The 576,716-nt window shown below is 36.5% G+C and overlaps 1 protein-coding gene and 1 pseudogene across 1 annotated transcript; one reads left to right on the top strand and one right to left on the bottom strand.

The window, feature by feature from the left end:
• Positions 1-112,797: 112,797 nt before the first annotated feature.
• On the top strand, positions 112,798-113,176 carry LOC129495938 (60S acidic ribosomal protein P1-like; annotated as a pseudogene).
• A 141,387-nt stretch (positions 113,177-254,563) lies between these two features.
• Positions 254,564-528,919, bottom strand: KCNH5 (potassium voltage-gated channel subfamily H member 5). The gene is made up of 11 exons (XM_055304344.1): positions 528,847-528,919; positions 500,792-500,915; positions 487,537-487,643; positions 483,875-484,003; positions 472,239-472,354; positions 466,411-466,803; positions 444,567-444,993; positions 356,767-356,966; positions 322,875-323,127; positions 308,943-309,139; positions 254,564-255,511 (listed from the first exon to the last, which is right to left on the bottom strand). The coding sequence occupies exons 1-11, from the start codon at positions 528,917-528,919 to the stop codon at positions 254,564-254,566; spliced, it is 2,967 nt and encodes a 988-aa protein (XP_055160319.1).
• Positions 528,920-576,716: the final 47,797 nt, after the last annotated feature.

The following is a 576,716-nucleotide window of genomic DNA, read 5'->3' as shown; positions in this document are numbered from 1 at the left end:
TCACATCTGTCAGAATGGCTAAAATTAACAACATAGGAAACAATAGGTATTGACAAAGATTCAGAGAAAGGGGAATCCACTTGCACTGTTGATAGGAATACAAACTGGTGCAGCTACTCTGGAAAACACTATGGGGGTCCTTCAAAAAGTTAAAAATAAAGCTATTCTATGACTCAGAAACTGCCACTATTAAGGATTTACCCAAAGGATACAAAATACTGTTTCAAAGGGATACATGCACCCTGATATTTACAGCAGAATTATCATCAATAGCCAATTTATGGGAAGACCACAAATGTCCATGATTGATGTATGGATAAAGAAGTTGTGGTATGTATACATAATGGAATATTACTCAGCCATAAAAAAGAATGAGATCTTACCATTTGCAATGACGTGGGTAGAGCTAGAGAATATTATGCTAAGTGAAATAAGTCAGTTGGAGAAAAACAAATATCATATAATCTTACTCATACTGATTACTTTCTACATAGAATTTTTATCACCTATGCTAGGTATAGCACTTATTAGCAGTATGGCCTCAGGAAAGGTCCTAAGCCTCTCTATGCTGCAATTTCTCATCTATAAAATGGAGACAATAATATTTATTACATCTTAAGAGTGGTTATAAGGCTTAAGTGACATACTACAAGTAATCAATAAAGTACCTACTCAGTAAATCTTAGCTTTTGTTTCATGTATTTAATAAGAGTGAAGTTAAATTACTGCTTTAAAAGTATACTGGTATGGGAAACTGGCAGAAAAATGTTTCATAAATTATATTTATACTTGTATAATTGTTGATTATATTTTAGAGCTCCAACATAAGCATATTGAGGTAGTTTTTAAATATTTATTTAAAGTTTTTATTTACTTTGAAGGTACAGGATTTCATTGGCATAAGAGTTTCAACTTATTTGGTATAAGCAGACTTTTTTAGGGAGAACTTTTAAATATCATCTGCTGAGCTAGTTTTAAGTAATAGAAGGTGATGTCCACAAGAAGGGAAAGTAGAGATGAGAGATTGGGAAAGAAAAGATGTAAGTCCCTGGTTTTAGTATTTCCCTATACTATACCAATCCCTTTTGGGTTATGTGAACTAGTAATTCCCCTTCTTCTCTGAGGAAGTTTGAATTGCTTCCTATAACTTGTAACCAAAGGGGTGATGACTAATAGAATGAATGCTATAACAAACACCACAGGGTGGTTTTTATCCTCAGCCTTTTAGGAAACCTAGCTCATCATATGGTCTTTGGGTACCTTCTTGGAGGCAAGGGTGATTATTTTATTGCATTCCTATATGCTCCTGACTTTAAGAAAGCAATAAATCAGGTCTACTCTTCACTAACTATGTTTTCCTACATTTGCTCTTAAAATTCTGTATCTGATGTGTCAATCAAAAATAATTTAAATGACTTGGTAATAAGGACACTTTAGAACACCACTTGCTGTTCCATCATCATCTTTTTTCTCCTCCTCCTTTTCTCCTGCCAATCATAAATCTACCTCTATCTATATATAGAAAAAGAGTCTAAAATAAAGTAACCTGAATTTGAATTTCATGGAGAAGATTGAGCACCTACAAGCAGTGCATTTTTAGCGACAGCATATGTAGTGGAGTGCACAACAATTTTTTGCTCTGAAAGATACTGATAAGTAGATATTCTGACTGACTGCTTTGGTGGTCAAACCAAGTAAAAGTGTCAAAACCAACATGCAACCAGGTAGTAGATTTTTTAAAAAGATAGACACAGGAATTATATCTTATAATTCTTAAGATATTATCACAAGAAAGAATGATTATTTTTTAAAGCCCTTGCATAAGAGAAAGTAAATTCATCTACCACAAGGAGAACATCATGTGATTTAGAATACTGAACTTGCTGAAGAACTCATTTTATATTTATTTCCATATGATATTTGGACTGGGCTAGACTCAAGGTGAACCTGAACATCAGAGAGGTGAACTTACCCTCTAAATATCAGAGGCAGGGATCCCTGCATGGCTCAGTTGCTTAGCACTGCCTTCCACCCAGGGTGTGATCCTGGGGTCCCGGGATTGAGTCCCTCATTGGGCTCCTTGGATGGAGCCTACTTTTCCCTCTGCCTGTGTCTCTGCCTGTGTATCTGCCTCTCTCTCTGTGTCTTCATGAATAAATAAATAAAATATAAACAAACAAACAAACAAACATTAGAGGCAAGTTCCTTTCCTTCATAGTATAAATTCTATCAGTGATTAAACCCAGTTAAAAGTCTTAAGGGGAGAGGCACCTAGATGGCTCAGTTGGTTAAGTCTCCGACTCTTGATTTGGGCTTTTAAGATCAGGCCCTACATCAAGCTCCATGTTGAGTGAGAAGCCTGCTTAAAAGTCTCGTTCTCACTCTGCTCCTCTGCACTTGTCTCTGTCTCTCTCTCTCTCTGTCTCTGTCTCTGTCTCTCTCTCTCTCTCTCTTCTCAACCAATCAATCAGTGTTTTAAGGGGAAAGGAGTTTGGGAGAGATAGACCTATAGTGTTCCTGGTTTTAGAGAAAAGATTGAAAAGAGGAAACACAATAATTTAGAACTATTTTGAATGGGATATGGAGTAAGGTAGGAACAGATAACCCTTAAACCCTTAACAGGAATGGAGACATGGGGAAAGGAAGGCAGGAGGCATCTATCTCCATACTGTGCCAATTTCTTTTCTTTTCTTTTTTTTTTCATACTGTGCCAATTTCTATACAGTTTACAAAAACCAAACAAAAAAGAAGGCTTTAGCATTTAAAATTATGGTGCTTGGGAGAAGACAAAAGCAAATAGGAAGTGATGAAAGATATTCAATTTTCTTGTAAGAGTTCTGACATTGTTATGTGGAGACCCAGTTTGGTTGCCTCTGGAACAACAGGAAGCCCATGGGTTATATGAGGCTGCAGATGTGCTCTCTGAAAGGTCACTTGGATACAACCCAAGTGACCACGTGACATGGGGACAGGTCAGACTTTATGGCACGTGGTTGGGTATGTTGTTGACTGTTCTACAGTTCCCTGTATCCTTCTAGACAGAGCACATGTTTCTGGATTTAGGGAGCAATAGATGATAAGGACTACACTGCCTAAACTAGTGACGAGTGATGTGTTTTCTGAACTCTCACACAACTCAGATCAACAGTAGATAAATGTGTCATGAGTTTGTGAACCAGAATTTCTTCTTCCTAATAAAGAAGAAAGCACAGTATAGAAAATTATGTATTAGTCCACATAAGGCCATAAGTCATAGCCTCGTGGGAGCAGTACTTCTCTGAAATTTCTCCAGTTTTATTTTTGTGTATGAAATCTAAAATAGCAAAAGAACAGAAGCAAGAGATCAAACTAAGCTGTTTGGATGGAGTCTACTAGAGCATAAGGTGTGGGGTCAACATAAAAACCTCGGAAAATAGAAACAAGCATTTCAAACCAGACTTCAGTCAAGATAATGACATGAATGAAGCTTCCCTTTGAAACCTTTCATGTTGCAGTGTCTCTTTTTGTTATTTCTCTTTCAGTATCTAGAACCCTTAAAAATCATTTATCTAAAAGAGAAAATAAGGGACTCCTGGGTTGAGTGGTTGAGCATCTGCCTTCGGCCCTGGGCATGATCCTGGAGACCTGAATACAACTCCTGAATACAACTCCTCTTCAACACGACAAAATACTCTGATCAAGGATGGCATGTAGACACATAACTAGATGGAATTATTTCCAGAGTAGGAAGTATGACAGCTAATTTTTGCTATTGTTTTTTGTTTGTTTGTTTGTTTTAGGAATGAGAAAAGGTGATAAGAGCTCTTACTTAAAAGGGGAAAGCAAATAAAAATACAAATTTTTGAACAAATAGCTATATGTTTGGTTCTTACTGGACAAATAGAATATCATCAAAACCTGGGAAGAACTATTCAGAAGATAGACATTTCCGTTAGCTCACTTTTTTCTTCAAGTAACTGGAGAACTTGTAAGTAAGAATGCCAACATAAATAATTTATGGCTCATGATATCTATAATTTTTTCAAGTTAACTATATATTTAACTATCATCTTAGAATGTTTTAATAATTTAAAAAATAATTTTAATGACATGCCTTATGTTGTTGATGAAATTACCATTTAGAGATTTAATCTGGGCATAGTAATAGGAAAATACATGATTAAAGGAATCAAAATTTCTGTATCTAGGGTAGTTAAAAACATGCAAATAATATCTTTTACATAATATTTCTTAACAAACCCTATTTCCATCTGTGGATGTTAGCATTTTGCCATTTTCAGAAAGGACTCATATCATTAAAATCTTACTGTCTCTTAGGCCTGAATTTCAAAATACTCTATGTGTGGTTCTAAATATTTAATGGATTTGAATTCTGAAATTGCTACTGAAAAATAGAGGGAAGAGCTTCTTAGTGGTAAGCACAATGTCATCTGTAGAAGCACTGAGGAGGAGATGAGAGGCAAGACAAATTAAACTCAAAACATGACAAGATGGGAACATTAAGTTTTTTTTTAAATAATAAATTTATTTTTTATTGGTGTTCAGTTTGCCAACATACAGAATAACACCCAGTGCTCATCCCATCAAGTGCCCCCCTCAGTGTTCGCCACCCAGTCACACCCACCCCCCACCCTCCTCCCCTTCCACCACCTCTAGTTCGTTTCCCAGAGTTAGTAGTCTTCATGTTCTGTCTCCCTTTCTGATATTTCCTACCCATTTCTTCTCCCTTCCCTTCTATTCCCCTTCACTATTATTTATATTCCCCAAATGAATGAGACCATATAATGTTTGTTCTTTTCCGACTGACTTATTTCACTCAGCATAATACCCTCCAGATCCATCCACGTTGAAGCAAATGGTGGGTATTTGTCATTTCTAATGGCTGAGTAATATTCCATTGCATACATAAACCACATCAGTGTCCATCGAAAGATGAATGGATAAGGAACATTAAGTTTTGAGGCTCTTGTACACAGCTGTTCCTAAAAACATCAGAAAATTAAAAATGATACCAAATCACTAGGAAACATTTTAAATAGATCAAGAATACTCTATTCATCATGAAGTAAATACAGAGGAGATTTACATTAAAATTGCAAAATCATATGTGAGCTGGTACATAATTGTTTATAGGTCAGCTAGAAAAAATAGACTACTTGGAAACCACATATTACCAAAACTCAGCTAAGATGAACAATATAATCTGAATTGTTGTATAGCCATTAAAGAAACTGAGTTTTGTTTAAGGAATCCCCAGAAAAATATCTCCAGGTAAAGCTGCTTCCATTGGAGAATTTTACCAATGGTTTGAAAAAGAATTAATGCTAATTTTATACTTTTTCCCCTGAAAAAATAGAAGCAGAGGGAACACTTCACATTTTATGAGGCCAGTATTACCCTAAAACCAAAATAAGACAAACTACGAAAAAAAAAAAAAGGTACACAACAACTACAGAGCAATATTTCTCATGAACTTAAATCAGAATTCCTCAACAAAATATTAGGAAATAAAATCCAATAATTTATGAAAGGATTAATACACTACAACAAAGGAATTTATTCCAGTATGCAATACTGACTCAATTTTAGAAAATCGCTTAATGTAATCTATCATGTTAAAAGGTTAACAAAGAATAGTCATATATGATCATATATGTTGATAACAAATCATTTGACAAAATTCACCCATTCATGATAAACATTTTCTTTTTGTAAAAAAAAAAAATATGTATTTATTTATTTGAAAGAGAGAGAGAGAGAGAATGAGTAAGGGGAGGGGCGGAGAGAGAGGGAAAAGCAGACTCCCCTGCTGGGAAGGGAGCCCGACATGAGGCTGGATCCCAGGACCCTGGGATCATGACCTGAGCCAAAGGCAGGCACTTCACCCAACTGAGCCACCCAGGAACCTCCATAATAAACATATCAACAAAGTAAGAGCACAGGGAATCTCCTCAACCTTGTAAAGAGCATATATGTAAAAACTGCAGCTAGTACCACGCTTAATGGTAAGACTGAATTATTTCCCTTTACGATTGAGAACAAGTAAAAACTATCCACTTTAGAATTTCAAGCCGGTGCAGAATGCAAGAAATACAAAAGATTAAAGAAGGAAAAAAAGACTAAAAAAAATTTCTATTTGCAGACACATTATTGTCTTCAGAGAATATCCTGAGGAATCTACCAAAAGTTCCTAGAACTAATAAGTTCATTAAAGTAATAGAAGAAAGATAAACACATAAAAGTCAACTGCATTTCTACATACTAAAAATGAGCAATTGGAAATAAACTCTTCAATACTATTTATAATTGCTCCAAATAAAATTAAGTACTGAGGTATAAATCTAAAAAAATATATACAAAATCTGTCTTCTAAAAATGGCAAAATGTTAATAAAGGAAATCTAAGATGACTAATTGGAAAAATTTACCCTCTTCATAGATTGAAAGACACATTGTAATAGAGATATTTGTTCCCCTCAAATTGTTCCGTAAGCTTACACCAATTGCTTTCACAATGCCAAAGAATTTTATTAGACAGAGATGAGGATATTCCAAAGATTATATGTAAAGGCAAAGGACTTGGAATAGCTAAAACTGTATTTAGTATTGAATAAGATGTATAGATGACAAATAAGCACCTGAAAAAAATGCTCAACATCATTAACCATTAAGGCAATCCAAACTAAAATTGAGTTGATGTTATACACACCTATTATAAGAAAAAGAAATAGTGGTAAAACCAAATGCCAGTAAGATTGTGAAGAAACTGGATCACTCATACATTGATGATGGGAATTTAAAATAGTATATTAACTATGTAAAACAGTTTCTAAAATTAATCATATACTTACCATAGGATTCAGCAATTATACTCTTGGGTATTTATCCCCAAGGTATAAAAATTTATGTTCATACACAAACCTTTCCATGAATATTTAGAGCAGCTTTATTTGTAATGGTCAATAGCTGGAAACAACCCAAATGTCCTTAAATGATACATGAAAACACAAATAACAAAAAGCATCCGTACCATGGAACATAATGCATCAATATAAAGGGATGAAATCCCTGTAAGTAACAACCTTGGTGATTATCCAGAAAATATTTTAACTAAAGCCAACCTCAAAGATTACATGTGATTACTGTGTGATTCCATTTATATAGCCTTATTGAAATAATACAATTGTAAACAAGAAATAATAAAATTAGAGATAGAGAACAGATTAGAAGTTGCCATGGTTTCTATATATGGAGAAGTGAGTAGGTATGGTTAAAACAGGTAGTAAGAGGGAGCTTTATGGTGATGGAATGACTTTATGGTGATTGTAGTGATGGTTAGACAAAGCTGCATATGTGATGAAATTGCCAAGAAGCACACCCATACATACAGAAATGTGTATGTGTAAAACTTGTGAGATCTGAATAAGATGGTGGATTTTACCAGTGTCAATTTCCTGGTTTTGATAGCTCTATAATGTGTTATCATTGGAGGGTGTTGAGCGAAGAGTACTTTTTTTGGTGCATTTGTACTTTTTGTGTATTTTGAAGATAGCTTCCTGTGAATGTACAATTATTTCAAAATAAGTCTTAAAAAATCAATGATTATTTGATTATTTTCCAATCTATTAAGTACTGCATTTAGTTTAAATCATGAAACAGGTAATGAAATCTAAGAGATCATTTGCCTTGAAAAACTAGAAGGTCCAAGATGTAATAGATTTGTTTTGGTATAATTATAGGGCATATTTTACAATGAGAAAATTATGAATAATTAAAAGCATAGGGATTTCAAAAGACTTATTTCTCAAAGGTGAACTGGTAGACATGAGTACTTCAGCTGAAAGGATAGCCTAAGCCCTCTGTAATGCTGACTAAATTAAGATTGAATTTTGACATCTAGATCTGAGATAGTAAATGTATTGAATACTTTTTATACTAAGTATGGAAAAAAGTACTGATTGAAAAACAAAATTAAGGCAAACATTTAAAAATGTGATAATTTTTACATGTTAAGGAAAATACAATTCCATGTAATACTTGACCTTATCTCCTGATAATCCCTAATTAATATTGATAAAGATATTGTAGAAGGTACCAAAAAATGGAAGGACATTCCATGCTTATGAATGAGAAGAACAAATGTTAAAATGTCTAAACTACCCAAAGCAGGCTATAGATTTGATACAATCCCTATCAAAATATCAACAGCATTTTTCACAGATCTATAACAAATAATCCTAAATTGTGTATGGAACCACAGATGGCCCCAAATAGACATATTTCTTTTTTCTTGAAAAAGAAAAGCAATCCTGGAGATATTACAATTCCAGGATTCAAATTATATCATAAATCTGTAGTAGTCAAACAGGTAGTACTGGCATAGACACATACATGAAAAGAACAGAATAGGAACAAATACCCACCATTTGCTTCAACGTGGATGGAACTGGAGGGTATTATGCTGAGTGAAGTAAGTCAATTGGAGAAGGACAAACAGTGTATGTTCTCATTCATTTGGGGAATATGAATAATAGTGAAAGGGAATATAAGGGAAGGGAGAAGAAATGTGTGAGAAATATCAGAAAGGGAGACAGAACATAGAGACTTCTAACTCTGGGAAATGAACTAGGGGTGGTGGAGGGGGAGGAGGGCGGGGGGTGGGGGTGAATGGGTGACGGGCACTGAGGGGGACACTTGACAGGATGAGCACTGGGTGTTATTCTGTATGTTGGTAAATTGAACACCAATAAAATTTATAAAAAAAAAAGAACAGAATAGGAAAGTCAGAAATAAGCCCACAATTATATGTTCAGTTAGTTTTTGACAAAGGAAGAAAGAATACACAAAAAGTCTCTTCAACAAATGGTATTGGGAAAACTGAACTACTTTCTTTTTTTTTTTAACTTTTATTTATTTATGATAGTCACAGAGAGAGAGAGAGAGAGAGAGAGAGAGAGAGAGGCAGAGACACAGGCAGAGGGAGAAGCAGGCTCCATGCACCGGGAGCCCAACGTGGGATTCGATCCCGGGTCTCCAGGATCGTGCCCTGGGCCAAAGGCAGGCGCCAAACCGCTGCACCACCCAGGGATCCCTGAACTACTTTCTTAAACCATACACACAAAAAAATTCAAAATGGATTAAGACCTAAAAGTGAGAGCTAAAATCATAAAAGTCCTAGAAGAGAGCATAGGCAATAATTCCTCAGAAATCATCTGTAGCACCATTTTTCTATGTGTGTCTTCTGAGGCAAGGGAAATAAAAGCAAAAATAAACTATTGGGACTGTATAAAATAAAAAGCTTTTGCATCGTGAAGGAAACAAAAAAAACTATCAAATGACCTTTGGAATGGGAGAAGATATTTGCAAATGACACATCTGATAAAGAGTTACTGATGCAACTCAACACTGATGCAAAATATATGAAGAACTGATGCAACTCAACACTCGAAAACAAATATATATGAAGAACTATTCAGTCCTCGTTTTTGTGGATTGTTCCACTTAACTTCTTCTTAAAGGGGAATTTTAAGAGTCCCCCTTAAAATTTCTTGCAGAGCTGGTTTGGAGGTCACATATTCTTTCAGTTCCTGCCTGTCTTGGAAGCTCTTTATCTCTCCTTCCATTTTGAATGAGAGCCTTGCTGGATAAAGTATTCTTGGTTGCATGTTCTTCTCATTTAGGACCCTGAATATATCCTCCCAGCCCTTTCTGGCCTGCCAGGTCTCTGTGGAGAGGTCTGCTGTTACCCTAATAGTCCTCCCCATGAAAGTCAGGGACTTCTTGTCTCTTGCTGCTTTAAGGATCTTCTCTTTATCTTTGGAATTTGCAAGCTTCACTATTAAATGTCGAGGTGTTGAACGGTTTTTCTTGATTTTAGGGGGGGAATCTCTCTATTTCCTGGATCTGAATGCCTGTTTCCCTTCCCAGATTAGGAAAGTTTTCAGCTATGATTTGTTCAAATACATATTCAGGCCCTCTGGCCCTTTCGGCGCCCTCAGGAACCCCAATTAAACATAGGTTTTTCTTCCTCAGGCTGTCGTTTATTTCCCTTAATCTGTCTTCATGGTCTTTTAATTGTCTGTCTTTTTTTCCCCTCAGTTTCCCTCTTTGCCATCAACTTGTCTTCTATGTCACTCACTCATTCTTCCACCTCGTTAACCCTCGTGGTTAGAGCTTCTAGTTTGGATTGCATCTCATTCAATTGATTTTTAATTTATGCCTGATTGGATCTAAATTCTGCAGTCATGAAGTCTCTTGAATCCTTTATGCTTTTTTCTAGAGCCACCAGTAGCTGTATAATAGTGCTTCTGCATTGGCTTTCTGACATTGAAGTGTAATCCAGATTTTGTAACTCTGTGGGAGAAAGGACTGTTTCTGATTCTTTCTTTTGAGGTGAGGTTTTCCTTCTAGTCATTTTGCTCAGTGCAGAGTGGCCAAAAACAAGTCGTATTGGGAAAAGGAGAAAAAGAGAGAGAGAGAAGGAAAGAAAAGAGAAAAAGAAAAAAGAAAAAAGGAAGAAAAAAGAAAGAGAAAGAAAAAGAAAGAAAGGTGAAAAAAGGGTGGGGGAAGCAATCAGAAATCAAAAAGAAAAAAAAGAAAAAGAGAAAGAAAAAGAAAAAGAAAGAAAGGTGAAAAAAGGGTGGGGGAAGCAATCAGAAATCAAAAAGAAAAAAAAAAACACGGGGGAGTATCTTCTGACTCTGTATACTTTAAGTCCCTTGACTTCCCCTGGAACTTGTGCGTCTAGTTGGTCTTCTGGGGGAGGGGCCTGTTGTGCTGATTTTCAGGTGTTAGCACTTGGGGGAGCTGCTCTGCCCCCTGCCTGGTGCAGGGCTCAGTGGGGGTTGTACATCCCTTGAGGCCCCAGGAGGAACAGCCGCAGTGGCGGAGCCAGCTCTGGAGCCCTGGAGTCAGCCCCCGCAGTAACTACAGAGCTCTCCGCCTGCAGGGCCTGGAGGCTCCAGGGCTGGGCCGCTGATGTGCTCATCTCGGGGCAGGAGCGTCCTCGCTGTCCTGGGCCCTCCCGGCCTCTGCCTGTCCCGGGGGAGGCCGGATCCTGGGCTGTGTCCCGGCGCCCTGTGCTCCGGGGCCTGCGCTGTTGGATTCGCGCTCCCGCCCCGCAGCCCCCTCCGCGGAGCCGCCGCCCGAGCCCCTCCGAGCTGCTCGGGGTCCCGCCGTGCGCGCTGCAGCCCTTAGGGAGCTGCGCACTCCCCTGCGCTCGCAGGTGTCTGTTAGTGTCCCAGGGAGCCCGAGGGCATCCCCGCCCTCCTGGGTCCTGCTCTAACTCCCTGTGAGCCCCTTTCCGCCCGGGAAGGTTGGTGCAGATCCCGCTTCTCCAGGACGGGGCTCTCCTGTCTTGGGGACACTCGCCCCGGCCTCAGCTCGGCTCCTCGCGGGGCCCCACCCCCTCAGAGGCCTTTTGTGTCTTTATTTCTTTTCCCCCGTCTTCCTACCTTGATAGAAGCACGAACTCTTCTCACTATAGTGTTCCAGCTGTTCTCTCTTTAAATCTCAGGCCGAATTCGTAGATTTTCAGGATGATTTGAAGGTTATCTAGGTAATTTGGTGGGGACAGGTGATTTGGGGACCCTACTCTTCCGCCATCTTTCTTCTCCCCTCATATATGAAGAACTGATGCAACTCAACACTCGAAATATATGAAGAACTGATGCAACTCAACACTCGAAAACAATTCAATTAAAACATGGGCAGAAGACATGAATAGACATGTCTCCAAAGAAGACATACAGAAAAGACATACAAATGGCCAACAGACATATGAAATGATGCTCTATATTACTCATATTTAGGGAAATGCAAATCAAAACTACAACGAGATATCACTTTACACCTATCAGAATGGCTAAATTCAAAGGCGCAAGAAATGATGGATGTTGGCGAGGACATGGGGAGAAAGGAATCCTCGTACACTTTGGACAGAATGCAAACTGGTGCAGCAAGTATGGAAAACAGTATGGAGTGTCCTCAAGATGTTGAAAATAGAACTATCCTAAGACCCAATAATCACACATTTACAAAAAAAAATACAAAAACACTAATTCAGAATGATTCATGCACTCCTATGTTTATAGGAACATTAGTTACAAGAGCCAAATAATGGAAGCATCCCATGTGTCCATCAATAGATAAATGAAAAAAGAAGTTTTAGTATATATGTACATTGGAGTATTATGCAGCCATAAAGAAGAATGAAACCTTGCCATTTTAATGACATGGATGGAGCTAGAGAGTATAATGCTAAGCAAAATAAGTCAGCTAGGTAAAGGCAAATACCCTATGATTTCACTCATGTGTGGAATTTAAAATATAAAACAAATGAACAGAGGAAAAAGAGATAAACCGAGAAACAGACTCTTAACTATAGGAAACAAACTGATGATTAACAAAGGAGACATGGGTGGGGGGAATGTGTGAAATAGGTGATAGTGATGAAAGTATACACCTCATGATGAGCACTGAGTAATGTATAGAATTGTTGAATCACTATATTGTACACTTGAAACTGTTATAACACTGTATATTAACTATACGGGAGTTAAAATGAGAAATTTAATTTTTAAAAAAGTAAACGGCAAATTCAGGGTTCAAACCGTAGTCCAATTCTAAAGCAAATATTCTTTCACCACAATATGCCTTCTTTTCCTTATTTCCTATAGAATCCTTCTCTAAGTACTGAGAGAAAGTTCCCAGTAATATTTTTTGGTTAATGACCAAACGGTTTCTCCCAAGACAGGATTTGCTTTTGAGAAGCCTGGAAGAAAAGTCAGTCTTCGAATCTTGTCTTTAGAGAATGAGAAGACCCAAATACAGGATTTCTGAAGAGGAAGTTCCCTGTTATTTATTGAAAAGACCATCTTATCTTTTCTACATTTAGGAAAAGTAATAAAGTTGCAATAGTTATTACTTCCTGGTTCAAATATCAGCTCTGCTCTTTACTGACTAACTTGTGCAAATTTTGACCGTTCTAACCTTTAGTTTCCTTATTTGTAAAATTGAGGTACTAGTTCCTCAAATATCACTGTGACCATTAAATAATTTGATGAATTTTGGGAAAGTTGTTTTAACAAAAATCAACAAATGGTGATGACATTGATAATGACGGTTCCTCTCTCCCCAATAACTGCATTTCTTGTGGTGGGAGTATAACATTTCAGGGTTAAGGACTTGCAATATAAAATTTTAGTTCTGACATAGAATGTGAACTATGGCTAAAATATAGGACTTATTATCTTATTTCTCTCTATTTGGATTAGCCACCTTGGTCATTTTTTTCCCCAGATAATACCCACATTTCATTTAGTTATTGTTCTCAATCTGCCCTGCTTGATTTCTTTTAGAAAATGTAAGATGTTAACATTTCCACAGATGTAATGAGGTATGGTTGCCAGTTTTAATTAAAGCATCATTTCACAATCAGGAGTTCTTGAGATAATGAACTACAAACTAAATCTCATAGTAAGAATTTGGCATGCTTCGAAGTCTGATGGTAAGAATGTTAGGATTGTTCCTGGCAATATAAATAAAATTGATTTATTTCTAGAATATGAGGTGGCTCACAAGATCATCAGTAACCAGGCTCAGAAAACTGGCTGAGCAGGCTCAGAAAACTGGATGATAGGCAGCAGTCACAAGCCCTATGAAGGCTGCACCAGAAAACCAATTCATTGAGGCCACTTCTGTTCTCACACACATCACTGGTTGCCATCCCTTGTGCTACTATCACTAAATGTCACTGCAGACATTGCTTATATTGCTGCCCCAGCCATTGGATGTCTCAAACCAGCCACAACAACAGTAAAGAATTCTCCACTATTATGGTTTCTCTGAGTTAGTCAATCTGTATTTAAAATCCCATCAATGTACTCTGAAAACTCTAAGACTGATGAAAGAAATTGAGAAAGGCACAAATAAATGGAATACTATATGTGTTCATGTATCAGACGAGCTAAAATAAAAGACCCTGAATAGTGAAAGCAATTCTCAGAACAAAGATAGAGGCATCACACTCCCTGATTTCCCACTGTATTACAAAGCCACATTAATCAAAACAGTATGGCATTGGGATAAAAAAGACAGGGCTAAAACAATGTGGTATTGGGATAAAAAACAGGTATAAAACAGTATGGTATTGGGATAAAAAAAAAACAACCAGAGCCTAATGGAGCAGAATTGAGAGCCCAGAAATAAGCACTCGCATATACAATTTACTGCTGTTCGACAAGACAGCCAATAATATACAAATATACAATAGGGAAAGGATGGTTTTCCTTTCTTTTCTTTTTTTTTTTTTTTTTTAGGATGGTTTTTCAGTAAATGGTGTTGGGAAAACGATATCCACTGCAGAAGAATGAAATTGGACCCATATCTTACACCACTCACAAACATTAACTTTTAAATGGATTAAAAATGTAAACATAAAACCTAAACCACTAAATTCTTGGAAGAAAATGGAAAAATTTCCTTGACATTGGTCTTGGCAATGATTCTTTTTTAGTATTTGACACCAAAAGTACAACAAAAGTACAACAAAAGTTAATAAATGAATGGAACTGTATCAAGTTTAAAAAATCTCCTGCACAGCAAAAGAAACAAGAAAATGGAAAGATTGTGTACACAATGGGAGAAAATATTTGCAAACCATCTGTGATAAGAGGTTAATATTCAAAATATATGAAGGACTAATATAACACAGTGCAAAAAAATGATTAAAAAGTGGGCAGAAGATCTGAGTAGACATTTTTCTAAAGAATATATATAGGTCATACAGATGACCAACAGGCACAGGAAAAGGTGCTCAACCTTTTTCATTAGGAAAATGTAAATCAAAACCCCAATATCTGTGTAAATCAAATGTAAATCAAAACCTCATATCTATTAGAATGGCTGTCAGCAAAAAGACAAGAGATAAAAAGTGTTGGCAAAGAGGTGGAGAAAAGAAAATCCTCATGCACTGTTGGTGGGAATGTAAATTGGTAGAGACACTATGGAAAACAGTATGGAGGTTTTTCAAAAAATTAAAGAACTACCATATAACCCAGCAATCCTACTATGCAAAGAAAATACAATCAGGATGTCAAAATGATAACTGCACTACTATGTTCATTGTAGCATTATTCATGATAGCCAAGATATGGAAACAACCTTAAGTGTTCCTCAATGGATGAATAGATAAAATGTGAAATATATATGCATATGTATATTATATTTGTATATATTTGCATATGTATATACATACAATGGAATATTATTCAGCCACAAGAAAAAAGGAAATCCTGCCATTTGTGACATCACTAGACCTTGAGGGCATTATGCTAGGTAAAATAAACCAGATGGACAAAGACAAATACTGAATGATCTCACTTATATGTGGAATCTTAAAAAAGCTAAACTCATGAAACAGTAGAATGGTGGTTGCCAGGATTAAGGGGTGGGGGAAATGGGGACATGTTGGTTAAAGTGTACAAATTTCCAATTATAAGATGCAATCTGGAGATCTAATGTATATCATGGTGACATGGTCAACAACATTATATACTTGAAAGTTTCTAAAGATCTTAAATGAAGTTACCACACATTAAAAGAGGTAATTACATGAAGTGATGGAAGTATTAACCTTATTATGGTAATCATTTCACAATACATACATGTATTCAATCAGCCTATTGTTCACCTTAAACTTAGACAATGTCATATGTCAATTATATCTCAAACATGGAAAAAAATTTAAAAATTATATCAGAATGTTTTAATGTCTGATATAACTAGCTGCAAGGAAGGGTTGGCAAAGTATCACTGTTTGCAGCTTCCGTGGCGAGAAGCAGGCTGTGCCTTCCACACAATTCATAAAACGGAGAATTCTTTAGACCTGTGGGGAGAAGATGCTAGGTAATCTAAAGTTGACTCACTTCCACCTAGAAAAGTGGAAAGTAAAGGCCTATGAGAGGAAGACACTTAGAACTACAGCATATTAGTGGTTCCTCTGTTTCACCTATGTGGTGAGTCTACTTCATTTTTACTTTGCTCCTTATTAATTATATTCCTTTAAGAAGTTTCATTATGATCTCAGTAGCACTCAATAGCTGATAAATTAGATTCATGTGGTTTTACTCGTTGCTGAGGATTAGATTTCCAGATTTGATTCTGTCTTTTCGATTTCACTGGTACTCATGTGAATGAAATATGAGGAGGAATTGCAGGAAGAATTGATGGATGGTATTATGGGCTCAGATAACCTATTACCATCTGGTATGTGATTGGCAACATCATTTAATCTTTCTAGACTTCAGTTTCCTTCTGAATTGGAATATAATCACCCAATTTGAAAAATTACTCGAGGGATTTTAAAAGTTTTTAAAGTACCTAGTAGAATGCTTAATGCAAAATACTAAATAAATAAACAAATGAAATATTTTTGTTGTATTGTCTTCCTTTTTTAGAAAACCCTTGGTTATGAGGACTTTAGTGTGTTCGCAGTGCCTAAAAAAATATTTTGCTTGTATCTCTCATTTCCACCCACTTCCATTGTTTATTGTGATAGCTACTAACCTTTGTTTTATTAGCCACCACAGTTATAGTCAGCCATCCAGACAATTTACTTCTTATTGGACAAGGGCAAAGCCATATCCATACACCTGGGAGGTGTCTCTTGTTAGAAAAGCAAAACAACAGAAACAGAAAGGAAATGAAGATTGGGCATTGATGTGTTTCACAGCTCTGCTATTGAGAAGCATATCAGCAGCAAAATTGAACAGAACTAGAAATGCATTACCAGTCAAGCTGATAACACTTTATTTACAAGAATGCATTACACAAATTCTTGCATCTCCATATCGAGATTCATTTGTGGAAAGCTGAATGACAGACTGAAACTTTCCTTTCTGTTTAGCTTGGTAAACACATCCTAAGGAAATCAGCTCTCAGCAGCTTATTTTCTTAAAAATATAGAGTGATAAAAGGTTAACACATATGTCAACAGGAACACAAGTTAAATAAAGATATCAGAATTTTCTCCAGATGACCCTGCCCATTAAGAGAACTGCAGGGCATAATATCTTATCATATATGCTCTAATTTAGAGAATATAAAACCTTCCTCTATTTCTGATAACATATTTTGAGGAATCATGATACTTTAGAATAAGCTCTGGCTTGTATAGACTTGAAAATAAAATGATTTTCTTTTAAGCACTTACACAGTGAATAGTAGCTCTTAGAAAACTTCTTGACTTGGGGCATTTTTATACTCCTATTGCCAACCCAAAGGATCACTTCTTAGCATGAATTTAAGTTTTTTTCATCTCTTATAGTTATTTGTACTTCTAAGTAAAAGAGACAATACTTAAATATAGAAAGTGTGTGAAAATGTGCCTGTGTATGAATTGTAGTTTGCAATTATAACAGAGTCTCTTACTCAACATGAGAATTGGAGTTCTCAGGGTAAAGGATTTAATCTAACAAATGTATTTCTCAATAGAACTATAAAGAGAATACTAATTAATGTGCTAATGGCTATTCCCTTTTTACAGGGCATTATCCCAGGTCTTGAACTGTAACAAACATATGTGAAAATTAACATTCACAAAGCAGAGAGAATACATTTCATTTCTAGAACTCTGCTTGTGAGACATTTCAATAAGAGCTATTTTATAAGATGTGGATCCTGGAACTAATATTACACGATGTGTTAACTAACTGGGATTTAAATAAAAACTTAAATAAAAAATAAAGTGTTCTTGAGTAAGACAAAAGAAATGGGTCTGAAAATATTATCTTCGTAAAGTTTGAGACTAAGAAGCTTTATTTCTTACAAAATAATTTACTGTTTTCTAGACTACAGACACAACTCAAAGATCATCTCCATTTCCTACTGGGATTAAAGGATCTTAGAATCTTACTAGGGATCCTACAGGTCAACTAGTCCAATTTATACCATCTATATGAGTACTTGACAGATGGTTATTTAATTGCTAATTAGATTTATTCAGGGTTAGGCATCTCACTAGCTTTTAAAGCAGAATTTCCCAGTTTGATAGTCTAATAATTAATTTTAAAATGGTTATTTGTGGGCAGCCTGGGTGGCTTAGCGGTTTAGCGCCACCTTCAGCCCTGAACCTGGAGACCGAGGACCGAGTCCCACATCGGGCTCCCTGCATGGAGCCTGCTTCTCCCTCTGCCTGTGTCTTTGCCTCTTTTCTTTCTCTGTGTGTATCTTGTGAATAAATAAATAAAATCTTTTTAAAAAATGGTTATTTGTGAAATTTAGCCTGTTTTTCTTTGTTCTAGCTTCTGAAGCCATTTAAATATAGATTCCTTTTCCCAAAATAGTCCCTCAACTTTAAAGTCCCTCAACTTTAAATTGAAATGAATAATTTTACATTGCTGAACTATATTTTCCCTTCCCCTTTCAAATGTTACATATGTGATTTGGTTTCCTAGAATTAAAGTATCATGGGGCTTCCACTTCCACTAATGTTGGATTAGGTAATTCTGGCCAAACTTGCCACTGAAAATATAACATTTTTGAGAAAAAGAAAATAAAACATTTTCCAAAATACATCAAAATGCTAACATGAGCAGACCAGATTCTGAGGACCTAGGTAAGTAAAAAAGTTCTTGGACAGTCTTTTTCCTAAATCACTTGTCCATTCATAAGAGACAGCTGAGACACTGTGTTGTACTTCTGGTGACCTCAAAGGTATTGGGAGACAAAAACTCAGTATCTGGGACTCACCAATGGCTGCAGATTTTCATAAATGTCCTCTGTTGGATCCTGAAAAAGCTAGTCTGTAAGCATGGAATAAACAAACCTTACGATAGTGTGCAGCCAAGCTTCATATCATCCAAGTGTTCTAGAAAATCTTAAAACATGAGTTTGTATTAAGATGGTCCTGGACTACTATTGCTCCCAAGCATCAAGCATCTGACTGAAGCAAATGAAAATATTCCCTGAAGGCGAATATTATTCTTAGAACTCAGATTATTCCTAAAAATATTTTTTTCAAATACAGCAGTAAGTACGTATGGCAAGAGAAGATGGATGTGTCCATTTAAGTAGAGAGAGAAAATTCACCCTTTTCCCACGTTTTGTTCTATTCAGGTCCTCAAAAGATTGGATGATGCTCACCCACAGTGGGGAAGTCCATCTGCTTTATTTGATGAATAATTCAAACTATAGTCTCTTCCAGAAATACCCTGGCAGACAATACCCAGGAATAATTTTTACCAGCTATCTAGACATCCTTTAGTCTAGTAAAGTTGACACATAAAATTAACCATCACAATTAGAGATATTGGAATTATTATAAAACAAGTACCCTTACTTCATATAAACAGATAAAAGCAAAGTGAAATTTTGGTAAGGAACTGGAAACTATAAAAAGTAATATATATTTGCAAAAGAAACAAAAATTCTATAACTGTAAAAACAGAACATTAAAACAGCTATTATAACTATATCCCTTATGTTCAAGAATGTAGAGAAAACTGTAAACATGTTAAAGAATGACATATAAGAACAAAACATGAATTTGTAGAAATAAAACTTGTAGAAACAAAATATCCATGATTTGGCTCCTTGGTACCTACAGTCATGTATCATTTCTTCGGAGAACATAGTGCTAGGTATAGTCTCTAATGCTTATGCTACATCCTGAAGGATGACATCACATTCTTTTAGAATGCTACCTCTGAGCTGGTAGTGGTTAGCTATACGTTTCAAAGGCCATTTCAGTGCTCTAAGAGACTTGCTCCTATGGGGTTGTGTAGTCAGTGAACAGTGGATTCTATAATGGATGTGACACAATGGCCCACTCCCATATCTCCTTTTCTGTAAAGTGGGTCCCTTGATTTCTAGTCTCTGTGGGATTCTAGGCTTATAAATAAGGCATTCTGTAAACTCCTAGGTGATAGTACTGATGTTTTTTGGATAGGAAAGAAAAACAAACCCGGAGTACTTCAGTATCCTGAAGTTAAGATAAATCATTGGCCTTTGTTGAAGAAGCCAATGTAGAACTTGTCACTAAGTTGTCAGTTGATCTCCCTGAATTTTGCTATATTAGAGGATCGACACTGGTAGGATATTGAGAGGCATCAGTAGCTGCATTTGCTTTGGTAAGTGGGAGTTCATAGCGTTGGCTCCATACATAGCCTCTATCTCTGCAACTATATCTACTGTTCTTATGTGCCAACAGTGATAGTTCTAAGGTGATCAATAACAGAAGGTAACCTTAATGGTCCAAGACATTTTGATAGTGTAGTTGTTCAGTGCCTTGTCCATGTGGATGCTTTCTGGTGGAAGTTGATGTTCAACTTTTATTGAACGTTTTATTCAATATTCAATGTTTTATTTCTATTAACATCTATTGAACAATAGATGTTCAATCCCATCTATTTACCCACATGATTCTAGAGCAGAATTTCTTGTCTCTGATCATTTAGTCTTTTTCATTCCAGACATCTGACCAGCCAGATTGTTGGTCACTGACCAGAAATCTGTATATCCTCACCTAAGTCCACTTTCTCCATACACAGCGGATGATCAAATGCACTCTTTGTGTCTCTGTTCTTTGGGGAACTTTCCATCTCCAGTCTTTCAAGATCACCTTTGAATGTGGCTTTAATGCAGCCACTGTCAATTTTAGATTGTATCCGCTTACTAAGCCAGACTATTCTAAGTTTAGGCTTTTTCCTCCTCCTCCTCTAGCTGGTCATATGAGATACTACTCCCTCAATACACATATACACACACAACCAATTCAGTCAAAGATATAAACTGGGAAAGAGATATTGGCCCATCTGTGTCAGATAATATGGGAGCCTGAGAACCTGTTTATGTAACTTCCTTATACTCTCTGGTCCTCTGTGGGATCAATCTAAGATGTACAAATTCATCTTATGAAAAACTGCTGAGACTACCCAATTGTATAGTTTAATGGGTCTGATAGAACCCAGGTTATGATGGACAGTTCCAGATTTAGTCACTTGTCATCCATGGTGAACTATTTCATCTCTACCAGAGTTGAACTAACATACCAGAAACTGTTTTCCAAAGGCATATATAATTCTTTGACTTGTTTCAGAACCCCAGTGGCTTTGCTGAAGTGATGTGTCTTTGATATCCTTCCATGGAACACAATCTTTTGCTGGGCCTTCAGGTTTCATAATTTACCTATCCCAGCATGCTTGTGTCTTTCAGCCTCTATTTTTTCCTTCACTATCTGATAGGGCAATTCAGTCACCGCTGCATTACTTAGCATTGGCCATTGTTTTCTCCAGGCTTCTAACAGCCATTTTAACAATGAGTTTGCCCAATCCCCTGAAGTCCCTGCCCTAGGAAACACCTTGAGAAAGTACCTCAAGGTCAAAGAATTCTTGCTTATCCCATCTTACATTCTTGATCAGTCATCGTCAAAGCCCAACCTCAGGAGCATTCACATGGCTGTCTCCTAGTATATACTACCTAATCCTCGTAACTCCTTTTTTTTTTCCTCTCTTACCATGCCCATTCCAATTCCAGTCTGTTTTTTTTTCTGAGATTTAATCCGTTTATTGTCATAGCTATCAGAGAAGGTGGAATTAGCACCTGAAGGGAACATCTGTTGTTTTGCTTGCCACAGAGTGGCCTCTGTGGCATATTCTTATGGAGGAGAAGTACAATATCTTCTTAGTCAGAAAGGTTGGGCTCCATCTGCAAGCTCTATGGATTCAGAGCATTCTACAGAGCCATCATCCTTGGAGGCATCCACTCAGATGTTCCCATCCCATGTTGTTAGAATTTTCCAGCCCGGACTCTACCCTTGACATTGCAGATTCAATTCATGAGTTCAAATGTATTTGTTTTGTGACTATCAGATTTTCAGTCTGCTGCTTAGCAGTGCGCTTTTGTACTAGAGGAGATAAAATCTTAGTAGACAACCAAAGACATCCTTTGTTAGAGATATACTATTTGTTAACAGACCCTAGTTTCTCATTATCCCTCAGTAGAACAAACCAACCAACTCTGGTGTTGGCAATGCAGTGGGAAATGCATATATTAGTACCGTCCCCCATATATCTTTCAAATATCTGAACCTTCTCACCTATAAAGACCTGGAAAAGTGGCTACTCCACTAGGATGTTTTCCTAGGTCACTATCAGTGAAATCTTCAGCAGGTAAACTGCCTGCTTCCGCCCAAGGACTCTCTATATTCCACTTAAGATGGTGTCCTCTTAACCCTCTAGACATTGTGTGTCCTTAGCATGAATGACGATGGTGATCCAGAGAAGTAGTACCTGAGGCCATCAGTTAGTTACCCTCCTTGCAGGAAGACATCTGACTGGTGTGTTTACATGGCTGATACACAAGATAATATATAAAATTGCTTAAATATTTCCTACTTATAACTATTGCCACAATATATTTGTCCTACTTCAGCTTAGAGTTTGCAGATGCTATTCTTATGATCTCCTTATGATGGACTTTAATTCCCTCCACATAATTTCTTTTTAATGTTTCAAAAACATTATGGAGATCATAAAAATAGAAATACCATGTGATCCAGTATTTCCACTACTGAGTATTTTCCCAGGGGAAATGAAAACACTAATTCAGAAAGATATATACAGCATTATTTACAGTAGCCAAGACATAGAAGCAACCTAAATATCTATCAATAGAAGAATGGATAAGAAAAGTATGGTATATATACATAGTGGAATGTTACACAGTCATAAAAAGGATGAGATTGTGCATTTGAGATAGGATGGATGGCCCTAGAGGGTGTTAATGCTAAGTGAAATAAGTCAGACTGAGAAAGGCAAATGCCATGTGATTCTACTAATAAATGAAATCTTAAAAAAATGCATAAACAAAGCAGCATCAAAAACTCTTAATATAGAAAACAAACTGATAGTTGTCAGAGGGATCAGGGGTGGGAACTTGGGCAAAATGGGTGAAAGAGAGATGGAGATTCAAGCCTTCAGTTATGGGATGAGTAAATCATGGGAATAAGAAGCAGAGGATTAAAAAATAAAGTCAATGGTATTGTAATAGCAATGTAATGAGACAGATAGTAGTTAGATTTGTGGCAAACACAGCATAATGTATAAACTTGTCAAATCCCTGAGTCTTTGAGGCTTGAGTGGGAGTAAAAAGAAAAAGATGACCTTATGACTTGATTTAAGGAACTCTTCTTAATGCTTATATAGCTTACAGAACTACCATAGATTTAATGTCAAAATAAGAGAAATTTCATTCAGTGGTCAGATGATCTATCATTCAGTGCTCAGAGATAATAATGGAAACTGGGATAACCAGAAAAGAGTAGGCAAAAAATTAAAAATGAAAACAAAGTGGGGAAAGAAAACAAAACCTTGAGTTTTTATGGTGATAAATGTTCCTTGTCAAAAGAAGCATTTAATACTATATTATTCTTTATGGATGTCAGGATCCAAGAATTTAGGAACAATTACATTTTCCTCAGATTGAATTTGTATGTATAATTTAATACAGGAAGCCAACCCTGGGTATTTTGAATTCTATTAAAAATTTTGGAATATCAGAAATTATACTATTCTAATATAGCCATATTTTATGATGTTTCACAATTTAGTTTTAACTAATCTTTGCTCTATTTCTACAATATTATTTATTTCAAGGTTCAAGGGTCTTTTAAACTTTCAGTTGCCAATTGCTTAACACAATTTATTACCTTTTAAAAAATATTTGCTGTGTTGGTGGAGCTGCTTGAACCATTTGTTAGGCAGATATTTCTATGTCAGTTTCTGTAAGGACATTAACCACTTTTAAGTTAGAAATTTAGTAATTTGAAAGAAGAAACAAATAGAATTAGGATCCACGCTGCTGATGTGCTATTTAACAAAAATTTTCAAAAGAGGTTAGGTAATTCATAGAGTGATGCTTCCAGACTTCTAAAATGTTCTTATAGTCCTTTGAGACTATCATGATTTCACAGTGTCTTATACTTTTCCTTTCTCTGATTAACAGGCTTTAAAGCATATTAACCCACTTAAAAAAATTAAATCCGAGAGAAAAGTACAGCTTGTCTCAATTCTTCATGTCACCCAAGAGGCCAACAGAGTAGACCGAGTAAAGAATCCTCCTTAGAGGGCAGCCCGGGTGGTTCAACGGTTTAGCGCCTGCCTTTGGCCCAGGGCGTGATCCTGGAGTCCCCGGATCCGGTCCCACATCCGGCTCCCTGCATGGAGCCTGCTTCTCCCTCTGCCTGTGTCTCTGCCTCTCTCTCTCTCTCTCTCTTTCCCTCTCTCCCTCCCTCCCTCCTTGTGTCTCTCATGAATAAATAAATAAAATCTTAAAAAAAAATGAATCCTCCTTAGAAAACCACAGTTTAGGCCAAATAGAAGATAAAAATAGCTAAAACCAACGCCAAGAAATTATCGTAATATGGTTTGCACAGCTTGTGAGCTAAATCCTTAGTGGGTAAGGTCCACGTTTTGTGCTTGTCCTTTGCAACTTCTGTTTGATTCACAAATGTTTTTAAGGTGAGCTATGACTCTTCATAGTTATTTTTAGAAGCATTTCTGTCTGTTCCAACAAAACTAGAGTCACTTATTCAAACTACATAGAGGTAATTTTGGATAGCAGAAAGTTCTTTTCCTTTGCCATGCGCTTATCCTAAAATCTAGTATCTCTGAAAAGTATGCTTTCAGACAACAAAGAAGGCTAGGAAAAATAGCATGCATTCCTCAGTGTGAAGCCACTCCTATAAGGAGCACTTTATATTTGTGGTGTACTGTTCTTAAAAGGCAGCAAAATGCAGTGATGTGGCATGGGTTTTGCTTTGTTAAGTGGTATTTATTCTAAAAAATCCATTTCCATATGAAAATGATTTTTATGTATTTCAGGTCCCTGTTGGGTGATCTCCGCTTAATATGTAATATTTGCTGCTGTATCACTAAGAGTTAATGTTTCATTGTATAGAAATACAAATTTAGTTTAGAAGGTAAAAAGGAATCATTCTTCTGGGCTAGACAAATCAGAGGGGCCAGCAGTGAATTTACCCAGGTGGTAGCAAGAACAGGGGGATTAGCATATTATGCTAATGAGGTGTGTTCCACTCCCAGGCTCTTGGAGACTTGTTGCTAAGCAATACCCACTACAGCACTGTAAAAGATATGAAAACATAATTCAGTTATGGAAACAATAAAAGCCCTTACCATTTTCAAAAAAGGTTGCAGTAATACATAATTTCAGGCCAAAAACACTCTAGAGCTCACATGAGGGTTGCAGAGCATTAGCAAATTATTCAGATTTATGAAGGGGTGGTGTGAGATTAGCACCAACTTGGTATAAAATCGGTTTAAGCCTCATTGCCATCCATCACTCCCGTGGAGCATGACAATAACCATAAGCACAATAACATTACAGGGAACCACACACACACAAGAGATTTATTTCACCAATATAATGCTATTAGCTCAAAACTGGGTTTAAAGTTCATTCTTTGTAGGTAGGATATTTCATTCACACAAAATTGTTTCTAAAGTGAACAGGCACTTTCCATGAAAAAAAGAACAATATTAAAAACATCAAATATGTCTAACATTTTAACTTTACGTACACAAATGCATTTCTTTTAAACAAATATTTTTGGTACAGAACTCAAAATTACTAGAATTCTGAGTTAATTTTTAGGATTAGTTTCTTTTTAAGAGGTGTGTACTTTTTAAGAAGGGGGGTGTAATAAGTAATTTGGTGGCTGAACTGTGGATTTCCTTCCATGTATTTATAATATCATAAGTGATATAACCAAGGGTAAAAAGTTTGTAAAAAAAATTAATCCTTGAAGGAGGATAAATTGTTATTTGTAGTCATGCAGGGTCTATTTTAATTGTGTAAAGGAACTATGAGGCCTACCATAGAGACAAAGGGTTATGTTTCTCAGATTTAAACATGGATTTTTCCTAGATTGCTGAATATTAAGATCTTCTCTAAAGGAGAATGATCCATTTATAATTATATATATGCTTTACACGTTGCTTGTCATCATCTCTACATGTAAACCTGGCCTTTGTTAGGGTGATTAGCTCTTTCACATATATAGAATACCAGCAAACTACTGTTTGAATTATTTTAGAAATTTTTGATGTGTGTCTTAGATCTCAAGATAATAATTTGACAAAGTAACAGGTGTGCTTTTGTACTTATACCCACAAGCATCCTTCATTCATGTCTGAAGATGTGACATTGCCATTTGTCTCAGGGGAGAGTTGTCAGGATTACACATTTCTAACACCTATAATAAATTTTATGAGTTCACTTGAAGAAAAGATTTGGGAAGAAGAGTAGTCCAACCAGCACCATCTGCATTACCCAGACTAAGACACAGCTCTGCACCAGGGAAGAATGAAGAATTGGGAGAAGAAGCAAGAGTTCACCTTGAAGTTTTTTCTCACATCCTTTGGAAATTGCTGATAGAAGGAGACACATGAAAAAAAAAAAACAAACCTCAAAGTTGAGGATTTGAAAGTGAGACAGACCGATGTCTGTCCAGGCTCATTGGCTCTCTGGGGGAAATCAGCCTCACTAAAGTCTCTCACATCTTGGCCCAAGGACAATTAAAAGCCACCATGTTTTTAGAGAAGAGTGAGACTTCACTCCTATAGGAGTCTCTTCCTGCCTCAGAAAGACAGGAGTAGACAGTGAAATCTTTTCTGTGCTTCTGGGATGGGCACAGAAGGGCTAAGGGAGAACCAGCATCTTTGATGAATCTGGTGGTCAGATCAAAGAGGTAGCAAAGTGGCACACGTGACCTCAGGATCAGAGGCTAGGTGAGACCTGGGAGGATTCCACAGGGATAGAGGCACATGGCTGAAATCCATGACGAATATCTGTGCTCCACAGCAAGGGCCACAGAGTGCCCACCCAGTAGTTGAGGAGAGCTAATACCTCCACAGCCAAAGGAAACAGCCTTTTTGGACATAGGAGAATATTGCTCAACATCTTGGTCGAACAATTTTAAACTATTAATTTCATATTCTACTTAAAACTTCTTCCCTGTTCTCTTGTCCCCCAAACCAGGCAAAGTTTGTCTCCTGGGGAAAGGGATGGGATCTGTTTTATTATTCCTCCTCACACTCCAGGATTTTGAAGTAGAAGAAGTGTGATCTAGGTCAGGGCAAACTCCTCCATTTATTCTTTCTCTCTTTCCTTCTTCCTTCTCTTCTTTTCTTCTTTACTTTCCATATATTCTTCCCTTTTTCCCTCCTATTCCTCTTCTTGCTCTTTTTCTTTTCCTTGCTTTCCCTCCATCCTTTCTTTCAATAACTTTTCATTCTTACCTATAACAAAGGTGATCATATGTCCTGGTTTGCTAGGACAGTCCTGGGGTTTACCTGTTGTCTTCATGTAATAATGCCCACCTAGTTTTACTATCAAAGGTATGTGAGTTTGGAATCCTAACTACATAGTCATACTAAATGATACATATAAAGAAAAGTAAAAAAAAAAAAAACTCATGTGTGTGTCTATTTATTTAAAAATTACAGAAGAGAAAATTGAGACTTAGACATGTTATATATCATACTATAGATCAAACAACTAGTAGGTGGAAGAGCCATATTTTAAATTAAGTGATCTGACCATAGAGGCACCATGCTTAAACATGAGGTTTTACTTCCTCTCACATGTGGAAAAAACTGCTAATTGGCAGTCCACTATCTATTCTTCCTGTTTTCCTAATCAGCAGAATCCTGATCTCCTCCAGGAAACTAAAACTAAATTTCCTAGTGTTTCATGCAAGTAGGGGTGTTTAATGAGATATAAGCAAAAATTTTGGGTGAGAATTCTGGTAAAGGCACTTAAAGGGGGCTGACTCTGTTGTGAGCAATATCCTTTGACTTTTTCTGCTTCCTTTTTCTTCCTGCCCAAAACTCTGAGGTGATGGCTGGAGTTTCAGCAGCTATTTTGGACCATGAGGAGTACTTGAGGATAGATTTGTCTATTTCTCCTTTTACTTCATGTTTTAGTTCATGTCAGTTTTTTTCATGTATTTTGAATCTCTATTATGTGATACATGATCATGTGGGGTTGTTATCTTCTCTTGTTTTTTTAACTTCTGTATCATTGTAAGCTGAACTTTTATTCTTGGTGTTTTAGGTTCCTAGGACTACAGTAACAAATTGCCACAAAACAGATGACTTCAAACAACAGATATTAATTTTCTCACAGTTCTGGAGTTAGAAATCAAAGTGTGGGCAGAGACATGCTCTCCTCAAAATCTCTAAGGAAAAAATTTTCCATGCCTCTTTTATCTTCTGGTGGTTGCCAGCAATCTTAGTGTTTTTTTGGCTTATGGCAGCCTAACTCCAATTTATGCCTATGTCTTCACAGGGTCATTTTTTCCCCCTCTTGTCTCTGTAGCCATAGCCTCCCCCTTTTTTAAGGGCACCAGTCATAGTGGATTTAGAGTCCATCTTAAGTTTTTTTTAATATATTTTTTACTGAAGTTCAATTTGCCAACATATAGTATAACATCCAGTGTTATGCTCATCCCATCAAATGCCCTCCTCAGTGTCCATCACCCAGTCACCCCACCGCCCTGCCTGCCTCCCATTCCACTACCCCTTGTTCTTTTCCCAGAGTTAGGAGTCTCTCATGTTTTGTCACCCTCTCTGATTTTTCACACTCATTTTCCCTCCTTCCCCTATAATCCCTTTCACTATTTTACAGTCCATCTTAAGTTGACTAAATCTACAAAGATCTTATTTCTAAGTAATGTCACATTCAAGATTCTCAAGTGAATTATTTATTTAAAAATTTTTAAACAAGAGTAGTTTAGCAAGATAGAATTTTATTTCCCCCTTACGTTAAAAAAGTTTTAAGTAAGCATTTCAGGGCAGATGAGGCAGCTTCATGTCCATCAGAGACCCAGGGTCCTTTTATTCTCTGATGTCATCCTTAGCATGTGCCATCCATCTTCATGTCAATACATTATCACAGAATGGCTCCTACTGCACTAGCCTTCATGTCCCTATTTCAGGTAAGAAAGGGTAAGATCAAAAGCCTCCCAACTAAATCATCTTTAAAAAATTTTCCAGAATATGAGAAATAGTGAAAGGGACCATAAGTGAAAGGAGGGAAACTGATTGAAAAAAAAATTAGAGAAGACAAACCATGAGAGACCCCTAACTCTGGGAAAAAAACCAAAAGTTTGCAGAAGTGGGTGGGGGGATGGGGTAACTGTGTGACGAGCATTAAGGAGGGCCCTTGATGGGATCAACACTGGGTGTTATACCATATGTTGGCAAATTATTTAAATAAATATATTTTTAAAACCTTCCAAAAACAAAACAAAACCGTCCAGAAACCCTATGCAATGATCTCCACATACTAATTTCTTATTTTATTTTAAATTCAATTAATTAACATATAGTGTATTATTAGTTCCTGAGGTAGAGTTTACAGATTCATCAGTTGCATATAATACCCAGTGCTCATTACATGAAGTGCCTTCTTTAATGCCCATCACTCAGTTACCCCATTTGCATCACCACCTGCCCCCTTACCCCTCTCCCCTCCAGGAACCCTCAGTTTGTTTCCTATAGTTAAGAGTCTCTTATGGTTTGTTTCCCTCTCTGATTTCATTTATTTTATTTTTTCCTCCCTTTCCCTATGATCATCTGTTTTGTTTCTTAAATTCCACTTATGAATGGAAAAAGAAGATGTGGTATATATATATATATATATATATATTATATATATATATAATAGAATATTACTCAGCCATCGCACACAGCTTTTGGTCATCCCTCTCTGCAAGGGAGTTTTTCAACCACCCCTTTGTAAAACTAAGAGAAATACAGTTTTTTAAACTGCACATATTGCTGCCCTGATAGTACAAACAACTGTTATTAGGAAGACATAGAAGATGGAAAGAGGATAACCACCTAGCAAGCTTTGCCCTGTATCACTATTTACAATAATATATTTGTGTGATCATTTAATGTCTGTTTTCGCCTTTGGAATATAGCTCATAGAAGGCAGGGATCATTTTCACTTTTTTATCAGTCCCTATCATAAGAGAGTTTTAATAAATATTTGTTAAATGAGGTTTATTATATAATTATAATTGTTCTCAATATAGTCTCCCCTAATACATTCTTGTGATTTGGCTCATATAAAGCCACTCTTTGAATGGTTCCCAAAAATGGATACCATGGCCCACATGGGATTTAGCCAATGCAGATATAAATGCTTTTTCCTTTTAATAAAAGATTCTAGCAGGAAATTTATGTAAAGGCATTTCATAGCTCAATAGTTATGCATTCAAATTTTCCAGTGTCTATAAAGTACCTGATCCACCCTCAACTGCTTTGGCATTCCAAGTCTGTCTCCAATTAATATTCATATTGGGTTTCAAGAAAGACATTTGCTAAGTTTAGAACCTGCAATAACTCATGAGCTAAAAAAATTTTTAATTAAGCACCAAACTTTGTAGGCCCAGTTCATTTACCCTTGGCAGAATGAAGTTTTCAGCAGAACAGCTTATATAGCTGATTATAAAAGCTGTAAGGGTTCCCAGGACAGAAGATGAGTCCAAGAAAGAAAACATCTCAACAGTGATCTGATGGTCTAACTGTAAAAGACTCAGGTGTGTAATAACAAATGTTCTTCCAAAATACAGTTTTGAAAAGCCAGATGGAAAAATGGTATGAGTCAAAGATATTCTGCAGTTTTAACAAATTTTAGGTCCTGTTGGGAAGAATTTAGGTGAGGCTAGGCATAAAATACTAGTAAAGGATATTTTCAAAAGTACAGAATCAATGTCCTGTGCCCAGCCTGCTTCTAGTGACTAGACCGCTCAGGCAGCCAAGATGTTGCTATTCTGACCCACAATGATTTTTTTTTTGCTTTAATTTATGAAAATATTATACTAACTAAAGGGATCCTGAAGGTAACCACACAAATATTCTTGAAGAGAGAAGCTGACATATGGCATAGTTTCTACCAACATATAACTGGTGACCCCAATAGAGTCACTTTTATCTTCCTTATCTTATAATCCTTGTCACTGTGGGCAATGAAAAGCCACCACCAGGCAGAGTTTGAAACAGGACTTCTAGTGAAAATGAAGGAACAAAAAGAAACAAAACGAAACCTCTTCGAAGAAACTCACATTCAGCTAGTACTGACTGCATGCTTTCCAGATAATAGGGCACTGTGATAGATGCTGGGGCTGTAGTGGTGGCTAAAACAGACATGATTCCTGCCCTCAGGAATTTACATCTGCAGGGGACCAGACCCTTAGGGAAGGAAAAGAAAGCCCAGAGTCACCTGATTTTTGACCCAAATTTTTCATTGTTTGGCATGGTATTTTTAAAACAAGAAAATAATGAGGTGCTTTCGTGAGTCAGTCAGTTAAGCAACACTTGATTTCTTCTCAGGTCATGATCTCAGGGTTGTGAGATGGGACCCCATGTTGAGCTCTACACTGAGTGGGGAGTTTGCTTAGGATTCTCTCTTACCCCCTCTCTCTGGCCCCCCCCCCTGCTCTTGTGCTTGCACTCTCTCTATTTCTCCCTCCCTCTCAAATAAATAAAATGAAATCTTTTTTAAAAAATAAAACAAGAGGGCAGCACGGGTGGCTCAGTGGTTTAGTGCTGTCTTCCGCCCAGGGTGTGATCCTGGAGACCCAGGGTGGAGTCCTGTGTCAGGCTACCTGCATGGAGCCTGCTTCTCCTTCTGCCTGTGTCTCTGACTCTGTCTCTCTCTCTCTCTGTGTGTGTCTCATGACTAAATAAATAAAATCTTAAAAAAAAAATAAAATAAAACAAGAAAATGATGAAAATGCAGTAGAACTTGTAAGAATTACCGATGGAAACTGCTTTCCTAATGCCTTTAAAGGTGGATTTGAAAGCTAAACATTCTGTTCATTAATAAGAGCCCAAGACTCTCTAGCATAAGTGCATGCATGAAGACCCAAATGCTTGTCCTTGTTAGTCTGTGTCAGAAGGATTCTATTAATTTCAATTAATGATACCAGTTGGGGGTTCATATTGTTGGTCATATATCTTCTTTTTTCTTTTTTAGAGGGTAGGAGGAGAGGGACAAGGAGAGATAGAATCTTAAGCAGATTCTATGTCCAATGCAAAGCCCAACACAGGGCTTGATCTCACCACCCTGAGATCCTGACCTGAGCCAAAATCAAGAGTTGGACACTTAACCAACTGAGCCACCCAGTCACCCCAGGTCATACATCTTCTTGAGGATAAACTGAATAAGCAAATCAACAGTCTTATTAGCATTCTAGCAGCAGGCACCAGTAAACCTCACAGGGTTGCTGTGAACAGAGTTCTTCTTGTTCCATGTTAGGGTTTCTAACATTGTTTAACTTTATTTTCTGTTGACAGAAGCTTAAATATTTTGTGACTTTATTAAAGCCATAAAAATGAAAAAAATTTGTGTGCTCCATGGGTGCTTTATTCAGTAATATTCAGACCTTGAGTTCTATAAAAAGGACTATATGAATTCTACTTAAATCACAGGATGCTATATTTTCAAAAGTGGTTGTCCAATCTTATCCCATAGGCCAAGAAAAGCTATAGCATCTGTCATTTACACAATTACAGCAGAAAACAGAAACACTGTTGCTTTTTTTTTTTTTTTTTTTTTTTTTTTGCTATGAACCGATAGGCAGCAAGAAGTATCTAATGTTGAACAACCCAGCACTACAATGTAGGTCACCTGGGCTCAGATTTGAAGCTGTACCAGTATTGGAAGTAATAAATTCTTTGCTTAGAAGAAGGATAAAATTTATCACTTTTTATCAGGATGGAAAGAGGCTCAACACAATACTCTTTAAAAAGTAAAAGTTGAGGCATCATTCCTTAATTAAACTAGAAGGATGCTGTTTAGCTTATTGAGCCAATTATCAGAATCCACCACATACAACAGAATTTCCAATTTGAATAGGAAGGGGTGAACCTCGTAGTTTACAAGGATTTCCTTCTCATAAATGCAAAACTACTTGAAGTATTTGAAATACCATCTTTAGTAATAAGGTTGGCTGAAGGAAATGGAGGCCCTTTCTTTGATAAGATTTGTTTCACAGCTAACTCATATACTTTTTTTTAGAGTCTCTCCTACTAAATGTGGTCCTTCCTTCAATAAGCATTTTGGGTTAGAGTTTCCACATCCTCTGGAAAAGCCCATCAGGCTAGCCACCTATAAAATCCAGGTCTGTGATATCTCTTGTATTTACTCCTACTAACATTTCTTTTCTGAATCATTAGAATTGCAGTTTCTGAGGCTGTGGGTTAACTTTAGTGATATAATTTCAGAATCATTCTAGAGCAAAGACTGTCCACTTCTTCAGAGACTTTCATACAGGGGAAAAATTTTTATATCAGTAAGGACACTGCCTTACCATAAAGCGAGGGAAAACCCCTAGAGTGACCATTGCTATTAATATTATGGGAATTTTTAACTTGCAGTGGTATTATGTGAAAATATATATCACAGTAATAAGCCCTGAAATGAGTTCAATGAACACTTAGGAAAACCTGCCTTTTATTCCTTTTGATCATTGTCTTTATTTTTGGTGATTATATCTAGAAAGAAAAGTTTGTAAGCAATCTGGATAGAGTTTAAATAATAAACTCACTAAATATACAGTATAACTGAAAACAATGTTCAGAAAATTATTTTCTTCCTGACAAATTCTAACCATTAGAATGTCTGGCAGGTAAAATTAATGGCCATAATTTACATAATCCATGTAGCATTTAAATATCTCTTTAGGCAAAAATAAGTCATGGATGTGAAATCCAGGTTAAGAGATGATATTGTGTTTTAAATTGATTTATAGTTTAACAGAGCAAAGTGATCTTTATCAAGAACAACAAAATTTTCAAATCTTGTCTCTGATGAAGGGACTCATCCCACTGAAGAAGGAAAGACTAGGGTAGAAGCAAGGATAGTGGAGTGACCACGGCTTGTAGTTAGGACAGATCAACAGACCTGTTACAGGACTTATTAAACAATCTTTTAATTGAAAATTTTTATTGAGGTAATTACTGAGTTACCTAAAATTGTATGAAATAACACAGAGATTCCTACACAATTCTCAGTTTTCCCCAATGATAGCATTTGCAAAGCTATGGTTTAATATCACAACCAGGATAATGACACTGTATGACTATAGGTGACTCTGTAACATTATATAACTATAATATCACAACCAGGATTAACAATACTGTAATAACTATAGCACTACAGCTAGTTCTACAACATTACATAACTATAACTAGTATAATATCACAACCAGGATAATGACATGATAGCATTACAGCTAGTTCTGTAACCCTGTATGACTGTAACTACAGCGTAATATCACACCAGGATAATGATACACTGATTTTATTCAGATTTCCCCAGTTTTACTGGTGTGTGTGCACATGTGAAAGTGGATTAAGCTATATACAGTTATATAATCTGTATAAGTTTGTGTATTCACTACCAGAGTAAAGACATTGAATAGTTTCTATACCACCAAATCTCATGTATGTCCTTTAATAATCACACTGCCTTATCAATAAATAAACCCTATCAACCACAAATTATTTATCCTTAATTTCTAAAATGGTATCATTTCAAAATGTTATATAAATGGCACCACGTATGTCACCTTCTGAGATTTTCTTTTTCCTTTCCGTATAATTCCCTGGAGGGTCATCAAGTTATTGCATGCTCCTTTCAATACCTGAGTAGTAGTCCATGGTTTGAGTGTACTATAGTTTTTCATCCGCTGAAAGGCATCTTTTTCAATTCCAGGTTCAGGCTATTACAAATAAGCTGCTATCAATATTCTTGTGCAGTGTGTGTGTGTGTGTGTGTGATTACATAATTTTTATTTATTTGGGATAAGTGCCCAATAATGTAATTTCTAGGTCATATGGTCTTTGCATACTTAGTTTTATAAGAGAACTGGATTTTTAAATTTATAATAAGAACACTATTTTTTTATTTTTTTATTGTAGGGAAAACACTTAACATGAGTTCTACACTCAGACTTTTAAGTTTACAGTGCGGTATTGTTGACTTTAGACACTATGGTTTTTAAAAATATTTTATTTATTCATTCATGAAAGAGACAGAGAGAGAGGCAGAGGGAGAAGCAGGTTCCATTCAGGGAGCCCAATGTGGGACTCGATCCTGGGACTCCGGGTTTAAGCCTTGAGCCAAAGTCAGACGCTCAACCGCTGAGCCACCCAGGTGTCCCTAGACACTGTTTTATAACAGATCTCTAGAACTTATTTTGTACAACTCTCATTTGCCCCTCTCCTCAGACCCTGGCAAGCACCCTTCTACTCTCTGTGAGTTAGACTCTTTTAATATCCCAGAAAGGTGAAATTGTGCCATATTTATCTTCCGTGTCTGGCTTATTTCACTCATATTAGTATCCTCCAGGTTCCTCTATATTGTCACATAAAGTGTCATTTCCCTCTTTGTTTAATGCTGAATAATATTCCATTGTATGTATAAATCACATTTCTTTATCCATTCATCCATCAGTGTGTGTTTAGGTCATTTCCATATTTTGTCTATTGTGAAAAATGCTGCATAGACTATGCAAGTGCAGATATTTCTTTGAGATCCTGATTTCAATTGAGTGTATACTCAGAAGTACGATTGCTTGATCATATGATCATTCTATCTTTAATTTTTTGTTTGCTATAGTGACCAAACCACTATACACCCCTGCAGTGTACAAAGGTTTCTCTTTCTCCATATCATTGCAAACACTTGTAATCTTTAATAAATTTTATGATAGCCATCCTGACAGGTGTGAAGTGCTATCTGGTAGCTTTGATTCGCATTTGCCTGATGGTTAGTGATGTTGAGCATCTCTTTTTGTATTTGTTGTCTATTTATATGTTTCCTTTGGAGAAATGTCTGTTTAAGTCCTTGTCTGTTTTTACTTGGGCTTTTTGCATTTTTTGGTGCTTGATTTGTGAGAGTTCCTTGTGTATTCTGGATATTAATTGCTTATCAGAATACCATCAGGATTTTAATGCAGATAGCATTGAATCTGTAAATCACTTTGGGTAGTGTTGATATTTTAACAGTATTAATTCTTCCAGCCCTACAAAGATGGAATAGTTTTCCATTTATTCGCATCTCCTTTAGTTTCTTTTGTTGATCTGTTGTCTTTCAGTATACAAGTTTTCTACCTCTCTAAATTTATTCGCAAGTATCTTATTCTTTTTGATGCTATTGTGAGATTGTTATCTTAATTTTTTGGGTAGTTTGTTATTAGCATATAGAAATGCAACTGCATTTTGTGAATTGATTTTTTGCCCGCAATTTTCATGAATTCGTTGATTAGTTCTAACAGTTTTTTTTTTTTTTGGTGAAATCTTTAGAATTAGTTCATATACCCAAAAACAGAGATAATTTTACTTCTAGTTGAAATCAACTGAGTATTTTTGACAGTCTGTATTGTATTAGATAGGTGAAGATAGACAGATGTAGGAATATCATTTGAATATAAATTAGAGACAAAGATAGTTACTTGAACCTAGGGAAGAGCTGAAATGATTAGTGCTCAGATAGTAAGATATCCAAAATTGTATTATACTTGTCTTCATTGAAGACCTAAAATTTAGGTTTCCATCCAATCTAAAATAAAAAAAAAAAGCCTGGAAACTGAATACACCTAAAGGTTTGAGCTTTTGTGTAAGTAATTTTAGATGGATGATAATCCACTACATTGTGACAGCAAATTATAGAATAAAATCAAGATCTCTTGATCCAAATTCTTAGTATTCTATTACTAACTATATAACTACCCATGTGGCCATGTTTTGCACTTATTAATTCAGCCTGTAATATAAAATTGGCTGAAAGCTGCTAAAAATATTTGATACCTCTTAATGTAAAATGTAACAAGAAGAGAGAAATTTATATTCATTTGCAGATACATGCTTAATATCTTCATAAATCCAAGGTTCACATTAAAAATGGGAGCATTCAAACCTCTTTCTACTGTCTATGAGTTTTACTTTTAAAAAATATTTTTTAATGTATTACTGTAACTCATTTTCCATTGGCATAGGGATGATTCAATAGTGGGTTAAGGAGAATGGATTCACCTCATCCATTTGACGTTTATTTGTCCATTTATGACATGATCATCCATTTAGATTAACATAAGAAAGACTTAAACATGTTTCCAACTTAACTTGTGAGGGAGTTCTGTCCGAAGGAGTTAAAGTCCTTGAAAATTCTGCTCCTCCCTGCACTCATTAACCGGTTCAGAAATTCTAAAATTTAATCTCAGTTAAATTTAGTGAATCAAAGCTGTCCTTCACCATAGCCTTCTCTGCTACACTTCACTCCTAATGCACTGCTGCCTACTGGACCAACTATTCTTAGGCAGCCCAGATTGTCAGTTCCATTCTTCTGTATCCCTTTTTAAGCTCCTTCACCAAAAAATCACTACTGTCCCATGCTCACTTCCTGCTTAAATCCTTTGAAAATTTGGCTCCTATGAGCACTGGGGAGAATGTGTTTGTGTGGATATGGTGATCTGCAGGTAACAGTGGTCTTAAAGCTAAACAGGTCTGGATTCTGATCATGCCCTATCCCACCTTACTACCTGGGCAATTTGATCAAATTATTCATGTATTCTGTGATTCCATTTTTAAACGCTAATCAAAATGGGAGTTGGCCCGTTTGGGGGTGGTGGGGTAGAAGGCTGAAGCCTAGAAGCTTGAAGAACTGTGGGGGAAGGGTGAGATGTACTGAGGCTTGAGGCCAATTTCATTCTGGGCTTGCCTGTTTGTGAGTTCAGTTTGACTCTGAGCTGGATCTCTGGAGGGAGATGGGCTTGCTGTTTGGGGAGATATGAAGCGCTGCCTTAGATTAAATGATGCTTGCAGTGTGACTCTTTTCTACTCATATGCTGTGCTGAAGTGATGAAACTGGATTGTTACAAATAAATGATTTTTTTGTTGTTAAAAAAATGGATTCTGATCATGCCCCATCCCACCTTACTAGCTGAGTAATTTGATCAAATTATTCATGTATTCTGTGACTCCATTTTTTAAAACTAATAAAATGGGAATAATAATCTCTTCCAGAAAAGTGGTTTTAGGAGGATATGAAATAATAAATGTGAAGCCATAAGGTAAGAATTAGGTGTTCAGTACATTCCAGTTCTCTACCATGCTCTTGCTCTTAGTATAAACTTACAGCCACTAATTGTAGATGTTTGGTTGGTTAAAAGCAATTGCTCAGAAGACCACATTTTTCAGGGCACTTGACTGTATGCTTTAAAACTGTCTTTATGTAAATCATACTTCACTAAAGCTGATTTCAAAAGGGGGGATACTTGGAAACAAGGTACTCAGAATGGCTCTAGATTTCTGCTACCTTTTTTTCTCACTAATGGATGTACATCTTCTTTTTTACAAGCACCCATGCTTTTTTCAGACAGGGATTGAAGAGTGACTTATTTACAATTTTCAAAGACTATGAAAGGCTTCTCTGCAACTTCTTACACTCAGAATAGCTTAGAACTCTCTCTCTCTAATGACCCTTTTTTTCAAAGTGTAAAGAAAAAAACTTAGTGTTTCTTCAAGAATATCTTAGTTTGATTATTGGCCCTGGGCTATTCCCTCCTCACTACTCTGCAGTCAGTAAAAAGATTCACTAGAATGAATAAATTACTTAGTTCAATAAGTTTTGCTAATTGGTCACCATTTTGGAAAACATAATATATCGATGAGTCTGAAATAAATGACTACATATTTCAAATGATCTTTGTGTTAGATAGACTCATGATCTCCATTTCTCATCATTCACATGGAACACTTTAATGGTATCAACAAAATATATATGCATTCTATAAAACACACAATATTGATTTATTCTGATAATGTTTTAATTTGCCTATACTTTCCTATAAATAATGGAAAATAGCTGTCATTTTTTGCTGTTATACTCAATCTGGCTGTTGGATCTCGCATTTTTTTAGATGTGTGTATGTATGTGTGTATGTGCGCATGCTTGTCTGTATTTACCTTTCCTTTGAGATAAAATCTCTTTATAACACTGTTAGCAAATGTTAACTAACATACATCTGGGTTTCTTTATGTCTTCTTATATTTAAAAATATGCAGAATTTTATTGGCTCAAGTGCTTATTTTCCAGTTGGAGTCGTAAACTAGAGGAATTATTTTACAACAATTTTATCATTTTCTTTATTTTTCTTGCCTAAAGGTACTTTATGATTTATTTCATTCCTCTTCTGGTTACAAGATTTATTGATACAATAGATAAAACATATCCCAATGCATTTTTTCTATGTTTCTTCTTTTTTAGAGTAGCTTTTATTTAATGTTTTTATATTACTAATCTAGGTCAAGCTCATTTTTATTTCAGGTCTCTAAGCCTTGGATAATCAGCATCTTTAACAGTCCCCTGACAAAACAAGGTCTAGATTTCTTATACTGTATTTTGGAAAATATGGGTCTTATTCTGTATTTTGTGTCCTATATTTTGGATCATTCATCAACTAGATGTTGATATGAGGTTGATGAAAGAATAGATGATTTTTGGTGGCAAAAAAAAAAGGTATTAAGATCGCAACAAAGATTCGTTTTAATTCCTTGTGGTGAACACTTGCTGTGGCAGACAGAGTTAGGAATTCTGAACTGTACTTCTCTCCCACTTTTGCTTGCCCTAATTCCATCCATTCGTTAGGATAAAGCTCAGATATAATCTTCATTAAACTTGCTCACTGTGGCCATAACTACTTTTTTCCATCTGCTGAATTCCCATAATCTTGGTTTATTCATCCCTTATGGTACCCATCCTGATCTAAATTATAATATGCTAATTTGTAAACATGTGGAATCTCCCACACTTGATTATAAAATTCTTTAGTAACATAACCATCTCTAATCTACCATCTGATCTCTCAAAGCATCCAATATACTGCCTTATAAATAGATAAATGGATGACCAAAACATTTTATGTAGAGTTTTTCTAATAAGGCTATATTTATAAACTTTTTTTAAGAATAAAAAACATGACATTTCAAACTACCCTTCTAGCAATTATTTAAATGCTTGTTCTTAATCGTGCAGGCAAGTATAACCCACAAAAACCCCAGAGCTCTCATGGCCCATTGTTGGTATGTCCCATTTAAAGAAAGATTCGTCTGATTCTTAAAGCTGTAAAGAACACTGTAGAATTTTACTGTACCTTAAAGAATGTTACAAGAGTTTTACACAGTAACACATGTAATAAGCATTCCTAAAAATACTCGAGGTATCTCTCTTTCCCCACAATTTCTCATCCCTGACTTCAACTAAGAATCTTTCATTTCCTCCATAGAGTTCTTTACAGTCAGGACAGGCAAACTATATAGTTCCAGATAGCTATGTGTATGCCATTATCTATGTGAAAAGCTACTTCTGGAATTGTGTCATGTGCCACCTGCCCAACCATATGCAGCATCCCTGCAATTATACTATTCTCCTTTCATTTATACCTTCTTTACATCATATTACTTCCACACAGAATCATTACACATGACTGTCACCATCTGCAAACCCCTGGGAAGTGCAGTTCCTAGGGTAATTAGCCTTTCTCATGAGAATTGATGTCCCTTGCAATTCTGATGAATGAGAGTCTCTACTTAACTTAAAAAAAAATCAGTTATAAGCAGTATACATCTAGAAAACATCCCACATTTACTTTCTGAACTTTTAGCTGGAACAACTGTCCATTCATTCATATATTCAATACCTGAGATCTATACATAGAGAACTATACTACAGTTGGAAATAAAATAATGACACTGTCTCTGCTCTTAACGAATTTAAAGCTCAAGTATGGAAGTCAAACAAATAAATAGACAAGTATATGTGATAAGTGCTATTAGGAGAGTAGGCAGGGGTTCCTATGGAGATAAAGACAAGTGATAAATGAACTCATCAGGGCATGAAGGTCAGAGAAAACATTCTAAAGACTTTTCATTCATCTGTTTAACAAGTATTTTTTAAGCCACCTGTGGTACTGGGTTCTGGTGATACAGAGGTAAATGAATCAGACTTGGTTCTTTTGCCATTTGGTGAAAAGTTAGCTAAAGGAAGTTCTGAAGGGATTAATAAGGGTTCAACACTAAGGAGTCAGGACTTCATTTTGAGGGAGAAGTATAACCATTGACATTGAAGCTTGTGAGTAGCATAATCAGATTGGTATATTAGAAAGGCCATTTAGGAAAGAACAGGTAAAATAGGGAGAGGCTGAAATCAGACAATCAGGAGGTTATGGTAATACTTCAGCAATATAATGAGCACAGCATTAGTGAAGAGGTAGCTTTAAGGAGTGACATCAGCAAGATGGAGAAATAAGAGTTTTATACCATCATCTTCCCACAAAACACTGATTTTGAGAATCACCCACAGATTTGAGTACCTTGCAGAAGTCTGAGAGTCTAGTGGAGAAGTTACAGCACACCATTGGGGGAAAAAATCTGATACTAGATGCCACTCAAGAGGTTAAGAACATTTTCACTTCACTCACATCACCCCACCACCAAGAAGGCACAGCTCAGTGTCAAGAGAGACTCCCTTGGCCCCCAGTTTCCCCTATGACGGAAAGTGAGAGTGCAATAAGCTTTCCCAGTTATGTGGGACACTGCCAAAGAGGCCCCCTTATTTCTTACCCCCCGCCCTGCAAAGTACTGAGGCTATCTACATGACTGAGGGTCTGGTAGAGGCTTTAAGCAGGACAATCAGCTTGGAAATCATCTAAGGGATATGCATCCTACTAAACCCATTGCAGACTCCTCAGGAAGGCCACCCATAAGCTGCTGGGGGTACCTCACTTGTGGGCCCTCCCAGCAGGCCTATGGGCACCCAGAGTGGTCCTTGCTCCCTACCTATACACTTCCAACATCATCAGTTTCCTGCATGCACCCCTGTGGGGAGCCAGTATAAGCCTTTGCAGATGGCTAGTGAGCATGAGAAGGAAGCTGACTTGATACTGTGGGATTGGGGAAAAAGTATACAAATAAGCATTTTGGGGCACTGCCCTAGGACAAACAGATAGGAGGCTCTTACCCTTCAGCCTGGTTTTGTGGGGTTGGGAGAAGGCATACTTTCATAAGAATTCCCCTTGAAGAGGAAATAAGAGGTATATGGTACAGGTACACTCATAGAAAAGATCTGAGAAAACTTAGATCAATCCCTAGTAGAGACAACTGTTAATGGCATCTCTCCCCTGCCCCCCCCCAGTCAGTTAGTAAAGGCTAGAGAAGGTGATTGCTTTTTGAAATGCAAAGATAGTGATTAGAAGACTTCGAAGAACAGGAAAAACCAAGCAAACAGAACACCACCAAAGGAACTCAATAATTTCCCAGGAATTGAGAGCCCAAAGAATTGGAGATCTACAATTTGCCCAATAAAGAATTCAAAATAGGTGTTTTAAGGAAGTTCAGTGAGCTACAAAAAAGCAGACAATTCAACAAACTCGGGAAAATGATTTGTAAATAAAACAGCTTTAACAAAAAGAGAGAAATCATCATAAAAAAGAACCAAACAGGGATCCCTGGGTGGTGCAGTGGTTTAGCGCCGGTCTTTGGCCCAGGGCGCGATCCTGGAGACCCGGGATCGAATCCCACATCAGGCTCCCGGTGCATGGAGCCTGCTTCTCCCTCTGCCTGTGTCTCTGCCTCTCTCTCTCTCTCTGTGACTGTCATAAATAAATTAAAAAAAAAAAAAAGAACCAAACAGAAATATTAGAACTGAAGAATACAACAAATGAAATTGAAAATTCAGTAGTGGGCATCAGTAACAAAGTTGATCAGAAGAAAGAGGCAGCAAACTCACAAAGAGATCATTCGAAATTATCCAGCACCCCCAAGTTCACTGCAGCATTATTTTCAATAGCCAAGCTATGGAAACAGCCTGGGTGTCCATCAACAAATGAGTGGGTAAAGAAAATATGTATGTTTACACACAGAGAGAAAAATATTCAGCCTTAAAAAGGGAAATCCTGCCATTTATGAGAGCATAGTGGACCTAGAGGACATTATGCTAAGTGAAACAAGGTAGTCACAGAAAGATAGATAAATTCTGTATGATTTCACTTATATGTGGCGTCTGGCAAAAAAAAAAAGTGAATTCAGTAAGAGAAAATAGAATGATAGTTGCCAGGGGCTTGGGGTATTAGAAATGGGGAGATGTTTGGTCAAAGGGCATAAACTTGGAGGATTAGATGAATTCTGGGGATCCAATTATAGCACGGTGACTGAGTTACTCATATACAGTATTGTATACTTGTCATTTGTAAACAGAGCAGATATTAAGCATTCTTAGCACACACACATACAGAAAGGTAAGTATGTAAAGAGATCAGTGAATTAAATTCCTTGTGTGAACCATTTCACAATATATACATTTATCAAGTCAAATCATGAAGGTGTATACTTTAAATATATACCATTTTATTCGTCAGTTATACATCAGTAAAGATGGAAGAAAAAAAGATGTAGAATTGATAAGACTACATGATTGGGTATAAGAAGTGAAAAAGAAGAGTCAAGATTACTCTCAGTTTTCTGGCAATATCATTTACTGAAATGGTGAACACATGATGAAAGCAGTTTTACATAGTAAGCAAGAGAGTTTAGTTTGAAATACTAATGAAGAACCTCTAATGGATAAGTCAATTAGTTTTTACTACATGGGCTGGAGAGAAATATTTTGGATTCAGCAACATATCAGGATGGTATGATACATACTGACAGCTGTTCATTAAAAATTCATTTTCATTTTTTCCTAGTCAGCTTATACTATATTTCTCAGTTTCTTTTCAAGTAAATGTGGCAACGTAACTAAATCTGACCAATTGGATATAAGTGAATGTAATGTGTGTTGTTCCTGAACCAAGGATTTTAAGAAGCTGATATGCCTTCTCCATCATGTTCTTTATCCCCTTTAGCTGAATGGAAGCAAACAAAGCCAAGGCTCCAGAGGATATTGGATTCATGATTGTAGCATTTGAGCTCTTGAATCTCCATATGAGAAAAAGTCTTCCCACCCACTGGGAATACTCATTTTGGATCACTATATGAGAAATAAACTCTATTATGTTTGAGTCCTATGTTTTGTGGTCACTGTGTTACAGTATTTTAGCTCACCTTAATAAATACAATAGAAGTTGGTGAGATGACTCAAGAATGCACAGAGCAGTGAAAGAAGTTGCCAAGGAAACCCTCAAAAATAAGGTTTACAGTTAAGGGATGGCAGGAGGAAGATGAAGCTGTGAGGGAGACAGATGGAGCAAGCAGACAGAAGGAAAACTAGAAGACTATAAGCTTAGAGAGTCCAAGGCAAAGAGTTTCAGCCGTGCTCTGTAAATCCATGTGCAGGAGCAGAGGAAGGCTGCATTGGTCCATAGCCAAGGAGAATACTGGAAAAAGAGGGCATTAAGTATGAGGTGATGGACCATAAAGAATACTACGAATAAAGAAAATAAGGTAACAGAAAAAAAAATAAACAGGAATCAGCAGAAGAATCAGAATTGGTTAAATAAATGGTGTGGTATAAACAATAGAGTGAGAGAAATCAATTGATACTGTGGTTCAGTAGTGTTTTTAGATTAGGCTTGTAGAAGCATAGCAGTTCCAAGTAACAATGATGTCTAGGATATAGTGAAGGGGAATATAAGGGAAGGGAGAAGAAATGTGTGGGAGATATCAGAAAGGGACACAGAACATAAAGACTTCTAACTCTGGGAAATGAACTAGGGGTGGTGGAAGGGGAGGAGGGCGGGGGGTGGGGGTGAATGGGTGACGGGCACGGAGGGGGACACTTGACGGGATGAGCACTGGGTGTTATTCTGTATGTTGGTAAATTGAACACCAATAAAAATTAATTTATAAAAAAAAAAAAAGAAAGGAAAAAAAAATTATGGGAGAAGATAGAGAGAAAAGTAAATAGCTGACATGAAAACCAGTAGAAATGAGGAAGCCATGGCTTTGGATAAGTAAGTATTTACCTCAGAAACTGAGTTCACCCATGTTAATTTTTTATTTGGGTAGAGTATAAAGAAGACTGCAGTCCTTAACCCAATCAGTTTATCACAGAGGGTAAGACACTGTATCTCAGAAGCCGAGTTTCAATAAATTCAAATCTTGGTTTGCAACTTACTAATTGCATCCTTTTGGATAAGTTAATTACTCGTATCTTAGTTTTTCCTTTGCAAAATGGGCTTAATAATAATAGTGCTTTTCTCAAAGATTTAAAGTTCCTAGAACAACATTTGACATAGAATAAACTCTAAAAATGTTAGCTATTATTTTAATTTATATTAACAATGATATTACTAAAAAGTATTTAGATTTTGTAAGTTTCTGTTGTTTGACCACAAGTAAACAAGGGAAATCATAGACACACATCTCTGTTCCCACCATAAGAAGTGTAGTGAGGGCTATAGAATATATTACAAATTATGAGGCTTTATGCATCACAACAAGAAGTTGGGCTCAATTTTAGCTTCCTGGGAGACCTCTAATTTAGATATGCAGGTGCCATTTATACCAAGCTAAGTACTGGTTTACCCTTCTGGTCCAGAAGAGTGCCAACTAACAATTTTCTCAAACCCTCCTTTGATTCAGTTTTTAGCATCAGTAAGAGAATTAACTATTAACTATTCTATTTGTCTTCAGGTTATCACTAATTGAGAAACTATATTGTGAATCAGTAACAGGAGTGGCTATGAGATGAGTCCTTCAGTTTATCATCAGGCAGATGACTCCACTGGCTAGAACAGTTGGCACATTTTGATCTTTATAACTGTATTAACTAGCTCCAGTGGCTGTGGCCCAACACAACCTAACAGGAAAGGGCTAGCTATGAGTAAAAAATACTTTTAGTAATTTCAAGTGAACTAAAACTAAATGGGTGGACACCCTACCCTTTCCACAAGCTGATTCAAAGGCTATATTCATTTGGTTTAAATGTAATCAGCTCATCTAATTTTCCTGACTTCCTACCACAGCTGAATTCCAACGTCTGAGTGCTTAGTAATCTTTGCCAGTTACCTTTCTATTTATAAAAAAGAAGGGGATTACCTGACGAAATATAATTACTACTTATTCTTTTGAAAAATATGATTTCTCATATTGAATACATTAAAAAGATTAATAAAATCTTAACGCTCTGTTTATTCTCAGAGTGGTCAATAGTAGGGGCAACTAAAAGACCTACTCAAGTGATCACAGAAAATTTATTTTAGTGAAATACTGTGAAGCTAACCATTGAGAATCTGTGGAAAGTTTATTACTAATAACCATAAATTTTGAAGCTCATTTCTAAATTTATTTTTATGACTCAAAGAGTGGAGTGTAGGGGCAACTGTTGAGAATTTTAACAATCTGTGCATGTGTATGTGCATGTATGTATGTAGTCATTGGTTGAATTATAAACCATCCCCAACCCTTAATGCAAAATGCTTTTTAAGTACTTCAGACTCTTTCTGGAGTGTTAAAAAGTCAACTTGATTGTGCATGTCTGCTGGGGAAAGGGGTATAGGATAGGAATGGGTGAATAAGGGCTGAGGATATTTTCTCTGGAAAATGAAAATAAAATCTTTAATTTTGTCTAGGTTCTTAGATACAGTCATCAGGGATATATTTCCAGTACTGCATACATGTTCTCTTAATTATTTTATTGTTTGAAGTCCAGTGTGTTTTCAAATGAAACTGAAGATTTTGCATTTCTTTTTAAGATTTTTAAAATTATTTATTCACAAGAGACACACACAGAGAGAGGCAGAGACACAGGCAGAGGGAGAAGCAGGCTCCACCCAGGGAGCGCGACGTGAGACTCAATCTCAGGACTCCAGGATCACGTGAGTCAAAGGCAGACAGACGCTCAACTGCTGAGCCACCCATGCGTCCCTGATTTGGCATTTCTTATATACCTAATAATACTTCTACCTTCCTCTCACATATAATAAGTTCATGACATGTAGAGATTTAATTTCCAGTATCAAACATTTTATTTTTATGCACTGATAGGATCAAAATGCAGGATAATCATCATTCCCACGATTATTGCTGAAAAAACAAGATGGTGAAGATCCCAACATTGAATTTAGAGGCAGACTTTGCCCTCATGGAAGACCCTAAAATGTTTCACCATGGGTGGAAAAAGGCAAAAATGTGGCATATGAAAGGTCTTTTGCAAATATAACATATACAGACACCAGCTGTTTGAAAGTTAATTATTTTAAAGCACATTTGTGAAGATGCTGCATCATGATTTATTTTTTTATGAACTCATGTATTTCAATTTATGCTTTCATTACTTTGTTCACTATTTCCCACTGTATTGAAATATGCTCCCATGCGATTAAATCTTTTTCTTCAGTTCTTCCCCAATAGAATCCCTTAGATGGAATTAGAGGACCCTCCGTTTTTTTTTTTGTTTGTTTGTTTGTTTGTTTGTTTGTTTGTTTTTTATCATAGCCCCATTGGGATCACTGGTTCTTTTTTCTTTTTTTAAGATTTTATTTATTTATTCATGAAAGACACAGAGAGGCAGAGACATAAGCAGAGGGAGAAGCAGGCTTCCCATGGGGAATTTGGTGCAGGACTTGGTCTCAGGACCCCAGGATTACAACCTGAGCCAAAGGCAATGCTCAATCACTGAGCCACCTAAGTGTCACAGGATCACAGGTTCTATTTGCCTCCTTACTCCCTGTGGTAGTCAAATCAGTGATGGCTTTTTACTGTGACCTTAGGGTGACCATTTGGCAGGAATATGTTCAGAGTTTGTTCTTGATATATTGTTATTTATCAACTTTGCTATAGTTCCCCTAGCCTTCTTTCATTTTTCTTCAGTTCTTGCAGCTGCTTTTCTAGGCTCTGGACAGAACTTGTGAGGTATTTTCATGGACTCAGGAGGATTCTATTTACGCCTGTTTTGGCTACCCTCTGTCTGTAGCTCCCATCTGGACCTCAAAATGTCTGTTCACCTTTCCCTTTGAGTCCCTTGGATGTGACCTCTGATCTACTTGTCTCGGGAATACAGTCCCCTGCTCTCTAGGTGAACTTCTATCTTGATTCATTCTCACCAAAGTCCTTCTCCAGTGACAGGCATTAAAGAGCTCCTTTAGAAAATGTAGGCTATGTGTAGATATTTAGATAAATTAATATTTATCTTTTGCAAAAATGGAACACCCCAATTTTTATGTAATAGCCTATCGCCCTTACTAAATTTAAATATGTGACATTAATCCAAAGCAGGATGATTTGCAGCTTGAGTATTTATGTTACCAACAGAAATCTGGCTATATAAATAGTTGTTATTTTTTTTATAAGAGCACCAACAGCAAAAAAAAAAAAAGAAAAAGAAAACGAAAAAAGAGCACCAACAGCAATGATTGCATCTGTAAGAATTGTTTCATATTTTGTGGCTATACTGTCCTTAAGATAAAATGGTGTTTGGCAGGAAGAAGTTATGCATTTAAAAAAGCTTGGGCATAGTGTAGCAGTTAACAGTATGGAGTATGGATTCAAACTGCCTAGGTCCAAGTCCTTATTTAGGCACTTATTACTTTAATAACTTCGGAAATTTGCTTCATCTCTCTATTCTTATTTCCTCATCTAAGCCTCATAGGGTCTTTGTAAATACTGAATGAGATAAAAGATGCAAATTGCTTAAATTCATGACAGGTACAAAGTAAGTGCTCAGGTAATATTTTCTGAGCACTTAATTCTAAACCAAATACTATTTTATATTTGTGTTTTAATTCAGTTAATTCTCACATAATTATCCTATAAAATTTGTACTGTTGTTCCTATTTAGAAATTATGAACCTTAGGCACAGAGAGGCCATTTAATTTGGCTACATGTTATAACTGAAAATTTCATCTCTGCAGATGTTCCCTGAAGCACAGATTTAACTGCTTCACAATACTGACTGTTGGTTAATGTTAACTATTGATATCATTCCAACTTGTAAATCTCCATTTGCAGAAAAAAAATCTAAATTCCTGGTCTTCTAAGTACATTACATTGGTGGTGGTGAGGGGGGGTCTACATTTTAGAATAGCATCTTCATTATTGAATGTCATTTTTCTCTTGCCTCTCTAACTCTGACTTCCCTCTCTTTGGTATATACACATATCATGGATACTATCAAAGGTAAGTCTTGTTTGAGGAGGGAAGGGTCAGTGCTACTTACCCAATTAAACTGTAAGCCCCTTGGTAGTAGGGAACATAGATTCCACCAGTGCTGTGCTAAGAACACGTTATAGGCTGTATAATATTTTCAGATAGATGCTTATATAACTAATGACTTCAGTTTATTTTAAATATAGTGTAAGAGGTTTGAAGACTCTTATGAATACAGAAAGGTTATCTCAATGCATTATTTAATATACCTTCTGATGAGGTTTATAGAGATTCTTTCTTTTCCTAATTACTACTCTGGTTAAGCAATAAGGAACAAATTGATCTTTATGTAATGGCATGAATATGAATTCAGTCATGCCTAGAATACTGTTCTAACCCTGGCTTTTATTCTGTCCTTTGTCTGCCAAAGAAACCAAGAAAGTAGATACTCCAGGAAATCTGATAATTTAATTTTTTCCAATCTCCCAGCATGTCTTGCTAGGACAATGAGGCCATACAAACTCAAGCTGTACACTCTGATGCATGCTTACTAGACAGTCTTTAATTCCCAGAAAAGTCAGTTATTCATAAAGAACAATTCAGCTGAAACTTGAGCACTTTCATTAATAACAGCACTTCAGGGTGGCAAGTCAGAGAGGTTTATAGTGTCTTAGCACCAGAATTATGTGCCAGGGAAACTTGCTTTTGCTTATTTTTATTAGGGATGGAGGATCATCATATTTATTGAACTATCTGAATTTAATAATCTCTAAGTCACTTTAGATAAATTTCATGGATGATATCATTTTGACAATATGGAGAGGATTGAGATTTCAGGTTTTTCTTAGTAAGGAATTCTGTTTTTAGCATTTTATCAATACAAGGGATAGAGAAACAGTGGATATTCTCTGGCATATATAGGAGACATTTTTCCTAGAAGGAATATACATAGATGGCTACAGGCAGTTTTAATTCAAGAAGACCAATGAAGAAATTGGAGGTGCTCCCTTTCTCTAAGCACTCTATCTCCTAAATATCACTAGTCCTATTTTGTATATGGTAAATGTTCAGCAATATTAAAGGTCAAAGTATATTTAAGTATAAAATTGTTCACATTAAACCAAATATGGGGTACCTCTGTCTACTGGAAGGCAAATTATAGAACATATTAAGTAGCCAGTAATGCTAGATATTTTAAAATTAGTAGGTACTGTGCTATTTAGTGATAAATATATTACCAGATTTTGTAAAGTTTCAATTCAAGCCACTATCCTGAGAGAAGACATAGGGAAACAAGTCCTTATAAAATGTGATCTGGACCATTTTTAAAATCAGAGAAGGCACCCCAGTTTGCTTTTGTGCGTCGTGGCCATATGAATTTTACATTCAGAATGATAGTACCATCTCAAGAATCTATTAGGTCAGGAGCAGAGGTTACAGTAAGTACTATTTAGTAAGCTTCTGAAGAGATAAACATAAGTAATAATAAATATAAAGATTCAGTGGACTTATATGTTCTCATTCATTTGGGGAATATAAATAATAGTGAAAGGGAATAAAAGGGAAGGGAGAAGAAATGTGTGGGAAATATCAGAAAGGGAGACAGAACATAAAGACTCCTAACTCTGGGAAAGGAACTAGGGGTGGTGGAAGGGGAGGAGGGCGGGGGGTGGGGGTGAATGGGTGACGGGCACTGAGGGGGGCACTTGATGGGATGAGCACTGGGTGTTATTCTGTATGTTGGTAAATTGAACACCAATAAAAAATAAATTTATTAAAACAAAACAAAACAAAACAAAAACAAAAAAGATTCAGTGGACACTAGGAATTTGAGATTGCAATAGTATTGAATGTAAGAAATACATTGTTAACCTTTCTAAAATTGTGGCAGAGAATAATAAATTGATTCATACTTCTTCTATTTTATAACTATCAAATTTAACAACATTTTTTAATAGAAAAGAGATCATTAGGAGGCTGGATTGTATCCTTTATTACAACTTGGTTGCCCCCGCCTACAAAGAAATATGCCTGCTCATGCTCCATAGCATAATCAGAGATGTATGTTGACTGAGGGAAACAGGGCTGGAAAGAGACCAACCAGACATCAGAGCACACTTTTAAAGTGACTTAATGTCGTACTAAAGCTTTGTAGTCAGAGGCAAGTATTATTGGTTCCGGTAGACAGGTGGACCAACAGATAACTTAAGCATTGTAGTACACATTTTCGCCAATGTAAGAGAAAAAGAGCTTAGGATGATTAAAAATGTTTTTGGAGACTTTTTTCCCTCTGGAACAATTTGGAAGTTTATAAGATGGATGGAGAAATAATGGATACACATTGAGAAGTAAAAGAAAGAATGGTCTAGTGTCAATAACTCCCCAAGTTCCCAAATCATTGTCTTTTCTTCTCAGTACTCTAGGTACTATATAGATGCAGCATTTGAACAGTAACCCCCAAAAAGTCTTTTAAAAATTATTTATTTATTTTAGAGAGGGAAGGAGAGAGCACAAGCAGGGGGAGGGGCAAACAGAGACAGAAAGAATCTGGAGCAGACTCCCCACTCAGTAGGGAGCCCAGGTCAGAGCTCAATCTCATGATCCTGAGATCACAACCTGAGCCCAAGTCAGGAGTCAGATGCTTAAGCAGCTGAACCACCCAGGCACCATCCAACAAAGTCTTAATGCATGAGACTACAAAATATATTTCAGTACATATTTTCTCTTTTTCCTTATTTTTTAAATATTTTATTTATCTGAGAAAGAGAGCATGAGCAGGGAGAGGGGCAGAGGGAGAAATAGACCTCTGCTAGCAAATGTGGACCTAGTTCCCAGGACCCTAAGATCATGACTTGAGCCAAAGGCAGATGTTTAATTGACTGAGCCACCAAGGCACCTCCATAATATTTTCAACATTGAATAATATTCTACTTTATATTGTTCAAAAGTTAAGCTTCATTTCCTAACTAGATCATAAACTCTTTTGAACACCTAGACCGTGTGTTATTTGCATGTGTTTGTGTGCTCCAGGCCACCCAAAAACATATGTTTTCTCTAACAGTTTCTTAAAGAATGCCCACTGAATTAACTTACATAAATATCATTGAAGGATTGATGTTATGGGTTAATTGCAAAGAAATAATACAGATGCTAGAAACATCATGAACGTGAATATATGATTATGAATATAATAGAGACTCTAAAAGGAAAAGGTGACATGTACTTAAAATTATTTCTCCTGAGTGAGAAGTATTTGCCTATTTAACATCTGGCCTATTTACTAGGAATAAGTATCACAATACTAGGTCATAATTAATACTACCAGCACAATTGAGCTTGTATATATGGATCTATTTTATTTCTCTAAAGATCAGTTTTATGGCAAATGAAATTAGGCAGTATCAGACAAAACAAAAATTATACTCATTTAAACATTCAGAAAAACAATGGAAATCAGAACTTTTTGCTCTTAATTGCTAATTATTACAATGTTAAACCTTAATGAATTACTGGCAAACCTAATATTGATTTAAAGCTCCCATTTATTATACCACTATTTCTATTAAGAAGAACACAACACACTCAAATCTGTCCTAGTATTACAATGAAGAATTATATTTGGTCAGATTCCAACAGAACATAAAATATTGCTAACATTCTCCTTGCTATTAAAACTGTGTACTCTGAAGTGAGCAAAATATGAAAACTGAATTAAGGAAGATGTACAATACGTGAAAATATTTGTCTTGGTAGAATATTATTTTACATCTTACTCCTTTGTGAAAAATTATAATCAAAATATAGGAATCAACAAGGTTATTTTATTATAATTTCACTGATTTGTGATTTGTGGGTTTGGGCTTTTCTGGTGCTCAAAGAAAAAGAAAAACAAAGGAAAATAATTCTGATGTGCTGCAGTAGAGTTGCATAATTGTGTACTGGTGCAGTTCCATGGGTTTATAGCATCCACATCATAGAAACCATAGCAACAGCAACAACCTCCTCTGTAGCACTGAAATTGCAATTCCCTGGTGCCATGACTCCAGTCAAACCAATGTGAGAAAATTTATTTTATTTTTAAAATAGAAACATAAATATTTTAAATAACCCATAGACTGGAGGCTGATAATGTCCCTATTTACTGTTAATCCACGGTAACTGTGTTTTGGGGGACTCGTCAGATGCAGACTGCAGTATATACCCATTCCACCACCTCCTCAAGTTCCCCTCATCACTCTAAGTCTTGGATCCAGGCACTAAGCAGAGTAGCAGGGGGATGGGGGGCAGTGTTGTTCGTGTGTGAGACCTTTATTACCACTATCAATTAGTGGCAGTATTCTTTTATTACCTGTTGAGTTTGCAAATCTCTCTCAGTCTTCAAATTGGCTGTAATCAAAGGAGAGTGGTTGCAAGAGAGGTGGGAAGAAAGTATTTAAACAAAGGATTGCACTTGAAAAGGCGCCAGAGTTTAAATTCATCATGAGTAGCCAAATGCATAGAGTTTCATGAATTCTTAATATGGGTTAATTGTTTGATTATAAATGGAAGATCTCAGAGTCTCCCTTGGGGGAAGTGGGTTTACTTCTAGATTTAAGGGCCTATAAAAATATAAAGATTTTTCTTAAGTAACATGGTTTTTCTATTGTTCCTTTTGTCTGGAAGATCTACCTCTTACAGTTCTCCCTGGCCAGTCCCCCTTAGGCCATACGCCCCCCCCCACCCCCCTAATCATCTTGCAGTGTTTATCATGTGCATATCTCTTCCATGTAGCCATCCTGGACTCCATCTTACTTCCCCTATGCTATAACTTCATTTGTTAAAGACTTTATAACTCTATAATTAACTTACTCTATACAACTTTCTCCCAAGTAGACTAAAAGCTCCTTTAGGAGTTTTTTTAGGAGCTAGTGTTATTTGCACTCCCCCTCACCTTTTTTGCCCCTGCTATGAACTAATCAGAGCCCCCAAATTGCAAGTTTTGTTAGATATGAGACTAGAACTATGGTCCTTACATACCTGTTCTCAGTTTGGTGCTGGATTGAGAGGAATTACTTGGAGAGATTTTTAGAAAGACAGATTTCTGGGCCCTATCTTTAGATATTCTGGTTTAGAAGGTTGAAAGTATGTATAGAATTATGTAATTTTAAAAGATATCTCAGCTTTTAGTCCCTTTGAAATTATATTGGTGGAACAGATGTCCTGAAGATTCCTGTCCTGGATATCCCACATTCAAACTCAAAATTAAATCTATATTTTGCTTAAGTTAAGCTGTGAGGGAGGTTGAGTAAGGGGAGCTATTCTGGAAATCCACAATCCCCTCATCTCTCAAACTTCCTTCTTCTCCCCTGAAATAGTTCAGAACAAGAAGATCTAGAGAAGTTATGGATGTGATAGGGACTTAACTCTTTTAAAAAATATTTCCATTGTCAGTAGTTCATATTTCTAACTTTAATATTCATATTTTAAAATTCATAAATCAGATGGGGGTATCTAAATTTGCGATTTAAAGTTTTACTTAATCAAATAAAATTTTCATGTTTAAAATTTAATCACATTTATTCCTAACCTTATTATTAAAATTGAGACTTTTACTGACACAAGTACAATTTTCTGGAAGTTATCCTTATCCAGTTTTATCTGGGGTCATTTTCTTTCTGTCTGATAAACACTTTAAATATTTTTAGTTTGGTTCTGTTGATGATCTATTAGTTGGTTATGTTTTGTTTCATTTTGTTTTTTTTTTTTTTGATCTGAAATTATCTCTATTTTGGCTTTATTCTTTAAATGTATGTTCACTGGATAGAGAATTCTTGCTCACCCTTTTGTTAGCTTGAAGGTGTTTTTCTACTGTCTTCCAGCTTCCAATGGTAGTAGAAGGAAATTAGTTGCCTGTCATGCCTTTGGTGGCAAATTGTCTTCTGGTGCTTTTAAGATTTTTATTGTCTGGTTTTCTACAGTTTTGCTTTAAAAAGTCTTTGCGTACTTTGCACACACATACATGTACCCACATACAATTTGAAAATATATCCTCCTTGAATCTGTGAGTTGATGAATTATTGGAAATTTCTAGCTATTATCTCTTCAAATATTGTTTCTGCAATCTCTCCTCATCTCCTGGGACACCAATTAAATATATTTTAGACATTTTAACTATATATTATATGTCACTTGCCATTCTTTTGCATTTTTCATCTTTTAATAATTAATTATGAATAGTTTCTTTTAACCTGTTATTAAATTCATTAATTTATTCTTAATCTGTTATTAATTTCTATAGTTCCTACTTGGTTCTTTTTCAGTATTTTAATGTTATTTATAGTAGTTTCCAGTTCCTTGCTGACTTTTTTCAAGTATGCCTTTTATCTCAGAAATAAACAGAAGTGTTGTGTTCAATCCATATCTGATTATTCCCTTATCTGAAGTCCCTAGGTATATCCTTCTCTTGTTTCTGGATAATTTTGTTTTGTCACCAGGTATGATTTATAGTATTTTCTGAATATATTACTAGAAAAATCTCAGAAATAATTTTAAGTCTTGGATGATGTTAAGCTCTTTGAAGGAGAATAGTGCCTATTTTTGCAAGGCATCTGAGAGCAGTAGCAATCTCAAGACTAAGGGTTGAGAAATGTTTGATTCAACTAGACATAGCATAGTCTATACCACCATTTCAGAAAATTTCTGTCCAGAACCTCAGTCTGGAACAGGACTGTTAAACTGGGGTTTCTCTCTTTGGTGTACATCAAACTCCAAACCCAATTCCCTTACTTCACAAAAACAGCAAGATATTTAGTCTCTCTGCAACATTCCAAACATTAGAAAATGGGCTCAGGGCAAAAGCCCTGGGTGGTAGAAAGGGTCATACATGAAAATTCTTCTTCTCCTGTCTCCTATAAGCTCAGAACTCAGACCCACATACCACACATCTCTTGCCCTTCACCAGAACCTGCTTATTAGTTGCCTTTTCTGGATGGACATTTGCCCCTGAAGCAAAAACAGTTTGGGTTCATGTCTGAGGTAGTTCTCAGGTAGGTAGTTCTCTTCCTATTCAAGCCTGGCCATTTTTCAGTCTTTTTTAGGTCTTTCCACTTTTAGAAGGTGATTTTTTTCAAGCCTTTTTAGTTGTCATTACCAGGAAGATTGATCTTATTTACCAGGACTGTCATTACTGGGTACTTTAATGATGTGTTATTATTTATTACTGGTTATTTTCATTCTATATTGGTTCATGGCTTTTCTTTCCCTATTTTTTCTGGTTTGTTACGCATTTCATTTTTCATTTAATTTGATAATTTGTTAAATTTTCCATTGCATTAATTACTGTGTTCTTTTTCTCAAAGGTCCTTATCAAACACCTATTTCTTTGCTATTATATTAAATCAATATTTTCAAAACATCCTCAAACAATATATTTCTGCTAATAAATTGCAGCTTTTAAGTATTTTTACTTCCCTATTTTCCTCTTCCCTGACATAGATGAGATCTTAGGGATTTTTTTTACTTGATCTCACTTCTCCAAGCATGACTCACCCTCTCTCCCAAATGCTAAGTTTTGCTGATATAGCTTACTAATAATAAGAATATTTCATTTATATTTAAAGATTAGTTATTTAGCAATTAGGTAACAGATTCCTAGATAGTTAACTACATAATGTATTGCTTGAACTTCATATACATTGCAATGTTCTTCGCTCAACACTTCCTTCCCTGAGATCTCTACACTGACCCATATGTTGCTTCTCAAGAATTTTGTTCAGATGAGATATATGGCTGGATGGATTCTTTCAAAGCTTACATATCTGTGAATATCCTGCTTTCACAGTGACCTGTTCATTCTCACATTTGGGGCTGGGAATAAGCTCTTGTTTAAATCCTAATTACTAAACACCTACTATAAGTGTAGTAGAGTTGTAGGTGTCAGACTAGCGATACGATCTTATTTCTTCAAAATTAACTTTATAAATTTAAATATGTTGCAGCGGGAGTGGGAGGAAGTTGTGTAACACTCAGAGAATGTATGTCAAAGTAGCAAACAACCTAGTATTAACTGGAAGTCTGACGCCCTGTGATTATTTTCCTTTGTAAATAACATTTTTATCTGGAAGTTTGTCAGGTTTTCTTTTTGTCCTTAGAATCTAGAAATTGTATTGGGCTGTGTTCTTGATCTTATACTCTCTGGATGTTGTTTTCTCTTAGGAGCATTGAAAATATTTTTTGTCCATACATTGTGTCTGGCACTGGAAACATCCTAGAGAAAAAAGTTTCAGAAGCCTCTGTCTATTTGATCAGTGGGGTCACTCTCTGCTTTATAATCTTCTTCCTCTCTCTAAGCCTTGAAGATAGAAAAAACTCAGCTCCTATCAGTTCAGTTCCTTCTCAGTTCCTAGAAACAAAGACCAGGCATGTTTATGAGGTGCTCCTCCCTCATAAATGTGGGTTGTCCATATACCTCTGCGATCCATAGTCATATGTCCTTCCCTAGCAATTGTCTATCCCAAAGAGTAGAGAGATCTACAGTAATTCTCCTCATGCCTTCATCAGCTTTCACCTATGCTGCCTCCTGGTACTTATTTACTCAGAAGCACATGAGTGGCATTTGGAGTTGGGAGTAGAAAAGACAGAAAATGATTTAAGTATCATCCCAGAGTCCTTTGCTAAGATGCCAATGATATTTTATTTTGTGAATATTACTTTATTTCATTTTGGGATCAGAGTTTATAAGCCTCTATTAGTTTTCTTTTGCTTCATAACTAACTACCACAAACTTGGAGCTATAGAACATTTTTTTGCATCATAGTACCCATGGATCAAGAATCTGGAATGTGGATCCCTGGGTGGCTCAGCAGTTTAGCGCCTGCCTTTGGCCCAGGGCGCGATCCTGGAGTCCCGCATCGGGCTCCTGGCGTGGAGCCTGCTTCTCTATCCTCCTGTGTCTCTGCCTCTCTCTCTCTCTCTCTCTCTCTCTCTCTCTCTCTATCATAAATAAATAAATAAATAAATAAATAAATAAATAAATAAATAAATAAATCTTTAAAAAAAAAAGAATCTGGAATGTTTCAGCTGGGACATCTGTAGTACTGCATAGCCTGAAGGTGTTGACCAGCCGCACCCTCATCTGGAGGCAAATTCGGGAAAGATCTACTTTCAAGCTCCCAAAGTTGTGGATAAGATTCAAACTGATAGTTGTAAACTGAGGACCCTGTTTGTTTTCTCACTGGCTGCCAGTCTGAGAGGTCATCCCTAGTGAGCTCCTAGAGATCACCTCCATGTCCTAACCACACAGTTGTCTCACAGCATTGCAGTTTACTTTATCAAAATCAGCAAGGGAATCTCTCTTTTGAATGTTTACCTGATTAGGTCAGTCCTACCAAGGATAATCTTTCTTTGGATTAACTCAAAGTCTAGGGATATGAAAAATTTCCTCATCTTGCCATTTAATGTACCCTAGTCAAGGAAATAACTGCCCTATCCTAGTCACAATGCCATTCTCACTCCGGGGAGAGAATTGCATAGGGGGGTAGTAACGTTGGGGAACCTCTCAGAATTCTGCCTACCACAGAGCCTCATATATGTCTCAATTTCCTTCTTTTTGTATTTCAGAAAAATCCTGAAAATTTATAATTTTTATTCTTTCTAAATAAAGCTTAGTTCTGGGGGTTTTGCTTGTTTTTTAAGTTCTTGGACATAACAGATATTTTTATTATCACTTTGTTATATTGGTTTTTAATTTAACTGTATTATGATGATTTATCAGCCTGTGTGATGTTGATCTTAAAATATTAACAATTTTTGTGGCCTAATATTTGGTCATTTAAAAAAACTATTCCATATGTATTCAAAGAAAATTAAGATTTTTTTTCGTTTGTCCATTTTATATTTTGTATGTATACAGTGTAAAAAAATAGACCTTACTAAATTAAGACACTGACTGGAAAGGGTTAATTTAGTATCACAGCAGAGCCTGGTCAGTACTGTACAACTTGGGAAAGTTTACTTATTTAGGGCATAGTAAATTTTACTGAGTAATTTTTCGGCTTTCTTTTAATGCATCTCAGAGTCTGTTCATGGATTGACTGCTCCCTTCCTGGAAAGCTGCCACTAAGAATGTCTGCAAAGAGGACTCTTGTTGTGAAGTAAAATTTTTGAGGCCTGATCTGACTGAGAATAGTGTCCTTTATGCCTGGGTGGCTCAGTGGTTGGGCGCCTACCTTCGGCTCAGGTTGTGATCCTGGGATCCAGGATCGAGTCCTACATTGGGCTCCCTGTGAGGAGCCTGCTTCTCCCTCTGCCTATGTCTCTGCTTCTCTCTCTCAGTCTGTGTCTCTCATGAATAAATAAATAAATCTTTTAAAAAATCGTGTCCTGGGATCCCTGGGTGGCGCAGCGGTTTGGCGCCTGCCTTTGGCCCAGGGTGCGATCCTGGAGACCCGGGATCGAATCCCACATCGGGCTCCCGGTGCATGGAGCCTGCTTCTCCCTCTGCCTGTGTCTCTGCCTCTCTCTCTCTCTCTCTCTCTCTGACTATCATAAATGAATAAAAAAAATTAAAAAAATATTTAAAAAATCGTGTCCTTTATATATATAAATTATGGTTTGCCTGGATAGATAGATACAGTCTCAAACTTATTTTGCTTTGGCATTCTGAAAATGTTATTCCATGGTTTTTGTCCTGTCCATGGCATGACAAGACATGGGATTGTATAGAAGTATTTTTTCCCCTTTTTAATATACAATAATGTGATTAGGTATGTTACTGAATTTTATTATACAGTGCTATGCCCAAAAGGTAATTTTGAAAGTTGTATTGTTAACGCAGGCATGATATTCCAGTAGTATATGTGAAATCTGTGAGTCTTAGACTTCGTAAGAGAACTGAGTAGTGGAATAATAGTACCAAGGACAGCTCCCAGGGACCTCATACCTTTATGTTGTAACTAGAAGACTTCCAAGGAAAGAGCAAACCATATTCAAAGAAAAATATGAGGAGTCAGAATTTCTCCTATTTTGTGGCTCGTGGATTGTAAAGCATAAAACCATTAAGCCATCAAGAGAGTTCTCATCTTGCTGTCATCATCCTTAATTTATTTTATTCATTAATATTTACTTTATTCATTGGTGTTCTTTAATGTTTAAATTCAGATGAGAGTGCAAGGAAGGGTAGATCTGCAAAACTGGTGGGATGGTAATGTCTTATACATAGGTCAAAATATCCTGACTGTAAATTATGAACAGAAGAGCCAATCCCAGGAGGACACACTTGACAAGAATGAGGAAAGGGCTCATTAACCTACTGAGGACCCAGCCCCATTTGGGAACTGAATTAAGAAACCAGATCAAGGGATCCCTGGGTGGCGCAGTGGTTTGGTGCCTGCCTTTGGCTCAGGGCGCGATCCTGGAGACCCGGGATCGAATCCCATGTCGGGCTCCCGGTGCCTGGAGCCTGCTTCTCCCTCTGCCTATGTCTCTGCCTCTCTCTCTCTCTGTGTGACTATCATAAAGAAATAAAAATTAAAAAAAAAAGAAACGAATGTGAAATATTTAAAAAAAAAAAAAGAAACCAGATCAAAGATAAATAATAGATCAGATCAAGGATAAATAATAATCTCATACAGGAAGATTAGAGATAAAGCCTGCAGCTTCATAAATGGTGATTTTTTTTAACCCCTAATGTGATGGGTCTAGAGCTCAAGACAACTGTTCTTCTAGACCTACTACTGAGAATGGAGTGTCTCTTAGGCAATAAACACCCAATTCTCTGTACATTGTATTATAGATTGAATTATGCCCTTTGCCCAAAATAACATGTTAAAGCATTAATCCCCAGCACATGAGAATGTTACCTTAATTAGGAGGATCATTGCAAATGTAATTAATTTGATGAGGTCATAGTGGAGGAAGGTAGGCTCTTAATCCAACATGACTCTTGTCCTTACTAGAAAATAGCTATGTGAAGACATAGGCAGGGAGAATGCCATGTGATGACAAAGGCAGAGATTGAAATTATACAGTGACAAGCCAAGGAATGCCAAAGATTTCTAGAAAAACAGAAGAGCCTAGGAAGAGACACACACAGGAGGATTCTCTTACAGAATTCAAAGGGAATGTGTCTCCGCCAACACCTTGATTTCAGACTTCTAGATTCCAGAACTGTGAGACAATACATTTTCATTTTAGGCTATCCAGTTTGTGATATTTTCTTATGGCATCTCTAGGAAATTAGTATACCTTGGATCCTGGAAGTGAGTGGGGGATAAAGACACAGTTTCTGTTCAGTAAACTGAGATAGGCTGGAGAGCAAAAGGAGGGAGATTTCTCTTCCAAAGACCATAGCTAATTAAGATCTTTGCCTGCAAACTTGTTGTGCCTTTCCTGCCCTGAAGCTCTGTCAAATATTCAATTGTTCTCTGACTGTTTTCCACAATGATAAACACTTGAAATAAGTTAGAACTCAAGTTCACATTGTGGTCTACTAATTTAAATGAGACAAACAGCCAAAGTTAGAGCCATCTCTGGTCATAACATTTTTCTTGTGTGTTTTAGGTTTATGCCATTTTAAGTTAATTTTTATACATGGCTCAAATGTTAAGAGTCAGTGGGTGTCCAAATATTACACTATGGATGCCCAAATGTTACAGGACTATTTATTGAAGTCTCTCATTTTTTAACTACCTTGGCACCCTTTGGGAACCTATTGACATACATGAGTGGAACTATTCCTAGACTCTCCATTCTATTCCACAGATTTATGTGTCCATTCTTTAGTGAATACCAGTCTTTCTTGATTATTGTAGCTTTATATTAAGTCTTAAAATTTCTCTGGATCTGTTGAAATGTGATTTTGTCTTTTACTTTTTAAGTATCAAGTAATACACTGATTATTTTTTTAAACCAACCTTGCATTCTGGGGATAAATTCATGTGATCACACTGTATAACAGTTTTGATGTTGCTGGACCCACCTTAAATATAAGGATATAGATTGTTTAAAAATAAAGTACAGGAAATATATACCAAAACTTCCACTGAGACAAATGAGCCTAGTGCCTATGCTGATATCCAATAATGTTGACTTCAGGGAAAATATTACCAGGGATAAGTGAGGACATTGCATAATAATGAAGAGATCAATTCATCAAGGCATTATCATGCTAATTATGTGTGCATTTAAGAAGAGATCTTCAAAATACATAAAGCAAAAAATGATAGAACTGAAATAGAAAATTCTAAAATTATAGTTGGGAACTTCAACCTTCCTCTCTCAGATGTTGATAGAATTAGTGGTCAGAACATGATTTTAAAAAAGAAATAATCTTGATCTTCTGCAAAGTCTTCCAAAACTAGAGGACAATGGAATGCTTCCCAAATTATTATAAGTCAGCACACCCTGATGTCAAAGCTAAACAAACAAATCGTAAGAAAAGAAACTAGAAACCAGTATTTCTCATGAATATAGATTGCAAAACTCTAAGAAATAATAGCAAACTGAATTCAATAAAACTACCTTCTCTCCTGGTCTTGCTTAGGTATTGCTTTACTCTTCCCTTGCACTAGGAATTTATCCATGAAGTTATTTATAGGATTTTAGACCCATAATAGTTTCTTACCTCTTCCAGAAGTAGAGTTAACTATATACTCCTTAGCCAGCTGCATTGCAGCCTGTGTGTTCTCTATGTGGCTGGCCTTTCTGCCACTTTTCCAATTGCATAGGCCACTTAGTAAGCTAAGTGCCTGCTTACTATCTCCTATAGCCAATAATTTCTACAGGCCTGCACTACCAGCAGTATTTTGCAATCTGCTGACTTGACACCAGCTGTAATTCTAAGCAACCAGTTGAGCCTCTTGAGAAGGAGCCTGCATGTGATAGCAGGGTTACCTTTTGTCAAGTGCCTCTTCTTGCTGTACTTGGTCACAAGTGAGGCAGTTTTGGGGTCTAGTTTACTTCTTGGAAGGGTTGTCCCTTTTAGGATTTCTGGATAGTCGGTCTTGTGGCATTAGCTCTTTGATAAGCTTAAGGAAAGTTATGACTTTGTAGTTTCTCCAGATTTTCCTCACTGTTAGTTTGGGATAATATTTTTTGTAGCTTTGAACATTCTGAGTCAACACCAAACTTTGATCTGGTGATTTTAACTTCTGTTTAAAATTGTTCTCCTCACAATTGTAAGATCAACAAGAGCAAACTGATGTTTCCTAAATATAGGAATTAAATGCCCTCTATTGCTCTGGTTCTAGTTGTCCCCTCATGCATTCAGGCCAGTTCTCTATTTTATAAATATATACATATGTATTTTTTTTTAATCTTGCCTGTCCATTATTTTTCATTGCTACAACTTTCCTGTTGTCTTTTTCACCTTACTGCCTCTTATATCCTGGCATGTTCCGAAGATCTGAAAACCCCATCCACCTAGTTTCCTGTCTATTTAACCCCTGGTGTCTCAATCATTGTGACTCTACCTTCCAAAATTGCTGTCTGATTAGTGTGGGCAGAAGCCCTTGTCCCCACCCCCTCATCCTCAGTCAGACAACTGCACCTCTTTGATGTCATGGAACCTCATTTGCAAGGCAATTAACATTATATACATACTATTTAACACGATGGTTTTTCATTCTAATCCACCTCCTTTTCACATATAGGTTGGTAATGTTCAAATCTGTCACTATTTTAGTGTCTGGAGGTTTTATTATATTGATTTATATTTAGACAACGCGAATCTGATTTTTGACAAGCTAACAGATCAGCAGATTGGTAGAATTTGAACATTTTGACCTCATGGACCAAAAAAATATGGCACTTCCTCGTTATTTACCTTTTAGAGCAACTTCCAGCTTTAATGTAATTAATGTATATTACATAAGAGGGATAATGGTCTCATCATGGGAGTTTTATAGTTTAACAAATTGGTTTTCTATAATTTAGTCTCCCCACTCATCTATGACCCACCAAGGAACCATATCATTATTTTATAGACTAGCTTCTTTGAATCTCAGCACTTGAATAATTTCTCTGTTCTCTCAATAGGGTTGCTTCACCTTGGTCCATTTTCTTATTTTCTGGTTCTTCATCTTGCCTTTCTTTAATATTTCCTCCAACTCCCGAACCCAATATATTGCCTCTTTTGAGCCTACTTCTTTAGATTGTCTCTCACTTACTATTTAACATTGCATAGATGTGCACAGAGTTGTGTCCAAATGTTTCCAAAATTTACTTTAAAAAAGAATAAAACAAATCTAAAATAAAATAACACCAAGCTTATATCCTTGCAACATCTGAGTAAGGTCTTTAAAAGAAAATGGTAAAATCCCTATATTGACCATAAGCACAAGGAAATCTTATAATCCTGAAGTCAGTAATTTAGTTGGGAAGTGTGGCTCTTATAGTTCCTTTTTAGATAAGTTCTTCATTTATAGACATAGGATGTGAACCTCACATACATTTATATGATCTTTTGATCATATGTTGGACTCATGGACTGTATCTTGACAGAAAATGTGATTTTTTTTGTTTACACAATATTTTATACCTTTTGAATTTGTCAACATGTAAAGTTTTTGAGATTTACATAATTTTTTAATATACAATGACTGTACTATTGGACCTGTATTTTGACATGGCAGTACAATTACTATAGTTGCATAGCAGCTGCCCTCTTTAGATGGGATATGGAAATGTAGTTTCACATAATATTCACAGCTACCCACTGTTTTTCTTTCTGTTCACTCTATACATTCCTGTTATTGTAGCTATTACCTTAGAGATTGGCCTCAGGTCAAAACAAACTGTTCGAATTGTCTTATAATTTCCCATCAGGTACTTATAATCTAAAACAGATGAGACTGGTATTGTCTAAATTTACCTATAATTTGTTCTTATCTCATACAAACTTCCCCTAAACATTAAACTTAGGGTAATCTTAAATTATTCAAACCAAAATATTATGAGTGTAAACAGGAACACTGTCAATAACTTGTTAGGACTACAGTGGTATAAGGTGGTCCTATGCAAACTATAACAAAGGGTCGCTTTAGTTATACTCATGGAACAGAATCTTCTTTAGCATTGAAATTACAAAAATCCCATAACGCCATCTTCTCATTTAAGTTTTGAGATACCTGCATTTTTGTATCAAAATGTTTATCCACTCACTTATTCTTTCAATGAATATTATGTGCTAGGCCTTATTCCAGGTTCTGGGGATAAGATGTGAAATATAACAAACAAATTCTTTAACCTTATGGAAACTATATCTTGGTTATGAACAATTAAAGACGCAATACAATATTATAGGGATGAGATCTATGAATAAAAATGAAACAAGCTAAGGTGTGGAAGGTGATAATGTTGGTTGTATTTTATATAAGGTTGTTTTTTAAAAAACCTCACTGAGGAGGTGACATTGGAACAGAGCCCTGAAAGAAATGGGAAATTGAACCCTTCCAATGTCTGGAAGAAAGCTTTTGTGGTTTTGTTTTGTTTTTGTTTTTGTTTGGTAAAGATTTTATTTATTTATTCATGAGAGATGCAGAGAGAGAGAGAGAGAGAGAGAGAGAGAGGTGGAAACAGGCAAAGGGAGAAGCAGCCTCCATGCAGGAAGCTTGATATGGGACTCAATCCTAGGACTTGATCCCAGGACTCCAGGATCACACCGTGAACCGAAGGCAAACGGGTTTAGTCATCCATCCTCTCCTGGAGGAAAGCTTTTGAAGGCAACAGCAATTGTGAATACCCTGAGAGTGCTTGACATCATCAAAGAAGAGGTAGTAGCCCAGTAAGGCTACCACAGAGAGATTAGGGGAATGAGTATTAGAGAATGAGGACAAACATGTAATGAACCAGATCAAATAAATAGATTATAGGAATGAAACTTGAGGCTTTTGAGACTTTACCCTGTCCTGTCCGAAAGTATAAAGAATGCTTAGGTCAAAACATCATTGCCTTTGGATTGTACTAGTGCTTTGGGCCTTGGTTTCCTTATGTCAGGTATTCTGGGTCTGAATTTTGGATCTCACAAATGTTCCAATCTCTCCTTATGCTCCAAGCAACTATTGGTGCCAGAACCTCTGGCTCCTTTCTGATGACTAGTTACTATAGACAGGCTCCCTGATCTCTAAATCAAGTACCTAACCTTCCAATACTTAATAGGATTCTAATGGTTGTGTCCTAGAGTGGTTTCCTAGTTTCTTGATCTCAGGATGAATATGATCCTATAACTCAGGTTGTTCAACTTTAGCTTCTTTTCCACCTCATTGCCTGACTTTCTTGATCCTTAGTTTGAAATAACAGTTCCACATCTGCTATTTAGCCCTGGTCGTGATACAAGAGTTCAGTCTCTGGTGTCAAAAACCTCTATGGTGTAACTGACTTCATAGAGGGAATAATTAAAGAAAATATAGTGCTTGAGAGACAACTTCTTATTTATTTATTTATTTATTTATTTATTTATTTATTTATTTATTTATTTTATATTGGAGTTCAATTTGCCAATATATGGCATATCACCCAGTGCTCATCCCACCAAATGCCCCCTTCAGTGCCCATCACCCAGTCACCCCAACCCGCTGCCCACTTCCCCTTCCACTACCCGTTCTTCATTTCCCAGAGTTAGGTGTCCCTCATGTTCTGTCTCCCTCTCTAATATTTCCCACTCATTTTCTCTCCTTTCCCTTTTTTCCCTTTCACTATTTTTTATTTTCCCCAAATGAATGAGACCATATAATGTTTGACCTTTTCCGATTGACTTATTTCACTCAGCACAATACCCTGCAGGTCCCTCCACGTCGAAGCAAATAGTGGGTATTTGTCGTTTCTAATGGCTGAGTAATATTCCATTGTATACATAGACCACATCTTCTTTATTCATTCATCTTTCGATGGACACCGAGGCTCCTTCCACAGTTTGGCTTTGTGGACATTGCTGCTATAAACATTCGGGGGCAGGTGTCCCAGCATTTCACTGCATCTGTATCTTTGGGGTCAATCCCCAGCAGGGCAATTGCTGGGTCGTAGGGCAGATCTATTTTTAACTCTTTGAGGAACCTCTACACAATTTTCCAGAGTGGCTGCACCAGTTCACATTCCCACCAACAGTGCAAGAGGGTTCCCCTTTCTCCACATCCTCTCCAACATTTGTTGTTTCCTGTCTTGTTAATTTTCCCCATTCTCACTGGTGTGAGGTGGTATCTCATTGGGGTTTTGATTTGTATTTCCCTGATGGCCAGTGATGCGAAGCATTTTCTCATGTGCTTGTTGGCCACGTCTATGTCTTCCTCTGTGAGATTTCTCTTCATGTCTTTTGCCCATTTCATGATTGGATTGTTTGTTTCTTTGCTGTTGAGTTGAATAAGTTCTTTATAGATTTGTATACTAGCCCTTTATCTGATACATCATTTGCAAATATCTTCTCCCATCCTGTAGGTTGTCTTTTAGTTTTGTGGACTGTTTCTTTTGCTGTGCAGAAGCTTCTTATCTTGATGAAGTCCCAATAATTCATTTTTGCTTTTGTTTCCCTTGCCTTCATGGATGTATCTTGCAAGAAGTTGCTGTGGCCACATTCAAAAAGGGTATGCCTGTGTTCTCCTCTAGGATTTTGATGGAATCTTGGAGAGACAACTTCTAATGTTGTTCCTAAACTTGATGCCTCCTGAGGTCATCTTAGTTTTGTTTTTTTTTTTTTTTTGCCAGTATAAACCAACAGCAAAAATATTTTTTAAGTTTCTCTTTCCATATGCAAATGGGTAATATACTTTTTTGTTCACAGTGGTTTGCTACTCATAAGAAAATATTTTACATCAATGTCATAGTTTAACTCTTGTACCACAAAGAAGTGCTTCTCATCCATTCTTATGTTTTGTCCTATGTAGAAAATATCTTAGATCACACTTAATTAACTGGATGTGACTACATGGTGACTATAGGGAATCAACTGTGTAAGACATACAAAGCATACTGGTTAAGAGTTGTTTTTATGTGATGAGCACTGGGTGTTTTACAAAACTGATAAATCACTGCACACTACATCTGAAACTAAGTATGTACTTTATGTTGGCTAATTGAATTTAAATTTAAAAAGAGCTTTTTGTACAGTTAGGTTTCTTCCCAGACTTAGCTCAACTATAGCTAAAATCCCATTAATTTAAAGATATTTCTAATATATCATAATAGGAAACTGACACCCCCCAAGCTACATTTCACCTATGTTTCTGAAACATGCAAGACCAAAAAGAGTATAGAAAATATCATACCACTAGTATATTTTAAAACTCCTTTTCACCCCTCTGAAACAAACAACTTATTCAAATGAGATTGATATGAACAGTAATATATTTCAGAATTAGCTCATAATTCTGAGCTTTGAAAATTTATCTTCCTAGCTTCATTTTTTGTCAAATGTTATCTATCCTAAACTTTTAATAATATAGATTTCATTCCAGAGTGCTTTCATTTTCAGTTTTATACCCCAAATATAAGAACATGCATTCATTTTTCATTTCAACATCTACTGACTACCTATGATATGTTATGTTCCATATTCTGAGGAAGTAAAAAAAAAAGGAAGATCTAGTCCTTTGTCCAAGCTGTTCATGGCCTAGAGTGGAAAACTGGCAAGGAAATCTTTGATTGTAGTATGAATGGTATTGACAGTATCAGATATATTTATAAAGCAATAGTGTAGTAAATAGGAAGGAGTAATCAACTATATTCAGGTGATAGGAGATAAGGCAGATGAGCCTCTAAATCCACAGATTGGAAGAGATAAAGCACTGAAGTAAACTACCTAGAATATCTGCAAGTTCTGTGTCTTCAACAGTAGTGTCAAATCCTTGTGCAAAGTGTATTAAACTTGGCCAATTACCTATCCTGAGAGAAACTGTTCTGGCTTTTTAGGTCTTACATTTTTTCCTCAGCATAGAAGATAATTCTTAATGCAAAGGAGGCAACATGTGCATGTATAGTTATGAGAAAAATGTTGATCATTTCCATTCCCTGAATGCATTAATTTACCCAAAGACTGATGTGCTATCATAGATGATAGAGTTCTTCCTAAAGATTTTATAGAGGGAATGAAGCCAGTGCTATTGGGACACCAACATCTTTTTACCCATTTCAGAAGCTTAGCATTAGAAGAACTCATCAGTTACATTCTTGAACAAAATGTGTTCAGACCTTTTAGGCAGGCTCTTCTGTATTTAACTTAACTCATGCCCTTGCCTCACTGCAGGTGGCACGAGTGAGTGTATTAGCAGTAATACTCTACACTGAAGATGGCTGAGTTAGTTTTCTGCTTTTGCCCCTGCTGATACTGATGATTCATCTGAATCTCTGGATATGAGGGGAATGTTAACTTCAGTGGCCTGTAAAATTCCAAACCAGGTAACTGTGATCTAATTTCTGCCTATGCAACACATCTTGGCAATTTAAACTGTATGAAAATAAATCATTTTATTTCTCTCCCAAAACTATTAATTTTGACTATAGGATATTGGTAAAAAAGATACACATCTAATTCCTTTTTTAAAAAGATTTATTTATTTATTTATTTGTTTATTTATTTATTTATTTATTTTAGAGAGAGAGGGAGAATGTATGTAGGAGGGAGGGGCAGAGGAAGAGAGGCAGAGAGAGAGAGAGGCAGACTCCCTGTTGAGCATGTGGACAGGCACAGGGCTCAATCTCACCACCCTAAGATCATGACCCGAGCTGAAATAAGGAGTCAGATGCTTAACCATCTGAGCCACCTAGGTACCCCTAATTCTAATATAAATAATTTTATTGCATACTGTAAATATCTCAATACTTACTTGTAAAGGTTAAATTATTTGTATTCACTTTCTAATTCATGTATTTATAAAGAACTATTTAGATTTTGACAAATACAGTCAATTGCAACCAACTAAAAATCAATTAGGTAATGACTATGAAAGTATAATAAGACAAGAGATTTTGTGTTAGATTTATCTGGTCTTCTCTTTCTGCATGGTCTCTCAGGTGTGTCTTCCATGACCATGATTTCAATTCAAGCCCAGAATTCTCTGTCTTGGATTTCAGGCCCCAGTATTCTGTTTCTTTACAGGTGTCTTCATTTGAATGTCCTCAAGACATCTCAGTCCCCAATTACAAAAATGGTTTTATTACCAGCTCTATGTTCCTGTGTCTTCTTTTCTCTCTGTATTCTCTATACTCAACCAGGTTTCCAAGTCAGCAACTTGTCACCTATCATGACCCATTCCTTTTCTTTTTCATTTCTTCCATATCTAAGAGTTTTTTTCAATATTATGAGAGTTAAGTCTTATGAATATTTCTTTCATCCGTATTTTCTTTTCCATTCTTAACCACTATTACTCTGGTTCTGGTGCTGTCCATCTCTCTTTGGACCACTAGAATGACTCCTATCTGAAGTCTTCCACTCCAAATCTTAAGACTGTTTTCTTATGCTTACAGTGGCCAGGGAATATCCATGTGTTTAGCAGATGGTCTGAAGTTAAGGATATAAATTGTAATTTGAGGGCGAAAACACGAGAGTTCCAGTAATTTGAAATTCTGAGGGTAAATTGGATCAACAAGCCAATGTTTCATGAGAGAAGATGGCCTAGTAAACATTAACATTTAAGGGAAGTTGCCAAAATGAAAAAAAAATGAAAACAGTAAATGTTAGAAAAGCAAATTTCCTATCTCATCAAAGTGTGTGATTACACTTTGCCTTATTCTGGACAATAAGTAGAGATTCCTTTTTTTCAATGAGTGCATGTGTATACCAACGAGGATCAGGTCATCTATTTTTCAAGTTAGCCACTTGTTCCAAAGCACACTAAAAATCCTTAGGATGGAATGAAGCATTTGGCCACTTGTTCCTAGAAGTTTCTGTAATTGCTTGCTGTCTTCTATAATTTGTTCCTTCTAATAATTTAACTTCACAGTTCATATCAGATGGACCTACAACTGTGAAGTGGAATGGTAAGAAGAGAAGTGCAGTGCCAGGTATTGTGTTTACCTGATAAGTGTTTGAAGGAGAAAACATCTGTGCAGTATATTCTCAAGTCTCACAGGAAAACTGTGAAAATGATACCACTAGAGCCGTTATAGAGCAGAACAGAACTACCATCATTTGAAGTACTTAAGTTAGATATCTTTCTCTTTAAGATCATAAGGAGGGTTATTAAATGTAACACCTTGGCATTACAGTCTGCAAAGGATTAGAAAAGTGAACAACATTATTATAGTTAATCACTTGAAACAAACTTCTGAGTTCCCCTAGTATTTAAGAGCTACATATTATACTCTACTGTACCGGTCATTATCACATTTAATTTGGAAAGGTAGTCAAACTCAACAACAACTCATAATCACTATTTCTGTAAGAGCAGCACCCTGTCTCTCCTTCCTTATATTATGCATACTTTAATAAGAGAAACTAATAGTGTGTGTAACACATTGTTCTGCAAGGAACCTGATATTGCAGAAGGCAATAAGCAGTGTGTTGCCTGATTCTAATGCCTGTTTTCCTGTAAGATATGTGGCTAAAATGAAAAACTTATTCAGAACAATCACTTGTGATATTGCTAAGCCTTTGTCCCTAGATAGAAGAAGAAACTATTAATGATGTTGAAACGTTATAGGGGTAGGGAGAAAGGCATTTTGTACCTTTTTTTTAAAAGTCTGTTCCAATCTAATATTAGATCTTTGCCATCCACATGGACTTAAACACTTAGGAAGTCAGCTAAATTTTCCACTAAATGAATGGATACAGTTACTGTAAGTCAAAAGTCTTCAAATTTCACTTGCTTGATATATCCAAGTTCAAACATTTCTAGTGCTGTGTTAACTGAATTGAGTTACAGGAATATAACCAACTTTCAAGACAGGTCAACTAACTGCACTTTACAAAGCATTCAATGTTCAACTTTCTTCAATAACAGAACATGATTACTACTTTTAGCCGCATACTGTGTTCACTGCCAATAGTTTCACAACATTCTTATAAGTTCCATTGGGCTAATCTACTTTGTTCCTACTTTACTAATATAATCTTAACTATATCCAAAGGACATTCATTTAGGCATTGAAATTACTCTAAAAAAATATGGATCTGTGCAAAGACAACTTGTGAATATAAGTTTGAGAAGCAGTTAAATACTGACCAGTGCCAAAAAACTGGACATTTTCCTATCCAAAATGGTACTCAGTTGATATCTACAGCTTCAGATTCCAAAATATGACTTGGATATATGGTTCCTTTGGGTCATCAGGTTGCTCACATAGATACTTAAATAGCTGTCCTATGATCCCTTATTTTGCTTATCAAAGTGTGTCCTGGCTGCTCTGTATTCCAATAGGTATCTGGAAATTTGCCTTTTGGCTGCAGCTGGAGGATTCTTATGACTTCCAGGTCTCCATTGCTCAGCTCTGTGATTCTTTTCTTTAAAAAAAAGAAAGAAAAAATATTTTATTTATTTATTCATGAGAGACATAGAGAGAGAGGTAGAGACATAGGCAGAAGAAGAGGCAGGCTTCTTGAGTGGAGGGCTATGTGGGACTCGATCCCGGGACTCCAGGATCACACCTTGAGCTGAAAGCAGAAGCTCAACCGCTGAGCCACCCGGGCATCCCCTGTGATTCTTTTCTAATTTAAAAGACCCTCACACAATAACATACCTCAGAAATCCTCAGAGCCACAATTTCATTATCCACATCTCTTCATTCAAGTGACAAAGTACAAGAGTCCTATTGTAAAGTTTGTATTTAATCTTAACTGGATTTAGGGTTATTTCTGTAAACAGACTAACCTACTCTAAAGTCTAAGTAAATCCTTGGGTCCAGTTCACTTTTTGGTTAGCTTCACTTTGGATTTTCTCCTTGAAATACAGAATTGGAAATCCTATGAGGTAGTTCATGTGGTTTATTTTCCTTGGATAGGTGAAGGATATACTGCTGACAATGAATGTAACCAAATATCTATGTTTTGAACATTCAGATTCCTTCTCAACTCCCTTTAACCCTTAGAAGATCAGAGACACTGCTTAAGATATAGGAACAGTGTTTTAATATAGGAACAGAGGGGAAAGGAGAGAAAATGAGAAATATCAGTGAAGGTGACAGAACGTGAGAGACTCCCAACTCTGGGAAACGAACAAGGGGTAGTGGAAGGAGAGATGGGCGGGGGGTTGGGGTGACTGGGTGATGTGCACTGAGGGGGGCACTTGACGGGATGAGCCCTGGGTGATATGCTATATGTTGGCAAATTGAACTCCAATAAAAAAATAATAATAATATAGGAACAGAAAAGTGATGGTATTCTCAGTTAGTGCATACCTTGGTACCTGCTGGCACTAGGCCTAAGTAAACACCAAGATGACTAGACAATAGAAATTGGGATGATGTTTGAGTTGTCTGAAATAGCTGAAGTATGGAAGGATGAAGCCTGTTTCATGCCCATCTCAGTCTATCAGTAACCATGTGTGGTTAGACAGGCCCTTGGGGTTCTTATTATGATTGCAAGACATCTACAGGAATAACCATCAGAAAACTTTGAGGGAGAAAAAGCAGTTTATCATTTACAGGTCCTGGAAACTTCACAACACATGTGGGGTCACACAGCAAGGTGAAGGCAGAGAGAGACAGGTTGGATCTGTAGTTCTGCTTTTATTGGAGTTGTGAGAGGGACCTACAGTTTCATGGACTCACTCTTTATTGGTGAATTTAAAACATAAGAGTGGGAATTTAAAGCATAGGAAAAGAAAAACAAGCAGCCCAAATGGTCAGTTATCAAAATCAACAAGCACTTCTAAAACAAAGGAGCCTCTTGGGGAAGGTGGAGGGTGGGGACAGGGGTGGCAGAGGCTGACTGGCTCTTTATCTAGTGTGGCTGACAACTGAAGTGAATACCACTTTGAAGTGGATATCTGGGCAATCAAAGCTTAAGCCAGGCACTTGTATTACAAAAAAAAAAAAAAAAAAAAAAGCAAGCACCTGAAGAAGACAAAGAAGGAGAAGGTAGGAAAAGAAGAAGAATGGAGAGGAGGAGGAAGAGGAAGAGGAAGAAAGAAGAAAAAAAGAAGAAAGAAGAAAAGGAAAGGAAAACAAAAGAAAAAGAAAAAGAAAAAAGAAAACTCAGTTGTCCAGGCTTACACTACAAGGTCAAACTCAAAGCTAAAATGAGAGGAGTTGAAAATTATAGGACAAAGCTGAGGAAGAAGCAGTAAATTAGATTTAGGTAGAAGTTATAGAATGCCAAGAAGTGAGGGGTCAGTACCCTGGATAACTCTCTTAGAGGTAAATCCCTCAGAATACATTCTGAATCTTCCTGAGTGTCTTTAATTTAGTTCCAGCTATCAAACAGCCTGATTGTTATGGGAAGCTGGCCTTGTTTTGACAGCATTCATTTTCATGGAGGTAGGATATAGGTCCTATTTCAACAAACATTTTTGGTTTTTGGCACCCTCCATGTCCTATGAAATCAAAAAGCAAATCAAAATAGCTTGTGTTATGGGGAGATAGTCTATGCTACGCATTAAAACTTCATGTTTTGTAGACATTTTTCTCCTTGTCCAGAACCAGGCATCCAGCCAAGATGAGAGCTCTGACAATCCTTTTGTTAAACATGGACTGTGGACAGGCTGTGTTATCCACATTTATCACTCAGAATTTCTCAGTCACCACTTGTTGAACCTTGGACTTTGGGAAAGTTAAGTTTGCTTCAATACTTTAATCAGTTCTAACAAAGGTACTTCAATGGACAGCCATGGTGGGTACTCAAAGAAAATACCTGTAGGACACGAAATAGGCAACTCATTGCTAGGAATATAAATTATAGATGTGCACAGAACATTGTGTGCTTGAATCTTTTCAGTGGCAGATGATTGAGGTATGAGGGTTCTTGTGAAAGGTGCACAGTGAGTGCCATTATGAGTTTTCCTGACATGTTAAATTTTGAAAAAATAATTGAAACAGCCACCAAAGCATTAGTACAGCCTTAGTTTGGGTGTATGGTAGATCATGTCAATTCTACTGAATTCAGAGTAAGAAAGTTTCTAAAAGATTAGCCTGCAAGGTAAGCAGATTTTTTTTTTTTTTTGGTAGCAGCTGACAGGTTCTTGCACCTTTACCCTACTAGATATTATCCTTCTAGAAGGGATTGCTCCTTTTGAGTACGGTATTAAGTGGTCCATGTTGGAGAGCATGAAAGTCATAAAGTGTAATGAGTACTACAAAGAAAAGCATATACAAATCAAATGGGAAGATTCAGAGTAAAACAGAATGTGGGATAAAGCAAAAGGAGTGGAAATATGTGAATCTGCCCCTTTTCTATTTTCTCTTAAGAATATGACATTTCATTCTGTCCTCAAAGCCCTAATGGTCTTATACTTATAAAACAGGGATATATTGTTCCTTTTGTTTCTAAGCACCTCAGAATGCCAATTTGTGGGTATGAAGTTATATACTCTTGGGGTCAGTTAAGTGTATGGAAATGTATGGACAAAGGTGAAGATAATTCAGGTTTTTTTCTCTCTAGTAAAATATGGGATAGTTGAGATTTTTAAATATTGGAATAAGAAACACTGTAATCTAGCCATAGTTAATTTGGCAAAGTTCTAATTATTAAAAGGTGTATAAACTCTTAGATTAGATAAGTACCAGAAGGCTCCTTATTATCTGGATTTCCAAAATTATGAAAGTAGAGGACAAATTAGAAAATAGTAGAAGACAGAACATAATATTGTGCCTAATTATCTTTGTAAACATATTTTTTAGGATAATACCCTATTCTCACAGTGTTAGGGATATCATAAACCAGACTGGCATCTCTCTTAAGTTATGCTAAGGCCTTAAAATTTTAAGACTTGTAACTGCTTAGAAAAGAAGCTCTGATATCCCCTAATAAAATGGTTAAATAGTAAAACACTCTAGAGGTGCAAATTTGTATATCCCAGCTTCTACCACTGTTTGCTCAAGGGGAGATGAAGAAATAATTCAGAAATCGATGCGAATAATAATAAAGCAAATAACTTGTAAAGTACTTATAAATGGGTAACTCTCCTTTCGAGAACTCTGAAACCTATTTTACCTGTTTCTGTCAAGAACAAGGGAGGATAGGGACCCCTGGGTGGCTCAGCAGTTGAGCATCTGCCTTTGGCTCAGGGCATGATCCAAATTCAGGGATTGAGTCCCACATCAGGCTTCCTGCATGGAGCCCGTTTCTCCCTCTGCCTATGTCTCTGCCTCTCTCTGTGTCTCTCATGAATAAATAAATAAAATCTTAAAAAAAAAGGAACAAGGGAGGATTATGAATCCTTCACAATGCCTGACAGAAAAAAAGAAAAGAACATTGTAGCAGGTAGAGAGAGCCTTATAACCTGAAGTTGGTGCATTTATTCAAATCTACACATTATCAAACAGAACTGTAGTTAGATCTTTTAAAATAATTTGTCCTTAAAAAGCCTAAACTTTAAGCACTTGTATGCAGTCTTAGAATTGTAATATATTTTCTAAAGCAAGAAAGTTATGAATCTGATTTGGATTTCTGTGGATAGAGTGGAAGATAGATAACAGAATATCGGTAATGAGGAGAAAAGCAATTTCCCTTACCCAGTCCAAAGGCAGGGATTCATTGATGCAGTAGTAAAGAGAGATTTGTGGTTAACTCTAAATCCCCACACTGCATGTTTTTCATAATTGCTGGTGTGTAGTGTGTGTACAAGCACATGCATATTCAGAAGTTTGTGTTCCTTGTTTATGTTTTCATGGTTGATTCCATCATGAGTTTAGTTTTTTCTAATAACACTTGATGTCTTTATAAAAACCTAAATTATAACTTAGCCCTTTAAGTAAAGTCTCAATTGTAAATACAAACTCCTGATCCCAGGAAATCTGGAAGTATAAAAGAAACCACAATTCCTGAAAGAACAGTATCATTCACAAGGCATGAACTAAAACACATTCTGTTGACATAAAATGGGGGGGTTATGCTTACTGGGCATTACCCTTCTTGTACATTTCTATATTGCTTGAGTAGGCTCCTCAGTATGAGATAGAAGGATATAAATAAATCTAAAAGTTTACACTATAAAAATCATGTATTTATATAGACGAATTTCTTTATTATGAAAGCAACTCAAACCATGGGGATGAACAAAAATGAATACTCTTAAACTTTTGGAGATTTTTTTCTTTTTTTTTTAAGCATGTAAACAAGGGTTTCCCCTAAGGCTCCAGTTCTCCTTGGGTCTCTTTCTTAATCTTGCCTAATTTTCCTCCCTGTCTTGATCATCAGCTTTTTTGAAAACAAATTCCTATGTTTTACTTCAGGACGTCAGGCCTGATATCAAAGCAATATCTATAATGAAGTGTAGGGTCAAGCCTTATTCTGGGTGATTGTTTAGTGAAAGGTAAGTTAGATATAGAAGGGAGTCACCTAGAACCCACTTTGTATTTTAGGAGACTTGGATACAGAAGAAAATTATAACAGTGAACAGATCTAAAGGAGATCCTAACATCTCTACATAGTACGATGTGTTTCTTGAGGAAAGAAGGTGTTTGACCTTGAGTAGTGGCCTTGCCCAGAATAGGCACTAAGGCCAGATAGCACTGAAAATGGAGTCTTGTTGCTCCTTTTGCTCAAGTCTAAAAGCCTGAGCCAGCATCACTCATGCCACACACTTCTCAGATACCTAAACAAAAATGACAGGTCTAATTTTATTATCCTTACTCTAGCAAAATACCCACTGTCGTCTGTAAGGACAATATGATCAAGTCCCTTGGCTGAAGAATGCATTTCCTCAGCCATAGTGTTCCTAAAGCTTCTAAATAAAATGGAAATTCAAACTTTACTTTTAGAAAAAAAATCACTGTGTTGCATTTCTAAAAATAAGTCTTGTTCAGAAAGAGCTTTCTGTAATGCTAGAGGGAGGCATTATTGCTGACGTTTATAGAAAGTGGCAGTCGAGTCTCCTAATTGATGTATAGTCAACAGTGTGGCATTAACTCTAGTCACAAGTAAAATAAAGGTAAGGGATAGATGATCTACAGCCCAGTGAAGACAGAGAGCCATAGTGATAAAAGTCCATGGTCTTCTGGGCCAGACTTAGATGCCTTCAGGGGCCAGACAGGCAATGCACATTTGTAGAGCAATAGCTGTAATATAGTACAGAGTGTTAGGAACTGTGACACATCAAGCACACACATCTAGGGGCCTTCATTGGCTAATAAATTACAAGATTGTGATTCTTTATATACAGTCTAGAGCAGAGGAAAGTGGTCTCATTAATTGGGATTGTTTCCTTCCTGGGAAAAGAATTGGGAACTAGAGAGAAGAAAACATTGCTATTACACAGCTCAACAATTCTTTGTTTGTTTGTTTTATCTGATGTAATTCATGAACTCTTATTGAGGCAAAGTCAAAAACGGCTTGTAGATGTTTTCCCCATTTTCACCAAAGCAAAGGGTCATAATGTTGATGAACAACTGAACCCTGAGAGGCAGCCCTGAAATTTATTAAGGAGACCCTGACATATACTTCTGTTCTGTTCTGTTCTTGTCCTCCATGTGCTTACTTCTTTTGCATTCTATATACCAGAAAAACATGTTCCATAATCATTTGTAAAGAGCAGGGATTAATTATATAACCTTGGGAGAATTACTTTTCCTAAATGAACCTGTTTTGCTATCAGTAAAATAGGAATGATATGTTATGCAACCTTCCTTACAAGATTTAGGTGCAGAGAAAATTGTTAGATGAAAATAGGGTTTCTAAAAGTAAAATAATTCCATATTAAAGTGACATTTACTTATAATAATGATGATTCTTTATAATGAACTAAGTTTTAATTTTAATCAGCCTCTTACTCAACTATATATGTGTTCAAAGGTTATTATCTCCTATCATATACATTTTTCTACAAAAAGAGTAACATATCTACAAATATATATATAACAAAAATATTTCCTACTCTGAAAATTCTCCTGTAGCTGTGAAAAACTATGTGAATAAGTAGTTGCATCTGTCATCCTTTATAATCACTGTTATTGAGACCATCTCTACGTGAGATGCAGCAAAAATCATCCATTACGTATCATTCCCAGCCCAGAGAATTGTTAAAACATTGTAAAATACTGTCTTGGTAAGAAAATCCTACTGCTAAAATTGAGGCAGGAGAATTTTATTAACCAAAAAATAATAACACATATTCAAGCTTAATCTTTCACAAATTATAAGACCTAAGTTGAAAGAATACTTCTGGAGATAAAAGGAATGGAATCAAGATTACAGGACTGTATTTCCTACAGCTGAAAAAGTAAAGTATCCTTTTCTGTTTGAAACCAAATCAGGAAAATGAATGATTTTTGTATCATTGAGAGAATACTTTCATCATGTGTCCGGATGAATAACTCTTTCGGAAGGAATAGGACCATTTTGCCCTAATCAGAACATTAGAAAATAGTTGAAAATAATACCTTTCTTTACACCCTAGAAACTTAAAGGTCAAACCTTATCCAGTTGAAAGAAGCTTTTCCTTTCCTTGGAATTACGAGAAGAAAGTCCCGCTTTCTTTATGATGATTCTTTGTTTTATACCCTTTGATGCTCCAACAACAAAAGACACGTACACAGAAGGCTTCACTAACATATATCTTTCAAGAATACTTGAGAGTGCCTGGGAAGAATACTGCTACATCCCACATGAAAAGTTACCTGGTAATCAGGGCTCACTTGGTAGCAGCTACATTGTTTAATGTCCTAGATCAGAAATGTCCATAACTGTAGAGTCTCACTCACTCATTCATTCACTAAACAAATACCTATTGAGTATCTACTGCATGCCAGGACTAGGAATGTATCTGTAAACAACATCCCTGCTACCTTGGAATAATACAGTGCAAGATGCAGGAGGGTAATGGATATTTAACATGTGAGAAAGTAATATGTATTATGAAGAAAAATGTAGCATAATAAAATAATTAAGGGAGATCATAGGGGCTGTGGTAGAGAATGTGCTTTCATATCAGCTGGCCAGAGAAGCCCCTCTGGTAATGTGGCATTTAAGCAGAGACCTGAGGAAAATAATGGAGTGAGTCAGTTATCTCAGAGTGCTCCAGGCAGAAGGGAAAGTAAGTCACAGTGGCCAATGGTATGAAGGCAGGAGTATGCTTTCCATGTTTGAAGACATTGTAGATGAAGTAGAGAGAAAGGAAAGGTGGTGACACTTGTAACATTAGTTACAATGTTACAGTCCCTTGAAGGTCAAAGTAAAGACTCATACAGTCCCTTGAAGGTCAAAGTAAAGACTTTTATCCTAATATGAGTGAGATACTGCAGCATTTTAAGCAGAGGAGTGACACAATCCAGTTCACATTTTGAAATTAATAATTTGGAAGTCATGTAAAGTATAAAGAAGAGTGAGAGTAGAGAGAGACTGGCTAGAGGCTTTTGCAGTAATGCATATGAGAGGGGGTATGAGTTGGATAGCAGGGAAGTGCGTGAAGACAGTGCAATTGCCTAAATTTGCTGATGGATTGGAAGTGTAAAAAAAAAAGTGGTCAAAGACGATGGCAAGGCTTTGGCCTAAGCAATCAGAAGAACAAAGTTGCTATTTACCAAGAATATGGATCTAAAAATATACACAGAAAGTTAGGTGTCCCCAGGAAAAGAATGATGAGACATAGCTTTTGTGATACAAAAGAAATCATTTTATTTTCTGAGATCTATTTGCCCTAGCACACTTCTTCTTCTTCTTCTTTTTTTTTAAGACTTATTTATTTTAGAGAATGAGAGAGAGAGTGCAAGAGGAAGGAGTGGCAGAGGGTGAGGGAGAGAGTATCTCAAGGACAACTCACAGAGGATGGAGTCAGATCCAGGGCTCTATCCCATGATCCTGAGATCAGGGCCTGAGCCAAAACCAAGAGTCAGAAGGACAACCAACTGAGCCTCCTAGGTGCCCTTGCCCAAGTACACTTCTTGCAAAACTTTCTAGGAGGTGTCAAAATTGCAAAGAGATGCAAAAACTTCAGTAGTTAAGGGTTTTAAGAGGACAAATGGTATCCAAAAAATAAGTACCAGGCCCGGAAATAACCTAACCATATCAGAGGCAATAACTCAGTGGTTAAAACTCCTAGTGCTCTTTCAAAAACAAGCAAGGCCTGCATGACTTATCTGAGATAACAAGCCCTAGACTCCATCCAGTTTATATTGCCTCTGGGTACAGGACCATAGCCCCTGCCCCTTGTCTCATTATAATGTTAAAACCTCCACCCAAGGAGGAGGTTTTAAATAAAAATTTTTAAAAATGAGTAATCAACTGTTAAGTACAGCTGATTAGTCAAGGAAAACGAAACCTGAGAAGTGATCATTGGATTTTTGCAGTGTACAGCCCCTTGGAAACTTTGATTAGAGCACTTTTGGGGGAAGACATAGGGAAGGAAACCTGACAGAGTGAAATCAAGAGAGAATGAATATCACTTCTAGCCAAAATGGAAAATTTACTATTCTGCTTGAAACAATCAAAGGAAATAAAAACAGGGAAATATGAAATAATGTTTTTTAAACTTTTATTTAAATTCAATTTAGTGAACATAAAGTGTATTATTAGTTTCAGGGGTAGAATTTAGTGATTCATCCGTTACTTATAACACCCAATGCTCATTATATCAAGTGCCCTCCTTAATGCCCATCACCCAATTAATTACCCCATCTCCCTACCCACCTCCCTTCCAGCAACTTTTATTTCATTTCCTTTAGTTAAGAGACTCATGATTTGCCTCCCTCTCTGTTTTTACCTTAATTTTCCCTTACCTTCCTATATGGTCATCTGTTTTGTTTCTTAAATTTCACATAGGAGTGAAATCATATAGTATTTGTCTTTCTCTGAGTTATTTCACATAATACACTCTAGTTCCATCCACATTATTGCAAATGGCAAGATTTCATTCCTTTTGAAATCTTGCCATTTGAAATAATGATTTTTAAGACACTGGATACCAGGCAATGCAGAGCAGTGATCCCTAAGAAACTGGGAACAAATAAGTTAGCTGTATAGATGCTCCTGTTTACTGTCTTGAGAAAGTTTCCAGGCTGTAGCACCACAAGAAGGAAAACAAGACAGAGCCTGGTGGAATTGAAATGAGGCTGGGAGTCCAGGAAACTAAAAAAGCTACAGTTCACAGGAACAAACAACACAAAGAACTCCAAAAATCTTCATAATATTGCCTTCAGTTTTTCAGCTGAGTCTTGATGAGACTATGCATATAAGGAAGTTCCTGAAACTGGAGAAAGAGCTAACAGAAAGAATTGCAGGGAACAGTATGTGACACTCACAGAAGTCCAGAAATAGAGAACATTGCCAGACTGGAAAATCTCACACTTCACAGGGCTTTGAATAAAGTAAAAGTGTCTTGCCTCAGCACTGTGGTTCCAACCTAACATGTTTTAAAGAAGAATCTGAAAGATCAAAGGATTCCTAATAGCTGCATTTCAGAACAAAGCTCAAGATCTGTAGGAACTGAAAAATATTCAGTACCCATGGAGGTAAAATTAACAATAAATGTCATGCAATGAAAAATTACCAGGAATGGAAAAAAGCTTATAAATACAACCACAATGAAGAGAAAAATTAAGTAACAGATTAGATTCTGAACTGGTACAATTACTAGAAGTAGCAGATAAAGACATTAAAACAGGTATTATAATTACTCCATATATTCAAGCAAGGACGATTTAAAAAAAAAGTTGCAAATCAGAACTCTATGGATGAAAACTATAATGAATGCATGTGATCAAAAATAATATGGAGTGAATTAAAAAGCTAATTAGACATTCTAGAAAAGATCAGTGAACTTATAGAAAGAAAAGCACTATCCAAAAGAAAACACAGAAGGAAAAAAAATAACTTAAAATTTTGTAAAGGATTATTCTATCAGTATCAGAGAAACAGGATAAAAAGTTGTAACAGGGAAAAGGATATAAAAAACATTTGCCAAAAACAAAAAAACAAACATTTGCCTTAGAGAGTACAGGTTGATGGGGTTAAACTCTGGCTGGAAGTTTAAAATAAAATTCTTGAATAAACTTGAGTGCTTCATTGTAGGAAGTGCAAAGATTAGCTCTATCTGAATTTTATTTGTATTTTGCATTTTATTATTTATTTAGATGTTTAAGCTCTTGCACTAGGATTTTACAAATTGGCAAACACTGGCAAATTACATCTCCCACAGAACTATAACCATACTTTCATATACAGTATAAATACGTGGTTGGACAAATATTAACATACATCACCATTTTATCAATTACATAGTAAAACTAATGACCAAGTATCCACATATTAAAATTGCACAACATAAAAGACATATAAAATATTAGGTGTCTGCTCAACTTGTTAGCAGAAACCCACTTTTTTTTTTTCAAAAGTGGTTGGGAAAATAAGGGGGAAAAAGATTATACTTCAAACAAAAATAATAATTGATGAACAACTTTTAGTATGTACAGAACAATTCAAAGAATTTCAGAAATTTGATGATTGAAGATTATTTTAAGCATGATTACAATGCATCTCTACCATTTAGAAAATATTCAGTAAATAAAAGGACATATCCTACATGTTCTGCACAAGACTAAAACAACATTTTATGAAAAATATTTAATAAGACCCTATTCTTTTCAGATTCCCCCTATTAAGTTGTACCCCAAAGTGTAAACTTTAAATTATAGGCTAATGTTAAGGCTTTTTTGCCTGAAGTCATTAAAGACACGTGCTTCTGTACAATGTAGATTTTCAAAATGGAGGTTTTTTTCATAATACAAAAGGAAATTTATACAAAGGCTTTAAGTAATCAATGTAAGATTTGTGTGTCGCAGGGAGGAGTATATAGATGTATATCCAGTGGGGTAGGTGTGTCTGTTCTCTACTTTTCAGGATTACTATAGTCTCTGTTTTCTAAGAGGTAAATCAGAACTTCCTGGCCATAACCTCTTCACTAACTTGCTTTACTTTCAGAATACAATTCAAAATTTTCACCAAGTGTTACATTGTCTTAGCCCCTGCTTGCTTTTTCATATTTAGTGCCTTTCATCCTCTTCATATTTACTCTGTGCTCTACCAACTGAAAGATGCATGCTTTCCTACTTCTGTCCCTTTTTTTTTTTTTAAAAGGGCTGGTTAAGAGTTAATTCGAGAATCCAAGCTCTTTCCTACTTATCTAGCTTCTTTGTTGCTCGTTGGAATCTGATTACAGTATATGGCTAGCTTTAGAGGCCAGCCTAAAAGTGATATACACACTTCTTGGTACCGTCAGTACAGAAAAAGAGCGTAGAATATGCCTTTAACTTTGGAGCCATCTGCCTCACTTACTGACTCCCAAGGGAGAATGTCAGTTCCCATGCCACTGTGTGGCCTTTCCAATTCAGGGATTATCGAGTTCCCGCTGCTGACTTCTGCTCCAAAGGCTGCTTTTAGCAACGCAGAGGGCGCTTGTCAATGGAAGCTGTATTTTTACAAATGCTGCATTCCCTCTATTCTAAAAATAGTTCCTGATAGTTCTCATCATCTAAAAGCCCCTTGGATAAATTAACCCAGATGTACATCTTTAAATTTATAGGATCTGTCTGACTAGGAAATTTTCACATGGGTATAAAATTCCAAAGATTGAAAATAAATGAGAGGACTTGTATAATATTTTGAGCTCTGTGGACATAAACTGCTGTATACATCTAAGGCACAGTGGAATGACAGTAGAAAAAATGGGGGTGGGGGACTTAGGAGAACTACTCAATCAAACAGGAAAGCAAGACTCCTCACTAGTTTGTAGTCAGGTTGGTAAGAGACAGCTCTGCATTCAAGGACGCATGATCTGGGTGAATGTTTCCCAAACTTTTCCCTTTGTTTTTTCCATGGACTGTCTATCTAGTCTGCAAGTTCAATGAAGAAAAGAAGGAAAAACACTATTTTTTCTTTACGTGTTGGTGTCATAAAGTTTCCTAAACTAGCAAGAAATTATCCCTTCTTTAACACTTGTTTTCCATTTTTTAAAAAAGATTTTATTTATTTATTCATGACAGACACAGAGAGAGAGAGGCAGAGACACAGGCAAAGGGAGAAGCAGGCTCAGTGCAGGAGCCTGATGTGGGACTCGATCCCGGGACTCCAAGATCATGCCCCCGGCTGAAGGCAGACACTCAATCGCTGAGCCACTTGTTTTCTTTCTCCTTCTTCCCCTCATCCTCCTCCTTTTTAAGTAACATTTAGATTCCCTGGTAGAACTTAAGAGCACTGCCTCACTTTCTTCCCACTCCAGACACCCTTTCTGCCCAAGGGCAGACAACTAAGGTAGGAAGGGTTCCAGAAATCCTCCTCCTTCCCACTGTAACCTCACAGATGTCAACCTTACCCTAGTTCTGTGAACTGCACCCCGACCTGCTTTTCTGTTACGTTCAGTATACTGACTCTCTAGAGATCTTGCTAAAGTAAGGCCATCAGGAATGTTTCTCTCTTGCCTCTTCCCATTTGTCCCTCAAGGAGACAGACCAACATCACTGCTGCTGTCACACTATTTCAAAGTGGGGCAGACATGTTTTAGGAAATATGGTAACTGTATCATACTAGCCTAAAAGCATATATATCCCACTTCCCCAGGGAGAGTGCGGCCATCCCACAACCTCTCCAGAGCTGCCTCTCCTTTTATCTCTACAGCCCTCTGAGATACCCATCTGGTATCTGTTCCCTCTTTTGTTCTGGGAAAGTGGGTGGAGAGATTGGGGCCATTTGAAGCTATTGAGGTTTGGGGAGCCTAGTTTTCACAATTTATAAACTTAGGAAATTTTGTTATTAGTCATGATTCATCAATCCTTTTCTAATCTTAGATCTTTATTTTCCACAAGTCTAGACTATACAGAAAATCCCCCAAAGCAACAACAACAAAAAAATCTCTGTGACTGTTTTTCACTCTTTAGGACTTCAGTTCTAGTATACTTAGAATTCAGGACACTTCTGTTGGGATACTACTTGTAAAAACCTCTAAATTACTATCTCTGAGACCTGGAAACCGAGTCAGAATCAACATAATCAAATGAGGAAGTCAGAAAGAAATGCACAATTTGCATGAAGAACTACATGCATTAAAAATGTATATGGTTGGCATATTTCTATAAATATACAAAAAAGACTTACAGCACCACATTGAAAGCACAGTAGGCAGGAAATGCCATAAAGTTTCAGTGAGCAATGTATGAGAACTGAAAAATAATTGGATGAAGTTAGCTTTTCTAATTTAAAGCATGTATTATGCAATTGATAGTCACTTAATAGGGTATTATTCAGCACTTAAGTGGGCAACAAATAAAAGTGCTTTATCTGGCCTATCTGTGACTGTGTTTATTGCCATGTAACAAATCATACTAAGACTCTGTGGTCTAAAACATCAACAGTCATGTTATAATCATCTCTCACAGACTCTGGGTTTACAACTTTGGGAGAGCCTCGACTGGACCCCAGTTCAAGGTCTCTCATGTAGTAGCTGTCAGACCAAGGTTGGAGATGGAACAGCAGAGAACATTAAGGGATTGGCAAGGCGTCTCTCCATCACTTTGCGACCTCAGACCTTCTCCATATTGTTTGGTTGTATAAGTTAACTGAGACTTCCTCACAATTCTGGTGAGCTCAAGGCAGTTGGACTGCTTACACGGTAGTTCCAGGCTCCAGTGTAAAAGTACTGGGGAACAAGCAGAAGCTTTTTATGAACTAGCCTCCATGGTTACATAACATTACTTCTGTCCCAATAACACCACTTCCAAGATTTACAGGGAGGGAGTATAGACCCTTATTCCTCAGTGGGATCAAGTGTCAAATAATGTGGGGCCATATTTTAAAATCTCCACATTCTGTACTTTGGCCAAAAATTATTTTCATTATTCCCACACTCAAAATGCAGTCACTTTCTCCTAATAGTTCCCACAAATCTGATCTCACGATAGCATCAGGCTCAGGCTTGGTGTCCAGCAACTCATTACAAATGGGGATGAGATTCCTTGGGCTAGTTTACTTAGACACATCTCCTGAAGTGTCATTCCTCTCAATTTTAAGATGTGCAAATTAAGATTAAAAGGTACTTGCCTTCCATACATCCTATATACAATGATAGGGTAGGTATAGGATAAACTTACATGTATTCAAAAAGAAAAGTGGCACAACTATTCAAAAGGGATGGTAGTGAAAATGGAAGGCACAAAGGCCACTGACATAGAGCAGTTTTTGTTTTTGTTTTTGTAATTGAAGTATAGTTGACACACAGTGTTGCATACAATAGTTTCAGGCCTACAACAAAGTAATTTGCCAAGTCTCGTCGTTGTGCTATGCTCACCATGAGTGTAGCTATCATCTGAGACACAGCAATTTTGAAACCTAGAGAGGCACATTTTTCCAGTTGATTAGGAGCCAGTTCTCCCTGGGATTGATTCTCCAGAGTTCTTAGTTCCATCATGTGTGATCATGGTTCTGTCACTGAGTTATCCTTCCTCAGTGGATAAAAAAAAGAGACCGTGTATACAACTAAGTCATTTTCTCAGACTCTCTCCTGCCTGTAGGGATTCAGAGATCCAAACGCTATTTTGTGTTTTGTGTTGTCTTTGTCCTGTTCTGTTCACACTGATACAATTACTTTAAAAATGATATGGGCTTTCTGTGTACTAATTTATAATCGGCCTCATCAGAGATCAAGCCCACAGATCTTTTTGAGATAACCTCTTTTTTACCTTGTGTTCCCTGTGGGTGTTTTGTGGGAAAATTCTCCTAAGATTCATGGGGACCTATTATTTAATGGGGGGAGGGAGGATGTTTGCCAGTGTTTGCCAGGCATGCTCTTAAAATCTTTACGAGGCTTTTTTTTTTTTTTTTCCTGGTCGTTTGAAAGATCCGTGTAGCACAAAGTTAAAATTTTTTTCAGGTCTTAACAAGGAATCTTTTAGGTCCACTCGGGATTCGGTGTTTGCCCTGACGCCACTTCTTAATTTGAACATTGTATTTTATTTTATTTTTGCTATTTGGAGAAACTGGAAATAAGAAATACTTATTTTAAAACCTAGCAAGCCCTAGATCCTTTATATTTCCTCCAAATTTTACAAGAAAATTAAGAAATTCCTTTCTGTAGTTCATCTGTCTATGCCTCTAACCTATCGTACATGGTTAAAGAGCTTACACTTCCACTACTTTGCCCCAAAACCTTAGCCAGATCCATCAGCTCATGAGGTACATTTTCTATTTTCAGTATTACTCTAATTAAGGGTTTTTGTTAAGCATTCTGCTACTCTGTGAAAAGAATCTCTTTTCCCCCAGCTTTGAATAACATTTTTCTCAATTTCCTTTCAGCCCTTATGAACAACCTCCTTGAGGGCTGTCCAGGTTTTGTTTGCAATCTCCTCAAGTCTGCTCAGCTTCATCTTCCACTTACCCAAAGCCAGTGTCAGCTATTTTATTTTCATTTTGTGTGTGTGTGTTTTGGAATTATCTCCTTAATATTAAGGAAAATCATTTTTAAGATTTTTTTGAGGATAGCTGATGCACAATGTCATGTTAACTTCAGATTCAACTTTTCTGTGTGTTATGCTGTGCTCACCACAGGTATAGCACCATCTGTCACTATTGAACACTTACAATACCATTGACTATATGTCCATACTGTACTTTTTATCCCTATGGCTTATTCATTCCATAACTGGAATTCATTTTAGGTTTGTGTTACAGAGACAGTCCTGTTTGAGATACCAGTTTTGTTCTGATTCTCGTTAGTGCATGAAAAATTAATTCAAAATTTAATGGCTTAATACAGCAATCATTTTGTCATGTCTCACCTTTTCTCTGGGTCAGGAATTCTCAAAGGACACACAGCACACTTCTGCCATAGTGTCTTCATGAAGTTGCACTTGGTTGGTGGCTGGAGCTAGAAAAGCAGGAAGCTGGAGCAGTGGGCAGCCTGCTAGGCTTACATAAATTCTCTCATGCAGTCTCAGGGCTTTTCCCTCTGATTTCTGCATATGGGCAATTAATTCTTCCTCATAGCATGGCATCCTCAGGGCTCTTGTACAAGCACTCCAGTGAGCAAGACAATAGCTCTGTTTCCTTTTGTGACTTAACTTCAGAAGTCACTTACCCTCATTTCCTTGTAGTTACAAATTCTCCCAAAGTAAGGGGGGAGGACATAGATAGACCCAATCTCTCAATGAATTTGTCACTCTTTTAAAACTGCCATGTTGACTTTGGTTTATTTTATTCATACTTTTAAAATAGGGTCATAAGTTTCTTAACCATGAAATCTAAGTCTCCTACAAAAATATTCTGAGAATTGGGGCAGCTCGGGTGGCTCAGCGGTTTAGGGCCGCCTTCAGCCCAGGGCCTGATCCTGGAGACCAGGGATGGAGTCTCATGTCCGGCTCCCTGCATGGAGCCTCTGTCTCTGTCTCTGTCTGTCTCTCTCTCTCTCTTTCTCTCTGTCACAGAGAATAAATATATAAAATCTTTAAAAAAAAATTCCAAGAATCCAATTCTCACCTTGGGATGGAAGTACTGTGATACTAATATGAGTAACTGTATTGTGGACTTTTAAGTGCCAGATAACATGGTAGAAGGGTATCTTAACCACCTCCTCTTTGGCCTTCCTGCTCTCCTAAAACAACAGCTTGGACCAGACTCCAGAGATCCAACTTCCCTGTATGTGAAATATTTCTGCTTTGTTCAGTTAGTCCCCATTTCTGACCATTGCCTCTTAAAATAAGGGATATTTTAAAACAATTACACTAAATGGCATGATCTTTGAGCAACCTGACCTTCTGCTCTGAAGAGTGTTTCCATTGCACAATTGACTACCTTGCCCTTATGAAGGACCTGAAATTGAAGTCATTTCATTATATCTATCTCTTAGCATAAATATCTATCTCATTGGAGTAGTGTGTTCATTATAACAGGTGAAAGGGGACATTATGGCTGCTTCATAATAACAGGCTATAAAGCAATCCTGATGGCCATGAAATTCCCATATTCTTGATCTAATTTCTGCTAAGGGAAACATGAAAATGAAAAGGTTTATCATATCAACATGCAAATGAAAGGGTTTATCATAACACTTGGTCGTCAAGAAAAAAAATTTTTTTTTTCTTCTAGTCATTTTCATTTGAAAAGCTGACCAGAGTTTCAGGCTTTCATATTAAAATAAAGCACTTAAATAATTGAAGTATTGCTTAGTTTTTAAAAACAGTTTTTAAATGACATGTCATTACATAAAACTCTTGGGTTAAATGTACATTTCAACTTAATTTCACTGCCTATCATCCATCACAATAATTTTGGTATCATAACAGGCGTACAGATGGTGAATTTAAAGTGAAGACTCTTGCCTTGAATTTTACTCTTTTAATGAGACACACTTTAATTTTCAGTTGATAGCCTAATAAGATTGGCCAGACCCAGATTTACCTACAGGTTTAATTAGGGAGTTCTCTGTATTAAATACAGAAAAAATATACTGTATAAAATAAGAAAGATCTAGGTAGCTGGAGTCAGAGGAACTGACATTTTAGAAGATCTTTATCTTTCTTGTTCAAAAAGTTACTTTAACTATAAAGTACTCTTAGTTCATACCCATTACATTCTTCAACTCATCAGATGCACAAGTTTGTATAGTCTGACCTCCTATCTCTATTTTGTATTAGCAAATAGGAGCCACGGATAAATCTTAGTAGGTATAATTAATCACATAAAGGATAAAACATAAAAAAAATACATTGCTAATACCAGCTTCTCTTAGCCTTATGGCCTATTTTGTTAACCAGAGCCCCACTTGGCACAATTGTCTTGGCAAGTCTATGAAAAGAGGTAGTTTCTTCCTAGAAAATGAGGTAGGAACTTAATAGAAGTTAGGTGCTGCTGCTTCTACAATATGAGAAGGAACCAATATGTACAGACTATGATCTGATTGATTGGTTGATTCATTCATTGATTAATTAATTCATTCAACGAATATCACATATTATAAATCATGTGCCATTCAGAGAGGACCTTCTATATGTGCTTATCTTGACTTTTAACAAGCACACAGATCTTATTTCCTTTATTTAGGACAAATGAGAGAGCAGACAAGCTATGGATTTTAATTGACTTCCAGAAAATCCTGAAAGAAAAGCTCAAGAGGAGTGACTATGTTTTTGGTTTGTTTCAAGTTTTTTTTTTTTTTTTTTTTAATTTTTTTTTTTATTTTTATTTATGATAGTCACAGAGAGAGAGAGGCAGAGACACAGGCAGAGGGAGAAGCAGGCTCCATGCACCGGGAGCCCGATGTGGGACTCGATCCCGGGTCTCCAGGATCGCGCCCTGGGCCAAAGGCAGGCGCCAAACCACTGCGCCACCCAGGGATCCCTGTTTCAAGTTTTTATTTAAATTCTAGTTAGTTAACATATAGTGTAATATTGGTTTCAGGAGTAGAATTTAGTGATTCATCACTTAAGAATGGCTGTCTTTTGGGGCACGTGGGTATCTCAATCGGCTAAGCATCCAAATCCTTGATTTCAGCTCAGGTCATGATCTCAGAGTAATGAGATCAAGCCCTGCATCAAGTATTCCTAAAATTCTCTCTCTTTCTTACTCTCTCTCAAAAACGAACAGTTGTCTTTTAACATCAGAAATCAAAACCTGAATGTAATTGGTTTCAAGAATCAAATTTGATATAATAAGAAAAAAAATCCTTCAACTGAATAATCTTTTGCATTTCCATACATCTCCATAACTTTTCACTTTCTTCTTAAATTGTCTTCAATATTATTTTGCATGTGTCTTGGAAATTGTTCACAGAATTTGTTTGGAAGTCTTAAAATTAATTTGAGCTTTGAAAGTAATAATTATTTTATTCCTAGAAAAAACTCACTGACAATACACCAATTGGCATGTTGTAGGGTGTGCACATGTGTCTATATATTCACACACATAGTAACTTTCATCTTTACGCTATATACTCTAAAAAACTTTTTCATATGAGATTTCTGTATTGTTACAAAGGAATTGGGATGAATAAAAATCAGATATGTATCCTTATTTTAAAAATTAAACCATACCTAAGTTTACCTAAGTAGAAACTCTACAAATCAGGGTTGTATCATAGGAGCAAACTTCTATGAATGACTTAGAGTGAAGAATTTATTTTAGGGATTGGATGTTACACAATTTTGGAGTAGGCTGTTTAAGCCACTGTTTCTATGTCTTAGGCTTCAAGTCATTACAGGTCATCCAGGTGGACAGTCAGAAAACAGCAACCTGAAAGGATGGAAGAAGACATGGAATGGCAAATGGAACCTAAGAAGACAAATGGGAACTCATGTCTGTCTCTTACCATATCCAACCTCAATGCCAATGGTATATGGGGGACTCTGGTGGTCATTACACGGTAGCACATGCACCTGTGCATGAGCCAAAGTGCCTGGTGCCCTGCACAAGTCTTCAGAACTGCCTTATTTCCATCTTCCAAATCTTGTGCATAATATCTCCTGAAAGCCATGCAAAACCAGAATCATGTGGAAGAGCTCTAAAAACATGGTTTAGTTTCACTAAGTTGACCCAGTACAGAGCCACTAAAGAGAGACATGTGGCAGAGTCCGAGTCTTCTGAATTAAGTCTTTTCCCACTATATTTTCCAAGACTAATGTCTGGCAATAAGCTGATGTCCAGCATCAGCCATCAAGGAAGCAGAGCCCAGAAGACAAACCACCACCCCTCCAAAAAAAATCCAGTACACATGATTTGTGATGACTTCTATAGTGCTGTGATAAAATCAACCACCTTGCTCAACAAAGAGGAAGAAGAATCTTGTATTTTGGCTTGCGTACCGGGCACATTTCAATAGAAAATTAACCTTTGCTTTGATCCTACCTACCTTTCATTGTTTATGCTCCTGTCTCAATAAAATACTCTGTTTAGGCAGTTCTTTTTTTTTTTTTTAAGATTGTATTTATCTATTCATGAGAGACATAGAGAGAGAGGCCCAGAGACATAGGCAGAGGGAGAAGCAGGCTCCATGCAGGGAGCCTGATGTGGGACTCAATCCTGGCACTCCAGGATCAGGCCCTGAGCCAAAGGCAGACGTTCAACTGCCAAGCCATCCAGACATCCCAAGACAGTTCTTATAGATAAATATAATCATGAAAATAGTTTTGACGATTAGATTAACCATATAATTGTCATAATTTACTTTGCTTCAGTGAAAGTAATTATGTCCTTGTGTTGAGCCATCAGATTGCCAATCATATGAAAAGCCAGTGCTTGGCCAGGACTATCAGGTATAATTAAATATGGAGACTTTTATCCCCTACATTTATGTTTGTCTAGCCAATAAGCAAGACTTACTAAATGGCAAATCTAAATCTATAGGAAAAAATAAATTATAAAAATGTCCTCTTCTCATTTCCAAGGCACCACTTCTCCTGGTCTTTCTCCATCTCCCTGTTAAGGGGAAACTGGGCCTTAGGAACCATGGGTAAGCCTAAAGGTTGTGTATTCCATTGTTGCTTAGCTGCAGTATGTAGAGCCAGTCGAACTATGCAAGACCCAGGGGAAAAGAAAACCAGTTGGGCATTTCTTCTAGATGAGCACAAGGAGCTAGAGAGAAAATAAGAATTCAGGCATACAGAAATAGGGAAAAAACAAGATGAAGAATAGGGGTAAAGGTAGAAATAAAAGGTATGTGCCAAAACTCTTCAGGTACACTTTGTTTATAGGTGTGGGCAAGGAGAGCCCTTGTGCCATTAACTTTTAGAAGAACTCCGTAGGCCTATTAGAAATGAAACTCAAACCATGCAGAGAACTACACCAAATACAAAAGTGGTCATTACTATACAGAGCCTAGAGTCTGGAGTTAAGAAGAGAGAGGGCTGGAATCAAATACTGTAGAGATTGAAAAGAAGGATCAAAGCGTTAGAGTTTCCTCCAGAGTACACATAAGCTTTGAGGCCTACCCCAGAGTTGCCCACCATGACTATATATAGTCCATTCTTCCCAACTGTTCTAATGCTAAGATGGATTTGTTAAAATTATGAAGTACTTGATAAAAACATATCTGTGATCTGTTTAACATCTTTTCCACTATATCTAGTACCACCTAGTAAGAGAACAAATCAGCAAGGTCTATTATTACACAAGAAATGTTTCCTGGTCAGTAACAATAGTTCTCATGCTTGCTGTGGAGATCCAGAGGAGCAGCTGATGTGAGCAAGTGTCAGCACCTGGGTTTGTGGCTGGGGTAATATTTGATTTCTTAATAATAGTTGCTACTCTTTTTTTCCCCCTATTTACTCAGCTTTTTATTTTTTAGAAGGGAGGGAAGGGCAGGTACAAAAAACTGCCATAATATTATATCAGAACCTTTACAGAAGCTCATGAGAAGAGAAAACATGAAAATAATAGAGTTCCAAAAAACATTTGCTTTTGAGGAAAGGGACAGTTAAATTTACTCTAGAATCACCCAAACATGAAGTGAGGGTTTCATCTCCTCCATCTACCTTCAGAATTTGGAAAGGCCTGAGTTGGCAGATGGACTGACCCAGGTCCATTTGCTAGGAGATTGAAAACCTAAGGGTGCTCATCCCAAGAGAAAAATGGAGCGCTAATGCAGGTTCAGTTCCTTAACTGATGGATAGGCAGTGATAGTTTCAGTATAATAGATATTACTTGAATTTCCTCATTTTCTTCATAGCTCTTGACTAGATTCTAGGGATATAGAAAGGCATAATTAAAATTTTAGAAAGCTGTTTTACTAAACTCTAATATTTTAGGATCCCTTTATCTCAGTATAACACAAGTTTTAAAAGGCTCACTTCCTTCCTGTGTAACAGATCCCTTGAGGATCTGGCATCTTGTGTTCTTCAGTTTTTCAGTGACAGTCCCAGGCAGAGCGTGATATCCAGAGGAGGCATGGAAAGATCTACTAGGAACAGACTTATTTGTACATAACTGAAAAACTCTCCTGGAGACCCTGGATCGAGTCCTACGTGGGGCTCCCTGCATGGAGCCTGCTTCTCCCTCTGCCTGTGTCTCTGCCTCTCTCTCTATGTCTCTCATGAATAAATAAATAAAATCTTAAAAAAAAAATAACTGAAAAACTCTCCCTGGAGATATCCAGAACTATAGGAGAGGCTGATTTAAAAAAAAATTAAAGATTTTATTTATTTATTTGATGGGGGTAGGGGGAGGAACTGACTGCACATGTGCATAAGCAAGGGGAGGGGCACAGTGAGAGCAGGAAGCCTGATGCAAGGCTCAGTCCCAGGACCCCAGGATCATGACCTGAGCCAAAGACAGACACTTAACCCACTGAGCTGCCCAGGCACCCCAGAGTTTTGATTTTGAGGAGGGAAAAATATTTTCAAAGGACCTGGGTATCTTGCTTCAGAAAGTGTGAGCAAATCCCAATTAAATATGGGTTGTTACTACATGTGTGACACTTTACCTACCTAGATGTTAATGACACTTGAGGGATATTAGTTATAAAAATAATTGGGAACTGTATTAGTTTTATAGGGCTGGTATAACAAAATACTATAAACTGAATGGCTTAAACAACAGAAATTTATTTTCTCACAGCTCTGGAAGCTAGAAGTCTAAAATTAAGGTGTCAGTAGGATTGGTTCCTTCTGAAGGCTCTGAAGGAGAATCTGTTGCAGGCCTCTCTCCCAGCTTCTGGTGGTTGCTGGTAATCCTCAGCATTTGTTCTGGCTTGTAGAGGTATCCCTCCAATCTCTGCTTCAGTCTCCACATGCTGTTCTCTCTCTCTGTGTATGTCTCTGTGTCCTCTCCTGCTAGTATAAGGACACTAGTCATTGGATTTAGGGTCCACTCTAATCCAGGACAACCTCATCTTATCTGATTGCATCTGCAAAAATTCTGTTTCCGAGTAAGGTTGAATTTGGAGTCTGTCATCTGAGTAACATGGACAGTGACTTTTATCTTCTGTCAGAATGTTTATACATTTAAACTCCTACTAACTTTATCTGCAATCCTGAGTCCTCAAAGGGACTCGTGTGTGCATCAAGTCATAATTGAAACAAAAAACAGCAAAAGGCATCTTCATACTCTGATCTACAAGAGAGGTTTGCTGTAGGAAATTTTACTTTTAATTATTTGAAGTGGCACTCTCCTTTGTGCCCATTCAGAAATCCAGAATGATTTTTATGTGGAATTCTCTTCTTGGTATGCTTAATTTAGGAAGACTTCTGATCATCAATTTATTAAAAAATGAAAAATAAAGGTTACATCAGATTTCAGAACGAGGGTCCAGAAAAACTGCCTGAATCAAGGGTTTGAAAGAAGAGTGGTTAGTGAAAGTCACACACATGACAAGATCAGATAAAAGGTAACAGGAAGTCTGAGATTCTAAAACCTTTTAGTTGGCAATAGTTTTCCTTTCATCCACTCTGAGGAGGAAAAGGAGAAATCTATATAAAAGCAGTTTATTCTTCCAATACTTAAAACCATCATGTTCTTTCTAGCTTTAAAGGAAATGGCAAGAGACCAGAGTCATCTTTGCTAGCAGTTCCATTTGAAGTCTGAATAATCCCCATTTCCATCTTCTGGAGTTACTTTATATTATTCACATCTATGCTTCGTACTGTTTTCTATCAATTTCCTTTTGCATAATTGATCAGGAACTAAAATTACCTACATTTGTTATTGGCAAAGGAGATGTTACTAGCCTCATATAAGTATACCTTTAACATTTGTTTTTCTAACACAGCCTCATAAATCCTTCATTAGCATAAAAACAATATAACAAAGGAAAAAGTCTTTAAATGAATGATGGCTGATGAGGTCATTTGGGGTACCATAAATATGCATTTTTGCTTTTTTCAAACATGGTCATCACTTTATAGTTAGTGCTAAAGGTTTTGTCTACCATAGTGACTGAATTCTTTAAGCCCGAGAATTATGCCATATTCATATTTGGAACCCAGATTTGGGCATTGTGCCTGACAGAGAATAGTATTCAATGAGTGTTGAATGGAGTGGAAAATCCTGTTAAGACCCTACACTAGGAATGCCTGGGGGTGGCTGCCTTTGCCTCCATCTTTGTCTCAGGGTCCTGGGATGGGGTCCACATCTGGCTCTCTGCTTCTCCCTCTTCCTCTGCCACTCCCCTAGCTTGTTCTGTCCCTTTCTTTCTCTCTCTCTTCCTTTCTCTCAAATAAATAAGTAAAATCTTAAAAAAAAAAAAAAAAGAGCATACACTGTTTTCCCAAACACAATATGCCTTGTTTTTGTTTCAAAGGAAAAAGTTTGGACTATTTTCCAGGCCTCTTCAGAAGAACAATGGTGGAATGGTGGAAGATAAGCTCTAAGGGAGGTTTTTCTCTTTTTTTCAGATGCCCTCTTTGTTAGTGATGTGTTCTGCAGCTAGATCTAATTAAAAGCACCACACATCAGGTGGGTTTACTCTTTGGGTAAGAGCTCAGAGTTCTCTTCTACAAAGTAAAAGATAGCTGCAAGAGTGAATTTAGGTTTTATATTACATCATTCTCATTCTAGTTTGAGCTTTGAAGTGATTATAAATATAGTTTGTTATTTTATTTCTACTGTATTTGCCTTGTATCATTGCCATAAGTATCATACATTTATATGCATTTCAGCTTGAAAAAATCTAGCTGCTGGCAATCATTTAAAGAATTATCATCAGTTATACCACTAGTTTAAATATAGATTGATAGACTTCTGGATTTGTTACATCAGAAAGAAACTTTATGCTCATAGTTTCCTTCAGTAGATATTTTCATGCCTAAAACCTAGAACACACAACTTAACTCATCTTTGGCATTCAAAACAAAATAAATAAGAAGTGGAAGAAATCCTGTAAACAGTGTTCTTCTATTACTGACAAGAAACACTCTGCCTTTATTCATGTTGAAAAGCAAAGTCACCCCAGGGAGAAACTGAAGCTCCTAGCAGGTGAAGGGAATGTCAGTTTTAGGACTTAGTGAAGGCTGGTTTTCACATCTTCTTTTCACTCCCTCCAGCACTTTCTGAAGCAAAGTCTTAGGCAGTGGGCCAGACTAAAAGCTTGACATGAAATCTGCTATAATTTATATCTTTCTAAGCAACAATGCTCTATCATAAAAAAATCTGCTTTCATATATTTAAAAAGTAAAATATTTAAGAATGTTCTAGAATTTACATTTCTGAAGGTCCTTGAGATGATATAATTTTAAGCCCATGGCATAGTACATTGCCACTGCAAGCTCACATTCTAATAAACTTTGTATATTGCAAAATAGATTCTCCCAAAAGCAAAATAATAATAATAATAATAGCAATAATAATAGCTCTACCTATCATCTGATTTTTATTACTCATGATCTATCAGATGATTGTGGTTCAGCATGTTAGCTATAATGTAACAATTACAAGAGGTTATGGCAGTTTCCATTATGATTATTAGCAGTGTTATAATGACTCCAGTTAAGTTCATCCTTATAAAAACTGCATGTTTCATTAAAAACAAAGAATTGATTAGAACTGTCACTTTTAATGGGAATATGATAGAAAGTTAAATTTCAATATCCTCTAATGCACTATTATTATCATTAATGAGCTCTAGTTCTATGTAAGAACAAAAAAGTGTAAAACATAACAAACAAAAAACCCTCCGGGACAGCCCACACTTGTCTTCAACTTTCTAGTAGCCCATTCAGAGGGATAAAATTCACTAGTAGTACATTTAAAGTATAAAATTGCTCCATGTACCACATTTTGGTAGTTATTTCAAATATTTACTTAAGATTCAGGGTTTTTTTTTAAGATTTTATTTATTTATTCATAAAAGACACAAAGAGAGTGGCAGAGACACAGACAGGAAGAGGCAGACTCCCCACAGGGAGCCCAATGCAAGACTCTCTCTGAGGACTCCAGGATCCTGCCCTGAGCTGAAGGCAGGTTCTCAACCGCTGAGCCACCAAGGCATCCCAAGATTCAGTTTTTGATTTGGACTAGAGGGAAATGTATACAACCAGAACAGCTAAAGGTAATGTCACAAAATCAACTAGTCCTTGAAATATTATGCCATGGCCTTCACAGTGTTCTATTTGTTCTTAAGTGACACTCTGACAATGAATCTGCATTTATGCTTCAAAGTATCAAACTAACAAACAAGGGATCCCTGGGTGGAGCAGCGGTTTGGCGCCTGCCTTTGGCCCAGGGCGCGATCCTGGAGACCCGGGATCGAATCCCATGTCGGGCTCCCGGTGCATGGAGCCTGCTTCTCCCTCTGCCTGTGTCTCTGCCTCTCTCTCTCTCTGTGACTATCATAAATAAATAAATTAAACTAACAAACAAATCTCTGCTGAATTGTATCTTGGGAGAAGTTGAAATTCTGGGTATCACAACAAATATTTATGAGCATTGGAAACATAAAAAAAAAACAATGCTTGAGAATTTCAGTACTAAAATGTCCTTTAGGAGATTATCTAGGCCATCCCAAAGCATGAAGTAGTATCACAACTAAATAATTATTCTATTTGAGACAATGGAGATTCCAATGAAATTTTTATCATCCCAAAAAAGTATTAAATAGCTTTTTTTAAAATTTATTTTTATTTTTTTATTTTTTAATAGCTTTTAGATGTAGGAAATTCTTTTATCTAATGAAAAAATTGTAGCCTAAGTAAAAGTCCCTTTGTTTTTGCAATTGTTATTGAGTATAACAAAGAGAGAATATTGATACAGACCATGAGCAGCATATGGCCTCTATATGCCCAAATGAAAATGAACACATGAGGTATATTTGAAAGTGGTTCTGGAAGAAATGGGCCAGCCCTCTTCATTCTTTTTTTGGACCACCTGCCACCTAATCAATGATTATCTTCCAAGCTTTGACAGCACTTTGATCTCATTGGCAACAGAATTGCTGGACTAGGGGATCCTATTCAGGATAGGACCATCTTCACACAAATCTGAGAAGTAAATGCTTACACCTCTTAGCATATATCCTTTTTAATCTATTCAAGTTTTTTTCCCACCACTTTTTGAAGGAACGAGATTAATAGATATGTTCCCCATTGTCGAAATAGTGTTATGTTCTTCTTCTGCCCCAAACTTACCTCAAGGAATTTGAATAGGAACTTCCAACCCATTGTCCTAGCAGTTTTGAATTTTCTATTTCAAAATTTAATTACAAAATGTATTTCTTTGGAAATAAAATTTATATACAACAAAATGTCCATGTCTTAAGTGTACAAATTTTGGAATTTTGAAGAAGGCAGACACCTGGGTAACTCATACTCATGTCAAAATATAGAACATTTCATTACCTCAGAAAATTTTTTTGTGCTTTCCCTTCTGATTTATCTTCACCCAAAGCAGCTACTTTTCTGATTTTTTTTTTTTTTTGCCTGTCCTAGGGTCTCATATAAATGGAATCACATAATATACAGTCTTACTTCCTTTGGCATAATGCTTATGAGATTCATATGAGATATGTTGTGTGTGCTTGTGTTGTTGTTATTGAGAAGTCTATTGTTTGTACAATAGACAACAGTCTACTGCTGATGAATATTTACATGGTTTCCAGTTTTATTGCTACTATGAATAAAGTTGACAGAACATTCTTGTACAAGTACCCATCCCAACATTTGCTTTCCTAAATAAATACATAGAAGTGTAATTGTTGGATCATAGGATATATATATATATATATATTTAACTTTGTAAAGAATGTCCGAATTGTCAAATTGTTTTAACTTTTGACTTTCCCACTAATAACATATAACAATTTCAGTAGTTGTCCAATCTTACCAAAGTTTGGTAGTGACAGTCTTTTTAATTTTAGCCATTCCAGTAATTTAAAATGGCATTGCATAATTGTTTTGAGATCTGATTTCCTGAAAACTAATAGTATACGTATGCTTGAATCTATGTATTGGGCATTCATGTATTACATTTTGCAATGCGTCTATTATTCAAGTCCTTTATATGTTTTTAAAACCAGATTGTTGTTTATTCTTGAGTTGTAGGAGTGTTTTGTATATTCTGAATATAAATCTTTTTTCAGATGTTTTATGAATATTTGACTGTTCATTTCCTTAAAGTTGCATTTAGATGAGACGTTTTAATTGTATCTTATGATTTTTTCTTTTATGGTTATTTCTTTCTGTATTATTTTTTTTAAGATTTTATTTATTTATTCAGGAGAGACAGAGAGAGAGAGACAGAGACAGAGACAGAGAAACAGGCAGAGGGAGAAGCAGGCTCCACGCAGGGAGCCCGATGCAGGACTGATCTTGGGACTCCAGGATCACGCCCTGGGCCTAAGACAGGCGTCAAACCACTGAGCCACCCAGGGATCCCCCTGTATCTGCTTTAGATATGTTTGCCTAACCCCAAGTCACAAAGATATTCTCATGTTTTTATCGAGAAGCTATATAATTTTAACTTTAATTTTATTTTTAACTTAATTTTAATTTATTTTATTTTTACTCTTTCCCAAAAAAATTTTATATGTGAGACATAGGAGTTGAAGTTTACTTTGTTTTTAAATGTATATTTATTCAAAACCCAATTGTTGAAAAAGGTTGAATTTTTAGTGCATTGGTCCATTGAATTGCTTTGATCACTGTATCAAACATCAGTTGGGACAACTAAAAAATAGGAAGATACAACAATCCAAGGAAGACTGAAGGGTGGAAACAAGAAGGGGAACAGCTTAGCTATCTGGGCACTCGAGGAACAACACAGTGGTGGGTTCAGCCTCCAACTCTGAAGCCAAAGCACAGCAAAAACCACTTTAATTAAAGCCTTCCCTCTAGGCTAAGGGCCAGCAAAAGGGTGGCCCAAGAGAAAATGTATTTGTAGTACCCACTATATTCCAATCAAACACTAGTGGAAAAACTTGACCCCTGTCCCCTATGATTTCAGGAAAGCCAAACGGGAAGTTGATCTTCCACCATAGCCTCCAGCCCAACAGAAGCAGACAGCACTTTGATTCCCCTGTCAGGTTGTGGTGGTAAACCATGAGAAGCAGATGTTCAATTCCTACTAGTCTAAAGAGGCTGTGTTCCAACTCCCTAACCAAGAATAGTGTCAGGGAGGAAGACCTTCCTCTGCCTTTCAAGGTCCTTCTAGCTGGATTTACTTATTTATTATTATTATTTTTAATAACAAATTTATTTTTTATTGGTGTTCAATTTGCCAACATACAGAATAACACCCAGTGCACATCCCGTCAAGTGCCCACCTCAGTGCCTGCCAACCGGTACCCCCACCCCCGCCCACCTCCCCTTCCATCACCCCTAGTTTGTTTCCCAGAGTTAGTAGTCTTCCATGTTCTGTCGCCCTTTCTGATATTTCCCACTTATTTTTCCTCCTTTCCCCTTTATTCCCTTTCACAATTATTTATATTCCCCAAATGAATGAGACCATATAATGTTTGACCTTCTCCGAGTGACTTATTTCACTCAGCATAATACCTTCCAGTTCCAACCACATTGAAGCAAATGGTGGGTATTTGTCATTTCTAATGGCTGAGTAACATTCCATTGTATACAAAAACCACATCTTCTTTATCCATTCAGCTTTCGATGGACACCGAGGCTCCTTCCACAGTTTGGCTATTGTGGACATGGCTGCTATAAACATCGGGGTGCAGATGCCCTGGCGTTTCATTGCATCTGAATCTTTGGGGTAAATCCCCAGCAGTGCAATTGCTGAGTCACAGGGACGATCTTTTTTTAACTCTTTGAGGAACCTCCACACAGCTTTCCAGAGTGGCTGCACCAGTTCACATTCCCACCAACAGTGCAGGAGGGTTCCCTTTTCTCCGCGTCCTCTCCAACATTTGTGGTTTCCTGCCTTGTTAATTTTGCCCATTCTCACTGGTGTGAGGTGGTATCTCATTGTGGTTTTGATTTGTATTTCCCTGATGGCAAGTGATGCAGAGCATTTTCTCATGTGCATGTTGGCCATGTCTATGTCTTCCTCTGTGAGATTTCTCTTCATGTCTTTTGCCCATTTCATGATTGGATTGTTTGTTTCTTTGCTGTTGAGTTTAAGAAGTTCTTTATAGATCTTGAACACTAGCCCTTTATCTGATACGTCATTTGCCAATATCTTCTCCCATCCTGTAGGTTGTCTTTTAGTTTTGTTGACTGTATCCTTTGCTGTGCAAACGCTTCTTGTCTTGATGAAGTCCCAATAGTTCATTTTTGCTTTTGTTTCTCTTGCCTTCGTGGATGTATCTTGCAAGAAGTTACTGTGGCCAAGTTCAAAAAGGGTGTTGCCTGGGTTCTCCTCTAGGATTTTGATGGAATCTTGTCTCACATTTAGATCTTTCATCCATTTTGAGCTTATCTTTGTGTATGGTGCAAGAGAGTGGTCTAGTTTCATTCTTCTGCATGTGGATGTCCAATTTTCCCAGCACCATTTATTGAAGAGACTGTCTTTTTTCCAGTGGATAGTCTTTCCTCCTTTGTGGAATATTAGTTGGCCATAAAGTTGAGGGTCCACTTCTGAATTCTCTATTCTGTTCCATTGATCTATGTGTCTGTTTTGGTGCCAGTACCACACTGTCTTGAGGACCACAGCTTTGTAGTACAACCTGAAATCTGGCATTGTGATGCCCCCATATATGGTTTTCTTTTTTAAAATTCCCTTGGCTATTATTATTATTATTAATATTATCATTATTATTCCCTTGGCTATTATATTATTATGGTCTGAACACATGATTTTAAAAACATATTATGAACAGCTCTACATCAATAAATTAGGCAATCTGGAAGAAATGAACGCATTCCTGGAAAGCCACAAACTACCAAAACTGGAAGAGGAAGAAATAGAAAACCTGAACTAGCCAATAACCAGGGAGGAAATGGAAGCAGTCATCAAAAACCTCCCCAGACACAAAAGTCCAGGGCCAGATGCCTTCCCAGGGGAATTCTATCAAACGTTTAAAGAAAAAACCATACCTATTCTACTAAAGCTGTTTGGAAAGATAGGAAGAGATGGAGTACTTCCAAACTCATCCTATGAGGCCAGCATCACCTTAATTCCAAAACCAGACAAAGACCCCACCAAAAAGGAGAATTACAGACCAATATCCCTGATGAACATGGATGCAAAAATTCTCAACAAGGTACTAGCCAATAGGATCCAACAACATATTAAGAAGATTATTCACCATGACCAAGGAGGATTTATCCCCGGGACGCAAGGCTGGTTCAACACTCGTAAAACAATCAATGTGATTCCTTATATCAGCAAGAGAAAAAACAAGAACCATATGATCCTCTCATTAGATGCAGAGAAAGTATTTGACAAAATACAGCATCCATTCCTGATCAAAACTCTTCAGAGTGTAGGGATAGAGGAAACACTCCTCAACGTCTTAAAAGCCATCTACGAAAAGCCCACAGCAAATATCATTCTCAATGGGGAAGCACTGGGAGCCTTTCCCCTAAGATCAGGAACAAGACAGGGATGTCCCCTCTCACCACTGCTATTCAACATAGTACTGGAAGTCCTAGCCTCAGCAATCAGACAACAAAAAGACATTAAAGGCATTCAAATTGGCAAAGAAGAAGTCAAACTCTGCCTCTTCGCCAATGACATGATACTCTATATAGAAAACCCAAAAGCCTCCACCCCAAGATTGCTAGAACTCATACAGCAATTTGGTAGCGTGGCAGGATACAAAATCAATGCCCAGAAATCAATGGCATTTCTATACACTAGCAATGAGTCTGATGAAGGAGAAATTAAGGAGTCAATCCCTTTTACAATTGCACCCAAAAGCATAAGATACCTAGGAATAAACCTAACCAAAGAGGTAAAGGATCTATACCCTAAAAACTATAGAACACTTCTGAAAGAAATTGAGGAAGACACAAAGAGATGGAAAAATATTCCATGCTCATGGATTGGCAGAATTAATATTGTGAAAGTGTCAATGTTACCCAGGGCAATATACACGTTTAATGCAATCCCTATCAAAATACCATGGACTTTCTTCAGAGAGTTAGAACAAACTATTTTAAGATTTGTGTGGCATCAGAAAAGACCCCAAATAGCCAAGGGAATTTTAAAAAAGAAAACCATATATGGGGGCATCACAATGCCAGATTTCAGGTTGTACTACAAAGCTGTGGTCCTCAAGACAGTGTGGTACTGGCACCAAAACAGACACATAGATCAATGGAACAGAATAGAGAACCCAGAAGTGGACCCTGAACTTTATGGTCAACTAATATTCCACAAAGGAGGAAAGACTATCCACTGGAAAAAAGACAGTCTCTTCAATAAATGGTGCTGGGAAAATTGGACATCCACATGCAGAAGAATGAAACTAGACCACTCTCTTGCACCATACACAAAGATAAGCTCAAAATGGATGAAAGATCTAAATGTGAGACAAGATTCCATCAAAATCCTAGAGGAGAACCCAGGCAACACCCTTTTTGAACTTGGCCACAGTAACTTCTTGCAAGATACATCCACGAAGGCAAGAGAAACAAAAGCAAAAATGAACTATTGGGACTTCATCAAGACAAGAAGCGTTTGCACAGCAAAGGATACAGTCAACAAAACTAAAAGACAACCTACAGGATGGGAGAAGATATTGGCAAATGACGTATCAGATAAAGGGCTAGTGTCCAAGATCTATAAAGAACTTCTTAAACTCAACAGCAAAGAAACAAACAATCCAATCATGAAATGGGCAAAAGACATGAAGAGAAATCTCACAGAGGAAGACATAGACATGGCCAACATGCACATGAGAAAATGCTCTGCATCACTTGCCATCAGGGAAATAGAAATCAAAACCACAATGAGAAACCACCTCACACCAGTGAGAATGGGCAAAATTAACAAGGCAGGAAACCACAAATGTTGGAGAGGACGCGGAGAAAAGGGAACCCTCCTGCACTGTTGGTGGGAATGTGAACTGGTGCAGCCACTCTGGAAAGCTGTGTGGAGGTTCCTCAAAGACTTAAAAAAAGATCGTCCCTGTGACTCAGCAATTGCACTGCTGGGGATTTACCCCAAAGATTCAGATGCAATGAAACGCCGGGACACCTGTACCCCGATGTTTATAGCAGCAATGTCCACAGTAGCCAAACTGTGGAAGGAGCCTCGGTGTCCATCGAAAGATGAATGGATAAAGAAGATGTGGTTTATGTATACAATGGAATATTACTCAGCCATTGGAAATGACAAATACCCACCATTTGCTTCAACGTGGATTGAACTGGAGGGTATTATGCTGAGTGAAATAAGTCAATCAAACCTGATTGGATGTAAAGTTCTGTAAATATCTGTGAAATCCATCTGGTCCAGTGTATCATTTAAAGCTCTTGTTTCTTTGGAGATGTTGTGCTTAGAAGACCTATCAAGTGTAGAAAGCGCTAGATTGAAGTCACCAAGTATAAGTGTATTATTATCTAAGTATGTCTTAACTTTGGTTAATAATTGATTGATATATTTGGCAGCTCCCACATTCGGAGCATATATATTGATGTTGTTAAGTCCTCTTGTTGGATAGATCCTTTAAGTATGGTATAGTGTCCCTCTTCATCTCTCAGTAGAATCTTCGGGGTAAATTTTAGTTTATCTGATATAAGGATGGCTACCCCTGTTTTCTTTTGAGGACCATTTGAATGGTAAATGGTTCTCCAACCTTTTATTTTCAGGTTGTAGGTGTCCTTCTGTCTAAAATGAGTCTCTTGTAGACAGCAAATAGATGGGGCCTGCTTTTTTATCCAGTCTGAAACCCTGCGCCTTTTGATGGGGTCATTAAGCCCATTCACGTTCGGAGTTACTGTTGAAAGATATGAGTTTAGTGTCATCATGATATCTATTCAGTCCCTGTTTTTGTGGATTGTTCCATTGGACTTCTTCTTAAAGGGGAATTTTAAGAGTCCCCCTTAAAATTTCTTGCAGAGCTGGTTTGGAGGTCACATATTCTTTCAGTTCCTGCCTGTCTTGGAAGCTCTTTATCTCTCCTTCCATTCTGAATGAGAGCCTTGCTGGATAAAGTATTCTTGGTTGCATGTTTTTCTCATTTAGGACCCTGAATATATCCTGCCAGCCCTTTCTGGCCTGCCAGGTCTCTGTGGAGAAGTCTGCTGTAAATCTGATATTTCTTCCCATGTAAGTTAGGGATTTCTTGTCTCTTGCTGCTTTAAGGATCTTCTCTTTATCTTTGGAATTTGCAAGCTTAACTATTAAATGTGGAGGTGTTGAATGGTTTTTATTGATTTTAGGGGGGGGATCTCTCTATTTCCTGGATCTGAATGCCTGTTTCCCTTCCCAGATTAGGAAAGTTTTCAGCTATGATTTGTTCAAATACATATTCTGGACCTCTGTACCTTTCGGCGCCCTCAGGAACCCCAATTAAACATAGATTTTTCTTCCTCAGGCTGTCACTTATTTCCCTTAATATATCTTCATGGTCATTTAATTGTTTGTCTTTTTCCTCAGTTTCCCTCTTTGATATCAACTTGTCTTCTATGTCACTCACTCGTTCTTCCACCTCATTAACCCTGGTCATTAGGACTTCTAGTTTGGATTGCATCTCCTTCAATTGGTTTTTAATTTCTGCCTGATTAGATCTGAATTCTGCAGTCATGAAGTCTCTTGAGTCCTTTATGCTTTTTTCTAGAGCCACCAGTAGCTGTAGAATAGTGCTTCTGGATTAGCTTTCTGACATTGAATTGTAATCCAGATTTTGTAACTCTGTGGGAGAGAGGACTGTTTCTGATTCTTTCTTTTGAGGTGAGGTTTTCCTTCTAGTAATTTTGCTTAGTGCTGAGTGGCCAAGAACAAGTTGTATTGGGAAAAGGAGAAAAAGAGAGAAGAGAAAGAAGGAAAGAAAAAGAGAAAAAGAAAAAAGAAAAAAGGAAAAAAAACAGAGAAAAGAAAAAAGCGAAGAAAAGAAAAAGGGGGGGAGCAAACAGAAATCAAAAAATAAACAAACAAAAAAAAAAAAACAAGGGGGAGTATCCTCTGATTCTGTATACTGTAAATCCGTGGACTTCCCCTGGAACTTTCCAGCGTTGCTTGGTCAATAATTTGTTTTTCCCCTGTCCCTCTAGCTGGTCTTCTGGGGGAGGGGCCTGCTGTGCTGATTTTCAGGTGTTAGCACTTGGGGGAGCTGCTCTGCCCCCTGCCTGGTGCAGGGCTCATGGGGGTTGTTTACCCCGTGAGGCCCCAGGAGGAACAACCCCAGTGGCAGCGGCCAGCTCTGGAAGCCTGGAGTCAGCCCCCGCAGGAACTACGGGGCTCTCCGTCTGCAGGGCCTGGAGGCTCCGGGGCGGGGCCGCTGATCTGCTCAGCTCGGGGCAGGAGCGTCCTTGCTGTCCTGGGCCCTCCCGGCCTCTGCCTGTCCCGGGGGGAGGCCGGATCCTGGGCTGTGTCTCGGCGCCCTGTGCCTTCGGGCCTGTGCTGTTGGATTCACGCTCCTGGCCCCGGAGCCCCTTCGGCGCGGAGCCTCTGCCGGAGCCTCCGCCCGAGCCCCTCCGAGCTGCTCCCGGGTCCAGCCGTGCGCGCACTGCAGCCCTTCAGGGAGCTCAGCGCACTCTCCTGGGCACGCAGGTGTCTGTTATTGTCCCTGGGAGCCTGAGGGCATCCCCGCCCTCCTGGGTCCTGCTCTAACTCCCTGCGAGCGCCTTTCCGCCAGGGAGGCTGACTTCACCTTTTGATTGTATGCAATTTCCCTTTTTGTCCCTCATACTTTTATTTGATCTGATACAAATTTTTTTTTCTCAGAACATATCCACTTCAGTTTTATTGATTAGTGTATATATGAGATATATATATTTTTTGTATCTTTTTACTTAAAAAAACTTTATTGTGATAAAATATACATAACATTTACCATTTTAAACAATTTTAAGTATACAATTTACTAGCATTGAGTACTTTCACAATGTTGTGCAGTAATCACCATCATCCATCTCGAAAACTTTTTCATCATTCCAAACAGGATCTCTGTACTCGTGAGACATTAACTCCCCATTCTCCCATCCCATAGCACCTGGTAACATCCATTTTACTTTCTGTTTCTAAGAGTTTGCTTATTCTAGGTATCTCATATACATGGGATTATACAATATTTGTCTTTTCATGTCTTATTTCACTTAGAAAAATATGTTCAAGTTGTAGCATGTATCCACATTTCATTCCTTTTAGGGTTGAATTACATTCCATTATATGTACGTACCAATTTTGTTTATTCATCTGTTGTGGACATTTAGGTTGTTTCTAATCTGTTGACTATTGTGAATAATGCTATGTACTTTGGCATACAAGTATTTATTGAACTGCTTGTAGGTATATAATGAGAAGTAGAATTGCTTTATCATATAGTAATTGTTCAAACTGTTTTACATAATGGCCATACCATCTTACATTCCGACCAACAATGCACAAGGGTTCTAATTTTTCCAACATGCTTACCAACACTTGTTATTTTCCTATTTTTATAATATTCTAATGAGTGTGAAGAAGTGGTATCTCATTGTGATTTTAATTTTAATTTACCAAATGGTTCATGATGTTGAGCTATTTCCCTGTGTTCATTGGTCATTTGTATATATTCTTTGGAGAAATGTCTATTCAAGTCCTTTATGCATTTTAAAAATTGTCTTTTAGTGGTTGCTGAGTTATAATATTTTTTTAATAAATTCTGGATATTAATCCTTTACCGGATATATGTTTTACAAATATTTTCTCCCATTCTGAGGGTTGCCGTTTTACTCTCTTGATAGTGTTCTCTACTGGGAAAAAGTCTAAACTTTTTTATTAAGCCTAATGTATTTATTTTTCCTTTTGTTGCCTGTACTTTGGTGTCATATTCAAACCACTGACAAATCACTGTCATGAATATTTTTCTCTAAAACTGTTATAATTTTAGTTTTCACATTGAGATCTGTTATTTGTTTTGAGTTAATTTTTGTATATGGTGTAAGGACCCAGTTTCATTCTTTTGCATATGGATATCCAATTTTCCCAGCACCATTTATTGAAAAGACTGTCCTTTTCTTAGTAATAATCTTGGCACTCTCATGAAAAATAATTAACCATATATGTAATAATTTATTTCTGGACTCTATTTGATTCCATTTTCTGTATATTTTTTCCATGTTAGTACTACACTGTTTTAATTATTGTAGTTTTGTAATAAGATCTGAAGTCAAGAGGTGTGACTCTTCCAACTTTATTCTCTTTTTCAAAATTATTTTGACTATTTGGGATCTGTTGAAATTTCCTATGAATTTAAGTATAGATTTTTCTGTTTATGCAAAATCATTGTTGAGATTTTGATAGAGATTACATTGAATTTGTAGATGTCTTTGGGTAGTTTTGTCATCTCAACAATATAAAGTCTTCTAGTCCATGAATGTGGGATGTCTTTTCACTTATTTATGTCTTTTTGATGTATTATGGGAATGTTTTGTATTTTGCAGTGTATAAGTCTTCTCTGTCCTAGTGAAATGTATTCCTAAGTATTTTATTCTTTTTAATACTCTTTTAAATGGAATTATTTTCTTAATTTCCTCTTCAGATTTTTCATCATTAGTGTATAGAAATGTAACTGATTTTTACATGTTGATTTTATATCTTACAGTTTTTCTGAATGTGTTTAGTAGTGCTAACATTTTTTGTAGAATGTTTAGGGTTTTTATATACAAAATCGTGTCATCTATGAACAAAAATCATTTTATTTCTTCCTTTCCAATTTGTATATTTTTTGTTTGTTTACTTGCCTAAATGCTCTGGCTAGAGCTTCCAATGGAAGTTGAATTGCAGAAAAACCATTTTGACACTAATGATAATGATAAAATTATATATGGCACGTAGTAAGCTAATTATTTCATATTCATATTCATATTTACAGTGCTAAAAATAGATATCATCCCCATTTTAGAGACAAGGAGAATGAAGCAGAGACTAAATACGTTGCATGAAATCACACATCTAGAAAATGACAGACCTGGAGTTTGAATCAGATATGTGTGACTTCAAAAACTATATACTGTCTTACATAGTTTGCCTTTATGTCAATTACACAAGCAATGCCATTAACTCACTTTCCAATTTTATGTATTTTTCAGTTACTATGTAATACTTATTTAGGTATCTTTTTCCTTCACTGATTTATTTCAAAAGGAAAGAGACTTATCTAATCCAAATTTACATTTTGTGGTTATTTTAAATTTTAAATATTTGCTGTGTGGGAAAAGGTTGAGTGTAAAATCTTTAATTAGAGCAGATGAATGCTCTATTCTTCCAAAACTGTGATAAAATCAATCAGGAGAAGTCATGGGTGACTTTTGGAGTTTGCATCATAAATGACAAATCAGCTACACAGAAAATCCAAAAGATTCTTTAGGCTCAACTTGTATTTTATCTGAATTACTAATTAAAATCAGACAGAGTGCTTATATTTGTGTGATGATGCATGAAAAATGAAGATAAGTAATTTTGTATTTGTCTTTTAAGAGCAAATACACCATTATAAGAAAAAAGCATAGATTAGCATCCTTCTTGGCATATACCAAAAATGATCCTATTTATATGAAAGAACTGTAATTGCACAAGATGTACAGAGCATTAGTTTGGCAAGAAGATCAATCCTGTACTGTGATGTATGACTGTGACTCAAATTTCCTTATTCTTTCCATAGTTTTATAGTCAGTCTATCAGCTAACATTCTTTTATAAAATACTTGCTTATTTGTTCAACACTTTTTCAATACTCCCAAGAAATTAGCAGCAGCCACAGCAAAAAGCTCACTTCTGGAAGAATTATTAACTAGTTAAGAGTTAGCTGATGAAAAAAACGACAGCAGGAGTGATAGTCTTGCTTATAGTGAGGCTTTTAAAAAAAGAATTTATTTATTCATGACAGGGAGAGAGCAAGAGAGAGCACACACAGGCAGAGTGGCAGGCAGAGGGAGAGGGAGAAGCAGGCTCCCTGCCAAGCAGAGAGCCCAACATGGAGCTCAGTTCCAGGACCCTGGGATCATGACCTACGCCAAAGTCAGATGCTTAACTGACTGAGCCACCAGGTGCCATAGTGAGGCTTTTAAAGGTTCAAGAAAATAAACAATCCTAATCTGCTAGATTTAGTGTAAATTTCTGATTATCATATACACATATTTCTGACTGTTAAGGAGATAGTACACTTTCCTACATACCCTGTGTGGAGACAGACCTTATAGTTAGAAGACTCAGGTGATATAAATTGGTATAAGACTTGGAACTCTCCAACCACATTTTAAGAGTGGATGAAGAATAATAGAACTAGCTTTGTAACATAAGGGCAACTGAATAATTCAGAATTCTATAGAAAGAAAAAATTAAAATAAAGTACTTTTGCCCTGTTTTGTGATATAGGTACACAATAACAGAATAAAGACTGTTCAAACCAGAGTCAACAAGGAGAATCAAAAAATGGCACAAAGACAAATAAATAACATAGAGAATTAAGAAAGTCAACTTTTAGAAGGGAGAGACTTCCCTTAGCTGTTGCTAAGGTACTTGGAGCTTCTAAGGAAGCTAAGGCCATGGTGTAGTGAGGCCCTCACTTCATCCTATACCAGCATCCATTGCCAGCATCACCCGCCTAGCACTTGCTTGCACAATGGCCTCCATCTCATTGCTCACCTGCGTCTACTTGGCCCTCACCCTGCATGATGATGAGGTGATGGTCAGGAGGGATAAAGTGAATGCCTTCATTAAATCACCTGGTGTAAATGTTGACCCTTTCTGGCTGGGCTTGTTGGGAAAGTCCCTGGCCAATGTCAACATTGGGAGCCTCATCTGCAGTGCTAGGGCTGGTTGATCTGCCCCAGTAGCTGGCACTACAACCAGCAGAAAATCCTGTTCCCTCCACCACTGCTGCCCCAGCTGAGGAGAAGACAGTGGAAGCAAAGAAAGAAGAATATCAGAAATCTGACGATGACATGGACTTTGGTCTTTTTGACCACACTTCTTTTGTAACCTGTTCAATTAAAAGCTGAACTCTTGGAAAAAAAAAAAAAAGTAGGAGTGGTAGAAACAGAATTTACAAGAGACAAAAAAAAAAAAAATAAGTTCTTCATATAAGAAGAAAATTACGTGGTAACGAATGAATAGGAAATATTAGAATAGCATGTAACATTGAAAATATGGGGGTTTAAATACTACTTTAGGGCCACAGGTAGAAATTTTGATCTTTTGAGCAAAAATAAATAATATGAAACTTTTAGAAGGAACATCTTGTATCTGCATCCTCATCACAGATCCATATTGGGAAGGGATTTGCAAATGTAGACTATGAGTTGGAAGGAAGGCAAGATTATAAAGCTGAAACTTTTGTCATAACCTAAGAAATGACTGGTAATAGATAATGCTAGAATAAGTTATAACAATAGAAATAATAGTGAATGCTGTGTTACAGAAAGCATTCAAGCAGCACTTAAATGACTATGTATTGGGGTATCATAGAAAGTGAAAAATTAGAATAAGTAAATTACTTAGGCTTCATTTTAAATCCAAGGTATTATTTTTCTCATGTTAATTTCCTTTGTTTATATTGCTTTTTCTGACCCTATTCCTCTTAGTTATAAAAATTTCATTTATTTCTCTTTGTTGTAAGTATCAATTGCAAAATCTATCACTACACCTGTTTACTACTGCATGTTACTTACTGCAGTAAAAATTATGACTAAGGAAATATAAAAAGTGAAAAACATCCTCTCAGGAGATAATATCTCATTAAATATGCAACTTGTGTCAAAAATTTCATGCTATTATAATTTTTCATATACAGAATTAAAATACATTCTTTGTAGAAAAGTTTAGAATTCAAGCAAAATATAAATCATCCTGTGGGCTAAGAAAGAAAAACTTTTTTAAAAACTCTTCTCCTTTCCTCCCCTTTCACTTTTTGGAACAGAGCATTAATATTATAAACTATATAGTCTGGAATGCTGTTAGTGCATATTTTTAGTGGTCAGAATCACTGTATTTTTAGAAAGTTAAACACATCTTCCATCATGTGAGGACACAGTGAGAGGATAGGTGTGAGCAAGGAAATAGTCCCTCACCAGATACCAAATCTGCCAGCACTTTGATCTTAGACTTCCCAGCCACCAGAATTGTGAGAAAATGACAAAATAGAAAAACTCATGGAAAAGAAAACAAGAGGCAGTACTGACTATCAGGGACCTAATCAGTATGGATGTAAATAAGATGTTGGAACTAGAGTTTAGAATAATGATTATAAAGATACTAGGTAGACTTGAAAAAAGTATAGAAGAAAATAGAGAATCCTTTTATTGAGAAACAAAAGAACTAAAATCTAATCAAGTCAAAGTAAAAAAAAAAGATATTAATGAGTTGTAATAAAAAAAATGGAGCTCTAACAGCTAGGATAAATGAACCAGAAGAGAAAATTAGTGATATAGAAGACAAAATGATGGAGAACAAAGAGGCTAAGGAAAAAAGAGATAAACAACTACTAGATCATGAGGGGAGAATTTGAGAGGTAAGTGATAACATAATGCAAAACAGTATTAAAAATAATAGGGATCCCAGAAGAAGAGGAAAGGGGGGCAGAAGGTATATTGGAGCAAATTATAGCTGAGAACTTCCCTAATCTGGACAAGAAAACAAGTATTCATGTCCAGGAGGAACAGAAACCCCCCCTCAAAATCAATAAAAATAGGTCAACAACCTGACATATAATAGTGAAGCTTGCAAATTTCAGAGACAAAGAGAAAAATCCTGAAAGCAGCTCAGAACAAGCAGTCCTTAACCTACAAGGGTAAGAACATTAGACTGGCAGCACACCTGTCTATAGAGACCTAGCAGGCTAAAAAGGACTGGCATGAAATATTCAGGGTGCTAAATGAGAAGAATATGCAGCCAAGAATACTTTATCCAGCAAGGCTGTCACTCAGAATTAAAGGAGAGATAAAGAGCTTCCAGGACAAAAAGAAACCAAAAGAATTTGGGATTACTAAATCAGCACTGCAAGAAAAATTAAAGGGGAGAGAGCCCAAAAGAAACATAGACAAGAAAGGAACAGGGACAATATATAGAAACAGTGAGTTTACAGGTTTGTTTTTTTTTTTTTGAGTTTACAGGTTATACAATAGTACTAAATTCATATCTTTCAATAGTTATTCTGAATCTAAATGGACAAAAGGTCCCAAATCAAAAGGTATAGGGTATCAGATTGGATAAGAAAGCGAGACCTAGTGATATGCTGTTTGCAAGAGACTCATTTTAGACTCAAAGACAACTCTAGATTGAAAATGAGGGGGTGGAAAGCTATGTCATGCTAATGGACATCAAAAGAAAGCTGAGATAGCAGTCCTTATGTCAGACAAATTATATTTTAAACCAATGACTGTAATAAGAGATGAGGAAGGGCACCACATCATAATTAAAGAGTCTATGCAACAAAAAGATATAACAATTGTAAATATTTATGCTTCTAACATGGGACCAGCCAATTATATAAACTAATAGCAAAATTAAAGAAACACATTGATAATAATGCAATAATCATGGGGGACTTGAATACCCCACTCACAGCAATGTACAGATGATCTAAGCAGAATATCAATAAGGAAACGGAGGTTTTGAATGACATACTGGGCCAGATGGACTTCACAGATATATTGAAAGCATTCCATCCTAAAGCAACAGAATACACATTCTTTTTGAGTGCACATGGAACATGCTTCAGAATAGATCACATACTGGTTCACAAGTCAGGTCTCAACTGGCACCAAAAGATTGAAATTATTCCCTGCTTTGAATAATTTTCAGACCACAGTACTTTGAACTTGAACTCAATCACAAGAGAAAATTTGGAAAGAACGCAAATATATAGAGGCTAAAGAACATCCTACTAAAGAATGAATGGATCAGTGAGGAAATTAAAGAATAATTTTAAAACTTCATGGAAAGAAATGAATATGAAAGCACAACTTTTCAAAACTTTTGGGATGTAGCAAAGGCAGTCCGAAGAGGGAGGCATATAGCAATACAAGCTTTTCTCAAGAAACAAGAAAGATCTCAAATACACAAACTAACCTTATACCTGAAGGAACTAGAGGAAGAACAATAGACAAAGCCTAAACCCAGCAGGAAAAAAGAATTAATAAAGACTGGAGCAGAAATCAATGAAATAGAAACTAAAAGAACAGTAGAACAAATCAACAAGACTAGGAGCTGGTTCATCGAAAGAATAATATTAATAAGCCCCTGGCCAGACTTATCAAAAAGAAAATATAAAGGGCCCAACTAAGTAAAATCATGAATGAAAGAGGAGAGAACACAACCAACACCCAAGAAATACAATTATAAGAATATATTATAAGCAACTATGTGACAACAAATTAGGCAGTCTGGAAGAAATGGATGCATTTCTAGAACCGTATAAACTACCCAAACTGAAACAGGAAGAGATAGACCTGAACTGACCCATAACCAGCAAGGAAATTGGAGAAGTCAACAAAAATCTCTCAACAAATGAGAGTCCAGGGCTGGATAGCTTCCCAGGTGAATCCTACCCAACACTTAAATAATTAATACCTATTCTTCTGAAGCTGTTTCAAAAAAATAGAAATGGAAGGGAAAGTTCCAAACTCTTTCTTTTTTTATTTAAGTTCAATTAGCCAACATATAGTACATCATTAGTGTCAGATGTAGAGTTCAATAATTCCTCAGTCTTATAACATCCAGTGTTCTTCACATCCCATGCCCTCCTTAATGCCCATCACCCAATTACCCCATCACACCACCCACCACCCCTCCAGAAAACCTCAGTTTGTTTCTTATAGTTAAGGCTCTTTCATAGTTTGTCTATGAGACCAGCATTACCTTGATACCAAAACCAGACAAACACCCTACCAAAGAGGAGAATTACAGACCAATATCCCTGATGAACATGGATGCCAAAATTCTCACCAGGACAACAGCCAATAGGATCCAACAGTACATTAAAAGGATTACTTACCACAACCAAGTGGGATTTATTCTTGGCTGCTAGGTTGGTTCAACATCCACAAATCAGTGTGATCACTGCATTAATAAAAGAAAGGACAACCATATGATCCTCTCAACAGATGCAGAAAAAGCATTTGACAAAGTATAGCATCTTTTCTTGGTTAAAACTCTTCAGTGTAGGGATAGAAGGAACATACCTCAATATCATAAAAGCCATCTACAAAAAGCCCATAGCAAGTATCATTCTCATTGGGGAAAAACTGAGAGCTTTTCCCCTAAGGTAAGGAATACAACAGGGATATCTACTCTCACCACTGCTGTTTAACATAGTACTAGAAGTCTAAGCCTCAGCAATCAGACAACAAAAAGAAATAGAAAGCATCTGAATCAGCAAAGAAGATGTCAAACTTTCACTCGTCATAGATGACATGATAATCTATGTGAAAAATCCTAAGACTCCACTCCAAAATTGCTAGAACTCAGACAAGAATTCAGCAAAGTGGCAGGATATAAAATTAATGCACAGAAATCAGTTGCATTTCTATAGACAGAAATGAGACAGAAAAAAGAGAAATTAAGGAATTGATCCCATTTACATTTGCACCAAAACCATAAGGTACCTAGGAATAAACCTAACCGAAGAGGTAAAGGATCTGTACTCTAAAAATGACAGAACACTTAATGAGAGAAATTGAGGAAAACACAAAGAAGTGGAAAAACATTCCATGCTCATGTATGGGAATAATAAATATTGTTAAAACATGTATGCTACCCAGAGCAATGTACACATGCAATGCATTCCCTATCAAAATACCATCGACATTTTTCACAGAGCTGGAATAATCCTAAAATTTGTATGGAACCAGAAAAGACCTTAAATAACCAGAGAAATATTGAAAAAGAAAAACCAAAGCTGGTGGCATCACAATGCAAGACGTTAGGCCCTATTACAAAGCTATAATTATCAAGACAGTACAGTACTGGCACAAAAAGAGACACATAGATCAACTCAGTGGTTAACTAATCTTTAGCAAAGCAGGAAAGAATATCCAATGGAAAAAGGACAGTCTCTTCAAAAAATGGTGCTGGGAAAATTGGGCAGCAAATATGTAGAAGAATGAAACTGGACCATTTTCTTACACCATACACAAAGATAAACTCAAAATGGATGAAAGACCTAAACGTGAGACAGGAATCCATCAAAATTCTAGAGGAGAACATAGGCAGCAACCTCTTCAACCTTGGCCACAGCAACTTCTTGCTAGATACATCTCCAAAGACAAGGGAAACAAAGGCAAAAATGAACTATTGGGATTTCATCAAGATAAAACTCTTTTGCACAGTAAAGGAAACAGACGACAAAACCAAAAGACAATCAATAGAATGAGAAAAGATATTCGCAAATGTCTTATCAGATAAAGGGCTAGTATCCTAAAACTATAAAAATGCTTTTCAAACTCAACACCCAAAGAATAAATAATCCAATCAAGAAATGGGCAGAAGTGGGATCCCTGGGTGGCGCAGCAGTTTAGCGCCTGCCTTTGGCCCAGGGCGCGATCCTGGAGACCCGGGATCGAATCCCACATCAGGCTCCCGGTGCATGGAGCCTGCTTCTCCCTCTGCCTGTGTCTCTGCCTCTCTCTCTCTCTCACTGTGTGCCTATCATAAATAAATAAAAATAAAATAAAATTAAAAAAAAAAGAAATGGGCAGAAGTCATGAATGGACATTTCTCTAAAGAAGACATATAAATGGCCAACTGGCACATGAAAAAATGCTCCACATCACTCAGCATCAGGGAAATACAAATCAAAACCACAATGAAATACCACCTCATACCAGTCAGAATGGCTAAAATTAACAAGTCAGGAAATGACAGATTTTTGCAAGGATACAGAGAAAGGAAAACCCTTTTACACTATTGGTGGGAATGCATGCTGGTACAACCACTCTGAAAAACAGTATGGAGGTTCCTCAAAAAGTTGAAAATAGAGCTGCCCCATGACCCAGCAATTGCACTACTAGGGATTTACCCCAAAGATACAAGTGTAGTGATCTGAAGGGCACCTGTACCACAGTATTTATTATAGCAGCAATGTCCACAATGGTCAAACTATGGAATGAGTCCAGATGTCCATCAACAGATGAATGGATAAAGAAGAGGGGTGTACATACACGATGAAATACTACTCAGCCATCAAAAAAATGAAATATTGCCATTTTGAACAACATGGATGGAACTAGAAGGTATTATACTAAGCAAAATAGTCAATAAAAGACAATTATCATATGACTTCACTAATATGTGGGATTTAAACAAAACAGGATCATAGGGGAAGGGAGGGAAAAATTGAACCTAGGCCTTTTATAAAACCAGCCTGTTCCCCTTTCTCTTTTGTTCTGCCACCAGTACCTAGAAGGTCCCAAGATGCTGGTTGGGCTTGGGAGTAGAAGGAAATGGGGGTTTGGTGGGCATTGGGTGTAGAAGGTTATTTTAGATTTCAGTCCTGGGGCACCAGTCCATTGGGATTTCAGATATACTGCCAGATAACAAATTTGTTTCTTGTAAGACTTGTGTAGAAGAATGGCTGAAATAAAAGTGGAAGTCCAGTTTTACTTGATTACCTGGTCACATATTTTCCACTAGCACCACACTTTCACTCTGACTCCTTGTAATTCCCTTAACCCAGAGATAATCACTAGAGCACCATAAACTTTCTGTCTTCCTTCTATGGTTTGAGTCCAGGAAGTTATATTTTTAATGTAATATTCCAAAGTGTATATTTTCCATATTGTTAAGTATATTTTATAACATAATTTTAAAAGTTTCTTTGTATCTATATCCAATTATTGGACACATGAGGAGTGAACATTGTTAGTATCCACCCAAAGGCTACTCGCTCTCCTTTTCCTGACAATTTAACCTTGATTTTGTTTGGGTTTGTGTGTTTAGCTAGGAGATGATTAGATTATTCCAAATTAATAATGAAAATTCTGTCTCTTTTTCTACGTACCCACTTTCCCAGCATCATTGCATCTAGAATTTGCCTTGTGACCTACTTCTGGCAAACTAGTCAGTGCAAGTAGGCTGAGATAAGGAGACTTCTGGGAATGTCATCCCCTCCTCATGATAAATGGAAAGCTCCATTTACCATTTACTCCTTTTCCCCAGGCATGTTGCTTGGATCTGTGGTCCTAACCTTATGGCCAAAAGTGAAAATAAGACTGAGATAATGCTATCAAATGAGGATGGCAGACGAGGATAGAAAGAGCCTTGTTCCTCTATAAGATCACAGAAACAAACTAGAAATAGACCATCTCCAGACTATGAATATGGTTTTCTGTATCTTGCAGGTAAATATAACTTATGATGTTTCAAATATTTCCCTTTTATAAGCAGAGAGCTTTGATGAACATTTACATACGTAATCTCCGATTATGTCTTCATGATGACTTCCTAAAGATAGAATTACTAATTCATAAAAGATGCAAAACACTAAAGCTTTTGATATATACTACCAATTGCTCTCAAGAAAGACCGTACAAACTGAGGATTCAATAAACATTATAGAAACTCTTTTAAAAATGAGATTGTACCCCCCTGCAAATGTCAAACTTCCTGAAAAAGAACATATATCTCTACAACTTCCTGGAAAGCCCAGAAAAATTCCAAAAGAAAACAGAGGGTCCATAAAGTTTGGGAAACATAATCAAATATGTATAATGCCATGAAGTATACCTTTAATCTGTAAATGCATATATACGTAAAGAAGTCATCTAAGCCTCTAGACTTATGGACACCAAATAGAACTATTAACTGACAATGCTGTTGAGTTTTTTTTTAATTCCAGTATAATTAATATACAGTGTTATATGAGTTTTAGTGCTCATCATTAAGTATATTCTTAATCCTCTTCATCTATTTCTCCTCTTTCCCCACTGGTCTCCCCTCTAGTAACCATTAGTTTGTTCTCTGTAATTAAGAGTCTGTTTTCTGGTTTGTCTTTTCATTGTTCATTTGTTTTGTTTCTCAAATTCCACATATGAATGAAATCGTGTGGTTATTGTCTTTCTCTGACTGACTTGTTTCACTTAGCATTATACCCAGCAGATATATCATGTTGTTGTGATAATGTTTCATTCTTTTTATGGATAAGTAATATTCCATTATATATACTTACCACATCTTCTTTATCCATTATTCAATTAATGGACACATGAATTGCTTCCATAATTTGGCTACGATAAATAATGCTGCTATAAATATAAGGATGCATATATCTTTTCAAATTAGTGTTTTTGTTTCTGGGGGTAAATACCCAATAGTGGAATTACTGGATCATATGGTAATTCTATTTTTAATTTTTAAGAAGCCTCCATACTGATTTCCACAGTGTCTGCAACAGTTTTCATTCCCACCAACAGTGCAAAAGGGTTCCTTTTTTTCCTTTTTTTCCCACTTCTTTGCCAACACCTGTTGTTTCCTGTGTTGTTAATTTAGCCATTCTGACAAGTGTGAGGTGATATCCCATTGTAGTTCTGGTTTCCATTTGTTTGATGATTTTGAGCATCTTTGCATGTATCTGTTGGCCATTTATACATCTTCTTTGGAGAAATGTCTGTTCATGTCTTCCTCCCATTTTTGATCAGATTACTTGTTTTTTAGTGTTGAGTTGTATAAGTTATTTACATATTTTGGCTATTAACCCTTTATGGGATATGTCATTCACAAATATCTACTCTCAGTAAGTTGTCCTTTACTGTTGTTGAAATAACCAACAATTATTGAAAAAAATCAATAATTTCCTCTGCTGTGCAGAAGCTTTTAAGTTTGATGTAGTCCCAATAGTTTATTTTTGTTTTTGTTTCCCTTCCCTCAGGAGACATATCTAGAAAAGTTGCTAATGGTGATGTCAGAGAAATTACTGCCTGTGTTCTCTTCTAGGATTTTTGTGGTTTCAGGTCTCACATTTAGGGTTTTTATGTGTGTATGAAATAAGAAATGGTCCAGTTTTATTATTTTTTGATGCATTCATCTGTGGGACTTCTTTAAAATTTGTCATTCTGGTACTTCATCTATACTGTATAGTAATGCAGTGGATTTTTGTATATTGATTTTATATCATGTGACCTTACTGAATTCATTTATCAGTACTAGTAGCTTTGGGTGAAGTTTTTAGGGTTTCCTATATATATACATATATATATATATGTATATATATATATATATATATATATATATATATAGTATCATGTCATCTGCAAATAATGGAAGTTTTACTTCTTCCTTACCAATTTAGATGCCCTTTGTATCTTTTTGTTGTCTCATTGTTTTGGCTAGGACTTTCAGTACTATGTTGAACAAAGTGGCAAAAGTGGACATCTTATCTTGTTCTTGATCTTAAGGAAAAGGCTCTAAGCTTTTCACCATTGAATATGTTGTTAACTGTGGGTTTTTCATATAAGGCCTTTATTATACCAAAGTATGTTCCTTCTAAACCTCCTTTGTTTAGGGTTTTTATCATGAATGGATGTTGCACTTTGTCAAATGAATTTTCTGTATCTATTGAAATGATCATATTCTCTTATTGATGTAATGTATTATGTTGTTTGATTTGCAAATACTGAACTACCCTTGAATCCCAGAAATAAATTCCATTTGATTGAAGTGAATGATTCTTTAATGTATTGTTGGGTTCTCTTTGATATTATTTTGTTGAAGATTTTTACATCTATGTTCATCAGAGATATTCACCTGTAGTTCTCTTTTTTCAGTAGTATCTTTATCTAGTTTTGGTATCAGGGTGATGCTGGCTTCTTAGAATGAATATGGAGGCTTTCTTTCATCTTCTTTTTTTTGGGAAATAGTTTAAGAATAGATATTAACTCTTCTTTAAATATTGGTGGAATTCACCTGTGAAACCATCCTCTCTTGGACTTTACTGGTAATTGGTCTGTAAAGTTATTTTCTATTTCTTCCTCATTCAGTTTTGGGAAATTATATGTTTCTAGGAATTTATCCATTTTATCTTTTCTAGTCCGATTAGTTGGCATATAACTTTTCATGATATTTTCTTATAATTGTATTTCTGTGGTTTTGGTTGTTATTTCTCCTCTTTCACTTTGATTTTGTTTGAGTTCTCTCTCTCTCTCTTTTGATAAGTCTGGCTAAAGGTTTATTAATTTTGTTGATTTCTCAAGAAACAGCTTCTGGTTTTATCGAACTGTTCTTTTGGGGTTTTTGTTGTTGTTGATTTCTGTTTCATTTATTTCTGCTCTAATCTTTATTATTTCTTTTTTTTTCTACTGGCTTTCGTTTTGGTTTGTTCTTTTTCTAGCTCCTTTAGATATAAGGTTAGGTTGTTTATTTGATATTTTTCTTGCTTCTTGAGGTAGGAGTGTATTGCTGTAAACCTTCTTCTTAGAACAGCTTTTGGTGCATCCCAAGATTTTCGGTCATTGTGTTTTCATTTGTCTATGTATTTTATTTCTTTGATTTCTTGGTTGACCCATTCATTGTGTAGTAGAATGCTACTTAACCTCCATGTATTTGTGTTCTTTACAGAGTTTTTCTTGTCATTTCTGCAATTAAAAAGAGACATGGTATGATTTCAATCTCTTTGTATTTGTTGAATCTTTTTTTGGTGCCCTAATGTGATCTATTCTGGAGAGTGTTCCATTTGCACTTGAAAAGAATGTATATTCTGCTGTTTTAGGATGGAATGTTCTGAATATATCCATTAGATCTGAATATATCCATATATCCATTACATCAATGTATCATTCATAGCCACTGTTTCCTTGTTCATTTTCATTTGAATACTCTATCCATTGATGTAAGCATGCTGTTAAAGTCTCCTACTATTATTTAGTTATTATCAATTACTTCTTTCATGTTTCTTACTAGCTGCTTATACGTTTAGATGCTACCATCTTGGGTGCATAAATATTTACAATTGTTATATCCTCTTGTTGGACTGTTCTTTTAAATGATCATATATTATCATATACTGTCTTTGTTCTTGTTAGGGTCTCTCTTTTAAAGTCCATTTTGTTTGATGTAAATATTACTACCCTGGCTTTCTTTTCACTTCCATTTGCATGATAAATGTGTCTTTGGGTCTGAAATGAGCCTCTTGTAGGAAGCATATACCTGAGTCTTGCTTCAGTCTTGCTTTTTTATCCATTCCATCACCTTCTGTCTTTTGGTTAGAGCACATAGTACACTTACATTCAAAGTAATTATTGGTAGGTATATACTTATTGCCATTTAATTTGTTTTATAGTTGTTTTTCTAGTTATTCTCTGTTTCTTGCTCTCTTCTCTCATTGTTTGTTGGCTTTCTTTAGCCAGTTGTTAGATGTTACATCTTAGATGTTTATATAACATCTTATGCATATAACAGTCTATATTAAGTTGATGGTTGCTTAAATTTAAACCTATTTTAAAAACACTAAATTTTTATTCTCCCACATGTTTTAAGTATTATGGAGTTACACCTTACATCATTTTATTTTGTCAATCCCTTGACTGATTTTTATAAATATACTTAATTTTACTGCTTTTGTACTCCCTACCTTTCTTATTTATACTTATGGTCTTTTCTTTCTTCTCAGAAAAAGGCCTTTAACATTTCTCACAAGGCTGGTGTAGTGGTGATGAGTTCCTTTAACTTTTGTTTCTGGGAAACTCTTTATTTCTCCTTCCATTCTGAATGATAGCCTTGCTGGATAGAGTATTCTTGGATGCAGGTTTTTTTTTTTTTCCTTTCAGCACTTTGAATATATCATGCCACTCTCTTTTGGCCTGCAAAGTTTCTGCTAAAAAAAATCAGCTGATGGCCTTATGGGGGGGGGGTTCCCTTGTATCCCTTGTATGTGACTGTTTTCTTTTCTCTTGCTGCCTTCAAAATTCTGTCACTACTTTTTGCCTGTTTAGTTACTATGTGTCTTGTTGTGGACCTGCTTTGGTTGATTTTGCCAGAGGTGGGAGGGAATCTCTGTGCTTCCTGCATCTGGATTACTGTTTCCTCCCCAGACTTGGGAATTTTTCAGCTATTATTTCTTCAAATAAAGTGTCTGCCACCTTCCCTTTCTCTCCTCCTTCTAGAATCCCTATAATGCAAATGTCATTCTACTTAATGTTGTTGCTGAATTCCCTGTCTATTTTTATTTTTTATTATTTTTTCTCTCTCTTGTTCAGCTTTATTGGTCTCCATTACTCTGTTCTCCAGGTCACTGATGCATTCTTCTGCTTCCTTTAGTCTACTATTTATCCCATCTAGTGTATTTTTAACTTCAGTTATTGAGTCTTCATCTCTGGTTGGTTCTTTTTTATGTTTTCTATCTCTTTGTTGAGGGTCTTACTGGGGTCTTTCACTCTTCCAGTCCAATGAGTATCTTTATGACCATTACTTTTAAATTCCCTACCAGACATGTTACTTCTCTTTGTTTCATTTAGCTTTCTCCTGTGATTATTCTTTCATTTGGGACATATTCCTCTGTCTTCCTATTTTGCCTAATTCTCTGTGTCTATTCCTATGTGTTAAGAAAGTTAGCTATGTCTCCTACGCTTGAAAGTGGTGGCCTTGTGAAGAAGAAACCCTGTAGTGCCTGGCAGTGCAGTGTCCACTGTATAACACAACTGGCACTTTGGGGATATGTCCAATGTGTGTTGCATGTGCCCTCCTATTGTGGCTGAGCTGCATTTGCTTTCACTCCAATTGTATGCAATGTATGTCTTTGCCTGTTGTGGACAGGCTTTTGTCTCTGTATTGTTAGTGGGCCAGTCTGGTGCCATTTTGGGCTTGAGTTGAGTCAGATCAGGCATTCTCCAGAGATGAAATAGTACCAAACTGTAGGGTGCTTTCCCTGTATTGTTTTCTGAGAAGCTTTCATTAGTAGGTGGAGCCTATCGTCTGACTTGATGTCTGCTACTAGCCTACTGCTGGGACTCCAGTGTGGCTGGTACATGTGGTTATCTTCCCATCTCCATGGGGCAGGAGTCACTTTGGAAGGGGGCTGGCCCTTGTCAGGGCTGTTTGCACACTGCCAGGCTTGAGGCACTGCTCTGGATGGGCTCTGGCCAAGGGCATATTTGAAGGAACAGGTCCATAAGAGAATGTGTGTGTGTGTGGGGGGGTACACACTGTCAGCAAGGTCCATGCTGGTCTACTGTGATAAGGGACTTGCAGTAGCCCAGGAAAACTCCTGTGGAGGAAGGCTAGGTTGGAAAGGAACAGATTTGTAGAAGGAGGTCAGGGTATAGTCGGTTGTTAGCAAGCTAAGTGAAGAGTGTTGGCAATGTGTTAGTTCCCACAGGTGTCAGGAGAACAAAATGGAACCTGCCAGCTTTTTTGTTCTTGGGAGAAGTTTCCCAAAGATCCCTGCCCTTCCAACACAAGTTGTGAGATTATTAAATAAATTTCTTTTCCACAAGCCTCTGGCATTTTTTAAATTGCTGCTTCTATGCTGTATCTCTGCAGGGCTCTTTGTTGTGCTTTCTCTTCAAGGGCCTTTAAGGGCAAGGGCTCAGTTTTCTATTGCCCTCCTGTCTTTCCCAGAGCCAAGCCTGCTGATTTTTAAAGTTCCAGGTGTTAAGTTCCATTGATTCTAAGAACTTATGAAGTTAGGCTCCTCTGATTTTCAAAGCCAAATGTTATGAGGATTGGTTTTCCTACTGTGAGTCCTTCATGCCTGGGATATCTGGTATGGGAGTCTCCTCCTTTCCCTTCTCTGCACCAGTAGCATCCCTCCCTCCTGTAGGCAGTCCCATGGGTCCCTTTGGCTTCCAACCTGTCTTTGCCCTTCCTACCCACTTTTATGTGCCCTCTTCTCTACATTTAGCTGTGGAAAGTCTGATATGCAAATCTTTGGGTTGTTTTCTGTGTTATTTACGCAGATGTGGATTTCATCTCATTGTATCTGTGGAGTGAGGTGAGCTTAGGATCTTTCTATTCTGCCATCTTCCCCAGCACTTCAACTGACAATGTTGTTTGAGTTCACTGTTCAAGTATTTCAATTAGCATGTACCGGAACAGTTTGCTCCATAGCACAGCATAGCTCTGCAGCTAATGTGCTTGTCCCCTGAAGACTGTCACAGGAGACCCTGCAAAAATAAAATAGTCCCCGAAATTCTATTCTCACACATTAGGGCTGAGTTTCTGAACTTAAAAATCCCCACTGCTCTCTCCTCTCAGTGTGTCTCCTCTGGTAAGGGTCATTTCAAAGAGTTATAAAACCAGACATCAGCAGTAACATACTAAGTCCAATGAAATGGCGGGAAAACATACGGCAGGCCAATTACTCCAATACAGCTCAAATTAATGACACAGCAGAACCCCCATCAGGTTAGTTAATTGAGAGGTGAAAGAAAGGTGGAAGGTACAGAATGTCCTTTTGACAAGTTTTTATTTGTTAATCTCTGTACTATAGCTCTTTGGCTAGTCTATTCTTCCCTGTACTCCACTGTGACTATTACTAAATCTAAACTTGTGCGCTATGTTTAAAGCAAATTTCCACAGGTGATAAAATGTCATTTTCCCTAAAAAACAATTTATTCCAGCTTCCTCTAGAGTCAGTTAGTCATAAGAACAAATGGCATTTCCCGATACCTATCCACTTAATAAGAATAATAAGTTCATTCCTACTATTCCTGACTGCTCTTTTTAATAAAATGGGCCTGTTTACTTCTACCTACATATTTATTCACATTATGAGATGTGAAATTAAAGAAACATGGAGCATGGTGAGACCAGGAATGTAGAACAAATACTACAAAGAACACATTGTTATATTAACATAGGTGTGAAAGACAACCACATGAGACTATTATAGTATGGTAAAGTCAAGAGAAGGAAAAAATATGTCCATTATTCTAAAATGCTTAAACTCAACTCTAAGAGCATGGTTGCTGTTGTTGTTGTTGTTGTTAAAAGAAATGTACCAAGGGCCCACTGCATGAACTGAGAGGTATCAATGTGGTCTTTGACCTTGAAATATTTACAATTGAGAAAAGAGTGCAAGTACATCAGGAGAGTTAACTGTGATGTATATACAGGGAGAACACCATGTAAAGCCTGAAGTTATGCTGCCATAGCCAAGGAACTACAGAAGATAGAAGAGAGAGCTGAAATGGATCTTCCAGAGGGAGCATGGCCCTGTCCACAACTTCACTTGAGCCTCTGGCCTCCAAAACTGTGAGGCAGTGAATTTCTGTGCCACCACTTTTTCTTTGCAACCCAGTTTTTGGTACTTGTTACAGCAGCCCTGGAAAACTACTAAAACTATGTTCTCCATAGTACTTCTCCTGATCTGAAAGTTACCTTACTTGTTTATCCATTTACATTCTTCTCCACAGACAATTTCATGAGAATGGGAATCACAGCACTGTTCTGGGTGCTAGAGTTTCATAGATGGATGAAATATAGTATTTATTCTTGAAGGACTTCAAGTACTTAATTCCTAATTAAAATGTAAAGCATTTATATATTCATTAATTGAGCAAATATTTAAATAGTGTATGTTCCAGGTACTGCTACAAATGCTGATGTCACAGTGGGGAATGAGAGTTTACATTCTGCAAGGGACAAAGATAAGTAAAAAGGTATAAATAGGAAAAGAATATAAAACAAAGTAATAAGATAGAGGATGGAATTTTGAGGAAAATTTAAGTTGATTGATCAAGAAATGTCAGTAGTAAATATACCAGGTCCCTTTAAGGAGCAGCAAGAAGGTGAGCATTTAGATCAGGTGACTAAAGCAGTGGATGAGAGTAATGAGAAGGAGGAGAGCGGGTGTTTGATCTCATAGAGGCTGTAAGCTATGGGCAGGGTGTGGATTTTATTCTAAGCATTATGGACATGGACAGTCATTAGGAGATTGCAGTTAATAGTCTGCGATATTCTGAATTATTTTCTAAAAATTTCATTTGGCTGTTGTGTAATAAAGGAATGGTAGGGAAGGTGAGGTTAGAAGCAGAAAGATTAGTTAGGAGGCTATTGCAGAAGCCCAGATAAGAGATGGTTTGGCTTTGCTTAGGGTGGTAACAGTAGAAGTGATGAGAAAGGTACAGGTTATGAGTGTATTTTGGAGGAAGCTAGTAAGACTAGCTATTGGATGGAAGACAGACGTGCTAGACAATAAGGAATCAGGAGTGATTTGTAGGTCACTTCATGATCTACCCCCAAATAAAACCAAACTATATTGATTAAATGACAATTCTTCACTTAAGAAGTGTTTACTTGATATGTCTATAAGAGAGGGTGAGTAGATATTTGGGTTAGATGATATTTAATATCTTTTACAACCTGGAGTGTCTATGAGTTTAATAATCAAAGCAGAGCTTCTATCTGCCATTGGTCAGTCAGTCCCAGGAATTGAGGAGCCCATATATTGAGACATTGGGGGATTAGGGTAGAGACTCCATTCGTAGTGAATGAATGCTATACAAGAGTTTTCCAATTCTACAGGAGAACACTTTCTTAATCACGATCATTAATGTTTTCTGGTTACCCCTGTGTTCTAGTCTTAATGTTAAATGGCTTACTTATGTTATGACATAATGCTTATAGAAATGCCACACAGTAAATAAAATTATCCTTCTCCTATAGATCAATCAACTGATTCTGAAAAGGCAGTAAAATGTCTAGGATCTTAGGAATAGGAAGTGACGTAAGCAGAGTTTTAACCTAAATCTAACTTCTGAGACTGTTCTTAACTCCTGTTTTGTACTGCCTCCTGTCTCAGTGAATAATAAAGAAGGGCTGTGAGAAGAATTAAAAAGAGAGTATATTAGATCAATAATTTTGTCTTATTTTAATTTAATTTATTTGAAATTTGTTTTGATATAAAATAGTGTGAATGTGTTTTAGTGTGTGAATATATACATATGTACACATATATGTACCCACATATAAAACTGCACATATGCGGTCTCTTGATAGAAAAAAAAATCTCTTAGCTATAAAATAGGTAAAAGTTTGTCACAGGTGACTTTGATGACTTCAGATCTACTCATGTAGGCCAACACTTTGGCTTATTGGAGGTTTCCTTGAAGGCAAAATGAGAATGTTCTTTAAAAAAAAAAGAAAGAAAGAAAGAAAGTCCATGGTATTTTGATAGGGATTGCATTAAACGTGTAAATTGCCCTGGGTAACATTGCCAATCCATGAGCATGGAATATTTTTCCATCTCTTTGTGTCTTCCTCAATTTCTTTCAGAAGTGCTCTGTAGTTTATAGGGTATAGATCCTTTACCTCTTTGGTTAGGTTTATTCCTAGGTATCTTATGCTTTTGGGTGCAATTGTAAATGGGACTGACTCCTTAATTTCTCTTTCTTCAGTCTCATTGTTAGTTGTTATAGAAATGCCACTGACTTCTGGGCATTGATTTTGTATCCTGTCACACTGTCAAATCACTGTATGAGTTCTAGTAATCTTGGGGTGGAGGCTTTTGGGTTTTCTATGTAGAGTATCATGTCATTGGCGATGAGGGAGAGTTTGACTTATTCTTTGCCAATTTGAATGCCTTTTATTTCTTTTTGCTGTCTGATTGCTGAGGCTAGGACTTCCAGTACTATGTTGAATAGCAGTGGTGAGAGGGGACATCCCTGTCTTGTTCCTGATCTTAGGGGAAAGGCCCCCAGTGCTTCCCCATTGAGAATGATATTTGCTGTGGGCTTTTCGTAGATGGCTTTTAAGATGTCGAGGAATGTTTCCTCTATCCCTACACTCTGAAGAGTTTTGATCAGGAATGGATGCTGTATTTTGTCAAATGCTTTCTCTGCATCTAATGAGAGGATCATATGGTTCTTGGTTTTTCTCTTGCTGATATGATGAATCACATTGATTGTTTTATGAGTGTTGAACCAGACTTGCATCCCGGGGATAAATCCTACTTGCTCATGGTGAATAATCTTCTTAATGTGTTGTTGGATCCTATTGGTTAGTACCTTGTTGAGAATTTTTGCATCCATGTTCATCAGGGATATTGGTCTATAATTCTCCTTTTTGGTGGGGTCTTTGGTTTTGGAATTAAGGTGATGCTGGCCTCATAGAACGAGTTTGGAAGTATTCCATCTCTTTCTATCTTTCCGAACAGCTTTAGTAAAATAGGTATGATTTCTTCTTTAAACGTTTGATAGAATTCCCCTGGGAAGGCATCTGGCCCTGGACTTTTGTGTCTTGGGAGGTTTTTGATGACTGCTTCAATTTTCTCCCTGGTTATTGGCCTGTTCAAGTTTTCTATTTCTTCCAGTTCCAGTTTTGGTAGTTTGTGGTTTTCCAGAAATGCATCCATTTCTTCTAGACTGCCTAATTTATTGGCTTATAGCTGCTCATAATCAGGGGAATATTAAAAAAGAAAACCATATCTGGGGGCATCACAATGCCAGATTTCAGGTTGTACTACAAAGCTGTGGTCATCAAGACAGTGTGGTACTGGCACAAAAACAGACACATAGATCAATGGAACAGAATAGAGAATTCAGAAGTGGACCCTCAACTTTATGGCCAACTAATATTCCACAAAGGAGGAAAGACTATCCACTGGAAAAAAAAGACAGTCTCTTCAATAAATGGTGCCGGGAAAATTGGACATCCACATGCAGAAGAATGAAACTAGACCACTCTCTTGCACCATACACAAAGATAAACTCAAAATGGATGAAAGATCTAAATGTGAGACAAGATTCCATCAAAATCCTAGAGGAGAACACAGGCAACACCCCTTTTGAACTTGGCCACAGTAACTTCTTGCAAGATACATCCATGAAGGCAAGAGAAACAAAAGCAAAAATGAACTATTGCGACTTCATCAAGACAAGAAGCTTTTGCACAGCAAAAGATACAGTCCACAAAACTAAAAGACAACCTACAGGATGGGAGAAGATATTGGCAAATGACGTATCAGATAAAGGGCTAGTGTCCAAGATCTATAAAGAACTTCTTAAACTCAACAGCAAAGAAACAAACAATCCAATCATGAAATGGGCAAAAGACATGAAGAGAAATCTCACAGAGGAAGACATAGACATGGCCAAAAAGCACATGAGAAAATTCTCTGCATCACTTGCATCAGGGAAATACAAATCAAAACCCCAATGAGATACCACCTCACACCAGTGAGAATGGGCAAAATTAACAAGGCAGGAAACCACAAATGTTGGAGAGGATGTGGAGAAAGGGGAACCCTCCTGCACTGTTGGTGGGGATGTGAACTGATGCAGCCACTCTGGAAAGCTGTGTGGAGGTTCCTTAAAGAGTTAAAAATAGACCTGCCCTATGACCCAGCAATTGTCCTGCTGGGGATTTACCTCAAAGATACAGATGCAATGAAACGCCGGGACACCTGTACCCTGATGTTTCTAGCAGCAATGTCCACAATAACCAAACTATGCAAGGAGCCTCGGTGTCCATCGAAAGATGAATGGATAAAGAAGATGTGGTCTATGTATACAATGGAATATTACTCAGCCATTAGAAACGACAAATACCTACGATTTGCTTCGATGTGGAGGGATCTGGAGGGTATTGTGCTGAGTGAAATAAGTCAATCGGAGAAGGACAAACATTGTATGGTTTAATTCATTTGGGGAATATAGAAAATAGTGAAAGGAAATAAAGGGGAAAGGAGCAAAAATGAGTGGGAAATATCAGAAAGGGAGACAGAACATGAGAGACTGCAACTCTGGGAAACGAACTAGGGGTGATGGAAGGGGACGTGGGCGGGGGTGGGGTGACTGGGTGATGGGCACTGAGGTGGGCACTTGATGGGATGAGCATTGGATGTTATTCTATATGTTGGCAAATTGAACACCAGTAAAAATAAATTTATAAAAATAAAAAATAATTTAAGAAAATAAAAAAAATAGAGAAAGTGGATGCCATTTTTATTGCTTGCCCTGTTTCTATTCACTGGGTACTTAGAGAAATAAATCAAAGTGACAATGAAATGAAAAGTTTTGCTAGCATTTTCATTCAAAGAAGAATTCTTCAAAAAGCTGAAAATAGAAGAAAAAAATGGCAGTAATTTTATTGTTAATGAAATGTTTTCTTGATGTCAAGCAGTACGTGGTTGGAAGAAAAACGACTTGGATTTAACTAGAAATCAAAATATGGTGCATTTCCAACCTGGTAATTGGGCTGATATGAGATGTCATTGACAGTGATTATTACAGTGGCCTGGGTCTGAAACACACACTCTGGATTAAAAGGTACCTGAATGGTAAGGACACCACTCTGCAGGTTTGGCTAATCTATGTGAAATGATGGCACTGGGGAAGCCACTCCTGTTGGCTCTAACTAAAGCCTGCCCCTATGCACCTGCTGGAAAAGCAGGTGTTTTTTTCCTAGATCTGATTTTAAAAATAAGGTTAGAAGATGACAGCTGTGAGAAAATGAAGCTATTCTCTAGAGAGTAGCTGCCTTGTGGGATAAGGGAAACAACTCTTGGAAGCCAGCCCTGCAGCACTTCATTAGTCAGGTGTGAAAGGAGAGCTGCCTCTTCTAGAACTAGGGCTAAAAAATTTCCTTTTAATCCTCTTAGGCAATATAATTTTTCACTTTCAAAAAATGAAGGAAATGAACTTCTCTATTAGTATGTTCATTTGACATTTGTTCAACAAATAGTATTAAGCACTTACTGCAATAATATTAATGGCATTGCTAATGTGCACCTGAAAAACTAAAGAACTTTGTAAGTTAAGGAAATTTTGATGTGCTATATCCATCAAGTTTTAATTCAGCATTTAACATTTCCATGCACATGTGAACAGACTATATTACTGTTTAAGTGCATTTGGTGGTACTGCTCATGGATATAAAAAATCTTCCTGGGCAGCCCTGGTGGCTCAGCAGTTTAGCGCCGCCTTCGGCCCAGGGTGTGATCCTGGAGACCTAGGACCGAGTCCCATATCAGGCTCCCCGCGTGGAGCCTGCTTCTCCCTCTGCATGTGTCTCTCTCAATCTCTGTGTCTCTGAATAAATAAATAAAATATAAGGGAAGGGAGAAGAAATGTGTGGGAAATATCAGAAAGGGAGACAGAACATAAAGACTCCTAAATCTGGGAAACGAACTAGGGGTGGTGGAAGGGGAGGAGGGCGGGGTGGGGGTGGGGGTGAATGGGTGACGGGCACTGAGGGGACACTTGACGGGATGAGCACTGGGTGTTATTCTGTATGTTGGTAAACTGAACACCAATAAAAATTAATTTATTAAAAAAAGAAATCTTTTAAAAAATCTTTCTATGAATAACATTCAAAATCCAAATATATTTATCAAACTCTTATTCTGTACAAATATGTGTATTAGGGAGGAATTTCATGATGAATAAGATATTCTTCTTAGCTGAGAATCTGGGGAAGAAAGCACACATATCCACAATATAAAATTCAAGTCATAATTTTGCCTACTTAGTGAAAGTGTGCTACAAGCACAGAAGAGAGAGAATTAGAACTCACTGCGACAATGAAGGGACCATTTAAGGGGATCATAGTTGAACTTGGATCTGTACGTAAATAATAAATAAGGCAGGTATATCCAAACAGAAGGAAAAATAGAAGCAACAAAAGACTCAGAGACTAGAAAATTTGGGAAAAGACAAATAGTATTCTGGTTTGAGGGTAGAGATGGGAGTGGTGGAAGGGGATATTTTAATAGGTGATAAAAATGAAGTGATTGCCCTAAATAGCTACGAAGTAATGTGGACTTTATTTTTGTAGAAAGTCAGGAAATATAATGTAATGTTTTGGAAAGAGGGGGGTCATAATCACAGTGAACTTTAAGGAGAAAATGCTTGTTGGCTGTATTGGGAACAGGGAGTCTGTCTAGAGGCTATTGCAGTAGTCCAGGCAAGAAATGATGAGGCCTCAACTGAGTGCAGTGGCAGTAGGGATGAGGGAGGAAACAGATGTCCCTAACATTGAATAAATAGTGATTAGTAGTTTGAGTTTGGGACCAGATATAAATATGTTCTGATAACTTTTGCAAATTCTGGCCTCATATCAAGGAAAACTAGGGTCTCTAAGTTAGAGACTTAGATCTGGGAGTTCCCTGCATGGAGTTTAGGTGTTGACCTTGTAGGAGTGGATGAAGGTATCCAGAAAAAAGAAAATAATCACCAGGGAGAAGACTTACAATATAATACTAGTGTTTAAAAGTCATCATTAAGTAGTGAAGCAATCAAGAGAGGATGCACAGTTTGCTCAGAAAGGCAGTCATAGTCAAGGCTGTGAGAAAGCCAAGTCAAGTGGATTACAAAAAGTGGACTTGGTCTTGTGATTCATAGGCATTGGTCACCATTAGCAGAGAAGATTCATAGACAATATGACAACTGAATATAAACTTCCCTGGGTTGGGAAGTAAAAAACTGAGGAAGAAGAAACGATGAACAGAGATAATTTTTTGTGACATTTGGGATTTAGGATGAGAGAGTACTTTGATTGGGAAGCAGAATTAAAGGGGATGTTTTTTAGGAGTGAGATACAAGAGAATGTCAATGAAAGTCAAGGAAATCTGAGGGAGAAAATGAAGTTGTGAGAGACAAGATCTAAGAAGACTAAAGTTAAGCACATAAATGAATTATATAGTTTGCCTTGCAAAGGTAGGGAGAATGTATAAAAATGCAAACCAAGAAATGGACTCTTAACTAGAGAGAATGAACTGATGGTTACCAGTTAAGAGGTAGTTGGGGGATGGATTAAACAGGTGATAGAGATTAAGAAGGGCACTTGTGATAAACACTGGGTGATGTATGGATGTGTTGAATCGCTATATTGATACCTGAAAGTAATATAGAACTGTATGTTAACTGGAATTTAAACAAAAACGAAAGAAAGAAAGGAAGGAAGGAAGAAAGAAAGAAAGAAAGAAAGAAAGAAAGAAAGAAAGAAAGAAAGAAAGGCCATAAAATAAAAGCTAATTCTGTTGCCAAAAAAATTTTTTTTGGATAAAAATGCAGACATTTTGAGGTGGGTGAGAGGAAAACCTACAAAATTCAGTGACTGGGAAGTACAATAATTTTAGGTGATGGCCAAGCCTAAAGCTAACTCATTTGAGAGTAGGCAGAAAGGATTAGAAGTAAAACCAAAAGGAGTTTAGGTAAAGAGATCTGGTTAAAGTCACCAAAAATGAGGGAAGAAGCAGATGAAGAGAAGAGAAAAACCTCCTTGGTGTTTTCATTTGTGGTGATCAATTTTATCTATTAACTTAATTGGGCTACAAGGCTCCCAGATTAAACATTGTTTCCAGGTATAACTGTGAAGGTGTTCCCAAGGGAGACCAGCATCTGAATTGGTAAATTCAGGAAGGTAGACTGCCCCCCCCCACTCACTGTGGGTGAGCATCTTCCAATCTGCTGAGAACCTGAATAGGCCAAAAAGAAGAGGAAGGGATCATGTGTTCCTATGCTGCTTGCCTACTTGATCTGGAACATCAGTCTTCTGCCTTTGAACTAGGATTTATACCATTAGCTCCTCTATTGCTCAGGTCTTTGAACTCACACTGGAATTATACAACCAGTTTTCCCAGCTCCAGCTTGCTGATCAGCAGATCACGGGACTTCTCAGCCTCCTCTATCTATCTATCTATCTATCTATCTATCTATCTATCTATCTATCTATCATCATCTGTCTTTTATTATTTTTGTTCTCTCTGGAGAACCTTAATATATACCATCTTTATCAGGGTATTTGTAGAGGGTGTGTGTGTGTGTGTGTGTGTGTGTGTGTGTGTACACAGATACATATGATACATATATATATATATTTTTTCTACCTATAAATATTTAATATTGGGCACCAGGGTGGCTCAGTGGTTGAGAGTCTGTCTTTGGCTCAGGTCATGATCCCGGGGTCCTGGGATTGAGTCCCACATTGGGCTCCTGCAGGGATCCTGCTTCTCCTTCTGCCCATGTGTCTGCCTCTTTCTGTGTGTCTCTCATGAATAAATAAATAAAATCTTTAAAAATAAATAAATATTTAATATTAATTCTTGGTTCTTGTTTTTTTCATAAATGAGATCACATTTGAAAAAATGTTTTTAAGGTACTAAAATCAAGTTGCAATGAGAATTAAGCTGATGAAGATGAAATTTAAGGAATAAAAATAGGAGAAATTTATCTACTAGTTCACATGTATGTAGTGTTTTTGCTATGGTCACACTACTTTCACATGCCATGTGGTCTTTTTTGAGGGTAAAACAGAATCCTGAAATCACTCAAACAAGACTTATTTTTCCACATTCTGCCAGTGAAGAAAACTGCTTTTCCCACGTGAATTTTCATCTTCTAAATTCTGGCCCAGAGCATTTTCTATGGTAATTATCATATCACCTTGTTTTTTCTGTTCAGATAAAGATTTATTTTTTAAAAGAGTAGAATATACAGGAGATACAATCTTTTGTTCAAATTTTTATAAACGGTTTTAATGTCTAACATTTATACATTAATTTACTGTTCACAGGGAGTTTGGGTAAAATCTTAGTGTCCACTATATGCTCCTTTGAATTCCAAGACAATCTCTTATTGCATGAACATGACCATTATCTCACCTCTCAGCTGCCTCAAAACTAGGTGCTCTGAGGAGTGCTGCAGACTGGCAAAAAAATCAGACTGTAGAAGAATTACCGGAGAGAAAATAAACCACACTTTGATGGTATTAATTATTTAGTTGAAACTTGCAGCCTGGATATTCAAGAAGCTTTTGACATATCCTCATTACAATGAGGCACAAGAGACAAAGTAGCACCACAGAAATGTTCTCGTTGCCTGAGGCGTGTTTTAATTTGGGGCTCAATGATTCAGTCCTACATGGGCAGCTAAAATCAAACTTTTTTTTTGGAAGTTGGCTTGTAGACTTTGAAGTTAACATCTCTGATAGGCTTAAAAGTATCATCTGCCAGAGTAGGCTTGTTGTTTTGTTCCATTTAGAATTGTGTATAGGTAAAGAAAGATAAATTTTTATTAAATTCCAACATGTTTTCTTTCTCATTTTATATGAAAGAGGCTATGTCATTGGTTAGGAAGTAGTAAAAACAGCATTTTTACAGAGTGAATGTTAAAGTCATTAACCCAAGGTTTCATTCTGGCCTCTTTCAGCAGGATCAGTATCAAGGGACAGTTACTGTTGAGACTCACCTGAAATTTATATTTTACCAAGTTGTTTAAGGTCTGAAAAATGGTGGGGCTGAGCACCTCAGTGCTTTCTGCAGCTTCAAGGGGCCCATTTTCTAAAGCTGGTTTTTTTCCCATGGTTCTGTCTCAGGCATATAATTTAAGAAGGCTGCCATATTATTTTGGAGGTTAAACTGAGTGCTTCCTTGGGTAATTGAGGTCACCTTCATGTGGCCAGTAGTTGGTCTGAGATAATTTTGTTTTAATCCTTTCCTTTTCTCTGAAGATATCTTTAGAGATGGCAGTGAAAAGGTTAGAACAAAATGGTGTTTTAGCTGGTGGTAGGCTCATAAATGTTGTTATTAAATTCCTTATATCATATATATTACATATAATATTTTATATATACAAATAATTCATTTTAAAATTAAAACCATTTATGTGAATTTTTAAAAAGTGGTTTTAAAAGTGATAGAAATCTCAGAAATAAAAATCTTCCCTCCATTCCCTTCACTTTCCTCTGATTTTGGAATTTATGAGGAGAGAAGTGAAATTAACCACTCTCTAAAATCACCTCTTTTCAGAGACCAAGGATATGGACTAGAGTGCTTGGTTGTGGCCAATTGATTTTATTTTATAACTTAGAACTAAAAGAGAATTTTAATAATTCTACATATTTTTTGTTTTGTTGGTTTTTTGGTTTTGCATTTTCCCTGTTTTTATTGTAGGATTTTTGTAAGACCTGACTTTTGAAAAGCTGTGGAAATGCGGTGCTGTAGAAACTGGATATTAAGCATAAAGAGACCTAGTGTTTAAACTGAACTTGTTTGAAATTAGATGAGAAAATATTTTGGTCCGCCTCACCACCCCTCTTGTCTGCTATAACATTATCTCCTTAAATCAAAATAACCTTTCTCAAAATGACATTTTGCACAATGATATTTCTATTGGTTCTTTTAGGAGTGAGGAGACAAGAGAAAGGCTATGGAAAGGAACTACAATTGGAAAAGAAGAGAATAAAGATGTGTGAGAGGGAATAAGAAGGTCAAGACCAAAGTATAGTATGCCTTTGGTGTAGTGTGTGGAGGGTATACAATGGTCTCTCAGAGAATGAGACCAGTACTTGATTAAGAAAGTCTAAAAACAGGGGCTCTTGGGTAGCTCAGTCAGAGTCTCTCACGTAACTCCAAATCCATTCCACTGCCCCCCTAGTCCTAGACATCATTATCTCTTGCTGGGACTATTGCAAGACCCTATTAGCCAATATCTAATTTTTCATTCTGACAACCCTCCCCACCATATTTTATTCTGAATTATAGCAGATGTGATCTTTTCAGAACAGAAATCATAATTGTGTTGCATCCCTTACCTACTGAAAATATTTCGAGGACTGCCAAAACCTAAATCCTTAGCAAGGTCAAAATGGTCTGATGATATAACTGCTGTCTATCCCTCCCACCTTGTGCCAGTTTTATCTCTCTTCTCCAACCATTCTGGTCTTTCTTGGTTCCTCAACAAATCATATTCTCTCCTGTCACAAAGCCTTAACATACTTCACTCAAACCTTCCACCACCAGTTCTCACTTCATTAATTCCTATTCATCCACAGGTTTCAAAGCCTCTAGTCACCTATCTAGTCACTTATGATCACAGTCTAGACCAGGTTCCATGTATTTCATTCCCATATAATAATGTTCTTTCCTCCAAACTATCTCAAATTGTGATTATTTATTTGTAATATTTCTAAAATAAATCCCTTTCTTTCTCCTATAAGCTCTATGAAATCATGGAGCTCACAATTTTGTGCTCAATTGTGTCTCCACTTAATCAAGTGCATAATGGATAGGAGGATTTAATATTTTTTAAATAAATGAAACTCTGAATAAGATGGTGACATGAGGTAAGAGACCAAAGAAGATAAAGTAATAGTGAACTTATTAAGTCTTTGTGAAAGTTTTCAGGCTTGGTTTGAGATCAGTGATCTCTGATTTCTCTGTATTACATTGGGAACCAAAGCATCTCTAACTTCCAGAGGGTAAGTTATAAAACAACACTAGTCACTTTCCCATGTAGTTTCCTCATTGGGTCTTTGTCTATTCACAGAATTCAACTTCTTCATTCTGGACTGTAGGATTTTTTGGAATTTGAATTAATGTGCACTACTAAGGGGAAGACCTCTACTTCCTCCTCCTAATCTTTGTTCGCTTTGCCTCATAGGTTTTCCTTTCCTACACACTGTGCTTCTTGCCCTTTCACTCATAAGTCTGCTCCCTGCTGGTATAACTAGTTGCACAGAGGCCAGGCTTGGTGAGACTTTTCTTTTAAAGATAAGCCGCAACTGGCCTTCTCTACAGACCAGTTAGTATCAAACTGGGTGGGGAGAGGCAAGAAAAATATAAATTTTTTAAAAACAATGTTATGTATTTTTCTGTACAGATTTATATTTATGTGTTACCCTGTGCATGTACAGCTCTGTAAATGTGCTCTGTTGCTCTTTCATGTAAACTATTTGTATGGTAAGCAGGGTTCTACAAAATATGCCCTATGTTACAGCAGATACATGGATATATTGATAGACATCTTTTTAAAATGTCACTTTATACAACAGACTTAAGTTTCCCTGAAGACAAAATCATCTTTTAAACCAAATTCTTGGTTTTATGCTTTGTACTCAATAGTACTGTAGGTAGTATATGCCATTATATTGTATAACTGAGGAGAGGCTTGGAAGGATGAATTCTTAAAGTGAATCAGTAGAGAACCCAGAAATACTGCCTCCTACAAATTAGTTCATCCTCTCTTCTGCTCACTATTAGGTGGAAAAGATGACTATAAACTTCTGAAAGCTTGTTGATGTATAATTCATGAGACGGGTCCTTTTTGGCTGTTTGGTGAGTTCCTTTTGAGTCTAAAGGTAATGTCCTTACATCTAAGAAATAAAGCAGTGTATAGAAACCTTGCCAACAAGCACACAGAGATATGTCATTATCAATTTGAGGATTCACTTTTCCTGGAAGATTACAAATATATCTCAAACTACTGACCCAATAATGCATTGAATACAAACTATTTTTATTTGATCCCAAATTCAAATATTCATGATAATTACAAAGTAATGTCGAACATAAAAAAGGTGTTATTCAGTTATTGTGTGATATTTATGCATTGAAATAAAATAATTATAAACAAAAGTTCTATGCATAAATAAAATTTGTTAGCTACATGATTAAACTGTACTCGTTCTGTAAGCTTCTCCAAACCTCTTAATTTTAAAAACTGAACAAACAGAGGTTGCTTTTTTGGTCGAATGTATATGAAGATACTGTTCTGAGTCAATGATATTAAGCTTACAGAAATAAAAATTCTTACCTTATAATATAAAGGTATGCAAGTAAGTGTAAATGCTTCCTTACCTCAGCCCTGACTGTCATGTTGAACAGTTCCCCTTTGAGTTGCATAATGGAGCAATATCACCAGCCACCTTAATATTTTCCCCATAATGAAGAAATGTCTTCCATGATGTTTTTAGATACTATAATTAACATTATGTATGGCAGTTTATTTATTACGTCTGTTTCTTTATCCCTCTATCTACACATAAGTCCATCTAAGTTTTTATCTTTCTAAGTACTTTTGAATTGTAGGAGTTCTTTTTCTTTGGTATTTTTTTTTTATTGGAGTTCGATTTGCCAACATACAGTGTAACACCCAGTGCTCATCCCATCCAGTGCCCCACTCAGTGCCCGTCACCCAGTCACCCCGCCCCCCCACCTCCCTTTCCACTACCCCTTGTTCATTTCCCAGAGTTAGGAATCTCTCATGTTCTGCCATCCTCACTGATATTTTCACTCATTTTCTCTCCTTTACCCTTTATTCCCTTTCACTATTTTTTATATTCCTCGAATGAATGAGACCATATGATGTTTGTCCTTTTCCGAATGACTTACTTTGGTACAGCCACTCTGGAGAATTGTAGGAGTTCTTTATGTTTCTAAGCACTTTTGAATTGTAGGAGTTCTTTGGACAGTAGTACGTTTTCAGGTGTATGTTCACAAATATGTTCTCCCAGTCTGCAACTTGCCTACGTATTTTCCTAATGTTGAATCTGATAATGGGCAGTTTTTCATTTTAAGTTGAATTTATCATTTTTAAAAAAGATTTTTTTTTTTTGAGAGACAGGGAGGGCGAGGCAGAGGCTGAGGGAGAGGTCCTTCTTTGCAGGGAGCCTGATGTGGGACTCGAGTCCTGAGATCATGACATGAGCTGAAGGTAGATGCTCAACTGACTGAGCTACCCAGGTGCCTCTTGAATTTATTATTTTTAAATGTGCTTTCAATGTCATGTCTACAAAGTCTTTGGTATATTCTAGGTCACAAAGATATTCTCCTATTTTCTTTTAAAAACTATGTAATTTTTCTATTTAGATCTATGATCCATTTTCAGTTAATTTGTGTATGAGGCATGACATTTAGGTTGAGATTCATTGTTTTGTATAGGGACGCCCAGTTGTTCCAACTCCATGCATTCAAAAGACCCTTTCTCCACTGACTTCCTTCTATAACTTTATCAAAAATCAATTGGCCATATTTATACGTATCTATTTCTGGATCATGATGTAGCTGATGTCCCTTCACCAATATCACTATGTCTTGAGTATTATAGGTTCATGATGTTTAAAAATTGACCTGGGTGGGTCAGTGGTTGAGCATCTGCCTTTGGCTCAGGTTGTGACCCAGGGGTCTTAGGATCGTGTCCCGCATCAGGATCCCCATGGGGAGCCTGCTTCTCCCTCTGCCTATGTCCTAGTCTTTCTCATCAATAAATAAATAAAATACTTTTTTTAAAAAATTGAATAGTATGATTCATCCAACTTTATTCTTCTTTGTCAAAATTGTTTTAGCTATTCTAGTTGTTTTGCCCTTCCATTCAAATATTAGAATCAGCTTATGTATAGCTACAACAAATTCTGCTGGGATTTCAATTGGAATGTATTAGATATATAGTTAATGTAGGGAAAATTAACATAAATACATTGTTGAGTATTTCAATCTATGGACTCAGTACTTGTCACCATTTACTTTAGTCTACTTTCAGTTTTCAACATATAGATCTTGTTTTGTTAGATTTATTTGTAACATGTGTATGAAATATATATATATAATATAGAATTATATCTATAAAAAGGAGGCTAGTTAGAATGGTACTGTATTTTTAATTTAGTTTACAGTGTTCATTACTAGTGTATGCAAATATTGGTCTTTCTATGTTGACCTTATAGCCTTTGACCTTGCTAACTCACTTTTAAATTGTAGGAGATCCTGGTAGACTGCCTGTGATATTCTTTATATCATGTCATCTGCAAATAGGATCAGGGTTTATTTCTTATTTTCTAATCTATATATTTTTATTTCCATTTCTTGCCTTATTGCACTGGTTAGGACTTCTGGTACCATGTTGAATAGAAGTGGTGAGAGTAGTCATTCTTACCCTGTTCCTGATCCTATGGGGAAAGTATTCAGTCTTTCACCTTTAAATGATAGATGTAGGATTTTTGTTGATGTTCTTTATCAGTTTGAAGAAGTTCCTCTTCCTCAATTTGCTGAGAGTTTTTTTTTTTATCATGAATGAGTGTTTAAATATTTTCCACATCTGATAATATGATCATGATTTTTTTTCTTCCTTGGAGTGTTAAGATGTAGATTACACTTGTTGAAATTATTTTCAGCTGTATTTAATATAATTGGCATATAACATTTTTTAAGTTTGATGTCAAATCCATAGTGTGCTGATTTGATACATGTATATATTATGAAATGTTCACCGTAGGAAAGTTAGTTAATACATCCTTCACCTTATATAATTAACATTTCTTGGTTATTTCTGTTGTGGTGAGAACATTTAAGACTTACTCTCACAGCAACTTTCAAGTATACCGTAAGTATTGTTAACTGTAGTCACCATGCTGCATTTTAGATTCTTGGAAATTATCTTATAACTGAAAGTTTTTATGTTTTGAAATATAGGAGTTCTTTATGCATCTTGGATAGTAGTACATTTTCAGGTATATTTCCCATTTCTCAACATCTCCCCAGTTCCCCAGCCCTGGTAATCTTCAGTCTACTGTTTCTATGAGTTCAGCATTTTTAGATTCTGCATGTAAGTGATATCATTCATTATTTATCTTTTCTGTCTGACTTACTTAACTTCACATAATGCCTTCAAGATCCATCCTATTGTTGTAAATGGCAGGATTTCCTTATTTTTATGGCTGAGTAATATTTCATTGTGTATATATATCACATTTTATCTATACATTCATCCATCATTGGAGACAAGTTGTTTCCATATTTTGGCTGTTGTGAATAATTTCAGTGAACATGAGAGTGAAGATAAATGTTTCAGAGAGTAATTTTATTTTCTTTTGTGTATATACCTAGAAGAGGCAATGCTGGATTTTATGATAGTTCTATTTTTAATTTTTTGTGGAAACTCCATACAGTTTGCGATATTGGTTATTGTAATTTACATTCCCATCAACAGGGAGCAAGAATTCCCTTCTCTCCACAACTTTTTCAACACTTACATCATCTTTTTGATGATAGAATTCTAACAGGGATGAGATGATATCTTATTGTGGGTTTGACTTGCATTTCCTTATGATGGTGATGTTGAGCACCTTTCATGTACCTATTGCCATTCATATGGTCTGTAGGTCTTTGGAAAATGTTTATTCAGGTCCTCTGTCCAGTTTTAAATCAGATTTTTTTTTTTACTATTGAGTTATATGAGCTCCTTATAAATTTTGGATATTAATTCATCAGATAGACGGTTTGAAATATTTTCTCCCATTGTTTCTTTTGCTATGCAAAGGCTTTTTTAGTAAGATTTAGTCATTTTCTGTGATCAATCATGTATTTGCCTTATAAGTTAAAATTACTTGGAAACATGTAACAGATTGATTGGCAAGAACAAACTTTGTCTTCAGATTTCATAGATATTATCCAAATTCTGTTGCCATTTCTTATTTAAATTAAAACATTTTATTTAAAATAACAATAACAGCAAAGCCTTTTTAGTTTGACATAGTCCCACTTATTTATTTTTTGCTTTTGTTGCTTGTGCTTTTGGTGTCAAATCCAAAAACACACTGCCAAAATCAGTGTCAAGGAACTTTTTCTCTGTTTTCTTCCAGGAATTTTATGCTTTCAGGTCTTATGTTTAAATTTTCAATGCATTTTGAGTTAATTTTTGTGAGCAGTGTCAGATAGTGGCCCAGTTTCATGCTTCTGTATGTGATTAATAGGTTTTCCAGCACCATTTGTTGAAAAGGCTATCCTTCCCCCATTATATATTCTTGGCTCCCTTGTCAAATATTAGTAGATTGTGTATGTGTTTATTTTTGGCCTCTCAATTCTGTTCCACTGGTCTATGTGTCTGTTTTTATGCCAGTACCTACTGTTGCGATTATTACAGCTTTGTAATATAGTTTGAAATCCGGAAATGTGATGCCTCGAACTTTGTCCTTTCTCAATATTGTTTTGGACATTTGGCTTCTTTTGTGATTCTATACAAATTTTAGGGTTGCCTTTTCTATTGCTGTGAAAAATGTCATGGAATTTTCATAAGGATTGCAGTGAATTTGTATATGGCTTTGGATAATATGAACATTGTAACAGTATTAACTCTTCTGATCCATGAACATAGACTGTCTTTCCATTTATTTGTGTCCTCTTTAATTTCTGTCATCATTGTCTTATAGTTTTTATAAGTTTTTATGTATGGATATTTCACTTCCTTGGTTATATTCCTACATATTTTATTGTTTGTGATGACGTTGTAAATGAGACTGTGCTCTTCAGTTTTTATTTATTTTTATTTATTTTATTTGTTTTATTTTTTTTTGTTTTTATTCATTTTTATTTTTTTAGCTCTTCAGTTTTTAGATAGTTTTTTGATGGTATATACAAATGCAACTGATATTTGTATGTTGATTTGGTATTCTACAACTTCACTGAATTCATTGGTTAGTTTTAACAGTTTTTCAGTGGAGTTGGGGATTTTTCATTTACAATATCATGTTATTAGCAAACTGACAGAATTTTGCTTCTACCTTTTCAATTTGATTACCATTAATTGATTGATTACCTAATTGCTCTAACTGGGACTTCTAGTACTATGTTGAGTAGGAGTGGTAAAATTGGGCACTCTTGTCTTGTTCTTGATTATAGAGGTAAAGATTTCAACCTTTTACCTTTAAGTATGATATTAGTTATGGGTTTGTCATGTATGACCTTTATTATGTTGAGGTATGTTCCTTCTATACCCTTTATGAGAGTTTTCATCAGGAAGGGACATTGAATTTTGTCAAGTGCTTTTTCTGCATCTATTGAGATGGTCACATATTTTCTGGTGTCCTATACCACAATTATTGATTTGTATATGTTGAGCCATCCTTATATCCAAGAATAAGTTCCACTTAATCATAGTACATGATTCTTTTAATATATCATTGCATTTAGTTTCCTGGTATTTTGTTGAAAATTATTATATCTATATTCATTAGGAATATTGATGTGTAGTTTATCTTTTCTTGTAATATCTATATCTGGTATTGATATTAGGATAATGCTGGCCTTATAAAATGAGTTTGGAAGTAATCCTTCCTCTTCAATTTTTTGGAAGAAGTTGAGAAAGTATGATATTAATTCTGCTTTATATGTTTGGTAGAATTCAGCAAAGAGGCCATCTTGGACTCTTCTTTGTTGGGTGGTTTTTTAATACAGATTCAATCTCATTACTTATTACTGGTTTGTTAGGATTTTCTATTTCTTTGTGATTCGATCTCGATAGGTTATATGTTTTCTAGAAATTTATTCATTTCTTGTAGGTTGTCCAATTTGTTGGCATATAATTTTTCACAGTAGTCTCATGATCTTTTGCATTTGTGTGGTATCAATTGCAATGTCTTCTCTTTGTTTCTAATTATATTTGAGTTCTTTCTTTTTTTTTCTTGATAAGTCTAGCTAGAGGTTTGCTAATTTTGTTCTCTTTTTAAAACAGTAACTTAGTTCTGTTGACCTTTCTATTATTTTCCTATTCTCTATTTCGCTTATTTCTATTCTGATCTACATTATTTCCTTCCTTCTGCTAATTTGGCTTATTTTTCCCCTAGATCCTTGAGATGTAAAGTTAAGTTGTTTACTTGAGGCTTCCTTCTTTTTTCTTTTTAAATTTTTTTAACATACTCATTTATCACTATAAACTTCCCTTTTGACACTGATTTGCTGTATCTCATAAGTTCTGACATTTTGTTTCCATGTTCATTTGATTCAAGACTTTTTTTTTTATTTCCCTTTTGATTTCATCTTTGGCCATTTGGTTGTTCAGGAGTATGTTGTTTAATTTCCATGTACTTGAGAATTTTCCAGCTTTTTTCTTGTTATTTGATTCTAGTTTCATACATTTGTGTTCAGAAAAGACAATAAGACAAAAGACTGATATGAATTCAGTCTTCTTAAATTTGTTAAGACTGGTTTTATGACCTCTCTTATGATCTGTCCTGGAAAATATTCCACCTGTACTTGAGAAGAATGTGGATTCTGCTGACATTGGGTGGAATGTCCTGTATATCTCTGTGAGGCTCACTTGATTTAAAAATATGGTTCAGAACCAACATTTTATTTACTTTTGTGTGTGTGTTTCAACTAACATCTTTTTTCATGAAGATGGAAGCATTTTCAAATGTATGTTTGAAAGCATAAAGAAACTGTCATATACTTAACTTTGACTTATGTATACTTAACATATACAAGTCTGTGTAGAAAGCATCTTTCTTTTTTCCTGCGTAGAAAGCATTTTTTATTAAAATTAAATTAGCCAATATATAGTACATCATTAGTTTCAGATGTAGTTCTCAATAATTTATCAGTGGCATATAACACCCAGTGCTCATCTTATCTTGTGCTCTCCCTCGTGCCCATCACTCAGTCATTCCATCCCCCACCTACCTTCAGCAGCCTTCAGTTTGTTTCCCAGAATTATGAATCTCTCACGATTTGCCTCCCTTTCTGATTTATTCCCATTCAGTTTTCCCTCCCTTCCCTTATGGTCCTCTGCACTATTCCTTATATCTGCATGTGAGTCAAGCCATATGATAATTGTCTTTCTCTGTTTAAGTTACTTCACAGCATAATACCCTCCAGTTCCATCCATGTCAATGTATATAGTAGGTATTCATCCTTTCTGATGGCTGAGTAATATTCCATTATACATATATATATTCCATTATATATATATATAATATATATATCACTTCTTTACTCATGGATCTGTCAATGGACATCTCTATCTCCTGTTGAAAGATGTGGTATATATGCACAATGGAATATTACTCAGCCATCAGAAAGGATATGTACAGATGTACAGCTAGAGTGGCTAGCTGAAGGTGAGTCCAGTGGTGCAGACCAGTGAGAAGACACAGGGCTGGGTCCAGGCCTGTAAGCAACTACAGGGGTCCTGGCTATTCATGTGTACTTCTGTTGCTGCGTAGTATCACTATGGGCACGTGCACAGCAGTGGAGGCTGATGTCAGGAGTTAGGATGGGACTTGCAGGTGCACAGCTCGTGAGGCTAGCCCTAAATATGCACACAGTGGTGGGAGTCAGCTACAGGGGTCTAGGTTGGCATCTTACACTTATGGCTGGCTGCTGTTGCAGATCTCAAGCTCCAATGGAGTTATGGGGGAGGGAGCAGGGTAGCATCTGGCATCTGGGAACATATAATCTTGTGGAACCCAAATCTGCAGGTGAAATCTGCAGGGAGTCTATGTTGGTTGTATTGGCTGTTGGTTTCTCTAGTAGCAAAAGCTACTATAGTCCTTAGCATAGCGAGTCACTGGGAACCATGTCTATCTCCACAGTGCACTTGACACTGGTAGCTGCTGTTCTTCCTTGTTTCTAGCTTTCTTTACACTTCTCAGATTTGCCAGTTTCTGGGTTGGGCAAAATTGAAGCAAGTCCTTCCTGCAGTGCCCTGAAAGGCTGAGGAGGCTAATCACTCACTCTGCTCTCCCTTTCCCAATGATGGAAATTCCTACTAGCTGGGTAGTTTTCTATTGGCACTGCAGCAGTGCTGGTCTATGGGGGATAGAATAATGCAGGTCAAAGTAAACCCTCCTTTTTTCCTTTTTGTATTTTAATTGTGTTTCTTATTGTTGTTTCTCTGTGTTTCCAAAGTTTCTTAAGTGAACTCCTGAGTCTCCTAGAACTGTTTTTGCTCATAGATAACTGTCTAATTGTTAATCTTTGCTGGAGGAAGGAGGTGGAGAATGGAGGCTGTGATATCCTACTCCACCATCCTGTTAACATCACTCTGATTGAAGTTTGCATATTGAACCAGACAAGCATTCCTGGAATAGACTCCAAGTTTTTCTTTTAATTGCTGAATTCTATTTACTAAAATTTAGTGAAACAAATGTTTTGATAATGTTTATGAGAGATATTGGATTATTTTTTTTTGTATTGTCTTTGTTTTTGGCATCAGGGTAATAATACCTTGTTAGAATTGGTTAAGAATCTTTAGTTCTTCTATTTTCTGAAAAAGTTGCGTAAAATTGGATTTGAAATTATTTACTTTGTTCAATGTCAGTAGAGGGGTGGATGGATGTCTCAGTCAGTTAAGTATCTAACTCTGATTTTCACTCAGGTCATGATCTCAGGGTCATAACATCAAGCCTGGGGTTAGGCTCTACACTCAGCCTGGAGTCTGCTTGAGATTCTCTCTCTCCCTCACCCTCTGCCTTTTCCCCACTTGCACTCATGATATCTTTTTTTCAAATAAATAAAATCTTTAAAAAAATAAATAATAAATGAAATGAAATAAATAATAAAATGTTAGTAGAATTTTCCAGTAAAAACATCTGGACCCTTACCATTTTGTAAGGATTCTAGCTAGCTACTAATTAAATAGGTATAGCACTACACATATTATCTATTTCCACTTGAAATAGTTTTGAATTCAGCTCTTGACATCTTTGTGGAATCGATCCAATTCATTTAAGTTTCAAATTTATGTATGTAAAGTATTTCTTAGTAGCCCCTTACCCTTTTAATGCCTGTGGCAAGTGTAGTGATATTTCATTCTGAGAGTGGATACTTGTGTCTACTCTCCCCTTTTTTCCCTTTGTCAGTCTTGCAAGAAGTTTATTGATTTTATTGAATTTTGAAAAAAAATCACCTTTTTGTTTGAATAATTCTTTCTAATGTTTTTATACTTTCCATTCATAATCTCTGGTCTTATATTTATTCTTCCTGTCTTTCTGTTTACTATGAATTTATTTCGTCTTCTTTTTTTTTTACCCTTGAACAAGAAACAGATATTTTATATGATTTTCAAGCTTTTTCTTGCATTTTAGAGATGTTAAAAAAGAATTTTTGATTGAAATCCTAACACCTGGAAAAGCAAAGTTATATTTTCTATACCAACTCTATATAGAAAATGTTTACCAAACCCTGGCTTTGATGATTAATTGGAAACTCTTTTTTCCCTCTTTTTCTTTCTTTTTCTTCCTTTCTGTTTCTTTCTTTCTTTCTTTCAATATAAGTATTTGGTGCTATAATTTTTCTTCTCAACAATGAGTTAGCAGCACTTCAAGATTTTTATATGCTGGATTCTCATTTTCATGGACTGTAGTACATATTAGAATTTACCTTGAGACTGCTTCTTTTACCCAGGGATTATTTAGAAATATATTGTCTAAATTTCAAGTGAGGGGAGATTTTCTTGTCATCATTTTGTCATTTCTATTTTATAATCAAAGAAAAAAATTTATGTAATTTCTATGCTTTTAAATTATTTAGTTTTATGATTTGGGATTAAAGTCTAGCTTGATGAAGGCTCCATGTGTACTTGAAAAGAATGTTGGTAGATGATACTCAGGTTTTGTATTTTTTTGATTTTCTGTCTGCTAATTCTGTTGATTACTGAAAGAGGGTATTCAAGCCCCCAATTGTAATGGATTTTTAATTTGTACTCTCAGTTATATCACGCTTTATGTGTTTTACATAAATACATGTGTTTTGTGTATTTTGAAGATCTTTATTTGGTGCATGATCATTTAGGATTCTTTTGTCTTCTTGGTGAGATTCTATGTTTAACCTTGATAATTTTCTTCACCTTAAATTCCACTAGTCTGATATTAATAAAGCCACTAAAGCTTTCTTTTGATTGGTATTTACATAGTATATTTTTTCTAATACTTTCCTTTAACATATCTATGGTATTATATTTAAAGATAAGTTTCATAGTTGACAAGACTCTGTCCCACAGTCTGTTTTGGGGGGGATTTTGTCTTCAAGTTTTTATTTAAATTCAAGTTCATTAACATACAGTGTAATATTAGTTTCAGGTGTAAAATTTAGTAATTCATCATTTACATACAACCCCCAGGGCTCTTCATAACAAGTACATTCCTTAATCCCCATCACTTATCTAATGCACTTCCCCACCTACTTTGCCTCCAGTAACCCTCAGTTTGTTCTGTATAATTAAGAGTCTGTTTCCTGGTTTGCCTCTCTGTCTTTTTCCCCCTATGTTCATCTATTTTGTTTCTTAAATTCCATATATGAGTGAAATAAAAAGCTTCTGCACAGTGAAGGAAACAGTCAACAAAACTAAAAGGCAACCTATGGAATGGAAGAAGATATTTGCAAATGACATATCTGATAAAGGTTTAGTTTCCACGTCTTCAAAAACGCCTTGGGTGAGAATGTAGTGCAGTGCTTTTTGTAGTGTTTACCTATAGTAGGGGTGATATAGTCATTAGGATGTGTGTGTGTGGGTGGGGGGTTGTATATGAAGGAAACTCACTTATAAGATCATGCATTGAATCTAAGGTCCCAGCCAATCTGACTTCTTTTCTCCCACTTTAAAGTCTTCTGATAGTTATTTTATTATTTTTTCCTCCATGGTTTTAGTTTTAATTTGTGAGATAAATAGGGTGCATTGTGGTTATTCTATCTTGTCTAACATTGCATATCTTGCTTTTTGAAATTTCCATAGAAGTCAAATTTTCCTGGTCTTTCACATATTTTTTAATGTGTCTTATGTTGATACTAATGTTCATGATAGATATACTATAGAGACTGAATTCGGTTACCTTTCCCTTAAGAATAATTCTTATTCTACCAGACAATTAGTGAGGTTCAAACTTCAAACTCAACTGAACTCTGTTCAGTTCAAGCTTCAAGTCACTAGTTTTCAGAAGACCCTGGTATCTACTCTGCAGGATTTTGGTGATTTTTATAGTTTACATGCAGAAGCTCCACCTGTGTGACCGCTTCCTTTCATGATTCTCTGTCCTCTAATTTTTATCTGTTCTACCAGTCTCAAATGCTGTCTTCAGACATAATGAAGCCTGCAGTTTTCTGATGTCCTGAATAGTTTTCTGAGACATTGGAAGATTGAGGAATAAGTCAGACAAAAGATCTTTGAATTTACAAATCTAACCAAGATCTTATCTTTCTTACCTTTAAAAAAAAAGAAAGAAGAAAGAAAGAAAGAAAGAAAGAAAGAAAGAAAGAAAGAAAGAAAGAAAGAAAGAAAGAAAGACCCCTCCAATTTCTGTCTGCTTTTGATCACTATCTAGTGCCTTCATATTGCTGGGTGATTTTACATATGTGTCCTAGATTTTCAATCTAGTATCTCTGTATCTACTGGAGTTTTAGTCTTCCTTGTAGCATCCTGTTCTATTGTTTTTTCAAGGCATACCCAAACTCCTCAGTGTTAGTAAAATGAGATAGTATGTAAGAGAAGTATAATTGCTTGATGCTGAAAATGTAATACATGGACGAGCAGTATTAGTATCATCTAGGAACTTTTTAGATACGCAAAACACTAGGTTTTATAAATCCACTGATCTGAATGTGCATTTTAACAAGATTCTCTAGGTGATTCTTATATACAATAAAGTCTGAAAAACACTAAGCTAAAATGCAGGCTGCCTCAAGAAGAGCTTCTTAAACTATCCCTGGATGTTTGCAAGTTTTTGTTTATTTGTTGTTGATATTCATTGTAGACCCATATATCTACAGCATACAATAAAAATGTATTAATATGAAAATAAAATATGATATAAAATCCTGATTTTTATTAGATTTAGCACACATAGAATTACATTTCAAAAATATAATCAGAACACATATAAAATGTAAAAAATGAGATTAACATAAAAACTGCTTGTGTTCCTTGAAAGAATACCTTTTATGTTATTAATATTCACATATAATATATTAAACATATCTTGACTTTATAATTGAGTATTTTTCTTTTCAAATTATTCTTTTTGTGGAGAATTCATTTGTAATTGTATGTATGAAAATTCCAATTGGGTTTTGATGGTTTTATTGCTTCATTTAGCCAGCATATACCTACAGATAATACATTGTGGTTTTGTTGCTTCGTCATCAAATATGTTTACAAAATCGAATTAAATATAACTTGGATGAACTCTGTTTGTCTTCATTTCTTCAGAATCATCTTTTTTTTTTTTTCTATTTGTTTTGGTAACTATTTCCACTTTGGAGAAGGGTATTTTTTGTTTGACAGAGTCCAGTGAAAGCTGTTTTGCCATGTACAAATTATGTTTTAAAATAAATAATTCAAAATCTACTCCTTAATTTAATCAGTTCTGGACACCAAATTTAACAAAAGTGTGTTTGATCAAAAATTTAAATAATTTAAAAATATTGCTATAAAAATAAATGTTTATATTTTGTCAGATTCATTTATCTTTGAATTAGAGACAACAGACTAACCTTAAAGCATTCTGTCTCACAACACTGTCTTATAAGGCATGTAGAATGTACTTCATACCATGAAGTCAACAACTGAACTGGTCTAGTTCATATTCAAATATTCAAAAAGACAAATCCACTGATCATGTTCATGGATGTCACAGTAATGTCAAATTACTCTAAAAATGTCTAAATGCTTACACTCAGAGTACTTATTTTTCTGCATAACAGAGTGGCCTTTATCAATCCACAGACCCTACTTTGAGCAGCATTAGTCTAGGCTACTGAGATTGAAGACTGTATTACCCAGAGCACCAAGGAAGTGCATTTACCATTTTCAAATCTATTTCTTTCATGCAGTGATGCTTAATAATAAATCAGGCAATATGGGTATGGCAACTTTGTGATTTATGTCCTATATATACCCAACTATAATCTCCTTGAGAAATGACAGGTTGTTAAGTACCCAAAAAGTTCTCACACATACAGATTTGGATTTGCACATTAAATTTAGATCAAAAGGCTCCTCTTCCTAATTTCCTCATCTACCCTACCCAGGTTCTTTACCAAAATTTCACTTGATATATCTCTACAGTGCTCTCTGTCCTACAGACCAATTTTCTTCTACTTCTCTCTTCTTCAGTTATTTCTTTGCATTATTGAAATTAGATAATCCCTTTCTATTTTATCTTGTTAATATTTTGTGTTGAACAAAGTGTATTGTATTATATTTATATATTTGCATTTTGACTATACTTCTTAGATGAAGTTGTTTTTTCTTAATGTTTTTATTTACATGTTCATTTTTATATGCTGATACTTTCTTCAATGCTTTATTATAATCACCATCAGCATCATCACAGCAAAATTAATAATTTCAGGCTCCAACAACTTTAGAGCATAGTCTGGCAATCTTTGGAAGATGGTTCTATTGAATGAGAGGTATGGTAGGTGATAAAATGGTGGTGGTGTGGGGTTATGGGGAGAATCCTAAATGTTCACCCCTAAAATTCCACTTGAAGATAGTAGCTCACTGATGCCTAATTACCAGCACATTCATTAGGAAACTCAATTTCCTTTTTCACTGGGGTGTTGTCTGCTGGTTCTTTCTAAGCCTTCAAAAATATTTGACTTGACTAAATAACAAAACATTTCATGCAGCATTCGAAATCCTGGAGCCATACAATGTATCTTGGAGAAATGGTAACAACCTCTCTTTCCCTGCAGATTGTCACCTGGATTCCAAAGCTAGAGTACTACATCCCCAGTCTCAGTGAATACCTAGTTAAAGAGATTGTCACCTTCTTTAATGATTTAAGGTGTGCATTAGGAGGATGTGTGCAGAAAGAAATAGAATGGTACGAAGAAGTATAGATTGGAAGTAGAATCATTATGGTAGTTAAGGTCTAGATAGAAAGTAATGGAGGCCTGAATTAATGTAGCAGAACAAGATAGGACAGAACAATTTTCAGGGATATTACAGAGATTAATTGGATATGAGATGATAGGGAATGTGGGACTTTCAGAAAAAAAAAGACTGTGAGGAAACCAGTAAATAAGTACAGTTTTAAGTAAATGAAATTTGAAGTGCCAGTGGGATTCATGTGGCAATCATAAATTTAAGGATCTGTACAATAAAGTACCTCCAGAGATTTGAAACGATGGCAAGCAAAGCATTTAGATAAAATTATGGGCAAATTGTTGTTAAAACAGCAATTCCAAGTAATGACTAAATGATGAGTCAAGAAATAAATGGATATTTGTTTTCATGCCCAAAGGACATCAAACTACACAAAATATAGTTTTTGAAAAACTCCTACAATGCAATATATATGATTAAAACATTGAAGTATAATATATGAAAATTTATGAAACTATAAAAGCATTAAAACTGTAAGACTCTGGGGGCACCTGGGTGGCTCAGTGGTTGAGCATCTGCCTTCCACTCAGGTTGAGATCCCCAGGTCCTGGGAATAGAATCCTAAATTGGGATCCCCACAGAGAGCCTACTTTTCCCTCTGCCTATGTCTCTGCCTCTCTTTCTGTGTCTCTCATGAATAAGTAAATAAAATCTTTTTAAAAAAAACCCTGTAAGACACTGAGAGAGTGAAAACTCCAATGGGCCAGAGTTAAAGCAGATATTTTATATGAAAGGAAATATAATTAATGAACATTTGAAACAAATTCAATTTTGATAAAAGTTAAATTCATAATAAGTTAATAAGATTTCTATATCTAGTATTCTTTAGCTTAAAAAATAAGCAAAACTTTTTTTAAATGTGATTTCTCTAAGTTGGAGAACATATAATGACACAGAACCAGGTATTCTGATATAATTAAAAGCAATTTTAAAAATATGTCAAAAGACTTAAAAATGTCTGTGTTTGGAATTACACTTCTAGTCCTACCCTATGGAAATAATCACAAACAAAAGGTTTAAGAATAAAGGTTCCTTATAACTTTATCAAAAAAGGGGGGAACTGAATGCTGAATAATACCTCCTTTTCTATCCCTTTTTATACAGTAAAGTACATTTTTAAGTTGGGTTTGTTTTTTGTTTTGTTCTGTTTTCGAGTTTTGGAACATATTAGATACATATTACTGAATAAATAAATTACATAGACATTAAAGTAACATTGATTAATGTTGTGGAGAAATGCTTGTAATATTAAGTTAAAATGGGCAAATAATGGGTATGTAATAATTATGTACAATATATACGAATGACAGAAATCCACTAACATTTCATGTAATTATTTGATACTACTGTCATTAGCAAGAGTAACAATTCACTTCTTTGTTTCTGTTTTCCAAAGTTACATTCATATTAGTTTTGTTTTGTTTTGCTGAAATCTATTTTAATATCATTTACCCATGTTGGCTGCCACGGATGTGTGCTCTTCAGCATCCTTTTAAGAGACAAACAGCATAAAGAGTTCAATTAACCAACAGGCCCTAGCTGCAGTGCCTTTCGTCCCCCACTGTTTGAGATAAGTCATGCTCTCCTTGGGCAATGCCAGACAATAACTAGGCACAGTTTGTATTTTAGGGCCTATTTATGATCCAGTGAAGACCTACTCAATAGGCAATCCTTGTGCCTATACTTTCTAGTGGGTAATCTAAGACTTTCTCAGAGTTGCACTATACTTTGAGGCTCTCCAACCAAATCTTCCTTTCCCCTAGCTTTTCACAGATTTGAGATGTGCACAATGATCTTAGGAATTTTCTATTCTGCTTCCCTTGTATTTTTATCTGTAACAGATGTTTCCACCAAACCAACAAATCCACTCATCTGTTGATGGATAGTTGGGTTGATTCCACTTTTTGGCTGTTAGGAATAAAACTCCTATAAATATTTGTGTATAAATATCCTTTTTTTCCCCCCAGATATTGAAACCTTATGGTTTTATTTATTATTATTTTTTTATTGGAGTTCAATTTGCCAACTTATAGCATAACACCCAGGGCTCATCCCGCCAAGTGCCCCCCTCAGTGCCCATCACCCAGTCACCCCAACGCCCTGCCCAACTCCCTTTCCACTACCTCTTGTTCATTTCCCAGAGTTATGTGTCTCTCATGTTTTGTCACCCTCACTGATATTTTCACTCATTTGTTCTCCTTTCCCTTTATTCCCTTTCACTAATTTTTATATTCCCCAAATGAATGAAACCATATAATGTTTGTCCTTTTCTGATTGACATATTTCACTTAGCATAATACCCTCCAGGTCCCTCCACATGGAAGCGAATAGTGGGTATTTGTCGTTTCTATTGGCTGAGTAATATTCCATTGTATACATAGACCACATCTTCTTGTCCTTTTTTTTTCTTTGGTGAGTGTTTTTTTGGGGGAGGAGGACACACTTTTATTTCACTCATATAACTAACTATAGTGAAACTGCTGTGTCACGGGGTATGTGCTGAAAATTTTTTTTAATTGCCCAGTTTTTTTCCAAAGTGTATATTGGAAATCCCACCAGCAATGTATGAAAGTCGTCATTATCTTCCATCCCCAATGACACTTGATTTTTTAAACTATTTTCATGGTTCTGCATAGGTTTCTTATTGTGGTTTTAATTTACATTTCCCTGATGACTAATTAGGTTGAATATCTTTTCATGTGCTCAATGAGCATTTATCCATCTTCTCTTGTGCACTATACATTAAAATTTTAGGCCCATTTTTTTGAACTGTCTACTCATTGCTTTTTAAGAATTTCTATAAATTTTTAAAAAGTCCTTTCCTGAAGAAATTAGTAGTGTGAATATTTTTATTCTATTTTATAGTTTGTCTTTTTATTTTATTAATAGTGCCTTTTAAAAAGAAAGTTTTAGACTGATGAAATGCAAATTATAGGGTTTTTTCTTTATGGTTTGTATGTTCTGTGTCACAATATTTTTTTTTCTTCAAGAATCCTTATAGCTATAGTCTTTTTATTTAACTCTGTGATCCATTTCAGATAAACTTTTGTGTAGTTTGAGGAAAGCATTGAGGTTCATTTTTTTAAACATAGATCACTATTTCAAAATATTTTGTTGAAAAAAAATACGTCCCCCATAGATATACATGAATGTGCACATGTTTCATTCCATTGACTGTGTATATGTAGGCTTATTTCTGGACAATATATTCTATTTTGTTAATTTGTATGTTTACTTTTACACCAATACCACATTGCATTGACTAATATAATTTTATGGTGAGTCTTAAAGTGAACTTTGCTCTTTTCAAAACTGTTTTGGTTATTCCAGTCAATTTTATCTTCTAAATCTGTTGCAAATATGTGCATTAAAAATATGTTTCCCCCTAATTCTTTGAACATAGTTGCCTTTCATTATTTGAACATATTTATTTATAATAGCTGCTTTAAAGTCTTTGTTTGATTAAAACAATGGTCTGGGTCACTAGATCAGTTTCTATTGACTACTTTTTTATTTTCCTGACTATAAGTCACAGTTTTCTATTCCTTAAATGTCTACTAAGTTTTTTACCCTTGTAATACTAATGTATTATGAATAATACATTTTAGAAGCTCTGGAATCTGTTATCTTCCCCTGGAAAGTGTTGATTATTGTTCTTGTTCACTGTTCAGTTCCCAGCTGAGCATCTTGAATTTGTGTTTGCTCAGTCTTATATTTGCTAGTGGAGCTTCTGAGAAGCTCACTCCTTTTCCCAAACTCTTCTAACTTGATAAGACTCAACACTTAAACTCTGTCTCTTCTGTGTATCTGGCCAGGACATGGTGTTAGGCTTTGTTAGGGCAGATCTAAAGTAGGTGTTGTTTTGTTGTTCTGCTGTTGTTGCTATTGCTGTTTAAAAGTGGGGTTTTCTGATGTTTTACCTGAATACTCATCATTTTAAAAGAATATTTACAAGTTTTCTACATCTGCTGGGATAAATTTCATTTCAGCTACAGTCTGGTAAGCCCATTGTTTTGTTCTGCTCATGCAGAGTCCACAGCACTGCTGAGAACCCACCACGAAACACTCTGTGTAGTTGCTTTATCTCCAATATCTTTCCCATGTATTTCAGTGACGTAATCCACCAGGAGATCTTAACATCTGACTCATCTGACCTCACTGCCTGCCATGCTCTAGTTGGACTCTGGCTCATTGTGCTGTGGTCAGAATATTATATCCAGGCAGGTAATTGTTCGATATGGATCTCACTTTCAGTTTCTCAGCCCTTAAGTATTGCACTCATGTACTGCCTATTGTGCAGTGCTTAAATATAGTTGCTTTATGTATTGTTCAATTTTATGATTATTTACAAGAAAAGGACTAGAGGAGAGTAGTAGAGTTTTTTTTTTCTTTATGGCCACAAATGCAAGTTTAGGCTTGATGATGGATCAATTCATATTTCTAGGTCAGTGCTATCTAAAGAACTTTCTGAATGACAAAAATCTTTTCTACCTGTGTTACCCAGTAAAGGAGCTACTAACTGCATGCATTTTTTGAGCACTTAAAACATGGCCAGTGTAACTAAAAAACTGAATTTTAAATATTATTTAATTTAAATGTAAATGGTCAAATGAGGCTAATGAGTACCATATTAAACAATACATTTCTAAGAAATAGTGAGAAAAGTACTTAACCCAAACCAGAACATTTCCTAATTTGAGTATCTTATCTTGATATTGTTACTTAAGTCAGTTCTCTGGCTAAGTTTGTTTGTTTTATTACATACAATTTATTTTGGTTCTCAGATAATTGCTTTCCCCAGTCACCATGACACATTCTTTCTCTGACATATTTGTTTTTCTGATATTTCTGTTTCTTAATTGCATCTAGCATGCTGCTGGTCATACTCTCATTCTTCTTACCTTTCTTTTTTTTTAAATGTTTTGTTGTAACATTTTGTTTTTTGTTTTTTTAATATTTTATTTATTGATTCAAGAGCGAGAGAGGAGGGAGGGAGAGAGGCAGAGACACAGGCCAGGCGGAGGGAGAAGCAGGCTCCATGCAGGGAGCCTGATGTGGGACTCCATCCCAAGACTCCAGGATCACACCCTGGGGCTGAAGGCGGCGCTAAACGGCTGCACCATCAGGGCTGCCCTCGTTTTACCTTTCTTAATCTAATCTAGCCTGTTTCCTTGACTCTGATCCAGAGTTTTGCTCTAAAATAGCTTAGTCTTAGTATTAGGTCTCCAATAAATAGTTACTCTGTTCCAATCATTCTTTAAAAAAGGATAACAATATTTTCTGTGCCTCATTATGACTATATGTTTCTCTATTTTGATTTTTAGAATGAACTGGAAATTTACACTTAGGAAAGGGTAAGAATTTAGATAAACATTAGGACTACTTGAATTTATCAAGAAACACAGATAATCAGACCTAATAATCAGACCTAAGTCTATGTTTTTTTCTCAGATTGGTCTAAATCTATGCCATTTAGAATATAATGTTAAAATTAGATCATTCTTATTTCCATCTATTTTTTCTAATTCAGAATTCAGTGTGCAAATAAATATATAACAACATTAATTTTGATCTAATTATCCACCACAATTTATAGAAAGTGGTTTTTGTCTATTAGATTCCAACATACATGCTAGAAAATAATATAAAGACATGAAACCTATATATAAATGCACAGACTGGGGGCACCTGGGTGGTGCAATCAGTTAAGCATCTGATTCTTGGTTTCGATTCAGGTCGTTATCCCAGGGTCACTTGTTTTAGGTCTGGTCATGATTTCAGGGTTGTGAGATGGAGCCCTGAGGCAGGCTCCATAATCAGTGCAGTCTACTTAGGACTATCTCCCTCTCCCTCTACCCCTTCCCCTTGCTTGCACTCTTTCTTTCTCTCTATCTCTCTCTGACAATTACATAAATCTTTTTTTTTAAATGCACAAATTATGAGATCATTAGATACATCTACCTAAACAAATTAAATTATAGCAAACTGCTTATTGTCACTAGCTCTTGATATTTTTGCTTGCAAGTTTGTGTGTGTATATGTGAGAGACAGAGAGGTGGGTGTACCATGATTACTTAACAATTTGGTCACTTAAAAATATGAATTTTTCATTTGCACGGACTAGGACATCTGTGTTTTCTTCATTTATAAAAGTGTGATAATTTTATATCATTAAATATGCACTATATTGGCTGATTATTTAATCTACTAATTATGATTCATATAATTGTATATGATCTTTGTTTATATATAATTCTTACTGTTCCCAGCTTATTGTTTCATGGCATCATCATACCTTTATAAGTTAATAACATTATAGAAGAATGACATAGTTAACTAATGCATTTCAATTGTCTAGTATATTTGTCAATATGGTAGTAAAATATTTCTATAAATAAAATGGTTTTAATAATATAAAATAATTAAGTTATTATTATTAGCTAAAACATAGGGCTGGAATACATGAAATACTATTTTCCAACTTCGTAATAAAGGCAGAGCCAATGCTATTCTGCTTAAGAAAATAATCACTGTCTTCTATTTCATGAGATGCTGCTTGTAATCAAATCTATTGGCTTAAATTTATGTCCATTTTCTCTTATTGTATAGTCAGCGGACATTTATAATATAAAAGTTACTATCCAGATAAAACTCTCCTCTTTTTTAAATCATAGCTAATTAGTAGCATTTTGTTTGACATTTTCTTATATCACAGTGTACCATTTAGCTAAATGACTCAATGTTTCAACTAGATGACATGCTCTTTATAGATAAAGATTACATATACTTTTTCTTCTCTTGTCCTCCTTAGCACCTAGTTTTGTGTTGTGTATAAAAGCACTGTAGTTTTTTGAAATGACATAGGCCTGCCAGCTCACATAATTGAAGGGTGGAAATCTGGACCTGTCTCCCTAATAGCCTGAAATCACTATAGTCTCTCCTACTCTGCTCTTTCCCAGTGTAGATTTGGATTTATATATTTAGTGCCTCCCAACCTACCTGCTGACTATTCCTGGGTAGAGGTCTTTGACTACCTCAGGCCCCTCTTATGATTGGTCAGCACAAATGTACCAACTAGAAACTCATGAGATGGCAAAAGGACTTTGGTTAGTATTTATGAGTTCAAATTTCCCTCTTTCCAAAGTAGAGAATGAAAAAGCTAGTGGAGAAGATTTATGCTTTCAGATTTTGCTTTAAAATGAAATAAATTAACTTATTTAATTCATAAACTTACACAACTTGCTGGCATTGTGATAGTCTTTACTTATTTTATCTCAGGCAACATAACTTGGCAAAGAAGGGAAATGAGCAGAAATTGAAGACAAAAATATGAAGCAATCAGTGTAGGGAGATGAAATTTTACAGATAGGACTGAAAGATAAGACCTCAGCCAGCAGGGTCCCTTTTGCTAGCAGGTAAAGCTAGAATCCTGGGCTGTGGCTTGAAACCAGCACTCACTGCTTTACTTCTTGGCCCATGGACCATGTCTTTCAACTTCCTTTCTCCATTCTCCATGGACTGAAAGTAAAAAGGCAAGCTTCTTTTAATGACATCCCAAATATCTATGTACATGTCTCAAGCATAATTGTAGGGACTGTTGCTTCCCAGACATAAATTCAACCTGATTGCTGATGCCAGATATTCCATTGTTGGCATAAAAAGCCAAATTAGAATATTTTTAAATAAAATGAACTTTATAATTGAAATTAATAGAAGCAAAAGAATACATGGCTGCCATTCTTTCTATAATAACTCAGTACCAGAGTTTTGAATATCCCAGAGATAGAAAATAATATTATTAGTAATCAGCCATATTATTTTCTTTTTTTTGCCATATTATTTTCATACTGGTGGTGAGAAACTCAATAAAATCACCACTTAAAACACTGTTTATCATTTTCAAACCCTTGACTTGTAAACAAATTTGTGAAAAATAATGTCTTTGTTTATTAGGAACCAGCAAAACTAAGATTGGGCTAAAACATAAGAATGCCTTGGGCAGTAATTTGAAGAAAAAAACATGTTGACTGTAAAGTACCTTGGATATATAAAGTGCTTGATGCTAATGATGATTATCTGAGACATTTTGATGGCGTATGCTCATTACTATAATTCATAAAAAGTAACTATTATTCATATTTAACATGAAAGACATTCTTATACTAATCATCCTAAACAAACAAAATCCAGTCCAGTTTATTAGCTTGTGTCTCTAGTAGCACAACTGATTTGATTTAGTGTAAACACTGGCCTAGTGCTAATCATTCATCAGTGTTTTATATGCATAATTTAATTTTATGCAAAGCAAACTTTCCACACTCAATACTTTGGTCCAGGCAATCAAATTCATCTATTGCTTCTATTATCAACTTCTAAACAATTATTTATGAATGGACTGACTCTAATCTTATAATTGTGTCATATACAAGCAAAACTTCCAGTTCTGTTATTCAATTTTACTTGTTAAAATCTACTCCTAAAGTACAGGCAATTAAATAAAAATTTATCTAACTTTCTACGATGTAGATAGGCAGGTTCATGTAAGGTTAAATTCTGGCTTCATTAGCTTTGTCTTTAAAAAATGGATTCCAAAATTTTCCTTGTATAACTTAAATGTTGGAAGATTTCTTTATGACTCGCACAATGAAATTAGAAATAACAAAGAATGCGTAGATAAGAAAAATAACATTTGCATGATTTAGGGGGAAAATCTGATTATTAATAATACTTTGCAATTGTTTGCAATTGTTCTCCTTTCTTTACCAAAATTATTCTTTGGACACAACCAGAAAAGTTTTGGGGTAATTTTCACAGAAAAAAAGATAATAAATTTATGTTGAGCTGAACTGACCACTTAATCTCTCTTCTCTTGTGACCACTTTGCCATATTTGCAAGGTAGTTGGAATTAACTAAGATACTCAAATAAACCCTATAGTAGTTCATCTTTTTATTTTTTTTAAAGATTTTATTTATTTATTCATGAGAAACACAGAAAGAGAGGCAGAGATACGGGCAGAGGGAGAAGCTGGCTCCCTGTGGGGACCCCAATGTAGGACTCAGTCCCAGGCCTCCAGGATCACACCCTGCGCTGAAGGCAGACACTCAACCACTGAGCTACCCAGGCATCCCCAGTTCATCTTTTACATTTCATCTATTGAATTTTTAATTTTCTTAATATTTTAATTTCAAAAACATTTTTTCTGGCAACTTCTTTTTCAGATCAATCAGTTCTTACTTTAAGAATGCTGTATCTTGGGCAGCCCAGGTGGCTCAGTGGTTTAGCGCTGCCTTCAGCCCAGGGTGTGATCCTGAAGACCTGGAATCGAGTATCGCGTGGGGCTCCCTGCATGGATGGAGCCTGATTCTCCCTCTACCTGTGTCTCTGCCTCTCTCTCTTTCTGTGTGTGTCTCTCATGAATAAATAAATAAAATCTTAAAAAAAAAAGAATACCATATCTTTTCCAATCTCTCTGAGCAAATCAAATAGAATTATTTCCCTTTCCTTTATAGTTATCTTTATTTTCAGGAACATTTGTTCTGTTGCTTCATATTGGACTTCTTTTGTTTATTTTTTTTAACTATTTGGTGATCTTTGATTTTCCCTTTACTAATGAAAGATAATTGGCATATACATAATATAAAAGTGTTTTTAAACAAATAAATATAACTATGATTATACATGAAAATTCTGTTTCCAGCTTACACAATATGTTAGTCTTCCTTTCATAATTTTATTTCCTAGTATGAATTAAAAATCAAACAGATATTTTGGGGAAATAATTTAAAATTTAAATACACAAAAATAAAAAAGTAACGAGGGACTTTTGCTTCTAACCATTTTGGAATAACTGATATGTAGCACAATGAGTAAAAATTTGAGAAAAAAATAAATAGTGCTACAGTGATCTGTAGGACAGTATAATATGACAATAAGGCCAATAAGGCCAATTGGAATCCTAAAAGATGAAAGTATTAAATAGGAAAAATATTTGGAAAAAATGACTGGAATTTTCCAAATATGATTAATCCTAAGTATCCAAGAAACTCAGTGAACTCCAAATAAGGAAAAGCATATATCAAAAGTACACCAAGGAATATTTTTATCAAATTACTAAACTAGTGATAAAGAGAAAAATCATAAAAGCATCCAGAAAAGGAAAATGATTTCAAGTGAAAACTTGAATCCATATGAAATGAGAATGTATTCTGTAACTGTTAAATTGTGAGTAAACATAAAAGGCTTTTTCCACTTTTCTAAATTTTTTTAAAGATAATTGTTCAAAGCAAAAATAATATCAATGTGTTTTGGCTACATCACCATATGTAGAAATAAAAGTTATTTAGAATAATAATACAAAAAAAGAAGGTAAGTGGAAACATACTGCCCTAAGTTTCTTCTATTATTTGGGAAATAGTATATTTTTCTTTGAAGATATACCATAATAAGTTGAATATTTTAATACCTTAGAGCAACTACTTATCTAATACAAAGAAGCATAGCTAATAAGCCAAAAGGAGAGATAAAGTGGAATGCTAACAGATATCAACTTAATCCAAAAGAAGACAGGAAAATAGGAAAAATAGAATAGACAATCTAGGATCAAAAAACAAGTATCAAGATGATGGATTTAAACATGGCCATATAAATAATTGCATTAAATATAAATATTCTGAACACTCAAAAGGCAGAGATGCCCTTAAGAATAAACAAGACCTAAATGTGCTGTCTACAACACATTTTAAATATAAATAAAGACATAGCTTAAAATTAAGAGATTAAAAAAAGATATATTAAGAAACACATAAGAAAACTGGAGTTACTATGTTAATATCAAAGAGGACTGTAGAATATAGAATATTACAATACAAAATGGGTGGCATTTTTTAATGATAAAGGGCTACTTCATCAAAGAAACATAAAATTACTAATTGTGTCTGTAAAAAGATCCAAGTATATGAAGTTTCAAAATACAATGAAGTCAAAACAGAACTGAAGAGCGAGAGATATAATTCCATAATTACATTTGGACACTTCAATATTCCTTATTAATAATTAATAGAAGTAGGCATAAAATCTAAAAGGATATAGGAGAAATGAAAAACCATGTTAACAAATTTGAACTAACTGATATTTTTTTTTTAATTTTTTTTAAATTTTTTTTTAATTTATTTATTTATGATAGTCACACACAGAGAGAGAGAGAAAGAGAGAGGCAGAGACACAGGCAGAGGGAGAAGCAGGCTCCTTGCACTGGGAGCCCGATGTGGGATTCGATCCCGGGTCTCCAGGATCGCGCCCCGGGCCAAAGGCAGGCGCCAAACCGCTGCGCCACCCAGGGATCCCCTAACTGATATTTATAAGACAGCCCACCCAATACCTATAGAATACATGGTCTTTCAAAATGCAAACAAAAAAATTTCACCAATATAGACTATTTGCTGGGCTGTGAAAAAAGATTCATTATTTTTTTAACTACTTCATTAAGGTATGATTGATATGTAAAAGCTGTAGATTTTTAATGTATACAACTTGATGTGTTTAGAAGACTCATTAATTTAAAAGAATTGAAATAATATCGAGTATGTACTCTCATCAAAAAAGACTAAAACCAGAAATAAATAGAAAAATATTTCTAAAAAATTTCCCAATACTTGAACAATAAAGGACAAAATTCTAAATAGTGTATGGATCAAGTAGGAAGTAATAAGATAATTTAAAAAATATTTTGATTATAAAATATATTAACTCAAAATTTCTGGAATGCCACTAAAGTAAAAATAGAAGGAGATGCGTTACTAAAATATTCCTATTAGAAAAGGAAATAGGGCTAAATCAATTATTTAAAATTTTACTTTAAAATCTTTGCAAAAGGGATCCCTGGGTGACTCAGTGGTTGAGCACCTGCCTTCGGCCCAGGGAGTGACCCTGGAGTCCCAGGATTGAGTCCCACATCGGGCTCCCTGCGTGGGGCCTGCTTCTCCCTCTGCCTGTGTCTGTGCCTCTCTCCGTGTCTCTCGTGAATAAATAAATAAAATCTTTAAAAAAATCTTTGAAAAAGAGAAAATTAAACCAAAAGTAAGAAGGAAGGAAATATATTTTGAAGATATAAAACTAAGAAAAGTGAATCAATGAAACCAAACATGTCTTTAAAAAATTATTAATAGAGTAAAAACAGAGAATGAGTCAGGAACAGCAATATCAGGAATGAGAGAAATGGATATCACTGTAGATTAGACATTATAAAGGACAGTAAGTACAGTTTTGCTCAAATTTTGCCAGCAAGTTTGTCAACTTAGTGAAATTGATAAAATCCTCAAGTGACACAATTTGTTAAAATTCACACCAGAAAAAAAAGAAAATATCAATAACTCCACAGCTCTTAAAAATTTGAATTTAAAAATTCTCATAAAAAAACCCTAAGCTCACTTGGTTTTACTGGTGAATTCTGTTAACATTTTAGAATAATTAATGCCAGCTCAACATAAACTCAATATTTGAAAAAGGAAAAATTTCAACAAGTTTATAAGGTGAGCATTACCCTGATATCAAAGCCAGACAAATACATTAAAAGAAAACTTATAAATGTCACTAATAATTAGAAATGCAAAACCCTTAATGAATTTTAACAAACTGATTCAAGCACTATATAAAAAAACAATTTGTGAGGATTTATTTTTAGAATATGGAATTAGCTTATTCAAAAAATCAATCAGTGTAAATCATCATATTAACAGTAAAAGAACTGTATTATGAACTCAATAGTTGCAGAAATACTATTTTTATTGAAATTGAGACTCACACTCTCAGAAAATAGAAATAGGAGGGAGTACTCTCAACCTGATAATGGACATCTGTGCAAACTTTATACTTAATGGTGAAAGAAAAACATTGATCTGATTCAAGATTGGTGGTGTACGGCTCTGACCTCACCTCTTCCATGGGATACACCAAATTACACCTGTTAATAGAACAGTTCCTCCTGAAGAACTGAGGGCTGACTGAACAGCTATTGAACAACCAAAGATAGAAAAGCAAGAGAACAGGAAGAGAAATGGAGACATGATAGCAAAGGGAAGCCACACCCCAAGTGGCTGCCGACAGCAGTGAGGAGGGACAGTGCTTAGGAATCAGGAACAGATCCCTCTGTCCTTGGGCACAGAAAAAAAAAAAAAAATCCGTGGCTTAAAAAATCAACCTGCATATCAAAGAGGTAACACCAAAACTCTGCCAGGCATCAAAGGAGCTGCTGGAAACCTCTCCAGGTTAGAGGGACTGGAGGACAACACAGTTTATATTCTCACTCCACCAGACTGAAGCAGGGTCCAGACACTATAATGGGCTGGTCTGGACATCTCAGTGTGCAGAGACTTAAGCAAGTTCCTTAAGTCTATAAGCCTACATCCCAGCCTTAGTCCCACTGGTGCACAGAAAAAGAAGCTACAATTTAAAAGGGCTGAGGAACTGTGGGAAACCTCTCCTCCTCTCCCCCTGAAAAGCCCAGAATGAACACAGTATGGACCATAAGGGGCAGATTCAGATGTCATAATTAGTGGGCCAGATTGTCACAGAAAGCTTGCAGCATCTGCAAGCCTAGGGTCCTCACGCCCACAGTAGCCACCTTGTGGTGCTGGGGCACAGAAATGAGCATCCATTTTGTGGGTTGTTGTCTTTTTAATTTTTTAAAATTTTTACTTTTAAAAATTTGTCTCATTTTTGTTTTTCATTTTATTTTCTTGTCTTTTTTCTTTTTCTGTCTTATATTTTACTATTTCCTTTTTTCTTTTGTTATTATTATTATTTTTCTATTCTTTCCATAAAATGCTACAGTTTAAAAATCAAACTAGTAAATCCTGCCACAGTTCTAGCCAGCGAGCCAGTCACCTAGCACACACAGTCAGCATAGGGGACACCATACACAAGATCATTCCAACTTTAGGAGAAAGAGCCATTTTGTGTAATCTATAGACACAAAGAAAGTTGGGCAAAATGGGGTGACAGAGGAATATGCTCCAAAAGGAAGAATAAGACACCTCAGAAAAAAACTTAATGAAAGCAATATGCCTGATAAAGAACTTAAAGTAATGATCATAATAATACTCACAAGCTAGAGAAAAGAGTGGGAGAACTAAGTGAGACCTTCATTAAAGATACAGAAAATATTAAAAAGAACCAATCAGAGTTGAAGAATACTGAATAACTGAAATAAAAAATACCAGTCAGACAAAAACTAAAGGAGTTATTGACCTCTAAACCAGCCTTACAAGAAATGTTAAAGGGGACTCAGAATAAAAAGGAAAGACCACAAGTTAGAGTATGGCTGCATCCTGGGAATAAATTCCACCTGATGGTGGTGAATGGTCTTTTTAATGTTTTGTTGGATTCAGTTTGCTAATATTTTGTTGAGCATTTTTGCCTCTAAGTTCGTCAGGGATATTGGCCTATAATTTTCTTTTTGTGGGGAGTGTCTTTGGTTTTAGTATCAGGATAATGCTGACCTTCTAGAAGGTATTTGGAAGCTTTTTGCTCCTCTTCTATTTTTTTGAAATAGTTTGAGGAGAGTGAGTATTAACTTTTTCTTAAATATGTAGCAGAATTCACCTGTGAATCCATTTGATCCTCTTTTATTTTTTGGTAGTTTTTAAATTATCAATTCAATTTTGTCACTTCTAATTGGTCTGTTCAGATTTTCTATTTCTTCCTGGTTCCGTTTTGGAAGTTTGTATGTTTCTAGGAATTTATCCTATCCTTCTAGGTTGTCCAGTCTGTTGGCATATAATTTTTTTATTTTTTTTATTTTTTAATTTTTTTTTTTTATGATAGTCACACAGAATGAGAGAGAGAGGCAGAGACATAGGCAGAGGGAGAAGCAGGCTCCATGCACTGGGAGCCTGACATGGGATTCGATCCTGGGTCTCCAGGATCGTGCCCTGGGCCAAAGGCAGGCACTAAACTGCTGCGCCACCCAGGGATCCCCTGTTGGCATATAATTTTTGGCTTGGGGCCAGGGTATAAAAATTGCTGCAGAAAAGCACTAGGAACTCTGTGGGTTAAAGGAAATGTAATGGTCATACATATTTATCAAAAGTCATTAAACTTCACTTAAAATGGGTCTACTTTATGTAAATTGTCCTTCAATAAACTTGACTCTAAAAAACACCAATGAATTTATAGGGAGGGTGGAGAAAGATGAGCCTATTTTGTAATTCATATGGAAAAAAAGAAGCAAGAGTATCCAGAAAAATTCTGAAATATAAGAATCACAATGCCTTGGTAAAACAGTGGTCTCCAACTTTCCAAGAATTGAATTACATGAACTCCACGTTCTACAATATTTATTATATTTTCTTAGGTTAAAAATCATATTTCTGAGGAAAAAGGACAATAAAATGTCAACATAAAATGTGATATGAAATATTTAACACATGAATACTCCTATCATTAAAATTCTAGCAATAACTATTTTATGCTTGACTTGCTAATTTAGCCAAAATGTTCTAATACTACAGTAACACAAATGTGTTTAAAGTTAAATTTGAAACATTTTCCTGGATTATAGAATGGCATGGAAGACAAGTTAATGTGAAAATACCTGGTCAGCATGAATCTAATCTAATGAGCAGAAATTTGTTTTGATTCTTAAATGAGCAGTGAACTTAGTGCAATTAAAATTAGTACAAAGTTATTAAACTAACAGTATGCATTAAATATTAAACTCTTACAGAGGATTATTACAAAACTTGCTCTAAAATATGTCATAGACCAGGATCCCTGGGTGGCTCAGCGGTTTAGCACCTGCCTTCAGCCCAGGGAGTGATCCTGGAGTCCTGGGATGAAGTCCCCCATCAGGCTCCCTGCCTGGAGCCTGCTTCTCTCTCTGCCTCTCTCTCTCTGTGTCTCTCATGAATAAATAAATAAAACCTTTAATGTATATATTTGATATATAATATATATTATATAATTATATATTATAATAATATATATTATTAATATATATTTAATATATCATATATATGATATATATCATAGACCTCATTTTATAGAAATGAATAAATATCTCAGTCTTCAATATAATATAGAATCTTATTGGACTTTCTTCTGTTGAGTATTGGTACAGAATAGATCTGACTGACCTGTTAAAAGAATAAAAAACTGTTCAGAATTAAAAGGAGAAAAATTCAAGATCTTCCACCCTTTAAGTCTCAGTTTTTGTGTTCTCACTCTCTGTCCCCCCTTTGTCTCTCACCCTCTCTCCTTTTCTCTCTCTGATTCTTTCTCTCCCTCCCTATTCCTTCTCTTTCTCTCTTAGGATGCAATAACTCTTTAACTCTTACAGTGAGTTTGAAATCTGTAGTTTGCATGAGATCATATATATACATATATACATACATTCATTTATCTATTTATTAATATATATGATATGTAAAGAATATTTGTGCATATGAATTACATGTACATGAAAAGAAAACCTTCATACCTAGCTAGAAAAACATGTCACTTGCCAAAAGATATTCATTAAAATATGCACCAGTGGAAATTAGTTCACTGTGAACTCAATGAATTGCCTGTCCTGGAATATTCACATCACATAAGTTCATAAAACCAGTATGAATGTTTTAGGACTGTGAGTTTGGCTTACCTTTTGTTTGAAAGAAAAAAAAATTAAACTAGGACCCCTGTTACACTATTTAGTGATATTCTTTTTGCATAGAATAGTTGAATTTTACCTGTGAAATATATTCATTGTTAAGAAATTTTTAACTAATGGATGTCAAATGCAAAAACAAAAACAAGAGTAGAAAACTGCAATGTGTCTTTATTTGGAAAGGATTTATTTCCTAAGGATGGTGATTCATAGGCTTTCAATGTACTTTGTAAGTGCAGGATTTCCCATCATTTTTTAAACAACAGAGTTGCTAATCACCAGTTCTTCATTTCCATGGAATTAAAGAATGACTTCTGGCAAGTGAATATGGAAGACTGGGTTTGAATTCTCATTTCTTCTCTAACTTTGACCTTGGTCAAGTCACTCAATCTTTCTGTTTTAGTTTCTTCATCTATAAAATGGGGATAATAAACTTGCCTTGGAAGGGTTGATAGTGAGGCAACAAAATATTAAATATGAAAGGGCTTTTAAAATTTGCTTTTGAAAATAAAGCTATTGGGCTTTTGTTTTCTTTACTATTATTTTTCCTTTTATTTGAGCATATTTATTGAAAGAAGGTTTGTAGGTTTGTTTCTTCTTGTTTTCAAAGCCTCATCGTTCTATTCTGGTGCATATCTAGCCTATGTTGTTTTTATTGTATGTAATACTCAGGAACAACTACAAATTGGTATTCAATTATTAATAGAATCAGGCAGGCATCATACATTTTTTAAAATCAATGCCAATCTGACATAAGCAAGGCCATTTTAGTCTTCTTAGCAGCACAGAATAGGTAGGTAACGCTAGGTTTCATTTTGGTGATTTCCATTTTAAAGATGACTGCTAGTGTCACTAAAACTGGGAGTACAGGCATCAAATTAAGTGCCAAAGCTGACAAATAAAAGTGGACTTTGCATCATCAAAATATCCAACCTAATTAGAGAAAGAGCATTATAAAAGCAGTCTTAGAAAATATATTTAGGGAAAGCCTGGGTGGCTCAGCAGTTGAGTGTCACGCCTCCGGGAGTAATCCTGGAGTCCTGGGATTGAATCCCACATTGGTCTCCCTGCATGGAGCCTGCTTTTCCCTCTGCCTGTGTCTCTGCCTCTCTCTCTCTCTCTCTGTGTGTCTCTCATGAATAAATAAATAAATCTTTTTTTTTTAAATGTATTTAGAAGAAAGCTGTAAAACCCACACTGTCTGAGGTGATGATGGAAACATTATTATTCATGAAGTGCCTATCACCATCCTAGGCCCTGTTGAAGCAAATCTCAGTATATCCTTTGCAGGGAGTACACTTTTACAAAGATATATAAAATTTAAATACTTCTACATTTTATAGCTTTCTTTACAATTTTCTTGTCTTAGACTCTGTACTCTACTTCACAATCATAAAAACACCTATCACAAAATAAGCAGCAAGAGCTTTATCAGGAAAGATAGGATTGACTTGCAATTGTACCCTGATTGCCAAATAGATATTTTTCTTTGGAGCTCTCCTATCATGCAGTTATCATCTAACATATACACTTTTGATGCTACTTTCACTGGGCAAAGAAAAAGAATATGCAACTTGGATATTTCGATCTATGATTGGGTCATGCTCAATATTAGAGAAAATAAATGTAAAATTTAAGCAATATCCTTAGAACCAAGATGTTGGGCAGCCCGGGTGGCTCAGCGGTTTAGCGCCGCCTTCAGCCCAGGGTGTGCTCCTGGAGACCCAAGATCGAGTCTCATGTCAGGCTCCCTGCATGGAGCCTGCTTTTCCCTTTGCCTGTGTCTCTGCCTCTCTCTGTGTCTCTCATGAATCAGTAAATAAAATCTTTTTTTTAAAAAAAAGATGTTGACCCATTCTTCATTTATCTTTTTCTATTTATTTATTAATTTTGGTAGTGCTTCTCCTTTAATGGATATGCATATACTCCAGGTGATCACATTTTACTTATTTCTTTCCTCATTTATTCAGCTTTTGTTTTCAGGCAAACTACTCAGATGAGCTTTTCTCTTCCCTCTACTGATCATTCAAAGGCCTGTGTCAGGCCCTTCTCTCACTGTATGTACTTTTCTGCATGATCCCTTCTAGTCTCTATGCTACAATTACAAATTGTACAAACCAATGACTCTGAAAGTTACATCATTAGTCTAGAGCTCTTTTATGAGCTATAATCTACACCTCTAAGTATTCAGCATCTTATCTAGTATCTTAGTATAAATTCTCCAGACCCTCACTCATCATATAAGTAGGAGCTAGCTAGGCCAAACCTCTCCCTTCCAGTGTTCACCCTTCAGTGAATGGTGTTGCCTTTCGTCAGGTGCCATGTTGGAACCCTGAGTGATTTTCTTGATGCCTTTTTCTTGCTCACCCTTGCATACAATCACCACATTTGCCGGTTCAGCCTCCAATATATCTCTCAAATTAGTCCACGTATCTCCATCCTCACAGCCACTGTCTGACATCTGGTCCCCATCAATTTTTGTCTAGATCATTTCAAAGCCTTTCTATCACACTCTGCCTACAATTTAGTGGCCCCTCTAAGTGATCCTCCACAAAGCTATCATAGTGGTCTTTTAACACTAAAAATCCAGTAAAGCAAAAAAAAAAAAAAAAAAAAAAATCAGTAATGCCAATTTCCTGTTTAAAATGCTTAAATGGAATAATAAAAAAAAATGCTTAAATGGTCTTTCAGTCTCCTTAAGGTTAAAATTCAAACTAATTAGCATGACACTCTCCAAAATCCAGTCCTTATCTGCCCAGCCCCTTGTCTGACTAATCCCTGCAGATGTAACAAAGTAGTATATTTGCAATTCTAGGAAATTGTCCCACTTTCAATCACTCCTCTCTCTTGAACAAACTTTTCTCACTACCTAGAATCTTCCTGACCTCTTTCTTTGCTTATTTAGCCCCTGTCATTAACAATTCTGTTCAAATGTCACTTCCTCTGAAAAGTTGTCTCTGACCCTCTATTCCCACCACTTAGACTGTATTAGCTGCCCTTCCTCTGAGCTCCTATGTGATGAAGCCCTATAAGCATTTCAGTTCTCACCAATTTTAGTATTTATTAAGAATTAAATACATGAGCCAGGCACTGGGCTAAGAGCTAGAGATACAGATAAAGACAGTCTTCTCTCTATGAAGGCCTGGGTCTAGTCTAGTCTCTTTTCACACTGCCTAGTGTTCGTTTACTTACTCTTTCATTATACCCTGAGCTTCTGGAGGCCAGGAAATTTTGGTCTCCACTGTTTAGCATAGTATGTGGCACACTCTGAGTTTTTGATAAATGTGTAAACAAATAACTTCAGTTTTATCCATATGTGATGGTTTCGGGGGCCTTACAGATTTGTAGCATTTTAAAACAAGCGTGCTTATTTGCAAATGGGCAGAGATATTATCTATATATTTGTGGTAAAAATTCTTCCTGACATGCTGCTCTAGCGCCCTTCTCCTCACACGTGTTTGCATTTTGGCAGTAGCCCAAGCTATATTCAGGCATTATTTATGTAATGCCTCCTCTCAATACATGTCTTGGCTGAGTGGCATGAAAGCCCCAGCTTTTTTATGAAATCAGGTTCTTCTCTCATTGAATACTCAACTCAGTTTTCTTATTTTGTGTTGCAGTTGCTCTACTAGACATCCTAGAGCTTTTCTTATTAGCCCCCACTGGAGTGCCCATGACAGCTGTAAACCATTAGTTACTGGGCTTGCCGGAGGCCTGCAAAGCACTGTGCCATGATAGTATGATAAATCCAATTCATGCAACAGCCATAATTGTTAATTTTTTATGGAGTTTTAATAGGGATGGTCAGGGGAGAATGTATCTCACAGCTACTAAAATTCTTTTTTTAACTCCCAATCAATGCCCGGGTGAATTTGAGAAAGTATCTTTTGTTCTTAAACACACACACACACACACACAAAAAAAAAAAAAAGAGAGAGAGAGAGAGAAAATTTATATTTCTTACATGGTGAAGTAAATTGTAGATGCTCCCTAGAAATGTTTTCACAAAACAGCTCTCCAAAATTTATATCTGTCATTAGCTGTGTGAATTGTCTATGCATGGAAAAAGAAAAGTGAGTTGGGAAATGTCTATGCATGCCCCATAAATGACTCCCCACTGTTTTTATGTTGGTCTCTTTCCTCACAAAATTGGTGAATGTCAGCCATGTACTTATGCAACACTGTTCCTGAGATTCTGAGGTCTTGTCTAAAAGTGCTGTGTTCCCAGAGGATCTCTGAAGAGTGAACCAAAGCTTGAACACTTCATTGCTGTATTATGCTTTAGACATTAAAAAGCTACAGACAAGGGTGCTGGGTGGCTCAGTCAGTTAAGTGTCTGCCTTCACCTCAGGTCATGATCCTGGGGTCCTGGAATCAAATCCCTTGTTGGGCTCCTTGCTCTGTGGGAGCCTGCTTCTCCCTCTCCCTTTGCCTGTCCCCTCTGCTCTACTCATTCTCACTCTCTCAAATGAATAAATAAAATCTTCAAAAAAGAAAAGTGACAAACAAAAGGAGAAACAAAATGCATTTTTCATACAGTATCTCAGTCAATATTAGCTACTCAAGTAATTGACTAATTATTAAATAGAGAAAATACTTTTCCATTGACCCTTGTATCCATACCAATTCTTAACTCCCTGTCCTATGATTCTACTTTTGCAGGATACTAAAAGGAAGGAAAAATGTTCCTACAAAAGATGATAGTCACTATGGAACTACATTTGATTACTAAATTTCCCGAGAATATTTTATTTACTATTCACAAATTTATTCAGTAAATTTTCCTAAAATAACTACTTTATGACAGACGTGTGGTGATAAGAACCCAAAATGTTAAAAATAGACATTCTCCATATCTTCAATGAGCTTATAGTGTAGACATAGAGGCCAGCATTAAACATTTTTCTCATATAAACAAATATGATAATTTGTGATAAAAGTTATAAAGTAAAAGTAAAGAGCAGAATGTGAGAACATAAAATTTAAGTAGGCTCCTCCTCCTCACTTCTGGCCCTGGCACAGATGTGCAGAGCAGTGTTCCCAGTAATGGTGTGGAAGAACAATTTTTCAGCCCCGTGTGGATATTGCAGCCCACTGTTTAGCTTGAGTCAAGGTCCATTGGTATGTTGGCCAGGTACAGGCTGGGACCATCTTGCTGTCTGACAGCCAAGGATGCCCCACTGCCCTGGCCAGAACTGTCTATGATAGACCTGGGAAGTTCTGTTTCATGTCTGTCCAAAGAAAACAATGTTTGTTGCAAGACCAAAAAGCTTGAAACCTACTCTTCTAGTTTCTGAGACTCTTTCCAGAGGGTCCATAGCAACAAAAGTAGCATCTTTTATAAATCACTCACCAATTTGATTCATCCATTATCCAGCTTGAACTTCACATCCACCCAGGCAAGTATATTTTTCTATTCTCATTTACAAGGATATCAAGGCTCACAAAGGATATATGACCTGCCCAAGGTCATGCAGTTAATACATTATGGTGCTGTGGTTCCTTCATACTCAGCTTTCCCGAAGCCAAAGCAGGAGCTCTTTCTATCATGCTCTAGTACTCACCCCTCCAAGGCCTTCATCACTCCAACCTTTGAGATGATTATTAGATGCTTGTTTTACTTACCATCTGGTTTTTGATCATCTCAAAAACAATTCTAATCCTTCTGGAACTTAATTGTGAGCCACAAAGAACAGATATGATAAGAGTGTCTCTTAGAAGGAGAAGAAAATTCAAATGGCTAGTGTCACTGTTTTATGAGATGAAAGTCAAAGCAACTGAGAAATAGAGTATGACAAATAAGACCAATAATGAAAAATCGATAGGTAACAATAAGTTCAGTAAGCAAAAGAGATGAATCATTTTTTAACCCATGCAAGTCACTCTCTTCATGGTGGATCTCATTTTAGAAAATTGAGCATTTAAACACCACAAATGTAGATTATTGTATTGATGTGAGGAAATATCCCAGAGAAAGGCATACTCTTCTGAGAGAAACAAAAGTTGTTTTTGTTTTGTTTTTGGTAACTCACACAAGGACCAGTGTTAAGGTATTAAAGCCGCAGCCAATAGTCATAGATGGCTTTTGCTCATGCTTCACTGGGGGTACATAACAGCAAGAAGGGCCATGCACTAGACCTGGGAAAAGCTGCTTACCAACCAATGTGCTTTACCTCAAAATATCCCAGCTGGGATCAGCTTTTGTTTTCTTTCTGGCTTGCATCATATGTATAGGGTACTTCATTTTCTCAATTAGTACATGCTTTCTTAAGGAGCAGAGGTTGTGTTTATATCAAACTAATGTGCAATGATGCACTGAGTCTGGAAAGCTGCAGAGTCTGGGAAGTAAGGTAACCTTGCAAAAGCAGAAATTTGTATCTAGTGCACTCTAGTCTATGTTTCTAGCCTGCTCCAGGGCACAAGAATAGTAACATGATTAAACATACAAAATCTGAAATCAGGCTCCCTGGTTTTGATTTTTGGCTTTACTACTTATCATTTGAAAGCCTAAGAAGACATTATTTAACTTTTGGTACTTCACTTGTAAAATGAGAATGGAGAATTTTTTTTTTCTATTCTTATTTCTTCACTTCTCTCTTCTCTCTTGTCTTCTTTCTCTTTCTCTCTCTCTCTCTCCCTCCCTCCCCTCTTTCTACCTATCTAGCATTACGTGGCGTTCCTTTGCTTCCTCTTGAGGAATCCACCACTTGTAAGCCTTCTCCTCTAGAGGCCCAAGAAGTCAGGGATCTTCTCAACTCCCCACCCTATTGGTGAATGCTCCAGCATGTCACCTCATCTCAGCCGACAATTCTTCCTGCTGAGACTTTGTCTCTGGAGGGAGGAGCGGACACAGGAAGGAGAGATGAGAGTGGATAAAGCAGAGGGCACAGCAAAGGTGACCAAGAGGACCCACGAGCAGTGGAATCCACAGGCACTATCTGACCTGGCTGCACTCCTCCCAGCCCTGGGGTTCCAGCTCCCTGCTGTATCTGTCAGCCTTCCTGCAGACTCTGTTGGCTTTCCATATCTATCCAGGACACTCCTTCCCTAAGTTAGTCCAAATCAGGTTCTGGTGTTTCCCTCTAAGAACTTTGACCAATGAAGTGGGAAAAATATACCTACAAGGAATAAATAGTAAAGTATAGGTCAAGTGCTTAATATACTGACCTGTATATAGTATACATCTAACAAAATATTAGTTATACATGTCATTATTAAAACTATTAGTGTTGGAGGCTCTTGAGTGGCTCAGTCGGTTGGGTGTTCAACTCTTGTTTTCAGCTCAGGTCATGATCTCGGGGTCGTGGGATGGAGACCTGCATCAGGCTCTGCACTCAGCAGGGAGTCTACTTGAGATTCTCTCTATCTTCTCCTCTGCCCCCCACCACTCTCTTTCTATCTCTAAAATAAATGAGTACATATTTTTAAAAATAAAAAAATAAAACTATTACTATCCTAGCATTACAGGATATCTTACTGTTTATGGAAGAAGTTTAAAGGATTTTTTTCCAAGTAGAGATTAAAATATGTTTCTAATTAAAAGAGAATGAGTGATAAAGTATAAAAATGTTTAAAATATAGAAAATTATGAAGAATGAAATGAAATAGTTCTTACTCTCCTTGAAAAGGCATATAGATAAATGGACAAAGAGGGTGTGTGTATATGTGTACACATGTGCATACACATGTGTGTAATGGAATATTATTCAACTATGAAAAAGAAGGACATCCTGTCATTTGCCACAACATGGATGGACCCTGAGGACATTATACTAAGTGAGATAAATGAAACAGAGAAAGACAAATACTGTATGATCTCACTTATACATGGAATCTAAAAAGGCCAAACTCAGAAATAGAGACTAGAATGATGGTTGCCAGGGCTGAAAGGTGGAGAGAAAGGGGAGATGTCAGTCAAGGAGTATAAAATTCCAGTTATAAAATGAGTAAGATCTAGGGACCTAATGTACAGCATAGTGTGATTATAGTGATAAAAGCATGTTACATACTTGAAATAAAAAGAATAATTGGTGAACAACTATGGAGATAAACCACTTGGATCTCCCATCAAGAATAAATTCTCAGTGCCAACTGCAAGGAATATATTTAGCTGACAGTCTCTACTCATTAACACCTTTGAATTGAGCTCTAGAACCGAGGCCATGCTCTTCCCAGCCAATAACTGAGGCTGTTGGGAGTACCAGAGTCTGGCTACTTCTGCCCAATAAGGAATTCAGCATATGGTCAGCCTTTACTCTGGAATTCCCTGTTGGGTTGGCAGAGACTGTTGAATCTGTTTTGTGAGGGGTGCTTTTTCCAACTTTTCCTCTCACAAGTATCAGATCTGCATAGTAGTCTGAAGACTATTTCTGCCCAACTCTGTTTCATCTTTTGCAGATATTATTCCCCCAACAAAGCTTCTCCAAACAAACACACTCCTATAAGACCTGACTAACATAAAGATAACTTTGCTCTAAGTCTTTTTTTTCAAAATGTCTGTATCAGTGTATGTGTATGTATATTTTTTGTTATACAACTAAGCTTGTATTGTAGACTTAATTTCATAAAATTGTTTTGTCTTCAGGTTAAATATTAGAATGTTTCCATGTCATTAAAACTTTTCAATATATTTTTAAAGGCTGAAAACAATTTTCTTACATACTTATGCATTTTATCTTACTGAATTCTCATATAATTCAAAATAGGCATTATTAATACCAGTTTTATAGATGAGGAAACTAAGTTCATAGAAATCAAAAACTAACCTGCAAGTACAAAGGTAGTAGAACTAGCATTAGTACCCACACTTGCCTAACTCTGGACCCAAGTTGTTTCAAATTGTATTGCTTTGGCCCCTCTCCTACTCTCAGGCACCAGACTCTGCATCTAATAGCAGCTTTTACCATTTTCCTTGCAGCACTTAGCCTAGCCCTAGCCAGGATACTGCTCATGGCTCCTCTCCTTAACTTAATCATCACTGTCACCTAGTTATTAAATATAAAATAGTAGTAGATTTTCATTCATTCTTTAAAAATTTGTAGGTAGAGGTCACATATTCCTTCATTTCCTCCATGGGCTTGTGGAGGAGAGGCAAGAAGATAGACTAGTACAATTCTATGTGACATACATCATGATAGAACTTTGTAGAGGGCTCTATGGGAACATGACCTGATGGACAGAGTTGTAGTAAAGCCTTTGAGGAAGCGGAGATTAAAGGATTTATTGAGCGTATCAACTCAGTAACAATACGCACAAAAAATAATCCAAAAAATTAAGGATGAATGAGGTAATTAGGATGGACCCTAATCCAATGTGACTGATGTCCCTATCATAAAAGGAAATTAGTACACAGACACACAGACAAGAAAGACCATGTGAAGACAGAGGGAGAAGGCCACCTATAAGCCAAGAACAGAGGTCTCAAAAGGAACCAATCATGATAACATTTTGATCTTGAACTTCTAGCCTCCAGAATCATAAGAAAATAATGTTTCTGTTATTTAAGCCACTCAGCCTGCAGTACCCTATAATGGCAACCCTAGCAAACTAATACAGAAGATGAGGCTGAAAGGGCAGGCAAGGAGTGGATTAGGGAGGACCTCATAAGTCCATATTTAGGAGTTTATGCTTTTATTCAGAAGGTGCTGGGGAGCTATCAAAAGATTTAAATCAAAGAGAAATATAACAAAATTTATGTTTTAGAAATGTTTAACTTTTGTACTCAATATTTTCCACTTCTATCCCCATCTAGCTCTTCCATGATGAGAGTAAATGGGCCTGAGGGGAGAATGGAGGTAATTAGTCAGTGGCTGGTTCCTACACATCTGATCAGGCTTCAAGCTGTTTTCTGATAATCACAACCCTGACCTTTTTCTTGTTTCTAACTTTTTTTCCTAGAATAACCTTAGTTATTCTGAGTTCATATTTCAGACTCTGAGTTCGTAGTTCAGACTCTTTTTCCTGCCATGAGTCCCTCCTTACTCACTAAATTTCATTACTACCTATGACCCAGCATGACAACTAGGAAATACTAGAAAGACTTAAAGTGGCTGCAAAATGAAAGTATTTGTAATAAAGACCAAACACTGAGCCTAGATTGGGGTTCAAACCCATCTGGGCATAGCTGAAAACATGGGTGATGCTTGTGGGTTGCCTAAGGGAATGAATAGTCTAGAAACACTAGTCTGTGCCGTTAATCTCTAGTCTAACCCCTTGGATATGTGCCAGATTAATGGACAGGGAAACTGAAGAAGTTTCATGGGGTCCTTGTGAGAAGTACAGAGTGGTTACATGTGACAGGGCAGTTAGCAGGGAAATTTTCCCCTTATTTTCTACATGGCATAGGCCCTGTGGGGGGGGTCTTACTCTTTGGGGAGCATAGGTAGATAGTACTGTTAGTGTGGAAATAAGAGTGCTCACAGGAAGTATTAGACCTTGAGAGAACTGTCCGTAAACCCATGAAGCATTTTTCCTCCCTTACCCATGGGGATCAACCACCCATGACATTAAGGTAATGACAGAACAGGGGTTAAGACTTTGCATGGGGCAGGTCACCAAGAGCCAATGAGCTAGTGATGCTCAGGGAAACTTGGATTTACTAGATAAAGTATTACTCAGGTAGGCATTGAGTGTCATTCACCAATTTTTACTGCTGGTCTATCCCCATTCCTTGTTTAGTGTGTCAGTGTTCATGTAGCATGCTATATATCAAGCTATTACACTGCTCCTTCATCTTCTGGGAGGAAATAAAGATAGATAGTAAGACTGGCTTTTACCCTCTGTACATAACATGACTTCCTCATATATTTTCTTCTTAACTTTTGTTATAAAATGGTTTGGTAATTAATAATGGCTTTATTTTTTAAATTATGACAGAGTGGGAACAAGGTGGTGCTATTTCCTCATAAAAATCATTCTCATGACATTTGGTATTATCCCTCTCAAAGACAGCAGTAAAAATTCACTGCTGCACTCAAAGACACTTGTGCAGAATACTCAACAGGCATGATAAATTGAGTAGAGTGAGCTTTTTTTTTTTTATGTGGGTGGGTAGAGAAGCAGAATGGAATTTCTAAAAAAAAATATATATATATATATATATATATATATATACCTAACCTCCTCTCCAAGTAATAAGTAGTTGCCTCATCTTCTTAACATTCTATAGCTGAATACACCATGGATCCCAGCCATGGACTAAGACCACCACTGTTCCTGAATTCACCATGGCTAAATTTGAATATATACAAATAAAAACTAAAAACAAGTCTTACTTCTACTGCTTAATTAGCCTTAGTAATTGTATGGCAGATTGTATTGTTCAAAGATGGCTATGGAAATATTTCTGACCTCACATGCTCTTCTAGAGACTTGCTACCCTCCCATCAAGAGGTAGAATTTCTTTTCCTACCTCTGGAAACTGAGTGAGCCTTTGTGCAATAAATGGAATGCCACAGAAGTAACTCTATGTGACTTTTGAAGTTGGGTCAGCGAAAGTCACACAACTTCCACCTGGCTTTCTCTGCTTTATTATGTTCACCTTTGGGAATAATTCATCATGTTGTCAGGTAGCCCAGGCTCTAGGAGAGGCCATGCATAGATGTTCCGGTCTGTGGCCCCAGCTAAGGTTCGAGGTGATAGCCAGCGATATAGTCAACTGGCAGATGTGAGTGAACAAACCTTCAAATGATTCTAGCTCTCACCCTTCTAGCTGACATTAGTAGAGCAGAGCTATTTCCACTAAGTCTTGCCCAAATTGCAGATTCATGAGCCAACTAAAAGCTGTCATTGTTTCAGAGTGACTGTAACACAGCAATGGTAATTAGAATGAATGGGCTTGTTGCCAGTAAGACACGGTTTCTATTGTGCTAGGGATGAGTGCTTAGTGCCTTAGTATTGATAACATTGACTTGCAGCATTTTTGCAGTTCACTTTGAGACTAAGATTATGTAGTGGGAAAGAGCACAGGCTTTGGAAGTAGAAGAACCTGGATTCAGATCCCAGCACTGCCTTGTACCACCAGCTGGGTGACCTCTGGCTAATTCCTGAACTTCATTGTAAAAAAGGGATGATTTTACTTATTTTACTAAGCTGTTATGGGAACTGAGCCTTTGAAGCACTTAATACAAACTGGCATATGCTCTTAGGAACTAAGATCTCTCAATCGATAGACTTCAAATTTTTAGGGACAGGGAGCAACACATTGGGGAGTGGGTTGTTAAAAATAATATTGGGAGAAACCTCTTCCACCTCTACCTTTTGATTCCTGAATTTGTAGTATTTTCACTATGGGATTAAAAAGTACCATTTTTTAAAGGATTTTATTTATTGAGACAGAGAGACCAGGAGCAGGAGTGGGGATGCAGGGGGAGGAGCAGAGGGAGAAGGAGAAGCAGACTCCTCACTGAGCAGAGAACTGAATGCGGGGCTCTATCTCAGGACCCTGATATTATGACTTGAGCCAAAGGCAGATACTTAAACAGCTGAGCCAACCAGGCACTCCTAAAAAATACCATTTTAAAGAACTATATTGTAGTCATTGGTTCAGAATGCATATTCCACTTCCACTTAATAACAGTGTTGATGTCCATAGACTTCATTATAGTTTGGTGTATTAGATATCATTCAGTTCATGACAGGTAGCTCAGGTTGTCTGACCACTTGGTATTCCGTGGTCAGAAATTAAGTCTTTATTTGGGCCCAGCAGCAAGCAGGAGCTAGTGGTCTATATTGCATCTCTGGTTGCCACAGACTTCAGTACCATTGTATCAGGTGGGTCAAAAGGCCTTAGGGATGCAGTAGCCTATACTGCATCCTGGTCCTGTTGCAAACTTTGCTTTGCTCCAGGCCTCACCTAACTGTCAGTTATTCAGCAAATAAGAGAGGGCAGCACAGTCATATTGGTATATACTATTTTCAAAATTCAAAGAGGCAATTATGCCTCTTAATGGTATGAAACAGGTCCTTCACTTTGGAAGGGATATTCCAGCAAGCTCCAGACACTTGAGCCCTTAGAAACTTTTCTAAAGAGGCCTTTGAATTTTCATGGTGTTTGTGTCCCACACTCTGGCACACATTTGTCTTATTTAGGCTTCCATGATACTTGCCATGAACTGCTCTCCATGTTGTTAATATAATGAATAGGCTCTGGAGTGTCAGGAGGGTTAAGTTTCTCCACACTATCATGACTAAGAAGAGAAGAGTTGCTATGGCCTTCTCCCTGGCAGGTGAAACAAACTGCTTCTGGTGGTCCTTGATTTTAATAGAGAAAAAAAGGCACTTAACTGATTGATATGCATATCAGTTGTCAAGGACTGTATTAATTTACTTCAATAAATATACCACATCTGCAACAGTAGCTGCAAAAGGAAATCACCACCTAATTGGATTTGTGATCCTCTATAGTCATTGTCTATAATCCACTTGCCAAACAGGGCAGTTAAATGACAGTGTGATAGGAAACATACCATTCTCAAGCTTTTGATGAGAGCACTAATCTCTGCAGTACTTCCATACAGAAAGCCTTGGCTCTGTTTATGTGTTGATAGGAAAGGGAAGTTCCTGGACCAATGTGATGGTTTTGCATTTGTTGAGTGTGTCTATCCTAGTTTTGTATTTGGGAACTGAAGAGATAACCATAGCATGGTTAAATCCATTGGGCCCATTTTGAGATAGACTCCAACCCCATTTAAGAGCTGATCTCCATAGTCTCACCAAGACCCTTAGAATTCATTTCAACATATATTTTCCAAATTTCTACTATTATAAGTGAACATTTTTCTACTATTTAGTTGCAGCTCAGGTCTCTCCTGGTTAGAGTTTTTAAGTTTCCTTTTAGAGCTTTCTCTAGTTCTGTGACTAGTTATGGATAATTACGGGTAATGGAGTGGGTCTAGGGGAGAATGAGCATCTTCTTGTAAGACACCTGCTTCAGGGGATCTTCCAATAAATTAGCGTTCTTAATAGGGGAAGAAGAGTTTCTACTGGCAGAGGATTCTAAGAAAATTGGAGGGTTTGTGGCTCTCAGATTCTACCCAAGTGCACCATTCCAGTACAAAGAGTCTCCCTTCATTCCAATTAAGGCCCTAGCTTTCACAAGAGAGACTGGGAAAGTGTACGAATGTTACTTATACTAATCTGCAAACTAGAAGCAAATTCTGAGTTTTTCAGAATTTCAGCTTTCCAGTCCTTCTGATGGTGAAAGCTTTAAGACTTAAGCTTATTATTTTCTTTGTGTAAGCTTTCTCAGGCAATCAGAACTAGCCATCTCATCATTCCTATGCATTCATTACCACCATAATGGTCTGCTTCAGTGTCCAATTGGTTTCTCAAGCTTTCTTCCCTGTCTTCTATAGGCATTCTTTCCCAGTTTTCAACAGATTATACTTAAAATAATTGTGAAAATTAAGCACGTCCTAGGCTATTAGTATTATATTTTCCACTGGTAATGAGTGGTAATTTTGCTCAAGTTCACTCAGATTCCTATTTCTGATCATCTTTTTCCCAGGAAAAAAGTAACAGGATCTACTTAGGAAGCAATATATATATATATATTAATATTTAATGTATATTAAGAATTATCATTATATGTTAATAACATCATATTACACATTATCATCATATACATTGTAATATAATAAATTATATATAATAATATATTAATATAATATATTAATGTGCATTTAATATATTAATCCTTAATTAATGAATATATTAATATATACTTAACATATCAATCCTTAAAGACTTTGCTCTTTTACAGTCACATTGGCTCACACTCTGTATTGCACCTTTTTTTTTTAAAAGATATTATTTATTTATTCATGAGAGACACAGAGAGGGAGGCAGAGACACAGGAAGAGGGAGAAGCAGGCTCCTTGTAGGGAGCCTGATGCAGGACTCGATCCCAGATCCCAGGATCATGACCTGAGCCAAAGGCAGTTGTTCACTGAGCCACCCAGGCATCCCTATATTGCACCTTTAAGAAAATCCCATGTACTACCCTTCCTAAATATTTCTAGAATCTGATGAGTTATTTTCAATTCAATATATTAAGTATATATTACTATATATAGTAATATAATATATAGTAATATAATATATATTAAGTATTTAAAGGATATAAAGGATTTAAGGATATAATCTTAATGTATTAAGGATTAATATATATTAAGTATTTAAAGCAGAGAGATAGGGAAACTGTTAAAATGCGTGAAAAGGACTGGAAGAGCAGAAGGAAGGAAAGATGTCATCCTGAAATCAGTAAACTGCTATGACCTCTGCCATGGAACCCATTTTCATGTATTTCCTAGCATTTCTAAAGAGTGCTACCCCTGCCAGAGCTAGAATCCAGGGATTGCTGACCTGCCGGAGTAAGTGCACAGCCTTCTGGTCTTTGCTACTCTTAAAACCAGCAGCTACTAGAGCAACTGCCAATGCTTTCAGAGGCAGAATCAGAATTATTCTTTCTTCCTCTTGCTTTAAAATCTATCAGTGACTCTTTTTTGGCAGAATTTAACAAGAAGCCAGGTGCCAAAAGAGTCTTGGAAACATAGTTTGCAGAGTCCCAGGGCCAGGAGTTTGAAGCAGAGGAGAGAAAAACAGGCAGAAAGGTGGTAGAAAATAGATAATCAAAGACAACTGGGTGGAAAGATTCTGGGATGTTGGTGGCATTGAGGAGTTGCTTTAACAACCCTGGGTGATTCTATTTCATGACAAATAAAGTAAAATTCTCATTTTGTTTAAACAACTATTTATATTCTTTGCTGCATTCAGCTGATTATTACCCCTGTCTGACACAGATTTTGGTAAGAGGAAGTAGGATGCTACCATACGGAATTAGCTTAGCAAGACCTTGTGATGCAGTACATACTTATTGTAGACTGGAGAACTGGTGACTTTTGTTATGTGATGGTGAAACATTTGGCCAATTTTTTACCCATTCTACCTTGAAACACCAGTCATATTCCTAATAAGGCTGCAGTGTTAGGGGAAATGGCAGGAAATCTAGATATTTTGGTATATGCTGATTATTTCTTGTCATTTTCTGCAAGAATGCCTTGATAAAGAAATATGAACTCAGATTACACCTCACCAGTCAGAAAGCTAAGATGGGAAGGAGTATGGCACTGCTAAGAGAGATGTTCTCCGATCCTGCCCACAAACTAGGTTGCATGAGAACCCCATACTTTGGAGCAGAATAGAGTTGAAAAAAACAGTTAAAAAAAAAAGAAAAAGAAAAAGTCAGTTTTTCAACTGTGCTTTTTTTTCCCAAACAGAAGAGTTCTAAGCTATAGCATTTATAGTATTTATAAACTATAAACGTATAAACTAAACTGCATTTATAGTAATATATGAGGCTTGGTGCCCCAGGTCTTTACCATGTATTTCCTTTAAGGAGATGACAGTTTTGACCAGGACCCACATTAAAGAATACATTTTATATTGCTACCCAGTTATGCACATATTCATGTACATAACTAAAACAAATGTTTTCATGAAACAATATTTATACTTATTACCTGTGATGCTAATCTGGTATTTTATATCCATCCCATTCTATTCTGTGTGTTCTTAAAAATACTGACCATGACCCACTCAACTGCCTTTGTAATCTAGTAATGAAACACTTTTCACACTGCTGGTCTCTATCTTCACAAATACTATTACATTTTCATTCATGAACTTCATGTCTTCACTTTTTTCTTTGCCCCGGTTAGATTATGGGATGTATCTTTCTAATTACCTTTTGGTATCTCCTTCCACTATTACTTCTTTCTTATCATTACAGTTGTCATGGTGGTTAAATCCAACTCTACTCTCACACTTGAGTAAATGGATATGATGAGAAATCACACAACCAAATTGATCTACCAAGCCTTTAGTGCTGCCCAGAAACCTTACATTTCTTCATCAATCCATTCCCCCACTCCTAATAGTTGATTTCATATTTTCTCCTCTTTCCTGTACTTTCAGCACCTTTGCTCCCTATTTCAAGCTTATTTGGTATAAATTCCTTGTATTTCACTGAGAAAATAAAGCAACCAGAAGGGAATGTGAACCTTGCTTGCACTGCCAGACCTAACAACCCACCTGCATTATACTTTTTCTTCTTTCATAAGGCATAAAGTCAACACCTCTGCCCCAGCACTCAATCTCATTTCATTTCTTGCAAATGTCACTTTTCACCTGCACCATCAGTTTTTACCTCTATGCTGAATCATTCCCGAAGTTATATAAACACTCTCTAATCTATCCTACCATAATAGAATACTACCTTGACCCCACATTCTACCCCAGCTACTGCACATATCTCTGATTCCTATCACAGCAAAACTCTCAACTTCATCCTCTCCTATTATTTCTTGAACCAACCCCAAGAAGGTTTTATATCAATTTCACTGTGGCTGTTTAGGCCTCATTTTCTTCAGCCAGTGAGCAACCATTCATATATATAATGGCTGACTCTTTGGCCTCCAGAATACCATTCTCTTTGCTCTTTTGCATCATTTCTTGTTTTAGGACTCTCAAACTTAACATGCCCTCAACTGAACTCTTTATTAATCTCAAATCTGTCTCTCCCCAGTGTTTCCAATGTCAGAAAGCAGAACCAGCATTCTTCTAGTCCTTCAGGCCCAAATCCTGGACTTTTGCTCTTTTACAGTCACATTGACTCACACTCTATATTGCACCTTTAAGAAAATCTCATGTACTCTTCTTCCTAAATATTTCTAGGATCTGATGAGTTATTTTCAATTCTGCTGCTACCCTGTGTTTTAAGATACCATCATTTCTTGCCTGGACTTGAAATATACAAACACACATACATATATAGTATTTATATTAATAAATACATATATAAACACATATGTATGTGTGTGTGCCCCTGTTTCCATGGCTTGCTTTCTTTATTCCTTTGTTGAAATGATCGGATACTGGTAAAAGAATAGGCACACAAATCAATAGAACAGCATACAGATTCCTGAAATAGACCCACACAACTATGGTCAGCTGATTTTCTATAAAGGTGCTAAGACAAACCAATGGAAAACATAATCATTTCAACAAATGGTGCTCAAATAACTGGACATCCCTAAACAGCAATAATAAAAATAGAAATAAATTCAATATAGACCTCAATATTTTAAGTTTATCAACTTAAAATAAACCACAGATCTAAGTGTAAATATAAAGCTATAAAACTTTTAGAAGAAAACTTGTAAACTTGGATTAGGTGAAGAGGCCTTAGACATGACAACAAAAGTATGATCCATAAAAGGAAACAGTGATATATTAGACTTTATCAAATTGTAAAATGTTACTCTGCAGACACTTGAAGAGAATGAAAAAACTAAGCTACAACAGAGAGAAAATATTTATAAATCATGAATCTTGACAAAAGGTTTGTATGGAGAATACATAAAGCACTCTTATAGCTTAAGAATAAATAGACTTTACTGTCTACTAGATTGATCATTCTAGGAGCTAGTCTTCAGGTTTTGATCTTGCAACCCCACTTGCTTAGATGGGCATCTGACACATAATTATTTTATTGTAATACCACTACCATCACCAGTGGTTTACTGAGGGCTTTTTACATGGGCACTAAGCTATTCTAGATTCAGTTTATTTAGTGGTTTTATATATATATAAAATTTAAGTCCTTTCCATTAATTATTCAGTTGTTCTTATTTTAATTCTTGAGGAGTTTTCAAAATCCTATTTTTAGTGTATAGATAACAGCAATTATGTAGACACTACTCCTATTATGCTTTTATTTCTTATTTTTTTAAGATTTTATTTATTTATTCATGAATGACACACACACAGAAAGAGAGAGAGGCAGAGTCACAGGCAGAGGGAGAAGCAGGCTCCATGTAAGGAGCCTGATGTGGGACTCAACCCAGGAATCCAAGATCATGCCCTGAGCCAAAGGCAGGCGCTCAACCACTGAGCCACTCAGGTGTCCCTATTATGCTTTTAATAATGAGTAAAGTTATCTCCATTTTTCTATACATTTGTTTTTAAAATACTCTCTCATAGTATGATTTTTTGAAAAGTAACTATTTTTCCATTTATTATTTAAACATTAAAGTGGTCATTTATCTTGAAGCTTTGAATTGCTTTTTTTCCCAAAAGTATGTCAGGCAACACAAAACTAACAGCCAGTTGTCCTCATAGAAATAATAAAAAAAATTAAGCCCTTGCTGTTTTATTTTTTAAATGCATAATTCATCTTTAAGTTCTATAACTGTACCATACATTGCCATTAGATTGCTAGGAAATTTCTATGAAATACAAATGACTCCTAGTTATTCTCCATCTCATGTAAGTGTTTTGAAGATTCTGGTGAGATAATAGGTTTTTTTGTTTTGTTTTGTTTTGTTTTTTGTTTTTTTTTTTTTGAGGTTTTTGTATTTTGAAATTAACCTCCATGTTACCCTGGCTTCAACCTCAGGGCTAAATACATTGTCTGAAAAATATGCAATAAATTAATTTTACATATAGTGCTATCTCCATAGCACTTGCTCTGGAATCCTCTTCTCATTCCACCAAAGAAACTGCTCCATGATATTTACTTTCATGTATTCTTTCATTCAAAAATGTATTTATTAAATGTGGAAAATATTAGTAGTTTCCTTCAGCATTCATTTTTTTCTCTATTTCTTGAGCACATAGCATTTATTTCTTCTCTATTTCTTGAGCACTTCTCACCATCTTGCCACTAGTGAAGCCATCAACTAATTCTGGCCAATGGATTGTAATGGAAGTGACCTGAGTATTTCCTGCCCAAGGCAGTGAGATGTCCATGCATGAAGATCTAGTCCTTTCTTTTCCTGCAATAGTGACCTGGCAGTCTTATTCTGTGATGTAGCATAAAATGGAAGCACCCTTCTTTAGGCCATTGCTTAGAAGACAACTCCATTGGGAAAAAGCCAATATACCCATAGAAGACCTACTGTGAGCAAGAAATAAACTGTTAATATATTAAGTCATTGTAATTTTGAGTTAATTTGTTACCAAATTGTAGCACAACTCCTGATAGACACATTAATCATTTTATGGTGAGACTATATAATCTCTGGCACCTTTTTTCCTTCAGTAGTTCACAAACATGCAGTTATTTCTATAGTTATTGAAAAAGAATATTTAAACAAATTCCCTAAGCTGAAAGACATTAAATTATTTTTACTTTTGTCCAACTCTGTAGCCATTCTCCCATGTTGAATAATTTTTTCAAACAATATCTCCTCCAAATCTGTAGCAGCAATGTATCCTGTGAATCTTCCAATAGTACTTGATGACAGAGATAAGCATTTTAGTTTATCACCATATTATCTGTCATATGTCATTTCAGCCAACACTGCTGCAGCACAGGAACACATGTTTTCCTTTTGATGTCTCTTTGCCTTTCCTTAATAGGTGAGAAACCTTCAAAAGAACATTCTGAATATTTGTGAAATGTACTATAAAACTTAAAGTAATGGATTGAGAATCTCATAAACTTAAATAGTAATAAAACAAAAATTATAGAAGTATATTTTCAGGTTCCACAGTCTTGGCACTTATATGTTTTAAATTCTGGGCATTTTCAGACAAGCCATGATGGTTTCACACTAGTATCGCAAAATTCCATATGCAATTCAGATGAGGTGATCTTTCTTTAACTCTTTTAGATGATTTCAAGATGTTTTGCTTGACATTTAGTCTTATCTTCTTGGATTGTGATCATTTTAATCACAGAATGTATGCAATAATGGGTTTGTGTTTTTTTAATTGTTACTAATATCTTCATATAATGGTTTCCTTGTAAGGATCACTTTTTTAAAGATTCATTTAATTATTTGAGAGAGAGAGAGAGAGAGAGAGAGAACGGGAAAAGGGAGGAGGAGCAAAGGAAGAGGGAGAAAGAAACCCAAGTAGACTCTGCACTGAGCACAGAGCCTGATGCAGGTTTTGATTCCATGACCCTGAGATCACAACCTGAGCTGAAACCAAAAGTTGGAGCCTTAACCACTGTGCCACCCAGGTGCCCTACAAGAATTATTTTTTTAAGGGACTTGTGTTTTATGTGAGGTTTCATTCAGTTATAATTAGATAATATAACCCATAAATCTACCTAATCAGGAACATGTAAGTTTAAATACATGATAATACACTAAAATTGAACAAATGAATAAAGGTGCCATAAAGTCTTCTTCATTGATAGAACTCCCACACCTCCTGAGGGGTACCTCCATGGCAAAGAATGAAGGGAACCCTACAGGCATTATTACTTCCCTCTTCCTCAACCCTTCCATTTCCTCTAATATAGACAGGGAACGCAAGATAAATCAATCTCTTTCTTAATCTAGAGTGGCCATGTGACATTATGCTAGCCAGTGAAATATAACCAAAAGTCCCTGAAGAAAGCATTTCTTCCAAGATAACACCATAATGGAAGGACTTTCACTGTTGGTCTTGTCTTTCAGCTTGGAACATGAAAGCAATGCTTGAAGGAGCAGTAGACATCTTGCCTGAGGCTGAGAGGCTTCAGGTACCAACTAGTAAGTGAAAAAATATGGACTAAGATCCAGAAATGTCTGATTCCAAAATCAAAATGCTCTAACCCCTGTGGCATGCCACTCAGCATAGCTGGGATGAGATGAGTTTCATGGGAGGGAGAGGATTTCAGATAAAAGACAAAAAACATAGCAATGAATGGTAAATTGGAAAAGACAATGAGATCTTACAACACAGGGCACAAAAAGGAACTGATGTCCCCAGCAAGTAGGGTTCTGATGCAGCATCTTAAATATTAAATATGATCACACATAAATCAACTTGTTAAAAGTGATTGGAATTGTGGGTAAAGTTGTAATAAAAATGGAGATTATTCAATGCTCCATGTACTGCAGGATATGTTGGAAGGCAGTGAAGTAAAGAAACAGGTTATTAACATATTTTGACATTTTGGCAAGTTTTTCTACTTGTCTGGAAGGCAAAATTTCAAATGTCCTAGCATTAGATCCCTGGATAGGAGCCTATTATATACATTGTTTTTTTCTTGGATAAAGTTCGATTTTATTCTCATTTTCTTTCCATTTTAGTATAAAGAGTTTTTTTTAGTGAACACAGTATTAATAAACATTTAACACTATAGTACTGCCCATGAAAAATAATTAAAATGGTTGGGGCTCATTGCAGAGCATTTACATTTTCAGAAGAGGCATATTTTTACTATTGCACAAGTCTTGCACTTCAGAGAGACTTATGGGAACAGGCTTAGTATTTTTGAAACTTTAATTATACTGGTTTGAATAGAACAGAGGTTCATAGACAAAACTAGTGAGAAATAAAACTTGAAGGTCAGTTGGGGCCAGCCTGTGCCCTAATTGGTCTAATTGAGGAGGTCCTAGAGTTGATAAGGACTGTGGAGTTCAGGGCAGGGATTTGATGATGCCAGCCTCTTAGAATCAAAATGGAAAGGTTTGTAGCTTATTCAACAAGTATTTGTTGAAAATATACAGCTATATTAGACATTTGCATTTTTGTATCAGGAATTAAGCTCAGGTTTCTCTATACTTCCCTGAATATTTCTCAGATATTGCATGATGTAATAAAATCTTGTTTTTAGTCAACCTACAACCAACTCCTAAAAATCCCCTATGCTTGAGCAGTGAAGACAAGAAACTGAAGCTCTGTTCTTTCAAATCAAGTCAGAAATGAGAAATAGGATAACAAGGCTCTCTGTTGAAAATTCCCTGTCATTAGTTTCATGAAGCTGGATTTTGAGCATTGCTAATAGGAACACCACTGCTGACCTGAATATCACGGCACACAGGTAGATTTTGAAAGGCATCCAAACGGAAAATCTCTTGGGAATTTGTAGCTAGTAGTTAGCACTTGGTGTTATATTCTGACACACGCTCTGACCTGGTCAGGATGTGCTCTTCTGCTGCCTCTACCATTTCATCAAACTCCTGGGTTCTGTGCCAGATGCCAAAGAGGAAAACAGAGCTGGAATAGGCATTTCTGAAATGCCATTATGGCAGTTTAAACTAGTGAATCTACTTAGAGTTTGAACCCCAGAAAATTTAAAGAAGTCTCTTTTCCTTTTTTGCTATCTAAAGGTTTCTCAACTTTAGCACTATTAACACTTGTTAATAATTCTTTGTTGGGGGGACTGTGTGTGCATTGTAGGATGTTTAGCAGCACCCCTGGCTTCTACTCACTTGAAGCAAGTAGCACTCCCCAGCCCTGTCAACTGAATCTCCCTTAGGGACAAAATTGCCCTCCCCTCACCTCTGCCCAGTTGAGAACCACCAGTCTATTCAGATTCAACTGCTGAAATATTCCAAATGACTCCATGGTCCACAATATCAAAAAGAACACAGGAGTCATATAGAACAAGGACTCAGAAAAGACCATTCTGTTTGACAGATAGGAGATGAGGAGGCATAATCCTGGCACAATGAGAGAAAAATAGGCTACGAGGTTTTGGAGAAAGAGAGAGATGTGATTTTTTTTTTTTAAGTAGAAATTGCTTTTCTACAAGCTGGTCTGAAGGGAGACATGTAGGCTGATATTTGGCAGGGTTCAGTGCCTTACCAAAAGGTGTACTGAACAAATATATATGTGTTTGTTTGATTTAGGACTTTTTTTCTCTTCAAGATAGAGACAGCTGAGCAGGTTTGCAGTTAGGAAAGGGTTAATAAAAACAAACTGAAGGCAGATACAGAAAACAGAGACAGAAGGTGGAAGTAGGAGCCCAGGGAGGGTGATGGGAGCTAGAGGGTGTCCTGGGAGGAAGATAATGACAGGGAAAACAGAATAACACAGCTGGAAGAATTTGGTATCAGAACTAGACTGTGTGACTTTAAATCCTGGTTCCATCATTTATGAGATGTGTGACCTTGAAGATTTTTTTTAAATCTCTTGAAGTTTCAGTTTTCTCATCTGCAGATGGGGATCATAATAATTTCTATCCTTGCCTAGATATAAAATGTGATAATTCCTGTAAGGCATATTACACAGGACCTGTGCTAAATAGATATAGCTATAGGACAATGGGGGGGGGGAGAACAATATGGAGGGTACAATAGGGCACTGAGGAGCATACAGTCCTTATGTAATGGCTTCTATGGTGACTTTTAGGGTCCTTGCAATCCACATGCAGTGAGGGTTGATAGGAAGATGTGAACCTGGTCCCACAGGCAAAGTAAAAAGGAGAAGAGAAGATTAAAAGACTTAATCAAACCACAGACCTAGACCAGGCCACTAATCACCAGCTTTCTTAATGAGTAATATGGATATGGGTGAGTGCAGAAGAGGAATACAGTAGCTAATTTGCCTGAAGCATTGGCAAGCAAGAGAGATGACAGGGCGGGAGCCATAGAAAGTGTGGGAATTGGGTCACCATGGCCAAGATCTTAGCAGGAGAGCAGGGAGGAATGTTGCACGAATCTGTGGTCTAGGTGCTGTCCATATGGCCAACACATTTGTTCTCTTTAGGGATGGGGCTTTGTGCTGTAATCCCAGCCTTTAAAACAGCATTTCTTCCATGTAAATGCTCAGTAAATATCTGTTGAGTGAATAGAAGAATTTAAGAATAAATGGGACTCAATGGCCTTTTTCTGATGTGAAGTCTTCCTTCAAACCTTCTTTCAAATGTAAAATTAAGTTTTACTTTTGTGGCCATTTACAAATTGAATAGATAAATTTTATGTATCAACTCAGTCGGGATGTGGCATGTACAGGTATTTGGTCAAATGTTATTCTAGGTGTCTGTGAAGATGTTTTTGAATGAGATTATCATTTGAATTGGTAGACTGAGTCAAGCAGATTGCCTTCATCACTGTGAGTGGCCCGCGTCCACTTAGTTGGAGACCTGAATTAGAACAAATAGGCTGACCTTCCTGTGAGCAAGAGGGAATTCTCCTGCCTGACTGGTTGGTCTTTTCCTGCCTTAAGACTTGAACTAGAACATGGGCTGTTCATGAGCCTACCATATTTGGGCTGGAACTTAGACCTGCAGCTCTCCTGATTCTCAGGCCTGTGTGCTGTAACTGGAACTATGCCATTGGCTCTTTCAGGTGTCCAACTCACCAGAGGTAGACCATAGGAATTCTCAGTCTCCATACTTGCCCAAACCAATTCCTTTTAATAGATCTCTTTCCATGTATACATCCTATTGGTTCTGTTTCTCTGGTGAACTATATTGCCTTAGTTCTTTTGTCAGACTAAAAATTATTGAAGATAATGACTTTAGCTTCTTCATTTTTGTATTTGTTGTCTCATCATATCTTGTTTTGAGTGCCCAAGCACTATAGACACTTGTTGAATTAAAATTAATTTGAAGGCTATGATGGTGAAAAAAAGGCACAAAGCTATGATATTAGATTGGCTAGAGGGTCATAATTTGGTGCAGTTTTTCTTAAATCAGAATGCATTCATACGTTCTCAGGGATTTTTAAGAAAAGGATTTTTCTTTTAATTTGTAGTTTTCATTTTGTGGTAGTCTAAATAATTTATCAATTATAAAGAGAAATTTGTCTTTTGGGGTGATAATGCACAATTCAAAGGTATTTTGATAAACTTTGGGCTCTTAATTCAATGCTTCTCCAAGTTATCAGACTTGTTATTCTTATCAAAAGGAATTACTAGGAAGCCTGGGTGGCTCAGCAGTTGAGTGGCTGCCTTCAGCCCAGGGCATGACCCTGGAGTCCCGGGATTGAGCCTGCCTCTCCCTCTGCTATGTCTCTACCTCTGTGTGTGTCTCATGAAAAAATAAATAAAATCTTTAAAAAAAAGTATTTACTATATTATTCAGATTGAAGAATTCAGATTTTATTTGGGGAAGAACCCTGACCTAATAAGAGAGTAGGGTCTAGCCCTGGCTCTGCTAACAGTATTTGGCAAATTACTCTCGACCTCAGTTTTGTTATTCATAAAGTAAGGGGTTTAAATTTGATTGGTTTCATAGTTTTTCCCTCAGCATTAAATTCCTATGTTTAATGGTGTTAAAATTACCAAGGGAAGAGGAAGAGAATAAAAATGTGGACAAGATTGTACAGATTTCAAGGAAGGTGGAAATAGTACCTAGAAAGCAGTGAAGGGGAACCCTGGGTGGCTCAGCAGTTTGGCGCCTGCCTTTGGCCCAGGGTGCGATCCTGGAGTCCCGGAATCGAGTCCCTCGTCGGGCTCCAGGCGTGGAGCCTGCTTCTCCCTCTGCCTGTGTCTCTGTCTCTCTGTCTCTCTCTCTCTCTATGTCTATCATGGATAAATAAAAAAAAAAAGAAAGCAGTGAAAATGCCATATATTAACTATTTCCTTTAGATTTTTAACTATATTTATAATGTAACTATCTATCAAGTATGGTTCTAGGCATTTGAGATTCATCAGTTTATATACCAAAATCCCTACACTCAGGTTTGCACTGGAGACATACTTCAGTAGATGGATGAGTGGGTTAAATATAAAAATAAATAAATAAATTAATGAATGAATTATTATGAAGCATAGAAAAAATTATGCTTTAATGAAAAGCCATGAACTTTCAGGAGGATATCCCTCCAGGTTATCTGGCTTTAGTTATTCATTGTCTTTGAGCAATTTTCCAGTTTTATAAGCTGTAGATAACCGATGGCAATGCAAAATAATTCTTATACACTTGCATATTCTTTCTGTATGGTAGAGGTACAATTGACTTCTCTTCCCTATATCCCCCCCACTTCTTCCCAAGAAAAACCAGTTTTATCTCCATTTGCAAATTCATTTCAATACTCCTGATCTATAAATTTGTCTCATCTACAGATATCTTTTGAATTGGTTATAACATCTGCATGTAACAGTTATTAATTAAGGAGTAAATAGAATCTTTAAAATGCTCATTTTTATTTCTGCATAAGGGTTTTGGTTTTATCTTTTTCTGAAATTTATCTTTTAATAATGAACTGAATCTATGAAGGGAAAAGAAACCAGGTTAATGTGGCCAAGAGAGATGAGATGGGACAAGGGACTAGATAGCATTACATCTGTTGGTCAGGAAAAAACCTCCTGGAGGAAGGCTCCACTGAGCTGAATGATAAAATGAATACCTGGAGGATGGTCAATCCAGGAAGAGGCAGCAAAAGGTGCAAAAGTTAACAGGGAGTTTCCTTGGTTCTTTGGTGTTCAACCTTCCAGAAAAAAACAAAGCGAGCATGGTATAAAGTAAGGATGTGATGTAGGCAAGTGCCAGATGTTCAGGCCCATGAGATGCCACGATAGAGTGGATTTTATTCTCAGTACAATTAGGAAGACACAGGAGAGGAATGATTTGGGCTGTTTTTGAAAGTACTTTCTATGGCCAAGACACTTGAATTGCTGCTTTAAGTACATTATTTCAGGTAGTCTTCATGTTCATTCTATGGAGCAGTGATTATTATTGTCCCCACTTCACAGTTGAGGGATCTTGAGACTCAGAAGGTAAATACATAACTAATATCTACAAAGTAACAACTATCATGCATTAGTGTAAATAGTGGGTATTTCTACTGTTGATACAATGATTAAGTCCTGAATAAGTTCAAACACGATCAACAGTATTTTTCTGAACCATTACATTGAATTAAATTTTATAGATTTGCTTTACAGTTTGTTATCTTCTTAGTTACGATTATTTTCTGGTTCTCCTTTCAAGAATTATTTGAAAAGTGAATTTTGATTAGGAATTTAAGTTAAGGGACACCTGGGTGGCTCAGTGGTTGAGCATCTGCCTTTGGCTCAGGGCATGATCCCAGGATCCGGGATGGAGTCCCGCATTGGGCTACTTGCATGGAGCCTGCTTCTCCCTCTGCCTGTGTCTCTGTCTCTCTTTCTGTGTCTCTGTGTTTCTCATGAATAAATAAATAAAATCTTTTTTTAAAAAGAAAGGAATTTGAGTTAATACTATTACTGAACCAATGTTAGGTAAAGGTCTTGGTAAACATATCCAACTTCTATATTGTTTCTATGAGTTTTTATTTGTATACATAATGGAGCATACAGAACAGCAGATACTTAATTACTGTAATCAAACAATGCCCTTAAATTGACACGTTTTTCATACCTATTTCTGATGTCAACAGGCAATAAAAATGCAATACGTCTTACAATTATAATTGCAATACAAACCATGATTGTGATAGCACTTATGATTTGATGATTCTAATAATGATTTGGGTTTTTTTTCCCCAAATGCAGTGAATCTATTACAAATCTCATTCACATTGATACTTCACTGTTCAAAGCTTATAATATTCTCACTATTGGAGTAAGGAAAAAATTCCCTCCACATTTGGAGGGAATATCAGTAAATTGGCAAGTGAAATCCCACCAGTGTGATTAAGTTATGAGAGTTAATTTCTGAAACCTCTTTAGCTCAGATATTTTAACTTTTCAGTAGATAATTATAATTCCTTTCTCATGATATTCTTATACTTTTTGCTATTTTGATTTCCTTTATTTTCCTTTCTGTGGGCTCAACTTAGACACTTTTCCATCTCAAAATGCAAACAATTTTGAAATTTGACAAGCAAGACAATAGAAACTTGGAATACATTGAAATGAGCCACCAGTGGTTTCTCAGAAGTAGAATGACTATTTTGTGTGGACAATATCTTTCTCTCTCTCTTAGTCCCCTGAATCATTGAGCCTGGCCACATCCCAATTTTTTTCTTTCAGCAAAAAATGGAGGAAAGGAAAAAAATGGGATGGCTAGCTAAGCAAAATACAAGCTGCTTCAAGATTAAAGAAGCACAAAGGATATTTCAGGAAGGGCAGTCAACTGTAAGTCTGGAGTCCTAAACTATCAGCTTGCTGGATCAGAAAGTTTTAGCAATTTAAACTTTACAAGACAAAATAAAACTAAACCAGTCTTGTCTATGTGTGTGTTTGTGTTTGGATATAAATGTATACACTCATTGTGCATTTACCTTTATTTTTAAAAAAAGTTTCCAAGATGCTCACGTTTGAGCAGTTACCTTCCACATCCACAGTGGTTCTGTAAGAAAAATAAAACTAAGCATATTAAAATGTGTAAATATTTCCTCTTGCTGATTTTATTAGCTGAACATCTCATGTGTACATTTGCTCCTCATTTAGTTCAATAGGTTTCTTGATTCTGCATTTTACTTCAGGCTGGGCAATTTGCCTCTGAGGTGAAGACAGCTGATCTCGGACTCCTGGGTCATCCCAGTGAAAGAGTGCTTTTATTGCTTGCTCAAGCTTTAAAAATTCTGCTTGTTAAGCCTAAGAGATCAGAATACTGTCCTTAAAAAGCCCTGAAATAGGGCACCCAACATCACATGTGCTCTGCTGATCTCCTATAGAGAAAAAAAAACATCAAATCCTTTTTTTTTTTTTTTTTTGCAAATCAAGCAGAGGATGGTTAAGGAAAAATAGTGACTGCTCTTCTGACCAGAATTTGAAAACCTTCTTTGACTACCTTATTGTACCCTTGTTGTAGCTATTGTAGAAATTAAAACATCTATATATTTTGGATACATTTTAGAGGAAAAAGATGTCTACTTACAGTTTCTATACCACTAAACATTAGGATGTAAGAAGTCCCATAGCTTCAAGTAGCAAATAATGGTAGGAAAACATAAACTAGGTCAAAACAGTTGCTTTAACTAGATTAGAAGTTCACTTTCAAAGGTAAGATCAATAAATATATTGCTTATTTTCAGGGTGGAAGTAAGAGTTACCACCATCATTATCCTATTTTTCTTACACACTAGACATTTAACATCACTGATTACTAACAGCCCTTTCTAAAAACACTTAATGCATTGATGGATTGTTAACATATTTTATATGATTGTAAATTACCCAGTGCATCTTTGTAAGGCCCCGACATTACCTGTGCCTGGCACCTGGTAATAGTCTCTTTGAAGGTTAATGGAGCAAAAGGATGGAATTGAATTACACAGAGATATAATGAAAGGAGGAAAAATGGAAAAAAAAATGCTACCCTTTAAGAAGCATATATTGGAAAAACATCTTATGGTCTTACCATTTTAACATGTATTTAAAAAAATTTTTTTAGCTGTTAGATTCTCAATCATTCTATTGAGTTATAGCTAGGCCTCCAAATAGCTTTCACCTGTGACTTTTAATATAGCTTAGAACTGTAGTCCTGCAATTCATGTTGCAACCTAATAAGGACCCACATTGGGTGACCAAACATAAAACCTGAAGGCAATTGGATGGGACACAAAAACACATGAGGGCCAAATTATCTTGGGCTCCCAAGATGGCCAGCAAAGCTGTGTTCAATTTCTTACTTGATTAATGAATCCTGATGGATCCCTGGCACAGAAAATAAGGATCCCTAACCTACAACTATATAGTGTCCACCAATAACCTGTTCTATTTCTCTGTGATAAATGTCTCAGTTTGAAAGGAAACTACCTAGGTAGCTTCCAGAATCTGGTGTTCCTCAATATATTTGCTAGCAAAACTTGTTGATTGATAAAGTACAAATATCAAGACTGAACTTAACAATTCAAATTGCTTTCCATGAACCAAATAAACTTAGAGCCTCTCTTATGAGTAGGAGGCATCTCACATGGAAATAAGATCTTATATCTATATGGGCTTTAAACTTTTTGAAGCAATTTTACATTTTATTCAACTTGACTCTTATGTCAGTCAGGACAAGATAACTTTTGTTGTAATGCAAACCACTCCAGAATATCATTGACTTCAAACAACAAAGAAGTATTTCTTGCTCGTGCTACCTGTATCATGGGTCATCTGAGGAGGGAGTGTTGCCCTTATATCATTCACACTCCAGGACACAGTCTAAGGGGGCTCTAACTCTGTGTCTCCATGACTGCAAAAATGGAGAAAAGGGATCATGGTGACTGATGTGCTGACTCTTAAACTATCTGCTAGAAAATGATTTGTGAGACTTCTCATAGTTTATGTGCAAGTCATGTGATCTCTCCTAACTTCAAAGGAAGGGAGAAAGTTTAATCTGGCTCTGTGTCTAGAAAGAAAATAACTTGAATGCTTGGAAGAGACCAATGGCCATCATACCCCTCTTCACAACTTTATGGGAAAATATAGCCAGTAAGGCAAGGTGTGGAGACCAGGCCAATTTTCTAAAGATGGAATTTAAAGAAAGAATGGCTAGTTATCTACATGTGGCAAGACTTTTTCTTTTTGTTTGTAACTATCTTCCTCTCACCATGCCACAATGCCTAAAATCTCATTCTTCACTTCTTTAACCAATGCCTTACCTAAAAGGACAATAACTTTCTAACATCAAAAGATGATAGAAAAGAACTCTTCAAGATGGACATGAAACACACTTGTGACATGAGAATCAAACAATTAAGCAAAGTACCTCTAGGCTGACTATGCCAACAGAAGTTTCTGGAGTACAGGGTAGAATGTGGTGGGGTCAGGGGGATGGGGGCTCAGAGGCTCTTTTCACTGAGAGGAGGGACAGTCTGCATGTATTTCCTGGGATAAGACCTCTGTGGACATTTTTGTGAATAGTATACTGTGAGGGAGCTAAGTTATACATCCCCCTTAAGTGATACCATTTCTCAGAATTGTGTAAAGTAATTTAAAAACCCAAATAAGAATTAAACAGATGATGCATTTAAATTGTGAACCTCATGAAAATACAAAGAGAGACTGAGAATTTCTTGAAATTGCTGTGTTAGCCTTAGGCAAGCAATTGACTATTCCAGTGAAGGTCAATTTGGAGCACTAAAATTCAGAATTAGAACCAATAAGGAAGTGAGTGATGAGATTTGAAGACAGACTTCTCCTGAATACACTTAGACAGAAGGAAGTGGAAGTTGATACCAAAATCATGCTGTAGTTTGCTTGACACATGAATATGCTTTCCTATATTAACAAGGTCTTTTGATGTCTTTGACATGAAACGTTTTTGAAGAGAGCCTTCACGAAGTCTCATATCTGATCTTTTTCTGCTAGTGTTCTTAAAAATGCTAGCATATTGGGCAGCCCTGGTGGCCTGGCAGTTTAGCGCTGCCTTTGGCCCATGTGTCTCTGCCTCTCTCTTTGTGTGTGTCTCTCATAAATAAATAAATAAATAAATAAATAAATAAATAAATAAATAAATAAATAAATAAATAAAATCTAAAAAAAAATGCTAGTATATTTTCAACCCATAGTTTCCAGTCATTCTTTTCACTTAAAAGCTCAAAAGCTCCAGTGGAAAGATACAAGTGGCTGTAGGAAAAGTTATTGATAATGGTGAGAATTTTCTTTGCCTAAGAAGTGCTAAAATAAATTATAGTTTTTAAAATTGAAAAATTTTGTTCAGGTTTTTCATGGATAACTGACTTTGGGGTGATTTTTAAATTTAGTGTCAAGTGACTAAAATTTTAAATTGCTAGTAAATTTAAAAAGTTTAAATGATATGTTATACTAATAGCAGTGTTTGCTTCTTAAAGATATGATAATAAAATGGGTGTCTTAGTCATTAAGCTTTTATCTTGATTTCTAGTTTCTAAATTTGCAAAGCATTTTGTAATAAAGTTTGAAATTGCCTAACATTATGGCTTTACTATTTAAGCTGCATTTTTATTATCAAAAAAACTATTTACTAACTTGTAACGTATGTCATAAAAGTCAGAATATATTAAGAGACCCATTGCTGAAATATACTTGCACGTTTTTACAATAGAGATAGCCTTTTTCCAAATTCCTGTATTAGACTTGAGAGACATTTCATTTACCCTTTAAGCACACTGCCCATTGAAGTCAAAAGTCCACCAGGATTTAGGTTCTACTTACTAGCTATAAGAACCAAGCCTAGCCATTTACCAGCTCCATTTTAACATGCATCAAAAGGTAATAATAATATCTGCTCTATCTTATCTAGTTTTTGTGTCTGGAAGATTAAATAAGCTTAAAATCATAAAAATAGCTGACATGTCTAAAGTGTTATAGAAGCTTAAACTATTACTATCACTATTTAATTATTAAATATGTTTCCCTACCCTTTAATTCACTTTAATTATAATGGGAATTAAAGTATTACTAAAATATCCAGTCTACTTTTGTGGCCATCGAAAGCCTTGCTGGTTACAGTGTCTACATTCTATGGAGATTACTCACTATCTTGTTTCTTCTATGTGTTTTTACTGAGTTTGTGACACATGGTTAACTGTGTTACAGGAAAACAATATCAAATTTCTTATTTCATATGCAATTTAGGACCTGAAAATATGCATATCTTGGTAACAATCTCTCCATTTTAGAGTAAAAGTTATTTCTTTATTTTGTGTCTCTTTTATTTTAAAGGGAGAGAGTGGGGAGTTTAGGGGAGGGAGAGGGAGAGAGAACCCAAAGGAGACTCTGCAGCACCGGACACAGGGCTCGATCTCACGACCATGAATTCATTAACTGAGTGGAAATCAAGAGTGTGTGTCTAAATTAAAATGATGGCCAGGTGACTGGTATGATGGATTCACTTCACTCACATCAGGATATCTTGTGTAATTGAGTTCTTCTCATTCCTCAGAGACAAACAAAAAAATCTAATTCTGGAAGAAATGTCATTGAATCCACATCAATATGAAAACATTTCTCAAAGATAAAAAAAAAAAAACGAGTTTAATATAAACAAAGAATTTGTTTGCAGATAGATTTTTAAAAATCCAGATCTCAAAAATATTTGAAATGCTAAATGCCAAATTCAAAGGGAGATTTATTTACATTTTAAAATATTAGAGTTTCTTCCTAAATCTTGTTATTGGATGAATAGACTTTCACACTTAACACCAAATGTCACCTGGATAAGGACAGGGCCCTCCCAAATATGTGTTGCCTTCTTTGTTTCTTTTTCTGTAAAATAAAGTTTCTCTTGCCTTTTTCTCCTATAGTTTCTTGCCTGTGGGTAATGTTTTCTACTTCACTAAAGCAACCAAACAATCATGATGTTCCTTATCTAAGGTGCAATGAAATAAAATTAAGGGCTTTTGGTTCCTCGTATCACCAGGAATGTTATGCTTCATGTTTCACAGGAAAAATGGACTAAAATTTACAAACACCTTTTCTCCATTTCCTGAAAATCATACTTGGACATTCCAGCAATAAGATAGTCACCACATGGGGACTATGCAAATAACTGGAAGATGGAAAATACAAGATGTGTTCTCACTGCAGCATGGGAGCTATAAGATAAAAGACCCAAACTCTCTGTTTGGGCAAGACCTTCAGACAAAACAATTTTAAGACTTATTGAAAGATGAAGCTTATTCTCACACTCAAACTATGAAGATATTTAGTATCAGGTAGACTTAAATGCGGAGTCAGCTTCTCCTCCTACATACTCAGAGCTGCAATCATTCCCTCTACTTTCTCTTCCTTAATGTTTTCAATGAAAACTTTCTTTTCCCCGTCTCTAGTTTAGACCTCTGGATATCCAAGGTCAGGCCCTTCCAGTTTCTGTCTCTACTCATGCCATTTCCTTCATATAGAATCCCTCCACAAGGGTCTGATCAGATACTAAGTTCCTTTAGGATGTACTTAAAAGGTATCCTGGCCTGCTGCACCACTCACATACTCACACCATGCACCACTACCCCCACCCCAGGCAGTAGCTACCTCTCCATTATACTGGGTGAATGACTTTTTGGAGCATTCACTAAAGTGGATTCTGACTTCACTAGTATGAAATCATGTAACCCTCCCTGCCATTGACCAGCCTTTTGCACTCTCTATTCCTGAACTTGAGACTTTATTTCTTTCATAGACCACCCCCACCATCATATTACAATTACCTACAACCTGAATTGAAATTCCCAACATTCTTTTAACAAATATTTATTAAAAGTGTGCTAGCTGCAAAATATTATTTGACTGTCTTAGAAGAGACAACCACATGCTTTGCAGAGGGGGGATTCTGTTAAATGCTTGACTATCATTCAATAAGGAGGAATTATTTGAGGAATTCTGCTCTTGCCTCCTAGTTACAGAGTAGCTTGTCAATATTTCCTTATTGCATTAGATGATTTGGCTATGGGGCTAAAATTCAGGATAGTTATGTTGTTTTTTTTTAATCTGAGAGAGAGAGAGTGAGAGAGAGCACAGGCAGGGTGAGGGGCAGAGGGAAAAGCAGGCTCCCCGCTGATCAGGAAGCCCCATTAGTTGTGGGGCTTGGTCTTGGGACTCTAGGACTCCAGCACCATGACCTGAGCCGAAGGCAGAAGTTTAACCAACTGAGCTACCAGGTGCCCCTAGGATAGTTGTTTTAATAAAAGAATAGAGTTTGAGGAATGGGAAGGTGAAAATCTGAGTGGAGTCACAGAAAGCAGCATTAGGAGAAAGCAATGGAAGAGCAAAATACCAGATGATGGATAATGTAGAAAAGGATAAAGGAGTGGTGAGGACATGCTGCCAAATGAATTGGGAAGGGAGGAGAGTTGGAAAGGAGCGAGAAGGCTCTGTATATAAATCTGTATTTCTTCACATTTTGACTAGAATTAACTCTAGTCCTAAGAAGGAGGTTTAAGAGGAGAGAGAGAGATTATAAATAATTGATACTCAGAGAGTTTTCATGGATCACCTAGAATGCATCATGGACAGATATACAAACTATAACCACAGAGGTTCTAGTTCAAGTTTGTAGGTGGAGCAAAGGAATCTGCACTTTTAATAAGTACCCTCAGTGACTCATACATGTGGTCCGTGGGGCCATCCTTTGGAAAACACTGGTAGAAACCATACGGTTCACTGTCAAAATATAGCTAAGATGCCAGCATTTCCCAGTTAATTTGCAGCCTGTCCTGTCCGTGAATCTGGTGTTTGAGTAGGAGAAAAATATCTGGATGGCTTCATGCACAGATTGCTCACTATTCTTGTAGTCACCAGAGGTCCAATTTAAGAGGGAAGGAAGAAGTATAATTTTGGCATATTGAAATCTTGAGGCCCCACATCTGTTCCATTTTGTAGTACTTGTTTTCAGCGAAAAAGATATAGTTTTTCTTTCATATATTTTAAGTTGCTTAAAGTCCAACAGCATGCATAGTTTTCAGTAGTAAAGCCTCCATAGATATCCTAATGATAATTCATAAAACTTCTTACAAAAGCCAAACATATAAGTACAAACACAATGCTTTAGCTTTTCAACTTTCAAACTATATCCAAAGAGCACAATTAAGTCTCTGTATAGTAATTTTCTCATGAAAAATGGCCTGTAAATGCTTCCCATAGATAATTTATTTTAGTATATTGATTTTTTTCCTTCTAAAAAGCTGTATTGAAACAACAGCCATTAAGGCTTATAGAGCTTTGCAACATCTGGTTATGATTGCAGACAATTGCTCCATTCCTTATTCTTGAGGCTGCATATAACACCACTGAGAACACCTTCATTAGCCGCCTACTATTCCCTTTTCAGATGGCACCTGGGGAAAGGCATGCAAAAGAGATAAAGAAATATCTGAAGGCAAAGCAATAGTTATTGTCCATAAATTACTTATGTCATTTACCCAGAGTCTGCTCCCTGGTGTTGTGTTAGAACATTTTGCTTCTGTATTCATTACTTAGGATAGCTGAGTCCAATACATTTAGTGAATTAAGTATATTCATTTTTAAATTAGAGGCATACTAGCATATAGTTTTCCACTTAAACAATTTTGCAAAAGTGAAATTTATCCATAGTTATTAGTTTTGTGAGTAGAAATAAGCAGAAACTGACTCTGGCCAATTGAAGCCAGAGGATTTTAACAAAAAAATTGAAGTCACACACACACACACACACACACACACACAAATTGAAGTCACTCAGGAAACTCCTCAGGAGGCTAGAGCATGAGGTGTGGGAAATGATCAGGAACAAGGAAATGGCAGGTACGTTCCAAGAACTGCTATATGACTTCTCGCCATTGGAGAGGAAACAGACATGACTCCTACTACGGACCTGGGACATGGGTGTAGCTGCTGCACAATTGAATGCATCCCACTGTCTCTGATTTTTGTGTCACTCCAAATTTAAAGTGCTAGGAGGATTTTGATCTTATTGGCAACTCCTGGATCTCATTCACCAGAGAAGCCCAAACCTGAATTAGCTGGGCTTTCTGGAGATTTAGTAGGATTCAAGGCCTGCCTCTGACCAAGACATATACTGGAAACAGAGGAAGGGATTCAGATACTGGGTAGTCAAAAAAATCCTTGTGTCTACTACGCTTAGTGGTAAGACCCAACTTGAAGTTTGAGTTCTATTTCCTTCAGAGCCTTTTTACTTAAAATGTCTAGCTTTGAACATGTGATGAACGAGTAAAATTAATTACCAAGTCCATACCTGGAGGAAGGTGAACCAGTGGAGTTGCTTCAGAGAACCACATATTTCTGCGCAGAAAGATAAAGTTTATAAACATACAAATATATAACTAAATAACATTAAATAAAGATGAATATTTTTATCATTTTTCCATCCCTATCAAAAAGCACTTATTTAGTGTTTCCTCTCGACCAGGCACTCTGGTAGGTCCTGGGAACTCAGAGGTGAATTTAACTCTGTTCTTATCTTCAGTGAACTTAGAGTAGAAAATGTATGTGTAAACAGACAATGCCATAGTGTAACTTGTGTGCTTTATGAATTCATGTACACGGAACAGTGGAGGTAGAAATGTGGGAGGGGTCAAATCTAACTAAGCATAAAGAAAGGCTTCAGGTAAATAAAATAAAAGAGCACCTGGGTGTCTCAGTCAGTTGAGTGTCACTCTTGATCTCAGCTCAGGTCTTGATCTCAGGGTCATGAGTTTGAGAGAGATATTAAACAAAAATTAAATGAACCAAGTCTTAGAAAATGAAGATGTGTTCTCCTGGGAAAGTAAAATGGATGCCCAGGGAAACAGTGGAAGTAGTTGTATGTTGGAAATGGGTGAAAGTGTGTATGTGAGTGACAATGGGAGGTGAAAGCAAGGAGCAGCAGAATCATGAAATAAGATCGGAGAGGTAGAATCAGAACACGGGATTTTGCCTTCCCAAATAGGGATTTTGAAACTATCAGGTGTGCAATAGAGAATCATTAAAGGTTTTTGATCAGAGGGATATAATATTTTACCTTTGTGCTTTATGCTTTACGGAATATTTTTAAAGGTTGTTCTGATGTGAAGAATGCATTGGAAAGTTCAAGGTAAGGCGGGAAGATCTGATAGATTTTGTTAATATCTCAGGGAAGAGAAGAACAGAGCCAAAGCTAGTGAAATTGAATTATTAATGGAAAATTGGAGGATTTGAGAAATGAAATGGAATAAAGAATTGGCAGGGCTTTTCCTCTAGCTTCATGTAGGGAGTGAGGGGTGGGGAGGAGGAGAATGCTAGGCTAACATCCAGGCTTTGGCAGAGGTATGGGGTCAGTGGAAAAACATAAAAGATTTGGTGGGAAAAGAGTGGACATGCAGTTTATTGGATGTGTACAGATTTGAACTGAAAGTGATTTTAGTTGGAAGTAGCACTATTAATCACCTGGGTGGAGTATATGAGATCATTTTGGGGGAATATGTACATGAAAGGCAGAAGAAGACAAAATATAAAGCATAGAAGCCACACCACACTAATACTTGAAGAATTGACAGAAAGAGAGGAATTGCAGTAGGAACAAAAGAGCAATGATCAGAAAGATCGGAGGACCCAGGAGATAGAGGAAACAGAATGATTGGGTAGAGAGAAACTAATGAAAAATGGCATGATCAATACAATAATAAACTGAATTTCTTTCATTGTCTGCAAGGCCCTCAGTAAAAGTAGTAATGCCTTTTTAAACCCCATGGGATGCCTGGGAGGCTCAGTCAGGTTAGCATCTGCCTTTGGCTCAGGTCATGATGGTGGGGTCCTGGGATGAAGCCCAGCATCAGGCTCCCTGTTCCATGGGGAGTCTGTTTCTCCGTCTCCTTTTGCCCACCCTCATCATGCTCATTCCCTCGCTCTCTCTCTCAAGAGCTCTCTCTCAAATAAGTAAAAAAAAAATTTTAAATAAATAAATATAAATACAAAATAAACCCCAAACTGCCCAGCATCTCATATGATACCTGACAGATGGTAGATGCTCAGAAATCTTTGGATTGAAGTATAAAGCATGCTTACTGCCAGAGAAGGAGTTGGGGATAGAATACCATCCAAAATGTTTCCTCAGGAAAGTCTCCCTCTCAGGGAGTTAATAAGAATACCCTGAACTACAACAGTCATCGTACCATGTTTCTACCCTCCAATAAATGGAGAGAAGTATTATCAGCTGAGAGTACATTCATCTAGCCTAAAGGAGCATCTCTTGCCTGCCAATTAGAAAAGAAAAGAAAGAGAAAACAGAAGGGTAGAACAAAGAAGCAACTGGACAGAGACCTCATAGAGTTCAGATTCTAGTGAGACACATGCTGAGCACGCATTCCTAGAATAACAGAAGTCACCCATTCCTAGAGTAACAGGAATCCTAGAGTAACATGAGATCATTGGCATGCATTTTGCTGAGCATCCCGCAGGTACCTAAAGCTTCCTTGGGATGGCATTGATTAAGGTATGAAAGTGAACTTGGGACTATTTACTGATGTGTCAGGAACACTTAAAAAGGGCCCTGATATAATTACTTATCATCCCAGGGAGGACTTATGTGTATAGGATGGAACCCTCGGTGAGGTTCTATATGATCTATATAATGTAAGAGGAAGGGAAGCTAGATGTTGCCAGAGCAAAGGAGACTCTTGGTTAATGGTTTTACTAATCCCTTAATTAGGAAAATAGCTTGCTCCCTTAATGAGATAGGAAACTAATGTGAGAAACCTATTGTGGAAAATACGTTATTTATAATATTTAATTTTGCTTGTGCTAAATGAATAGCAGAATGTGAAGTCTTCTCAATCGATAACCTAGTTCCATTTTAATATATCTTTGGTGTGAATCTCTTCTGGTATAAGACATATGGATATGATATAGAGATATAGTTAGAAATACAGATATATATAGAGAGATAGATATTTAAGGATTAATATAGATATAGGTGTGAATATAGATATAAGTGTAGATGTGGCTATAAATAGGGAGATAGAGATAGATGTTTGAACTAGGGAGGGTCTTCCTGACTTTTGCAGGATGGATTCTGGTGCCTAGGAACACTTAAAAACAGGTACATAGTACTGTCAAAGTGTTTACTTCACATTATGAATATTTACAAAGAAAATGATATAATTTCTGAGATTTATTCTGAAATATTATGGGAGAGAAAACAGGTGGGGCATAGATCAAACAAAACTAACCAGCTATGAGTCAATCATTGTTGAAGCCAAGGGATGACTATATAGATGCTGATTTTACTAAATTGTCTATTTTTGCATTCATTGAAATGTTTTCAACAATTAAAAGTTGTCAAAAAGTGAAAGTTTATTTCTGCCTCAGAGCAGTATGTGTTAAAATATCATTTAATTAGGAACTAAACAAAAAAATAAAAATAATTAGGAACTAAACAACATGGTTGAGATTATTAAATCAGAGAATGTTCGAGGGGAGAGTCAAAGAGAGGATGGGACTGAAAGCAGGATGTTGACTCCTGTCTCATATATAGACTCATATGTCTAAGTGCACTTTAGATAGGCAGGGGAGTTGGGAGGACATTCTAGGCAAGTGAAAGCAATGAGGAAAGGAAATGAGGAGATACATCGTTGAACAGTTTATAATAATAATGGATGAGTGATACAAGCATTGAATTAGGGAGATAGTTCTGAATTGTGAAAATCCTTGAAAGGTTCAATTTCATACCTGCATAGTAAGAAGTAGGAACCCACTGATGGTTTTTGAGAAGAGGAATAATATGAAGAAATTTATTTTAAAGAAGATTAAACTGTTATAAGACAATGAGGAGTGGATAGAGTCCTACTAAAAAGCCATTCAGTAGCCCCAGGGATGATGTGGTAAAGGCCCAAGAGGTGTGGGGATTGGGAAAGGAATGGCTGGATAAGAGGGAATATTTGAAGTAGAAATTAAATGATGACTGTTGAGAGGCGAAGCATAGGGATTCTCATACTACCAAAGTAAAGAGAACATTAAAGATAAGTAAATCAAAAATTTATTATAATGTTGGCAAGAACTGGGGAGTTGATTATAAGATTTTAAAAGATGACATGTTCAGATATTTTTTAAAGACACACCTCTATTTAATTTCTCCAAACTGATGATTTAGGAAGCCTGATTTTCCTTCTCCATCTTTCCTCAAATAGAGAGCTACATCTATAACCAATACTCTGAACGCATATTTTACAGAGGCAGGTATTCTGAATAATACAGAAGTAATTATGCAACAGACAGGGCTACTCTGTTTAAAGTTATACTTTTTCCAGCTTCCAGAACTGTTAGAAATAAATGTCTGTTGTTTAAGCCAAAAAACAAAGTTATGCTTTTCCTGTGTAGACAGGAAAAAAGTCAAGTATACATTATAACACACCCATGGAATAAGTCAATAGTCATGAAACCCCATTCTCTGCTCATTACGTAAGAATGTAAAGAATATCTCAATTGTCGCCTAATTTATCTGCACATCTATTTGAGTTAACATGGAGCATGAAAAGCAAAAAGCTGGACTAAAAACCAGCATTAAAATACCCAGGTGAATTTAGTTTGGTATTTATGGAACTGAGCATATTTTATTCTAATAGGAAGCAGCTTAATGCAATTCAGGGTCTGAACAAACACAATCCTACGCAGAGGATAAAGTGTAAGAGTGACAAGATGCCAACACATTATGACAGCTACTGTGCCGCCTGACCTGGAACATTTATGCATTTTCTAAAAGTGCATAAAAAGCAAATTTTATCATTGCTTGCAGCACATCAACCCTACATTTTTAGTTTTTATTACCCATAATCCCACAGGCTCTGGTAAAATATCAAACTGAAGTTCATTAGTTAACATTTTCAAAAGACACGATTTTAAGATGCTCCCCCAGGTGTCCTGATTTCAGCAACTTCGCTTCATATGCCAAGTAGCAGACAAATCACTAGCCCTGAAAACAGCCAACTCCACTATTATTATCAACAGTGAAATCCACCCACAAATCGAACCAGTGCCAACCAGTCATTCTGAAATGCTGACAGCATCGTGGGGCTTTCCAATGGTGGGGACGTGGAAAGCAGCTATGACTTCCCTCACTACATGCAGATGGCGAGGAGTTAGACTGTTTTCCTTGGTGCTTAGCAGGATGGATCCTGTTGGGAAAGCCAGTTCCACAGATGTACGCAATGATGCAGTGATGCAGCAGTTAGTTCCAGATATTAGTTACAAGCTGATCTTCTCATCTCCCACCTGCTTCTCTGCCTGCATTTTCTTTCTTAGATCATTGAATTACCATCTACCAAATGGTCCAAGCTAGAAACCTCCAGATTGGCTTTTTTCTCTACATTCCCCAAACCCACAGTCAGAAAGTCTCAATTCTATTCCTTCCTCTCTGGCTCCACTCAATTTCATCCCCTCCACATTCACATCCTCCCATTTCCCTCTGGACAGTTGCTAGAGGTGCTAATCAGGCTTATGTTTGATAATTAATTGCTAATAAAGGATTATGTCTTCAATAAGTGATTAGATGACACATTACAGACTTGTTGCTAGAAGATTAAAAAAATATTAATTTAGGAATTAGAAATGAAATTAGCAATTGGAATCATTTCCATGTGGGGCTTAAATTCAGATTCAATATTCATAGGGCCAAAAGATAATTTTCTTAATTAGATTTTCCAAATATTCCAAGAAATACTAATATCTCATGGAAAAGTATACTACTATACTTACGTGGCTAAAGGAGGATATAAAGATTCTCTTTTCCTGTTGTTTAGAGGCACATCCCAGATTCCCACATTCTTTCCCCAGTATGCATTTGCAAATGTTGGAAATCTGTGTTCTTGAAAGATTCATTTTCAGAAAATTAATAAATCATCTTTGATTTTCAATTGAGAGGTTGATATGGGCAGTGAGCTATTTCCTTTTCTGCCACAGAAATGAATTGTTTCTCTCAAAACTTGGACTCAATGTTTTGAAGAATTTACTCAGATCTAGTCTATGAGCAACAGCTTCAATGGAGGCTCTATTGATTACACCATCCCTCTCCACCAAAGCCACTAGTTACCAGCCTTGTTAGGGGGCAGGCCTATTGCTCCATGACAAACAGTCACCTTGGAAACACAGCAAGAGCAGCTTCATCCAGTGCCCTTTTCTTTAGTTCTTCACTTTGAAAGCCACTTACACTGAATGTATTATTTAACATGGTGAAAAATGCACTGCTCTTCCAAACCTTCAGAGCTCAAATAGGTTTAAAAAGCTCCGGAAGCCTTTCTAAAGCTAAAATAACCCTGCCCTTGGAAGAAAGATACACAGTGTTCATTCCAGGATTATCAGCAGTGAGCCTGGATGAGTAAAACAATTAAATAAACAATTTTATGAAATTTGGTGGTGTGTCGCCCCCACACACACTCAACCAAGAAGCTTAAAAGGGCCTCATATGTCATAAACCAATTATCCTCCCATCATGCTTGAAAGAAGTATAAAATTGCTGTTAGCCATAGCCTCAAAGGTAGTGTTAAATCCTAGACACACAATAACTGTGGCAAAGAGAAGTGAAATAACTTGATCCAGCTTAAGGCACAAAGACTAAAATAGAGTTGACCAGATGTCCAATTTCCTGACAAATGGAATAAAGTGACCCTACTGACTGAATCAGAGATTGCCAATTCAATTAGGTCATTGAAACAAGACCTAAAGAGTGTATGTAATTTTTCAACACACCTTGTTACCTCTAGACTTGAAGCACAGATGGGAAGAAAGAAAGGGATTTCGTGTCTTTGCATTATGCCAGCTTCTCTTTTCCATGTGATTCTGGGCTAGGGCTAACCACGAGGGAAACATGTGAGAGAAATGGACTCCAGAAGTGAGTCTGGTGTCTTGCTCCATGTCAGAGGCTAGTGTAGCTCACATATGTTGTTGCAGATATGCTGGTTCACCCTGTTGGCTTATGGCTGATCTCCTTCCTGGGCTTCTTTAACTCCTGTACCAAGGGCATTTTTAGGGTTCTAAGAGTGTCACCTTCTCCTGTAGGTCACCTGCATCATCAAAATTACAGGACTGGAATGGAGGTGGTGACAGACCAACTCAGCTTCTAGCTTCTCCTCCTGATTCTAGTTTGTCCTTGCCCTTCTCCACTTCATGCCTCCCCCTCCTTTCCAGCTCCCCACTCACTTCAGGCCAAGCACCAGATGCAAAAACAACAGCCATACAGAAATTGTTAACCAACCTCTTCACTTACACAATGTCAAGTCCCTCTAATAAATCACTTGTTCTGTCTCATTCCTGATGGTTTTGCTGTTCTCACCAAATTCTGAGTGACACAGAAGGGATGCCAGGCCCTGGGACAGGTGCGTTGCTATACACTGTTCAATTAAACCCTCACAAAACTTCATTTTTAGGTAAATAGTAAGAAAAAAAAATAGGTGAAATGCCTAAATCCATAGAAGTTTCTGTGGCACTAAATTCAAGATTTCTGCTACTTTCTTTGTGTCATATAGCTTGATGAAGTCTCCTTCTTCCCATTCAAAGCACATTAAACATGGATCTTAAGAATTTCAGTGACAAGGTAAAACATTCAAAGAGGCAGGCCAGAATGGTCCAGAAGGAACCAAATGGACTAGAATAGAGCAGAGCTGAGAAACAGGAGGTAAATTTAAAACTAAGCGTCAAGAAACAAGATCTCACTTTCTGGGAACCAAAGACTCACGATAAGACAACTCTTCACAACATAGAAGAGTTAAAATTGGGGCAAGTAATAAACCAGAAGAGAACGAGAGGATGCCAGGTCCAGAGGTCAACTGAGCCAGTAGGTCTAGAAATTTGAAAACCAGGAGATCAAACATTTTATGAGCACATATTTTACATAAGGTAAATTTGGATGGCATGTAATTCAAAGAACAGAGTGAAGTAAAAAAAGCAAACCCATAGTTGATGACCAGACTTCAGGGACTGAAGGAGAAGGAAGAATGTTCAGGAAGACAGATTCGGGGAATGGTTTTTTACACAAGGTCTGGGCTTTCTGGCTGAGCTAAGAGCCATTCTCAGAGGAGCTTGATCTAAACCCAAGCCTGATACTGAGATTTACATACAAGGAGGAGGATGAAGAGCCAGTTAGTTATGAGGATTCAAGCTCAGAGCTAGATTAGAAGCAAGGCAGGGCAACTTGATATTGAACAACAAAGCATTTGCCTTGAGATTCTGTCCCTTTTACCAGAAATCAGGTTAGTGCCATCAGCGCTGTACTCTGGGGTCAAGTGATGTCTCCTGCTAGGAAAAGCGAGGGAATCTGAAGGGGGTGATAAACTGCCAGGCTTGAAAAAGAACTAGATGTGATTTGGTGTGTAAACTATAAATAAATCCTAAAATTCAAAATGAACAATTATTAAGTGATTTACCTGAGTTTTATTTATATATGTACTATTTGTATGTGTGATATATGACATACACAACAGGGAGATTACATACACTTCCTATATGTGTAAAGAAGCTATGTTGACCCCATTTTCAAGAATTTTATTCAGTGGAGTATAGGTTAAACTCTGTTTAGTGATTAGCTGATGGTCCTCAATTTGTTTTTCCTAAACTTCTTACACTGGGGCAAAAATAATTTCATGGACATTATTTACCTAAGTTTTACTCGTCCTTAATGCAGTTATAAAGATCAATGATCTCACATTAAGTTGTGTTTCTCCTGTTTCTTAAAACTTTATATATTTTTTACCATAACATGTATATAAATAATTGTATTGATTAAACTTGCTTTTAGGGTTCTAATACTCCTGTAATTCACACAATGGTAATACAAAACTAATAAGTCCATAGATACGTATCTGGCTGCTATCACCCTTTCCCCACACACAAACTTGTATGTGTATATATGCACGCACATGTGCATGTATGTGTGTGTGGATAGATACATAGATACATAGATGTTAGATAGACCTTGAAAGAAATACAAAAGGACTCTTACACAGCCATGTGCTTTTTATACCCAGAAAGGAAATGTTTGAAAAACAGTAATGGCAGCTTTCTGGCCTTTTAGATTATTAGATCCGTTGCTTAACAACAAAAACTTCAGGGTGCCTCGGTGGCTCAGCTAGTTAGGCATCTGCCTTTGGCTCAGGTCATGATCCCAGGTCTGGGATCCAGCCCCGTATCCGGCTCCCTGTTCAGCAGGAAGTCTGCTTCTCCCTCTGTGTTCTCACTTGCTTTCTCTCTCTCTCTAAATAAACAAATTAATTTTTAAAAAGACAATAAAAACTTCAGTAAATACAGATCTTCACAACTTAGCAAATAAAAACTCCCACTCCATGACATGATAAAGTTTGCAAAGCAAATCAACATATGCAATATTGGCTTAGGTCCCATTTTGGTAATGATTCATTTTAATATCCTCTGTTTTGCTAAATTATTACACTGCTTTGATTTGCTCACGGTGTCCTAACCAGCAAGAAAGCTATTAACATGATATTCATGCATGTTCCTTTCTCTAGATACTCTATTTTCTGTTCCCCTTCACTGGAAGTAACAGCTTTAAAATGAATATTTGATCATTAGACTTTCTTCTATGTATAATTGTAATCCAGATGATTTGGACCAGGAAAACTCATTCTCTAGTTGAGCTACAAGCAGAGAGAAATTTCTAGGTTTCTCAGTCCTGGCACTTGGTGTAACAGTACAGAATTGGGCTAAGCCGATTTCCAGAGGGAATGTGGAGATAAATCACATTGTGGCCAGCATTATCCATTATCCTCAGGCTGACTGATAGATCATACAGAACTATTGTTCTCACAGGGAGTTTCAGAAAGAAACATTTATACTAAAAGTTCTGATCCTGTGAACATCTTTTATATTACTATTTGAAATAAATACATGTGAGCATGGGGGTGTATGTGACTGGCTGCTATGCCCCCAAAAGTACTCATTTGACCTAAATTATTTTCAGTTATGTGGAAGGGTAGGGGAGATGCTAATTTGAGCTACTTGGGATATTGGACAAGCAAAGTGCTACCAAGGCCAGTGGTTGGGAAAGTTCTCTCCAGGTGCAGCAATAAGGAGATGTTTTGACTCTAAAGAATTTGAAAAGAAAATAAAAATTAAAAAAAAAAAAAAAAAAAAAGGGATCCCTGGGTGGCGCAGCGGTTTAGCACCTGCCTTTGGCCCAGGGCGCGATCCTGGAGACCCGGGATCGAATCCCACGTCAGGCTCCCGGTGCATGGAGCCTGCTTCTCCCTCTGCCTGTGTCTCTGCCTCTCTCTCTCTCACTGTGTGCCTATCATAAATAAATAAAAATTAAAAAAAAAAGAATTTGAAAAGAATAATAAAAGCAAATAAAAAAAAAGTCTGCCTTTGATTAGCACCCTTAACTGGCAATTACTAAACATCAATGATAAATATATGTCTCAAAAAATCTTTTTTGTTCATCTAAGCTCTAAATGTATTCTACATTATTGTCGAGTTTTAATTATATATATAAATAATATATATTATAACTGCTTTCATTTGTTTACAATTCTAAACAGTAATACAAAATATGAACTGTGAGGTATATTTTTCCTTGGTAAGTACAAATTTTAGTTCATAGGTAAACTGGTTTACTGAGTTTGAATAATTATTTTCAATTGATTTTTATCTTTCACTTTTGTTTGTTATAAAACTAAAGAAAGAATCTAGAAATAAGTATTTTTGATAATCACATTATTACTATCAAAATATTTTGCCCTACAATGGAAGGTGTTAAAACACACACACATACACACACGATCTCTCTAGGGATCTAATATTGACTTAAGTAAACAACATTCGGAGACTGTGGTGTGTACAGGGCGTCAGATAGTCACTCCGGAGACAGAAAATTGGACCCACTAGGAAAGGGCCCTCAGAAGCATAGACGGGATCAGTTCTGCATATGACGTGAGTAAGTTATCATATTTAATAGTTAACCTCTCCCAAATGATCAATAATTTGATTTCTTTAAAAAAAATCTTGATTTCTTAAAAGGATACAAGATTTCTTTAAAAAATTGTCTTCGGGCAGCCCGGGTGGCTCAGCGGTTTAGCGCCGCCTTTCAGCCCAGGGCATGATCCTAGACACCCGGGATCGAATCCCAGGTCGGGCTCCCTGCATAGAGCCTTCTTCTCCCTCTGCTTGTGTCTCTACTTCTCTCTCTCAATCTCTCTCTCTCTCTCTTTCTCTCTCTCTGTGTGTCTCATGAATAAATACATAAAATCTTAGAAAAACAAAAAATAAAAAATAATCTTCACTCACTGCATTTCCATGTAGGAAATGGAAAGGCCCTGAGAAGCCCTGGCTAGCATTCTGGATTGACAGCAGTTTGCACAGCTGCTTTGTGAAGACCATCTAGTGTGGTTCAAGGATACTCTGAAGCCCAGAGAAAATGGTGTGGAGCTGCCTATGTAGCCAAACCCTTCCTTGAATGCTGATTGAGTAGAAACGAGGAATCCAAATGAGTTATGCCCTGTCATCTCCATCCCTTTCAACTCCATCTCAGCTTGATGTCTTTTTTTTTTTTTCTGGGGCAGAATATATACTTAGTAACTAATAAAAACTAATCTTTGAAAAACAACTCTGTTCTTTTATCAAAAATTAATTATCAGCCTTGAAAGAGGATATAAAAATGCTGGGCATTCTTGCCACACAAAGAATATAAAAATAGAGCAAATGTAAGATTCAGGAGTTTTTCAGTTTGTTCTTGATTTTGCTTTATTTAATGATAAGGAATCTATAAATATAGCCACTGTTGGCTACCTCATAGATAAGAATGGCTACTAGGATAATCCCAAAGCATTTCATTTTATATTTACACTTAAATTTGTATATAGGAATGTGTGATATTTTAGGAAAAAAACAGAGTTCAAATGGGAATCACGATCATCATTGAGTAGAGCAAAACTTTGGTTTTTGTCCCTTCCTTTCATTTTCTGTGCTTCTAAGCTCATGTTTCTACATATGAGTAAAAGAAGTAGAGAGATTATTTTAAAAAGCTTTTTAAAAAGGATCTTTTCTCATGTACCACCCAAGGTTCAGAAAATGTCTCAAGGCTTGGTTATTGATTTAGTGTTTACAGCAAATGCCATCCTTAACCTTCATTTTTTACTAATCAAACAAATCAATAGGAGGTAAAGAAGTACCTCGCCAAAGGTGAAATAGCACACTCCTGGTGGATAATATGCCTTAGAGATCATATTTACAGATATTAAAAACACAGCAAGGAGAATGACACTTTCTACCCACAGTCTAGCACATTTTTTAATAGTGGCTATTTTTAGAGTAATGCCTCTCTCTTGATGACAATGGAAAAAGTTTCACATATTAATCCGTCTTTAGACAAAATTTGGATAAATAATTTGACTGCAAATTTGTTCAGGTTTCGACTTTGTCACATTTAATCACAAGAGCAAATGTTATGAGAGAAGATTTGAGGTTACTTCAACTGTTTTCACTTAGAAATGTTTCCCCTGTTTATTTTCTTGAATTTCTCTCATTTTTTCTTCCCTCTTGACATTACACCAACTCAAGAGGAGATGCATCCTACCAAATTACATAGGATTCCTTATGCAATGCTAGTGTCCAGTGAATAGTAAGGGCATTCTCATGCCAAAAGGACACTTGCAAAGTTCACAATTTGCCATTCATTGCTCTTCCCCAAGCAAGCTGAACCGATCCATCACTTTGCTCCTCCTTTTCTCTCTCCTTCTGCCTCTCTCCTTGTCTGACCTCAGATACCTTCTGCCTGCTTTCCTAATTTATACATATAAGATGTGGTGCGTCTTTTCACCCTCTGGTACTTCACAGCTGTCTTTTATTCCTTGCTCTAGTTTCTCATTGTTGAAGACTTGGTATCTCAAGGTAGTATATCCTAAATACTAGATTTTAGTAATAACTTCCAGAGGTTGGGTGCAAATATCACTAGTATGACTAATATCCAAAGATATTTCATTTCTTCTGAAGCAGAGAAACAAACCTGTCTAACTAACATTAGGTCTTCAAAACGGAAAGTTTCTTTAAAGCAAGAAGTGAACCCAGGTAATTAGTGCTGTTATATGTACCACTTGTTGAAAATTTATGACTGCCCTTACAGAGGAGATAATAAATAATCTTAATTAGAGAAGTTACATAAGACTCTGAAGTTAGACTGCCGGGGTCAAATTATGACTCTATCCTTGTACTAACTAGTCAACCTCGGACAAGCAACTTATCTCTGTCCTTGGTTTTCTCTTCTATTAAAGTAAGATTATAGGGTTGTTGTAAGCATTACATTGGTTAACATTTACCAAGCACTGAAAATAGCACCAGGCATCTATACAAATACTGCTCTGACATAGTATGAGTCCTACTCTCATAAAGTCAGTAGTAGGTAGGAAGATAGCAAAGGAGAAGTTACTACTTCTTTCAGTGAGGATTGTGGTCATTATCACAGAGGAATGGACTCAGAACAATTAGAATGAGAGAACATCAGTGTTCACAAGATCAATTATATTATAATACTTCATATAAGAGAAAACAGGAGCATGATTCAGAGTAATAGTCATGGGATCAAATTAGGGACAGCATCAAGACATGGTAAAGAAAGAATCTGCAGAATGTGGCAACTGGCTGAATATGTGAAGTGAGAACTAGAGGAATTAGCAGTAAGAAGATATTGGCTTCAGCATCTGGGAGAATGAGTATCTCTTAAGTGCACAAAGCACTTTGGGGTTTTGACTGGTAATGGGATACTTGAAAATCTGTCACCAGATAGCAGAACCATTACTATAGCCTGGAGTTTAAGATCAGGGATATGTGATAGGGAGGAGAATTCCAAGATCAAGGCAGGGATGTAGGCAGGTGACCAAGTCCAGGATTGGGGTTTAAAGAATGCGAAAGTGAAAACAAGGAAGTTCCTGGTCTGGGAAAACTAACTATAACACAAAGTCAAGGAAGAATCTTAGGTGACCTCTCTCTGTTTCCCAAGGCATTGGATTAGAGCTTTCCAAATCTATCTTGCCAAAAGCCAAGATTTATCCTAGATGCTAGGAAGTCATCATCATAATGTAGGAGTTCAGCTAAAGGAAAGAAGAATGAAGCATCTAGAAAATAAAAGTTTGCCACCTTAAAGTCCTGGAGAAGAACTGAAGAACCTGAAGAGAAGGATGTTTCTACATTTTTTGATGACCCAATGTAGAGGGATTCCAAGTGCAAATGTACAGAGAGAAACAAGACTATCAGTCACAACTTATAACCAAATACTTTGAAGCATGCAAAGGTCATCGATGAGGAAGGGCCTGGAAATTCACAAAATAAAATCATGGGGAAAGGGGTTGGTACACACTCAGATGTCCCATACAGATACACAGAGATTTGATAAATTGCCCTTAGGTCTTTGAGCTTAAGAAGAAATAGAGTAACACACACGCATATTACTAAGAGACAGTAACACATCCGTAGCTGTGGAAAATGACATCCTGCTCAAAATAAGCATAGACTTTGCTTTGTTTGGTTTGATTTGGTCTGGTTTCACTTTCAGAAGAAATGTAAGAGATGATCTCTGTTAAGAAGGCATACAGTTCTGTGTATTGACATGAATTTCTACGTGGAAACTAAACCTTTGGTTGATGGCAGGAGAGGAGCCTCTGGGAGACCCAAAGACGTAACTTCGCTTATTTCACAGTCATTACTGGGCACCGGTCTGGTCAAGAGGCCACACAGGTAGCCAGCTGAGCACACAGAGGTGGAGTACGGCCTTACTATTTGGCTTTGAGTAAGCATATCAGAATTGTGGTGGTAAGCAATTGTGTGGTCAATAAAGCCTGCACCTTCGAGCTTCTTAATGGCCTTGTTGCCCATTATAGTGCAAGGAATATTTAACAACAGACTGTTTTGGTTGCAACCTAACTTCTTCAACAAAAATATTGAAAATATAGATCTGAACAAGAGATCAGAAAATCTCAGCCACAAAGGTATATTTGTAATTTATCTGATGCAAAATTATAGTGGACAATGGTTTCGACCACAAATCAAAGATCAGTGTCACATGGGTACGGTGTGGCAAGTCTGCCAATTGATATTGATCGATCCTCTAAGCCACAGCGCCACACACAAATGATAATTACCATCAATCATACTGGCAAAGAAAGGGTCACAGCATCTCTCTTCCATTTGGCCACTTGCAGCAAGACACAGTCATCTAGCATAATTCCATATTTTTACTTCTGTGATTCAGCCTTAACTATGTGTAGGTAAATGAGAATTATAAAGTCACATTTTGAAAATGGAGGCTGTATGTTATCTACTGCGCTTATAAGTGTTTCTAACAATGAATTGTAACCATGATATTTATTTGAAAATAAAAGAATATCGTTTTTACAATATTCTGTGATTCTGATAAAACATTTCCCAAATGAGTCACATTAGTAGAGTGCATATATGTGTGTCTGTAGCACTCTTAAAATTTCTGGAATAAATTAATCAGATAAAAGTATAAAACATTGCTGAAACAATTTAAAGTATTTAAGCAAATTACATGAACTTCCCACCCAAATAAATAACACAAATTTTGCTTTTTTTAGAAAATTATATTTCTCCAGTGTCTTAGAAAGTGTCTAAGTTACTCAGATTCCAACTGCCTCATCCACTCAATGAAATAGAAATCCTTTATATTTTTGTGTATCCCAGTACACCCAGCATTGCCTGTACAGAGTAAAGGACCAATAAACATTTATTGGTTGATAAATTAAAAATAACAGTACATGAAATGAAACAGAATGAAAAATGAAACAGAACACTGCTAGATTATCATCCACCTTTTCAATCAAAGTTAAATCAAAGTAAAGATTTAACAACTGTCAAGCATTGTAAAAACTTCAAAGGATTACCACAAGCCTCAATTTGTAAACAATGGTGTTACAGCATGAATCATTAAAAACAAAACAAAACTGTGTGTACACCCAGGTTCTCTAGTAAAATTTTCCTGGGAAGTCTTGAAAAAAGGCCCTCGGTATAAAACAACCTTGCAAGAACACGTTCACCTTTCACAGCACACGAAACAAATAGACTAATCTCAAACATGTTTCTCTCGCCTGTGCTGTCAGATTTGGCCACTTAACCTTCTTACTTTCCTTCCCTTCAGTACCAATTGTTTTTCCCCCCAAATGTCTTTGAACAAAGAGGATAAATAGCCTTGACTCTACTTTTTCACTATCTTTTTACCTCTTAGCCCTTTGCAGTCTGTCTGCCATTACTTCTTTACTGAATCTATTATCTCAAAGGTTCTACTTTCCAAATCCTTTGCAGCTCCTCTGTCTTCTTTCTCTAGGAACGATATGACCCTAGAAACCAAGTTGCCATCTGTCTGTGGCCTCTAGCCCATTGCATTTCTTCCATTGTCCTTCTTCTGCCTTCTTTGCTAGCTCTTCATTTTCTTCTTGACCCCTACAGCCATTATGAGAACACCTGACAAATAATGATGATAATCAATACAATAATAACTAATGAAATTTCCTTACCACAAGCTAGGTACTAGTATCCAATCATTTTATCTTCAGAACCCAACGAGGCAGGCACTAGTATTGTGCTCATGATGAAACTGAGACACACTGAGCTTAATTAACCTGTTCACACCATTAGTAACTAACCAATAAGGAATTAGCCCTATAAAAGTACATAAGCCTTGTCTGGATTATCATTTCCAGCCCCTTTCAGATAATCTCACTTGCAAAATTTTTAATTTAGCTAATCAAAAAACAAACTTTTTATATTCACACGCACAGTCCTTGACCAGTTTCTCTTCCTGACTTTGGTGTAATAGTGATGCAGTTATTTTAGTCACCAAGTCCAAAATCTTTGACTCCAAAGACTCTTTCATCCAAGTGCTGATCGCTTTTCATTTATACATGCCTATTAGAGTAACTATACGCTCATTTTCTTTGCCTCCATTTTTCATTGCCCCTGATTCCCTTTACACATGTGGTGAAATTCGTTGTCCTATGACACAGCTTTAATCATTTCACTCTCTTGCTTGCACCTTCAGTGGCTCACCATTTTCTTCATAGATTCAGAACACATTTGTCATTTATTAAGCATGTAAGGTCCTCCTTATCCTAGCCTCCCTAAGTTTTACGTCCTCCTTTCTAATATATGCATATGTAGTCAAGCCATTCCCCTCAATTCATGCCATCATTTCCATACAGGCTTCTGTTTATGCCTTATTATCTTCCTGTACTCTCCCTCATGCTACCCTTCAACACCATATCCATTGGAGTTCTAACTACCGGATTCCAGGGCCACCTTCTACTCTTGAACTCCAAAGATAATTTAGAGCTCTCTTATAGCACTTATCTTATTGGGTCTTAAATAATGGCTAGTTATTTTAAACTTCCCCAATAAGAAATGGAAAGAGTATCTTACTGTTGCAGCCCCAGCAGAATCATGCTTAGTATTTCACAGATAATAGATTTCTGATAAACATGTTTGAGATTTAGGGATAAATTTATGGGGAGATTGGCAAAAATTGTATCTGCAGACTAACAGCTAATTCAGTGAAGACCTTTCCTTTAGCACAGCTCTGTAAACCCATTAAATGAATCAGTTATGTGTCTTGCACACTGAGGAAGAGGATGGCTTTTCACCAAGTAGTTTCTTAATTGAAGCATTCAGTTATTTCACATACTGCTTTGGAAAATTAAGCATAGAACAGCATCATAAAAATTTTACTAGAAATTTGTATTGGAAGTCACCTCTCAAAATTCATTCTGCTACTTCTATTTAGCAAAGGTAACCTGGTATATTTGGCCAACCATATTGCTAAACTCTAAAACTCACTATGTCCCAATCATTCCTATACCTTTAGTAGGATCTATAACTATGTCTTGGCCCATGAAAGGTAATCAGAAGTGTTTTGTAGTATTTCTTGAAGTCCCCTTAAAAGTTTAAGGCATTTTGAGTGCAAATGAAATGGATAGGGCTCCAGTAGCTAATAGAAATAGAAAAAAAATGATTTTTAAAAGCACAAAATATTGATTTGTTGCCCATCTCTCTATTTAGAAATAAGATGATTATGAATATTGGAAGATAAATTTGATGTGTTAATTACTTTGGAGATGATTACCCATAAATGCACAACTACAAAACAATATAATAAGAGCACACATTTGAAATTAACAAAAAGAATTGCCATTATCTTGAAGCTATTTGCAATAGAGAAGTAGAGCAACCAGACAAGTGGGTTTTTTCCAACATTAATAAGAGAGATTCTCAAGAGATTTTAATGAGAGAGATTTTCAAGTAATATAAAATAATGCCCAATGCAGATTACTGCCATATTCTTAATAGTATTTCATGTTGAACCTATACTCACAACTATATTTGGCTCACTAGTACTTACCAAAATCCATGGCTACAAGAAATAGATTGTAACTTCAAGTCCTTTCATGTATTAGATGTCATCATGTCTGATCCATAATAAATTACCTTGAAATCTAATAGTGTTTAAACTGAGACAATTTGAAGTCTTTTAAATTCATTGTTTTGAGGGAAAAAAAACTTTATGGTAAAATGACCTTCGTCCAAAAAGGAAAGAAGGGTCACCTTTATAATTTTTTCAAGGATCTGACTATGATAAATCAGGGACTTTTATCCAAATGTAATAACTAAAGCTCACCTGTGTTCATTGTAGGGAACTCTTTTTTGTGCAATTCTAACTATGGAAGCTGAAAATGCTCCTGTAAAACTTGTTGTCATGACAACAAAATCCCCTAAGAAATGATGCAACTCCGCATGTGAAGGAAGTATTCATGACATGATTTAACAGAAAGATGCTTCAACCACCCACTACAACCTCATTTTTCAGCTGGTCTATTGTTTGCTTATATTTGTTTAACACATAGCAAAATTTCCGTACTACATAGCTCTTTAATAAATATGCTTAAAGTGGCAGTTATTTTTGTCTTTCTTTTACCACTATTACTTATAGTGAGTAAGAAAGGGGATGATGAAAATTTGTCAAGCCTTAGAAAGGCTAAAATATTACTTAGAAATATTTTTCTTGGTCACTCTTCTTTAATTTGGTTTGAAGAAGCTCCTTTAAAGATCCTCCAGAAGATTTCTGTATATAAAGAAAATGTTTGATAAATCTGGGCAAGGTGGATTTATTAAAACATAAAGACTTGTTAAACAAAAATGAAAAATAAAAAGTGAAAAAGTAAAAATAATAATTTTAAATAAAGCATATTTATTTTCTTAAATTCGTTGTCTTAAAAAATAAACAACTTTAGGGATACCTGGGTGGCTCAGCAGTTGAGAGTCTGCCTTCGGCTCAGGGCGTGATCCTGGAGTTCCGGGATGGAGTCCTGCATTTGGCTCCCTGCATGAAGCCTGCTTCTCCCTCTGCCTGTGTCTCTGCCTCTCTCTGTGTGTCTCTCATGAATAAATAAATGAAATCTTTAAAAATAAATAAATAAATAAATAAATAAATAAATAAATAAATAACTTCAAAACCAGTGCCAAAAAGTGCCTTTTAAAAAATCTTAGAATCTAGACTGTAAAATCAAGTTAAAATTCTAATAAATTTCAAAATCTAAAATATGAACAGTACCTTCCAATTTAGGGGAAAAGTAAGAAAAAGAAACTAAAAGCTTTGGTCTGTAGCTTTCTTATCCAATGTGTCATATTACTTTCTTAATTTTCTTCTTTAGTAAGAACCTACTATTTACACGAGCTTTTGAGGTTTTTCTTATTGTGCTTATAAATGATCTCTTTAGTCACTTCGTCCACATGTATCAAGAGCTTCAAGGACAACTGAGTGGCTCAGTTGGTTAAGCACACCACTTTTGATTTTAGCTTAAGTCATGATCTCAACATCGAGAGATGGAGCCCTGGCTCAGGCTCTGCTCTCAGCAGGGAATCTGCTTAAGATTCTGTCTCTCCCTCTCCCTTTACCCCACACATCATTCCCTCTCTATTAAATAAATAAATAAATAAATAAATAAATAAATAAATAAATAAATAAAAATTTTAAAGAGTTTGATATAAGAGTTCGATAACCTAGCTATAACCTTTGATTTCACCAAGTTAGACTCCTCATTGTCTCACCAACAATGCCCTTACCCACCCAGTGTCTTCTTTCATCTCTGTTTTAGCCTAGGCTATAAAAGGAATAAAAGGCATATAGATCAGAAAGAAAGACGTTCTTTTGCAGATGATATTATAGTCTACATAGAAAACCCTAAGAACACTACAAAAACACTCCTAGAACTAATAAGTTCAACAAGGTCACGTAACACAAGATAAACATACAAAAATAAATTATATTTCTGTATAATGGCAACACACTGTGGAAACCAAATTAAGAATGTAATACTATGGGCAGCCCCAGTGGTGCAGCAGTTTAGCTCTGCCTGCAGCTCGGGGTGTGATCTTGGAGACCTGGAATCGAGTCCCATTCGGGCTCCCTGCATGGAGCCTGCTTCTCCCTCTACCTGTGTCTCTGCCTCTCTCTCTCTATCTCTCATGAATAAATAAATAAAATCTTTTTTAAAAAAAGAATGTAATACTACTTATAATCATTATATGTACATATATATATCTAATACCACTTGTATCCTCAAAACTATAAAATGCTAATTAAATATGTCCAAAAAAATTTCTAAATAAATAGGTCGATAGATTATAGTCATGGATTAGAAGACTCAATATACTAATGGTATTAATTCTCCCCAAATCTATATATAGGTTTAATGCAATTTCTATCAAAATCTCAATTAGATTTTTCTATAGATAGATATAGACAAAATTATTCTAACTTATATGGGAAAGCAAAGGAACTAGTACAGCTATGAGTAATTTTAAAAAATAAGAGGGGTGGGAATCCCTGGGTGGCTCAGTGGTTTAGCGCCTGCCGTCGGCCCAGGGCATGATCCTGGAGTCCCAGGATCGAGTCCCACATCAGGCTCCCTACGTGGAGCCTGCTTCTCCCTCTGCCCCTGTCTCTGCCTCTCTCTCCCACTCTCTGTGTGTGTCTCTCATGAATAAACAAAATCTTTAAAAAAATAAAAAATAAGAGGGGTGCCTGGATGGCTCAGTCTGTTGAGCATCCAACCTTTGATCTCAGCTCAGATCTTGATCTAAAGGTTGTGAGTTCAAGCCCCACATTTGACTCCACACTGGACATGGAGCCTACTTTAGAAAGAAAAAGAAAGAAAGAAAAGAAAGAAAGAAAGAAAGAAAGAAAGAAAGAAAGAAAGAAAGAAAGAACATCTACAGACAAAAAAAGTAATTGTCAACCTAAGTCTCATACCTTCTATAAAAACTAATTCATTGACCTATAGAGCTAAGTATAGAACACAAAAATCTGAAACTTTTATTTTATTTTATTTTTTAATTTATTCATGAAAGACAGAGAGAGGCAGAGAAATAGGCAGAGGGAGAAGCAGGCTCCTTGTGGGGAGCCCCATGTGGGACTCAATCCCAAGACCCCAGGATCACAACCTGAGCTGAAGGCAGATGCTCAACCACTGAGCCACCCAGGCATCCATAAAAAATCTGAAACTTTTAAAAGATAGAAGAGAATCTTCAGAGCCTGGAATTTCATGAGTAGTTTTTAGACATAATTCCAAAAGCATTATCTATTTTTTTAATTTCTAAACTGGATTTAATCACAATTAAACACTTTTGCTCTACAAAAGACCCTAATTAAGAGGATGTCCATGCATGTTATGGATTGGGAGAAAGTCTTTGCAAACCACACATCCTCCAAATGATACATACTTAGAGCATTTAACTAAATCTCAGAACTCAACATTAAAAAAAAAATTCAATAAAATAAATGACAAATACATGAAGAGATATTTCCTTAGAAATGATATACTGATGACAAATGAGCACACAAAAACATCTTCAATATCACTGGCCATTAGGGAAATGCAAATCAAGCCCACCATGAGATATTATTATATAGATTAGCTCAGGTGAAAACAGTGACAATACCAAATGCTGGCAAGGATTCAGAGACTCTGGATCTTGCATGCATTGCTAGTAGAAATGTCAAATCATACAGTCACTCTGAAAAACATTTTGGCAATTTCTTAAAATAGTAAACATACCTTTACTATATGATTCATCAATTTGTACTCTTGAACATTTATCTCAAACAAATGAAACTAGTGTTCCCACAAAAGCCTATACACAGTTACTCATGTGCAGCATCCTTATTTGTAATAGTCTACAACTAGAAACAACTAAAATTCCCTTCAATGGTAAAACAAACTGTGGTACATTCATGTCATGTAACACTCTACAAAAATAAAAAGCGATAAGCTATTAATGAGAACAATGACTTGGATAGTTCTCAAGGGCATTATGCTGAATGAAAAATGCCAACATCATAAGGTTTCATAGTAGGTGAATTTATTCACAAGACATTTAAAAATAAAATTGTAGGGATGGAAAACAAAGTAGCAGTTTTCAGCAACTAGGGTAGTCTGGGATGGTGGAGAAGATGTGACTATAAGGAAGCAGCACAAGGGAAATCTTTGTAATGATGGGATAGTACTGTATTTTGATTGTAGTGGAGGCTACACAAAATTACTCAGGAGATAAAATAACTTAAAAATATAAACAAGTCTATGCCAGTGTCAAATTCCTAGTTTGGATATAGGACTATAATTAGGTACGATGTAACTGTTAGGGGAAACTGGGTGAAGGATACTCAGGACCTCACTGTAATACATTACAATTGCTTATGACTCTATAATTATTACAAAATAAAAAGTTTAATTTAAAAAATATCAGCATTGGAAAATATTGTTAAAATTTTAATGTTCAGTTTGAATTAAAAAGGTGTCAATAGCCTTTGCAGCCCCTTTCCTTAAAGGGTCATACTAAAAGGACCCTAATGGGGGGTCTAAAAAGGTGAATTTCACTTACTAAAAGACAATAAAGATAGGCAGGGAGGTTATCTGCAATACTTGTGAACTTCTAGAATAGAGGCACTCCCAAAAGCAAAGTCAAAAATAAAATAGTACATCTTTATTCCTATGGGTTACACATTTTCTTTTTCTTTAAAATTTGTTTATTTATTTGAGAGACAGAGTGTGGGGTGGGGAGGGGAGGGGCAGAAGGGGAGCGTGGGGTGGGGTAGGGAGGGTAGAAGGGGAGGGAGAGAGAATCTTCAGCAGACTTCTCACTAAGCGATGAGCCAGATGCAGGGCTTACTCCCACAACCCTGAGATCATGACCTGAGATGAAATCAAGAGTTGGTTGCTCAACTGAATGAGCCACCAAGGCGCCCCTATAGGTTACACATTTTCAATTTAATTTCTATCCATTAAAATAATATGGTTTCCATAAACCTCAAATCTTAAGCCAATGAATGATTGACTCTGGAAAAAACTTAGACAATATGATAATTAATACATTTGTGCTCAGAAAAAAATTAATGTGACAAGTCTAGAGGATTGTGCATGCCATTCTAACATCCTTTGGCTCCCTTAAACTGGGCATGGTGTACTCCTCACCATTAGCCCCATCACTGGGACTCAGAAGCAATCCTTTCCACCTGCTGCTGCTCACAGCTCTATATCCCTGGGCCTTATTACTGATGCTTCCATTTGGAAGTTTTGAGATGATTCTATTGGCAATCAGTATTTTCTCTCTTTCTCCACCCCATTCCTCTCATCTGCATTCAATACCTTGTATTTATTTAACTGTCTGAATTCTACCTCCTACCCTGAATTCTAAGCTCCTTTGAAAATAATTTCTCTTCCTGATTTACCTCTACAACCTTTCCTTTCTAGGCATAGTAGTTATGCTACCAAATTAAAGTATGTTTGTAAAATCAAACACATTTGAGTAATTACAGAAGAATTAAAGTGGCACAGTTAGGTATTGGTAATTCTGTATATTTTATAATGTTGTTAGCACCATTCCAGAATATGTAATGCTGCTTTCTTCATTTTAACTATATTGCACCAAAAGGAATAAATTTAAAGAAGCCTGAGCTAGAAGGTAGTCTCTAGATATTCATTCAACATTTCATAAAGTTAACAGTTAACAATGTTAAGATAGCATTCAGTGTTTTTGTTTAGTAACAGATAACTGCTAATGTATTCCATTTGCATTGCTCTCTGCCAGGTCCTGAAGAAACAAGGATATCCAGGAGATGTTCCCTTAGCCTTTACAGAATCAGGTCACAAAATCAGTGCAATGGGAATGGGATTTATCTTTGTAAATTAGTGGGAGCCTAGTCTCACTATACAAGCACAGAACAAATGTATTCAGAAGCAACACAGTCTGGGGTCCCAGAATTGTGAAGCACTTTTTAATAGGCATTTTTTTCCCCCAAAGCTTCACTGTGGCTTGAGATGTGGCAGGGAAGAGTGAGCCAAAAGACTTGGTTTGGAGCAATACTGAATCTCTCTTAACTGCAAGGAAGTCTGTTCTACTGAGAATTGTTCAGCCTCTTTCTCATTAGGTTAATCAGAAAAATGAACTGTAGCTGACTAGTCAAAAGAAAAAAATCTTTCCCTTATAGCTTTCCAGGAATGAGCTTGCAATACAAATCAACAAAGGTAAAGCAGTAAATTTTATATTATAGCATTTCTTAAGCTTGTGAACCAAACTATGACTTTTCTAAACAGAATATTGCTGTAGCATTGTTATATAGCCCCACCTCTTATTTTATAGAACAAGAAGAATCTTTTTATTTTAGTTTAATGGAAAACAAACAACAACAAAAATCCACAGCAATAAAAAGCACAATCCTCCAAACATGAGTTTTACAACTTTGAAAGTGGTGTACATATTGACTAACAAGTAGAGTGGTTTGTGGCATGCACGTCTAAAAAAAAATGCACAAGCTACTGAAAAAAATTAGTGAATAGAGCAACTTACTGACTTTTCCACAACATGAAGGATTTGACAGAAAGTGTAAAAAGTAAAGGAGTTGGACCAGACACTAAATTGCTTGAATTGCAAGGAACATGTCTTCCCTAGACATACGTGCTTAATTTTTTTAGTAGACTTTGTTATTAGGACAGCTTTAGAATCACAGTAGAGTTGAACAAACAGTGCAGAGATTTCCCATTACCCTCTGCCATCACATACACAGAGTCTCTTTCATCATCAGCATCCCCCACCTGAATGGTACATTTATTTCCATTAAGAAACCTAGATTCACACATCATTATCAGAGTCCATAGTTGACATTAGAGTTTATTCTTGGCTTTGAACATTTGTGGGTGTAGACAAATGCATAATGACACATCTCCATCATTACAGTATCCTACAGCATAATTGCATTGCCCCCCAAAAATCTCTTAGCTCTGCCTTTTCACCCCTTGCTCTTCATGGATGCCTGGCAACTACTGATATTTTATTGGCTCATAGTTTTGCTTCTTCCAGAATATACATAGTTGGAATCATACAGTAGGTGCCTTGTCAGTTTGGTTTCTTTACTTAGTAGCATGCATCTAAGTTTCCTTTTTCTAAGTCTTTTCTTGGTGAATAGCTCATTGGTTTTTTGTTTCTCAATAATATTCCATTTTCTGGACCATGTCATCTTTAATTCTTAAGGGGGTTCACCTTCAACATTTCTTACAGTTTCGTCTAGAATTCATTCAGATAAATTCCTTTGTATTCCTTTTCAAAATCAGATTTTAAGATAAATAAGATCTTTTGAGATTAAAAATCTTTGGAACCAGAATTTTTATCCAGCACCTATCAGGTGCATTTAGGAGATAGTCTATATGGGTTCAGATATACTAAGCACTAAGGTAGCTTTGTAACTTCAAGTTAATACCTTCTCAAAGTGTTAACATCTCTTATATCTTCATCAACCCACTGAAATATCTGAACAGGGATTCTTATAGCTCATAAATTAATTAATTGTCATTTCATAGAACTGGAACTGGAAAATAGCGTTACCAAGAGGCAGAGCAAAAGTAAGAGATTTGAATGTTTTCTTAATGTAACGTATTTCAAACAGACCTTTCACCAAAGAAGATATAGGAAGGCCATTATAAAGATGCTTAACTTTATTAGTCATTAGGGAAATGCACATTTCAACCACAAAGAGATGCCACTTACACTCATTAGAATGGCTAAGATCAAAAACATTGGCGATATCAGGTATTGGCAAAGATGTGGAAAAACTGGAAAGGTATATACATTGCTGGTAGGAATGTAAAATGGTACAGCAACTATGAAAACAGTTTGTTTGGTATTTTCTTTTTTTTTTAATTATAAATTAATTTTTATTGGTGTTCAATTTACCAACGTACAGAATAACACCCAGTGCTCATCCCATCAAGTGTCCCCCTCCGTGCCCGTCACCCATTCACCCCCACCCCCCCGCCCTCCTCCCCTTCCACCACCCCTAGTTCATTTCCCAGAGTTAGAAGTCTTTATGTTCTGTCTCCCTTTCTGATATCTCCCACACATTTCTTCTCCCTTCCCTTATATTCCCCTTCACTATTATTCATATTCCCCAAATGAATGAGAACATACACTGTTTGTCCTTCTCCGATTGACTTACTTCACTCAGCATAATACCCTCCAGTTCCATCCACGTTGAAGCAAATGGTGGGTATTTGTCATTTCTAATGGCTGAGTAATATTCCATTTAAAAAGTTAAGCATATACCTACCATATGACTCAGTAATTCCACTCTGGGGCATCTACCCTCAACAAGTTAGTACGTATGCCCACACAAAGACTTGTATGCAAATGTTTAGAAAAGCTTTATTTATAATAACCAAAAAAATGGAACAATCCATATGTCTATAAACTGGTGAATAGATAAAGTGGGATATAACTGTGCATTGAAACTCTACCAAGCAGTAAAATGAATTACTGATATATGCAACAATGTGAATCAGAAACATTTCAACCACAGAAACATTTGCCAGTGAAAGAAGTTAGACACAAAAGCCTACATATTGTATGAATCTATGTAAATAAAATTTCTAATAAGGGCAAATCTATAGAAATAGCAAGATCAATGTTGCCTAAGGCTTGGCGTGGTAGTGAGAATTGACTATAAATGGGCACGAGAAACATTTTCAGGATTCTGGAGATGTTTTATATCTGGACCATAGTGATGAATGTGAAACTATATAAATATACTAAAAGTCATTGAATTGTATACTTACAATGAGTGAATTTTATGTTATTTAAACTGCACTTCAAAAAGTTATTTGTAAAGAGGCAATAAAGCTTCTTCAATAAAAACCTCTCCAATAGATCTGCACCTGGCAGCAATGTTCTAATAGCAGACAAAACTTATTTATAAATAAAAATCACTAGCAGGGGTAAGGGAAGCAAAATTGCTGGAGTCAAGAAATATTCTAGGAATTATTCATTCACAAAATGTTCACACATTTTCGCCAACATTTATACTCTCCCTTATCATTTAAGCTATAATGTACTGGGTACTATCAAAATAGGTCAATTTGTAATTTGAGAGATACATAAAAGAGTCTTTTGACTGATGAGAAAACTCTTCTTTCAAAATGAAGTTAGGAATTCATCATTTTTTTAAACTTATACAAATTTCAACTGAAAGAAATCACTATAAATATATGAAAACTTAAATATCATATGAAAGATACAAGTATTCTGTAAGGCTTATACTGGGCTAAAAGTTATAGCATTGGAGATTACCATTTCACCGTGATAGAATATGATTCTGCTCTGCCCAGACAGATGGGTGTAGACTGAACGGGTGAAAAACCTTAGCTCTCCCAAGCCCTAGCCCCAGCCTCTGTTGTGGTGCTTAGAACTATTTTCAGGAATGTTCTCAAGGGCTGCTTTCCAAGTATGCCAGCTTCTGACCCTATTACAGGTCAACCTATTCATATTATGGTTTTTTATAATTTCAGAAGCACAAGCAGCACATCATATGGCTTAAACTAGTATTTCTTAATAAATGATTATGACTACCAAATACTATGTGAGTAGTAGGAGTGTGTGTTAGGGACAGGGATTCCCCACACATCCAATAATTCTCCAACATTAGCTGGGTGTCCTACAATTCAACTCATTTCCAATACTATCTACCTAGAGACTGCATCAGATTCCACATCTGAAGGGCTCAGTCTCACAATACTGCTCTCCACTTTAGGTGCCAATTGTTACCTATACTTCTGAGTGACTGGCTGTAAATCAGAAGTTCCCATGACCTCCTCCTTAACATAATAAAAGATATTCATTGCTCTCATCACTTAAAAAATTCCAAGAGTTTTAGAACCTGTGTGCCAGAAATGGAGACAAAAGCCAAATATATATAAATTACAATATCACACTCAACCTCAACACTGGATATGTTGGGTTGGATAATTCTTTTTTTTTAATTTTATTTTTATTTTATGATAGTCACAGAGAGAGAGAGAGAGAGAGAGAGAGGCAGAGACACAGGCAGAGGGAGGAGAAGCAGGCTCCATGAACCGGGAGCCTGATATGGGATTCGATCCCTGGTCTCCAGGATCGCGCCCTGGGCCAAAGGCAGGCGCCAAACCGCTGCGCCACCCAGGGATCCCGGGTTGGATAATTCTTTATTATGGGGGCTATCCTCTGTAATGTAGGATGTCTCTACTTTCTAAGCATCCATAAGGTTTCTGCTCTAGTTAGACAACCAAAAATATCCCCAGAAACTGACAAATTTTCCCTGGGAGTAATATTGCCCTCGGTGGAGAACCAGTGGCCTAAATGATTAACCCAAACTCTTAGAGTAGTCAAAGGATTGCATAAGAACTTTGAAAAAGTATAATTTCTCTCACCATTGAATTGTCCAGATAAGTCTGATTAGTTGAAAATGCAAAATGAATGAGTTGGAAAGTGAAAACATTTGCAAGAAGAAAAGTATCATTACTCCAGTTTTACGTCAACAAATTCCAACATCCAGATCAGTCAACGAGGTAAAAGAGTTTGGTCTAAGCATTCCAACTGTATAAAAAAGGATTGATTTTTACCACATGGCTGACCCCATTAAACAATTTTCCCTTGTTCTAGAATATTAGCAATATGGTAAAAGAAAAAATCCAAAATTTATACCAAATCCAATTTTATCACCACATTTGACTACAAATCTCCACAGATTGTGACTTAATTAAATCATCAAAATGAGAAGAGACATAATGGGCCAACTTTTGAGGAACACTATTAGTTGATAGACATTACAATTCTCTTCAATAAGGTGAATTAACATTTTGTTCTAATTGCATCCCATTCACCTTGTTGGCAAAGGAGGGATCCCCCCTTCTAAATAGTACAAGATGGTTAAATGCACAATATCAAACACTGAACAAATGAAATAGAGATCAATCTACTAGTCACGTAGACTCACAGCCTGTAGAAGGACATTGCATACCAGACAGGTCCACACTGAAGTTACATTCAAGAACAAAACAAGCTGGGGCTGTCTGGAAAGGCTTCATAGTAGCAAGTAGTAAGCACAGTAGTAAGGTGAACCTTGGCTCTCACATGAGGATGTCCTTGGCTTGTTTGAAAAAACTCATGGGCTGCCTAGGGAGTAAAATCCTGTTAGGTTGAAGACTGCATAGGAGGCAGCTGTTCTGGCTGATGGAGAACTAGCCAGGTGGCTGAAAGATTTTCCTGCTAGGGAAGAAGTGGGGTGGGGAGGGGCAAGAACAAAGGAATTCATGATTACATCTTTGGGACTCTGTGAGGCACAAAGATATTAAGGCAACATTTGGAATTTTAGGCCTTATAGTTCACATTTCAGGCAGTTAGAAGTGATTTGTGATGTCTTAGTCACTTTGAATGCAAAGATAACACCAAGGGGTAGGTATATGTTTCCATCCTGAGTTCGCTGCGTTATAGCTTTTCAAAACAGGAGTAAGTCTTAAAAGAATAAATCTGAACTACTCCAAGCATTCTTTCAAGACTTTGTAGCAACTGCTCTGGGCACAACAGATACTTCTAAAACCCCCAAGGAGCTACGAAGGAAGAAGAAAATACAGCCCTTTCCTTCAAGTGGCTCATGTCTACATCACCAGAGTGTCCTGTCCTGATCTCAGTAATCTTGTGGGGCTTTTCCACATAGATGGTTGTGCAAAGGAGAAACTAAGGTGATTCCATGAATTGCCATAGTTTTAATCTGTGAATAGGCAAACAATATATGAAGGTGAATCTTAGCATTTCTCCTACTTAAGGACCAGCACAAGACCAAACCCTGAAATTTTCTAATCAGTTGAGAACTTTCTGTGAAGACTTGAACCACTAAAGAGTTCTCCCCAAAATAATTTTAATGTTTTATTTCTACAAATGCTGATATGAAAACCAGGTATCTAATGCATGTCGGAGAGTCACTTTGAGGCAAATAATACATGATTTGTAATCAGAAATCTGGATTTGAAAACTTTCTCTGACATTCTAGCTATGTGAGCTTAGAAAAGGCTTTTAGTTATTCAGAGCTTGTGGTCTTGTCTCTTCATGGGGTTACTGGGAGCAAGAACTCTATCTGAAAAATAAATAATTCTACTTATCTATTTATCCATCCATCCATATACAACACACAAAATAGTGAGAACTTGGTTCTATATCAAACCCAATTCAACAATAATAACAGTAGTAAAAACATAACAGTTGGAGTTTTATAAAAAGTAGACATCTTGACAGAGTTTAGAAGGGAGATTTGATGAGGATGATAAAGTTGTTAGTATTGAATTTTGGTCGTGTGTTATGTTTAGCAGAAACAATTAAATTGTCAACCCCAGGACAGCCGGGTGACTCAGCCATTTAGCGCCTGCCTTCGGCCCAGGGCGTGATCCTGGAGACCCCGGATCAAGTCCCACGTCAGGCTCCCTGCGTGGAGCCTCTTCTCCCTCTGCCTGTGTCTCTCTGCCTCTCTCTCTCTCTCTCTCTCTCTCTCTCTCTCTCTCTCTTTCTCATGAATAAATAAATAAAATCTTTAAAAAATAAAAATAGTCAACTCCAGCATTATTTTCTCACTTGTATCTAAATAAGTTGGGGGAAAGTCCTAAACTAACTCAACCTCTTTATTACTTTAACACTAACTTTTGAGAATTTATCTTACAGCTCTAAATCATAAATCAGGACAAACTCCAAAACAGTATTTAATTCCTAATCTGTGTGACAGAAATCTCACAAGATATTGATAACTAACTCTGAAAGTGAAAAATTCAAATGATACAAATGGCACTGCCTTCTTGAGAATTTCAGATTAATGAAGCTAGGGCTATATTTATGATGTAGCCCACATAGTAATGAGTTCTTTTTTAAAAAAATGTTTTTTCTTTCTAGAAGTGGAGTGAGGCACAGGACTGGATGTATGTAGTGTTTGTGCTTGCCTTTATAATGGTTGACAGGGAAATGAAAACACTCCAGCTATTAGCCATGCCTGAACATACTATAATCATGTCCAATTTTCTCTATATATAAGTGAGAAAAATTTGGAATCTCACTAGAAGCTGTATGTCAATGTATGCTATTAATATTTATGACTCCTGCTCAATAAGTTCTGGAATCTATTCTTGACTCCTGGGAAAATCCATGGCAAATAGAAAGAACCTCAAGTTTTGTATAACCCATTATGTTTTTCAAAGAACTTTCACTGCTATTATCTCATTTGATCTGGTTCCACCCTACTTTAGGCTACACAAAAAATAAAGTTCCCACTAGCAGAGGGAAGGATGAGGAGAGAGGCTCCTGGCAACTCCACCAGCACATAAGTGTCTTATTTGCTGCTTATGTGCTGAAAGGGAAAACCCCTCTCTGCGGTCCCTCCTCTAAGACTACCTTTCAGAGACCTCAGTGGCCATTGCTGCATGACTTGCTTTAGTCCTCCCTTTTTTCCTTAGCAGGCAGTGAACCACAAAGCCACCAGTTCAGGTCATCTGAAGAATGTTTCTTCTGAAAGTTCCAGTGGAAAATTAAAGGAACAGAAGACAGACTATATGTACAGCAGTAGAAGAACAAGGACTTTGAAAATCTGTTCTCTTCTCTCCTTGCCTGAGTTGTTAAAATCTGGGCAGGAGGATGTGAAGAGTGGAGGCCATGGAAATTTAAAGAAGGCATGAGAGAGCTGAAACTCTTCCCTCTGTAAACCTGGATATTGTTGCAGGAATTCCTGCCAGTCAATAAATTAAATAGCTCAAAACCACTAATATAAAGAATTTCAACAGAATCTTGTTGGTTTTAGAACAGGATAGTCACAGTTGTGCAAGACAACCCTAAAGTCCACACGTTGGGTACAGCTGAATTTGATAAATGTGGTCACCAGATCATACAATGAAGCAGTATCTGTTAATGCGTTGAATGCCTCTAGGTGAGATGTTAGCACTTCTCCACCCACCACGGACCAGATTGGACACTGTTATTTGTAAACCATGATCATAGACATTTATTTTGCCTTTTTATGCAAAGAGCCCCTGTAGATGTTAAGAACCAAAAGGACTGTCTACCCCAAGCACATGCACACATACACACACAAAGACTTAAGCTTGGACACTAGAAGACAGTAGAATCAAATGAGATGAAAGATGTCTGATGCACCCACATGGCCCCACAGGAGAGAAGAGACCCAGAAGTTCCAGTTTCTGTTCCTCACATAGTGATCTGAGGTGCTCTGCTTCCAACCAGTCTTTTTTCAGTCTTATCAACTCTAACCCAGATGTGCAGCTTTAGCCAGATACAACAAACTGATGATACATTTAGTTCTTATTCTAAAACTCTTAGGTGTACAGAGTATCATAATTTTAGGACACCAAATAATAATCTTTGTATCACATGAAGTGTACACCTTTTATGAGATACCATTTTCTTAGGTTAAAAAAACCTGAAAGAAAGGACATGCACATTTATGTAAATAGCATAGTGGGACACACAACTGTCCTTTTAGCAACACCCGGAGATGAGTCTAGCAATATCTTCAGTAGCATTAACTGAAATGTGTGTGTATGTGTGTGTGTGTGTGTGTGTGTGTGTGTGTCGCACTGTGGAAAACGTGATAGCAATGTGATACAGGGGAAGAAACACTGGACCTGGAATCAAGACAACTGAATCTTAATCTCAGCACCTCTACCAACTGTACATAGAATTCTGGAGAACCACCAACCCTCTTCAATTCTTGGTTTCTTCATTTCTCAAGGTAGATATGCTGTGGATTTATTTCCAAAGTCCCTTCCACTCTGTCAGTTCTGGGTTGTTCACACAGGGCACATGGTTATTTAATCCAGTTAAAGCACACTGTACTAATTTGCTTAGATTAAACAAAATGGATCTGACCTGATATCGGCAAACTGTGTGATTTCAGTGATCTTATAGAAAGCAAAACCCTCCCTGCTGGTTGGGAGTAGAAGCACTCAGAAACAAAAAGACTGAAGATTGGAGGGTCAATGCATGTTCTATTCTACATCACACTCTCAGGAGAAAATAGCCCATTGAACAGAAATGTCTGTCTCATCCTCCTCTTATTGGTTTTTGGCACTTGAGTATTTACTTATCCAAAACTATAATACATTTTATCAGGTTTTGAAAGTTGGTATCTTTCCAATAGCTGTCACAGAATTAACAAAGATAGATTATAACTGATTGCTAAGTGTGTGTGTGTGTGTGTGTGAGGAAAGGGGGGGAGGCAGAGTAGAAAAGGTGTTAATTGCCGATAATTTGTGTACTGATCCATTTAATTAAGTGTGATCATCATATCCTTGACTCCTTTATAAACAAGAGCTGACTCTAGAATATGCTCTATAAATGTGCTTCCATACACACATAACAAAGACAAAGTTTTATTTAGTTGTCCTCTAATCAAAATGCTATATTGCACAGAGAAACAGTAGATATGAGTAACTCTTCATTGAGGTCCAAAAAATGTATACCTTAAACTTGTGTTTCTTTAATTAGAAAAAATATGCAGGCTCATGTAACAGCTTTCATATATTACATATCCAGCTTTCGCCTTTTACAAGGGCTACTGGCAAACTATTTATGGATTTTTGCAAATAATGAAAGTATTCTTTTTTATATATAATGGAAGTATTCTATGTTTCCATGTACATTCTGCCTTTATCCTTCTAAATCTCACAGACTGGGATAAATCCTTAATATTAGGGAGATAATTATATTTTTGATAGATTGATAGAATTAAGAAACATTAAAAGAAATCCCATTTTAAAGTAAAATTTTCCCCAAACTTCTATTGAGGTTTTATCACTGTCTTTTTTTTTAAGATTTTATTTATTCATGAGAGACATACAGAGAGAGAGGCAGAGACACAGGCAGAGGGAGAAGCAGGCTCCATGCAGGGAACCCGATGTGGGACTCGATCCCAGGACCCCATGATCACGACCTGGGCCGAAGGCAGACTCAACCACTGAGCCACCCAGGCGTCCCCTATCACTATCTGTCTTTAATGGAATAGAGAGATCTTTTAACTCAAACAAATATACTTCAGGGGTTTAAAATTTTAACTTCTGATATGGCATTAATTTTATTGCTTATACCATTACAGTGTAATTTATTAGAGGAAAAATATTACAGAAGTTTAAAATAACATTATCAAAGCTAATATGCTGAAAGAATATTTTCTCTGAACCCACTGCTTCACATTTTTGTAATGGAGAACTTCTCATTTATTAAACCAAATTCAAAATGATAATTTTCAACAAAGACTCAATTCAAACAAGTTCCAAAAAATGCACATTTTATTCTGTATCATGAAAAAATATTCACATTTAAATAAAGCATGAAAAAAAAAGTAAACCTCCCTGATGAAATACAGTTTATTGTGCTGAAACCCAGATTTCTTTGGGTTAGAAACTTCCACCTGCCAATTCACTTTTTTAAAAAAACTATTTCTTGAGAATAAATTTCAAATAAAGTGATAATCACCACAAACTTCCCAAAAGCAATCAAATTTTGATCACATGTATTCCAAATTGACCCTAAAGTCACAGTTAAAATATGTTCACACATTCTCTCAGCAATCAGGTGATAGATTAATAGTACATACAAAATTTCTATATTACACATTGCAGTACCTTTGTTTAAGTAGAAAGAAATGATCCGCTAAGCATGAATCAGATTTTTAAAAGAGCAAACAAGTATTGCTTAGCATAATTATGTTAAAAACATCACATAAATTTTTTTGCATTGTTTTCTGGTCAATACATGAATCAGTTGTTGGAAACTGAAGTAAATAAACCCTTATAGGTAGAGGCATTTTTAATACCCCAGATTACCACCATATGGTCTCAGTGGCAAAGACATTTATGAATTTGCAAAAGTAAATTCTCATAGTAATATTAGTGTTATAGTGAGGAATTTGCATTATAATTTACAAAATTCTGCAACTGGAGTAAACAAAGTCACTGGAACATAGAATAAAAAGAAATCCATAATTTTCAATATATCATAAATATGAACATTTTGATTTGTGTTGGATGCATACCAAGCAATTCTAGGAGTCACTGCTTTTTCAATAAACTACAGTGAATGTTTCAGTGATAGATAGGTTGGTTTCCAATTTCAGTGTGGTAATAATCATACTGTTCCTAATATGAAATGCATGTTCTGTCTTGATTTAATTGTGAGTGGGTTCTAGGGTGGAAGACGACTGCTCAGTGGAAGATGCCTGTGCTGCCCACCAAAACAAGATGTAAGTGAACACTGTGTTTATACCCTCTGAAAAATCTCAAGAATCACAACATTAAAACCTTCCCATGGAGATCACAAAATAATCCTTGCTGCTATTTTTCTAAATAAGGAATATATTAAATAATCTTAATTTTAAATGAAAGTGCATGTGGTTTTTGTATAACCTGACAATGCATGTTTGTGGCATAATATACCAATATTAAAGACTCAAGCCTATCAAACTTCCTTTGACATGGAATTCAAAATGGATCTATATTGCAATTTTGAGTAGCTTGCTATTCTTCCTGTTTAGTCAATCTTGGCCTCTGCAGGAATATTTCCTATCATACTTAGGTTGAAAGCAGTTGAGGAGCCAATGAGGGATCCACGACACTAAGAGCTCTGTGATCAACAATAATCTTTGTTGTTTTAGTTACAAAGTCCAATTTCACTGACAACAGAGAAGGAGGGGATCACCTTCATTTATCAAAGATGATTTAGCAGAAAAGGAGGATACAATGTTTGACAATGAATTACTTAAATTAGGTACTATGAATAATCAGTCTGGCATAATCAGGCACAGTGTGGATATTTTGGCCTTGACTGTTCTGGTCATTCCATGGTCAGTGATTCTGCGTGAAGGAGAGAATGGCCAAACCCTTTGGCTTTGCCCCATAACATAGAGCTCATTCAGCCAAGTGCCTTTGACTAGGATTCTAGGTCAGGACCAGAGAGGTTCTAAACTTGGTTGGTGGGGGAGCACTAACATATTTATTTTTTTAAAACCCCAACATTTGATAAGATTTCAAACTGCTTCTGAATATTTCATTAAAATCCTAACAGTGGTTAAAACATTGTGTTATTTCAAAAAATAAATAAAAACTATTTAAAAACATCACACACAGAAAATCCATGGTAAGGAAGCAACTGCTAGCCCTACTCTTCTATTTCTTTCCTAGGTTGTTCTCTGGCCAAGTACTTTCATTCAGATGTAGTACAAGTCATGACCTCATTTAAATAATAATGTAGTGATAATATAATAGTCAAGGATGAGAGTGAGCTTTGGATAGTATTACTAGGGTCCTCTACAATTGCTAGGAAAAAAGTGAAATGGTCTTTCCCATGTTTACTTCTGGCTCTGTTATGACCAAAGTGAAATAAGATGTTTTGAACTAAGGATCCCAGAGTGTAATGCTGTAATACCTTGTTTCTTCTCCTTATCTCAACACATTAGCTTAGAAAAAAAAAAAATCTCAGAGGGTAGGTTAAATAAATCACATTCAGAAAATTAACATTTTTCATTAGAGAAAATTATTTAAACTTTCTGAAAGAAATATACAAACAACAGGCCTATTAAATTTGGAAATAATACAAATTGCCATTCTAAATCGAAATGGCTCATTTGGATAATGCATTTAATAGTGGTTTGGCCAAGAAGGCAACATCAGTGTAATCAATAAAAATATCTGCACAATTCACTTAAAACTCAGTGGATCAAATGATAAATTTTTTAAAAAAAATCTTTCCAGAGTCTCATCCAAATTCCAATATTAAAAATAGAGATAAATTAAAGAAAAAAATCCTGAATGTCTCTTGCTTTTCTTGACTATCATGCATTATCTCTTTAGGTTAAAAATTAATTGGAAATTGAATATCAATTGATATTAATTCAATTAATATTAGTGACCCCAATTTGCCTCTTACTTGTTACTACACTTGGCAATTTACGTTTACAGATGCCTTTCAATTGTTGGGAGAAGTGAAGGAAAATCCCATTACAGGGATGAAGCACCTTGTGCTTTTAACAGTTACGACTTCAATGTCTGTTATTTACTCTGACTTATCATGAAAAATCAAATATTTACTTTTATATTGCAGAGTGAAATTTTTTAAAATTATTTTAATTTCAGGAACCTTTAAGTTACATGTCTTGAAAGATTTGGTATTTGTGGTTGGACTACATGGCCCTTGCAACATTGGTATTCTATAAAAATTTCTCTAAAGTCTGCGTGGCTCTGTTAGAATTTCACCATTAGCACTCAGGAACTATGCTATCCTGACAAGTTCCTTTTTTTGTTCCTTCACAGAGTTGTTGCAAAAATTAAATTTGATAATCTGGATATTTAGCACGGCATAAACAAAGAATGAGCACTCAATAAACACAAGCCAAATTAACTTATTTAACTTTTAAGCCTGAAGGTAAAGAAGCAGATAGAGGTCATTCAGTCTTCTCATCCATGCTTTCATCATTTTTTCTGCTTTCCAGTCCAAATCTCAACAGTCTTGACCACCATAAAGCATGCCAACACACAGATCCCATCATGAAATTCGAGAGCTAGAATATCTCAAGATAGAATACAGACCAATACTCTTACAACATCTGGCACAGTAGGCATTAAAAAATTCTAGCTCGTATGTTCCTTTCCTACATAACATGACTCTGAATTTTAATTAGAATGCAGGACCAACTACAAATTTTAGCACTATCTACATAAGTATGTCAGCATAAATGTTTACCTGTTTTCTCTTTAATAACTTCTCACTCTCAAACTTCACCATGCAGTTTAATAAATTTAAATACTCAACAAAAAAAAGAAAAAGTTAACTACTTTTCTCCATATAGAGGATGATTTGTTTGGTTATGTATGTTTGTGCACACCCCCAAGTGTTTTGAGTGGTAGAGGACAGGAAAAACATGGTAGTAGTATTCCATAGTGTTTCACTGGCCTTTGGACTTGGTTAAGAGATATTTTATGCCCTCAATGAATGGTTGCCAATTATTTTATATACAATGCTTCAAAGATTAACCTTATTAGTAAAATTTAACATGATTTAACAACATGATTTGTTTGATATAATTAAGCATCATAATTCTATTATTTTGTTAATAAAGAACGTTCAGTTTTTTTGTTTTTTAGTGCTTCTCATCTTTACATACTTTATGGCCCCAAACTGATTTTCACTATAACTTTTGGAAATGTTACCACATATGAGAATTATAACTTAAATTGTGAGAATTATAACTTAAAGTCCTTTATCACAAAAACAAAATAAAGATCAAATTTATAATTATATAAATGTTTATCTTCATTATTTCCAATGTAGAAAAAGACCTAGGGACAAAGAAAAAAATTATTTTTAAGCCTCCCTCTCTCTCTTTTTTTTTTAGTTGTTTTTGGAGAAGAAGTGTCAAGTATGGAAAAATAAAACCAGCAAAATACAGAGTATTTTATCCTAAGAAAAGTCTATTAATTTGCAAATGATAAACATATAGTATAACCCACATTTCCAGGAATAGGATTACTGGTAAAGTCACTATTTGTTGCATCTAAATTTCTTATTCTAGAAATATTTTAAATGAGAAAAGTTGGGGAATATCTAGGAGATAAAAAACTTGTATATTCGTGAAAAATTAATAGACACTGTGACGATGAGTGGTAAATGCCAAAATGAAGTAGTACAAATATTAATATTAAGCTTGTGAATGATAAAAAATATGTGAAAATAAAATTTAGGAAAAATATTTTATCACAGATCTAAATTTCACAGGAAAAAGGCATGAAAAACCCCAACACGTGTCTCTTTTACTGAGACCATTCTGTGACTTCATTGTTAAAACTGTGAATTTTTCATAATTCATATATGGATACTAGAAACATCTCACATAAGCACTCGTTTACTTAAGGATGAGAAAATGATACTAAAGAATGTATGCAACATACATATGTTTGAATTTATTACTTGCTCAAATCCTAGGATTGAATTAGGTTTAATAAAATAAAATTAGGTTTAATAAAATAAAAATTTACATTATTTATTGTTTAGGAGTCTTTGACACTTGGAAATGCATCCACATTTGTCCTTTTGTTTTGCCTGATGATGTGCGAGTGAGAAAAATAAGCTATAACTACAGAAACGTGAATGTTATGGTTTTGTTTCCATTCAAATAACCCTATTTTTGTTGCCCCTCTGCATTTTTTGTTTTTGGACGACTAATGGAAGATCCAGACTTAGTCTATCCTTCTCAGAGAGATGGTTGCACATACCTATACAGAGTAGTCAATAAAAGTAATGTTGATAAAGCAATGTACACCAGTAAGGCTAAGACAAGAGAAAAAAATCTTATATAAAAAACTCACCAGACTCCATCTAATGCACCCTTAAGCATTACCAATGACATGCTTAAATCTAAATTGTGACCACTGTTGTGACCACTGCTGTGCTCCTCTGTGTAGATTTGTTCCAAAGATGGAAATGGAAATCCTGACTAGGTTTCCCATGAGCTCATGTAGCCTGGCACTACTAACCTATTTAAAACCTGACTCTTGTTTTTGTTCTGGTTGTGTAGCCCCACACACATCGCCTCTTGGTTTGTTTTCCTGGACCAAGATAAGAACATTTCCTATAATGTCAAGTTGATCTGTGTCAATCCTCTAAAAAAATTATATATGTCATTCCATAGTTGTAAGAGTTTTTATTATCTGAGCATGTAGGATGTAGGGTATAAGTATGACATGTAGGGTGTAAGTACAAAGTTTACACTGAGAGCAAGTTGAAAATATTTATTTACATATGTGTAGAATACATATGTAATACAACTGTGATTTGGAATGCCATCACAGTGGATGGCCTATCACAGTGGATACAAGTATAAACATTATCAACTATTTAGCAAATAAGTCAAAAATATTAGAATGGATAATAAAAAGTCATGGTCAATGATGAAGGTTAATGATTCCCTTAAATCTCCCATAATGTTTCTTAAATATATCAGTCATTTATAACTAATCCTTCTTTAACTTGAGAAATTGTGTCTGCTTTCAAAATAATGCCTAATTCCTAATTTGTAATAACAACTTTAAAATTCTGATAATGACAGCAAGATTAGAAGACCCAATAAGAGATCTCAATGTCTCTAATAGTATGTACAATTTGCTTCCTTATTTCTAGGTGCTCTTGTTATGCTCTTTACACAAAGGGACTGCAGATGTGAGTGTATTTTTTAGGATACAAGACTCTCTTTGCAAAATGAACAAATACTAACAAAATGAATCTCATTTTCAAAAATAAAATGTTTACATATTATTAAGTGGCTTCCTAGAGCTATCAATATTACCAGTCATATAATTATAACTTTTTAAATTAGAACACTCTAATTTAGGACACAATAACATGAATGTTTTTTTAATTCAAATGGTTTTCCTTTTTTGACCTTTTTTCCTAGTTCAAGATACATATTGAAAAATCAATTTGCCATCGGAAAAGATTCTTTCACAATTAAGAATTCTGTTATAAGAGCATCTGCCCAGTGGAGCCATATATCATAAGTCATGATTATTTTTATACAAAAATTTGAAAGATGAACTACTCTGTATCTTGAGTACACATCGATTTTTTTTAACTTTCTCACAAGATTGAGAATTTCTGCTGAGCAGTATGATTAAATAAAATAAGGAAAAATCATAATATTTACATGTCTTTTTCTCTTTCTCTCTTATCTCAAAAGACCTTCAGTCTTTCCATGTTTAATTAGTAGTTCTAAATTCCCAGACAACTTCCTTTTGCTCACATGCCAGTGACTAATAATTATTTAGCCATCAGTGCCTTTCCCACCAACCTCTGACCAGAGAAATCTCCTCTAAACCCTAGAAAAATAGAGAGTACATCTCAGCAGCTCTTCAATGAAAGAAAAAATTAATGATTTATCTTAATGTGATTTTCATTTGAAAGAAAGATGATTACCCACTGACCTAACATCATCTTGATATAAGAATGGAACAATTCTTATCTTCATTTTATTATTTATTGGTGGGGAAATTGAAGCCCAGACACACCAAAGAACAATTAATTTGCCCAGAGTTACAATGTAATTGTGGCAAAGCTAGATTCAGAATCCAAGATGGAGCTCAGATACTAATCCTAAGATGTTTTCCAAAAGATTGTTCTTTCTTCTCTCCCTTTCCATCAGGACCACAAGAGAAATATTCTTATATGTAACAAAATATTAAAACACAACATTCACATAATTACAAAATATTCATATTTTAAAGTTATCCATGTATGATATGTACATTTTAGATAAATTTTCTCATAACCTACATAAAATTTTGGAAAAGAGACATAAAATAGCTTAAAAGATAAAAATTATACAAGGTAGTAGAATTCATTAGGAATGTGACACATAATTTCACTAGTACCAGTCACTGCACACTTTAAAAAGTCACTGCTCTGAAGGCTAATTTTTTTTAAGTTTTCTAAAAGAATTTAGTAATTTAAGATAGAACAGCAAATGGGCCAGATCTCAGGAGGACAAAATCTCCTTAAATTTAAAGGAAACTGCGATTTGCATTTGGGCTGCATTAAGATTAATTTTCAAAACGGCATTTTTGTTAGTGGTCATATTAATATTCCTATTAACATGCTGGGAACTCCAGGGGTATATAGTCATCTTTGAAAGTAGTTTAAAATCCCATATTTTCTAATTCTCTTGCTCTGATCTACATACATCTTTTTTAACTGAGTACTTAGGACAATTGTACAAGGGAGATGAGACCCAGTGTCATAAAAAATCCTTTTCCATTTTAACAATGAAGTGTATGTCTCTATTCAACATCTATGCCCAAACCATTCTAAGTACTATTTATGTCATTGTGGTGGGACATGAGTAACTTTGGTATTGTCATCTGCCTTTTGTGTGCCTATTTTCTCTTTATCATAAGCTCTTCTATCTACTAGATCATATTTAGTGCAATAATATCCTAATACAGACTGGTAAAACTTGTCATTATGAAGCACAGCTCACATTTCTGTTATTGTTTGACTTTTCCTATTACGTTACAACCACCTGTCTAGGGTACAGCATCTGATCTTCTATTATTATCATAGAAAAATATTGAAGGTATGTAAGTTGCTTTGGAAAATGTTTGAATTTTAAATACATATCTATTTACTCCTATTAGTACGTTGTTCAGAAATATAATAATAAAAATTTTATTCTGGATGCACCAAAAGCATCTATATAGTGTAAGAATAAAACATGCAGTCGTCTGGTCCCCCAAAAGAGAATCTACTGTCTATGTGCTGGCTGAGGCAACACAGAACAGGACTGTATCATTATTGCACGTACCAAAGCAAGTGTTCACCCTTCATTCAAATCTGAGTAAGTTCAACTGGCAAGAATTGCGGAATCTGGGAACCTAAAAGACTACCTATATACAGTGTTGGCTGAACACATGCATTTCTGCTGAAAACAGCAGAGTGCATTCAGCACCTCGTCGTGTCATGCACATAGGAGCACAGGTGACTGGAAAAGAATACTGTGATAACTGCACCATAAACAAGCAATTGATACATTTTCCCCCTTTGAGACAACCTGGAGGAGTTCAAAACCATGTTTCTTGCCCTATGCATTTGAACGATAATATTTTACGCCAATTGAGTCAATGGCAGAACACAGCAAATATTTGCACCACTAATAAGCAAAGGCGTGGGTTGCAACTTCAAATTGCCCTGCTGTTTTAGTCATTCAGATATAACTTTACATCCGTGGTTATTTTTGAAGCATGTGGCTAAAGTTAGACTGACCATTTCTGTATGCTGATTATTTTTTTACCATTCATTCACCTTTAAAAGCTTAACCAAGCTTGTCTCACACATGGTTAAATAGAAAAATACCCTGAAATTCAATAAATGTCAGAGGTCAATAAAAAAAGTACCATCCTCATCATGAAAGCAATTTAAGTCTCGATTTTGAGGCTGATTCCTTATAGTGTGATTACCTCATTTTCTTGTGCCTGTGGCAGGTAGATGTCGTAGCATAGAATGGAGATGTGCTCCCCTGAAAACTTCCATGCTGAGTAATGGAAGTTGTGGGCACAAGAGGGGAAATGGAAGCATGGCACGTAACACCTGTTCTGAGACTCCTGGATTAAAGAGGCACATCTTGTGGGCATGTTAAGACACTCTAATATAACTTCTAAATTATCGATTGTTTTTATAAATTACTTTGTTCTGCATTACTCCAGTCTGATTATGATGACTTGTCTTTCAGTTCTGGTGGCTCTGTTTGGGGATGCTGGGAGACAGTTAGAAAAGCTCATAAAAATGGCAACAGTAGGTCAAAATATCTCCTTTGATTTTGCTGTCATCTTGTGTGTATGTTGTTAACGCATATGTACAGATGGTCTGATAATGTACAAATGACCGGAATATATTTTCAACTTGATGCAAACAGTAGCTTCCCTGTTCCCACAATTAAATGTCATTCATGCACCAGTGTAAAAGTATGCCTCTTTGATCAACTGCATAAAATAGACTTTAGTCAAAACAAAGAAATTTTTCTTAGTTCTGAGAAATGAACATGTATTTTATTCTCAATACACACCATTTAAGGGACTAGCTATACACAACTGTTTGTGACTTTTGTTTTTTAGTTGATAATAGGCACTTTCTAAGAAGAGGATTTATGACTCAAAAGACTCTGAAATTCAGTCTTTAGTACCCCCCTTTCATAAATGGATCTGCCTGAGCCACAGTAGTCTATTGTATCAACTCAGCAGAAGTCCTGCAGTAGAACTGTGTGCAAAAAGCTTTAGAAAATTGTAACCAGAATAAAATGATAGAAAAGCAGTTTTCTGAACTCAGCAACTTAATATCTACGTCTTAGAGTTTTTTCTAACCATGTTTTGTGTGTGATCCCTATAAACATTGAGAATCATGTGTGAACAATTCTGTACCTGTGTTTCATCCTAAATTACAGATACGCTGCAAAAACTTGTCTGTGTACATTCTTTATATTGTTAGAGTTGAAATTTGGATAAAATTACTTGAATGTGTTTTGTTTGTTTCTTTGCCAAGAGCCTTTCAACTTTGCCTTTGGATGGGTTTTAGAAACACAAATTCAGAACACTCATCACAATTGGAAAACCAGCATCACTAACGTGAATTGTTAAAAGGCCCTTTTACCCTGTGGTGCAGTTTTTCTATAATAATATATACTATATTAATAGTTTCATATTTATGGGGTTGATAAAATCAGCTTATAAGATGGCAGCTGTTCTCCAAGACGGAGGGAGTAGGGATTTCCTTACATAAGAGTTAATGATTACTATCTAAGTATAGTGTTGAAAAAGGAGAGGTATAGTTGAGCAAAAATGCAATTCATGCACAAAACTCATAGCAATACGTTCTCAATATCCCACACTGCTATCTGATTTAGGTAACAAAACAATCATTTAGATGGAGCAAACACTGCCGGTTGGGGAAAATAACCTAACACTAAGTTACAGAAAAATATCCTATGAAAAGAGATTATAAAATGGTGCCAACAGTCTAAAAGGTTGAACTCTCCCTTGGCATTAATCTATAATTTTAACTTAACAGAACAGTGAGAAAATGACAACTCGATAGACTCAGCCTGAGATCAAATTTGTCATGGCAACATTGGCAGGTTGGACCCTGATTCTTCAAATATTACATTGCCTTGGTTAACAAAAATCATACCTTTTTTTTAATATTAGAATAGAGATTATAAATAAATGTAAAGTGTGCATGCAGTCAACTGCATAATATACAAGCAATATCTATGTTTTAAATAGTCATCTTCTTTGGCAGGCCAGAATCCAGCTGGACATGCAATATTTACATATCAAAATCCATATTATGTTCATCATATTGAAAGCGAGTGAAAATATATATATATGTATATACTGTATATACACATATGTATATAGATGTATATACTGTTTTTAATATATTAACAAATATATATGTGTGTATATATATATATATATATATATGTATATATTAAAAGTGGATTTCATCTTTGTCAGATTCAGGTGACTCCGGCCTTGAAACACTAAAAATATCCTGACACGGTATCTGGGGGGGTACTTGGAGTGGCATTTGGGATTTGGGAGAAGAGGTCTGGGGCACGCTTTTTTCCGAGAGTATCTTTAAAATTTCTGCCACCTGCTTTTCCAGGGCAGTCATTCTGCAGCTTAGCAGCTGAATGTCCTCTTTGAGTTCGTGCTTGACTTCCTGCAGTGTGGTTTGTAAGGCCTGCTCTGGGATGGGGTAAAAGGGGTGCTTGGCGTCCGCCTGAATCGGGCTGTGCTCCAGCGGACTTCGGGCCTCTCCGGCCTTATCCAAACGAAGGTCACTTTTTGTGATCCCGCTGTCGCAAGAATCTGTTTTCCTTAACGGGTTTTTGGTAACGCTGTTCTCGGAGTCGCTGCCCTTGGGGTCCTCTGACAGTAGCCCCATGGACTCCGCTTTCGTGACGTTATTCCAGTCTTCCTTTTTCTCCTCATGGGCCCCCATGTTATTCTTGAGTCGCAGCCACCCCCGCCCATTTCCATTCTTCATCCTTATCGGGCTGTTGACTTTGAGACATTTGGGGTCCGCCCCGCCGTTGGGCTTGAGTTCCATGGCATCGCGGTTGTTCTGCTTGAGGGCCTCACTGGTTTTCACGTAGGCCAGGGACGTCTGGATGGGTGTGATCTGCGACACGGTGACCACGCTGGTGCCCGTGATGGAGGCTCCGTTCTGCAGGGAGCGGCTCTCTACCTGGAGCTGGTTGCGCTCGGGCTCGCTCTGCGTGGACCCCTGGTTCCGCAGCTCCTTCTGCTGCTTGAACTTCTGGAAGAGCTTCCGCACCGGGTGGTCCACGGGGATGCTGAGGGTGACCTCGTTCTTCTGCCTGAGGCGCTCCTCTTCCTCTTTCTTCACGTCACTGATTTTTCGGAAAATGATCTGTGGAGGGGCAGAGAGAGATGTTCAGAGCATGATTAGAAAGATGGAGGGACTTGTCCTCGTGTGACAGGGCGCTGCGCAAGCGCCGTTCTACCGAGGAAACCCTGGAACGGGGTAAGGTCCTTTCTGAAGGGAGAACACAGCCCCCCGCCGCTTAACAGATGCCACATACTGAGAACTCACCCTAGGAGCCCTGGCTGAGCCTCCTTAGCTTAACTTCGTCCTAGCCCCTTGGGAAGGGAAGGGGGAATGTAACGGAGAGACAACTGAAGACAGGTGCTTGCTTCCTAGTTTATGTTCCCATGTAATAGAAGATATGTAAATATGCATGTTAGTATATTACGCGTATAATGTGCACATACGTGTGTATGCATACATGCATGTGTGGGGAAATACATTAAATTTCCTCGCACCGCATCGCTATGTTTTTGCACGTGTTCCCTTTATGTACGAATTCATTCAATGCCATTTTTAATGACTTCCTCCGCTTAGGGGTCAAATTATGAGTTCGAGGCTGCAAAAGTACCAAAACATTAGACGGTCTACTAACACAGCAGCTGTCCTGGGTGCGAGGAGAGATTTATACTTATTTACGTGGCTCCAGAGGGCAGAACTAAGATCTGTAAGTGAAAGTTCCTGAGAGGCAAATATCAGCTCGATGTATACTTCGTTCCAAAGTGCTATCTATTCATTGAGTATATTGTCTTGAAAACTCATGAACTTCACCTCATTCAAATAGCCAAACAGAAGTAAGGATGCTGTCCAAGTAATACTATGATAGGGTGGGAGATTGGGCTCTTCAAATTTCAATATTCTTTAAAATTGTTTATTATTATTAGTATTTGTTTTTCTCTTACCATTTTTGCGACCTATGTACAGGCTCTTCTCACCCTTTGAAATCTTATAAACAATTTCAGTGTAAAATAAGTGTTTCTCCCATTCAGACTTCAATTTGTTGCCTCAGAACTAAGTATTGTTAATAGTTTTCTGTGCGTATTTCCAGAGGCTTTTTTTTAATTAAGTTTTTTAATTCCAGTATTGTTAACATACAATGTTCTTTTAGTTTCAGGTGTGTGTGCAATATAGTGAGCCAACACCTCCGTCCATCAAACGGTGCTCATCACAAATGCACTCCTTAATCCCCATCTGCTATTTAACCCATCCTCCTCTCTGTCACCATGAGTTTGTTCTCTATAGTTAAGTCTGTTTCTTGGTTTGTCTCTCTGTCTCTCTCCTTTTTTTCCTTTGTTCATTTGTTTTGTTTCTTAAATTCCATATGAGTGAAATCATATGATATTTGTCTTTCTCAGATCAACTTATTTCACTTAGCATTATATCTGCTAGGTCCACTGATGTTGTTGTAAATAGCAAGATATTCTTTTTTATGGCTGAATAATATTCCGTTGTATTATTTACACCACACTGTCTTTATCCATTTATCTACCGATGGACACTCGGGTTGCTTCCATAATTTGGCTATTCAAAATAATGTTGCGACTAACGGGTGCAGGTATCCTTTGAATTAGTTTTTGTTTTTTGTTTTGTATTTGGGGAGTATATTTTAACTATAGAATTAAATACATAGATAGGTAACCACAAGTAAGTATGCATAAATTCCACTTAAAATGTCTTTTGAAAGTAATACTGGGAAGAACTTAAAACTCCATCAAGAGAAGTAAATGTGTTCACTTATGTAAGAAATTACCACTAATATTATCAGAGTTAGAAGTGAATTTAATGAGTGTGAGATTTTTTTGCTCAGACTCCCTCTGAAGAACGAAATAACTGCAGGTGAAGACTGTAAGGAAAAGTCAGAAGAGAGTTGTATTAGATACAGTGCTCTCAGAACCAGACAATTTTCTGAGGCTGGAAAAATTACTTACCTCATCACCCTCTCTCATTAACTTATTGGTTAGATTGGAGATATATGTGAAGTATATGGCATATAAAAGACACTCAAAATATGTTGGTTCCTTCCATTGAACGCTCATAAAACACTTTCTATTTGAAACCATTTCCATCACCTCTTAAAGATTCAACATTTTCCAGAGTAACATACAAACATCGATTTATTACTAGAAACCAATACTAGTTATGGTCACTGTTAACAAAAAAGTCAGGGAATAGCAATTCTTTAAGAGCAATCTCTAAATTGAAATTGATGCCCTAAATACAGCTTATCAAGTGGTAATGATTTGTATTTTAAAATAAATATTCTCTAAATTCAATAACTGTCTATAAAGACCAGCATATTTTTCCCTCTCTAGTGGCACATGAAATTGGATCTTTTTAAATGATGTAATACTAATCTGAAAGTCTGATATCAAAGCTTTAGCAGTTTAATTAGAAGTTTTTCAAAGGGTTGACATGTTCCTCATGCTGTCCTAAGTAAACAGAGCTTATGCTGAGACTTCAAGATATTAACACTCTTTTTGGATGAGACAGATCCAAACCTGGAAAACACAGATATCATATTCCTATTCCATCCATTTTCATTGAAAAGGTACTTAATTCTGTTTTAGGAACTGACATGAGGGGACAAATGACTGGCCATGTCCTCCTTTCTACTCAATTCTGACATTTCTGTTTGTTTTTCTAAATGTAGTTCCTTAGCCTTGGTGCAATGTAGTAACTGAGAGTCGGCTTTACATTTGCAATAAAAATATCTATTTCAAACTCTCAATGATGGAAGGCAGGTGATTGGCAGATAAGAATGTTAGATAAAATGCAGGACATCCATGCAATATTTCAGACATACTACTTATACAGAAACATCAGACATTATTTATCTGAATGGGACATATTTATACTTTAAAGCATATTTGTTGCTTACTTGAAATGTAAATGTAACTGCATGTCCTGTATTCTTGTTTGCTAAATTTGGCAATACTACTGGTAAAAAATAGACAAAAATATTACTACCTCTGTAGTGTCCATGTGCACTGCTGTGTGAAGTTCACAGTTTTTAGAAATTACAATAAAATATTTGGTGTCCCTGGAACTGAGAATTTGTTAGTATCTTAGGCTAGAACTTTATGTTTTATAATTTCAATACAATGGCTAATGATTGCTTACAATTATTAGGTGCTTAGCAAGTTTAAATTGCTTAATGATTGAAGACCATGTAGAACATCAATAAAATAAGCCTTTTGCAGCCTCCCTAACCACCACCGGGCCCCTCCCCACAAACCAAGAACAAACAAAGGTGTCTGGACTGCTACTATCAAGCTGAGAACAGAGACTCCAAATGCCAAACTACCTAGTACAAAGGGAATCCGGTCACAGAGCCAGGCTGCCAGTCTGCATCAAGGGATGAATAAGATAGAACTAGGTTGACATATTTTGCCACCATGAAGATATAAAAGGAATTGAGAAAGAGAGAGAATAGAGGTTTGGGATCTTAGAATCCTAAGTGCTGCACATTGTTCCGTTCCTTCCATCTCCCCACTCTAGCGGGACAGAAGATGAGGTGATACTAGACATAGCCCCTGGAACTTTAGAGGCACTTGGGAACATTGAGACAGGCCCTGACTTATCTGGAGTTTGCAGAGTGGCAGGATCCATGTGGTTTACTTTCTGGAGTCAACAAAGCATGCTGAAAGAGCATACACCCTCTTTAGAAGGGAAAGGTTCTCCTCTTTGTTTCTACTAGCACTTCTTGTGTGCCTGGATAGACATGGCTAGGATTCCCATGGGCCCAGGAGCTACGGAAGGTAGACAATTGCGACATCAGCCCCATAGAAGCCAGATGAGGCAAAGGTTCACCATGAGGTAGGAGAATTTATCACACTCTGTAGGATACCTGCTAGCAGGGCATTTCAGACCATTATATATGCCACACAATAAATAGTGCCCAGTAGTTGGATGCAGCCAGCTTGAAGGCCAACGTTTTGAGGAGTGACTACAAGCCCTCCAGATCTCACAGACAAGCCCTGGGTGTGAAGTAGACCTCCCTTCCCTTAGCAACAGGCCCACAGGCAATCATAAGCCCAGTGAAAGCAGAAGCAGGTAAAGAGGGAGGGCTGGGAAGAGAGGATCATGAAGAAATTTCTTATTCAAGCTACAGAATTTGAGCTAGAGCCAAAAGGAAAACAGTAATAATTGGATTTGATCAACTACTTACCATAACCAGGCTTCTAAGCCAGAGGTAACTTTTACAAAATTACTGGGTTAGATGGAGTTTAATGAGTGAGATGTAATTTATTTTACTTATTTTGGCTGTAGAATGGAAATTATAACTTATTGAAAAATAGTTATTAAAAGTTTGCATACAGCAAAGTGACATGTGTGTCACTTCCACACATGTATTATCTCATTTAATTGTCATAACTACTCCTTGATATAGAGGTCCTATCATTCTCATGTTACGGAAGAACGAACTGAGGTACAGAGAATTTAAGTGGTTTGCCTCAGGCCACCATGGAGTAAGTGGCCAGGATAAATCCAAGAAGTCAGATTGCAAACAGTTGTCACCATTACACTCTACTGCAGCTCTGTAAGGGAATTTTGACACTTCTTCCTGGGCCCCACAAAGATGTGGATAGTTGAGTAGGGTAAAATAGGGAGTGATACAGCAGTTTCACATCCAACAGATAACCCTTCATAGAACATTTGCCATGGAGAACCATCCTTGAAGCAGTGAATTGAAGAAAGGACCACAGCTTTGTGCTTGCTGAATAATTGATAGCTGGGGAGGGTGTTGGGGGAGCCAGCCTCTAAGCTCCCCTCATTCTTAAAAGCAAAGCCAGTAGGCTTGTTTTACTCTATATCCCTTTAAAACACAAGCTGCCGTTTTGTAGCTTCTTGCTCTCGTCAAGGCAGCTCTTGTGTTTTCTTCTAACTTGCTTCTACTTATATTAAATATATTACCTTTACCAAAAATAGGGGGTGGGGTGGGTCAAAAGGTATAATTTTCCCTGGGTTCTAAAACCATTCTTCATCCTACTACTACCTAGATTCATTTGTTTATGGCAGCAGAGATTTTTGTCTCTTTTGTTACATGCTTTATCTTTAGTCTCTACAACAGTGTTTCACTGAAAGTCCTTAATAAGTAAATGTTATTAGTTAATTCAGTAACCTCTTCACATATTCAGCAAAGTTTGTGATACGTCTAGAAATAGAAAATACTACAAACGGGAAGATTTGCTACTTTTTTAAAGCTATTCTTCACTCTCTAAACTACAAATCAATGTTATCTGTATTATTGTAATTGATCATTAATGTCTACTCTTATTTCTGCATTTGGAGGCAAACACTACATCATCTACCTCCTGGTACCTTCACCTAGCCCACTGCTGGACACAAGTAGATAGTTAACAAATGCTGGCTAAATATAATCATGTTTAAACCTTTGACCCACAAATCAATTTTTAAAAACCTGAATGAGAACCTATCTTCGATTCCATTGTAAGGATGCGATAACATCCATCAAGGACTTATTTTCCAGGTGGTGACAATGTCACACTTTCTTTATTTATTTATTTATTTATGATAGTCACACACAGAGAGAGAGAGGCAGAGACACAGGCAGAGGGAGAAGCAGGCTCCATGCACCAGGAGCCTGATGTGGGATTCGATCCCGGGTCTCCAGGATCGCGCCCTGGGCCAAAGGCAGGCACCAAACCGCTGCACCACCCAGGGATCCCTCACACTTTCTTAATGCAAGGTAATAAGCACTGAAATTAAAAACAAAGAAATAAAAAATGAAGAGATGATTTTAACATGTTTACAAGGTTTAAGACTAATCTACTGAGGTATGACTACCAGCTGAACCATGTCATATATGTGAAGTATGATAGCTTTTTGTTCTGTCTTAAGTTATAAAGAATGCATTATAGACCAAGAAAATAAAACAGCAGGGGTGCCTAATGAAAGTAACTCACTGTTTTCCAAAAACATTAAATGTAATAGGCCCTCTCTATAAGTTCTCACCGTTTTAAAGATAACTTTATGAACCTAAACTCCAAATTTAAATAACAATGCATTTTTATTACTAAGGAGACTACATTTCATCATAAAAATAGCATGGTAATTATTCTACATTACCATTACAAGCATGAACATTCTCAAATATATTCTGCTGAATCCTTCTTTTTAAGAAGTGCTTTTTACTTTTTAATTATGCATGTAATAAAATGATTCAACTTAATAACAGAATGGGAAGATGGATAAATTTTATTTAGTTAAGCCCTTTTAAAAGAGCATTTTTTTTGTGTGGCTTTTTTTTTTTTGGTCTTTATTTTTTTTTATTTAAATTCAATTAATTAACGTGTAGTGTATTATTAGTTTCAGAAGTAGAGGTCAGTGATTCATCAGTCTTATATAATAGCCAGTGCTCATTACATCCTGTACCCTTCTTAATGTCCATCACTCAGTTACTCCATTCCCCCCCAACCCTCAGTTTGTTTCCTATGATTAAGAGCCTCTTATGGTTTGTCTCCCTCTCTCATTTTGAAAAAGGGCATGTTTTTATTTAGATTTTTAAAAATTTTGTCACTAGTCTTTGGCAATTGAAAGAAAGAATCTGCAAACAATAAGCATTTTCATAATTGAGCTAATTCCTACATGGGCAATGTGTCATACAGAAAGTAAAACATTTCTTGCCAAATAAATGCATAAGTTATATAGATTGATTTTATACAAATATCACATAGAAATGATATTTTTCTCTAGAAAAAAATGTTAATTCCTCCAAAGAAATTATTTTAGAAAATGTGAAAGGATCTGAGTGCTCTTAGAATGACATATGAAATAAACAATGTTAAAGAAAAAACTATGTATCCATAATTCTCAACATGACAATAAATCAGCTTTTAAAACTCTAGTATTTGGGGGTTTTCTCAGTATTAATAACCTAGAACCCTTGCCCTTGATGTACTCTGCCTCTATCTTTTGCCCAATGGCAAATCAGATTGCCGATGAACACCACAAAAATTAAGGACAAAATCAAAAAAGAAAAATCATGAATCAGGCTATGATTCCAGACACACATTCATTGGCAGAATGCACAATAGCCCGTACTGTTTCTACCAGCAAAGAGGTTTATTTCATTTAAGCTTTCCTTCTCTGTGCTTCATTATGTTCTGCAGAGCCCATGCTGGAAGGTTTAATTTATTTAAATGATAAAAGCTTCTTAAACTTAACAGGGAACATGGCCAACTGAGCTTTCCATTTCAAAAGTAGGACATTTGATCATAAAAGTGATATCAAAACTGAATAATTTGAATGTGTACTGAACTTTGAAATCCAATAAAGGCAAGGAAAAAAAAGAGTTAGAATCATTTGTTTAATAACATGGATTTAGTGTTATATAATTTGAAGGAAGATAGGGGAGCTTCCCCTAAATGGCCCATCACTTTCCAGATCCATGAATCTAGGGAATTGACTAGGAATTTATAACTATATGTGATCAGATAGAAGCAGCAGTTCGTCTGACCCTTATGGGATCTAGTGGGTTTTGTTCTTTGGTTCTTTGGTTCTGGAAACTTAGTCACTAATTCTCACTCTAGTTCTTTCAATCCATTCCAGGCTAAACTAACACAACAACACAGTATTTATTAAACACCATCATGTACGTAACAGAGGCTATAAGCTCATCTTAATGAAGGCCTCAGTGATGGCGGCTGTGACAGATGGTCATTCAATAAATTTAGATGTTGAAGGAAGGGTATAAATGACACCTCACACTCTATTTTGGAATATGGCTGTCTTGCTTTACATTGGACAAGGAATGTGTTACAGATCTAGTTCAGCCTCTTAGGTCCTAAATAAATTTTGAGGAATTAACTAATTGATAAATGTAAAAATGAAAAAGGAAAGGGAGATGAGTGGATAGGAAAAAGAAAAGAAGGGAGGAAGGGGGAAGGGAGAAAAGAAATATCTTAGACTTTGTGAATGTGTCAGGTAATGTCTAATATGGATAAGGGTAGTTCGTAATTTGCAAATACAACACATCCTAGAGTTACTAATTCTATTACTGAATTTACTAATGAAATCTTCTAGTCCTCATTTTTCTTTACCATATAGAAGGTCATTAATTTCAATTAATGGGGCTATCATAAATATGGAAATATATTTTTCATAAGCAACAAAACATATATTGTAAACCCCATTACTGGTGTTACCATAACTCTGAAATAGTTGCTCAGTGTTTCTGTTTCTATTCCTAAAGGTCCTTTCATTTAAGAAAAATAATGAAAGAAGAAAGAAAAAGTCTTCAAAACCAAGTAAATGGCTATTCCAAGGTAAAACCAGCAAGATTTAGATTCATTGTCTCAAATAGGTAATCCAGGAATTGCTCTCCCTGCCCCGATTTCTAGTCTCATTTCCCCTCATTCCATTTTTTGCTATTGTGTATCAAATATGATAGCATCCCAGGCAAAAAAAAAATCACAGAATAAAATTAAAGTGCTTTAATAAGTCACCATCCCTACTGCCTCTCCAAACTGTTTCCTTCACTCCTCATTTGCCCTCCACATACCTGCTACACTCAATCACTTTGAGATTCACAATCTACCTGTGATACTGCAAATAGCGTTCTCTCTCCTCCCCCTCACAGGCTGGGGAACTCCTACTTATCCTTTAATACTCAGCTCAGTTGTGTTCTCCTTTATGAGGTAGGACCAGCTACATAATTTGTAGGGCTCGATACAACACAAAAATTCAGAGCCAGGGAAATTGTTAAGAAAGTGAAATAAAAGACATCCAGAAGGAAAAGAAGAATTAAAACTATCTCCATTTGGAGATGACATGGTCATGTATATAAAAATTCCTGAGAAATACACACACTTACAGTATTATAGGTAAGAAAGGAGTGCAGAAGGATGCATGACACACACACAAAAAAAAACAATATAAAATTAGTAGTATTTCTATATACTAGCTAGGAACCACCTGAAAATGAAATTAGGAAAATAATTTCATTGACAATAGCATCAAGGAATAAAATACTTAGAAAAAAATAACAAATGTGCAAGACACAATAATTACAAAACATTGTTGAAATAAATTAAAAACTTAAATAAATAGAAAGACATTTCATGTTTACGGATTGGAATAACAATATTCCTGAAATTGACATGCAGATTCAATTTAATTCCTATTAAAATTCTAATTGCCAATTTTTCAGAAATTGACAAGCTGACCCTAAAATTTGGATGGAAATGCAAGGGACCCAAAATAGCCAAAATAATACCAAGAAATAAGAATGTAACTGGAGGACTCACACTTCGGAATTTTAAAACTCATTACAAATCTACCATAATCAAGACACTGAGGTATGCCATAAGAACAGACATACACATCAATGCAATAGAAGTAAGTGTCCAAAACTAAACCCATGCATCTATGCTCAGTTGCTTTTTGACAAGGATACCAAGGTAATTCAATGAGGAAAGATTAATCTTTTCAACAAATGGTGCTGATTCAACCACATATCCACAAATGAAAAATGAATACAGACATCAGCCTCACACCATATACAAAAGTTAATTCAAAATGGATCAAAGACCTAAATGTAAGAACTGAAAGCTATAAAATTCTTAGAAGGAGACAGCAGCATAAATCTGTGTGTCTTGATTTAGGGGAAGTTTTCTTAGACACCTAAATCTCAAACCACCAAAAATAATTAAATAAACAAACTGGGCTTCATCAAAATTCAAAATTCTTTTGCTTCAAAGGACACTCTCAAGAAAGTAAAATGACAACCCATAAAATGGGAGAATGTATTTGCAAATTATATATTTTATATGATTCTAATATCCAGAATATATAAAGAAGTATTATGACTCAACAATTAAGAGACAAAAGAAAAACAAATAAAAAAACAATCAAAGGGTTTAAGGGGTTTTTTTAAAAAAGATTTTATTCATTTATTTGACAGAGAGAGAGAGAGAGAGCGCACAAGCAAGGGGAATAGCAGACAGAGAGGGAGAAGCAGGCTTCCCGCTGAGCAGGGAGCCCCATGTGGGACTCGATCCTGGGACCCTGAGCTTAACTGACTGAGCCACCCAGGTGCCCTTCAAAGGATCTGAATGGACATTTCTTTAAAGAAGATATACAAATGTCCAATAGGCACATGAAAAGATACTCAACATCTTTAGTCATTAAGGAAATGTGAAACCAAATGTAATATACTACAAATCCTCTAGGATGGCTGGCATTGAAAAATGACATGCTATTAAAAACAGAAAATAAGCGTTGGGAGGGTGTAGAGAAACTGGTGCCCCCATACATTGCTGGAAGGATATAAAATGGTGTAGCTTCTGTGGCAAACAGCTTGGCAGTTTCTCAGAAAATTAAACATAGAGTAACAATATGACTCAGCAATCCCACACCTAGGTAGATACCCAAGAAAAATGAAAACATAGAGTCACATGAACATATTATTCATGAGAGCCAAAAAGTAGAAACAACCCAAAGATCCAGTACCTGGTGAATCAGCAAACAAACTGTGGTCTATATGGATACCAAGGAATAGTCTTGAGCCAGAAAAAGGAATGGAGTACTGATACATGCTACAGAATGGACGAACCTTGAAAACATAGGAAACAAAAGAAGCCTGACACAAGAGGTCACATATATTTGATTTCACCTATATGAAATGTCCAAAATAGGCAAATTTAGATATATATGTATAGCTAGGGGGGCAAGTGGGAAATGGAGAATGACTACTAATGGGTATGAGGTTTCTTTTGGGGGAGATGGAAAGGTCCTGAAATTGATAGTGGTGATGGTTGCACAACATTGTGAACATACTAAAAAGCACTAGATTATATACTTTAAAATGATGAATTGTATGGTGTGTGAATTATATCACAATTAAAAGGATGCAAGGCTTCTTGTTCAAAATTATTAAGAATTTCGAGATACCAACAGCAGAGCATTAAAACGAGAACAGGGACGCCTGGGTGGCAGTAGTTGAGCATCTGCCTTTGGCTCAGGGGGTGATCCCAGAGTCCCAGAATCGAGTCCCACATCGTGCTTCCTGTGGGGAGCCGGCTTCTCCCTCTGCCTGTGTCTCTGCCTCTCTCTGTGTGTCTTTCATGAATAGATAAAATCTTTAAAATAAATAAATAAATAAACCAAGAACAGATCCCTTTAAGTGCAAAGCCCCGTATGGCACAGGTTGAGCATGTGTGAAGCTAGCTCCACTAGGAGGCTTTCACTTACTGCCCCAGGAAGAACTGGGTCCATTCTATCCTACACCCTAATAGCACTTGCTTTGTAACACTTGTTGATGGCGGTACGTGGCAGCAAACAAGATATTCATTCACATTATGAGTATTTGTCAAACACTCATGTTCCAGGCTGTGTTTTGGAGTTAGGTGTATGTCCATAAACAAAATAAAACTCCCTTAATATTCCATAAAATGTCAGGTGGCAGTGTGAGCTACAAAGAAAAATAAAGAGCCATTGGGTCTCTTTGAGGCAGGGCTATCTGAGCAGAGATAGTGATGAAATGAAAACCTGGATCATGCAGACTGCCACAGGGAGAAGGGGATCCCCAAGGTGAGAGTAGCGTAGTAGAGAGGACAAAGGGAAAAGGACTTGGAAAAGTGGGAGGGCAGGGACTTTGAGTTTTAGATCTGAGGGAAGTCATGGGAGAGGATTCACATGACCTCACATTGAGATGATTGCTCAGGTTTCTTTAGGGAAGATAATCTGGAAAGTGAGGAGGATAGAAGGGTACCAATTAGAAGGCTCTTGGAGTAATCCAGGTGAGACATCAGGATGACTTAGAACTGGGAGGTAGGAATGGACGTGGTGAGAGGTGATCAGATTCTGGATTCAGTTTGCCAGTAAAACTGACAGGTCTGCAGACAAGCAGATGAACAATTTGAGAGAAAAAGAGAAATTTTTTAAAAGCCTCTCTTTAGTCTAAGCCCAAGGATAAATGGTAATGCCATTTTCTGAGATGGGGGAGCTGGGAATGGAGTGGCCTATAAACTAGAAAGGTGATTTATCCACACACACACCCCACCAGCCATAAACATGCACACACATAGATATGCATGCATACACACACACATGCATGACAGACAAAGGTGGGGCAGGAAACAGGCTGACTAAACACTCCCATTAAAGGGGGCCAGGGAATATGGCTCAAAGACTCCCCAGTCACTGGTCCACAGCAGTGATGCAGTCTGCCAGGCAGGTGTTGTAAGGCCGCTCAGCCCTGGCAGTGGGGTAAACTCCTTTATTAGTCTCCCAGCCTGCTGTGTGGGATAAGCTACCTGGAATAAGCTCTCCCATCCAGTGTCCTCTGTGGCTTCTGCCACCTTCTTCTGGAGGTGGTTCTTTGTCTATAGTCTTTTTTTTTTTAGATTTTATTTATTTATTCATGGGAGACACACACACACACACACACACAGAGAGAGAGAGAGAGAGAGAGAGAGAGAGAGAGGCAAAGACACAGGCAGAGGGAGACACATGGCAGGCTCCATGCAGGGAGCCCGACGCAGGACTCGATCCTGCGTCTACAGAATCATACCCTGGGCTGAAGGCAGTGCTAAACTGCTGAGCCACCTGGGCTGCCCTCTTTGTCCATATTCTATAGGCAAACCTGATACAGGGATTGGAGAGTTTGTCCTATTTCAGGATTGAAAAGCTTCCTTAGCTCCTTCCTGCCTATGAAATTTTGGGGGCCTAAGGTGTGGTATAGGCTCACGTAGTAAGATTTTTTTTAAGATCATGCTTGTGGTTTCTTTGACAATATACATCTTCCAAAAATTTTAATAAGTTTCTGACCTGTTTACAGTCAATTCCATGTGCCTGCAGTCTCATAAAAAGTTATTTCTGAAGTATAATTCTCAAGCCTGATCTAATGCTTTGCTTTCTTGGTCCTGTCTCTCTCTCTCTCTCTCTTTCTCCCCTTCCCGACCCTGGCCATAATGGCCGCTACACTGAACGCATCAAGCTTTGTAAGATGTCACATCCATTATCTGATCTTTGCTATAAAATTGAGTCTTAATGGACCTTTTGTAAATGACTTTTGAATCTTATTTCTACTTCTTCCCAGTCTCAATTCCTTTCCATAGTTGCTTAGAAGCCAGCCAACCTTTGTCTGGGATCACCTCTTTCTTCTCCTGTCTTACTAAAAGTAACCAGTCACAACCCCCACTCAACTGTTAATGTTGTTTTCCAATCTCTTCTAAAAGAGCTACAACACTGAAAGGCAACCACAAGTAGCAACTTTACCAAATGTTCTGTCACTGACAAATATTTGTCTTCATCTTTCCAAGTCTCAAACACCAATTTCCTTACCTATTTCCACTCCTAAGTCAATGCCACATATTTTGGAGTAAGCAGTGGCAAGAGCCCTACTACTCATATCAATTTAAATTAATGTCCAAGTAGCATTGCAACTACCATCTATTTGTTAGCATTTGAAAATTCAGGAGAATACTCAGAAGAATAAAATTGTTTTATTTCTAAGTTCTTACCATAGAATTTTTAGCACACTCAAGCTCAAAGGAACAAAACCGATAAAGAAAAATCATCATCATTATGCTTTGCTCAGCCCTCTGTGTTGCCTGAGTCTTTTTAAGACTTTATTTATTTGAGAGAGAGAGAGAGAGAGAAAGTACACACATGTGCAAGCAGAGAGAGGGGCAGAGGAAGAGAGACAAGCAGACTCCCTGCTGGGTAGGAGCCTGACATGTGCCTTGATCCCAGGACACTGAGATCACGACCTCAGCCAAAGTCAGATGTTGAACCTGACTTTGAGCCACCCAGGCACCTCTGTATTGCCTAAGTCTTTTTTTTTTTTTTATAAATTAATTTTTATTGGTGTTCAATTTACCAACATACAGAATAACACCCAGTGCTCATCCCGTCAAGTGTACCCCTCAGTGCCCGTCACCCATTCACCCCCACCCCCCACCCTCCTCCCCCTCCACCACCCCTAGTTCATTTCCCAGAGTTAGGAGTCTTTATGTTCTGTCTCCCTTTCTGATATTTCCCACACATTTCTTCTCCCTTCCCTTATATTCCTTTTCACTATTATTCATATTCCCCAAATGAATGAGAACATACACTGTTTGTCCTTCTCCGGTTACTGTGGCCAAGTTCAAAAGGGTGTTGCCTGAGTTCTTCTCTGGGATTTTGATGGAATCTTGTCTCACATTTAGATCTTTCATCCATTTTGAGTTTATCTTTGTGTATGGTGCATGAGAGTGGTCCAGTTTCATTCTTCTGCATGTGGATGTCCAATTTTCCCAGCACCATTTATTGAAGAGACTGTCTTTCTTCTAGTGGATCGTCTTTCCTCCTTTATCGTATATTAGTTGAGCATAAAGTTCAGGGTCCACTTCTGGGTTCTCTGTTCTGTTCCATTGATCTATATGTCTGTTTTTGTGCCAGTACCACACTGTCTTGATGAACACAGCTTTGTAGTACAACCTGAAATCTGGCATTGTGATGCCCCCAGATATGGTTTTCTTTTTTTAAAATTCCCCTGGCTGTTTGGGGTCTTTTCTGATTCCACACAAATCTTAAAATAATTTGTTCTAAGTCTCTGAAGAAAGTCCATGGTATTTTGATAGGGATTGCATTATACGTGTAAATTGCCCTGGGTAACATTGACATTTTCACAATATTAATTCTGCCAATCCATGAGCATGGAATATTTTTCCATCTCTTTGTGTCTTCCTCAATTTCTTTCAGAAGTGTTCTGTAGTTTTTAGGGTATATTTTGAGAACCATCTGAATGGTAAATGGTTCTCCAACCTTTTATTTTCAGGTTGTAGGTGTCCTTCTGTCTAAAATGAGTCTCTTGTAGACAGCAAATAGATGGGTCCTGTTTTTTTATCCAGTCTGAAACTCTGCGCCTTTTGATGGGGTCATTAAGCCCATTCATGTTCAGAGTTACTTGAACTTCTTCTTAAAGGGGAGTTTTAAGAGTCCCCCTTAAAATTTCTTGCAGAGCTGGTTTGGAGGTCACATATTCTTTCAGTTCCTGCCTGTCTTGGAAGCTCTTTATCTCTCCTTCCATTTTGAATGAGAGCCTTGCTGGATAAAGTATTCTTGGTTGCATGTTCTTCTCATTTAGGACCCTGAATATGTCCTGCCAGCCCTTTCTGGCCTGCCAGGTCTCTGTGGAGAGGTCTGCTGTTACCCTAATATTCCTCCCCATGAAAGTCAGGGACTTCTTGTCTCTTGCTGCCTTAAGGATCTTCTCTTTATCTTTGGAATTTGCAAGCTTCACTATTAGATGTCGAGGTGTTGAACGGTTTTTATTGATTTTAGGGGGGGATCTCTCTATTTCCTGGATCTGAATGCCTGTTTCCCTTCCCAGATTGGGAAAGTTTTCAGCTAGGATTTGTTCAAATATATATTCTGGCCCTCTGTCCCTTTCGGCGCCCTCGGGAACCCCAATTAAACGTAGGTTTTTCTTCCTCAGAGTGTCGTTCATTTGCCTTAATCTGTCTTCATGGTCCCTTAATTGATTGTCTCTTTTTTCCTCAGTTTCCCTCTTTGCCATTAACTTGTCTTCTATGTCACTCACTCGTTCTTCCACCTCGTTAACCCTCGTCGTTAGGACTTCTAGTTTGGATTGCATCTCATTCAATTGATTTTTAATTTCTGCCTGATTGGATCTAAATTCTGCAGTCATGAAGTCTCGTGAGGCCTTAATGCTTTTTTCTAGAGCCACCAGTAGCTGTATAATGGTGCTTCTGAATTGGCTTTCTGACATTGAAGTGTAATCCAGATTTTGTAACTCTGTGGGAAAGAGGGCTGTTTCTGATTCTTTCTTTTGAGGTGAGGTTTTCCTTCTAGTCATTTTGCTCAGTGCAGAGTGGCCAAAAACAAGTTGTATTGGAACACGGGGGAGTATCACTGGTCCGTCCAGCTGGTCTTCTGGGGGAGGGGCCTGCTGTGCTGGTTTTCAGGTGTTAGCACTTGGGGGAGCTGCTCTGCCCCTGCCTGCTGCAGGGCTCAGCGGGGGTTGTTTACCCCGTGGGACCCAGGGAGGAACAGCAGCAGTTGCTATGGCAACTCTGGAAGCCTGGATTCAGCCTCCGCAGGAACTACGGGGCTCGGGCTCTCGGCTCTCCGTCCGCAGGGCCTGGAGGCTCCGGGGCGGGGCCGCTGATCTGCTCAGCTCGGGGCAGGAGCGTCCTCGCTGTCCTGGGCCCTCCCGGCCTCTGCCTGTCCCGGGGGAGGCCGGATCCTGGGCTGTGTCCCGGCGCCCTGTGCTCCGGGGCCTGCGCTGTGGGATTCGCGCTCCCGCCCCGCAGCCCCCTCCGCGGAGCCGCCGCCCGAGCCCCTCCGAGCTGCTCCGGTCGGTCCCTCCGTGCGCGCTGCAGCCCTTAGGGAGCTCGGCGCACTCTCCTGCGCTCGCAGGTGTCTGTTAGTGTCCCCGGGAGCCCGAGGGCATCCCCGCCCTCCTGGGTCCTGCTCCAACTCCCTGCGAGCCCCTTTCCGCCCGCCCGGGAAGGTTGGTGCAGCTCCTGCTCCTCCGGGACGGGGCTCTCCTGTCCTGGGGACACTCGCCCCGGCCTCAGCCCGGCTCCTCGCGGGGCCCCTCCCCCTCGGAGGCCTTTTGTTCCTTTATTTCTTTTTCCCCGTCTTCCTACTTGATAGAAGCGCGAACTCTTCTCACTGTAGCATTCCAGCTGGTCTCTCTTTACATCTCAGGTCGAATTCGTAGATTTTCAGGATGGTTTGAAGGTTATCTAGGTAACTTGGTGGGGACAGGTGATTTGGGGACCCTGCTCTTCCGCCATCTTGCCCCTCCCCTCTAGTTATCTGTATTGCCTAAGTCTTAAATGAATCATTAGATCACACTGTCTTTGAGAATATATTTATTCTGGTCACAGAAGCGATTGTTTCCCAATGTTATCATTTCAGAATCTTTGCAATAAAAATACCAGGATTAGGTGAATTGTACTATTTTTCATGGATTATGTGCTTATTTAATTTTCACAATAATCCATTTTAAAACTGAAAAAAACCAAGGCTTACAGCGATTTAAAGATCCTCCCAAGTCTACATAGCTAATGAATGACAAAGCAAGGTTTCCAACCCAAGTCCAGTGGACTCAAAGAGTAGGCTACACTGACTTGAGAATTCTTGACCTAGATTTCAGAGAGATGCAGAGGGTCTAAAACATCAAGGCCTGGGGAGAAAGCAATCATATGATAAAGGAGGTTGAATCACTTTAATGATGGTGGATGACCAAAGGCATGACTCTAGGCTGGCAGTTGAACACACGGAAGGGGATGTTTACATATGAATATGGTACAAGAGAAGAGCCTTCAGCATGTAAGTAGAAAATAACATTATTTAACATTTGGCAAATGCAATACATTTGATGATGCACTTCAGCTTATGTTACCTAATTTCTCCCTGAAGAAACTTTATAAATCAGGCAGAACAATTATTACTATCCCTATTCAACAGATGAGGGTCAGAGAAGTTATGTGACTTGCCTAAACTCACTTAGCTAGTAAATGACCGAGCTGGGACTGAAATCTATTTCCTATTGCCAACTCCTGTGTTCTCTCTACTATTACACGCTGACATTCCCGATGCTATTTACAATTTTGTTTCACAGTTTATAATGCACTTTCAACTGTATTACCCTAATAGATCTCATTTGATACTATTCCTTTGTCCCTAGGAACACATCTAATATGTGGCTTTAGCTTTTGCCTTGTAAGATAATTGCTGTCTCTCAGACAGAATAATTACTGAGGTAGGGCAGTTAGTTGTAATACCTTCAAAGATATGTGTTCATAATGAAAGAAAATTTCTGCATCTTTGTTAGGAAAACCAATTCTAGTATATTTATCTAAGTATGCTCATTTATCTAAGTGTGTTCATTTTTGCATTTGATATCTGAAACAATAATGCAGCTCTTAATATCACATACAAAAGTTCTTCACTGTTGGGAAATATAGACTAGGTAGGTAAACAGTTTTCTTTACTGGAGTATTATCTTCTAGAAATATTTAGAAATGTATATCTAGTCTAGATGATATATTACCGTTTTGATCTTTACAGCTGTAATCAAATCTACTTGAAATGTAATAATTCTTTGGTATTTCTTCATTTGGGGCAATCGGAAAACTGAAACTCAGAGAAGTCAAAAAGATTAGGCACTTAGATATACAACCAGCCATTGACAGGTGAACTCAGAACTCACTTTTCCTGGTTTCTAGGTCCATTTTCCATTTCTTCTATGGTGTATCTCTTGTTTCTAAATCAGAACTGTGTGGCAAGAAAAATTTTTTAAAACATCTCTTAGGAGTCACAAGACAAGGGTGTAGATACTATCTCTGACAATGACTACCTGTATAAACTTGGCCAAGCCATTTAGCCCCTCTTAACATCAAGTGTGCTCAAAGATCTATTTAAAGTAAATGGTTCTCTATTTTACCAGAATGATACAGCCATTCCATGTAAAATAAACATCAATTGCTTATGTTGAATCTAATGAGTGGGATAAGTATAGCGCGTGTTGACCTAGGTGAACTGAGAATACAGTCTCTAAGTGTTTACTGTTTGTAAAATAACCAGATTCTGGTGCGGAAATCTCTCTTCTTTCATTCACCACTTAGATCTTTCAACTTTTCATACAAGCAAAATTAGACATGCAAGTGACTTTGTCCTGCATCTTTAGATTATCTCTATTCTATTCCAATTGTTACAAATCATTAAGAACAGACAACTCTAATAGAAAAACTAGCATTTTACAAAAAAATTATATTAATGGCTGTTAAATGTATGGAATAGTGCTCATCTTAATTAGACATTAAGGGAGTGCAATTTAAAACCATAATGTATTACCCTTACATACTCACCAGAATGGCTAAAAAGAAAAAGAACAAGTGTTAATGAGAATGTAGCAAAATTGAATTCTCCTAAACTACTGGTGGGTATACAAATTAATACAACCATTTGGAAAACTGTTTGATGAGTATCTACTAAAGATTAAGATAAACATACTCTAGACTCAGAAATTTTACTCCTAGGTATACATTCCCTACAAAAAAAAATTGTATAAGCATAAATAAAAGACATGTATAAGGATGTTGGTAGCCAGACCAACTATAATGGCCCTAACTGGAAACCCAAATGTGTATCAAGAGCAGAATGGATAAGTTAAAGTATATTCACTCAGTAGAAAACTCTACAATGAATGTTAATGAGCCCCAGCTATGGACAACATGAATGACCCCTACAAAATAACAGTAAGTGAAAGAAGCCAGATGCAAATGAGTACATATTGTATAATTCCATTTATATAATTCTAAAAATCAAAAAAAAAAAAAAAAGAGGGGCCTCTGGCTAACTCTGTCAGTAGAACATGCAACTCTTGATCTCAGGTTCATGATTTTGAGCCCCACATTGGGCACAGAGCTCATTAAAAATACATAAATAAATAATAAATATCCCCCCAAAGAAGTAAACCTAATCTATTGAAAGTCAGAACAGTAGTTAAATCTTGGGAGGGGGATTGTAAATCAGTGGAGCAGGAAATGGGCTTCTGACATGGTTCCTATTCTGTTCCTCTGGCTAGGTGCTGGTTACAGGGGTGTATTCAGTTTGTAAAAATCCATCAAGCAGTAATCTAATGGTTTATACACTTTTCTATAAATGAGTTATATTTCAGTTGAAATTTTATATTTACATAATAAATAAGAGCTTGTCCCATCCCCAAGGATTCTCAGTGTGTTAGGCACAGACCCTCTCGTTAGCATGTTACAACAATGCAATGAGACAATTTGGTCTATTATAATTCATCAAAGGTTTTTAGGAGCCTTTATTACATGCAGGACAGGCTAGTAGGTGTTGAGGATATAATGGTAATAAAATAAGCTTGCTCATTACTGTTCCACAAAAAAAAAAAAAAAAAAAAAAAAACAAGGGTATGTAAACAGGTAATTTCAACACAATATGTAAATGCAGAGGCTGAGGAATGCACACAATGGGAAAAATTACAAAGGAAGACAAACCATGAAAGACTCCTAACTCTGGGAAACAAACAAAGGGTTGCAGAAGGGGAGGTGGGTGGGGGGATGGAGTAACTGGGCGACAGGCACTAAGGAGGGCACTTGATGGGATGAGCACTAGGTGTTATACTATAGGTTGGCAAACTGAATTTAAATAAAATATTTTTTAAAAAACTCAACAACTAAGAGTTCTTTAATTTACCTCCACTTAATCAACAGGACTAGTTTACCCATCACTTTCCATTCTCTGTAAAACACATTGACTGATACCCACAGCACAGGAGATGCCCTAGGCTGGCCAACCTATAAACCTTTACATCCATCAGTCGAATTGTATGCTCATTAATAGTCAATTATATATATGTTTATCAGTAGAGTCTCTTGCTTCACTTAAAGAAACCAAAATTGAAAATCTCAGAGCCTGCATTATCGTATGGTTTATATAACAAAGACTTTTTTAAAAGATTATATTTATTTATTCATGAGAGATACAGAGAGAGAGGCATAGGCAGAGGGAGAAGCAGGCTCCCTGCAGGGGAAGCTTGATGCAGAACTCAATCTCAGGACCTTGGGATCAGGACCTGAGCCAAAGGCAGATGCTCAACCACTGAGCCACCCAGGTGCCTCAACATAACAAAGATAAATAATGTTTCAAAACATTGGTAATTGAAGGTATATTTTGTTAAGGCTTTAAGTTAAAATATCTAACAAAAAGTTTTTATTAAACTACTAATTACTTAGCTACATGCAATGCTTTGGTAAAAGTGTAAGTGCCATATTTACTAGGTTTAAATTGTGGTCCTATATTCATTAGCTATGTGATTCTAGACAAGTTATTTAACCTTTTTGTGCCTCTTTTACTTCATTTGTAAAGGGGGATAGTAATAGTACTCTCCTTATATGGTTGCTGTTGGCAATAAATACATTGCTGTATCTAAAGAACTTTGAAGAATGCCTAGCCTACCATATGAATTTTCTTGATCAGTGTTAGCTATTAATATTTCTGGTCATATCACATCAGATAAAAGAGCTGTAGCACTAGAAGATGTAGGATAAATAGGATGAATCTTGAGAGGAAGAAATGTCTAATGATAGTTCATTGCATGAAGCCACAAATGTTGCATGGTGTGGAGATTTGCGAAAACTTCACAAAACTTTGAGCAGGATCTTAAATCATGAGTAGGAATTGACCAAAGAAATAAAGCCTGGAAGGAATTGTGAGCAGAGAGACACAGGTGGTAGAGATGCGCAGAAGACTAAGATAATGGTGGATTTAAAGAACCTGGAATTATTCTATATTCTTGGAGTCAAAGATCCCTTGGACAAAGAGATGGAAGGGTAATTTAGAAAGGTAATTTTTAATTTACCTTTAAATTTTCTGTTCTTCCTCAAGACTATGAGTTCCATGACAGCAGCCATTATTTCTACTCTTTCCCTAATAAAAATCATTTTATTGAATTGAAGTCAAAGAGTAAGTTAAAATAATCTTCACTTTACATGCAAACCAAGTCTTTATTCTTTCTTTTCAGACTTTGCAAGAATACATAGTTATTCTTAGCATTTACGTTTATAGTATGAAATGAAAATATACTTTTTGGATTTAATGGATCGTATGCAAGAACAAGAAACATGGATAAAGTATTTTTGTCTGATCCTTATTTTACTAAAGCCAAAATAAAATAGCTGCTAGAGTACAGTAATTTAATTTCAAGCACTGCCTTAGAATTAGTGATTCCTGTAGAATCATCCTAGCGCCTTTAATGGTTATGGGAAAAATGGTGCAAGAGAGGCAAAATCAATCTTTACAGCAGTAACGTCCACCATGGATCAATTAGTATAATCAGTGGCATAGTAATCAATTTACATGACACATCCCATCTCTTTATTTTCCTTTTGTTATTCTTCACTGTATGGAAAGAAATTTCTCCACATTGTTATTTCTTTTTTAATATTAACAGAATCAAGAAACCTGTTTCCACACCTAATCAAGAACAATGTGTGAGTGTTTATTTGTTAAATGAATCTGAGAACATAATAGACTCACAGAAATCTTCATTTTTACTAGGAGAACATTATGACATTATGTAAATTAAAATCTGTCTTTACCTGGAGGCAGACTTCATCCCCCCACACAAGGACACACATGTCAAAAGCTGGTAGAGTAAAGGTGCGAAGTCACAATTCCAATTGGGTGATACTTCAGTAATATATTTATAAATATAAATATAAATATAGATATAAATAGCATAGTTCACTATGTTACAAACAATCAGTATAGATTGGGGGGAGGGGTAGGTAGTAGCTATAGCATGTGACACTCTTTTCTAACAATATTTTTCCATCGAATTTATTTGTAAAAAATACAATTTTTAGAACTCTGAAAATATAATTGGCCATTTAAAAAACACTAATCATACTGATGGGGGAAAAAAAAAACAAAAGAAATGAAGAGAAAATGTCATTGCAATAACCCAATTCATTCTCTTCCTTTTGAAACATAATATTAATTTGTTATGAGCTATGTGGATTTAGCAAATAGAAGGTTTCCACATGAAATGTAAGTATATAAATGTGGTACAGTTTTTTACTAAAATTTAAATCTCAACTATTTATCTGCCTATGTGACACTTGCTTTAACCTTCAGGAAAAATGTGTTGTACCGAGCATGAAAATGCTAATTATAATACTTGTAGAAATTTTAACTAAATTTTTAAATAATTCTAAGAAAGCCACTGTTATTATGGGTTTAAGTATGTTGCAAATATACTTTTTTTTAAAAAGAGCACCCAAGGGATCCCTGGGTGGCGCAGCGGTTTGGCGCCTGCCTTTGGCCCAGGGCGCGATCCTGGAGACCCGGGATCGAATCCCACGTCGGGCTCCCGGTGCATGGAGCCTGCTTCTCCCTCTGACTGTGTCTCTGCCTCTCTCTCTCTCTCTCTCTCTGTGACTATCATAAATAAATAAAAAATTTTTTAAAAAAAGAGCACCCAAAAGAAGAGGAGTAAAATAAAATGATCCTCTTGAGGCTGCTGTGCATCCATAACTAAATGAAAAAAATCCCTCAGTCATGAGTGATAGCTCGGGATCTCCAACATCAACTGGGATTTCAGTGGACATTTCTTGTCTTGGTCAATTCCTCCTTCTGCCTGCCCTGCCCCAGTCCCAGTGACCATTTCAGAGAAATATAACTCTCCTCACAATTCACCCACATTCCAACCATCCCACCCTAGTACTTTTCTTACTATTAACTCTCCAAACACTGGTGCTCCCCATAGTTCAGTCCTTGGCCCAATGTTCCTTTCATATTAATATGCTTTTCCTAAGTGAAGTCCTCCACTCTCAAGACATTAAGCATACCCAACACTGTCCAAATCTAGCTATCTGCATGTTGACACAACTATCTGCATATTCTGATGACACTTCAAACTCAGCATAGCCAATACTCAAATCATTATATTACTATGCCTCAGAACTGTTGCTCCTTCTGTTTTCTTCTAGGATAATGGCTCCATCCTGGTCTCTCTCTTCCCCACCCCCTACCATATTAGCTTCTAGTCATGATTCCTTGAAAATTATCATTCATATTTGCACCGAAGAGAAATTTCTAAAGTGAAAATATGACCATGTCATTCCACTGCTTAATATCCTTAAAGAGCTCTAGTTTGAGCTCTTTCAAGACACATAGGGGATCCCTGGGTGTCGCAGCGGTTTGGCGCCTGCCTTTGGCCCAGGGCGCGATCCTGGAGACCCGGGATCGAATCCCATGTCGGGGTCCCGGTGCATGGAGCCTGCTTCTCCCTCTGCCTATGTCTCTGCCTCTCTCTCTCTCTCTCTCTGTGACTATAATAAATAATAAATAAATAAATAAATAAATAAATAAATAAATAAATAAATAAATACACATAGGTGCTTTCTTCCTGCCCTGCCCCTTACCTATATCCTCAGTCTCAGCAGCTGAAACTATCATGCTTTGTGCTTTATGTTTCATTGATACCAAACGGTTTATAGGGTCTAGTTCAATCATAATATGCTACGCCTCCATGGCTTCTGAACTCAGTCTTTCTTGCCAAAATGCTCTTGACTATGTTGTTTGATTGTGTCTTTAGTTTTAGCCTGGTACCGCTCTTTCCCAGGAAGTCTGTCTCCTTGCCTCTATTACCCCACCTCCCCTTGTCTGCTGACATTATGCCTTTCCCACTTGTCCTTCTGCTTCAAAGTATCCACACTTAGGCTCCCAGAATACTTTCAAATCTCTCAAAGAATTTAAGGTAGATTAAAATTATCTGTTAGCAACTCTCTCTACCTCATTAAACCTAAATTGCTCTGAGGTGGGGAAGAGGACCTGGTCATCTTCTTACAATTACAAAGCACAGTTTGCTGAATTAAAGCAAATATTTAACAGCAATTTTTGTAAATTAAAAGTAATTATTAATAATAACAAACCTCTTGTTACTCCTTAATTTGTGTCATTACTTAGAAAATAAACATTAAAGTGTTTGAATATCCATAAAAAATAGTATTCTGATACATTAAAGCTTTCCAAGCCATAAACTGATATATTGTATGCTGCAGCAATATGCCAGCATATACAATGTGCTCACCTGAAATCAAGACAAATGCATACAAGTCCTTGGAGCAGACCAGGCTGGATATATATGCCTTAACACTGAAGAAGATAGCTTGCCAACATGTGTTGGAGTTGATATCCAATCCCTAGATCTGAGATCTTATTAGGGGTCTTGCAGGAAACAAAGATTAATGATGCCCAGTCTTGAAAGTGAGAGAATGATTTTATAGTACAAAGACTGAGGTACCAAAAAGATTTGGTATAATCAAATCAATGTTGGTGACAAAAAGAGGTGACAGGAATGATGGAGCTGCAGCTATAATCAGGAAGTGATTTGGGTGGGCACAGGAGTGATAGTGACCTGACTTATAGGGCAAAGCAGGCAGTGGAGAATAGTGAGGCAGGACTACTCAGGACCATAGGGGTTACCCTAGAAACCCTTAAACTAGGGAGAGAGATTTGATGCCTGAGGTCTCTCAATTTCACTGATACCATTTTTTCATACATTACCTAAGGAAACATGGACTTGTTGTGATTCAAACAAATATTGTTGGTACTGTGATCATCTGACCATGATAATAATTTTAACAACAAAATAATCAGAGCTACTAATAAGCACTTGTAATAGTCACTGTGCTATAGTATATATTGTAAATACACACACACACATAGTAAATACTGTTGTTCATTATTTCTACTCATACCATTCTACTCTAAGCCACTGTTACAGGTTGAATTATGTCTATCAAAAAGATATGCTGAAGCACTAAGCCCCAGTACCTCAGAATGTGACTTCATTTTGAAATAGAGTCTTTACAGAGGTAATCAAGTTAAAATGAGGTCTTTAGGACTGATCCTAATCCAGTATGACTGATGTCCTCATTCATAAGTGAAATTTAGACAGAGAAATACATACACAGTGGAAAGTTGTGAAGACACGCAGGGAGGAGATGGTCATTTGCCTGGAGTGATGCATCTGTAAGCCAAGGAACACCAGTGATTGATAGACAACACCAGAAGCTAGAAGAGGCAAGACACTGTACAGCCCTACTGACACCTTGATTTCAGGGTTTGGGCCTCCAGAACTGTGCCCTCGCAAAGCAGGGCAGCCACCAGTGCTTGGGTCCTTGCAATAGCCTCCTCACTGGTCTCTTCTTCTCTTCTCCCTCTCTACCCTGCCCTCAACCCAGGAATCTATTCTCAGTATACAAGATGGAAGCAAGAGTGAAGCCTTTAAAATACACATCATGTCATATTCCTCTTCTAGTCAAAATCCTTCAATGTCTTCCCATTATATTCAGAAAAGAAACCAAAGTCCCTGCAGTGGACTCCATGACTCTTCATCTTTTGACCTTATCTCCCACTATTTTCTCCTTTGCTTACCACAGTCCAGCCCCACTGGCCTCTTTTCTTCCCTCAAACATACTAAGGAAACCCTTATTTGGGGGTCTTTCCACTTGCTGTTTCCTCTGCATGTACCCCCTAAATATCCGTAAGCCTAGCCCTCTCTTCCAGGTCTGTGCTTAAGCATTCCTTTGTTGAGAAGGCCTGCCTATCCTCTATACAATTGCATTGCAGCCCCCTGTAGATGCTACACCACCTTCCCCTGCTTGATTCTCCTCCACAGTAATCATCATCATCTAATAATATACCGCAGACAGTATTTATTTTTGTTGTTGTTTTCCTAACATGAACTTAGTCTTAACAAAGACTTGATATCTGTTCACTGAGATATGCTGAGTGCCTAGAACAACAGAATCTGGCACATAAAAAATGCATAAAGTATATCTGTTGAGTGAATAAATAAATTCTCATGTACCTTAGAGATAGCACAAAATGGTAGAATGAATACCGAATGCCACTGAAGAAAGAATCACGGGTCCTCTACCCCCTCCCCAAATCACTTACCAGGGGTAAATGGCCTGGAGTAAATGGCCTGCAATAAGGAGCTTCTGAGTCTATTTATTCACCTATGAAAAGGATAAAATCTCCTTTGTCTACCTCGCAGTGTTATTCTGAGAGTCAACTTGGATGATGCATATAAAATTATGTCTATAATCTTTACAGTGTTATATAAATATTAGCTATTATTAAGATAAATCTATTCAGAGTTTTATAGAATGGAAGTGACTCTGTGTGTTAAGAGGTAATTAATAAAAGATGACGTCCTTAATTGTTGAGAAGTCAGACTTCCTGAAAATAGATTCTAAAAAATAAAAAGTAAGAGGAATCCTTGTCAGCACTGCTTGAAGATTTTTAAAAAGTGGGCACTGTGAAGCGCAATGCTCATTACTACTAGCTATTACTTGCTAAGAGTTACTGAACATATTTGAGTATATAGCAAAATACCCAGGGCATTCAAGCCTTCTTGATGCCACAGAGACCTCATTATAAGTGAATGAGAGTCAGCATTATTGACTGAGAGTGTATCACTTCATTTCAAAAGGGAAAGAGGAAATTTTAAAAATGTACTATGGTTTCTTAAACTTACCTTGCCCACTATGATTTACACATGCTAATAATGTTTCTGCCAACTAGCTAGTCTATGAATAATGCATAGTGTGTGTCCATCTCCCTATCAGATCCCATGATCATACTTAGGATGTCTTGGATCAACTTCACATTCATCAAACAGGTAAACAGGAAGCATTTCTTAAGCGTCTATTGAGGGCCAAGCATTTTGCCTAATGGAATGAGCAATGATAAACAAAACCTGGTCTCTCTCTCCTTCATAAGAATTTACAATCTACTTAGGAGTGTACAGCCATATAGAACCTCAATACAAATCAATGTATAAGAGGCTCTTCAATAAAAGGAATGCACAAACAAAACGTACATTGTGAAAGAGGGAAACTGACTGAGGGCATCTGAAAAAGTTCTTAGAAACACTGCTATTTTATTAGGTCATAAAGGACTTCAGTAGGAAGAGAAGTGTGAAGAGGATGTTAGGGCATGCTACGTAGAGGAAGTAACTTGACCAGGAGCAGCAAAAGTTTCAAAAAGAATTTAGACAGATTTGTGATGACTTTATCTGTAAGTAGGGTTAAAGGGCAACATGATTATTCAGGAGTCTTCTTTAACCTGTGGAAATTAATAATGTCACCGGCAAAATTATATTGTGGCGCATAGTCTAAGAAAGTGGTCCATGGTATTTCTTATCAAATAAATCTGAAAAAGTGTTCAATCTTTTGAGGGTTACATATTTCGGGGGGAATCTAATAAACTTTAAATACCTCCCTCTATAGTACACATTGCCTAAGACACGAACATTTTAAATCTTATTTTTAAAGTTTAACAGAATTCTTCAAAGCCTGCCTTTGGACCTCAGGCTCAGAATCACTAGTCAAAACAATGAGACTATTTGGGTGTGGATTTTTTTCCCTTTTTGTGCCAGGGCATTTAGGAGTTCTTAGAGGGAAAGTTTTGAGGTCAGTGGTAAGATAACACAGCATTTGAAAAACAAGAAATTGTCAATGTGTTGGAGAACATCTAAGATACTATCTATTGAACATCGACATTTGCCAACATAACAGAGAAAACTTTTGATAGGGAGTTCTATGACCCATTGAAACCATAAATCCCGAAGTCTTGCAGCTGCAATCACAGCACTATTGTGCAGACTTAAAATGCTTATATGAGAAAGTTCTTCACGAACATTACAACCGGACAAAGATTTATGTTCCTGTAGACCCAGGGCATAGGATTTGAGTCTTCCTCTTTGTCATATAAACCTGCAGGTAGCTTGAAGAATTGAAGCAAAAGTTTGCTGCATATCTCAGGGATTGCCAACAGAACATTATCTTTGATTTACAACAACAGTTTAATGGTATTTTATAATAGCCTCTAAACATAGAACATAATTAAATGTAAACCTTTTAGCAAAGTAAGATGGCCTTTTTGGAGGGGTGGGTTGGGAATGTTTTAACATCTGAATCAGCAGCATCAAGAATCCTTTCTCTTAACAGATGAACAGGCCATATAAATAGTTAAACTGCTTTCCATTCCCAGACATCGACATTTAAACAAGCTAGATCTGGTTAAACCAACAGGAGAATAAAGAGCTAGCAGGAGTTACCCTGTGACAGAATGGAGAACAATATCAACACATTTGTTAAACAACCATGTGGCCATAGTATAAAAAGGTGTCAATGTCATCCATTGACATTATGGACTATGAGAGTATTTTTGACTATAGAAACACACAGTTCTTAGCATTATCTTCCATCTGTCCGTTGTCCATCCTTGGGTGTATGTGTGTTTGTCTTATCTAATCTCAGACACTCAGTAACAATAATACAATTGTATTTCTTGCCTAGCTGGTCAGATAGAGGGAGCCGGGCTACTATTTCATCTGTTGTGCTCCTCTTGCTCACTAAGCCCTGTCCCATTTTGCCCCGTGCTGACTTTCTAACATGACACCTAGGTTTGCCCCCCTTGCTTGAGCCCCACTCTGAAAAAGACTTCCTGTTCTAGTTCAGAGAAGAACAGGACAATAAAGAGATATAATCCCAAATGGATAACATCCCTAGGTTTGCATTTCATTCTGATTTTCTTCCTTTGTTTATTTTTATTAAGCTTATCTCATTATTCATATATTTTGACAAACTATGCATCAAATAAAAGATATTTAATATGGAGATGAAAATGAAGTTTAGTCAACTCTACATCATAGCTGATTATTTAGTGTCAAGGAATCACTTTTGGATAATACTAAAAATGGAATTAATATCCACTAACATGTAAAGCCTTCCCCTTGTCTCTTTACAGCAATACAGACCAATGAGCCCTCCGTGCAGCAATGTAAACAAAGAACTCCTGGGAAGCTGTTAATAGTCTCATTTCTGGCTTCCTTTACTTACTTAACTAAATTTAATCTGCTCATTTCCAGATACATCTTATTTTTAAGTAGAAGTCATTTAAACATATGCCTTGATTTCTTTGAGTATGAAAAAAAAAGGAAAATGCTTATACATGTAAAAAGACATCCCTGTTACATTTTTGAGGGCACTATAATCTTATATAACTATATCAACTGTCAGGTAAATAAGATTCATGATAGAGCTTTCCCAGCAAAACAAATATCCTGATAGATGAAGTGGTTTGCATCTATTCCTTAAGAACTTTTTAGGATACTTAGTGCTTAAGATGTAGGAGGAAAAAAAAGACTGTATTATATTTTCAGATGAAGAGGATGATTGACAATACAAGGAGCTGCTCTACTAATAGGCTAGATTGGGATGGGAAAAAAAAAGTTTTCAGGGAAAGCTCAGGATAATGCAGATGGAGTGACCTTCTAATGTGATGCAGGCTCTATAGATAGTGGAATATAGGCTGCTGGGAGATAGTGAACTGCTAGCACACCATGATTCAATTCTTTTAACGAACTGAACATACCAAGCCAACTTTCAGTTGAAATTAAGATTAACATCCATATTTTAGATTGTAAAAGCTCTGGCATCTCTTTTGCTATCTTGTAGGACCTGAGTTTTAATGCCTTCCCCTCACCCAGTGATACCATACGCCTGGAGAGGATGCACCCACATGGGTGGTAGTCGCAGCTTACTTAGAATGATTTTTTTAATGTATTTTCAGAGAAAGAGAATGTGGGAAAGAAACTTTTGGCTAAAAATTTTAGGCAGTAATACAGTTTTGGTTTTGGCTTCTATTTTACAACAGTCTCTACAATTGTGTGTTTGGGTTTTCTTTAAGATTTTATTCATTTATTCATGAGAGACACAGAGAGAGAGGCAGAGACATAGGCAGAGGGAGAAGCAGGCTCCATGCAGGGAACCTGATGCAGGACCCCAGGATCATGCCCTGAGCCAAAGGCAAATGCTCAACCACTGAGCCACCCAGGTGCCCCTATAATTGTGTTTTAATAAATATCTATGCAAAGACAAAATAGCATTAGTGGTTTAGATGAAAAGCACTGTAAGTTGCTAATTCTGCAAAAGTTTTCTGTAGCCAAGGACAATTTTAGTGTAAGAAAAGACCACTAGGGATCCCTGGGTGGCGCAGCGGTTTGGCGCCTGCCTTTGGCCCAGGGCGCGATCCTGGAGACCCGGGATCGAATCCCACATCAGGCTCCCGGTGCATGGAGCCTGCTTCTCCCTCTGCCTGTGTCTCTGCCTCTCCCTCTCTCTCTGTGACTATCATAAATAAATAAAAAAATAAAAAAAAAAGAAAGAAAGAAAAGACCACTAGCCTCAAAGTGAGACCAGTGGGGTGTAAATTCCATTGGGGCTCGACTTAATCTTAACCTCTACAGATCTCAGTTTTCTGGATTATAAAATGGAATAGTAATATTCTCTTCCAAGTCTTGGTAGGATTAAATAAAATAATATCTTGAAATTGGTGGCATGAAGAGTGTACAGAATATTTTAGAATAGCTAATGTCATAAGCAGCAAAACAGTACAAGGTACCTTATAGTATGTGACTCAGCTAATTTGAGATTTATGAATGATCCTCATTTCTTTTAGGTTTTATTATCAGGCTTTAATAGAAATAAGTTAACATAAAAATGAGTTGAGCAAAAATCCTAAATAAAGTGCATAAAAATAATTCAATTAAATTTGTATGAAAACTGAAAGTAGAAACTCTTAAAGATTTCATAGACTGAGCCTATGTTGAAAAGGTGATGGGATGCCTGGGGGCTCAGTGGTTGAGCATCTGCCTTTGGCTCACTGTGTGATCCTGGGGTCTGGAGTGAGTCCCACATCAGGTTCCTTGAGGGAAGCCTACTTCCCCCTCTGCCTATGTATCACCTCTCTTTCTCTCTGAGTCTCTCATGAATAAATAAATTTTTAAAAATCTTTTTTAAAAAGGTGAAAAGCTCTTGCGCAGCAAATATCTAATTTTATAGATGAGGAAGAAGGGCAAGAAATTTTTTAAAAATAAGAAGGAATAAACTGCTACATTAGTTTAGCTCTCTGAGAAAGATGAGTTTAGGTACTCATTTTTAGTGAATTAAAATCTCTAGTCTGGTTCCCACAAGACAGCCAATGAGATTACAAATATTTAAAGCTCACAAGTGGTGTTCCTCAAAGTGTTTTCCTTTTTTTAAGATTTTAATTTATTCATGAGAGACACATAGAGAGAGGCAGAGATATAAGCAGAAGGAAAAGTGGGCTCCCCACGGGGGCCTAATGTGGAACTTGATCCCAGAACCCTGAGATCATGACCTGAGCAAAAGGCAGACACTCAGCTACTGAGCCACCCAGGTGCCCCTCTCAAAGTGTTTTCCATGAAGCATCAAAATTATAATCATTTAGTGTAGATTCCAGGGTCCCACTTCAGACCAAATCAGAATCTTTGAAAGCCAGTCTCATGAATCTAAATTTTAACCAACCACTTCCCTTACTCCCCACCACCCGCCACCACCCCAGGTGACTCTTCCACACAGTTTAGAACCACTAATCTAGTACAATTAGTTTTCAATCTTGGCTGCACATTAAAATCACTCTGAGAACATTAAAAAAAAAAAAAAAGATACCTACGCCTTGTTCCAAACCAATTTAAATTAGAATCTGTAGGGTGAGGCTCAGCATCAGACTTTTTTTCAAAGCTCCAGAAATGATTGTAACATGCAGCCTGAGTGGAAAAACACTGCTTGCAGCACTCCAAGATTTCCTGCTTCATCTATCAAGGTAGGTGAAAGTTTGGAATCAGTGTCAAAACACAAACTTGCCTTTACTTGCAGGTGTCCAGCTGGAGGCTGGCATGGCCCCTTACCACCTATATTTGGTATGTTGCCTGTATCCACAGAAAATCAAATCTCTGGATGTGTTCCATTCGATTCCACCCTCTATCTTGGCAGTTTAATTCCCAGAATGAAATTGCTGCTAAAAAGAGGGTTCTCACTTCATTTATTATTATTTTTTATTCCATTGCAACTTTTTGTCACATAGTAGTCACTCAACACATATTTGTTTTTTGGATGTGGATCTGTTAGTCTTTTTGAACTATTATAACAAAATATCATAAACTGAGTGGCTTATCAATAGCAGAAATTTATTTTTTCCCATTCTGTAGGCTAAGGAGACCAAGACACATGCAGCAGATTCATGTCTGGTGAAGGGCTGTTTTCTGTTTCATAGAGGGCAGCTTTCCTCTGTGGCCTCATAGGGTATATATAGGGCAAAGGGATCCTTCCCAGGCCTACTTTTTAAAGGCACTAATCCTATTCATTAGGGCTCTGGTCTTAGGACCTAATTACCTCCCAAAAGCCTTTCCTCCTCATACCTTCATCTTAGGGTTAGGATTTCAACATATGAATTTTGGGGGTCTGGGGACACATTCAATCTATAGCAATCTCTTTGTCTTTAGTAAGTTCTGTATTCCATTGTGAAGCCATACTGGTAGCTCAAGTGCCAGACCACCCAAACTGAACTTAGAACTTACAACTTACCAACTTGCAGTTTTATTTTTCTAAATTTATATAAATCAAATTATCTGTTTCAATCTTCCACCACATCACATAAAAACAGAATAATTTCCACCAAATTTGGAGGGCATATTTCATGTATATGTGATATACATGAAATTCACATATTGGGGAGCATCATGAGGAGCTAAGCAGCCATCCACAGTAGGTAAGATGCAATGAAAAGCCTAAGAAGATGCAATGAAAAGCCTGGAAGAATAGGGTATATGCACCAGGTATCACAGTCAAAGGAAATAGAGTTGTTCAAATATGAGGCCATTATCAAAAATCACAAGGACAGAAACTTTGAATGGCAGGGCTCGATTTGCAAAGAAATTGTTTCTCACATGGACAATTCTTGGTGGCTTCAAGGTAAGCAATAACAGGTATTTGTTTAACAATGGCTAATGTTTCTCCTGAGCACAGCTGTGGAAGTCACTAGAAATTTGCTGAATGGGTAGGTTTTGAAAGAAAGCCCTCTTATCCAGGAAGAGAAAGCTAGTTGTATAGCACCATGTGTACTTAGGACTTTATCCCATAGAAAAGACAAGAATTAGCCTTGGTCCTGGTTTGGAATGGCTAGTCAACAAAGCAATAATTAAGTTCTTGAACTGCCATCCCAAAATATGTTTCCATATTAAATTTTTTTATATTAAAAAACTTTAAACTCTTCTAACCTCAAGGAACTAAAGAGAAAAGAATATTGAAGGATTTCTTTGGTGAAGACAATTTATTAAATATTAATTTACATTTGTGTAACTATTGATTTTTTAAAAAACCCTTCTGCTATTACCTCACTTACTGTTCACAGTAATTTCTTGAATTCTGGAAAACACATTCATAAATGAAAAATTAGTCAACTTTCTGAAGATTTGGGTTTGGGTTCTAGGACTGTTACTTTGCCACTTAACAATGAGGGATCTTAGCAAGTTTCTTTGTTTCTGTAGGACTTGGTTTTCTCACTTATAAAATGGAGACAATGATCTGTTTCCAGAAGTAACATAAAAAATTGCATTTTCAGTACATTTCTAAACTGTAAGAGTTATGGAAGTTTCAGATCTTATAATTATTCTAGTTTTAAAGATAACCAAATTAAGGCACAAGAGGTTAAGGTGGTTGGTCACCCAAGGAAAGAAGAAAGTAAGAAATGTTACTGTGGTTAAAAATATAGATTTTCTAATTCCTAGTCAATATTTTTTCTATATTATCACAGATAATCTTAGAATATTGCTAAATAGACTTACTGACAACAAATCAAGTAAAAACATATATCTACAGACACACACACACATACACATAGAGATAAAGAATTTATTATGATGGTCTGGGATATTATACAATGGTAAAAAGAGCTTTTCATTTCTTGGTCATATCTTTGGGAAAGGAAGTATAACCACATGAGTTTATATATTCTGAAGTAACAAGTAGAATAATTGAATGAAACCTTACTTTCCTTGACAATGGCACCGGTCTTCACACTATGGTCAGCAGTCATGGTCAATCACTCACCCAAGCAATCTTTCAAAGGCCTCTGAGAAAACCTCCTCAGATTCAAAATGTCTAAAACATCAGGGACTTTCTTTCTACACCATATGCTTATTACCAGGAGCTTGAGAATCAGAATTTTAGAAAAAATTCAAGTAAAACACAGCCTTCAGAACACCTCTAATCCAAAAGACTGTTGGGCGGGAGGTGTAACAACAAGAAAATGAAGGAAGGTGGGAGAAACCAGGAAACCATTTCTCCCTGAGAAACCAGAGAGAATGTAAAGGATATGTCCTTCTGAGAACATATCAGCAGACCTCTTCAGTTTGGTCTTTGCCTTTACATTTTGTTTTGCCTGGAGTGTAGGAGAGGGAGTTCTTTACTACTTTGCTTCCCTATAGGATACTGACATTATAGAAGTTGCCCACAAGAGTAAAGGTCAAATCCCCAGGCTTTTAATGCACAAAAGTTATCCTGTGTGGTAAATCAAATCAGTGGCAGGTTATTCAGTTTTTCTATGTAGATAACAAGCTCATGAGGTAGAAAGTCTCAAAATGTCATTTGTCTCCCCATCTTCAGGCCTGTGTTGTTCCAGACAGAGCAGCAGTCACACTACTTCTAAAGAATAACATGCTGTCTTCACACTACAAAAGGTTGTCATCCTAGAAAAGGCAACTTTAACCTAAAATCTATGTCAAGTTGAGTCTCCCTTTCCAACAAAAGCAGTATTTCCTTAGAATACCTAACACTATATGGGAAGTTCAAAAATACCAAGTTCATCAGCTCTGTAAACAGGTATAAATTTAAAACCTATATGATATATGATTTAAAACGTTTAGAGAACTAATTACATGTATTTTTATTTAAAGAATCCTTGGAAGAGGGATTTTGGTTAGAGGCAAGGGGCCAGAGAGACCTTTGGAATAAAGGCTGAATGGGGGTTGAACATTGTGGGGGTCTAGGATATTCATCACAGAGGTCCATGAGATCAGACAGACTGGCTGGATAATATTAGCCCTGCTTCCCATATGGATCATATGTCCCAGCATGGATGTAAGTGCTGGGACTCTCTAAATAGAAAATGTTGCACACTTGGAAATATTCACAATTTCCATACAGAGGAGCCATTTCCCTGGTTTTCCTTATTGTCAGGACAGTTTCATTCATAATCTAAGTATTTCACCTTATAGCTGAGCTATTTTCTCTCTCTTCTTTTAGGGAGGAATAGGTGATGACAAAAACTGATCACAATGCCCTGCATATTTTAAGGTCAGGCAATTGCTGCTCTGTCAATGGCTTTCCAGTCTTGCTGTCCACGTGACCCATTTGCAGGGAATCCTTACCCTCTATAACTGCTAACTGTGGTTCAGAATCTGAAGGGGGACCCAAGAATCTGCACCTTGATAAAGCATCCAAGTGATTCTGGTGTACTTAGTTCACAATCCTCACTTTTCCCTATGGTCTGATATAAATCATCCTCCAAAATGTTCAAGGCCATGAGGCATCTCCTCCATGTTACCTGCAACCCTTTGGGTCAAAATCTTTTTGTCTGGTATTCCACTGGTAGAGATTGAATAGTCTTTTAAAGTGTAAATATATGTATGTAATATGTAATATGTACATTATATTGTGAAATATATGTGTGTTATATACATATATGTATTTTTATATATTTATATGTATTTGTTAAAATTTTATACACATTTTATAAATGTACATTTATATACATGTTTATGCATGTTGTACATAATATATAAATGTTATATATTTTATGCATATGTCTGTTATACCTATATGTTATAAATGATTCATATGTACTATGATTCTACTTGTACTCATTAGGGGAGAATACTTTATTCTCTTCTCATTATGTATCCAAATGAAGTAACTGTTACAAGGCTAATATTACTAGCATTTTCCTTTGTCTTATACTTTCTTCTACCCAGAAAAGGAGTGATCTCTCTGGTTGGCTAAGTTGGAAAAAGAAGGTGAGCCTATCCATTTCCTCTCCTCTAAGAAGTCTTTCTTGTAGAGATGGAGCATTTGGCCCATCTACTGAGGCAAGAGGGTATCAGAGCAGGTTCTTCCATATTAGGGAAGAGCTTTGGCTTCCCAGCCAGATTAGTGCCTAGATGGTAAACACACCTGATTTGGCACTAACATGTAGGAAGTCCACTTGATAAAACCCTAAAGCCATATCCTCACATCAGCTTTCTTAGTAATCATAGTCATATTTTGTTCTCTCAGTTGATTCCAAATATGAGCTGAACACAGGAATATTCTATCTTGGATCCCTTGTATCTTCACAATGCCACAAAAGATAGATGTCAGGCTTGGCCAAAGAATGGCTATTTCTAAGCTCAAAAAAAGCTGTGTGGAGAATAAGATTTGTAGGGAGTGGGGATGGAGGAAAGATTAGAAGTTCGAGGAGGTAAGAGGAAAGTATGAACTCACCAAAGGGAAAATATATGTTACAATTTTCTCACAACCCTGCTCTGTTACAGATTTTTTTATAGCATTAACTTCTCTTCAACAAATTAAACAATTCTAGCCTTTTTAACATTTTTATAGAGATATTATTTATGTTATATATTATAAATCCATTTAATAATAACTATATTCAGTCCTCTTATTAAATAGAAGGCACTCAAATATTGATTCACTTACCTGCCAAACATTTTTTGAAAAAAAAAATTTTTTTGAACATTACAGTACAAAATACTACTCTAGGTGCTATATGATTATTCACAATCTTTGGCTTCAAGCAGTTTACGATTTGGTGAGAACAATGGGCCCAAAATAAAAGGTATAATCAAAGATTCAAGGAACTCAATTCAATAAACTCAAGGAACTACTACTATTCTAAGTTTACTCTCGTGTCCAGATGATGCCATTCAGGATACAGGGTGAGGGTCACATTGTTGCCTTCAGAAAAAAATTGACATTTTTGACTGGAGACTTTTTCTCCCATCCATGAGTTGCTCTTTTTTAAATGATAGATTTTTCTTCCTGCTTTTCTTTTAATTAATAACCTTGTGGAATATTTTTCACTAAAAATGAATTTTACCTTTGCTATGAAATGTCAAACACGAATAAAATGAGCAACATTTTCTTGTAGGGAATATTATGAAAAGGAAAGATATTAGCTCACCTTTTCTTTAACAGATCTGACTAGTGGAATGAGCCTGTTCAAGCAATATTTCTCTTTCTTCACATACCAGTGGCCTTTCTTTATTATGTTCTTTCACAAGCAGATGAATGGATGCAAATAGCATTTTTTTTAAATAAGTCCTTCAGAGATGTCCTAAAGTTAAAGGCAGGTGAAATTAACAATCTTTTGCAAGAAAATGTAGTTGCCTTTCACTTCTAAAAGTGCAATGCAAATTTAATTTCAGGTTCTAAATAAAAGAATGAACTTAGCCCTTGGTTTACAAAACGACTAGGTTAATACTAGATGTAGCTAGGAAAGGTTTTTTTTTTTTTTTCCATCTTTCCCATTGCTTTCCCTGAGTGTTACCCATTAAGGCAAACACACATTTGCATAGTAACTGTTCTGTGGCCACAGGGGCATAGGTAGGAGAAGTATTTCAATGAAGAGCAGAAAGACTGCAGAAGAGCAGTTTGACTGCTCAGACAGTCAAACTTGATAGATACAACTCAGGATGTTTAGAACCTATAGTTAAAGTGCAAGTTTTACATCAAATTATATTGGCTAATGCTAATCTTAGCACACACAACAATAACAGAGCAAGGATGTTGCTCATTAACCTAGGTTAGAGAAATGCAATCCTTGAGTGAAAAGTGACAAGAACTGGACTTGACATCCCAACTCCTGCCTGTTCTCTCAATATGTATCATCAACTAAATTATTTCATCAAATGTTAGAGGCCACAGTTGGGAGTTTACCTCTAATAGTTATGCTAAATGTGGGGAATTTAGAAAGAGGTAGAGATTGATATTGTTTTGTGCTAACAGAAGAAAGTAGGCATCTCCTTTGAGAAAACTCAACATTATTCGGGGTAAGTGTAGAAAGGTTTGTTTCTGCACTTTTCAGCATATTTTACTGCTGTGTATGGAATTCCTTACATATTACATTTTGTTTACAAGAGAGGGAATCTACTTCTACAGAGATTAGACTGAAGTGCTTTGTTAATGTTTCTCTTACTTTGTCATCACCAGTGACTGACAGACAGCTAATACTGCCTGATCGTCCCTTCCCATTAGAATTTTGGAAGAGAACCTTGGGCAACAGTCTGGCAAGGCATTTCTGAAGTGTGTCCTTATCACTATCTTCAACTCCATCACCACTGGCATCATTACTGCTAACATTCACTAAAACCTCATATGAGATACTCTGTACGCACTTAATCCAACAAGTCTGTGAGGTAAGTACTAAATCCCAAACTCCATGAGGACAAGGAAGTATCTGGTTTATTTACTCCTGGATATTCTGCATTTAGAAAAGTGCCTGGAACTTAAGAAGCACTCCATGGACATTTATTGGCTACTGTCAATCTCATTTTATAGGTGTATGAACAGAGGCATAATGAGTAAACTTATGTGCACAAGACCATACACTTGAACCCAAAGCTGACTTTCTAGTCCTTACAAAGAGAGATGTTAGAACATTCCCTGGGGAAGAGTAGAGATACCCCTTGCCTATGGTTGTAAACAGGATCACTTTTATTTTTGAATTAGGTGGATGCTATGGCCCTCTTCTTCCCAATTGTTTAAGAGTGAAGGAGCCATGTGTTTGGAGCACTCTTCCCCCTTTCCTTCACTAAAACAGCTAAAGATTAATTCTAAATTGCACGTCTAATTCTAGTGAAGAAATAATTCAAGTGCTGCCTAAAGAATCCCAAATATTGCCATTTCCCTTGACTATTTTTGGACAAATTTTAACCAGTTAAGATGTATTTGCTCACAGTAGTCCAATGGCAAGTCTAAATTTTTCATGTTTCATTTCACAAAGAATTTTCTAATTTATCAAAAGTATAATCTTTACAAATTCTTATTGAACCTGCATTCAAAACTATCCTAATAATTATCAGAATTAAAAAAAATAAATAAGATACCTCTTTTCCTGCTACTTTCTCCTCGGTGCATAACGGCTATCAGGCTTTATCTACTACTAGAAAGAGAAACAGCACACACTGCTTTAAATCAATGAATTCTGCAATATTATTACTTATGAATGAACAAATGTCACTGGAGTGCTAGAGAGCAAAGAGCAGTTGAAGGTATGGGATAACAGACTTTTCTGTCTCTTATCTGTCACTTGAGTGAAAAGTGACAAGAACTGGACTTGACATCCCAACTCCTGCCTGTTTCTCTCAATATGTATCATCAACCAAATTATTTCATCAAATGTTAGAGGCCACAGTTGGCCTCTGCAAAGCAACTTACAGTAAATATTGAAGAAAATGCTACTGTGGTAAGTGGTACAGGCATAGAGAGAAAGGAGAGATCACATGGAGCTGGAGGATAGGAGAATGGAGAAAATGGGGACAAAGCTGATCCTTGAGGAAGGAGCTGAAGTCATAGGATAAGATGATCAATTTATTTTATAAAATAGTAATTCAAGTTTCATAATGTAGTTTTTCCCCAGGTTGCCTTCCATTTGTCTAAATCTTGATGATTTCACTGTCCCATATTTTAAAGATGTCATCTCAAATTTTAAGTTCAGAGAACAGTAGTCTTTTTGGATCACAAGAAAGGTATAACTTAGGCCTTGCTCTCCATTGAAAATAACCACTTGTGTTGCTGTATGAATTGCTATAGTTTGTCTTTATCATAGCTCTGGTCACTCACATTAGTCTGATTTTATTTTGGTGAGGTATTAATTACATCTCTGATGTATTAACCAAAATTAATCAACTGTATCTTTGACGGACTGGAACACACCTGACTATTGAATCCTGCCACCCTCTGAAATTTAAAGTAGCAGTTTTCTAAATAGCTACTAAATCATATTTTTCTGAAAGGGGTTTGGACAAAAAGAAAAAATACCTGGATTTGAAATTCTATGGCAAATTTATTTCTGAAATATGGATATTTGACCAAGGAAAATACAGAGGTGCCTGTGCTTCCAGAAAGAGATTGATATGTTTGTTTTGTAAAATTTACTCAAAACTTGGAAATTCAAGTGTCTTACATGCTGTTTGGTATGGTAAATCCAGTTTACCCTCAAGCATCAGATACACTTTCATAATAATTACATTTGTTGCAAGTTTTTTCTGCTGACAGACTTGTCTTGATGGTTCTTTTAATTTTTAAAGTTCTCTGTCTCTCTCTCAGCATTGTTTGAGCTTCATTAATGTTGTCAACCTTCACAGAATTGCTGGTTCATAATTAAAAATACCCTTTTAAAAAGAATGTGCCAAGTAGAATGGCCTAGGAACCCCCAAACAGAGATTTTTTTTTTTAGCTTGGCAAAGTTACCAAATCCAAATCTCTCATAGTTTTTCTCACCAGGGCAAACAGCTATATTGCAAACACTTGGGAGAAGTCAGCTGCATTAGAATAAAGGGACTGAGGCCCTGCCAGGCACTTTCTTTACTCCACACCACCACTCCCACCCACAACAGCCTAAAGAGAAAGTCTTCCTGGTATATGATTTCAGTAACAAGCCACTTGGTGACTGTCAGGTGTGGAAATGTTGCTATTAACAAGCCAGCAGTTAGCCTCATTTTATGGAATCACAACTCTGGAAGGCTGGATTTGATGTCTTGTACTTGCTTTTGTTGGCACAGCAGACCCTTCCCCATATGTAATAGCGCACTCTATCAGGGTAACTGGGTCGTTTGACAACCCAGTTTCTGAATTTCCAAATTTAAGAAACTCTCTTTTCTCACTCAAGAGGGGGGTTATGTATCTTCCTGTCGTGGGAAACAAAAAACTTTCAAAGGACCTGTGTTACATATTACCCATTTAACATGCTGGGATTATGACGCCATTCACAACCACATTTATAGTCGTTGCTAAAGCACCTGTAAAAGAGGGAAGCAAATTCCTAGACAGGGTCCAGTGCCCCACATTACTTCTGTGGGCTGCTGTTCAGGGAACCTAGCTGCTTCCGACAAGCAAAATTAGCCGTTACAGTCTTTCCTCTACAGTTTGCATTCCAGATTGTGAGTTTCCTAAGGAAGAGTGCCTCTACTGAACTGCTACAGATGACAGCACTCTCTAAAGGATAAAACTGTGGACACAGAGCAAACCCCAGTGAAATCAAATGCCACCTTCTGAAAGTGTTGGATAAATCAAGTATACCTGATTCAGAAAGAAGAGGCAGAAAATGAATGACTTTCTCTGGGAGAAATTACTGTAGCCTCCCTGGGTCATCTGAGTGTCTCTGATTATTTGGTAGGATGACTTGATTTGATTCCTTTGGGGAAGATCACTTGATTAGAATGTCAAAATCTATGAATTGCACCCCTCAGATAGGAAAAAAATGGACATTCCAGGAAGGCAGATACCATTTTGGTCAAACAGTTAACTATTAAGAATTCAGTCTAACCACAGAGCAGATCTCTATTTTTTCATTTGCAAGATATATATTTATAATGCTCTAAAATGCTTCCTAGTCTACATATATTGATATGTATTAATATGATATTTATTTTATTTTATTGGCAATAGTCTGAACTCACTATAAACACCTTGAAACCCCTCCTCTGAATAACCAAAAGTCTTCTGATATCTGTTGTAAGATGTTACAAAAGCTACTTCTCAGAATCAGCATGGAATCCTTTTGAATACATGTCTATTGAGCTCAATATTTTCTCAGGTTCCTTAGAGGACAGAAAACGCAGAGTCAGTAGATTAAGCTCAAAAAGTGAAGGGAAGAAATTCCTACAAGGACAAACTACATAATCAAATTTAGATGTTATCTTGGGGACTGGGGAGGGAGGAATTCCCCCAAAAGAGCTCTGCCTGAAACTATACTAAAATACAGATCATGAACAGATCCAAACTTAATATTATATATGTGTATACATATGTATACATACCTATTATTATATATTATACATTTTATGTTATATATATAATATACATATATATATTACCACAGAGGTGATCCATTGAATTAGTTTTCCATAACAGAGAAGGAAAAAGATACATAAGAAATTAGCATAGGAAAAATTGAACATATTCAAAATTCAAGTCAATACCAAAAGTGATTAGGGAAGCAAATATTACATACATTTTACTCTTAATAGAAATCCTTGCTTTTTCATTGAAAAGGAAGGTTTCCTTTAAATGAAGATGGTGTGACATAACATTGTACTTCCAAAGACCCCTATCAAATATTAATTAAGAAGCCTTAGACACATGGATACGAACAGTCTGGTATCCAGCTACGATGACCCTAAAAATGCAGCATTGTAAGGCAGGACTCAGTGGACGGTTGGCTACTTTGAGGATTCCCAAGAAAAAAAAAAATTATAAAATGTCTACCTCCTTGTGTTAAATACTATTCTGACTATACTAAAGGCTTGTTTCCCTCATTTACTACCAGAATGCATATTTTCTTGCAATAAAAATAAACTCTAGTTTTGAAAAAAGGAGCTATCGAACAGTATAATCTACTGTCAAGTATGTTGGTAAATTATTGAATCCTGCCCCCACTGTGAAACTTGAGAAACTCTGTCCTTAAATAGTCCTTTGGAGGCATTACTGAAGAGTGAGGGATCTGTGAACCTATGTCCTGGTAACTAAATGTGGAAAAGTTCTTTATTCTGTCTGGAAGCAGATCAAGAGAGCCCTAAATAGAAGCAGCTTAAGGAATCAAAAGACTGCATAATTAAGTCTCTGCTTCCTCTAAATGCACATGATAAACTTCTGGAATTGCTGAAAGTCTGCCTCTTTTATTTAACCACCATCAGGGGAGTGAGAGCCAGCTTGGAGCTGAGACACGGAGGCTGGAAGCTCGGAGCAGCTATCAGCTGTGTTGCCATGAGCAAGTCCCCTCACCTCTCTTAGCTCCCTTCCCTGCGGTGGTGATTTGAAACTCAAATGGGACAGTGCCTGTTATGTGTAAACTTGCAAGGCGGTGAGCTCTGTCAGTTTGGAAGGGAAAATTCTACAAGCCGCAACACGTAGGCAGGGCTACTGTCAAGGGTGCTGGTAGTTCACAGTGAATTTGCAATCCTAACGATCAGCTAAGAGAATGAAAATTACAGCTGCCCCCTGCTCAGGTTCAAGGATGTATGCAGATGCTTCAAAGGAAACAAGAAAAAAAAGTTTGTTCTTCCAAGTCCTTTTGAATGAGAGGAAGGTACTGTTCTGACAATCACAGCCCCTGGCATCAGGTGATCTTAATTCAAGCAATGATGTCAAAATTGCTGTATTCTGAAAGTGCTAGAGAGACTGCTGCACCGTGTGGAATCTGCGGGCCTCAATGGCTCAACACTGCAGCTGGAAGTTAACTCTAATTGTGATTTAGCACTATTAGTAATGGTCCTTTTCATAATCCTATTTCATAAGGCTCTTTGCCAAAACTGTCAAGGGTATCATTTGTTTTTATGGATGACAGTGATTATTCCAGTCAATGATGATAAAAACTGTGCTGGCCAGTATTGTCTGCTTCACTTTTTACTCGTTCACTGATTCACTCATTCAATTACCTGGCAGGCACTATTCTGATCATTGGCAATAGAGATCACAGAAAATACCTACTTCAAGGAGCTCGTTGTTGAGTTGAAAACAACAAAAATGTATATAGGAAACCAAAGTACTGCAATCAGTGTTATGAGAGAAGCATAGATTCTACGGAATACTTCAGAGTTTTTATGGAGACCGTATTATCTTTTGTTCCAAATGTGGACAGTGAGTTTTAGTGACATCTTTTTAGTGGCATGACAAAAAATGCAGGTATGTGAAATGAATGTACTCCTGTATTTTGTTCCACTGGTATACCAGGGTGGAAGAAAGGGAGAAGAAAGTAGTAAAGTTGGAACTCCCCTTATCACAATCTGCCGCTACCTCTTCAAAGATGCCAGTACTGACCTCTCAAGTACATGTAGTCTACAACATGTATCCACCAACTACTCAAAGCCTCTTTGGTATTCAATTCCAGTCTGTTTTCCATCCATAAAAGGTAATTTTTCCAGAGATGCTTCATTGCTTACAGAAAAAAAAGACATTCTGTGCCACTGGATTCACCAGGATAAGAATGCTTTCTGGAGAGAAAAATAGTTACTGAGTTTTGAGCCTATGCTAATGCAAGAATGAGCCGAACCCAGTATTTCTTACTATTGTAACATTAAAATATAGGATTGGAAAAATATATATATAGGATTGGTGCTATCCCTACCCATAAAATGGCCAGCTGGCTTCTACTACTCTCTGCTTAAGAACAGTGCCATTTGTGGAAAAGGACGCTAACTTTATGGGGTGGAAGAGATAAGTACCTCTATGCTGTTTTTCCAATTTACAATGTATATTCATCATTCTTGAGGGAAATTTTTCTATGTTTAAATGGAAATCCTTTCTTAAATCACTATAGAAGCACAAAAATGTTTTGCTAGTATTGATAATCATGCACTCCCTAAAAGTTACAAAAGTCAGTACTGAATGCTGCTGCACATGCCCAGTAATACAGACCTAGTTCCGCTGTAATTTGATTTTAGAATACTTCTTAAAGTTACTCCATCACATTTAATTAAAAAAAAAAACAAAAACAAAAACAGGATTGTTGTGTCCTCCTCCCAAATTCATTATGTCTAAGCTCTAACCCCCAGTGTGGCTTTATCTGGAGATGGGGCCTCTAAAGAAGCAATTACGGCTAAATAAAGCCATAAGGTTGGGGCTCTGCTCTAACAGGATTACTGTTCTTAGAAGAAGAAACACCAGAGAGCTCCTTCTTTCCTTCCTTACATGCATGCACAGAGGAAAGGCCATATGAGCACACAGCAAGAAGGCAGCCATCTGCAATCCAAGGACAAAACTTTCACCAGACACTGACCTTGCTGGCGCTTTGGTCTTAGATTCCTAGCCTCCAGACTGTCAGACAGTACATTTCTGTTTAACCACCCAGTCTGTGTTACGTTGTTATGGCACTCTGAGCAGATTAATACAAGCGATAAATTAATATTGCTAACAGGTCTTGGATTACCTTATATCTGAACTAAGGGATATAGAGATGTTCAGTAAAAAAAAGTATAAACTAGGAGCAAGATGGGTCCCCGAGGCAACATTTCTTTGAGACCACAACTACGGGCAAGTGTCAGTTTGACATCATTTTTTATCAATATCCCAGGGGACCCTCTCTTCACAATAGTAGATGTACTAGAAACATTTTCTCTGGAACCATTTGGCTTAGAAATTTTCACAACACTAGCAACAAATTCAGCAGAGCCATGGAATGAAAAGACACATTAGTTCCCTGGCCATGACAACTCAATCCAGAACCACAAGAGGGGTTCATACTCATTAATAAATAGACATGGCCTTTAAAAAGGAAGCCCAGGGGCACTTGGGTGGCTCAGTTGGTTAAGCATCTGCCTTCAGCTCAGCTCGTAATCCCAGGGTTCTGGGATCAAGTCCTGCATTGAGCTGGCTCCCTGTTCAGCGGAGAGCCTGCTTCTCCCTCTCCCTCTGCCTTCCCCCTGCTTGTGCTATCTCACTCTCTCTCTGTCAAAAAGATAAAAATCTTTAAAATAAAATAAAATAAAATAAAATAAAATAAAATAAAAAAAAGGAAGCCCAGTTTATTACCCAATTTTCAGCTTATATTGACATTTTTCAATCTTAACTACTTTTTTTCCCTTTCAAATTTCAGTTGGCAATCTCTTCATTTGAGTTTTTGGAATTGACCACATAGTAATCTTTGCTCTCATTCCCAACCTAGAGCTGTTCTCAGTGCCAGCTCATTCCCTCCCTGTTTCCTGCTGTCAGGTCTTGTGTCTCCCTAATTCTGTATGAAAATACATGTTTCCTTTTATTTCTTTCTTCCAATCTTTCTTCCTTCCTTTCTCTCTTCCCCCTTTTTAATCAACTAACTTTTTAGCACTAATAAATGTCACTTTGGGCAGTAAACTAGTCAATATTTTTTTCATAACTTCTAATGTGGAAGCACTAGACTCAAGAAAATGAAATTAAAGATGGAAAAATAGGAGTTTTGTTTAATGTGACAGGTTTTCTTTTTATATATGTTTATACTAACTGGAGCAGCAGCCAGTAAAGTTTTTAAAAGTACCAACAAGATAGCAGAGAGTATACGAGAACCACAGTATTATCAACAAGGTACTATTTCACCATATTCAGTAACACCTCTCGAACAGTGCTATTTATATAAGTTACATGCTTTTACTGAAAATGAGACCCTTACAATGCAAGTGACACACCTGCTGGGGCCACACCATTCACACTGGCTCATGCTGAGACAGGGAGTCCTGTTCACAACTCGGAACACTGCCTACAGCTTGGTTCATTTATCCTGAGTCGTGGTGTGAAAAAACACTAAAATCAGTCTATGAATCACATGCAAACTCATGCCATCTACCTTCCTTTCTCCCTCTTAAAGATGAACACAATCAAGTGTTGCATTTTACTCATAATCTTTATACAGGGCTTGTAAACTAGGCTAACTGATAAAAATACCAGCAGCATGGAATTCAAAGGACTTGGATTCCCATCCCAGTTCTGATGCTAACTTGCTAAGCAAACTTGAGGAAGTCATTTATTCTATGGATCTCGGTTTTCTGATCCATAAAGAAAAAAAGTTGAACCAGGTGATCTACAAGATCCTTCCTTCCTCTAGAATATTATTATGTTTAAAATGAAATCCTAATGCCAGTGTCATCATCACCTCCTAGAATCTCTCCTTGTGTCCTCCCTGGGATAAGGTGAATTCATCTCTCCTTGCCCACCTCCCCTCCCCCCCACACACACCATGTACCCTGAATGTAACGGTCGCATGTCACTTATTGGACTCTGTTTGGATTTATTTTATTCTCTTGCTAGACTGCAGGCCCCGAGAGAGCAAGCACTGGATCTTTTATCTCCATGACCCCCTAGGTATGCAGCAGGGCCGCGATGGATGTAGATTGATATACACTGAGCCCACCAATACTTCCTGTGCCACACTTTGTCAAAGGGTCTTGTAAGAAGAGGTACCAAAAATAGTAAATAAAACTCCTTACTATCTTAGCTAAATAGTCTGGAAGAAAATATGCTCATGCTAGCTTGAAAGTGAAGGAAATATTTAGAAATAACTCAAAACCCCAACCACACTTAATGTAGCTATAAGTAAATGTTTAGCACAGACCACACTGTTTGAATAAACAATGTAGGCACAGCAAGCCACTCTCCCGCGTTAGCCTGGCAGGAACCCTCCTAAATCCCAAATTCCCAGAAGCCAATCCAAGGACCCGCTTCGTAAGCAGGTCTTTCAAAGCACAGCAGTCATACCTGTTATGTTAATTCTTTTCACACAGCTGATAAACCTCATTGCATGACAACTTGACATAGTGAGCAGAAATGCACTAATTACTTTAAAAGTCTGATTACAAGTCTTTAAAATTTAGGTATTACCTGTGCTGGGTGTGCTGCTTGCCTTCTCAGACCTGTACCTGAGGCTTGGTCCCCAAGTGAAGAAACATCATTTTGTTATTCCAGGAAATTATATCTTCCATTAATTAAGTAAATAAATACATAAATAAATTCAGCAAGTGAGTCAGCCTTCCTCTGTTGCTCTCTCAGGCCTTTTCTGAATAGGTTTAAACTTATTGAAAACTCTGGAATTGTGTTCTTATCATTGAAAAACTGGTCCTTTTGTTCAACCAAGTTCGGTTTTTGACGGTCGCACTGTGGAGGTATTCATCGCCAGCAATCTAGTAAAGCCTGTGGAACAGGCCTTTCAGAGAAGCTGCTTTAAATGCACAAAATAAAATATGTAGTATTGCAAATAAAAAAAACATTGTATTGAAATCCAGTTATCAAAATATTAAAAAATAATTTCACAAAATAGTCGGTTAAGAGTCTGCCGTAGTCTCAGGTCATGATCCTGGGATCAAGTCGCACGACCCCCATGAGGGGCTCCCTGTTCAGCAGGGAGTCTGTCACTGCTTGTGATCTCTCTCTCAAATAAATTTTTAAAAATCTTTAATAAAAAATAATAATTCATAAAATTATAATCTTTGTACTTTTCTTATTAACACAATAACCTCATCTTAGGAGCGGGTCTATAATAACTACCATAATTATTAAGTAGTGATGAGCCTAAACACTTCAACAAATACAATATAATATAAAAATATCTATGATTTCTTTGGTACTTCTAATAATACTGTAGTTTGTTACCAACTATCATGAGATTAAGAGTTCACAAATTCATTCCATTTATTTCACAAACATTTGGACCAAGAGCAAACAGACTTGCTTTGTTTGACCATATTATTTTAAAAAACAACAAAGCAAATTAGTTACCAAACTGACATGATTTGGTGTAAAAATTCATACCTCTGACTTCTCTGGGGAAAAAAAATATGCAGACCAAGCAACACTGGGCTGGCATTCCACCAAGGCAATGTGCAACCAGACTGAGTAGCTGCCCCTTTTACATATGGTGTGAACTCTAGTCTTCAACCACATGAGCTTGGCCTCACTAGTGAATGTTACTGATCTGGCTTCAGCAGCCACCTCTGCTCTATGGTATTTTCCATTTCATGATAACCTCTGAGTGGCAAGTAGTAGATATGCTTTCTGATACAAGAGGAGAGAATTCTGTTTGCATACTCATTGTCCTCCCTAGCTAACTTCCAGTCTTCTCCTTTCAGCAACTGACACACTAAGGCCTTTGGGAGTCACCTGTTTGTATAAAGTTTTACTAAAGCACAACTATGCTCACTTATTTACATACTGTCTCTGGCTGCTGTGATGAGTTGAACTGTATCTCCCCAGATTCATATCTTGAAACCCTAGTCTCCCAATGTGATGAGGGGAGACTCATAATCACGTTTAGATGAGGCCATGAGGGTGGGGTCCTCATGATGAGATTACTGCCCTAATAACAAGAGGCACTAGAGAGATAGCTTTCCTTCTCTCTCACTCTCTCTCTCCCACCCTCTGTTCCTCTTTCCCTTTCTCTCTCCTTCACTCACAGTCATGAGAAGACAGTGAGAAAGCAGAGGTCTGTAAGCCAGGAAGAAAAAAGCTCTCACTGGGGTACCCAATTGGGCCTACCACCTTGATCTTGAACTTCTCAACCTCCAGGACTGTGGGGAATAAATTCTTGTTGCTTAAGTCTACTGTATTTTGTGATGGCATCCTGAGCTCAGATAGCTGCTTTCACACAATGGCGAGCTTGAGTAGTTGAGACAGAGATTCTGTGGCCCCCAAATCCTAAAATATCTACTGACTGGTCCTTGAGAGAGAAAGTTTATCAACTGCTGCTCTAGTTATTGGATGAAATTATGGTTCTAGTTCTAGAATTTTTATAGAGAGGAACTTAGGATGGTTAGTAGGAACTATGTTGGCATAACAAATCTCTTATTCTTCCATAATGGAGACAGGGGTGGAGGGCAAGCCGCTAAAGCGCTGTCACATCCCTTCTTATTTCGATCACCCAGAATCCCACACTATGCAAAGCTCTCCACTCAGCCACTGCATGTGCTCATGTGGCCAGAGCTGTAATCTGTGATGGCTGAAAATCTGGGTTCCAAAGCCACTCTCCCAACTTACTAGACACATGCCCTTAATTAGTGGGTCTGATAGCTATAAGATATCAAGAGCATACTAAGGACATAGTTTTGATTATACAATTCACAACAAATACTCAATTCACAAAAAAATTCTCAATGCAAGAACACTTGCGGTAACAGCCGTAAGGACAAAATACCCTTTTATTAATTGTTCCACGGGGAACAAAGTGAAAGTAACTGAGCGCACGAGAAACTATAAATTGTTGAGAATGTGTCTGTGGAATATTGTGATGGAAAGAGAAAGATTAAATACTTTGACAAGCCAAAGCAACATGGTAGCATTGAAAGATCTGGGTTTTAGAATCAGATAGAGATGGATTGAAATCCAGACCCTAAGTCATAGTTTCTTTGGCAGCTACCTGTCCCATTCTTAGAACCTTAGCCTCCTCATCAGTGAAATGGAAATAAGGTGCCTCATCTGGGGGTACTGAAATTTCCTAAGATCAATTATTATGTATAAAATGTGTTGAAGTGTATGGCTACAAAATAGGCTCTCAAAATGGTAGTTATTTTTATGAGTCATTGCAGGATATTTTCTCAGTGTTCTTTTTTTTATGAGAATACTTTTTTTTTCTAAGAAAGAAGTGACACTGCCTGACAGTACACCTCTTCCCCACATTTTGCCAAGTTATTGAGACTATCCATCAATTGAAGAAGGGCTGGAGTTATTAAAAAATAAAAAAAAATGAGGGTGCCTTGGTGGCTCAGTCAGTTAAGCGTCTGTTTTCAGCTCAGGTCATGATCTCAGGGTCCTGGGATCCAGCCCTGTATTCGGCTCCCTGCTCCATGGGAAGCCTGCTTCTCTCTCTACCTCTGCCTGCCGCTCCACCTATTTGTGTATGTGTGTGTCTCTCTCTGTCAAATAAATAAATAAAATCTTTTAAAAAGTAAGAAATAAAAATAAAATTAAAAAGTGACACAGGTTGTAACAAGGAACAGCTTATAAAGGGAAGAGGCCATCTGATAGAACTTGTGCAGCAGCACCTGCAGAGGCAGGTACACCATCCCCGGGTCTGGTTAAAAAAAAAAAAAAAAAAAAAAAAAAAAAAAACACAGGAGTGGAACACCTGGGTGGCTCAGCAGTTGAGTGTCTGCCTTCAGCTCAGGGCATGATCCCGAGTCCAAGGATTGAGTCCCACATCGGGATCCCCGCAAGGAGCCTGCTGCTCCCTCTGTCTGTGTCTCTACTTCTCTCTCTGTGTCTCCCATACATAAATAAATAAAAATCTTAAAAGACAAACAAACAAACAAAACACAGGCTGCCTGGCTGGTGCAATCAGTTGAATGTCCAACTCTTGGTTTCGGCTTAGATTGAGATCTCAGGGTCGTGGGATCAAGCCCCGAGTTGTTATCCATGCTCAGCACTCTGCTGGAGATTATTTCTCCTCCTCCCTCTGTCCCTCCCCCACTCTCTTTCTCTCATTAAATAAATAAATAAATAAAAAATCTTTAACACACACACACAGTTTTCTGCCTCTAGCTTAGCTTCTTTTCCTATTAGAGGTACATGCACTCAGCATTCATAACAGTGTTGTGTGTGTGTGTGTGTGTGTGTGTGGTGTGCACATGCTCAGATATGTGAAAAAGGGAAAAAAAATGAGGCAAGAGGGCTTTGTAAAGAACCAAAATTTATTTTCTACTGGTGAGTTGTCTTAATTATCCCTCTTTGAGACCTTGCACTGCAAATATATCAGTTGGTTATTTGATATTAATCCCTCTGGGCCTGAGTCTCCTCATGTGCTTTGAAGGGAAAATAGTTGTCCTTTTTTTCACAGGAGTATTATAAACATCAGATGAGATACTGTGTAAACAACATACTTTGAGGAGGACAGTGACAAACAAGATCTGTCCAGGTGACTGTAACGATGATGGATAAGGGTCTCGGGAATCTTGTGGTATGTGGGGAGACTCCAAAGGTGGCAAAATTTATATTGGAGAAGATTAATAAGATATAAGAGTTTCAAATATCTAATGGGCTGTTTTGTAGAAGAGGAATTTCTCATTGGGAGAGGTAGAGCACAGACCAATGGAGATACATCTCTGCTAAAGAGACTCCACATTTCCTAATGAATAAATAAATTCCACATTTAGTTCATATTAGCTGACATCTTCCACGTCCATCGCTACCTTAACTTTCAATTACTTGTACAAAAAATGTGTTTCACTTACTTGTGTTTCATGTAATATTCACACTTGGCTTCAGCTCCTTAAGCATAGGGACTCTGTGCTTGAACAACTCTACATATAGTCTTGCAGTTGTGGATGCTCAATACCCATTTGTTAACAAAAATAGAAGCAGGAAATGCTATTCAAATATAGATCCAATATCGTGACACAGCTAGTACAAATATGACTCCTGCAGTCATTCTCTCCTAGAACCCCAAGTAAGGAATTATAATGATTTGCTTATGTTCATTTCTATGTTGCTACAGTAGAGATGCTGATTTGTCTTTTGGCTTGATTTTTCTCCTCTGTGTTAACCAAAGGGAAGGTTCTATTTAAGGGGGCAGTGGGAGGGAAGGCTTGTTATTTCAAAATACTTCACCATAGACAGGCAATCATTTTAGATGAAATTCCTTAAGTGCAGTTGTCCAAATGTGTATTTCATTCTTGGCAATAAAAGAGCCCTAGCCAATGTCCAATGACCTATAAATCATAGTTAGATTTCTTTATGCAAATTAAATTTGTGCCACATTCATCAATAAGAAAGAAAACAGTCATGAATATTATATTTGCACAGCAGTGCAATATTAAGGATTGCTATACCTATTTGTAGGATATGTCAGTGTGGCTAATTATTTTTTAAGATAGTATGCTTTGAAAGGATTCAGAGGGAATATGCTTTATGAACTGATCATTAAATGAGAAAAGGTATTTAAATAGAGGCAGGAATATAAGATAAGAAACCAGTTTGGTTAACCTTACCGACTTTTAAAAAACCCACAGAATAAAGTAAGAGACACTCATGTTATTTTTATGGCAGTTATTATAAACCCCAGGAACTAATTAGGTTATAGTATAGTTTGTTTGTTTCTCCTCAGCTCTGTTTTTCATTTTACACTTAAATCAGAAAGATTCAAGTCTTTAACCACATACCCAGGAATCCTCCACCCCCTCAAAAAGTAAACAAAATATAAAGAAAGAGAAAGAAAATTATGTCACTTTACATCAATGCAATCGATGCACTGATACATTGGGTGCAAAATGAAATATCTCTTGCACTCCTCAGTTAATAGAGCATGACACACTGACCCTATCGATACTAATAAAGGAAAATGGAACCACGCAACATACCCGTTTCCTCAGATTGCAAGTAAGAGTGAGATTCCTTGAGAATGAGTTTGCAAAAGCTGTATAAAAGTCTAGGACTTTGAGCAAGGCTTCTCTCTTGATGATGTGGAGGTCACAGTATGTCAGTGCTCGGACATTGGCACATGCGTGAGCAAGGGTGGTTTCCTTCCAGAAGATGTCTCCAAACACATCACCTTTCCCTGGAAAATAGTATAAGATATATATTCAACTATCTACAATAGTTCTTATCCTTATCACTATTTTTTATTCAGCTTCATATACGGTATTGATCTACTAGCATAACGTAGAAACTGAGTACATAACCCCATCCCAATACATATAACAATGCACAATACTTTCATATAATACATAAAGTAACATCACCCTGAATTCAGTTCTTGAAGGAAATCTGGAGTGGTATGAATAAATGAAAACCAACAGAGGAGCCAAAAATCTCATTTTAACAAATAGTTTCATTATCTTCTGCCATCATAACTTTTCCCATTCTGACTAGAAGGAGCAAAGGTGACTTTTTAGTTTCATTCTTTCTTCTGCTCCTTCTGTAAAGATGACAGTAGAATGCGATATTTAAGGATCTACTGTTACAGCCTTTATAAATCTGGAACTGATTGGACATATATATTAAACATACATTATTCAGCAACTAAGTCTTGTGTTCCAAGCAGACTAATAGTGGCCATGACTTATTCCCCAAGGATGCCTTTCCCTTTCTGTTGAAATAAACTTTAGGCAGGACCTCAGGGCCCAGGCCAGGGGTCCCCATCCACCACTACAAAGCTTAAGTTGCTGAGTTAGGGAACACATGGAGACTCAGGCTTGTTATGCTATCAACACTTCCATAAAAAAAAATACAAAACAGTACTACTATACTCTAGTAAAATGTGGATCTTTTTAAAATTCTGCAAATCACACGAAATCAACTCTTCACTTGGGAGCACCATGCACTAGCAACCTGAATTCCACAGTTCACCACCCCAAATCAAGAGTACTTAGTTATCCAAACAAGGTGGGGGGATAAGGAATACCTAGAGGTTAAGTGCCACAAAGACTTTCTGCTGAGGCAGTTCCATAAGAGCCCCTGGCTTCTGAAATGTCCTCAATTGAGGTCTTTGTTCCTCTGCCAGAAAGGGAAGTTTGGTAGTGGAAAAAAAGAGGGAATATATCCAGGCAAGAAAAGATCTTCCTAAAGGCACTATGCCAAAGACTTAGGCTTTTGACACTCTAATCACAGAGGAGGGTAAATATCTGCTCTCATCATGAAATTGAAGTCAGAACTGACAAGAAAAAAATAACAAGAAACCGATCTCATAACACTTCAGGGCAGCCAGACTAGGAGAGAGAAAAGGTAACATGTAACCAGAGAAATGAGAGAGAGAGAGAGAGAGAGAGAGAGAGAGAGAGATGGAGGTTGAGTGACATTATAGATTCTTGCCCACAAAGGCAGTTTAGAAATCCTTAGAATACCAGGAAGCACTCTGAGATGGAAAGAGAAAAATATACATATTATTGAGAAAGTGTTTAACACTACCATGTAATCATATGATCAGCAAAAAATAACCACAGTGGGTATTTAATTAATACTAAGCAATCTTATTTGTTTCTGGACACTCCAAAATTTTCTTTTAGTTAGTGACACTGACCAACAACTCAACTGTCTAATAGCCATGCATAATTCGTCCAAGGACGGTTAGAGACCTGGGACCCAAATTAGGTCTCTGGGGTTAGACAGCATCATACATGACCTAAGGGAAACTTTAATATAAATTTTAAAAATAAACCCTATCTCCACTTACATAGATGAATTTCAGAAATCTGTAAGTGGCATTCTCTAAATTTTAAATAAGTAATTCCAATTATAAGTATTTATTCCAGTTGCATTATCAAAAGTACCAGATTTAATGATAAAAATGTTCATTGACTGAGCACTGAGACATGTATAGAAATGTGGAATCCTTATATTCTACTAATATAACTAATGAAACTAATGTATCACTGTATGTTAATTATATTTCAATTAAAAATAAAAGCGTAAATAAAAAACTGATGAGTACTTATAAAAAAATCATTTAAGTGATAATTATAATGGCCAAAAAAAGGTAGAAATAAGACAAATGTGACTGAATGAATAAATGAATAAACTCAAATACCATAAATTGAAAAGTAGTGATGGAAAAATGCTTAATTTATGAGAAACAACAAAGGCAGAATATCAAATCATACATATGGTATGATCTTATTTTATGTACACTATCCCCCCTAGAAACACAAGAAACACACACAGACACACAAAGCAAATGCACTAAAATGGTAGGTTCTCTCTGCCTTATGGGATAATGAAAGGGTATTATTTTGTCTTACAATTTACATATATTATTTTTGAAACAGAAGAGATCAATGACTGTTATATTATCACAGTGCCTGGTGCTATGAAAATAAAAGGTTTTTTTAAAGGCTGCTTTGATGTACCTCTTCTTCCTTTTTCACTATCGTCACTGTTACACTTTCTATACTGGTTTTTCCTTGAAAAGACAGAAAAAGGATTACCTTTCTTTCTGATTGATTTCTGTGACATTTTTTCAAACTATCACTTATAATACAGCCTCTGATTCATTTATAAGTACTTAGTACTCTTCAACTATTTGATTTTTACATATAGTAACTGCAATAAGAATCAATGCCTTTGACTCAGTAATTTCATTTTTGGGAATCAATCAAGATTTAGAATCAATATGTATAATATTACCTATAGTGTTAACAATCACGACCCCAGGTTGGTAAAATAAACAAACAAATGAATAAATAAAATGTCCAGCAATTATAAACTATCTATTTATCAGCATCAATTTACATAGAATTAAAACTAGCTTTGGGAATAACATGTAAAAATGTTTACCTTATAAGATTAAATGAACAAATAAAGATACAAAGAATAATATAATTTTGGTTACAGTTACAATAAAGGACATAAAAATGAAACTGAAATTCCCAAACTAAAGGAATTGTCAATTAAAAGTACTTTTTCTTATTTTCTTAAAATAAAACAATCATGACAGAACAAAAGTATATTGTATTTTATTATTCTATATAGCATATGTCATTATTAACTTATCAATTAATAATAAATTGTGTTACAAACCAAAAGGGATACAAGACTAAAAGAAAATGCATTTAAATATTTATAGAATTGGCTTCAAGTAATGTGCTTATTTTTTCTTCCTTCTACTTTGTTTTCCAAATTTTTCTCTAATGAATCTGCCTAATTTTTATTTAAAATAGCAAAAAATAGAAAGCTCTGTTCAGAGATGTATTTCCTTACACTTCTTAATAAAATTGAATTAAAATATGTACATAGATCTGTGGAATAATAGACAAATATTCATTGATAAATGTATCATCAATAGATAAAAGGTATTCGATATATAAAATTTCCCCTTGCTAATATAAACCATTTTAATTATGGAAGCATTCAAAGGTCTGTTATGTATTTTATTTTACCTAACTGCTGAAATTAAAATTCTTACCATATTTCTAACAAAAATTTTAAATTTAAATTATTTCTCTTTTTAGTACTATGCATAAATAAAAAGCTTGTGATGTGGAAGAATAGCATTAAGCTAGTATATAAACTCATGAGGGCAGGAAATTTTCTCTGGTTCATCCACTCCTGTCAAACCCAATGCCCAGAACAGTTCAAGAGCTCATGGGGCGCCTGGGTAGTGCTGTCAGTTAATTACCAACTCTTGGTTTTGGTTCACGTTGTGATCTCAGGGTCATGAGATCAAGTCTCAAGATAGTCTCTGCACTCTGCAGGAAGTCTGCTTGAAATTCTCTCTCCTTCTGCCCCTACCCACCATGTGCTCTCTCACTCCCTCTCTCTCAAATAAGTAAATACATTTTAAGAGATCAAAAATATTTATTGAAAAAATATGTGAATTAAAAAAGGGGAGAAGCAGAGAAAGACACAGAAGAATAAATTGGGAAATGTGGGCTTAAAGTTAGATGTGAGGCTCCACCTGTAACCGTGTGGCTTAGATCAAGTGACTAAACTCTCTGAATCAACATCTGTTCTTTTGACCCTAAAGAGAACAAGATGAGCAAAAACTAATGCTTATAGTTTCTGTGCATCTATAACCCTATAGAAGTCAACTAAAAATCATCAAATTCTATTTTTTTAAGATGTTATTTACTTATTCATGAGACACACACACAGCGAGAGAGAGAGAGAGAGAGAGAGAGAAAGAGAGAGAAGCAGAGACACAGGCAGATGCAAGAAGCCGATGTGGGACTTGAACCTGGGAATCCAGGATCACACCCTGAGCCAAAGGCAGGCACTCAACCACTGAGCCACTCAGGTGTCCCTCAAATTCTATTTTCAAGGTAATATTTTTTCTATGTCACATTAAAAAAAAAAAGACTTTAAAATCTAGGGACTCAACTCCAAATCCCATTAAAAGACTAAAACAGTAACAGAAAAGTTGATTTAGTTCAACTTTTTCAATTTGATTGATTTAACCAAAGTAAAACTTACTCCCTGTTTTTCCCCTTAAAAAAGTTTATAGAAGCATAGCAAAACTGATAAATGTGGACAATTCTGTTCCCAGCATCGGAACTCACATTACATAATAAGCAATACGAATTACTTTATGACATAGAATTTCCATTAGGATACACAATGTATCAATTGGATATTCATCTAATCAATCATCTTAAAGTGTGTTTGCTTTATCCAGTTGTCTCTATCATCTTATAGTCACTCAATTCACAATAAATTTTTATGGCACTTTTGGAAGACGTGTCTTGTAAATCAAGTAATTAATTTACCAGCCACAGTAGAGCTGACTAATGTTCTTCTTCAAAGACTATTATGCACATTTATACTGAGGAATCTGCAGAAATCACAAGTTGTGGAGACATAAGATTATGCATGGAATATCCAATAACGGCACAATATCGGGGCTGGTAATTTCTGTTCATCTTCATGGCTATAGAATATTTGATGCTAGTTTTTAGGTCAGCTCTCACTGGGTGCAAGTAGTCTCAGCTATAAACATTTTAGAGCTTGAGAACACTAACCTTCCCCCAAAGCCCTAAAATTAGTAGAAAAGCTCACACTCAACATGAAAGTTGTTGTTTGGCCTATTTATATCTTCTCAGTTCTCTGCATCAAGTCTTATGAAGTGTTTCACTTCTAAACCACAGGAAACAGGATTGTAAAACAGGAGCAAATGTTACAGATTCACGGACTAAGAAACTGGAAAATGCAAAGGCAAAACAGATGACAGTTACAACATAATTAAAGGAGTAATACGAATCATGGTATGTTTAGGGATTATAATCTCCCAAGGTGCTGGTTTTACAGCCAGAGCTTCTTAAAAATTTGAAACACATTATTTGGTGAGATAATTAAATGTGTTAAACAAATGCATAAAAACTATCTTGGTTATTCATCAGTAAATACAGCTATCTAATATAGCCAGTGAATCTCTAAAAACACAGCATTTGAAACTTAGGTCATTTCCTGTTGGGTGCAGTGATAGATCTATCTGAAGATTCTTCTATAGAATGGACCTAATCCATGTATTCACTTTTATTTATCAGTCAGCTCTTCACTATGATCGATTATTGCAGTAGTCTCATAAACTTTATTATGAATACATATGCATAAAAATATTTCTTTATAAATGAACACTATGAGTTTTAGAATTATATGATTTTTAATGGACTTTGACTATTACCAACAACAGCAAGTGTCATACTGGTAATATTTTAGAGGAAAGGAACAGAAAGAACAAGATGATGGGTATGAAAATTAAGAAATTATATAGATGTATTAGAATAGAATCTTTTAAAACATTTAGAATTGATGCCTGCCAATCTTCAGTGATTGATGGCCAAAGTCAAATCTGTTCAACAATTATAATGGATACAAACTAAACTGGAAGACACTTTTAGAGAGGCAAATAACTCTCATCTACTAAAAAAAAATCACTGATTCAACCTTATAGATTTTTATTTACACAACGAGTGAGACAAACAGCTCTTACTAAATAGATGTAAAAATAAAGTATCCTGATATCAATAAGGGATGAAGGTAGAGAAGGAGAGTAGGATAAGACAGTTGGAAAAATGCAAAAGAAACTCTGTAAGTGGAGGTCAGGACCTCAGGAAATCAAAAGAGCATTAAGAAAGCAGGCCAAGCAGCCCACCCAGTCAAGAGGAGAGAACGTCAGCATTTAAGGGAAGGGTGGACGATTCAGCATAAAAACTGAGACAAGTCCTAGGGTCAGAACGAACTGAGGAGTGGAGAAATAGTCTTTCTCTGCAAGGAAGAAAATGCTAAGATTGGTGGCCATTTCTACAATCCCAAAGCATTTCTGAAAGTCTTATTTTCACTTTCATACCTACCAACTAGGTGGACTCCAAACTCTTCCAGGACCCAGAGGAAAGACTTGCAGGCAGAATTTAAGATCCCTCTTTGGTGTTCCGAAGGCTCCTGAGATTCATACTCTGAGCCAGTTGCCCCTAGTCCTGAGCACCTGCCTGGAGGTAAACTAGTCATCTTGAGGACCATATTTTTAGATACTTGGTAGCTGATTAACCATCCTATATGCAAGTAATATTTGGGAAGGGTTTTTGTAATATACATTGGCATGGCACTTAACAGTGTTGTTAGAAAAATCTCTTTTTAATAAAAGGAAACAGAGTGGGAACATTAATAAAAGCATTATGTTTTCTGTCAAGATTAGACCAAACAATTGTATAATTTCAAAATTCTATTTAAAAATAATTATGACCTGGAGTGAATCACCTGATACTGCAGAGCCTTGGCTTCTTCATGTGTTAAGATGACTGTTGTGAGTGCTTTTTCCATAGAGTTAAACTATTTGATGTAATAATGCATGTAAAATAATGAGTACTCAATAACTATTGGTACTTAAATCAGTTTCTCAAAGGGGCCAACGTACATTTTTCAAAAATATATTTCTGATAAATATTAAAATCAAAATGTATGCATGGATTTTAAATTTTACTTAAGCATGGGGAGGAAGGCTCATTTGCTAATTACAAATATGTTTTTTCTTTCTCTAATCCCCTTTTAACTCTTAAATGTTTATTTTCTAAAAAAAATTGATTCTGATTTGCAGAACTTTTTATTCCAGGTGATGGGGAAAGTGATGCCACTTTCAGGAATCCAAGAGAAATCCCCTTTCATAGTTATGATTTCAAGTTTTCTTACTGTGGCCAATGACCACGGTATAAGTTAGACTCTTTCTTGATACTGGGAGTTCCTGATAAAGAACACAGAAGGACTTTTTAATATTATTAAATAGTGTTAAGTGACCTGAAATATTGAACATTTGGCCCACCATATTCTTCTTGTTCAAAGTGCAAAATTAACAGTAGGAAAATGTTTTTTCAATCCATAATAGGTCTATGCTAAAGCTAGAATCTTAGGAAAATGCATTTTACTATAAGCATTTAGAGGAAAGAAACAGAGAGTAGTCAGTATTTCAAGATAAATCATAAACAAAACAGCAACAGAACACAAGATATTTTCATGGGTACCCAGAACAGAAACAATTATGAAAACAGTTTAATGGCAAAACAGTTTAATGTGGATAACTGAACCTTGCTGAGATCCTTTTTAAAGGGTCCTAGCACAGATAACAGAGACAAAAATGAGCAAGATGTTTCAAGTGTTTATAGTGCAGTAGGAGAGTAAACCAGGTAAAAGATGAAAGCAATGGGGCACCTGGGTGGCTCAGTGGTTGAGTGCCTGCCTTTGGCTCAGGGTGTGATCCCAGGATCCCAGGATGGAGTCCCACATCGGGCTCCCCGAAAGGAGCCTGCTTCCCCCTCTGCTTATGTCTCTGCCTCTCTTTGTGTGTCTCTAATGAATACATAAATAAAATCTTAAACAAAAAAGATGAAAGTAGAAAGGACTAAGAACTGCATGTAGGCATGCAGTGGAAGCCCAGAGTAGAGGTGCCGAGTCCAGATCAGGACAAGAAGGAAAAGAATGAAAGAATACGAGGAAACAAGAGACAGGACAACTAAAGAGAGGAGAAAATGTGTTCAAAACAGGGAAGCAGTATAAGTAAAAGCTTGCCAGTAAGACAGAACTTGGTGATACTCAGGAATCTTCCTGCAATTCAACACACCATGAAAGCATTTAGGGTCAGGGAATGGTACCAGTCACGCTGGACAGGAAACAAGACCAAAATGGCCTCATAGGCCATCCCAAAAGTTACATTTTATCCCCAGGTTGCTAAAAAGTCCACCTTAACGAGAAGACCAACATGAAAAATATATTTCAGAAAGATTATTTTGCAGCCACATAAGAATTGGAGGTTGAAGCTGGTGACAGATTGTGAGCTAACAGATCTTTCAGATGGCAGCCACAGCCCAGGACCAAAATTTAAGAGAAGTTATCATGGGAAGGGATATCGAACATAGGATAAAGAAATAATAAGGGGATAGAATAAACAAAACTTAGTGTTGAAGGATGATGGAGAGAGAATTTTAAGTTGAGTCTAAAGTACTAGATTGTTAAGATTTATATTGTATCCAAAAATCTACAGACTAAAGAATTTTTAAGTGTATCATTTGAACCTGTATAAATGATGTCATAATCACTACTTCAAATTTTTAAAATAAGACAAGCATGCAATTTTTTTAAAGCAAGTAACTAGTTTGACCTTTATGAAAATGTCTGAATTAGCTATGTTCATCGTTATAAAATGTACAGCAAATCTACTTGGTTCATGTTCAACATCTCCAAACACAGAAACGTGGATGCAAAAGAAAATAATTGTCTGGCACTTGGGAAAAGCCCTTTTAAAGGACTTAAAGTGTGAAACACTTGACTTCTAATAGCAGGTATACAGGATGAAACCTTAACCATAGCGTAGAAGTCACATTTTCACAGATTCTCAAAATAGCAAAATATTATTCATTCATATCTCAGATTTTTTTCTTTTTTGGAATAGAAATAAGTAGATTTTGAATTTTGAGCACCATAATTTTTAAGTTTTCTTTGATAATGCAAAAAATATTTATAAATAACTGCTTCTAATTAAAATGAAATCTTAACTCAGATACTAGAAATTACTTTTTAAACTATTATTTAACTCTGTATGCCCCTGACTCACTTGTGCTTTACCCCAACCCCATAACAGTATCTAACCCCTCCATCCAAACTCTATGTAAAGAAGCATAGTTCTCTTGGGGACTTTGAGTTTACAATTAAAACACTTAGATACAGATTGTTTTATTTTTTAAAAGATTTTATTTATTTATTCATAGAGACACACACACAGAGAGAGAGAGAGAGAGAGAGGCAGAGACACAGGCAGAGGGAGAAGCAGGCTCCATGCAGAGAGCCTGACGTGGGACTTGATCCAGGGTCTCCAGGATCATGCCCTGGGCTGCAGGCGGCCCTAAACCACTGAGCCACCAGGGCTGCCCAGATACAGATTGTTTTAGATCAATAACTCCAACTCTATGATTCCAATAATTAGTAGACACAGAAATGACAAAATGTGAATGTAGTGAAATATCTTAGGTGCCAGGTCTATCGTTCCCAGGGATATGTCACTTTTATAGCCCTTACAGGTATAATATACCTCATGGAGACACTTAAAAGTAACCTGGCTATTTTAGCCACACCAAGAAATCTGTTCACATCAAGTAATTATAGGGTAGGAACTTAAAAGCAAGAAGATATGAAAGGATATAAAATATTATGTATGCATCATGAACTTAATTTGGAATTCTTTGTGTTTCATAAAAAGTGGGAAGGCTGAAAAGAAAAAGGTGGAGGTGTAGAAAGTGAAAGAATTTCAACTTGGAAAAAGACATGACCTACAATTATGTTCACCTGCCCTATTTAGAAAAACATCTTGAAGCCATCCTTCAGTGTTAAAAGCAGAAGGTATTTGTTGACTACATTTTTTTTATCTTTCCATTAATTAGTTATGGTTCAGGACTTATTCATTAAACACTTAGCATTTTTGACACACTAAAGAATTATGTACCTACCAAGAGACTATTGAGAGGCAAAGATCCAAAACAATGAAACTGCACCTGTTCTTTGGATTCAGCAGTTTTAATTAATTTTCAAATGACCTCCCTTCTCTACATTTCCACTGGCAAATGAATCAGTGTAAAAGAGTGCAAGGCCTGCTTATTTCTCCTATCAGGCCAACTGAGATAAATTCTCATTTTTCTGAGGTATGCTCTGATGTGAGATGTTATTTCTTTCCGACACTTACAAGGCAAAAAAAAACATTAGATATGATGAAAAAGGACACATTTCAATGTTAAAAGCCACCATTCACAATGAAGATACAGCAGTTATGAATATCTCTGCACCGAATGACATACCAGCAACCACTATACAACACAGACTACAGGAGATGCAAAGAAACACAGATAAAACACATTAGTAATAAGACACATGAACACCCATACATCATGTTTTTCACAAATTGAAGATTTGTGGCAACACTGCATTGAGCAAATCTATCACCATGTTTTTTCCAACAGCATTTGCTCACTCTGTATCTCTGTATCACACTTTGGTCACTCTCCCAATACTTCAAACTTTTCATTATCAGTACATATTATAGCGACTTGTGATCAGTGATTATGATCCACTGAAAGTGCAGCTGATCGTTAGCAACTTTTTAGCAATAAAATATCTTTTAATGAAGGTATGTACTTTTTCCTTAGATATAATGCTATTGCACACTTAGTGAACTACAGTATAGTGTAAACATAACTGTCATATGCACTGGAAACCCAGAAAATTCATTTGACTCACTTTATTGTGATATTTGCTTTATTGTGGTGGTCTGAAACCAAACCTGTAATACCTGACAAAGTTTATGCAGGCAGAAGACCCAATCAACTTACTCAATAAGGCAGAAAACCTGGAAATATATATCAAACTTCACACCCTGATAATTTTTGCAACTTTTCATGAAGTTTATAATTATTTCAACATTAAACCACAAAAAATGAGAAGAGGAAGAAGAAAAACAGGAGGAGCAGGAAAGGAGTGGACAGTCACCAAAATGTAAGGAGTGACACTATTGAATTTCCCTTTTCCTTTCCCTTTCTTAAAACATTGTTAAAGCATGTTGAGTGTTAAACAACCCTCTCATTCTTCTTTTAATCATAAAAGAAAGTACTCTAATTTAAGAAATCTTAAAACATGCATCCTCAATGGAAACCACAAGACTAAGTCACAAAATGGAAATCACAGGACTAAGAAGTCCCCAAATAGAGCTGGAGTGAGGCTCTACAAGTCAAGAGGCTGGCTGTTAGGGAAAGACTTTTCTGGCAGGTGCCAGGCGGGGCTTCAGCTGCCTCCAAAGTGGACCTGCACACAGTGTGAACACAAGGGCAGTCTGTCTATGGCCTCACGCTCCCTCTCCTGCAGAAGGTCACCACAAGTCCACACTGCTAATCCACAGTGTCCTCAGACTGCCTCTTCAAGAAACCCAGGTTGGCAGAAGGCTCTAGACCAGAACAGAGTTCTCAAAGCTTGTCTCTGCATCTGTCATGTCATCACTGAACCAAACCACAGACTCTTGTAAGACAGTGTCTTTGCCTGTATCCTCAGCACCCAGGCAGCCTGCCAGCTCCAGCAGCCTCTGCCACTGGCTGCACCTCCCTGCCTCACCCACTTACTTCCGCCCAGAGAGATCACCCCTGGGTCCAATTTTTTTTTAAAACAAAAATTGTCTGACTGCCCTTTAGCTGAATTAATCTATGTTAGAGGTCCATGGAAAAAAAGGAAAGAAAAGTTGCCAGGGAAGAGAAAGGTGTGGATATAATATGACTCATTAAACCAAGAGATGAAAAGTCTCTGCATCCCAAATTTTTTGAAGAAGATAAACAAAAAACAAACAAAGAAATAAAATGTGACAGATATATGATGAGGCTGGTCCAATATCCAGGGGCCCTGTGTTCACTTTTACTATGTCACTGTGCAAAACCAGCTATCGTTTTATTTTAAAATGAAAAGAAAATGCATTTTGTCTCACTTGAGCAAATGATTCCAGCTTAACAGACCCAACCCAGACGCACTACACCTGGGGCTTTATCCAGCCTTCTTTTTAGAAAATAAGTTACCAAGGTGAAGCTGTGATGAAAAAAATGGGGCAAAGCAAACAACAATGAGTGCAGAGCTGAGGTAATTCATCACAAGGCAGATCTATTTTCCTGTATATCCAATGCCTTCCACCCACCATTGACATGAACATGCAGGAAAAGAAAATACACCTGTTTCGGGTTTGTGTTTTATCCTCTTCTTTAAGCAAACAAGGATGGTTGTTGTGTGTATATGCTTCATTTTACCATAAAGGATTGTTCTGGCAAAATGTACACCTTTTATGAAGGATTATATATAACTCCTTTATACTCCAGGAAACAAAGCGGAACAAGCACTAAGTAGCATTAAACACACCCACAGTGCTGACTCTAAAGTGCTGTATGAATTTCTCTTGCAAAAATCACAAATAAAAATAGTTCCTAAAAGAGATTTAACCTAAACTGTATTATTTCTCAACAGTTAAGGAGAGGTTTCTAAAACAATAGTGTTCAGTCACTTGAAATCCTTAACCATTTTCTGTAATTCTTACAAATTTTACTGAACCTATTTTCCCACGTAGGGTCACTGCTTGCTTCTTAATTCTCAATTCTCTTTTTTCAGGTAACTGCCTTTTGAAATCAGTTCTTCATTTTTGTGCTGGATTTTGCTTTTGCAGCTTCTCAAATATATAAGCCAATCTTTGACTTACAAGAATAAGTGGCATTGATGCTATGGTAGGTTGACCTCAGTAGCTAAAAAATCCAATAGTTTAAAAATTAAGCTCATTTTTCATGAGACATAAGCCATGAAAAATATAATGAATATAGAGTTGACATCCTGCAATTCTAACTTCTTTTACTTGAGAGAAAAACAAGGGATGATTCTCTTCTGACCTCATTATTGCTTCCTTTTATATCTATGTGGACTTCATGAACCTGCTACAGAAACTTGAGCAGAAATGCTAAATGGTATTTTAGATATTTACCATTATATTTTAGATATATGCCATACTATATATATATATATATATGTATATATATATATATATAGTCTCAAACATATAATTTCCTCAAAATTTTATTTACATACATGATCACTGCCTTGTTGTTGTTGTTGTTGTTGTTGTTAATATAACCATCTACTGGGTCTCTGAATTTTTGGATGAATTTTTTAGCCAAATAATTTTCTTGGTTCATGAATGAATAGAATCAGCTTTATAAGCCTAAATTTACTTGTATTGTGATTACTCCAATATAATGGATCAAACTCACTCCCTCATCACTTTTAGTTCATTCCTTAGGTGTACTGTGATGATGAGGCAGAAATATTTAGAACAAGATGATCTGTACTCAAGTCTTAACTCATTTGCTAACTAGCTGGGCAAGTCACTAAACTTTTCTGGTCCTCATTTTGCTCATCTCTAAAGGAAAGTGTTCAGTTAGACAGGTTCCATGGTCCCTCTGAGACTAACAACCTGGGTTACTAACCTGAAAATACTTCCACAAGCCATTTTCACACTTACCAAAACCAGGAGGTACAGTCACCTTAGGCTACGATCAGCTCTAATCTAAAAGATATTGTCCTATTATTGCCAAAGTAAGTTTAATCAAACCCTTGTGCCGCCCATTAAGTTGTGACCAATACTAATGCTCTTTGCTGAAAGAGCATTACTAGTTTTCACTAAGATTCATCATCTCATTAGTGACCCAATTTCCAAAGTCACCAAGCAGAGGAAATTTCTCTTAAGAAACCCAAGAAGCAAGATCTCTAAAACTGTTACACATTCGCTACTACATTAGGAAAGTTCACAGTACCTAAAATAGCCACCACCTCATCATCCTGGATGACTTCCAAGGATCCTGACACCACAAAGCAGAGGGCATCCACACTTTCTCCAGCATGGTAAATGAGGTCCCCAGGAGCACAGTGAATAGTCTGGAACTCTACCGCCAAGGCCCGCAGACACCCGTCGCTGGCCAATCGAAAAGCAGGATGTTCATTAAAAACCTTCCGGTTTAGATGAACACAGATATCAGCTCTCATGTCCTTGGGACAGATGGAGAGAACCTGAGGAAAGTGAGAAATGAATAAGTGAGAAAAAAGGAGAAAGATATATTCCAGGGAAAAAAAAGGCGTCCAATAAATATTTATTGACTGTGACAAAGTCTGTAACACATGGTACTAGATACTGGGAATGCAAAGTTAAAAGACATACTTCTGCCCTCAAGGACCTAATAACCCAGTGAGATGGGCTGATGAGCATATGGACTATTATAATACAATACCACAAAGTAAAGCTTCTAGAGGGGTATGGATCTCCCCATAAAAAGAACAGACTCTTAAGGTGGTTGGGAAGTGTTTCAGAGAAAAACCTGATATAATTTCCTCCAAGAGCCAACTAAAACAGGGCATTCACATTCATTTTAGTCTAGTCTCTGTTTTAGAGTTTTTTCATACTTGAACCAAAATTCAGGATATTGTACTAACTCCACACTAGAGGTGGGTTCATATTAATCAATTTCAAGAAAATACAATTAACAAAAGTACCCTTCTAACTTGACAGGCTGGCACTGGCTGATATAACTCTTGAAGTGTGTCTTTTTTCACTCTGAAATATTTTCATTTTACAAATAAATTTTAAGTCCAGGGAGTGAAAAGGGTATTCACCAGCCTTCCGTAGGGCTTAGACAACTAGAAGTAGCACTACTGGCAAGCTGGGACGATTACTGCATGGCAGCCCTTGCTCATCCTTTAGGAGTCAAAGACTCCTAAAGACTGCTGAGGGAAACAAGAGAATTCAAGCTCTAGGCATCCTTCAGAAGAGGGTATAAATAGCAGAAACATGCATAGGTAGCTCTCTAAGAGTCAGAGAGCTCTTATTGCCGGTAGATTTTAGACAGCGCAGCTAAAGACCCTGATTAAAATGGACACTATCATCACATTTCATCAGAGCATCATCAAGCAAGATGTGATTACCAGAAGTCAGTACCACCCACTTTAAAGATGCATGTACAAACTCACTTAGAATTCTCTCCCAAACCCCTTGGTAAACTATTCTGTATCAGAAATGTTATTCTTGATAGGCTTTCAACCCATCAAACTGAAGTCTAACCTTCTCTTTCTCCACTAACTTATACTGAATAAAGTTTTAATATGAAACAGTTTTCCTTCCTGTATTACATGCACTTTAACCTTTAAAAAATTCCCTAAGGTTTGAAATATCCTGAGTATTCCTTTCATTTGGGGCTATCAATGAAAAGTTGGCTGCTTCCCTGTGTAGAAGATGAGTCCCTCATAAATGTGAAGACCATTAATTAAAGTACACTTTCAGTATCCTTTTCCTTAATCTTTCCAAATATTGTTCTTATTGTTTTGTAACACTTAAGCAACTCTGTGGGGTTTTTATACTCCTTCGAATTCCCATAGGGAGTAGGGATCAACTCATCTATCCCTAGATCATCTAGAAAAATCTCATGTTTGAGGAAAAAATGCCTAACAGAGTTTTAGAAGCTTTAGTACTTTTCTTCCATATCAGTTGTTTTCCATAATAATATAATGTTTTCTTTATTATATTGACCTTTAATGACTTCTGACATTAGTCATCCCATAGATCCTTATTGAGTTCTATGATGGAGCACACCACTGCATTACTCTTGGAACTAGAAGGGTAAATAAGACACTATCTTTGCCTTGAAGGAGCTAATCATAAAGTAGGGGGAGTAGGCATGTACAACAACAATTAAAATACATTGAGAAAAGTGCTAGGATAGGGCATGGCCAGGGTGACATGGGAGCCCATGCGGTCTAGGAATCATTACTTATGGCATAGAAGTGCATAAAAGATCAAGCTCACGAAGACAGGCCTGGATGAAAATCTATAACTACCTGTTTAGCCTAAATTATTTAATCTCTCTAAACCTCATCTGTGAAATGGGATGATAGTCCTTATTTCATAGGCCCATTGCAAGAATTACATGAAAGGGTTTAAGTTTTGCCCAGTTTAGCCTTGCACATGGCTGAGACTAAAGAAATGTTGGCTTTTATCATCCCTACTGAACACGAATATTTTACATTATTGCATTAGCTCTCTGCAATAGTTCTCTGCAATTTGCTTTTCTTTCGTTTTCTACCCCAGTCTGAATTCTGTACCTTGACTGTTTGATGAGATTTCAGGCAAAATTAATAAAATAATTCAGAATGAACCTGAAGATATTTTAAGCACTAGCTAGTGTGAATATTTTCCACAAGTTGAAGATGAAACTAGTGCTAGAAAAGCCAAAAAGTAAAAATAATTTTAAAATACATACACATGCATAAACACTATACTGAATAGCTTTATGGGAAATGGATCATTCTGTTTCTATTCCATTTACCTTAGAGGATTTTTAATGTTTTAGATTCATTTTGGTAACAGTCATTTTATGTCCTAATTATTTCTTTCAGGATTTCATGCTGCAAATGAAATCTTCCAATGTTAGCAATATTCTCTGTTCAGTGGCATGTTGAAAAATGATTTTTATTTCATTTTAAGTACATCTTTCCTTTTTCATTTCACTTCACTTATGACACTGAGTCATTTATTATTTTTATTGATGGTGTGTACTTAAGTCTAGATGTCAACAGGTTAAAACTAAGTTGAAATAGACCCAAGTCATATCCAATGGCAAGCTCTCTCCCTATCCATGCTGTTTTATTTTTTTGTAAATGAAAGACACTAATAAGTGTCTTAGGCAAGGCAAAATTTAGTTTTAAGTGATAAAATTGTCATTCAAGATGACTCTAATACCTGCCCCATTAGTCCCAATTTCAGCATATTCTGCCTTGAATGTCATATCAAGTCTCTTGTGGGTAGGTTCCCTAATGGGTATCTTAGAGTTACAAACAAATGAAATTACATTTTGGTACAAAACATTCATATTAAAAGTGATTATTTATCCCCTTTTCATGTCAGGATAGTTATAAATTAGATTCTTAATTAAGACAATAAGTTTTCTCTTTGGAAGAGCTATAGCTCTATATAAGGAATCATTTTTAGAATTCTGCAACCAACCCTGAAAAAAGTAAAGAATGTCATGATCTGAAGAATAAAACTTTTTAAAATTTATTTATTTATGATACCAAGGGCCCACTCAGTCACTCATTTAGCTCACAGATAGTGAAAGTTAGTTATGCATGAATTATATGCTGGCTACTATGCAGGCCCTCCAGATCCAAGAGCAAAATTTCTCATAGTACCAGCCTCCATGGAGCTTCCAGTCAGGAACAGCTTGAAAAATCACTGTTCTTAGTCCAGTGCCCCATTTTCAGATAAGGCAAATGTACTGTATAAAGATTATGTGGTAACATCTCGATAAGTTAATAACAAAACCCAAAACTCATGCATTCCATTTCTTAAGCAATGTTTATATGCACTAAAGTTCAACCAGGAATATAATGTAACATCTAGCACTTTTTAATGTTTTCTGGTTCTTTGCATACCACAGAAATATAAATGCTGATTTCTGAAAATCACTTAAGGTCCTACTAATCAAAATACAGTTTACTTATTAGGAAATCACTGGTGTGACCACTTCCACCATACCAAAGAACAGCCTAGATTTCTTTGCAGGTTTGTATCCATTTCTAAACACTTCTAATTTTAGCTGCATATTTCAGTGTGTTGGTAAAGATATAAGGATGCATTGACAAATTATTTATCTCATTACTATTTGTTAAAAAAGAAGTCATCTCATTTGAAATATAAGTTTTAGTGCATATGGGCAAAGGACCTGAACTAGATATTAGCATGGAGTAAACATATTTGATAAATATCACTTTCCCCATCACTGTTATCCATTATAATATTAGTAATGTTGCAAAAGCTTAGAAAAGCAAGCCTAAATACTTTAATTAGAAACCAAAGAGTTAAGTCAAGATTCTCTAAGGAAATGGTTGATTAGAGAAATCCCAAAGAAGGCTTTATCCTCTCTGTTATCAACTCTTTGAATATATTTAAAAATGCATCTTAACAATCACTATATAAAATGTAAGATATTTACATATGTATATACCATTTTCATAAAACCTGAATCTCCAAACCTTTATTTCTGTTTACCCCATATCACATTATAATCATTTCCCATGCCATGAAATACTGATTTAAAAATATAATTTGAATCATTGCTTAATACTCCATCAAATAATCATGATACAACTTAACAACTGCATTATAACTGGATATCTGGATTTGTAGTTTTCCTTTTCATAAACCAAGGTATAACAAATACGCCATACCTCTGTCAGATTGCCTGAGGACAGATTCTTTTAGAAGAAAAATAGCGGACAAAATATAAAAACCATTTTCAAGGATCTTGCCAAATTGTTTCCCGGAAAAGTGTATCAAAAAAAAAATTACCCTCTAACCCAGTAGTGTATGAGAATCACCTTCTCATCAAAATCTTAATTTGCATTTGAAAAAAAGGCAATTTTACCTGAAACAAAAATTGAATGTTACATGGCTTGTATGGAATTGTACATGGAACTACAATGAGACATAGGCTGAGGGCTTGAAGGTTAGTGGAGGTAGTTTCCTACCACTCACTACTCCCTGTTTCAGTGACAAGAGACTGCTCACTTTTAATCAATCTATATCAAATTTCTAATATGAAAATGAAGATAATAGTGATAATTCTATTATAAGTGTCTGAAAGTACTGGATAAAACCCCTTTGATGTCTCTCACTGCTCTAAAATAAATTATTTTGTTGATTATCTACAGAATATTATGCCAGGAGTCATATAGTGTCAGTTATTGTATTTTATTTTTTTATTTTTTTAGTGCCAGTTATTTTAAATAATAATTGATAAGTGAAGATGACCCCCTTGTTCTCTTTCTTAGGAAAAAGGAATAAATGCATTAATGACATTTTGATAGGCAATGAAGTTACCACTGACATTCAAAGTCCCTGTTTCCTTTGATGAAATTAAGTTATGCACTGCTAATTAATCTCCCCTCACCGATCCAACTGAATTGGTATTAAATTAGTGAAAATCAGTGGAGAGAGTAAGCCAAGTGACATTTGCACATAAAACATTTTTACAATCCTTCTTGGGAATGAGGAGCTCAAAGAATGCCAACAAATGAAGTAAAGTTCTCTACAGGAATTCAGTTCTCATTCATTTTATGGGAAGAAAAGAAAGTTCACTTTTTTTTTAAGTATAACCAGGCAATCATGCAGACCAAGGGAGAGCAGGTATCTAGAGGTTAGTCTGCCAATTTCTGGGGTATCCAAACCCCCAAAGAATTAACTCAAGAACAATGTAATGAAATAAAACCAAAGCAAATTAACTTCCATTATTTAAAAGTAAAAGGTCATATTTAGTAACAGAAGACTGGTATAACCAGCGAGAGATTATAGTTTAAAATTCATAGGATTCCCTTTAGAGATAAATTTTCTAAAAATAGACTACATATACAAAAGTGAGACTTAAGATTTTTGTTTAAAAAATGTAGTGAACCAATTCTACCAAATTGTTCATGGTTTTGGTTCTGCAGTAAAGTGGGTAATAAAAAGAAACAAATAGCAGTTTTTATCATCTTTTAACTAGTTAAAGGTGCTGATGTTCTGGGCCACTAACTTTCCAAAGTTGGAGCTCTGATGAAATTTAGAGATTCTATTGTTCTCTATTATTAATCTCATGTCTGTACTTCTTTATGTGCATATGTTTTACTAAATAAGAATATTTTTGCAGAGGACCTGAGTAAACATTTGTCCAAAGAGGATGTACAGATAGCCAACAGACACATGAAAGGATGAAAACGCAAGAAAATGCAAATAAAAACCCTAATGAGTTATCACTTCACACTTGTTAGAATGGTTAGTATCAAGAAGACAAGAAACAGCAAGTATTGCCAAGGATGTGGAGAAATAGGAACCCTTGTACACTGTTGGTGGGAATGTAAATTAGTAGAACCACTGTAGAAAAGAGTATGGAGGTTCCTCAAAAAGTTAAAAATAAAAATAGCATATGATTCAATAAGTCCACAATTCGGTATTATCCAGGGAAAATAAAAACACTAATTTAAAAAGATATATGCACCCCTATGTTTACTAAAGTATTATTTACAATAGCCAAGATATGGAAACAAACTAAGTGCCCATTAATTGATGAATGAATAAGGAAAATATGGTGTACACACACACACACACACACGAATATTACACAGCCACAAAAAAAGGATGATATTGTGCTATTTGTGACAACATGGATGGACTTAGAGGGTATTATATTAAAATAAGTCAGACTGAGAAAGAAAAATCATAGGACTCCACTTATAAATGGAATCAAAAAATAAAAAGTAGAGTTAAAATTACAGATATAGAAAACAAACTGATGGTGCTCAGAGGGAATCGAAATAGGGATTTGGGCAAAATGGGTGAAAGGAGTGGGGGAGATACATGCCTCCAGTACAGAGTACAGGATGAGTAAATCACAGGAACAATCTGGCAATGATCATTTTAAAGTCACCTCTGACAAATGATGTTCTGGCTTCTTTAAAAGAATGTACTTTTCACATAAATCCAGGTACTTCCATTACCTGACTGTACTGACAAAAGATGAATATATATATATATATATATATATATATGAACATGTTTACATATGAATATATATATATATACACCCTGAGACCCAAAAATTGTACTTCTAGGTTTATGCATAACAGAAATGTGTATACACACACACACACACACACACGTACTCTTTTGTGTCAGGTTCATTTTCAACCAACATTATGTTGTTGAAATTCATCTATGTTCAACAAATCTATGTTGTGTATGTGTGTATGTGTGGGTGTATATATATATGTGTGTGTGTGTGTGTGTATCTCAAAACACATGAACAAGAGCATTTGTGGGAGCACTATTCATAATAGCTCTAAGCTGAAAATTACACAAAGATCCATAAACATTAGAATAGATACCTACATTGTGGTATAGTCACACAACAGACCGCTATCAACAAGAATGAAAAAAAGAAACATACACATAGCACAGATGAATTTCAACAACATAGTGCTGGTTCAAGAAGAGCCTGACCCAAAAGAGTATATTCCACATAATTTCATTTATATAAAGTTCAACAACTGACAAAAATTTTTTTAAGGATTTTATTTATTTATTCATGATAGACACACACAGAGAGAGAGGCAGAGACACAGGCAGAGGGAGAAACAGGCTCCATGCCGGGAGCCCGACGCGGGACTCAATCCCGGGACTCCAGAATTGCGCCCTGGGCCAAAGGCAGGTGCTAAACTGCCGAGCCACCCAGGGATCCCCCAAATGGCAAAATTAATTTCTAGTTCTGGAAGTCAAGATATGGGTTACTCTGGAGGGACAAAGTTGGCTAGTGCCTGGATAAAATATGGGTGGGAGCTTCTGGTAATGGGGTTTTGGGGTGCTGGCTACACACGTGTTCACTTTGTGAAAACTTATTAAGCTGTTCATTTATAATATAATTTTCCCACATACCAGTATTATATTTTAATTTTAAAAGTTACTTTAAAAATCACACACACAGACAAAATACTATGTGAAGAGATGGTTATGTGAATTCGTTTGATTGGAGTAATCATTTCACTATGTATATGGAAAAAAATCATGTTGTACACTTTGAATATATACAATTTTTCTTTTTAAAAAGGTACTTTTAAACAGATAGTTATTGCTTAAAGAAAATGAAAGAAATGGAAATCAGAGCTGCCAAATCAATTATTTCTAGAATGATTGTAATTCTGGAAGTTTCTGTCTCAACCTAGTCTTCTTCCAGTAGAGAGAGAAAACTAAAATTCCTAAAGATGTGCATCATCATTCTTTCAAATTATTTATGCAATTTAATATATCTACACATATTTGTGTGTGTGTGTGTGTGTGTGTGTGTGTACAACGGGAGAAAGTAAAGATAGTTCAAAGAAGTCAGAGTAGTAAATGAAGCCAAAAGATACATGCCTCGGCCATCTACATGGTATCTAATTCTACAAAGAATTAGAATTAGAATTAGAATTCTGATTATTTGATTGTATAAAAGAATATATATACATGCCAATACACATATACATCTATATATGTGTGTATACAGATAGATTAAATCAAGTACATAAAAAATAATAGCTAGAAAATTATGTTGTCTTGAAAAGATTAGGAAATTATTAAGTGGAAGAAAAACTAAAGGAAATAAAACAAAATATCAATATACAAACAATTGGGAACACACTGAAATGTTTTTTCACAACTCTAACACTCATATACAGGTTACAGATATGGTGCATATATATACACCTATCGGCATGTTTACGTGCAAGATAACTATGTACTGTAAAATCAGAAACTTTTCAGAAACACTAAGCTCTCCCACTCATGGTCCCAATATGCTGACATTTATCAGACTAGATCCTAATCAGTATGTTCTTATTGAGTAAAGTCTGTTATGTTATTACATATAGTTAAAATAGGATAGCAAATCCAGACTGAGCTTTCTGGTAAATTATACCCTCAGGAATATAGCTCTCTGGGACCACTGGAATAGACAAAAGGGCATAGTTATTTGAATATTTACATGTACAAGTATGCTTTCTAGAGTTTTTTAAAACCACCCAACTATTCATTTTTAAATGATGAATTTTATATGTGAATTATATCTCAATTTTTAAAATAGTGGTGGTTTCAGAAGGGCACAGTAATTGCCCTGACAAGGCATAGAGTAGTGTTCTAGGATAATAAAAAATTTATCTTGATCTGAGTAGCAGTTATATGGTATATACATATATAAAAACCTATTAATCTGTATGCCTAAGATTTGTACATGTTATGTGTGGATGTATGATGTATGTGCACCTTTCTATGATAAAATACTTCATGGAAAATCATTACCATCACCATTCCCAGCCACTAAAAATATTGACATTAGGCAAATTTGGTCAAAATTAAGTTACACTGTCTATAGCATAGAACACTGCAAGACACATGACTACCTACCTCATTTAATAATTACATGGTACTGGTATACAGCATTCATTACCTGTGAAACATATATATGGAACCATTGAAAACTTGTTCCAAACAGTTCCTGCATGCAGGTTGCCTGCCAATCTTACCAGGAAGACAAGACAAACTGCAGGGAAAGGCTAGCATGTTGCAATATGTAGCAGGTCAGAGGAGGGTATAAGTAAGGAATGTTTGGGGAAAAGTCTACACAAAGGCAGAACAAAACTTGGCTATTTTACAACCAATCAACTTTATGATAGTGAAACCTCTATTTTTCATTTCATCTAATGGAAACAGCTTTTCTTAAATGATTGGTACATCATTGTGATTTTTTTTCTTTAAAGATTTTATTTATTTATTTGAGAGAGAAAATAGTGGGTGAGAGAGAGAGCAGAAGTTGGGTGGGGGTAGTGGGTGGGACAGAGGGAGAGGAAGCAGCAGACTACCTGCTGAGTCTAATGCAGGGCTCATTCCAGGATCCTGGGATCATGACCTGATCATGACCAGAGACTTAACTGTTGGAACCACCCAGGCGCCCCTCATTGTGAATTTCTATCACTAAACGTAGTATCTACTATGCTAATCAAGTTTGTATCCATGCTATTGATAAGACTGGAAAATACAACAGTGAACATTGCTAGCTATTTAATTGTTTACTTAATAGTATGTATGCTGTTTCGGTGACAAAGATTTTACAATACTTTTAGGACCAAAATGAAACAAACTTTTCTTATTTGCATGAACCTATTTAGTAGCACAAGGGAAATATGTGTTTTTTTAAGTTTAAGACATCCCTTTAAAACTCACTAGTATTTTACATAACCTAGAAATCAAATTATCATCTTTTTGATCCAGCATGTTATGCTGACATTATTAAAATGACTTTGGGGGAAATAAGCCCTAAATGAGTTTTGGTTTATGTATTACTTATATTGATATTTGTCACCAATGTTTTCATTGCTGGGAAACTAGACATGTCAGTAATCAAACGTATTGCAATTGTCATCATCCAGAAAATAGCCATGGATACCACAGTAAGTAAAAATGTCCACAAATAGGAGAAAAACTGTCACAGAGCATGTAGGATTTACACATAGCAGATGCCCCTGAACATCATTTATTGCCTCAAGGAACCCTACCAGAGTCCCAGAGACTGCACACATGATCTAATTTCTGTCCAGGGCAGATCAAAGGCAGCAGATAGGTGAGTGTGTTGATGAGATGACCAAGTAAATATTCAAAAAAAAAAAGATAAAACATAATGATGAATATATGGAAACCACAATTAAAAACAAAATACTATTTATAATTTAAAAATGAAATATTTAGGCACAATCTAACAAAACCTGAACAGGATCTATATCCTGAAAATTACAAAATGCTGACGAAAGAACAAATAAAAAAACACTTAAGCTAATGCAGAGAAATCACATTGAAGAATTGGAAGACCCAACATAGTAAATATGTCAATTTGTCTCTCCCCAAATTGATCTATGGTTTTAATGTAATCCTATTAAAATCCCAGTAAGGCTTTTTTGAAGATATAGACAAGCTTATTTTAAAATTTATATGGCAAAGTAGAAGACCTGGAATACCTAAGAATTGGAAAAAGAACAAAGTAGCAGGAATCATTCTACCCAGTGTTATGACATACTAGATAGCTCTACTAATCAAGACAGTATGGTATTGGTAGAGGAAGGATAGTCTTTCCAAAAACTGGTACTGGAAATTAGACATACATTGGCAAAGAAACAAAAATATTCAACCTAAACTTCACACTGTACACAAAAATCAACTCAAAATGCATCATGGGCTTAAATGTAACACTATAAAACCTGGGGAAAAAATAAAACTTGAAGAGAATGAGAAGATAAACTACGAACTGAGGGGAAAAAAACACTTGCAAATTACATATGCAACAAGGAACAAATACCTCAAATATGTAAGAACTCTCAAAACTCAACATTAGAAGAAACCCAATTAGAGTATGGGCAAAAGACATGAAGAGATGTTTCACTGAAGAGAATATACAGATAAAAAAATAAACACATGAAAACATGTTCAACATTATTATCCATTAGGGAAATACAAATTAAGCCTACAATGTGATATCACTGCCTATCTAAAATAAAAGATTTTGATAGCCCTAAATGATACGAGGATCAGAGAAACTAGATTGCACATCTACTGCTGGGTATATACAAAATACATCCACTCTGTAAAAGAGAAGGGTGATTTCATGCAAAACTAAGCATGTGCTTACCATATGACCCATAATTGCATGCTTGGGTGTTTAGCCCAGAGAAATGAAAATTTAAATTCACACAAAAACCTGTACTTTAATGTTTATAGCAACTCTATTTTACAATAGCTCCAAGTTGAAAATAATGCAAATTTCCTTCAGCAGGTGACTAGTTGGACAAACTTTTGTACATCTATGCCAATGGCATCCTATTCAGCAATAAAAAGGAACAAACATTGATCCATGCAATAATTTGGATGGATCTCAAGGAAATTATGCTCAATGAAAGAAAGCTAATCTCAAAAGTTTACATGATCCTATTTATATAGCATTCTTGAAATGACCAATTAAAGAGATAGAGAATAGATGGATCAATGGTTGCCAGGATTCAAGAAGGAGGTGGGGAGAGAAGGGGCTGACACAGTAAAAGGGTAGCACAAGAGATCCAGGTAATGGAACTCTTCTGTATCTTGACTATGGTGGTGACTACATGAATCTACACTTGTGATAAAGTTGTTTGGCATAAAACCACACACACACACACACACACACATAAGTGTGTGTGTAAAACAAGGTGAAATCTGAATAAGGTTGCTGATTCCTATCAATGTCAATTTTCTGGTTATGAGAGAAACTGGCTGAAGGGTATATATAGAATCTCTCTGTATTATTTTCTACAAGCATGTGAATCTACAATGATCTCAAAATAAAAACTGTTTCTTTTTAGAAACAGCTAAAAGTTTTGTTCCTCTCTTTTGAGGAAGAGACAAAGAGCCCTCCAAACAGCCAGGACCCCTGGAATACAAACTAATAACAGGGTGTAGGGTTCATTTCCATTAACACACTTCTATTAAGTGCTACTTTTTATAAAGCCCAAAATACTTGAGAAAGCCACTTGGTAGGAGAGCTGTTCATGACCCTGGATCTACATGTGCCAGCTTGGCAGTAAGATGAGCTGAATCTCATCAGGGACAATTTTAGTTTGTCCTTCTGCTCCAGGGTAGCAGACCTAATGACAAATTTCTGACCTGAGGCATTAGTCACAACCCAACACGTCAAGGGTTTTAACCAAAAAAAAAAATCTTTGCTTTGGGAAATCAATGTGCAACCTTGCATTTTATAACAGAGTTCTCTATAATATACTAGTTCCATCTTCTTAAATACCCAGAACACTTCAAAACTTTCTTGCAAATTTCATTTAGGCAGAGTTTGGCCCTTGGTGATGTTTTCTACCTCAACAGAATCTTTACACTATTATTTTTCCCTTTAATGAATCCTTTATATTAGATTTACAAAAGTTATCTAATCTAATACACCAAGGGAGCAGTTTCCAAAAAAGGGGAATAACTCCTTCTCTAAGTTCACAGAGGTCTTCAAAGCACTCTGAAACAGTTTTGTCATTGTTTGCTATTTCATTTGCTCATTGACTGATGGTCACCTATGAATGCCAGAAACAAGCTATGTCTTTGGATGTAGACAAACAACAACACACACGGTCACTATCTTCAGAAGCTTCTAATCTATTAAAATCTTTTAACCAAAATACAAATAAACAAACAAAAAAACCTCTACTACTTTATCAACGAGATATGAGCAACAGTCTGGGGAAGCATAAAGCGACTTAAAAGATATCTTTCCTGGGATGGTGAGCGGCTTCAGGCCTTTTTATGAAATCACAGTATCTAAAATTTTCGCAGAGTGGCAAACCAAATATCCCTCTACTAAGGCTCAAACCCAGCTCAGCAGAGATTTCAATATTGTTTCCTTAGATTCAATTGGTTCAGACTTTGAAAGAGGAAACAACAGTAACAATTTAATCCTCACCAAATCTATACAATGTATGTACTATTCTTTCCATTTTACAAAGGTTATTAACAGATCCGTGGTTTGGGTGACTTCAAAGCCCTTTTGCTCTTTCTGTAACATACCTTTGCTTCTGGATACAGAGATAATTAACATAAATTTATCCCAGGTCAACTTGTGACAGTGCCAGGCACATTTGACTACAGACCCTAAGCCTGATTCAGAATGCTATCTATTATGGCTCTCATAACAGCAGGTGACCTTTTGAAAACACTTCCTAAAAGATCCCCAGACTCTGGCACCTTTTGTAAAACCCAACTACCTGACAACACCCTCATCAGTTTACAGCAACAGGGCCATCTATCCACTGCCCTGACCTTTCTAATCTTCTTATATCCTTCCTGCTCCTCAAACTGCCCTTTGATCTTATCACACTCACTCTCATAATAAATGCAATCATTTTCTGCATTTAGCTCATGCCCTCTCAAAAGTTTCTCTATTTCAGAGAGAGTGACTAAGAAAGCTCTCACATTTCCCTGATACAAGGTACAGACTGTCATGGAGCACCGTATTAGCACATTTATAGACTGGTGGTGTGGACAGTTCAGTCATTGTAGAAGTAAATGCCTCTAAACACCCAATATCATATTCACACACACTGTCAGCAGCACTTGCTTAACCCCACTAAGATCTCCAAGCTATTGACCATCCCCAACACCTTCTCTACCAATTTGACCTCTCCTGTCTTCATTTTTCAAATGTCTAGCATAGATTTCTATGGTTCCTTATTGTAAAGACTTTGTATGATTCTTTCTCATTATATGTTATCTATGAAAACCCCATCTGTGATTCAGCTCTCTTTGGCTAAATAATATCACACAATTCTGATAAATACTTCTATTTTAAAACAATGAACATAAAATGGGCACTTGTCAATACCTAGGATGTCTACTATATTTTCTGGACATTTACAAGGTATATAGGACATACACTGACATTTATGATAACAGGTCCATATTCCCCAGTATGCAGTGGGCCAGGTATGTAGTTTAGGGTTTTGTTTTAAGTTGCTTTCTTGAATTATAAAACTGTTTAACATCAGTTCTGTTCTTTTTATTTCATGTTTGGTAGGCACGAATTTAATAGATGTTGGGTCTTTATGCCTGTCTTCTCTAATACATGTATGCCCATGGTATAACTCTTTGTGTATTTCAGTTTCATCATTTTTTTTTGCTTTTACTTAATTCTCTATATATCTTCTTATAACTATTATTATATAATAAAAGATAAAATGTGGGCACTTGTAATTTAGTCTTGCTTGCAAGATTATCTTTTTTCCTTTGTTTATTTTCTGACTTTGATTAGCTCTCTTTCTCTTTCTACACTCATTTTTTGGATTTATGACTGAAGTTCTTCCTTATCTTAAATTTCTTGTTTCACTATATTTAACTTAATTTGCGTGTTAAATCCATTTTCTTCTGTACTATAGCTTTTTGTAGGAGTGTGCTTTCATGTTGAAAGTTTTATTTTCTGATTTCTTTTCCAGTATCTTTATATACTAAATCTATATATGAACTCTCCTTTTTCTCCTTTTTATCATTATTTATGTTTTTTTACCAGCAAAAGTAAATAGTCCTCTGTGTATAAGGGAAGGAGGAGGTGAGAAATGCAGGAGTGCAGGGGGGAAGTCTTCTTCTGTATCTTACCAGATTGCTTAGTTCAAAGGCACCCTTCTCTGTTTCAGCAGTTAAGTGCAATTTCTTCATAAACAATACAATTTGGATCTGATCCTCTTCTCTTCAGACACTTCCTTTCAGCTTGTCACCACAAAGCTTCCAAGAAAAACATCAGTCTTCCAAGGTTTTCCTTTTCCCCAGAAGTATGGCCTTCCCCAAACTATTTATTCTTCTCCTAAGCACACCTCAACCTGCTCAATTCCACAAAAGCATGTACTCTGGTTCACTAAGTCTCATCCCTGTCCTCAGTATTTCACACTCTGGATGGGATTGTTCTTTCTGACACAGAATGCCAGTCACTGTTTTCCACCTCCATCATGACTAAGACCACAATCCTCTTCATCTGTTCTGTATATTTTCCTCCTGACTCCCAGCTCTCTTGTGCATCCCAGAGTCTACTCTTTTGGTTTGGACATGTAAAAAATGTTCAATTCAGTATAAATATTTACATTATTCCCTGTCTCTTATATGAGCATTAGCTATACTCTAAGGGTGACTTTATTTGTTCTCCTTGTTAGTCTAAAGATTTGTGAGCAAAGTTTGGCTGCCATGATTATATTATGGGAATCTAGAGGTCAGATTATGTTTTTCAGTTGTATTTCCTCTTCTGAGAAGTGTCTGTTTTATCTGTTTTCTATCTTTCTACTGGGTTATCTATCTTTTTCTTATTAATTCATAGGAACTCTTTATATATTCTGGAGGCTAATCCTTTACTGATTAATTATATTTCAGTATTTTCTCCCAATTTGTAGATTATTTTTTTCACTTTTCTTGTGGTATAATTTGATGAACAAAGTGTTAATTTTACTAAAATTAAATTTATTAATATGTCTTTGTTAGTCAAATTGTGTCATGTTTAAGAAATTAAAAATATATTTAATCAAAGATTTTCTACATATTATTTTCCTTATTGTGGTAGGACACTTAACATGAGATGTACCATTTTAACAAATGTCTAAGTGTGCAATAGAGTATTATTAACCATAGGCACAGTATTCCAAGTATGTAGAGATCTCTAGAACTTAGTCATCTTGCATACCCATGGAAACTTTATACCCGTGGAAAGCAAGTCACCATTGCCCCTTCTCCCAGTCTCTGGCAGCCACCATTCTATTCTCTGTTTCTAAGAATTTAACTATTTTAGATACCTAATGTAAACAGAATATGCAGTATTTGTCCTTTTGTGAGTGGCTTATTTCACGTAGCATAATGTCCTCCTGTTTCATAGATATTGTTACAAATGGCAGGATTCCCTCTTTTTAAGGCTAAATATTATTCCTTTGTATGTGTATACTGTTTTCCTTATCCATTTATGCACCAATAGATTTAAATTTTTTGTACATGTTGGTTGCTGTGAATAATGTTGTAGTGAACATCAGAGGGCAAATATCTCATTGAGATCCTGATTTCAATTATTTTGGATAAATACCTAGAAGTAGGATTGCTGGATCATATGGTAGTTCTATTTTTTTTTTAAGATTTTATGTATTTATTATAGAGAGAGTGAGAGAGAGCAAATAAGTGGGGACAGGCACAGAGGGAAAAGGAGAAGCAAACTCCCACTGAGCCGGAGCCTGACATGGGGCTCCATCCCAGGACCCTGGGATTACGACGCTTAACTGAATGAGCCACCCAGGCACCCCTGTAGTTTTATTTTTAATTTTTGAAAAACTTGCATACTGTTCTCCACAGCAGCTGCACCATTTTACATTCCCACAGATAGCATACAAGAGTTCCAATTTCACCACATCCTTGCCAACAGGTATCTCTCTCTTTCTAACTGTAACAGCCATTCTAATAAACACCAGGTGACACCTCAATGTGATTTTCATTTTCATTTCCCTGATTAGGGATGTTGAGCATCTTTTCAGATATCTGCTGGTCATTTGTACGTCTTCTACAAAGAATGTTTAATTCAAGTCCTTGGTCCATTTTTTAATTGAGTTATTTTTTTAACTATTGAATTATATGAGTTCCTTATATATTTTGGATATTAACTCATTATCAAATGTAGTGCTAACAAATACTTCTCCCATTCATAACCTGCCTTTTTACTTTTTTAATGTTTTCCTTTGTTATGCAGACACTTTTTAGTTTGATGTACTTCCACTTGTCTTTTACCAATTTTATTGCCTGTTTTTGGTGTTATTCAAAAAATCATTGCCAAGACCAATGTCAAGAAGCTTCCCCCGTGTTTCTTTCTAGGAGTTTCAGGTCTTCATTTCAAATCTTTAGTTTTGAGTTGATTTTTGTATATGGTGTAAGATAATGATCTAATTTCATCCTTTTGAGTGTAAATATTCCGTTTTCCCAACACAATTTGTTGATGAGACTTTCCTTTCCCCATTTTATGTTCTTTGGTATTCTTGTCAAAAATGAATTGTTCTGGGCTCTGTATGGTCTATATGTCTTTACATCAGTACCATCCTGTTTTAATTACTGTAGATTTGCAAATACTTTGTAATCAGGAAGTGTGATACTTCCAGGTGTGTTCTTTCTGAAGATTGTTTTGACTATTTAGTGCCCATTGTAGTTCCATATGAATTTTAGAATTTTTTTCTACTTCTGTGAAAAAAATGACAGTTTTTAATATTTAAATATTTGAAGACCAGAATTGATTGCTGTGGGGTGGAAAAATTAAATTTAAATTTTTTTCCCATATGGTTAACCATTAATCCCAATGATATAATTATTAAATGGTCTGACCTTTCCCACAGATCTACATTCCCCTGTCTCTGACACATCTAAAATCTTCCCATATGTTTGGGGTAATTTTTAGGCTCATTATCTTATGCCATTACCATATGTCAATTTGACTGTCCCTATGCCAAAATCACACTGTCTTAATTATTACACATTACTCCTCCTCACTCCAATGTTGCATCTGTCTCCACTACTCTAGTAAATCTGTTTTAATCAAGTCCACCAATAAGCTCCATGTTGCAAAATATAAATGGAATTTTTCACATTTTATTTTATGTGCCTTTTAGAAGACTTCAAAACAGTTGTTCATTTTCTCTCTTGGCTTACATAAAATCAAGTATCTCCACTTTTCATTTGATATCACCAGCTACTGCTCAGTGTTCTTTCTAGTCCTTTCTCATCTGCCTGACATCTACCTGTAGGAGCTTCTCAAAGCTTGACCTTATACTCTTTTCTCTTTCTTAGCCATAATGTCATTTTGAATGATCATAGCTAGGTGTTGATAATCTTTTATATACTAATGCTTTCCAAATTGATATGCCCTTATGACCCCAGAATTATATCTATTGATAAAATAAAGATTTATTGAGCCCTCACCATGTACCAATTGCTATCTAGATGCTAATTACTTAGCAATGGGCGGGGGGGAGGCAAATTGCCTTTCTGAATGAAATATTTATTCTAATAATTCTAAGAATTATTCTAATTCTTTAACAAAGAAGAGAACTATTTATATAATACCTCAGGTTATGAGAAGTTCTGTGAAGAAAGCTAAATCAGGGAAGGTACCTAAGAATTTTAGGGGTGGAGATGCTGCAGTTTTGAATAGGATAGAAATCTGGTACAATCTGACTAAATATCCAATAATCTTAAGCAGAGGTCATCAAACTATAACCTGAAGGCCAAATCTGACCCAGAAAACTGTATTTGTATAGCCACCAAGCTAAGAATGGCTTTTACATTTTTAAATGGTTGGGAAAAAAATCAAAAGAAAAATGTACTTCATTACACTTGAAAATATATAAAATGCAAAGTAATGTGTCCACAAACAAGGTTTTACTGGGACACAGAAATATTCATTTATTTACTTCTTATTGTCTATCACTCTTTTCACACCACAACAGCAAAGTTACGTAGTTGAGACAAAGACCATATGGCCCACAAAGTCTAAATGATGTACTATCTGGTTCTTTATACAAAAAGTTTGTAGATACCTGATATTGACTAATATGCTTTAGTGCTTGCAAACAAAAAGTCTCACATGCAAAGTTCTTTTTGGATTCAATGCTGGAAGAAAATATTTAACTCCTTAGACAAATGTGCTTGCTTCCTTTATTAGACAAAAACATTGTTCTTTTAATTCAGCTGCCAGGAAAACCAAAAGCTCAATATGATCAACTTCAGTAACAATGACACTCCAGGTGGCCAGACACCTCTATGGTGTTTAACCGTTTACCTACATGTGTATGTGTTTATGTTGGGTGATGCACTGTCTTATTTTATACTGATTTTAATTTAGGAAAAGCCTATAATTTTGTGTGAAAGTCAATACAAATATGAACAAACATATTTGTTTGGGATAGCTATTTTAAGAGGTTATCCATAATATCATAATGACTAAACTGTCTTTCTCTGTTATATTTGGAATTATAGGAAAAAACAAAAACGTGTCTAAATTCATGAGGCAGTATAGTGTTACTTTGTGACAAAAATAGTGTCCTAACTTATGTAATAGGTAATATTTTTATATAAATATTAAGGAAAATGCTAACATTTAAAAGGCTTTTCACGAGGTCCTTAAATAACTGCAGGAAAGTACAAGTCTCAGTCAACTGGAAAGTTTACTTCTGTGAACCAAGGCACATTTTGCCACTAACATTCTTATGTGCCATTGCCAATAGAGACAATAGAGGTATACCAAGATTACGTGATAATCTCATGTCACATGTTTTATTACTTAGAAAGTAAAGGTCATAACATCAATATTTGGGTTTTTCTCTCAATGCTTTTTGAATCTCCTATAAACTATTTTAAAAATGAAGTATGAAGAAAGAAAATTAGACTGTTGGGGATTTTTGTTTGTTTTACTTTCAAATCTTTTGTCTTATTTTTGAAACTTTAACAGTAACCCTCAAAAAGCTAAATAAATGAAATTCTCTGTGAGCATGTAGAAAGATTTCAGTTGAAGAACTTTCTTAAAACCAATTAAAGATAAATTTAGTATCAGGAATATTAGCTCTAGTATTCACCAAATTTAGATTATAGAACCAGATGTTTTTGTTGTATATCTGTCTTACACAAGTAGTAAGTTTGATGCCCTTCTGAAATTTGCATTAAAATATTAACTTTTTAAAAATATTTATTTATTTATTTGAGAGAGAGAGAGAATCTGGAGGGAAGGACAGAGTATCTCAAGCAGACTCCTCACTGAGCTTGGAGTCCAATTTGGGGCTCAATCTCAGAACCCTGAGATCATGAGCTGAAATCAACAGTCAGATGCCTAACCAACTGAACCACCTAGGCACTCCTAAAATATTAAGTTCTTAAGAAAATTTAGGTTCTTCAAGGGAATTTAAGAAAATAAAATCTGTGTATATTTTTGAAATGCTGCATACTAAATGCTTGTATAAATGAAAGCAGCTTTTCTCAACCCCAACACCAGTAAGAGTATAAGAACATTGGGGGGATCCCTGGGTGGCTCAGCGGTTTAGCGCCTGCCTTTGGCCCAGGGCGCGATCCTGCTGTCCCGGGATTGAGTCCCATGTCGGGCTCCCGGCATGGAGCCTGTTTCTCCCTCCTCCTGTGTCTCTGCCTCTCTCTATGTCTATCATAAATAAATAAATCTTTAAAAAAGGAGTATAAGAACATTTATTTCAGTATTGGGAAACCCTAATATTAATCTAATATTCATACCAAGTTAGGTAGCATAAGCTCATTAAAATTCCAAGTTTCATTGTTCCTGATTGTAATTACATCAATTCAGTTTAGTAAAATTATATACCTCTTACTGATTAATAAAAACAGAAGCAAGAATTGTCATAATCATGTTATTATCTGGCTATCATTATTGCAAAGTAACAATCAAAGATCACATAATTGTAATATGCTTATAAAAACTCAGAGACTTCAATGCATCACAGTGTACAGCATGTTTAGGAATAGTGCACTTAAAAAAAAAGGAATAATGCATTTACTTCACCATTCCCAATGCAGGTGAGAACCATCCTTCTCTATGTTAAGGAAAAAAACCAAAGTTACAAATACATACAATATGCTTTTTACCTTGAACACTAACGCTTTGTTTAAATCTTTATTAGGGAACTAGAAAATATTAATGTTCTTCTCTGTCTCCCCCACTAAACTGTAAGTTTCATAAGTCATGAATCCTCCCTATCTTTCTCAGAGCTTCATCTCCAGACTGTGGCATAGCACGTGGAACACGATAGGTGAGTGGTGTGGGGCAAAGAACATTGACTTTGGAGTCAAAACCCTGGGAATCAGAATCAGACATTTTCTCTGCATTACATGGACTAAATATGTATGCCATCACCTCTGATTCTTGGTTTGCATTCTTCCAGGTATTCCAGGCCCGGAGGCCAAGTACCTCTTGGTGTAACCATAAAACAGTATCAGTAGGTCAAAGACAGCAGAAGTAAGAATGTAAGTTCACTGTGACAGGACTGTCTCATTCACTATTGCACTGCTAGAACAATGTCTTTAATCTAGAGGCTTAATCAAAATTTGTCAAGATTGGAAAAGGAAACAGGGGCACCTGGGCTATGATCTCAAGATCGTAAGACTGAGATACAGGTGAGGCTCCATGCTCAACAGGGAATCTGCTTAAGATTCTGTCTCCCTCTGCGCCCCCCCACCACCCCACTCACTTGCTCACTCTCAAATAAATAAATAAATCTTGTACAAAAAAGAGAGAGAGATTGGGACAGGAAATAGGTCTTTAAAGCAAACATCAACATATACATCAATATTTATCTAAATACTTATGAATTCTTTTTTTTTGAAATTTTTTTATTATTATTATTTATTTATGATAGTCATACAGAGAGAGAGAGAGAGAGAGAGGCAGAGACATAGGCAGAGGGAGAAGCAGGCTCCATGCACCAGGAGCCTGACGTGGGATTCGATCCCGGGTCTCCAGGATCGCGCCCTGGGCCAAAGGCAGGCGCCAAACCGCTGCGCCACCCAGGGATCCCTAAATACTTATGAATTCTTGATGAAACTTCTTGTCAGGCTTCAGCTCTCAGCATAAACAATTCTATCTTCTTTTAGAAAAAAAAATTTCCATTTTTTCCCCTAACCATACACAATTTTACAAAGTTAATAAGCCATTGTTAAATCAAAGTCTTTTTAACAGAAAATTAAAATGATAATAAAGTGTTACCATTAGCAATAAAGAGGATCTGGGGTTTGGTTTCTGTTTGTTTTCTTACCATATGGAAGGACGGTTCTTAACTGTGTTGAGAATGTTAAATAAAGGAATTGCTTCTAATCATATTGTGCTCTGTGATTTATTGAAGTATATGAATCATTAAACATATGTAAAATTATGTGACCATTGATTTTACTCCTTTACAATACACTCTGAAGCCAAGTACTACCTGACAGATTAAATAGGGAAAGTCTCTTTGGAGGTACTGGCATTTTAAATAGTGCCCTAGACAAGAGGAATCTTACGTGAAACCTCTAGGTGTGACTTGATGGCTGGGTTTGGTTATTTCTTTGCTAATGGTGACTAGTTTCTCCTAAGAAGGCTACTTCCCATTGATTTCTCATTCACTGTCCCAAGATAAAGTTTGATACAGGGTTATAATATTATACTATTTAAATTAGTTTTCTTCCTGGGTGCTAACAGGAAACTACTAATGTTTCACACAAAACTTCCCAGATATATGTTTAAATTTTAATCTAAAAAATCGAAATATCATGAAAGAATAGATATCCTGAATCTGAGTGAGTTAAAGTGATTGATCATCTAAATGGAATGTGACAACTAGACTGGGAGACTAGCTGACTAGAACTCAAGTCTCCTTATTATTGGCCTAGCATTTTGTCCATCGTACCCCACCTCTACCACCCTCTAGTTTGTACCCAAACTGTGGAATCCATTCATCTTCGCATTGGTTTCCAGGAGTAGAACCTTCAACTCTGCACTAGAGGGATTATCTATAACTCCTCTAGTGCAGAGTTGAAGGCTCTATAATTGCTTCTCCTCAGCCTCCTGAAGGCTCTATAATTGCTTCTCCTGAGCCTACTATATATCTCATCCTGACTGACCTGTACAAGTTTTCAGATAGTCTCTGCTGTTTGGTTTAACTCTGACATTATAACAATGCAATTCCAATCAATGCTAATAGGATTCATTTTGGAAATACAGGAAAATGAGGAGTTGGAAGAGTAGAGAAACTTTATTTGGAAAGACAAGATGGTTATAAAATATTCTAACATTTTTCATCCTTGGCAGAAGTGCTGATAACAGAATGAATAAAGCTATTCTCAGGTCATGAATGTATTATTCTTTGACACTTGCCCACAAAGGCAGTAGATACAGTTCTAAACAGATATATGTTGGTTAGTTTAATCAGGATTAGGGTACTAATGAGGTCAGTACATCCCATATCAATTTATGTGTTGTCATTGGCTTTATTTATTTTTTTGTCATTGGCTTTAGAGTAAGATTTTTACCAATGTGAATGATCAGTTGAAATTATCAGCTGAAATTATTCTACAGCAAATGGAATGTGCAGGCCATGTACAGTTAATTAATGTTGTTTAATTAATAATTTATTAGTACTTAATGGACTAACTGGATCTTTGCTTTTTCTCCTTTCTATTTTTTCCATCTTCAAACCAGTAACTTTATGATGAGCACATAGGTAATTTGTGTTTTATTATAAGATATGTGAAGAGTTTCAGTTTCTAACAAGCTTTCATGTCCAAATTCTATTGCTTTCTCTATTGCTTTCTTTGACCCATACCCTTCCAACCTAAATTAGATTCACCCCCCCCCCTTTTTAAAAATCTTGCGTAGCTCCCCATGTTGTGTTTTAAGAATCATTATGATTTGGAATCATATGTTGTCTCTGTTGGTGTTTAAGTCTTTCCTCCCCCTTGAGATGCTGAACACCACAAGAGCATGGATTGTGTCTATCTTTATTTTCCACTCCATGGCAATTGCACAATATCCTACAAAACCATATTTCTGTTTGAGGTGGAGGTAAATTTTAAAGGATAGACTATTTCTCCATTTATAAATTCTACCATAATATAGGTCCTTTTTTAATGGTTGTCTTCGGTATCTCAAAGATACCCCAGGAGAAATGAGGGAAGTGAATACTTTCTCATGAAAATTCCACAAATAAAGAAATCAGAAAAAATGCTAATGTGACAAAAGAAGAGAATGCCTGAAGGTCTAGTCTCAAGACAGGTCAAGACTCATAAAAACAAAGCCTGAGAGAAAGCCACCAGATTGCATAGCCATGTGTTCCTCTCCTTGACTCTAGGACCATGCCCAGGTGGAGGGCATGAAGCAGCATTTCAGGCAATTGGCAGTGAACAACTAGCGGAATCTCTTTCTTACATAACAGTTTTTCTTTTTCTTTTAATGTATTTATTTTCTCCTCCCTCTTGCTGCCTTCTGCTGTGCCAGACAAAGATGCCTATGGTTATTTGGCACGACTAGTAAAGGAGCTAAAAGTGGCTTTTCGGTACTTTATAGACTATAAATGAATCCCAAATTAAAAAAAACAATCAGCATGAGTCAAGATACAGGCATCTTTCAGGCATTATCATAAGAACCAGAAGAGAGATGGGAAAGTGGCTAAGGAACAGAAAGCCACAGAGCTCTGGAAGAAAAATCAAATGTGGGATCCCAGGGTGGCGCAGCGGTTTGGCGCCTGCCTTTGGCCCAGGGCGCGATCCTGGAGACCCGGGATCGAATCCCACGTCGGGCTCCCGGTGCATGGAGCCTGCTTCTCCCTCTGCCTATGTCTCTGCCTCTCTCTCTCTCTCTCTCTGTATGACTATCGTAAATAAATAAAAAAATAAAAAAAGAAAAATCAAATGTAACAAGTACAGTCAAATAATAACAACAGAAATCACAGGAATGGCAACATCTTTTTTTAAGTTCAGTTTATAAAATCCAACCATCTGCATAATTCTACCTTTGTCTAGTAAACTGCAAAAGTTGTAGGAAACACTATGATCTCATTCAAAAATAGGTTTTTCAATAGACTTTTCTGCAGATTTACTCTAGTGAGAGTTTGAAAACAAATCAATCGAGGCAGCTCAGAACAAAATAACAGGTTGGATCCATACACCTACTCATAACACTGTCTGCAGCATGTGGAATCATTCATGATTTAATTTTCCCCCTAAGTCTAAAATATATTTGTGTTTAGTGTGTATGTATATAGAAATATTTTATTCATCCAAATTATTCTACAATTGAGGTTCTGTTTTCATCTATATTTGAAGATGACAGTATGCACCAAATACTAAAATTAAAGATCAAGATTAAAAATGGTGCCAGGTATGGCCAAGTTCTCATAATTTATAACTGGTAAAAGAAGAAGTAAATTATAAACGCCATAGACTAAATTATTTGTTAGCACTTATTATTGTTCTCTTATGAAGATACTACAAGAGTATTTTTCATCTTCTGGACAAGTAAATAAGATGGGTGTTTGTATCTCCAATAGATGTGAACACAGAAGAATGAAATGAAACCCAACCTTCCTGGTCTGTACAAAGCCATGTTACTGAGCAAGTCATCCATTGCCCTAAATAAACAAGTCCATCTTCTTTTTCCTAGACTATAGATATCAAATGATTTCTTAGTCCTGTCCTCAGAGACTAGTGGCAGATTGGTAAGAAAATGAAATACAAGCTGGCCCATCCTACTGCACTCAAGTAGTTTCAACATGGTATATAAAAAGACGCTTGGGTGGCCTAGTGAGTTAAGCGTCTGACTCTTGCTTTTTGCTCAGGTCATGATCTCAGAGTTGTGAGATCGAGCTCTGTGTCCAGTTCTGCACTGGGCATGGAGCCTGCTTAAGATTCTCTACCCTCTTTTCTCTCTCCCTTCTCCCTCTCTAAGAAAAAAGAAAAGAAAAGAAAAAGAAAAGAATACACTTAATATTCCTGGAGAGAAGTTTGGGTCCCTCAGGGTTTATTTCAGCCATACTATGTCTCCCTATCTTACTAGAGCAAAATAATATGGCCTACTATCCGGCCACAGAAAGTTTACTAATAATTATATCAGCTAACAGTAATATAAATCTTGCATGGAGCACTCTTAACCATGCCAAAAGCCATGACAAACTATATATACACTTGAATGTTCTGAAAAACTATCAGAGAAAATTCTCCTTTACTTGTCATGTTTCTCTCAAACCCTTGAATATCATTTTAATTTCCAACACATGGAAAGAAGTTTCAGATAAAATCTACATTTTCAGAGAAAGCCTGTAGGTCAGTTAGAACAGAGAGATGTCCATAATGACTCTGAATGCTTCACACTATTTCAGTGGGTAACAAATAAGCCACACATGTGGCCATGACAATTGTTAAGTTCCCTTACCACATTTCTAGACAGGTAGAAAGTTCAGAGTTCTCAGGAATTTGGGGCATGATGCTTCTACAAACAGGCTGAGGAGTAGTCCCTTACAAGGACAGACTAAGCAGTCTCTTTTGCTCAACAAACAGGTTACTTAACAACCACAGAGAATATATGTCGTTTGTCTCTGGGCATGGTCTAGCTTAGCCCCATCAGGTATTCTGTGACTCTAAGAATCTTTTTAAAGTCTCATTTGTAAAACTACAATACATAGATGTACTAATAAAAAAAAATTGTTGGAGGAGGGGCACCCAGGTGGCTCAGTGGTTGAGCATATGCCTTTGGCTCAGGTGATGATCTTGGGGTCCTGGGATCAAGACCCTCATCAGGCTCCCTGCAGATAACCTGTTTTGCCTTCTGCCTGTGTCTCTGCCTCTCTTTGTATGTCTCTAATGAATAAAAAAAAATTTTAATAAAAATAAAAATTGTTGGGAAAATAATTACTGACTTACCATAGAATCTTATTCTATAACTTTTATATAGGATATCTTGAATATATGTGTCTGAATTTGAAATAAGATATGATACATAATGGTACTTCATTCAGAGACAATCATCATGTAATATATTTAATATTACTAAATTAGTGGCAGTATGTGCAAGTTGATTTTGTACTACATTCTGCCTGTATCCTTCACTAGCAAGGAGTTACTTTTCTCATGAAGCAGCTAGATCACTGAAGCTTAAAGTACTTTAAGTCACCTGTCATACCTCTCCCCAAGTCTTCAATTAGCCAAGCTAAATATTCATATTTCCTTTTATTATCTACCATATAACAAGATTCCCAGAACTTCACGCCATCATGGTTATTTTCCGGTAAGTGTGCTGTCATTTGATAGTATTTCTTTAAAAATATCCAGCTAGTTTTATAACGCAATATTTTACGTATGATCTGATTAACATAGACTGGAACGATGATTACTTCTCTGCATCCAAAGACAAGAGTGCTACTAGTCCATATTAAGACCACTTCCACTCTGGGAAACGAACTAGGGGTGGTGAAAGGGAAGGAGGGCGGGGGGTGACTGGGTGGCGGACACTGATGTGGGCACTTGATGGGATGAGCACTGGGTGTTATTCTGTATGTTGACAAATTGAACACCAATAAAAAATAAATTTATTATTTAAAAAAATAAAAAAATAAAACAAAAATATTTTAAAAAGACTAATTCCATTTCATTTTACAATGTTCACATGTATGTATTTACATGATCTATTTAACACAGCACACTTCATTTGTACAGTTTTCCCGGGAAGGCTGTTACCTTCACTCTTGGGTTCAGTTGTACATTGCCATAGGAACCTCTTGAAATATTTAAATAATGAACAAAGAAAATGATGCCAGGTATGAAGATGTCATCCCCGTTTGTCACATTTAGGAATACAATGAAAAATATTTAGATATGCTTTTCTAAATTTAAAAAAAATAGATAAAAGTAAATTGACTAAAAGGAAGTTGCTTTAACTTGTTGGAAAAAAAATAAGTTGCCAACCATATTTAGAAGAAGTAGAGTACTTCTTTGATAGATACGGTTAAAAAATAATCTAAGATTTTAAAATATTCAAATCTCAATTTGTTTAAATTCTAAAAGTGTATTTCTGCCTGAATGTTTTGCATAATTCTGCCAGAACTTTTCACATAATGACATCTTCTTACTGATACTTTATGCTTATTACGAAACACATGAAACAAGAAATGAAGACCAAAGAGCTTTTTTCTACTGATCTTTTTCAAATTACATGTTAGGAAAAAAATGACAGTGAAAAATACAAAATGATAAGGTTTTAAGCTTCATCATCCTTTCTATTTTTTCCCCATAATCTCCTTTTTCCTTTTTAAATCCTCACTCATTCCACCCATTTCTCAGTCTTTTAAGTGCACAGAATGTTATGAGTAGCAAAGCCCAGAGGATGGATTTTGGTTATTAAATTTGAAAAGAATCTAAAGCAACTATAGCAATTAGTAGTCAATAAAATACTTTCAACTAAATAAAATTAATCTCAGCACTATTCCACATAGAATATCTTGCCTAAGAAAACCTTTCCTGATAGAAATGCTACAATCTTCGTCAGTCCTGACTTAAATGCCACAATTTGTATTAGAGAAAGCATTATTCACATAAGGCAAGGTAAGACTGAGTTAAATCACAGTGATTAATTTGCTTATGAGATAAAGCTGAATTAAAAAAAATCTATAAAACTAAACATGTGGAAATGATAGAAGGAAATGTCTGTAATTGGGGCGAAGTTTCTTCTCTAATTAGCTGCAATGCATCATTAAATTCTATTGTATTAGCAACTGAAAAAAATCTCACTGCTTTGGAACTAACAAGAGAAGAGAAGCATTAGAACAAAGACATTTAACTTCATACATTTCAATCTTTTTCAGAATATATTCATTGTTAAATCTGATAACAATCAACATTAATAAAATATCTGAAAGAGACTATCAACAAAATGGATATAAACATATAGTAAGATAAAGTATTCAGCTTACTGAGGAACAGGAAGGCAAATAGAGGTCTCCGACATCAAATACGGGATAACTGCTAAAATTCAGATGCTGTTTACTAAAGCTACATCCTCAAGTACACTCATATTGCTAAGATTGTGAATTATAGAATGTATTTGATTACTATCATCAATCTTTCATTTCCTTTTTTCCACCTTTGTATTTTAACAAGCTCAGTCAATTGTATTATTATCAAAAAAGCTTGCAGTACAGATGAAAATGTGATAGATGATAGATAGATGATAGATGAAAAATAGAAAGCTTTATTATGAAAGCCATATAAGCTCAAAGGCTGCTGTGCTGAGAATATACTATAAAGGGACAGAAAAGTTATTTGGTTCTACCCAGGTAGAACATAATGGTGACTTGGACCAGGAAATGGCGATGGAGTAGTGAAAACTGGAGGTGGAGCCAGCAGGATTTGGTGGTTTTAATGTGAAGAGGTTTGTCTAAGCACCTGAGGGGTAGAGTTTCCATTAGGAAACTGCATTAGGGAAGAATGTCCATGGAGCAGGTTTATGGGAGATAATGAAGAGTTCAGTTCTGGACAGCTTCACTGGATGTGAGGAGGCAGCTGGACTGGGGAGTCTGTAGTTCAAGACCAGGTCTAAGATGAAGGTGTATATCTGGGCAGTGTTAGCATACATTTTTAAAGTCATAAAATTGTATGATATCACTGAAGGAGAGAATATGGACAGAGAAGCAAAGAGGTAGAAGGACTGGGCTCTAGAATAGAACCAGGGATCCCTGGGTGGCGCAGCAGTTTAGCACCTGCCTTTGGCCCAGGGCGTGATCCGGGAGTCCCAGGATCAAGTCCCGCATCGGGCTCCCTGCATGGAGCCTGCTTCTCCCGCTGCCTGTGTCTCTGCCTCTCTCTGTTTGTCTCTCATGAATAAATAAATATAATCTTTTTTAAAAAAAGAAATTAAAAAAATAGAATAGAACCAGTTTATTTTGTTTTTTTAATTATTATTTTTCCCCCAGTTTAAAGTATTATCTCAACCTTTCAAGAAATACCACACCAAATTACGTACAAACCAGAATTATATGATAGCATCGGTCACTACAGCCTTTGCTAAGAGTGGGCATTATCTTTGTCCATTTGACATATTAAAAATGGTCCCTTGCTGTTTCAATTTTTATTACAAGTTAAAATGCCATTTTTGAATGTTTATTACTAATTTGTATTTTTGTATATTTATATAAATCAACTATGGACTTAGCTCATTTTTTCCTTGGGTATCCTAATTCTTATTCATTTACAAAATCACTTTACATATTAAGGTAATTAATCTTTCACTTGTGATATTTGTTGCAAATACTCTCATTTTCATTTTCATGGTTTTGGTGTGAAAAATAATATTTTCTAGCCAAACTATTTATCAGTTACTTTGTTATGTATTCCATTGCTTTAATATGTCCAAAGATAAATTTTAAAATGGGCACATATTTTCTTTTTAGTAGTTTATGGTTTCTTATTTTTTACATTTAACTCAGTCCATCTGATATTTATGTTAGGCCATGTGAGAAACTCAAATATTTTCTGAGATTTTTTAGCTCATTTTATAATTATATTAAATAATATATCAATTCCCTCTTTGTGATATGTCCTTTAACTTACATTCAGTTCTTATCTATAGTAAAACCTAGTTCTGAGATATTTATTCCTACTCTTTGCTTTGGCTACTAATTCTTGTGTCTACACTTTGATACTTTACTATCGTATTTTAAAGTTACATGTTATGTACACTTTTTTTTTGTCAAATCACTGAATGCCTAATAGGCATGTGGCTCTTCTGCTCTGGCTGGAATTTCTCTACCACCCAGAAAGTTGAATGACAATATTTGTTTTCTTTTTGTTCAGTAGAGTATATGGTGTGCTAGGAATGCATTTTTAAATTTTTTTATTTAAAATTCCAGTTAGGGGATGCCTGTGTGGCTCAGTGGTTGAGCATCTGCCTTCGGCTCAGGTTGTGATCCTGGGTCCTAGGATGGAGTCCCTCATTGGGCTCCCCACGGAGAGCCTGCTTCTCCCTCTACCTATGTCTCTGCCTCTTTCTCTGTGTGTCTCATGAATAAATAAATTTTTAAAAATCTTTAAAAATTTTTTTAACTTAAAAAATAAAATTCCAGTTAGTTAATATACAGTGTTATATTAGTTTCAGGTGTACAATATAGTGATTTAACACTTCCATACAGTACCCAGTGCTCATCACTAATGCACTCCTTAATCTCCATTACCTATTTCCCCCAACCCTCACCCTCTCCCCTCTGGTTCCATCAATTTGTTCTCTATAGTTCAGAGTCCATTTCTTTAAGAATGCATTTTTAAATTCAGCCTCTTGACTACACAATTCGTAAGAATCTCCCATAACTCCATTGCAGGCCCAGACTTTGGTGTATAACCCTATATTTACAGTTCTGTTACAGCTAGTTCTCACACATCTGGGTGGGATTTTCTTAATAGGCTGGAAGAAATCAATGCAGGCATGGACAGTTGCTGTCACATTAAACTTTAGATATGTTTTATATGTGCACAACAAACCTTTCATATTTGCCACAGTTATTTAACTCTGCCTCTCCATTTAGCCAAAAACTACTCTTTTGGGGCACCTGGGTGGCTCAGTCTGTTAAACTTTTGCCTTTGACTCAGGTCAGGATCTCAGGTTCCTGGCATCCAGCCAGCATCAGGATCCCTGCTCAATGGAGAGACTGCTTCTCCCTCTCTTTCTGCCCCTCCCCGCTGCTTGTGCTCTTTCTATATATCTCTCTCTCGTGCTCTCTATCTCAAATAAATAAATAAAATCTTTAAAAAACAAAACAAATCACTACTCTTTCTGGACTCTCCATTCAGTTAGGAGGCACATCTGTGATTTTTTTCTTATCCAAAAGCTAATCCACTTTAATATTTTGCCTTTTTTCTTTAAGAATCTTTTCATTTGAACTAACATTTTATTTTACCTATACTATTAGCCTCCCAATCGTTTTTTTCCTATGACTCCACTTTCTGTGGATATTTACTAATCAGAAGTACATTTCTGTGACCACAAATGAAGAACAAGCAAACCAAACATAAAAACAAAAACAAAGAGCAGCCCGGGTGGTTTAGCGCCGCCTTCAGCCCCGGGTGTGATCTCAGAGACCCAGGATCAAGTCCCACATTGGGCTCCCTGTGTGGAGCCTGCTTCTCCCTCTGCCTCTCTTTCTCTCTCCTCTCTGTATTTCTCATGAATAAATAAACAAAATCTTAAAAAAAAAAAAGTAAATAATAGGATCTCAGAAATTGTTTCCTGCTGCATGGCATGTGCACTTCCGGACACAGCACATGTCAGAGTGCCATACCCTAACTATATCATGAGGCAGACAGGTGAGCAGGTCCTTGAGGGGAAACTTGTGAGAATCTAGTCAGCTTCCTTCCTGAACTAACCCAGCATCTGGGAATACAGAAAGTAGCAGGGACTCAAAACCTGCCAGGTACCAGATCTGTGGCATAGGCTATGAGTCAGTTTCTTCAAACGTAAAAGGCCCTTATTACATCATCTTGCTGATGTTTTCTGCCAGCTACCGGTTGACCATACTGCATTTTCTGAAAAGAAAAGCTTCTGACTGAGATGGTGATTGATAAGGTACCTTTGCCTCTTGATCTGTTTCACTGAATGTGGACCTCAAAGGACAACATGCATTTAACATCTTAATGCTTAAAACACTGAGTCTCACTGTACCCTGTGAAAGTTTCTCTTCCTTCTCTGTATACCCTCCCCTCTAACCATATATTGTTTAGCTCAGGCATATATAAATCAAATTCCACAGAATGTAGTTTGTCCTTCCCCCATCTGTGGTCACACATTCTATTTTAATGGCCATTTAACTAGAAAATTAATACCACAGCTCATAAAATGTTGAAAGAGGGAGAAATCTCACCCTCTTTCTTGATCCCTCGGATAATTACCCCCAAGGATCTCACCTGCACTTCCTTTGAAGGCTTCCTTCCCTCAACTCTTCCAGATGCAGGCCCTAAATATCCCCTCAACCATCCTCTCTTAACAATAGCTGCTCTGGCTTAAAACTACCTAAGTGAAATTCCTCCAGCTGAACATGTACTTTGCTCATTTGCTCTTTCCCTTTGACATTGAAAGGTGCTTAATGAACACCTTAAAGAAAAACTCCAAGTCAACATCATATGATTAAAAGAACAAATCAAATTTGTGGGAAACAGCAAGGAAAGTAATGTACTATCTGATTATCATGTCAAAATTCAGTACCTAAAAATAATCATATCCACAGATGCTTACAAAGAAAAAGAGCTCAACACTGGTTTTCTCTAAAACTCGTGCACAAACCCTACATATCATCCCCCATACGTATTTGACATGAATCAGCTGGGTGTAGGAAGTGAGAATTTATTTTTTTAATTTGGTTTTGTTTATTTTAAGGAGGACTTTGAGTCCTCCTTTACCCCTAACATGAGATAGATGGGAAAAATTAGAAGAGGTTTCATGAAGAGACAAGCAAGAAATTAGAGATGTCAGATGAATGGGAAGATGGTATCCACTTTATAGATATGTGTAAGGAAAAGAGGAAAATAAAGAATCAAAAGTTGTTTTGTAAACATGTATGAGAGACAGGAAAGATTTGAGTGGAGGGCAGCATTGAAGACATACATTTTTTAGTTTATAAGCAAGGAAGTTTCTTTCTAAATTTTAAGTAGGCAAAAATGAAAGGAGAAAACAAGAATAAAATTGACCAGGAGAGATAGCAGCACTTAGTTTTAGAGGAATGCAGCAAATTACTCTGTGGTTACAAGTGTTTTAGGGAAATGGAGTAATTAGTTGTTTTCAGAAACCACAATTTCCAAATTAATGATTCATGGTTGAGTGCTTTGCACCTTCTAAGCCCTCAATAGACACTACAATTGATTGATTTGTTACTTATGAAAAACAGAGGAACACTTATGAAGCAATTATACAAGCAATATATGAGTGAGAAAGCTACAGGCAGCTGAAGATCCTAATGAAGTGAAAAATAAATAACAACAATAATAATAATAACCCATACCTTCTCTGTGTCAATGCCCTTTGACATGGACCATGTTGAGACAATATAATCCATGACTCGTTCACTAAGGCCTTTGGGGACCTGATAGAGTTTCAGAAAGTCCCGCACATTATTCAGCATCTCATGGTATCGGTTGGTGTTGGCATACATTTGCTGGAAAATTGTGGTAACATTTCCAAAAATAGTTGCATAAAGAAGAGCTGAAAGAGAAGAAATAATGAAAATAAAATAAATATCCTAAGTGAAAAATAAATATGAATATTGGCCAAATAAATGAATCATTTGACAGATATTTTTATAAACTTTTAAAGATTAATGCATATTAACCCCTGAAAGGAGTACCTGGAATTGGGTATCCACTCAGTAAATGTTACCATCAGTATGATGATGAGAGTGAAGAATTAGATAATCCAGTTAGAATTTGCCTAAGAAATTCTAGCTTTAGGCAAAAGATATTTTGCTGCCGTGTCCTCCTGAATGAAGCCTGATCAATTTAAATTTTCCAGGGATTGATGATTCATTGCTTGTCTCTTTCAGCTTTTGGAATACTTCTCTGCTAATAAATATTTTTAAGAGAACATCAGAAATATGGGGTGTAAGGACAAATTAAACAGTTCTATTTTTTAAAGAAGGAAATAGGACTGGAATAAATAGCTAAATTAAAACTTTACAAGTGCCTGAAAATTCCAGTTATTGAACTCATGTTTAATATCATGTTTAATCCCATTATTGTAATTTATTTGGTTCCATCATTTTAATTAAGAGTAAAGTCAGCTTGCAAACCATTGCTATATATCTATAAAGTCCTGTAAGTGCAGTAGGGATTTTAATGCCCGTGACTGCTACCTCCTCCCTCAACCCATAATTTATCAACTCTTTTCTTTTCAGATGTGGGAGGGCTACTAATGTTGACTTCATCTTGTAAAAGCTTTTTAAAAATAATTGAGTTCAGTCTAAACTCAACATACCTCCAATCCCACCCACCCCACTGTATCCTGTCCGTTTGGTTCCATTCCTTGATTGACAGTAAGATCTTTTGAAAAGGGGCAGTACTTTATTCCCCCTAATATTCATAAACACAATGTTTAGTAACCACATACATTCCATAAGCATTTCACAAAAGAATGGGGCATCAGCTAGTGGTCACTTCCATTCTACCTCCTCTGAGCATTTGAAAAATGACTCCTCTAAACCCAGTACGGTCTATTTCATTTCAGTTTCATCAGCCAAATCCATTTGATGAAAGTGGTATAAAATCAAGCTAGTGAAGCAATTTCCAAACCTTAATCTATTTTCAGAAAATCATTCATTTTTTTAAGAACAGTTATTCTTTGAATATAACAAATTATAATTTCACCACAGAAAGCTATGATTTTATAAGCATTTACTCAGTTGTTTTTTGCTGTTATTTAGGGATTTTGATGCCAGTTCAGAACAATTTTTAAGACTGATGATATTTTGTTAAAATTGAGTAGGAACAATATAGTGCTGACATTTCTTCATTCATTCATTCATTTACTTCCAGTGTAGTTAACTTACAGTTATATTAGTTTCAAGTGTACAGTATAATTCTATGCATTACCCAGGGCTCATCAAGATAAATGTACTTCTCCATCCCCTTCATCCATCCTCTCCACCCACAACCTCTCTGGGAACCATTGGTTTATTCCCTATAGTTAAATGTCTGTTTTTTGGTTTGTCTCTTTTTTTTTTCTTTGTTCATTTGTTTTGTTTCTTAAATTCCACATATAAGTGAAATCATATGGTATTTGTCTTTCTCAAACTTATTTAACTTAGCATTATACACTCTAGGTCCATCCATGTCATTGCCAGTGGCAAGATGGATCTTTAAATCTTTGAATATATATATTTAAAAACAAAAACAAAAAATAGGTAATCATAGATTTAATATCTCTATTCCATCATTGTTGATATTAGGAAAGACAAATACAGAAATACAAACAAAATAATGACAGATGAATCGTATAAAAAAATGGAAGTTTTCATTTTCAGGAAAGAAAGATAAAGAAAATTTATGTTTTTAAAATAACAAACATTTCAGAAGTTAATGAAATAAGGTTACAATCATTTTTTTACTACTGTTCAGCTATTATAAGTTGTCAATAAATATCACAGAACTACCTATTATTTTGACATGTTTAGGTTGTTTGGCTCCCTAAAATGCTTGCAATATGCTGTATTTGCCAAAGTGTCTTACTACTGCCTTTTAGTTTAACAAATTACCACACATTTCATCTTTTCGGGTACATTAAATATGCACACATTCTGTTCATATAAAAAGTTTAAGTACTAAAACATGAATAAAACTGCCAAAGTATTAAAAGTGTGCAGCATTAATAAATGAAGAATATAATCAACATCCCATTAAGTTTGGCATATTACAAAGATATCCACTTCTGCTTCCCATTTTCATGGGAGTATGGCAGCTTACTCTGGATAAGACTAATAAACAAGGTCAGGATTTAAAGTAAGATATTCAATTACATGTATTTATATTAAATTTTTTTTTACTTTGATCTAAGTTTCAAAAATTGTGCAGAAAATTCATATGTATAACCCACATGCAATTTCTCACAGTGATGACATCTTACACAACTAAAGTCATTTATCAAAACCAGGAAATTGAAAATGGCACAATACACTTAATAAGACCATAGATCTTATTCGTATTTCACCATTGTTTTAGATGCATTCTTCATATGTGATTCTATAAAATTTTATCACATGTGTAGATCTGTGTAATATATCTATATTTTTGAAAAGAGAAACTTCTTCTTCTTTAATATTTTCAATGCTTAGGACTATCATACATTTCAAAAACTATAGTAAGAGAAAGTACAATATTCCATAGCAAGCAAAACACTGCTTCCTACCAGACTCTGTTCCCAAGATAAATGTGTACATCTCTGTGTGGTATGTGTATTTGCCAAAATGTCAAAAAAAAATTTTTTAGTGGCCTTCACACCCAGCGTGGAGCCCAGTCTCATGGCCCTGAAATCAAGACCTGAGTTGAGATCAAATGTCAGATGCTTAAACTGACTGAGCCACCCAGGTGCCCCCCAAAATGTCTATTTTTAATAGCCTTTATATTTGACAACAACATGGCAATCATCAACTAATCTTATCATTTTAATTTAATAGTATTCTTCTTATCCCTTGGAGAATCACTGGTCTTCTTCTCATTCTGCCTAATACCTTCTAAGTCTATCTGTGTCACCACAAACAGCAAGAGCTTATCCTTTTTATGGCTGGGTAATATTTCATTATATATAGTGCCTACAGTACTCTTCTCTAAGATCTTCACCTGGTCTATTTTCTCTCCTCATTCAAGTATTTGCTTAAAATCCAACTCACCACAGAGGCTTCCATGACTACCTTTTCCAAACACATCACCTTTCTCTCTCTCTCTCTCTCTCTCTCTCTCTCTCTCTCTCTCTCTCTTTGTATATTTTTTTATTGGAGTTCGATTTGCCAACATATAATAACACCCAGTGCTCATCCTGTCAAGTGCCCACCCTCAGTGCCCATCACCCAGTCACCCCAACCCCCTGCCCACCTCCCTGTCCACCACCCCTTGTTCATTTCCCAGAGTTAGGAGTCTCTCATGTTCGGTCACCCTCTCTGATATTTCCCACTCATTTTCTCTCTTTTCCCCTTTATTCTCTTTCACTATTTTGATATTCCCCAAATGAATGAGACCATATAATGTTTGTCCTTCTCCGATTGACTTGCTTCACTCAGCATAATACCCTCCAGTTCCATCCACCTTGAAGCAAACGGTGAGTATTTGTCGTTTCTAATAGCTGAATAATGTTCCATTGTATACATAGACCACATCTTCTTTATTCATCTTTCGATGGACACCGAGGCTCCTTCCACAGTTTGGCTATTGTTGATATTGCTGCTATAAACATTGGGGTGCAGGTGTCCCGGCGTTTCATTGCATCTGTATCTTTGGGGTAAATCCCCAACAGTGCAATTGCTGGGTAGTAGGGCAGGTCTATTTTTAACTCTTTGAGGAACCTCCACACAGTTTTCCAGAGGGGCTGCACCTGTTCACATTCCCAACAACAGTGCAAGAGGGTTCCCCTTTCTCCACATCCTCTCCAACATTTGTGGTTTCCTGTCTTGTTAATTTTCCCCATTCTCACTAGTGTGAGGTGGTATCTCATTGTGGTTTTGATTTGTATTTCCCTGATGGCAAGTGATGCGGAGCATTTTCTCATGTGCATGTTGGCCATGTCTATGTCTTCCTCTGTAAGATTTCTCTTCATGTCTTTTGCCCATTTCATGATTGGATTGTTTGTTTCTTTGCTGTTGAGTTTAATAAGTTCTTTATAGATCTTGGATACTAGCCCTTTATCTGATATGTCATTTGCAAATATCTTCTCCCATTCTGTTAAACATCACCTTTCTCCTAGATCACTCTCTATTACCTTACTACACCTAAATTCTTAATCTTTTTTATCACTACTTTATTTACTTATTTATTTATTTACTCACTTATATGCTTATCAATCTTCCCCACTAGAAATGCGAATTCTCTGAGTGCAGGCATAGGCCTTGTTCTTTTTGCTTACCACTGTATTTCAAGCCTTGTCTTTTGTGTTCCCTACTGTCTTTCTAGAACACAGACCAGGTTCTGGAACATAGTAAGTGTTATATATATTTATATTTTTTCCAGTACACACCAAAAACCTAAGGAACATTTTTTTCAGAAACATCCTTTTTGCTAATCAAAGTCTCACTACTGGTGATACAAAAACACAGATGGAATATACATTATTAATGAGAGTAGGAGAATAAAATATTTAGAAGCTAAGGTGACACATGTCCTGGCTATATTAAGATAATAAATAAATTGGGAAGACCCATTATCATTCATCAAACATAATGCCCATGCTTGGCTTGGCCAGTTTTGTAAAGGTCTCTTATACAATTTTACCCTTTGAATGCAATGCTATATAGTCAATTCACCTACTTTATTAATCATAATTAGGCTAATTTATTAAAATTTGATAAGCCTCTTTTTATATGCATTCCCTTAGCCTTTTAGGCTTAAGACAAATTTAGACAAGCTACTTTTGCAAGCTCCTCATATTTAAAGTCTTAGTAATTCTGGCATACAGATTAGTAAATACCTTATCTAAAGAGTCTTATATTTTCTTCCACAAAGAAATTATTTTGAAGATAACTGTGGTAGATTAAAGATGGCCACAAATCTCTGACAACTTTTCCACTGACAGGCAGTATCTACACCCCTTCCCCTTGAATTCAGGCCTACTCTATGACTAACCAATAGAATACAGTTACTGTGCTCATATGCCAGTGTCTGGGCCTAAGACTTAAAAAACTAGAAACTTGCAATTCCTTGGTGTTTGAACACTAGCTCTTGGAATGTACCTTCCATGTCCTGAGGGAGTCCAAGCACTCTTCTAAAGAGGGCTACACAAAGAGGAATCAAGGTACCTAGCCAATAGCCATAGCTGAGCTCCCTTCTAAGCACAGGCCTTAAACTGGGCAGTTTAAAATACTGATGTAAGAAGACATCTCTGGCAACACTTAAGGCTATATAGGTGATTCAGTAATCACTTTTTATTTCTATTTCCATTTAATAATCATAGTTAAGATATGAAGGAGGAGTGTCTGGGTGGCAAGTCAGTTAAGTTCGACTCTTGATTTTGGCTTAGATCATAATGTCAGGGTTGTGAGATCAAGCCCTGTTTTGGGCTCCAGGCTGACTGCTTTGAGATTGTCTCTCGCCCTCAGCCTCTGCCTCTGCCTCTGCCCCTTTCCCTGCTCCCACACTCTCACGCATGTATGTTCTCTCTCTCTCTCAAAATAAATAAGTAAAATATTTTTTAATTATAAAAGACATGAAGGAAAATGCTCCATCAACCCATAACTATGTGTGCAGCACACATCTTGACAACATCAGCTAACCAGCCATGTCTGTGGCTGAGCCAACTAAGAAGTGGATTTCCAGACCCACTCAAGCTACCCCAGTTAATACCACATGGATCAGAAATAAGTTATGCCCTCCTATCCATGCATAAATTAGATTCAAGAGTAAAATAAATGGCTATTCTTATTTTAAGCTGCTATGTTTGATTAGTTATACAACTAAAATAATTTAAACCTTAATAAAATAGAATGATTCTCAACAGGATAGAAAACTTGGGGGGTGAGGGGAGTGATCTCCTTACAATGCACATCAGAACTCAATAGTATATTTTAGGAGATAGTTTTAAAACCTTTCATATACTTTATATTTTCAAATTCTAAAACATCTATTATTTTTATAATATAAGCATTAAAGTCATGAATGTTTAATGTTTTCAAAAGGAGGCACAGATTAAAAGATTGAATAATGCCATTACTAATCATTTATTTCATTATTCATTCACATTGTTGACTTCAGTAGATATATACTGAACATTTATTTTATACCAGCCACTACACTAGCCACTAAGGATATGATGATAAAAAGATGCAGTTTCTGCTCCCAAGTAATAGCACTACTTTCTATAGAAAAAATACAGTCTTTAATTCTACCAAATCACATTCTTTGAAAGAAGGCTAATGATCTTTTCCTTTTCATAGGTTACAAAAATTCACAAATAAACATAGAGCCAGTCTAAGTATATAAACTAATATAGTTTATTTCTTATGGTTAAGTAATTTGCAGAATCAAACAAAAATCTATGCTTAGTGAATTAATTGTAACTCAGCTTCCACTCTTAGGAGTTCCTCACTGAAACAGATAAGATGATGATATCTGGGTCTCTGAAGGAGTTACATTCTCCAGTCACTTCATTTTGTTTGTTCCTTAGGTCAAGCTGCATCCATTCATCTCATTAATGATTTGTACTTTTTAGACTTTTTGTGCCTGTTCATGATGACATCCAACATTTACTTTTCCTAATTACCTTCTTATAAATCTTGGCAAGTAAATATTGGCCTTAGAATAAGCAATTAAAAATGTTGCTATGAAAATGCATTTCTGGTAACCTTTAAACCATGTAGGTGCTTTAACCATCATTTCCATTTCTATTTACATTCACTAAAGTCCACCTTTAATAATGATATTCAAGATGTAGAAGGAAGATGTCCCATCAATCTGTGATTGTATGGATAGCTCCCAGCCTGTTAAAATATATGATATGATTCCTGTTGGTCTTAGAACAAAGTGAAGAAGCTGATGTTCAGAAACCTGTGGTTTTGAAGTCTTCTTCTCCTTCCAATTCTCTTATAATGGCTCCTGGTTTCCCTGGATGCTCTTTTGCAATGACCCACATATGTAGGCACCCTCTAGGCATCTACTTATGAGCAGAAATTTTCTTTTCCAGTCTTCACTTAATCTATGCCCCATTCTATCTAGTACCTGAAATGCACCAATTATCCAGTTAGAAATGAATCTTATTACTTTATGTTAAATATTGAAAACCATTTAATGTACTATCTTTCTAAGAAGTGTTGGAATTTTGAAGGAGTAATTCCAGTTAATACGAGTTGATTAAATCATTGTTTGAATTAAATGCCAACTAGTGAGATGCACTGGGACACAGAGGGACAATTTTTGGAGCTAAGCAAATTATAGCATAATATTAGACAGAATGCACTAGTTTATGGATGATCCCATGAGTGCCATAACAACTGACTACATCAAAATAGTCTCAATAATTACATGAAGTGATTATTGATATTATTTCCTATATACCCTGAGTCACTTAATTTTATGAAATTAATACATAACAGAAACTTATGTTAATCAATTACTAATGTAACAACAAAGATGGAAGAAAAGAGGAGAATGGAAAGATATAAGAGGATTGTTCATTCAAAGAACTCTAAGAAATTAAAGTTCAAGTAAAAACAAAGAATCAAAATAGCTTCACTTCATCTTTCTATGATAGCTATTCTATTTTTTATGCTAAGCAAATCCATTTTATTTTTCTTTCTAATCCAGCACAATTCATTTACACTTCTAGTGAAATTAGTATATTTACCTTGATTATATAGCTATAGAAATTTTTGTAGCTTTGATAAAGATTAGCTGGAAAATATAAAAAAGGACTCTGAAATAAGAGGAGTGATAATAATAGATTGATAATAATAGATGCTCATAAAATACTGACCTCATCATTTCAGATTTGCTTATTATGAATCAAACAATAGTTCCTAAAAAATATCAAAATATATCAGGCAACCAAAGACAACCAAAAATTAGTATTATCTTTAGAGGCTCCCGCCCCCCACTAGTGCCCATTTCATCCCTCTCTTTTGTATACCTACTACCACCCTGAGCCCCCTTCTTACAGGGGCCTACTTCATTGCTTAGGACATCACATCCTCCTGGTTGGTACACTGCCCAGCTGATACGAAGGTGAGATCTCTCTCTCTCTCACTCACTCTCTCTCTCTCTTTCTCTCTCTCTCTCTCTCTCTCTCTCTCTCTCTCACACACACACACACACACACACATACACACACTTTAGAGGGAGCTGTCTTAGGTACTAAGCACCATCTCAAGCAAGGGCCCTGCTCAATCTGCCATCCTTGGAATGCTGGTCACTCTTCTTTTGTTTCTCAGAAATTCTAAAGCCATCTTAGAAAGAAACAGAGGAAGGATAAATGTGAGATTTGGAAATAAAAAGGCACACAGATAGAGATTGCTAGTGATACAGTCACTCAGACGTGCCTGAAGGGAAAAGAGATACTTTTATTTTGATGTTATGTTTCAAAAATCATAGTTACAAAGAAACACTAAAACTTCAGGTGAGTACAAATGACTAAGGAAAATAACATATATTCATTTCAGGTGATGCCAAGCTGGGCAAAGAACAGCACAAACACAAAAAAGCAGAACATCAATTTGGAAAAGATAGCATGACGGACCTTTCTGTTTTTGCAATTAAAGAGATTTTTTTAATGTTTCTATGTCAAAAAATTGCTAATGTTTTGGTTTCTAGGAACAACTGAAATTACAGATTATATTTTACAAGTTACTTAACTAATAATATGTGCTTTTAGTTCTTCTATTTTGTTTCCAAATTTTTTCCCCTCTGTTAAGTTAGGAGAAGGCATATTTTCTCTTCTATCATCTCTATTCTCCCTCTCTCTTTATCTCTCTCTCACACACACAAGTTCAATTATGATCTGATCTGATGAATAGATGATATGATATAAGCTGTATTTTTCAGGATATTTATAAATTCTTATATTGTATCTTTCTTTAAAAAACCTTAAAACACAAAATAAGGAAACTATAATGGTAAGATTCAGACTATAGTAATTCAATGATTTGATACAGAAATTTTCCTACACCCCTCATCTTAAGGAATGCAAAGGTCAACCTGCTTTATCTAGTTATAAATCCAGCTTTATGAGCTAAGGAAAAAAGTGAGAAAATAAAGTGAGTTTGGAATGGTACAATTAAAGTAAAAATGGAATTTCTTTTACTTATGGATCTTGTCTGTTTATTTTGTATTAGATATACATTTTAATTGCTTTCCAGTAGTCTTTGTTTTTAGCAATAATATCTGCAAGTCATTTTTGTAATCTTTAGCATCAGAATATAAAAAGAAACATAAGTAGAAAGTAACACTAAATCATTTACTCTTTCTATATATCTATAAAGTGGATGTTACTATTATGCTTACCTTAAGATGGAAGCACCAGATATAATATTTGAATAATCTTAAGATACCTAGTGCCAAAACACAAGTATTATTGATTCAAGATCCAAAAGTGAAGTGGCATTGCCAACAACCTGAGGACTCCTAAGAACAATACCTGTAGAATAGCCAAGAGCTTCTCATATACTCTTGCAAACTATCTTCTTGCTGACCTTCAATACAATTCATTCTTACTTCCAAATCTTTGATCATGCAATTCCCTTGCAGTGGATTTCAAATATGATCACAATTTATTTTCTATCTTGGTGTGCACATGTCTTTGTCTTGTCTTTCTATCTTTGGTATGCTTCTCTACCATAGGTGGAATCGATTTCCTTTCATCTGGGCTGGCTTTGTGACTTCCAATAGAATGTGACAGAGATGTTATTATGCAACTTTGCTTTCAATTTATGAGTATACATAGAAACATGACTAGAAGAATGTTTACAAAATGTTAATAGTTGTTGTATTTGGGCAATAGAATTTGTGGTGATTTTATGTTCCTTAAAGTAGTCTACATTTAAATTTTTACAATAAGCATGTACCATTTTTATAAAAAGAATAAGTTATTTGCATTTTTAGAAAGGACAAATCTATAAATCTCTTTAAAGGACAATTAGTTTAGCTCTCAGGTGACATATTCATGAGAAGTCATTAAAAACCCAAGATGCTAATGGTGATAGCAAACCTTACTTAGTACTTATTATAAGCCTTATTTTTGTTATCTCATCAAATTCACATAATCGCCCTAAGTTACTATTTTATCCTCATTACAAACATAAGAAAACAAAGTCAGGAAATTAATCTGCCCAAATTCATGTCAGAGCTTCAACCTCAGTAACTCCACAACCCAACATCCTCATCAATTTTAATGTTGATATTGTAAATAATAACCATTCTATCCCGCAGCAGGCCTATTATAGCCATGTTAGCTGTTTACTAATCAGTGATATGTCCAAAAGTTCTTCAGTATGAACAGCAGATCTCAAAGAATCAAATACTCCTAGGGTCTAGATTATAGGTCAAATAGAAACAAGATACACCCCTTAGGTGAGATGAACCAAGAACTGTTTTTGGCTCCTCACTAAACTAGGATATGCTTACATGAATACAGACTCCTAAGCCCTTAAATCTATTATGGTTGCCACAATACCCAAATGGTCATTTAATACAGTAGAAAACAAAATTTATTGATTGATATCTCTGTAACATAAAAGGAAAATTCTAGTTTATGTTGCTTATCCCTAATCACCATGATACAATGTTAAATATATACACATGATACATATCAATATTAATCAGGAATTAATTTTTTCTTTCTTAAAAATATTTAGTACATGCACATAGCCTAGAAGGTAAAGGCACTCTGAGAGAAACTGCAGGATCTCTACAATGGGAAAAAGTAATCTATCTGCCAGACTCAGTACATTTTTTTTTCTCATTTATTTTATCACCTCCCCCCTAACCTCTAAGCTACTGAGTGTAAAAAATTATATCCTTGACTTTTTTCAAAGCAAGTCAGAGTTTTGCTCAGTGAAGGAATAAATGAAAGTTAATTTAGCCTTCTATAAATAAAGAGATATGAGGATTTCTCTGACTATGTGAACATAATAGAACATTAGCACGACTGTATCTCTCTGGCTGCCTATACAGTGCATGAACAATCTTACTCCTTATTAGAATTTCATGTAATGCATAGCAAACACTTCATCAAAGGAAAGGCATTATTATCCTTGAATGAATGTATTCTTTAAGCTTCTTAAGCCAGGACCAATATCATCTATTTCCTCCAGAATCCTCAAGAATAACTAGATATTCTTCAACAAAGAGTATGACTGACAAAAGTTGCTGACTAAGATGAAACAGAACGGTGATAGGGACTCTCTCCCTTTTTTGGTGAAATTATACCATGAGTTTGTGTGAGCATAAAGACAGTAAGTTTTATGTACACTGTCAAAACTTTTTAAGAATGGTATTTTAGCCATTTTATAAATATAATTAGGCCCCCTGTGCATTGGCCAATAGTCAGGGTATTCACAAACATATCAAGCACACATGTATTAAGTGCCTGCTGTATGTAAACAATGATAGGCACTATGAGAGGTACAGAGGTGTGCAACTTTATGTACATATTTTAAGTTTTTAAATTAAGACTGGAAGCAATTTGGTTATAAAATTCTGTACTCAGGAATGATTTTTTTAAATTTTTTTAATTTTTATTTATTTATGATAGTCACACACACAGAGAGAGAGAGAGGCAGAGACACAGGCAGAGGGAGAAGCAGGCTCCACGCACCGGGAGCCCGACGTGGGACTGGATCCCGGGTCCCAGGATCGCGCCCCGGGCCAAAGGCAGGCGCTAAACCGCTGCGCCACCCAGGGATCCCCCAGGAATGATTATAAATGTTCTCGTACTCCTTAAAAATGTTCTTAAGCAAGGTATCAGAAATCTGACAAAATATCAACACAATAAATACCCTGATCATTAAATAATTATACATTTGGCAAAATGCTCTGGAAGAGTTACTAAGGTCAAAAATGAACAGGTTGACCTTACAGTCCTACTAAGGGTGTTTTACATTAAAATTACAGGTTAGCTTCATCATTGCTGACTTAACACTGCCCTTGACAACTCTCATTACTCTAGTGCTACCTCCTTCACTTTTAGGACACACTGTTCCTCTCCTGGCTCTTGTCTCCTCCCTTATCTAAGGTATCTGTCCAATTAATCATTCAAACCTACACCCTCTGAGAGTAAAAGAGGACATTCTCAATATTATGTTGGGACAACAGGAGTGAGTCGATCTGTCCTAGGTAAACTAGAGACACTATGTGTCACTCCATTCTTACTCCAATTCCTCTTCCTATGGTCTCTCCTCTCATGATGAGAAACAAGGTCTATAGGTTTCTAACAGTCTTTTGCATCAGAACTCACTCCTTGAGGAAGACTGGCCATTCATGGGATCCATTATCATCTGACCTAGATTGCTAGCATGTTTTTGTGCCCTACAGTCTCATGTTGCAAGTGCCTACACACATATCACTTTATTCGGATGAATGCATTCCTCAAACTGCCTAGTGTGGTGCCTAAAAGGAATCATGTCATTTTCTCCTAACATACAATATTCTCCAAATCTCTTTTTACAGTCATCTGAACAGCAGAAAGTATAAAACCAAGGCTCTAGAAGTGGAAACCCTTACATCATTTGTTGCTGGGACTGTAGACAGACTAATATAGTTGACCCTGAGTGCTTAAAATAAAGATATAAGTGAGATGAGAAACTTATGTCTAGAGAAGGCAAAATGACTTACAAGAATTTGATTTGATGGAGCAACCCGGAATTTGCAAACTATATTCTTTGGAACACTATAATTCTCTATGACTTTAACAGATGTCTAAAAAAAAAATCTAAAAAAAATAGTTTCTGGATCAAATAAGTTTTCTATTAGTGCTCTCTCTCAGAGTCCCAATTCACATTAGCATATCACAATGCTTATTAACATATCAAAAGCTCTGAGAAGCCTTGCAGTAAAGACACCATTTTTCATAGTTGTTTGTTCTTGGAACGCTTTTTATTCATTAAAACCTTAGGAACATTTTGCAGATCTCCATGGAAAATCATTTCACAATCCCTGCAGTAGGCAGGAGGGAACAGGTACAGGCATTAGAGTGTATGAGAAATGGTTGCCATTGTCCCAGGATGCTAATGCAGGCCAGCAATGAGGAATCCATTTTAGCAAACCTAAAAATTGGTGGTGCTACATGAACCAGTGTCACAGATTGACCTGGAGAAGGAACTAGTTACAAAAGGTAACACTCACCTATAGTAAAAGCAAGAGAAGGAGTGAGTGCTAGGTGGTGAGGCCAAACTTGAATATGATTGAAAAATAATCCAGGCAGTGGTAGAGAGCAAGGTGAGGGACAGTATAGGTGAATTTGCAAGTCTGTTGCTCTCTCTAGCCAGAGTTGTTGGGTTTTAGGCAGACTCTCTGTGTTCCCTTGCCACTGTTTTGTGGGTCACAAAGTGGCATTCTCTAGATGAATCTTAAGTCAGGGCACCTGGATCCCTCAGTTGGTTAAGTGTTAAGCGTCTGCCTCTGGCTCAGGTCATGATCCCAGGGTCCTGGGATTGAGCGCCATGCCTGGCTCCCCATTCAGTGGGGAGCATGCTTCTCCCTCTCCCTTTGCCCTTCCCCTCACCTCTGCTAACATTCATTCTCTCCGTCTCTCTATCTCTCTCTCTTTCAAGTAAATAAATAAATAAATAAATAAATAAATAAATAAATAAAATCTTTAAAAAAATAATTGAGTCTTGGGACGCCTGGGTAGCTCAGCCATTGAGCATCTGCCTTCAGCTCAGAATGTGATCCCGGGATCTGGGATCAAGCCCCAAATCGGGCTTCTTGCAGGATCCTGCTTCTCCCTCTGCCTGTGTCTCCACCTCTCTCTATATATGTGTCTCATGAATAAATAAATAAAATCTTTAAAACCAAAAAACTGGGATCCCCAGGTGGCTCAGCAGTTTAGTGCCTGACTTTGGCCCAGGGTGTGATCCTGGAGTCCCAGGATTGAGTACCACATCAGACTCCCGGCATGGAGCCTGCTTCTTCCTCTGCCTGTGTCTCTGCCTCTCTCTCTCTCTCTCTCTGTGTGTCTCTCGTGAATAAATAAATAAAATCTTTAAAATAAATAAATAAATAAACAAAAAAACTTGAGTCTTAAGTCAGTGTTTGATGAAGAAAGTGTAAAATGCTATTTGAAAAACCTTAGTCTTTTAGGTATAGACAGCTTGCACTGGAATGTGAGAGACACTAAAGGCAGGTTTAGATAGAAAGGCAGGTTGGTAAACATCTCTGTGAAGAAGTTAAGAGCATCTGAAACAGAGCAGGGACTGGCAGAGAGAGAGAGAGAAAAAAATAAACCAACCAAAGACATGAGGAAGAATCAGCAGACTCATACAGTTATATCCTTGCAGTCCTGGCAGCATCTGCCATATCTCGGCTCTCTGTCGATTCAGTGTGTACTATCTTCCTTTACTTTGATCTATACCTTCCTAAATCTCTTTGTAAATCTCTTCAGTTGTGTACCTTTTGCTTCCCTATATAAAATGTAAATTTTATTGTAAACAAGAAAACATATTTTCCATGAATTGTGCATTTCTGAGGAGAACCTTATGCATTGCTTGGAGCAATAAATTAAATTATATGAAAGGCTAACTGATGTTAAGCATGCATTTATAAACATGCATTTCATATATTATAGGGCACCTCGCTGACTGACTTTATTTTTTTTTAAGATTTTATTTATTTATTCATGAGAGACAGAGAAAGAGAAAGAGAGAGAGAGAGAGAGGCAGAGACACAGGCAGAGGGAGAAGCAGGCTCCATGCAGGGAGCCCAACGTGGGACTCGATCCCAGGACTCCAGGATCATGCCATGGGCCGAAGGCAGGCGCTTAACACTTAACCAACTGAGCGATCCAGGTGCCCTGACTTAAGATTCATTTAGAGAATGTCACTTTGCGACCCACAAAACAGTGGCAAGGGAACACAGAAAGTGGGACTGTCTCACTGACTTACTTTAAAGATAAATTCCTATCCTGTGTTTAAACAGGATTGGGTCTTTTAAAGACTAATCACCAAGAGACTATCACGTAAAGACAATCATATCATCATCCAATTAAATGAACAAATCCATGTGATGATATATGGAGACATGAAAATAATCCATCATGAAATAAGAGAATACATTACTCCACTTACTATTCTTGGGAACTATGATTTGTGGAAACTTTGAGTATTTTAGCCAGGGAAACTTTCCACCCTAAGCCTATTCATTAGTTGCTGGCTGAAATGCAAAACTCAGCTAATTGCCTTTAATGAATGGAGCCAATACAAACCTATTAGGTCAACAGAAATAGCATTGGTTTAGTAGGTTTCAAAGGCTTTAATTCTTGATTTGATAAAATTATCCTCATCTTTCTAACGTGCAAGACTGTGTACCCCATGAAGCACTGTGTATCCCCTGAAACATGACATGATATATTACTAAATGTCTTCTCTATCTCCCACATTACTAGGTTTCATTCTTTTCTAATAACACTTGGTACCGAATGTTCACCTTTTCAATAAATCATTACTGCCAAGGTCTGATGTGTATGGAATAAAGCCATACCAAGTTCATTTTACTGGGCACATCACTGTGACAGAAATGTCAACTATAATAAGCATGTGATGAAAAAGATCTCCAGGGCTCCTGTCAGGTAGTACATAACCTGACAGTAGGTTAAAATTGAACATTTACATGAAGAGGCTGGGTGACTGTGGCTGACAGCTGTCATTAACAATATGAACAAAAAGAAATATGCCACCTAAGATTTTCCAGCTTTCACTATTTACAAGTGCTTTCACATTCCCATTTAATCTTTCTAACAAACAAGGGGTTGGGCATTATTCCCCACTTATGGGTAAGAAATATGTCTCTTCTCCCCATCCATATCGCCACTGCCCTATTGAAGGCACTCATCATCTCTCGGCTGAATTACCGCCATAGCCGCCTGACTGACATCTCTGCCAACGATCATGTTCCAGCTATAAGAACGGAGTACTATTAGGTTTTTCTGGGAGAACAAAAGAACCTGAAAACTCAGTTATTTCACAATAACCAAGTTTTACTTGGCATTCACATCTATAAGGTGGATGTAGATCATAAAGCTCATTACGTTGTTACTAATTTATAGATCTATAATGTGGCTCTTGATGAGTCAAGTAAATGCCTTTTGTAATTGTTTCAGTCATTAGGAAAACTCATATGATTTATCTGAAAATAAGAACTAGACACAAATCAGAGATTCAAGCACATGTCAATATGTTTTACATCCGTGGGCACTCAGTAAAAGTGAGTTTTCCAACTAAGTCAGAAACATTAAATTTGGTAAGAATGATTGTTTAATGATCCAGTGATTTAAATTGCTTTAGCTATTGTCTGGAGTCACTTAAGAAATCACTTATTTTTACTTTTCTGGAAAGATGTGGAGTAAAAGAAAATAATAAAATTCTATAACTATTTAGCATAAATGTCCAAAATCCTTCTCAATATTTTCTCCCAATAAAAGAATCAGGTAGAAGGGTATAAAAGAAGCTGGAAATGAGAGCAGGCCATGAACACTGCAAATCACATGAAGTGATTATCACAAATCCACTACTGACAGACACAAAGTGATTTCTGTATATGCACAGGTCAACCGATGGTTCCTATTCCAAGGGCTGATTTGGTTCTAGTTTTCTATTTCGAATTAGGAACCCGGGCCTCTAACATAACAGTGTATTTTAGGGGGCTTAATAACCACTAACTCTTAAGCATGCAAGAGGCCTGAGAGTCCTGGGCCTGAAAATAATTCATATTTAAAACATAAAAAATCCTCCCATAGAAGAAAGAACAGAGCATAAAGTTTATCTTCTAGAACTTTATTCCTGAAGAAGTGAGGTTTTTGCTGAACACTTTGCTTGTGTATTTGTTACCACAGAAAATTTGAACTTCACAAGGAAGCTCATAATTAAAGCAACTGAGCACCCTCTGTATAAATGTGCTTTTCCCTTTCAAATGGCTGGTAAGATTAAGAGCATGGGATTTTTGCATTTAGAATCTAAATTCAAATCCCAAAAGCACCCACACAATAGTCAATAAACTTGGAAAAGTTATTTAATCTTTCCGAGTTTCTAGCTCTTCAGCAAAAAGAAAAAATCAATAATAATAATAAATCTTGCCTATGATTTTAGGAATAGTTGAATTACATGATTCATGTAAAATGGTTTGCACAGAGGTTGCCACATACAAAGCACTCATGAAGAGTAAACTATAGCCAAGATCTGGAAGTAACCTAGTGTCCCTCAAAGATGAATAGATAAAGACACTGAGGTTTATATATATATATATACAATGGAATATTACTCAGCCATAAAAAAAGAATGCAAACTTGCCATTTGCAACAACGAAGATGGACACAGAGCATATTATGCTAAGTGAAATAAGTCAGAGAAATACAAATACCATATGATTTCATTATTTATATGTGGAATCTAAAAAGCAGAACAAATGAACCAACAAATAGAAGCAAACCTATCAACACAGAAAACAAACTTTTGATTGCCACAGGGGAATGAGTTGGGGGCATAGGCAAAATAGGTGAAGGGGATAAAGAGATACTAACTTCCAGTTATAAAATAAATAAGTCATAGGAACAAAAAGTATAGCATAGGGACTATAGTCAATACTACAGTAATAATGTTGTATGGTGGCAGATGGTAACTATACTTGTCATGTTGAACATAGTATAATGTATGAAACTCTTGAATCACTATGCTGTACACCTGAAACTAATATAACATTGTATATCAACTGTGCTTCAACTTAAAAAAATGAAAGTGATAGTTCTATAAGTAATATTTGAAATCTTGCCAGCTCTCTGTATATTGTTAAATGGGAAAATTGAAATCTGACTTCAGTATTATATTGGGCTATCTGAAGATTTTGGAAGTCAGAAAAATACCTCCTAAGCATATAAGAAATGACTGCAGGTGATCAGTCAAATCTCAAATTCTAAAACTCTAGTAAGATTTGCTTGCTATTTTAAATACACTCTGGATTTCTTCTTCACTGTTCTTAAATGTAGACTATAAAAAAAAACTTTATAAAGCAAGTAACCATAAGATGACATAGTATCAAATACATTTTTAAAATTACCACTAGATGAAAGGCCAAAAAGGCTAATTTAGACTAGAAAGATTCATTTTCTGTAATTCTTGTTTCTCATTTAGTTCATCTTTGAACAACCCAAAATTATGGTACATATTTAGGGAATGTTAACTGCCTTCCTAAAAATGAAATCTGGACTTCGTCCAACCAAGATGTAGGAACTGATAACAGCCATATCATTCCATTATAACTAATGAAAAAATATACGAAATATATGAAACAAGAGTTTTTAAAAGTAGGGCAGCAAACAGGATGTCATTGTTTCCCTGAGGGACAGGAAATAAACAAAATGAGTCCAACGACTGACCACAGAATGAGGAAAGGAGGGAATTCAGGTTGATCAAGATGATCAAGGTGAGTTGGTGAGACTGAGATGTTAATTTGGGAAGGCTAAAGAAGCTGAAATTTTTATGAGAGAGTATCAGAAATGAATATGACAAAGAAAGAAACTCCAGAAATCTCTCGAGGACCCTTTGAGTCTTTGTCTGTACACTACAATGTATGGATAGGGTGAAACTCCTTGAACCCAAACTAGAAATAGCTGGTGAATCTGTAGGTTGAACCAAGGTCTCTGTTCTAAATTTGCCTTCCAACCAGCCAAAGTGAAGAGACCTCATTGAATATGTAGGATATTCACTAGAAAACCCAGAAAAGTCATGTCTTAGGAATAGGTTTAAACTAGCAAAAGAGTAAAGGCAGGGTGCCTGGGTGGCTCAGTTAGTTAAGCATCTGACTCTTGATTTTGGTTCTGGTTATGATCTAAGGGTCATGGATCAAGCCCTGTGTTGGGCTTCCTACTGGGTGTGGAGTCTGCTTAGGATTCTCTGTCCCTCTGCCTCTGGCCCCACTCATGCTCATATTCTCCCTCTCTCTCAAAAGAAATAAATTAATTTTTTTTAAAAAAGAGGCTATTTTAGACTCATCTAACAAAGCTTTAAAAACAAACCTTTAGGGAAGGGCACTTGTCGTGTTGAGCACTGGGTGTTTTATAATAAGTCACTATATTCTATTCCTGAAACCAATATTATAAGATATTAAGTAACTAGAATCTAAATTTAAAATTTGAAACAAACAACAACAACAAAAAGAATTGATGGTCAGCAATACATCTATAAATAGGCTTAGAATGAGAAAAAATGTTGTCACTACTGATTCTTAGTTCACATTCTTCTGGAAGAAATAAGACCTGGACATGTTCAAATTTCAAATGCATATGGGAGAGGAAGCAACAAAAGTCTGGAAGAAATAAAACCTGGACATGTTCAAATTTGAAATGCATATGGGAGAGGAAGCAACAAAAGTCTGGAATTAGCCGAACATACATTACTTTGAAAAATGAATCCCAATATAGATAATCTGAATAATGAGTATTTCTAACTTAAGGACTTGAGAAAGGGAGAGAACAACAACGTGATTAAAATTTTTTTTAAAAGAAGAAAAATTACAGTCAAAAATGCTAAGAGATCATGAGATAATCATTCAAAAGACACTTCAATTCTGACTCAGCCACTAGATATTTAGCAAATCTTTGCATTTTGCTTTTGTCACTGGAGAAACTTCTAAAACTGCCCCCTCTCCTTATGAGAAATCTCTGTGCATCCTAAGTTTCCAATAAAAACATTTTCTCAGTAAAAGAGGTTATGCTTAATCTCCCTAGCACATAAAATTGCCTCCTCTGTGTGTGTTCTATTTACTTCTACTATATGTGCATGGTGCTATCAGCTTGTTTCACTTGCTTTATTAAACTCTTTCATTGTCCAGTAACATAGTACTTATGACATGATGGGCCTAATAGATCATAATAAATGTTTATTGAATAAATGTATGAATTAACAAAGAACAAGCCTTAAGAGGATCAAGTTTAAATGCAAATTACTGAGCTATATATAAAAAGAATATTCAAAACTTTTTTTTTTAAGATTTTATTATTTACTCATGAAAGACACCGAGAGAGGCAGAGACACAGGCAGAGGGAGAAACAGGCTCCATGCAGGGAGCCTGACACAGGACTCGATCCCAGGACTCCAGGATTACACCCTGGGCCAAAGGCAGGTGCTAAAACGCTGAGCCACCCAGGGATCCCCTATTTAAAACTTTTTAAAGGAAGGCAATGAAATCTATCAACAACATAATATTGACAATATCCAATATCTGATCAAAAATTATTATGTATGTAAGGGGAAAAAATGTGACCCATAGACATGAAAAAAAATGAGTCAATATAAACAGATCAAGAATTAACAGAGATGACAGATTTAGCATATAGGGACTTAAAACAGTTTTTATAAATATGCTTAAGGATTTAAATAAAAATATGAGTATACAGTGGAGAAAAAGGGAAGGTATATAAAATAGCCAGATGAAATTTATAGAGATGAACTTACAAAATTTGGAATAAAAAATTTACTGAATAGGATTTCTAGCAGATTAGATTGTATAAGAATGAAGAACACTAGAAAGAATAAATACATGGGTAAATATAAAAGACATTTTCCCACTTTTTAATTTATTTAAAAGGAAATTGACCTTAAAGTAAAAACAATTTTATGTTGTAGAGTTCATAATACCTGTAAAAATAAAGTATATGATTAGCCATAGCACACAACTAAAGACACGGAATTTCCCACTAATAAAAGTCTACACTCAAGTGGCTTTAACAGGGAATTGCTCAAATACTTAAGGAAAAAAATAGCAATCTTAGGCAAGTTTTTTTAGAAAATAGATAAAAAGGAAATACTTCTCAATGCATTTGAAGAAGGTAGTATTACCCTGATGTGAAAGCTAATCAAACGTGTACAAGAATATTACAAATCAATAATTCTCATAAATGTTAATACAAAAATGCTTTAAAATATTAGCAATTCAAAAAATATATTAGCAATTCAAATTCAGCAATATTTAAAGATGATAAATATGACCAAATATGATGCATCCTAAAAACATATGATTGATGTAACATTTGGGAAATCAATGTAATTTACTAAAATGACAGACTATAAAAGAGAAAAATCATACAATCATCTCAGTAGATTCCAAAAAAGAGGTTTACAAAATTTAATGCCCATTAATGGTAAAAATTCCCAGGTACTAGAAATTGATGGAAATATCTTTAAAGTGATAAAAGGAATGTACAAAAAGCCTATAAGTGATAACATATTAATAGAGAAAGGCTTATGGCTTTCCCCTAAGATGGGTATTAAAATCTACTCACTGTCACCACTTTCATTCTATATTATGGTAAGGTCTTAGCCAGTGGAATAAATGCATGGAAAAGAAATAAAAGACACACTAACTGAAAGAGTGAAGTAAGGTGGATTTGCAAACATTCCATTGTGAAAGGACGGTTGCTATTCAAAAGCAAATGCCTTCTATGTCTATAATACAGCCCATATAATAAGTTTTAAATGCACAGAGCCAGGACAGAACTTTGTGTCCACTTTATGCTACATGTGAACATTTTTATGAGAGAATAATACTTCATTAAGCATGCTAAGCGAAGTGTTTATTACATAGCTGCTTCACAATAAGTTGCATTTTATGTTTTTCTACCAGAAATTTACTGATCTACATTTATATGCAGTGAAATTTTGGGTGGCAATTCTATGTGAGACACACCAAACTAAACATATAATCTCAATTTCTACCCATGCTTTCACAATCAAGACATTGTAACAGTTTCTTTATTAGGAGATCATCCACATGCAATTATAATTTTTGTGGAATAGACTGTGGCACTTGAGAAATAGTTCATTAGTGGTGTGATCATATATTAGAGCTATAAACTCCATCCTTTTAAAAATGCACGTACATGCACACTCATCCACTTACACCTACCAAAGTTCTCAAAATTAAAGAAAAAAAATTCTCATACTATGAGAAAAATTTTCAAAAAGGAAAAAACCCAACGCTGAGTTTCAAAAATCCTTTCAAATGGAAAAATGTAGAAAGTGGGATCTGATGGTGAATGCTGGTGGAATAAGAACTGTTTGATCTCATTAGGCACACCACTTAGGATATTGTACATTTGAGAGCCAAAAGGAGAACCTCACAATACAAAATTATTGCTTACAAACTATGTTCAAGAAACTACATACAATCATACATTTTTAGAATAATATTAAAATGATGATGTATAGATGTTCTTGGGCACAGAAGTAAGATATAAAGGAGTGGATTATAGGCAAGCAGACAAGAGAGGACTGTGAAGAATTTCATTAACTAGTGGTAACTAGTTCATTAGTGGTAACTTCATCACTGTACCCAATTTTTACTTTTTTCCCCTCTTTTAAAAATAGTGAATAGCCAGTATAAATTTAATATAATATTTATTCATTTGAAACCATCTCAAAAACATGGACTATTTTTAGAAGATGAAAAGTAAATCCTGCATGCGTTTGTTGCCAAGTTGGACCTGGAGCTAACAAAGGTTCCACATTCAATGCCAGGTAGTCACTGATACATGGATCAGGCCTTCCTTTCATTGACATAGTACAAAAATGCTGCAAAGCTGCAGCCATTTTGTAAGAGGGGAATGAATCTCAATGTGTCACTTTTTAATCAGTTGTACTGATATTGTATAGAAACCCCTTTAAGCTTTCAATAAATGTATATGCATCAAGGAATATTTAGCCCACATAATAGGTCACATTTTTCTACCCCTACATGGCATTACAGGTAATCTATAGTACCCTGACATGGTGCTTGCCTTCCAAGGGCTTAGATTTTAAAATAAGCAACTTCAAGGTACATAAGAACAAAAAGAAATTAAATGCATGTTATTTGTTTAAAGATTTCCATGGAAGATTCCATTAGTTCCATCATTTATAAGTCCTTATGACAAGAATATCTCTCTTCTAAGATCCCTGAAATCCCTCATGCTATAATAAATGGAAAATAGTTAATTACCACTGTATATTTCTAGTAATAGGTGCCACTTAATGACCACTTTCTATCACAATACACTCTGAGGTTGATGTAAGTATCCATATTTTATAGATCCAGATGAAGAAAAATAAGATTCAGTGGTTAATCAATGTCCCAAAGTTAGTAGTTGCTGGTGAGTAATGAAGTCTGGGTTCTAATTTCAGGCTATCTACTTTCAAAGTCCTGCTTCTCAATCAGATACATATACAGTTTCCTAAAATAACTTTGATAATCCACTCTATTTCTATCATTCTTGGAAACCTTTTATTTAAAACACTTAATGACCTCTTAGGGACCTTCTGGAACCCAGTGAAAACTCTTCAGTGTCATTCTTCTCCTGGTCATCTGGGGAGGACTACAGGTTAAAAGTCTTTCTCAGGAAAATAACAATCCCCTCTAAGAAGAGAGAATGTGAAGTACAGATGAGTCCTGAGCTGCATGCTATAATTTCTTTTCTTTTCTTTTTACTATTATTTATTTATTTTAGAGAGAAAGAAAGAGTGTGCTTGTGTGAGGAGGAGGAGCAGAAGGAGAGGAAGAGAGAGTCCTAAGCAGACTCTGTGCGGATTGTGGAGCCCAAAGCAGGGCTCCATCTCACAGCCCTGAGATCACAACCTGAGCTGAAATAAAGAGTCTGGAGCTTAACCAACTGAGTCATCCAGGTGCCCCAGCATGTTGTAATTTCTATGCTCCATGACATCCACAACCATAGGACTTGAGCCAAATCTTACAAGCAATGTGCTATACACTCAGTGATCGGACTCACAATTAATGATACATAACACTTATAACTTGACAATGTCCACAATGCTGATGCAGAGTAGGGCCACATGTCTTCGTGGTTCTAAACTAGATGTAACGTGCATCCTGGAGTAATAGTGCCATCACTCTGATTCTCACAATAGTCACTTCAAAACAAAATTGGGAATTGTTCATTTTCTCTATTCTTTCTTAATGCAGTTTACTAAATTTGTTTTACCATTATAATGCATGCTGAACATGCTTCCTGGGTGGGTTTAATTGAGCAGCATGGCTCTTCAGAATCAGAAAAAGATGCAAATTCACAACCAATCAAAGTTGTTATTAATAAAACATGCACCTTTAGCTCATAGTGGGAAACTCATAACATTTGGGAAACTAAGCTAATAAAGATTTTCAAATATTTTCTGCACAAAAAGAGCCTTTAGCTTTATATTACTTCCTTTCTACTACATGGCCTGAGAAATTATCTAATGTTCTTGAAAATTATTATATCAATAGCTTACAATGATAAACTTTTGTGGTTAGGTTTTTGAGTCTCTAAACACGAGTTTAGCCTGAAATTACATTGAGGAATTACAGTGAGAACTGTTTAATGAGTTAATTAGTACTCACTCTTCCAACAGAACTGCACTCATTAATCTGGGAGATAAACAGCAGATGCTTGCTTTCTGCTCTCTGAAGTATACGGTTATTTCCCCATATCCTTACTGTCCATTTAACTATTTGATCAGTTGGGACAACTTTTTGAGTAAGAATTGGATGTATTTGCAAGTGCAGTAGAATTCAATTACCTAAGATGTGTCTAAACAAATTTAGCTGCCCTGTTTTGAAAGCTAGTAAATGAATTAGTCTCTTAGGTATTCCAGGAAATGCAGTGATTTCACCTGAAAAACATAGAAGTCTTTTCTCAACATGGAGTAGTTATGACTAACTAGGGATTGCTTCTAAGTTCAGTACAGTGATACCTTTGCTGCTGCTCATTCAATGTGAATTAAATTTAATGTAAATTAAAATTCTAGGACACATTAAATCTGGGATGCTGGCAATCCAATGTGCATTAAGGCTAGACTCGTAAATGGAATATCCAACAGAAAACCTGAGATTGAAAGACTCTGAATAAAATACATTCCTAGATACATAAAATTTCTGTTAGAATATACAAGACGCTATTCATAATATTTAACACCTCTGATAGAATGATGGCATAGTTAGAGTGAAGGAAGATAAACTTTTCACATTAATCCTGGTGTTCTTTTTTCTCACTGTGGATATGTATTATAGCAATAATAATGACATTGATATAATAATAATAATAATTGTGATTAATGGCTCATAGGTGGAAATAATAAAACTGGAGGAATGTGAGTTAAGAATCTTTAAGCTATGGAGGCAAATGTCCTTTGCTCCCAATTTGGAATTTCTGGATATAGAAGCATAGCCAGCTACTTTCTCTTATTAAGACATGGAAACTTAAGAAGATTCTAAACCCAGAAGTATCTAACCTGATAGCCAAAGCCCTTTTTGCAACTTAGAACCCCCAGTACTGTAGAAAGAGCATAGTTTCTTCAAGATCTGTATTAGAAAAATTTTTCTAATTGAAATCATAGAACTGGACTACACGAACCTCTATTTAATCTATAATGTACTTATAATAAGATACTAATAGCTTTCAGTATGTATATAGCCCACACTTATAATCTGATTTTCCTAGGTCTGTCTGTGATTTGCATTCCAAGCAACAGACATAGGAATGAAAAATTACTACTGTTGGCTTGCCATTTACATACCTTTGAGGCATGTATGTGTAGGGGATATAAATATGCCATGAATATGCCAACTTTTTAAAAAGGCATAAAACAAACACAAAGGGATAGAGGGCTGGATGATAAGCTAGTAAGTATAAAACACTGATGATGAAAACATTACAATCTAAACTTGAATTAGTGCAAGTACAACATCAGAAAATTTTTCCCTAAATTCTATAACATAAAACTGAATCACTTTCAGTATGAAATAAATGAGTTTAGACAGAAATTAGATGCTTTTTAAAAATCTTTTGAAAACAAAGTCACATAATCAATGAATTATTTGTTTAACTTTATAGGATTCCAATATACAAAAAACAAAAATGATCTCAAGTCCCTAAAAAAATTCTACTTTAATGAGTGAAAATAAGGACCAATTCTTGAAGAATGAATTGGATAATGATAGTAATTCTAATTTCATGCTTGATCTTAGTGCTCAGTAAGATTCATGAAATACCATCAAATATCACACACACACACACACACACACATATACACCCCCCACACACACACACACATATATAACCAAAACAAACCACAACTGAAAGTAAAAACCTACCAATATGGTACTAGACATGCCATGTCATCTCTCTGCACCTTAATTTATATTTCCTTTAGATTATATGATATCTGCAGTTTTTTCATCTCTAAGACAATTATATTAACTATAATCACTATATCCCATATTAAGAATAAATAAGTATAAAATGTTGAAGAATGTAAAAAGAAAAAAGTGTTTTCTAGAACTATGATGAAAAGATAAAGGCTTATAACTAAAATTATCAATCTTCACTAGTGACCAGTCTTGTAAATAATCATTAAAAAATTAGAGGGTAAATTTTTCTTATAGAAAAATGTGTTTTCTGCATGATTGGATTAGGTGAGGACTGGCTAATGGAGAATTATCCTACATAGCATACTTGAAGACAAAATTTTTAAATATTTAAAGCACAAAAAATATTAAAGTAATAAAAATGATGGAAAATTCATTCAATCAGACATTTTCCAAATATCTATTATATGCCTGGCACTGTGTCATACAGTGGGGAGATAATGACAAAATAACATGGCCTGTGCCTTCAAGGGAGTTAGATTCCAGTGGAAGTAGCAGGCAGTTAGACAAGTAAGTATTTTAAAATATTATGAGTGTAAGGAGAGAAATTTGTTGAAAGAATGGTGAAGACCATTACTTAAACATCCTTTTGTGTTTCAGAGTTACTATTTATCAGCACAAAGGAAAAGAGAGAAGTACAATTAAATACAAACTTAGAGACAGTATGTTACATAGCGGTTTTTTACAACCAAATAAAATGTTGAAATTCCAAAGAACAAATCTCAGAGAAGGGGCTAGGCCTGTAAGGAAAATATGAAGCCACAAATCCCATAGCATTTCTCTAAGGTAATAATTTCTGCTTTGGATTCTGTGCTGCCAACACTTGTCTGTTTGCAAATAAACATCTCACAATTATTAGTCATGTTTGCTCAGGCTGAACATTTCTCTCCTGGAAAATTTAGCACCTGCAGAGAAAACACACACACACACCTACCACACATGAGACTATCACTCTTCTGGGCATTTCAGGCTTCAACTTTGGTACCAATGTGCCAAAACATCTCTAATTGCACAGCTGACTTCCTCTGGAACCCAACAACCTAAAAGATAACAGCCAAGCAGTTTGGCTGCTTGGTCATAAACTGCAATACTTGTAGTAAGTAAAAATGTGTGCTTCAATTTTTGTATTATGCCATATGGTCTACACTTTAAGAGAAAGCAGAATCCTGTGGGGTGTATATTTTCAAGAACACAACCAGCCGCATGCTCTCTTTAATGGCTGTGCTACGCCAAAGCTGTGGTATAGCAAAGCTACCCTGGCTTCAACCAGGGACTGGGCCACGGGTGTGTTTGGAAGCCCATAATGATTGTGAAATTAGTTGAAAATTTAAAGAGTATATTCCCATTTGCTGCATGAGATTCTTCATGAAGTCAAACTTGAATTGAACCTTGAAAGAAATTGGTCATAAGCACTGGCTTCATCAATCATGCCTTTAGGGAAAATATGGTTTCCGTCAACATGGGCATTGTTCTAATATACATACATGGTTGGATGGATGCTTATTTCTTTTCCATACACTTGGCCATGGGACAGAATAGGTTTGCATTCATGGAGCACTTTGAAACAGGCACAAAATGTGTAAATCACTATATCTCTTTATAAACAATAATGATCAACAAAGAAAAGAATAGTATCAATTAAAACTATTAATTGAGACAGTTGGATAAAAGAATATTAGATATGTGTAGAGTTGGCAATATGATGATATGGGAAGTTGTACTTTTCAGGAGTGTTAAAATAATATTTCTAGATGTAAGAAAATACCAAACAAAATGCCATCTTTGGTTTACCTAATCCCGTTAACTCTGACAATGGCAGAAAAGACATTTTACAGGAGAATATATGATTAGCCTCCTTGCTCCTAATTTCCCTTATATAAATTATGCTATTTGTTTTTATAAGATGTTGATTTTACTATTATCACTGCATAAATTTCACAAAAGGCAGGTCTAATCACCAGGTAGACTCCCAAACTATACCACTCAGCTTGTATGATCTCCTTGGCAATAGGGGGGAAGCAATGCAAGTCAAATGCAAGTTATTGGTTGAGGATGGGGCAAATAGCATTAGTTAGAAACTCCAGTGCTATATAAGGACTGCCAAAGACTTCACATCTAGAAGTTGTATGCTTCATGCAATTCAATGTCAGTATTTACAAACTATATGGTGAATAACTCCAGAAGCAGGAAGACAAAACACAAATGTATAAAAGCAATGTTTCAAAGATCATTTGAGTATATTCAAAAAAAAAAAAAAAGAAGTGTGGGAATAAACTTTCAATTTGAAACACGGTGCTAAACACATCAGATAAATAATACTGAGCACAATATAAGATTTGAGGCTCATAGGAGAAGACTCACTTCATTAAAATGGAAAAATATTTGGCCTTGGGGTCAGACCAAGAGTGTTCTGGTGTCAGCTTTGCCACTGTAGTCTAGCATGAAACTTTTGGAGCCCCATGACTTTTTCTTTAACTGTGGTCAAATATATAGCCTTATCAATTTCTAGGACCCAGTTCTTCCTTAAAATAAAAAGGGCAGGTGAGATGATTTTTAGTCTCAGCTATCTCTGAAATTGTATGATTCTTTCAAATAATACCAGTGTATGTAATTCTAAGAGCATCTTGCATTTCTTTTACCTAAGAATGGTGATAACTGGTAGCATGCTGATTCTTAGTCAAGAGTCTGAGGCTCTGCAGATGACTTGTCGGGTCTGCTATACCTTATTAGATGCACCGTGATTTGTCTCACAAGAGCATAAACTCTCTGCCTTACAGAAAGGGAAAAGCCTTTGATTTTATCCTCTAATCCCATTCAGCTAAAACTATAGACTGAAAGTCCTGTACATATTATATGAAGATGTGCTTAGGACACTGCCGATTGTTTTAGATGCTTTCTATGAAAGGAGAATTTGAACAAAAATTATGAGAACATATATTGCCTTTTGGACTACATGTCAGTAGATGAAGCTTATTTTTATCCAAAGCTTTGCTATGTCACCCTTGGCAGGAAAGTCATTCAACCTCTTTGGGTCTCAGATGGATGCTTTGTATGAAATTCGAATTATACCTAACCTGCCCATAGGTAGGTGTCTGAAATAGACGGTCTCTTAAGGTGACTTTGAGCTCTACTATCTCTATTTCTAAAGTTGGAAACTAATTTCAACTCAGTCTTATGGAAGTTAAAGTCTTCCCTTAGAGAACTGTATTATATTAATTCTCAAGAGCAGAAATAGTTCCACTAGATATTAGAAGCAAGCGTCTTTGTACATCTTCATCTACACAATAGTATCATTATTTTAAAAAAATATTTTATTTATTTATTTGAGAGAGAGAGAGAGAGAAAGTATAAGCAAGGGGAAAGGCAAAAAGAGAGGGAGAGGAAGAAACAGGCTCCCTTCTCAGCAGGTAATTGATGCCGGGCTCCATCCCAGGACTGAGATCATGAACTGAGCCAAAATCAGATGCTTAGCTGACTGAGCCACCCAGGCACCCCCATGATAGTATCATTATTACTTGTAGACTTCCTAAGATTGCAGAATGCATGTAACCCATCTGCATAATCCTTCTGGATCTGTGTCCCTCTTCCCAAAGCATATTTTTCATGCTGCAGAAAACATCACTGACCCCAAACCAGTTAGATAATATAGAAAAATAAGTCTGCTTATCTAAGAATTTCCTGAAATTGGTCTCTGATAAGACCTAAGAAGTTCTTAGTTATAAAAATATCTAATTTGGGAGAGGCCAATTTCACATGGAAAATAATTTATCCTTAGTGCCAATTACAATGTACTCTAATATAGGTGGTAACACCTTTTAATATTAACATACTTGTCATGCAGTGGACTGCCATGAGCTAGCAGTGGCTAGATGTGCCCTGAGAAAGAGGGGATTTTCTCTGGAGTTCTGGTATCACCTTGTAGGTAACACAAGTTAAATACCTGACAACAAAGGCTACTCATGGAAGTGCAGAGGTAAGAGAGTTACAGGAAAACAAAATGATAGAAATAAGTCAATAATGTTATTCAACATATATTTATTAATTGAGAACTTGACACTTGCCAAGCATTGTTCTAGTCACGGAAGGCATAGTAATGAACAAAATAGACAGACATCCTCCCCTTGGAGAGCTTACATTCTAGCAGAGAACATCACATGGAAGCCCATCCTGGAAATGTAGAGACTGTACTGAAGACAGGTCAACTGCAGTAGAGAAGAATATCAAGAATAACACAACCCAGTGACAGGAAACAAGGAGAAAGTCTGGAACTAATAGTCAAATGCCCAGAATCAGAAAAAGACAATATGGCAGTCTAGAGAACAGCCAGTGATCATATTAACTTTTAGGGCCTGGCTAGGTTTTTAGTGCTGGCCTAGTTCCTATTGCTCCGCCATTCTGATTCTTGAGAACCAAATCTCTGCAAGGCGAGAAGCCAGGGAAGATTCTGACACCCAAACTAGTTTAGTGCCTGCAATGTTTTGGATATGAGACCAAATTGGCTCAGTAAATATCAAATTCTGCACACAATATCAACTCTATGTGGTAATAAATTTCCCTACTGTGTGTATTGTGTGTACTGTCTGTGTATTTCAACCAAATACATAACCACATAGGAGAGAAGGTGAGTAATTCATGTGTATGGAAGAGAATAGCTCAGAAAGGAATTAGGTTAAGTAGAAAAATTAGAAGTTGAGGCCATAAGAGTGTCATTGATCAACTAATCATCAAATCAATATAAGTCATCAAGACTTTAAACTAAATATAAACATTAAGTCCCTAATCCTATAACCCTATAACTGGGAACACATATATACATAAACACACCACAAAATACATATACACACAGAATCTATGTATTAAAGAGAAGGAGTCTATACCCTGGGGAGTCTGGGGTGGGACAGGAAGAGTCCAGACTAGTAAGTAATAAAAACTCATCAACTAAGAGATATGAGTGTTTCCCTTTATTGCCCTCTTGTGTATTTAGTAATTGCATTTGTTTTCAACCACTTCACATGTATTTCCTCCATCACAACTGAACTAATCGAAGTTTCTTACTCCAGCAAGTTATTTTGTATTTACTTTTATCACTATCTTCAAACTGCATCCCTTAGAATACCTGGAAATAAAGGTTACTAATGATTTCGACTGTACCAGAACAAAAGCTACTTAACATTCGTTAATATTCAACTGATTCTAGAAATCTTTTGTCTGCCCATTCATTAAATCAGAGACCAAGGGTGAAGTGTAAGTCATCCTCCACTCTTCCTTGAAGTCTCTGCACAGAAGAACACCTTTCTCCATCCGATGGCCTTAACTAAATGACTCCACCTTTGATTTTCATTAAACACTAAAATTAAACTCACCAAGGCTCAATAAATTTTTCAGACATTTCAAAAGATAACTCCTCTTAACTTAATTTCTAAAACTTTGAGTGAACACATTCCCTATTTTTCTATAGCTGGGAATCTATATATAACCAAGCCTATAATCGACTCTAATGATAACTCAGAAATAGAGCTTAAATTCATAATAGTGAAATTAGTAATGGAAGGAAACTTGACATTCAGCTTTTCTTTAGTTTTAGACTCTGTTAATAAATTACAAATAATATACAATTCTTATGTGCTCAATTAACTCTTAAAAAAAAAGATTTTATATATTTATTCATGAGAGACACAGAGAGAGAGAGGCAGAGACACAGGCAGAGGGAGAAGCAGGCTCCATGCAGGAAGCCCGACGTGGGACTGGATCCCGGGGTCTCCAGGATCACGCCCTGGGCCAAAGGTGGCGCTAAACCGCTGGCCACCCATGGATCCCTGCCCTCAATTAACTTTTTTTTTTTTAATTTTTATTTATTTATGATAGTCACACAGGGAGAGAGAAAGAGAGAGAGGCAGAGGGAGAAGCAGGCTCCACGCACCGGGAGCCCGACGTGGGATTCGATCCCGAGTCTCCAGGATCGCGACCTGGGCAAAAGGCAGGTGCTAAACCGCTGCGCCACCCAGGGATCCCCCCTCAATTAACTCTTAAACAAGGCTTTACACTTTGGAAAAATGAAATTGGGGGAGGTGGGTTCCTACATCTGTTTTGAGATATTTTAAAGTACTAATGTTAACTGTAAATATACTTTGTTGTTCTATTTTCTTTAGGCTTCTAGAAAATTACAGAACAATTCTGATAACCTAGTGCCCCACAAATTTAACCCTTATGCTATCAGTATAAATTAAGGAACTTGTTACAACAATAACTCATTCTGCATCATGGTTTGAATAAAGCAAATCACTTTCTGAATCAGGATGAGGGCAAAAACAGATTGAAATGCATATGAAGCATCTACAGTCACAGTCTTTTTAGTTCAGAGATATGACACTGAAAACTAAGACAAGATTTATATCTTTTTATCAGAAAACGTATATTCCAAAGAAATATCTTGTAAAGCTACCTCAGCATTACTGAGGAACCCCTCTTTTGGCATACATGGATAGCCTACACCAAACCCTCCTTTCTATGAATTCCTTTAGGAGGTACACCCTAACTCAATTTACATAAAGACTTAATTTACTCTTCAGTTGGGAAAATAATGACCAAGGCTATGGGCATTGAAGGAAGAAATTGCTTTCACACCATAAGTTTTTCTAGTGGGCAGAAATGATGGAAATCTATGCTGTTTCTTCAACCCAATAATCCATTAGTATGTCCAGAAACAGGGAATCTACAGCAACAGTGCCAAGAATATTACTTTCCCTAAGTGGCAATACTTTTAGATGAGGAGAAGGGCACAAATAATACTTACAGCCCCAAGAAAATCCTTCTTCCCATTTGAATTGTCAATGGGCCAGTGAAGCTATATGCTATGAATCAATCAAAATTACATTCTGTTTGACTGCATAAGGATATATATAGTAATACAGTGAAACAATTTGATTCACCTTTGTCAGCCAATAGCAGACAACTTAGATAAAAATGTTTTAGGAGTTGGGGGAGAGTACAAGATGGAGACCCACTACTGGTATTGCTGCTTCAATTTTTCATTTTACATTGACAATGAATTTTGAGAATTGAGAGGAAATCCCTCATCCATCTTCCTCTTATCATAATGAGTATCCTTAAAGGAAAAGTAGGAAGTATATTGATCTATGTTTCAAAAGTCTTTCTGAGGTAGATTCAGGGTTCAATTTTATGATCAATATAGCATATATCATCCAGGCATCAACTGAATTTACACAATAAGCTGCTACTTAACTCATTATAGACTATGAAGTGAATTCTTATTTCTTTACAGGCATTCTGATCAGAATTCAAAGATTTTCAGAAACAAGATTTTCATAAGGTCATAGGAATCTCTCTCTTGATTCTTTTGGATCCCAGCAACTATACGTAACAACATAGTAAATAATCTCAATGAAAGATTTAAAAATTGTTGAAAATCATATAAATAGTCTCACATGGCCACATATAAAGAATATACATAAAAATACCCTGCCTTTCCTTAGAAGAAAATTATTATTATTATTATTATTATTATTATTATTATTTTGCTGGCAAAATAACTGGTTTGAGTTTTTAATACCAATTAGTCAACATACAGTGTTATTTTAGTTTCAAGGTGCATTCTGAAGTATTACATTACTATATTGTACAGCAGAAAATAATTACTGAAAGCTAGAAATTTCAAATTATTCTTTAGCTACTGAGTATGGTGAAAAATGTCACTGTGAGGCAATGGTTAGAACTGACAAATTTTGATCACTAACTTGCTTTATGGTAGTGGTCCTCTGTTCTCCAATAACACCCAGTGTTTCAGATTTAACCTATGCTTTCCTGACATCACAAGCAAAATGAAAATAAAGACAATGTATGAGTCTTTTGAGAAAGCAGTCTAAAAAATAAATACCAATAACTCTAGATTAGCATGACTTTTAGCAGAGGTTATAAATAATGAGTAACAGATGTCTGATCTAGAGCCCTTTTATTACATTATCTTAAGTGAAATTCAGGTTTATTTTAAGCTCTCTTGGATCAGATACTATAAGGCAAGAAAAGTGTTTTTTATTAGTGGAAAAGAAATGCTGTTTTAGATGAACCAAGTGAAAAAGATAAGACTGAAAAATTAACAAAAGTGTTCACTGCGTACTGAAGAAAGAGGTTTTTTTATTTGAAAGACACTGGAATATTGGGGAAAAACAGCATGGATAAAAAAGAAAAGACATGTAAATTTTGTCTCGAATCTACCATGGCCTTATCTAACCCAGAAAGAAGCCAAAGAATAAAATCTATCACTGCCTCATCTACAGTATGGGACTATTATGAGTACTCATAGATTTCAATAAGTAAAAAAAGAAATAATACAGATAGATAGAAGAGCAACAAATGAAATATAAAACCATACTAGTTTTACTGCTTTTCACATAGTCACAAAATGCAATAATACTTTCTGCATTACCTATTGTTTCTCCTTACCTGTCTTTCCACCACCACTTCCCACACCAACTTGGCCTGGTAATTGAAACTTCCAGTTGAATCAGTCCCATGGAAATGGAACATGGAAAACCAATACTAACCACAGCGGGAAAAAAAAAATTCTTAAGATTTTAATTTGGATGTTAAATTTTCTCATTTACTGAAAACTCGAGGATAACTGAATGGTGAGTCAATGAGCCAGCAAGTATTTATTAAGCACCTGCTAAGTACATGGCATTATCTGAGGCACTGTGGATTAATAAAAAAATAAAAATAAAACCAGATGCTTAGTCCTAAAGATCACAGAATATGTTAGGGGCACAGACTAGAGAATATTATGTAAGATATTACATCACATAATAAAGGGTTAATTTCTAAGATTACCTCTTAGAAAGTAAGAGAAAAAATAGTATAATGTATGTTTTAGTCTCTATGATATCTAATTTCTGGTATTAAAAATAGAACTAAAAGACTAGAACAATGGTAAAAAAGTACAGAGGGGAATGAATGGATTTTATTTAAAATCCTGCATATTGCACTAAAAGAATGAAAAATACTCATTAACAGTAGACTTTGACAGTAAAACATACATTTTTGTTTGTAAAACATACATGTTAAAATTTCTAGAGAAATCACTAAAAGAATAAACATGGAGATTATAATTCCCAAAACAGTCGAGGGGAAGAATTCAATCCAAAAGTAAACCAAAAAGAAGAAGAAGAAGAAGAAGAAGAAGAAGAAGAAGAAATAAACAAACAGAAACAGAAAAATTAAGAAATTGAAAGCACAAAGTAAAATTATAGATAGAATTTTAAAGTACTAGTAATTAAAAGAAATGTAAATGGACTAAAATCTTTAATTAATATCAAGATTGTCAAAGTGAATTTTTCAGAAATACAACAATGAACTATTTATATGAGATTCAAGAGAATTAAAACACTACAAGGTTGAAAGTTGAAGGTTAATATTATATGTCAGACAAATATGAATCAAAATAAATCAGGTACTAATAGACAATAGATCTCCATTCAAAAATCACTGTTAGGGATATATACAAATACTGTTAGAGATTAAATAATACAAAAATTATCACTAGAGATGTTATAAATTATTGCTAGAGATATAATAGTTTTCTAATAATATTAACTATATTGGAATTTAAAATTAAATTTAACAAATAAACAGATACAAAAAATAATAGTTATATAATAGGTCAAAATTTTAGTTATCCTAGAAGATGTCATTTTAAACTTGTATGTACCTTGTAACATAGCTTCAAAATATATAAAGCAGAAATTGCCAATAGACAGGAGTCTGAAAAATTCATAAAGATGAAAGATTTTAACATATCTCTCCTAAAAACTGACTCATTAGTAGATGAAAAAATCATTAAAGATATTAAGCAATACAGTACATAGGCCACAAAACCTGGAGAATTTAATTCTTCTCAAAGGAATGTTAACAAAAATCAACCATTTCAAGGCAGTAAAACAAGTTTTGACAAATTTCAAAAACACTGCTACATGCAGGATATATTTTTATATATTGGAATATATGTATAAATATAAATATATTTATTGACATATGTATTTCATTTTTCTGTTTATCTTCTTACAAATAGATATATATACATGTTTATTCTAATATTTATTAATGTGTTACCAGTCGATACCTATAAATAGAGAAAACAAACTGATGGTTGACAGAAGGGAGGGAGAAGGGGAGAGGAGTAAAATAGGTGAAGGGGAGGAGGAGATATAGGCTTCCAGTTATGGAATGAATAAGTCATGAGGCTAAAAGTCACAGCATAGGAAATACAGTCAATGATACCATAATAGCATTGCATGGTGGTGATGGAGGGTAGCTATACCTGTGGTGAGCACAGCATAATGTTTAGAGAAGTTGAATTACTATGTCGTACACCTAAAACTAATGTAACATTTTGCATCAACTACACTCAATTTTTTTTAAATTTTAAATAAGTAAAAATGGAGAAAAATTTAGCAGTCCATAACAAAAATAAAACAAAACAGTCATGCATTTAGAAATGTAAAAACAAGGTTTTAAATAACCTACAGGTTAAAGAAAAAAGAAGATATCAAAATAGAAATTAGAAAATATTTAGAACTGAACACTATCTTGTATCTAATCTAAGGCATGCAGTTTTTCATATTTTAATATCTCTGAAATATTTTAATCAATGGTAACTTTCAACAATAGTTGGCCAGATGACATAATTGCCATTACTTTCACGTAATGGATTGTTATTCTTGGTGACTTAACAAGAAAATTGCATCCTTCATATTTCAGTTTGCAAAACATTTAGGATCATTTGAGGAAAAAATACAAATTGTTTGTTCACCAAAAATGATCCAGTGACATATTTCTGGTAAGATTCAGAAAGCACCAATGTTAAAACTAACAGAAAAACTGCCAGCATTTTGGAAGAAAATCCCAGGGAAAATAGTAAAGCACTCTTTAAGGAATGCCTTTGATGGCACAGAGGATGACATAATATGGACAAAAATGAAAGTCTATGACTGAACCGATGAATAATTCAGAAGAGATGGATTCTGAATGTGAAGAATTTTAATCAATATCTTAACCAATTTGGTTATAGATACAGATATTTCTTTCACATATATACACAAGAGCAATATGTGGCATAATCACATGTTTTTAAAAGTTTACAGAATCAACTAATAAGTGTAAAGTAAAAATTAGAAATGATAAGAAACCTTTATACAATAATCGTACTTTTTCTAAGTGTTATATAAAATAATGCTTAGAATAAACGATGAACTATGGTACCATATGTGGCAATTGTGTGATAAAGCTAAGAGAAAGTAAGTATTGAACACTTACAATAAAGAGATGAAAGGCTAAAAATAAATGAGCTCAGCATCCATATAAAGAAGTTTAACAAAATAAATGAAAAAACTTTAAATGAAGGAAAAACCTAAGAGAAGAGCAAAACCTAATAACAAAGAAAACAAAAATATCGATGGAGAGGGTCAACAAAACCAAAAATAGGTTCTTTGAAAAAAAAAAAAAGAAGAATAAAAGTGCCTAGCAACACTGGCCAAGGGAAAAAGAGAAAAGCAGAAACAAATAATGATAAAATAACGAATAAACATAAATGAAGGCACAGTAGACATTAACAACTATGACAGAGATGAATATGTATACTAATAAATTCAAAATTTTATGTGAAATGAACACATTTCTACAAAGTGTAATTTAACAAAACTTACCAACATAGCAAAACTGGCTCAAAAAGAAAAAGGAAACATTTCTTTTGATACTACAAATATTGCAATAATTGAATCAGAATTAAAATCTTAGCACAATATCACAAATATGGATTGTTTTCCAGGGACATTCTATGAAACATTCAAAAAGGATGAATTCAGTCTCACATAAAACCCCTTCAGAATCTGGAATAATTGGGAAAAGTCCTACTCTCTAAGAGGCTACTTTACCTTAATATCCATTGCCAATCTCATTTATGAATGTAGATGCAAAATTCTCAGTAAAATATTAGCAAAAGCAACAATTCACGAAAAATGTTATACATTCCTATGAAAATTGTTCATAGTGACCAAACAAGTTCATTCCAAAGATGTCAGACTGAGTCAGTATGTGTTATCCTAATTTACTATGTTAATAGTTTAAAAGAGAAAAGAAAACATGATCTTCTCAATAAATTTGTTACAAAAGTATCAGCAAACTAGAATAAAAAGATCCTTCTTTATGTAACATGATAGAGAGTATTTTTAAAAACTCTATAGCAAACGTCTGTTTTCCTTGATGGTAAAACTGAAAAGTGTTTCTTTTGAAAGTAGAAACAAGGTAAAATGAAAATATTAATTTTCATCACTTTCTGTCACCAAACTAGGAATTCTAGCTATTTCCAATAAGAGAAAAAAATGAATCGAAGTGTTAGGATTGAAGAAAAAATATTATGTATTTTACCACATACAAAATACAAAAGGATCCACAGATAATTTTCTAGAAATGATGAAAGGTTTTTATTATTATGATTAACCTATAAATTTAATAAAAAATGTTAATGGCTTTCCTATTCGATATTTATATATAGTTAGAAAACACAGTTTTAAAGTATGCTATTATAATTCACTAATTCAACAAATATGTACTAAGTGGCCATTATGTGTCATGAACTAGTCTATGGGCTAGGATGATATAAGTTAAAAATCCCCAAACATAAATAAATAAAAGACAAAAATTTCTGCCATGTCAAGTTTACTACAGATATATATATATATACATACATATACATATATATGATATAGAATATATACCATATATATTATATTATCATATATTATCATATCGTGTTTTTCATGTAGATATTTTTATGAACTGAGCAATAGATATGTAAGACGCTTATGGAGAAAATTTAAACACAAAGAAAGACATACCTGTTCAATATCATGAGATGCCAGTTCTCTAACAATAATTGATCTACCGTTTCATGGTAAAATAAAAATATCAACAGGTTGTATGTACTCCTATGAGTGTGTGCATGAATTTACTTGCTGATTCTAAAACTGGAAGAGAAAAATGCCAAGAAAACTCATAACACTCTGAAACGAACAGCACCAGACTGAAAGATTTGCTTTACTTTAAAATAATATTAATTATAAACTTCTACTAACAAAAGGCACAAGTCAATCTTGGGGAGGCAGCATACTATACAGAGTCAGACTGCCTGAGCTCAACTTTGGGTCTGCCACTTTCCAGATGTGTGACCCTGAATAAGTTCAGCTTTTGTACCTTGATTGCCACATCTATAAAATTTGGATAATAGGAGTAACTTCCTGATAAAGACTAAATGAGTTAATCTTTATAAAACTCTTTGAACAGCTTCTGGCACAAAGGAGGCATTATACACGTATTTTATAAATAGTGTGGTTGATATATGAAAAGACAGATAACTCCAACTCCATGCATTTATGAAAGCCTGATATACAAAACAGGTAACACCGCAGATGAGTGGAGAAAATAAACAATTCAATAAATGCTACTAAAATGTCCAGAAGTGGGGAAATGAAACTAAATCCCTATCTCACATCCTAATAAAAAAATGCATTTTAGATCTGACTAGAGTTTAAATCTAAGTGGAATTTTTTTTTTTAACATTCAGAAGGAAATACAGGAGAGTATTCCTGAGATCTCAAAAACACAAGCCATGAAAGATTGGTTTGACTATGTTAGATGAAGATCTGTTCCTAAAATACCATTAATGAAGGTAGCAGAGTGGTGCAGGGGAAGCAAACTGGCCTATAAGATGCCACAATGAGAATGAAAATACGCGACACACCAGGAGAAGATATTTGCAACTAAAGATATATCCAGAGTACAGAAAGAATAACTAGGAATCAATTAAAGGCAACCAAATAAAAATGAACAGAATATTTGAAAAGGTCTGTTACAGAATAGCAGACACAGGAAATGATTCTCATCTTTTTAAAATTCTAATTAGTGATCAGGGAACCGTAATCTGAAAGCAAAATTATCACATTCTCATCCATTCAATGGTGATGTGGATCAGGACCTCACGTTTACTGCCTGTGGAACACTATGGAAATAAAATTTCACATCATCTTATAAAGTTGACCAAATGCACAGCTATGACATAGTAATTCTTCTGTAGGCATTTATATACACTTCTTGCACATCTGCCCTGACAGATGTGTGCAAAAATGTTATAGAAGCATTGGTTGTACAGAAAATAAAACTAAAGGTACTCAAAATATGTAGCACACTTTAGACTGGTAACAAGAATTGTAGAAGCCATACCATAGAGCACTATTCAGCAGCTACGAAAAAGTGAACTACAGTTTCACATAACACAATGAATAGATCTAAAACACATAACAGTGAGGCAAATGAGCAAGTCACAGAAGAATGCAAAAACAGGCAAAACCAGGCAATATATTATTTGGGGGCACATTCCTTAGTATGAAAATAAAACCAGGATAGTGGTCTCCTCTAAAGCAGAGGGAAGAGTATTGGATTGTAAAGGGCCCAGGGACATCTAAAGCATTGGTACTGTTTCTTTTTTAAGCTAGGTGGTAGGTACATTTTGCTGCTTTGATACTGTACATACATTTGATAGGCACTCCTTAAATGTATGATGTATCACATGACAAAAACAATTTTAACAAATAAAGAATACTTGTAATTCCTGCCCTCAGTAAAATGCATAATATTTTATTTTTTTAAAAGATTTTATTTATTCATGAGGGACACAGAGAGAGAGAGAGGCAGAGACACAGGGGGAGGGAGAAGCAGGCTCCATGCAGGGAGCTTGACGTGGGACTCGATTCCAGGTCTCCAGGATCAGGCCCTGGGCTGAAGGTGGCGCTAAACCACTGAGCCACCCAGGCTGCCCTCAATACCTTAAAAAATATATGTAGGGGCATCTGGGTGGCTCAGACTCTTGATTTTGGTTCAGGTCCTGATCTGAGAGCTCTGATATAGAGCCCCATATGGGGCTCCTGCCCAGCGTGGAGTCTGCTTGTCCCTCTGCCTCTGCTCCTCTTCTCCACTCTTGAATAAATAAAATCTTAAAAAGATGTTTATCTTATAATCCATATGCAATTTATTTATTTTGCTGTGATTAGAACACTTAACATGTGATCTAGTTTCTCAACAGTGTTATCTTCAGGCATTTACACCCTGTGCAGCACACCTATACAATGTATTCATCTTGCAGAATTGAATCTTGCTAACAAAGGAGTATAAAGTTTCATGCAACTTTTTTTTTTTACTTGACATTTATATCCTCACTCTTGGAAACTTTGACTTATTTACCTCTCTAACACCAAAGTAGGCTGGGTCTGACAGACCGAGTATGGTATGTTTTTTAAGAACCCAATTTCGTAGTCAGAAAAATATGGCTTAAGTCCTGACTCTGCCACCAATTAGCTGCAGGACTTCAGACAAATCACTTAATTTTTCCTTGCTCCAATTTTCTCATCTGAAAAAAAAATGTGGATAATAATATCTATTTCATAAGACTGTTATAAATACATTATAAAAATTATGTGATTTTTTCATGAATTATAAAAACTAGAAACAGTGTCAGACCCGTAAGTAAGGCATAATAAATAGTTGTCGGCAACAGAATACTGTAGTCTTTTGATTATATTCCAAATAAAAGGACAGACTTCCCTTCTTCTTTTTTACACCACCCTTGTGTTCCTGTCAAAAGATGGAGTCCTCAAACCATCAATACCACCCACACTCCCACCCACACTCACATACTCCTACACTAACAAAGCTTACTACCCTCCTGGTTTCCATTTTACCAAAACTCTTGTCTGGATGACAATGTGGCAAGTATTTGCTTTTTAAATTAGGTTTCTCCCAGAGGAGAAAAGAATAGGACCCAACTCAAAGCATGTCCCTTTAGAAATGAAAAGAGACCACTCTTCCAAGATTGGAGAAAAGATGGTTGAAAGGCAGACAGTGAAAGTGAAAGCTGGGTACTATCAATCTTGTTACTTTGTATCTCTGGACCCAGTTTCATTGAAAAGTTTGGTCAGACAACATGTACGGTCCTCCTCAGTGGAGCACTCTCTAAGCCCATGTAGGATGCTGACTCACTGCAGGCTCAGAAAAATAATTTAGAAGTGGCAGGGAATGTGCCAGGGGAATCAGTGATAAATAATAAAGAAGATTATTCCACAATGACAAAGATGAAACTGGACTGCATTCTTATGGCCTGAGGAAGCAACTAGAAAAATAATGAATAGATTGATGGATGGTTGGCTTCATTGTTGAGGTTATCAAAGTTATATAGAATGTATGGCTACTAATGCTATTATAAATAGTTTAATACTAAAAGTTGAACTGATGTCATACCTAAATAATTTCATTAAATTATAAATCATATTTATTTGTTTTTCAGAAAATATTGATTGTGAGGAGATCATAGGCTTTTTCCTTAAATGAAAAAAGTCATTCTTCTATCAGTTTCCTAAGGAAATATATAATATTTGTGTGAAATTAAGAAAGCATGGTTTTTGAATATGTCAGAAATGATGGTATCCCTATAAGAGTACCCCAAGACTACTCCCTGATGAATTCATTACAAATGCAACTTCCTCAGAAAAGCACATCATCTTCATTAAGAAAGCAGGTAAATCAAAAAGTAACTGTTTCCACTTTGGCATATAAATAATTTTAGTCTAAATAAACTTTACTTTATACATCAAGAATGAAATTACTAGAATACTTTCTCTTAATCACTATATGTGTTTTTTCTTCACTGGCATGAATCTATTTTTATACAAGAGAAGGGTCTCCACACTGAATTTAGTCATATGATCTCACTTTTATGCTATTATTATAGACACAAAAGCAGATGAAATCTACTTAGAAGCAGCCTAATTAATTAGACTGGAGGGAGTATTATGTTTGACTCTTCCCATCCAACTAGAAAGATCCTCTTGTCTTCAGCAAAACTGCACCCACACATATATCTCCCGTCCCCACCCCCGTGGTCCTCCATGGTTTCCTCATAAACCACACCTTCTCTGATGTGGAGAAGCTGCCTTGGGTCACCTCACATACACATGCATACACGCATACACATACACACTTCACAGAAATTAAGCCCTCATCAAAGATACAAAACCATTCTTCTTTTAGCCAGGTTTATCATTTCTCATAGTTTTTAAATGATATACTGAGGCTTAAGTGGCTGCTAAAGATAACCACTAGCCTTTGACAAAATTAAAAGTGCTGAAATCCAACTTGGATGTACTTCTCCATTCATTTTCCCCTACCACAAGCCAAATGGAGGTCTTACATCTGAAATTTAATTATGTCTGACTTCCACAAAGCCTACCACCAATAGTAATCATTAGCTTACATATTAGAGCTTTGCTTTTCAGGAAAAAAAAGAAAAATAAGTTTTTTTTTTTTTTTTTTTTTTTTTTACTTATTTATGATAGTCACAGAGAGAGAGAGAGAGAGGCAGAGACACAGACAGAGGGAGAAGCAGGCTCCATGCACCGGGAGTCCGACGTGGGATTCGATCCCGGATCTCCAGGATTGCGCCCCGGGCCAAAGACAGGCGCCAAACCGCTGCGCCACCCAGGGATCCCAAAAAATAAGTCTAAAAGAAAAATAAAACTTAAATTATGATATAAAGAACGTTCATTTATAAAGTTTAAATTTTACCCCACCACTGATCTATATGTGTTTCTGAGTATGAGTGTATTTTTTCATTCATGGAAACAGAGCTCTGGAGGAGTCACTGAAAAGTCATCAAGCCAATCATCAGGGTTCAGGTGGAACTGTACCCAAAGTAGGTTAAGAAAAAAAAAAAACAACTACCTCCCTCCCAATGAAATTCCAATAAGTAGCAACTTCCCTTCCTATCCTATCCCCGAATCTCAAAACCTCACCAGTTCCCCAGATCTTTTTGGAATATACAATGATGTCTCTTCTGTTTTGTTTTAGCTTTGGTAACATTTGCATAATAACCCTGACACCAAAAATTCTTAATGTAGGAAATAATAAGGCACAGAAAATAAGGCCATATAAAGTGAGCATTATCATGTCTGCCATGAAAGTCAGCCCCATCATGGCCTTGATTTCACAATGACAGCATGATGAAAGTTTGGATTCCTTCTACCTTATTTTTCCCTTCCCTGCTAAGATCTCTTTTCTTCCCCTCTTCTGAACTTTGGGGGAAAAACAAAAGATGACAGATGTTAGGTAAGAGTCCTGGATTTTTCTAACAAAGAAAAAGCCATAAAATCATGAAGTTGCTAAAGAATAGAAAATTATTCTGTAGCATGTGTTCATTTGCTTTCAAAATTCCTGTTAGCTTTCCTGCTCTCCAGTAAATGAGGCCAAGTTCCCACTCAGGGAAGCAATGTCAGCAGAGAAGAGTGAAGTGTTGTGTAGCCAGCCTCTAGGCTGAGCCAACCGTGTCTAGTTCTTCCAGGCCTTTCATCACATTCATTTGCTCTATCACAAGGACCTACAGAGTGCTTTTCTTTCTTTCTTTTTTTTAAGAGTGCTTTTAAATAAGCTTTTCATGACATGATAAAAGAGAAACATGTTCAGTAACAGTTACTGAGATGGGCTGAAACCGAGGTGAGAACCAGGCCCACTTCTCATCCATCTGCCACCCACCCAAAATGCGATAGTGTTACCTCCTACCCATGGCTCTGCTTCTTCCATATGGTTGGAAAGTTGCCTTCCTTACTCAAAAAGGTAACACACCTACTATAAAATTTCTATATGAAAGCTCCCTTCATGAACAATGACTACAGTTTTACTCAACCTCAGTTTGTTTTTTCAGTTTTTCCCCAGTATTTTAATATCTTGACTACATGCATTCCATTCATTCATTGTCTCATTCATTTACTGAGAGTCAGATAAGTGTAAGACCACATGCTGGGTTCTTGTTAAGAAATGGTGAGCAAACCTGAACATTCCCTGTGTTCAGGGAAGCTTATAATCTATCTAGTGGGGAGGATTAAATTAAAAAGTCACCAACATGACCTTTGTATGTGGATGTGTGTCATCACAGACATACATATACTTGGTGCTGGGAGTTTATTAAAAACTGAGATAACCTAAGCTGGAAGGTCAGAAAAGACTTCCAGTGAAATAGTGATCAAGCTGAGCTGTAGAGGAAACTCATTCTGCAACAAAACCACTTTCCTCTCTTTTACACAAATCTGTTTCACTTGAGTCAACACTCTCCATAATTTCCATTAAGAATGATAATAATCCATCTTATCTTTTAAAGAAAGAGTAGAATAATGAAAATATAAGACCTGTCTAGCTCTCTGTTAAACAATAAACAGAACATAGCTAGGGTTTTCTTTGCTTTCCAACAGAAACTGTTAAACTCATAAATAACAGACTACCCTTCACACATAAAAGTCATGCTGTTTACCTATGGATAAGTAGAGAGTTTGGAGTTTTTTCTTCCCTTTCCTTTCTTTCTTTTTTTTTGAGATAGCGAGAAAGTGCATAAGCAGGGAGACAGGGGCAGAGGGAGAAGGACAGTGAGAGAGAATCTTAAGCAGACTCCATGCCCAGCACAGAGCCTGATGCAGGGCTTAATCTCACAACCTTGGGATCATGACCTGAGCTGAAAACAACAGTTGGATGCTTGACCAACTGAACCACCACCTAAGCCACCCAGGTGCCCCTCTTCTGAATTCATGTCTCATTTTTTTGGTGACATCCATACTCTTTCTCATTCCACTTTCCCCATGAAAGTACATAAAAGGTACATGTACCTTCTTGTTAGACAGTTAGCAAACTGTCTTTACAAACATGAACAGGGAATCAGATTGAACAGGGAATCAGAATCCAACTGTTCAAAATATTTTCTAACATCTTACCTAAGGTATCTCAAAAACAGAAGCTGTGTCCTTCATTGGACAACTTACAACACTACCTAAATTCTTCTTGGATTTTTTTTTGTTGAGATATAGTTTGCATCTCCAAGCCCCATTGTTTTTTCTTAATCTTACAATCTGAACCCCTTCCTGTGATTCTGACTACAATTTCCCACATGTGCAAAACCTAGATAAACAGACTTCTCTCTCTAATTATTTAATTCTGCTGCCCTGATTTTTGTTAGCATAACATCCAGCATGTTGGCTTGGATGCACAATCTCAGGAAAACTGGGCAAATTAATCAGGTTCAGTGACAAAGATCCTGTGTTTCTCATCTATATGGAAACCTAAAATATGGCCCAGTTATACCTGGAGTGTTTCAGGAGTGATTACAGGGAAGCAACATAGATCTTGTCCATTACTCCCCCTTGTTTATGAGGCCTGTCACTCTATCAGAGAAGAAAATGAAATAAGTCTGCCATGATTTGTCTTCACAGTGCCACACTGACTGTTTCCTAGTTTATCACGCATTTTTATTCACTCCTACATGATAGTCTCATTGACAGTTTTGTGCTAGTGTTAAAGAAAGGGCAACTCCCAAGGTTATATAACATGGGGCCTGGAATCCAAAGAGATCAGTATCCAGGACAAGAAACTAAGAAGCTACAATCCAGAAATGCCTACAGGGTTGAAAAACTAGGAACCAAACCTAGCAAAGAGTTTGGGTAACAAGTATCAGAAATTAAAAGCAAATAGGACCTCAGTACTAAGTGACATCTTTTTGTCATTTCCTGCTTATTTATTTTCTGTAAGGCAGGAAGCAGTTCTCAAGTTTGGGTATCCTGGCTGGAGTGTCAAACAATAGGCACAACGTACAGCACCATCTGAAACTTGCTCTGGGCCCGTGCCCTACATAGTAAAGCATAAATAACTCAGTAATCAACTAATAACCAATGCTCTTCTGCTGTTAGATTTCCATGAGGGCACTGTGCAAGACAGAAGTCATCTACCACAATGCTAACTTCAAAGTATTGGGGATATGTTCTTATATATGCCAAGGATATCCTTGATACTCCATGATGAATCTATCATCCAAGACTTATATAAATAATTTTCAAACATAGTTAAGTATACAAACTACACAAATTCTTGGGAGTAATATATTTCATATATTAACCATTTAGCTTTTATAAAAGTATCATATTTTATTTCATCTGACCTAAAAGAAAAAAGAAAGCAATATTTATTAAGCATCAAATATATAGTAATAAATGGCTGTTTGTTCATTCTTCACCTCATTCTATCATTACCAGACTGCTCTGATGTCCATTTCACAGGTTAGGAAACTGAAATTCAATGAGATTGACTACTTGGTTAGTAGTCAGGGGAGCAGAGATAAGCAAAGATTTAACAGACAAGTCTTACTTCCTAATATCTGACTGCCTCTTACTCATATAAAAAGTACCTCCTGAGTTCTTGGTCGAGATAGTGATCATAGAATATGCTATGATCTCCCCTTCCCACCCTAAATTCCTAGAAATTACAAAACAGCTTATTGAAACTTAGATGAGGATCCCTCAGCAAATCCTAGACTCAAGGAAATTATTAGGAATCCCTGCAAGATGGGAGACAGCATCTAAACAAAAGGAAAATAAAGCTCTGACATCCAAACAAATGAACTAGAATTCAACAGCTATAAATAAAAAGTGACTGCTAATGATGACAAAAACAAAAGAACAACAACAGCATGAAACAAATTCTAGATGATGTCAGGATGATAGTCGATGGGATAGGGAAGGAAAAAAAAAACTAAGAATTCAGTAGTTCTTTTTTGGACAAAATAGAACAACATAGTAATTCTGAGCCATGTTAAAATATATACATATATGTTAAAATATATATAAATCAGACATGTGTATTTGAAATATAGTCTTTCAAAATACAAAATTTTATGTTTTAAATATATGTAATTTATTATATGACAATGTTAAATAAAACTATTTTTAAAGACAGTCAAGTGTGTGCATTAAAAAATTTAGAATGCCAAGAGAATTGTTTGGCTTCCAAATCATTAAAGGGGAAGTAAATGAACAACTACAACACCACCAAACACAACAAGATAGTCACTTCTACAAAAGGCAGAAAACGGAGTGCGGAAAAAAAGAAAGCATAGTAAACATAAATTCCTCTGAAGCAAAATTCAAATTATATATTAAATTCAAAAGGCAAAAGAAAAATTTAAACTTAGAAACAAGACAATTTTAAATAACTCACATATTAAAGAATAAATTTAAAGACAAATTAGAAACAGGAAATAAGACAATAATGGAAGTACTGCATATCAAAACCTGTGGGATAGGTCCAAAGAGATTCTCAGAGGGAATTTTCAGAACAGGTATATTTTTAACAGAAAATAAAAATAACACAAAGAATTAATGGTATTAAATTGAAACAGTAATCGATACTATCTACTTCCTATGTCAATGATAAAAACAAAATAAACTCAAAGAAAATGCAAAGCTGAAAGTTTAAATTAATAAGATAAATTAAATAACTTAAACTAAATTAAAAGTTTAACATTATAATGGATGTCACAGACCATTTTTTGTAAGTTAGTAATAAAGTACTCATGAAATGAAATAGGCTTTTGTTTTTTAAGTAGGTACCACATCCAGCATGATGCCCCACATGGTGCCCCACTCAGGATCCTGAGAGCAAAAGTTGATGGTCAATTGACTAAGCCACCAGGCACCCGTGAAACAAGTTCTTTTAAAATAACCAAAGAGAAATAATTAATTAATTAATTAATTAATCAATTAAAATTTTAAAAATAAAATAACCAAAGAAAGGGGCACCTGGGTGGCTCAGTCAGTTAAGCATCTGCCTTCTTCGGCTCAGGTCATGATCTCAGGATCCAGGGATCAAGCCCCACATTGGACTCCATGCTCACGGAGTCTGCTTCTCCTTTTCCTCTGCCCCACCCCCACTCATTCTTTTTCTCTCTCTCTCTCAAATAAATGAATAAAATCTTTTAAAAAAAAATAAAATAACCAAGGAGTGATGGCATATAAGCACATGAAAGGATGTTCTTCACTAGCCCCAGAAAAACAGAAATTAAAATCACACTGTCACTATACACCAACACAATGGATAAAATAAAAACTAGTGACAATAGAAAATGCTGGTGAGGAGGAACTGTATGTATCACTTACACAATGCATGGGAATATATTGGTGGGAATTTAAAATGGCACAACCTCTTCAGAAGATAGTTTGGTAGTTTCTTATAAAACTAAACACACAAGTACAAGTACTGTAAGACCCAGCAATTACACTCTTGAGCATTTATCCTAAACAAATGAAAATGTATGTTCACACAAAAAGTTGTCAAGTGTTCACAGAAGCTTTATTCACAAATGCCAAAAACTGAAAACATCCCAGATGTCTATACATACCATTTAATACTGCTCAGCAGTAAAAGGTAGGAATTATTGATACACACAGCAATCTGGGTGAATCTCCAGGAAATTATGCTGAGTGAAATGTCAATGCCAAAAAGTTATATACTGTATGTTTCCGTTTATAGGACATTTTTGAAATGAAAAATTCTTACAAATGGAAAGCAGATTAGTGGTTGCCAATGGGTAAGAATGGGGAAAGTGTGTGAATAAGAGGGAGTAGGAAGGAGGCATGTGTACTTACAAAAGGGTAACAGGAGAGATCACCATGGTGATGGAATTCTTTAGAATCCTGACCACAGCATTGTAAACACAATCTAGTCACGTGATAAATTAATTGTATAGAATACACACACACACACACACACAAGTACAAACAAAATGGAGCAAACTTGAGCAAGATCAGTAGATTGTATCAATGTCAGAATACTGGTTGTGATATTATACTACAGCTTTGCAAAGTAGTACCACCATCAAGGAAGCTAAGTAAAGGATATATGGGATCTCTGTATTGTTTCTTACAACTTTATGTTAACCTACAATTATCTCTGTTATTACTCAGCCATTAGAAACGACAAATACCGTTTGCTTCAAGGTGGATGGAACTGGAGGGTATTATGCTGAGTGAAGTAAGCCAATCAGAGAAGGACAAACATTATATGGTCTCATTCATTCGGGGAACATAAAAAATAGTGAAAGGAAATAAAGGGGAAAGGAGAGAAAATGAGTGGGAAATATCAGTGAGGGTCACAGAACATGAGAGACACCTAACTCTGGGAAATGAACAAGGGGTAGTGGAAAGGGAGGTGGGCAGGGGGTTGGGGTGACTGAGTGACGGGCACTGAGGGGGGCACTTGACAGGATGAGCACTGGGTGTATGTTGCCAAATCAAACTCCAATAAAAAAAATATACCAAAAAATTATCTCTGTTAAAAAAAAAATAACAGAGATGAATTTTTGGCAAGTATAATCTGAGACAAGGCACAAGTAAACATTAAAGAGAAAAAAATTAATAACAATATCATTAAGGAATATTATGCACAACTGTCAATTTGAAACCTAGTTAAAATGACAAGCTTTCTAGGAAAAAATTACCAAAGTCACCTCAAAAGAAGTTAAAAATCTGAATCAATCAATAAATACAGAAGAAATTGAAACAGTAATCAATATGATCTACCTCCTATCTCTATAATACCCAATTCCTCCATGAAAAAAAGTTATTAGAACAGCCCTGAGACTGTTATCATTAAAAAGGTCAGTTTGCAAGGTTGGCTCTTGACTGGTTTCTCAGATCTTGACCAGTAAAAACTTTCCTACAATGATATAAAATTTTATCTAAATAGTGGCTCACTGTGCCTAAACTGTTTGTACAAAGAGTATGGTGTATGCTAAAAACCCACATTCTTTCTTGAATTTTGAGGCACATTATAATAGAGAGTGCTTATGTAGCCAGCCCCCAATTGAAAACCCTAGATGCTGAGTCTCCAATGTTCTTCCTTGGCACAGTTGATATATGTGCATCTTGCTGCCAGGAAAACTAAGCATACCCTATGTGACTCCACTGGTAGAAAGCTGTGAAACCTGGTACCTGGTTTCCTCCAAACTTTGTCCCCATTCACCTTTGCCCTTTGTTGATTGTGCCTTGTACCCTTTTGGTGCAATAAATCTTAGCTGTAAATAAAACTAAATACTGAATCCTGTGAGTCCTTCTACCAAATCACCAAACTTGGGGGTGGTCTTAGAGAATCCTGACACAAACATTCAATAACTAAAAAAAAAAAAAAAAAAAAAAAGGCAAAGGTCCAGATGACTTTTTGAGCAAGTGTAACCAAACATTTAAGTAAACGAAAATTCATTTTGTACAAGCTACATTTAAAAAGGTACCCTATATATTTTTAAATGTTAAAAAAGTCTCTTACCAAATTGTAAGTAGGAGAAAAACTTTCCTGTTCCACTGAAGAAAGAAATAGAAACCTTCATGCTTTATTATGAAATGAGAAGCATTTCATTAAAATCAAAGAAAGGAAAAAAAGATGCTCACTTTCATAGCTACTATTACATATTTTACAAGTGTCCTAAGAATGTGGTAAAACAAGGAAAAAAGAAGTAAAACATGTAGGCCAGGATGGAGGAGGTAGTTATTAGGCAGGACTGTTATTTAATAGAAAACCAAATGGAATCAACTGTTGAAATAGTAGGACTGAGTTCATAGTGTAACAGGATATAAAATCAACATACAAGAATCAGTAATTCTATACACCAGCAATGACCATTTAGATGGAAAATTTCAGAAAGAACATAAAAAAGATATTCAGAGAAAAGACTATGAAATTCTCTGGGAATAAACCTAACTAGAAACGCTTAAGATCTTTATGAAGAAAACTGTAAAATGTCCCTCTCCACTCTCCCCTCCATCTCTCAGCTCTCACCTCTTGCTCTTCTCCCTCCTCCCTCTAACCACACTGGGCTTGGTTGTTTAGGAAACAGGTAAGGTGGTCAATCTCCTGCCTCATGGACTTGCATTTGTTGTTCCACCTAAAAAGTAGCTCTTTCTCAAGACATACACGTGGCTCAATTCCTCTCCTGATTCAACTCTGCTCAAATGTTACTTTATCAGTGAAGACTTGCCTACCAAGAATGCACACACGCATGCATCCACACACATATTTTTATTGTTCTTTCTCCCTGTACTCTATTTTTCTTCTGGGTACTTACCACTATGTAACATATCATATATTTAAATCTTTTTGTTTTCTCCTTTCCTCCACTAAAATATAAGCTACTTAAAAGGAGGCACATTTTAATCAGTGTTATATTTCCAACATCTATAACAGTGCCCTAAAAATAGTATGTGTTGAAAAAATATTTGCTAAGTGAAGGACATACAAGAATATCTGAATAAACTGAGATATTTACATGCATGGAGGGAAAGATTGATGCTATAAATAATCTAATGATCTAGATTTAACCTATATCCTATCCAATGCAATCTTTTATTTTTAAGATTTTATTTACTTGACAGAGAGAGAGAGTGGGCGATAGAGCACAAGTGAGCACAAGCAGGGGGAAGCTGCAGCAGCGGCTCCTCATCAAGCAAGGAGCCCAATGCAGGGCTTGATTCTAGGATCCTGGGATCACAACCTGAGCTAAAGGGAGATGCTTAACCAAGTGAGCCACCCAAAAGGCCCTAAATCCAATGCAATCTTAGTCAAGAGTCCAAAAGAATGACAAGATAATTCTGAAATTCATACAGAAGAGTCAATGCTCAAGAATAGCTAAAGCCTAGAATTGTATCCTATCAGATATCAAAATATATTACAAATATCTACAAATTAATAAAATATGACACAGGTTCACAATTGGACGATGTGATCAACAAAATAGAATAAGATCTGTGCCCATAGCATGTGAAAATAGTGTTTATGAGAAAAATCAGCATTTCAAGTTGGTGGATAAAGGCTGTTTAGAGTTAACTTTTGAAAGCTCATGAAATAGAAAAACTGTACATACTCCTCCTGTTTCACATTTTAATTCATCACATTATATACCTGAAACTTACACAATATTATATGTCAATTATATCTCTATAAAGCTGGTGGGGGGGAAGATCTGAAGAAAATATATATATATGACTAAAGATTACTTTTACCTAAGCCTGCCTATTAGGTTTGTTGTGAGGATTAAATGAGCTAATAATATGTGAAAGAACAATAAAATCTATTAAAATGTCCCTAATAGTCAATTTAGTATGAAGAATTACTTGACAATTTTATAATAATAAATGGGAAATTAACTGATGACAACAATCAAATCTTAATCTTATCTTTTAGTCCTTAAATATTTGCTGAATCAAATAAGATTCTAGTCTTCCATTCTCTTACCTTGCTGTATTTAATAGCTCTTAGTTTCTTATATCTTAATTTATTTTAATAATTGCCTCAAAAGCAATCTGCCATGCACAAATACAACATAATTAAATATACAATTAATCACTTTTATAAGCCATTTTGAGTTTGAAAAATGAAATGGAATAGAAAGCTTCAACTACATTTTTTCACACTGAAGTAATTAACACATAGCCTGGTATGTTCCCCTTAAAGGTGCATGGATTGGTGTATCTACCCCTACTGGGAATATAAATTGCCACAGAAACCAAAAGTGACTTTTCTCCCTTAAATTGTAAAGGATTATATAACAAATATATATATATATATATATATATATATATATATATATATATATATTGGGGGGTGTTCTAATAACATCTACCTGCAAGTGGCTTCTAAATTGGTACTTTAAATTTTATACCAAAGGAATAAAAATGTATAGAGGAAAGGTTGGGGCAGTGATTTGTCAAGACAAATGAAGCCACAGGATAAATTTAATGCATTTTCTAGGCCTAGGATATAAAATGAGCCATGAATAATCAATAGTGACATAAACCCAGAACCAACCACATATTAAAATAAATTTGAAATTTCTTTATTTGGAGAGTAGTGGTGGGCAACTGATTCAAAATTCCAAGTAAGATAGCAATGGTCTGTCTAATTAATAGGGACTCTCTAAATTCAATTTATATAACCACCTAGAATAATTATAGTGCTCAGGAGAAGCTGAAGAGTAATAACACCATAAAATCCAAGGCAAAATGGTTTTTAATGCATACTGGAAGAGGCTTTGGTTTCTTAATGATTAATAATCATCACCTAAAATAACATAGTTTGTCAAAGAATTTTATTCATCTTTCAAGTAACTGTAGAGCAGTAATACATCCCTGAGGTTTAAAAGAAAAAAATTTCTCTTGGCTTCCTTCCCATAATATGCTCTTTGAGTCTTGGAAAGAGGAGCAACAATTTTAGCCTCAAACCTCCCCAACTAAAATCTCTCAACCTGGGTATAAAAGTCAAGGATTTTTTGTCACTTCATCTTCAAGTCTGAGAGAATGTCGATAAAGAAACACATTCACAGAAATTCCGGTAATGGAGATAAGCCAAGTGAAAAAGGATGGAGTTTTAGGAGTAAACACCACTCTAATTAGTGTTGTCTTAAAATAGGAAAATATATCAAAGGTTATTATAAAAAATTAGATTTGCTAATGATATATAAAGAACTCTCAGATGTTAACCATATTCCTTCCACAAAAATAGAAATTGTTAATCACCATCTCAATTAAGTTACTCATGGTGAGTCATCATTTATGTTGGCCTAATGTGATCTGGGAAACTCTCCCTCATATTTATACAGGAGGCCTCCAAACCACTTCTTTTAAACTGAAAGATACAACAAAAAGAGAGACAATAGGGAAATCGAGGTAGAAATGCCACAGGGATTCTGTGCCACCTGCAAACTTCAATCACTGAATAAATTAAGTGGAACTGGCCTCTAACAGAGAGATGGCTGAAAGCAGATAATTAAAGTCATGATTTTATATAAAATTTCATAAAAGGAGGGCATAACAATGTAGCTTCATAAGTGACTGGAACTGCTCATTTCACAGGAATTTTCCATTGGAAGAAAAGGAAATCTCTTCATTTCTCTCTTTGCACATTTACATGTATCTTACCTGTACCTAAAACATACTGCATGTACATGTTTATTTGAAGAGATACAAGGAACATGCAGAGTATCAGTGGAAAAGAGATCCTATACCACCCAATAAAACAAGAGGCTTGGTGAGATCACATCATTACAATTCTAAACAATTTGAGTTCTAACCTCTTCTTAGTACAAGGACAAAATAACAAAATTTAGGTTAATTAGCAGGCACTGTCTATTTCTTACCTGTCCCTTAAGGTACTTCTCAAATATCATACCACAAAAACAGTTTGATGCCTACCTACCTCAGCCCATTCAGCGTTTCCTGATGGAATCATAATTCAATAGTGCCTATTATTGGTCAGACATTTGTGGGGTATGTTAATATCTATAATATTCCCTTATCCCTCTTTACACTGCTGTAGCCATGCTGGCTCCCTTCTCATTTCTCCGTGGATGTTAACAAGGCAGGTTCAATCCCATCAAAGGTCTGTGTGTTAGCTGTTCTGTCTGTCTAGAAGGCACTTCCACCAGATATGCACAGGGTCATACTTACCCTCTAACTTCCTCCCTGCCTCCTATACTCCCAAATGCCCAGATCCTGCTCTACTTATCCTTTTTCCATTCACTAATTATTGTCATCATAATAGACTATTCATTCTCTTATTTACTATGTCTAGTATTAATTGCCCATCCCCTTCCCTTTCAGAATGTAAGTTCCATGATAGCAGGAATCTTTTTTAGTTCACTGCTACATTCGAAGAGCCAGAACAGTATCTGACACAGTAGGTGCTCAACAAGTATTTGGCAAATGAACACATGTGTCTAAGCCTCACACAACCCATCCATAGTTAATACACCTTTCATTTAAGATAAGAAACAAAACCTTAGAAAGATCAGTAAGTGGTCCAAAGAGACACGACCAGTAAGTATGGAAGCAGAACTACTACTGCCTGTTCTAGCCCATCCACATTATTATATCTATTACTTTGACCTCAAAAGTGATACTAGTTCTACGCATGCCTCATTTTCCCCAACAGCACAGTGCCTTATGTTCAGTAAACACAGGAGTATTCTATTAAGATGAAGCAGTAACCCTAAAAAGAAGCCAATTTTTTGACATATTATAAAGAATAACATTAAGGAATTTGGATGCTCAATAAACATAAGAGAGAAGAGTAGGAGGAACAGGTCATAACCATCATTCATTATCAGCAGTTCCAATTTTCAGAAAGTAAACTATAAAAGGGAAAATAGTAATGCAAACTAATAGTCCATTTTCTGGCATCATCTTTAAGAAAGTCAAGTCAAAGATCTCATCTGTCATAAGAGCCTACACATTCATAGTTCTCTTAATTTTCTGTTAGAAGAATGATATCTTATATTCTTATTCCAGTCTGAGGGTACTAGTCTAGAAACTGACTTGAAATTAATAAAATAACCTTTTTTTTAAGTTTAACAGTCTAGAAATCAATGCCATGAATTTACCCAACCTTTTTTAGTGTCATTTTTCAGCTTGAGTGTGAAGTATTATTGCACTGAAAAAAAATTATTTATTAGAAATCATCATGAAGCTGAGTTTTTTGATGTTTCCTTTATGTTCCCTTCTCTTACTAGTGAAGGAACTAGGAACAATTTTAAATTATATTTAATACCCAGTCACCATATTAATATACTACTACTAAACGTAGAAGTGTTTATATGTAGAAATACATAAGTTCCCCTCACAATCTGGCAATTAACTCCATGCAATACTGCCATATGAGATATTACAAAGAGGAAGCATATGTGATAACATACTCATGAGAATATTCACATTTCAAGTGTGCACACTTTGCGATTTGAGGAGAGAGAACAGACAGAAACTGAATTCTCATGCATAAATTATGATATAAGTTCCCAGTAAGTTCTGGATTTTACATTCCTTGAGAACAAGGTGTTTGTCTTATTCACCTTTATAATTTCAAAGCTGAGCCAGTGCCTGGCACAGAACAGACATTCAATAAATGTTTATGGACTCAGACCAATACACTCTAGGCCTCAACCAGAGACCCCCTGCTCCAGTTAAACAATATATGAAAGGTAGCAATATTTTTATTTAATTGGCTATGTGACTTCATAACTGGCCAAAACTCTTGTGAGGTTCCTGCCAATTATTTGGACAGAACTAATTGTGATTTTTATCTTTTCTGCATTGACTTAATGCCATCAACTCACTGTATAAATTTGCATATTCTTCTAAGTCCTTCCTTCTCTATTTCTTGAAAGAGGGGACTATATGTTTTGGCATGCACCACATTGAATATTTAAGGCTTGGGGTGCCTGGGTGGCTCAGGTGGTTAAGTGTCCAACTTTGATTGCAGCTCAGGTCATGATCTCAGGCCTGTGTGACACCAAGCCCTGCATCAGGCTCCATGCTCAGTGAAGAGTCTGCTTGAAATTCTCTCTCTCCTTCTCTGTCTGCCCCTTCCCCTGCTTGCTGTCTCTTTCTCTAAAATAATAAATAAATCTTTATTTTTTTAAAGACTTTATTTATTTATTCATGAGAGACACACACAGGGAGAGGCAGAGACATAGGCAGAGAGAGAAGCAGGCTCCTCGCAGGGAGCCTCATGTGGGACTCGATCCCCAGACCAGGATCACGCCCTGAGCTGAAGGCAGATGCTCAATTGTTGAGCCACCCAGGTGCCCCTAAATAAATATCTCTTAAAAAAAATATGTAAGACTTGTAAGTTTCCCAGGCTGCTGTCACTTGTAGAAGAAATCTGATAAATAAACACAACAGCAAGAGATGGAATACTTATGATATTGTGCTTATTTTCTTTCACTGTAGACTTTTCTAGGGTTACAAATGCCATGAAAATGCATGATATTTAAACAAGTGAAGAAAGTGAAAGTGGAATTGTTTACCTCCTGAACTCCTTTGGAAAGAGAGCCATATATTACTTTTCTTCATATCCCAGTGTTGAACATATTGGCCCTCAATTTATGATGAAGCAGAAGTATAAGGAAGGAGAGAAAAAAAAACGTGATTCCAAAAAAGTATTTATAAAGGCCAGCTGTTCATGGAACTGCCAACAGTTTGGCAACAATCAGTGTCAAATAAAAGTACTAAATTCTTTTTATTAAGTAAATTTAAGATACTATGAAAGTATTTTATGTATATTACCTCATTTAATCTTCACGGGATGCCTGGGTGGCTCAGCAATTGACCACCTGCCTTTGGCTCAGGGTGTGATCCCAGAGACCTGGGATTGAGACCTACACTGGGCTTCCTGCAGGGAGCCTGGTTCTCCTTTTGCCTAGGTCTCTGCCTCTCTCTCTCTCTCTCTCTCTCTCTCTCTCTCTCTCTGTCTCTTACGAATAAATAAACAAAATCTTTAATCTTCAATGTAACTTTAATAAGAGAAAGGCATTAAAACTCTTATTTGACATTTGAGGAAACTGTGGTTTAAAAATAAGCAACTTGGGGCACCTGAGTGGCTCAGTGGTTGAGGTCTGCCTTCAGCTCAGGGTGTGATTCTGGGGTCCTGGGTTTGAGTCCATGGGGACCCTGCTTCTCCCCTGGCCTATGTCTCTGCCTCACTCTCTGTGTCTCTCATGAATAAATAAATAAAATCTTTATAGATAAATAGATAGACAGACAGACAGAAGCAACTTGCCCAAAGACACCCACAGAGTACATGGTAGAGCCAGGATTTAAATACAAGTGTAGCTGATGCTCATATTCTCAACAACCATACCCAGAATAACTGGCTGATTGGGGAACACATTGAAAGGGAACACTACTACTGCTAAAAAGGTCAACTAATTTCTTGAACATCCAAATTCCTTAATGTTATTCCTTAAAACATGGGGGGGAAAGCCAGCCTCTTCTTAGGGTCACTGCTTCATTTTATTAGAAAGAACCACCCTGATGTGAGAAGTAATTAACTTCAGGGGAAAGACTCAACTGTCAGAACACTAAAACAATTAAGTCTGTTGTATCACCAAGGTGCCTTTTCTGATTTTCTGATGAGAAAATACTCTTTCTCCGCTGCCATATAAACCCTAGATTCTGTTCTGAAAACCTCCAGGCCAGAAAACACTACTCATAGGATTTGAGAACACAGAGAAGCTCTGGAAATGAAAGATTTGCTTAAAGAGAGAAGCACAATTCCACAGAGAGTCATGCCAGTATGCTTTCAGTGCAGCACAGATGGAAATAAACGTTAAAATTCAGAAAACACTCTTATTCTTTACAGCTCTAGATCCCAACAAATGATTGGCTTAATTCAACTGTATGGGGACAGGTCCTGAGGAAGGTAAAATAGCAGAGCCCACTCGGTATATCTAGGCAGTTTGCTATCAACTTGATCACTGAGAAGAGTCCTGAAAGATCCAGAAGCAATTCACATGCCAGGACAGTGGTTTGTTTTCTAGAAATGCAAAAAATTAGGGTTTGAGGATCCACACCAATGAAAAAGGAATACAAATCTAAAAAGTTGGAGCTTATGCTACAGTTTAAAATATGTTTAATTTCTAGGAAAGAGGATAGATTAAAAAAAAAAGACCCTTGCTTTGCTCCAATCAGCTCAAGACCTGTGTTATTCTTATTACATAGTTTTACATTGTTATATAGTTTCTTTTTTTCTGTATTGAGTTTCCTAGTAATTTTTGATGAGACTGAGCTCTGTCCATCTTACTGCAAGTCAGGAATCAAGTGCTTACTGCTCCCTACTCAAATTTATCCTTACAGGGGGAAAAGAGAGCAAAAAAGGAAAGAAAGAAAAAAAAAACTTTACTTTTTGCATTGTCTCAAACACACTGCTTGCCAAAATATCAGTGCATTCACACAGTGCTGATAATTAATGATGTGATATCAACTGAAATCTATATGCCTCTTTATTCTAATGATAAATTCTGCCCTGCAGACTAAATGTGTTCTGCAAATGAGAAATTTATCTGCATCAAAATCCAGTATAATACCAGGCATAAAATACTTCCTAATTGTACATGTAAAATCCTGCTTAATACTTGCTCTTGACTATTTACTGGAAATGAGATGAGGGAAGAATTTGCTCAATATGCCTGCCTAAAAATGTATCGAGCATTCTGATATGGCGCTCTCTCACTGACCCATTTTCATAAATTCATTTAACTTTTTAGACATCATCCTCTTAATTCTTAAAATCTGAAGCACATTCCATATTATTTAATACTTAACATTCCTATGCATGTTTTCTTTTAGCCTCTGATTGCTTTTCCACTGAAATTCCTTTCAGAAGATTGAACTAAAACTTGATTACTACAAGAAGTATCCTATTAATAGCCAAGGATTTGGTTCCTAATCTTTCTATCAAAAAAGGGGAATACTTTTCAGCATGAGATGGGCCATTTAGCCTTACTATTCCTCAGCTTTTCTATCTACATAAGGGATCACAGTGTCCTCCATGACTAAAAGTATTGTTTTGGCATCCTATATTTCAATCCTTAGTAGATGCATGATTTGGAATATTTATTCTGTCTCATTTTCATCTGAGAAATATTAATAATGTTATATTGTGAACTGAATTAAATGAGAAAGTGCTTGTGAACTCAATAGACTTTAAAGTGATTGACTAAAATAATAATAATAATAATAAATAAAGTGATTGACACATAAGTGACAGTTACATGGTCTGATTCTGTGTCCTATTAATATGAAGCCATTTCTACAATGTTGGAGTAGGTAAAGACAATTTTATTAAAAATGGCTCAAAAGCCAAAAGAATCCATGAAAGAAGAGGTTTGTTTGACCGCATAAAATTTAAAATTCCTACATGCCAAATAATAGATTAATAAGTAAATAAACTACTAAAACAAGGCTGAAAAACTAACCATCATCTGGGGAAAATATTTGCAACATATAGAATAAGCAGAAGACTCATATCCTTAATATGCAAAAAAAAGCAATTAAAAAGTCAGTAAAAAAGAAACTGCACACTAACAAAAATAATGGATAAAAGACATTACATGGTAATTTACAAAACATAGGCAAATGGTGAATGAACATAATAAATACATTCAACCCCACTAAACATTGAGTATTAGAAATTAAATTTTTTTCCAATTAATAGACAGGCAAAGATATTTTTAAATTGACAAAATCAACAATAGCAAGAAGTAAAAGAGGTGAACACACTCAAAATATATTAGTAGAGGGTGAAGTTTTTACAGCCTTTCTTATTTGGCACTGTATACCCAAATAAAAAATGGGAATGTCCTTTGTGCCAACAATCCCACTTCCAGGAATTTGCTCCCAAGCAGTAAAATGTCCATGCACCAAAATGTTTGTGGAAATCATGTTTATCATAACATTGTTTATCATGAAAATACTGGAAGTAATTTAAATGTTTATTCATATAAGATTGTTTAAATAAAGTTTGGCATAGCCATACAGAGTAGCACCATATTCAAAAGCATGGTATATACTTAAGTCACTGCCATAGAAAATACTGCCCTAATATACTGTAAGCATAGGAACAGGCTACAAAACAACAGGTATAGTACAGTCTCATTCATAAAAATGCTATATGTACATATATGCATGTGCATAGAAAAATTTCAGAAGGCACATCCACCCAAATATTTGTAGGTAGTAGGACTTTGGGTAATTATGATTTCCCATTTGCATTTTCTGTATTGTTTCATTTTTCTTCATGTGTTATTTTATAATCAGATAAAAAATGTAATTATTTTCATATTAGAAAACAAATATTATAGTTACTTCCCTAGAGATGATATTTTAATAATGATATAAGTGCCCTAGGTTTTTTCTATATGTTTTATAAAGTTTAAAAAGCTGGGATCCACAGGGGAAAAAAGAAAAAAACATAAAAGGAAGTCACAGCATTGCCAAGATGATTAAATGGCGAGCATCACATATTCTGGCCTAGAGTAAGACTGCCTAACCAAGTTCATGTCTTACTGGCTGGGTATAAGTTACTGAATTTCTCTGTACTCAATTATCTTTCTGCTGTAAAATATGAGTAATAATATCACTTAACTCATAAAGTTATCATGAGGATGAAATGAGTCAATTTATGTAAAGCACTTAGAGTCATACCTGACATCCTAGAAAAAAATGTCAGCTGTTCATTGTAAAATTAGATAATTGTGTAGAATATCATCCTCGCCCATCATGGAAGTACAATAAATATTTACTATTGTTAAAATCTATCTGCTCATCATGTGTCACCTAAGGACACCGAGAAGATGAATCATTTTCTCTGTCTCAGAATAAGGAAGATCAAACAGCCTATTGAACATTAATCAATTTAAATATAGCATTTCCAAACCAAGGGTAGAAAGAGAGGTCAATAAAGGCTTCGGAAGGCATGCCAGACAGTCAAAGTCCCAGGATATCTGAGGTTGTCCAAAATTAGCAAGGTGATATCAATTACTTTGACAAATCAATAAACTCCTATGTAAAACTATTACTAATACCTTACATTTATAAAAAGCATGATCGTTTTCAGGGAGCTTGCCCATCTCCATAATGGGTTGGCAGTGTTTCTGATCACTGTGCCAAGCCAATGGGGGAATGGAATCTGGGATTTGACCATCACTTTAGGACACCAACTCCCATTGGGGCAAAGGACACAGGGGAGCTGGACGCCTAAAAAGAACAGTAGAAAGAAATGGGGAAAAGAAGGCAGGTAACAGGGAGAGGAGCCAGGATACTGAAAACTCATTCTGAGTACAATAAAGAAAATGGGAAAAACAGAACCTCTCACGTTAAAGCAGGGATGGAGGGATGGGGTCAGCTTGTACATTCATTTATTCCAAAATACTGAGTGTGCTGAGTGCTAGATATACAATTAGCAACAAAACCCTCATGTAGGCTCATAGTGTGGTGCCCTGTCTGCTCACCCACCTTACCAGTTCCAAGGTGACCTTCAGAAATCTTCAGCTCTCCAGGGCAACTTAAAAACCACTGAACTCAGTGTTGATTACTGCTAAAAAAAAAAAAAAAAAAAAGCAAAAAACAAAAAACAAAACAAAAAAAACCCAAAAATGTATTTAGGGTGTATTCCTATCAAGCAAAAAAAAAAAGTCTTGAAAACAACATTCATTAAATGGAATGAGTAAGTCAATGAAATAAAAAGCAGAGCATAAGGAATACAGTCAATGATACTGTAATAGCAATGTAATGGGACAGATGATAACTATACTTGTGGTGAACAGAGCATAATGTAAAAACTTGTGAAATCATTACGTGGTACACTTGAAACTATTGTAACATTGTGTCAACTATATTCAAATAAAAAATAAATAAATAAATATAATTGAAATACCAATAAATTATTCAAAGCTGCTAGATATTCTAAACTGATTTCATCTTCTTTCCCTTCCCTAACTACTACTAATAATTTATCTCACTATGAACCCAATTCTGGATTTATACAATAAGAGAGAAAAATACTGTCTGAAAATAAAAATCAAGTAAAAAGTACAGAAAGAGATGCATCACCAATACTCCCTAAATCAGAGTTCATGCATTCATTTATAAATTTTGAAACATTCTTGTTACACAAAGAAATTATGCAAGCTGCAAAAGAGCTTTTCGTTTCAATAAAGCAATTAAGTCCATTAATTGTCCTGTGTTATCTCTTAAAGACAGCACAATTAATTTGTCATTCCTACCAAGGCCCCTGTGCTTTTGTGTGGCTCTCTATCTTTAGTTATCTCAAAGCACTTTCCCAAACATTTATTTTATTTTTATCCATTGTTGTAAAGCTGCAAGACATGCTCCATGAAAGACTGGAGAAGCTGACATTATTAATTCAGAAACAAAAAAAAATGGCCAAATGTGGCTCAGCATGTCCCATAATTAAACACAGTTTCAGGGACATGAGGCTTGGTTTTCATTCTCCTGCTACCAAAAACCTACCGCATAGTAAAAATAGGAGCTTAAAACCTATCACACTTCTCTAAATAAATGGAAGATAAATTATGCTTGTCCTTTAAAATACAAGGAAGTGTATCTGTTTTTTCACGACTTTGTAGGTAGACTCTCAAAACCCTAATTGAATATGAAGTGTCTAATAGACCATTTGTGATGAGAAGAAAATGCCTAGAAATTAAACATGATGGAGAAAAGTTTTAAAGACAACTCCAGCCTGGTATGATCCAGTTTTGAGTCATCAACATTCTGGGAAATCTCAACTAAGCCTACAATTTCTCATGACCATAAATGACTCACTGGAATCACACACCTCTGGACATGGGAACAGCAGAAAACCATCCCAGGGAAAGCATAACACTAGAGAACCACACTGGCATGGCTCTCCACCCAACCCCCATACTGTACTCAGGGCCTTGGATGAATCCAGACTGACCTATATCTCAGGGTCCACCTGACTGGTTATGACCTGATTCCAGAATGGACAAGGACAGGTCCTTTCACCTGCCAGCCTTCTGGGTCAAGATACAATGAATAAAATACATCTTACTTTGCCCCTTTTGAAAGGGAAAAATATATTGGTGGCTGGATTTTGAAGATTCTGAGAATAACAACAATAATTTTTATGCTTGAAAGCTTAAAACATGCTTCTTATGTTTTCTTTTATCTGACCTTGTAGCAACTCTGTAACATACATAGGACTGCATGATGATAACTATGACCAATGTTCTTGTACTGGCTTATTCTAGGACATAGTGATGCAGAGGATATACATTCTGGGTTTCACTTTGTATAGTGCATTTGGGTATCTACATTGTACTTCCAGATTCAATTATGTAAAGTAGTTTTCCTTTGGTATCCCCGAAGTTTTGAGAGAAGGAAAAAATTTATTTGATTTTGTATCCTTGGGCCTTAATATCTATATTTATATTTATACCTATATGTCTCTCTTCTTCTCAAAAAATAGAGAAAGAAACAGACATCAAAGCCCTGGGGACACAAGTAGGTATATACACATGAATTCCTATTCTATAATGGATACATACAATTATAAAACATGTCAATTAAGTGTTTAAAAGATGAATGAAGACTTAGAAATTCTCCCTTTTCCATTAAGCAGAGTATAATAAGGAAAAAAAAACAGATTTGCCACACATTAAGGGATGACTAGCCTGCATCTCTATGGACCATGTTTTGTTGGTTAATTGGAATTCAGACCTATCACAAAGAATAAGAGAGAGAATTCCATGTAAATTGCTCTGTGTTTAACTAAAAGACATATGCCTCCCTATTCTACTTCAAAACTAATTAAAGTACATATTCATTTTAAATTGAAAATAAACCACAAAAGGTTTAAAACAAACTAATGTATGGCATTAAACCATATGGACTTTCTTTTGCACAAGTGCAGCTTGCAGACTTAACTGTTCTAAATGTTTCCTCCTCATCCTTGAAAATTCTCCAAAAGTACACTGTTATATTCTTCTCCTTGAATATCACAAGGAATATTCTTTAACACCTGATTTGTGTCAGCCTAAAATATATATTTATATATAATAAGGTATATAATGGTATATAGAGGTATAGGTATAGATATAGGCAATACAGACACATATTCATTCTGTATTTCCCAGCTAGAAGATAGAGGTTACAGTATTAAACAACCCTCTCCCACTGCCGCTGGCACATATACCTGGTATCTTTAGAGCCTTAAATTTCCAGTGAATAAATATTATTTTTTTTTGCCCAAATGACAGGATGATCCACAGTCCAGATCTTGTCACAAGGTAGCTTCTAATCAACCCATGTGGACACAATTCTGAAATCTGAAGTTAGATTTCCAATTATGGATTTCCAGAAACTACAAATAGTAGTGTAATGTTTTAGTGTTTTCTGATACAATATTAAAGAAGAAAGAAATACCAACATTAGGGAATATAAGATCTGAAATAATCAGAGAAAAGATCTTGCAGGTACTGGCATTTTTGTTGTTAATGCACATAGATAAGTTTTTCTTCTTGCCACTACAGGCTTGCACTAGCTTTAAAAATGACAAAGTCTACATACTGATACATGCCAGGTAAATGCTCATGTATTGTGAAATACCATAAGTAAACATTTCAAAATGTTTCAGGCAGGAAATATTGCAAGTGGTTAGTACAGAAGGAGAACACAGGGGAGAAAGGAAAGAAAAGGATGCTAGGAAGGTAAAACGGATAGGCTTGCATCAACTACCCTACTCTTTAATTCCAGGAAGTCAAAGTAATCCAATGCTAAGAAGTCTGATAAACTAGAATTGCGTCTTTATAGTTGCTGTGATAAATTCACGAGCATTTTAGATGGTTGACACCACAAAGCCCTATGTTGGATTCAGTTAAAGAAGCTGCCAGTATTTCAAAGCCTAAATAGAGTCTGTTTGTTTTTTTAAACGCAGATGGTTAACTAGATTGTTAGGAAATCTAAAACCCCAAAGAACCAATGTTTGAAAAAATGCTAGAACAGCAAATAGTAGAAAGAAGAAGGACCCCCACTGTCTTAGTCCATCCAGGCTACCTTAACAAAATGCCACAGATTGGGTGGCTTAAACAAAAAAAGTTTATTTGCTCACAGCTCTGGAGGCTGCAACTGGGGTTCCAGCATGGTTGGATTCTGGTGAGAGCTCTCTTACTGGCTTGCAGAATGTTGCCTCTTGCCATGTCCTCACATAGTGGAGACAGAGCCCTGTTAGCACTTTCTCTTGTTATAAGAGCGCCAGTTCTATCAGATTAGGGCTTCACTCTTATGACTTCACTTAACCTTAATCAACTCCTTAAACACCCTATCTCTGATACAGTCACGTGGTGGAGGAGTGAGGGGAAGAGATAGGGCTGGGACCTAAGTATTTGGAAGGAACACAATCCAGTCAGTCCACAGCACCTGCTTCTTGGGCTGTGGGTCAGTGTTTATGGATGACCCAAAGGAAACACAAGTCTTTGACTCCTGTTCTGCCTCTTTTCTACTTCAAGTAGAACACTACTCAGGTCACAGTACAGATTATAATGATATAACGAGCACCTGAGTGAAAGGACATAAACCTAACAGGAGACAAATTAATTTAAAACAAAACATTAAAAGTGTTCCTGTGTTCTGGGTCCCATCAGATTTCAACCCAAGACACTGTGGAGACTCTGCCAAAGAGATAGCTGTCCCCTGGGATCCCTGGGTGGTGCAGCGGTTTGGCGCCTGCCTTTGGCCCAGGGCACGATCCTGGAGACCCCGGATCGAATCCCACGTCGGGCTCCCGGTGCATGGGGCCTGCTTCTCCCTCTGCCTATGTCTCTGCCTCTTTCTCTCTCTCTCTCTCTGTGTGACTATCATAAAATAAATAAAAATTAAAAAAAAAAAAAGAGATAGCTGTCCCCTGCCACCGATGTTTGAGGAACTTGGAGTCAGCAAAACACTAGGAATAAGGCAAACCCAATTGGAATTTTAAATAAGAATCACAAAATAGGGCAGCCTGGGTGGCTCGGCGGTTTAGTGCCACCTTTGGCCCAGGGCTTGATCCTGGAGACCCAGGCGGGATCGAGTCCCACATCGGGCTCCCTGCATGGAGCCAGCTTCTCCCTCTGCCTGTGTTTCTGCCTCTCTCTCTTTCTCTCTCTCTCATAAACAAATAAAATCTTAAAAAAAAAAAAGAATCACAAAATATCCTGAATTCCAAGAGCAAACTGGTGAACTACCCTTTGACAAGGTTTAGAATGGATCAGCACCCAGAAATGAGAGGAATGATCTGATCTCTAAGACTCATCAGTGGGATCCTGCAGAAGTCAAGTTGGGATAATCTCATTTCTTGCTTGATAGTCACTGCACTGTGCAGATTCACCTATACTTTGGTGAGACGGTAAACAAAGTTGTCAGTGAGAGCCTGGAAGGGAGTTACATGGAATGAATGTTCAGTTAGGTAGATTCTAATTAGTTGCATGCCCTCACTACAAGATTGTGACTGACAATGTCCACCTTAATAGAGGTTTCTAGTAAGAACAAAACTAAATGGCTATTTAGCATTTACAATGTACCAGGCACTGCTCTAAGTACTTTATATGAATCAATTTATTTAGTTCTCAAAACTCCATGAAATGGGTAATATTACCCCATTTTACAGATGGGAAAACTGAAGTTTAAAGAAGTTAGAGTGGGCAGCCCTGGGGGCTCAGTGGTTTAGCGCCACCTTCAACCTGGGTTGTGATCCTGGAGACCCAGGATCAAGTTCCACGTTGGGCTCCCTGCATGGAACCTGCTTCTCCCTCTGCCTGTGTCTCTGCCTCTCTCTCTCTCTCTCTCTCTCTCTCCCATTAATAAATAAAATCTTTAAAAAATAATAAAATTAAATACAAAAATAAATAAAGAAGTTAGAGTAAGAGCTTCTGCCCAACCCCTCCAAGATTCCATCAAATCTGCTCAAGATCCCCAGTAACACCTTGTCTGAAAAGTCCAACCATCAGTTCCCAGGGCTCATTCTGTTTGATCTGTAAGTGACACTTTCCACAGCTGTTCACTCGTTCCTCCTTGAAACATTTTCCTCACCTGGCCTGCAGGACACTTCCTCCTAGGTTTCTTCCTACCTCACTAAGTGCTCTTTTTCAGTCTCTTTGGTGGTTTTTCTTTATCTTACTGACCAGTCAATATTGGAAATCCCAGGGCTTAATTCTTAGACCTCTTCTCCATCTACATTCAATCCCATGGAAGTTTCAATCAGTCTCAGCCATATTTTAAATATGAGTTCTATACCAACAATTCCCAAATGTATGTTTCCAACCAGAACCTCTCCCCTATGATTCAGACTTCTCTACCCAATTGCCCATTACATGTCTGCACTGGTATGTCCAACAAACACCTCAAACTTAACATGACTCAGCAGAATTTAACTCCTAATTCTATGATATCCTCCCCTCAAAAATCCCTCTGCTTTCTTCATAATCATTTCCATCCCTTGAGATAAGCAGACCACAACAAAATAAACTTGAGTCATCCTTAATTTCTCTCTCCCTTTAACAGCCCACTGATCTGTCAGCAAATCCTGTTGGTTCTAGCTTCAAAATATAACTAGAAGTACCACACACCCTGTCCACTGCTACTACCTTGGTCAAACCACCATCATTCTCTCAGTAAGATTATTGCAATAGCTTCCCTGAGTTGTCTTTTCCTTCCCTTGTCACCCTAGAGTTTACTTTCAGCATAGTGGCCAGTGTGACCCTGTTAAAAAATGCCAGATCATGTCATTTTCTGCTCAGAATCATCTAGAAGTTCCCATCCACAGACTAACAGGGTCTCCAGAGCCCTGCATGATCTGGTCCCCAGTACCTTTCTGTCCTCATCCCATACCATTTTCTACTTCACTCTATCCCAGACTCTCTGGTTACTCAATTTATCATGGGGACATAGCCCTAATCATGATACTTTTAAGCCTGCTTTTTACTACTAATCATGAGATTTTTATGAGTTTCCCTTCCCCTGCTTTATATCTATGCAGACAAAGTTCTATCTGACAACAGAAGAGTCCCAAATACCACAATAGTGAGACATTTTGTTTTCACTCCTGCTGAGCCAGGTAGGCCCATACTCTATAAACCTATTTACTTGAGACTTAAGCCAAAGATTTTAAAGGCAGTGCTTATATAACAATGTTCACAAGATAAAGCTTCACAGGAATCCCTGTGATTTTCACTGCAAAGCTGCTTTCATCAAAGGCACATATGTTCCCACCCTACACCAACTGCCTCAGTGAAGCATTCCAGCTGACAGTATTCTAGCCCCACCACAAACTGAGAAACACCTATAACAGGTTTATCAACAAAATCCAAGCCTCCCTGTGCTGAACTCACCGTGGACTATAGGATGCTATTTATTAAAGGCTGACAGAAGAAGAATTTTAGCCACTGCTTTAAGTTTAGCCCAGAGTACTGAGAGTGGTTTTTCCTTTCTCTCCTTTATTGCTGACCACTCCTAGTCCTAAGAGTATAACAGAAGCCTGACTTTAAGAAATTGAAAATACATAAGGCTAGCTTCATCCATGATGCTGGTAAATTGCACACTTTCCTTAAATTCTAAAGCAGAAACCTACATGAAAAAAGGTTAGACTTCTGCCTCAATCTGGCTAACAACACAGACTGATCATTTTTACAGGGTTAGTCGATATATTTAAGGGATTGGGTAAATATGCCCTGTTGGAGATGGGCTTGAGGACAAATGTAGCCAGCATCAGAGAAAGCCAGGCTCTCATAAATATAGAAGGAAGAATGCCAGAGAAAATGATCAAGCAGAGGTTGTCATAACAGTACAGAACTTCCAAGGAACAGGGGCCACATGGTAGAGTTGAGAAGCCAACCAGACGGTGGAGCAGACTGACAGGTTAAGTAGACAGTGAACCTCTGATGGACTTAGCAAGGTTAAGATAGTCCCTACCAATCTAGTACCCTGAGACAAATGGAAAATAGCAGTGGTAACTTTTAGATTAAAAGTTATATAAATCTGGGGGATCCCTGGGTGGCGCAACGGTTTGGCGCCTGCCTTTGGCCCAGGGCGCGATCCTGGAGACCCAGGATCGAGTCCCACATCGGGCTCTCAGTGCATGGAGCCTGCTTCTCCCTCTGCCTGTGTCTCTGCCTCTCTTTCTCTCTCTCTCTCTCTGTGACTATCATAAATAAATAAAAATTTTAAAAAAGTTATATAAATCTGGATAATAAACAAAGGTAAGAGAAGCAAGAACCAGGAGAACCAACACATGCCAAAGGGACAGAGAGGCTCAAACAAAGATAGAGGATTGACCACATGTAGGTGTCTCTGCTTTCTTCCAAAACTCAAAAAAACGACAGTTTTTTTTTAAGTCATAAAGCCACAAGAATGAAAAAAATAGAACACACACAGTGAAAATTTGAAAGCTAGAGAACAGAACAGGTAATAACTGACTTAGCAGACCCAAAAAAGCCTTATCCTAAGCCAGCAAAAGGGAAAATTTAGATACAAACTGATTTGCTCTATAGAATCTGCATATATCCCAGATGGCTACTACTGCTACCCCTTGGAATTGGGGGGGAGGTGTACAAGGATGGAGCTGAAATTGGAGGATCTATTGAAAATCTATTTTTTTAAGATGTTATCTATTTACTCATGAGAAACACAGAAAAAAAGGCAGAGACATAGGCAGAGGGAGAAGCAAGCTCCCTGCAGGAACCCAATGTGGGACTTGATCCCAGGACCCCGGGATCATGCCCTGAGCTGAAGGCAGATGCTCAACCACTGAGCCACCCAGGCATCCCTGAAAATCTGTTTAAGAAGCAGATGGATATCTATCTCCTATCTATCTCCTATATGCCCTACCTAATTCCACAGAGCCAGGCAATTCCCTTTCTACCCCCCCCCCCCCCCCCCGCAGACTGAAAAGGATCTCTGCACTGGGGGAAGACCAGAGAATAAATGTGTCATACTGAAACCAGGTGCATTATGAGAAAGTTTATACTCTAAATATCAAACCCTCAGCTCTATTCTCCATTCAGCTTCCAGAAATCTAGAGCAAGGCTTATATTCTGCAGCCTGGAAATTGGAAAAATTCCTCTCTAGGGAAATTGACAGCCCAATAGAAATGATGTGAAAATACTGATGTTGAATATTCTCCATAAAATAAGCCAACAGATATCTCTTCATTAAGGCCACAGTCATAAGTCCAGCCATAAATAAACAATAAGGATTCTTAGATATATGCATATAGCCTCAGGCATAAGAAACAGAGACCAAACCTCGCAAACCAAAAATCAATTTGAAGGACACAGAGACTATGTGGGGATCTGAAAACTATTCTACATCCTCAGGAAGGGTAAAGAAGATTTTGAACCAGAAAAAAAAGAAGATTTTGAACCTATAAAGCAAAAGCAGGATGTTGTAAGAAGGAACACAGAGAACTCAAGAGCTCTTGGAAATTAGCAGAAATTAAAACTCAGTAGAAAGATTAGGAAATGAAAAAAATATAATAAAATTTTTAAAAAAAGAAAGATTAGGAAATGAGCTTGACAAAAAAAAAAGAAAGAAAGAAAAAGAAAAAATGAACTTGACAGAAACTTCCAGACTATAGAGAAAAAAAAACAAAACAAAACAGAAAATTGTAGAAAGGGAATAAGAAAATTAGAAAATCAATCCAAGAGATCAAATATCCAAATAATAAGTATTTTAATAAAGAAAAAATAGGAATTTATCCATAACTCAAGAAAATTTCAAAGAGGTGGAGAATAAGTATTTCCAAATGATAAAACATACTCATTGAGAAGCTAGAAGCGATTCTAAAGTCTAGAATAGATGAAAACAGACCCATACAAAGAGACATTGCCACATTTCATGATGCTGAGTACCTAAAGAATATTCTAAAGTTTTCCAGAAACAAAGAGAGAAGGAAAACATATTTATAAGAATCAAGAGTCGAATACAATCAGTCTTCTAAATAATTCCACCAAAAACTCAAAGACAAGGGAAGAATGCCTCAAGAGTCCATCATAAAATAAAGGACATTCTTAAGTTCACAGATGAAGGGAAACATCAGGCTGAGGGAGAGCTGCAGGTCAGTCTATAGAGACAGAGAGTCCAGACTGGGGAAAGTCAGAAGATTCCAAGGAAGTAGCCTCCAAAGACAAGAAGTTGATAACTATCTAATAAAAGTGAATTGACACAAGTGTTACATGATAGAGGAGAAGTACATGGAGCACTAAGAAAAAAAAATGACATAAAACCAAATGTTGTATCAGAAAATAATCATAGTAAACCACATGACTCCATCGCAAATAGTGTTTACAGAGTCATGATAATGAAAACTGTTGATGTAGCCAAAATAATGATCAAAATATATTTAGAAGATAGAAAATTGGAAAATGTAGACATGTGTATGTAATGGTGGTTAAGGGACAGGGTACAGAAAAGAGAATTATATCTTAATGTTAAAAGATAGAAGTCAATAGATAATGACTAAAACTGAAAATCCTCTTCAATAATATCCTATTTAGAGATAAAAAGATAGATATCACTGAAAAAGTGAAAATATTTTAAAGTGATCTCTCTGGGAAATGGAAAAATATATAGGGAATAGGAAACATATTTTTTGAAATAAACCTTATAGCACTATTTGGCTCTTTATGTGCATATATTATTACTTTGATCTAAAAATTAAATTAAAAAATAGGCAGACAATCTGAATTACCACACATATTAAATTAAAAAGAAGCCAGGAAAGCCAGAGGTCTGGAAAATATTCGGATTTCCTTTCTTTCCTCTGTGGGCCCTGGGTCTCTTCCTGTTTATCTCAGTTCTGTCATCTCTGGGGTTGTCATATTAACCAAATCCTATTCTTTTTTAACCAAATCACCTTCCTGTCTCTGGAAATTTCTCCAATGACTAAATTAGCAGTTAAAATCACACAGCTTTAGAAAGTCTTTCACCAAACATCAGAAGCCAAAGAAATTTCCCTTTGGGTGAATGACACACTTGAACATACTTGTTTCAAGATGCAAATTTCTCCCAGATACACGTATACAATTTTGTTTCTTTAGCAAACAATAATAATAACAACAACAATGATATTTATGCTTCTGATTTAGATTGAAATAGTACTAACTTTATGTGGCCTCTAAGAATAGAATATCCAAACTTTATTAAATTCTATGTGTGGTACAGTTATTTCCAACCCATTTAAATCCACAGGTGGTTCTCTTTCCATAGCCAATGAACAAAAAGGGATTAGGAGGTTGCAGTTCATTCATTTATGCCAGGACTCACCCATGATTGTGGGTGAGGAACAGACACAGAAGTCAGTGCTTCTAACCCCTGATTCTTCTAATGGCCCCTCTGCTGTCCTCCCACAGAAACAGTGGCAGTCACTTTTCAAGAGGAGTATGGATACAATTGGGAACAAAGAAAGCAGCATAGCTTCGAGTTTCAAATTAGACATTTTTTTAAGCCCATAAGACAAAACAATAATCTTGAAAGCATAGATTTCCTTTGCAAGAGCCAGGCCCTTGAGACAGCAAATGGCTTTTTTGTTAGTGTTGTTCTTGTTGTGTTTTATTTTTACTGTTAAAACCTTAGCTCTTTTCCCAGAAAACAGTGGGCAGTGAAACATAGGTGGGCAGAAAAGGAAATACAGATAAAAAAAGAAACTCGAAATAGGGTAAGGGGAAATCCGAAAGCAACGGAGGAGTGTATCCTGCTTCCCATCCAGCACTCTGGTACGTGACAGACAAAGAGTAAGGAGTACAGGGGCGCCTGGGTGGCTCAGCGGTTTAGTATCTGCCTTCAGCCAGGGCATGATCCCAGAGTCCTGGGATCAAGTCCCATGTAAGGCTCTCAGCATGGAGCCTGCTTCTCCCTCTGCCTATGTCTCTGCCTCTCTCTCAGTGTGTCTCTCATGAATAAATAAATAAAAATCTTAAAAAATAAAAAAGAGAAGTACAACCATAGGACAGACACAGCATGAAAGATACTTTTGAAAGGTGGAAAATAGTGAAGTGGTAGGTCACAAACTAAGTGAACCTTCTATAGAAAAATGAAGTCAGCCACATATTCATGTATCTAAGTTCTATTATATTAAAATTTAAACCCACCACTAAAATGCTTAGATCTGGAGAATTGGTGTAGTTTTGCTTTTCTCTGAATACACAGCCTTTTCAATATGGAGTATCAAAAAAACCTATTCACTTGTTCAAAACTAATTTATTGACTACTTACTATGCTCCCATTACACCAGGGATACAGAGGTGAATCAGATAGACAAGCTCCCTACCTTCATAGTTCCCACTTTAGCTGGGGAGACAAGCAGAAAATATGTAGGGAAAAAATTAAAGAACACAATTATAGCCCATAATAAAAGGATAATGAGATAGAGAAGATAGGAGACACTTTGGACCTACTAAGGAAGAAAGCCTATCAGGAGAGCTGCCCTTGATCATTCAAAAATTTGTTCCCAATATCACACTTTCCAATATTTAAGAGACAGAGTATAATGATCCAGCAAAAGAAATAGAAAAAAAAAAAAGTAGCCAGAGCAGTGTGAGAGAAACCAGGGAGAGATAAACATCAAGAAACCAGAGAGGTTTCTGTATGAGTGAAAAGCGTCTGAAATTTAGCAAATATATTTCAAGTAGTGGAAGTAGAACTCCACATTTAATAGATAGCAAATGAGGATAAGAAAGTAAAGACATGTGCTACAGGAAGCTTACTTAAAAAAAGAAGAATTTGTATTTAGATCACAGGCAAAGAGAGTGCAAACTCGAGTATCTATTCACCTATATGTATTTTTTAAGATTACATAGACATGAGCATGATTATGAGCTGATTGAGAAAGAGCCAGTAGAGAACTAGAGATACTTGAGAACACAGGAGAAACAAGAGCAAATCCGTGGGGGAAATAAAACATTGAAGGACAAAACAAACCCATGACCACACCCTGGACTCTAGACTCACATACATAATTGCCCACTCAACATGACCAGTGATCATCTGCAACTTAGCATAGCAGTTGCTTGCACCAAAAGCCAGAAATTAATCCTGTCCTTTGGCTTTTCTCATACCTTCATGCTGTGGATCCTAACATTTGTCCAGAGTCTAATCAATTCTACACTGCCATTGCCTCTCACCTTAACTGTTAACCTGTCTGCCCTCTGCCATCCTCGATCCCTTACAGTATGTTTTCCACACAGCAGCTGGATCGATCTCTACAAAACCTAAGACAAATCATGCCATTCTTCAGCCCAAAACCCTCAAACACCTTCCCATCTGACTCAGAAAAAAATCACTACTTTCACCTATAAAATCCTGTGTGATTTGGCTGTCCCTCATTCCCAACGCACTTCCCTCTTCCGGCCCATCTTTGCAAGAGGGTCAGGAAAGTATAGGAATGCACATCTGCAACAACTACTCTTTCTTTTTCAGAGAAAAGAAAGAAAGAAAGAAAGAAGAAGAAAGAAAGAAAGAAAGAAAGAAGAAAGAAAGAAAGAAAGAAAGAAAGAAAGAAAGGCCATCTCCTGAAATGAAGAGGCACAGTCAGAGGTTTAGGAGAGGTGGGAAGAAAACATGTGAGAGTTTCACAAAAATAGCTACTCAGCAAAATGTGAGAGGGAGACAACCTAAAATAAGCAAAGATTTGTAAGAGTATGAAAAATGCATTTTAGTGGCACTTATTCACATAGCTGTGGTTTACTCCAACCAGTGCTCAGCAGTCCTAAAACAGGAACAAAAGAGGTAAGTAGATTCAGATTGGGTTTTTTTTTAAGACACAGTGCAGCAACAGGACAACTGCTGATGGAATCTAGAATGTTGGTGTGTGTATGGGACAGGGCAGGTGGGGGGAGTGTTGTCTAGCTAGACCCTCATAAGAGAAGGGTGTTGGGAAACACACCTACCATGGGGGTCCTCTGAGGCTTTTTCTAAAATTGAAAAGGCGAAGTCATGGGTAGCTCAATGTAAGAAAAATTCCCAAGGTCAACAGCACCTACTCCAAGATCTCATTAAGAGAGTCAACACGCATCTCCTTTGGCAAGATCTAGCTAGAGGTATAGCTTAAGTGTCTTTCCCGTACATTCATTTTACATCAGTAAGGCTCCCAAATTAGACTTTCACAGATTAAGACTTTTAGGAGTTGAAAAACATAAATTCAACTTTTAAAAAGATCATATCTAAAAGGGTAGCTCCAGAACTACCTTCAGAGAGAACTTTTTAAAGCCTCCATTATTTCCTGATAGTCAACCTGAACATAATTCTCATCCCATAAAAATCTTCTTACCTACAGTCATGTAGCCCAAAGCTACAACCATATACCTGGCACCTTTACTCCCAGGAAGGCCTAACTCAGTCATCACAATTTATATAAATATTAATAGGTAAGAAGTAATCACTTAGGAACTGGCTTAGAGATTGTTCCAAAGAAAATCCCCTCCCTGAGCATACCAAAGCAATTCTCAAATCCATACATAAGGCCTTCTGGGTATAACATTTATTTTAGGAAATTCTAAATATATTCATATATGGATTTGTTAATCTTTCAATCTTTGATCTTTCAATCTTTTCAATCTTTGAAAAATTTTGTATTTTATTTCTAGCAAAGTTAAAATTATATATCAATTGACCCTTGATACTACATACATAGGGAGCATCTAAGTCCCCAGTACTTTTTCTCTAGTAGAGCACAATTCCACCTACCATGTAACAACCTATCTTGGGCAATATACACCTTCATAAGAACCAAAACAAATTTATTGGAAGGCTACCATATAATCTTGTAAATAAAATTCTCTCTTGACTAAAATCCTTGTTCTTTGAAAGTGGGATTTCATAAAACTTCTTTCTAAGTCAATTTTATTTTCTATCTTATAACATGAAAAGAAAACTCGAAGTATATGTAATATATCTAATAGTCTAATTAGATATATTTTATTGAACTTAAATGGTGATTCAGAAAAAAAGTATCATTGGCAGTGAAAAATACTGTGTAAGTGTAATCTAGTTGTACTAGGTTCACGGCTACCGACAAAATTATTTTCCTTCATATAAGGAAAAAAAAAAGGTACAGATAGCATAAAGGCAAATTCCCCATATGACTGACTCCCCTCAACTATCCAATGAAACTACCGTGGAGCTCACCAATGACCTCGTAATGCCAACCAAACCTCCTGAAACCTTCGCTATCCCATTTATCTTGCTGTTCTCCCTTCTTTCTTGACATTCTCTTATCCTTTGTTGCAACAAACTCTTCTTCTGGAGTCATGCTTCCTTTTACCCCTCTCAGTTCTCTTCTTTACCATTCTGTGGCTTTCCTTCCTTAAGTGTCACCCTTCACCAGCTTCATTCTGACTTGACCCTGCACTACCGTGCCTCACATCTCTAGAACCCCAAAATACACTTTTAACTGCCTAACCTAATACACATCACCAACGGAATGATTTGCAGGCACCTCACACTTAATATGTTCAAAATAGAACTATTCTCTTCCCCCAGGAATGGTTGCTCCTTCTTTCCTATCTCAGAAAAGAATTTAGTCATTCACTCAGCTGACTTAGCCAGAAACCTAATGGCCCATTTGTACTCTTCTCTCTACCATATTTAACACATTTACCCACTCAACAACAACTTAAAAAATGGATTGAGGAATTTTACATGTAAACTATTTTTGAGTATTCCAAATAACTCTGCAATGTAGGGATCTCCATTTTACAGATGATAACTGATGTAAATTCTTAATAAGTGAATGTAGGTTTGTCTGACTCTAAACTCCATGGTCTTCTCATAAACTATGCTGTCCAGGTAGACTGTGGGAAGCTACAAATATGCCAAATCTGGCCTGCCACCTGTTTAAAGGTTTGCTGGAACATAGCCATGTACATTTATTTATGTCTTTGCCTGCTTTAACACTACAAGAGCAGAGATGAGAGGTTGCAACAGAGACTAATGGACCACAAAGCCTAAGATAGTTGTTATCTGTCCTTTAACACAAGAAACAATTTGCCAATTCTGAAATTATACCATCCTCTGTATTCCTACCATCTCAGGTTATGGCTTCCTGAATTATTGCAACAGCTTCCTACCTAGTTTCTCTATCCACAGCCTTTATTTCCTCTAATACATCTTCCACACTGAAAAATAAAGTTCTTATTTATCCCACAACCTTTAGGATAAAAGGCAAATTCCTTATCAAGCTATGCAAGGCTTTTTTGACATCCTAGTTCCTTCCTTCCTCCCCATTCACATTCACTGTCCATTCAAGCCAAAGTGAAATGCGTGGAGTTCTATAAAAGGGCCAAGCCATTTTGCTACTGTTTTTTTTCACATATGTTCTCTTTATTTCAAAAAGTTTCTAAGACCTACATGTTTTTGTATTCTTTTTTTAAGATTTTATTTATTTATTCATGAGAATACACAGAGAGAAGAGAGAGAGAGGCAAAGACACAGGCAGAGGGAGAAGCAGTTTCCATGCAGGGAGCCTGATGCTGGACTCGATCCCACGTCTCCAGGATCACGCCCTGGGCTGAAGGCAGCGCTAAACCGCTGAGCCACCCAGGATGCTGGTGTTTTTGTATTCTAAGCTCAGGAGTCCCTTCCTCCTAGAAATCTTCCTGCACTGTTCAGGATAAGCTAGGTAAACTTCTTTCATTCATTCAACATACATTTAATGAGCTTATCAACTAGGTACAATGCTTTGTTACAAATATATAATGACAAATAGGACAAACAGACCCTCTTCTTACCAGCTGTAGAGTTCAGCCCAACTTCTTTATTCATGTGTTCAAAATCTTAAGCTAAGAGCTAAGATGGAGAAAGAATGGAGATGGTGAAGGAGTTGTAGATGGAAATGGGAATAGAGATTGGGATGGGAATGGAGCTGAGAATGGGGATGGAGATAGGGATGAGGAAGAGGATAGAGAGGAGGATGGAGATGGGGCAAGAGATGAAGATGGGGATGAGGATGGGGATGGGGTGAGGACAGAGATGGGATGAGGATGGGGATGGAGATGGGGATGAGGATGGGAATGGAGATGAAGATGGGGTGGAGATGAGGATGGAGATGAGGATGGGATAGAGATCAGAACAGAGATGGAGATGGGGTGGAGATAGGGATGGGAGTAGGGATAGAGATAGGGATGGAAATGGGAATAGAGACGGAGATGAGGATGGGGATGGGGATGAGAACAGAGATGGAGATGGGGAAAGGGATGGGGTTGGCAGTGGGAATGTGAGTGGAGATGGGGATGAAGGGAATGGTAGAGAAAGAGATGATTCAGTGATTCTCTTGTCTGACACTCATCACACCACTAACATACTGAGGATCAGAAAGTATCTAGTTTGTCTCCTTAATAACAATTCTACCAGAACATCTGAGACAATGCTGGATGAATAAAATAATTTTGAGTGATACAGAGACACAAGGTAGTTCCAGAGACCAAGTCCTTGCAAAGAGGTCAGGCTAGTTAATAGGCCACTGAGAAAATTTCCTATTTTCTGGGAAAACTCAATCTTTAGAGACTCTGAGAGGTTTTGTGAAAATGTGACTAGACATAAAAAGAAACATGAGTATAAAAGAACATTCCTGCAAAAGATACAAGTTCTATTTTGAATAAGAAACAGGGAATAAAGTGCACATCACATAGTCTTTTTCTAACTACTGGACTATACATCTGAAACTAGTGAACCATGAAAAAAGGTACTTATAACCCTGAACTTTGTGTTCCACAAAATGTTTTTCCTCATAGGATACTCAGCTCATTAAATGAAAGAACCCCCCCCCCCAAAAAAAAAGGAAATCTTTTTTACGAGCAGAGGTAAAGCAGACGCAAAGAATTGACCCAGTTTCCAAAATAAACATTAAGCTTAAAAGTCTCTCCATCTGGCTGAATCTAAAACCAGAAATGAAAATCAGCATGTTCACACTCTACTTCCTACCTACACCACAACAGCAAGAACAAGAAAAAATTCAACATGTAACTTAATATTAAATCTTAGTCATCTAAAATCTCATATTAAGACATAATTTTTTTAATATTGGAAAAGGGCAACAGTTCACTTGTTTTTCAGCAGCATTTATTTAATATTTTTATTTACTTTTTTTCTTCCAAGTTTTTATTTAAATTCCAGTTTGTTAACAGTTCACTTTTAAACCCTCCAATATATCCATGTGGGCCAAACTCTTTCAGAGTCCCCACTGGTCGGGTATACAGACTTCTCCCTGGCCTCACTCTCACATCCTGAAGTAAAAAAAAAAAAAAAAAATGCTTAGTTTCTATTACAAAAACACTTCTCTTTCCAAAAGCACATTTTCTGTTCTCTACAATATTACCTGACAATGTCCCCTCGTAACTCTTTACTGACTACATTCCATTCAAAATAAACTTTACACTCCATAAAATAAGGTATATATAATATACATGAAAAGCCCTAAAACCTGTGACATCTCTTCCATTTCATTATTAATCACATTTCCAATAAACAGCCCAATTCTATGAAGAGTGGCATAACTGCACTAACAGAATCTTAGATATATAAAATGTTAGTACTGAAAGGGATCTTAAGGTCATTTATACCAACTCCTGCATTGCACAGTTGAGAAAACTAAAACCCAAAGAGATTCAAAGACTCTCCAAAGTTACACAGGCCTCTGTCCTCAACTTATTTTCCCAGTCTGAGTCTCTGCATTTTCTATTTATTTCCTTTTCCTATAGAGAGAGATAAAAGTAATGACCATAATCTCAGCTTGGCTTTTTTCTGAACTCCACAGAGAATACTAAATTGGATCATCAACTAGAGAATATGATGCACTGCATCAGTCTCCTCTGCATGATGTTGAGTGACCAGTATGTAACTAAGTGCTTCCTGGTGGCTTAACCACCCACATGGAGATTTGAATTTCTCTTCATGCACATCTCACTGGCAGATGGTCCTGCTATACTTTTAAATGTGCTAAACCATTTGCCTACTGCATTATAAACCATATCAGTCAATTACACAAAGATCTTATACTGTTTGAGCTATCATCAATTACATCCTATTTGAAAATTACAGATTAGCATTATTATGACTACCTGTCTACCAATTAAATCTCACCAGGTTTAATATTTATAGTTTTTAGGTTAGCTTTGTTTTTCTTTTAAAGATTAATTGCATGGAATCCCATCAGGACAGATTCTGATTGCCATATACCACATGAGTCAAGCTGCCTCAGTCTAGCAACCAAGCAGATCTTTTGGTCTTTGGAAAGACCAAAAATTAAAAAAAAAATGCTCTTAAATAAAATAAGTACCAAAATCTAATCGTGAAGTCCTTTGAAATATGCTGTCTACATGTATACTAACATATTTAACGGTGTATTAAAACAAAACTAAGCAAGCAAATAAAATAGAGAAAGGAAGAAAGAAAAAGAGAGAAATTTATGATTAGACAAATTATTTTTGGCAAAAAGTTATTCATAACATATTTTTATTTTATATTTCTTTTTTAAATTATAAGTAGAGATGCAAGTGTACAGATTTTTTATAATGGTTGGACTAAACTAAAATACAATTTTTATGATCATTTAGTAATGAAAAAGAAACTAAGTAAGCAATTACTTCCTTGATAAATCTTTAGGATTCATAAAGATTCATTAAGACAAAAGGATAATCATATCAGAAAAAAATTCCATTCTCATATTGCTTTCTTTTACAATCATTAAAAAAAATCATAAGTGCACTAAGATGCTTTCTAAAAAGAAGCAAAATTAGTCAGTCTGCTAATCTTTGGAAAAAAAGAAAATTATTAGGGGCTCAATAAGATTATATAAATGAAATAGATTAGAAAACATTTCATGAAGTCATCACAAAGTATTTGCTCTGCAAATAAGCAAAGAGATTACCCACATCTTGATCTCAAAAAAAAAAAAAGTATGCTATTTTCCACAACTGCTACAGAACTAAACTGCAAAAATATCTTTTCACAAATGTCCTTCAGTAGTCAATTTCCTGAACATCAGCAGAGTCATCAAGTTCACTCACAAATGAACAAATGCAAAGGAATGAAAGCTTACTAACCCGAGGTAGTATAATAGCTGCTACCTGAGCCATGGAGTTCTACTCAAGGCATGGAGCATGCCAAAACAGAGAAGAGACAAATTTGAGATAAAGAATGCATAATGGAAGACATATGTTGAGAAGACCAAACAACTTTTCCAGTTCTGCAATCTGAGCAAGAGGATTCTCCACCATGGGCAAATGATGGAACAAAGGATTTAAGTCTAATAAATCCCCAAGTGGCAGGTAAAAGAAATACATGGGATCCTGCTGACTTAGAAAGGATCAAGAGGGAACATAAGGTGACTGGGACTGAAGGGAGGCCACAGTCATAAGTTTTGTCTGAAGATTCGTCTGATACCAACAAGGAGAACTTTGAGACAATGTTCCTGGACAGAGTCCACATGCAATTCAGCATCAGGGGTGAAAGGACCTCGAGGTCAGTGAGGAAAGACCATTAAAGAAAGAAGAGGGCTCAGAAAGGACCTAGGAACTGGAAGTGCTGCCATAAAAATTTCTCAATTTTGCTAGAAGGCATGGGAATTTTAGATGACTTTCTCCAGAAAAAAAGAGGCTATCATTTACAAGCAATAATTATTGTTCTCCACAGAATCTAGGCAGTTGGTTTTTCCACCAACCTTTTGATAAACATTTTTCTCAGTTACTGTGTGGTTATAAGTGCTTCTCAAACACCACTCAGTTCTAGATTGACTAGAATGTTAGTAGAACTAAAAACAAGAAGCTTTCTGTTTTCTATCTCCCTCTTCCTTAACTCTCCTTCTCCATCACACATGCACACACAGACACACACACACACACACACACACACAGGTATAAAGACATACATGCTAAGTTGGTGGCTCCATCTATGACTGATAACACATATTGGGTTCTGGGAACTGTAGTAGTTTGTTTTGTTTGTTTTACTTGGTGCTATTGTAGAGGGGAAAAGTGATGCTAAGATTACAAACAGCTGCAATAGGCACATTTGGTTGATATTTTGAGCATGTATGTCCAATAAATTTTAGAATTGTAAAAAGTTACTGTCACACTTCATGAGGCGTGACGGTTTTCTATCAGCTTCTTGGGTTGTTGTAAAGGAAACAAGCCATTAAATTACTAAGGACCCAAGGACTAAAAAGAAAATTAAAAGGCATCTCCCTGGAACACTCCTGGGAATAGAAACTGGACTTGAGGCATAAAAAGAAAACCAAAGTCAACAGGTAAAAAAATGTCAAAAACTAGTAAATAAACAGAAAATTACTGCTCAGGTGTTACAAGAAAATAACACAAACCCAGAAAAGAAAAAGAGCAAGTTTGAGATCAGGCCTTCATATTGAAATCAAGATAGGAACTAAATAAAGATTAAAAAAAAGAAGAAGAAAGACATTTAGATATAGGAATATAATTGGCCATACATGAAGTAGAGAAAGAATAGAACCAAAATGAACCAAATGAAATTTTGAAAACTCAACTGAATCTACATGAAAATTTTCAGTGTAGGTAGATTCAAAAGGTAGACAGTTAAAAGTGATGGGGGAAAGGGTTGTTGGTGCTTTTACTAACTAGCCTCTTAGAACTTATAACATCAGGGGCTTAGAGACTTAGAGTTGCAGCAATCCAGCTATACGAGCCACCTACAATCTCAGAGGCAGACATAGGTGAACTCAAGGCTTTCACAAAGGAATCAGAGCCAAAACGAAGAGTGTGCATTTTCCTGGCATGTACCTTCATCAGAGACCTAACTGGAGTAGATTCAAGAACAGGATATTCTCATTATAACCATCAAGGACATCTTCAATTTCACTCATTCATACATTCAACAAATTGAGATTGAGTATGGCATTAAAAATATCCAGTTTAGAAGCTGGTATACAGAAGCAAAAATAGGCAGACAAAGGCACTATTTTCATGGAGCTTGCATTCTGTAAATATGTTCTCAGGTCTTAAGAGGTACAACAGAAGATTAAAGAGCAAGGAATAAGGGTGATTGGTTTTGGGTTGTTGTTTTTTTTTTTTAATAGAAGTTACCATTTGGGAGGAACTTCCAAAAAGGTGATTTGAGTGGAGACTTGCATGAATTCATGGCATAAATCAGAGGAGGGATGTTATAAGCAATGGGGAAGCAAGTGCAAAGACCCTGAGACAGGACTGAGCTTAATGTGTTCATAGACAGCTAGATGGTTAACATGGATGGAAAATAATAAGCAAGGGCAGGAATAGAAGAAGGTGAAATAGGCAAGGCAAACAAGAGCCAAACCATTAATACTTTGATAGAAGGGGTAGGGAATCTAGATTTTATGTGATGTGTGATGGAAAACATTGCAGGGCTTCAAGAAAAGGAATGGTGTGATCTTATTTACTTTAAAAGGGCTACTCTCACTTTCTCTGACTGACTTTATTTCAATTAGCATAATATTCTTTAACTCCATCTATCACTTCTGGGTAGAGACTGTGGGGCAAGAGTGAAAACAGAAGGAACATCAGAGATTACAGTAAATGTCCAGACCAGTGATGACTTAGTCTTGAGTGGTAACCTATAGAAGTAGAGAGAATCAATCAAATGTATTTTGAAGGTAAAACCAACAAAGCTTGTTATGAACAGATGCAATAAATGAGAAAAACAGGTATCTAGGATATTCTCAGCTTTGGGGCCTGAGAAACAAACTGAATAGTGGTATCCTTCAACTCTATGCAGATTTTATTTTCCTATTACCTTTGGTTTAAAAATCTCAAGAACAAAGAAAGAAAAATCTAACTATGCTAGTCTATCCACTCTGCAAAACAGTCTGGCAATTTCCTTTAAAAACTAAACATACATTTATTATGTGTCCCAACAATGTCATTCCTGGGTATTTAACCCAGAGAATTGAGAACTTATATCCGAACAAAAAACTGTACATAAATGCTTATGGCAGATTTCTTTGTAATAGCAAAAACTAGAAACAATCAAAATGGCTTTCAGTAGATGAACAGTTAAACAGTGATCTATCCAACCATGAAATACTACTCAGCAATAAACAGGAACAAACTATTGACACACTCAACAACTTAGATGGCTTACAAGGGGCTATGGTGAATGGAAAAGGCCAATTTCAAAAGGTTACATTTTGCATGACTCCACTCGCATAACATTCTCAAAATCACAACATTATATAGATGAAGAACAAAACAGTAGTTGCTGTGGCTTAGGGATGCTTCGGGGAAAGGGCAGACATGACTATAAAGGAGTAACATGAGGAAAGGATGGTTTTGGTAGTGATGGAACAACTCTGTATCTTAAGTTCAGTGGTAGTTACAGGAATCTATATGTGATAAAACAATACAGAATTATACACACATATAGTATTAGTGCCAATGCTGATTATACAAGATGTAACTACTGGAGGAAACTAGGTAAAGTACACAAAAGCCTTCTCTATACTATCTTTGCAACTTCCAGTGAATTAATAATTGCTTCAAAATAAATTTTTTAATCTATGTTCAAGTACAAGGCAAAATGCATTATATAAATACTGAAAGTAGTATAGTAATAAATATCACATCTGACAAAATATCATCTTCTGAATTTATAATGCAGCAATACATCTTACCACTTTAGGTGTGTAGGAAACAGTTTAATTAATCATCAGGATCTCTTTGTATGTAGGAACATATTTCCTCCTAAAAGCCCCTGAGGCAGACAGCACTTGGCATTCTCAGTCTACTACTCTATTTCTAAACAGCAAGTAGAACCTGTGCATTCTTGTTTCTGTACCTACACAAAGGCATATAGAGAGACTGAAGCTAAACTGACAACACTGGTGCTCCAATAGATATCAAAAACTCTAAACTCTGAAAATGTTAAAACTGCCTTACATTGACCCAAGATATTGACCTTTCATGGGCCACCCTACACTCCTGAACTCTTAACATCTTTCCCATCAGTGTCAAAATGTAAACCTCGGCAATGTGGAATCTCAGAAAGAATGGCTTAGACCACAAACCAATAACCATGACCCAAAGGCTTAACAAATGCTAATAACACTAATCATACCTCTACTGTAATGATCTTAAGGTTACTCTAAGGGTCAAAACTAGACTTGGATAAATCATCTAAGTCAACTTGAAGGCACAGATGATGGTGAAGTCTCCCTCAAAATCTTCTTTTAAGACAGCTTTTTTGATATGTATCTTCTTAATGTTCTGATCTTCTGACACAATCTATTCTCAGTTTGAGTGGAGAACACATGGTCTTTTACTCCTTTAGAGAACATTCTATTCTCAAGAACATCATCCATTTAGTACTCAGGTATGCCTGCTAAATCCTGAACATTTTTGTCATTGCCAATGAGCCTGCATTTACTAATCCTTTCATTCTCTCAAAGGGGCATATATTCAACCTAGAATGTCTGTACTGAAGACTAGATTTAAAACTTTTTTATGAGTCTTAATTATAAAAAAAAAAAAACAACATAAAACTATCCTGAGATCAACGTTAGTCAAGAATTCAATTACTAACTAAAGTATTTTCTAAACTATGTATCTCCCATCGTATCCTGTCTGGTTTTTTTGGAATTTAGCATTGCCAATAAAACCAATGGGATGTGCCAGGTGCTGCCTTTCTAGATGCTGGTCTCCCTTGGAAATAACTCTGCCAGATATGATGCTGTGAACAGAATTAAAGAGTTCCCATCCTGATTTTTGTATCACTCTATCCACACTGTTTTTCATGTTTTAATACATTCTAAAAAATAAAATACATTGTTTTGCATTTTATTTTCTAAGGCTGAATAAAAATTAAACCAATGTAAAATAACAATGGATTAAAAGCCTTTCTGAGGACAAAGTAGTTTCATTTTAATCATGTTAGAGATTGGAGCCTGGAAAACTGCCAACAACAATAATTTTTTAATTAAAAAAGAAAAACAAGATACTTACAGCCAACCATCATCATGGCCACTGAAAACATCTTCTCCACATCTGTAGTAGGAGCTATGTTTCCAAATCCTATGGTTGTAAGGCTTGTCATGGTAAAGTAGAGAGAGGACACGTACAGAGAATCCTTGCTGGGTCCTCCTTCCCATATCCCTGCACTGGTATTATATCGATATGGAGTCCCAATGCTCAAGGCCAGCTGGTAGAGCCAGCTGTCTATTTGGATGGTGTTCGTCACTTCATCGATGACCTCATAGTCCCCGATGCTGTACCATATACAGGCCAGCCAGTGGGCAACTAGTCCAAACACACATACCAGGAGCACAAGGACTGCTGCTCCATATTCTAGATAATGGTCCAATTTCCTAGCAACACGGCCCAGTCGCAAGAGACGAACCACTTTTAAAGAACTGAAGAGACTGCTGATTCCCTAAAGAAAAGAAAAGAAATGACATGACACTTTCAGAAATGAAAAGGCAAGGCTGGGAAACAATTCAATGGTTTACCTTCATGAACTTAACTGACCATGTGTACACCAAGAACATACATTTTAAGTCAAAAAAAAAAAAGGTAAAGAAACTTTTTTTTTAAAAAAAGCAGATTTTCCCACCAAGAAATAAGATATTTCTGAATAATTAAATAAGACAACTTTTCATTAGCTAAGGAAATTGCTCAAATGCAATATATACAGAGTATAGAAATAGGATGATGAAATCAGACCTTTTATCACTTCTTCCTATAAAACTTTTCCTCTACTTGAAAACCTTTATTTTTATTTTCACTTTATAATAACCATGAGCACCAAACTTCTGAGAAAGGAATCTCAATCTTACTGGCAAGCAAACAGGAAATACTTCTGTGCATATGAGGAGAATGAGCAAGTGCCATTGTTGCCTCCACTACCTCCAGTCACAGTCATGATAAGCACTAAATTTGTAGAGCTCTGAAAAAGTTAGGAGTTGAACGTAGAATGGGTACATAATTACAAAATCCCAAATCCTATCATCCTCTAGCAATAGTCATAGAAAAGAATACCATAAGGGAGCAGCAGCAAGATAATTCATATTTTGCTGAGAAGCTTAAAATCCAAATACAGCACTATCCAATTGCAAATATAGCATACATTTTCTTCAATCACTCCAAATCTCATAGTTATTTTTTTTGGAGGGGGAAGCTTATAATAAGCCATGTGGGGAAAGAGGATAAATTCATTCCTGATACAGGAAAGAAAGAGCTGTGATCAGGATGCCTCTCATCTGACTATCACTCTCAAATCTCATGAAATGTATGACTCTATTATTGCTAATTCTTTCTCCCAGGGAAGAGACAAGGAGTCTAGTGTAACTCACTCTGAGCTTCCTTCTGACCAACACAGAGGAACTGGTTGGTATAGTGAAACAGATGTGACATTAGTAAGACTCTAATTTTGGCATCATAAGGTTCTTGATAGTTCAGGTAAAAGGGTTAAGAATGTATTTGGTTATGTTATACTCCATGTGGTAGCATATGGCTGAGATATTTCAAAATAAATATTTGAAAGAGAAGCAAGAACAAGAGACCTTGTGGAAATAAAAGAGTAGCAGGAGCATTTTGACAGTTTTCTGTCTCAACTCAATACCTCAGGCCTGGCTCTATTTCAGTTCCTACTCTCAAATGTTGTGGCATTAATACAGCCTTAAAATAAACTCTCATTTTGCTTGAACACTTGAGGGGGGAAAACAAATATCAAACTTTAGGCGGTTAAAAAAAAAAACTAGGAAAATTCAGAAAATGAATTGGCATAATTCAGTGACATAAGATGATGAAAGGAAAGAAGGTTCAAGAGAACTTGGAAGCTCTCAGAAATGCAACCAGGTAATCACAAGCAACAAAGACAAAAATAAGCATTTATTAAGCACTTTTACAGCCCACCTCTGCATTAGGCCCTCGGGGCATTAAAATAAACATGCCTTGCTTTTGTTCTAAAGAAACCCATAGCCCAATGCATGACAAACTCAGGACTAAATTAAAAAATAAAACCAGTGTCGCTATAGATGTTGTTCTCTACTTAGTTTAAAATGCTAAAAGAACTATGATACTTCTGATAAAATACTGCATAGAAAGGGTGCCTGGGTGGCTTAGTTGGTTCAGTATCCGAATCTTGACTTTGGCTCAGGTCACGATCCCAGGGTTGATGGAGCCCCAAGTCGAGCCTATGATGAGCTCTGTGTTGGGCTCCATGCTGGGTGTGAAGCTTACTTAAGATTCTCTCCCTCTCTCTAAAAAACAAAACCAAAAAAAAAAAAAAACTGCACAAAGAAGTTATTTCTACCTGATTTTTCTCTAAAAACAGAAAAAAAAAAAACAAAAAGAAAAAACAGAGAGGAAATCTTTATCCTCATTGAAACTAAAAAATAGTTACCACTCTCATCTAGAATGCTAAGAATCAGGACCTCCTAGAATTAGGTCCCAATGCTGGGAGGACATGCTCTCCTGATCTCTGACAGGCAGAACTCTCCAAGAGGAGGTGGTCCACCCTGCAGGGTCCCTGCATAGGACCCCACTTATTCAAAAAGCATCATTTTCTATGGCCATGTCCAACACTACTGAAGCATTAAAAAATATTTTGTAAGCATTATAAACTCTGCCACAGGTTCTGTGATACCACTTTCTCCTGAGTTTTACCAACTGCCCAAATGATATCTCTTTCAAAATCGTTTTCTAGGGCTACCTCTCTCCATGCTTCTATGATGTGTTAGGATTCTCATCATGATTATCCTCAACACTCTTCTGGTTGACCTACTGCATGTGCATGATTCAACTGACTCCTATATATGGAAATCACCAGTCTACTTCTTAGCATAAAACTGTCTCCTAACTTGCTGATACAGAAGCCAAATACTCACTATACATTTCAATTTAAATGTCTCACAGGTGTTCAAAATGTAATTGGTCCCAAAGGGAATCCCTTGCTCTGCCTGAATGAGTTCTCCACCTCCTACTCTTTTGAGTGGCATCATTACCTGCCCCATCCCTCAGACAGCTGGTTATCAACTGTTATCAAAGGATGAGTAAGTGCTTAAAATATACCTACTTAATAAATATCTCAAAAATTTCCCTTCTTTCCTATTTCCAAGGCCTTGTCTTGGTCATGGCTTCATGTTTTTACTTACTTGTGTGACAAGAAGAGCCTCCCCTCCCCCCATCTGCCACCCTAGCTCTGTTCCTATTCCCTTTAATTCACAGATCACACTACACAGCCTACCAATCTGGGTATATTAAACATATCTATTTATTCATGTCCCTCTCCAATCTTTACTTCTACCTCATACCTATAGGATTGAGTATTAACTTCCTACTATGACATCCAAAACCCTTCAGAACCAATATCTGCCTATCTGGTCAGCATCTCTGCCACCAATTCTTCTTCCTGCCTTGTTCCGGCTATACTCAATTACCTGTAGTTCCCAGATACCTATATGTTTTATGTCACATCACTAGTTGCTCAGGTCATGATCTCAGGGTTGTGAAATGGAGCCCCAGGACAGGCTCCACACTCATCAGGGAATCTGCTTGGGATTTTCCCTCCCTCTGTCCCTCTGTCCTGCCTTCAACTTGTGTGTGTGCATGCACTCTCTGAATGAATGAATTAATGAATAAATAAATAAATCTTTTTTTAAAATAAATTAAAAAAAAAGACATAGCCCAGAAATGTTGAGTAATTTGACTAAGCTCACATAGCTAGTGAGAGGGGCTGAGATTCAAATACAAGCAGTCTGGTTCCATCTAGACTTCCTGCTTCTAACCACCGCACTATCTGACCTCATTCTGCAACTCTATATTATACCTAGAGCATCATTTGTAATTTAAGTACATTAGTACCTGCAATACTAGCTTATATATGGCCATTCTCTATACGACTGAGTAAAAGAAATTAAATACCTTGCCACACTCTTCTCCCCACCGAGGCACAGCCATGGCCCACCGCATGGGTATGTGGAGGCCCCAAAACTCTGTAGAGTCTGTACTCTGTAATACAGACCCAACTCACTGGATTCCCACAACAGCAGAATTCCTATATGCATTGTTCATATGAGGACATTGAAGTTTAGACATAGTAAATGACTTGTCCAAAGTCACAGAGCTAGAAAAGAATGGAAGCATCACTCAGACCTAATCCCTCAGATTCTTAGCACATTTCCCACAACAACCAACTGCTGGGCAGTCTTCCTGTCCTTACCCCCAACAATCCTTGCAATATTCATCTTTCTAACACACAGTACCCTCTAGGGACTCATCCCAGACATTACATTAACCACAAACTCCAGTGCAGACCTTCAGGAGGTGCCCAGGCCCACCTCCATCTGAACTGCCAGGTCATTTCCCACCATGCCTTTGCAAAGCCATAGTGCTAGGGCCAAACCAAACTCCTGTTTCCTCCAAAACACAACCCCAAAGTTTCACCTTTGAATCTGTCCAGAGTATTCCCTTCAACTACTTATAAAATCAGAAACTGTTATTCAAAATGAATAATATGCAAGTAGGCAAGTTTGCTTTATTTGGAAAGTTGCTTTAACTTTCTTTTTCTCCATTATCTTGTATCAAAGAGAATTTAATGCAATCATTATAACCAAAACTCAAAGTGAAAGGACTTGCTTTTAAAATGTGATGAAATAATAACTAATCTTCAATAAAGCAGGAAGGAATATCCAATGGAAAAAAGACTCAAAAAATGAGATGAAATACTTAAAACTTGAAATATTATAAATTTCCATCTCCAGTAGGATGGATAAATACATAATCACACATTCACTCAATGGAATGCTATCCAAAAATAAACATGAACAAAGTATCTATATACAACAAGAATGAATCTAAAAAGCATCATATTGAGCAAAAAGACCAGATACAGGAGATGATATACCATATGATTTCCTGTATAGAAAGTGTAAAAAACAGGTGGAACTCCTCTGTGGAATTAGAAGTCAATATAGCAGATCCTTATGCTAGGGGAGGGATAGTGACTATGATGAGCATGAGGAGAATCATGGGGTTCTGGCAACATTCTGTTTCTTAATATGACTTATAATTACTAAGTATGCTCACTTTGTGAAAATTCTTTGAGCTCCACACTTAAAATTTTAATTTTCTTTAATTATGTTATATTTAAACATAAAAAGAGTTATGGAAAATCCAGCAGCCACTGCTCTGTTAACACTTCACCACAGTACATAATTCAAATTAATTATCTCTTCTACATCATGTGATTTTTTTGAGGAAGGGGAGTCATATTCAATATTGTATTAAAACAAGAGACTTTCCTAACTGGGGTTCCTGGGTGACTCAGGGTTGAGCATCTGCCTTTGGCTCAGGTTGTGATCCCAGGATCCCAGGATTGAGTCCCGCATCGGGTTCCCCACAGGGAGCCTGCTTCTCCCTCTGCCTATGTCTCTGCCTCTCACACTCTGTGTCTCTTGTGAATAAATAAATAAAATCTAAAAAAAAAAAGAGAGAGAGAGAGAGAGAGAGACTTTCCTTATTTATGACTCACTCTCCGACCTTTAGAGTGACCAGAGCCACAAATTGTATTTAATTCCTTGTTTAGGTTTTAATTTCCAAAACTAATTAATTAATTAATTAATTTGAATTTCACTCATAGAGTAATACTGGACACTTCTGAAGGCCAGTCCTCAAAAAATGCTCTCCTTCTATATTATCACCTTTTTGAAAACAAATTCTTGAGTTTGTACTTTCCGCCCGTTCTATCTGTTCATTTATTTTCTGCTTCATTTCACTACACTTCCAGTCCTTCTGTGCCTTCCTCTTAAGTCCAGCAGTTTTCTGCCTCTACCCCAACCTCTGAGCTCTTAACACACAATCCCTGGGGTTCCACAGGTAGAAGAGAATATCAAACACATGAAACAGAGAGAACACAGCAAGGCTAATGGAGAACCTTCAGCCATCAGTCTTCCGCCTTTCCAATTAATTTCCTTACTTGACAAGCCCCTCGGGCCACAGGAGTGCAACAAACAATATCCAGAAGGCATCTCTGAGTTATTAGCTCCTCAATACTTTTATAGATCCTTACATTAAAGAGATGTGGATTTCATTAGCATAAAAATAATGTATTTCAATGATAAAGCCATTTAAAACACAGATCAATCCCTTCACTGAATCATCACTAATGATAGTAGGCAAATGGCTCAGCTAATATTTTTTTCTACTTTCTTCCCTTTTTGCTTTATAAAGAGAAAAGGGATGATCCAAGAACTTTCTTATCCAAGGATATGTGACAAATAAGTGGGAGTGATAGAGCAGAAATACAGACTTATAATACCCAGTGCATGGTGTTTCACCTACATCTTGCATTCCCACACACAGGATGTTGTGATAGATTGTTTGCAAGGAAAGAAAAAGAGTTGTGATTATTTTCCTTCCTGTACCCACACCCCCTGGGTGACTTTGCAACTTCTACCTTCAAGAGATAGGATCTATTTCCCCAACCCTTGAGTCTGAGCTGGCCTTAGGACTTGCTTTGGCCAACAGCATGTGGCGTAAATGACATCATGCCAGTTCTAAGCCTAGACCTCAAGAGGCACAGCACCTTCACTCACAGTCTTGGAACCCAGACTACTTAATATGTGAAGAATACCTACCACAAGGATTTTGAATGATGAGAGACCACAGAAGCAGCCCTCTGAGTTATCCATTTGACCCATCCCAGATCTGTCAGCTACCAAGCAACTCAGCAATCTACCACAAACGTATACGGGTAGACTCAGCTAAGTTAAACCTAGCCCAGGTTAGCAGAACCACCTAATGGAGTCAAAGACTTGTGAGTTAAAGAAATGGTTGTTGTTACTATTCACAAAGTTCTGGAGTAGTTTGTTATGCAGAGAAGAAAGCTAACTGATACAAATGTGGGAGAAATACATATATATGTTTATATACATAGAATTACATACTTGGTATGACTTAACACTGAGACAATATATATATCTATTAGATACAAAGGACCCATTTTAATAAGATTATCCAATATAGGTAAAATATGGTTATGTAAAATAAAATTTAATATATAAATGTTAGATATTATTTATCTTTTATACTGGGAAATGTGTCACTATTTTGCTTTGATTAGATTCCTGCCAATGACTATTCCATGAAAATAGAGAATATTATTTCACATATTCCCTAAATATTTTTCAAATCCAACCTCACCTAAAATTTTTCCATCCCCTAGGTAAATTTATTATCCATGTATATGAGGCTTCCAATACCTTGGCATCACTGTTTCTTCCCCAACTCTTATCCAATAACCTTTCCACTTTTCCACAGACACTCACTCTCATAGTCATAATCTGAAATTTGTCACATCCTAAAAGTTTTTCCAGCTCTTAAGTCTTAAAATCAACCACCCTGCTTTCTGACCATTTCCTCTTCTCTGTTAAGCTGCAATTACAACTGCAATAGTAGTTCAACCTTATTGAAACTCCAGTCCACCAACAGATCTAGTTTTTCTCAATCTGTCAACTCTATCCATTCTCCATTCTCTTCTTTAAGTGGCCCCATAATGGCAGTAACAGTATACACCTTGAATTCCTTAACATTTCTGTCTCTTCATTATAACCTCTATCAAAATAAAATCCTAGCTCAATTATCAGTTTTCTTCATGCCTGTATTAACTATCAAGAAGGTCATAATCTTGAACATATAATAGGAAAGATTGACTCCACTATAAACTCATTATCATTCATCTTAAAGCATCTCTCAACTATCTAGTAGCTTTACTGCTTTTCTTATGAATTCATGCACTATTTTGCAAACTTCTCTACTCTGCTCAAAATCCCAACCATTCCCCTCTTCAACTATATTTTTCCCATAGATATTTAAACATTTTATGTGTATCTCATTGGAAAAAAAGAAAGAAAAAGAAAGAAAGAAAGAAAGAAAGAAAGAAAGAAAGAAAGAAAGAAAGAAAGAAAAAAGAAAGAAGAAAGAAAGAAAGAGAAAGAAAGAAAGAAAGAAAGAAAGAAAGAAAGAAAGAAAGAAAGTAAGTTTGAGAGAAACTTGCAAGAAACTCCACCTTCCATTTCAGACTATGTCTCTGGGCCTCTTTTAATAACTAAGCAAATGTCAGTATTAGATTGCACAAACCAAAAACTGAGAAGTATTCTTGTCACCTCTCTCTGACATCCTCAGCACCCACTCTATCTTAAAAGCTTATCAATTTTAGCTCCTAAATATCTCTCAGATTTATCCATTTCTTTCCATCTCCACTGTCACCATCTAAGACCATGCTCCTAGCATCTGTCTCCTGGATCTATAGATGTATAAGTTGTGAGTCATTTACTTGATCCCAATCAATCTTCTCTGAACACTATATGAGTTACCTTTCAAAATCATTTCCAGTTTAAAATTGTAGGATGACTTCCCATTGTTCTAAAATCTGTTTCGGTTCACACAGACCTGCATAGTGTGGCCCTTGCCAACCACTCTAACCTCATCCTTCAACACTCTTAAACTCACTCTTCATCCAACTTTCAGTTTTTGGATATGTCATGCTTCCTCAAACACAGGGCCTATGCACTTGTTAATCTTTCATGCCTTCTACCTTAGCTTAGCTAGCTCCACTCATACTTCAGATCTCAGCTCAATCATTGCTTCTTCAGGGAAACTTTCCTCTCTAGTCTAGGTCAGGTTATTTTGTTATAGAGTCTCAAAGGATCATATACATTCTCTTCATGACATTTGTCTGTTTGTGATTGTCTATGTTTTGTCCATCCTTTTATTCCTAGCATGTTCTTTAGCACTCCCTTGCATGTAGTAAGTACCAAATATTTATTGAAAGGATGAATACATTATTTAAAGAATAAACTACCCAATATATAAATCTTTCATAATAATTTCTGACTCCTCTACCATTGATATTGGAATTAATAATTAATAGTTATATCATCTTCACAGATAGCACCATCAGGCAACTAGATAAAAACCACAATACAATAATAAGTTCCATTTCCTAAGCATTGGTTTTTTTATTCTAAATAGTCTGTGTACATGAATGACTACAAAGTGCATTTCCATTTTCTTTTGCAGAAGACAATCTAAAGACTGAAAGAAAATTACAAAGTACATTTGTTATCTGAACCTTTAACACAGATAACAAATTCTATTGTCTCCTTGCTATTCAAAACTCACTTCTCCAAATCCTTCTACTAAGACATCCATGGAGAAATAATCCTAACTACTCCATAAATTAGTTAACATGCTTTAGAGAGGATCTTAATTTGGATAACTTGTACATACCACCTGTTTTAGCCAATTTATATTCTCAGAACACAGTGGCAGAGAGAGAGAGAGAGAGAGAGAGAGAGCCTAAGAGCAGACACCTATCTTCAGCAATACCAATAATGTACTAACTTTTTAAATCTTTCTTTTTTTTTAAGATTTTTCATTTATTCATGAGAGACAGAGAAAAGCAGGCTCCCTATGGGGTTTTTAAGTACTTCTTATTGTGGAAAAGACTTTCTCTTTAATATCCATTGGGTTCACAGTGAATATAAAGCATAACCAAAATACATACTCTAAAAAGAGGTATATTGCCCGAAGCTTTCAAGCTACGTTGAAATTTTTTCAAACGTAATGATACATGTACAAGCAAACTCAGTTGGGGGATGTTTTAAATCCTTCAATAACCCATTGTTGTCTTTACAATAATCCAAATGCCTTAACGCAACCTGCCTACCTCTACACTCTCACCTTGTGCATCTCTGTATTCTGTTCTCTATACTCCAGTCATAGAAAACTTCATTCTTTTCTTCAAAAATGCAATATTCTCTCATCTTGTGGATTCTAAACATGATATTTAAAACACTCTCCAGAACCTGCTGATCACCCCTTTCATCTGGTTAACTCCTACTTATTTTTCAGGTCTGGGCTTAAATATTTGTCACCTCTTCAAAGATTTCCTTAACTATCCCCATCCTCAAATATGTTATGACCCTGTTTTACAGTATAAATGCCTGGTCCAAGAAATGCTGAGAATGATGCAGGAGGCAGTGAAAATTGCAGCAGAGAAAGGCTTAACTGGCCATGATGGACTATGTGGTAGTGAAAGTTCTGAAGATTCAGCAATGAGAGCAAAGAGAGAAGAAAAGGTAAGAATTCAGTCAGTAAAGACAGGAAAGGACATCAACAGGACTAAGTGAATCATACTAACAGTGGAACACTCAACTCTATAAATCCTGGAAAATAGAAGATTAAACAGTCACATTCTCCAAAATCATTTTCTAAAAGTTAGCCTTTTCCAACAGTTAAAATGATAATATGTGACAATGCTGTTGTTAAAGCTATAATAAAAAGATGAAGCAATCTCAAAGCAAGGCTATGAGACATGAAAAGAAGGTGGTCAAAGAGTAGCTCCCCTTTTGTAAGCTTTTTTCCTCCCTACCTAACTCTTCAGGCAAGCACTCACTTCCAGACTTATTCCCCTAATATTACAATTTAGTTGTGCCTTGGACCAAGGTTTCTATGGCTCTCATGGTCTAGGACCATACACTAGTTCCTAAAGTCCCGCTGCTTCTTTCCCAATGTTCTGAAAAATGTCTGTCTTTATATTTTAATTCCCATCACTTCGGGTTACTTGAGTGTCCTTTGCAACAACAACAACAAAATCTTAACAGCTACATTTAGCCCAGTACATGCTTTCCTACATAGCTTATCTCCTGATCATCTCAGTCATTACCTGTATCTTATTGTCCTGTATTATTTCTATGTAGAGAGCTTATCATGCTCTGATATTATATATATATATTATAAATATATATATTTCTTAGATTTTCCATATATGTTCACTATCTGTTTTTCCCTACCAAAATAAAAACTCTGACCAAGATAGCCTTAATGCAGCTTATTTAAACTTTAAACAGGCTTTTTTCCCTGACTCTAAGCCTCTGGTCTCCCTTTTCTTATAAAATTTACTTTAGAAAACTTTCAATTATACATTCTTTCTCTGCCCCTTTGAGATATAAATCTTCTCCCAGATTCTTGACAGTTGTACAAGGCAGGAATGTCTTTTTTCAAGGACTTGGGAGCCATCCCTTTGAAATGTAATCAAGAAAAATAGCACCCCTATGTCTCAGTGTCTATGAGAGAGTAGGAGCCTAACTTTGATGACACCAATTAGCAAATACAGATGGCTTAATTACACTGACTAACTTCTTTGCCTTCTATTTCAGCAGAGTTAAGTTCAATCTCACTCCCCTGTTGCAATAGTTTTTAACAAAGTCTTTCTCCCCATTTTTAACAAGTATTCAGTGCAATTTCTCTTTCACAGTTCCATAAAGATAGGGAGGATTTGTATGTGCCTGTTCACTGCTGAGATGCCCAATATTTAGAATAAAGAAGTAGCTTAACATATATCTGTTGAATGAATGGATGAATGAAATCACATAAGGCTTTTTTTTTTTTTGCATTTAAAGGATGACTTTGGAAAAAAATGAAGCCCTCAAGTTATTCCTTTATGTTTCTGAATGCACCACTACATCTCAAAATTCAAACTAAGTACGTAGCTTATTAATCACACCTAAGAAAAGAAATTCTCAGTCCTGGGGACATAACTTTATTACATGTACTGACAAGCCTCTGCATGTGGAAATGTTATTCCCTAAATATGATTACTTTCTGTATCAATAAAGGTGAAACTGTTGTTAAATATATGTACTACTAATTAAACTTTTGTTAGATTTTTAATATTGAATACAAGCAGTTTAAATGGCTCTAAAATTCTAGCATAACCATATTTAAGTTAAAAATCCTGCTAGTCTCAATTTGTAATTATCACAAAATACCTGTTGCACAAGCTCCTATCCTCCAGGCCCACTCACTCACTGTGGCCAAAACAATTACAACATCTGCAAAAACTCAAAAACTTTTGAGTATGGTCACTCATACCTCAGTGTAAGTTTATGTATAAATGTGAATGTAACTGAAGGTGGCTGATTTTGACTAACACAATGACCTAAGCACAAACAAAACACAGTGAAAACAAGCATCTTCTGGAAAAATGCACACCAGATATTTGACTGTAAATTCCATATTTGTATCTCCAATGCTGACCAAGTAAACATTCAGACTCATAAGACTGACATCAACTGTTCTCAGAAGACTCAGAAGGATACACAGCAGAAATCACTGGTTATTAGTAGGGCAACAGAAGGCATTCTCTTCTGAAAGACTTAAAATCATAGCTATCTATGTAGCAGTCCACAGAGCTAGTTGTGCCCTTTTCCCAAGAGGACAACTCAAAAGTAAGCAAAAGAGACTGAATTGGCAGGTACTAGGAGCACATTGACTTAAAGACTAGGCAACTAACACTGTGAATGACACACTCAGCCTGAACACTCAGAACTGAAACTATACTTTACTGTTTATGTTAACATGACTGTGCTAGTCTTCTGTCTTCCTTAGCTTGACTTTAGGTTTCCAAGATTCCAAGATTCTCCTGCCCAGGCACAAGGCAGGAGAAGTAATGAAATGAAAGAGAACATCACTACACAGACATTAAGAGGATAGTAACAATAAATTGTAAAGAGGGGCACCTGGATGGCTCAGTTGGTTAAGGAACTCGCTCTTGACTTCAGCTCAGGTCACGATCTCAGGGTCCTGGGATCAAGCCCGGCACTGGGCTCTGGGCTATGCACTCAACAGGGAGTTTTGAGGATTTCTCTCCCTCTCCCTCTTTCACTCCTCTCTCTCCCTCTCCCTCTCTCTCTTTCTCTCTCAAATAAAGATATGAAATTTTCAAAAAATAGTAATAGAATACTATGAATAACTCTTGAAGAAATAGGCCAATTCCTTGAAAGATACAATCTGCCAAAACTCACACAAGAAAAAACAGGCTATTCAAAGAGAACTATATTAAACAAATCAATTCAGTAATAACATTCCAAAATAGCACCAGACCCAGATGAGTTAATGGGTGAATTCTACCAAATATTTCAGTAAGAAATGCACAATTTTCTATGATCTTTTCCAGAGGTGGAAGTAGATATGATACTTTCTAACTTATCTTTTGGATTATAGAATTACTCTAATACCAAAATCATCAAAGATATTATAAGAAAAGAAAACTACAGACCAATATTTCTTATGAACATAGATGCAAAAATCCTCAACAAAATATTGCAAATATATATTAAATCCAATATATCTAACAATATATAAAAATAATTATACAATATGGCCAAGCATGCATGACTGGTTCAACACTCAAAAATCAATTAAGGCAATCGATAACATCACAGACTAAAGAACGAAAATCACATAATTATGTCAATAAATGCAGATAAAGTATTTAAATAAAATATAATAATAATTCACGATGAAAACTGGAAAGAGACGACTGTCCTCAACTTGATAAAGAACGCTTACAAAAAATCTATAGCAAAACATTATAATCACATAGATACAAGTTGTATATGAGGAAAACCACAAAATTCTGATGAATGAAACCAAAGAACTAAATAAATGGAGTGATATCCCATGTTCATAAAGAGGAATACTCAATATTATCAAGATGTCAGTTCTCAGGGTGCCTGGGTGGCTCAGTTAGTTAAGCATCTGACTCTTGATTTCAGCTTAGGTCATGATCTCAGGGTTGTGATCATGGGGCCTGCTTAAGATTTTTCTCTCTCCCTCTCACTCTGCTTCTCTCTCTCAAATAAATTAATTAATTAATTAAAAAAAGATATCAATTCTTATCAAATTGATCTATAATTACAACACAATCTCAATAAAAATTCCTACAAATTATTTTGTGGATATCAATAAACTGATTCTAAAGTTTATATGTAGAGGCAAAAATTGTGCAGACTAGCCAACACAATATTGAAGGAGAAGAACAAAGCTGGAGGGCAGATACTATCCAACTTCAACATTTGCTGTAAGTCTATAGTAATCAAGATAGTGTGGTGAAAGTAGAGACAAATCGATCCACGGGACAAAATAGAGAGCCTTAGAAATAGATCCACATAAATATAGTCAACTGATCTTCAACAATGGAACAAAGATAGTCTTTTCAACAAATGTTACAACTGGACATCCAAATGTAAAAAAATGAATCTAAGCACAGTCCTTAAACCCTTCATAAAAATTAACTCAAAATGTATAATAGACCTAAATTTAAAACACAAAACTAAAATTTCTAGAAGATAACATGGGGGAAAAAAATCTAGGTTACCTTGGTTTTGATAAGTTTTGAGATATACCAAAGACATAATCTGTAAAAGAAATAATTAATAAAATGAACTTCAGTAATATCAAAAATTATGTTTTATGAAAGACACTATGAGAAAACAAGCCACAGACTGAGAGAAAATATTTGTAAATGACATATCTGATAAGACCATTATATAAAATATACAAAAAACTCTCAAAATTTAACAAGGAGAAAATTTAAAACTTAATTAAAGAATGAGCAAAAGATCTGAACAGACACCTAACCAAAGAAGATATTGATGGAAAATAAGCATATGAAAAGCTGTTCAACATCTTATGTCATTAGGCAATTGCAGATTAAAACAACAGGAGATACTACTACACATCCAGTAAGATGATCAAAATCTAAAACACTGACAACACCAACTGCTGGTGAGGATGTGGATCAGTAGAAACTCTCATTCATTGCTATGAAAATGCAAAATGGTACAGCAGCTTTGGAAGATAGTTCAGCAGTTACTTAGAAAATTGAACATAATACCCCCATATGACCCAGCAATTATGTTTCTTGGAATTCATCCAAACAAGTTGCTAACTTACTCCTACACAAAAACCTACACACAAAGTTTACAGTAGCTTTATTCATAATTGCCAAAACTTGGAAGCAACCAAGATGTCCTTCAGTGGAAAAATAAACTGGTATATCCAGACAATCTATTATTATTGAGCTCCAAAAAGAAGTGAGCCATAAGCCACAAAAAGACATGAAAGAATCTTAAATGCATATTAAAACATGGAAGAAGCCAATATGAAAAGACTACATACTGTATGATTCCAACCATATGACATTCTGGAAAATGCAAAACTATAGAGACAGTAAAAGTATCAGTGATTGCTAGGAGTTAGGAGAGAGGAAGGAATAAATAGGCAGAGCACAGAGGATTTTTAAGGCAGTGGAAGCATTCTGTATGACACTGTAATGGTGGACACATGCCATTATACATTTGTCCAAACCAATATAACATACAACTATGGATTTTGAGGATAAAAATGTGTCAATGTAGGTTCATCAATTGTAATAAATGTACCACTCTGGTGGGGGATGCTGGTAATGAGAGAGCCAGTGGCGGGAGGTGGGGTGGGAGGTGCAATCTCTGTATGGAAAATCTCTGTACCTTCCTCTCAATGTGGCTATGAATTTAAAATTACTCTTAAAGTCTATTATCATCTGTGCAAACACACTGATAAGAAAAATCAATCAATTCCAAGGTGGACTAGACAGTGTTTCTATGGATTTAATTAGATTAAACCTAGGAAAAGTAAGAAAAAGAAATATTAAATAATCTCTACCTGTACCACTCAAACATTATTTTAAATCATCTGTAGCCTTTAATGAAAAAGTAATGGCTACCAAATTGTATTAAATAACAGTTTCTAACATGCTGTATTTGGTAGACAGTCTGAGATTCAACAGAAGAGAGAGAGATCAGAGGCTAAAAAAAAGTCATAAAAATCTACAAGCATAATTAGCCTCTTTAATTTCCAATTCTTGATTTGCTGGCTAGATAAGAAACAAAAAATATGCAATGTAAACAAAGTATGCTAAAACACAATAATTCATGTGGCAGCTTCACAAACATGATTTACAAAAAAATAATTTAGAAATATATTTTCCATAAGATTTTCAGAAAATTAAAAATATTTATATATATACACTTTGCAATAGCTGTCCCATTCATTTTCCCCCCTAAAACAATGCATAAGTGATCCTTTCCCCAATTTCAATTTGTCATGACCTAGTTTATCATGTTTACCACTTACTAATAGCACTCCCTATTCTGTGTATTATGTTTCCTGAGCTCACTTACACTACCATATGGTGCATTATCTGCAGCTGCAATATTTTTCTCTGATGTCCTATAATTCAGTTCCCTCCAGCCTCTCAGAAATCAGATTCTGAGGACCACCCAAAACTGCATTGAAATGCACCTACAAAAGAGCTTGATTCTATTCTTTGGATTCCTAGTGACAACATTTTTTTCCCTGTGTTGTGGTTTCTAGGAAATCTGCATTACTTCTCAAACAGAACATTTTCCTCTAATGGATGCTGCCTTCTGTGCCTCACAGCTCTCTTACAGAATCACATATCCAGTTTGTGAATTCCTAGTAAATCAAATTACATTGAGAGAGCACATCAACTGAGACAATCTTGAAAATAAAGAGTTATTAAGTCCTGCACCCACATCACGTTAAAGGATTAAACTGCTATTTTCAGATTCATACTCTCCTATTCCCAAGCCACTACCAGCTCACTTCACCATTCTTAAGTTTTATGTCATTGTGCAATTTTCTAAAACCTTGCCAACACTTCATTGCTTCAGGTCAGTGAGCCATTGATATGTACTAAGACTAATAAAGGATTACCAAGGAGATGGGCCATATTCTTCACCATCACAAGGCTTATAATCAAGCTGAGGAAACAAAGACACACAAATGAAATAATAATATTCCTCAGATATGCAAAATTCTACAAGCAAAATTCATTCATGTCTCTATTGCCATTTATTCCTTATAATCACCCTGTGATGTAAGTAATTAGGTATTCCTTCCTTCTTCTTACAGACACAGAAACTGAGAGCCAGGGTAATCATCCCCAAGGCTCACAACAAATATGTCCTAGGGAAGGCACAAGACCCCAGACCACACAATAAATGATATAGTGCTCATGATTACATACACAAAACAACAAAAGAAAAATAACTTTAATTATGTTAATGTGCACTAGTATATCTAAATGAAGATGAAATATGATGAAGATATCCATTACAGTTGCTTGGAAATAATTGTTTTTAAAAACACAACAGACCCAAAATGGAATCGCCTGTACTAAGCCCATGTCACTAAACCAAGACTTAACACCAACTTAATTGCAGTTTCAGCCTCTCCCAAGAATACAATTACCTGGTCAGCGACCTGTGAAGTAACCTGCCCGACAGATCCTCTGCCTTCTCCTAAAGGAAGGTAATCTTACTTGAAATAACGCACTCTACTAATAATGTCCTTGTCTTGCCCCCTTCTGCCTATAAACGTCTTCTATTTTGCACAGCTCCTCAGAGCTTTCTATTCATTAGATGGGATACTGCCCAATTCATGAATCATTGAATGAAGTCAGTATGATCTTTAAAATTTACTCAGTTGAATTTTGTTTTTTAACATAATGTAGGAAGATTTCCTTGAAGAAGTATGTTCCACAAAGTTGGATGTCATATAACAGATAACACAGAACCAACCCACAGAACCAGAAGAAAGTTAAAAAAAAAAAAACAAACATAAAATAATGCGAGCAAAGAAACTGGTAGACATGTGGATATATATAAATAAGTATTGAAACTAAATAAGACAACAATATAATAATTAAAAGAGAAAGTTAAAAACAATGTAGAAGCAAAACACAAGACAATAATAATTTGAAAGATGAGAAGATGAAGTCCTTGAATTAGTTAGGAGAAGGGTAAAGACACTAATAAGCCACATACTGATACTAAAAATGTTAAGAGTAATCAATTAACAGAAAAACTTCCAAACTAGTGGAGGGAATCCAGTAGATTAAAGAAAAAAAAATCAATACAAAAGATGGGAGAAGAAAAAGAAAAAGGAAATAAAAACATAGAGAAAAGAAAAAAATCATTTTAAAGCAGAAACAATATGCTCTAAATAAATCAAAATGCAAATGCAATTAATCTCAGTAAGTAAACTTATAGATTAAGTTTGTAAGACTCAGAATCTATATAGTATCTATAGAAGATACAGCTAGAGTATAATAATCTGTAATAATAAAATTTAAAATATAGAAATATATATACCAAATACTATATGAAAGCTAACTTAGCTCTCCTAGTATCAAGCCAAATAGACCTTAAGCAAAAACCATCATTAGGGACAAAGAAAGTGAGAAAATAATGTTAAAGAAAGCTCCCAGATGGTATAGCAAAAATAGAATTAGTGTTGGAAAATAGGAGAGAAGAAAAAAGGAAAACTAGAGGACTAGTCCAATAGGTACAATATCCGAATAAAAGGAGCTCCAGCAAGAAAAAAGTGAGAGAGAAGGGTGGAGACAATCATCATAGGAAAAAAAAATCAGACATAAGACATGTTTTTCCAGATTGAAAAGGGCCACCATCAGTGCCCAGCCAAACTGAGGAAAACGGACGCACACTAAGGCATATCATCAGAAAGTTTCAGAACCCTGGAACAGACAGAATATACCAAACTTCCAAAGAGAGAAAGATCACATGTAAATGGTCAGAAATCCTAATGGCTACAAAATTCTTTTTTAAATTTTTTATTTATTTGGCTACAAAATTCTTAACAGAGTTATGAGGGGACGCCGGGGTGGCTCAGCAGTTAAGCATCTGCCTCAGGCTCAGGGCATGATCCCAGAGTCCTGGGATCGAGTCCCACATCAGGCTCCCTGCATGAAGCCTGCTTCTCCCTCTGCCTGTGTCTCTGTCTCCCTCTCAGTGTCTCTCATGAATAAATAAATAAAATCTTAAAAAAGAGAGAGAGAGAGAGAGAACAGAGCTATTAAAAGATAGACTGCAATGGCATTAGGTCTTTCAAAATTTGAGAAGAAAGTATCTCTAGCCTGGAATATTATAGCTAGCCAAACAATCAATCTTGTGGGGGGGGGGGAGTAAAAAGAGATTTGCTTAAGAAAATGATGTTGATAGGATATTGTTCATATCAATGTAATGAGAGAAGATTTAGATAATCAGCATAGAGCTTAGTGTTTGAATTAGTGATAAGTAAAAAAAACTAAGCAACTATAAATCCATATGTCTATCAGCTCTCAGGAAAGTAGAAAGTGCAGAAAAACAATTATGTCATATTTAAGGTTCCATCATAAATAGCATATTTGTAGTCATAGTGATGTAAACACCTAATATTTATTGAATGAAAAGGATGATATACCTGTATTGTGTGAGAATGAGGTGATGGAAAAACTGCATGGACATAGTAAGGGCTACAATCTCAAATGCCATATTGAGAAGTCAAAGACAAGGCCTAAAACTGTAAAACCAAGGGGTAGGTACATACCTACCTTGTTTCCTGACATGGAAGCAAATAATAAAAGAATCCCCTAGCAATTTGAAAGTGGTTGTCTCTAGGGTGTTTTTTTTTTCCAAAATGAGATATTGTCAATCATTCTTCATAGACATTTTACCCACTTAATACTCCCTTGAGCAATGTATGAGAGTGTCTGTACCATCACTTTATCAGTTCAGGTCCTCTACAGAGTGCTGCCGAGTCAGGGTTAGACATGCAAGGATTTTTACCGAGATAAAGATCTGGGAAAGATAAACAGAAGAGAGAGATGCCTTCAGACCAAAATTCAGGTCTGACACTTGTGAAGAGGTATTGGGTAGAACAGCCTCAGACCACAGGACAGGTAAATAGGGAGTCCCAGAGCAAAAGTTGCTTAATAGAGGAGTTCTGCAATGAACTATATGAATTATAATACTACCATCATTCTTAATTATTGGCTAAAAGTAGCATTGGGGAAGTATGGTTTCAGTGTATGAACTGCGGCAGATCAGAAAATGCAGCATCTGTCAATCAAAAAAAAAACCTTAAAAAAAAAAAGCTTTTATTTATAGCATCTTTGGCTTGCTGAGTGTAAATACTCCCACTATGGCCAGTTTCGAGCTACTAGTGTGACAGTGTGATGACTCACTGAATGAATGCTGAGTTTGAAAAAGATGCTAACAACTGGCTTTCCCAAACTAAGAGCCAGTTCCCGGAAGCTATGAATTGTGCTCCAGACAGCAGGTTTTCATGAAGGAAGATCTAAGCAGTGCACCTTCTTAGGATCTCCGTGTCCACCCACCAGAATCTTACTCACCAAGCTAGAGTGCTAAAGTTTTGATTATAACACTGTGATAAGTGAAATGGAATATTGGAATCGCATCAGTGCAGTCTGTAGTTTTACTTTGCATTTTACTTAATATGCATGAGGCTGAGGATCTCTTGATATATTTACATATTATGTTAAATGTATTTATTATTTTGTAACATTTTAATATATTTTCTATGAGGTGAGCCAATCTTTTTATTATTATTATTAAAATCTTTATGCCTATGTTCTAAATAACTGAAATCTTAATATATCCATCTTAATATATCATTTCATATAGTAAGTGAAATATAAACACTGCTTATAATTTCCTTACTTCTTTCATGTTTTCAAAATTAATTATCAACCCTTTTCAGACGGTAAATAGGAAAGAAATAAATGTACCTTTGAAAGCTTGTGTAAATGGAATCTAAAATTAGGAAACAATTTATTATAATTCCTCCTTTTTCTGTAATTTTTAAAGTAATATGTACAGCATCAAAACACAATATCTACACTTAACTTTCAGGGCAATAGTTTTTAATATTATTAAAGCTAATTAAGTATAGAAATTTTATGGGAAATAGTCCCTGCATAGTTTCTATCTACCTCTTAATATACATAGAATAACAAAAACAATGTAGTGGAGAATTTTCCATCTGAGCAGTTTACAAGGACAGAGTAGAATCTTTAGGGAAATTAAGTTTGTAATATTATCATTATGAACACATTTTAATAATAGATGCATTCTATATTGATTCATTTTTATATTATTAGTTGAGATTATTGGTTTCATCCTATTAGCCTGTTATAGCAAGTTGAAAATCATCCACTATTAAGTTAAAAGCTAGGAAGCTCTGGATGAAGTGATTTTTTAAGATAATACACATTTTTAGTATTTTTTAAAGATTTATTTATTTGAGAGAATGTGTGTGTGTGTGCACACGTGCACACGTACACACGTGTGCAAGCTTGGGGAGGAGCAGAGGGAGAGAAACTCCTCCAGCTGACTCCTCACTGAGTGCAGAGCCCAATGCAGAGCTCAATGTCAGGACCCTGAGATCATAACCTGAGCCAAAACCAAGAGTTGTCCACCCAGTCAACTGAGCCACTCAGGTGTCCTGTCCCCACATTTTAATTATTCCTACTTTTGCAGGTAATAATGAATGAACAGAACCTTGAACTAGACCAGACATCGGAAGTCATCCAATATAGTCTCTAACCACAAATGTACTTAAACAAAATTTAAAATAAAGGCTATAAAGAAGAAACCAAAAAGGCAAAAATTTGAGGATTTTCCATAAAATATTTTTTTAGGTTAATTAAAGCACTGGTACCATATATATCTAGAGAGGAGTCAAAAGATCTATGGATGCATAGAATGCTACCACTTTCCAAAGAAAATACATCTATTTCATCTCTTTTAATCAATTACCTAGTTTATAAACTGTATTTGACCGCCACATGCTGCTGCTTTTCTTCTGTTCCACCTCCTCCCACTGCAACCTCCACTTCTTCAAGCCACAACTTTGAATCACAACCACTGTCCTAGTGGTTACTATTATCAACCAGAAATCAAGAAAAAAGAAGCAGATGAAAATTAATTTAAAGTAACAGGATATTATAATTTATGGCAAGTAAGGTGAAGGCTGAAAGTGGTGGCTAAAAAGAAGTCTGAATTATCAGCAAACTCCTTTTATCTTAATTTTCTCAAAACATATGATCCACAGTACTCAGAAAAAAAAAGAAACTTACCTCATCCACATTTTCAAAGGCATTGATGATGTCATAAGGTAAACAAGACAACAGATCGATCACAAACCAAGTTTTCAGATAGTTCATCCTTATCAGCTTGGGGTCAGAAATGACCTCTCCACCAGGTCCCACAAAGGTCGTGTGAAAATTTAAAACAATGTCAACCAGAAAAATAACGTCCACCACACTGTCCAGCACCAGCCAGGCTATGTTGTTCTGCTTTGTTTTGAAGGAAACATTATAAGGAACCATAATGGCGGTGTAGAAGGTAAGAATTAAAATCACCCAGTCCCAAGTAGTTTTAAAAGCACAATAGTGTAAAATAATGTGTGGTGGCGTCTTTGGCGCTTCTTGCTTATACTGAGGAAGAATATCTGATCCCAGCTGAAGAACCTAAAAGAGAGACAATGTGTATATAAATGACTTGGGCATCTCTGTACAGTTAGTAATGTATTCAAACTTAGTGGAAGTCAAACCACAGCATATTTTTCATGACTCCTGGTTTCAAGACCAGTTATACCCTATAGTTTTGTCTCCCTTTTCAGAGTTGTACCAAAGTTTGTGCAAAGGAAGTTAATCTGTCTGCTGTTCTACCTGGCTTTCTCTCCAGCGGCCAACTGTTGTTTCACAAACTGGCTCCCAAATAGCAAGGGCAAGGAGAGAACAAAGAAAAAGACGACCACTCCAGATCATTATGTGGCAGGTTTAAAAAAAGGGAACATACTTACAAGGCTTATCACAGAAAACTGCAAAATGTGTAGATCTCTGCGCCCACCCACCAGAATCTTAAAAAGTTTAGTGGACACCCTAACTGGATCCAGTCACATATGTAATCCAAATGGTCTCAACAACATCCTATTCTTTCATGGCTATGTCCTTGAAAATGGCTCCCCCTGTGGGGACAGCTGGCAGAGTATACATTCCAAGGACCAGAATGAGGAGCCTCTGATTGCCTGGGTCCAGTTCAAGGGTCAGCCAGCAGTCACATTCTCTCAGTGACTTCCTCCAACACCAACACTGATCCACAGCACTGCTGGACATCCACTTCTGGGACTGCTTTATGTACACTTACTTGCAAGCCTGCCCAAAATCACACATCTTTAATTGGTTGTCCAACACTTATTTGGGTGACTCACTGTTATCCATTCTTGACACATATTAGCACCTCAGGGAGCATAACTTTGATGCTGATGGCCTTGCTGAAGCCCAGGACCACACTGTTGGTGATCTTGCTGTTGAGGGGGACTCAGCAAGGACTCTAATGAGTGGCATAGTGATACCATGGTTGTAAATGTTATAGCCTGCTTTTTCCTTTTCTCCCTTCAATCAGGACTTAAAGAATCATGTTTCCAGTCCAGAAGCATATTCACTTTGGAAAAAAAAATTCTAAATACTCAGGTTTTCTTCTCCATACCTTTTTGACAAATGAAAAAATTTCACTGCAGCACTATATGAACCTTGACTTACTCTAAGCAGGTCTAACTAAAGAGATAAATAAAGCAAATGGCAGGGCAAGAGTAGAGGCCTGGGCAGCACTGGACAAATGCCTTTTTATATATCCAATTGTTCAGCGTCTCTAGGACTAAAGGGATCCAGAAAATAGGAGTCAAAACGTTATCATAAGGTTATAAATGCATTAAAAATTTGAATATAAGAATAGACATAAGCAAAAATACCTATTAGCACATAACTCATATGCCATGAAGCAAAATGAATTTATAGCACTTCTTGAACTTGAGAATTATCCTGAAAAGTTTCTCTCATGCATAGAACTTGCATAACTGAAAACTAAGTATATAAGACCCATTATTAATATTTGAAATGTGAAAAACATCACTAGTATTCTCAATAGTTGTGTATTATAACTCTTGTTAGTTTGGGGGTTATAAGAACTACTTATAAAGATTTTTACATAGTTATCCTCATTATCAGTGCCCCAGACATTATTTTTCCCATAAGGTCTTAAATTACTAAGCAACAAACTTTCCTACCAGGAATGTAAGCTTCATGTTGGGATAGAGCTTTATGTATACAGAATCATACATAATCATGGCTTCTCTTTCGCTTTATAGCCATTAGTCTATTCACTCCAATTTCACTGTATTAAACATGAAAATTTTCTTCAGAGTCAATGTTAATATTTTACCATCCATATTTACACAGCCTATAGCTGAAGCACAAAGAAACCAGACTTAGAAAATAAACTCAGTGCCAGGGTGCATTGCAACCTTCATGGGCCCGAGGTGTTTTTGCCTTCCTGGATCCCTTTCTCCATAAAAAAATAAAATTCTCATTTTAGAACTGCATTGTTACAAAGAAGAATAAATTAATATTATATATTCAATTTTTTACCTAAAAGGTCGATGTTTCCTTCTACTGCTAATAGAAATTCAAACACCCATGGACCCCGAAAAATGCTGTGGCCCCACACACTGTGCTTATAGACCAGCCAACCCTGCTCAGCACTCTGGTAGAATGTAAGATGTCTTCTCTAGAGATGCAATGGGATCATTCCTGAGGTTAGTATTCCTTAAATCTGGCTATAAACTAGAATCATCTGGAGAATTATTTTAAACTAGAAATGCCCTCCCGTCCCTACTGAAAATAATTAAATTCATCTTGTGTGGGTTCTCAGGCAGCCTATATATTTCAAAACCTTTCCTGAATAATGTACCGTCCAAGGTAAAACTCTTATCTGATATCTCCTTAGACATTCAGGGCCCAGTTCTTCAGACTGTGACCTGCATATGTAAAAGGATCCAGAAATGCTACAGGAGGAGGAGAAGGAGAAACAGGCAGAGAGAGGAGGAGCAGGGCAACAACCACCAAGGGAGACTCGTGCTCACACTTTGTTCTCTCTCATATGCAGAGCACTACTTTAATCTTCACTCTGACACTGGGGCACTTTCATAAAGCAGTGACTAACAATACTTCACTTTTGATGCTATTCCACTTGTACTTTCAGATGTAATGAGCCTAGGTGGAGGGGGATAAAAACACATTTTCTGATGTATTTTTGCACCAATACAAACACATTCTTTCTCTCTGAATATCTGAGAGCATGGACACTAATAGAATGAGGACCAGAGACATGGCAATGGTACAGACATTTATCTCCATCCCTACAAAAGTGAGAAACTAAAGCCAGTCAGCAGGATGTCAGTTCATTTGGACATGAACTGCCTACATGGAGACCCAGATCTTTGAAACTGTGAACTAGCTCCAAATGTAGGTGTCCTGGTGGCATTGTGATCAAATTTATATGTCTTGGAAAAAGTGAAAACCTGAAGTTCAACAGCAAATCAAATAGGTTGAATAAATTACATGACCCTGAGTAAAAGTTTTGAAATGGTATCCTTTTGCTAATTTATTGCTTCTTTTGGGTCAACCTTTGGGCTGAGAGCACATGCAGAGAAAAATCTCTTTTGAGAATCTCATGATTTCTTCATGTTCTCTGAAATCAAGCCTCTGACCTGACAGAAAAGTTTTGGATCTGAGTCAAGTTTGTGAATTAGGGGTGACCAATAAAGAAACTAACAATAATCAAAAAGCAATGCAAAAATAAAATAAAATCAGATGGGAAGAAACAGGGATGAAATTTCCTCAAAAATAAAAGTAAAAAATCATGAACTTCCCACTTGATGCAGAAGAAAAAATAAATGAGTGTTTTAGTGTGCTAAGGTAAAAAACTTTCCTCTCTATGCCCCTTTCCTCTTGTTCTTGCCCAGTTGTACAACAGAGAAAGAAACTCTGAATAAAGTATATTGTTAAGACCTAGAAGGAATCATGACTATGAAAGTCAGCAGTCATAGAAACAAGCCCCTTCACTTCAGCTTGATTTGTAGAAAAAGGGGGACAACTCAAGGCAGAAAAGAAAGCATTAAAATCAAATAGTACTTTATAACAAGCATTACCAGCAAAGGAAGTTGTATCTAATAGTCTGCTTTAAATCTTGTGCTAATTGCATACTGTCTTTTTAAATACTGTGATTATTATTATTAGTTAATATTTAATTATGTTAATGTCTTACCTGGGCTTTTAAAAACATGTTTACACATCAAAGTATCAATCTCTCCCCAAGCTAACAGTGCTATTTAGAGCAGAAAGCCTTCTAAGTCCCAATGTTAGCTACAGTCCCAGAAAAATTCTTCCAGAGCCCTCCAAATTCAAGGAACATACTTCACTGCCTAAGCCTCTCCAAACCAAATTTAATATCTTTAACGAGTTCAGAAAGTTACTCTGGAGCTCTTCACTTCACTTTTCTCCAGCAGAGCAAACCAACGAACATATATATTTAATTTCATCTATCCTGTCTTTGGTAAGCTACTTCGGAACATTTTGTGAGCACCCACTAAGTGCTTGGCAGAGCTTTGGTAGCTTAATTAGCTTCTAACAATCATTCACACCAGAAAGACAAATGATGATCACAGAAGACATTTGAACAACAAAACTTCTAGCTGCCCTGGAGTTCTGTCCAATTCCTTTTCTCTCTGGTCTCAATATACTTTCTCTGAGTAACATCATCTCGTCCTATGGCAAGAAGTCCTGCAATTCAGATCCAGATACCCCTCCAGAATCAGACCCATAAATCCCTCTGCCTTTGAGGCATCTCCACTCAGATTTCCTGTCAGGCAGTTCAAACTAAATATGCTCCAAACTGAAGTCATTACTGTTGCCCCCAAACCTTCTCTTCCTCCTCTTATATTTGCCATTCTGTTAGACAAGAGTACTCTCTATCCAGTTGTCCTTGACTCATCCTCGTTTTCACATTCAGTTTTTTTTTTTCCAATTCTTATCTATCAACAAATTTGTGGACTGTAATCTTGGAGTGTCTGCTATCTGCCCTCTTCCACTTCTGATTTCCTTGCTCAAACCCATGGTCGACCTAGCTGATTTACTACTTAGGTCCTCTTAACTAGTTTCCCTAACTACCCATTCAACATAGAGCCACTAAGTTTTTCAACATTTTTGTACCATGGATCCTTTTGGTAATCTGGTGAAATCTATGGACCTCTTAGAATCATGTTTTTAAATTAATACAAAGAAAACATGGCAAAGCAAAGATTCATAGGGACCAACCTCCCTTTGAGAGGTTTCCCTGAAGCACAAATGTGATCATATCATTTCCCTGGTACATGAGACACCAACCACCAATGTCTCACTCTACATGACTTTAACCTTTCCTTCGCCTGACTTCACCCACACAGAACTCATACTCAAAGTCATCATACTATTTCATCTTTGAGCCTTTGCACATGCTGGTCTCCCTGATAGGAATGACCTGCATCCCTTCTTTACCGGATTCTCCTTCAGAACTCACTCAGCCCAGTATCATCTCACTCAGGTAAGGCTTCCTAGAGCCCCAAGTCTAGGTAAATACTCTTGCATGTATTCCCACTGCACTTTAACATTCTTTTTATCGCATCCTATTGTCAGTTTCTCCTGCCTGATCTTTGGTTCCTTGATGACAGAGCCCATTGCTTATTGATCTTTACATCCTCTGTAGAGTAACAAGCAAAGAGAAAACTCTCAATGAGAGGGTGCCACATACATAAACAGATGAAATGAGTGAACTTCCTATCTCATGTACTCAAAGAAAACCTCCCCCTCTACAAATATCACCTGGGATGTCATGAACTAGTTTCTCATTTCAAAAATATGAGAAAATAAAAAAAAATATTTGAAATTTCTATAATTCCATAAAGGAAAAATAATTAGAAGATAAGCACTTGTAAAATAATAACCAGAAATACCTAAATTGAATCATTTGGGGGAAAAAAAAGGAAAACCACCACCGTCTTGGGAAGGAAAGTTAGGCTCCCACTTACTTCAGCTAATCTTGAATGTTTGTGGACCACCTCTGTTTTATTCATTGGCGTAAGCTGCTGCAAAACACTTCGGCTATTTGTCAAGGCCCGCGTCAATCGGGCAAATTTTGTCCAACCTTAAAAGTAAGGAAAGAAAGTCTCAGGTTTTCACATATAATAAATAAGGAACCCAACATTCTTGCTAATAGTCAAAGGATCTCAGAAATAGCATAATATCTAGAACTAATAGTGTCATTCTAAAGCATTTTATTTCTGCATAGACATTATCACATTTCAAGTGTAGCTATAAAATAATGACTAATTTTATATGTGACCTTTGTGTTTTGTTCATATCCATTACATAGTCCCAGTAGCCAAGGTATAGCTGTCCACAACTTCTGTGCTCCCCCTTGCATTATATAGATTTGTTACTGGAAAACAGCTGCCCAGCCAGGAATACACTTCCCAGCATTCTTTGCACTGAGCTGTGTCCATGTCCCTAGTTCTCATCAATGGAATGAAAGCAGAAATGATGTGTATCACTCCTACACATGCTGCAACTTAAGAACCAAGTGAGATTTCTCCACACTTTTCTTTCTTCCTAACAGCTGTATGTAAGCAACAACAAGACCCCAGGGAATGGTAAAGCACTGAATCAGTGCATGGAAGACTGCCATATGCCAAGGATCACCTTCCTTGGACTGTAATGTGAACAAGAAATATGCTTCTGTTATGTTAAGCCACAGAAAGTTGGGGAATGGGGGTATTTATTATAGCCTAATAAAAACATTATGTGCAGATATATACACACATAAAAAAATGAAGCCCAATTTCAACAAATCTTACATATTATGGTTCATATCACACTTCCATCTTTCTTGTTACATAGTAAAATGTTATCTCTCTCTTTTAAAAACTACAATGATAACTAAAGATCGTTCCTTAAATATCTAGAATCCCTTATATGGTTTTCTGAAGGAGTAGTAATTTTAACTTCTAGGGGAAAGGGATGTGAATTTAATAAGAAAGAAATTTCTTCTGAAGACTCAAATTTCTGTTATTAAAATAATTCATTTCAAGGAAATGTCAAGGAGGTGTAAGGACAGCAAAACTAACCATACTCTGGTTCTGTCTCAATTATCCTTTCTCTAGATATCCCAAAAGCTTTTATTAAAGATTCCATAAAGACCATTTGATAACTTCTACAATATTGCCCCCCACTAGGTTATTTGCCAAATAACCCCTTAACAAAGAAAACTCCTAATAGTCCTGAAGAAAGATATAATGGCAATGATGAAATTCAGACAATGTGACAAAAGATGAAGTACGAATTCCCGGGAAGACACCAGTCAAATGTCTTTCAAACTATACTAGATACATGACATCATACTTCACTACCATTTTTCAGGCTAATTCTGACTTCAATCAAGCTTTATATTTCCCTACCAGTTCAGGTCCCTCTATGGTATCCAACAGGTGGATTAGAAAATAAGTAAACTGGCATCAATGGATAGAAGGTCCTTAATTCTTTATTAATGGACTTTATTCTAGTAACTAGAATTTTTTTTAAATGTTAGGCTTTGGGAATTGTATATAACCCTAAGGCTAACTCTGTGTAATGTGCACAAAAAAAAAAAGAAAGAAAAAGAAAAAGAAAAAGAAACAGATATGCCACCAGATCTCTAAGAACTTAACATCAGTGTAAAAAACCAACATGCAATCTGTATCACCAATCTAGACTCTTCTTCTGAGCACTCGATCTATATAGTATCTAATCAGCCATTAGCCACTTCTCACTAAGATATTATACAGGCATCTGATACTCAACATATCCAAAATTGATCTCATTATCTTCTCTATCTCCAACTCTGCATCTTTCATGTATTCCTGGACTTGGTTGAATGGGCCCATGATATTTCCAGTTGCCCAAATCAGAAACTTGAAATTTGCCATCCTCCTTCACTATTATCTCCACATCCACATATCCAATCACTTCCAAGCCTTATAGACTATAACCTCTTAATAAATATCAAGTTGACTCTCTTCTCTCCATCCCTATATGTCAGACGATATATCATCTTCCACCCAAGTTAGGTGGCAGCATCTTAAAGACTATACTCTCTATCTGCCCTCTGACCATATATTCCCTGAGCAACTCTCTACATTGTTGCCAATGTGTTTTCTAAAGCATACACTGGGTCATGTCCTTCCTCTATTTCAAACTCTTTAAGAGATCCCTGGAGGTCTTCAGAATAACACTGCATATCCTTGGCATATAGGTCATTTAGTTTCTGATCCCAAAGATCTGCTCTGGATTCATCTCCTTCTAATTCTTCATATATACTCTGTATATTCCAGCCCTACTAAAATTAGTAACAAATTTAAAAAGGAATAAATTCAAACCTAAAATTAAGTCTACTAGGAATTCTCTGTACACCTCATGATATTCAGTGCTTCCAGGCTTTCATGTATTATAATCATTCTGCCTGCCTGAAATGTTCCCCCTATCCCCACCTGTCTGGCTAACACTGGCACCTCCAGACTCACCTTAAGTATTATCTCCTTCTGGAAGCCTCTTTTATCCACTCATAAGAGAGGTACCCTCCCCTATCCTGGCACACTATAGCCTATATACCTTATATGGTGTTAGCAACACTACTGCAGTTGATTAACATGTCAGTCATTCTCACTAAACTATTAGTAATCTCTCCATATTTAACAATTGATCAGGGCCTGGCCTAAAACAGGCCATTCATTCATTCATTAAGACTTATTTGTTACTTTAAAAATCAGATTTAAAATAAGCCCCATTTTGTTTTATTATCATTGTGTTTCATTTGGTTTTGCTTTGTTGGGTAAAAGTGGTAAGAGTATCTTTCTTAAGACCACAGTAACAATGGTGGCAACATATACATTGAAATATTTCCTGTGATTTCTCTTTTGTACTTTAACTGGATATTATAATTGGATTGAATATTTCTAGAAACTTAGAAAGCAATGTTATACTTATCGAAGCTTCATTTTTCTAAAACAAGTGACTCTACAGATCTTAGTACAGCTGAGCATTGGATTTAAGAAGAATCCCATTTTTATTACCAGAGTACAATAAAGTTTATCCAGAAAATATTTTGAAAAAAATTAAACAAGATATTGAAGGAATAAATTCATTGACACACAGAATACAAATCATCAAATGGTATGCATTCTCTCATTTCCTAGGATAATGGCTAGGGTTAGGGCCTTCTTATAATCCTCAATTTTAAACAGTTAGCATTTTTTCAAGACCTCTACAACCACTCCTTTCTCCTCACTCTCAGATTACCTTGTCACATGTTATTGAATAAACAGAAGCCATTAGAAACATGATTGCCTTTAATTTCCCTGCTGTCCCCTCTATCTCTAGACCCATGATCCTTTTGTGCCCTTGGACACATCTGAATTTTGCCTGTTATTAACTAAATTACTTCATTTGATCTGTCATCAACCCCCACTATACAGTCAAACTTTGAAAAAGTTGAGCAGCCATACTGTCTAGGTCAGAGAAAAAGACACATCAGCAGTTTTACCTTTCCCCAGCGATACATTTACTGATCTCACCTTTACAGAGATCTAACTGGTATAACTGATTATTCAGCACAGTTTGCTAATGTTACTTAGATGTGATCGATATGGAGTAATGTGAACAGACAGCTGAATATGAAGAGCCTAATACTTGCTCTATGAGTTGTTCATGGAATTATGAGAACATTTGTTCTCCTAAAAGCTCAGGATGCCAACTCCTTCTTAATAAAACATTAGTTTAGCTCTATTGGGTTGCAATTAACCTCTTTGTCATGGACTGCCTAATCTTAAAAATAAGAGGAAGTCACAGAGGCAGTTAAATCAATCTACTAGACTGCAACACAAGATTCTAATCTATACAGAAAAAGCTTAGGTAAACAATTATACTCTTGGCCAAAGAGACTACATGGCATAATTACTCATATTTCATCTGTTGTTTCCTCTCTAAAGAAAACTATTGGCTTCCCACAAGGGGAAGGTTGCTATTTTTGCTGTTAGTTTCATTCTATAAGAATTTTTTTTGTCTCAATTATTGGCATGAAGATGCCATAACTATTTGGCACAGGATATTTCACACTGTGAGTGTCTTGGCAGTTTTGGAATCTGTTTGAAAATATCATACAGGATAAATGGGCAGAGACTTTAACCATCTCTTTTAGAACACATATGGATAATCAACGGAATGGATTTCTTGGCTGTAATTTTTCCCCTTTGTATTATTACAAATGATGAGTCTGGTACCATTGACTGATTATCTGAGCAACAGTTCCAAGACCTCAGTACCAGGAACAAAAGATAACAAAAAATGCTTTGCCCCCTTGAATTATTATCAGTAAATTTCTTGGTTCAAAAGAGTTCAATTCTATCAGAATCAGAATGTTCCCAACCTGTGTTTAATTGCTATAGGAAAAAAAAAAAAAAAAAAGAGCAGAGTATTAAGGTGGCCAAACCACAATAGTAAGTTTCCAGTGGAAAGGATGAGACAGCATGGTGCAATAGAGAGAACACGGGATTGGAAATTCATAGTAAAAGTATTTTCAGGGCAGCCCAGGTGGCTCAGCAGTTTAGCGCCGCCTTCAACCCAGGGCCTGATCCTGGAGACACGGCATCGAGTCCCACGTCGGGCTCCCTCCATGGAGCCTGCTCCTCCCTCTGCCTGTGTCTCTGCCTCTGTGTGTGTGTGTGTGTGTCTCATGAATAAATAAATTTTTAAAATCTTAAAAAAAAAGTATTTTCAACAGGAAAATGGAGATAAGGATACTAATTTTCAGAATTATAGGAAAAAGCAATAAAAAGTATAAAGTTCCTGACATATAGTAACTACTCCATCAAAACTAGATTCCTTCCCTTCAATGGTTTTTACTACCATCTATCATGGTATAAATCAGAGGTATCACTGACATCATTCAGTGCTATTCTTTTTAAGGGCAAAAATCCATCTAGAATGAAGTTTTGGTATCAGAAGATTCATTATGGGGAAGAAGTGCACTCAGATTGGTTGGCTGTCATTACATTATAGTTACTATCCCATGTATAATTTAGAAATAAAATTCAGAATTAACCAGTTTACTCAAGTCTTCCAACCACGTATCTGAGTTTCTTGGTAAAAGTACCTAATCAAGTAAGAAATTGGTGTCAATTTCAAACTAGGAAATCCTCAAAGGACTTGAGCTCTTGCTCTAATCATTGGCCCCTTTTCACATTAAGGTCAAATGCAAAAAAAAAAAAAGAAGAAGAAGAAGAAGGTCAAATGCAAAGTGCTGAATAGCAGTGGCTATGGGGGGCTGTTTACTTGTTAATCTCAAAGAGAAACCTTTCAATATTTCAAGCATTAAGTATGGTATTTATGTATATTTGTAGATGCCCTTTATCAAATTTATTATATTGTCTTCTAACTCTTAAAAAAGAAGACAAAAGATGAAGGAAGAGGAGAGAGAGAGGAGCAGCGGAGGAGGAATAAGACAGTAAAATACCTCTGGGTACTAAAAATTACATTCTGACCTGCTAATGTATGGATTCACTTATCTATTCTGTATCTTAAAACACTATTTCCTATGAATTAGGTAGAACTCTATTACCTAAGTAGTTCTTCAAAATTTTGCAAACACCCTCCATTTCCTCCTTTGCAACAGCCCCAACTCTCTAACCCTCCATTTCCTCCCTTCCAACAGCCTCAACTCCCTGATTCTTTTCATCTCACTCATCTTACCAAACCCCAGTTCTGGTTAAATCCAACTCTATATACCTTTAACTAAACATGGGTGGAGTAAAACACATAATCATACTCCTGGATGCTAGGGGAACTCATGATCACTAGCCCCAAGCAGATCTGAGTGCTCAGAACATCTCCCAAATTCCTTTGCCCACTCACTTCTCCACCCTCTTAGATTAGCATTTCATATCTACTTCTCTCCACACCTTCAATATTTCTTCATCTCCTTCAACATCCTTACTCTCAGGATAACCATATTCTTTATATCACTGAGAAAATATGAGCCATCAGAAGAAAACTTCCTATATATATTTCTTGTCTCCTCTGATCCTAATGGAACTGTGTATCTCCAGGACTTAGAATGGTGTCTGCACCATTCTGTATACTTAATCAGCATTTTTGGTTGGAGGGAAAAAAAATCCGTAAAATAGATAAACAAGGGGAACAAAATTTTCTTACGAGAGTCATGAAAAGGTTCATGTTATGTAACTTTGGTGCCCAGGGTTGAATTAAAAATAAATCTACCATCCCCCAGTTAAATGCTCTAGAGCCAAATCATTTTGATATTATGGTGCTATCATGAAATCTCATCTGCTCTTTCTCAAAATTTCCACAGTCCCCTTTACTCAACCTAAGAATTTGAGAGACATATTTCTGCCAAGATTTCCAAACACACTTTCCTATACTTCTACCTTTATAGAGATAGGATTACTTAATATCATAAATATTTTATTTCTATTGAATTTTTCATTAATTTTACAGCTTGTAGGAATAGAAAGTAGTTCATATATAACATTCAGTTACACTGCACAACACTTTTTCACTAATCTGTTAGGTATTTGAAGGATATGGAAGAGTCTCAAAATAAGCCTGTTTAAAGGGACACCTGGATGGCTCAGTGGTTGAGCATCTGTCTTCAGCTCAGGGCATGATCCCAGGATCTGGGATTGAGTCCCACATCGGGTTCCCTGAAGGGATCCTGCTTCTCTCTCTGCCTAAGCCTCTGCCTCTCTCTGTCTCTCATGAATAAATAAATATTTAAAAAAAGAAAAAAAAAAGTCTGTTTAAAGTAAGCTCTTCCTTGGGATGCCTGGGTGGCTCAGCTGTTGAGCATCTACCTTTGGCTCAGGGCCTGATCCCAGGGTCTGGAATCGAGTCCCACATCAGGCTCCCTGTGAGGAGCCTGCTTCTCCCTCTATGTTTCTGCCCCTCTGTGTCGCTATGAATAAATAAAATGAAATAAGTAAGTAAGTAAATAAATAAATAAGCAAGCAAGCTCTTCCTCTACAAATTCTGGCTCTGGAAAGAGATAGTCTCCTCTAATACTTTACACAATGGGGACTGATTTTCCCTGTAAATTCTAATTTACATGCCTATCAAGCACATAGTTCAAAACTAAATGGCCTGAGTTGTTTGGAGTCTTTTAAGAATGAGTTACACATTTAAGAAATTTTTACCTGAAAAATTCTGAGGTTCTGATATAAGGATACAGAGATGGAGGTGTAGGCAGATAAATGGAAGGGCATTAACTTGAGAAATAAAAGTCACCTCCTAATATTAGCACCTTTTCCCCAATCTCACTATAAAATGCTGTCAACTGTCAGTTTCCATAAATAGATTACATACTACACCATCAATGTTTAGCATATCAAAACTGAGATTGTACTATACTCTCCCTAACTTCAGCTGTGTCATGAAATCACTTAGACAATAATATTCATCAAATATAAACATAAATATATGGGATGCCTGGGTGGCTCAGCAGTTGAGCGTCTGCCTTTGGCTCAGGGCCTGACCCTGGATTCCTAGGATTGAGTCCCACATCGGACTTCTTGCATGGAGCCTGCTTCTCCCTCTGCCTAGGTCTCTGCCTCTCTCTCTCTCTCTCTCTCTCTCTCTCTCTCTTTTTCTGTGTTTCTCATGAATGAATAAATAAATAAATAAAAACTTTAAAATAAACATAAATGTTACTTAAGGGAAAAGACTTTGACATGAAAGCTTTTTATTTAGTATTGTTGTCATTCAACATGAAAGCATGAGAAATTCACCTGAAGAATATGTTAAGTCACAAATTATTTAACAATTATTTATCTTTTATTGAAAAACATATTACTTTAAGATATAGTCAGCTCTTAACTGTAGATTTTTCACAGATGTTCCTTATCAAGTTGAGGAAGTTCCTATCCATTCCTACCTTGCTAAGAATTCTTACCATGAATGGGTGCTGGGTTTTGTCAAAAGCTTGTTTTAATGTCAAGTGATATGATGATATGATCTTTCCTTTTTAGCCTGTTGAAATGGTAGATTACAGTGATTGATTTTTTTTTTCATGTTAAACCAGCTTTGCATATGTGGAATAGATACCACTTGGCTGCCATGTGGATTCAATTTTTGTTGAGTATTTCTATATGAATATTCATGAGAAATATTGGTCTGTTATAGCAATGTCTTTTTCTGATTTTGGTATTAGGGTAGTGCTAGTCTCATAGAATGAGTTAGGAGAGTTCTTTCTGCTTCTATTTTCTGAAAAAGACTGTAGATTTGCCAAAAATAAAAGCAAAAACATCCATACCAGGTGTTTCTTTGTTTTGTAAGTTTATTAATTATCGATTAAACTTTTTAACAGATGTAGGATGATTTAGGTGGTCTATTTCTCCTAGTGTGAGTTCTGGCAGTTTGTTTTTCAAAGGAGTGGTCCATTTCCCCTAAATTATCGATTCAGTGGCTATAGAGCTGATCAAAGTATTCCTCCATATGCTTTAATCCTTGGGATGAGTTGTGATGGCCCTTCTTTAACTTCTGATATTGGTAGTCAGCATCTTCTCCCTTTGTTCTGGGTTAGCCTGGCTAGAGGTTTATTAACTTTGATGATCTTTTTAAAGAACCAGCTTGAGTTGTGGCGATTTTCTCTAATGTTTTCCTATTTTCTAGTTCATTGATTTCTGCTCTAAAGTTTCTTATTTCTTGCCTTCAGCTTGCTTTCACTTAAATTGCTCTTCTTTGTCTCCCCCTAAGGTAGAAGCTTAGGTTTTTAATTTTATATCTTTCTTCTCTTCTCACATATGCATTTAATGTTACATACATTTCACTTTAACCACGACTTTTGCTATATCCCATAAATTTGATAATTTGTATTTTCAGTTGGTCAAAATATTTTTCTAATTTATCGTAAGGCTTCTTTGACCCATGAGCTATTTAGAAATGTGTTAATTTCTAAATATTTGGAGATTTCTTAGTTATCTTTCTGTGACTGATTTCTAGTTTAATTCCACTGTGGTCTAAGAACATGCCTTTTAATATTTCTATTCTTTTAAATTGGTCAAAGTGTGTTTTATGGCCAGAATGTGATCTATCTATTGTATGTTCCAGTAAGCTTGAGAACACATATTCTGTTGCTATTGGATGGAGCACCTGGAATTTTAAAACAAATAAACAAGCATTAAACCTAAATACTATTAGAAGACTGTTCTATTTTTTAAAACAGCAGTTAAATTCATCCTAAACTTTCTAAATACTGGGTCTATGAGTAAAGGTACAGGAACAGGTAGAATGAACCCAAAAGTGAATATTTGATCTTCTAGGAGATGATTTAATATACACATTTTCAGAAACATTCACAAATAAATTGTTCCATGTTATACTTTACATGGTTTGCACATTATAAAATTTTCCTCTTACAATTTGATGCTAACCAAATACTGACCAAGTATAACATATGTGAATTCATATGCAAGAAATAAACATACAAAATTTTTCTATAATTATGATTATAGTTGCAAAAATTAAACTTTTGTGCCATTTTTTAAAAAGAGGTAAAAGGCAATGCCAAATGTAAAGAGGAAGATTTCATTTTTGGTCTCCTAAAAAATTATTAAAAATAACATGTCACAAAATCTAAGAGTATTTGAAATTCTTCATTTATCAGACACCAGTTTTAATTTTTTAATTTTTTAATTTTTTTATTCAATTAATTAACATATAATGTATTAGTTCCACAGGTAGAGGTCAGCAATTCAGTAGACCTTTACAATTCCCAGTGCTCATTATACCACGTGCCCTCCTTAATGCCCATCACCCAGTTACCCCATCCCCCCATCACCCTCCCCTCCAGGGACTCTCAGTTTGTTTCCTATGATTAAGAGTCTCCTATGGTTTTGTCTCCCTTTCTGATTTCATCTTGTTTTTTATTTCTTCTCTTTCCCCTATGATCCTCTGTTTTGTTTCTTAAATTCCACATATTAGAGAGATCATGTGATAATTGTCTTTCTCTGATTAACTTATTTTGCTTAGCATAATACCCTCTATTTTCATCCACAATATTGCAAATGGCAAAATTTCATTTCTTTGATGGCTTAGTAGTATTCCATCATATATATATATATATATACCACATCTTCTTTATTCATTCATCCAAACACCAGTTTTTAATTTAAACATAATTGGAGAGAATAAAATGAGTGTAAATTATATGGAAAAGGAGATAAAAGCATATCCCACTGACTACTGCTTTCTATAACTCTCTTCCTTAATATTAAAGTCAATCGGCAGCCCCAGTGGCACAGCGGTGTAGCACCGCCTGCAGCCCAGGGTGTGATCATGGAGACCCAGGATTGAGTCCCACATTGGGCTCCCTGCATGGAGCCTGCTTCTCCCTCTGTCTGTGTCTTTGCCCCCCCCCCCGTGTGTGTCTCTCATGAATAAATAAATAAATTCTTAAAAATAAATAAATAAATAAAATAAAGTCAGTAAGACTGTAGTCAGGATGTTTGCATTTTGCCAACCACTCTCTCTCTCTCTCTTTCTTTTTTTTAAGATTTTATTTATTCATTCATGAGAGACAGAGAGGGAGGCAGAGACACAGGGAGAAGCAAGCTCTCTGCTGATCAGGGAGCCCTATGTGGGATTCAATCCCAGGACCCCAGGATCATGACTTGAGCTGAAGGCAGACGCTTAACCAACTGATCCACCCAGGCACCCAGCCAACCACTCTCTTGATAACAAAATTATTCTTCACATAATCTAATAGCATCTACCCAAGAGAATCTATAATAGCTGAATAATTAAATGGTGAAAAGTAACCTGAAAAGGTCAACTAACCTACCTCTAATCAATCCAACAAAATTCAGTCAACTGATCAACTGTGCTGTAAAGACACTTCACCCAAAACCATCTCATACATTGTTATATTTTGTGTTTCTAAAGCTTATCCTGGTAGAAGTTGTCAAAACTCCCATTTTATTGATTCTAAATTAATAATGCTGTATGACATTTCTTACTTATGTCTTATTTCCAATTCCTCTTACTATAATTTAAGTTAACCAACTATTATTTCTACTTTGGATAGCCATGCTATTTCCATTCAAATAATATAACTGAATAAAATGGATTCTGGGTAATTTCTAGCATGAATGTAGAGCAAAAGAAGTACTACATAGTAAAATTTTGTTTTCCAGTTCAACCTATGTATTTTCTTAAATAATAATATATTTAATTGACAGCTTAATGCTTAAGTGTGGCCATATCTCTGAAAGTTACCTTTTGTGGGGGCGCCTGGGTGGCTCAGTTAGAGTGATCAACTCTTGATCTCAGCTCAGGTCATGATTCCAGACTCATGAGATCAAGCCCTGTGACAGCTCCACACTGGGCATGGAGACTGCTTAGGAATCTCTCTCTCCCTCTCCCCCTCCCCCTGCTCTCTCTCTCAAAAAAAAAGAAAGAGAAAGAGAAAAGAAAGAAAAGAAAAGAAAAGAAAAGAAAAGAAAAGAAAAGAAAAGAAAAGAAAAGAAAGAAAAGAAAAGAGGAAAGGAAAGGAAAGGAAAGGAAAGGAAAGGAAAGGAAAGGAAAGGAAAGGAAAGGAAAGGAAAGGAAAAAGAAAAGAAATTACCTTTTGTTGAATCATCCTCTATTGGCTGTTTGAACAAAGTAATATCCTTGAAAGTACATAGGAACAAGACTACTTTTTCATGTTCATTTCTTATTGGTGCAATTTGCATATAAAACCAAACAGGGGTTCCTGTAAGAGAAAGAACAACAGAGTGTGACATAGCCACAGCAATGATTTGTTCTCCTGCTTTCCCTTTCTTTAAGTTGCCAACTGCTATGCCAGGAACCAACATCAAAACAACAGTATTTTAATTGCTTTCAGAATTTAAAAAAAACTCTTTTTTATCAATTACCAGTTGCTCAAATATTAATAAACATTTTTCAACCCAAAATATCAAAATGTGAAAGTAAATCTGAGGGTAACATTTCACAACACAGGAGCACAAGGGGAGTGTCACTACTCAAGTAACACCAGCATTACCTTTAGGTCTGTGTCCCTACACCTCTGCTGCTCTCACCAACTTCTGTTTTGTAATTTCACTATGCACGACCACTCCTACATGCTGCTCTCTTCTTGCCACCGTGAGAAATGTTTCCTATTGACTTCAACAGCAGTCCCCTGATGCTCTGATAAGCATTCCTCTTGGAAGAACATTTGAAATCACTATTCCTACCTCAAGGCTCTCTCATCAGTCAGAGTTATAAGACAGCTCTATACCTTTGACATCAGAGAGAGAGGATGTCAGCAACATTTGATGTCTGCTCTACACAGGGCTACCTGAAGCTTTTAAGGCAATCTTACAGGGAAAAAAAAAAAAGATGTGTCCTCAGATCTTGAGATTCTCAGGTGTCTTTGTGAGCCAGCCACTGCTTCCTATCTTCTTCACTCAAAGAAGGAGACCTGACTCTGTCACTATGGTCTTTAAACAATGGCTCCTGCAGACTCCAGAAAACAGAGTTTCAGAGCACTTAAGGCTTTGGATTTGGACAAACCAGGAACTGGCATTATTTCAAACAATAAATATTTGAAGACACAGAAATGCCTTCAAAGGAGTAATTATCCATTAAATGATAAAACACTGAAGGAATGTTCCATCAGAATCAAAAAGACACATTTTCCATTATATTCTTTCCAAGCCATATTGCAGTAAAACCTCTCCAAATTTTCTTTCTTAAAGACATAAAGTCTTTTGTTAGGTTTGGGATTTGGGGAGTGAAATACGCAGCTATTAATAGTCTCTACGTGAGAGTTGATAGCCTGTTAGTGGTGCAGTGAAAATCAAATTAGAAAAACCTTCATACCTTTGGCCGCCCCCCCCCAAAAAAAATCACAGAATAATATCACCACAATGAGGAATTTGTCATCTAGACAAGAAGAGATGGCTTAACTACCAAGTTCAAGAGGTCAGAGAATTAGAAGAGGTGTTTATGGAATCTTCCGTTCTGACAACCACATCCTTTTCAACCCTGGGGCTTATGAAAACATGGCCCTTTCCAAAATGATCATTGGGTGAAACAAGGATCTCAAAAACATCACACAATATACCAGAGAGGCCTGTTCTTTGTTTTCTTCTCCTTATTCTACACAATGTACCAAAGAACTGTGAATGATATAGGCAGTTTTACAAATCACCAGATACGCAGGCTAGCAGACACATGGCCGATGGCTGTTCCAACACAGTGAGCTTGAGGCAGCAGGATCATAAACAGAGAAAAGGGCATTAAAAATAAGTCATTTTCCAAGGTCTGTTAAAAATCTGAACAGAAAGAGATGATGTTATGTTTCACGCCTTCTATGAAAAGAGTAACTTTTCAAATTTTAGCAGAGTCAGGGCTGTTTTTAAAACTGCTTTCAGATATCAAGGTATAGTGCATATCTGAAAGGGTTAGGCAGAGAGGTCAGTTGTAGATGGAAACTCAGGGCAGTGCCTTGGCATTGATTATCTGGGGCGGCCCAGGCTATCACAGGTGTGCCTTTGTGCAGACAGAAAGATCCATTTAAATCATCACCCCAGAACTACTGTTTCCTCCTCAACAATAGAAACAGTTCTCTGCTAATCAGAGCAAAGGACCTTAAAAATAGAGCCTACAAGCTGAAGTGTCAATGATGACACTTAAATCAATCCCTCCATTTGCAAAATGCTATTTAACCTAATTACTTAATGGAAGTGTTAGGAAGACTTGGCATTCAGGCATTCCCAAAACATTTATCTACAGACATGTGAATTTCTCTACCTAACATTTTAAAAAGTTACAAGAACATACTTTTTTTAGTTGATGTTCAAGAACCTTCAGGTAACAATTTATAAGATTTTTTTTAAAGCTCCTTTAATTGTAGTAGAACTCCACTAAAATGCATAAATGATATCTATCCTTCATATTAATGAAAAAAACTCAATGCAAGTAAGAAAATTTCAAAACATTAAAATAATGCAAAATACTACCTTGGAAGAAAACTTCTGGAAATGTAAAATGCAAGTTTTCATTAATATGAGTTAAAGGATTTAAGGAAAACAGAATCTCCACAAAGCTATATTTGAGAAACTTAGATCTCTTGCTTTAAAATCAGGCAAAGATTTGTTTATTCTTAGTTTTAGAATGTAATGACTTTAGTAATATGGAATAGCCTTAAATTATTTGCTAAACTCCAGGCACATATCTAAGTCATTAAAAGAATAACAACCCTATATGAAGAGGATAGGAGTCTTAACATATAAGTCTTACTAAAAATTATCAATATGTATCTGGAGCTCATGAGAAAGACCCAGAGGGTCTCAAGCTTGACTTTTCTCTGGTAGAGGACAGAGCAGATCATTCAGAATGGATTGTTTGCTAGGTGACAAGCCAACACACATTTGGCTATGACTAAAGAGAAATACCTCTTTGGCCTTGATTCTAAAATGAAAGATAGGGGTGGCCCAGTCAGTTAAGCATCTGCCTTCAGCTATGCTCAAGATTCCAGGGTCATAGGATTAAGCCCTGTGTTGGGCTTCCTGTTCAGCAGGGAGTCTGTTTCCTCCACCCTCTTGTGCTTGTGCTCTCTCTCTCTCTCTTTCAAATAAATAAATCTTAAATATATATATATATATATATATATATAATGATAAGACATCCCATAGGGAAAAACCACTAAAGACCAATGCTCCCATTGCACTAATTTTAAACCAATGCCTGTGGTTGTGATTATCCCTTTGATGGTCTATTAATAAAAAGAGAAACCTAAGTTCAGTTCTAAATATTTTATAGTGAATAAATGTTTGAGTAAGATGGAGAGGATGAATTATGCTGTAAAAAATCCAACTAGCTCTGAAATGAAGCAAGTGCTTCCTGTTGAAGCTAAAATGCTTCCCTAAATGAGGAAGAATTTAATAACCATCAATTTCCACTAAAGATAATTGGTTTTGGGTTACCTGGGTAGCATAGTCGCTTGAGTGTCTGACTCTTGATTTCAGCTCAGGTCGTGATCTAAGGGGTCATGAGATCCAGCTCCATGTTGGCTTCCATGCTTAGCAGGTGTCTATATTGTCCTGCTATTCCTCAAAAGGTTGCTTTTATAAGTGGAATCATTTATTAGTTTTGCTATCTAATTTTATCAGCACCCCCTGCCTTTGCAAGAGAAGGAACAAAGTTTGATATTCTCTCTACATTGTAGCTCAACTACCACTAACCAAAACATAATATTAATCAGAGTTGACAAATCTTATTGATAATTTAGATACATACTGTTTTTCTTGTATAGAAGAACTTCAAAGCAGTTTGATTCGTAGTTGTCAAAAGTCTGTCTGACTTTCTCAATGGTCTTCTTGTCAGTCAATTCTCCATACATAAAACTGGGAAAAAAACAAACAATATATTTCAGGTTGCTTTTCAAATGCTTACATAAAACCATGTTGCTGTCTCTTTTGATTGAGTATTCAAATTTAGTTATAAAATTAAATGTTGCTCCCACAAAATAAACTAAATTAATGAAACGATGTTTTAATCATGATTCCTAAACTTTTTGCTAAAAGCTAGATTTAGAAGTTATTTCAAACATATATATGTTTGAACATATATATATATATATATATATATATATAGAGAGAGAGAGAGAGAGAGAGAAAGAGAGAGCGAGACATCAATTTACATACTTCCTATAGGCATGAATTTTAGTTACTATGGTTTAGTTAACACCAGTTTCCAATAGCACAGTTCAAATTTCATTTATAATATATAAACTGTAAATAACTGCATAAAGTATGAACTTTGCTGTTAGCTCCTCAGCCTACAAATCACTAGTAAATAATAGATACACATCACAGTAACCAATAACATCACTTCTTTCAAAGCCACTCTGTCTTGGTCACAGTGCATCTGTTATTCAGTTCATGCATAGACTCAAAGCTGTAGTTGTGTTGCCTCCTTGGCTCTCAGCAATAAACCCACACAACATTTTACAAAACTGGATAACTAAAAGCAGGAATTAGCCATCAAAGATTAAAGTCCCACAAAGAAATAAAAAATGGTAATGCTGGAAGGGATGTTCAAATTGAACATAAATGAACGTATAGATGAAACACATAACTGTGGGAATGTTAACACTGCTGTCATTTGAGAGACTCTAGATATGCAGCCAGAGGAACTTAGGGAGGTGAACTTATCAACATAAACCAGTAAAGTGATTATGACAAGGAGGATCAAGGTTTCCCAGAGGAAGTGATGCCAGTAAAAAAAGTTTCACGTTAAAAAAGCCATAGGAGAAGTTCACAATAGCGAGAGTACAGGAATAAAAGAGTTGTGGTTGATGCAGACTTATGAAGGTGTAGGAACAAAATGCTCTCTTCATGTCATGCTATGTTATGAAAAGGCAAGTATAATTCAAATTACTTGTAACAGTTTTTAACGAAGAAATGCTTTCTCAATGTTTAAGTTCTAAATCACAGTGTGCTAAATATGAGTTTTACTATTATTTGCCTTTCTCTGCATTTATGGTCAAGAGTAAGAGAGGTTTTAATGTTTTGATAGACATTGTTAAAGGTCACAGAATAATCATAAATTTTTCCAGAGTTTTAAGTTCACATTGCATGCTTTCATGTTGCATGGTCTTTTTTATCCTCCCACACAAAAGGAAGTGTGAAGAGTCCATATTACACATATAATGCATCCATATTCTTATCAGTTATGAGGATTTTCTTAAGATGGTGCAGGTATGGCTAATGGGAGAAAAATAATGCTGAGAAATTGAGGAAGACATACACTGCTGCCAAGGGTAAGGGAACATATAAAACATTGATTAAAGAATGTGATTTTACATGCCACAAAAATTTCCCAACATTTGAAATTACCTGTTTTTTTCTAAGAAAACCTCACCAAAAGTCTGATAATCTACAAAACAGAACTCAATCAAGGACTATAAGCCTCTAAAACTCTATTCTTGATGCTTTCACGATCATCACTTTTGCATCTGGTATTAGATACATAGTTCTATTGGCTAGCATAAGTGTTCAGAACCTTTTTCCCACTAGAAAAGAAGATGTGCCACTGCTAGATAACTTGAATAAGTTTTTGAAGGTTCAAGTATATCTTATTGTTTTTCTTCCACTTTCAGTGAGTTCACATATCGGCCAGAAGCTAATCCAAATGAGGTAGAGCCTAAAGCTCATTTATGCTTAGGGGCTCTTTTTAGAGAAAATAATATAAAATTATAAAAAAAAAAATTAGGTACAGAGCTTTGGAAGACATCCACTCAAGTGAGGGCCCCTGAAGATTAAGATTCATTACCTACATGGGAAATCTACCCCTGATTGTATCAATCTAGAAAATATACAACAGGAAGAGTATAGTTGATAGCAAAATCCAAAAAATCTAGAGGATTCAACATTAATGCCATATCACAGCCAGAAATTACAGAGTCATGGTATGATAACACTAAACATAAGCAACTAGAACTCTAGAAACTAAGAAATGAAATAGTTTGCCGAAGACTGCCCAATCTGCATTACAATATTTCTATCTTTTATTTTAAAAAAAAAGAAAATTTTCATTGTCATTATAACAGTAAATTAAGCAAGAGAATCTCAGAATTAAATGACAGATTCTAATTCCATAATCTCAGAGCCAGACTCACAGAGGAAGCCTCCAAGCCTACCTGTAAGACAGCACTGAAAAGCCATTGCTTCTGCCAAAGCCTGAACTCCAGAGCTCATGAGTATCTCATGAAAATCTCTTGAAGGAGTTACACGGAAACTAGAATTACTCAGTTAAAGGCACCTTTCTTGCCCTCCAAAAAATAAGACACTATTTTAATACTGTTCATATTTTTTACAGACAGGTGAACTTTTTAAATCAACTAGGTTTTTTTAATTGACTTATTTTTAATCTAAAGAGTCTCTAGTATAAAATATTAAAAACAGGGAAAAAAGGTTAAGATAAAGGCAATTAAGCTAACTAAATGTTTCAGACTTAAAAAGAAAGAAAAGAAAAACCATTTTACTCCTGTTAGTAAATGTCAGGTTCTATGGTTCAATAAACTAAAACACAATATCCACAAATGGCCAACAGAAAAACATTTTAAAAAAGAAAGCATCTATAATACAACAAGCAATTAAGATAAAATTTTTGAAAAATTAACTCTAATAGGAATCAAAAATAAGCTACAACTTAAATTAAAAAACCGTCTTGGAAATTGATATAATAATACCACCTAATAAAAAATACAACAAAAGCCTCAGTGAAAATTCTAAAGAGAAGATAAAAATAAGCAACTTTTCAAATAAGCTCTAAAAATTCCATAATTTTTCTTCACTAATTTAACCCTCTCAATGGTAAAATTACCTGTCCTAACAGAGGCACTTCAAGAAAAAAAAAAAAAAAACCCAGATTATTACAATCTGACTACTTTCTTAAAAATTATTTTTATTTCTTACATTGTTTCACTCATATTCTTCAATTTTAAGTTTATTAAACTGAATATATGTGACAGAACACATATCTGAAGTGGTAAAATGCAGCAATTAATAAAAAATATTTCAAAATGAACTATAAAGGATGTCTAAAATGTATTATCCATCCTTCCAATGAAAGTATTTCTATCTGAAGTTGTCTAAACCATACTAAGTCAATGCTTCCACATAGTCTATGAGAATGGCACGTTCGTTGGTTTGCTCAGCTGTTTTACATGTAAATGTTGAGTGTCTTTATCAGCAGCCTGACTCCAGATGGCTGAGGCTCAAAGTAGTCTCTGAATGGTTAACGGAATTTGAAGGAAAGTAGGATTTAGAAATGGTGATCATCAGGCTTTAGAAACCATATACCTATATAGTAATTTTACACATTTTTTTGGATACCCTCCAGAAATATATAATAGGAAGATAAAAAAATTTTTGGAACTTCAAATTGCTTAGACAGAATGCAAGCTCCCCTTAGAGTAATTGTAAATGACTTCTACAACAGCACTGTTATCTTATTGGAAAGAAAATAAAATTAGATATTCAGAAGCTATCTATCCCGATTATAATACTGAGTGGTCATAATATAACAGAAGATCACCGCACCTCTTACCAACTGCATAATTCATGGGCAAGACATATAATTGCTTTGACTCTCAGTTTTCTCATACATAAAATAATAATGTTCATATACTTCAGAGCGTAAAGGCTTTAAAAAGATAATGCACATTAAGTCACAAATTATAATGTGTTCTACAATGGCTGAATTATGACTGAATGCTTCTTATGGGTGAGGTTGGAAGAAAGCCCCTTCAGCCTCAAACCCCACTTCTCTCCAGCTCTACAATTCTAGAACAGGAGTTGGGTCATGCTTGCTAATACGCAGGGTCACTGTGCCTTAAAGGGATACATACATCATTTTGTGTGTCTTCTTTCTTTATGAGCCCATGAGGTTGGAGCACAAATCCATTCCGGGCCTGCTCCTGAATATTCTGGCCACTTTTCTTGCCACACAACTAACTGGTGGTAAAATCTGATCTTGGGAATAGAGAAGTTTTCCTAAGGCCTGGCCCAAGCTGAATCCAGCTTGCCTGAGCATTGGGCAGTATACCTTTCATGTATTTTCTGCCCTAGAAAATTTCTAAGGACAAGTGGCCTTGGTTGATAGCAGGATTTACTTATTCTTGGATCCCGTGTTCTACCAATGAAATCTTACAAACAAGCCTCATTATGATACCTACCAGCAAGGATGCCTATAAATGTTGATGGATTTCCAAGAGAGAAAGGAACCTTACAAACAAAATATATATATATATAACCTATTCATGAGTTCTGCCAATCTATCTTGCTAATGGTCAACAATGATCCTGGACTAAAACACCAAATCCAGTCACTGCAAAAAGAATAATATTATCTATAGGCTGTAATTCATGGCTTCGCAAATGCTTCATCACAGAAACCACACAGATTGACTTACTGTAGTTGGTAAATGTGGTCTCTCACTCAGAATCAGCCACAAGAATAAAATTACCACAAAAGTTAATGGGAGAATGGGCTCAAATCTATAGTTAAATGATTAAAAAGTAAGAAGCCTGAAGGAAGGGGAGGAGGAGTAAGGAGGAAAATTTACAAACAAATAGAGCTTTCAAAATCTGAAAAAGGTAATATTGGAATAAATCAAAGCATTACTTTATACAGTGAATCGTAACCAAAAGGTTTCACAACCCATTAATTTATATGAGCTTAAAAGGTTTTAGATAGAGTCATAAATGGTAGATCCATGGCATGTAATTAATGGAAACCAGGGAGAGCACTGGACATCTCTAACCTTTGGAATGTAATGTCACTGAGGCACCTCTGCTCTCCAACACTCTCCTCCCAGCCACCGTGTGAAGCAGAGCCCTCAGCCAAATGGAACCAAACTGACATCCATCATGTGTAATGTGCTCTTGCTGGCTGAGATGACCCTGTGTTAATAAAACTACTTGTGAAATACATCCAATAAAATGTCTCTTAATTGCCTCATTGTCTAATTTGATGGCTTGGGTAAAGGAATATTAATGAGCCTCCCAGAAAAAAATATATATATTTGAAAGCATCTACATACTGCAATCTTCCCTACCTATATTATTGCTCTTCTTGCCCATGTAAAAAAACAAACAAAAGCAAACAAAAAAAAACAGAAGGAACTTTTTGAAATCTCAGGTTAATGAAAGGTAAAACGCTGAAGTGTTTTTCAGCCAACCTATGATAAGGATGTCTTGATGTCTAGAATGTCAGGACATCCTGTGGAGGGGCGGGGTCATGAGATAAGATCAGATGCTTTTAAATGGCATCCCTCCAAAACCTACAAGCTTTTTTAACTATGCAATACATTTTGTGTCCTTCAATAAATTGCAAAACAGTCCACACACTTGGAAACACAATTATTAGACAATAAAATGGACTAGACTTGAAATTCCTACCATTCCTGAGGTGTCATTAGAATATTTTTCTGAAATTTTAGCCAAAACAAAAATATGATGGTACCTAGCACACATCACATTTTTTAAAATAGAAAAGGGGGGGTGGCTCAGTTGGTTAAGGGTCCTACTCCTGATTTCAGCTCAGGGTCCTAGGACTAAGCCCCAAGTCAGGCTCCATGGTCAGAGTGGAGTCTGCTTTCCCTTCCCCTCTGCTCCTCCTGCTGCATACACATGTACTCTTTCTCTCTCTCAAATAAATACATAAATAAAATCTTCAAAAAAATAGAAATGTATACACTATTATGAAGTACAACGATGCAGGACAACAATAACACTCCCTCATGTCTGCTAGGAGTGGAAACAGAAAGGTACTCTGGACAGAAATCTGGTAGCAGTTAATCTACAAATTCTGCACACATTATACTATCCAGCAATCCTATTTCTAGGTATAGAGACAGACAATTTTTCACATGGGGCCACAAGAAGATGTGATTAAGGTTATTTGTGGTTGAACAGAGCAAAGCGTCAGAAGTTGCAGCTCACAACTACTAGAATGGATAATAAAATAGAAGGCTGTGAAGACACCGGAGCACTATACAATGTCAGACATAATGAAATAGATTATCATATGGCAATGTAAAAACATCTCAAAAACATAATAATTTTGAGTAAAACCAGTAAGAAACTATCAATCTTACCACATGGTATGAATTATGTAGATTTTAAAAACAAACACAAAGTAACATCATTTCAAGGATACAGGCCTTTAATAAACAAATGGAGGATCGATTAATAAGACATGAAATAAACATACTAAAAGGAATAACTATGCAAAGGAAGGGGGAGGGAACGAAGGGGAAAAGAAATAAAGAAAAAGAAATAAAATAAAATGAGACTTTGCCCAGAGGGATCATAATGCTATTGGGACAAACTGAGGAGAATGTTTAATTCAATTCCATGCACCTGGTCTAATGGGAGACCAACTGGGAAGTGCAAAGAAGGAACAAGGAAATGGAAGAACTAAATATTAGCTTTTTGATAATGTAAAATCACAAATTAATATTTTTCATGTTCCTGAACAACTCATATTTGAGTACTTTAAATATAGAACATTAATTTTTATTGGTCACTACTCTAATCCATCTATGCAAGTTGCATAAAAAGATGCATTTTTTTTAGCATATAAAATGTCATACTGCTTCCTCACAAACTGATGTTCACTGATTTGTAGTTTCTAATGTTAGGCTTGCCTAAAACTTTTCATTATTAAAATCAGTAAAATTCTTTGAATTATTTGTAAGGCTATCCTCAGTGTCAAATTAGTTATCTCCAACTAGAATTCTGGTTATTTCAAACTTTATAATAACTCTTAGCTTTAATAATGCATTTCTATATGTGTATATAATTTTTTCTTTCCTTCTTGTTTCCATGTCCGTGATATTCAAAGGTTTTTATAGATTTATAAAGGAAATAGAAAAAAGCCATATGTAAAAAAAATCAGAATACCATAATGCAGATACTGTTCTTTGAACTGTTTTGTTTTTTTGTGTTTGTTTTTTTTTTTTTTTTTGGTTGGTTGGTTGATTCTTTTTTTTTTTTTTTCTTAAAAAATATGTTGTTAGCTTCTTTCAGTGTCTTATCCTTCCAACATACGATTTAGAAAGTTAGGCTCTGCCATATTTTTTAACAAACCTACTACTGGACATTTTGATTATTTCTAAGACTTTATTCTTCTAAAAAATGCTGCAGTAAACATAAAATGGTCAGAGTTTAATTTTAAAAGGAGACAAGGAGGTTTAAAGGGGAGTGCACTAAAATAAATAAAGCCTATAAGAAAACCTGATAAGGTTCAAATATCCTCAGCCCGTGTATCAGATGCTAGTCTTCATTGTTCTGTAAAGGCACTGAACTGGTTGCAAATTTTAGATCAGCAAAACACACTGGGTGTTTTGTGCAATCAAGTAATAATTGTTTACATTAAGAATATTATCATTTCAGAGGCACCTGGGTGGTTAAGTCAGTTGAGAGTCCAACTCTGGGTTTCAGCTCAAGTCACAGTCTCAGGGTCCTAAGATCAAGCCCCACATCAGGCTTCTGGCTCCTCAAGGAGTCAGCTTGTGGATTCTCTCTCTCCCTCTACTCCTCCCCACAACTCGTGCACATGCATTGGCATGCTCTCTCTCAAATAAATAAATAAATCCTTTTTTTTAAAGGCTTAAAAAAAAAAAGATTATCATTTTAAAAATGCCATCTCTAGCAAAAGTGAAGAAGAGCTGGGGGAAGGTTTGCATACTTCTTCCCACAGTAAAAATGTATAACATAATCCAAAACTCTCCACTCTCTCACCCACCTTAAATACCGGTAACACTTGGGATGAAATACAATAAACAAAAGCATGTTACACAGAAGAATGTGAGACCTAGGTTAGGGTTTATTGCAACACAAGCCAATCTAATTCAACAAATACAAACACAAAACACTGAGCTATGTCCTTAAGTGCATACAAAAGTGACCAAGATGAAATATCCACCTTAAAGACATTTATAATCTGACACTGATGGTGGGAGCAAAAAAAGCAGCTCTTTTAGGGGGCAATATGTCTCAAAAATCACAAAAACAATTGCAATGAAAACCCCAAGGAATAAGGAAAGCTAGTTTAAGGCCAGATGATGATGCCAAATAATGAACCACAAGGAAGTCAGAGGAGGAAAATCTTTTTGAGGAAATCATAAATACCTTCAGGCAGAAGATAGCATCTGAAAGAGGCATGGCATGATAATGGGATGTCCACAGTACAAAAAGAAGAAATGGGTATGGAAGCATTTACAGTCCTGGAATTCTCTACAGAGCCAGATGCATAAGTAACATTAAAACTAGCCTTTTCCTAACTTAAAGCCTGCTGAGGCATAAGGGAACAGAGAAGCTCAATACAGACCTCACCCTCTCAGAACTTAGAACACACACCTTAGTAGCAGAGCCAGCGTAGGAGCTAATATTCACCTAACAGAAGAAAAAGGCACAAAGGTACCAGTGCTACAAAAGGCAACTTCCCACCACTCTCGTTTACCCATTTCAGACCTAGAAGTGAAGATTGAATGTAAAAACAAAGTTAGAGAGAAAAATGAGGATTGTGGAAACCAGATAAGTGAAGAAGAGTTTTGAACAAACTATTTCTCAAACCTGGCTAAACATCAGAATCACCTGAGCTGATGGTTAAAGGTACTGATTTGTTACCTTTGTTACCTGCCCCCACCTCGCACCTTGGGTGATTCTAATTGAATAAGTAATTCCCAGAGGTGAGGTCTGGGAATATGTGTTGTGCTAAAGCTCTCCAAGTGATTTGTATGTGTAGTCAGGTTTAGATTCACTGGTATAACATGAAATCCTGGCTTCCATGAAGATGCAGAATATATGCATATATATCTTTCTATTTTTTTTCAGCATAAATATATAGAAAAAAGGATAAATAAATCACTATATTTTCCCGGGCAAGTCCTTAAACATAACTCTACCTCAATTTTCTTCTCTGAAAAACAAAGTATCTGGAGTAGAAAATAATTCAGATCCCTCATGGTTCCAAAATAACATGATTTTGGTGCTAGGTTAAGTGAGAGTTTTGAAGAAAAATTAACTCAAGGAAAAACATCCCATCTGGCCCTACTGAAATATTGTGAAAAATTTTTCAGATCTAAATTGGTTCTTTTATAGAATTTCCTTCTCTTTTATAAGATCTTTTTTTCATAATACTCCCTTTAAATGCACAGATATGGCCTATTTTAGAAAGAATTGTTATAAATAATATAAATACCAGATTCTGTTTTACATAAGCCAAACAAAATAGCAATGGTACAATGTACCAACATTACAAAGCACGTGTGATTTACACAGGATGTAAAAACTTTTCTGGGGGGACGCCTGGGTGGCTCAGCGGTTGAGCATCCGCCTTCAGCCCAGGGTGTGATCCTGGAGACCCAGGATCGAGTCCCACATCCAGCTCCCTGCATGGAGCCTGCTTCTCCCTCTGCCTGTGTCTCTGCCTCTCTCTCTCTCTCTCTCTCTCTCTCTCTCTATCATGAATAAATAAAAATCTTTTTTTAAAAAAAATTCTTTTTTGATGTTCTCTAAATGTTTGTGAATTATGTCCTACTTGGTTGGGGGGCTGTTTACTCTGTTCAAGGCAGTTTTAGCAGCTCAAGAAGTGCTGATGTGATGCCATCAGTGATTCTCTGCTAGAGGATGCTCCTTTGATCACTAGCACCTCGAATAGTTCATGGCTCATCACAGTCAAAAAATATTTACTGAATGAATTAATAGATTTACAGATATACAAAAATCTTTTTCTTTGCACAAGTTCCCCCCAATGGCTCTTAAGCTATATATTTCCACTGACAATTTAGTCTCCTTCATATTCTAATATAATTTTTACTCTACAGTTTTTATATAGGAGTAAATAGACTGTAGTGCCAATGGGGGAGGGGCGGGGAAGGGGGGGTGACAGTCTCCACACCAACAATCAATTCTTGGGATACCAGCAGGTGGTATCACCAGCTAGACCCAAGACCTGACCTTTACTGCCCACCTGCTTGTATTCACCCACCGTTGTCCCTCATTTTCCCTTAAGCTCTTCTTTCCAGCTTACCTCTTAACTCGGGCGAATGCAGAGGCAAAGCGAAACGGCCCCTCCAGCGAAAGCGGCTGCCCTGACAAGGCCTCCAGCCAGCTCATCACAGGGACCAGGTGGAGCTTAACCTCTGCCTCGCGCCTGCGCAGATGGACCCTGCCATGGCCTCCAAAATGATGGACCACCACTCTGACGTCATTAAAGTACTAAAATCCCTGCCCGGGGAGGAGCACAAGCCTCATTTACATAACATACAAGGTGTGCTCCTCTGCCCATGATGACAAGGCTTCCCTAACCCTAAGTAAAAAGAATCCATTCACCCTGGGTCGGGGAGTCAAGGCTTTGGAAGCCATTCCCCGTGATGTCCTTATTTGCTTCAAATTACGTTTTTGTGTGACAGCTCCACCTGGTGCAGTTTCTGACTCATCAGAGAATGAACTCGAATTGGTTCGGTCACAGTTGTCCTACGATTTATCTGAATTCTGACACTATCCATCCGGAGACAGCGTAATTCCACAAGTTAAGGCTTCAGTCCCACAAGACCACCCTCCACTCCCCCTCCAGACACCCGTTGAAAGCATGGGTTGTTACCTGTACTTTAACCCATCAACTACAGACTGGAGGTTTCCACAATCTTCTTGGGTTCGATTCATTTGCTAGGGCAGCACAGAGAGCTCAGAGAAATAGTCTATTTACTAGATCACTGGTTTATTATAAAAGGATATAACTCTGGAACAGGTAGATCAAAGAGATACACAGGCAAGGTATGGGGGGAAGCCCAGAGCTTCCACGCTGTCTCCAGGTGCTCTACTCTTCCAGCACTTCCACATTTCACCAACTCAGAAGCTCTCATGATTTATTAGATTCTTGACCATTGGCAATTAATTCAACCTCCAGGCCCATCCTCTCCCTAGAGGCTAGGAGGTTGTGGGGCTGGAGTACTCAAAGGTCCTGCCCTACGACCCAGCAATTGCACTGTTAGGGATTTACCCCAAAGATTCAGATGCAATGAAACGCCGGGACACCTGCACCCCGATGTTCCTAGCAGCCATGTCCACAATAGCCAAACTGTGGAAGGAGCCTCGGTGTCCATCGAAAGATGAATGGATAAAGAAGATGTGGTTTATGTATACAATGGAATATTACTCAGCCATTAGAAACGACAAATACCCACCATTTGCTTCGACATGGATGGAACTGGAGGGTATTATGCTGAGTGAAGTAAGTCAATCGGAGAAGGACAAACAGTGTATGTTCTCATTCATTTGGGGAATATGAATAATAGTGAAAGGGAATATAAGGGAAGGGAGAAGAAATGTGTGGGAAATATCAGAAAGGGAGACAGAACATAAAGACTTCTAACTCTGGGAAATGAACTAGGGGTAGTGGAAGGGGAGGAGGGCGGGGGGTGGGGGTGAATGGGTGACGGGCACTGAGGGGGACACTTGACGGGATGAGCACTGGGTGTTATTCTGTATGTTGGTAAGTTGAACACCAATAAAAATTAATTTATTAAAAAAAAAAAAAAGGTTCAACCCTCCGGATCACCTGGATGCAATAGCCTTTAAACTAAGGTTACCTAACCGCTTTCCAAACATCATCATTAACATAACAAAAGGGCACATTTATCATTCTTATCACAGGAAATTCCAAGGGTTTTAAAAGACTGGAGCCAGATCGAAAGATGAATGGATAAAGAAGATGTGGTTTATGTATACAATGGAATATTACTCAGCCATTAGAAACAACAAATACCCACCATTTGCTTCAACGTGGATGGAACTGGAGGGTATTATGCTGAGTGAAGTAAGTCAATCGGAGAAGGACAAACAGTGTATGTTCTCACTCATTTGGGGAATATGAATAATAGTGAAGGGGAATATAAGGGAAGGGAGAGGAAATGTGTGGGAGATATCAGAAAGGGACACAGAACATAAAGACTTCTAACTCTGGGAAATGAACTAGGGGTGGTGGAAGGGGAGGAGGGCGGGGGGTGGGGGTGAATGGGTGACGGGCACGGAGGGGGACACTTGACGGGATGAGCACTGGGTGTTATTCTGTATATTGGTAAATTGAACACCAATAAAAATTAATTTATAGAAAAAAAAAAAAGACTGGAGCCAGGAACCACATCAAAGGCCAAATATATATATATATATATCTTTTTTTTAAGATTTTATTCATTTGTTTGACAGAGAATGAGAGAGCACAAGCAGGTAGAGGGACAGGCAGACAAGAGGGAAAAGCAGTCTTCCCACTGAGCAGAGAGACTGATGTAGGGCTCAATCCCAAGACCCTGGGATCATGACCTGAGCAGAAGGTGGATGCTTAATTGACTGAGCCACCAGGCACCCCCAAAATATATATTTCTTATTATAAGAAAATCCCAATATCACAAAAAGTCTAAGCACAGGAGTTTCCCCTTCCCTGGTGAGGATCCGTTCCAAGACACCCACCCATAGGTGTCTGAAATCTCAGATAGTACAAAACACTGTATAAATTTATTTTTTCCTATATATACATACCTATGATAAAGTTTAATTTATAAGTTAGGCACAGGAAGAGATTAACAATAATAACTAATAATAAAAGAACAATTAATAACAATATAATGTAATAAAAGTTATAGGAGTGTGGTCTCTCTCTAAGCATCTTATTGTATTGTACTCACCTTTCTTTTGACGATGTAAAATGAGAAAATGCGGAGCATTTTCATAGGAAATAACATAGCATTTCATAGGAAATGAGATGAAGTGAGGTGAATGATGTAGCCAACCAGGAGGAGCATCTGCTCCTGGAAGTGGTTAACTGTGGGTAACAACTGGAAGCATGAAACCACAGGGAAGTAAAAACCACAGGGAAGCAAAACCGGGGTCAAGTGGAGGACTACTGTAAGTTTAGACTTTAACCACATTCAGCATTTACTTAAACTTCAGAAAAGATTCCTAAGATGTTCTATTACCTACCTGCAAGTGCTGCTTTTCTGCATGACGTCAGCTCGATGATATCCAGAGAGTTTGCAAAAACCGTCATTACTATAAACTACAGGCCAATCCACAATCTGGGCATTTCCCAGTAAGAAACTCGATTCTAAAGAAGAAAGAAGGAAAAGGAAGTTTTTTTAGCTTCATTTAACAAGGTACTCCTTTCAAGTAAACAAAAAGATAAATTCATAAACAAATGCAACTATGGTTTGTTATGGTACAAATAATAAAGCCTATTCTTGAGATTGACATAATCAGTTAACATGATTATCAAATGAGATCTGCAATAAGTATAAGATTTGCATACAAACAAAAACTCCATTGAAAAGAAGCTAGTTTATAATACCTCTTTCCATTCGAGTATATCCTAAGCTATGAAAACCAAGTATGGTTGATATTAAATAAATGTTAATGACTATAATAATTTCCCCAAAAACAGATTATCTTATTAAAATTAGGGCTACAGTCACTTCTCCACTAAATGAGAAAACTGAACTTGATAATATTGAGGCAAATTTGTATGACTGCTCCAAAAATTCTATATATAATATTATAATTTTGACATGAGGGGACAAATGGTCCATTAGATTGATCTTGAGAAGTCTAATTTAAGATAACATTGAAGAGGGGCACCTCGGTGGCTCAGCTGATTAAACTTCTGACTCCTGGTTTCAGCTCAGCTCATGATCTCATGTGTCATGAGATGGAGCCCCACAGAGGGCTCTACATTCAGTGGGGAGTCTGCTCGGGATTCTCTTGCTCTGCCCCTCTTCCCCCTTGTTCTCTCTCTCAAATAAATAAATCTTTAAAAAAAATTTAAAAACATTGAAGGGTCCTTTTCTAAAATGAAATTATTCAAAGATAGTATTTTAAACTACATTCTACACAGAATTTGGGAAATATTATTATAAATAAAAGGAATATCTCTTTTTATTCATATTTTGCATGTAGAAGTGATTCTGCTTTAGGTATAAAATAAAATAAGATCAAACCAGAGAGGGAGGCAAACCCTAAGAGAATCTTAAATATAGAGAACAAACTGAGGAAGGATTGCTGGAGGGGAGGTGAGTAGGGGGATGGGCGAAATGGGTGATGGGCATTAAGGAGGGCACTTGCTGGGATGAATACTGGAGGTTATATGTAAGTGATAAATCACTAAATTCTACTCCTGAGACCCATACTACACTATATGTTAGCTACCTTGAATTTAAATTAAAAAAACATAATACAAAAAATAGTATCTTTTGATATCAACCTCAATTGAAAAGCCAATATTAGAAAAGAGTAAATTATTTAAGGGAATACTATACTTAAAAAATTCAAAATATCAACAAAAAAACCAAACCTCCTTTGAATTCATATGCAAAATAGTGTCCTAAAAAGAGAAATTAACTTCTGAGTTTAAGACTTTAAGTTTAAATCCTGACTCAAAGTTGGTCGTCATAAAAATAACAATGCAATTCAACATTTACTAAGTAGCTGCTAAGTGAAAGGCACTATTCTGGGACAAACAATGGGATAGAATAAAGAGCAATAAAACATATCTTTACTCTAAAAAAATTTACATGTTAAGAAAAATAAATATGTAACAACCAATTAAACTTATCAGAATAGATGCTAAATCTAGAAGCAGTGGACAGATTATGGCAAAAATCTGTTTCAAGGTACTAAAAACAACTGAAAGTAGACAGAAACTGAAAAAAAGACAAACCCTTGGGAAAAAAAGAGACACATTAAATAAGATATTCATTTAACTGTCTATTCCTGGAAAGCAAATTTCCAGTTTATAAAGTTCATTGGTGATAGAGCTCAAGAAGAAAAGTCTTATGGGACTAAACATTCAAAAGTCACAATTTGGGGTTGCCAGAGCATCTTGAAGTCAAAGGGGAGATCCTTTAACAAACAGAGCCATAAATTTATATATAAATCTACCTTAAATTCTTCTCCGTGATTTAAAGTATGCATGCACAAAATGAGACTACAAGATATCTGTCTACTCCAGCAATGACTAGTAGGTAAGAGGTAAGCAACAATTTCACCAACTCTCATGGCTAAAAGACAAATTTCTGAGCTCAAGCCCTATCAATTTAGAGAAGCTTGGTAGATAACTCAAGCTCTCCATTTAAGTCACAGAAGGCCATGCGTTAGGAATAAGAAGCAAGTCCCAAGATAATGGGTTATAACCTGGGACTAAGATAAAAATGTAGAAAATACATTCACACTTAAAAAAAAAAAAGATTAAAATCATAATCAAGGAAACCCACCAGTAATTTAACTACCTGCTCTCTACAATGTATGAACTGTGTCCACTATGCACTTAAAAACCATTAGGCATGTAAAGAAACAGAAAACTGTTATGATAGTCCAGGGACAAAATAAGCAATAGAAAGAGAGGTCAATATTGGGACACATAAGTAAATAATACATTCTAGAATAAAAAATCCATTGGATAGGTTTTTTTTTTAGTTAATTTTTTTAAGATTTTATTTATTTATTCATGAGAGACCCAGAGAGAGAGGCAGAGACATAGGCAGAGAGAAGCAGGTTCCATGCAGGGAGCCTGATGTGGGACTTGATCCTGGGACTCCAGGATCACCCCCTGGGTGGAAGGCAGATGCTTAACTACTGAGCCACCCAGGCATCCCCATTGGATAGGTTTAATAGTAGATTGAACACTAAGAAAGAACAATTTAAAAACATATCAATACAAATGATTCCAAACTGAAGCAAAAAGACAACGAGATTCAAAGATGTTCCATAGGACAATATCAAGCAGTCTAAAACATAGGTAATTGAGTCTGGGGGGAAAAAAAGGCTGAATAGGACATCAATGTTATATGAATAAAGGATGACTAAAATTTTTCAAACAACCTAGAGATCTTAGTTTAGTGAAATTCAAGGAAGATAAATGCAAACAAAGTGACAGTAGAAAGATGGGTAACAGTAAAGCTGAAAATAAGAAATAAGAAGGAAAAAGTCTTTTAAACATCTAAAGCAAAAAAAGTATTTAAGTATGTTTGGGGGGGATGGGATAGGGGAGATAATAATTACAGCGTACAAATCATGAAAAACAAAGACAACCAGAAAATAATGAAATGACATCTTTAAAATACTGAGAGGAAAATATTTATCCACCTAGATTTTCATGTAGAGCAAAGGTATCCTTCAGAATGGAAGGTAAAGCAAAGACATGTTCAGAAACAGGACGAATTCACTGCAGCAGAATCACAATAAAACAAATTCAGTAGGTGTTTTAACTGAAAGGGAAAAAAAATCAAAATAATAATAATGATGACCATCACACACACACACGCACACACAAGTCAAGAAGGTAAAAACAAACAGCTGGTGGGAAAAACGGAACACAAACAACAGGGGGTACCTGGGTGGCTCAGTCCATTGAGCATCTGACTCTTGATTTCAGCTCAGGTCACGATCTCATGATCAAGCCCTACATTGGGCTCCACACTCGGTGGGAGTCTGCTTGAGATTCTCTCCCTCTCCATTTGCTCCCACCCCCTATGCTCTCTCTCTCTCTCTCTCTCTAGAATAAATAAATACATCTTAAAAAAAAAAAACACTAAGTAAACCATGGGATGGCAGTCCTAAATCTAACCATACTAAGCATTACATTAAATGTAAATGGAATAAATAGACTAATTAAAAAACAAAAATTTTCAGACTGGATTTTAAAACAAAGAAAAGAAACTGATAGTCTACTATTTCTAAGAAAGACATTCAAAGTATAAAGACATAGATAAGTCAAAAACAAAAGCATGGGGAAATGCATTACATCAACACTAAGCATAAGAAAGCAAATGTAGCTATATTAATGCAAAATAAAATATTCTTAAAGACAAGGATAATAAAATCTTTGCCACTTTAAGAAAGACAAAAATTTCTTAGATAAGACTCATATAGCAAGCACCATAAAAGAAAATGTTGATAAAGAAATTATATAACATCAAATTAAAATCAGCTGCTCATTAAAGGACATTGTCAAAAAAAAAAAAAAGAAAAGAAAATCCACTGAAAAAATTATTTTTAAAAAAACTATTTTTTTCTGAAAAGAAAAATTACACTACAGCTGTCTGAGAAAGAACCCCTATCCAGAATATACTAAAAAATATCCTACAAAAAAAATAAATGAACCAATGAACAAAATGGGCAAATAATTCGACAGACATCGCACAAAACATATGCAATGGCCATTAACCACAAGAATAATATGCTCACTACCATCAGGCATCTGGGAAATACAAATTAAATGCACAATGACATATCATTCCTCAACCACTAGAGTGGCTATAAAGGTTAACAATACAAAATGTTGATGAGAATGCAAAAAACTGAAACTCTTTATAAAATACTAATGAGGATATAAAATGGAACGATCACTTTGAAAAATAGTTTCTTGTAGAGTTAAATATTTAGCTATGACCCAGAAATTTCACTCTTAGGCATTTACTCAAGTGAAATGAAAACATATGTTAACAAAAAGACTTGTAAAAAAATGTTCACATCAGATTTATTCATAAGAGCTGAAAACAATGTAAATATCCATCAATAAGAGAATGGATTAAAAATTGTGACATATTCATACAAGAAAAGCTACTCAGGTCTAAAATGGAACAAACTACTCATACATGCAATCATATGGATGAATCTGATAAACATAATGATTGAAAGAAGCCAGAAGCTTTAATTTCATTCATATAAAGTTTAAATACAGGCAAAGCTAATCTTGGTGCTAGGGATCAGAACAAAGTCTGTCAAATCAACCACAGTCAAATTTTTCTTATATTTTTGTCAGCCTCAAGCTCTTTCCCAACATAGGACCTTTTAACTTGCCATTCTTTCTGCCTGAACACCATTCACTTCCTTACTTATCTGATTGACACTTGCAGTTATTTAGATCTAATTGTCACGACCTCTGTATTGTTTCCTGACCTTCTGATCAGGTCATACCTAATAATTTTATACATGATGCACCTCTTCCTCACAGACTTTAATGCAGTTACAATTCTATATATGTTCGTGTTGTTGGTTTTTTTTATGTTCATATTATATGATGAATGCCTATCTGCCTGCTGGGCTGTAAGCTCTATAAGGACAGAAAATATACCCATTTGGTCCCATTTAATCCCCCTATACCTAATACTTTGCCTGGAACATAGTACATGTTTGCTTGTTGGTTGATTATATCAATAAATAAATGAATTAATGTATTCATGCAGAGATCTCTCTTTATATAATTGATATCATGAAATTTAGTATGCAATGCCTCTCTAAATACTTCATATAAGCTATTAATTTCTTAGCTAATATAGTCCCTGAGATTATGAATTTTATCCCTACCATACCTACAAGAGTTGTAATATAGTAATTATTTATTGACTGAAATAATTGTCTGTATCCCAGGAAATAGGACACAAATATTCTAAAAAAGAATGAATGTAAACATAAAAGGTCATAGTGAGGGAGGCTTCCTCTCCCCCAGAAACTAAGCAAACCAGTGTTTTCAAACTTTTTTTAAGTTGAAGCTCATAGTAAGAAATCAATTTTATATAGTATCTCAGAATGTGTTTGCACAGGCACACACATGTACCTATACAAATACACAACTTTAAAAAATTCTCAGACAATATTTACTACATGAGATGTCCTCCTTTTTTATTCTATTTCAATTTTTTGGTGTGCTGGTCAAGACTCATTAAATCAATTTTATCCCCAAAGTAAGGGTTATATTTCACAACATCCTAACCATCTCCAAAGTCTTGCAGACGTTCCTCTGTCATAAGCAGACATTTGTTAGGATTTGGAGCAGGAGCTCTAATTGTTCCTAGTTAATTTTGCTATTAAAGATATTGAACTGCTCCCATCATACCATTTTCAATAACTCTACAATGAGAAAATTAAGACTCCAGCTCAGTAGGGTCTAACTATGATTATTTATTTATTGTTGATATATTATTTCACTTATACTCTAGTAACTGTATATAATAACAAAATTAAAGCAACAGAACCCACACTCTGTGCTAGGCATTGGGACAGATGTCACCTGTTTTCTCTAATCTGGAAAACAACTCCATTCTGCAATAAGTCAGAGACTCACCAAGCCCAGAATCCCCAGGAGCAGCATCTAGAATATAGGTTCCTTAAATTCTAATTCTTTACTGAGATATTTGCGAATTCCAACTTTTTCTAAGTGAAATTGTGTCTTTTTTGAAGAAGTCCTAAAGCAACTCCCTGCAGGGAAGATTAATTCTCATATTAGCTTGGAGACAGAGTTGTGCAGGGGGGGAAAAACACCAAAGTTAAAATAAATCTCATTTTTCAAAATATGTATTGATTTTAGCCAATAATCATAGAATACAGACTATTCAGAAATTTGCTAGCTACATACTAGAGTATTTGCTCACAGGTTCAATCAGACCTAGCAACTCAAAAGAGAGTTTTTAAATCAACTCAAAGATTAAACAAATAGTCTAGAAAATGTGGTGTCCACTCATCTTTATGCTTCAAGTTTGATTTTATTCATTTAGACCATCAGAGAGTGAAGTAACTGCATGTTCACTAGTCCTTACCTCAAAGTCCTAACAACTGCGCATTAGCAATATGTGCTCTGAGTTTATGGAGGAGCATAAGAACTGCTTTTATCATTTCTGAATGTTTTATAAAACCGTAATTGAGAAAATTAGCCACAGCACCAGGGACTTCATATAACAAGTTATCAACTGGTAAATATTCATAACAATCAAATTATCACAAAAGCCCTGTCCCCAAACTTTCTGCCCATACTTGGATTCCCCTCTCAATATTCCCAAGGGAGCTACTCTGAAAAGCCTAGGGAGTTTTAATTAGGTTATTGGTTTCCTCACATACAAACTGGAGAAACCAATACCTACCACTCTGGGTAATTTATGGAGATGAAATAGAGTAATGCAAGCAAAATCTTTATAAATCAACTATTGGAGCAAAAAGCCTTTATAAACTAATACTTTATTATTTATTATGTACAAGAGTCTTGAAAACTATGTCATATATGCAGAGAGAGCTTTCTATGTGTGAGTTCTGTAAATGTATACACAAGCAAAGAACTAGAAAAAAACACAAATATTCAAATGTTGATCCTGCAAACCAAAACCTATGAAACTGTATTTGTCACTGAAAGCTAAACTACAAAATAAAATATTGAGAAGAAGGGGAGGCACAAAAGAAGGGGAAACAGATTTCCTTTTCATGTCAAAGGCTAAATTAGATGAAAACTGGTAAATATTAAACTTTCCAGGATCTTCCTTTGGATATTTGTCTGTTAACTGACACATAATTTGTGTATTTGAAATATTCATACAACTGTTCCATTTCCCTATAGTCATGAAAATTACTGTTTCAGTGAATGTGAAATCTGATATTATTAACAAACATTAAGAACAGGATAGCAAATTAATTAAAATTGTTTCCTGGAAAATTTTAATTTCCTTTGGCTTTAAAACATGGTGGGGAAAAGCAGTCTGCCTCCTGAGAGATAACTTCCCTGCAAAGGAGATGAGTTGCAAATCTTTAAAGTGAGACCAGTTCAGAAGTTTTGGAAACACAAAGCTGTTAAGGAAATTGCCGAGGGATCCCTGGGTGGCGCAGCGGTTTGGCGCCTGCCTTTGGCCCAGGGCACGATCCTGGAGACCCGGGATCGAATCCCACGTCGGGCTCCCGGTGCATGGAGCCTGCTTCTCCCTCTGCCTGTGTCTCTGCCTCTCTCTCTCTCTCTCTCTCTCTCTCTCTGTGACTATCATAAATAAATAGAAATTTTAAATAAAAAAAAAAAAAAAAAAAAAAAAAAAGGAAATTGCCGAGAATTCTTGGTGACCACCACTATCCTCATTGTTCTGAACTGAATATTTGTGTCCTCCCAAAATTCATATGTTGAAACCCAACCTTTCATGTGAAGGCACTGGGAGGTAGAGCCTTTGGGATATGGTTAAGCTTCAATGAGGTCATGAGGGTAACGTCCCTCATGAATAGGATTAGTTTCCCTATAACAGTCACGAGAGAGTTTGCTTCCTCTGTTCTGCTCTCCATCATGTGAGGACACAAGAAGCCAGCTGTCCACAACCAGGAAAGGGTTCTCACCAGAATCCAACTGTCCGGGCACCTTGATCTTGGACTTTCAACCTCCAGAATTGTGAGAAATAATTTCTGTTGTTTAGAAGCCACTCAATTTATGCTATTTTGTTAGGGTAGCCCAAGTAGATTAAGACATTCATCAATCAATCTTGACAGGGAAATCAGTTCTGATTTGTCCTCATGGTTCTTAGCACACCAAGAGCCATGAATTCTGGAAAATTCAACCTTCTTGGGGATCCAGACTGTTTAAGTCCTTGAAGACGTCTGTATACATTTCCTGTCCAAATGATTCAAATACATAGCATGTTCCTGCATGAGAGGCTTAAGAATCAGGTCATTACCCCTACTCAGTGTTAGCAGTCCAGTACATTTCAAAAGCTGTAATTCTACACAAGCAGATTCTTTTTTTTTTTTTTAAGATTTGTTTATTTGAGAGAGAGAAAAAAAAAAACTGGAGGAGCAGAGGGAGAGGGACAAGTAGACTCTGTGCTTAGCATGGGGCTGATGGGAGGATCCATTTCAGGACCCTGGGATCATGACCTGAGTGAAAGCAAGAGTCTGATGCTTAACCGACTGAGCCATCCCAGTGTCCCATACATGAGCAGAGTCTTAACTGAATCTCTACAAGAAGCTAAGTCCTGAAACATCTCCTATTCTTTCAAGACCATCCAGTATTTCTCAGAGATAGAACTGAGGCCAATCTAGCTCTCTTCCTTCAAAGGTTAGAAAGTAAAAAAAATAAATCACAAGACCCTGATTCAAAATGGCCCAGTAGGAATAATTATGAGTTTCTCTCAGTTTTGACTACCCATTTAATTGGGATGGAGGTTGAAGGGAATTGGAAGAGGCCCCAGGAGTTACTCATTCTAGGCCTCACCCCTCAAAGATTCTGTTTTAATGGGTCTGGGGTGAGATCCAGTCATCAGTACTTGTTTTTAAATCTTCTGAGGTGGTTCTAATGTGCAGCCAGAGTGGAGAAGGACTAATCTGCTGCATTAATCCCCAAATACTGATGGCTGCAATAGAATCCTGTCACGAGTGTCAAAAAATGTCAAAAATACAGATTTCTAAATTCTAATGCAGATGCACTAAATAGAATCCCTTAGGATGGAACACAAAAATACAGTGTCTGAAGGAAAATTCCATACTCACCCAGGTTTGGGAAACTGACATAGTACTTTGCTACTCAAATACTCAAAGTGTGGACCAGTACCACCTGTAAGATTGCTAGCAATGCAGACTCTGGGACCCACCATAGACCTCACAAATCAGAACCTGCATTTTAACGAGATTGTCAGGATGAGTCTCAAGCCCATGAATGCACTCATCTTATGCATTCTTTCTTTCTTTTCATGGATGGGAAAGCAGGCCATGGAAAGGTGAAGGACTCCATGCACACAAGAAAGGAGTGCTGGGAGACAAATACACAGCCAGGCCTCACTGTCTAAGATTTCCTATCCTATCACAGTATATTTCTGGGTTGCTATCTAAGCTTTTGTTTTGCTTTGTCTGAATATAAAGGAAGCAGTTCCTCTTTAAAGAGCCATTTTTTCAGATAAAATTGGAAAATAACCATAGTCTATGCCACTCATATTAATCCCATTCTTAAAGAAGATCATATACAAATTATGAGATCAATAGTCCTGACTGATAAAAATCTCTTGAAGAAGAAAAGCTATATTTGGTCAATGACAATATAAAAGCATGGGAGATGTTGCTTCCCTTCCTACAGCAATTCCAGGAAAAAGTGTTTTCCTTTGAGCTGCTCCAACACAATCTGTATCTGGCATGAAAACAGATTTTGTTTTATTTTGTTTTTATGAAAACTATACCCTTCTGTAGTCTAGAAATTCTATGGACATTAACAAGTTGAAACACCTTTTGGGGGATTAGCACACACCCTCTCTCAGTTTCCCTCCTTCCCTCTTCCCTCTTTTTCATGCAAGTACCATAGAGAGATGAATTTCAGATCACTAGCACAGAGTTTTCAGATATTTTAGGAAGTGATGAGACACATGAAAGAATTCTAGAGTACTAAGGAAGAGAGAAAATATCAAGTGGGGGTGAGAACGGGAAAGCACTTTAGAAAAAGAATCCAGAAACACTGAATGAAATGCTTTCAATAATACATAGTTTTTCCAAGGTCAAGAGTTGCCTCTGGGGACAACTTACAGGATTTTCTCTCTGATTATGTTCATTTAGTCTTATCTTTGGACAAGAACACCACCCAGAAACCAGCACTGTTATTCTGAAAGCCTTACAATGCCAGGACAGAATTCCTCCAAAAAAGATGTTCAGTGCAGGTGGAAGGTCAGGAAGCTAGCTGAGAGCCATTTCAAGCTGCTCTCCAGATCCCCTGGGCCTCTGTGAAGAAGGGCTGAGCAAAGGTACTCATAGCTCCAAGTTGCACCTCACCTTCCAAATCTTTTGATTCAAAGAGTTAAAGAACACATGTTCCAAAAATCAGTGACCTCAAAGAAATGGAAAAGCATTTCATGTTCATGGATTGGAAGAATAAACATTGTCAAAATGTCTATACTACCCAAAGCAATCTATACATTTAATATAATTCTTATCAAAATATTCCCAGCATTTTTCATAGAGTTAGAACAAACAATCCTATAATTTGCGTGTAGTCACAAAAGACCCCAAAATGGCCAAAGCAATCCTGAAAAAGAAAAACAAAATTGGGGACATCATAATTCTGGATTTCAAGTTATGTTACAAAGCTGCCGTCAAGACCATGTCTATTTGTTCATCACAAGTGTTTGTTGAATGATCGAATCAAATATAAAAATTCTGATTCCTATTTAAAGTCATATAATCAACAATTATTAGAACGATGCTAAATATTATCAAGAATTCTAGATAAGGACCATGCTAGGTAGTTTTCTTCAAAGAACTGACAATTCTATATTTTTTAAAAGATTTTATTTATTTATTCATGCTAGACATAGAGAGAGGGAGAGAGGCAGAGACACAGGCAGAGAGAGAAGCAGGCTCCATGTCGGGAGCCCGACGGGGGACTCGATCCCGGGACTCCAGGATTGCACCCTGGGCCAAAGGCAAGTGTTAAACCGCTGAGCCACCCAGGGATCCCCGACAATTCTATATTAAAAAAAAAAAAAGGTGTCCCTGAGCAGACTTCCCTGCACTCTGGAAACTTGTAAATTTAAATCATAGGATCTATATTATTTTTTAAACTTGTCTTCTGGGTGAGTGATATCTATAGATATATTTAAACTTCATATAACATTAACAGCAGAACAATCCCTTGAAGCACATATAGCACATATTATTTGGGTTAAATAAAATTCTGGCACAGATGGCTAAACAAAAGCATAAATAACTTATATGTCATACTCACATTCACAATATTGATTTCTGGTAGATGCATTGCTCACTTCCACTATGCAATAACAGAATATAAGGCTGAGGCTGGTATCTTTTCTGTTTTTACAAACACACCTTTACCCTACACCTCTATGGCAAGATAGCATGTGTGTGTAGACACATAAACTTTGTACATTCAACAATGAGACTAATTATTATATAATAATATTGGCAACATTAAGCAGACCATCACTGTGGGAGTTTGAAATATGCAAAAAATATCTGTTAATTTATTCAAACTTGTTCAGCTGTCATCAAAGATAAAAATATGCCTCCACTTTTCATCTCCTTCAAGATCAAAGGTACATTTTTAAGTTTCTGTGTTTCTTTGATGGCATTAATTTCAACGTTTTTCCAACTAGCCAAAGTGGTTCAAAATGCATGATTCTTTAACATATATTTCTGAAATTCTAATGAAAAGAATAATAGTAATTTTGCTAGAGAAAGTATTTCTCCACACACACAAAAAGAATGTTCAACAATTCAAAATTTCTACTTGTAATAGTTGGTATTTTGCTCTTGAGAAGATGGGTTTCTAAAGAGTAACTGGTCAGAATTATTAGAAGCAAAATGTAACTGCAGTAACAGTTACATAGTCTTGGAATATAACAAAAAACCTTCCCTCTGATGTAGATGATGACAAACTTTTACTGAATTTTATTACAGTGAAATTTCTTAAAATACCTAAATCCATAAAATATTTGCTAATTATATAATCTTGGATAAAAGCTAAATCAAACAAAAAGTGGTTATGAGGGGGGGAAGTACTACATATTTAATGTTTAAGCATCTTTCAATCCTAAAAATAAACAAACCTTGGCTTTACAAATGATCTGCATCTGTTCTGAAGGAATTATATATTTTCTTTGGAGTTAACCTTTTAAGACCATCAACAGTAATGGCTAGATAACTAATGAAGAATTCCAATTAAAAGGAGAGACCAGGAAGAGGGACAAGATGGTGGAAGAGTAGGGTCCCCAAATCACCTGTTCCCACCAAATTACCTAGATTACCTTCAAACCATCCTGAAAATCTACGAATTCAGCCTGAGATTTAAAGAGAGACCAGCTGGAATGCTACAGTGAGAAGAGTTCGCGCTTCTATCAAGAGTTACAAAATCTGGATTACAATTCAATGTCAGAAAGCCAATTCAGAAGCACTATTATACAGCTACTGGTGGCTCTAGAAAAAAGTATAAAGGACTCACGAGACTTCATGACTGCAGAATTTAGATCCAATCAGGCAGAAATTAAAAATCAATTGAATGAGATGCAATCCAAACTAGAAGTCCTAACAACGAGGGTTAACGAGGTGGAAGAACGAGTGAGTGACATAGAAGACAAGTTGATGGCAAAGAGGGAAACTGAGGAAAATAGAGACAGACAATTAAAAGACCATGAAGACAGATTAAGGGAAATAAATGACAGCCTAAGGAAGAAAAACCTACGTTTAATTGGGGTTTCCGAGGGCGCCGAAAGGGACAGAGGGCCAGAATATGTATTTGAACAAATCCTAGCTGAAAACCTTCCCAATCTGGGAAGGGAAACAGGCATTCAGATCCAGGAAATAGAGAGATCCCCCCCTAAAATCAATAAAAACTGTTCAACACCTCGACATTTAATAGTGAAGCTTGCAAATTCCAAAGATAAAGAGAAGATCCTTAAAGCAGCAAGAGAAAAGAAGTCCCTGACTTTTATGGGGAGGAGTATTAGGGTAACAGCAGACCTCTCCACAGAGACCTGGCAGGCCAGAAAGGGCTGGCAGGATATATTCAGGGTCCTAAATGAGAAGAACATGCAACCAAGAATACTTTATCCAGCAAGGCTCTCATTCAAAATGGAAGGAGAAATAAAGTGCTTCCAAGACAGGCAGGAACTGAAAGAATATGTGACCTCCAAACCAGCTCTGCAAGAAATTTTAAGGGGAACTCTTAAAATTCCCCTTTAAGAAGAAGTTCAGTGGAACAATCCACAAAAACAAGGACTGAATAGATATCATGATGACACTAAACTCATACCTTTCAATAGTAACTCTGAACGTGAACGGGCTTCATGACCCCATCAAAAGGTGCAGGGTTTCAGACTGGATAAAAAAGCAGGCCCCATCTATTTGCTGTCTACAAGAGACTCATTTTAGACAGAAGGACACCTATAGCCTGAAAATAAAAGTTTGGAGAACCATTTACCATTCAAATGGTTCTCAAAAGAAAGCAGGGGTAGCCATCTTTATATCAGATAAACTAAAATTTACCCAGAAGACTGTAGTGAGAGATGAAGAGGGACACTATATCATACTTAAAGGATCTAACCAACAAGAGGACTTAACAATCCTCAATATATATGCCCCGAATGTGGGAGCTTCCAAATACTTAAACCAATTATTAACCAAAGTGAAGAAATACTTAGATAATAATACACTTATACTTGGTGACTTCAATCTAGCTCTTTCTACCCTCGATAGGTCTTCTAAGCACAACATCTCCAAAGAAACAAGAGCTTTAAATGATACACTGGACCAGATGGGTTTCACAGATATCTACAGAACTTTACATCCAAACTCAACTGAATACACATTCTTCTCAAGTGCACATGGAACTTTCTCCAGAATAGACCACATACTGGGTCACAAATCGGGTCTGAACCGATACCAAAAGATTGGGATCGTCCCCTGCATATTCTCAGACCATAACGCCTTGAAATTAGAACTCAATCACAAGAAGAAGTTTGGAAGGACATCAAACACGTGGGGGTTAAGGACCATCCTGCTAAAAGATGAAAGGGTCAACCAGGAAATTAAGGAAGAATTAAAAAGATTCATAGAAACTAATGAGAATGAAGATACAACCGTTCAAAATCTTTGGGATGCAGCAAAAGCAGTCCTGAGGGGGAAATACATCGCAATACAAGCATCCATTCAAAAACTGGAAAGAACTCAAATACAAAAGCTAACCTTACACATAAAGGAGCTAGAGAAAAAGCAGCAAATAGATCCTACCCCCAGCAGAAGAAAGGACTTAATAAAAATTCGAGCAGAACTCAACGAAATTGAGACCAGAAGAACTGTGGAACAGATCAACAGAACCAGGAGTTGGTTCTTTGAAAGAATTAATAAGATAGATAAACCATTAGCCAACCTTATTAAAAAGAAGAGAGAGAAGACTCAAATTAATAAAATCATGAATGAGAAAGGAGAGATCACTACCAACACCAAGGAAATACAAACGATTTTAAAAACATATTATGAACAGCTATACGCCAAAAGATTAGGCAATCTAGAAGAAATTGACGCATTCCTGGAAAGCCACAAACTACCAAAACTGGAGCAGGAAGAAATAGAAAACCTGAACAGGCCAATAACCAGAGAGGAAATTGAAGAAGTCATCAAAAACCTCCCAAGACACAAGAGTACAGGGCCAGATGGCTTCCCAGGGGAATTCTATCAAGCATTTAAAGAAGAAATCATACCTATTCTACTAAAGCTGTTTGGAAAGATAGAAAGAGATGGAGTACTTCCAAATTCATTCTATGAGGCCAGCATCACCTTAATTCCAAAACCAGACAAAGACCCCACCAAAAAGGAGAATTACAGGCCAATATCCCTGATGAACATGGATGCAAAAATTATCAACAAGATACTAGCCAATAGGATCCAACAACACATTAAGAAAATTATTCACCACGACCAAGTAGGATTTATCCCCGGGACACAAGGCTGGTTCAACACTCATAAAACAATCAATGTGATTCATCATATCAGCAAGAGAAAAACCAAGAACCATATGATCCTCTCATTAGATGCAGAGAAAGCATTTGACAAAATACAGCATCCATTCCTGATCAAAACTCTTCAGAGTGTAGGGATAGAGGGAACTTTCCTCGACATCTTAGAAGCCATCTACGAAAAGCCCACAGCAAATATCATTCTCAATGGGGAAGCACTGGGAGTCTTTCCCCTAAGATCAGGAACAAGACAGGGATGTCCACTCTCACCACTGCTATTCAACATAGTATTGGAAGTCCTAGCCTCAGCAATCAGACAACAAAAAGACATTAAAGGCATTCAAATTGGCAAAGAAGAAGTAAAACTCTCCCTCTTCGCCAATGACATGATACTCTACATAGAAAACCCAAAAGCCTCCACCCCAAGATTGCTAGAACTCATACAGCAATTTGGTAGCGTGGCAGGATACAAAATCAATGCCCAGAAATCAATGGCATTTCCATACACTAACAATGAGACTGAAGAAAGAGAAATTAAGGAGTCAATACCATTTACAATTGCACCCAAAAGCATAAGATACCTAGGAATAAACCTAACCAAAGAGGTAAAGGATCTATACCCTAAAAACTATAGAACACTTCTGAAAGAAATTGAGGAAGACACAAAGAGATGGAAAAATATTCCATGCTCATGGATTGGCAGAATTAATATTGTGAAAATGTCAATGTTACCCAGGGCAATTTACACGTTTAATGCAATCCCTATCAAAATACCATGGACTTTCTTCAGAGAGTTAGAACAAACTATTTTAAGATTTGTGTGGAATAAGAAAAGACCCCAAATAGCCAGGGGAATTTTAAAAAAGAAAACCATATCTGGGGGCATCACAATGCCAGATTTCAGGTTGTACTACAAAGCTGTGGTCATCAAGACAGTGTGGTACTGGCACAAAAACAGACACATAGATCAATGGAACAGAATAGAGAATTCAGAAGTAGAACTGAACTTTATGGTCAACTAATATTCGATAAAGGAGGAAAGACTATCCACTGGAAGAAAGACAGTCTCTTCAATAAATGGTGCTGGGAAAATTGGACATCCACATGCAGAAGAATGAAACTAGACCACTCTCTTGCACCGTACACAAAGATAAACTCAAAATGGATGAAAGATCTAAATGTGAGACAAGATTCCATCAAAATCCTAGAGGAGAACACAGGCAACACCCTTTTTGAACTTGGCCACAGTTACTTCTTGCAAGATACATCCACGAAGGCAAGAGAAACAAAAGCAAAAATGAACTATTGGGACTTCATCAAGATAAGAAGCTTTTGCACAGCAAAGGATACAGTCCACAAAACTAAAAGACAACCTACAGGATGGGAGAAGATATTTGCAAATAACATATCAGATAAAGGGCTAGTTTCCAAAATCTATAAAGAACTTATTAAACTCAACACCAAAGAAACAAACAATCAAATCATGAAATGGGCAAAAGACATGAAGAGAAATCTCACAGAGGAAGACATAGACATGGCCAACATGCACATGAGAAAATGCTCTGCATCACTTGCCATCAGGGAAATACAAATCAAAACCACAATGATACCACCTCACACCAGTAAGAATGGGGAAAATTAACAAGGCAAGAAACAACAAATGTTGGAGAGGATGCGGAGAAAAGGGAACCCTCTTACACTGTTGGTGGGAATGTGAACTAGTGCAGCCACTCTGGAAAACTGTGTGGAGGTTCCTCAAAGAGTTAAAAATAGACCTGCCCTACGACCCAGCAATTGCACTGTTGGGGATTTACCCCAAAGATTCAGATGCAATGAAACGACGGGACACCTGCACCCCGATGTTTCTAGCAGCCATGTCCACAATAGCCAAACTATGGAATGAGCCTCGGTGTCCATCGAAAGATGAATGGATAAAGAAGATGTGGTTTATGTATACAATGGAATATTACTCAGCCATTAGAAACGACAAATACCCACCATTTGCTTCAACGTGGATGGAACTGGAGGGTATTATGCTGAGTGAAGTAAGTCAATCGGAGAAGGACAAAGTGTATGTTCTCATTCATTTGGGGAATATAAATAATAGTGAAAGGGAATATAAGGGAAGGGAGAGGAAATGTGTGGGAAATATCAGAAAGGGAGACAGAACATAAAGACTCCTAACTCTGGGAAACGAACTAGGGGTGGTGGAAGGGGAGGAAGGTGGGGGGTGGGGGTGAGTGGGTGACGGGCACTGAGGGGGACACTTGACGGGATGAGCACTGGGTGTTATTCTGTATGTTGGTAAATTGAACACCAATAAAAAATTAATTTATAAAAATAAAAAAAAGGTGAGACCAACTTGCACACCTGGTAGAAATACAGAAGTGAGCTTTTCTGAATGCATTTACAATCTAATTTTCTAAAGCATGGTTCTATGTTTTTTTCTACTATCTATGCATAAGAGCTAATTGTGCAAGGGAAAAATACAGATCACAATTTCAATTCATTTCTCTCCTTTGGCCAGATTTCACTGGGCCAGTTACAGAGAGGCTGACATTTCTGCCTTCTTCTTCAGTCTCAGCAAGCACTGCCAGCTACTGAGCTAAAGAGAACTGATGTTTTTTTGGCCCTAAATAGTAGTTATTTGTTGGAGGAAGGAATGGTGTTTGTTTGGGGTTTTGTGGTTTTCTCCAAATAAGTAAGCCTTTGGTCAAATGAGTACAAATGCTTTAAGCTCATATTCATCAATTTATGACTTAAAATGTCAATGACTTAATTCTTTGGTTTCTTCAAGTTAAAAAGAAAAAAACATAAAGAAAATCTCCCCTACTTTACCTTACTTATCTAGATAAAATAGGAAAAAGTGAATATTTAGTAAGCTTTTACTATGATGAGGTACAGGGAAAGATCCGCTACATTTATGACTCTGCTGAGTTTTTCCATTGACTTGCAAGGTGGCACTCATAATCCTAGAGAGGCCCAGTGTTTCACCGTGGGTAGGGGCTACAGCCAGGACAGTAGTCTGTGTCATCAAGACAAATGCCTTTGCTCTGTGAAGAATTCTGTTCTCTGAGCCTTAGAAATGCCCCCAGAGAGTCTCAGAAAGATTTCCCGCTTACTTTGACTGTGGTTGCTCTAGGAGAGAGAAAGACTGCTTTAGAAATGAATAAGGACAATGTACTTTCATTCCTCACACAAAGATGAAATATTTTGTTTCTGAGCCCAGTTAACAAAGCAGCTCTTTTTTTTCCACCTATAATTCTTTATTTGGACCATCGTATTTACATACGTTTGCTGCATATGATGTCAGTTGTGAATATGTTTCATGCCCTGACATCAATCAGTATAGTCAACCGGCATGAATTTACTTACTCTGCACACAGCACTTATAGGGGGTACAAAGGAAGTACATGGCAAAATTTTTACCTCCAAGGATTGATAACCTGGTTAGGAAGCAAGAGCAATATTATACTGAGTGGAAAGCCAAAGAAGACCCTCAGATTTCTAGACTAAAAGACCAAAATTTAATTTTTTTTTTGACTGTAGCTTACACACAATGTTGCATTAGTTTCAGATGTACAATATAGTGGTTCAGACTCACTATAAGTTAATGCTATGCCCACCCCAAGTGTGGCTACCATCGGTCACCATGTAACATGGCATGTTACAATGCCATTAACTATATTCCTTATGCTTGTACTTTTATTCCCATGACTTATTCATTCTATAACTAGAAGCCTATTTATCTCCCACTCCCCTTTACCCATTCTGCCCATCCTTCCAACCCCCTTCCCTCTGGCAACCATGAATTTGTTCTCTAATAACTTACAGGTCTCATCCCGCTAAAAGTCTAAAATATTAAAGACACCTTTGACAGAGATGGGGAAATAGCAAAGTAAGTGAGTTTGTTTGAAGCCAAAACTAATAATAAATTCAATTCTGGCTGCAACTGGGGTTTAGATTACTTGTGAGAAATACAAGAAGAGAAATGCTGTAGGCCATCGGAAACACAGAATTAGGGCACAGAGAGGATAAAGTTTAAACTATGACAGAGGACAAGCTTGCTTGGAAAAGGAGGGTGAAGAGGTATAAGAAAAATGCTTAAAGTTTGAACCTGAAAGACTGTTTATTCTTCAGGAGAGGGGAGAGGAGGAGAAGGGAGGGACAGGGCAGTAAGAGAGGAGAAAGGGAATAGGAAAGGAATAGGAAGGGAAACTAGGAAAAAGGGCCAGAAAAAGTGCAAAGTCATGAAAGACAAGTGTGTGGAGATGGTAGCGGAGCATAGTCTCAGACCCTGCAAAGTTAGAAAAATATGGACAAATAAAAGGCCTTTGGATTCACAAGAATGCTCATTTGTAATCTTCTAGGACATTTTGACATTATGGTACAGACATAAGTCATTTGAAAGAGTCACAAAAAGAAATAGTGACCAAGAATTAAAGACATCGACTACAGATGGTGCATTCAAAGATTTAAATATCTGCCGATAAAGTTATTCCTGTTAGTTAAAAGCACTGATATTGATGTAGTATTTGTTATATGCCAGACACTGTCAGTACTTTGTATGTATTACCTCATTTAATCCTCACTCCAACACCATAAGCCAGGTACTCTTATTATTTGTCTTTTACAGAGGAGAAAACAAGGTACGAATAAGTAAGTCATAGAGCTAGTAAGCATTAGACCCAAGACTCTCACGCAAGCCTGCAGAACCTATGCCTTCTAACCAATGCTTACACTGCCCCTCACAGAAAAAAAAAAATATATATATATATATATATTTTTTATTGTTGTGTTTATTATGCATCCTCAGTGCTTTCATCTGTACCTAGCACATAGGAGGCACTCGATAAATTTGTTTCATTAATGAATTATTAACTAAAAAGAGTATAAGGGTCAAGCAAAAGGAGGGGGTCCATTTTTAGGGGACTTTATTCTGGGACCATTTAACCCCTTTTGAAGAGTTTCTCTATTCTCTCAATGTATAAATATATGAAAATAACCTTATTGTGCTTTAAGTTACCTCTGAATAAAACATATGCCAGCAGACAGAAGAGATTAAGATAAAGATTAACTTCTCCCCTCAATCCAAGTAAGTTGTTTGATTTTCTATCAAACTTGGAGATCTGAGGCTGGCCCTGCCATCTCTAAAAAGCCAAAACCCATTTTCTCTCTTCTGTGGGATACTGTACAGAACTGCAAGCTGCTTCTCAAGGCAAATCTCACTCAGAAGATACTTAAACTGGCCAATGATAAAACTTGCCATCTCCTGACTGTGAAATTATTTTTTAAAAAATTTTAACTAGAATCTACAACTTTCTATACAGTTCTTTCTTATATAAAATAGTCTAGCTTTTAAACCCTTAGAGAAAAAAAAACAAAAGGAGTAGAAAATATTTTAACTGTATATCAAGTTGGAATAGGAGATGAGTGTGAGATCACTTAGTGTTCACCTCTCATTCTCTCATGAGTCCCATGTGGTTTGTCCCATTCAATCAATGCAACTTCCGCTTTCAGATATACCCACTGACTTAATATTTTAAACTATGCAATCACTTATACAAGCTTACGTTATAGATTTAATCAGCACTGTTTTGGGAAAAATCCAATTATATACTTGTTCAATTTAGGAGACAAAATCAAAAAAGCATTTATTCAACTAGTACTTGGTGCTATGCACTCTTGACAGTGGAAGATGTAGAAGTATGTGTGAGGTATGACCATTATGGTTAAGGAGCAGAGTTCATACAACATGTTCATGACTTTCTAATTATATGTCATTACCTCTAGGAACTACTATAGCTGTGCACCTAAACTCAGATCTCAAGCTCCAAACCTTTTGAAATCAATAGGACTTGGTACTTAGGATTTATATTTCTTTAATGGGAGCAGACCCTTAGAAACAAAAAAATCTGTTTCAATAAAATTTCAAATAGCTTTTCAACTGCTCTTCCTAAGCTTTTTTTTTTTTGCTCTTTAATTAATTTTTCTATCTTTTCCATGTGAAAACTTAATGTATCACAAAACTACTATCTAAAATAGATACAAAGATTTCTCTTTATTAGTAATAGTGCCACATATAACCAAAAACTAAAATAATGTCTAAAATACACACTGATTTATGTGACAATATTATCATTTCCACCATTCAAATATTCCAAGATTAAGCATTTCCAATATTAACTTAAATATTTTATAAAATGAAAATATTTACATGATTTTTTTAGTCATTTCTTAGCGAAGATCAGGAGTCATGCCATATAGTATTAAGCTAAAGTATTTGGTGAAACACAATGAGGATTTTTTTAGCTTCATTGAGCTATAATTGGCAAAAATTGTATGTAGTCAAGTATACAACTTGATAGTTTCATAAATGCATACGCAGTGAGATGATTATCACAATCAAGTTAATTAACATATTCATCACCTCACATAGTTTCTTTTCCTTTTGTGTATGTGTAACAAGAACATGAAATAGGATTTTTAAAAATTCTACTGTGCTATTGGTAAAGAAAAACTTTTTATAAATGTCCATTTCTTACAGCACATCAAACTACTTCAATTTCCACAATAATAATACTAGTTTGAATTGTGATTTGTTATTCACGCTTATACGATTTCACAGCATATCTCTTTTATTCATAAAGGTGCTATATGGAATATTTTAATTTTTCTAATTAAAACTAATTTTGTTTGGGACATTTTAAAGCATCTCCCAATATTTGGTTTCTAACCCTACCAAAAAGGAAAAAAATCCTGAAACCAAGATTCAAACTTGCTGGTTGATAAGAAACAAAACCTCTTAAAGTAATATCTCTAACCATACTCAGGGGAAAGTTTACTAAGTTTGGAGAACTTCAGAAAATATCTGATCAAGTATTGTATTTCATGTAAAAAGTTTGGATAACACGAAAATACTAGAATCATATAATATCCCAGGAAAATAGCTATAAATCTGTGAACTATTTTGCAATAAAATCAAAGCACTGGGGACGCCTGGGTGGCTCAGTGGTTAAGCATGTGCCTTCGGGTCAGGGTGTGATCCTGGAGTCCCGCAATGGAGTCCCGCATCTGGCTCCCTGCATGCAGCCTGCCTCTCCCTCTGCCTATGTCTCTGCCTCTCTTTCTGTGTCTCTTATGAATAAATCAATTTTTAAAAAATCAAAGTACTGTCAGGATCTGATTTTACTTCACTGATTTAATGAGTTACATCAAGACATCTGGTAGAAGAAAAACTTTGTTGAAATAGGCAATATATATGGACACTATTTATATGGCATTTTCTGGCATATTTTATATGGCAAAACTCTGTATTTCATATATATCACCACCACACTGAAATGGCTTATTGCAATAAAATTTTGTTTATCTGATAAAGTAAATATTCTGCTAGTCTAAAATATATTTAAATATATTTCTTTACATAAATTGTTTTTATTAATATCCAATTTATTTAGTCACAAAATGTTGGTCGCCATCAACTAAAATAAAACTGTAATAATTAAAAGAAATGAATACGTTTTTTCATTCCACTTCCCTATACGTCTTCTATTTTAAATATTTTTTCCAAGATTAACAACTAACTACATTGATTTTAACCTCCAATCAAACTGGAGGAAAATCACTGAAATAGAAAAAAGGAAAATATGCACTACTTGGCTCACCTGTGCCAGAACCTATAGTGACCTCTTGTGGTAAATACTATTTACAGAGCTTTGGAGAACAATACCACCTTTTCCTAGGCCAGACTCTGGAGAACATAGAAGTATTGTTCCTCCATGCTAGCAAACAGTCATTAACAATGGAAGTATAACACAAATATTAACTGAACCAAAGGATTTCTTGTTGGAAGTCTACTCAGTCACTGACAATTAAAATATTCATAGCTACTTTCTTCTATTAAAAAATACAGTGTCTTACATGGCTTTTTCAGTAGAGCATTAAAAGGATGGCAGCTGGGTACATGGGGTTCTTACATACCTTACTTCTGAAATCATACAAAAGATAGCCAAAGAGGACAATTTCTAGTGAAGGCAAAGGTGAACTGGGATAAGCAGTGTTCTGGTCAAAAAGCATTGCTATTTATTACATAACACAGTGTGGGCTCTAGAGCAAGAGACAGTCTGCTGGTTTATTTATAAATATAATTTAGGAAGTGATCAGTAAAATGTCAACATCTTTGATGTATTAAAAGTAAAAGTGATACATTGTAAGACCTGGGCTAACCAAGGCTTCAAACACTATGTGGTTCTATCACTGTTTCCTCAATAGCAGCTTAGATGTGAAAGAAAATCTTTCAAGAAAAAATATCAAGAACTTTATACCAAAAAAATCATATTTTCACCATTTCTATTACATCGGATACTACTAAAAAGGTATTATACTTTTTTGTTTTATTTTTAAATAACTAGTTCTCTATTTCTTCTCCTATAGGTTCCTTTTTAAGATCTGTCTTTATAAATGTTAATTATAAGCAATTTTTTTTAATTTTCCTGTAAAAGATGACTGAGTCAAGAAAGTGCTTATACAACATAAATATCTCAAGCTAATGGAAAATTGAGTATATTGAACTTCTTCTCTTGCAGGGTAAGTGGTTGAAAAAATACTATGTTTTCTGTTTTCCTGAGTCCTTTTTTTTCCTCTAAAGAGAAAAACATTTCCAGTTTTTCATAAATGTTTAAAATATTAAAAAACAATAATCAAATTATAATAAAAGGATATTAAATTTGGTGTGTATAATATTTCAAAATGGCAACCTAGTCCACTGTCATGGAAACTAATCATTTCTGCCTATTTGTTAAGGAATTAAAAACAAAATACAAATAAAATGTGCTACCCAAAGACATAGTCCGGTTGAGGGCCTTGGAAATGTTTTGTGTTGTTTTGTTCTGTTTGAATCTAAAATTTCACCTATAACTCTTACATATTCTTGCTTTCTTTCAGGTATTTACCCTCTACTCACAGGTTTACTTCTCCCGACAGCCCAATGTACACTGATGAATAGCTTGCATCAGTAACTGAAATTTAAATAAGGGAAGATAGCCTAATAATGCGCCAGACTCCAATTCAGTCAACAAGCACTTTGGGCTGAGGCCCTCTATGGGATATTTCACAGATGTAATGAACTCATCACATAGTTCCCAAACTTTCCATTCCTAGCAACTTATTTTGAACCTCCTGGCCAAAAATGTATCTAAACCTTGCTATTATACCTATACATTGACCTTTACACTTCTTAGACCATAACTACTAGAATCACATGATAAGAATTACTGTAATTCCTTTTATTTATCTAAAATTGATCTTGTCCTTTATCTTAAAACCAAAAAGAGGAATTCCCTACTTGTACCATTTGGGGATTCGGCCATAAAGTATGTTTGTATCCAGTCTACTCAATGCCCTTCATTATTTTGTTTTATAGACTTTGAATCACTAGTAACAATTTTAAATGCTTCTCCACATCAGACTGAGTCAACCAAACAAGGAAAATAAAAATCCAGTCTCAAGAGGTGTAAAGTAACAGCAAGCAGCAGCTAGTGCTCCTACAGGGCACGGAATGCAGCACTGTTCATCTGAGGAATTGCAACTGAAGAGTTAGGAACTTTATTAGGAAGTTCTCCCATTTAAAAGCTACATCCAAATAGACCACACTTTGTGCTCTTTTGTTCCGCATCATCAAGAAGTTCTCTGATGGGTGTCTAATTGGCTGAGATTTCAGTTCATTGGTAATATCCATGGACAAATAAATGACTGATGTTTTTTCTTTGTGTCCAATCCTCTTTCAAATATGATATCCCTCCCTTTTTGCATCTCTTTCTGTATTTCTGTTACTTTCCACATCTCCCTTTTGCTCTTGTATGTGTGTGAGAGAGAGAGAGACAGAGACAGAGAGTTTTTCCCAGTACCTCCATCTTTGTATCTGGGTAGATAGCTGTCTGTATGTTTATTTGTGTACATCTCTCTGTATAAATTTCTATTTCATATGACACTCACTAAAAGATCTGATCTTCTCCTAAGAAGAAAATGATGCTGTATCAGAAGGAGAAGCATTTCATGGTGTAAAGGTAAATAGGCAACCCCAGCCTATCTTTCTTCACTTTCTTTCTTTTCCACTAAAGCTCTGCCAACACTTCACTTTCAATGTGGTTAAGTTAGTGAATAATGAAATCTTCACTGTGACAAACCTCATCCATCTGTGAGAATCCTGAAGGGAATTTTCTCTGTTAGTCTCAATTAAACAATTTCCCAGAATGAATTTTTCTATTTCACTGCCAAATTATATAGAAATGGCAACAACTGTGGGATACTCCCACATGAATGTGCAGACCAATTTAATACTATAATTCTCAATTTCTGGGGTTCTTCCTGTAAAAGTAGTACTGAGACTTTCTAGTTTCTACTACCTACACATGCACATATACTTACCTCACATGACCAACACATTTCAAACAAGGCTCAGAGTTTTGAGCAGTGGCATTAAAAGCTAGCCATAAGCAATGAGAAGTGATATTTTAAATGCCAAAACAGATAAATTTTCATTTGCATGTGGTGTTGCTATTCATGGAAAGAAACATTAAACCAATGAAGCAATTACATACATGAAGTGTCAAAAAGATAAGACATTCATTAATTTGGATGGTAAATATAAAATAGAATAACCAGCATAAGCAGATATTTCTAAGTCATATTAGGGTAAAGTCTTAATTTCTTAGGATATCTTCAATAAAAGATATTCTAAAAACTGGCTCATAGTTCCAATCTATAGAAGAAGTTTTGACCAAAGATGCTTTATTAGTAAATTTCAGCGAAGGAATTCTCATCTTCTTTCTGGTTATCATGTAGAGGAACAGAGAGTCTATGGGTTTTATTTTGTAAGGCCTTCAGTGAAAAATTCTCTCACAGACCAAATTGCATGGAGTTGAAATAACCCAAGAAGATAAGAAACCTGAAATAAAATGTTTGTATCTTAAATAGTTGATCCCAATAACCTTTAAATTTCCCAAACGGGTTATTTTAATAGTAGCATACCCTTGTACTCCAGATCCTCACTTAATACCCGTAAAGGTAATGTATAAATAAACATAGAAATTGCCTACCATTGTGAATTTGTATTTTATATTATCATTAAAAAATCAAAAACACATTGAAATCACACTGGAATGGCTAAAAATATGATAGTTTTTAAAATTAGACTAAGACTATTTAGCAACTTTTTCAACTAAAAAGTCTGTCCTAGGCTTGTATAATACCAGGTGTTGACCAAAGTGAAAGAAATAAAGTCACAAGCTTCAAATTAAAGCCAAATATCATATCAGAGAATTATAAAAAATACCTTGGTACACTAAATATAGATAGTCCCAAAATCAGGGGAAATATTTGCAAGCTTAGTTTTAGAAGAGATCCTAATCTAAGAATTAGTATAATCTAGTCAACCAATTCAGGGTAAGCATAATCATATATATTTTTTTAAAAAAATATATAAATATATATATTTTTTAAATATATAAATATATATATTTTTAAATATATAAATATATATATATATTTAGCGTGACCCTCTCTCAGCTACTAGGCAGAGGGCTTCTTGAGAAAAGAAGTGTCTCTACCATTTCTTTTATCCAAAGGACTCCAGAGAGTGTCTGTTGTATATGGCACCCAAATAAATATTGTTTCAATGAATGAGCAAACAAGGAATTATGGAAGTGCATAGAGTATTTCCATTGCTCTACTATAATTAGTACACCAAAATATCTTTCTCATAAGTCTCCAAATAAGAGATCTCAAAAATAAAATAACAGGCCTCTGAAGGAAAAAAATTCAAAGGATACTTCACATATCTTGCTTATAAAATTGGAAATTATATAAAAGAATTAAAAAGACATGAAAGATGTAGAGTTCAGTAACAACATGCAAAGTTTATAAGGTCTTAAAATGTGAACTATATAATGATCCATATTCAGAATATCTTGGAGGAAATGAATTTATAAATGCTTGGCATTTCAAAGGCTCTTTAAGGCAAGAAAACCTTACAATCAGTAGCAAAGTGGGATGGCATTTTTAAAAATTCTTTCCCCAGCTACTTTTAAAGCACAGATGTATTGCTTCCCTTTTACATTTCTCATCTTCAAGTCAAATCAAATATATCATATAGATTAATACAGACTAATGAATGCATAATGAAAAAAATTTAAATAAAGAAACTTTAAACAGGAACTTAACCACAGTAATTGCCTTCCCATTTTTTCAAGTACTGACTCAATTAGGTTCAACTCCAGCTACTCTTCCCAGCACAAGGGTCCTTTCTGCAATGCTCATTGGGCCCAAAAGCCATTCCAGAGACTTAAATCTCATTAAGTAGCCACTTTCACAGCCATTCCCAACTTGAGGGAAAGCCTTCCACTAAGATTAACTCTAAGAATTTGATCAATTCCTGAAGTCCGCTTGGGGGGAAAAATGTGGGGAAAGGGTGAATAAGAAATGCATGCCTCATCAAAGCAAAACTCAACTTTATTCTCCAGGTGAACCTACACCCTACCAGCTCTGCCTTCCCTTCCTCCCGTTCTGGGCTCTGGACAGGTGGGAGGGAGGTGAGTATGTCTTGGAGAGGGGATGCAACTAACTTTCCTCCACCACCTTATTCTGCTCCCCGCCCCACATCGGGGCCAACTCGTAACTGAAGCCACCAGGTAGGGCTGTCTGCATCCCTCTCCCCCTTAGGAGAGGGATGGGATGGGGAGGACGGGGGGCGCGCGTGGGCAGGATGGAGGTGGGGGTGTTCTGAACTGCAACTCTTCTTACCACTGGAGCGCCTGACGATGTTCTCCAAAAACGTGTTCTGCGGTGCCACCAGCCCTCTCTTGCCCCCCGGCATCCTGGGTCTGGAGAGCGGCGGCCAGGATCCGCGGCGGGGGAGGGGGGGATGCAGGAAGAGAAGGTGGAGGAAGAGGAGGAAAAGGTGGAGAAGAAGATCGAGCCGAAAGAAGAGGGGGCGCGGCGGCGGCGACGGGGTCCCCTGACTGTGTCTCCAGCCCGACCCGGATGAGCAGCTCTGGGGAGGAGGACCAGGCAGTTCATGGTAGTAGCGCTCCCGCGGCCGCCGCTGCCCAGACTGTGGCGGTGCCGCACACGGGGCTCGGGAACTGCAGGCTCCGCGGGGCACAGTGCGCCTGCGCCGCCCCCGCTGTCGCTGTCCCGCCGGTGCTGGTGCTGATGCTGCTGCTGAGGCTGCTGCCGCGGCGCCGCTCGCCCGGGCGCGGACTCAGCATTTCTCCCGCTGCCCCGCGCCCCGGGGCCGGGGGGCGGGAAGAGTCAACTCAAGCCCTCGCTCCGCCAGTCCCTCTCAGCCCAGCTCCGGACCCCTCCGCGGAGCCCTCCGCCCCCCTGCCCCGGCGCCCACCCCTCCCGCGCGGCCGGATCGCGGCTGCCCGGCGGAGCCCAACTTCAGCCGGGGCTGTGCGCCCGGTGGCCGCTCCGGTCTCCCCGGAGATCCCGACCAACGTTCGCCGTCCACTGGGGCCGCGGGGCGGGCGAGGAAGCGAGAAGCGAGCGGGATGCCGGAGGCAGCCGCGGGCAGTCAGTCGGCCGGGTTACATCTCAGCTCCTCCCGCCGGGGTCCCGAGCCCCGGCTGCTCGCGGAGACGCGGCTTCAGGGCGGAGGTGTCGGTCGGCTCCCGCTCCAGCAGAGGCTGAGCGCCGAGCGGGGACCGGCTGGGCGGCGCGCGGGGACGCAGAGCAGCCACCTGACGCTGCTACCGCCCCCCTCCGGGCTTGGGCGCCCGAAGCTCCACACGAGAGCTGGCGCCACCCGCCCTGCCCCACGCCCAGGAGCCGGGGCCAGCTAGGGTCTGCGCGCAGGGCCGGCGCGGGGAGGGCCCCTGCGCCTGGGGCTGGAGCTGGCGTGCGGCGGAGCCCCCCTGGGCCGCGGGGCGCGGGGGTGAGTCGCCAGCCCCGCCACCCGGGTTAAGTTGCGGAGAAGGTTGCGCTCGATGCAAGGAGTAGGGGAAGAGGGTGAATAATTCACACCGGAGAGAGGGCGTGCAGCGGCAGCGGCAGCCTTCGCGCTGGAGAAGACAGTAAAAGCGGGGGGAACAAAGCAGCGCGCGGTGGGGGGCGGGGAGGGGGAGGCGGGGAGAGGGGCAGATGGGCCGGAATCTAACAACCCTCCAGCCGCTCAGAACCGGGGCAGAAGTGAGACCTTAGAATACAGGGGCCACGGAGAAGGGACGATGGCATGAAGCGCGGACGGAGCGCGGAGGCAAGGAAGGGAGAGAGGAAGCTCACGCCGCCGCGCCTTCTTTTATCCAAGGCGGTGGTTCTCAAAGTGGTCCCGGACTGGCGGGAGCTCCTAGGAACTTGTTAGAAATGCAAAATGTAGGGCTCTACCCCAAAGCTAGGTAAGTAGGGTCGCTCGGGGCGAGGGCCAGCAATCTGTTTTAAAGAAGCCCTCCAGGTAAAAGTGATGCGTTCTCGCTCAAGTTCTCAGAAGCGCGGATCGAAGGCTTCCCCTCCGGCGGCTCCCCTGGGCCTGTCCTCCCCTTAGCAGGAATGACTGCTAAACGGAGACAAGGACCAAGACAGAAAGTGTGCGCTGCAGCACAGTCAGAAGTCAAGGCGAAGGACAGTGGTATGGGGGTGTCCCCTTTCGCTGGGGTCGTAGTAACCAACCCCCTTAGAAATGGTCAAGGCTAAGTTGCTGTGAAGCAGCAGGAATCCTCAGGTTGGGGTCCGCGGAAACTTCTGCTCAGCTCCTGCCTTGGGCAGGGAGGAAAGAGGGAAGGTGTCTGACTTTGCTTAGAAACCCCTAGATTACCAACGACTGGCCTCGACTTTCGATCACTCTCTCTCCAAGAGCACGGGGGCGGGGCGGGGGAGGCCATTGCCTGTGACCGAGAGAGACGTATAAATACACAACCAGGATCCAGGTTATAGCCTAGGGTCACTTCTTGCCTCTCTTCTCTCAAATTTCCACCCATTTGCCCAGTGCTGGGGGTGGCTGAGCAAACCCAGAGGGTTGACGCAAGACAAAGAGAGCAGTTTGCTCTGCTAGGATTCCTTCTGCAAAAAATCAAGAGACTGTGGAATAAAACTAGGCTATTTTAGCTTTCTACTCAAGTACTGCTGGTGGTGCAAGTTAATTCCCCTACAGCTAGAACGTCTTCTAAATACATGGGGGTGTATTTAGTTAAATAACAAGAGACTCGGGCACACATTGGATCCTTCTAATCTGCCTGCCACCGGCAGGAGTCAGAGATGCTGCTGAGGTTACAGCTTCCTCACTGCAGTTGCAGGGGGTGTGTGTAAGCAGCAGAAGTGGAAAGGCGTTCTTAAACACACATGACTGGCTTCCTCCCTCCCCCATGGGTCTTATATAACTTCTGTTTGTGGGGACTAACCTAATGTACAGACACACCATGGTCCTAGACTAATGAGACATTCACAGATTGAGGTGGTAACAGACAGACTAATCATATATATATAATTTTTTATATTTTATATATAACATGTGTATATATATATATATATATATATATTTCATGTATTGCTATCCTAGACTTCTAACATGATATGATAAATCCATCATCATCATTAACAGGAAATACTTCAGATCTATATGTTCTTTTGCACATCATCAGCTGCCCACATCTCGCCTCTGGGTATTGATATAAAATCTCTGTTTCCCAGCATTTCCCATCTAGTATAAATATCCTGTGTTCCTAATCACTCCTCTGTGGGTGTATTAGCTCACACTTCCCAAAGAGGAAACTCTTTTGGACTCCATTAAGAAGCAGTCACACAATTACTGGTAGAACTTCCCATTTATTTCCATCTGCAGATTTAATTAAAATGACATTTCTCTCTTCTTCTTTGTCCTTAACTGTATAGCATTATAACTTTGGGGTTATTTTAATCATTGTAAAAAAAATGGTAGTTATAAAGTCTTAAACCTTTGGTTTCCACACTTCTCTTAATCTTCTAGTTTAAATTTCCATTTTACCCAGGAAGAAACCAAGACTCAGAGACGCGGGGTGCCTAGCCCAAGATGGTACAGTGCTTTAGAGGCTGCACTGAGCCTAGAAATCAAATCTTCTAACCCTGTAGCAAGAGCTCCTTCTAAATAATAGATGTGGCTGATAGAAAATAATCTGCTGTTGGGTAAGTACTGGTAACGATAAGCAACATCCAGTGATCTCTGTTGCACCACTGATTTTGCAGCTCTGGAGAGAAGAGAAACCCCTGGCAACAATTTGCAACAGCTCCAAATCAAAATAGAGTTAAGGAAAATAGAGTGGCACCGTACAGACTGACTAGCCCTAAGGAACGTGCTGGCAGATGTCAGCAAGGTGCCAATACAGCATTTTAAAAGTGTTTTGCAGACACAGTCTATATGTTGTAATCAAATTGCAGGATTTAACAGGTGAGAGAGATAGGAATAAAGAAGCTTCAATGTCACACAAAGGACTTCTTCTAGTTTGTTTCATGCAAAGATTCCATTTTGAAGCAGGATCATTTGTTCCTTTCTTCTTTCTTGAGGCGTTGTCATTATAGTGGTGCTATCTGTGAGAACCAAGAGTTCTGATGCCCAGAAGTGGTCGCTGATGCCCAAGTCACAGCTCTGAAATGAATGGATGTTAGCTGAACTGCAGGTGCATTCCAGTTTAACAGCAACCAACATAAAGGTGAACATTAGAAATCTGATATATTAGGAGTGGTGGTTTGTAATTACTACTGGTTCACTGAAGGATTCTTTCATCAAGCACCCTTCTTTGAAGAATTTTTAAATGCAGTTTATTTGACAATAGTGTAATTCTATGTGAACTCTCAGAAATGCATTAGAAATAGGTCCAGTCTGACTTGATGTTGGACTCCTTATGTGAAAAATAGCTTACCTGCTACTCTCTAGGGGAATGATATTTCTCCCCATCTCGAAGTTTTGTTTCTGAGATAACCATAGCATAGGTATAAGGTCAATCTGCGGGTCAGGAGCTCTGATGGAGGAAACGAGGCAAAGAAGAAAAAACAGGGCCAGAGGCTGCCCTCCATCTTGGCCTCCAGAGTTGGTATCATTAGCAAGAGAATCAGTCCCAACCATTTTCTGCTCTTAAACCCATTTCCCAAGTGTCACTCTCTACTTCCCCTCAGAGCCCTGCTTTAGCACTGAAAAGCTTTAGCACTGAAAGATCCAAACATTACTACTCCATTCCTTTGCATGCGCAAAGTCCCACACTTCAATTATAACCTCCCTCCTTTTCCTCTTTTCCATCCCTCCCAATCTAAGTTTGAGAAAAAGCAGAATAGGCAACAGAATAAAAAGCAAAATAGTGCATAGAGGTTCAGTGCTTAGACTCAGGACTCAGACTTCCTGGAGTTTAACCTTGCCCCATGCTAGCTGTATGACCTCAAGTAAGTAATGTAACGATTTCCCCTTCTGTAGAATGGGGATAAAAATGATCTACTTAGTAGCCTGTTATGAGTGTTAAAAGAGTTTCTACTTGAAAGCCATTAAAATAATATCCAGCATGTAACAAGTACCATATACGTGTCTATAACATAAACTGTTTTTAGCTCCTTCTGCTTTCATTTACAGTAAAAGCTCTAGGTGGTGATCATTACTAATGTTCACCAATATCCAGTTGCCTTCTCCACCTTCCTGAAATTAGTTGTGGCCATAAACTAGTTCGGATTTCAGATCAACGAAATGTGAATGGAGGGAATGTGTGTTACTTCCTGATAAAAGCAAATAAGAGCCAGAACTCAATTCTTAGTGCTCCTCTTCCTCTGCCGCATTGACAACGGAATGCCAAACAACACAAGGAAAATAGCTGCCCGAAGAGTCACCTAGACCTGTGGTGACATCATAGAAGCAGGAAATAAGCTTTCGTTAATTAAGACCCAGAGATTCTGGTATTATTCGTTACTGTACTATAACCTAATCTACCCTGACTGGGACAGGTTATGAACTGGCTTTAGGTGCAGGAAATTAGGGAAACACATAATTCCCTGACTGTCCATTAGAATCACCTGTGAGTCTGTAAAAATCCCAACATCCAGGGCACGGCCCCCAGGCCAGGTAAATCAGAATTTCTGAGCATGAAACTCAGACATCAATAGTTTTAAAGTACCCCAGGTGATTTCAGTGTGCATCAAGGCGGACCACCATCCTAGAGCAACGCTGCACTCTGCAGGAATCTCCAGGATTTAGATATTGTGCCAAGATCCTCAACTCCCTAGGATCAGACCTACAGTTCATTACACATACCCAGCAAGACTCAGGCCTAACTGCGAGTTTCTCCATACTCGTAGCTACTGGGCATCTGAGGAGAGAAATCTCCAAGACTGATGCACCATAAATTCAAGGTCTCCAAACCACCTGCGTTCTCAATGCAGCCCAATCCTTCTATACATTCCTCATCAACTATTCGTTTCGTTCTCTGCAGTAGCTTTTTCAAAGCTTCTCCTGTGTCTTCACACCTCAGATGTCACCCTCACACCTCTCAGTCTCAGAAGATGACTCACAGAGAACAGGTCATGCTGTCAATCCTTAGACCTTCTGATTCACCTCTCTCTCTCTTTCCTTTTCGTATTTCTTCTAGGTGATTAGGAAGCAATTTCCTTTACCACCCCTCCACCGGTGCTCTGCATCTTATTCACTGTGTCCCTGGAGAGACCTCACTTTAGTAACTGTCCTCCCATCTCTTCATGTCAATTTGTCAGAAGAGTACTCTCCACTTACGCATCTCCTGTCCATTCCTTTACCTACTGGGGACTGGCCTCCATCCCTTCACTTCTCTTGAAACTGCCTTCCCAAAGACCATTTTTCAAATTGCCAAATCCAGTGAGGCAATTTTATTTTGAATTTTACTTTACCTGCCTATGACATTTGGTCTGGTTACCACTCCTCTCTTTGAAACAGACTTTCACCTTAGACTGAATAGTTTTGAATACTGATTATGTGACCTCAGCTTTTTAATTAACCTATCTGTGCCTGAGTTTCTTTATCTGTAAAAATGGAATAGTAATACTGCCTACCTCATGACTGATGTAAGAATTACATGAGATTGTACAGGTGGACAGTCTTGTGCCCACATTTCTCAACTCGAATACCTTAAAATCCTAAACTTTGCTTTTCACAAATTTATTTACCAGAAATGCCTGACATGAACAGTCAGGAGGCTATTTGTAATTTTTCTTTATCCCACTTGCTGTGAATATTGACATGTTTTGCTGTATACATATTAATGTGTTTAATCACAGGGATCACCGTCACTAACTGTGATAGAAGAGATACAAATATACGGAAATCCACAAGTTTCTGAATTCCAAAACACAGATATCATTCCTGAAACTCTAGACACACATGCCTGTGTGTCGACTGGCTCTCTCTGTGAGGCAATTCCATAGGGATCCGTAATTCAATGTATCCAAAGTTTTCTCCCCCTCCAGCGTTTCCTATCTCAGGAGTGCCACCTCTACCCTCCAAGTTGTCCAAGTCAGGAATTTAACACTTGTTTATCCTTCTCCCCCACCTCCAATTATGCTCATTCTGCCTCCCATGTTTCTCTTGAGTATCTACCGCTCACTATTATTCCTGGCACTACTTGAGATCAGGGCACCACCTGTGCAGTCAGGGTTGAGAATTATTTTTCCTCTAATTTCTTATACTTAAAACAAGTTCAGAGGTGCCTGCTTAGTTGGTTAAATGTCTGCCTTTAGCTCTGGTTGTGATCCGAGGGTCCTGGGATGGAGCTCAGTGTTGGGCTCCCTACTCAGTGGGGAGTCTGCTTCTCCCTCTACCACTCCCCCTGCTCATACTTTCTCTCAGTCTCTCTCTCTCTCTCTCATAAATAAATAAAATATTTTTGAAAAATAAAATAAAATAAAACACGTTCATAACTGCATCAATCAGGCTAGACTAGGTTATAGTGCAATAACAAACCATGTCAGAACTCATCTTCGCAATTGTATTGCTGCAATGCTCCCCTGACCTTGTCTCCTTGTTTCCTGGCTTTTCCTTTCTTCCTCCGCTCTGTCCCCATTTCTGAGCTCCACCTCAATTCTTTTTTTATCCTGTACTTCTTAAAATCTATTCACGTTGCTCTTCTAAGTTCCCCCATTGCCCTCAGGTGAAAGTCCAAAGCCCTTAGCTAGCCTTTATCTATCTATCCCTGTCTGACTCCTACTTACATATTTATTCTCAGCTCATCATTTCCATCATTGCCACCCCATATCCTCATACTTCCTTGTTCTTTTTTATTCCTTGTACTTACCATGCTCTTTCTTTCTTCCTTCACCTACATCCTATGTCTCCAGGCATATTCCTTCAGATCATGGATTAGATATCATTTCCTCCAAAAGGTCTCTTTGACTTCCAAAACTGGAAGAGCCCTTCCTGTGTCTTCTCCTGGTGCCACCACGTGCTTTCTTTACTGCAGCTGTTGTCACACTGTTGTAAAGAAAAGATTATAAATACAGATGAAACCCTAGGTATCTCCTCACCAGCACTACTACTAGCCACTTTGGCATCTTAGTGAGAATTAGGAAAAGAAGTCTCTTGTGGACAGCACAGGACTAAGGCCAGGTACACCAATTGGTGAAATGATTATGACCTGGATTTCACCCTTGATGGGTACTCTTGGTAGAAAGAGGAGGGAAGCTTTCTAGGTGAGAGAACTAGAAAAAAGGAAAAGCATAATACTAGGAAAGCTCATGATGTGTGACAAAAAAAAAATAGATAATGCATATTTAACAAAGAGAAATGGGAGGCAGAATTGGAGGCATAGTTAGGGGCTCGTTGGGCCAGGCTAAGGACTTTGGGCTTATTCTATGGGCAAGGAAAGACATATTTTGAGTAAAGAAGTGACATGGTATTTTACTAGAAGGAATTTGTATGCAATTGGGGACTCATCACCAAAAAAAAATTTGTAACTCCATATGGTGATGGATGTTAACTAAACTTATCATGGTGATCATTTTGCAATATGTACAACTTCAAATTATTATGTTGTATATCTGAAACTAACATACTACATGTTGATTATATCTCAATTGTCTTTTTAAAAAAAAAAAAAGATGCTTTGTAGAGAGAAAAGACCAGGATTGGAGAAATTATATGAGAAAACCCTGCATATGAATATTTTTGTTTTTGTTTTTTTTTAAAGATTTTATTTATTTATTCATGATAGACAGAGAGAGAGAAAGGGAGGCAGAGACATGGGCAGAGGGAGAAGCAGGCTCCATGCAGGGAGCCTGATGTGGGACTCGATCCCAGGACTCCAGGTCCGTGCCCTGGGCCAAAGGTAGGCTCTAAACCACTGAGCCACCCAGGGATCCTCGAAACGATATTTTTGATATATTAATATTATCTCCCCCTAAATCTCCATATTTACTGATACACTCTTGTTGTCATTACACTGTCACTGCCCACAACAGCTCAGCTCTTCCTGGTTTTAGAATTTCAAAAGCCTAAGCATTGGAAAAACAGAAATGCAATGTGTAAAATGCTATAATAAAGGTTATGTGTATTCTTACCAGGTTCTAGAATGCCCTAAGTACTTTACATGCATTTTTTCATTAAATTCTCTTTTTTTTTTTTAGAATTTATTTAGAGAGAGGAAAAAAAATGTGCAAGTGGGAGGGGGGGAGCAAAGGAAAACGGTGAGAGAGAATTCCAAGCAGACTTCACGCTGAGTGTGGAGCCCAAGGCAGGGCTCAATCCCAGGACCCCAGGATCATGACCTGAGCCAAAATCAAGAGTCTGATGCACAACTGACTGAACCACTCAGGTGCCCGTAATCTCATTTAATTCTAATAGAGTAAAATAGGACTTCATTCAATCCAACAAATACTTATTATTTATGTACCAGGCACTCCAGGAGGTGTTTATATTTCTCCCATTGTATCAGAAATGAAACTGAGATACAGAGGAATTAAGTAACTTGTACAAGGTCTCCAAACCAGTATATGATACATCCGGGATTCCATACCCAGATTTTCAGAGCCCAAATTCTCAACCCTTCCATTTAACCATGGCACTATACTATTTCCCAAAGGATCTGGAAATAAGTAACAAGAACTGGTTATCTCATATGTTCCCACTTCCAGGCTAGATGAGAAAAAATTCCCCTATGCTAAGAGAAGAGAAACAGCTGGAGAGAAAGCAAAGAGTAAGAAAGTTCTGTCTCTACTGCAATGTAGACAGACCCCTGTATTTCCAAGGAAAATAATTTTTTAAAAAAACCAATAAGTCTATAGGAGTCAAGACAGAGACAATCTGCCCCTACTCCTGGGTAGCAACAAGACCCTGGAGAGGAGGAGATGGCTGAGTTGAATGGCTAAAGACATAGGACCGTAATTACCACAGAGAAATTCCCCAAACCTTGGTGGGAACGTGGACTTGAACATAGCAGAATGATTTTCCCATGCACTAAAGGGTCACCCAGACAGCAGAGAAAGTGAAACCCAGTGAAATTAAATCACTTACATTATTGGTTTTACCTACCTCTCTCACAACACTGTGAACTCTTAAAGGTCAGAGATCAAGTCTTCTGCATATGTTTCTTTAGCTCTGATTCAGCACCTAGAACATGCAGGCTACAAAATACATTGATTTGTTAATTACTCAATGTTCTGGGGAAAATTTTTGTGTAAAATTAAAAATTTTCAAAAAAAATTAAAAATTTTCATTTCTACCCACACTTCACATCATCCACTACAATAAATTCCAAATATGCTATTAAGTTAAACATGTAACAGTTACTTAAAATAGGTTTCTAAATTATTTTTGAAGCATAAGAAATTATAAATAACAGGGTAAAACAGTTTTGAGAACATCAAAACTCTATCACCTGCACACACACAAAAAGCATAACATAGATGAAGAGTAATTTGAAGGAATGAGAAAGATTATTCATAATTCATATGATCAAGACTCCTGAAAGACTATTTCCTCAAATGTTTTGTTGCTACTCAGATGTGATAGCTGTAGACATAAACACTTTTAAATTTAATCTGCATTATTTATAATCTGCATTTTCTCCATCACTCTGTTAAGTTTATATCATCGACAAAGCAACAAATCAAATCCTGATTTGTAGCATTAGCTGATTTCTGTAGCTGACTTCAAGTTTCTAATGTGACATTACTAAACATGGGGTTAGAAATTGATGCACACTAGCACACCATTATACAGGATTTCCGCCTTACAGATATAACTGTAAAAGTAATGTCAAGAATATAGATAATAGTAAAACGTAGTAGCATAATTTAGGAAGTGACAAGTTTTGGGTATTGACTATGTTTATTTTTAATACAATTTAATTAATTGCAAATTAATATAGTTTAATCTTTATTAGTGACTACATTTCACAACCCACTCACAAGATCCCTGCAAATTTAAAGGCTGGCTCTCACAAGCAGGTACAAGCTGGTTGCAGCACAGCACAGAACATAGGGCTATTGCTGGGTGGACATTTCCCCAACTGGATGGAGAGGGCCTGTCTGCAGAACAAAGGCCACTGGCCAGGGGAAGCCCTGCTTGTAGGGACCAACAGAAGGGATTCTGTATGGGGATCTTCTCAGTTTTCTTTTTTGCTCTAGCTAGATGGACCTGAGATTTTGTTGCCACCAAATATTCTTGGTGGCAGGGCCCTCCACTTGTACTACTTTCTTACTTCCATTTCTTAAAATGGCTGCACAAAGGGGGTATTGCCTCCATTTTACAGGTGAAGTATTGTGGTTGTTAAATGCTGTCTCATTGAATCCTCAGAACAATCTATCTATAAGGTGCCTAGATGCCATTTTTCCTTGTTCTCATTTTTCTGATAAACCATGAGATGTTAAAAGTGACCTGCTCCAAGGCAGGATTCAAGCCCAGGTCTCTTTAACTACAAGGCAATTTCCTCAGGCTGCATTCTCAGCAAATGAAGGGTTAGTTAGCAGTGAATAGATCAGCATCTGTAAGATGACTAAGCTTTTGACCTAAAGAAAAGAAAAATCTATCCACTGGATTCCTACACCTTCAACAAAATAGTTACATCATTGGCAAGCATGTAAATTCCATCCTATACCTATTTTTCTCTTTTTCATCAAGATAAATGAAAATACCAACCCAGATTCATATGGGAACTACACTATCATCAGGGACAATCATAGGTCGACCACAGACTCAAGAGTTAGGCAAAAATCCATGAAAGTATCCTGTGAGAATCAACAAGCTACATGGAATTTATAATAAAGAATGCTGACATTTTACTATTACTTGAAAATTATGTGCTAAACATATTTACTTCAACAGAATGTATAATATATTTAAATGTGTGTATATACATATATAGGAATTTTTAAAGTCAACCAGAGTCAGCCATTAAACATTGACCCACATGCTAGTGCCTAGATTCACCAATTCTGGGTTTAGCAATCCCAGTTCAAACAGAAAACTTTCTTCCCAATATCTCAACACCAGTCCAGAGGAAGCTCCCAATTGGCGCTACCTATGGTACCAAGAACAGTTGCATAGGGGATGTGGTATAGAAACTGGCTTAGCCTGGGTCATGTGCTGGGCAAGACCATGTTTGATCATCTCACTATCGGGACAGGCACAGTACCCCAAAAGTAAGAGAGAAGCTGGACAAAAATCAATAGACACCCATTACAGTAGTTCCTCAGTAAATGGTAGTTACTATCATGTGAAACAGTTCTGACCTTTTAATCTCAGGAAAGAAAATTAGCAAGTAACTCACTCTGTAGAATCTGACACTAAGGTTAAATAATCTCCAACTCATTTAAATTTTCTCCTTTCCCCAAGGCATCAATAGAGTTCCAGTCGTTAGTTACTTATGGTTCATTCCTTCTTCTGATCAACAATTCTTGAGCTTCTACTTCCTAAGGAACTGGGTTAGGTGCTGTGGATCCACTAAGTTTACTCTAAATTTGATAAATGGCAATCTAGCCTGATCACAAGCCCATCTGTTGTGTCTCAAACATCCTGTTCTGAATATGGCACCACTTCTTTAAAAAACAGTTTATGCCACCTCAGCTTCAGTAGGCTAATTGAACCAAACATGTTCAAAGAAGCAAACTCTAAGAATAAATTCCCAAATGTCAGTGCTGTCTAGGAGGAATGAAGAAACATATGGGATCACAGCCATTCTTCAAATTATTCATGCCAAGGTGTCTGAGGGGGCTGGGCTCCAGAGAACAGCTTTATGCCTTCCAGAAAAGTCCTATGGTCATGTAATTCTAATTGTAACCTTGAAAAAAAAGATTGCACAAAAGTCATTGCAAAAAAAGATTCTTAACACAGAGGGCCATTATGTTATATTCCATTTGCAGTATAAAACAATGTCATAGCCTTAAAATTGGGCAAGCAACATCCTTTATTGTAAGAACATCCTTTGCATGTGAACATAATGAAAGCCATCCACCCTGTACACCATCTTTAGGGAGATCAGGCTGGTATCTTCTCTAGAAAGGACAATAGGGGTCTTTGAAAAACTATGGCATGCATCTTACTTACAAAAGTGAACAAATGTCTCTTATGCTAGAAAGAAATAGATCAAAGTGGCTCAGATGTGTAAACCAGAGGCAGTTAAAAGAGAGTTTTTTGTTTAAAGGATATGGGCCAAAAAGAAAACAGAAACTCAGGAAGTTAAAGAAATCAGCTCAGCTCAGATCAGGAAAGAAAGAACAGCCTAAAATAGCCTGTGCAACTGTAGGCCAGAATCTGCATCATGAGCTAGGAGGATGGGAGAAAGGCTAGGAAAGGGTTGGGGGCCAGGCTTGAGTGCCAGCTGCATGGTAGGCTCTACATCAGCTCTTTGGCATAGGTAATCACTTCATCCTCAAAAATTTCAAGATAGGTATTATTTATCCTCACATTATAGATGGTGAAACTAACACTCAGAGATGTCAATAATTTGCCTAAGGTCACACGACTAGTTAAGTGTTAAAACCAGAATTCAAGTTCAGAACTATTTGGCTCCAAACACCTATTCCCATAGGCTGGCTTCAGTGAAACTGGGTAGTAAGCAGTCCAAATCCCAATATCCAAAGGGACAGTGGTGAGCTTGATTCCAGTGTGGCTTTTATTTATACCTTGGAGTGAAGCATGGGAGAAAGCTCTAGATAGTACAATATTTTTAGTCAGATGGGTCAAACAGGCAGGGAGGGGTAGAAGGACAAATAGAGGAGACACCCTAACTGAATAGAGGCAGCATCTTGGCCAATGGCTAGGGGTGAACCTGGAGATGAGCCTAGCTTCAGGGAGAGGGGCTGGTATGGCCATAGTCAGAGAACCACCAGTCCTCGCTGGCAACTAAAATTCAAACCCTAACTGGAAGCCGAGCCCCATCATATGGAGTAGGCACCAGGGGAGGGACATGGGATGGAAGCTATGGCTCACTAGGCTACAAGCCTCTAGTACTCATTCCAGAGTCACTGCAACATGGGCAGCAGGACCACATCTGGTGGGTACATACCTCTTAGGTCCTAAGACCATCTCAGCCTCTGAGTAGAGTTAAACCTACAGGTTAAATGTCTTCAGCACTGGTACCCAAGCATGACTTCTAGTAGAGGAGACAAATAATGAGCAAGAAAACCAATAAACAAGTAAACTATTCAAAAGTCAAAAAAAAGATCTAAGAAAATAAAAAGCCTGAGACCAGACAAAAAAGTTAAGAGGAGGGGGATACATTTTAGATTAAGTGCTCAGAAGAAGTCTCTCTGTAGACGTCACATTTAAGCTGCAGATCAGGAGATGGAAAGAAGCTAAGCCTGACAGGGTAGAAGGAAGAGCAGTCCAAACAAAGGGAACAGCTCTTGTACCAGGCCTCAGGTGAGAAAAATGGGGGACCTTAGAGAAACCATAAGAAAGTGGGGCTGGAGCAGAGTGGTAAGCGAGAGAAGGTTGCAAAGTGATGTTGAACATAAATAAATGCAATTCCATTCAGCTTGTAGACCAAGGCAAGGAGTTCAAACTTTTCCTTGCAGAGTATAAAGGGGAACCACTGAGGCATTTATAGGTGGGGTGTGGCATGATTGCTTTGTGTCAGGAAGGAGCAGGAGAGGAAAGCATGAGCCCAGCAAGAAGGCTGTTGCCACAATCTAGGCAAGAGGTGAGAGAATGCTTCAATTAATGAACAGTGGAGAAAGGATGGGGATAAGGTGGAGGTGAGCTGGGAGATAAAATCAATGGAGACTCGTTGATGGAATGGATGTGGAAAATAAGAACAGAGGAGGAATCAGGACTAACTTTTCTGTTCCTGACGTCAGCAACTGGGTGAATGGTACTACTGCCTGAGATGGAGAAGATCTATCAGTGAAAGGCAGGTTCCAGGAGAGAAATCAAGAGTTGTGCTGTGGACATTTTCAAGTTAGTATATCCAAAGTGGAGACATCAGAAAGGCTATTTGACGTGTTGAGTCTGGAGTTCACAGGAGAGATTTTGGTTCCTGAGAGCCAATGGAGATATCCCAACCAAGGGAATTCTACAGGGATTTTCTCGAAAGGCCTTTATTGGCCTTTATTTTTACCTCACCAGTTCCACAATTATGCACATGCATTGCAGAGCGTGCTATTCTATATCCTTCCCATCTTTGTCAAGTAAAGAGTTTGCAAGAAAAATAGAGGGATAATGAGATAAGAACCACAGCAAAAAAATTAAACCCTCACAGTACTATTCACATAAGGAAAACACTAGAAAAAAAATCTATCCATAGTAGGGATCAGGCTTAAATAAGTTATTACACATTCCTTAAATGAAATATAAGTCAGCCACTGGAAATTGATAACCATAAATCTATATTTATTTTCTGGTATGAAAGATATTCAAATTATATGGAAAAAGTATTTTATAAAACAACAAATGCTATATAATCATATCATTTATTTGTTAGAGAGAGATAAATTAATAACCATACTGGTATGATCCCTGCCTCCTAAAAAAAAAACCTTGAGAAATATATGTACATCAAAGCTTAAATAGTGGTTACTGTGGGTGAGGGAATTCTCAGTGAATTTTACTTTCTTTTTCGTATTTTAATGCATTACCAGGTTATTTTTACAGTGAACACACATTTCTATATGGCTATGCTTTTACATCTGTCTTTATAATGAGAAAAAACAAAAACAACCATTTTCACTTAGGAAGAACCAAACAACAGTCTGGAAATTTCAGGTGGAAGCCAGATAGAGCCAGGCTGGCGGCCAGCTGCTCTGCCACTGCCATGATCAAAACAGTTTGTGTTTATTCATTTCAATTCAATTCAACAAACACTGCTCATGCACCTTTTCTGGGCCAGATTCTAGTTAGATGATAAGGAAGCACATAGATGAACCCATCTTATTCCCAGACCTCAATAAACTCACAAGAAAGTAATCTAGCTTTGATACACATTTATAGAAGATTATATTACTTTGCTAGAGCTGCCATAATAAAATGTCACAGATTGAGTGACTTAAATAACAGAAATTTATTGGCTCATAATTCTCCAAGACAAGGGGTCAGTCAGCAGGCTGGGTTGCTGCTGAGGCCTCTCTACTTGGCTTGCAGATGGCCACCCTCCTGTTGTATCTTCACATGGTCTTTCCTCTATGTGAATCCATCCCTGGTGTTTCTGTGGAGATACCCGTCAGAGTGTATTAGGGCCCACCTTTAAAAACCTCATTTTAACTTCATCACCTTTTTAAGGGCCTCATCTCTAAATACAGTCATATTCTTAGGTACTGGATATTATAACTTTCACATAAAAATTTTGAGGGGACACAATTCAGACTATAACAAGATCCACAAAATTAAAATTTCAGTGGTAAGATTCCTATTTATTGTGTGACTTACTACTGATACCTCTTAAATTTGCTGTGTAAAATATGAACCAGATATTCAGAAATATCTTACAAAACACTTAATAAGAATAATCATATAAAGAAAAACACTAATAAGAATAATCATATAAAGAAAAGTATCTTCTTATAAAATGATTAGATACCACATGACATGTTCACTATTATGCATCACATTCAAAATACAGATAAACTGACCAAAATGAAGTGAAGAAGTCATGATATTTTCATTTTGGTACCTATGCAACCTAGAAAAGAATATTTGAAATAAAGTTTCCAGAGAGTGAGATTATATTTATTAACATAATAGAGCATTATAATCTATTAATAACTTCTCTAATCACTTTGTCTTATGCGTAATGAGGTAAATAGGGCTTGAATAAAATCAGGGATTAAAAAGCTAGAGTGAGGGACACCTTGGTGGCTCAGTGATTGAGCATCTGTCTTTGGCTCAGGGCGTGATCCCAGGGTCCTGGGATCGAGTCCCACATCAGGCTCCCTGCAAGGAGCCTGCCTCTCCCTCTGCCTATGTCTGTCTCTCCCTGTGTTTCTCACTAATAAATAAATAAAACCTTTTTTTAAAAAAAGCTGGAATCATCTACAAAATTAAAAAAAATTGTCTGTCATCTTCAAAAATTCTCATTTTGTTCAAGAATACTCAAAATCCATTCTCCCTTAAACTGTATTCCAAAAAAATAAAAATAAATAAATAAATAAACTGTATTCCATACGGAAGGAAACAGAAAGCACTGCCTAATTAGAGAAAAGGTGGCTTCCCAAGGGATTTAATTGAGCAAACACCTAACATAAGGTAGCGTGGTAACAAAAATCAAGTAAAGGACTCTATTCTAAATTGCAAACAGGCTTATTGCTTCTCAGCAATATTCAACATAATGTTAGCAATATGTCTTCCTTAGCACACTCAGAAAAATAATAATTAATTGGTGCAAAAATATCCCCTTCCTATCTTGCCTTCATTCTCTTTTTCCAAGATTCTATCTGTAAAACAGGAAAAGAGCCAGTAGGACTGCCAAACAAATAGCACTTACCACCACAGTGGCAGGTGTAGGGAAATATTCAGTAGATGTAGACATTTGTTTGCTCCCTCTCTGAAATGTATTCCTCTGTAGCACCAAAGTTCCTCTGATAGTCTCCAATTCTCAGTCTCTTGTCATATGGTATAGATGGCCTTGATCCTAATACACTACCAGTTCCAGGAGAGGAGTTTATTTGGTTTATGTCAATCAGCATCCCATATCTACTTTGTCCACAGTGATTGGTTTAAATATGAACATATTACTTAGAACCAAAGAGATGTGAAAAGTTCGACCACTCCTGGGAAGTAGAATCTCTTTCTCTCTCTCCTAGTTGGTGGATTATAAAGCCTAGAATTAAAGCAGCCATTCTGGTACCTAAAAGGCAGAGCCTGGAGCTATCATGAGTCAATAGAGTTTCTAACTGGACCCCACACATGCATCCTTAGCTTCTAGATTTGATTATCTGTTAGGGTGACATAACATTCTCTTGATTGTTTAAGCTAGTGTGAATTATATTTTCTGTCAATTGTGATCAAAAGATTTCTTATGCAGTGAAAACATTGAATGAAGAAAGTGATAAACCAGCCATAAAAGGGAAAGATTGCTACAAGTGTACTCTATATTCATATACTGTGAACAAGCTTACAGTATGTCACATAAAGACAAGGAAGGAAAAGCCCCCCATTTCCTCCACAAGGTAAAATTAAGGTAAATCTATCCAAAGATTCTAATACCAAGTCTTCATCTAGATTTTCAATTTTCAATCAACCTATAGATGATCACTTTATAAATTCCCAGTAGAAAATATCCAATCTCAGGATAACTTTACAAGATTTGAAAAATTGGCCACACATGTCATAATTGTCAAGGATAAAGAGTTTGGAAGTAATATAACTAAATAACAGAGTTTCCTTCAAAAGTATGATAACTTTAAAAGAGGATAAAAATAGAAACATGTGAAGAAGCTCAGGTCAAGGAGTGACTCTTGGAATCTGGGAGTCTTGTGCCAATGATCTGGGAAGAAAACAACCTGTTCCTATTGTTTCCTGCTTCTGACCCCAAATAGTTCTGGAAATCTTCACTCAGTCACTGTTAGTGGTGGTGATTTGGGTGACACCTTATATTACCCGTTCCAGTTACTGTGTTCCAGTACTAAAATCAATTCTAGTATAATGATAGCATAACAAATTATTTCAAAATGTAGTGGCTCAAATTGACATCTAGTTTATGAATTTGAAATCTGAACAGGCGTTGGTAAAGACAACTCATCTCCACTTTATTGGGTATTGGCTGGGACAACTTGAAGGGATGGGGATTGGAATCATCTGAAAGCTTGCTCATTCACTTGCCTACTGTTTAATGCTGGCCTTGGCTGAGACCTCAGGTGAAGATGTTGGCCAGAACACCTATACATAGCCCAGCTTCCTCACAATACGGTCATTGTTTTCCAAGAGCAAGTATCCTGAAAGGGAGGGAGAAAGGGAAGGAGAAAGAGAAAGAACACCTGTTATGGTCCCTTACTCAAATTCTTTCAGTGTTCCTTCCAGAAGACACATTCCAGTTTTAAAGATTACATCAGAGGCAGTTAGGTGAATATAAAGAAGCAGTGGAAACCTCTGTGAATGATAAAGCCAAATCATGTTAATTTATTATAACATTATAATTGATTTTTAACATTATCAGAATGGAGGAGAATGGAACCTTCTACTAAGCTATAATACATAATCAATTTTATAAAGATTTTGTCATTGATTATGCTGGGAAAAGGATGACATGTTATGAAAAGTGAGAAAACTGACAAACCCCTAGGTCTTTAATTTATCCCATAAACCTGCATTATGATTGTCCCTGATTGACAATAGCATTAAAACCTAAAAATAAAACATTCTGTAAATACTATCAGCTTTTGTACATGAACATGATAATGTTTATTTTAGTATGAAAGATATGTGGTCATTGAGATCTATTGATATTAACCTAGATAACCTAGGAAGACTGAAATTTTCTTTTGAGATGATTCCATGTGTCATTCCTGCATTCTATGTTTGGTAAACAAAAGAGCTCTCACAATAGCTTTGAATTAAGTAAAATACGGAGAGCATCAAGAAATAATTATTTCTATTCACTTTCTTCTATATGGATAAAGGAGGAGGAAATCTTCATGTTTCCTAATGGCCTTATGCAAAAGATTATTCAAACATGGCCATCTTACTAATCTTATTATAAATTTGAGGTTTGATTTTGAGAAAGGCAAAATCAGACTTGTCAGAAAAGATAAGAGCATAGAAGTCATTAATATCCAAAGACAAGAAATAGTTACATGCAATATTTTTAAATAAATAATCATAACTATTAATATTTTTAACTTCAAAAAAATAACTAATCCTCTTTTCAAGGTAATTCAAGAGTATTCAAAAAGCAGAGTAAGAACAACTTTTAATAAAAGAAATCTCTGTTATCTGGACAGAAAATAACTTTGCTATGTAAGAGAAAGAAAAAACCTTCAAATGCTGATTTTACTCTTTATGAATTTAACCCATGTGACAATTTGCCTTTGTTTTTCTTTATGGCTGAATACATACAATTTGCCAAAACTTTCAACACTTTTTCATGGCTTTTCAAATCATTAGTTGTTGGCATTACATATTTATGACCTCAAATTAGCTTTATCAAGGCCAATACTCTTTAGGAAAACAATGGCAAAATTCCATTAAAAAATACTAGCAAATGAAATTCAGCAAATATGGAAAGGAAAATACTGCATGACCAAGTGAAATTTACCCTAGGAATGTTAAATTTATTTTAACATTCAAAATCAACTGATGCAATTCATCATGCTAAAAGAATAAAGTAGGAAAACAATATGGTCATTTAAACTGATGGAGAAAAGAGCATTTAACAAAATTCAACATCCATGTATGTAATAAATGAGAGTAATTTATGAAAGTAGAAACATAAAGGAAAAATTTAACTTAATGAGGGGAATCTAAGACACCTAACATCATATATCATTGTGAAATACGGAATACTTCCTCCCCAAGATTAAGAACAAGACAAGAATGTCCACTCTTACCACATCTAGTCAACATTTTTTGAGGTTCTAGCCAGAACAAAAAAGGCATAAATAGTAAATACAAATCATAAAGTTTGGGAAGAAGGAAGCAAAACAGTCTCTATTCACAGATTATATGACTGCTTAGGTTAGAAAATCCCTAGACCCTAAATGAATTCAGTAAGGCTTCTGGGTAGAAAGTCAATATACAAAAATAAGATGAATATATTAGCAGAAAACCATTAGGAAAAAATTTTTTTAGTATCCCTTTCAATAGTATCAAAAAATTAACAATTAGAAGTGTATTCAATGAAAGACATAGGAGATAACTACAAGGAGAATTTAAAATAGTGCTGGTATTGGAATGTCTGGGTGGCTCAGTTAGTTAAGCCATGGACTCTTTGACTCAGGTCATGATCTCAAGGTCATGAGATTGAGCCCCCTGTAGGGCTCCATGCTTAGCACGGAGTTTGCTGGAGATTCTCTCTCCTCCCTCTGCCCCTCTTTCTGCTCGTGCTCTAAATAAATATATACATAAAATCTAAAAATAATAATAATAATGCTAAGATTAAAGAAGACCTAAATAAATACAGCAATACATCATGCTCATGTATTGGAAAAAATCAGAAATAATGTTGTTAGGATATCAATCATATCTAAACTGATCTAGCAATTCAATACTCATCAGTATATAATTCTCATCAGAGAATAATACTCATCAGATTATAATTTCAATTATAATCCCAGCAGGTGTTTGTGGACACTGATGAGTTTTTCCTAAAATATATCTGATAAAAATAAATAAATAAAATAAAATAAAATAAAATAAAATAAAATAAAATAAAATAATAAAATAAAATATATGTGGGGAACCCTGGGTGGCTCAACGGTTTAGCGCCTGCCTTTGGCCCAGGGCACGATCCTGGAGTTCCAGGATCGAGTCCCGCGTCAGGCTCCCGGCATGGAGCCTGCTCCTCCCTCCTCCTGTGTCTCTGCCTCTCTCTCTCTATGTCTATCATAAATAAATAAATAAATAAATAAACAAACAAACAAATAAATAAATAAATCTTTTAAAAATAATAAAATAAAATATATGTGATAAAGTGAAAGCCCTTAGCTTTATCATATTGAAACTTCTTCTCATCAAAAAGATACTATCAAGTATGTTAACTGGAATTAAAATAAAACTTTAAAATAAAATACTATCAGGACACCTTAGTGGCTCAGTTGGTTAAGCATCTGTCTCATGATTTCAGTGCAGGTCATGATCTCAGGGTCATGAGATTAGGCCCGTGAGCACAGTCTGCTTGTCTCTTTCCCTCTGCTCCTTCTTCAACTTGAGTTCTCTCTCTCTCTCTCTCAAATAAATAAATTTTAAAAAATAAAATACTATCGGAGACCCCTGGGTGACTCAGAGGTTTAGCACCTGCCTTTGACCTGGGACATGATCCTGGAGTCCCAGGATCCAGTCCCACATCGGGCTCCCTGCAGGGAGCCTGCTTCTCCCTTTACCTGTGTCTCTGCCTCTCTTTCTTTTTCTGTGTGTGTCTCTCATGAATAAATAAATAAAATCTTTAAAATAAATAAATAAATAAATAAATAAATAAAATACTAACAAGAAAGTGAATAGACAAGCCATATACCAGAAAACAATATTTGTAATACCTATTTCTGACAAAAAAAAAAAACTTGTATCCAGAGTAATATGGAGCTTCTAAATTCAATAAAAATATATAACTTTTGGGATCCCTGGGTGGCACAGCGGTTTGGCGCCTGCCTTTGGCCCGGGGCGCGATCCTGGAGACCCGGGGTTGAATCCCACGTCAGGCTCCCTGCATGGAGCCTGCTTCTCCCTCTGCCTGTGTCTCTGCCTCTCTGTCTCTCTCTGTGTGACTATCATGAATAAATAAATAAAATCTTAAATAAATATATATATATATATAACTTTTAAAATATATGAATTTGAGGAACACTCCATAATGTTAAACAGATCAATTCACCAAGAAATCATAGCAACCCTAGATGTGTGGATGCACTACATGAATCCGGATTAGAATGAAGAAAACATAGCTATAAAGATCAATATTGGACAACTGATTAAATTTTAATATGAACATGGATGAACCTTGAAAACAGAAAACATTATGCTCAGTGATGAAGCCAGTCACAAAAGACCATGTATCATATTATTCCATTTATGTGACATATCCAAATCAGGCAAATCTGCAGACTGAGAAAAGATGAGGGCTCACTTGGGGTTAGAGTCAATGATAGGGTACAGGGTGCAGCTAAAGTATAAGAGGTTTCTTTTTGAGGTGATGGAATGTTCTCAAATTGTCCTGATGGGCATATCTATCTGTGAATATTTTTGAACTCTTGTTTTTTTCCTTTTAAAAAAGATGGATTATGGATTATATGGTGTGTGAATTTTATTCTTGATGAATACGTCATTTAAAAAAATCAATGGTCCTGGGATGCCTGGGTGGCTCAGTGGATGAGCATCTGCCTTTGGCTCAGGTCGTGATCCCGGGGTCCCGAGGTTGAGCCCCGAATAAAGCTCCCTGCGGGGAGCCTGCTCCTCCCTATGCCTATGTCTCTACCTCTGTGTCTCTCATGAATAAATAAATAAAATCCTTTTAAAAAATCAGTGGTCCTTTATGTATGCCCTCTTTCTTATACATACCGTGTAGGTATTCATCATTGTCTCAGGTCTTATTCCCTGGAGGCAGAGCCAGAGTCTCAGATTCTAGTGCACATTGTGTATTGAGGAAGTACTCCTCAGGAAAACTTTTAAGGAAGTAAGGACTGTAGTTCTGGAGAAGAGAGTCAAGCCAGAGCTTAAATTGCTCCTGCAGAACTGTCCCTACCTTGGATCAAGAAGGATGATCTTACGGACCCACATTAATTGGTCTGAGGGTGCAGCTTCCCCCAGCCTTGGAGTTGTAACCTTTTTGACAAGCAGGTTCCCATTAGCTGGGAGCTGTTATCTAGCTGGTAAAATGGAACAGCTGTGAATCATTAGCAACCAAAATACAGCAGCTGGGGGACAGATGCATTGGTCTAGTAAAGGGAGTCTGGGCAGGGCATCAACCAAATCTACTAGGTGCCCCAAAGGAGTCCTTGTCGAGAATGGCAAATATTTAGCTAAAATAGTTCATTATGATACTGTTTGTAATAACAATTAATTGTCCAGCAATTTAGAAGGCATATGTTTTGTTCATACAGAAGGATGCTATTAGTCATTAAAGATGGTTGAAGGCCATTTAGAGAAATGGAAATAAATTAGAGAAATATTATAAGGTTAGCAGGCTACAAAAGTGTGAACGATATAATCCCATTTTTATAAATGTAGCAGTACATATATTTGGCATGCCTCCCTATCCCCTTTTGGGCGGGATGTACATAAAAATTTAAATATTGGTTATTGCTCGGGAGCAGGATTATAGCTATTTTTATTTTCTATCTTGTATCTGTTTATTCTGTACTGTTTTTTATAAAGAAGCCATTTCAAGAATTATATACCAACAAATTAATTCTCAAATTTAAACTGAAATTGTGTGACCAAACGCTAATACTGTGAGATTAAAGAGTTAAGATTCCAGCAATAAATTTGGTTCTTGGAGAAGTTACCATCCCAGTATGTTGTCTTCCACTTTATACATTTGGGTGTTTCTTTTTAAAATTTTTTTATTCAAGTATAAATAACATACAGTGTTGTATTAGTTTCAGGCATACAATTTAGTGATTCAACAATTCTATACATCACCCAGTGCTCCTTGCAACAAGGGCACTCTTTAATCCCCATAGCCTATCTTACCCATCCCCTATCCCACCTCCCCTCTGGCAACCACCAGTTTGTTCTCTGTATTTGAGTGCGTTTCTTTATTTGTCTCTTTTTCAGTTTGTTCATTTGTTTTGTTTCTTGAATTCCACAAATGAGTGAAGTCATATGGTATTTGTCTTTCTCTGACTTATTTCACTTAGCATTACATCTTCTAGGTCCATCCATGTTGTCACAAATAGCAAGATTTCCTTCTTCTTATGGCTGAGTAATATCCCATTGTATATATATCACATATTCTTCATCCATCCATCAATGGACTCCTGAGTTGCTTTCATATCTTGGTAATTGCAAATAATGCTGAAAAAACAAAGGGGTGCACATACCTTTTTGAGCCTCCAAACTGTTTTCTGCAGTGGCTGTACCAATTTGCATTCCCACCAACGGTGGTGCACAAGTGTTCCTTTTCTCTCCACATTCTCACCAACACTTGTTGCTTCTTGTGTTTTTTAGTTTCTCCATTCTGACAGGTGTTACACCTTCAATTTTGTCATTACACATAAAGCTGGTCAGATTAGTGGTCACTGACTAACAAGAGATGAAACTACCAATCAAATATCCATGTACTGATTTTCAGTGACCATCACATTCCAGCAGCCATTCCACTCATAACTTTTTTTTTAAGATTTTATTTATTTATTCATGAGAGACACAGAGAGAGAGGCAGAGACACAGGCAGAGGGAGAAGCAGGCTCCATGCAGGGAGCCCGATGTGGGACTTGATCCTGGGTCTGCAGGATCACGCCCTGGGCCGAAGGCGGCACTAAACCGCTGAGCCACCGGGGCTGCCCCATTCCATTCATAACTTATTCACAGCCTTGTGTACCCAAAGTCAGGTGCCTGAAAAGACATGTAAGTTTATCGAAAGTTGATTGGGTAGTATACAAATCAGACGGTCTGGACAAATATTTCATCCAAGTTTTAGGCTGAGTCTTGATGAACCACAGTAGACCCCCCAGGACCTCCCCTACTCACCACCCCTGCTGAGAGTCAGTCCAGCAGCCCCTGCCACAACTGATAGGATGAAGAATGTGCACCTGACTCAGTAGCAGCATCCACACACTGGTCAGGGACTTTGGTGTGACTTGGAGCAAAAAGGAGAGAGAATTCAAGTTGGCTCTCTTGGAAATTTTCATTAGGTATTACTAAGATAAGAGGTGGCTAGTGAGGAGAAACAGGAACCAAGCCATGATATCTTGTCAGGGCCATGATAGGTCATGGAAATCAAATATTATGAGGCAAAAATCCTACAGAGAGAACCAAGAGATACAAGCAAAGAGACCATGGCAGCCCACAAGGAGGCAGAGTCTTTAAAGTGACCTCAATTCTTGTCTACTTTCTTTTTTCAGCTCTCAGGTATCTTCATGATAAACTGGGGTGAGCAGAATCCTGGGTGAACTCTGGTTTCCTATATCAAAAACACTTCACTTCACATGCACTACCCCTGATTCACCACCCAGTAACAGGAAGCTGGCCATATGTAGTGTCTCTTAGGAATCAATGTGGATTAATTCTCCCAAGGGAAGGGGCCAGACTGTACTACTTCAGTGTGTTTCTTTGAATAATAATGATCTTCCCATTCTCCTGAGGGCAGAAGACTCATCTGGGTTTGCACATCAGTGTACACCCAGCACAGCATCAGCACCTAGATCCTCTCAGTAAACATATTTTGAATGGAGGAATCAACAAATTATTTTAAAATACCTCATTTACTTAATTTCCACAGCAGCTGTGTGAGATATTTCTCCCATAATCATAGCTTATTGGAATGCAATTGTCTTTTAGCCCATGTAATATTATACATTTTTAAGTTTCATCTGAGCCATTAAAATCAAGAGCAAGAATAATAGCTAACTTTTAGTATCTCAATTAGTCCCTATAGTCATAGAAAGAGAACAAAAAAAAAATCCCTTACTTATCTACAATGTGCTAAGCTCTTTTTGTTATTCTAATTTAATATTCCCATCAACCATATGAAATAATATTATACTCTCATTGTACAGAAAAAAACCTAAGGCACAGAGGAATTACATAACTAGAAAAAAATGAAGCCAGGATTCAAACATAGGTCAAATTTAAAAATCAATTCTTTCCATTTATCTTGTGATGTTTACAAGGATCTTAGAGATCATCCAATTCACTCTTTAATTTTACACATGGGGAAAATAGTAAGAGCTAAAGTATAACTTCTGATTCCTGACTCTTTGACAGTTGTGAAGACATGGATACCATTGTTCTCTGAGGAAGATACATGAGCACAAAAAAAAAAAAAAAAAAAAAAAGCTAAGGCCAGGATAATTCCTTATTGGAGTCACTGCAAGTCTTGAAGTCCTTACCCAGATATTAGTATTACTGATTCCAATTTGTTGTTATAGTTGTTACATTTGACCATAGGAGAAAAAATAACTTAAGTCTCATTATCTACTTTAATTTTTCTTATGCTATATATGGATGGACAGATGGATCCATCGATCAATCCATTGATCGACGGATCTATGGATCAATAGATCTACCTGTCTATCTATATACATCTACAATTTCCCTTGCATAAGAAGTTACTACACTTTATGTAATCAGTTCCTCTCATTCAAGCAAAGGTAGGTATTTAAATACTTTTATAGAGCCACATATTGTCTAGTTTATTTTATCCATATACCATCTTACTATGGTAGAGCCCTGAAAAAAAAAAAACCCTCCATTTCTCAAGTCTCTGTTTGCCTGGGGACCAAAATCCTCTTCTGTGTACAATCTGAGTCAGCATGAAAAGTGACCCAATTCTGCCATTGTTCAGCACTGAAGATTCCTATTCCTTCCAAGAGAAAGGAAATGTGGACCCCTGCCAGCACTGGGCCCTGGGTGCCACTTTCTAAAGCTGTCTATAACTACAGACCACTGGCTTCATCTCGTGCTAATTATATTAACTTTATGTACTTTAGGTCACATTGGGATTAAAAGTCACACCAGCAGGGCAGCACTGAATTTCATGGTAACTTAGGGTTTTCTAAATTCACTTTGCATTTATAAGCAGTGATAGCCTTGCACTAGATGTCAGCGGAGGGAAACACCCCAAGGTGAGATCTCTGTTTCCAATGTCATGGGAGGGGATCATGTCCACGCTGGCTAAGTGTACCGGCAAAGGCTAGACCATGTCCATGCTTGGATTCTGTAGCAGTGGACACTAGACATATGAGATACCTCAAATCTAGAACCTCTATAAATACACACACACACACACGCACACACACTAGACTGATACACACTGAAGTAATTTACTATAGTTTGATAATTTATTTAATAAAACATTCTTACCACTCCCTGGTATGGAGAAAGATCATAAACTTCAGAGCCTGACACCTACATTCAAATTGAAGTTCTGTCATATACTACTTTGTTTACTAATCTCCTTGAGACAACTTGCTACAATTCCCTTTTCTTTGTGTTCTTCATCTGTACAAAAGGGACAATAATGCATTTCCTCATACTATTTCTCTACATATTAAGTTAGATAATGTAGGTAATGCACCTAGCATAGCACCTAGCACCTAGTACTCAAAGAATGCTAGGCTCCTTCGTCTAAGAAGAATGGAAGGCACTTTAAGTTTACAACGATTTGGCTTCACAAAGGTAACTGGGCCACCAACTCATATTTGAAATGATGTTAAAGAACATATAGAGACAAGAATATGTAACAAGTGCCTGTTACATATTCTATTCACATAGAATATTTAGGGATTCAGGATAAGGTGATCTAAGGTTAAAATAATCCTTGGCTCTCGTCCTACGAAAATGAATTGTAAGTTTCAATGTGAGCTGTGTCTTTCCTAGGAAATTATCTCTTTGAGACGTTTTGCTGTAAGGCATGGATTTAAAACATTCATATTCTACCAACTTCAAACTCGTAATATAAAGATCTCTTAAGTTCAAACTGGAATACATGGAATTTCTCTGTAAACACTTCGTACAGGTAGATCAAAGAGAGAAGCTGTTATACAAAGTTACAATATTGAAGAAAGAGGAAAACTATGAAGGGGTGTGAAGGTGCCATGCATTACCTCATTTTCCAGTTAATTATGACATTCTTTAGAGATTCATATGACTATTAGGCCAGGCAGTGTGTCTAGGATTCTGTGAGTCTTGCTGTGCTCAGGTTTGGAGTGACTTAAACCATGTCAGATAGATGGGTCCTGTATCATTTTTTAAAAGCATTGTTATGAGTTCTAGAGGTTCACAAACCTAAATCATAGCAACAGAATTCATGGAACAAGCTTCTTGTTTGAACTTAGGTGAGGTCAATTGAACACAATAAAGCAACTGGTACTTGTATAGACATCTTTGAAAGGCCATTTGTCCTGCAAACAAATTCATGGAGTGAAGTAAATTTAACCATGTAGGCAGACGACTGACTCTCTTAAGCCTTTGGTGTGCTTTCTTTATACAGTGACCACAGAAAAGAGCAAATATGCTATATGAGGGAACACTTGAATCACACACATTGTGAATGCAGAACCCTGGGATGTGATAAAATAATAGTTTGCCACACTCTCCGTGGACCTAAGGTCTAAAGCCCAAATTGGAGTTTTGATGACAAATCAATCAACTAGATTGGATAAATCTCATAAAAGTAAACAAGCTGTTGGCATGAATTGCTGGTGCTTATGAAGAAAAATATTCTCATAGCTCTGTATACACTAAAGGACTGATCTAACAAGGATGGGTCGTGGGGTGCATAGGGTAGTGTCAGAGTTTCCCTGAGATCCTTCACTCATGGGATATACCTCTGAGAAATGAAAAAGAATCTAACTGTAGGAGCTTAAGATAGAAACAAGGACTTTTACCGCTGTGTATTTTGATACGAAGATTCCGTTGAGTCTAGGCAGAAATGCCTAAAACTCCAAGTATTCAGCAAATGAACGATAGGAACATGTTTCTCAAATGATAGTAATTATTATCTTATGATGAATAATTAGAACAACTAATAACTGTATTTTGCTTCATGCTTTAAAAGCTACTTTCACATTCATAATCTCTTTTAATCCTTCTAAAAACTCCATGCATTAAGTGTATTCTTCCCATTATACAGATAAAGAAATGGAAACACAAGACATTAATTAACCTGACCAAGACAACACAGCTACGGCCCAGCTAACAAAGAGTGTTATTTTTCCTAGTCTCACAGGTTCACTTGAATGGCATTGATAGGGCATAGGTAATAATCTCAATTTAAAGTATCCTAGGATAAAAATAAAATCACCAATATAAATTTAAAAAGTATAATGGAAGTACAGGGACCATCAATTCTTTGGAGAAATGTGGCCATGGAAGGTCGGCACAGAACAATTATTATTACTCATTAAGAGAAAATAATCATTCTCTGGAGATATTTAATTTACTATAATATTACTAAAGCTTTAGAAAACTCGAAGAATTGTTTACAGTGTAGAGACAATGCGGATTACATAGAACCAAAGAAACACTGGGGAATGTACTTGTCTTGGTTGTACAGCCTTTTTTTTAAAAAAAATTCATTGTCTTTGTGTGGCCCAGTAATTACATTTTGAAGTTTCACAGCATGGAGAAGCTGATGTAGCAAGTAAGCCAATTTGAATAGGTTTTTCATTGTTTCTTGTAAAGACATGATTTGCGGTTGCAATGTTTCCTTTCACCCGATGCCTTCAGATGATCAAGTCCTCCCTTCAAGAAAGGAAGGGAAATCAACCAAACAGCCAACATTGCCCACCTCTGCCACATTCAAGACAGCTTATTTGCATGTTGCAGTGAAGTCTCTTATTAGCTCTTACTCTGTCTTGAATCCAGAATACTTTATTTTGATCTTACGATAAAAAGATATAATATCGCTACTGTATGATTTTGATAATGCACATTCTACAGAGTTTAGTGATAAGCCTGACACTGCCATTTTCTCAAATTATACTGTAGGACAATTTGCAACCATTTTTTAAATTATCCATTTAACAAGTGATAAAGTATCTCTCTCATGTACAGAATGAGCACCTAATGGAGTTTCTCCTTATCTGAATTCAAAGTCACCCTCCCTTCCTACCTAATCAGTGTAACCAAGGTTCCACAATACTGAGCAGACTCCTTCAGATTTGGAAGATCTTTTATAATATTAAACCCTCTAATAGGCTGAGTACCTTCTGAGCAGAATCAAAGATGTGAAAAAGAACATTCCCAAAGAGAGCTAGGGGAAAGGATGACACACACACACACACACACAGTGTTGGCTTTCTCACCCTTGAGCTGAGCCATGCCGATGCCCAGGAAGAAGTTAACAGAACTCAGAAGGCCAAAATCCATGAGAAACCCCTGTGAAGATGGAATTCACGACCTAGAGGTGACCAAAAAAAAAAAAAAAAAAATGCAGCTGAGAGCAGAAGAGGACCAGGCACCATGGACAGAAAACAGACTAAGGGAAGCCATTTCCCCTCTAATATGCTTTGAATCTTAAATTACAGGCCAACCTGTAATCAGCCAGCTGCAGCAGGGACCCAACAACCAGGATGGGCCACTCCCTTATCTCACCCCCATCCAACCAAGCTTGTGATGACAACAGTGGGAGGCATGTGTTTGGTAAGCACCAGGCCTGAGACAGAGTTATCAGGAAGCACCCTATGGAGCAGGATAGATTGGTATGTGGCCAGGAAGAAGGGAACATCCATCTCTGTCAGCCAAGAGAGCTCAGGAAGTGCCACCTTGACCAGAAAACCAAGGAAATTCTTCTCTGCTGCTAGGCACCCATCTTTGCATTTGTCGTCCTCTTTTCAGTTTGCTAGTAACTCCTAATCCACCTGGAACTATCTCTCGACTTAATTCTTACATCACCTCAGCGCAGAATAGATGATAGTTAAGAGCAGGAATAGATTATAAGGAAGGTAAAAGAGAAAGAAAGGAGAAAGAGGTGAGCCTTCTTCATGAGTCTTCTGGTCCCAGTTTTAGTACATCCTGAGGTATCATTATAGAAACCCCATCCTCAGGGATCCTTGGGTGGCTCAGCAGTTTAAAGCCTGCCTTTGGCCCAGGGCATGATCCTGGGGCCCGGGATCCAGTCCCACGTGGGGCTCCCTGCATGGAGCCTGCTTCCCTCTGCCTGTGTCCCTGCCTCTCTCTCTCTCTCTCTCTTCTCTCTCTCTCTCTCTGTGTGTGTGTGGTGTGTGTGTGTGAATAAATAAATAAAATCTTAAAAAAAAAAGAAAAGAAACCCAATCCTCTGACATTACTATAAAGTACCATGTATTACACACCTGTCATGTCAAACTCAATGCCACCCACTTGACAAGTATTATGTAATTCAGTACAACAGTAACTCATAGGTGAGGAGTCAAACATTTTTAAAAAGTCTTAAAATGAGGGGAACCTGGGTGGCTCAGTGGTTGAGCGTCCGCCTTTGGCTCAGGTCATGATCCTGAGGTCCCGGGCTGAGTCCCACATTAGGCTCCCCATGGGGAGCCTGCTTCTTCCTCTGCCTATAACTCTGCCTCTCTGTGTATCTCTTATGAATAAATAAAAAAATATTTTTTAAAAGTCTTAAAATGTGTCCGTAATCATACGGATTTTATGTTGTCAGATCCAAAAGTCAAACCCAGGTCAGGGTGGCCCCAAAGATCATTCTCTAAGAATAATGATTTCTAAAATAATAATAATTTCTAAAATTCCCTTTGAAAATGCTTAATAAGCAGGCATCTGCAGCTGAGCGTAAGGCAGACACCCTTTGAGATTAGGAAGATGATTTCCAGCTACCATCCCCTGTGCAGCGGAAATGGGTCAGGGGCCCATTGTCCCAGGTGCTTCCCCCAATGGGAGGCAGGACTGAGACAGGGGAAGTGGGAGAGAAGCTGCTTTTCCCCCTTCTAGTCACACTTACTCTGTCTTTCCAGGTCTGTGTCAGAGAAAGAACACCACCTCTTTGCTTTGATTTGTACCCAAAACACCAGGCATGAATGTTGAATACCACGTACTGCAAGACAAAAAAAAAACTTGAACATTAGATATTCCCTAAAGACTTCATGCATCTCTGCTTCCCAAGTTCCCCTCTCTCTGGAATCCTCTGGAAACTCAATCACCTCTTTAATTTGCAGAACACTTTAGCCCTCTGCTCCCTGTGGCTTGGCTTGGGCAGATCATTGATGTTCTAAGATTCGTTAATGTGCTTTGCTCAATAATGGAGCAGTCTCTCTGGTTTCCCTGATTTATATGTCCCGAGGAACAGGACAGAGGCCCATTTTCTTTTCTTCTTTCCTTCTCCTCCATCAGCTCCCACACAGAGATTTCTCTCACCTTTGTAAATTATTCTATCCACATTAAAAGTCAGTTGCTGTTCACTGTAATTTCAGGTTTGTTTTTTTAAGTCTCTTACTAACCTTAATTACCTTAATTAATCATAACTTACTTATACTTCAGTTGCACAGAAAACACCTGTTTATTCAAAGGAAGTAGCAAAAAAGGTGCTCTTACTAATTCTTCAGGGACACTGGCAGGCCAAGACATTTCTTAAGTTGTAACATTGTAGAGGAAAAAGTATTATATTAATCCTTGACCGTGCCATTAATATATACTCTCGAGTTAATACTTTCCCACAAAATCTTTAGTGAAAACAATTTAGTAACCAAGGGACTGGTCTATATTTCAGCCACATGGGATGAGAGACAGTTCTAGAACTTCCAATTAGAGCATGGCAGGCAGTAGGATGGCCCCAGGATGTGAGGTATGTTTAGAAGTACGGCTGGACCCTGCCCAGACCCTCACTTGTAGGTTACAAAGAAAACCAGAGAAGGGAAATAAGCTCCTGTGAGAAAATGGGAAGAGCAGAGCATAAGGCCGGGGTGCCCTACTTCATCAACACAGGAAGAGCTAAGAACATTTCTACTATTATTTTTGAAGCATTTAAGTGGTTCCTAAAATGAAAAATCAATGTTTTACATAAGTTCAACCTTCGATGCTGCTGGAATTTTATATTTCTGACTTCTGCTTTCCTCCAAATGATGTTCTTGAAACGTTTTCTGAAATCTCAGAGGTAAAAGATAAAGGCAAGCCAGGACCTCCAGCATTTGTTAAAATGTTTTGTGTAATCCACCCTAGTTTACTTTGCTCCACTGCAGGCCGATTTTAATCCTCATATGCAGTCCATTCTGACCCTCTGCCCACAAAGATAAGAGGAATAAAGCTTTTACAATAATGTAATATCATATCTGGAAAGGATTCCATAAATCCTCCTGTAAGATTGGTACGAAAAAATCCAATTTAGCAAAAGCTTTAAACACACACAGACCCACACACAATACAATGTACCTCCAATCAATGAAGCTCATGATGAACTGGGGCCAGAGGGGAGATATAAATCTGTATTCTGCCCCCCCCAAAAAAAAGCACAACTTCACAATGGAAGTCTTAATTCTGCAAGTCTTTAAAATAGACAATGAGTATTAAATCTTTAGACTTTCTTTTTCCCCCTGTTGGTTCTGAATCTCAGACTTTCAAAATACAACTTTTTTGTCTTACCTTATGAATCTCCCAATTTTTTCCCAGCAAAACAGGCTAGCTTTGACAAACTCAATTTTGCTTTTTCTTCTCCCAAGTATATTATCATGATTTCAGACCAAATTCAAAAATTTTTTTTCTAATTTTAAGCTTGCTGCTTTATGCTTATAGTATTATCCAGATTTAATGGAGAATTAACAAACAGACAAACACAAAAATCAGTCTAATGGTTTGCCAACCAACAGCAGTTATAGATAAAAGCAGTTTGCTTTCCCTGGGCAGATTTTGACCAACATTATCACAATGACCTTATCCTATAAGGCAAAGTGATCGGCTTCCCTGAAAGCAGCCACCCAACTACCTACTCAGGCTATTAATGTCTTTTCATTACCTACATTTTTATTCTACTCAATGATTGCCCTGGCTGCCTTTGAGAGATCCAGGAAATGGGCTATAGCGGCATAGTCCTGTACACCAAACGAGAAAGTGCTGGTGGCTGTATGTGCTGTGTGCACAATTAACAGGAGGACCTAGCTTTGTGTGAGAGCTGGAGACTTGCAAAAAGAAAAGGTTTTAAACAAAATTCTCCGTTGTCTTTGGGGAGAGCGCTGTTTACTTATTCTATGGCAAAGTCTTTTATAATACCACATTTTATTTAGTGACGTAGTTAACCTTACTCTAATTTATGTGTTTTAAATCTGGATCTTTGGAATGCCTGGGTGGCTCAGTGGTTGAGCGTCTACCTTCAGCTAAGGGCATGATCCCCAAGTCTCGGGATCGAGTACCTCATTGGGCTCCCTGCATGGAGCCTCCCTCTCCCTCTGCCTATGTCTCTGTCTCTCTCTGTGTGTCTCTCATGGGTAAATAAATAAAATCTTTTTTAAAAATCTGGATCTTTATTTATTGGGTTCTTGGAGTGACTCATTTACTCACAGATTTGATCTTCAACCCATTCAGATCCCATTATGCACCATGGGCCACCAGACCTTACCTCTTCTTTTGTACAAACTCACTTCCAGATTTACAAAATCTTTGTCTGTGCTTTCATTCTTCACCCACCTTCCCTGGAATGCCTTCGCTTCCTGCATTCTCTGACTTCAAAGCCCTCTGGCTTCACTGGCTTCACATTCTACCTTGCAATGTAGTTATTAGCTTGCATATCTCATTTCCTTCCCAAATGATCATCTCAAAGTTCAGAGCCAAGTCTGACCTCATTTTGTATCACCCAGAGCTTATACAATAGCCTTCTTAATAATTATTTGTTGAATTTGAACTGTTTTTCTCCTCAACATCCAAGCCTTCTCTGACATGAGTTTGAGCAAACTGAGTTACAGCACAGTCTCAATACCTTGTGTAGCACACAAGACTGACCATATACTTGCCCTGTATCAGCCCTACTTCTAAGCATGAATCTCTCCCATCACCTGAACTATGTGACAAACCCATACATATTTTAAGCCACATTGGTTAAATAACAATGTACCATATTATTTTAAAAGAACAAATTATATAACCTTAAGCAGGTTACTAACTCTTGCTACAATATAAGTGTTTATTTCAGTGACTAATTATACTTGATTCACATTACTTTCCTTTTTTAATTTTTAGTTCCCAATACTACCTTATTATGCCTCTGTGCTTTTGCATATTCTCCTCATGCATACAATATTCCCTGCCCTGATTGCTTCTCTACTAATTTCTACTTTATTCCAAGGACTCCAAATTTACATCTTTAACCCAAGAGTCTCTCCTGATCCCAAAACCATACATCCAACTGCCTTGCTGACATCTTCACAGAGAGATATTAGAAGCCTGCAGCATTGGTCCAGATGAAATACCATCCTGCGTGGTGGTCTAGATTAGGACTGTACCAGTGCATATGGGCAAAAGAAGCAGAGATTGGGGTATATTTTGAGAGTTGTGTCAATAGGAGCACCTATGACATATAAATGCAGGTTATTTCACGTTATTAAAAGTCTAATATAATAACAATGAAAGCATGAACTAAGTTTGCTGTTAACTTTGCTCCTCTTACAGTTAAAGATCTGCTGATTACAGACCCTGTGAGTAGACACCTTACAGTTGTATGTTTGTCGGGCACAGAGAGTTTGATTACACAAATCTATCCTCACTAGTGGAATATGAGATTATTTAAATTCTTTCTCTCCTGAGAGACACCTTTTTGAAGTTGCAGGCTTACATTTCTACCTTCCTCCTTAAAATTTCCATTTAAATATCTCACAGCTATTTCATACTTAACATGTCCAAAACTGAACTCTTATCTCTTATGCTACCTCAATCTGTTCCTTCTCCAACATTTGCTAACTCAAAAATTGCATCATTATCCATGTAATACCAGAAACTTGGGAGCCATCTTTGACAATGATCTCTCCCTTACTACCCAGATCCAATTGATCAGTACATTCTAATGATTCCATTAAATTATAACTTGAAATATGTATCTCCATTTCCAAGGCTAATTCATACAACCTTCATCTCTCATGGGACCACTGTATAACTGTCCTTCCTGCTCCTAACTCTAGATTTTCTTCAATGAGTTTTCTATACAGAAGCCAGCACATCTTTTTAAAAATGCAAATCTTACTATAGCTCCTTCATTTTAAATTATGCCTGGCTTATAAATACCATGCATAATTTGGTCACTGTGCTCTAGCCACACTAATTTCTCTCTCTTTTTACAACTTTCATGGTGTCAGCTCCATATCTATGCTGTTCTCTACTATATCTTCAACACATAGGTAATGTTTGGCACATACATGTATAATTAATATTTATTGAATGTGTAAAAGAATAAACATGTTTTAAAGATTATCATCTTTATGCCAGAAGAGCAGGTGAATTCATTATAATCCTTTTAACTGCAAGTAATGGAAGATTCAACTAATTGAGGTCTAAACAATAAAGATTTTTATTATATCACATAATTAGAAGACCATGGGTAGGGAAGCTTCGGGTCAATTATTTTGGCTTCAGAATAATATTTTAAGCCTTCTGTTTCTTTCCTTTTCTCTGCTCTGCAAACTCAGCATGCATGAAGAGGACCATCCCCTTATGATCACAAGATTGCTAGAGCATTTCAGATATTATAAGTAGATAACAACATTCAGCTAACAATAGGAATGTTTCCTCCATTCAGCTCTTTTTATTAATGAGAAAAACCTGTCCCAGAATCTCCTCAGCAAAATGACCCTCAATTCTATAGGCCAAAATTGAGATGCATGTCCTACCCATTCCTAACCAAACCACTCCAAGAGTTTAAGACCATCAAAATTAGACCAGTTATCAATTATCCCCAGAGTTGGAATAAAGTTACTTTTCTTAAGCAAAGGAAAATAATAAAAGAAAATCAGAGCTCTGCCAACAATGAAAAGCTGACGGACAGGGAGAAATGAGAAATAGAATTGACAAGGAAAAGGCTATTGATAGGCAACCAAAAGTGCCACAAAAGATCATCATCATCAAAATTCACAAATACTGTTGGCCAAAATACATTTACTTTATTCAAATGAGTTATCAGGATTCAAGCCTATAAGCAGAGACTTAAGCTTAAATCTAAACACATTTGTTGAGGTAGGTAAATAGCATGAATGTAAGAGTGCAGATTCTGGTCACATCTGATTCAAGCTCAACCAAAGCAGCTATAACTTTTTTTTCTATTTAATATAGTGAAGCTACATGAAATATTTTATTTGGGGGAAGCATTCTATGGCTACTAAAAGGAATTTGAAAATTACTAATCTGATATTTTCTGAATAAGAACTTGAGTCCCAGAGAGATTATATAATTTCTCTAAGTCACATATTGGCCAAATGGCCTAGTAAAATGGGACATCTGCAGGAGCCCAAATCCTAGGAAGAGAAATAGACCAGATTCAAGATGCCAATAAGATAGGTGATGATACTTGGGAATAGTGTGCTTGGGCTCAAATTTTTAGGATGGCTGATGTTGGGCTTCCAAGTCAGGTGACACCTCCTCAGAGGAGAGTGATTGAAGATTGCAATAAGCAACAATTGTCCTATGACTCTTGGTTTCCCTCCTCTCTCTAACATCTCTTCTCCATCTGTCTGAAGCTTCCTCTTTTACGTGCTCCTTAAAAGTTAATGTACCACATTCTCCTCTTTCCATAGCTTTTGCCTCATCTGGTTTTCTCTTCAGTTTCGACTACCAAGTTTTCTCTGATAAACAGAAATTTCTATTCCCAGTACTTCTCTTCCAAGCTTCAAATTTAAATTTGTAATCATTCATTGGTAATCCGCAACTAAATATCCCACTGAATCTTGGCTCTGTCATTGATTTGTTTGTCAAGTTACTTAACCTCTCTGTGCCTCTGCCTTCCCATTCATAAAATGGAGATAATATTCTCTGAAAATTAAGTGAGGTGATATATGTCAAGTGTGCAGAATAGTGCCCAGCACACTGTAAATGCCCAATAATAGTTACCATCTCCTGTACCAGCCACCCTAGATTTCTTTGAACCTGATGTTTTTGTTCCTATCTCTATGAACCTCCCTTAAATCACCTTCCCTGTATTGTTTCTCAGGCAAAGTCCATCCTGTTCAAGAGTCACTTCTACTGGACTCTTAGAATTTCAGAAACAGTGGCACCTAGGTGGCTCAGTCAGCTGATTGCCTGACTCCTGGCTTCAACTCATGTCATGAGTTCAGGGTCATGAGACCAAGTCCCGTGTTGGGCTCTGTCAATGGGGAGTCTGCTTGGGATTCTCTCTCTCTTCTCCCTCTGACTCATTCCATTCATGTGCACAGGCACGCTTTCTCTCTAAAATAAATAAATAAATCTTTCAAAAAAAAAAAAACCCTTCAGAAGCAAACTCTTGATTCTCCATTTCAATGAAGAAAAAAAAAAGATCAAAGATTTGCAGGAAACGTATTTAAGGCTGCAGAACCAGCATAAAGGGATTCTTCATCATTCATTTATTTTTTTACATATCCAACAAGCATTTGGTGACACCTATTACAGACACCACTCTAAGGGCAGGAAATGCAGTGATTAGTAATACAAGAGTTCACAGGCTAGCACTATCCAATAGAACTTTCTGCAATTATGCAAGTGTTCTATATCTTCTCTGACTGACATTGTAGCAACTAGCTGGATATAACTTGGAATATTACTCATTCAACTGACTAAATAAATATTTAATTTTACTTAATTCTAATTAATTTAAATAGCCTCATGTGCTTAGTGACTACCATATTGGACAGCCTAATCTAGGCCAATATATAAGAAATAATTATCAGGTGAACAGGACTGTCAAGGAGATACATATAAAGTAATGTGGGAGCAAAGAAGTAAGTGACCAATTGTTTTTGGTTTTGGGAAAAAGCTTCCAATATATGAACACAAAGAATGAGTAGGAGATTGCTTATTGGGGAAGAGTGGTGCAAATAGAAAAATTAAACTTCTCCAGCCCCAATAGAACCTAAAGAAGTGGTTGATAACTCATCTGAAAGTTTAAGCTCTTACAAGCTGAGGTTTTGTGTTACTAAATGCTTTCTTTAAGAGGTATATATCATTAGGTTAATTTTTGTCCTCAGTGGGACTGGAGGATCACAATTTGGGAGGGAATGAGGAGGAATAAATGAAGATGAAAGAATCAGGCTCTGCATAATACTGTGAAATCTATATTTTAAAATAAGTAGCCTCACAAGTTATAATGTAGTTGGGAATATTCTTCATCTTGTGAGTTTATACTATACTGCAGTACATTATACATTGCTGAGAATTTATGTGTCCTTAGAGGGTGTATGTTGTGGTGTATATACATGTGTATGTGTCTCAGAGAGAGAGAGAGAGAAGGAATGAGAAAGAGAGAGCCTGGGATCCCTGGGTGGCCCAGCAATTTAGCACCTGCCTTCGGCCCAGGGTGTGATCCTGGAGTCCTGGGATCGAGTCTCACATCAAGCTCCCTGCATGGAGCCTGCTTCTCCCTCTGCCTGTGTCTCTGCCTCTCTCTCTCTGTCTCTCTGTCTCTCTCTCTCTCTGTCTCTCATGAATAAATAAATTAAAATCTTAAAAAAGAGAGAGAGAGAGAAGGAGAGGGCCTAATATAAAGGGCCTATCTATAGCTTATTTTAGGGAAGAAATTTGAAGGGGGAAAAACTCTGAGGACCCAAGTCCAACCTAGACTAGAATACTTTCAAAGGCCATCCAAAAAAAAAAAAAAAAAAAAAAGGCCATCCTAAGGCCATCCTACACTGTCCTCCCAGAGCCCCAAAGGCATATTTCTAGTCTACATTACTCAAACTTTGAGAAATGTACTAATGGGTAAAAAAGACGCATCCTTGGTACACTTGGCCATATGAAGAGGGTTTCTAAAAGATGAACAGAGATTCACTTTGAAAAAATTAGAAGGGCAGATAAATCTGAGGGCACAAGAATAAGATTAGGAAATGTTACAGGGGAATGATGATGGTTCACAAAGCATCTACTTAAAGGTTTAAAATCTTGGATCCATTTCTATTTCTATTGAGCCTTGGGTAAGGTAATACATTGAAGAAAGTTTTAAAAGTCTTCCCTTAACATAATTTCTTGTTGTTAGTACAACTTAGCTTAGTGAAGTCCTGAAAGGAAGTGAGGAAGAACAAAAGAAGAGAAGTGAGCCCTGCCATGTGTTTGTTACACGTACCATGTTCTCCACCAACCTTCTCCATGATGGTCCTTGAGAAGCAAACAATATTGTTTTTGTTTTGAAGGAACTATGAACTATTTGTTGCTAGATCTAACTTTAAGCAAAAACAGCCACATCCAGTGGTATAAGGAGTGGTGGGTGGGAAGACAAGACTCAGAAGAGCAGTGATCTAGCAAATGCAGGAGGAGGAGATCCAAGGATCTTTCCTCCTCTAGCACATATGTACACACATACACACACATGCACACACTCATAGCTACACAAAGATACTAGAGGATGATGACTCTCAAAGGAAGTAAAATATTAATATTTTGATATTAGTATTTTAAAATAAGTAGCCTCACAAGTTATAATGTAGTTGGGAATTATGTGAGAAAGTGAGAAATATACTCCAAGGGGCATATATGCTACTTATATGCTACTTACTCCCTAATATTTGAGAATTCTGTCTAAATCTATATCATAATACCTAAATGAGTCTACTTGATGAAAGATGCCAATCTGAATTAGTGAAAAATCTTTATCATAGGTGATTTTTAAGGTTATGTAATTACACTGCTTTTTAGTAAGTTGAGCACACCTGGTAACTTGACAGGGCTCTACCAAGTGAAGACTACAAGATCTGCGTTAATGGTTAACTAATCAGTGTCTTTGGCAAACAAAACCATTTCCAAATACTCTGCTGAAGTACTTGAAAGTCTTTGTACTCTTGCTTCTCTTTTCTTGTTTAACTAATCATTTAGTCATCTTTATTCTTCATGAATACTATACAGAAAAGCTCCAAACCAGCCTTTGTTCAAATTACACACTAGTGGAATCTAAACTAATGAGATTTTTCTCTATTTATTTGAAAAATATCACCAGCTTAGTAGCCAACAATGTCATGGCTGGCAAGAAAAAGTGATTCAGTAAAATTATCTTACTGAGCTGATGGACCATATCCAATCTTTTTCTGCCCAGTGTTCTAAAGATTCCTGCTGCCTCTCTTATTTTCAAAATAGCTAACTACAAATTTCGGCTTATTTTGAATATTTTTCCTTGGAGTGATAAATCTTTGAGAAGCTGGAGTACTCAGTTACACTGCAATAGGATAGAGCTTAAGATGGTGGATATAATGCAAATTTGCATGCTTTTCTCTAGGGCATCTGAAAATTTAGCTGAGGAGAAGCTCTGCAAATCCTAGCCTCTTCCCAGTAAGTAGTGGAGGAGTAAAGGACTTCAGAGATACAGTGGGCACTAGTGATTGTCCAAAAAGCCTGCAGCACCCTGCATAGGATGTAAACTATAATCTACCACCCATATAATAAAGTAGTAAATAAGAACAACTTGATTTAAGAAGACCACTCACAGACTAAGAAATATTGTCGAAGTGAGTCTACAGGCAATTTGAGCATTAGAGGCAGGCAGAATCTAGAGTTCAAGTCTTACGATGCTGTGTTGACTCTTGTACCACAAAAAACCCAAGTTCTTTGATGTTTCCTTCCAACATAAGCCAACTCTTGTCTAGAAATCAAAAACATGACTTTCTTCCCCATCAGGCTCCAGCCAGAGTATGCTCATAAATCTCTGGGTATGTATGGTTCTATCTTGAATGTTGGTTGATATTTTGGTTACCATTAGCAAGTAAGACAGATGTGACAAGATGTTTGAAACTTCACTAGTTTGCCATTCATGTGAACAACTTCTTTGTTGAATCAGATAATAATTTCCTATACTAGGAAGAATATTTTCCCATTTTTTGTGCTATTCACAACAAAACAGCTAGACACCACACACTTAGGTTTAATCTGCATTATTAACATTGTCTCTGTCACTTTGTTAGGTCTAGATAGATAATCAACAAAACAATAACTCAAGGCCTAATCTGTAGCATTTACTGATTTCCATGGTATAGATACTCCCACCATGGCCCCTTCCAGCTACGAACATGATGTCAAAGAATGCAGAACTGGGAAGAGATGCACAGTAGCATACTATCATCTAATTCATCATATAGGTAAAATAAACATAAATAACCTCACAGCATAGATAATAATTAGAGAGTATAATAATAAGAGGTAATGAGTTTGGGATATTTTTTCTTTGTTTTTAATATAATTTATTTCAGGTAAGTTTTCATAATTTACTTTCTAATGATGGCTGTGTTTAATAGCCAGCTTAGAAAATTCCTGAAAATTTAACAACCAACTCCTAGGGACAGTAGAGCTAGCTCCAGCACACTCCTGGTCCAGCCATGTCTTAAATATGTAAGATATTATCTTGAACAAGACTAATATACAATCTACTAATATTCTTTGACATATGAGTATGGGTAGCTTCAGAGATTCAAAGAACAGAGCACTGTAGGAAAGAAAGACAAGGCTAATAACGGTAACAAAAATACAGAGAATATTTATAATAATTAAAAATTACAGGAATAGATAGAAAGCAGTGAGTATATAAGAAAGGATTGTTGCATTAAGGTTTCCATAGTTGAGACTTCCAATTACCTCTCCAATCAATATCTGTTCTTCTTAAAAAAGAAACTTGAGGGATCCCTGGGTGGCGCAGCAGTTTGGCGCCTGCCTTTGGCTCAGGGCGCGATCCTGGAGACCCCGGATCGAATCCCATATCGGGCTCCCGGTGCATGGAGCCTGCTTCTCCCTCTGCCTATGTCTCTGCCTCTCTCTCTCTCTCTCTCTCTGTGTGACTATCATAAATAAATAAATTTTTTAAAAAAGAAAAAAGAAACTTGAGGGGACCCCTGGGTGGCTCGGCTGTTTAGCACCTGCCTTTGGCCAGGGGAGTGATCCTGGAATCCCAGGATCGAGTCCCGCATCGGGCTCCCTGCATGGAGCCTGCTTCTCCCTCTGCCTGTGTCTCTGCCTCTCTCTTTCTCTGTGTCTCTCATGAATGAATAAATAGAATCTTTAAAAAAAAAAACAACTTTAAAAGCTGTCTATCAAATAACCATTCTTCCCTTTCTTCTTAGTAACAGAACACTGTTATTTGGAGCACCTATGTCCCCAGTTAAATAATTATACTTTCTAGCCTCCTTTGCAGCTAGAGGTGGTCATGTGGCACCTTGAGCCAATAAGAAGTTACTTGGTAAGTAACTTATCAAGTAAGTTGGAAGCCTTGGTAAGGCTTCCAAGAAGGCTCTCCTAAGGGATTCATTCAACTAGTACATGTTTGTCCCTTGGTCTTTTTCTTCCTTGTCCAGAATTCTGTGTCAAGGCCCTGTTATCTTAAGACTAAGAATCCATGCTTGAGATATTTGAGCACAAAGTTAGAAGTCAGTTCTCTGATAACATCATTAAGAACTTTTCCTTCCCTACACTGCTTACTTCCAAACCTCATTATATGAGATAAAATTGGGGAGAGGATATTTGCAAATGTTATATCTGATAAAGGATTAGTATCCAAAATCTGTAAGGAAATTATCCAAACTCAACACCCAAAAAACAAATAATCCAGTTAAGAAAGGAGAAGACATGAATAGACATTTCTCCAAAGGAGACATTCAGATGGCTGACAAACACATGAAAAGATGCTCAACATCACTCATCATCAAGGAAATACAAATCAAAACCATGAGATACCATCTTACATCTGTTAGAATGGCTAAAATTAACACAGGAAACAACAGACATTGGCAAGGATGCAGAAGAGGGGAACCCTCTTACACTGTTAGTGAGAATGCAGACTGGTGGAACTACTCTGGAAAACAGTATGGAGGTTCCTCAAAAAGTTAAAAATAGAACTACCTTGTAATCCAACAATTGTACTCCTAAGTATTTACCGAAAGTTTTACAAATGTAAACTTGATCTGAGGCGGCACCTGCACCTCAATGTTTATAGCAGCATTATCAATGGTAGCCAAACTATGGAAAGAGCCCAGGTGTACACTGACTGATGAGCGGATAAAGAATATATATATATATATATATATATATATATATATATATACTACTCAGCCATCAAAAAGAATGCAGCTATGCAATGACATAGATGGAGCTAGAGTATACTATGTTGAGCAAAGTAAGTCAGAGAAAGACAAATACCATATGATTTAGGAAACAAAACAGATGAATATATGAGAAAGGAATAAAAAGAGAGGGGGAAAGCAAATCATAAGAGACTTCATGATAGAAAACAAATAGAGGGAGTTGAGTGAGGAATGGGCTAGATGGATGATGGGGATTAAGGAGGGCACTAGTTATGATGAGCACTAGGTATTATATACAAGTGATGAATCACTAAATTCCACTTCTGAAACTAATGTTACACTGTATGCTGACTAGCTGGAATTTAAATAAAAGTTTGGAAGAAAAAAATTTTAAATAAATAAATATAATATAATTAGATTAAGCCACTCTCACTTGGATTTTCTGCTAGACAGAGCCAAACTAAAAAAGCTTGATTAATAAGGGATCAGCATGAGACAATTGGGAAAGATTGTTAAATGAAAATATGATAGAGCTCAGCCATCAGCATCACCATTCCAGTTTAAAGTGTATCTAAGACTCCTTCACTAACTCTCACTCAATCTCCGACCAAACATTTCTAAGGACCAGAAAGAGAAAATCTGAGTTTATTTTTTTTTTATTTTTTTTTGAAAATCTGAGTTTAGTGCTAATGTATTCTATGAATCAAGAAGGAATTTCCACTAAATGGAAATTGTCAAAGTAGGAATGAGAAGTAACTGCTGGTCCACGGGTCACCCTCTGCTACCAGGGGCATAAGTAACAAGCCCAAAAAGAAGGGAGAGTCAATGCTTCTTTGTTTCCAAATGATAGAAACCCAACTCACATTAGCATGAAATTTCAAGCAGAGATTAATGAAGAGGCTTGTATAATATGATTAAGACTCAGCTCCCCTTCATGTGTGGTCTGTGTTTTCTTGTGTTGGCTGAATTGAATACACCTCAGCCTTCATGGCATAGCCCCTAGCAACTCCAGGGTCATGTGCTCCTGGGCTCAAAAGCAGAAGGACATTTATCTGTGTTTCAGCCTGGAACCATTATGTCTCATTGACTCTGCCTGGGTCACTTCCCACCTTAAATGAATCACTGTTACCAGGGGAACTTGCAATCCTCCCATTTGCCATGCCAGAGCCACCTACCTCCTCCCTCGAACTAGAGGAAGAGCCCCTTCGAAACCACAGGGACTGTGGGAGAGTAGCAGCATCCCCTATTGGGAGAGTAGGGATATACAAAGCTATACTTTGGCCACTTTCTCAATGGATCTAATTTTCTGAGAAGGCATCACTTTGGGAAAATATGATGCTCCAGTGAACCAATTATGTCCCTATCCCCACCCCATATCAGCTCTGGGCAATAAAGAATATTTCTCTGAATGAAAAATGGAATTGGGTACCTGAAAAAGGAAGGATACATGGAGGGGGAGCAAAAACCATGTCCAAAATACCTTGTTACCCTCAGGTCAGAAATTCCAAGTTCATGCTAATGGAAAACAGGCAGCAGTCTGTCTCCCATGTCAGTAATCTATTCTGAACCACTTCTTCCCATATTGCTCAAACACTACTACATATCTACCTTCACACATCAAGAGGCTGCAACTTCAAGGAAACAACAAACTAGGAACATGGGGGAAGGAGCATGAGGGAGAAAGCCAGCATATTTCATCTTGAAACATACTGTCCTCAGTGTAAAGCTTTGAAGGAAGAGCACTGGATGAAGTCAATGCCAGGGATTATAATTTTTCACATGTCACAATGATTCACAGAGTCAGAGGCAGTGGAAAAAAAAAATAAGATCTTGCGTCAACCAGGCAGTGCCACCCCACATGAATGCCTTACCAGACACTAGGAATCCACCTGGGAGCACTTCATGTCAAAAACAAGAGGATGATGATATATTTTTCAGGTATACAGAAACAAAAATTAACCGAGGGACACATACCAATTACACACAAAGACTTAAGTAGCACAAAGAGAGAAATTTATGTTGACAAAAGGAACAAAGCACCATAAATTTTTATAAGTGAGTTATATAAAGCAAGAACTACTGTAAATAAGGAGGAAAATTGTTCAAAATATTATTTCAGATTGACAATAACAAAACTAACGTCACTACATGTCAAAACTAATCAGTAATGTAGGGTTAATATAATAGAGGACTGTTTTAGTCATTTATTCAGTGAAGGAACAAACTACCCCCGGACAAAGATTTTAAAATCCCTTCCCTCTCTCTCTCCCTCTTTGTTATTATCCCAACCAGCAACCTACTTAAGCCGTGAAAAGCCTTGAATGGTTCTGTGTTTTCACTATGGTCTTTGTTCTATTTACCATATTCTTTATTTTTCTTGTTCACTAGCCCCTAGGCTATATTTTACCTGCCACCTATCTTATTATTTAATTAATATGACATCTTACTGACCTACTGTATTAATTCAAATACATATATTTTAAAGGGGCCTGATAAAACAAAGATTAAAGATAGAAAGTTCCATGCCCTTGGTGCTAGAGGTCAGGGAGGGACAAGAAATGCAATAGAGGTAAATACGGGAAGTACACTAGCTTGGTAGGGTTATTGTGATGAGTACCAAAGATTGGGCAGCTTGAACAACAGAAATGTATTGTCTCACATTTCTATAATCCAGAGGTCCAAAATCAAGGGGTGAGCAGGTTTGGTTCCTTCTGAAGGCTGCGAGAACAGAGTCGCTCCAGGCCTTTGGCTTTGACTTGTAGACGGCCACCTTCTCCCTCTGTCTTCACCTCATCTTCCTTCTGTGCATTTCTGACTCTGTCCAAATTCCCCCTTTAGTAAGGACACTAGTCACATTGGGTTAGGACCCACTCCAATAACTTCATTTTAACTTGATTACCTCTGTGAAGAACTTATTTCCAAAAAAGTCACATTCTGTGACACTAGGGGTTAGGACTTCAGTACATATTTTTTCATTTTGGGGGGAAGGAAACACAATTCAACCCATAACAGGAGACATAGGTCTTTCTGAAAAGGAACCGGAATAGAATTGGCACTCTGCTGTCCGCCGAGTGAAGTTTCTCTCTTTAACAAGCCACCTAAAATTACCACACTTAAGGAAACTCTTCCCTCCTGTTTTTCATTTTATCACCCTTCAACTCACACCTGTGAACCTCCCTTCCTTCCATCAGTTAACTGGATCTTTATTTCTGGATCTTTTATTTCCTATCTCCCATTTTAATTTTTAGTCACTTAATAAATAAAGCACATTTCTTTTTCACAAAACAAAAGCAGTCACCACCCATGGATGTCAGGGTGGTATAAAGCCATTCATATTTGGTCCCTGAACAGTTCCAATCTACAAATGGAGCTTCTAAGTCCCTCCCAGACTCTTAGATCAATCTATTTCCTACACAGGGAATCTAAGAGTCCAGCTTCAAGCCTACCTCTGGTTCCACGCTAATAGAAAAATTCAGTTCATCAGTAATTTATTTCCGACCGGTGACCCAGGCTCCCTGTGTTTGAATTGTCACCCTGTCTTCTTCTTATCCTTTATCTCAGTTCCTTCTCTAGGGTTTACCACCTCATGACTAGATTCTTTTTTTTCCCCCTTTAAGAGTAGGATTTACAATTTCTGAATTCTCTGCCTGCTATCTTAATGTAACCAAGAAATTGTATTCTTGTCCCTGGACTTCAATCTTAGAACTGGGTCACTGATTGAGTTCCCCAAGGCTTCTAATGTTAAGACATCTGTCCTCTTGAAACTCTACCACTTGTTGGTCTTGTCCCTACTTGAACATCATGGTACCTGCATA

Source organism: Nyctereutes procyonoides, unplaced genomic scaffold, assembly GCF_905146905.1.
Source record: "Nyctereutes procyonoides isolate TBG_1078 unplaced genomic scaffold, NYPRO_anot_genome, whole genome shotgun sequence".
Classification (NCBI taxonomy): Eukaryota; Metazoa; Chordata; class Mammalia; order Carnivora; family Canidae; genus Nyctereutes; species Nyctereutes procyonoides.
This window is presented reverse-complemented; position numbering and strand designations above follow the sequence as displayed.

What these genes read in the sequence shown, in the direction of transcription:
- KCNH5 (XM_055304344.1), bottom strand. Translation starts at nt 528,919, where the DNA reads ATGCCGGGGGGCAAGAGAGGGCTGGTGGCACCGCAGAACACGTTTTTG. An exon ending in AGAGGATGATTCAACAAAAG is followed by an intron (nt 472,355 to 483,874) that starts GTAATTTCTTTT and finishes CTTACTTTTAAG; the next exon opens with GTTGGACAAAATTTGCCCGA. An exon ending in CCTTTGAAAATGTGGATGAG is followed by an intron (nt 444,994 to 466,410) that starts GTAAGTTTCTTT and finishes TCTTTTCTTTAG; the next exon opens with GGAATCAGCAGTCTCTTCAG.